The sequence below is a fragment of the Alternaria arbusti genome (assembly GCF_024043155.1).
Source record: "Alternaria arbusti strain BMP 1465 chromosome Unknown scaffold_18, whole genome shotgun sequence".
In the NCBI taxonomy this organism is placed as follows: domain Eukaryota; kingdom Fungi; phylum Ascomycota; class Dothideomycetes; order Pleosporales; family Pleosporaceae; genus Alternaria; species Alternaria arbusti.
In genome coordinates, this window is record NW_026249958.1 from 1 (window position 1) to 533,792 (window position 533,792).

General features: G+C 53.0%; 198 protein-coding genes and 3 non-coding genes across 201 annotated transcripts in view; 92 read left to right on the forward strand and 109 right to left on the reverse strand.

Annotated features, from left to right (window-relative positions):
• Positions 1-368: 368 nt before the first annotated feature.
• Positions 369-1,319, reverse strand: J4E86_009611 (uncharacterized protein; the record flags this gene model as incomplete). Its single annotated transcript, XM_051450115.1, has 1 exon — positions 369-1,319. One exon carries the CDS (start codon positions 1,317-1,319, stop codon positions 369-371), a length of 951 nt encoding a protein of 316 aa, XP_051298503.1.
• Positions 1,320-3,074: 1,755 nt separating this feature from the next.
• Positions 3,075-4,487, reverse strand: J4E86_009612 (uncharacterized protein; the record flags this gene model as incomplete). Its single annotated transcript, XM_051450116.1, has 4 exons — positions 3,075-3,811; positions 3,873-3,970; positions 4,032-4,187; positions 4,240-4,487. The coding sequence occupies 4 exons, from the start codon at positions 4,485-4,487 to the stop codon at positions 3,075-3,077; spliced, it is 1,239 nt and encodes a 412-aa protein (XP_051298504.1).
• Positions 4,488-8,118: 3,631 nt separating this feature from the next.
• J4E86_009613 (uncharacterized protein) lies at positions 8,119-9,262 on the reverse strand (the record flags this gene model as incomplete). Its single annotated transcript, XM_051450117.1, has 5 exons — positions 8,119-8,440; positions 8,490-8,555; positions 8,607-8,688; positions 8,741-8,878; positions 9,082-9,262. The coding sequence occupies 5 exons, from the start codon at positions 9,260-9,262 to the stop codon at positions 8,119-8,121; spliced, it is 789 nt and encodes a 262-aa protein (XP_051298505.1).
• Positions 9,263-9,501: 239 nt separating this feature from the next.
• On the forward strand, positions 9,502-11,540 carry J4E86_009614 (uncharacterized protein; the record flags this gene model as incomplete). The annotated part of the gene is made up of 3 exons (XM_051450118.1): positions 9,502-9,532; positions 9,565-9,814; positions 9,863-11,540. 3 exons carry the CDS (start codon positions 9,502-9,504, stop codon positions 11,538-11,540), a joined length of 1,959 nt encoding a protein of 652 aa, XP_051298506.1.
• A 214-nt stretch (positions 11,541-11,754) lies between these two features.
• J4E86_009615 (uncharacterized protein) lies at positions 11,755-12,955 on the reverse strand (the record flags this gene model as incomplete). The annotated part of the gene is made up of 2 exons (XM_051450119.1): positions 11,755-12,632; positions 12,682-12,955. 2 exons carry the CDS (start codon positions 12,953-12,955, stop codon positions 11,755-11,757), a joined length of 1,152 nt encoding a protein of 383 aa, XP_051298507.1.
• Positions 12,956-13,197: 242 nt separating this feature from the next.
• NUO40 (NADH-ubiquinone oxidoreductase 40 kDa subunit) lies at positions 13,198-14,511 on the forward strand (the record flags this gene model as incomplete). The annotated part of the gene is made up of 4 exons (XM_051450120.1): positions 13,198-13,322; positions 13,374-13,423; positions 13,474-13,536; positions 13,589-14,511. The coding sequence occupies 4 exons, from the start codon at positions 13,198-13,200 to the stop codon at positions 14,509-14,511; spliced, it is 1,161 nt and encodes a 386-aa protein (XP_051298508.1).
• A 193-nt stretch (positions 14,512-14,704) lies between these two features.
• J4E86_009617 (uncharacterized protein) lies at positions 14,705-16,090 on the reverse strand (the record flags this gene model as incomplete). The annotated part of the gene is made up of 1 exon (XM_051450121.1): positions 14,705-16,090. One exon carries the CDS (start codon positions 16,088-16,090, stop codon positions 14,705-14,707), a length of 1,386 nt encoding a protein of 461 aa, XP_051298509.1.
• Positions 16,091-16,328: 238 nt separating this feature from the next.
• On the forward strand, positions 16,329-20,497 carry J4E86_009618 (uncharacterized protein; the record flags this gene model as incomplete). The annotated part of the gene is made up of 4 exons (XM_051450122.1): positions 16,329-16,559; positions 16,633-17,672; positions 17,720-19,513; positions 19,570-20,497. The coding sequence occupies 4 exons, from the start codon at positions 16,329-16,331 to the stop codon at positions 20,495-20,497; spliced, it is 3,993 nt and encodes a 1,330-aa protein (XP_051298510.1).
• A 964-nt stretch (positions 20,498-21,461) lies between these two features.
• J4E86_009619 (uncharacterized protein) lies at positions 21,462-23,053 on the forward strand (the record flags this gene model as incomplete). The annotated part of the gene is made up of 6 exons (XM_051450123.1): positions 21,462-21,513; positions 21,568-21,660; positions 21,707-21,825; positions 21,887-22,115; positions 22,179-22,279; positions 22,328-23,053. 6 exons carry the CDS (start codon positions 21,462-21,464, stop codon positions 23,051-23,053), a joined length of 1,320 nt encoding a protein of 439 aa, XP_051298511.1.
• Positions 23,054-26,115: 3,062 nt separating this feature from the next.
• Positions 26,116-27,843, reverse strand: J4E86_009620 (uncharacterized protein; the record flags this gene model as incomplete). The annotated part of the gene is made up of 3 exons (XM_051450124.1): positions 26,116-26,862; positions 26,911-27,260; positions 27,309-27,843. The coding sequence occupies 3 exons, from the start codon at positions 27,841-27,843 to the stop codon at positions 26,116-26,118; spliced, it is 1,632 nt and encodes a 543-aa protein (XP_051298512.1).
• A 4,757-nt stretch (positions 27,844-32,600) lies between these two features.
• Positions 32,601-33,196, reverse strand: J4E86_009621 (uncharacterized protein; the record flags this gene model as incomplete). Its single annotated transcript, XM_051450125.1, has 2 exons — positions 32,601-33,019; positions 33,100-33,196. 2 exons carry the CDS (start codon positions 33,194-33,196, stop codon positions 32,601-32,603), a joined length of 516 nt encoding a protein of 171 aa, XP_051298513.1.
• A 1,282-nt stretch (positions 33,197-34,478) lies between these two features.
• Positions 34,479-36,139, reverse strand: J4E86_009622 (uncharacterized protein; the record flags this gene model as incomplete). The annotated part of the gene is made up of 2 exons (XM_051450126.1): positions 34,479-34,815; positions 34,941-36,139. The coding sequence occupies 2 exons, from the start codon at positions 36,137-36,139 to the stop codon at positions 34,479-34,481; spliced, it is 1,536 nt and encodes a 511-aa protein (XP_051298514.1).
• A 2,228-nt stretch (positions 36,140-38,367) lies between these two features.
• J4E86_009623 (uncharacterized protein) lies at positions 38,368-39,348 on the reverse strand (the record flags this gene model as incomplete). The annotated part of the gene is made up of 1 exon (XM_051450127.1): positions 38,368-39,348. One exon carries the CDS (start codon positions 39,346-39,348, stop codon positions 38,368-38,370), a length of 981 nt encoding a protein of 326 aa, XP_051298515.1.
• A 1,289-nt stretch (positions 39,349-40,637) lies between these two features.
• J4E86_009624 (uncharacterized protein) lies at positions 40,638-43,194 on the reverse strand (the record flags this gene model as incomplete). The annotated part of the gene is made up of 5 exons (XM_051450128.1): positions 40,638-41,155; positions 41,205-41,425; positions 41,477-41,900; positions 41,951-42,130; positions 42,180-43,194. 5 exons carry the CDS (start codon positions 43,192-43,194, stop codon positions 40,638-40,640), a joined length of 2,358 nt encoding a protein of 785 aa, XP_051298516.1.
• A 494-nt stretch (positions 43,195-43,688) lies between these two features.
• On the forward strand, positions 43,689-44,376 carry J4E86_009625 (uncharacterized protein; the record flags this gene model as incomplete). The annotated part of the gene is made up of 3 exons (XM_051450129.1): positions 43,689-43,907; positions 44,097-44,230; positions 44,289-44,376. The coding sequence occupies 3 exons, from the start codon at positions 43,689-43,691 to the stop codon at positions 44,374-44,376; spliced, it is 441 nt and encodes a 146-aa protein (XP_051298517.1).
• Positions 44,377-44,588: 212 nt separating this feature from the next.
• J4E86_009626 (uncharacterized protein) lies at positions 44,589-45,979 on the reverse strand (the record flags this gene model as incomplete). The annotated part of the gene is made up of 2 exons (XM_051450130.1): positions 44,589-45,839; positions 45,890-45,979. The coding sequence occupies 2 exons, from the start codon at positions 45,977-45,979 to the stop codon at positions 44,589-44,591; spliced, it is 1,341 nt and encodes a 446-aa protein (XP_051298518.1).
• Positions 45,980-46,239: 260 nt separating this feature from the next.
• Positions 46,240-49,678, forward strand: J4E86_009627 (uncharacterized protein; the record flags this gene model as incomplete). The annotated part of the gene is made up of 9 exons (XM_051450131.1): positions 46,240-46,275; positions 46,597-46,693; positions 46,741-47,073; positions 47,121-47,247; positions 47,335-47,370; positions 47,420-47,504; positions 47,553-47,598; positions 47,649-49,465; positions 49,523-49,678. The coding sequence occupies 9 exons, from the start codon at positions 46,240-46,242 to the stop codon at positions 49,676-49,678; spliced, it is 2,733 nt and encodes a 910-aa protein (XP_051298519.1).
• Positions 49,679-50,096: 418 nt separating this feature from the next.
• On the reverse strand, positions 50,097-51,509 carry INT6 (eukaryotic translation initiation factor 3 subunit E; the record flags this gene model as incomplete). Its single annotated transcript, XM_051450132.1, has 3 exons — positions 50,097-50,310; positions 50,365-50,960; positions 51,009-51,509. 3 exons carry the CDS (start codon positions 51,507-51,509, stop codon positions 50,097-50,099), a joined length of 1,311 nt encoding a protein of 436 aa, XP_051298520.1.
• Positions 51,510-51,735: 226 nt separating this feature from the next.
• On the forward strand, positions 51,736-52,510 carry J4E86_009629 (uncharacterized protein; the record flags this gene model as incomplete). The annotated part of the gene is made up of 2 exons (XM_051450133.1): positions 51,736-51,847; positions 51,900-52,510. The coding sequence occupies 2 exons, from the start codon at positions 51,736-51,738 to the stop codon at positions 52,508-52,510; spliced, it is 723 nt and encodes a 240-aa protein (XP_051298521.1).
• Positions 52,511-52,943: 433 nt separating this feature from the next.
• On the reverse strand, positions 52,944-54,355 carry J4E86_009630 (uncharacterized protein; the record flags this gene model as incomplete). The annotated part of the gene is made up of 3 exons (XM_051450134.1): positions 52,944-53,654; positions 53,750-54,073; positions 54,152-54,355. The coding sequence occupies 3 exons, from the start codon at positions 54,353-54,355 to the stop codon at positions 52,944-52,946; spliced, it is 1,239 nt and encodes a 412-aa protein (XP_051298522.1).
• Positions 54,356-58,150: 3,795 nt separating this feature from the next.
• On the forward strand, positions 58,151-60,081 carry J4E86_009631 (uncharacterized protein; the record flags this gene model as incomplete). Its single annotated transcript, XM_051450135.1, has 4 exons — positions 58,151-59,087; positions 59,139-59,627; positions 59,677-59,780; positions 59,830-60,081. 4 exons carry the CDS (start codon positions 58,151-58,153, stop codon positions 60,079-60,081), a joined length of 1,782 nt encoding a protein of 593 aa, XP_051298523.1.
• Positions 60,082-62,612: 2,531 nt separating this feature from the next.
• J4E86_009632 (uncharacterized protein) lies at positions 62,613-62,953 on the forward strand (the record flags this gene model as incomplete). Its single annotated transcript, XM_051450136.1, has 2 exons — positions 62,613-62,858; positions 62,912-62,953. The coding sequence occupies 2 exons, from the start codon at positions 62,613-62,615 to the stop codon at positions 62,951-62,953; spliced, it is 288 nt and encodes a 95-aa protein (XP_051298524.1).
• Positions 62,954-63,916: 963 nt separating this feature from the next.
• On the reverse strand, positions 63,917-65,793 carry J4E86_009633 (uncharacterized protein; the record flags this gene model as incomplete). Its single annotated transcript, XM_051450137.1, has 5 exons — positions 63,917-64,168; positions 64,224-64,639; positions 64,688-65,205; positions 65,254-65,629; positions 65,685-65,793. 5 exons carry the CDS (start codon positions 65,791-65,793, stop codon positions 63,917-63,919), a joined length of 1,671 nt encoding a protein of 556 aa, XP_051298525.1.
• A 1,389-nt stretch (positions 65,794-67,182) lies between these two features.
• On the reverse strand, positions 67,183-69,687 carry J4E86_009634 (uncharacterized protein; the record flags this gene model as incomplete). Its single annotated transcript, XM_051450138.1, has 1 exon — positions 67,183-69,687. One exon carries the CDS (start codon positions 69,685-69,687, stop codon positions 67,183-67,185), a length of 2,505 nt encoding a protein of 834 aa, XP_051298526.1.
• A 1,377-nt stretch (positions 69,688-71,064) lies between these two features.
• J4E86_009635 (uncharacterized protein) lies at positions 71,065-71,659 on the reverse strand (the record flags this gene model as incomplete). Its single annotated transcript, XM_051450139.1, has 2 exons — positions 71,065-71,449; positions 71,502-71,659. 2 exons carry the CDS (start codon positions 71,657-71,659, stop codon positions 71,065-71,067), a joined length of 543 nt encoding a protein of 180 aa, XP_051298527.1.
• Positions 71,660-72,489: 830 nt separating this feature from the next.
• On the reverse strand, positions 72,490-72,634 carry J4E86_009636. Its single transcript has one exon. It is a non-coding gene; the product is annotated as a tRNA-Ser (tRNA).
• Positions 72,635-72,813: 179 nt separating this feature from the next.
• J4E86_009637 (uncharacterized protein) lies at positions 72,814-73,734 on the reverse strand (the record flags this gene model as incomplete). The annotated part of the gene is made up of 3 exons (XM_051450140.1): positions 72,814-73,541; positions 73,589-73,607; positions 73,651-73,734. The coding sequence occupies 3 exons, from the start codon at positions 73,732-73,734 to the stop codon at positions 72,814-72,816; spliced, it is 831 nt and encodes a 276-aa protein (XP_051298528.1).
• Positions 73,735-73,927: 193 nt separating this feature from the next.
• On the forward strand, positions 73,928-74,797 carry J4E86_009638 (uncharacterized protein; the record flags this gene model as incomplete). Its single annotated transcript, XM_051450141.1, has 4 exons — positions 73,928-73,959; positions 74,005-74,284; positions 74,330-74,516; positions 74,574-74,797. The coding sequence occupies 4 exons, from the start codon at positions 73,928-73,930 to the stop codon at positions 74,795-74,797; spliced, it is 723 nt and encodes a 240-aa protein (XP_051298529.1).
• Positions 74,798-75,047: 250 nt separating this feature from the next.
• J4E86_009639 (uncharacterized protein) lies at positions 75,048-75,567 on the forward strand (the record flags this gene model as incomplete). The annotated part of the gene is made up of 3 exons (XM_051450142.1): positions 75,048-75,087; positions 75,146-75,228; positions 75,283-75,567. 3 exons carry the CDS (start codon positions 75,048-75,050, stop codon positions 75,565-75,567), a joined length of 408 nt encoding a protein of 135 aa, XP_051298530.1.
• Positions 75,568-75,665: 98 nt separating this feature from the next.
• Positions 75,666-76,614, reverse strand: J4E86_009640 (uncharacterized protein; the record flags this gene model as incomplete). Its single annotated transcript, XM_051450143.1, has 2 exons — positions 75,666-76,236; positions 76,292-76,614. The coding sequence occupies 2 exons, from the start codon at positions 76,612-76,614 to the stop codon at positions 75,666-75,668; spliced, it is 894 nt and encodes a 297-aa protein (XP_051298531.1).
• Positions 76,615-78,873: 2,259 nt separating this feature from the next.
• On the forward strand, positions 78,874-81,383 carry J4E86_009641 (uncharacterized protein; the record flags this gene model as incomplete). The annotated part of the gene is made up of 2 exons (XM_051450144.1): positions 78,874-79,045; positions 79,099-81,383. 2 exons carry the CDS (start codon positions 78,874-78,876, stop codon positions 81,381-81,383), a joined length of 2,457 nt encoding a protein of 818 aa, XP_051298532.1.
• A 2,187-nt stretch (positions 81,384-83,570) lies between these two features.
• J4E86_009642 (uncharacterized protein) lies at positions 83,571-84,909 on the forward strand (the record flags this gene model as incomplete). Its single annotated transcript, XM_051450145.1, has 2 exons — positions 83,571-84,188; positions 84,244-84,909. The coding sequence occupies 2 exons, from the start codon at positions 83,571-83,573 to the stop codon at positions 84,907-84,909; spliced, it is 1,284 nt and encodes a 427-aa protein (XP_051298533.1).
• Positions 84,910-88,612: 3,703 nt separating this feature from the next.
• Positions 88,613-90,089, reverse strand: J4E86_009643 (uncharacterized protein; the record flags this gene model as incomplete). The annotated part of the gene is made up of 3 exons (XM_051450146.1): positions 88,613-89,361; positions 89,415-89,809; positions 89,857-90,089. 3 exons carry the CDS (start codon positions 90,087-90,089, stop codon positions 88,613-88,615), a joined length of 1,377 nt encoding a protein of 458 aa, XP_051298534.1.
• A 431-nt stretch (positions 90,090-90,520) lies between these two features.
• J4E86_009644 (uncharacterized protein) lies at positions 90,521-92,176 on the forward strand (the record flags this gene model as incomplete). Its single annotated transcript, XM_051450147.1, has 3 exons — positions 90,521-91,075; positions 91,168-92,017; positions 92,067-92,176. 3 exons carry the CDS (start codon positions 90,521-90,523, stop codon positions 92,174-92,176), a joined length of 1,515 nt encoding a protein of 504 aa, XP_051298535.1.
• A 599-nt stretch (positions 92,177-92,775) lies between these two features.
• J4E86_009645 (uncharacterized protein) lies at positions 92,776-93,576 on the forward strand (the record flags this gene model as incomplete). Its single annotated transcript, XM_051450148.1, has 1 exon — positions 92,776-93,576. The coding sequence occupies one exon, from the start codon at positions 92,776-92,778 to the stop codon at positions 93,574-93,576; it is 801 nt and encodes a 266-aa protein (XP_051298536.1).
• A 644-nt stretch (positions 93,577-94,220) lies between these two features.
• On the reverse strand, positions 94,221-95,157 carry J4E86_009646 (uncharacterized protein; the record flags this gene model as incomplete). Its single annotated transcript, XM_051450149.1, has 2 exons — positions 94,221-94,493; positions 94,552-95,157. The coding sequence occupies 2 exons, from the start codon at positions 95,155-95,157 to the stop codon at positions 94,221-94,223; spliced, it is 879 nt and encodes a 292-aa protein (XP_051298537.1).
• A 1,595-nt stretch (positions 95,158-96,752) lies between these two features.
• Positions 96,753-96,837, forward strand: J4E86_009647. The gene has a single exon. It is a non-coding gene; the product is annotated as a tRNA-Trp (tRNA).
• Positions 96,838-97,031: 194 nt separating this feature from the next.
• On the reverse strand, positions 97,032-98,096 carry J4E86_009648 (uncharacterized protein; the record flags this gene model as incomplete). Its single annotated transcript, XM_051450150.1, has 3 exons — positions 97,032-97,135; positions 97,187-98,009; positions 98,061-98,096. 3 exons carry the CDS (start codon positions 98,094-98,096, stop codon positions 97,032-97,034), a joined length of 963 nt encoding a protein of 320 aa, XP_051298538.1.
• A 309-nt stretch (positions 98,097-98,405) lies between these two features.
• J4E86_009649 (uncharacterized protein) lies at positions 98,406-100,022 on the forward strand (the record flags this gene model as incomplete). Its single annotated transcript, XM_051450151.1, has 1 exon — positions 98,406-100,022. One exon carries the CDS (start codon positions 98,406-98,408, stop codon positions 100,020-100,022), a length of 1,617 nt encoding a protein of 538 aa, XP_051298539.1.
• A 612-nt stretch (positions 100,023-100,634) lies between these two features.
• On the reverse strand, positions 100,635-101,183 carry J4E86_009650 (uncharacterized protein; the record flags this gene model as incomplete). Its single annotated transcript, XM_051450152.1, has 2 exons — positions 100,635-100,817; positions 100,881-101,183. The coding sequence occupies 2 exons, from the start codon at positions 101,181-101,183 to the stop codon at positions 100,635-100,637; spliced, it is 486 nt and encodes a 161-aa protein (XP_051298540.1).
• A 594-nt stretch (positions 101,184-101,777) lies between these two features.
• Positions 101,778-102,727, forward strand: J4E86_009651 (uncharacterized protein; the record flags this gene model as incomplete). The annotated part of the gene is made up of 2 exons (XM_051450153.1): positions 101,778-102,325; positions 102,523-102,727. 2 exons carry the CDS (start codon positions 101,778-101,780, stop codon positions 102,725-102,727), a joined length of 753 nt encoding a protein of 250 aa, XP_051298541.1.
• An 825-nt stretch (positions 102,728-103,552) lies between these two features.
• On the forward strand, positions 103,553-105,295 carry PNS1 (putative choline transporter, neither null mutation nor overexpression affects choline transport; the record flags this gene model as incomplete). Its single annotated transcript, XM_051450154.1, has 4 exons — positions 103,553-103,862; positions 103,924-104,842; positions 104,895-105,097; positions 105,144-105,295. 4 exons carry the CDS (start codon positions 103,553-103,555, stop codon positions 105,293-105,295), a joined length of 1,584 nt encoding a protein of 527 aa, XP_051298542.1.
• An 898-nt stretch (positions 105,296-106,193) lies between these two features.
• J4E86_009653 (Mannitol-1-phosphate 5-dehydrogenase) lies at positions 106,194-107,366 on the forward strand (the record flags this gene model as incomplete). The annotated part of the gene is made up of 1 exon (XM_051450155.1): positions 106,194-107,366. One exon carries the CDS (start codon positions 106,194-106,196, stop codon positions 107,364-107,366), a length of 1,173 nt encoding a protein of 390 aa, XP_051298543.1.
• Positions 107,367-108,570: 1,204 nt separating this feature from the next.
• J4E86_009654 (uncharacterized protein) lies at positions 108,571-109,710 on the forward strand (the record flags this gene model as incomplete). The annotated part of the gene is made up of 3 exons (XM_051450156.1): positions 108,571-108,758; positions 108,807-109,015; positions 109,070-109,710. 3 exons carry the CDS (start codon positions 108,571-108,573, stop codon positions 109,708-109,710), a joined length of 1,038 nt encoding a protein of 345 aa, XP_051298544.1.
• Positions 109,711-110,428: 718 nt separating this feature from the next.
• J4E86_009655 (uncharacterized protein) lies at positions 110,429-111,972 on the reverse strand (the record flags this gene model as incomplete). Its single annotated transcript, XM_051450157.1, has 4 exons — positions 110,429-110,523; positions 110,572-111,695; positions 111,746-111,771; positions 111,823-111,972. The coding sequence occupies 4 exons, from the start codon at positions 111,970-111,972 to the stop codon at positions 110,429-110,431; spliced, it is 1,395 nt and encodes a 464-aa protein (XP_051298545.1).
• A 666-nt stretch (positions 111,973-112,638) lies between these two features.
• On the reverse strand, positions 112,639-113,637 carry J4E86_009656 (uncharacterized protein; the record flags this gene model as incomplete). The annotated part of the gene is made up of 4 exons (XM_051450158.1): positions 112,639-112,701; positions 112,776-113,196; positions 113,250-113,356; positions 113,419-113,637. 4 exons carry the CDS (start codon positions 113,635-113,637, stop codon positions 112,639-112,641), a joined length of 810 nt encoding a protein of 269 aa, XP_051298546.1.
• A 700-nt stretch (positions 113,638-114,337) lies between these two features.
• J4E86_009657 (uncharacterized protein) lies at positions 114,338-115,315 on the reverse strand (the record flags this gene model as incomplete). Its single annotated transcript, XM_051450159.1, has 1 exon — positions 114,338-115,315. One exon carries the CDS (start codon positions 115,313-115,315, stop codon positions 114,338-114,340), a length of 978 nt encoding a protein of 325 aa, XP_051298547.1.
• Positions 115,316-118,417: 3,102 nt separating this feature from the next.
• Positions 118,418-119,533, reverse strand: J4E86_009658 (uncharacterized protein; the record flags this gene model as incomplete). The annotated part of the gene is made up of 3 exons (XM_051450160.1): positions 118,418-118,975; positions 119,028-119,160; positions 119,379-119,533. The coding sequence occupies 3 exons, from the start codon at positions 119,531-119,533 to the stop codon at positions 118,418-118,420; spliced, it is 846 nt and encodes a 281-aa protein (XP_051298548.1).
• Positions 119,534-120,098: 565 nt separating this feature from the next.
• Positions 120,099-121,433, reverse strand: J4E86_009659 (uncharacterized protein; the record flags this gene model as incomplete). The annotated part of the gene is made up of 3 exons (XM_051450161.1): positions 120,099-120,681; positions 120,731-121,284; positions 121,353-121,433. 3 exons carry the CDS (start codon positions 121,431-121,433, stop codon positions 120,099-120,101), a joined length of 1,218 nt encoding a protein of 405 aa, XP_051298549.1.
• Positions 121,434-123,827: 2,394 nt separating this feature from the next.
• J4E86_009660 (uncharacterized protein) lies at positions 123,828-125,615 on the forward strand (the record flags this gene model as incomplete). The annotated part of the gene is made up of 1 exon (XM_051450162.1): positions 123,828-125,615. One exon carries the CDS (start codon positions 123,828-123,830, stop codon positions 125,613-125,615), a length of 1,788 nt encoding a protein of 595 aa, XP_051298550.1.
• A 2,581-nt stretch (positions 125,616-128,196) lies between these two features.
• J4E86_009661 (uncharacterized protein) lies at positions 128,197-130,046 on the reverse strand (the record flags this gene model as incomplete). The annotated part of the gene is made up of 5 exons (XM_051450163.1): positions 128,197-129,181; positions 129,227-129,510; positions 129,560-129,806; positions 129,855-129,960; positions 130,013-130,046. The coding sequence occupies 5 exons, from the start codon at positions 130,044-130,046 to the stop codon at positions 128,197-128,199; spliced, it is 1,656 nt and encodes a 551-aa protein (XP_051298551.1).
• Positions 130,047-131,402: 1,356 nt separating this feature from the next.
• Positions 131,403-134,742, forward strand: J4E86_009662 (uncharacterized protein; the record flags this gene model as incomplete). The annotated part of the gene is made up of 2 exons (XM_051450164.1): positions 131,403-134,492; positions 134,545-134,742. 2 exons carry the CDS (start codon positions 131,403-131,405, stop codon positions 134,740-134,742), a joined length of 3,288 nt encoding a protein of 1,095 aa, XP_051298552.1.
• A 2,589-nt stretch (positions 134,743-137,331) lies between these two features.
• J4E86_009663 (uncharacterized protein) lies at positions 137,332-140,847 on the forward strand (the record flags this gene model as incomplete). Its single annotated transcript, XM_051450165.1, has 1 exon — positions 137,332-140,847. One exon carries the CDS (start codon positions 137,332-137,334, stop codon positions 140,845-140,847), a length of 3,516 nt encoding a protein of 1,171 aa, XP_051298553.1.
• An 892-nt stretch (positions 140,848-141,739) lies between these two features.
• On the reverse strand, positions 141,740-144,088 carry J4E86_009664 (uncharacterized protein; the record flags this gene model as incomplete). The annotated part of the gene is made up of 1 exon (XM_051450166.1): positions 141,740-144,088. The coding sequence occupies one exon, from the start codon at positions 144,086-144,088 to the stop codon at positions 141,740-141,742; it is 2,349 nt and encodes a 782-aa protein (XP_051298554.1).
• A 479-nt stretch (positions 144,089-144,567) lies between these two features.
• Positions 144,568-146,150, reverse strand: J4E86_009665 (uncharacterized protein; the record flags this gene model as incomplete). The annotated part of the gene is made up of 3 exons (XM_051450167.1): positions 144,568-145,582; positions 145,635-145,837; positions 145,887-146,150. The coding sequence occupies 3 exons, from the start codon at positions 146,148-146,150 to the stop codon at positions 144,568-144,570; spliced, it is 1,482 nt and encodes a 493-aa protein (XP_051298555.1).
• Positions 146,151-147,236: 1,086 nt separating this feature from the next.
• J4E86_009666 (uncharacterized protein) lies at positions 147,237-150,770 on the reverse strand (the record flags this gene model as incomplete). The annotated part of the gene is made up of 1 exon (XM_051450168.1): positions 147,237-150,770. One exon carries the CDS (start codon positions 150,768-150,770, stop codon positions 147,237-147,239), a length of 3,534 nt encoding a protein of 1,177 aa, XP_051298556.1.
• Positions 150,771-154,193: 3,423 nt separating this feature from the next.
• On the forward strand, positions 154,194-154,762 carry J4E86_009667 (uncharacterized protein; the record flags this gene model as incomplete). The annotated part of the gene is made up of 2 exons (XM_051450169.1): positions 154,194-154,376; positions 154,427-154,762. The coding sequence occupies 2 exons, from the start codon at positions 154,194-154,196 to the stop codon at positions 154,760-154,762; spliced, it is 519 nt and encodes a 172-aa protein (XP_051298557.1).
• Positions 154,763-155,598: 836 nt separating this feature from the next.
• J4E86_009668 (uncharacterized protein) lies at positions 155,599-156,395 on the reverse strand (the record flags this gene model as incomplete). The annotated part of the gene is made up of 2 exons (XM_051450170.1): positions 155,599-156,177; positions 156,243-156,395. The coding sequence occupies 2 exons, from the start codon at positions 156,393-156,395 to the stop codon at positions 155,599-155,601; spliced, it is 732 nt and encodes a 243-aa protein (XP_051298558.1).
• Positions 156,396-159,883: 3,488 nt separating this feature from the next.
• Positions 159,884-161,555, reverse strand: J4E86_009669 (uncharacterized protein; the record flags this gene model as incomplete). Its single annotated transcript, XM_051450171.1, has 2 exons — positions 159,884-161,308; positions 161,370-161,555. 2 exons carry the CDS (start codon positions 161,553-161,555, stop codon positions 159,884-159,886), a joined length of 1,611 nt encoding a protein of 536 aa, XP_051298559.1.
• An 876-nt stretch (positions 161,556-162,431) lies between these two features.
• J4E86_009670 (uncharacterized protein) lies at positions 162,432-163,888 on the forward strand (the record flags this gene model as incomplete). The annotated part of the gene is made up of 3 exons (XM_051450172.1): positions 162,432-162,844; positions 162,914-163,260; positions 163,320-163,888. 3 exons carry the CDS (start codon positions 162,432-162,434, stop codon positions 163,886-163,888), a joined length of 1,329 nt encoding a protein of 442 aa, XP_051298560.1.
• Positions 163,889-164,525: 637 nt separating this feature from the next.
• On the forward strand, positions 164,526-165,694 carry J4E86_009671 (uncharacterized protein; the record flags this gene model as incomplete). Its single annotated transcript, XM_051450173.1, has 4 exons — positions 164,526-164,585; positions 164,628-164,954; positions 165,091-165,452; positions 165,499-165,694. The coding sequence occupies 4 exons, from the start codon at positions 164,526-164,528 to the stop codon at positions 165,692-165,694; spliced, it is 945 nt and encodes a 314-aa protein (XP_051298561.1).
• A 316-nt stretch (positions 165,695-166,010) lies between these two features.
• On the forward strand, positions 166,011-169,655 carry J4E86_009672 (uncharacterized protein; the record flags this gene model as incomplete). Its single annotated transcript, XM_051450174.1, has 2 exons — positions 166,011-169,184; positions 169,233-169,655. 2 exons carry the CDS (start codon positions 166,011-166,013, stop codon positions 169,653-169,655), a joined length of 3,597 nt encoding a protein of 1,198 aa, XP_051298562.1.
• A 1,145-nt stretch (positions 169,656-170,800) lies between these two features.
• Positions 170,801-171,750, forward strand: J4E86_009673 (uncharacterized protein; the record flags this gene model as incomplete). Its single annotated transcript, XM_051450175.1, has 2 exons — positions 170,801-171,494; positions 171,554-171,750. The coding sequence occupies 2 exons, from the start codon at positions 170,801-170,803 to the stop codon at positions 171,748-171,750; spliced, it is 891 nt and encodes a 296-aa protein (XP_051298563.1).
• A 324-nt stretch (positions 171,751-172,074) lies between these two features.
• J4E86_009674 (uncharacterized protein) lies at positions 172,075-174,455 on the reverse strand (the record flags this gene model as incomplete). The annotated part of the gene is made up of 4 exons (XM_051450176.1): positions 172,075-173,104; positions 173,154-174,023; positions 174,071-174,255; positions 174,417-174,455. The coding sequence occupies 4 exons, from the start codon at positions 174,453-174,455 to the stop codon at positions 172,075-172,077; spliced, it is 2,124 nt and encodes a 707-aa protein (XP_051298564.1).
• Positions 174,456-174,903: 448 nt separating this feature from the next.
• Positions 174,904-175,506, forward strand: J4E86_009675 (uncharacterized protein; the record flags this gene model as incomplete). The annotated part of the gene is made up of 2 exons (XM_051450177.1): positions 174,904-175,153; positions 175,202-175,506. The coding sequence occupies 2 exons, from the start codon at positions 174,904-174,906 to the stop codon at positions 175,504-175,506; spliced, it is 555 nt and encodes a 184-aa protein (XP_051298565.1).
• Positions 175,507-175,702: 196 nt separating this feature from the next.
• On the reverse strand, positions 175,703-176,986 carry J4E86_009676 (uncharacterized protein; the record flags this gene model as incomplete). The annotated part of the gene is made up of 1 exon (XM_051450178.1): positions 175,703-176,986. One exon carries the CDS (start codon positions 176,984-176,986, stop codon positions 175,703-175,705), a length of 1,284 nt encoding a protein of 427 aa, XP_051298566.1.
• A 557-nt stretch (positions 176,987-177,543) lies between these two features.
• J4E86_009677 (uncharacterized protein) lies at positions 177,544-178,707 on the reverse strand (the record flags this gene model as incomplete). The annotated part of the gene is made up of 2 exons (XM_051450179.1): positions 177,544-178,533; positions 178,687-178,707. The coding sequence occupies 2 exons, from the start codon at positions 178,705-178,707 to the stop codon at positions 177,544-177,546; spliced, it is 1,011 nt and encodes a 336-aa protein (XP_051298567.1).
• Positions 178,708-179,041: 334 nt separating this feature from the next.
• On the reverse strand, positions 179,042-179,949 carry J4E86_009678 (uncharacterized protein; the record flags this gene model as incomplete). The annotated part of the gene is made up of 2 exons (XM_051450180.1): positions 179,042-179,172; positions 179,202-179,949. The coding sequence occupies 2 exons, from the start codon at positions 179,947-179,949 to the stop codon at positions 179,042-179,044; spliced, it is 879 nt and encodes a 292-aa protein (XP_051298568.1).
• A 2,366-nt stretch (positions 179,950-182,315) lies between these two features.
• On the forward strand, positions 182,316-183,516 carry J4E86_009679 (uncharacterized protein; the record flags this gene model as incomplete). Its single annotated transcript, XM_051450181.1, has 2 exons — positions 182,316-183,239; positions 183,292-183,516. 2 exons carry the CDS (start codon positions 182,316-182,318, stop codon positions 183,514-183,516), a joined length of 1,149 nt encoding a protein of 382 aa, XP_051298569.1.
• A 304-nt stretch (positions 183,517-183,820) lies between these two features.
• J4E86_009680 (uncharacterized protein) lies at positions 183,821-184,363 on the forward strand (the record flags this gene model as incomplete). Its single annotated transcript, XM_051450182.1, has 1 exon — positions 183,821-184,363. The coding sequence occupies one exon, from the start codon at positions 183,821-183,823 to the stop codon at positions 184,361-184,363; it is 543 nt and encodes a 180-aa protein (XP_051298570.1).
• Positions 184,364-184,724: 361 nt separating this feature from the next.
• Positions 184,725-185,597, forward strand: J4E86_009681 (uncharacterized protein; the record flags this gene model as incomplete). Its single annotated transcript, XM_051450183.1, has 1 exon — positions 184,725-185,597. One exon carries the CDS (start codon positions 184,725-184,727, stop codon positions 185,595-185,597), a length of 873 nt encoding a protein of 290 aa, XP_051298571.1.
• Positions 185,598-193,335: 7,738 nt separating this feature from the next.
• On the reverse strand, positions 193,336-194,523 carry J4E86_009682 (uncharacterized protein; the record flags this gene model as incomplete). Its single annotated transcript, XM_051450184.1, has 2 exons — positions 193,336-194,114; positions 194,169-194,523. 2 exons carry the CDS (start codon positions 194,521-194,523, stop codon positions 193,336-193,338), a joined length of 1,134 nt encoding a protein of 377 aa, XP_051298572.1.
• A 265-nt stretch (positions 194,524-194,788) lies between these two features.
• On the forward strand, positions 194,789-195,579 carry J4E86_009683 (uncharacterized protein; the record flags this gene model as incomplete). Its single annotated transcript, XM_051450185.1, has 2 exons — positions 194,789-195,077; positions 195,137-195,579. 2 exons carry the CDS (start codon positions 194,789-194,791, stop codon positions 195,577-195,579), a joined length of 732 nt encoding a protein of 243 aa, XP_051298573.1.
• A 402-nt stretch (positions 195,580-195,981) lies between these two features.
• Positions 195,982-197,007, reverse strand: J4E86_009684 (uncharacterized protein; the record flags this gene model as incomplete). The annotated part of the gene is made up of 2 exons (XM_051450186.1): positions 195,982-196,625; positions 196,713-197,007. 2 exons carry the CDS (start codon positions 197,005-197,007, stop codon positions 195,982-195,984), a joined length of 939 nt encoding a protein of 312 aa, XP_051298574.1.
• Positions 197,008-199,590: 2,583 nt separating this feature from the next.
• J4E86_009685 (uncharacterized protein) lies at positions 199,591-200,373 on the reverse strand (the record flags this gene model as incomplete). The annotated part of the gene is made up of 2 exons (XM_051450187.1): positions 199,591-200,227; positions 200,282-200,373. The coding sequence occupies 2 exons, from the start codon at positions 200,371-200,373 to the stop codon at positions 199,591-199,593; spliced, it is 729 nt and encodes a 242-aa protein (XP_051298575.1).
• A 222-nt stretch (positions 200,374-200,595) lies between these two features.
• On the forward strand, positions 200,596-201,479 carry J4E86_009686 (uncharacterized protein; the record flags this gene model as incomplete). The annotated part of the gene is made up of 2 exons (XM_051450188.1): positions 200,596-200,920; positions 200,980-201,479. 2 exons carry the CDS (start codon positions 200,596-200,598, stop codon positions 201,477-201,479), a joined length of 825 nt encoding a protein of 274 aa, XP_051298576.1.
• Positions 201,480-201,726: 247 nt separating this feature from the next.
• Positions 201,727-202,518, forward strand: J4E86_009687 (uncharacterized protein; the record flags this gene model as incomplete). The annotated part of the gene is made up of 1 exon (XM_051450189.1): positions 201,727-202,518. The coding sequence occupies one exon, from the start codon at positions 201,727-201,729 to the stop codon at positions 202,516-202,518; it is 792 nt and encodes a 263-aa protein (XP_051298577.1).
• Positions 202,519-202,655: 137 nt separating this feature from the next.
• On the reverse strand, positions 202,656-204,334 carry J4E86_009688 (uncharacterized protein; the record flags this gene model as incomplete). The annotated part of the gene is made up of 3 exons (XM_051450190.1): positions 202,656-203,219; positions 203,270-203,890; positions 203,948-204,334. The coding sequence occupies 3 exons, from the start codon at positions 204,332-204,334 to the stop codon at positions 202,656-202,658; spliced, it is 1,572 nt and encodes a 523-aa protein (XP_051298578.1).
• Positions 204,335-205,442: 1,108 nt separating this feature from the next.
• On the reverse strand, positions 205,443-206,837 carry J4E86_009689 (uncharacterized protein; the record flags this gene model as incomplete). The annotated part of the gene is made up of 1 exon (XM_051450191.1): positions 205,443-206,837. The coding sequence occupies one exon, from the start codon at positions 206,835-206,837 to the stop codon at positions 205,443-205,445; it is 1,395 nt and encodes a 464-aa protein (XP_051298579.1).
• Positions 206,838-207,092: 255 nt separating this feature from the next.
• On the reverse strand, positions 207,093-208,865 carry J4E86_009690 (uncharacterized protein; the record flags this gene model as incomplete). The annotated part of the gene is made up of 1 exon (XM_051450192.1): positions 207,093-208,865. The coding sequence occupies one exon, from the start codon at positions 208,863-208,865 to the stop codon at positions 207,093-207,095; it is 1,773 nt and encodes a 590-aa protein (XP_051298580.1).
• A 374-nt stretch (positions 208,866-209,239) lies between these two features.
• Positions 209,240-210,140, reverse strand: J4E86_009691 (uncharacterized protein; the record flags this gene model as incomplete). Its single annotated transcript, XM_051450193.1, has 2 exons — positions 209,240-209,835; positions 209,882-210,140. 2 exons carry the CDS (start codon positions 210,138-210,140, stop codon positions 209,240-209,242), a joined length of 855 nt encoding a protein of 284 aa, XP_051298581.1.
• A 669-nt stretch (positions 210,141-210,809) lies between these two features.
• J4E86_009692 (uncharacterized protein) lies at positions 210,810-214,984 on the reverse strand (the record flags this gene model as incomplete). The annotated part of the gene is made up of 4 exons (XM_051450194.1): positions 210,810-210,994; positions 211,200-212,990; positions 213,039-213,071; positions 213,286-214,984. The coding sequence occupies 4 exons, from the start codon at positions 214,982-214,984 to the stop codon at positions 210,810-210,812; spliced, it is 3,708 nt and encodes a 1,235-aa protein (XP_051298582.1).
• A 408-nt stretch (positions 214,985-215,392) lies between these two features.
• Positions 215,393-216,286, forward strand: J4E86_009693 (uncharacterized protein; the record flags this gene model as incomplete). Its single annotated transcript, XM_051450195.1, has 1 exon — positions 215,393-216,286. The coding sequence occupies one exon, from the start codon at positions 215,393-215,395 to the stop codon at positions 216,284-216,286; it is 894 nt and encodes a 297-aa protein (XP_051298583.1).
• A 502-nt stretch (positions 216,287-216,788) lies between these two features.
• Positions 216,789-218,657, forward strand: J4E86_009694 (uncharacterized protein; the record flags this gene model as incomplete). The annotated part of the gene is made up of 1 exon (XM_051450196.1): positions 216,789-218,657. One exon carries the CDS (start codon positions 216,789-216,791, stop codon positions 218,655-218,657), a length of 1,869 nt encoding a protein of 622 aa, XP_051298584.1.
• Positions 218,658-222,562: 3,905 nt separating this feature from the next.
• Positions 222,563-224,296, forward strand: J4E86_009695 (uncharacterized protein; the record flags this gene model as incomplete). Its single annotated transcript, XM_051450197.1, has 1 exon — positions 222,563-224,296. The coding sequence occupies one exon, from the start codon at positions 222,563-222,565 to the stop codon at positions 224,294-224,296; it is 1,734 nt and encodes a 577-aa protein (XP_051298585.1).
• Positions 224,297-224,610: 314 nt separating this feature from the next.
• Positions 224,611-225,087, reverse strand: J4E86_009696 (uncharacterized protein; the record flags this gene model as incomplete). The annotated part of the gene is made up of 2 exons (XM_051450198.1): positions 224,611-225,005; positions 225,075-225,087. The coding sequence occupies 2 exons, from the start codon at positions 225,085-225,087 to the stop codon at positions 224,611-224,613; spliced, it is 408 nt and encodes a 135-aa protein (XP_051298586.1).
• A 1,046-nt stretch (positions 225,088-226,133) lies between these two features.
• On the reverse strand, positions 226,134-226,788 carry J4E86_009697 (uncharacterized protein; the record flags this gene model as incomplete). The annotated part of the gene is made up of 2 exons (XM_051450199.1): positions 226,134-226,658; positions 226,708-226,788. The coding sequence occupies 2 exons, from the start codon at positions 226,786-226,788 to the stop codon at positions 226,134-226,136; spliced, it is 606 nt and encodes a 201-aa protein (XP_051298587.1).
• Positions 226,789-227,321: 533 nt separating this feature from the next.
• Positions 227,322-228,652, reverse strand: J4E86_009698 (uncharacterized protein; the record flags this gene model as incomplete). Its single annotated transcript, XM_051450200.1, has 2 exons — positions 227,322-228,526; positions 228,580-228,652. The coding sequence occupies 2 exons, from the start codon at positions 228,650-228,652 to the stop codon at positions 227,322-227,324; spliced, it is 1,278 nt and encodes a 425-aa protein (XP_051298588.1).
• A 1,093-nt stretch (positions 228,653-229,745) lies between these two features.
• J4E86_009699 (uncharacterized protein) lies at positions 229,746-230,358 on the forward strand (the record flags this gene model as incomplete). The annotated part of the gene is made up of 2 exons (XM_051450201.1): positions 229,746-230,249; positions 230,353-230,358. The coding sequence occupies 2 exons, from the start codon at positions 229,746-229,748 to the stop codon at positions 230,356-230,358; spliced, it is 510 nt and encodes a 169-aa protein (XP_051298589.1).
• Positions 230,359-232,283: 1,925 nt separating this feature from the next.
• Positions 232,284-232,981, reverse strand: RPS17 (40S ribosomal protein S17; the record flags this gene model as incomplete). Its single annotated transcript, XM_051450202.1, has 3 exons — positions 232,284-232,379; positions 232,434-232,611; positions 232,812-232,981. 3 exons carry the CDS (start codon positions 232,979-232,981, stop codon positions 232,284-232,286), a joined length of 444 nt encoding a protein of 147 aa, XP_051298590.1.
• A 444-nt stretch (positions 232,982-233,425) lies between these two features.
• J4E86_009701 (uncharacterized protein) lies at positions 233,426-235,015 on the reverse strand (the record flags this gene model as incomplete). The annotated part of the gene is made up of 4 exons (XM_051450203.1): positions 233,426-234,183; positions 234,236-234,324; positions 234,373-234,653; positions 234,704-235,015. 4 exons carry the CDS (start codon positions 235,013-235,015, stop codon positions 233,426-233,428), a joined length of 1,440 nt encoding a protein of 479 aa, XP_051298591.1.
• Positions 235,016-236,247: 1,232 nt separating this feature from the next.
• J4E86_009702 (uncharacterized protein) lies at positions 236,248-237,877 on the forward strand (the record flags this gene model as incomplete). The annotated part of the gene is made up of 3 exons (XM_051450204.1): positions 236,248-236,500; positions 236,551-237,364; positions 237,418-237,877. 3 exons carry the CDS (start codon positions 236,248-236,250, stop codon positions 237,875-237,877), a joined length of 1,527 nt encoding a protein of 508 aa, XP_051298592.1.
• Positions 237,878-238,205: 328 nt separating this feature from the next.
• J4E86_009703 (uncharacterized protein) lies at positions 238,206-239,738 on the forward strand (the record flags this gene model as incomplete). Its single annotated transcript, XM_051450205.1, has 7 exons — positions 238,206-238,262; positions 238,312-238,469; positions 238,519-238,601; positions 238,657-238,666; positions 238,723-239,185; positions 239,235-239,312; positions 239,361-239,738. The coding sequence occupies 7 exons, from the start codon at positions 238,206-238,208 to the stop codon at positions 239,736-239,738; spliced, it is 1,227 nt and encodes a 408-aa protein (XP_051298593.1).
• Positions 239,739-239,915: 177 nt separating this feature from the next.
• On the reverse strand, positions 239,916-241,354 carry J4E86_009704 (uncharacterized protein; the record flags this gene model as incomplete). Its single annotated transcript, XM_051450206.1, has 3 exons — positions 239,916-240,224; positions 240,284-240,951; positions 241,045-241,354. The coding sequence occupies 3 exons, from the start codon at positions 241,352-241,354 to the stop codon at positions 239,916-239,918; spliced, it is 1,287 nt and encodes a 428-aa protein (XP_051298594.1).
• Positions 241,355-243,588: 2,234 nt separating this feature from the next.
• Positions 243,589-244,811, forward strand: J4E86_009705 (uncharacterized protein; the record flags this gene model as incomplete). The annotated part of the gene is made up of 3 exons (XM_051450207.1): positions 243,589-243,750; positions 243,803-243,970; positions 244,032-244,811. The coding sequence occupies 3 exons, from the start codon at positions 243,589-243,591 to the stop codon at positions 244,809-244,811; spliced, it is 1,110 nt and encodes a 369-aa protein (XP_051298595.1).
• A 109-nt stretch (positions 244,812-244,920) lies between these two features.
• Positions 244,921-245,540, reverse strand: J4E86_009706 (uncharacterized protein; the record flags this gene model as incomplete). Its single annotated transcript, XM_051450208.1, has 2 exons — positions 244,921-245,432; positions 245,489-245,540. The coding sequence occupies 2 exons, from the start codon at positions 245,538-245,540 to the stop codon at positions 244,921-244,923; spliced, it is 564 nt and encodes a 187-aa protein (XP_051298596.1).
• A 3,621-nt stretch (positions 245,541-249,161) lies between these two features.
• On the reverse strand, positions 249,162-249,788 carry J4E86_009707 (uncharacterized protein; the record flags this gene model as incomplete). Its single annotated transcript, XM_051450209.1, has 2 exons — positions 249,162-249,202; positions 249,254-249,788. The coding sequence occupies 2 exons, from the start codon at positions 249,786-249,788 to the stop codon at positions 249,162-249,164; spliced, it is 576 nt and encodes a 191-aa protein (XP_051298597.1).
• Positions 249,789-250,233: 445 nt separating this feature from the next.
• J4E86_009708 (uncharacterized protein) lies at positions 250,234-252,140 on the reverse strand (the record flags this gene model as incomplete). Its single annotated transcript, XM_051450210.1, has 7 exons — positions 250,234-250,305; positions 250,371-250,728; positions 250,778-251,091; positions 251,139-251,185; positions 251,232-251,746; positions 251,871-252,012; positions 252,068-252,140. The coding sequence occupies 7 exons, from the start codon at positions 252,138-252,140 to the stop codon at positions 250,234-250,236; spliced, it is 1,521 nt and encodes a 506-aa protein (XP_051298598.1).
• Positions 252,141-253,199: 1,059 nt separating this feature from the next.
• On the reverse strand, positions 253,200-256,340 carry CTF1ALPHA (Cutinase transcription factor 1 alpha; the record flags this gene model as incomplete). Its single annotated transcript, XM_051450211.1, has 7 exons — positions 253,200-253,266; positions 253,320-254,465; positions 254,512-255,720; positions 255,780-255,904; positions 255,962-255,978; positions 256,126-256,202; positions 256,252-256,340. 7 exons carry the CDS (start codon positions 256,338-256,340, stop codon positions 253,200-253,202), a joined length of 2,730 nt encoding a protein of 909 aa, XP_051298599.1.
• A 596-nt stretch (positions 256,341-256,936) lies between these two features.
• On the reverse strand, positions 256,937-257,512 carry J4E86_009710 (uncharacterized protein; the record flags this gene model as incomplete). Its single annotated transcript, XM_051450212.1, has 2 exons — positions 256,937-257,287; positions 257,336-257,512. The coding sequence occupies 2 exons, from the start codon at positions 257,510-257,512 to the stop codon at positions 256,937-256,939; spliced, it is 528 nt and encodes a 175-aa protein (XP_051298600.1).
• A 414-nt stretch (positions 257,513-257,926) lies between these two features.
• On the forward strand, positions 257,927-259,513 carry J4E86_009711 (uncharacterized protein; the record flags this gene model as incomplete). Its single annotated transcript, XM_051450213.1, has 1 exon — positions 257,927-259,513. One exon carries the CDS (start codon positions 257,927-257,929, stop codon positions 259,511-259,513), a length of 1,587 nt encoding a protein of 528 aa, XP_051298601.1.
• A 647-nt stretch (positions 259,514-260,160) lies between these two features.
• J4E86_009712 (uncharacterized protein) lies at positions 260,161-262,017 on the forward strand (the record flags this gene model as incomplete). The annotated part of the gene is made up of 1 exon (XM_051450214.1): positions 260,161-262,017. The coding sequence occupies one exon, from the start codon at positions 260,161-260,163 to the stop codon at positions 262,015-262,017; it is 1,857 nt and encodes a 618-aa protein (XP_051298602.1).
• A 615-nt stretch (positions 262,018-262,632) lies between these two features.
• On the forward strand, positions 262,633-264,592 carry J4E86_009713 (uncharacterized protein; the record flags this gene model as incomplete). Its single annotated transcript, XM_051450215.1, has 2 exons — positions 262,633-262,841; positions 262,900-264,592. The coding sequence occupies 2 exons, from the start codon at positions 262,633-262,635 to the stop codon at positions 264,590-264,592; spliced, it is 1,902 nt and encodes a 633-aa protein (XP_051298603.1).
• A 504-nt stretch (positions 264,593-265,096) lies between these two features.
• J4E86_009714 (uncharacterized protein) lies at positions 265,097-265,492 on the forward strand (the record flags this gene model as incomplete). The annotated part of the gene is made up of 1 exon (XM_051450216.1): positions 265,097-265,492. The coding sequence occupies one exon, from the start codon at positions 265,097-265,099 to the stop codon at positions 265,490-265,492; it is 396 nt and encodes a 131-aa protein (XP_051298604.1).
• A 42-nt stretch (positions 265,493-265,534) lies between these two features.
• On the forward strand, positions 265,535-266,053 carry J4E86_009715 (uncharacterized protein; the record flags this gene model as incomplete). Its single annotated transcript, XM_051450217.1, has 1 exon — positions 265,535-266,053. The coding sequence occupies one exon, from the start codon at positions 265,535-265,537 to the stop codon at positions 266,051-266,053; it is 519 nt and encodes a 172-aa protein (XP_051298605.1).
• A 154-nt stretch (positions 266,054-266,207) lies between these two features.
• On the reverse strand, positions 266,208-266,801 carry J4E86_009716 (uncharacterized protein; the record flags this gene model as incomplete). Its single annotated transcript, XM_051450218.1, has 2 exons — positions 266,208-266,624; positions 266,694-266,801. 2 exons carry the CDS (start codon positions 266,799-266,801, stop codon positions 266,208-266,210), a joined length of 525 nt encoding a protein of 174 aa, XP_051298606.1.
• A 535-nt stretch (positions 266,802-267,336) lies between these two features.
• On the reverse strand, positions 267,337-269,583 carry J4E86_009717 (uncharacterized protein; the record flags this gene model as incomplete). The annotated part of the gene is made up of 3 exons (XM_051450219.1): positions 267,337-267,684; positions 267,731-269,333; positions 269,381-269,583. 3 exons carry the CDS (start codon positions 269,581-269,583, stop codon positions 267,337-267,339), a joined length of 2,154 nt encoding a protein of 717 aa, XP_051298607.1.
• A 332-nt stretch (positions 269,584-269,915) lies between these two features.
• On the forward strand, positions 269,916-270,743 carry J4E86_009718 (uncharacterized protein; the record flags this gene model as incomplete). The annotated part of the gene is made up of 3 exons (XM_051450220.1): positions 269,916-270,451; positions 270,505-270,609; positions 270,659-270,743. The coding sequence occupies 3 exons, from the start codon at positions 269,916-269,918 to the stop codon at positions 270,741-270,743; spliced, it is 726 nt and encodes a 241-aa protein (XP_051298608.1).
• A 125-nt stretch (positions 270,744-270,868) lies between these two features.
• Positions 270,869-271,198, reverse strand: J4E86_009719 (uncharacterized protein; the record flags this gene model as incomplete). The annotated part of the gene is made up of 1 exon (XM_051450221.1): positions 270,869-271,198. One exon carries the CDS (start codon positions 271,196-271,198, stop codon positions 270,869-270,871), a length of 330 nt encoding a protein of 109 aa, XP_051298609.1.
• A 4,386-nt stretch (positions 271,199-275,584) lies between these two features.
• Positions 275,585-277,012, forward strand: J4E86_009720 (uncharacterized protein; the record flags this gene model as incomplete). Its single annotated transcript, XM_051450222.1, has 2 exons — positions 275,585-276,191; positions 276,240-277,012. The coding sequence occupies 2 exons, from the start codon at positions 275,585-275,587 to the stop codon at positions 277,010-277,012; spliced, it is 1,380 nt and encodes a 459-aa protein (XP_051298610.1).
• Positions 277,013-277,496: 484 nt separating this feature from the next.
• J4E86_009721 (uncharacterized protein) lies at positions 277,497-278,630 on the forward strand (the record flags this gene model as incomplete). The annotated part of the gene is made up of 1 exon (XM_051450223.1): positions 277,497-278,630. The coding sequence occupies one exon, from the start codon at positions 277,497-277,499 to the stop codon at positions 278,628-278,630; it is 1,134 nt and encodes a 377-aa protein (XP_051298611.1).
• A 12,538-nt stretch (positions 278,631-291,168) lies between these two features.
• On the forward strand, positions 291,169-292,488 carry J4E86_009722 (uncharacterized protein; the record flags this gene model as incomplete). Its single annotated transcript, XM_051450224.1, has 2 exons — positions 291,169-292,431; positions 292,480-292,488. The coding sequence occupies 2 exons, from the start codon at positions 291,169-291,171 to the stop codon at positions 292,486-292,488; spliced, it is 1,272 nt and encodes a 423-aa protein (XP_051298612.1).
• A 1,538-nt stretch (positions 292,489-294,026) lies between these two features.
• J4E86_009723 (uncharacterized protein) lies at positions 294,027-294,963 on the forward strand (the record flags this gene model as incomplete). The annotated part of the gene is made up of 2 exons (XM_051450225.1): positions 294,027-294,230; positions 294,280-294,963. The coding sequence occupies 2 exons, from the start codon at positions 294,027-294,029 to the stop codon at positions 294,961-294,963; spliced, it is 888 nt and encodes a 295-aa protein (XP_051298613.1).
• A 2,829-nt stretch (positions 294,964-297,792) lies between these two features.
• On the forward strand, positions 297,793-299,458 carry J4E86_009724 (uncharacterized protein; the record flags this gene model as incomplete). The annotated part of the gene is made up of 2 exons (XM_051450226.1): positions 297,793-298,764; positions 298,817-299,458. 2 exons carry the CDS (start codon positions 297,793-297,795, stop codon positions 299,456-299,458), a joined length of 1,614 nt encoding a protein of 537 aa, XP_051298614.1.
• Positions 299,459-299,710: 252 nt separating this feature from the next.
• Positions 299,711-300,226, reverse strand: J4E86_009725 (uncharacterized protein; the record flags this gene model as incomplete). The annotated part of the gene is made up of 1 exon (XM_051450227.1): positions 299,711-300,226. The coding sequence occupies one exon, from the start codon at positions 300,224-300,226 to the stop codon at positions 299,711-299,713; it is 516 nt and encodes a 171-aa protein (XP_051298615.1).
• A 7,803-nt stretch (positions 300,227-308,029) lies between these two features.
• On the reverse strand, positions 308,030-309,513 carry J4E86_009726 (uncharacterized protein; the record flags this gene model as incomplete). Its single annotated transcript, XM_051450228.1, has 2 exons — positions 308,030-308,270; positions 308,330-309,513. The coding sequence occupies 2 exons, from the start codon at positions 309,511-309,513 to the stop codon at positions 308,030-308,032; spliced, it is 1,425 nt and encodes a 474-aa protein (XP_051298616.1).
• A 3,097-nt stretch (positions 309,514-312,610) lies between these two features.
• J4E86_009727 (uncharacterized protein) lies at positions 312,611-313,387 on the reverse strand (the record flags this gene model as incomplete). The annotated part of the gene is made up of 5 exons (XM_051450229.1): positions 312,611-312,789; positions 312,846-312,931; positions 312,993-313,009; positions 313,066-313,206; positions 313,295-313,387. The coding sequence occupies 5 exons, from the start codon at positions 313,385-313,387 to the stop codon at positions 312,611-312,613; spliced, it is 516 nt and encodes a 171-aa protein (XP_051298617.1).
• Positions 313,388-317,538: 4,151 nt separating this feature from the next.
• Positions 317,539-319,156, forward strand: J4E86_009728 (uncharacterized protein; the record flags this gene model as incomplete). Its single annotated transcript, XM_051450230.1, has 4 exons — positions 317,539-317,692; positions 317,747-318,296; positions 318,343-318,768; positions 318,826-319,156. 4 exons carry the CDS (start codon positions 317,539-317,541, stop codon positions 319,154-319,156), a joined length of 1,461 nt encoding a protein of 486 aa, XP_051298618.1.
• Positions 319,157-320,622: 1,466 nt separating this feature from the next.
• Positions 320,623-321,210, reverse strand: J4E86_009729 (uncharacterized protein; the record flags this gene model as incomplete). Its single annotated transcript, XM_051450231.1, has 1 exon — positions 320,623-321,210. One exon carries the CDS (start codon positions 321,208-321,210, stop codon positions 320,623-320,625), a length of 588 nt encoding a protein of 195 aa, XP_051298619.1.
• A 684-nt stretch (positions 321,211-321,894) lies between these two features.
• On the forward strand, positions 321,895-322,857 carry J4E86_009730 (uncharacterized protein; the record flags this gene model as incomplete). Its single annotated transcript, XM_051450232.1, has 1 exon — positions 321,895-322,857. One exon carries the CDS (start codon positions 321,895-321,897, stop codon positions 322,855-322,857), a length of 963 nt encoding a protein of 320 aa, XP_051298620.1.
• A 479-nt stretch (positions 322,858-323,336) lies between these two features.
• Positions 323,337-323,909, reverse strand: J4E86_009731 (uncharacterized protein; the record flags this gene model as incomplete). The annotated part of the gene is made up of 2 exons (XM_051450233.1): positions 323,337-323,794; positions 323,843-323,909. 2 exons carry the CDS (start codon positions 323,907-323,909, stop codon positions 323,337-323,339), a joined length of 525 nt encoding a protein of 174 aa, XP_051298621.1.
• Positions 323,910-324,648: 739 nt separating this feature from the next.
• On the reverse strand, positions 324,649-326,855 carry ARG2 (Amino-acid acetyltransferase, mitochondrial; the record flags this gene model as incomplete). Its single annotated transcript, XM_051450234.1, has 2 exons — positions 324,649-326,751; positions 326,802-326,855. 2 exons carry the CDS (start codon positions 326,853-326,855, stop codon positions 324,649-324,651), a joined length of 2,157 nt encoding a protein of 718 aa, XP_051298622.1.
• Positions 326,856-327,198: 343 nt separating this feature from the next.
• J4E86_009733 (uncharacterized protein) lies at positions 327,199-328,282 on the forward strand (the record flags this gene model as incomplete). Its single annotated transcript, XM_051450235.1, has 3 exons — positions 327,199-327,243; positions 327,351-327,669; positions 327,729-328,282. The coding sequence occupies 3 exons, from the start codon at positions 327,199-327,201 to the stop codon at positions 328,280-328,282; spliced, it is 918 nt and encodes a 305-aa protein (XP_051298623.1).
• A 705-nt stretch (positions 328,283-328,987) lies between these two features.
• Positions 328,988-330,608, forward strand: J4E86_009734 (uncharacterized protein; the record flags this gene model as incomplete). Its single annotated transcript, XM_051450236.1, has 4 exons — positions 328,988-329,110; positions 329,161-329,479; positions 329,527-329,751; positions 329,800-330,608. 4 exons carry the CDS (start codon positions 328,988-328,990, stop codon positions 330,606-330,608), a joined length of 1,476 nt encoding a protein of 491 aa, XP_051298624.1.
• Positions 330,609-330,940: 332 nt separating this feature from the next.
• On the reverse strand, positions 330,941-331,903 carry J4E86_009735 (uncharacterized protein; the record flags this gene model as incomplete). The annotated part of the gene is made up of 2 exons (XM_051450237.1): positions 330,941-331,805; positions 331,848-331,903. The coding sequence occupies 2 exons, from the start codon at positions 331,901-331,903 to the stop codon at positions 330,941-330,943; spliced, it is 921 nt and encodes a 306-aa protein (XP_051298625.1).
• Positions 331,904-332,382: 479 nt separating this feature from the next.
• Positions 332,383-333,616, reverse strand: J4E86_009736 (uncharacterized protein; the record flags this gene model as incomplete). Its single annotated transcript, XM_051450238.1, has 3 exons — positions 332,383-333,345; positions 333,460-333,514; positions 333,567-333,616. 3 exons carry the CDS (start codon positions 333,614-333,616, stop codon positions 332,383-332,385), a joined length of 1,068 nt encoding a protein of 355 aa, XP_051298626.1.
• A 702-nt stretch (positions 333,617-334,318) lies between these two features.
• J4E86_009737 (uncharacterized protein) lies at positions 334,319-335,520 on the reverse strand (the record flags this gene model as incomplete). Its single annotated transcript, XM_051450239.1, has 3 exons — positions 334,319-334,463; positions 334,519-334,856; positions 334,912-335,520. The coding sequence occupies 3 exons, from the start codon at positions 335,518-335,520 to the stop codon at positions 334,319-334,321; spliced, it is 1,092 nt and encodes a 363-aa protein (XP_051298627.1).
• Positions 335,521-336,150: 630 nt separating this feature from the next.
• J4E86_009738 (uncharacterized protein) lies at positions 336,151-337,314 on the reverse strand (the record flags this gene model as incomplete). The annotated part of the gene is made up of 1 exon (XM_051450240.1): positions 336,151-337,314. The coding sequence occupies one exon, from the start codon at positions 337,312-337,314 to the stop codon at positions 336,151-336,153; it is 1,164 nt and encodes a 387-aa protein (XP_051298628.1).
• A 202-nt stretch (positions 337,315-337,516) lies between these two features.
• Positions 337,517-338,001, forward strand: J4E86_009739 (uncharacterized protein; the record flags this gene model as incomplete). Its single annotated transcript, XM_051450241.1, has 3 exons — positions 337,517-337,674; positions 337,746-337,898; positions 337,953-338,001. 3 exons carry the CDS (start codon positions 337,517-337,519, stop codon positions 337,999-338,001), a joined length of 360 nt encoding a protein of 119 aa, XP_051298629.1.
• A 486-nt stretch (positions 338,002-338,487) lies between these two features.
• J4E86_009740 (uncharacterized protein) lies at positions 338,488-339,348 on the forward strand (the record flags this gene model as incomplete). The annotated part of the gene is made up of 1 exon (XM_051450242.1): positions 338,488-339,348. The coding sequence occupies one exon, from the start codon at positions 338,488-338,490 to the stop codon at positions 339,346-339,348; it is 861 nt and encodes a 286-aa protein (XP_051298630.1).
• A 3,708-nt stretch (positions 339,349-343,056) lies between these two features.
• On the reverse strand, positions 343,057-344,709 carry J4E86_009741 (uncharacterized protein; the record flags this gene model as incomplete). The annotated part of the gene is made up of 1 exon (XM_051450243.1): positions 343,057-344,709. One exon carries the CDS (start codon positions 344,707-344,709, stop codon positions 343,057-343,059), a length of 1,653 nt encoding a protein of 550 aa, XP_051298631.1.
• Positions 344,710-345,584: 875 nt separating this feature from the next.
• Positions 345,585-346,785, forward strand: J4E86_009742 (uncharacterized protein; the record flags this gene model as incomplete). Its single annotated transcript, XM_051450244.1, has 3 exons — positions 345,585-346,093; positions 346,163-346,319; positions 346,369-346,785. The coding sequence occupies 3 exons, from the start codon at positions 345,585-345,587 to the stop codon at positions 346,783-346,785; spliced, it is 1,083 nt and encodes a 360-aa protein (XP_051298632.1).
• Positions 346,786-354,117: 7,332 nt separating this feature from the next.
• On the reverse strand, positions 354,118-355,931 carry J4E86_009743 (uncharacterized protein; the record flags this gene model as incomplete). Its single annotated transcript, XM_051450245.1, has 3 exons — positions 354,118-355,259; positions 355,309-355,549; positions 355,611-355,931. 3 exons carry the CDS (start codon positions 355,929-355,931, stop codon positions 354,118-354,120), a joined length of 1,704 nt encoding a protein of 567 aa, XP_051298633.1.
• A 957-nt stretch (positions 355,932-356,888) lies between these two features.
• J4E86_009744 (uncharacterized protein) lies at positions 356,889-357,864 on the reverse strand (the record flags this gene model as incomplete). The annotated part of the gene is made up of 2 exons (XM_051450246.1): positions 356,889-357,511; positions 357,612-357,864. The coding sequence occupies 2 exons, from the start codon at positions 357,862-357,864 to the stop codon at positions 356,889-356,891; spliced, it is 876 nt and encodes a 291-aa protein (XP_051298634.1).
• An 827-nt stretch (positions 357,865-358,691) lies between these two features.
• On the reverse strand, positions 358,692-358,975 carry J4E86_009745 (uncharacterized protein; the record flags this gene model as incomplete). The annotated part of the gene is given in 2 exon segments (XM_051450247.1): positions 358,692-358,849; positions 358,867-358,975. The coding sequence occupies 2 exon segments, from the start codon at positions 358,973-358,975 to the stop codon at positions 358,692-358,694; spliced, it is 267 nt and encodes an 88-aa protein (XP_051298635.1).
• Positions 358,976-359,796: 821 nt separating this feature from the next.
• J4E86_009746 (uncharacterized protein) lies at positions 359,797-361,354 on the reverse strand (the record flags this gene model as incomplete). The annotated part of the gene is made up of 3 exons (XM_051450248.1): positions 359,797-360,148; positions 360,198-361,093; positions 361,151-361,354. The coding sequence occupies 3 exons, from the start codon at positions 361,352-361,354 to the stop codon at positions 359,797-359,799; spliced, it is 1,452 nt and encodes a 483-aa protein (XP_051298636.1).
• A 3,153-nt stretch (positions 361,355-364,507) lies between these two features.
• On the reverse strand, positions 364,508-365,979 carry MET2 (homoserine O- acetyltransferase; the record flags this gene model as incomplete). The annotated part of the gene is made up of 3 exons (XM_051450249.1): positions 364,508-364,621; positions 364,677-365,723; positions 365,785-365,979. The coding sequence occupies 3 exons, from the start codon at positions 365,977-365,979 to the stop codon at positions 364,508-364,510; spliced, it is 1,356 nt and encodes a 451-aa protein (XP_051298637.1).
• Positions 365,980-366,598: 619 nt separating this feature from the next.
• Positions 366,599-368,787, reverse strand: J4E86_009748 (uncharacterized protein; the record flags this gene model as incomplete). The annotated part of the gene is made up of 3 exons (XM_051450250.1): positions 366,599-367,247; positions 367,297-368,649; positions 368,702-368,787. The coding sequence occupies 3 exons, from the start codon at positions 368,785-368,787 to the stop codon at positions 366,599-366,601; spliced, it is 2,088 nt and encodes a 695-aa protein (XP_051298638.1).
• A 776-nt stretch (positions 368,788-369,563) lies between these two features.
• Positions 369,564-371,550, forward strand: J4E86_009749 (uncharacterized protein; the record flags this gene model as incomplete). The annotated part of the gene is made up of 2 exons (XM_051450251.1): positions 369,564-369,699; positions 369,755-371,550. The coding sequence occupies 2 exons, from the start codon at positions 369,564-369,566 to the stop codon at positions 371,548-371,550; spliced, it is 1,932 nt and encodes a 643-aa protein (XP_051298639.1).
• An 872-nt stretch (positions 371,551-372,422) lies between these two features.
• Positions 372,423-373,562, forward strand: J4E86_009750 (uncharacterized protein; the record flags this gene model as incomplete). Its single annotated transcript, XM_051450252.1, has 1 exon — positions 372,423-373,562. One exon carries the CDS (start codon positions 372,423-372,425, stop codon positions 373,560-373,562), a length of 1,140 nt encoding a protein of 379 aa, XP_051298640.1.
• A 106-nt stretch (positions 373,563-373,668) lies between these two features.
• J4E86_009751 (uncharacterized protein) lies at positions 373,669-374,494 on the reverse strand (the record flags this gene model as incomplete). The annotated part of the gene is made up of 3 exons (XM_051450253.1): positions 373,669-373,966; positions 374,017-374,225; positions 374,279-374,494. The coding sequence occupies 3 exons, from the start codon at positions 374,492-374,494 to the stop codon at positions 373,669-373,671; spliced, it is 723 nt and encodes a 240-aa protein (XP_051298641.1).
• Positions 374,495-376,037: 1,543 nt separating this feature from the next.
• J4E86_009752 (uncharacterized protein) lies at positions 376,038-376,679 on the forward strand (the record flags this gene model as incomplete). The annotated part of the gene is made up of 3 exons (XM_051450254.1): positions 376,038-376,157; positions 376,213-376,506; positions 376,569-376,679. The coding sequence occupies 3 exons, from the start codon at positions 376,038-376,040 to the stop codon at positions 376,677-376,679; spliced, it is 525 nt and encodes a 174-aa protein (XP_051298642.1).
• Positions 376,680-376,946: 267 nt separating this feature from the next.
• J4E86_009753 (uncharacterized protein) lies at positions 376,947-380,405 on the reverse strand (the record flags this gene model as incomplete). Its single annotated transcript, XM_051450255.1, has 1 exon — positions 376,947-380,405. One exon carries the CDS (start codon positions 380,403-380,405, stop codon positions 376,947-376,949), a length of 3,459 nt encoding a protein of 1,152 aa, XP_051298643.1.
• A 744-nt stretch (positions 380,406-381,149) lies between these two features.
• Positions 381,150-382,238, reverse strand: J4E86_009754 (uncharacterized protein; the record flags this gene model as incomplete). Its single annotated transcript, XM_051450256.1, has 1 exon — positions 381,150-382,238. One exon carries the CDS (start codon positions 382,236-382,238, stop codon positions 381,150-381,152), a length of 1,089 nt encoding a protein of 362 aa, XP_051298644.1.
• A 913-nt stretch (positions 382,239-383,151) lies between these two features.
• J4E86_009755 (uncharacterized protein) lies at positions 383,152-383,671 on the forward strand (the record flags this gene model as incomplete). Its single annotated transcript, XM_051450257.1, has 2 exons — positions 383,152-383,432; positions 383,647-383,671. The coding sequence occupies 2 exons, from the start codon at positions 383,152-383,154 to the stop codon at positions 383,669-383,671; spliced, it is 306 nt and encodes a 101-aa protein (XP_051298645.1).
• Positions 383,672-384,818: 1,147 nt separating this feature from the next.
• Positions 384,819-385,505, reverse strand: J4E86_009756 (uncharacterized protein; the record flags this gene model as incomplete). The annotated part of the gene is made up of 1 exon (XM_051450258.1): positions 384,819-385,505. The coding sequence occupies one exon, from the start codon at positions 385,503-385,505 to the stop codon at positions 384,819-384,821; it is 687 nt and encodes a 228-aa protein (XP_051298646.1).
• Positions 385,506-386,536: 1,031 nt separating this feature from the next.
• J4E86_009757 (uncharacterized protein) lies at positions 386,537-387,611 on the reverse strand (the record flags this gene model as incomplete). The annotated part of the gene is made up of 2 exons (XM_051450259.1): positions 386,537-387,342; positions 387,407-387,611. 2 exons carry the CDS (start codon positions 387,609-387,611, stop codon positions 386,537-386,539), a joined length of 1,011 nt encoding a protein of 336 aa, XP_051298647.1.
• An 821-nt stretch (positions 387,612-388,432) lies between these two features.
• On the forward strand, positions 388,433-389,051 carry J4E86_009758 (uncharacterized protein; the record flags this gene model as incomplete). Its single annotated transcript, XM_051450260.1, is given in 2 exon segments — positions 388,433-388,916; positions 388,936-389,051. The coding sequence occupies 2 exon segments, from the start codon at positions 388,433-388,435 to the stop codon at positions 389,049-389,051; spliced, it is 600 nt and encodes a 199-aa protein (XP_051298648.1).
• A 1,385-nt stretch (positions 389,052-390,436) lies between these two features.
• Positions 390,437-392,326, forward strand: J4E86_009759 (uncharacterized protein; the record flags this gene model as incomplete). Its single annotated transcript, XM_051450261.1, has 2 exons — positions 390,437-392,100; positions 392,164-392,326. The coding sequence occupies 2 exons, from the start codon at positions 390,437-390,439 to the stop codon at positions 392,324-392,326; spliced, it is 1,827 nt and encodes a 608-aa protein (XP_051298649.1).
• Positions 392,327-392,689: 363 nt separating this feature from the next.
• J4E86_009760 (uncharacterized protein) lies at positions 392,690-393,898 on the forward strand (the record flags this gene model as incomplete). Its single annotated transcript, XM_051450262.1, has 1 exon — positions 392,690-393,898. One exon carries the CDS (start codon positions 392,690-392,692, stop codon positions 393,896-393,898), a length of 1,209 nt encoding a protein of 402 aa, XP_051298650.1.
• A 202-nt stretch (positions 393,899-394,100) lies between these two features.
• CUTAB1 (Cutinase) lies at positions 394,101-394,863 on the reverse strand (the record flags this gene model as incomplete). The annotated part of the gene is made up of 2 exons (XM_051450263.1): positions 394,101-394,270; positions 394,326-394,863. 2 exons carry the CDS (start codon positions 394,861-394,863, stop codon positions 394,101-394,103), a joined length of 708 nt encoding a protein of 235 aa, XP_051298651.1.
• A 4,847-nt stretch (positions 394,864-399,710) lies between these two features.
• On the forward strand, positions 399,711-403,349 carry J4E86_009762 (uncharacterized protein; the record flags this gene model as incomplete). Its single annotated transcript, XM_051450264.1, has 2 exons — positions 399,711-402,176; positions 402,225-403,349. The coding sequence occupies 2 exons, from the start codon at positions 399,711-399,713 to the stop codon at positions 403,347-403,349; spliced, it is 3,591 nt and encodes a 1,196-aa protein (XP_051298652.1).
• An 894-nt stretch (positions 403,350-404,243) lies between these two features.
• Positions 404,244-408,835, forward strand: J4E86_009763 (uncharacterized protein; the record flags this gene model as incomplete). Its single annotated transcript, XM_051450265.1, has 8 exons — positions 404,244-404,453; positions 404,503-405,300; positions 405,350-405,422; positions 405,470-405,734; positions 405,780-405,892; positions 405,940-406,482; positions 407,283-408,346; positions 408,425-408,835. 8 exons carry the CDS (start codon positions 404,244-404,246, stop codon positions 408,833-408,835), a joined length of 3,477 nt encoding a protein of 1,158 aa, XP_051298653.1.
• A 1,290-nt stretch (positions 408,836-410,125) lies between these two features.
• Positions 410,126-412,454, forward strand: J4E86_009764 (uncharacterized protein; the record flags this gene model as incomplete). The annotated part of the gene is made up of 3 exons (XM_051450266.1): positions 410,126-410,276; positions 410,337-412,211; positions 412,267-412,454. The coding sequence occupies 3 exons, from the start codon at positions 410,126-410,128 to the stop codon at positions 412,452-412,454; spliced, it is 2,214 nt and encodes a 737-aa protein (XP_051298654.1).
• A 794-nt stretch (positions 412,455-413,248) lies between these two features.
• On the forward strand, positions 413,249-413,831 carry J4E86_009765 (uncharacterized protein; the record flags this gene model as incomplete). The annotated part of the gene is made up of 3 exons (XM_051450267.1): positions 413,249-413,420; positions 413,508-413,744; positions 413,803-413,831. The coding sequence occupies 3 exons, from the start codon at positions 413,249-413,251 to the stop codon at positions 413,829-413,831; spliced, it is 438 nt and encodes a 145-aa protein (XP_051298655.1).
• Positions 413,832-414,459: 628 nt separating this feature from the next.
• J4E86_009766 (uncharacterized protein) lies at positions 414,460-415,014 on the reverse strand (the record flags this gene model as incomplete). Its single annotated transcript, XM_051450268.1, has 1 exon — positions 414,460-415,014. One exon carries the CDS (start codon positions 415,012-415,014, stop codon positions 414,460-414,462), a length of 555 nt encoding a protein of 184 aa, XP_051298656.1.
• A 1,195-nt stretch (positions 415,015-416,209) lies between these two features.
• Positions 416,210-416,845, forward strand: J4E86_009767 (uncharacterized protein; the record flags this gene model as incomplete). Its single annotated transcript, XM_051450269.1, has 2 exons — positions 416,210-416,263; positions 416,321-416,845. 2 exons carry the CDS (start codon positions 416,210-416,212, stop codon positions 416,843-416,845), a joined length of 579 nt encoding a protein of 192 aa, XP_051298657.1.
• Positions 416,846-417,609: 764 nt separating this feature from the next.
• J4E86_009768 (uncharacterized protein) lies at positions 417,610-418,771 on the forward strand (the record flags this gene model as incomplete). Its single annotated transcript, XM_051450270.1, has 2 exons — positions 417,610-418,036; positions 418,083-418,771. The coding sequence occupies 2 exons, from the start codon at positions 417,610-417,612 to the stop codon at positions 418,769-418,771; spliced, it is 1,116 nt and encodes a 371-aa protein (XP_051298658.1).
• Positions 418,772-419,514: 743 nt separating this feature from the next.
• J4E86_009769 (uncharacterized protein) lies at positions 419,515-420,653 on the forward strand (the record flags this gene model as incomplete). The annotated part of the gene is made up of 2 exons (XM_051450271.1): positions 419,515-419,851; positions 419,980-420,653. The coding sequence occupies 2 exons, from the start codon at positions 419,515-419,517 to the stop codon at positions 420,651-420,653; spliced, it is 1,011 nt and encodes a 336-aa protein (XP_051298659.1).
• A 2,009-nt stretch (positions 420,654-422,662) lies between these two features.
• On the reverse strand, positions 422,663-423,890 carry LAP1 (Leucine aminopeptidase 1; the record flags this gene model as incomplete). Its single annotated transcript, XM_051450272.1, has 2 exons — positions 422,663-423,640; positions 423,699-423,890. 2 exons carry the CDS (start codon positions 423,888-423,890, stop codon positions 422,663-422,665), a joined length of 1,170 nt encoding a protein of 389 aa, XP_051298660.1.
• A 414-nt stretch (positions 423,891-424,304) lies between these two features.
• J4E86_009771 (uncharacterized protein) lies at positions 424,305-425,709 on the reverse strand (the record flags this gene model as incomplete). The annotated part of the gene is made up of 3 exons (XM_051450273.1): positions 424,305-425,169; positions 425,218-425,432; positions 425,485-425,709. The coding sequence occupies 3 exons, from the start codon at positions 425,707-425,709 to the stop codon at positions 424,305-424,307; spliced, it is 1,305 nt and encodes a 434-aa protein (XP_051298661.1).
• Positions 425,710-426,950: 1,241 nt separating this feature from the next.
• On the forward strand, positions 426,951-428,209 carry J4E86_009772 (uncharacterized protein; the record flags this gene model as incomplete). Its single annotated transcript, XM_051450274.1, has 5 exons — positions 426,951-427,071; positions 427,128-427,187; positions 427,241-427,515; positions 427,620-427,790; positions 427,859-428,209. The coding sequence occupies 5 exons, from the start codon at positions 426,951-426,953 to the stop codon at positions 428,207-428,209; spliced, it is 978 nt and encodes a 325-aa protein (XP_051298662.1).
• Positions 428,210-428,884: 675 nt separating this feature from the next.
• On the forward strand, positions 428,885-429,749 carry J4E86_009773 (uncharacterized protein; the record flags this gene model as incomplete). The annotated part of the gene is made up of 2 exons (XM_051450275.1): positions 428,885-429,170; positions 429,220-429,749. 2 exons carry the CDS (start codon positions 428,885-428,887, stop codon positions 429,747-429,749), a joined length of 816 nt encoding a protein of 271 aa, XP_051298663.1.
• A 1,926-nt stretch (positions 429,750-431,675) lies between these two features.
• J4E86_009774 (uncharacterized protein) lies at positions 431,676-432,962 on the forward strand (the record flags this gene model as incomplete). The annotated part of the gene is made up of 2 exons (XM_051450276.1): positions 431,676-432,906; positions 432,934-432,962. The coding sequence occupies 2 exons, from the start codon at positions 431,676-431,678 to the stop codon at positions 432,960-432,962; spliced, it is 1,260 nt and encodes a 419-aa protein (XP_051298664.1).
• A 237-nt stretch (positions 432,963-433,199) lies between these two features.
• On the forward strand, positions 433,200-433,766 carry J4E86_009775 (uncharacterized protein; the record flags this gene model as incomplete). Its single annotated transcript, XM_051450277.1, has 2 exons — positions 433,200-433,323; positions 433,387-433,766. The coding sequence occupies 2 exons, from the start codon at positions 433,200-433,202 to the stop codon at positions 433,764-433,766; spliced, it is 504 nt and encodes a 167-aa protein (XP_051298665.1).
• A 165-nt stretch (positions 433,767-433,931) lies between these two features.
• On the reverse strand, positions 433,932-434,890 carry J4E86_009776 (uncharacterized protein; the record flags this gene model as incomplete). Its single annotated transcript, XM_051450278.1, has 2 exons — positions 433,932-434,582; positions 434,633-434,890. 2 exons carry the CDS (start codon positions 434,888-434,890, stop codon positions 433,932-433,934), a joined length of 909 nt encoding a protein of 302 aa, XP_051298666.1.
• A 477-nt stretch (positions 434,891-435,367) lies between these two features.
• Positions 435,368-436,831, reverse strand: J4E86_009777 (uncharacterized protein; the record flags this gene model as incomplete). Its single annotated transcript, XM_051450279.1, has 1 exon — positions 435,368-436,831. The coding sequence occupies one exon, from the start codon at positions 436,829-436,831 to the stop codon at positions 435,368-435,370; it is 1,464 nt and encodes a 487-aa protein (XP_051298667.1).
• A 662-nt stretch (positions 436,832-437,493) lies between these two features.
• On the reverse strand, positions 437,494-438,787 carry J4E86_009778 (uncharacterized protein; the record flags this gene model as incomplete). The annotated part of the gene is made up of 5 exons (XM_051450280.1): positions 437,494-437,935; positions 437,990-438,138; positions 438,271-438,420; positions 438,474-438,578; positions 438,632-438,787. The coding sequence occupies 5 exons, from the start codon at positions 438,785-438,787 to the stop codon at positions 437,494-437,496; spliced, it is 1,002 nt and encodes a 333-aa protein (XP_051298668.1).
• A 1,080-nt stretch (positions 438,788-439,867) lies between these two features.
• J4E86_009779 (uncharacterized protein) lies at positions 439,868-440,827 on the forward strand (the record flags this gene model as incomplete). Its single annotated transcript, XM_051450281.1, has 3 exons — positions 439,868-439,934; positions 439,991-440,413; positions 440,469-440,827. The coding sequence occupies 3 exons, from the start codon at positions 439,868-439,870 to the stop codon at positions 440,825-440,827; spliced, it is 849 nt and encodes a 282-aa protein (XP_051298669.1).
• Positions 440,828-441,013: 186 nt separating this feature from the next.
• Positions 441,014-442,319, reverse strand: J4E86_009780 (uncharacterized protein; the record flags this gene model as incomplete). Its single annotated transcript, XM_051450282.1, has 7 exons — positions 441,014-441,026; positions 441,189-441,504; positions 441,557-441,676; positions 441,741-441,794; positions 441,847-442,030; positions 442,079-442,166; positions 442,216-442,319. The coding sequence occupies 7 exons, from the start codon at positions 442,317-442,319 to the stop codon at positions 441,014-441,016; spliced, it is 879 nt and encodes a 292-aa protein (XP_051298670.1).
• A 1,637-nt stretch (positions 442,320-443,956) lies between these two features.
• On the reverse strand, positions 443,957-445,509 carry J4E86_009781 (uncharacterized protein; the record flags this gene model as incomplete). Its single annotated transcript, XM_051450283.1, has 3 exons — positions 443,957-444,085; positions 444,134-444,986; positions 445,049-445,509. 3 exons carry the CDS (start codon positions 445,507-445,509, stop codon positions 443,957-443,959), a joined length of 1,443 nt encoding a protein of 480 aa, XP_051298671.1.
• A 1,703-nt stretch (positions 445,510-447,212) lies between these two features.
• Positions 447,213-447,848, forward strand: J4E86_009782 (uncharacterized protein; the record flags this gene model as incomplete). Its single annotated transcript, XM_051450284.1, has 3 exons — positions 447,213-447,413; positions 447,487-447,754; positions 447,808-447,848. The coding sequence occupies 3 exons, from the start codon at positions 447,213-447,215 to the stop codon at positions 447,846-447,848; spliced, it is 510 nt and encodes a 169-aa protein (XP_051298672.1).
• A 627-nt stretch (positions 447,849-448,475) lies between these two features.
• On the forward strand, positions 448,476-450,111 carry J4E86_009783 (uncharacterized protein; the record flags this gene model as incomplete). Its single annotated transcript, XM_051450285.1, has 2 exons — positions 448,476-448,649; positions 448,708-450,111. The coding sequence occupies 2 exons, from the start codon at positions 448,476-448,478 to the stop codon at positions 450,109-450,111; spliced, it is 1,578 nt and encodes a 525-aa protein (XP_051298673.1).
• Positions 450,112-451,090: 979 nt separating this feature from the next.
• BRO1 (bck1-like resistance to osmotic shock) lies at positions 451,091-454,269 on the forward strand (the record flags this gene model as incomplete). Its single annotated transcript, XM_051450286.1, has 4 exons — positions 451,091-451,371; positions 451,450-451,879; positions 451,928-453,070; positions 453,118-454,269. 4 exons carry the CDS (start codon positions 451,091-451,093, stop codon positions 454,267-454,269), a joined length of 3,006 nt encoding a protein of 1,001 aa, XP_051298674.1.
• A 308-nt stretch (positions 454,270-454,577) lies between these two features.
• Positions 454,578-455,126, reverse strand: J4E86_009785 (uncharacterized protein; the record flags this gene model as incomplete). The annotated part of the gene is made up of 1 exon (XM_051450287.1): positions 454,578-455,126. The coding sequence occupies one exon, from the start codon at positions 455,124-455,126 to the stop codon at positions 454,578-454,580; it is 549 nt and encodes a 182-aa protein (XP_051298675.1).
• Positions 455,127-458,617: 3,491 nt separating this feature from the next.
• Positions 458,618-459,393, reverse strand: J4E86_009786 (uncharacterized protein; the record flags this gene model as incomplete). Its single annotated transcript, XM_051450288.1, has 3 exons — positions 458,618-458,941; positions 458,991-459,221; positions 459,271-459,393. The coding sequence occupies 3 exons, from the start codon at positions 459,391-459,393 to the stop codon at positions 458,618-458,620; spliced, it is 678 nt and encodes a 225-aa protein (XP_051298676.1).
• Positions 459,394-463,762: 4,369 nt separating this feature from the next.
• Positions 463,763-465,820, reverse strand: J4E86_009787 (uncharacterized protein; the record flags this gene model as incomplete). The annotated part of the gene is made up of 2 exons (XM_051450289.1): positions 463,763-463,909; positions 463,958-465,820. 2 exons carry the CDS (start codon positions 465,818-465,820, stop codon positions 463,763-463,765), a joined length of 2,010 nt encoding a protein of 669 aa, XP_051298677.1.
• A 1,152-nt stretch (positions 465,821-466,972) lies between these two features.
• Positions 466,973-468,051, forward strand: J4E86_009788 (uncharacterized protein; the record flags this gene model as incomplete). Its single annotated transcript, XM_051450290.1, has 2 exons — positions 466,973-467,464; positions 467,530-468,051. 2 exons carry the CDS (start codon positions 466,973-466,975, stop codon positions 468,049-468,051), a joined length of 1,014 nt encoding a protein of 337 aa, XP_051298678.1.
• A 110-nt stretch (positions 468,052-468,161) lies between these two features.
• On the reverse strand, positions 468,162-468,860 carry J4E86_009789 (uncharacterized protein; the record flags this gene model as incomplete). Its single annotated transcript, XM_051450291.1, has 1 exon — positions 468,162-468,860. The coding sequence occupies one exon, from the start codon at positions 468,858-468,860 to the stop codon at positions 468,162-468,164; it is 699 nt and encodes a 232-aa protein (XP_051298679.1).
• Positions 468,861-469,343: 483 nt separating this feature from the next.
• J4E86_009790 (uncharacterized protein) lies at positions 469,344-470,125 on the reverse strand (the record flags this gene model as incomplete). The annotated part of the gene is made up of 2 exons (XM_051450292.1): positions 469,344-469,763; positions 469,820-470,125. The coding sequence occupies 2 exons, from the start codon at positions 470,123-470,125 to the stop codon at positions 469,344-469,346; spliced, it is 726 nt and encodes a 241-aa protein (XP_051298680.1).
• A 252-nt stretch (positions 470,126-470,377) lies between these two features.
• Positions 470,378-471,970, forward strand: J4E86_009791 (uncharacterized protein; the record flags this gene model as incomplete). Its single annotated transcript, XM_051450293.1, has 4 exons — positions 470,378-470,443; positions 470,533-470,818; positions 470,933-471,305; positions 471,364-471,970. 4 exons carry the CDS (start codon positions 470,378-470,380, stop codon positions 471,968-471,970), a joined length of 1,332 nt encoding a protein of 443 aa, XP_051298681.1.
• Positions 471,971-472,286: 316 nt separating this feature from the next.
• J4E86_009792 (uncharacterized protein) lies at positions 472,287-475,291 on the reverse strand (the record flags this gene model as incomplete). Its single annotated transcript, XM_051450294.1, has 9 exons — positions 472,287-473,310; positions 473,359-474,526; positions 474,578-474,623; positions 474,673-474,803; positions 474,858-474,971; positions 475,022-475,066; positions 475,117-475,122; positions 475,173-475,206; positions 475,274-475,291. The coding sequence occupies 9 exons, from the start codon at positions 475,289-475,291 to the stop codon at positions 472,287-472,289; spliced, it is 2,586 nt and encodes an 861-aa protein (XP_051298682.1).
• A 1,000-nt stretch (positions 475,292-476,291) lies between these two features.
• J4E86_009793 (uncharacterized protein) lies at positions 476,292-480,077 on the reverse strand (the record flags this gene model as incomplete). The annotated part of the gene is made up of 1 exon (XM_051450295.1): positions 476,292-480,077. One exon carries the CDS (start codon positions 480,075-480,077, stop codon positions 476,292-476,294), a length of 3,786 nt encoding a protein of 1,261 aa, XP_051298683.1.
• A 3,438-nt stretch (positions 480,078-483,515) lies between these two features.
• Positions 483,516-484,307, reverse strand: J4E86_009794 (uncharacterized protein; the record flags this gene model as incomplete). The annotated part of the gene is made up of 1 exon (XM_051450296.1): positions 483,516-484,307. One exon carries the CDS (start codon positions 484,305-484,307, stop codon positions 483,516-483,518), a length of 792 nt encoding a protein of 263 aa, XP_051298684.1.
• Positions 484,308-484,514: 207 nt separating this feature from the next.
• Positions 484,515-485,118, reverse strand: J4E86_009795 (uncharacterized protein; the record flags this gene model as incomplete). The annotated part of the gene is made up of 2 exons (XM_051450297.1): positions 484,515-484,827; positions 484,880-485,118. 2 exons carry the CDS (start codon positions 485,116-485,118, stop codon positions 484,515-484,517), a joined length of 552 nt encoding a protein of 183 aa, XP_051298685.1.
• A 144-nt stretch (positions 485,119-485,262) lies between these two features.
• On the reverse strand, positions 485,263-485,343 carry J4E86_009796. The gene has a single exon. It is a non-coding gene; the product is annotated as a tRNA-Ser (tRNA).
• A 972-nt stretch (positions 485,344-486,315) lies between these two features.
• J4E86_009797 (uncharacterized protein) lies at positions 486,316-488,070 on the forward strand (the record flags this gene model as incomplete). The annotated part of the gene is made up of 1 exon (XM_051450298.1): positions 486,316-488,070. The coding sequence occupies one exon, from the start codon at positions 486,316-486,318 to the stop codon at positions 488,068-488,070; it is 1,755 nt and encodes a 584-aa protein (XP_051298686.1).
• A 484-nt stretch (positions 488,071-488,554) lies between these two features.
• Positions 488,555-489,999, reverse strand: J4E86_009798 (uncharacterized protein; the record flags this gene model as incomplete). Its single annotated transcript, XM_051450299.1, has 3 exons — positions 488,555-489,499; positions 489,548-489,679; positions 489,739-489,999. 3 exons carry the CDS (start codon positions 489,997-489,999, stop codon positions 488,555-488,557), a joined length of 1,338 nt encoding a protein of 445 aa, XP_051298687.1.
• Positions 490,000-490,507: 508 nt separating this feature from the next.
• J4E86_009799 (uncharacterized protein) lies at positions 490,508-491,688 on the reverse strand (the record flags this gene model as incomplete). The annotated part of the gene is made up of 3 exons (XM_051450300.1): positions 490,508-490,748; positions 490,796-491,517; positions 491,572-491,688. 3 exons carry the CDS (start codon positions 491,686-491,688, stop codon positions 490,508-490,510), a joined length of 1,080 nt encoding a protein of 359 aa, XP_051298688.1.
• A 1,077-nt stretch (positions 491,689-492,765) lies between these two features.
• On the forward strand, positions 492,766-493,283 carry J4E86_009800 (uncharacterized protein; the record flags this gene model as incomplete). The annotated part of the gene is made up of 2 exons (XM_051450301.1): positions 492,766-493,091; positions 493,142-493,283. The coding sequence occupies 2 exons, from the start codon at positions 492,766-492,768 to the stop codon at positions 493,281-493,283; spliced, it is 468 nt and encodes a 155-aa protein (XP_051298689.1).
• A 644-nt stretch (positions 493,284-493,927) lies between these two features.
• J4E86_009801 (uncharacterized protein) lies at positions 493,928-495,181 on the reverse strand (the record flags this gene model as incomplete). Its single annotated transcript, XM_051450302.1, has 1 exon — positions 493,928-495,181. The coding sequence occupies one exon, from the start codon at positions 495,179-495,181 to the stop codon at positions 493,928-493,930; it is 1,254 nt and encodes a 417-aa protein (XP_051298690.1).
• Positions 495,182-495,567: 386 nt separating this feature from the next.
• Positions 495,568-497,744, forward strand: J4E86_009802 (uncharacterized protein; the record flags this gene model as incomplete). The annotated part of the gene is made up of 2 exons (XM_051450303.1): positions 495,568-497,571; positions 497,622-497,744. 2 exons carry the CDS (start codon positions 495,568-495,570, stop codon positions 497,742-497,744), a joined length of 2,127 nt encoding a protein of 708 aa, XP_051298691.1.
• Positions 497,745-502,675: 4,931 nt separating this feature from the next.
• On the forward strand, positions 502,676-504,862 carry J4E86_009803 (uncharacterized protein; the record flags this gene model as incomplete). Its single annotated transcript, XM_051450304.1, has 5 exons — positions 502,676-502,697; positions 502,745-502,772; positions 502,882-503,539; positions 503,590-504,383; positions 504,493-504,862. The coding sequence occupies 5 exons, from the start codon at positions 502,676-502,678 to the stop codon at positions 504,860-504,862; spliced, it is 1,872 nt and encodes a 623-aa protein (XP_051298692.1).
• A 2,521-nt stretch (positions 504,863-507,383) lies between these two features.
• J4E86_009804 (uncharacterized protein) lies at positions 507,384-508,028 on the reverse strand (the record flags this gene model as incomplete). Its single annotated transcript, XM_051450305.1, has 1 exon — positions 507,384-508,028. One exon carries the CDS (start codon positions 508,026-508,028, stop codon positions 507,384-507,386), a length of 645 nt encoding a protein of 214 aa, XP_051298693.1.
• Positions 508,029-508,552: 524 nt separating this feature from the next.
• J4E86_009805 (uncharacterized protein) lies at positions 508,553-509,533 on the forward strand (the record flags this gene model as incomplete). Its single annotated transcript, XM_051450306.1, has 2 exons — positions 508,553-509,242; positions 509,300-509,533. The coding sequence occupies 2 exons, from the start codon at positions 508,553-508,555 to the stop codon at positions 509,531-509,533; spliced, it is 924 nt and encodes a 307-aa protein (XP_051298694.1).
• A 2,089-nt stretch (positions 509,534-511,622) lies between these two features.
• On the forward strand, positions 511,623-512,474 carry J4E86_009806 (uncharacterized protein; the record flags this gene model as incomplete). The annotated part of the gene is made up of 4 exons (XM_051450307.1): positions 511,623-511,707; positions 511,888-511,935; positions 512,020-512,098; positions 512,333-512,474. The coding sequence occupies 4 exons, from the start codon at positions 511,623-511,625 to the stop codon at positions 512,472-512,474; spliced, it is 354 nt and encodes a 117-aa protein (XP_051298695.1).
• Positions 512,475-518,172: 5,698 nt separating this feature from the next.
• On the forward strand, positions 518,173-519,087 carry J4E86_009807 (uncharacterized protein; the record flags this gene model as incomplete). The annotated part of the gene is made up of 1 exon (XM_051450308.1): positions 518,173-519,087. The coding sequence occupies one exon, from the start codon at positions 518,173-518,175 to the stop codon at positions 519,085-519,087; it is 915 nt and encodes a 304-aa protein (XP_051298696.1).
• Positions 519,088-521,390: 2,303 nt separating this feature from the next.
• On the reverse strand, positions 521,391-525,388 carry J4E86_009808 (uncharacterized protein; the record flags this gene model as incomplete). Its single annotated transcript, XM_051450309.1, has 5 exons — positions 521,391-521,403; positions 521,462-522,809; positions 522,862-523,028; positions 523,516-525,322; positions 525,373-525,388. The coding sequence occupies 5 exons, from the start codon at positions 525,386-525,388 to the stop codon at positions 521,391-521,393; spliced, it is 3,351 nt and encodes a 1,116-aa protein (XP_051298697.1).
• Positions 525,389-527,635: 2,247 nt separating this feature from the next.
• Positions 527,636-528,729, reverse strand: J4E86_009809 (uncharacterized protein; the record flags this gene model as incomplete). The annotated part of the gene is made up of 3 exons (XM_051450310.1): positions 527,636-527,759; positions 527,810-528,499; positions 528,716-528,729. 3 exons carry the CDS (start codon positions 528,727-528,729, stop codon positions 527,636-527,638), a joined length of 828 nt encoding a protein of 275 aa, XP_051298698.1.
• Positions 528,730-529,850: 1,121 nt separating this feature from the next.
• J4E86_009810 (uncharacterized protein) lies at positions 529,851-531,130 on the reverse strand (the record flags this gene model as incomplete). The annotated part of the gene is made up of 6 exons (XM_051450311.1): positions 529,851-529,991; positions 530,073-530,213; positions 530,289-530,506; positions 530,556-530,724; positions 530,790-530,930; positions 531,050-531,130. The coding sequence occupies 6 exons, from the start codon at positions 531,128-531,130 to the stop codon at positions 529,851-529,853; spliced, it is 891 nt and encodes a 296-aa protein (XP_051298699.1).
• Positions 531,131-532,346: 1,216 nt separating this feature from the next.
• Positions 532,347-533,792, reverse strand: part of J4E86_009811 (uncharacterized protein) — a gene marked incomplete at both ends in the record, with an annotated part of 2,070 nt that continues 624 nt past the window's right edge. Inside the window, one exon of the mRNA XM_051450312.1 lies at positions 532,347-533,792. This exon is cut by the window's right edge and continues 248 nt beyond it. Coding sequence (XP_051298700.1) covers positions 532,347-533,792 — 1,446 coding nt within the window.

A 533,792-nucleotide genomic window follows, 5' to 3' on the forward strand; every position in this document is an offset into this window, starting at 1 on the left:
CAAAAACATACAACAGCGGGGATTCGCTAGTGGTCACCCACCTAACTACTAATCCGCCGGTACAATGCTTGTATATGGCTGAGCGGACGGGAAGCCTAATTCTCATTGTCCTATGGTCGTATGTGAAAGAATGAGCGACGCGGACCTAATATATATTTGGTTTAAATCGGGTGAAAGCTATGTAAACGCCCACAGCCTTTCCGCTGGAGGTCCGGCCCTGTCACCTTACAGTCCCTGCTTCTCGCAGATCCGGCGAATCTCATTCCATGTCTGTGACTGCAGCTTCTTCCCTTGGTACCCAATGACCAGCTCACCTGGACTGCTGGGGTTCAGTGTTTCCTATGGTATGCAACACTTGTTCAGAGGACTCACTCATCCAAAATGTCATCAGACCAGAATTGGTTGTGACCGATCTTTCCCAGAAGCGTGGCACTGACCAACTCGCGCGCTCCTTGTTCAGCTGTGCGTCCCACAAACATTTGCATCAATTTTGTTGGCATCGCGAGATACCATGGGAAATCTCTCCCCAGATCCGTGGTGCAATAGCCCGGGCATGCAACATTGATGAAGACATCGGTATTTCCTTGGGCGTCCTTGGAGAGGTCGTCGACGAGGCCTTGTCGTATGTACTGCGTGACCAACTTGATCAATCCATACGTCTTCGCGGCGTTGAAAGCAGTAGGGTCATTCAGCTTGTCGATCAATGTCTGACCACTCTTGACTTCAGCGTCTGCAGGCATGACATACTTGCTAGCGAAGCTGCCAGTTATGGTGAGCTGGCCTGGATTACCCTTAGACGCGTTACTCTTGAGGCTGGGAAGCAGTAGCATGGCGAGATAGGCCGTTGATAGGATATTGACTTGCAGGGCTGTCTCGTAGCCTGTTCTCTCGTTCTCGACATAGCTCGGAGGCGCGACCCCCGCGTTCAAGACGACGATAATAATCTCGTCGTATCTGCTGGTGACATCGTTGGCGAAGGTTTTGACAGATGTCCAGTTACTCATGTCGAGCTCGAGGATATCAATGACTTCGGCTTTACAGCCCGTCTCTGCGATGATAGCGCGCTTAGCTTCTTCCCCCTTTGAGAGATTGCGTACTGCGAGGATGACTTTGGAGGCACCGTTGGTAGCGAACTTGGTGGCGGCAGGCAAGCGGATCCCAGTATTCGATCCAGTGATGATCACTGTCTTTCCCACAAAGGACGATTTTGGGTCTTTAGGCGGGTTTTGCTTAGCCCATCGCATCGCTGCCATCTGCCCTTTCACAGAAGCAGGTGGGCCGGGACCGATAAGTGATTGGACATTGACATCGGTCGCCATGTTGGGTTTTATTTACAGATGAGATGGAAAGAAGGAAATGTAGATTTGGAGGAAAGAGGTAAGAAGATCACGAAGGCCCTTAGTCGATTTTGGGGCAGATTTCATTTTGTACAACACGCAGCAGTCACGACTATGGGGTTCAGGGGGGTCGCGACTCATCCGCTTCCCGTCCTGCGGAACTCCGCAGTACTGAGGCGGACGAACTTCACAGATGCATCGCCAAATCATTACCTGATGCTTTCGGTCTTGTCTTACTTTTGTATCAGCTTTTGCATAATGTAAAGACGTTTGCAAAAAGCCGATAATTTAGATGCGAGTATGTACTGAGTTTAAGATCACTTGGTATCGCTCTTCGAGTCTCGTGTTGCAGGTGCAGTATTTTGTATATCACTGAATACCTAAACAACTTAGGCTGCCGTTGACTGCGGAATAGCGCTTTGGTGCTTCTGTTGACTGAGACCTAACAATTGTAGTGTAAACTACCTACGAGGAGTATTGGCCTGACTATAATTACCCCACGGTTGGCTTCCCACCTCTTGGTGCAGGGACTTATCTCGGCAGCTGGACTAGGTTGTTGACCCCCTGCATCCTTTTGAGTACGTATCGCACAGACGATGAGCAGGTAGATTATTTGGACTGGTGGTTTTCGGGGCGTGTTCTCTTAGGTCTTCGCTATCTCTTGAGCGTTGCGGATTATACTTATCCTGATATCTCATGGCCTGAAGTTAGCCGTAGACTATCTCTATCTCTTCTAGTATGGATAGTCTTATAGAATTGCGACAGTTCGACTGTGCCACCTATTGGTACTTGCGCTAAATGAGTTCAATAACAGCTCGAGAGTGCCCTAGATCAAGCTCGTATCTACAAGACTAGCTGGGATGCACTAGCGATCGGATGACACTACAATCACATATTGCAGCGATGCCGTTCGAGTGTCTGCATGCTCGAGTCTGCCTCTCCCAGATGCTGATTCCCAATCAACTTTGATCAAAATCTATGATAGACGACAGGACAGCACTTCCTGGGTGAAGATTTAGCACTCGTGTAGAGATTGGATATGACACAATAAACTCCAGAATCAATAGGTGCGATTGCGTTCAAACGTGGTCGACATCATGGGTTTGCTTGTTGGGAGACTGAGGTGACAGTAATCGGTCAATCTTGTAGTGCCGGACATAGTGAACTTGGGCAGTTATCTCCGGCTGCCCAAGCGCCGCCACAAGTCGTCACTACCATTCCATCACAGACGCATCACAACGACCCAAACAATGACACTAGCCCGCACTTACTTGTCGCTCTTGGCTCGTCGTTACAAAACCATTGTCCATAGCTGTGTCAAGGGCAACACCCGCCCAGGGCGTCAATCTGCGCGCCGTCGGGCGACGCGACGGTCAACTACGCAACCTTACTGGGGAAGGCAGAGTTCGTGGATCGGTGCCGCACCGCCTCTCACGGTCATTGCCTGCATCGATGCTCTTGGGTATCGCCTCCAACAACCATCGCTATCGCGATGTCACATGCTAAAATCACATGGAAGGCCGAACAGCTTGTACCACAGCTGATCAGAAGAGCTTGATCGGAACCAGGTACCACCTAATGTCTAGCATCGCAACTCTAGGTCCGACTTCGGCTCTTCCGACAATGTGTCAACGACGATCAGTATCGAAACTCGGCGCACGTATCACGAACGGAACAGTGCAATACCAATCCAAAGGATAAATTGTTCCAAAAACGACGAAGCCAAAACACTACAGGCTAAATGTAGATGTAGCAGAATGGTCCGCCCATGGTGCTCGACGCATCTTCTATGGTGATGGGCCCAGGATATGCTGCCCCCATGCTCAGGGTGTCGTTGAGTGTTGCATTGGGCGAGGTCGGGGTTCCGACGAAGGTAGGTCCATACAAGGCAGTTGTACGCTCACTCGGCTTCAGGTTCTGCCAAGTCCAGTAAAGCCTGTCAATCGACGAGTGGTGGAAGAAGAAGTAGGGATCTCCAGGAGATGCCGTGAAATCACCCGCCGGATCGCCGCCAATGATAAAGTGACCGGCCGTGTGCACGCCCATGAAACCGTTCGCGAAGCTGTTCCCCATTGGCCCACCTTGCAAAACTTCCCAAAACGTTTGGTAGTCGTCACTCTGGAGCAGAGAAACCACGTCGTCGTCCTTCAGCCATCCCTCTCCTGTGAAGCCGTTGATATCGCGCATGAGACAACGGGGGTTGTATCCTAGGCCGGACGGATCGGGATTCGGTCGGACACATTTGGATGCAGGAACCAACGGTCCGAGATTGACAGTGAAGTTCGTGAACGGTCCTGAGGTCACGCAGCCACCACCTTGGCCATGCGGAATCTTGATGACTGGTTGATCGTTCGACGGGATTCCAGTCCATGTCTGATTGCTGCATCCTTTAGCGCCCTGTCCAGAAATCGACGTCGCAGAGCCGTCGAGCAGAGGCGACTTTGTAGGATCTTTGTGCCATCTGGAGTAGCTGTCTAGATATTGGTGTACGAAATCAGCGTATGCATCACATGCAGTTCGTACAGAGACACCTACAGTAAGGTTGCGTGCCCTTGTAGCCGCATTCATTGCGCAAAGTCTGCTCATACGCCCAGGTAAAGTATCGGTGCCATGTAAGGAAATTACCCGTAACGCTAGACGTTGGTGGACAAAGTCAGTACGTATATCACATTCGTGTTCCAAAGGGAGACCTACTGGATGTTGAAGGTCTGCTGCATGTGGGTGGCCACGAAATCGTCATAGCGATTTCTACAACCGGGGCACATCTCCTTCGGTGTCTTTGACGGCAGCTCAGTTAGACACTGAACCGCACTAATGTATGCCTTCTTCTCAGCCTTGGAGAAGGTAGACCTTCAAGACGATCAGCATGGTTATCGAGGAGCATTAGGTTCCGGAGACTTACCACTCCTGCCGCACTTGGACGTTGCTGGGGTTGCACTTTTCGTACTGCGCGGGCTTTTGAGTGGCTTGATAGAGCTGCTGGTTGATTGCAGCGCCACCAGCCATCAGGTCCTGCTTGATGCTACCCAAGCCTGCGAGAATGTCGTCAACATGGTCGAAGGGTCTCTTTTTAAACTGCGCTCGGTCGTGGGGAAGCGCATTCCCCACGGCCAAAGGCAGAAGTAGGGCGACTTGAAGAACACCCCGCATGATGTGTGGCTTGGGAAGGAGAGGTTATGTCAAGCTCAATCTGTGGGAGCAAGCGATGTTGAAGTATGACAAGACTGGAGGACTTAACGCCGATCTTTTGAAATGAGGCTCAACTACGGTAAAAGACGTATGAAGGACAACGGGCCTACTAGCTATGCCAAGTGCACGTCTCGGACCACTTCTTATAGTTATTCACACGACATGCAAGGACCCGTAAAAATCTCGAAGGCGAGGTGCTCGGGCACCGAGGTTCTGCATGTCAAGGATACATGTGAGTGTGCGAGGTGGCCTACTACTCTGCGTAGTAGATATTCGCATTCCAGAAGAATCCGAACAGGCCGGCATGTCCAACTGGGGAAGGTCTCTCATACTTTTCAAACTCCGTGTATAGACGGCGTTACAGCCACTGCCAACTACCTGGTACTAGGAGCGGCTGATTCGATCGGCAACAGATCCGATCGGCACGCACTATGGATGTTGTGTGTCTCGCTACTATTCGCGCATTCCCGTAGTACAGAGGGCCTGACGCCAAGGTCCGTCACATACGTCAAGTGCTCTCATGCGCTGCCAATTAAAGTTCCGCGGACCTTCACCTAGCCTCCATACCTTCTTCAACATCTTAAAACAGTGAATAGTCGCGGCGTTATGTCTCCGAATACTTTGTACGACAGACCGAGAGCCGTGGAAATATCGCGTCTTCCCAGCCTGTTGTGCGCTAGGTAGCTAAAACTAGCAGGGGCGGCGCGCGCCCATCACAAACTCAGCTGTGGCGCCTCGGAAGCATGTAATATGCATAGGCAAGATTACAACGGCTGTATTACGCGATGAGCAGAGTCGTGCATAGCTTCCGCGTGTTGAGGGAAATACAAGATGATCGACACATAACAGCGCATGGGCAGGCTGTCTAGAGGTGGTTTCGCGACTGGCACGAGACGATTCGATCGCAATACAAAAAATGGCACAACCATAAACTGAGGCGTTCAAGACCAGAGTGAGAACTTGCCGGCTGTTGTGGTTGAAATTGGCTTTTACGCATACTCTACCATCCAAAGACGGGGTTTAGGCGTCCCAAACTTCGCATGTCACCCTCGCGTGGCTAAACCTCCATCCTCAATTGTTCTCGCCCCCAGACGCCACCAATATCCAGTATCTAGAATCTGACAGATGCGCCTGCAAGATGACTTCTGTGCGGAACTAGGTACTGGTCGCCTAGAGAATGAGACTGAAACCATTCAACCCAGACTTGAACCGAGGCTTTTTGCCTGAGTTGGAAGATACTCTGCACAGCATGCTCATTTGTCTACGAGAAAGATAGTGTTAAAATCAAGGAGTGTGGTACTGTACCTAGCAGCAGCAACTGTCTGACTTCATCGTTCGTCCTCGAGATCTCCTACAATTGTTATTGTCCACGACCGAGACAAACGTTACATTCATTGCAGTCTGTCTATGCCTGCAGGAATTTGTAGCGGCTAGCTCGTTTGAAACTGTCAGCTCTCTGACATCAGGCTACTGGTACGGATCAGGACACCTGACTACAGGGCTATTATACCGTCAAGTCTCGCAATATATCTGGCACGCGGGGCGCAGTACGACAGACTCATATGCAGTGAGAGATCGCAATGCGACCAAGAATATCACGCACATGGACAAAGAGTCCAGGAGGGAACATCTTGAAGGTGTCGTCGCATAGAGGGCGCATATGAGAAGGGTGGAGTGTGCATCTGCGAATGAGGATGATGATGATGATGATGATGATATTGGTTTAACTCTGCGAATGAGGACAGCATCTTGCCCCCATATAAATGCATTGTGAAGATCACGCACGTCAATGTATTCTGATTCAGATCTTACATGGTTGAATTTCATCTTCAGCTCTCAGTCTGTCACTAGAGACGAAGCACCGAGCGTACAGTACAAGAGTTCAACAAGTGTCCAAATCCAAAACCTCAACCGCTCTTTCTGACAACAGCAGCCCGGATCAGGATCAAACCGCAGTGTGAATCGAATGCGCACTCTATTCCATGAAAGATGTAGCTTCTTGGAGTCAGACCCAGGCTGGATATGAGCTGTGGATGATGTATATTCTCGATGACTTTGACATTTTCCGGATCAAAGACGGTATCACGAGCTTGTCGCAGTGGTGTCTTAAACCGACAGCGAGCTAAAGCCTAAGTTGCCTGCTCTTGTCGACGAGGTCTTCGCACTGCCTGACCGGGTATCGTTCAAATCAAGAGATGGAGACTTGCTCAACATTCGTAACTATCCCGGACTACTAACGAAAAGTCACAACAAGGCGTGAAGATGCACCATTTGATCATTGAGAAGAACAACAGTATATGTTGCCTCTTTCCAACCATTGTGCCAGCTGAAGTGTGAGCAACACCACGAGATGTCCGGTGTGCCCCTCTATCAACACAGTCCAGGTTGCCCCTCCATGACCACCCCGCTGTGCCCCTCGCGCCCTTTGCCCCTCATTGTTTTGCCCCTCTGATAGTGCCACAATCTACGCTTTGTTGGAATTGCCGTTTCTGGTAGCATCAATCCGCACTGAAGTGTCTTGGGTATGTTGCAAACTCTTAAAGGACAACACATGGGCATCACGCGACAGCAATGTACGTAAACGCCATGCGAAACGGCAAATATAAATTTTGTATGCGAGCAAGAGGCTGATTTGTGTAAGTAGTTCTGGGATGCGCTGCAAATTGAAATGCGAAGAGAAGACACCTGGGCATGTTCGATGTGGATGTGCTGTTAAGCGACCTTGAATGTAAGGAATGCGATGCAGCAGACATGCAAAGAATAAAATCTCCCTAGCTAAACATTATCACCCTATGCAGTGTGTTAATAAAGAAGAATGCGTTCTTAACTTAGAGTAGGGCCTGATCTTAGTACGGGCTGGTTATTGTTGCTGTACTTTAATGTGAAGAAGTATAAAAAAAGTGTCGCCTCTGCACATACACACAACCTTTCTCTAAGACTTAAGCTCGGCAAAAAGAATAGAATGCTCCCTGCCAGATTCGCTGAAAATTTGAAAGTTAGTACTCTGATTCGAACCCCGGACATCGCAGTGAATACTTACAACTGGCGGCCTTCGGATATCTATTGTTAGGAATAGTCATACTCTATGATATGAGACCGACGTGATAACCGACTACACTCGTGGGGTATTAGTGTTTGTTGCTAAGAACGGTGCTGAGTTGCGACTTACCCAAGGAAGCTTATTAAGCTGATAACTCATTTGATGGCGATTTTGAAAATTGAACGGACTACATAGACATTAGCTATCGAGCAGGCAGTGTTCAAAGGTGGGTAAAGGTCGATGATTCCGTTGGTGGGGCTGAATAGAACATTAGTTGGCATCAGAGGTCTGCAGACTAGTGTGAGTGGGTAGAATCCAATGCGGGGTTGGCGAACCATGGTAAGCCATAATCATCTATACCTTGAAGAACATTAGAATTATGCCGTAATCGCGTCAAGTCTACATATCTGTACAGAACACTCTATCTTCCGTATGATGAGTAGCACAGCACACCGTAACCGTGACGCCTCGTCGTGACGTAGGAACCGAGCAATGCCAAAACGCCGGTAGCAAGTCGACCGCCCACACCATATTACTTCATTCGATCAAAGACTATGGCCCAAGTCGTTGCCCTCCATCCGGAGTTCTATTACTCAGCGGCACACTCGTTGTTGGCAGTACACCGTATCGGCCGTACGTCTTTTGGTCGACACTGACGTAGTGCGGTAACCTTCCAAGCAAGTTCAGCTTGGTCTCAACCCATCTCAGTATCTTCTCGTGCGGTACGAGGAACTTGATGTATCCGGAAGCCCAGAGGTAGCCGAGACCTGCGCCGCAAAGATGGCCGACTAGACTGACGTAGGGGACGAGGATGCTGGTCAGGACAATGAGGATCAGGGGCGTCGTCCAGGTGGGGATTTTGTATGGTCCGACGCTGCGAAGAGTCAGTTTTTGGATTGAGAAGAGGGGTCGCATGATGGTACCTGAAGTACGGGTTCGCCTTGTGTGTCTTCATTACTTCTGCAGACAGAAGGAGGAACACCCATACACTGTCGCTATTAGCACGTCCCCATACGTCCCTATAAACCCATCTGACATACCTCGCGCCCATGACTGAGGTGTTACTCCTCAGTACATACTTTTCCAACAATGTGTACACGCCCCCGGGTATCGTTCCAAAAGCTGCCGTCTGGTCAGCTTGATATCCATACATGTCACCCAGTTGATATCTTACGCCCAGTGAAGAGCGCCAATGTAACGAGTGTTCCATATTCGGACTCGAAACGCTCAATAAGTGGCGTTACGGCGACGAGGTTGAAGATCATGTGGATAAAGTTCCAATGTAGGACGGGAAACAGATTGAGTCGGTGCACTACGAGTGTATTGTATTAGCATTATGTTCATATTGGATCAGACGAAAGTCAAGTGCAACATGTCTCCTGCTACGTTCTCCTCCGTCTTCAATGCCAGCTCCGTGGGTTCCGCGCCCCATGATGCGCCCACGCCGCGATGCAAGAGCAGAACACAAGCACTGTGGCCGACCACGCTCCCCTGGTAGTAACAAAACAAACATACTCTGCGTCAGATCCATCTTGGCCGGCTCCAGGGCGCCAAAGTCCCTAATCCATGGGAAGGGAATCGTTGCAACCCATAACCCTACAATGGCGGCGACCAGCACTTTGGTGCAGAAGGGCAGGCGCAGGATATACGACCGTATACGGGCAGGGCTGATCTGGGGAATCGAGGTCATAGGCATGGTCGGAGCGAGCACGCCGGGCGTTGGTAGAGTTGTTATGCAGGCGCGTGTGTTGCTAAGAGAACAGACACGAAGATTACTATGGGACTAGGGTCCAGAGCCGCGCTAGTGACGATCCTCCCGCTGGAGTCGACTTAGCACCTTCCCAGACGGATATGTGGGATGCTGGGCAGAGGGCCAGGACACGACCCGGTTTTCGCTTTCTGTCCTCTTACATGACGTGCCATTGACGTCTCAACATGGCGCTCTTGTGTGAGTTCTGCTCTGGCGGTATGCGACGGACGAACAGCTGACATGGGAAGCCTCGATACTGGCGCTCCGGCAAGATAAACGCCTGCTCAAGCTACCGCCTTACCTCTCCGCGCTCTGCATCATCATTGGAATAGGGTGGTTGCTGGTTCTTCCGCTAAACGACTACTCGCGCAGGACATATGTCTCCGAGAACGCGCTCTTGCCTGGACAGGTACACACCTACTTTACTGGAAGCGAGCACAATGTGTTCCGCGCCTATCGCCATGAGGTCCATGGATTGATGGAGAAGCCTGTCGCTGAGTGCGTATAAACTACACAATCTACGAAGAGAGACTAACGAGACAACAGGCGCTCACAGCGACTCGAAGCCATCTTCCGCGAACAGAACCTCAAAGTCGCAACCCAGCACTACAACTACACCGTCTCGAACCAAACAATCGCAAACGAAAATGTCTACGCTATCCTCCAGGGGCCCCGCGCGGATGCCACCGAAGCAATTGTGCTGATTGGAGCTTGGAAGAACATGGCAGACGAGGTCAACAACTCTGGTGTCGCATTGGTCCTCACACTGGCGCGCTACTTCAAGCGCTGGAGTCTATGGAGCAAGGACATCATCCTGCTCATTCCCGGCGACAGCACGATCGGATCCCAGGCTTGGGTCGATGCATACCACGAGGCCCACGATACGCGTTACGTCGAGAGCTTGAAGATCAAGAGCGGGGCACTACAAGGAGCGGTCGCAGTCGATTATCCTGCTGGTCCATGGGGTCACCGATACGACAAACTGCATGTGGTGTATGATGGCATAAACGGTCAACTTCCCAACCTGGATCTGTTCAACACCGCGGTCCAGATCGCCTCCAGCCAAATGGGCATCGGCTGTGTGATCCAACGGATGTGGGACCACAAGGACTCATACAAGGAGCGTCTTCAGACTATGCTTCGAGGCATGCTCTCGCAAGGCATTGGCCATGCGACCGGACCCCATTCATCTTTCATTCCATACCACGTCGACGCGATTACACTGGTGACAGTCGGAAACGGGTGGCACGACGAGATGTCGCTGGGCAAGACGATCGAGTCGCTTTTCCGAAGCTTGAACAACCTTCTTGAACACCTGCACCAGAGTTTCTTCTTCTATCTTTTGTTGCAAGACAAGCGTTTCGTCAGCATCGGCACATACCTTCCCTCTGCCATGCTAATTGCGTTCAACTTCAGCATCGCAGCCATGGCATTGTGGGTAAAGAGCGGACGTACCACGAAGCCCATTGGTAACCCCGCAGCCACGAACCCCAAGAAGGCTCCCGTCGAGAAGCCATCTCCCGCAGACACCAAGGCAAAGGATCCAGAAGTCAATGAGAAATCTGAAGGTGAAAAGAAGCCTGAACCTGAACAACCAGCAACAGAACTCGTCGAAAAAGACGGCTCCTTGGCCATTGTCCCCGTAGCCAGCACAACGATAACAGAACGCCACCTCCTCTTCCCCCTCATACTTGTCCTCGCCGCCCACGCCTCCGGTCTGATTCCCCTCTACCTATTCAGTAACTGGGACGCCGACCACCTCCCCAACCTCTTCCTTACAGCCTGCAACGTTACCACGCTCGCCCCGCTCATCATAACCTTCCTCTTCTGGTGGTCTGCTCCTGATGTCCTTACCCCGCAAGCTCTCTGCCTATTCCAATGTTTCTCGTTGCTGCTACTAGGCATGTTCCTCGCGGCACTGGCGACGTTGAACTTTAGTTTGAGTGTCTTGGTTGGTGTGCTGTGTGTACCGTTGAGTTATGTACGCAGGAGTGGTAACAACAGCATCACAGGGCTGCAGATGTTGATTTTGGCCATGACGAATCCCCTCCTGGTTGTGCAGACTGCAACCAAGCTGCTGGGAGTGGGTCTTATGGACGTGCTCATGCAGAGTGCCATTGGATGGCACATTTGGGGCATGTGGACGCAGGTTGTTGTTTGGTTAGTCTGGTTCCCTGCGTGGTTGGTGGGAGCTTTGGTGGTTTCCGCTGGATTCTGGCAATAGTGGCCAGAGATGCGCTGTAGAAGATGTCATGTATAAGCAAGAGAGTTGTACGTGGTGTCATGAGTCTTATCGTTCGTTGACCATCTATGGCCACTATCTATGATTACATCGTATGCACGCGTGTTGCATCAACTGATGCATGTTACCCGTCAAGCATTGACATGGCTTCCTCTCAAAGGCGAGTCCTCATCGTCTAGTAGAAGATGCACCTTGTTCAAGCAGCCCAAACATCCTTGCCGACACCCTCGATCCAGTTGCCCAGTTGGTTGACACTGGCGTCCCACTCTTTCAACCTCGACCTCATGCCCTCAATCTGCTTCATGTCTAGAACCTTGGGCTGTACCCAGTTGATACGTGCAATCTCCGCAACCTGGTCAATTTGTCCCTTCAGCAGTCCCAAGCTCAGCGCCTTCATAATCAGGTGCTCGATCTCGTTCGGTTGTACCTTGGTCTCTTGGGAGATTTCGGAGAAGGTCATGGCGCGGTCGTGGGGTGGGCGACGGAACACGGTCTCTGTGAGGGCGGATAGCGAGATCTTCTGGTAGAGGAAGGTCTGGTGCTCTTTGAGGAGCGGGACCTTGGTGATGTTGTTGGAAAGGACGTCGTATGCCATCAAATCGCCGCGGTTGAAGGCGAAGAGGAGATCGCGGAGCCACGCATGTGGGGTGTTGACGAGCGAGTCGAGGATAGGGTGCAGCAGCAACTCTCCGAAGTTGTAGATGGAATCTGAGACGAGGGCGGCAATACTGAGGTCGTAGGCGCGAGACTGGCGTTCGCGCAGCTCCAGGTCGTTGAGGTCGACGCAGGCAAGGAACAGCAGGGCGTTCTTGTAGTATGCGGCGAACTCGTGCTTGGACTTGTAGTACTCTGCGCTTGCGCGGTAGAATGAGGCATGCACGACGGTCTCGACCGAGTCGAACGTGTCCAGTATCTGCTCGCACTCGTCGAGCTTCTTCTTGGCACCCTCCTCGTCTTTTAACCGTAGCTGTATGCTGGCGGCGGCAACTGTGGCGTATACGTAGGCGTCTTGTGAGGCGGGCTTGTTGACGCTCTTTGCGAGGTCATTGACAAAGGCGAGGCGTTCCTTGTCGTCTGTGAGAGTCAGCTGCCGTATCTTTTCACACCGCATGGCGCATCCTACCCTTGTACTGTGAAGCGGTGTTAAGTCCCAAGGTGACGAGCTTCAGCTGGTTGATCTTGTTTGCGAAGCTCTTGATGAAGGTCTCGAAGAAGGGTATCCGCTGCTTGGCGCTCTCTGGGTGGTCGAAGAACTCGATGAGCTTGTCGGTAAGCTCGTGCCATAGCTTTCGCTCCCAAAAGTCCTCAAAGGCGATGAAGTATTCCTGTAGTTCCTCGGGTGCCTCGTCCCGCGCATCGCCTAGAAGGTTCGGGATCGTGTCCGTGTCCATGGCCATGATTGCTGATTGTGGGCGTTCGATGGTAGGTGAGGGAGCGGGTATCGGGTGTAGAGTTGGTGGAGGTGATCACGGAGCTGGGCTGTTGTTGGCGAGTGCGGGACGTGTTGCTCTGATGGCGTTGCGGCGGAAGCTACGATTAGCGCATAGCGCCAAGACCAGCAACCACGGACGTTGATGCGTCCCATCGGCATCTCCAGCAGCTCTCTTCGACATATCCGCCGCCATTGAACGCCGCCAACATGCTGCCACTCCGCTGCGCTCGGTCGCCAGTGGCGCTGTCGGCGCAAACGCCCTTGAAGCGTGTCGCCAACTTCTCCACGTCCGTCCGCCGACAACAACTCAACTCGGACGTCAGGATAACCAGGTTCGCCAGACTCGTCCCCGCGCCGCCAAATACACGCTGACCATAGCACAGGACTGGAAAGCCCATCTTGACTGTCTCCGGCGGACGTTCCTCGCTCGGAGGTACGCTGCGACCCGCGCCGGCGTGCTATACCAACGCTCACACATCACAGGATACACCGCGACCGTCTTCGGGGCCACTGGATTCTTGGGACGATACATTGTGAACCGACTGGGTGCGTGGGAGCGATTGGCAGCGGAGGGACATTGCGCTAACGACGACGACAGCCCGATCAGGATGCACAGTGGTAGTCCCCTTCCGGGAGGACATGGCAAAGCGTCACCTCAAGGTCGCCGGAGATTTGGGCAGAGTTATCTTCATCGAGATGGACCTCCGAAACACTGCATCGATTGAAGAGAGCGTACGACACTCTGACATCGTCTACAATCTCATTGGTCGCGACTACCCCACCAAGAACTTCGACCTGGAGGACGTACATGTCCATGGGACAGAGCGCATTGTGGATGCCGTCGCCAAGTACGACATTGACCGCTTTGTTCAGGTCTCCTCCCACAGCGCACGCCTAGACTCACCCTCCGAGTTTTACCGCACCAAGGCCCAGGGAGAGCAAGTAGCACGCTCCATCTACCCCGAGACTACCATTGTCCGACCTGCGCCCATGTTCGGTTTCGAGGACCGTCTTCTTCACCGCCTGGCCTACCCGTCAAACATTGTCACCTCGAACAACCTAGAGGAGCGCATCCGCCCCGTCCATGTCATCGATGTCGGCATGGCTCTCGAGCGCATGCTCCACGACGACACCACCGCCGCCCAGACGTACGAACTCTACGGCCCCACAGAGTACTCCATGGCCGAGATCAACGAACTCGTCGAGAAGGAAGCCATGAAGCCGCGCCGCCATGTCAACATTCCTAAGCGTCTCATGAAGCCTATCGCACACTACGCCAACAAGCTTCTCTGGTGGCCCATCCACTCGGCCGATGAGGTTGAGCGCGAATTCATTGACCAGATTATTGACAAGGATGCGAAGACATTCAAGGACCTGGACATTGACCCCGTGGAGCTGAAGAGCTTGACCTTTGAGTACCTCAAGGGTTACCGAAGCTCGAATTACTATGATCTGCCACCCATGAGCGAGAAGGAGAAGAGGGAAGAGAAGAAGTACCTGCACGTCCTTGACGACCAATAGACGGGTACTAGCATAGTTTAAGGGTTATGGAAAATCTTGTACATATCTGTGCCCCTATGCTGGGCGGACATGGTCGGTAGAATCAACAAGTTTTCGTTTGTGCCTGTTACTTCAATCGTGTGGAAAGAAGATTGTATTTTCAGAGTGGGGTATCAAATGCAGGTGCGCTAAATGCTATCATAAGAACTCTCGTTCATACAGTCCGCGGTTCATCCTTCTTTTCCGCCAATCTCTCCAGGTACCGCCTCAGCAAAGCTTCGGTACTCTCCGGATCATCCCTATCCCTGCGCTCGTCCCAATGCCGGTAGAATTCGAGCACAACCTCGACAGCGATAAGTGCGATGATAGCCCACTCAAGCCTCAATCCATGTTTTTCACTCAACTGCTCTCTCAGCACACTAGCAATCTCTTGCGCAAATCCAATCTTCTCGTTGAGCACTTTGATACGTACTCCGACATCCAAAGCCCGCCCAACTTGATCGTAGTACTCGCCGAGCCCTAACTCGTGCCGCGAGTCCCAGAAGATGTCGGGCATGCTGTCGGTGAGCTCCGAGTAGAGATTCAGCTGAGCGCGAAGAGAGAGTAGTTCGCCTGTTTTACGCAATATGAAGGATCGCGTGAATGGAGCGCTGCGCCGAGGGGAGAAGGTTTTGGAAGAGGCTAGCATATTGGGGATCTCGCGCGTCGAATGCTGGTAAGCGGATAAGAGGGTTTCCAGGACGGCCAGCTTGGTGCTACGGGCAAGACCAGAGGAGAAAGCAATCTTTGCTAGAACAGTGTCTACTTCGTGCCGTTGGTCGGTAGTGTTGGAAGGCTCGTCGAGAGGGGATGATGGCGGGCTATCGGATAATGGCTCTGCTTTTGTGCCGAGGACGATGGTATCGCCAACCACTTCACTGGTCTCTTTGCTTGGGTCTTCGAGATAGTCCAAGTCTTCTGTCTCGAGCAAGTCCAGATGTGAGCCTTCAGCAGCCGCTGGTAGCACTTGGTTAACCAGCTTCAACGCTTCTCTTTCTCGGACATTCCATGTCACCACGGTGCCAGACGGAAAGATGAAGATGTCGCCCTGTTGGAAGTCCTTGACCTCTGACGGCCGATCGGAAGTCTGGACGTGTATAACTTGTGGGTATAGGCCAGTCTGGAAGGGATCGAGCTCGTAACCCTGGGCTTTGACAAGTCGAGCGGCGGTGGCAATATCGTACGTCTCGGCAGCGCAGTATGCGGTTACCGTCTTGGTTTCGGCGTCTGGATCTATGAAGCGGGTTCTTCCTCTTGACTTGACAAACGCCCGGGATCTCTGCGCCTCGACTGCGATGCTGCGCAAAGACGTCTTGCCAGCATTTTTCCGCGCGCCCTTGCGATCTGGCTTTTGCTGCGTCTCATTTGTGGCCTCTTCCTTCAGGGCCGCCTCGTCCTGCTTCTGAGTGAAGTCTATCTTTTTCTCATGTCTGCTTGTCGTCGAAAATAGTGGGTTTGCGGGGGTGCGCAACAACGACGGGGCGTGTGGAAGATTCAGCGGGCGGCACGCAGCAAGACACCGTGTCAAGCCATTGAATGCGTGTTTTTGAATAGCTGTCATCACCGGCGCAAGTGTGGCTCGGACATAATTCGCAGCAACGGGCGGCGAGGCTGGCGATGGATCTTAAGGTGGTGGAGCAGTGCGGAGGAAAGCTAGACCCTTGCAAGTCCGCGGGAATGGCTTGGCCAGCATCATAGGCCTAGATCGACGCGGGCATCGACTGCAACAACACCTCCATCTCCACGCGCCGGAGCTTCTCCAGGTCTCTACCACGCCCGCCGCAGCTCATGCCGCCAGCATGGCTGCGGAAAACACCCCCGACGAACCGCGTACGCCTGCGCGCGACCCTCAGCCCGTCGACAAGGTAGCCAGCGAAGCGAAAGCCAGCGCCGAGCACGACTCCGACGACGAGGACGACGAGGTCGAGGAAGAGCCCAAGCTCAAGTACAGCCGCCTGACAAGGGACTTGGGGCCCGTCTACCGCAATGGCGACGCGACAGCTACCTTCATGGTCGCGGGGGACAAGATGGTACGATCATAGCTCCATGCTTCACGCCCACGACAGGTGCACGCTGCCGAGTGAATGCTAAGATTGTACCTAGATAGTAGGAACCCACAATGGCAACATACATGCGCTGAGCATACCCTCGTTCCAAGTCCTCCGAACCTACAACGCGCATCCTGCTGCTTCCGTCACCGCACTCTCCGTATCGCCTCTACTAGCTTCCCAGCCCTTCGTACCTACAGCTTCAGACCTCCGCTCAGCAGACCAGACCAATGCATCGACCAGACGAACCGATTCTCCAGCAGGCAATGCATCCTCACCTCGGACGCCGCGTCAGGCCCAAGTGCCATCGACACCTTCCAATCAGATTTACATAGCTTCGTCATCTATCGATGGGCACGTATGTGTGTCTTCACTCATCGACCCCAAGGATGTCACGCTACGCAACTTTGGTCGCCCTGTACAGGCGGTGGCGCTGTCGCCTGACTACAAGAACGACCGCTCATACCTATCGGGAGGCTTGGCTGGCGAGCTTATCCACACAGTCGGAGGTCCAACGGGTGTGCGTTCCAATGCCAACACCAGCTCAGCATCGCAGACAGCTCAAGGATGGCTTGGAGCGATAGGACTAGGCGGGCACAGTGGAAAAGATACCGTTCTGCATGCAGGAGAAGGTACTATAACCGCCATCAAATGGTCTCTTTCTGGCAAATTTGTAGCCTGGTCCAATGAGCACGGCATTCGCATCATGCGCACCGATCTTCACCTCGATAGCGCTGAGTCCGAATATGCCTGGAAGAGGATTGGTTTCATCGAAAAGCCGAACCGTCGAATATGGCAAGAGATGGCTGGTGTGTGGAAGGCGCGCATAGAGTGGATTGACGATCGATCGCTTGAGTCTGACGACGATGCGATATTGAGCATGAACGGACATCACCTTGCCGATAAACCCGAGGCCACCTTACCACACAACCGCTCACCCCAGGCCACCAAGGACGCGAAGCCTCCGAAGAAGTTCGAAAAGCTCATCATAGGATGGGGGGATGCCGCATGGGTCGTTCACATACAGCCAGGTGGAGCTGGCGTCGGCCGCAACGTCGGTGAGAGATCGATCGGAAGCGCCGAGGTGGTCCATTTGTGCGTCCCTTTTCTCCTACTACCTACGTCTTGCTAACTAGATCTAGCCTTCGTTTCGACGACTGTATTGTTTCTGGCATTTCGCTCTATACCCCTTCTTTGCTTCTTGTTCTTGCATACCGGACACGCGACGACGATGACAATCCAGTCTCTGGGCCCGACACAACTCCCAGAGGGGGGCGACACCGTCGCACAAACGGTCTTTCTCCTGAGCTCAAACTCATTGATGCCGCGACCTCGGACGAGGTTGAAGTTGACTCTCTGACCGTCAGCCGATTCGAAAGCTTATCTGCTGCGGACTATCATTTGGGCACGCTGTATGTGCCACACCCCAAGACGATGACACCTGCACAAAGAAGTGCACTGGAAGCCATTGGTGGCGGGATATGGGATGTTGGCGCTGCTACCGCTCGCATATTCAGCTCTGGGGCAAGTGTGATGAACCTTCCCATCGGTTCTGATAAGCCGCCGTCGAGAGCGCCTTCCATGTCATCAGCAAGCGCTGGAAATGCTGCTGGCTCAATATCGGGCAAGCGCCAACAACAGGCACACCCAAACGCTGCAACCGCGGGTTTGAAGGTCTTCATACAGAGCCCCTATGACTGTGTACTGGCCATAAAACGAGAGCTGTCTGATCACTTCCAATGGGAACTCGAGCATGAAAACTACAAAGATGCGTGGGAGCTTCTGGAGGACCATCCCGAGATCATCGCGTCCGTGTCCCAGGCATCGTCAGACGGCTCAGATGCAGGTACCCCAACAAAGCAGCAGGGAAGCTTACACGAGTTCTTTGCCGATGACAGCGAATCTCAAACGACGCTGTCTGCTACAAAGGCGAACCAAAATTCTGCAGTCGAAAAAGAGAAGCGTCGTATTGGAGACCTCTGGGTACAACAGCTTGTTAGCGCTGGCGAATGGAAACAGGCAGGCAAAGTTGCTGGTCGCGTACTCGGCACCTCCACACGATGGGAACATTGGGTGTGGAAGTTTGCACAAACGAACCACTTCAACGAAATCTCACCTTATGTTCCAAAGAAGCCCATACAACCTCCACTACCTTCAATGGTATACGAAGTGATACTGGGCCACTACATCATACATGATCGCATACGCTTCAAGCATTTGCTCGAAGATTGGGATCCTGACCTGTTCGACATCAACAGTGTTATTGAGGCAATCAAGAGCAAACTCTCTGCCGGCGACGTCACGGAGGATTCTATCGAGGGCGACATACAAGGTCGAGACTGGCGGATATTGCAAGACGGTCTTGCGAAATTGTTCCTTGCCAGTGGTAGGCAAAGAGAGGCGCTACGCTGCTACATCCGCTTGCAAAATGCGGAAGCAGCAATGACTCTAATACGAGACTTTCACCTTGTAGAAGCCGTACGCGACGATATCCCGGGCTTCATCATGATGGGCGTCTCGAAAGAACAGATGAAGTCTGCGTCCACGAAATTAGAGGAGCTAGAAGAAGCGTCAGCGGAAGCCATCGACGTTCTCGTAGAGGAGGGCTGCCGGGGCACCATTCCCGCAAGTGACGTTGAAAGCCAACTGCAAGCGAAAGGCCCGTCGTTCAGACCATTCCTACACTTCTACCTACGAAAACTCTGGAAGCCAGAAACGCATGAGCGAACAGCCAAGACAGCTAAAGAGAGAGTGGCTGAGGATCGTCTAGCAGCCGACGGGAAGCTCGTTGCAGAAGAATTCGCGGATCTCATGGTGGAATTGTTCGCAGAGTACGATCGACCGCTGTTGATGGAGTACCTGCGCAAATCTCAAAGTTTTGATTTGAGCAAAGCTACCGCGGAGTGCGAGAGAAGAGAGTACACTCCAGAACTTGTGTAAGTCATTGGCTGTTGGCGCTACATCACTTTCCACGTTTGCTAACCTACTGTAGGCACATCCTCTCCAAGACCGGTCAAACCAAACGTGCTCTTTATCTGATCATTGAGAAGCTCTCCGACGTTAGCTTCGCTATTTCGTTCGCTAAAGAGCAAGATGATCCCGATCTTTGGAACGACTTGCTGGATTTTTCTATGGATAAGCCCCACTTCATCCGCGGTTTGCTTGAAGAGGTCGGAACAGCAATCGATCCAATCAAGCTCGTCCGCCGTATCCCTGAAGGCCTGGAAATCGAAGGGCTAAGGGATGGCATTGGTCGCATGGTGCGTGAGTATGAAATCCAACACTCTATATCAGAAGGTGTCGCAAGAGTCCTCCGGGGCGAGGTAGCAGCCGGTATGGACACGTTGCGTGCCGGTCAGAAACGGGGTGTCAAGTTCGAAGTCATGCCCTGTGACGGCGCGGGCCACGAAAAGCATCGCCATGCAAAAGGGCAGATCGACATTGAGTCTAAAGGCATCGACCCAGTCTCCGCGGCAAAGGCTACGGCTAAGGCAGACAAGAAGACTACTGCGGCATCTTCCACAACTAACGCACCGAACATCGACCCCGCCCCCACGGAAGCTCCTCAAGGCGAGGCACCGCCTGGCCATTGTGTAGGCTGCCACCGTCCTTTCACGCTTCCTACTGCCGAAGAAGAGACCGCCACCGTTGAGGGTGGCCCTATGCCATTGTCTCGCGACACGCTCGTGGGCTTTGCATGTGGTCACGTTTTCCACCTCACCTGCCTACTACCCAAGACAAGTGCCAGTGCCAGTGTTGCAGCTGGTCTACAACAGCAGCTCGCCACCGATGCCCAGGAAAGTGGTGGTAGATGGACAAGGAGTGTAGGCGCAAAGGTAGCGCATGCTCATGTCATCAAGAGTGCAGTTGGCCGGGGGTGTGTAGTATGTCGCGAGAAGGAAGTAGTCAGTGAAGAATGAAGATGATAGATGGTTGGATTGCTCGAGGCGGTGTATATATTAGAGATATTTGGACATTTGGACAGTACGGATGTGTACTGGGGTGAACCACATGCTGTAACATTATATGACAAGTGATAGGCTTACGAGCGGAGCATTGCATTGAAGGCGTCGGAAGCCACTCACACGACTACGTATGTATGGGAATGTTGAATCAGCGTCCAATCAAACTGGGTTTCGACATTGTAATTCTGCCTGCTCTGCTGCTATCAGTCATTTTTGTTCGTCTTTTTGGGAAGTTTTGTCACATGGATCGATGGCTGCGCTACCATGGGCAAAGGGCGTGGAAGAGCACAAAGCTAGCCAGATGTCTCATAGTCCTACTCGACGATGTTTCCTGAAAAGGAGTGTTGGAAGAAGCTGTTGAAGACGGCGAGAAGGGCGCAGTGACATGCATGAGGGTGAGGGGTATGGAAGGGCGCGCACTTGACATCCTATCAGTATTACCAAATTCACGTGATGGACATTCTATCTGAACTGCACATCCGTGGATATATGGCTCCACATAGGTTGGAGATACTCTCACACACAACGGTCAACTTGGTAGAGTACGGACGATGGCATGCCCGCACGATAAGCGGGGTTGAGCCTATCAGATGCAGGGTGAAGCTCAGCGTCGCATTTTTTTCTGTCTTCAACTTCACACAAATGCTGCAACGATCACCAGAGCTCGATTGTGAAGAAGCACTCCATCGCGCTCACGACTTGGGGTTGTTCCAAGGTTACTGCCAGCGCATGTGTAACAACAGACTACCCTATACCCAAAGGAGTATCGGTGACGCACTAGCTAACGCCGGTGAATCTCCGGATGGTCAGTTGTTCGCATCAACACTCCAACAACCTCCCGTTTGCGCCTCTCTGCACAGCCCTCCGCAGCCTTCATCGCTGGAGAGGATGATTTTGGCAAGAGACCCGCGACTACGACATGGCATTTGAGGTGTCGTATGATCTCGAGAATGAGCAACAATTCTGGGATGGTGAGCGTGCCTGGCAACCCCACCAACAGCAGCCTCGACTAACACGCTACACAGAACTCGACGATATAGTCTCGACGCGCTGTCACCAGCACGACATTATCGACAACTCCCTCCGATCCTTCCTTAATGTTACCACCAACTATAGATGTACGCATCTCCGACCTCTGCCATGACCAGTGTTGACCACGATTAGCCGAATACCTCCAAACCGATTTCAGCGTTGCCAAATGCATATTTCGCATGCTCGAGGGCGAACTCTTCGCTTCCAACAAGGAATATGTGCGGCGGCAGATAATATATTGCCTCTTGCAGGTACGTTGGCGCATACCTTGGCCTCTGGCCGCTGGCTGAGCAAGGCTGACGAACATGATAGGAAGACGATAACCCTACTCTCCACATAGTCGCCGCATTCCTCCTATACGATGGCCGCAATAGCAAAGATGACGACATCTTTGACATGATGCACTCGGAGGGCACATTTGCTAGACTTGTTGAGTTGGTACAGACGCAGAGCGTGCAGGAGGAGACTACCGTGCATCAACTACTCCTCCAACTGCTTTACGAATCTTCACGAGTTCAACGATTGACGTGGGACGACTTCGGTATGGCAACAACATAACTAGTTTTCCTCTCCCCCAGAGCGACTGCTGACCCTGGATGTGTAGCGGCGGTGAATGACGCGTTCATCCTCTACCTGTTGGAGATCATAGAAGGTGCCTCTGATGATGCTGATGACCCTTATCACTATCCTGTGATACGTGTTTTGGTACGTCTGCAGACATATTCCATCGACTATTAGCTGACACTGAGACAGCTGGTTTTGAACGAGCAGTACCTTGTGGCCTCCACTAGCCGTCATACCGACGGCCGGCCTGGCATAACGAACAGGGTCATCAAAGCTATCTCGACGCATGGCTTGACATACAAGACTTTCGGATGCAATCTGATTCTCCTTCTGAACAGGGAGTCGGAGACATCCCTTCAGCTTCTAATTCTCAAAGTGCTTTATCTTCTGTTCGGCAACCCTTCTACTGCCGAATACTTTTATACCAACGATCTTCATGTCTTGGTCGATGTCATTCTCCGGAACCTCATAGATCTACCCCACGACTCAGCCGCGGCAAATGCATTACGACATACCTACCTCCGAGTTCTACACCCCATTCTTATGCACAGCCAGATCAGCAAGCCACCTCACTATAAGCGTGACGAGCTACTGCGGCTCCTTCATCTACTTGTCACCAGCGGCAACCATTTTGCACCCGTTGACGAGACTACCGTGCGACTTGTGAACCGATGCACCAGTGTGCACTGGTTACAGCCTCCAGCTGCTGCCGCTGGGGACGGCTCGGCCAACGGTCATAGTACCACACAGTCTCCAGTTGACCATGTGGCGAGTGGTCAAAAAGAGTACGCGCGACGAGCGCTGGGCATGACCGTGCAAGGTAGCAGCGAGAGTTCTACGAGCGTCTTGGAAATTGCAGGCCACACTGCGCAACCTGGTGTACAAACGCCGAGTATGTCGAAGGTGGCGCAGTAACACATTAGAATGTTCGGGGGCTTTGTTAAGCGACAGGCGTCTTGCAGTCATCATTACTGGTTACGTGGAGTCTGGAAATGTCCTTATCAGCGATTACAGATATCCACACATCAGTGGGGGCCTTTGCATACTTGCATGGACGGAGTCTGGGCATGTCTAGCGTTCTGTCACTGATCATGTATCTGGTTTCACTTTACGATCACATCGATGTCGTCGGGTGACGCGTCGCTATCATCGATCTTGCTTGTCTCTAATGTATGTCATCAAACTGCTGTCATCTCCATCTACGTGATTGACGTAGCGCTTGAACAAGCAGATTGAAGTCTTGGTCGTGAGTCCTGAGCCACAGATTCCGTATAGCCAAGCAGCGATTCACGATTTAACTGTACATGCGCATCCAGACGCTTCACCGTCATATGACTGTTTCTAGCCCAAATGCGAATCCGATCTAGACTATAAATCTGTCCTCACTATACCGATCGGCATTGCGCAATGCAGCCAAGCTTGCCGCGCTACTTGGTATATGTACATCGACATCATGTACCTGCTCCCGAAACAGGAGACATCAAATGCCACCAACCACCTTCACGCATCAATATCTCTGGTGCGACGACCACGCACGGCGTAGTGCCTACCGGATACAGATTTCGCGCCGATGCCAATCTAATCATGTACCTTGGAGACCCTGGGCCCCGCTCTCACCGCAGGATGAGGTGCCGCGACAAGACGAGCGGATTGCTTGGCCTCCCGCTATATAGATGAGCCACAGCCGCTGCAAGTGCAATGCCAAGACTGTGAAGGAAGGTCAAGACGGAACGAGGGAATTCTGCATCGCTTGTTTGGGCTAAGGCTTGCTTGTTGTCTATCCTCGAGGGGGGCATGTACTTCTCGGCTTGGGCATTCCGGTGGTAGCTCAGCAGGTGTATCATTGTGGAGGTCCATCAGAGCCGCTCTTCTGGGACAAGTCTTGGAAGTTGTGCTAGACTTGTTACGACTTTGGGAATCTGGTTCGCTTTCCATTCTACCGAAATGCCAAGAACGTAGACGACCGCATCGAAATGGCATCGACGTTGATCAGCAGCATACAAGACTACCCCAGAGATGCTAACATGACTCTCATCTCTTCCCCAGATGCGTTGGTGGTCAGTGTGACTTCCGCTCAAAGCGCCACGGCCATGTAACTACCCCGATTTTCCCCCGTTACATCGCCCGCCATGGCACGCATCTTGTGTTCCACAGCAAAAGCTCTCTCATCCCGTTTGGGACTCTACTAATTCTGTGTTTTCCGGCTATCTGTTCGGGTAACATTGCACGCGTCCGCCGAACGTACCAGATTCACAAACAACTGTGGAACCAGCGCAGCGTACAGATGACCACACCTCCCAGCATACCCATTACGAACCAAATCATCCAATATCGTGGTCCCCAAGTGCCAAGATACCGGAATCTCGGCCCATGCGTTTCGACCGCAAGATCAAAAGGTGGATGCGATAAGTGCGGTAATGCAGGGATGGTCTTAATCATCCCAAGATATTGAGGCTGGTCTTCAGCCTCCCACCTGGCATCTGACTAGTGCTTCTTTGATGCGAGATGGAATGCAAGTGATGGAATAATACTGCTATGGGTAAATATTGCGCATATGCGCAAGGTTTTACCGGCACCCCACAGGCATCTGCTCCTTGCTGCAACGAAGCAATGCCTTGAACCTGGGCGTTGGCACTCTGGGTGGGCTTGCGTGCATTCCATTCTTGGGCTGACGACGTCGGTGTTCCTCTCCGTTCTGTTCCGAGACGAGACATCAGTGGCCTACGAACACGGGTGTAAGCATGTGCACATTGCCAATATACCGTCTCCAGTCTTTTGAGTACCTGAGATACTACACATTCCTTAGCAGGACGAAGAATGTGTGGCCTTGCGTCGTCCCAAGACCCGGTCTCGACCACGGAACTCGAGCGCTGCCAACGAAAAGGTTCGATGTTTGGCTATGTGTCACCACCTCAACGTTCGGTACCACAGAAACGTCAGGAACCGGCCATTGTTCTCGAAGCACAAGATCGCCTGGCCAGAATTTGCGCATAGATGCTGAAAGCTACTACAGCGCATCGCGGGCTTTGTCGATCGATTGCTGCCATTCCGATGCAGTGGTAGACCAAAGGTGGCTGAGTACATTCACGACACACCACGCCAACGAGAATGCGACACGTCCATGTATGTCATCAAGGAGAATTAGGCACCGGCCCAGCTGCCTTTCCCAAGAAGACATAGTACGCTAACACTGCCTTCGAAGCAACACTAACGAAGTCGTACATGAGCGCTTCTAAACCTTCGCACCGCGGAACTTACTCCTTCGAAAATGCGAAACGCAGCTTCTGCACATCGATCAAGTTCCAGATTGCGATCTTCACAGAACCGGGATCTACAGGACGTGCTTTTGCGGAAGTTCAAACTGCCGAGCCGGAACAGTGATCAATTTGAACCATTGCGACGGGACTTGATGATGAACTCGTGATGTGTGCACGTAATTTGAGGGGTTTATCTTGTCCGTGGGGCGCTTACAGCGTGGCAGCCCAAATGTGACGGAATGGAATGGTGTGGAAACTTGAGCAAGTGGAGCGGTGAAGGACCGCGCGGGACATCTGGATTCTCGGAAGCAGGCGGCGCGCTCTTTCTAGAGTAACATGTCCAGACGATGTATCACAATCGATGATGAGAGTCAAAGTTGAAAATCATGGTTTTGGTTCTATGCGTTATAGCTCGTAAACTGATGCTCAACCCTGATCGAGGGAGCTCCCTGCGCCTACGTTTGCCTTGGATCGTAATTCAAGACGGAAAGTTTTGGTCGGTGGGAACCCTCGATGTCCTCTGTGAAGAAAGTCTAGCAGAAAATAGTACCGAAAGCGGCTGAACATGTATTGAGCCCAAAGCAAGAAATGAAGAACCCTTTCGCGCTAAGACGAATGTAAAGCAGTCATAACCTCGTTAGGTGATGCTCCAGACGCCTTGCAGAAAACACAAACAAGGAAATAACACAAATATCAAGCCACCGAGTATAGGGGAAGCTGCTAAACCATCCTGCCAGCATCATTTTGGGTGTCAGAAGAAGTACGCAGTGAGCCTGCGTTGCTGGGCACTCGGGTAGGGGCCTGTGATAGAGGGTCAGGTGAATTGGGGTCACTGGCCCTGCGCTTCTCGGTTGTCTCAGCTTTACTCAGTCTGCGCGCGATTGCCTCCTTCGCATGTTCGCCGTTGTCGCATGGTAGATACCACCGGGATACGGCCATGCAGATACATGAGAGCATCAGGTTGGCACCGGACCACATCTGGACGGTGATGTAGGTGTTGTATTGTGTGATGAGATGACCAGCAATGACGGGACCGGCGAGAGCTGGGATGGCAGCAAATGTGTACATCATACCAGTCCAGTGACCAAGCTTCTTCTTTGCGAAGTGAGTAGTGCCAGGCGCGGTGTAGGAGCAGTTGAGAATGTTGCCGATGGACGCAGGAGGAAGGCCGATAACCATGCCGGAGAAGATACCGAAGACGACGCAGAAGGCAATAGCATCGGTCTCTGATCCAGCTAGTGTCCAGAGAACCAGTGTGAGCATAGATGCGGTGAACTGGGAGCCGATGTGCATGTTGAGGGCGCCGACCTTGTCCGAGAAGTGAGCGAGGAGCATCCGTCCGACAGTCGAAGCTCCGTTCATGATGACTAGGAGCCAGAAGGTTTGAAGGGGTTTGTCGGTCGTGTCGGCAGGGCTTACTGATGAGCCGGTACGGTCGCGGGTGCCAAAGCCACGCACTGATGCCCACTACACATTGTTAGCTACAAGCATGAGAAACAGTGTAGGAATACTGACCTCTTCAAGGTTGAAGAAGACTGGGTAGAAACCAAAGAACATAAAGGCCACGGCTGCAGTGAACCAGCACCAAGCCTTGTTCTTGAAGGCCTCGGTATCGAACCAAGTCCTCAGCTTGCCCCAACTCTTCGGCTCGTGGTGCTCGTGGGCTGGGTCTGGAGTGCAGAAGATGAAAGAGTAGATGCAGGTCACTGAGGTGAGAGTCGCGACATAGCGTACTGCATTGTTGAAACCGACCGATTGAATCAGGAAGCGGAGCATGCTGGGGTAGATCACGCCTGCTACACTGGCACCGCAGGCGACATAGCCTACAGCTAGACCTCTGCGCTTGGGAAACCATGTTGAAGCAACTGGGAGAGAGTCAGTACAGGCAATTCACGGGATCAATCACCACTCACCTTGAGAGCTGGAGACAAAGAAGGTTCCCATGCCCAAGCCCACTACGAGGCCTTGGGTTGCCCAGATTGGACCGAAGCTTCCAATGGCCTCAACATCGCTGGGGTGTGCGACAGAGAGCATGAAAAGCCCAAAGGGCACAAGGAAAGTGCCACAGCCGATGACTTTGCGTGAGTGCCCCGCATCCAAGAGGCGTCCAACGACGTTGGAAAGCAGGAGCACAATGAAGGACTGAGTCGATCCGATCAGGTTCAGTTCGAGCTGGTCAACACCTCGCAGTGAGTGGCCCACATAGTACGAAGACCACGTGCCGTAGGCGTTGACAAGACCCCACGAGTTGAACATGAGAAAGAAGCAGCCCAGCAGACAGGCATAGGCACGCCATGACTGCGGCCAGTTGGGTTCGTCAAGTGTGTCAACACTGGCATGTCGGGATTCGTCTCGCATCGAATTGGTCGCAGTTGGTGCTTCGGAGAGTGGCAGCGTTCCTTCGCTGTACTGCCGACTCTCCTTGTATGAAGATTTGGTAGGTGGCATGTTGGCGGTGTTTACTGAAGGTGCGGGCCGTGAGGTGAAGGTGGAAGGAGCGATCAGTTATCTGAAAAGGTGTTTGACGATGACGCGATAAGATGCTCAACACGGATAGCACGTGTTGGAGGGGAAGCGCTCAAATGGACGCACTGGTGAAAAGGTACGGAAACGATCAACTGTCAAAGCGGCGGAGATGAGGGTATAAGTACGGTACTCATGTGGAAGCAGGCATGGGATATGGGGAACGAGCCCAAGGCTTAGATTGATAGAGGGTTCTTTTACGGCTCCACTTCGTTAAGCACGCGCGTAACCCCCATGTAGAATGTGGCTGGCTCCTCCCATAGTGACGTGGTAGTCAAACGGGTCGTGTAATGGGGCAATGGCAGTAGCAACGCACAAGCAACGCAAGGGTGCAAGCCCAAGAGAAGCCAAGGCAATACGGGCGTCTGAACTCCGCCGGCAGCAGGGTATACTTCATTACTCTGTTAGATGGTTCAAATGCCCGGCGGCCCAAAGGTTTAGTGCGCCGCGTTAATCCGGTGTGAGAGCGATCGGCGGTCGTGGATTCTCCGGAGCATCTCGCGTTTGGACTTCCCCACGCTTACTCGTTGTCGTGAAAACATGCCAACCATGCCGGCTCCAAGGGAGGCATGCTTTGTCTCTAGTGACCTCATTTGTTACAAAGCTGGGCATCGCCACCCCTTCTTCCTCAACGTGCGTAACAACAAACGGGATTGGAACGCACTGGGCAAGACTACCACGGTACGTAGACGCCGCATGCCCTATCCCACAACCGCGTGTGCGGATGTCGAGATTGCTCATAGGCTGTGCGTTCTTGGCTTGTTCCACCAAAACGAAGTTGCCGGTGGGCATAGACATCTGGTAGGCGATTATAGGGGTTGAGGCGCCTGACAAGGTTGGGTGAAATAGCGGAGCGGGCCCTCGACCCTTGGCGTAGTATCAGCGGGCGAGATGTGATGAGTGATGAGGCTCGATTGGGTCGGCATGCCAAGAATGTGCTCGAGTAGTGATGTACGAATTCCGCCTTGGCCGGCCCAGTTATATTGCAAGGGTCAAGAATGAGTACTCTCGCGGTGACACCGCTGAGAATGCTACGACTCTGGGCAGTCTCTCCAGCAAAGCGGATGCAACAGCCGACGGTCTGAGTGAAAGCACGCAAGCCGGTCCATAAAATCGGCGTTGCAAGCTCGGCGACACTGCCGACGAGGGTTGAGTGTTAGGCGCAACATGTCGAGTACATGACAGGCAAGTCGCGCTAAAGTTGGCAGTGTAACAAGATCAGCGGGCCGGTGCGGTTCGTTGCTTCGTTATCTTGAGTTTCAACACAGCCACAACCGCTTCAGAGGTATGCCCAGGGATCGACGGCTAGGGCGTTTTGCCAAGTATCAACACCCACGCTGGCTTCGATGCTTGCTTCTTCCCGCCGCCGCGATGAAGCCGTATCATATTGAGAGGGTTATCAGACAGTGCGGGTGTGGCTGCAGCAAACTCGTCACCGTGCCTTGCGATGACTCGTTTCAGCCACGCGCAACTGTCGGCGCGAATGGCCGCTGGGGTGCATTTTCTGTTGACAGACGACGCGCGGAGGGTGGATTCGAACGTTCCGAAAGAGCATAGACGGAGTTGGGGTAAGGAAGCGGAGGAGGAGTCAGGACTGGGGATCAGCGACGCTACCTCCAGAGAGTTTGCTCTGCCAAGCCAGGTGTCGGCCGTGGCAATTACGCGTTCTGGCAACCCTCGCCCAGCATCGACCCGATCCAGCGTCGAGACGAGCCCCAGGCACTATTTCTAATCAGATCTGGAAACAAATCCAAGCCCGACATCTTCCTAGGTCTGTGCAGATCTCCCCTGTCGGGAGGTGCCCAAGAGCCGAGAAGAAACAAAGAAGCATCCCGCGCAGAGCTGCGCTGCACATTACGCAAACAACAACGACAAAAGACAATGTTATCTCGTCTCAGACTTCTTAGTCGTGTGGTTTGCTAAACGTCTGATGTGCATTTTGCCACGGGAGCGGTCAATTGGTAGCTTCACTCCGCTGTGACGGCTAGTTTCTTGTAATGATGGCGAGGTCCATGCTGAGTTCCCGCGGACTCCATCAACTACGTCAGGCGCGTTCCACAAAAGGCCCATGGGGACGCGGACTTTCGAAAACCGGGGACTTCTTTAACGTTCTCACGAAGTTCTTCCGGAGCCGGACGTTGAGCAGTGGATATCGTCATGCGTAGTACTCTGCCGTGTCACTACATGGTGCCGCAGTCTCTCCGCACAGCGTCCCCATGTCATGATTCAGCTGTTGAGGGTTGGTTGACATTCTGGGTTGGTTGGATAAGGCATCCGCGTGTCGTCCGATAAGCAGCTTTGACAGCGGCTGCGGCGTTAGGCTTCGATCGCAGCTTCACGGGTAGATACTCGGGGGTTCCAACAGGTTCTGACTGCCGACAGTCTTCGCCTGTTGTTGTCAGCGGCGGCCGAACATGCTGGGTCGCTACCCAGGTACCGCACGGTGATGGATTTGCGGAAGCGCGCCCATCCGGAGTCTCATTCAACAATCGACTGTTCAATGAGCTGGGATCACCTCTCGACAATCTCGTGTTCATACTCTAATCTGACAGAATCCATTATCTGGAATCCATTAGTCCATGTTTTGTTCGGTGCGGGCCAGCAGTCAGGCTCCCGGTACTTCCACTGTGCATAGTGACGCCAAGCCCTCCACTGAAACGAAAACTCACTCAGAAAATATTCCTGTCCACTCCTCTCTTCCGAACCACCCACAATCCAGCCCCTGAAAGTCTGTTTTGGATGCTCAGCGATAGCGCTGTGGAAAAAACAAGCAAATACGAGCGGAACGCCACGGCGAACGAAGGGAACGAATCCTTGTGGCGGCATGCAGTTTCCGTGTGTCAACGTCAGGCCACTTGGAGAACCAAGTCCGAGACGCGATCCCGCACCCACAAAGTCGCAGATTCGAAGCGAGGACCACCAGGGCGGAGCGGAGAGCGGAACGTGATAAAATGAAGAAGAGATGATGTTGCGATACCTGCCTCAGATCATTCTTGTCATCTGCTGGGCACAACTGGGCAGGGCCGAATCGCCACGTTGTTAGAGCTCCGACAGCTGCTCCGTCTTGGAAACGACAAGACGGCACCCAAGGCCGACAGCCGCCGCATTCCATGTCGAACACCAGTTCGAGTCGAGCCGCCACACATAGCGGGCGTCGAGGCGGAGCGGAAAGCCCAGCGCCGCTCGTGGCGTTGAGTTTCGAGTCGCGCGAAAAGGGGTTTCATGCGGCACGAATCCACGACTCGCAAACATGTAATATTCGGGCACACATGTCAGCGCAGAAGATGTCTGAGCAGTGTGCAGAGGCCTTGGGTTGGGCACTGTCGTGCTTTTCTTCCAAGACTTGGTACCTAAGGCAGCTCAATGCGGCGGGCAACAAGCAAGGAGCGTCAGGCATGCCCATGGCTATGGTGTCAGAGCGCAGTCCCCGAGAGTACCGCGAGATCCATACGGGCACAATAAACTCAATCTTGGGTTCATCAAAAGGTACCCTCAGGTAGGTGCGTCCGCGGCGCAATCAAACGTCCCGGGGGTAAGCATGGTGTCTCTACGAGACCAGCAACTGAAAACCAACACCTAGTCGGCATTCAGCACCAAATGTGACAACAATAAAATCCCACCGTAGATTATATCAGAAGTCAGCTAAGGCAGGCAATGTCTGCTGGGAGGCCTATCGTAATATACGCCAGGTAAGGGAGGCTCCTTCAAGGGCAATGAGAAGTCGCAAATCCGTGACTAGTGTCCTCTTTCCTTCAAATCAATAGTCTTTTCCTACGTCTTCGCCGAGTCCGTTTTTCTCATCTCATAGCGACCTGCAGTCATGTTTTCGCGTACTCAGACACACTCACGCCACCTTCGGGCAAATCCGAGCCAACTCACAATGTTGCCGTTCTCTCCGGGCGAAACCGCTAACAAGTCCAGAGACTATCGGAGTCAATCTGCTTCTTCACGATATCCACATCCATCGCCTATCCGAGCATTATACGTGGATATGGACAGCACATACCTAGCAATACGTTCGGAGTTGCACGTGTGCAAGTACGCAGGGTCGAATGAAAGGTGTTGAGGGGACCCGAAACATCGCCGACCGACGCGCGTATGATTACTTGAGGAAAACAAGACGCTGACAAAACGGCCAGAAAAGCCGCGATTTGACCAAGAGTGCGCTCTGAAGACAGAGTGAGCTTTGGTGGATATGTAGGTTAGGTGCGTAATTCCATCCTGCCACACAATCTATTTCACGACGTATTTGTCTTCACGTTTGGTCGTTGTCTTATCATCACGTTGCTACATTAGAGAAGCTTCAGATGAATTCCACGTTCAAGTTATGGAGTGGTGAATTCGCGAGACCATGTTGCGTTCACTTCACCAACCAGGATGCCGTTGTAACAAGAACGAAATACATATTGATAGAATGGAATCTAGCACACCACGTCGCCAGTGGAAGTCTTCATGTAGAACGGCTGTCATTGCTCTAGCTATAAATACAGTTCGCTAGACGCTACCTTCAAAACGCCATGCTCCGGGGATCAAAGATTACTATGCCATGTTTGCAATCAAGAAGAGCAAGAATAAAAAGACAAACCCCCCAGTGCCATTGGTTCGGCGCATGGAGGCAGAGCTGCAGATGGCCCATGACCAAATCGCTCGAGGTAGAGTCATGACCAGGCGTGCGCCGTGACTCAAACGCCCTTGATAGCAACGGTGCGCTCGCTGTTCAGCTTATCCGCATTCCGGTCGTGGCTCTCCTTCTTGCAGTCCTCGAGTCCGACACACTTGTGGTCCTCGAGCATGCGATGACGGCTGCAGTGTCGGCCTTCGCAGAAGCCGCAGTCGCCGACGATGGGCTGGGCGCGGTCCTTGCAGTCCTTGAAGGAGCAGCGGACCTTCTTGGGGGGCATTCCGCCGCGCAGAGGGAGGGCGAGATGGAGGGTGGAATTGGGCCCGATGGCGTAATCAGCCAGGGTGGTGTCGGGTGACGAGAGGTGCTTGCCGGCGTGGACGATGCGCAGGTCCGAGGGAGCGGAGAGGTTGGTGCGGAGGGCGAGCAGAGAGCGCAGCGTGCTTATGGATGTATTTGAAGGGATTGTGAGGGGAATTGCTGTGCACAGTGTTAGCCCTTGCCGTGACTTCATGATGCGCCTGGTTCCGAGCCTCGGAACGGTGGCGGCGACGACTTACTGTTGCTGCCGGACACGGTCTTGACGAAGATCTGCATCGTCTCCTCGGCTTCCGAGCTGGACGAGCTGATGCTGCTGATGCTGGACGAGCGGCGCATGGTGACGGTGTAGAGACGGTGTAGAGAAGGTGTAGAGACGGTGGTGGAAGCAGTGGTTTGGGAGAGTTGTGAGGGAGCCCTGGGTGAGGCTGGGGTGCTCGGCGAGTAGTGATGACGCTGCGGCGCGGCTAGATAACGGCGATAGTCGACGGGGTAGAGAACAGCGTGTACGATAGGCGACAAGGTGCGTGGTATGACTAAGAGTGAATGGTTCAGCAGCAGCAGGTGTGGGTGATAGATGGAGATCAAGCAGGTGAAGGTGACGCAGACCGCTTCTTAAAGAAAGGCAGATGGAGCCCCATGCTGTCACTGGTGCCTCCACGGCTTGGTCCGACCGATGGCACTGCCAAACTGTACACGACTCGAGCCGATATGCGTTCGCAGCGCGTCTTTGCCTCCCCGATGCAGGGCGGCGGCGACTAGCCGAACTTCTTCCATGGTATTCCATATCCATCACCATCACCAACCTCTCACAGTCTCGCCCATCAACCCGCTGCTTTTGTCGCCAGTCTTGCCTTTGCCAGAACAACGACGTCTCACGTGTCCGATGCGGTCGTGCATATACTCGCACCCCATCCCTCGCCCGAGTTGCCTTTTGCATGTGACACGTATCGCGCGTCCGGTCTGTCTGCCACTTGTGAAATGCAATCTAGATCGCGTCTCATGCATACCCTCGCTTGTTGCCGCTTTCAGACGTGTAACACGTGGACGACAGCGCCTGGCATTCTGCTGTGCCGGATGAGGCGTTGAGCCCGGCCTGCGCCAGTGTTTACGATTGGCCCTCGTCGTGGCGCGTGCATGACGGCTATGCGCTGTGTGAGGCTGCACGACTATCGTCATAAAACAACGACACGCATCCTTGGTGTTGAGTATCGCCGCCTCGCGTCGATTGGACATGCTTCGTTACGACATATGCACAAGGCCTAATGCTCCGACTCGCTGCGGCCCTGCCGTTGATCATCTGGAGTCATGCAATCATCCGCCCATCATCTATCGTCTGTGCCACTACCGCTTGGATCGGTGCGCGGTCGGAACCTTGGTACTGGAGACACGTCCATCGATTTGTACGCCTGCATGGTCAAACACGTCCAAACATGGGCTTTCCCCGCGCATACGTTATTTCCGTCATGTCACAGCATCGCCGTTGCTTCTAGAAGCGTTTCACAATCTTCTGCACCGCTTTAGAGTTTGTACTTGTGCATCTTGGCTTGTTCGGCGTGGCAACTACCGCCTTACACTAAATATCAATACGCTACTAGTATACACCGCTTCCAACACCCGCCTACAACATGCTCTTAGGGAAGTCCTTCATCGCCTGCCGTACGCCCAAGTCACTGAGAATCTCCTCGGTACCTCCAAGAATAGCATCAAACTTGTACGTGCGGTGGAACTGCTCAATCACCCGGCCCATACCACCTTGCGTAATTCCGCGACCTCCGAAGATGTTGACGGCTTCATCTGCAATCTCGTGTGCAGAGCGAGTGGCGAACGACTTGAGTAGGCCAATAGGTCCACCAAGCAGCTTCGATTGCTGAGCGTACGACATGTGCGTCATCTGGTAGGCAATAGATTCTAGCCATGCTTGGTTGGCCTCGACATGTGAGATCATCTTTGCAAGCCTGGAGTATTGTCAGTAGCGTTCAATCGGATTTAGCTCCAGCGGTGCAAGCAAGGTAAGGTAGTGAGGTCTCATCCGACGGATGCACTGGTGGGACAAGAAGCTATCTTTGGAGGCAATACTCACTTCTGACGGATGGTGGGTTGCTCTATCAGCTTCTTCCCAAAGACAATCCGCTGGTTGCACCACTTGAGACACTCCTCGACAACGGTTCGCGATTGTCGGATGACGGCGCATGCCATCATAAACCTCTCGTGATTGAAGTTGGACATGATAACGACGAAGCCCTGATGCTCTTTGCCCAACAGGTGGTCTACTGGTACCTTCACATCATTGAACTCTACGTATGCGGTGCCGGCGGTGGTGGAGTAGCTCGTCTTGATCAGCTTGGTCTCGACGGCCTCGTCGCGCTCGATGAGCAGGACAGAGAAGCCCTTGTCGGTCTTGCAGCCTGTGACGAAGTAGTCGCTGAACATTCCGTTGGTGATCCACTTCTTTGTGCCTCGTACGATGTAGTGCTTGCCGTCTGGCGTCAAAGCCGCAGTGGTCCTGATTCCGGCGACATCTGATCCCGCAAAAGCCTCGGTAATGGCTAGGCACATCTTCTTCTTGCCGCTCAGCACCTCGTTGACCACACGCGTCTTCAGCTCAGATTCAGGCATCCACTGCAAGACGGCTGTCAAGCTGATGGTCATGCCTGCCATGTTGCCGTCTTGGAAGCCACGCGCGTTTGCGCGTACACCTTCCTGCGCCTGGATAAGGTCATGGAGGTAGTCAAACTCTTCGCCCTTGACAACACCCATCAGGTTCTTGCCGTGGAGATGCTTTCCAGGTCCTAGGCGCATAGCTAGCATGTCGTTCGCGGCCATCTTGTCGATCAACTCCTGGCTGATGTATGTACCATCCTTCTCCTTTTGTTGCGCCTCGGGCGTGACGTGTGTGTCGACGAACTTGCGGACCTCCTTCTGCAGCGCGCGATGGCTCTCCTTGAAGTAGGGACTCTTGAACTGCGGTCGCAACCACAATGGCTCCGCATATGGCACTGGGCTCAGGTCGCCAGGCTTTCCGACAATCACCTCAGACTTCTCGCCCTCGATGGTGCCGATGCACAGCTCCTGGTACTTGTCAAGGACCTCCTGTCTGTGTAGGTTGTAAAACGCGGTCGTCGCATCTTGGCCGGCTACTTGCTCGAGCACGACGGAGCCACCAGGGTGGGCATCGACGAACTCGCTCAAATCGTAGACTTTGTGGTCGATGATGCACCAGAGGTCTTCGGGCGTGTTGTGCGATGCGACCGAATCGCGGGTGAGGGAGGCGTGAGGCATGTCGACGGTGTGTGGGAAGGAGGCGATGGGTGGAGGAGGAAGGTACAACCTGGTGCGTGGCAAGAGGACGTTTAAGGGACCGTAGGACGAAAGGAGAGCGAACAGCAGACGCGACTACATTATGGGTCTCTAGACGTTTGGCCTCGGTCTACGAGATGAGCTAGTCCTCTCCGCGCAGCGCTCCGTCTTTGTGTGGAGCAAGAGCGCCTGCCTGCAGACAACGTCTGGGGAAGATGCCGAGGCAGAATGTAATCGCCTCTCCAACACCGCCCATTGGCTGTAGAAATATCGCGGCAGTCCAGCGGCAACCACACTTCCTCTGTTCTCTCTAACTGCACCTTTGTTTCTTAGGTTTCGTCCATGCGACACGCCACCGACTGTGCTTGCAACTTTAGCTACTCACAGCCAAAATGTTGGTCACATATCCAGAAGCTCGATTGTACAGCACAGTCTTCACACGCATCCATCTCTCGACATTGTGCAACGCACTAAGGAACACTGTATCGTTACCCAAGTACCTCTATCTAGCCGAGTTGTTAAGTGATTCTCCGATTACAAATGTACAGTAAACGTCAAGACCTTAGTGAGCTTAACATGGCTGTGCAAATACTAGTCGCCTCTGGAACCTGTTAGTCAATTGATCACTGCCACTAGATCGGCCATTGTGCCATCTTCCAAGACGCGATCCGTGGGTCTCTGTACGTACTTTCATCTTGAACTTTTTTGCGATCTGGTACTGGCAGAATCGGTATCACATTTTCTTCTTCGCAAGGAAACACTATTTACACGACGACTTCACAGTCCATTTTGCGTACTGCGACAACTTCTGTAGAATCCTCCGACCAATGTATTTGGATTTACGAGGCGGGTGCAAAGATGATCATAGACGTCGGAGATCGCGCCTCGATGGAGGGCCTCTATTACATTTCCGTATCCCTATCAAACGTTTGCATTACCTCCAGCCCCGCGTCATACCGACAAGAACGTATCTTCGAAGGGAGTAAGTAGAGTTGAGGCGTAGCCACGTGGCTCAGAAGGATAATGACAGGCCACCAGATATCCGGTCGCAGAAGAGGCGAAATGGAGTATTGTAAAGACTGCATTGTCAGTAAGGTCAACACACGGTCCTGATCACTGCTGTTCTGGCATAACTCGCAGAGGTGCCAACAATGAGGTCGTTTGCGATAGGACATACGAGGCACACGTATCCACTGATTTCCCTTCGGGGACATTCAAAACAAATAACCTGGTCTCTTGCACTGGATTGTATCATTAGCTCCAAAGTCCGCAAAGCGTCTTATAGATACGAACCAGTCACACATGGCAGTGATGAATGTTTTGACGGATAATCTTAAAGGTTGCTATCAGAACCCAGAGAAAAGTCAGTAGTAGATGCCGCAACCCCATCTTACCTATTCCCCGTCGACAACCTCCCCAAGTCCCATGCATCTCCCTTTCCCTCCCACCATACCAAACCATGTTGTTACCCAACAGATCGTCGCCCTAAGAAAATTAGTGTTGGTGAAAGCAAACCCATCCGCGTCGTGCCCCTCACTCCTCACCCATCTCAACAGAAAAAAATGTTTGCCCCTCCACCCCTCCTTCAACATCCCACTCAAAACACCCCGCCATGCCCCTCGTTTGCTTCCTCGTTTGACCTTCTGCCCTCTGCCCCTCCAATAGTGCCGTAATCGACAACGCTTTGCTCAACTTGCCCAATCTGGTAACGTCACGCTGTCGCTCCCGACGCTGCGCGAGTGAAGGGCGTCATTTTGCCGTTTCTGCCTCATACATACGTCCTATCACTTTATTTTCGTCGCAGATTCAACATCCTCGAGATTTCCTTGACTAGAAGCTGTCGTGTGTCGAAATCGCGATAGCCGTTGTGCGTTCTCGCGCCAACGCATCTTTAAGTTTGGCTTGATCCACACATTCGCATGGACACTTTTAAATCGAGCAGAGTGCACAGCAACCGAGAAAGCCAGTTCTGAAATTTGCGAGTCTTCTCTCGCATATGCATATGTCTAGATGATGACTCAAATATGTTGAAAGGGCAAGTGCATATATCGACTTGGTCATGAGAAGTATAATATTTGGGTATCTCTCGTGTTCATACCACCGACAAACAAATATGTCTACACGTCTATAGCAGCTCCTGAACATCGTCTAATCGTCTTGATAGTAATCTATAGTCGTAAGCGAATTGGCTGTCGCCCTCATGCGCCGTCTCAGCCCTCGAGTTTCGCCAGCGCCTTCCTCAGTTCATCCTCCCTCTTCCCAAGCACAGGCAGACCTCTATCTACACAAGCTCTCTCGAGCTCTTGCTTCCCGAGAGCTGCCCATCCGCCATCGCGTTCAATCAACTTGTCGTCCGTCTTCAAATACTCCAACTTCTTCCTGACATTGCGCTGCAACAGGAACTTGGGGGCTGTGACAGGAAGCCAGTCGAACAGCGCCGGATAGCAGTCGAGTTGTGCGGCGGTAAGCGAGAGTTCAAAGAGTGTCATCTCGTTCCAGTTCTTCGTGGTGACTGGCATGACTTGTCCACTCTTTGGCAGGGTTACAGAAGGCGTGTCAGAAGATGTGCTGCCAATAGGTGGTCGATCCCTGCTCATCAGTCGCATGGCGTCTAGAGCGATCCTTCTTAGCCGGTCTTGTCGCTTGTCTTCGCGCTTGCGTAACGCGCGCTGGACCTGCTGGGGTATCCGGCATGCCTCTGGAATGACGGGCGTGATGTACATAACAACGAGTGGTAACCACTCTCCAAGTAACAAGACCAAGAAGCCGAAGGCTGGCAATCTCAAAGTGTCTAGCCTACTCCTTTGCACAATCTGCCATTCCGCCCTTGACAAAACCTCGGTTATATCTTTGTTGGGTGTTTGAGCGGCCTTTTGGCGCAGCGTCTTTGCAAGTTTGGATGTTTGCCGGACATGCGATATGCCCGTTTTGTAGAAAGTAAGGTATGCGCGACCGGCGCGATATAGCCACTTGACGACGTTCTGGTCTGGTGTTCGTGCGGGAACAGATATATCGGGGGCGTATGTGAACGGTGGTGGGTTCAGTTTCCCTTTCGCTCGCAGTGTGGGGACGGTTGTGGCTTTCGAGGTGGGTGTTTGCGCGGGAATGAGAGGGGGGGACTGAGGCTTTCTGGGAGAAGTTGTCTTCGTGGGTGTAGTCGTCTTGGTTGCTTTGGCGGGAGAAGGTGGCATGGCCCCGCCATATCCTGTGGTTTTCACCGGCGCCGCTGTGGATGAGGCATACGCCCTCCTTTGTGTCTCCCATCGTTTTGCAAGAATCCTCCTCTGTGTGGTATTCCTCGATCCATCATGCCACGTCTGACTTCCTAATGCCGGCGCAATGGCACGCATGTGTACACCGCGGCGGCATTGTAGGTTTGCGACGACACCATTCAATCGCGCCGGTACGACCAAGGTAGAAAACATCAGCAGTGGTTTCCTGATCGGGTGGTTAGGGACGTGACTCTGCGAATGCTGAACCAGCCGCTGAGCGAGGGCGGGCTCTAGTGGTGACGTTTCTCATTCGTAGGGAAAGAAAAAACTGGGTCAAGCTGATCCCTGTCCGCGCGCCTCCGCCACGCGACACGATGTCATCACACCTCGTGTTTGCACTAACTCGACTTGGTAGACTAATGGCTGTCGTGATTGCATGATGTACACTTAAAGTCGTCGCTATGATGTTGAGCAATACAGCGAAATCTGAATGATTTGAAATGTCCTGTCTATGCAGTAATGGACGCCACATTCCTTCGTCAATTCCACCACTGGCTGCGCCTGATCGTACCCATATCTACAATAACGTAAAAAAGTTTCAAAGCACCAACCAGCCCTCGATGACCTATGAAAACCCCTTGCACATATGCGTAGCATCCATGTTGTGCGCCAAGTAACACCTCGCAGAACGCTAAATCGGATCAGATAAGGAAAGGAAACGCCATACGTTAGGACCAAGGAAACTCGTAGAAGATACAGGAGCCGGGCATTGGCAGGCCAGAGAGATGAAAACGAAAAGGGGAAAAACATGAAAAGCAGTTAAGAATCGGACCGGGGCCTCATCCAGGTTTGAATTCGCACGTCAACCAGGGGGTAAGCCGCTAGAATCGTGTGAGTCGCGTGGGTACGTGGGTAATGATCAAGTCGCCAGGGAATTGTCGCAAGGGTACTCCATAGTGTTGTTGCGTGGAATGAGGATGCGAGGGCCTTGAAGCTTCACCAGTTATGGCCAAAGCAGATAGCACGGGTCCAGAATGGGTTACTGTCTGTTCGATGAGCTGGCTCGTGGAAGATACATGGCTATTTGCAAGGGCTGGGTAAAGGGCGCAGTCGGGTTTGGTCGGTTGGATATACACCATGTCGATACATGTGCGGAGGGAGCGGTATACAGGATTTGGGCTATTGTAGTAATGTCGAGTTTATCTGTTGGAAAGGTTCGAGACAGCCGTGCTTGATGTCTAGGCTTCTGGATGTATGGAATGGGACTTTTAGCGTTGATATTGAGCGAGTTGGGCCATGATCTCAGACATATCCGGCGCGGGGCCAGCCTGAGTAGGTGTCTGCACTGGTGGAGCGACAGCCTGGCTCTGGTTGGCGAAAAGAGAAGCAAGCGCGGGGAACTGGTTGCCCAGCTGTGCGAGATGCGGCTGGGACTGAGCACTGAAGCCAGGTGTTTGCGCCGGGCTAGGCACTTGAGCTAGCAGGCGTGCAAGATCAGCGTTCAATCCCTGGTTCGGCGCGGGTTGCGTATTCTGAGGCATATTATTGCCGGACATTGCGCCGAGGAGCTGAGACAAGCTCGCACCGTCGAGAGATGCAATGAGGTTAGAGATGTTCGGCTGACTGGTCGGCAGGGATGGGAAGGGGTTGTTTGGCTGGGGAAAGTGCGGGGGTAGGGTCTGAGCGAAGCCGTACGAGGATGATGGTGGCAGGACCGGGCGAGATTGGCTTTGTTTGGCATTGTTGACGAGGAGGCCAGCGGTCGTGGGGTCAAGATCGGCATATTCTGGGCACATGAGTCAGTAATCGCTCATGTATATCATAAGCAATCGTACCGTTGAACTGGACGTTGTTTGCACCGCCACGTCGGTCGAATATCTGGACGCTAACTTTGCCCTTGGTAAGGCCAGTAGTATCAAGCCTCACGATGGCCAAAACTCCCTCAAGGATCTGTCTTCGAACTACAGCTGGTTCAGGGAACCGACCACTCAATATCAGGACATTACTACGGAGATTTTGCGAGCGGAAAGTATCCTCGACGTAGCGGATGAAGTCACTACCACTGAATTAGCGACCTTGATATAATAGCTGTTGGTTCCGAACTTACCGAGGGAGACCTTCGTTGAGCACAAGAATCTGGATGTCAGGCACCTCGTGGGGCAATCGGCGCCGCAGGTCCAATCCATCCTCTGTGTAGTCGCGACGCGGGGACGGGCTTCTGTGCCTGCGCGGTGGTGTTCTGGACCGGCTACGGTATCGCGTATCAAACCTGTCTCGGCTTCTGTCCCGTGATCGTACACCCCGAGGCGGGGCTCGCGGCGATGGCGATCGCATGGGCCGATAATCGTCCCGATCACGGAAACGTCGATCTCTAGGGGACATGGAGTTTGGATGCCCTACATAACGATTGTCCCTAGGTGCTGGTCCTGTACCGCCCCGATTGTAATCTGGCGAACGTGAACGTCGACGCGGTGTTGGGTTCGGCGGCTCGATCTTCTTCGTGTTGCGCTGTGGCTTGGAGATCTCAAGGTCTGTCATAGTTAGTCGACTGTCCAGCAGCAAAGTGATTGACATGACATACGCATCTTCCTGCCGCGCACTGCCTGGCCTTGCTCGGCATCCAGAGCTCTGCGACATGATTCCGAGTCCAAGAACTGGACAAAGCCATATGCCTGTTTAATTGATATCTGCGCAAGCCTGCCGTGGCGGTAGAAACGATGGAAGATGTCTCGCTTGGTGACTTTTTCGGTGGGGAGGTTTCCTAGGAATCGGTTAGGCGCATCCTTGGTGCAAAAACAGTCTCAGCTCACCAATGAAGAGACGCGAACCCATGGGAAACTGGTCCCATTGCCCCTCCGTCACAAACTTCCTCTCCTGATCCAAAAACTCCTCGTACCTCCTGTTGACCTCGGGCGGCCACCGCTGATCCTCATCGTCGGGCGTTTCGCTACGATCGCCCGGCTGCTGCTGAGCCTGGTTGGGCGTGGAAAAGTCCTGACTCTGCACATTCAAGGGCTGAAGAGAGCCATTGCCTTTCTGCTGAGCAATGGGAGCTTGCTGACTCTGTGGATGATAGGATCTGATGTCATCGCTGGGGTTATAGTTGGGGTGCGTAGCGGGCTGTTCTTGGGTGGGTGGTCGAGCAGGAAGATTGGTGGCCGAGGGCAACGACGAGGCATGGTGCTGTGTCTGCGGCGACTGGGAGGACATTTGTGCAGAGGCATATTGGGCTGCAGGCGCATTGTTGGCAGCAGGTGTCAGAGAGTCCAAGAGGGCTTGTACGTCAACATTGGAGCCAGTGTGCGCGTCAGTCTGGTAGTGAGCGCCTTGGGCAGACTGGGCGGGCGCTTGCTGAGCAGCATAGGCATGGTCATGGGGGTATGGGTACGCAGAAGAAAGACCTTGAGCAGCCGGCGGCGGCGCGTCAGTGGCCGACGCAGCGCGCGACTGGAGCTGTGCGGTGAAATTCTGCATTGAAGAGGTATCATGCGGCTGCGTACCCATGCCGCCGCCAAACGCAGCCGACTGCGCGAACGCCCCCGGCGCATCGTGCCCTGCCCCTTGTGCGCCTATACTCTGGAAGCTGGCGGTCGAAGATGGGTCGGCGAAGTACGGCGTCGACGTGTTCGCGTTCGCGTGGGAGCTGTGGGCGGGCGCGGCAGAGTCGTTGCTGTGGGAGACATGACTATAGTTCGCATCCATGTGCTCTACGAGGATGGGGATGTTGGCGGGCGACGGGACGTTTTGCGGGCGCGGGCTCTCGGGCGTCAGCGACTGGTGCCGTATGTGCTCAGCTTGTTGCGGCGGACTCGAGTTGGGTCTCATGTAGACTGCGGAGCCAGAGCGCAGAGCTGGCAGACAAGGCGTGGTGAAGGGAGTCAACTCAAAGCATCTACGAAAACGCACCGTCGCGACAAGGGCTGGAGAGCTGCAGGTGGAGCACTAGGAGAAGACGAGCGGATGGCGGGGCTGGCTAGATGCTACCTAGGTATATGTGATGAGTGAGGGCAGACGCGACAGCCACAGGCACAGTAGCGAGAGCGGGCCCCGTAAAAGTGGCAAGAGACGGTGGTGCAGTCAGGAAATATCAGGAAGAGAGATGTAGCGCAGCAGATGTTGGGATTCGGCGCCGCATCGACTCCGAGGAGCCTGGAATCGAGAACTTGCCTGGCTAAGCTTCGTCCACGTGATGCGTTTTAGTCTGCTTCTAGCGTCCGTTTTATGGTTAAAATGGTCATGTTGATCCTAGCTCGAGCTATTGCGGTTGCGACATGATCTCATCTTGACAAAGGCCAACGTGAGCAATTTGCGCAACCGTGATGCTGCGACGCTTCATTTTTCACACGCTAGTCTTCCCTCCTGCGCCGTTGCCAGCGGTGCGCCGGATAATTCACTGTCGAGGGCATAGCAGCAGTGCCACTGGCGACGAGGTCCAGGCTGCACGCGCCTGGCTCGCGGAGCTCCATGCAGAGACGATCCCTTTCAAGAGCATTGGCGAATTGAGCTTCAGCAGATCATCAGGACCGGGCGGCCAAAATGTAAACAAGTATGACACACTACACCACTTTTTAACACGGCGCTATACTAAACAGGCACCAAGAGTCAATTCTAAAGCTACGTTGAAGGTGCCTCTCGACGCGTTGCTGCACCACATCCCTGCAGCCCTACATGGCGAAATTAGACGTTCTCGCTACGTTGCTGCTAGATCCAATGCTATAATAGTCCAGGCCGACGACAGTCGAAAGCAGAGCGACAATGCTCAGAGCTGCTACAGGCGCATATACGAGGCCATTGCCCGAGCCGGACAAGATGCTGTGCCCGCCGAGACGTCGGCAGCACAGGTGCAGCGTGTCAAACAACTGTATGTCGTCGCACTTCCGATAGCCCAGGCGACGGCCCGAAAGCTGATAAGACGCCAGACAGAAGGCAGATAACGAGCGCCGCCTCAAGAGCAAGAAGCAGCAGAGCGCTAAGAAGACGTCGCGACGAAGCCGGGGTGACGAGTGAAGCGGTCTGCGGGGAAGCGGCCTGCCACAGCACCATAGCTCAGCGCAACGTGCAGGTGACGTGGTTCTACCGTTGAATCGTAGTGCATCTCACGATAGTGCGAGCATGACTGTAGCGGTGTAGTGTGGCGTGCCTCCCGATAAGAGATAGGAAGAATACTTGATGCACGAGTGCTCGGTACGATTAGTCTGCTGACCAAGTCCCTTGATCCTTCACGTTTCCGTGACGGCAGAAAGTTTCTGGAGCGTTTCATTCGCAGCCCAGTACTTGATGCCTGTCTGAGATAGCACCTTTGCTTCGTCTTTCTTCCCTTGCTTCCGCAGCAATTCGCCCAATCTAGCAACCTGATCGCCGGATCCTTGACCGTCTTCCATCGCTCGCACATACTTGCGGAGTGCTGCACGCGACGCCTTCTGCAAGGACGAATCGCTATCCGCGAGTAACCGATGCAGAGATAACAATTGTCGAACAGCGACTTCGGAGATGGAGGCAATCTCCTTGGGATGTTGCTGAACGGTAGAGCTTATCAAGTCCAGGGCCTTGCTCAATGCAAGGGCAATCTCCGGGTCGCTTGGGTCGCAGCCAAATAGCAGCATGCGGAACCTGCAGATGGCAGTTTCTACAGCATGGGGAGAGTGCTCTTGCAGGTAATCTAGCACGTGCTGCAAGATGCGTGGTATGCAGGCTAGCTGACTAAACTCGGCAAACATGTCGAAGAACTTCTCCGCGAGTTTGGGCTTGCCCTGGAACTGCTTCATGGCGGAGTCAAAGACTGCCAGTGGGATAGCACCAGTGAGCACTGGCGCAGACGCCAGGTTCTGCAGCGCCACCTCGTCCACACCATCGTCCTGCTTCAGGCTGGGATTTACATCCTCTGCCGTCACTTCCGGAAGCGCAATCATGTCTTCGTCGCCGTCCTCGTCTGTGCCTGGCTTCTTTGTACGATCAATGTCCAGACCGAGAATCTTGCGCCGACCAGCGATCTTGCCAACGTAGATGGTCTCCAGCTTTGCGTATTCCAGCCACATAACCTCGGAGTTCTTGCAGAAGCGTAGTCCTCGCTGCATGTAGCTTCGCGCATTCGTAATGTCCGCCTGCGTATCCATGAAGTAGTTGGCCGCGAGGATCCATATGTCGGGCTTGGTGGGGTGGAGTCGAGCGACAGATGTGAAGATGTCGTTCAGCCGCTTGTATGCCTTGTCCTTGCGCGCAAAGTCGATGTACTGCATCCACAGTACCAGATCGCCCGAGAATTTGCGCGTCGCCCGGTTGTAGAGGAAGTAGATGGTGCGCTGACCAGAGCCCTTGTACCGTACACCCAGGCGCTTTATTCGTTTGCGGCGGAGGGCGTCGACGTTCTTCTCGAACTCAATGTATCGCATGTAGTCTTCGGGGTGCGAACCGCGTGCATTGATAATGTGCTCGAAATCCGAGCGCTTCTTCGCTATGGAGCTGATTTCTTCCTATGGCGTGTTAGCGAAGCTGGCGTTGCGCGCATGGCGGCCTAGCATACCCGTGTGAAGATTTTCTTGCGCTCAAGCTCGTTCAGCTCGGTCGCCGACTGCTCGAGGTAGAAACGCGCCTTGTCACTGGGTCCGGCCATGTCTGCGCGTCCGAGGTGTTGCTGCTGGCAGAGTTGGGATAGAAAAGTTGACTTCTCTAGAAAAAAGTTAGGCTAAAGTTGCTCCCGCGGGTAGCGCCTTGGCCTACGGACCTCGGAAGCGCGAACCCTGGCCATTGCAACCTGTGGACTTCAGGAGACGCGCGTGTTGGACTGCGCATCATCAATTCTCGACGCTCTTTTGCCGCTTTTTTCTCGCTCAATGGTCCAGCGCTGCTGAAAACCTACCTGAATTCTCTACCATGGTCAAGGACAAGGACGGCGACACTGTCGCTACGGTACGCGCAGTCCGGCCTCACCCCCGAGAGCTCCGCATGCTCACCAGATGTAGTTCAATGGGAAATGGATATCATATTCGCATACCGCCATGGCCTACTGTACGTTCCTATGTGCTTGACGGATACCAACGGACTAACAAATCCCCAAGGTGCCTTTGTCGGAGCCCTCATAGTCGGAATGTACGCTTCTCACTCTCTACTACCCCACGACGCGGCTGAACACCCACAGATGGCTACACTACCACAAGATTGTGCAAAATGAGTTTTATGTTAGTCCCCGAGGACCACACCAGGCCCAGAGCCAACCATTGACGTGCCCAGGGTTACCCAGATGAATGGTTTCCATCCGTGTCCGCGACCATCGGCGACCGCTACCCGGAGCGTTCGGTCTTCATGCTCTTCATCGCTCTGACATCTGGTATGGAACGAGACACAGCGCACAAAGGCATATGCTAAGCTTTACAGGCCCAAGATTCGCCCTCGTCGGCCTTTGGTACATCTTGACCCGCCGACCCAACTCGTCCCTCCCCAAGTTCATCGCTGGCGTTGGCATCTTTCGGACCTTGACCTGTGGAGGATGGACATATGTGACTTCTACCGACGACCACGACTGGCACGACATTTTCATGATTTCATACCTTGTTGCGACGCTACCGTGGACCCTGGGCTGTGTCGCTCTGAGCCCTAAGAACCCCACTGCCCTCAAGTACCGAAAGGTCCTTGCTGGCAGTTTCTTCGGAACTCTGGTGCCGTTGATCTACTTCTTCATCCAGCACAAGGTGCATCGAGTGGCTGGAGGTACGTTTGACAATTCTACTATTTTGCCATCGCTAACGTCTTCACAGCATATACCATCTACGCTTTCTTCGAATGGGCACTGGTCTTGCTCGATGTAGGCTTCGATGCCGTCACGATGATCGAGTTCCAGCACTTGGAGGTTGTCATAAAGGATGTTCGAGGTGTATCTCGCCTGTACGTTCCTCGTCTTCCAATATAGATAGACACGCATCACGAATCTATACTTCTTATGGACACTTTCTGATAAGACATGTCTTGTAGTGCGGGCTCCAAGTCGACATCCGACAGTATCCAGGAGTAAGTCACTACTGCTTCCCGATGCTCTGCGCGTCACTGACAGGAGCAGAAAAAACAAGGAAATGAGCGCGACCTTTTCGGGTGCCTTTTCTTGGTTCGGACTCATCTATGCTGCTGCAGACGTGTACAACGGCGTAAGTGGCAAAACGTGGTGTCATTGGACGTGACTAATTACTCTGTAGTTTGTCTTCTGGTCCATGCTGACTTCACTCGGTGTCTGCGTCTGGTGTATGTTCGAATTCCCCTGTGCGATCGGTATGTCTGCTGATCATATTTAGACTTCCCTCTCTGGCACATGGGTATCTCTGGCTACGAGGCCTTGGTCATGTGCACCGTCACTCCTTTCTTCCTCGGCATCAAGCCCCTCCGCTATCTGGCTACTCGCTACGTCTGGTTCTTCCACCTGCTCTCGCTCTCCGGACTTCTCGCGTTTCTTGCTAAGACACCCGTCAACCGACTCTTTGCCGTTGGCTTCGGTCTGTCAATGTCATGTATCGCATGGTCTGCCACCTTCTATGCCGAACGGTCTCAACCCCACCGCCTTGAAGCACGCATTTCCGCTTTTGCTATTGGTCTGATCGCCTCTAGCATTGCGAAGTTTGCCTTTTGGACCAACAACCCAATTTGGCCAATCATGCACGAGGCAAACGGCGGATGGAACAGAACTGGGTTCGTAGTAGCTCTCATCTCGATGCTCATATCGACCAGATCTACCGCCAGTTCTGGCGCAGATGTCCCAGCTCAAGGCCCTACTAAGGGGTCTTCGGTCTTTGCGAGCTTTGGCCTAGCGGGTGTCATGTTCGCCATGCACTCGCTTCTCTCCGATTCGAGCACGATGATCTCTTGGGTATGGGAAGGTTACCCTGTTCGGGGTCCGCTGGCTGTACCCCACGGCACCCTGACTCTCCTAGCCATGGGTCTTGGTCTTATGGTCGGTCTGTTTGCGCCCAACCTCTCAAGGTCATGGGCCTTTTACGGCGTAGGCTCTATCGGTGCTGCCGTTTTGACAACTACCAGCCACTGGTCTGGTTTCTATGGAGCCTTGGTTCTCGCCATATACACCATGGCAGCAGCACCTGTTCTCATTGCCCATGCGGCGCGCCACTCACCAGGCCGCACATTCGGTCTCGGATTCTTGGTGTACAACTTAATGGTTCTGTTCCACGTCTGGGTAGTAGCGTACGCGTTCGTTCCGGGTGGACCGCTTGTTCGCGAGCACACAGACTGGGTTATGACAGCCATGATGCTTCAGATCGGTGCCGGTATCTTCAGTGTCTCCGCTCAGCCGCCAGCACTCAAGAGCTACAAGGGCAAGGCGGTCATCACGGCAGCTGCCACCAGGCAACGATCCTACTACCTCTACGTTCTAGGTGCTCTAGAGTTGATCGCCATTGCCACCGCCTACCTACGCTTCCCGTCCTACGACTACAAGCCGTATCACCCGGAGACTAAGTCCATCACGGCTGGCATCTGGACCATCCACTTCTCCCTTGACAACGATATGTGGTCTTCAGAGTACCGCATGCGCGACCTCATCAAGGAAATGGAAGTCGACGTCATCGGACTCCTCGAAAGCGATCTGCAGCGCATCATCATGGGCAATCGCGACACAACGCAATTCCTCGCCGAAGATCTAGGCATGTACGTCGACTTCGGCCCAGGCCCCAACAAGCACACATGGGGCTCGGCACTGCTCTCCAAATTCCCCATCGTAAACTCAACCCATCATCTTCTCCCCTCGCCTGTCGGCGAGCTTGCCCCGGCCATTGAAGCTACCATCGACGCCTACGGTGAGATGATTGACATCTTCGTCTTCCACTCGGGCCAGGAAGAGGACCCCGAGGATCGCCGCCTACAATCAGAATACCTGGCTGAACGCATGAAAGCCACGCCGCGTCCCGCCATCCTCCTCTCGTATCTCGTCACCAAACCCGGCGAGGGCAACTACAACACGTACGTGGGTGAGAAAAGCGGTATGAAGGATATCGACGCGTCAGATTGGGACAGGTGGTGCGAGTACATTCTCTACAAGGGCCTGAAGAGGAGTGGATATGCGCGTGTTTCCAGACATACCATCACGGATACCGAACTCCAGGTAAGTTTTCCTTCTGGTTTCCTAGCGTCAGATCAGTGTGCTAATCGTGTGATGCAGGTTGGTAAATTCGTCGTTGGCGAGCCGGAGAACGGAAACGAGCTTCTGCATGAGTCACAGGTGCCTGCTGGGTTGAGGTTCCCGGAGCTGTTCAAGGGCCAAGGTGTCAGAGGGCATAGGTATCATGTCTTTAACGAGCCTAGATACTATGCTTAATCTGTGGGCATGGACTGGGGAGAGCAAAGGTGAGAACAAGTCTATTGAGTAGACTGGAAGTGTATGATAGGTTGAGGAAAAAGTGAATATAGTGTTGTTTCATTGCTGATGTTGATGCTTGGATACTACTCATTTCGCATTCACTACTTGCACAGCGATTATGCGCTGTTGCCCAGGAACACAGACGGCCCTTTTTAGAGCCATGGTAGGACGCCAATACCCATGCATGCAGTGCGCGAGCCTTGCCCACGCCTGATTCGTAAAGCGCCAAATGCCGAACCCAGACTTTTCGATCATTCCTTCATCCCTTTCATGATCGTCATCGTGTCCCCCCTCATAGTCTCCCCGCCTCCCCAGAAGCTGTTAGCTTCCCCCCGTATTATGAAACGAACGAGTTGACCGGCTGTAAGTGTAGCGCTCATTTCGCAACAGCGGCGCTCAGGACCTGTGTCCTGAAGAAGCCTCCCTTTGTCCGCTCGATGACTTGTTGGTAGACGGACTGTGGTGGGTGGTTCATGACGACTGTGCCGGCTTGGTAATCGATCTTTGCGTCTACGCGAGTGTCGCGGATGAGGTTGACGATCCACTTCTCACCCTCGTCTTGTGAAAGACCGAGGCGGGTCGAGAGATCCCTAGTCGTGAGTTAGTACGGTTTTGGAAGCGCCGAGAATTGTACAATGACTCACTTGATGTCGATTCTCTGGTGGATCTTGCAGTAGCTCTCCGAGATGAGATGTCTCGCCGAGTCGACAAACAAGTCTGCGGCGCCCAACAGGAAGAAGTCGTTCTTCAGAATTTCCTCCGTCTCGCTGAGCTTCTTCTGCGCCTCCTCAAAGTCAAAGTCGATGTACAGAGCCTTGATGAAGTCGGTGACAGGGTCATTGTACTCGTAGCCTTCTTGTCGCACGATCCTGATGAGATCCTTGAGCTGCTTCTGGTACTGGTTCGAGTTCCTGCCACGGTTACGGCCGGTGATGACGGCAGCAGCGAGGTAGCGCAGGATCCACGGGCAGTTGGTCTGGATGGTGTTGATGTAAGCGGGGGAGAAGAACATGTCGGTGAGGGTTTCGCGCGAGGATTCGTGGTTGAAGAGGGGGAAGAGCGACCAGTGGATCAACCAGGTGCGGTGCTGGAGCTGTGCGAGGGGGTTGTTGAAGAGGCGTGTGTCGATGATCTCCTTGAGCTTGTTGATCTCCTCCATGGCCGAGTCCCAGTTGACGGAGAGGATCTCGCAGGCGAGCTTTCCCCAGGTGGCCTCGCGTTCCTTGTCGCCGTCGGTGGTCTGCTGACGTTAGTAACCAGTATGCCGCAGGGCTTCATAGAAACGTACCAGAACGCGGAAGCGGTAGAGCAGCTCCGCGGCATGTGGGTAGACACCGCACGAGTACTGGAACTGGCCAAACTCGAGCAGCTGGTTGATCATGTCCAAGTCGACGCCGTGGCTCTCCTTAAGGTATGCCAAGTTCTGCTGCTTGTCGCTGCGCAGGTTGGTGACGACGTTCTCGTCGTCGAGCAGGCCGCTGATCTTGCTGGTGGCCTCCTCGAGCTGATCGCGCTTCTTGAGGACCTCGTCGCGCTTGGTCTTGAACTCGTCGGACATGTCGTCGAGGCCGTGGACCTCCTGGTGCAGCTGGCCGACGAAATCCGTCATGTTGGTGGGCTTGAGCAGTTCGAGCAGCAGCTTCTTCTGCTCGACGGTCTGGTCGGCGTCTTCATCGCTGGAGAAGTTGAGGAGCGGGTAGACGAGATGGCGGTCGAGGTTGGGCATGAGCTTGGGGAGCAGCGAGTACTGCTCGGCGACATTTGCGCCGGTTGCCGCTGAGTCCGCCATGGTGGGTGGTTGGTTGTGGTGGTAGGAGTTATGGCGATGTCGAGCGTGGTGGGGTGGGCTCGGAAACGAAAAAAGCAGCCGGACTGTGCGCGCGAGGGACCCCAGGCGCTACTTCTGGAGTTGAGCCGCAGACCATGGCCGCAGCATTCACCCCACGGCCCTCGCGACACATCCCCCGACCCTTGGACACGTGGTAGAATACTTTCACCGGCACCGCTGCATCACAATGCCTCGCTTGCAGTCTCTCGTCCCGCTCCTGCGCCCATTGGCCGCCCCAAGAGCCATCGCATGCCGGCCGCACTTCCGCTTCTCTACAGCGACAAGATGGCAGGCTGAGCGTAAGCTATGCATTCTTCCAGTACAACAGGTACACCAATTGACCCTCCATAGAACCCCCGCCAGACTCCAAGCCCATCGTCCAGCCATCCCTCCCACCCAACGCTTCTTCTCAACACCCGACATCCCCCCAAGAAGCTCAACGCGCCGCCGACCTTGCCGCAGCAGAGTCTCTCACCGAAGGCGACAGCGCGCAACCGCCCGAGCAGAAGCCGACACTGCCCTCCAAGCACCCCCGGTCCGACAACAAGCCAGAACAGACACCCTCGCAAGCGAAGCCCGCAAAGGCCGATGACGTCGCGCCCAAGCCCTCGACCGCGCCCGCAGACACAGCCGACACAACATCGACGCTCCAGAAGAAGGTCGCCAAGAAGCCAAAGACACCGCGCGCCCCCAAACTATCTCTACCACCGCCCAAGTACGCCGTCTCGAGATCTGCGAACAAGAACCTGCCCATCTACACCGACTACAAGCGAGGAGGCAACTTGCATCTGACGACGGTACGGAAGGTCACCGGCGACCTATCTGCTTTGAGGGACGAGCTGAGAGTCTTCTTGAATAAAAAGAACGAGGACGTCAAGATCAACAGCGTGACACAACATGTCATTGTCAAGGGACATCACACTGCCGAGATTGCTACATTCCTGAAGGCGCGGGGCATGTAAAACATGGGCAAGAGAGGGATCGTGTCGCGTGGAAAACGAATGTATATATCATGTTGTAGTACAACTTGTACCATATGGGAAAGAGGGTAGATGAGAAACGTTGGCTATGATTGCTCAATCAGTAGAATGAACTATCCCGTTGCATTAGCGGCATCAAGAGGCAGAAACCAGCTGGCTTGCACATCACCATCGTGTTGCATTTTCGAGTCATAGGTGTGAAGCCTGAGTTCCATTGCTACTGTGGACGAGATCTAATCTATACCCCAAGCGTACTTGTAAAAGGCGTCCGAAATTTCCCTGCAATTCATTCCATGTCTCAAGTACCGTGTAGAACAAGCTTCTAGTAGAGGTCAGTTGTATCCTGTAAAGTGGGGTAAGACTTATATCTTACCACGGAAATCGCGTGGCGCGATTAGTGAACCTGGACAGGCGATCAAGGAGGAGGGCAGCAAGTCCAGCACTGACCAAAGTAGCACTCCCAGCGGCATGGCTTGAAGTTTGTTGCTACGTTGGCAGATGATACGTCGCTGGAGTCGGTGGAGGCGCCGCCCATGTCGGGCATGCAGACCGCCCAGCACTGACCGAAATAGCACTCCCAGTGGCACTTGATCCTAGCCCTTGAAACCGGGTCGTTGATCGCAGTCTCCTTCTTCGCTTCTTCATCACAGACCAGTCCGCAGAGCGACTTGTCCGTGTTGCAGATCTCGCGGCAGACCTTGTGTGGAATGTCGGGAATGTTCTCGATGGCGGTTTCGGTCCCAGCTACTGGCTCAAGAACGGTCTCAGTCCAGCAATTGCCAGAGGTCAAGTCGCAATGGTAGAGGAAAGCATTCTCAACATGCTCGTTGTTCTCCAGCTGTGTATGGTTTGCAGTGACGGAGACGGACGTGTCGGCATGGAGCTCGGTCTCGTCGATGACAATCGCACCGCTGGCTGCATAGGCAGCTACCCCAGCGACGTCGGTACACTGGCGCGTGCACGTCACATGGAAGCAGATCCAGACGCATTTCTGTGCAGCTTCTTCGCGCTTAGTCGCTGGAGCCACGGAAGTAGCAGACATGTCGGCAACGACACCCTCAATGGTGGCGGGGTCTGATGCATCGACCTGCTGAGTCTTGTGGCAACTACGGCTGCAGACGTTGCACTATGAGGCTGTCAGTCCATCTTCTCTCGTAATCAAGACGGCTATGAGACGTTGGCGCGCCATCCAGAAGATAGCGCGCCGGAACAGAGACTTACGTCGGGATCATTGCACCGTATGGGTAGACATCCTTCTTCGGTGAGGTTGTTTTGCTTGCAGAACAGGTTGATGTATATACATCGGTAGCAATTGGTCTCAGCAAAGACGTCATCACCGGGAATGGCGAGTGAGTCGTCGCGCTTAGCCGCTGGAGCCACAGAAGTAGAAGAGATGTCGGCAACGGCCGCGTCAATGGCAGAGATCAAGGCGTCGGTGGAGACAGTGTCCGAGACATCAGTAGGGACATCGACGGGTTCAGCGACAGTTGAGCCAACGCCAGCATCCCCGATGGGTGGACAGTGTGGGTTGCACTGTCGGCACATCTACATGTTGTTAGACCTTGCCTTCGTCCAGCTCAACGCATCTTGCCAATGCAAACAAGAAGGCGGGTGAAGACTTACCAGACTGAGGCACCACAGGGTGTCGCATTTGTACTCGCTGAGCTTCCTGTCCTTGCAAACTTTGCCAATCGAGGTTACGCAAGCCGGACAGTTGAGACCAGCAGCTGATACTTCGGTGGAAGCAGCGATGGGTGAAGCGGAGGTGATTGCGACCAAGCTGATGAGGAGGAGAGCGAGCATCTTGAAGAGATTGAACACAGCCATGGCGATAGTTGGAGCGGTGTTTTCTTGTGTGGGTTCAAGAGTACGTGGGGAGGGGAGAAAGTATAGAAGAAATAAACAAAAGGGAAGCACAGGCCGGAGCGGATCAATGCAAACGGAGCGTGAGCGTGACTGAGGAAAGTGAGGTGAGGACCCGCCGAGGATAGAACGTGTTTGCTGTGGTCACTCGGTGCAGTGAGCCGGTGTGCGAGCGCGCGAGTCCGGTCTCGTAATTGGCCCAAGTATCCCCGTTCTAGGGTACTACTCGAGGTGTGGAACGCGGGGGTCGAAAAGTGAAGGTGAAAGAGAACGACGAAGGAAGATAGGCCTGACAGAGTATACTTGCTTGAGGACTAATGGACTAACCAAATGGCTTGCGAGTCTTCACGCCTCGGGTTGCCCGTCGATACATCGCTTAGGCCGTCAAATGATCACGGAACTGTCATGGCTTAGGGCTAAGAAGCCTCTCCATATATTGTTGATAGCTGCCATGACTGTTGCATCTTCTTATCGCGCTGCGGCGTTGATTTGAAAGGCGAGCGACCGTTGAGGGAAGTTGAGCCGCAGGGTTGGGCTTCATCGGCGCATCGTTACATGCACACTGGCTGATCATTAGTAGTCTGGAGTATGACACTGCTGCAAACAATACTTTGTGCGTGTAGAACATACCCCAACGTGCAGTCGCGGATTACAATCACATGGCAAGCGGGTCTTGACGCTCACGTTGCCGTTGCCAATGCTTCCACAATCGTACAAGCCTGCCTATCCACGCGACAAAACGCGTTTTAAGCGCCAAAGACTACAACATGGGTTCTGCTGTCCCCTGATGATCACACCCTGATGTAATAATGTCCGTGTATGATGCTGTAAAGTTTCTCCTCACATGAGCGCTCGTCTCTTCATCTGCTCTTGATGGGTGGACGTTGAATTTACGTTTAGGCTATGATCAGCCATACCTACTTGAGCTGATCCGATACTCTGGATCCATGTGGCAAGAGGCCCGCGGGGGAGTTATGCCCACTGACAAGCCACAGGGTGGTACTTAGCGCGAGGCAGTGGTAGGACCGACTGGTCCGCGGAGCATGCTTTCGCTGGACCAATCTCGCCCCGAAGCATTCGTCTCCGTCCATCGCATGCCAGTCTTTGAAAGTCTCTTACGGATATAAGTGGGCGTATCGAGCGGTTGTGTAAGGCTGCCCGCGTGGTGGCTCAGAAATGCCATCATGGTCCATGCGGTTTCGCTAAAACCCGATCTTGCAACTAGAATCCGATCCTTCCGCACCCGTCTATGGTCTGCTGCCGTGTGATCGATGAGCTGCATGTAGTCTTACGTAGACACGTAACGCGCTCAAAAACTTGCAGAGCATATGCTATGCTTGTAGCGCTGCATTTGGCAGCCTTATTTTTTTTCTACTCCGTTCCTGACACAAAGTCCCCTACGAACGTCTCTCCGCAGATGTTCTAATTATACCTGGCTACGTCTATTTCGACTGAACGTACCCAACGAAGCTGCTGGCGTGTTTTTGCCGTCAGCCACAATAAACATCGAACACGAATCGACTGTCTGCAAATCATTTATAGACAGGAACGGCAATGGCGCTTGTCGGTATGTCTCTCGTCCGCCGTGTTCTGAATCTTCTGATGCGATGTATGCTAACACCTACAATATGCAAGCGCGGTCACCAAACAAGGATTTGTAGGCTTTTTACATGGTAATCCTGCAGATCGAATTCGGCCGTGTACGTGACTCGGGTTCTAAGAATGGGTGCGATCGCGACGGTTCAGTGTTCGTGAAGATGCTGCCGTTTCGTCAGTCGGTGGACTGCTGCTCGTAAGCCGTGGTACGCAGTTGGCGAATCTGGCTTTGAAAGGTGCTCGTAGGAACTTGGGATCCTCGACGACAGCGGGTGTCCAGATCGCGCCGGTGGCGTCCGCAGATGAAGTGCAGAAGCAAATCTGTGACCGTGAGATAATAGGAAATATCAGCTGGATGGCGCCTGCGCTTGTGAAATGTGGCTGCGATGCCGAATCTCCATTATCAGGCTCGGCCTGAGCTGGCACCTTTGTTGGCATCTCACCTTCCGCGCGCTCCATGATCCGGCTCCGGGGTTTCCAAGTCATTTCTGAGTGTGCGGGGACGCAACTGCAAAGGCTCAACGGTACAGGGTCCTCTACCAAGGGATCCACCCACATTTCATGCATTCGGTTCACCGTCGAGATTCGTACGTATTCTCGGCCTGCGAAGCTCACGCTAAGCAGTGTTACTGTGGTGTCGCACGCTTTCACTGCTTGCGGAACTCCTGTCAGTCGGTCTTGAGTGTATGGTCCGGCTGTTCTCTCTCGGAAATTCGTTGGGTGCCACGTCTGGCCCGGTGCTTGCGATAGTTGGTCATTGCAGGTACGGCTAAGGAGTGTTGCCAGCGGGCAGGGTGTGTGGATGGTCTCGGCTAGGACGGATTCGTGTGATCGGGGAGTTCGTGGGCGCACGCGTGGACGGCAAGACAACACGAGCGTTGAGGATGGCAGTCTCGTCAGGGTGCGAAGGCTCTGGTTTCCAACGTCGAAACGAGGTTCTGAACTATGCTAATCTGAGCAACTCTTGGCGATGCAGTTCGAGAGGTAGGTTAGCAGCCCCGATGCGGATGCAGTCTGCGCTTGCTGTGGATCGCGACCCAGTACAGCTGAAGAGTAGTACTGGTAGTTCAAGAAATACAGCAGCCTTCGTGCTGATGAGCTTCCTCAGGTAGCTATTTGACCTGCTCGAGACCTCGATACGAATCAGTCTTTTTGGACTAGAATCACATCCGGCGGCCAGTTGTCAGAGTATTTGACCGATAGACTGGCGGGACTGGGCTGATCCTCGAGATCTTTGGGCAGATGCGGCCCTGCGTACGGGGCACACAAGAAACTGGGTGCATAGCAAAGTCTCAGCACCCGATACCCACTTACCTAAGCACCTGGAGAGGGTTTGGGATCCGAGCGCCGCCCTTCTACGGGCTCTGACTGGCTGCGGGATCTTTTCCCGCAGCCAACTTTCACCTAGCAAGGGCCACCAGCATTGAGCGGGTGAGGTCCAGTATCGAAGATTGGCCTTCATCGAGGCAGTCATGGGCTTTGCACGAATGCCGTATCTTCAGTACACAGTCTAGTCTATGAGCAACAGCGTGACGTTGCACCCCGATCCACCCAGCATCGACCGACAGACCGGCCATCGAACGTTTTCGACGGGTGAGTTATACGCTCAACTCCCTTTTTCAGCGCGTCAGAGGGTAAAGCATATACTCTGGCAAATGACTAATGTTATCAAGACTACGTCGGAGAGTTGACCAGCCTGCGACTCCGTAGCATATCTAGCCCACACCTGCCTCGCTTCCACGTGCCCTGCTTGAGCGCTCTTGATTTCTGTCCAAGATTGCCGAGAGGATACTACAGATGTCACTGCTTCGGTAAAGGCTACGCGCAAACTCCAGAAGTCGTCCGAAGGGTCCCTGAAACGACACAATTACGTAGTTGTGGTACGCACTTCCGATATTAGCCATTTTGTCGATTCATGACGAGCGCCATCGTCGAGGCATCGGGCTCGAGGCGAAGGGCACATCCCCACTAGCTAATACGGCGACAGGTACACTTCGATTCGAACCTGGGATTCGGATTTCCTATACATGGGGTAACTCCGGTTCCCAGCCTACACATGAAACGTATTACTGACTTCATACAGTAAATTCCGCTCTAGGAGCGGCTGGTAAGTGGATCCATGAGGTTGCGGCGACAAAGTCCGCTGATCTGCACAAGCCTTACATGTCGAGCGCGCCGCGTCAAATGTCAGTGTCCTGCTTCCAGGCACTCCTTGCCGTACTGATAGTTCTCCCAGGTGACGAGACCCGTCCAGTATGCAAAGCATGCGGCAAGAAAAACCGTCCCTGTCAGTGGGAGGAGCCTCATACTAAGTTCAAAGACTACCGGCCTGACGGGCCCTCTTCCAGTCGATCTGCTGCCGGCGGTACTGATGAGGAAACCGAGATCAAAGAGGACATGATGGATGTTGACGGTGCCGATGGGGTCGATAACATCAGTCGAACAGAAGGAGCCGTTCGTGCAAACAGTTTCAGCGAGGAAGGCTTGAGCCGGAACACTTCACCGAGAAGGCGGAAAAACAGTCGGACCGATGGGACATCGGAAGGCCCATCGACCAGCGTCTCATCACCGTCGGCTCAGCTATCGCCAGGCTCGCCTTACTTTGTTCCCCGATCTAAGAGTACAACGGGTGGCGTGTCGGTGGCGAGTTTGCTGCAGTCGCACGACCCGGACGGCATGCCAGAGGGCTCGCTGCCGATGCATACCCGCCAGACCATGCAGCAGCCGAATGCGCATTCGCATAACCGTAGAGACATGCCAGATGGAACTAGAAACTACTCACCCCGGCCTGTTCCTTTGACGCATGAAGAGGCCTTGCTCGTGCACCACTACACCGAACATCTTGGCCGCTGGCTTGACTGCACCGACGCCACTCGTCAATTTACGCTGGGAGTACCGGAGAAGGTCAAACAATGCCCGGTACTTTGCCATGCTGTCATGTCATTTGCTGCTCGCCACTGCAGAAAAGATGCGACAGCTGAGGCGGCCTATCAGCGTTGCATCGCCCTGCTCATCGAACGATTGAATGAGCAAGCTGCTAGCCACGACGAAACGCTTTTGTGTGCGATCGTCATACTGCGATTCTACGAGCAGCTAAATGGTGCGTACTATAGTATGCATTATGCCTCTCATGCCTAACAGGTCCTTCTAGTCCCGTCCAGTACCGGTTCTGATGATGAACAGCACCTTGCAGGCTGTTCGGCCATTATTCGATCTTCCCAGGGAAATCACTATGTAGATCCCTCAGCGCCCACGTTGCGCGAAGCTGCTTTTTGGGTCTATGTCCGCCAGTGCCTCTACAATGCCACTATCAATCAGCAACCCCCCGATATCGATTTCTCTTTGCAGCTACACCCAACCCCAAGCTCACTACGAGATGCGCACCCGCTGGCTCGACTAAGGCTAGAGACGGCCTGGGCCAATCAAATGACTTGGAATCTTGCATGTGTCGTCAACTTCTGCTTCGACGGCAAGGAGCCACAAAACGAAAAGGCTTACAAGATGCGGCGATGGAACGAGCTGTGGGATCTTGTCCAGACATGGATGCATGGTAGACCGGAAGGTTTCAATGCAATTTTCGAAGGCCCAGCCGGCGATGGGGGCTGCTTTCCTGAGATTCTCTTCACAGCCGACTGGCACGGTAAGTTAGCCAACATGTCCTTCCACGCAAATGCTCACAATACCATCAGCTGTATCGTTCGGGTTCTATCATTTTGCCTGTATCATGCTGCTTCGATACAAGCCAGGCCCCAAGTTCGCAATCCGCAACGTCGGCAGCCTGTCTGAAACAGATGTAAGGACCAAAGTTACCAAACAGCACGAACATTTGCTTATTGAAGTAGAATCAGATTTTGACGCATGCTCGCGCCATTTCCGGGGCTAGTAATAGCTCACCGGAGACTGTCCCACTAGCAATCACCGTCTGTCACACCATCTTCATCTGGGGGCCTCTTGTATGCGACCCAAAAGAGAGAGATCAGGTAGTGCAGCTTTTAAACGACTTCGAGAAAAACCATGTGTGGCCGACGACGTGGATCAGTAACGCATTGAAGGCCGAATGGGGTATCCCAACACCCTCAGCTCCTGTGGCTTAGCTCATGAAGTAGAAACTCGAGCCACCATTGACTCTTGGCCTATGGAGCCAATTGCCAATGACTTCCCTCGGCCTACCCAAAATCAGCTTGGGTCAGTTGTGGAATAGGACCACAAGAAGAAGGTGGATGTGAAAGATGATGAAACCCATACAAGACATTTATTGTGCAAAACACAGCGCTCAGTGTCTGGAAGCCAGAACCGTCGTGTCTAAGTCATGCCCGCGAATTATCCTGGTACAATTCATACCAGCTCTGGGCGCCATGGCCAGCTGCATGTATCCCGTCACTTTGTCCCCTCTATGTAGCTCTAGCACTCGACGCAGAACTCCCATTCTCATGCGAGAACATGGATGTTCTCGCAGCCGGGGATCTTCCAGCAGTCAACCGAACTTGTGCAATCCGGGAAGATATACCTTCCGAGGATTGGGAGCTCGGGTAACAACTCCGAGTGAAATACATATAATGTCACCGCTACATTTTACTATACAGTAACAATGCCTCTCTTGGAGATAGTACTTTTTCGTGTACTGATCTCTGTTTTCACGTGCAATCATTCGCCTGAATGAATCTTTTTCAGATAATCTTACATCCAGGGCTGCAATTTTCGGCTCGGTTCACCGAAGATTGCCTGAGCTGTACGCATGTACCCGTGGCCGGTGGCCAGAAGGATGTGGAATCTGTTAGTGAAGCAAGCTGAAAGTCGTGTGTGGCGCAGCACATTTAGATCACTAAACTACCCGTTTCGTACGCTGCTGCCTGAGTTACCGTGATTACGCGCTTGATCACGATACCTGTGTTGAAAGCTTGCTAGACCACCCCTTGTAGTATCATAAATCGTACTGTTTGCCATAGTACGCGTCTTGTCGATTTTGGAAATTCAACAGATGCTCGCATTTCGTCCCAACATGCCACCACCAATTTGACCGTAACGCAGCTGGCTGAAGCCAAGACGAGAAGCTCTTTTTGCATCCGAAAGCCTCGCAACAAAGCACCGATATCTGGCAGCTGCGGTCTCTTATTGCACGTCTGGGAGCGCTACGTGAGTATCACCTAGATATTGCTGTGATGCATATGGCCTTGTGCAACGCGTTATACCTGCATTCCATCAATCCCTAGGTATGTAGCAGACCGGCAGTAAAGAACACAAAGCGCATTCTCCCGTGCGAAGTTGATTAGCACGTGCCTGGTTGCTGACTTGATATGTTGAAGGGATGACCGTTGAGCAGCTACGTCATTTCACGGCCGGATATCTGTCCCGGGCCAATCCCTTCGCGTAAGTCGTAACGAGGTGCCAGAGCCCGGTCACGGGAGTCTTGGTACATCAAGTCCTCATCGGGTCCGTTGAGATTTGCATAGCGCAACGCGGATACCCATCCATCCCACAGCGTACCTTTAGCATGCATTCCTCTCTGCAAAGCCCCTTATGGGGCGATAACCCGAGATGCCTTGGGTGACGCCTCAGTCGGACGCCACTGGACAAGTCCCCCCTTGCCTAGGTACCTCCGGGCCTCTACCATTTTATAATCTTCGCCTCCGGATGTGAAGCACTCATGTGTACTTCTTGACTGAACAACAGTCAAGCTTAGTATGCGTCGCAACGACTCAGCAACAGACCATGGAAGCCTACAAGTTCATACGAGAGAGACCATGAAGAGTGCATTGGACCTCCGCATTCTAGGGGTCTGTTGCGGAAGTGGGTTAAACCAGCTTGACTTCGCGCTGGTCCGGTATCTGCAAGCCTCCCCTAGTGCCACGCTGTATCTAGAACTCATCCAAGTCAGTGCTGTTCATACTGCCGCTCTGCAAATGCTGACGACCGATAGTGCGGTTCGCTACCTACCTCACCTCCCGTTCGAAACCATATCCTCACTTCCATCCGCGAAGTTGAGCGCAACTCCTCACTAGCGACACGCCTCAACGCGCTGCTCGGTTACTTGTTCTCCAATGGCATTACCACTTTCTGTGAGAAGTATTGCATACCACTCGCATCCATAAACCTGGTCGGCACACACACATCGGGCTTGAGGCGACCTGACATGCCCGAAACGAACGACCTGAGCACGCACCCGCTAGGATGGAACGCCAATATAAACACTGAGATTGGTGTCAACACTGTCTTCGACTTTGCTGTCATTGAAGCTGGGTCTTTGAGACCTCAAGCTTCCCCCGTCGCCTACATTGATCAACTCTTCTTAAGACACTCTTCCAAGTTTCGAGCTTGTCTGAATATCGGCGAGCTTGCGAATTGTAGCTTCATTCCTCCCCGGTCGAAGGGAGATGTTCGAGGGACAAATTGTCGCGACTGCGGGCCTGGAAGCGTATTCATTGACTACGCCATGAAGTACTGCACTTCAAACGATCAGAACAATGACAACGACGGGGAGTATGCAGCGCCGGGGAAGCCTAATCAAGCTATCGTCACACGGTTCCTCCAGACGCACGATTACTCTCGCGTCTTGCCTTCTTTAAGTATAGCCCGGGATATGTTTGGCGAACATGAAGCTCAACGAGTTGTTGATGAGTGCATCTTCATGAAACTCTCTGAAGCAGACACAATTGCTACTGTTACCCGTATAACGGCCGAGAATATCTTGAAGCAGTATCGCAGACTCCTCGCGCTCCGCTTTCCTGCCGGCCAGGACGTCGACGAACTCTTCATCAGTGGCCCGAGTGCGCGCAACGCGAACATCATAGACTACCTCGAAGCGGAGCTCCCCGAGAGAGTGATCACAAAGCCATTCGACGATATAGGCATACCAGGCGATGCGAACGAGGCCGTGTGTTATGCACACCTTGCATTGGAATCGGTGCTGGGACAACCAACACGCAGTTCTACGGAATTATCGCGGCCTTGGAGCCAGTCGGGTCATGATGCTGTACTGGGAAGGGTGGTGCGGGGCGAAAGTTGGGAAACCCTAACGGCCCAGCTGCAAAAGTTTGGCGATGGGAAGCCTCGCAATTTGGCGCAGAACGTGGAGATAATCAGCCATCGAGGATCTGGGAGTGAAATGATGGCACGAGCACGATGACGGAAAAACGGGGCGTTGACGGTTGGAAAGTAGATGATGGCAATGCCGTACTTGTTTTCTGGGGCAGAGCGGTGATGCGCTCTCTCCCGCGGAACTCCTCTTGAAGGCAATATTCTTACGTCACAGGGAGTATGGAGCTCGACGCACAACTCAGCGAGATGTTTGAACAGCCACGCGCACGTACACCTGTCAATCTGGTGACGTGCACTTTTACATTCCAGGTGTTTTTTTACGCGATGCTTTTGAAAACAGCTCAGCTTTGGCGTACCTAGGCAGCATACGGGTTCAGGCGTCAAATACAAGATTGCTCCTGACAAACATCTCTTTCGCAACTAGCATGGGATGCACATGCTAAATCATGTCTTTGATTTGCACTACATTTCCTCTAATATGTAACGCTGATCACGACGTCTAGATGTCCATTACCAGATCTCGTCGCACGGAAATTCGTGTCCTCGAATAAGCAAACCGTGTGCAATCGAATCGCATCCTTACATCCATCGCGATGTTGCGTGGTCATCGTTACAACACGATACGCAACCGGAAAATCATCTTGATACGGGGTAGTGAGCCAAGAAGTTTGCGTTGCACTTACGCTGCATGTACACCACGTCTTTCACCGGAGGCGAGCAGGAGCGACCCGCTTATCGTGCACCATGAGACTGCGCATCGAAGGCCCGATCATTCGATCGATTGTATCATTCAAATACCAATCATAGTGCGCGAAGCCGTGAGAAGAATAAACTGAACAGTTGTCTCGCTAATTACACAATCTACTGACCCCGTTGCTGAGCACTTGTGCTGCCTCAAGGGACTGCGGTTGCGGTGACAGTCTCGTTTTGTTTGCCTGCGATGATGTCGCGCATGATGCGCGCCTTCTGTTGCTCTTCCGCCTCACTGCTGACATCCTTGAAAACCTGGTCCATCTCCTCCAAAGTCTTGCCAGATGTCTCCGGGACTACGAAGAATGTGAAAACAAAGGCGAGTCCACAAAAGACGGCGAAGAAGGTGTAGGCTCCGTAGCCGGTGTTTTGAACAAGAGGAGGAGTAATCAACCCCTGGTATACAGGTCAGTCGCTAGTCACAGACAGTAAAGACGAAGGGAAGACTTACGATGATGAAGTTGTTGAACCAGTTGGAGCACGTTGAGAGTGCAACGCCCTTTGCTCGCAAGGAAGATGGGAAGATCTCCGAAGGCATAGCCCACGGGACGGGTCCCCAAGTAGCACCGAAGCTGAACATGTAGAAGAATAGGAAGGCAACGGCAACCCAGCCTTCCACTGCAAAGTCCAGCCATCGTCCACCAAACTTGCCAACCAAGACAGCGATGATGAGATGGCAGATAAACATGAGAGCAGCACCGGTGAGGAGTAGTGGCCGGCGCCCGAAGCGATCCATGGTCCATAGACTTGTTGCGACACCAACGAGCTGCGTGCAGTTGATGATGCCGGAAAGTAGAAGCTGCATCTCGTAGTCCTGGCCTAGTGTTTCGAAAAGAGAGGGCGAATAGTAGATCAACGCATTGATACCTAGAGTCGTGTTAGTATTTTCTCACGTCGGGGTAAGGAGGAACATACCAACAAACTGCTGGAAGAACATGATGCCAACTCCGACGACAGTGCGCTTCCAGCATCCATGTCTAAAGCAGTCGAGCCAAGACTGAACCTCAAGCTTGAACTCGTTCGTGCGAGTTTTGGCCTGTAACTCAGGGTGCCTCTCAACGCTCACTTCGTGGTTGAAGGTAACTTCTGCGCGGATTTCGCACCATTCTTGGAAGATGCGTGGATCGTCAGTGGGAAGCTTGCGGAGCTTGCCCAGCACGACTAGGGCTTCGTCGTCGCGGCCTTTGCTGGCGAGCCATCTTGGAGAGAAAGGCAGGAAAACAATGCCAGCACCCAGAATAAGACCAGGAATCATCTGGATAAGGAACGGGAGACGCCATGACCATTCGCCGGCCATGAAGCGTGTACCATAGGTTGTCCAAAAGGCGATCACGATGCCGAGGACGATGCTGAACTCCTGCAAGACGAGAAGAGCACCGCGGATCTCGGGTGGCGCAATCTCAGAGATGTAGAGTGGGGCGATAGTTGCAAGACTACGCGTGGTTAGCATCTATCCCGTGTACAAAAATGGCTCAACATACGCTCCAATTCCCCATCCTCCGATCAAACGTCCGACAGTCAACATGGCGTAGTTCATTGCTGCTGTTTGTAGAATGCTTCCGATCGTGAAGATGACGACTGCGACGACGATGGAATACTTCCTGGAAAGTTTGTCTGCAATCCAGCCGGCAAAAAGGGCACCGATCAGTGCGCCCAGTTCCAGCATAGCAGTCATCAGGCCCTTCCAGAAACCAGCTCCTGAAGCTTCACTCGAGACACGCGGAAACCGGTCGAGGAATTGATCCATGACGAGCGTTACGGAAATAACACCCTGATCGTATCCAAAGAGAAGACCTCCAATCGTAGCAAAGGCTGCACACATGGCAACGTAAGGGTTGGAGAAGAGGCCGCGGAAACCTGGCTCTGGGATTAGCCCACGTGTGATTGAGGTTCCACAAAGTGATATGCATACCTGCTGGTCCATAAGGCTCCCGAGTCACCGTTCCCTGTTTGCTAGGGAACGGAGACATTGCCTCGCGCTGCTCATAAGGGGCGCTCTTGATCGAATCTTGTCCACCCATGATGACGTGCAGTGATATGGGTCGTGTCTTGTTGAAATCGCCTGTGTAGTGGATGGCCTGGCTAGGAGGGAGTAGTGAATGCGAGGAGGCAATCGACCGCTTTATGCACTTTCGATATCTCGCTTGATGCCGCGTTAACTCTTGTCCGGTGGGTCCACACCATGTACAGTATCTGCCAACGCTAGTGTCAGGCGTCTGACTGCCGTTAAGCGCACATCCGATGACTTCCCAGAACGAACGCCAAGGAGTGTGGATGAAATACTAGGAACGACCGCGGCCGGTGTTTTCTGAAGCGACTTCACGTTAGCTCAGCTTCACATCTACCTCTTGCGACCTTCTGCCTGTCAGGTTCGTGGGTGACTTGAGATGCGAGCGCGGTGTGCGCATGTGGGGTTTGTGCTGTTGAGGCTACGCCGCTTGGATCGGAAGATTCGCTCGAAGTTTCTGTGGGACCCTTGCGTCCGAGACTGACCGAGCTGCTCTGCTACGGATCGTGAGAATCAGTAGCAATTGCATGATGAACGTCTTGATGCTAATCTTGAAATTACATCGCGTGACATTGGTCTCCGAATTTGCTTCTGAGAGACTGGCATTGGCTCCGCAAACCTTCAAAACCCCTGCTGCCGGCGTCATACGCCTTTCTCCGCATCTTCAAAGGCCGCGGTGACCGTATGGGGTGCTCGGAGACCCCAGAAAACGCGCGCGAGCGTGCCAGTGCTACCCCGGATTCCCCAAAATTAGGCTCGCGTCGTTCCGCGCTGTGCAGTTGTCCAGTTGGGTAAACGTCCTTTCAAAGCTGACCATCTCAAGGGAAAAGCTGCCGGCGAAAGTGGAGGTCGCGGCGGGAATTCCTGCTTCAAGCGAAGGTTAGTGGAAGCTAGGTGCTGGACTAACCCCGATCAGCATCGGAAGGAAAGAGTCGCCGACAAGTGGGCCGCGCTACTGAAGGGACAGTAATTCTAACCGCCGACCTGTCATCTTTCCGTTATCACGCACGACGTCACTACGTCTTTCGATCACTCATCAGCCCAGTTCCAGTACAAGACAGAAACGTGGGGTCTCCACATCCCCTCTTACCTGTTCATCTGGGGGAAAGTACGGCGACTGATGTCCGTGGTCTCCCCGGACACTGTAGAGCGGAAGCGGAGTGAACTCTTCTAACCCCTCCACCCAAGGAAGGATGTGATGCATGTCTCGTATGCACTGCACATTCAATGACAGCATTCAATAAGATTTCTGTGTCCCGATACATACTTCGCGGGACCAAGGGATCACATATAGGAACCGAAAGAACGAGCAGATGGTATTCCGTTTCATGCTTCCATTACAGCTGCTCTAACACACTACAAGGTACTTGTCCTACCCTGAAAAGCTCCAAAACATGACATTTCACCTCATCGATGTAGCCTCGCCATGCCCACAATCAGGCGCTTGTCTCCATGAAAGCCCACCCTCTCCCTCTTCATCAATATAGTAATGCGATGGGTGGTCGAGACGGGCGCGCCAGCACGAGGGCGTACAATTTGTCCTATGCGTCATCTCGCATCGTACAGCGCGATAGAATGCTGACGGCAGGTCCCTCAATTCCTGCACTAGTGGAATGCCATCCTGAGACAGCAATTGCTCAGGGTTAGGGAGAAGGTACGCGAACATATCCGCCAAAAGCGTACGCAGACGTGAATGAGAAACCGAAAACTTATACGTGAATAAGATGACATCGTCCAGCTCGAGGCGCCAATCATGGATATGCACATAGGTAAACGAATCCATGACATCGTTCATCCAAGCCCTGTCGTCGATCTGCTCGCCAAAAATGTATGCGCGAGCCAAGAACATGAGAACCTCGTCAGCGGTAGAAGGAGTGAGTCGACCAAGGGAAGCCATGGTAGGAAGCCTACCACGACCTAGCCACTCCACGTATTCTTTAACCACTCGGCTGGAGAATTGTTCGCCCACGAAGTGGGCCAATACTTTTCCAGAAGCTGAGTAGACGTTTCCAAGTCTAATGAAGTAATCCGTGTTCCTCGCCAGGGTGTGTTGGTAAGCCATTGCGGATCTGTCATACTGGTGATTTACAACCAGCTCTACAACTAAATCAGGGTCCGCTTGGATTGGGGTTGGTCGAGGTGTTCTGCGTTGATCTGGAGTCCATCGAGCCGGAGGCGTTGCAGGCACGTTGGATCTTCCGAGTGGTGTTCCGCTTGCTGAGCCATAAGTCGACCTAGCCGTGCCATGGTTGTTCCGCTCTGGGTCCAACGATCGCCGGTTCTGGCTAGACTGTGCGAGACCGTTAGACGGCGGTGCTGGCCGACCATAGGGAAAGCCGCTTCCCTGATCCTGCGTCCCGGTGGAAGCTGATGGCGTGGCGGAATTGGAAGGTCGTGGTGCTCGCCGGCCATGAGGGATCTCGATTTCTTGGTTCTGCGGCCCAGTGGAAGCTGACGGCGAAGCCGTAGACTTTTTCAAGATCCCTCGAAGAGGTGACTTCGCCCTACCATGAGACTTTGGTTCCGGGGCTGACGAACACGAAACTTGTGTCTGGGCGCCTTGGTTGCGGGTGATAGGTTCGGGTTTGGCCGGCGGCTGTGGCTCAACCCATGGCTCTGTCTGCGTGCCCTGGTCTCGAGTAGCGTTTTTGGGCTTTACTGGAGGCAGTGGAGGCGTCCATGGTTCCGTATTGGTGCCTTGATCTCGGGTAGGGTTCTTAGGCGTGACTGGGGGCAGCGGAGGTGTCCAGTGTTCTGTTTGGGTGCCTTGAACTTGAACAGAAGTCTTAGACTTGCTAGGCCGTTGTGACTGTGCCGGTAATTGTGTTTGAGCCTGAATAGGCGCCTCGGACTTGGGAGGCTGTGCCGGTGGTGGTGTCTGGGTGTGTTGAACCTGAGTGGGTGGCTTGGACTTGGGGGGCTGCTGCAACTGTGCCGGTGGTGGTGATTGGGTTTGTTGGACCTTAGTAGAGGACTGAGACTTGCTCGGCAGTTGTGGCTTATCGGCAAGGGGCCGTGCAGTCTCAGGCTGCTTTACCATTTCCTGAGTAGGTGGTACAAGTCGATCGTTGGGCTTCGGCTTTTGAGGCAATCCGGTCGACGCTCGTACTTTGTCTCCCTGATCTTCGGTAGGCTCACGGGTTTCTCCAAGCGGTTCTTTGCGAGGCGGCGGTGACAGCGCCCGATGAGCTTCGAGAGGAGCTGATGACTCGTCGCTAGAATTTCTAGGTGCTGCTTCATCCTTGACCTTTGGCCGGCACACAGCGTCATCAGCTGCAACGATCGTATCCTGCTTCTCCTCGCCATCTGTCGCTTTCACGTCTTCTTGTGATGTCTGTGTTTCGAGCGAAAGATGCTTGAGCTTATCGCCTAGATCATCTTGAAAGTTCGTGGTATCTTGGAGCTTCCCAGCATCTTGAGACTTCGCAACATCTGTGACGCCTTTCTCACCAAACGACCATGATTCAGTAGGGGCTCGGCTATTCGGAAGGGTATCACTAAAGACATCTCCAGCGTCTGACACGTTGCTTGCCTTCTTCTTTCGCGCTGACGGCGTCGTAGTCCAAGGTATCGCAGTGTCGGCGACATCGGGCTCTTGCTGTGGGAGCTCGTCCTGCGGCTCGTCGTTCTTAACTGGCTCAGTTTCAGTGATATCCTCTGCCTGTTCTGTAGTCGGAGTGGATTCGATGGGCTCTTCGGAAGTTTCGGCAACGTCATCCGGTTCGCGTGTCGCATCGTCTTCGGCATCATCACGATCCCAAGCTGAGGAAGAGTTAAGGTCCTCCAAGGTTCTGATCTTGTTCTCTTCTTGCTTGTCGCTCATGCCGCCCCGTCCCTTCTTTTTCTTGCTCGAACTGGCTACCCCATCGGCGCCGGAGGCGCCCTTCTTCTTATTCTTGCCTCCCATCTTTCTGATTGCTGATGTTTGCTTGGTGAAGGAGCTCAGGTGACTCTTGATGGAGTTTGATGGAAGTTTTGGTTGAGCGGAGCAGTGTAAAGAAGTGCAGTGTTGAGGTATTGAGTCGAGGGATCGGGGGTTTATATAGGCTAGGGGAGTGGCAGAACGACAGCTACTCAGTCGGTCGGCGCAAGTGCACGCACCTATTGGAGACAGCCACCGGGCACTGCGATACATTGTCCAGCGTGGTTGCGATAGCGGTGATGAGTGAAATACAACTGAAGTGAAAGACATTCACAATCGCGCATCGTAGCGTACGCTGAATATCTTCCAGGCATCGTCAAACCTCTAATGTATAACCTTTTGTAGTGGGACGCACCGAACTTCATGGCGTGGTTCAAAATATCAGAACATTTAGAAGAGTATATACTGCTGCATACTATGAAACAAGGTGTTTAGGAAATACACCCGCATTGCAATTATATACTGTGTTACTTAACTGCGTTGTGCCCGCCTTCATGCACCAGACGTTCAACAAAGCAACAATCTTTTGTATGCAAACGAGGAAGCCTGCTAGTGTAGTTTGTATCGTGAGGAAAGTCTTCATTGACGAATCGAACTTTGAAAAGGCCGCAGTGCCGCACGATGAGCTCCCTCCTATTGTTGGAGAGAAGACACCTCGTACCAAAGACGCGCACATGCTGTGAGCACATGCAGATCCCATTGTAAGGTAAAACTTAAACAGGGCTGCAGGATACGTTGAAGCAACACTATACAAAGTAGGCAATCTAACGTTGACGTAGGTTCTACGCGACCTTGTCCTATGAGAGGGACGGAGGTTAGTGTCACATAGTTTCTCTTGCCTGAATAGTGTACAGCAGGAAAGTCGCCACCCTTTAGTCGCTGATGGTGTTGTCATCGGTGAATGGCGTAAACCAATTTTGTATGCTAGTAACATGTTCAAACATATCTGCGGTGGCGAGAGAAGTTGTGAGTCCACGGATTGCTGCGAGGTCGGCTAGAGTGAATTAGATTTGCGATAGCGCACGAACGAATACAAACTGGTAGCAGAACATACATTTCTCAGACTTCGTTCAGCATAGGCCAATAACCTTCCGTGTACTCGTCCCATGGGCGCGAAAGTTTCTGTATCGAATTTATCCTCGGTATCGCATCCAAAACGTCCACCAATGCTTCGCGAGGCAAGCGATTGAAGTCTGGCCTTCGATCCTCGTCCTGAAGGGTAGCATATGCACACATGTCCGCGGCTAACGCCCTGATGGGCGAGCTTTCGGGTGTGCCACGGTAAAGAACACGTATAGCCTCCTCAGAAGGAAAATCTGGTATACAGAGAATTCTCCGGTCCGGTGGCTTATCTGCGACATCCTAACTATCGTTTTGAATACCAGCCATGGTGTTGAGAACAGTCTGCTGGTAATGTCGGTCCAGTATCTGCTCACCAAACACGTATGCGGTCGCAAGGTCGATCCAAACTGGATTGTTCTCCTCTTGATCATGGAAGGTTCGACAGAGATCGAAGCACCTGGCTGGCACTTTTCCAGAGTACAACCAGTGTGCGTAGGTTTCAACATCTTTTACTGTGTAAGCGGGTAGCTCAATATGATCCGGCCTCTCCCGCATGGCCGCCCATTCAGGCTTCAGGGCTCGGGCGAAGAATTCAGAAGTTCTTGTAAGGATATCTTGATGGACTTGGATCGACACGGCCTCATGCGCTGGTCCGATCACGAGCGTGATCATGGGTCCTCTCAGACTAGGCCATACTAGTTAGTTCTGTCTACGCATCCCTTTACAGACCAACTTACCGGAAAGTCTTCGAGGCTTGAATGCGCGCGTTCGTAGGCTGTGAGAGACCATTGCCGCTTGTGATTCCGATGTCGTCATACGAGTCTGACTGGACACTTTCGTCATCATCATCGGTGTGATCTTGCACCATGCTTTCGGCTTCGTCAGTCAAATCCATGGCTTTTTTTACATCCTGAAGGTGATGGCCTGGCGTATCGTTGCTGGTACAATGCGAAGTGTGGAATTGCGCGGGGACTAGGGAAAGAACGCCATTGAGTAAGCGAGGACCTGGTGGGCGCAGCCTTCACCAGGGGCGGCAACAATTTGTGTCGCATCCTCAAAAAAGTTGTTAGGGCTATTTTCTTACTAGAAGTGTACATTGTCCTGGACATTCTATACCCACTGAGTTATAATAGTATGTATGTAGCAAAACCCGGAAATGCAACACAAAATTATTACCACCTCTCGTGCCGTTGCGCGTGTAGAAAACTATGTAGTCAACTCTATGGACAGCTAGTACTTGTTCAAGCATACATCAAGAGGCAATAGGGCAGAACAAAGCAAACGACAGTGGTGCGTTAACAAGCCTATTCTTCGTATACCGGTGGCTTGCTATCTCATCGCCACGTCTTATCACGTGATGCACCAATGTATCAAAAAGTAAATGAGCAAAAGCAAAGCGGAGGATAGTAAGCAAGCCGGGCCAGGAAGGATTGTATGCTGAGAAAATAGCAGCGCGAGGTGGTGGTGCTTTTGGAAAGTGCAAAAGGAGTCCTGGGGTATTGACCTTCTGAGAAGATGGACGTTTGTTGCGAACCTTAAAGTATTATTATTGTTTGTGTTTGTGAAGCGCAGTAAGCGGTAATTGTTACAAGATTACAAGTCCTTAGTGTCGTGGTGGTGCAAAAAGTTGGGCGGTTGGGTGGCCCCAAAACTCCACCATTTCACCCTCAACCTCAACCACAACCGCGCAAAAAAGATGCCACTCTCTCCAGGCATTGAATACAACGTCGCGGACAAGATTCGAACTTTCGACTCTGTTAGATGGGGCTCTGATGTGTGGTTTGGGTATATGTACCTTGCGAGGCCGAAGCCATTAGATGACTGAATGAAGAATTCAAGTCTAACCCATTAACCACTCTGGCACCGCGACTGATGGTTTGATAAGGAATTCTGGATCTAATCCATCTATGATTACGGCGCGTTGTGCTAGATTCGCACTACGGAATGATTTGGGTCATCGTACATGAACTTGGGCGTGGTGGGGCGCAGTTAAGTCACTTGGGCGCTTATTAGAATTTAGCCATGTCAAACTATGTGTCATTGGAACATCTAAAGACTACTCTTCCCACTAAGTACCCACAGTTTGTCACCGCCCACCTTGCCTTCCTGCTTCAGCTTGTCGAGAATCTGGCAAATACCCCTCTCTGCCGGTTCCCAAAGGTTCTCTGGATACTCCTTGTAGATTACTTTTACAATATCCATAGAACCCATGCCTTGACTCTCCGCAAGTACATCCAACACCTGTTTCTCACGCTGCTTGCGATGTTTTATATACTCAGTGATTTTTGATGGACCATCTTCGATGACAGGCCCATGACCGGGATATGCGCGACCCCTGAACTGCGTCGACATGGCGTCGAGGCTCTTCATGTACGCTGCCAGATCTTCGAATACGGCTGTGCCCTGACCCAATACGTTGTCCGCCGTGAACATGGCATCTTCTTCCTCCAACACGAAAGCCGTGTGGTCTGTGGTATGTCCCGGGCAGAAGAAGGCACGTAGGGTCGCGCCTTCCGTCTCAAACTTCTGCCCATCACTTATCGCAAGCCAGTCGTCGTGCGGATCGTTCTTGTAGATCTTCGTCTCGGGAGAGTGCGCGAGTAGGTCGGGGACGCCTTGGATATGATCGTGGTGCCAGTGCGTCAATAGCACTTTATCGATGGCGATGTTCTCCTTTGAAAGGAGCGACTTGATCGTCGCTATCCACTGCGGTTTGCCTTCGCCAGTGTCAATGAGCAGTCGTGATGCGCCACGACCAACTATGTACGTGTTCGTGCCTAGTTTACTCAGAACATGTTAACCGTAAGATTGTTACCGCATGTACCTTGCAGCGTGAACTTAAGCTTTGTCAGATCGCGCCGTTCCTTAGATGATAACGGCGCTCACCTTGCTGGGGTTGCCGCCGAGGATCCTGATAACCCGATCGCTGATCTGCTCAACCTCTGGAAGCGATACCAAAGATTCTGCCATCTTTGAGTATAGTGCGCGTGTGCTAGAGGTAGCTGACGGCCATCGCAATCGCGGGCGCATGGTCGCTCTGACCTCAGGTTACAGCTGGACCAGCACAGCCGAGGCACACTGTTATCGATAGTGGGATACGACTCAACCAAACTATCACTTTTCAGGTACACTGTGCGGCAACCTGCCTTGGGCCAAACTCAACATGGCGTCGATAGCAGACGACGATGAGATACCGTAAGTCTTACTAGCTGATCGCAGCCCAAATGCTAACAAATGAAGACAGCTCTCCGGCGATGCTCTTGCCGCGCTGAAAGAATTTTATGGCGAGCGGGATGCACGACAAAAGCAGTTTGAGGAACTAAAAGGCCAAGCCGAAGATGATTTTGAAGGGAAGTTGTCCATGGACGCCTTCACGGAAGACTGGAATGCAAGTCAATTTTGGTATAGCGACGAGACCGCTATGGTGCTTGCGCGACAGCTTCTGGATGGTGCGACAGATGAGACAAGGATAGCAGTCGTGTCTGCTCCGAGTGCTTTCATCCAGCTGAAAAATCTACTGGTGAGTACTCTGGAAGCGCAAGACGAGAAAAACTGACCTTGTTAGAATTCGGGTGAAGTCAAGTGCCGGCCGCAGATTAAATTGCTGGAATTTGACGAGCGCTTTGCCGTCTTCAAGGAGTTCGTGCGCTACGACTTCGAGAAGGCGATGCAACTACCAGCTGAGATGAAGGCCTCGTTCGATGTCATCATTTGCGACCCGCCATTTCTAAGTCAAGATTGTCAAACTAAAGGTACTTTCATGATATGTCTCCAACAACCGTAGGTTCGATGTCGCTAACACGTCGTAGCTGCCTTGACCGTGCGATGGTTAGCTAAGTCATGGACGCAAGATTCTCTGCGTCTCATTGTCTGCACTGGCGAGCGTATGGAAAGCCTGGTCACAGACAAACTGTACGGGAAAGTAGGAACCAAGACGACTGATTACGAGATCAAGCACGCCAAAGGACTGAGCAACGAGTTCAGATGCTATGCGAACTTTGAGTGCCCATCGTGGAAGTGGGCAAAGTCATGACCCGCGAGAACATGGGGTAGCTATACTTGAGAGGATGAATGCTTCTACAACCAGTGCAGTAGTGTTCATGAGCATACGATCGTGATTGGAATATACATGCGAAGCACGGCGGAACCGTCCCGCCAAACAGCTACCCCACATGTCCCTCGGTCAACCCCACTTCGTTCTCAAGCATAAGCTCGCTGCGTCATCTTCATTCACCGACCAGACCCGTACCAACCAACCAACTATCCATTTCACGAGTACCACAATGTCCTCCGCTGCATGCATCTTCTGCAAGATCATCAAGGGTAACAACCTCTTAGCTTGGCTATCCTCTCAATCGACAATGGCTAACAGAAAGATCAGGCGAGATCCCTTCGATGAAGATCTTCGAGAGCGAGAAGACACTTGCTTTCCTTGACATCGGTCCTTTGAGCAAAGGCCACTCTGTATGCTTTCCAGTTCCTCCAGTATCGACCAGCCAAGACTAATGTGCCGCCTAGCTCATCATCCCCAAATACCACGGCGCAAAGCTCCACGACATTCCCGACGACCAGCTCGCCGAAGTCCTCTCCGTCACGAAGCGAATTGCTATCGCGCAGAACATCCAAGACTACAACATCCTACAGAACAATGGAAGGATTGCCCACCAGCTCGTGGATCACGTACACTTCCACCTGATTCCAAAGCCGAACCAACAGGAGGGTCTCGGGATTGAGTGGCCAACTAAGGAAGCGGACAAGAGCGAATTGAGCAAGCTGCTGGAGGAGATCAAGAGCAAGATGTGAAGCAGCGTGTATAGCACTCGTACAGGGCATCAATGAAGCATGTTGACTCAGGCCAGAGGCGCATATCTCAGCACTTGACCAGCGCCACTAACATTCGATTATTCTCCCTTGAACACGGGCTTTCTCTTCTCCTTGAACGCGACAAGCGCCTCGTCCCTATCATTTGTCCTGACCACAAGCTCGTATGCAGCATTCTCAGCCTTCTCGCCCAACGCGCATCCCTCAACCGCCTGAAGCGCGGCCTTGATCGCTATCGGTCCACCTTCACATATCTCCCTTGCTAGTCTAATCGCTTCGTTCAGGACCTTCTTCCGCGCAGCCCCTTCTTGTTGCACATCCTCTGCCGTGATCTCTACTAACCGGTCGCACAGCCCCAGGAAGTAGGCTTCTGGCGCGGCAACACGGCGGCCTGTCAAGATCATGTCTCGTGCGCGCGAGAGGCCGATCAAAGCGGGCAGACGATATGTTCCTCCCGCGCCAGGAAGGATGGCAAGACGCGTCTCGGGGAGGGCGACGGTCGTGGTGGACGCGAAGACACGCATGTGTGTGGTAAGGGCTAGCTCGAGGCCGCCGCCGAAAGCCGGTGCTGCCAAAGCAGAGATTGTGGGGATGGGTAATTGCGATATCGACGCGAATGTTCCTCGTAGTGTGGTTAAGAAGTTGGATGTGCTGCCATCCGTTAGCTGTCGCTCGTCTCATGTGACCGTTATGATACTAGACATACTCTTCCTGGGTAAACGTAGCCCTCTCCTTGAGGTCCGCGCCCGCGCAGAAACTTGTCTCTATATCGCTCGCCAAAATCAACGCCCGCGTTGATCCCTGGTCCCCCTCATTGTGTAGGCTGCTCACTTGTTGCGTCAGCTCTGTGAGCAGTTGCCGTGATATCGCATTGCGTGCCGCGGGCCGGTTGAGCGAGAGTATTCGTATGCTTCCGCAGTGTGGTGCTGGGACGTTTGTGACGTTTATAGCCGGGGCTTGGGCAGTCGCATAGCCGCGAATTCCAACGGCGCGGTGTAGGACGCGGGGGTTGAGGCGGAGGAGGGGCATTTCGATCGTATTTAGGATGTTTTTTGTGCGACTGCGATGGTTCCGTAGTCTTTCCGCCCAGAGATATTCAAGTCTGGAGCTGGAGCGTCGACGTTGTGCGCGGCATGTTTGGCGACCTCATCGCTGATAGACCGCAGTTAGCCGAGGCACCGCGACGGCACAGCTCTTGATCTGGTCCATCGTCATTCCTGGCGCGACATCAAACACTCAACCAGAGAACACGAGTCTGCCGGCACGATGAAGACCTGGTGCGCCTCTCACGCATTACACATTGATCGTTCCTGCGAGTGTTGCGGTATAATTCCGACAGTGCTTGACGTTCAGTCTTGTTCCTAGCTATATTCAGGCGCATGTATTCAACCTTTCAGTTCCGAAGACGGCTGGAGCAATCGACGTGCTTCTATACCATCCGCAAACCGGCATTGAGTCTTTGAATCTTTGTGAGCAGACCCAACATTATCAAGAGCAATATAGCCCTCACCTTCGCTTCCAGATTAGTCGAGACGTCTCGCCCATCACACATCATCAATCCAGACGACGATAGCAGCGACTTTCGCGTAACGAACTGAGTATGAGACAACTCCTTTCCGTTCTCTACTCCAGTTTCCCGTATAGCTGTTTTTGACCCAGACACATTGAGAAGGTATTGTTCCGATCGTTGTAGTTGATCGACCTGTTTGGAAATCCGAAGTCTACCCTGTACCTGGGTGGAAGAGAAGCATGCCGTCAGGGACGAAAGACATGCAGATGCAAGGCAAAGTCGAACAAACATTCGTGAAAGCCAGAGGTCCCCTGTCCTTCCATAGTGATGTCGCAGCTACACTACGGCCTTGTACAAGGTTAACCTTTGCTACTTTCTGCTAAGTGGAGACACTCTTGACTGAGCACAGCTCGAGAACAGAACCTGGGTACCAGCAACTGTCAGGTACAAAGCTATCGAATGTCAAATCTCGTAAATCACCGAGAAGTCATGAGTGCAAGCCCTGATCAGTTCGTGTCGCTGCTGAAGGGCTTGCACAGGGGGAAGGACATTCCCTGTATGGATGCCCGGTTATCCATCTGCGCATACTTACGAATCCAAGTCACGTTCTCATCCTGGTACTCGGAGCCCAGCTTCATACACACTCAACCAGTCTGTACTTCGTATTCTAGGCCCAGAGCCTCCCGCTGGGTCATCAACTCCTGCACTGTTACGTATGTAGTGCACCCTACATGGACACACCCGTAGACCTGGGCAATTTCGATGCAGCATCCGCACCTATGAACGGCTCTCGGCAACCGCGATGCGAGGTTTTTTATCATGTCAACAACTCGACCTGACGATCTAAGCCCGACTTGAGGCTCAACTTCGGCCCAGGACGTTTGCGGGGAAGTGACTTGTGGAGCTCCGGAGCGATCGCCATGTCACGATGCTGGGGTTCCCAAGGGTGCATTCCTTCTGCTGGCTTAGCGCCTACCGAATACCTCCACTGGGTCCGACGCTTGCTCCATGCACCGAAAATTTCTGTTACCCATGAGCCTCGTGACGATGCCTACCGATGCCTCTCGGGACTTTTCGTCGGCAACACACAATACCCAAGATCTCGCCCCGCTTTAGGATAAACAGACAAGCTTGGAGGCGTGGAGCTTAGTCGTGTACTGTCGTATTTCGCGCACTTCCCCATATGCGCGAGTCGTGATGGAAGGTGTACCGGTATTCTGCGGAGATTGTTTCGTGGAACGTTCTTCGATCAAACTGCCAGTACCAAAGCTGTGGTTCACGGCACGTGGATGTACACAGTAGCAGCATCATCCAGGATTCGTCCCCAGGAAGCTAACCCTGCCAGTTCGACTGCAGCAGCAATGCAAGGCGACTCTCAGTCGCGAGTCATGAGCCAACCTCACGATCCCCGCAAATCATCGCGAGTCAATGTTCCCGGCTCCGACCTCTTCGTTTTCTACTCCACAACCATCTGCCGACGCGCATGCACACGTCCGACCGCCCGCTTGGCAACCGCTACGCAGCCTTGAGATGACGTCGTGCGCCTTAATACCAGGACAACACTGGTATGGTACGGAGGTGTGGAGACTCCGCAACCCGCACGGGCAAACTTCGGGACATGGTGGTGGCTGCCACATCGGCTTCTAGCCTTTTGATCGGGACGAGGACTGCCACCGGGCGGACGAGTATGCGCCGAGAGAAGAGCAGTATATAAGTGCTGCTGTGCACAACGATGATGGTCATCCAGGCACTCGATTCACCCTCGACAATCCAGAATCATGGCACCTTCCCTTGTCTCGGCCGTACTTTCGGGCTCTGTCCTCCTGGCAGCAGTCAATGCTCAGAACTTCGAAGGCGGTGGCCGCGATGAAGATGCGTTTGAATACGTACAGCCGCTCAACACCACCATCTTGACCGAGTATGGCTCCTCACCAGCTGTCTACCCGTCGCGTAAGTTATCCTACATCACCAACCTCGCTCGTAACCAATCTAATGCTCTACAGCAAACATCACCGGCGCTGGTGGCTGGGAGATGGGTCTTGAGAAGGCGAAAGCTTTCGTAGCCCAGCTCACGCTCGAGGAGAAGGCTGACATGGTCACTGGCCAAGCCGGACCTTGCGTTGGCAACATTGTTGCTATCCCTCGTCTTGGTTTCCCCGGTCTGTGTCTTCAGGATGGTCCTCTTGGAATTCGTGTTGCAGACTACGCCAGCGTTTTCTCCGCTGGTGTCTCTGCCGGAGCCACATGGGACAAGGACATCATGTACGAGCGTGGTCATGCCATGGGCGCCGAGTTCAAGGCCAAGGGCTCCCAGGTCTTCTTGGGTCCCGTCGCTGGTCCTCTCGGACGTTCCGCCTATGCAGGCCGTAACTGGGAGGGATTCTCCTCTGACCCTTACCTCAGTGGTGTGGCAATGGAGGAGACCATCAACGGAATCCAGGATGCCGGTGTGCAAGCCTGCGCAAAGCACTGGATTGGCAATGAGCAAGAGATCATGCGAAACCCGCTCTACGAAGACGAGAACGACAACACCGAGCAGACTACGGCAGCTCTCTCTTCCAACATCGATGACCGCACCATGCACGAGCTTTACATGTGGCCTTTCGCCAATGCTGCCAAGGCCCGCGCTGCCAGCTTCATGTGCTCTTACCAGCGCATCAACGGCTCTTACGGATGCCAGAACTCCGCCTCGCAGAACGGTCTGCTCAAGACTGAGCTTGGCTTCCAGGGCTACATCATGTCTGACTGGGGTGCCACTCACTCTGGTGTTGCCTCTATCGAGGCCGGTCTGGACATGAACATGCCCGGTGGACTTGGTGCCTACGGTTTGAACTTTGGCCTCCCTTCATACTTTGGCGGCAACGTCACTGCTGCTGTCAACAACGGCACCGTTGATGTTTCCCGCATCGACGACATGGTCATGCGTATCATGACCCCTTACTTCCAACTCGGCCAAGACCAGGACTTCCCCTCGGCTGACCCCTCAGGCGCTGATCTGAACACCTTCTCGCCCCGTAGCACATGGTCCCGCGAGTACAATCTCACCGGCGAAGTCAGCCGTGATGTCCGTGGCAACCACGGCGAGCTTATCCGCCGCCATGGTGCCGCTGGCAGCGTCCTCCTCAAGAACGTCGACCGCACTCTGCCTCTCAAGGCTCCCCAGAACGTCGCTATCTTCGGTAACGACGCAGGCGACCCAGCACGCAGCTCTGTCATCAACCAGCAGAACTACGAATACGGTAGCATTCTCGCTGGCGGTGGCTCAGGTACCGGCCAGTTCACCTACATGGTCACCCCTCTCCGTGCCATCCAGAACCGTGTCGCCGCGGATGGCGGTATCACTCAGTTCTTCCTCAACAACACTCACATCATCGCCAACAACGTCAGCACCCTTGTCATTCCCCGCGCTGTCCCCGAAGTCTGCATTGTTATGCTCAAGACTTGGGCTGAGGAAGGCGATGACCGTGCCCACCTGGGATCTGACTGGGAGGGTGATGATGTTGTCGAGTCTGTCGCGTCTTACTGCAACAACACTGTCGTTGTTACCCACTCTGCCGGTGTCAACACTTTGCCATGGGCTGACCACCCCAACGTTACCGCTATCCTTGCTGCCCATTTCCCCGGCCAAGAGTCTGGAAACTCGCTCGTTGACATCCTGTACGGACACGTAAACCCCTCTGGTCACCTTCCTTACACCATTGCCGAGAACGGTGATGACTGGAATGCGCCTCCCACTACCGCCATCAACACCACCGGATTTGCCGACTGGCAGAGCTGGTTCGACGAGAAGCTCGAGATTGACTACCGCCACTTCGACCTCCAGAACATGTCTGTCCGTTACGAGTTCGGTTTCGGTCTCTCATACACCACATTTGAGATCTCCGACATTGAGTCTTCCCCTCTGGAGCACAACATCACATCCATGCCCGAGCAGCTGCCCATCCAGCCCGGCGGTAACCCCGCTCTGTGGGAGTCTCTCTACAACGTCACTGTCTCCGTTGCCAACACCGGTGACTGTGCCGGTGCCACCGTTCCCCAGCTCTACGTCGGCCTTCCCTCTTCCGCCCCAGCCGGTACACCTATCCGCCAGCTCCGTGGCTTCGAGAAGGTATACCTTGAGAAGGGCGACAAGGAGACCGTCAGCTTCGAGCTTCAGCGCAGGGATCTGAGCTACTGGGACATTGTCAGCCAGCAGTGGGTCATTCCCGAGGGCGAGTTCACGATCTGGGTCGGACTGAGCAGCCGAGACCTGAAGGTCCAGGACAGCTTCACCGTTGTTGGACAGTAGATAGCTACTCCAAAAGAAGAGATTAGCATCTACCTTTACTTTAATGATATAGTTATGATAATGTATAACTTTCACCTCTGACATTTGCCTTTGAACACTGCATATGTTTTCATACTGATCGTATGACTTGTACCCCAAAAGTGACTCAGCAACCTTTTGCTCGATGAGTGTGCTGCACTCTGGCGTAGACATGGGCTTCAGTCTTTCACTACACATCCGTCATGCAGAGTTTAGTGGATTGTCGCGGTTCTCTACAGCTATAAGAGTAAGTTTCTTGTTACAGTGTATACAGTCAGCAAATGTATGGATAGGTAGTCGTACATTAGTATGCAAGCACAAGTGCCTTATCGACCCTCACCTTCACCTTCGCCTTCACCTTCACCACACCAAGAAGACGAAGTTATGACGCAATCTAATTTGAGCTCGAACGCTAGTGTTAGGCAACCCTTCCTACGAGGTCCCAGCGGCTGTCGTCGGCAGGCCAGACGAAGACCCGAACTCACCTATTTACTATGAAGACCTGTCTGGGAATTGCGAGCACTACCGTAAGCCCCACTTTTCGCGTGCGCGGTTTACGACACCTGGGCAATCAGGGTCTATTCTGGATGACATGTGACAGCAAAGCGAGCGCTGCTGAGTTGGCTATGTAAACAACGCTGCCCGCCTAGTCCCCATCACTTCTATCACACGCTCTCCAATTCCTCGAGTTCAGAAACACTTTTGTTTTGTCAAGATCCCTCAACACCATGACCGCACCTAGCCCTCACGTCGCTACTGCTGCGCAAGCTTAAGCGGTACTCCCCTTGCTCACCCCGGGATGATATTGCAATCGCAGCGTCAGCAGCTACAAGTATATCAGCTCCTTCCCCCGTTTTGTGTTGCTAACGTTTCGAAGTGAGTCCAGCTCTCATCAACCGCGAGCGAGCACTACGACAACTTCCAAACCAGCGAGCAACAGATCACCATCGTCGTCTTTCGCCGACATCGCCACTCAATCAACAAGATCTCAATAACAGCAGCTTTCTACCTGCAAATATCGCCTGCGGATATCCACCACATTTTGGTCGACATCACTTCCTTATCTCCGTCGACATCACTTTCGACATTCACGGTCATCACCTGCACTCACTCGAACTTCGCCCGTAGCTAGCAGCAAAATGTAAGTTAGCTTCCCTTCGCTCCAATGTACCTCACTGACAACATGCAGATCAAGTTCTCATCTTCTTCATGTACTCACCGAGTTCCATCAGCCCTAGCTGCAGTCGCCCGTCCGACCAACGGCCCCTCAGACGTGAGCAGCATGGCCTTGTGCCTTAATGGAAGGTCACCCGAACATGTGTCGGCACGATGTCACTCCAGCGACTTCGGGTTCTGAGATGGCTGGCGGTCACCGTCACGGCGCACCTTACTGCAGTGGAGGCTCGGGAACGGCGATGAGTTTCTGGGAATCCAACTCGCGCTGCCTTGTGCATTAACGAAAGGTTGCCCGATTATGTGTCGGTGTCAATGTCACTTCGGCGTGTTGGTGCAGTAGAAACTCGGGAATCTTCGGTGAAGGGGTTAGGGAAGTGATGAATTTATGGGCGGCGGATGATAGATGACGGCGATAGCGGATTCTATTGCATACACGTAAATATCCTGTAATGATGAGTACAAATTACTTTCATCTTTCCGTCCTAATGCAATGTTGCTTCTCAAGCATGCCCTCAAGGTTGCGTAATGGAGACGTTCAGTTCGTATTGATTGTAATGCAGAACATGCCTTACCCTGGAGGTAAAAGCAGTTCTCATCACTTACAGAGGGTCTGAGCCAACATCAACGTCGTCTTTAGAGTGGGCTTTATTTGCGCGTGCAAGTCATTGTCCGCATGCGTCTGCTCCAACTCACAATTGAGCAAAGGCTTCGTCTTCACGAGTTTCGTTATCGATCCCCTTGTGATCCGTAAGCAGTAGTATTAGAGGGAATGATGCGATAATGTGGCCCGAGTGTGAGAGATGTTGTTGGCGAGGGCGAAGCAGGCGTTGGAAGCCCGAGGCACGTTCCAATCGGAGAAACCCCGGCATCCTTCCCCAAAAGTACAATCGCATAGTCGCGACCTGCATCAAGCTTCACCTTCAACGCCAAAGAACCGCAACCCCCCAGTCCTCAACCTCTCCCGCACGCGCACGACGCGCCAATCGCCCCAGAATGGCCGCAGCAGAAGCCGAAGTCGCAGATGCGCTCTACAACCTCCGCCTGAGCATCAAGGCCAGCGCAACACCCATCCTGACCACGAGCGCCGAACCCACACCCGCCGATACCGTCGCGGATCTCGCCGTCGCAACACATGTCTCCTTCAATACTGATTCGGGCGACCACCGAGTGTTTGCGCTGAGCACGCCGACGCGGTTTGCGCCAGACGGCAAGGCGGTTGACTTGCGCAGCTGCTACTTCGCGTGGCTGAACAAGGACGCCTCCGTCACCGACTACTTCGCCGCTGTCCAGACGCTCAACGAGGAGCTGCCGAGCGGCGCGGGAGGCAGCGTGCAGAATCTCACCTTTGCGCAGAAGATTGAGCTCATCGCTTGGTTGAGTGGAGAGACGGAGAGCAGTGATAGCATCGCTGCTATAGATGGGGGCGCGCTCAGTGCTGCCGCCGGCGATGCCGCGGCTATTGCAGGCGGCAAGGGCGTCCCCGTCGATGGAGGAAGGGGTGCCAAAGTAGGATCAGCAGGCAAGATGGTGGATGCGCGGTTACTGCAGATCTACGACGGAGAGAGGAAGATGGGAGACCACAACAGCGTGTTGAGGGGCTCCAAGAACGTCGTACGTGTCAACCAGCTCTCTGATCCTCTTACTGCCACAGACTGACACTTTGCAGGACTTCTCGCCTTACCGCAAGATCGCCAGCACATTCCTCCGCTCACGCCCCGATGCCAACAAGCTACCCGCACCCCAGCCCGCCCTTGTTGCCAATCTCCAGAAACGACCTCAACGCCGTCTACAACCCATCATCCTCCTCTCCCCATCCGCCTCCTCCCTCCTGCGCACCTCGAACGCAAAGACATTCCTCAGCGACGGTGTCTTTGTCCCACCAAACACCACAGACTCGTCCAGCACATCCGCCTCCGCGAACATGATACAAATCCAACGTCTCCTCCCGTCCATCTCCTCACAACCCCTGACTTTCATCTGCGTCGATTCCACCGCCAGTTTCAAGCCCACATACTGGGGCCGTGTGGTCGCCATCTTTACTACTGGCCAGCTCTGGCAGTTCAAGAGCTACAAATACACACAGCCCGCAGAGTTGTTTGCAAACTACCCGGGCATATTCGTCGGCTGGAGTTCTGAAGAGCCGCCAGAGACGGTGAAGCAATTGGGCAGGGGTGTGCTACCCGTGGGTGTGGATAAATGGACAGGCAGTGAAAAGGGCAGATGGAGGGACAGAGAGGTTGTGGAGAGGATCTGGGGCAGGATTGAAGAGGGCATGCGAAAGAGTGGCTGGACGAGAGACGGACCGGGACTGGCTGGGCAGCAGGGGCGGTAAGACACAATGTCTCATGCGCCTTGTTCAAAGGGAGATTTGTATCGATACGAGACGGAACTCTATCTTGGGGTCTTGGGTGTTCTGGCGTTGATGCGTTATGCATGGTCTGCGAAGTGCGATATACCTCAAAAGCTGGTTTCGCGCATACCAACTCGAGCAAAAGAACAAATCAAAGCATTGCTCAGGCGCAGTGCAGTCAGGTGCGAAAACTAGATCATTCATATATGGCATTTCATTTCACATGATATCTTGGTCCCAACATAAACACCCTAATCCAAAGTCCGCAGAGCAGCCGCTCGCCAGATTATACAAAACTCCAAAGAGATTGACTAAAGTCCGACTTTTACCCTCGTAATATACCTTCTACCACTCCAGTGGTTCGGTGATCTCCTCTCCTCGATTGGTCTTTGGCACAGGTTGAGCCTGTACCTTGACTGGTCCGCGTCCATGTCTCTTCAGGAAGCCACTTCCATCCAGCCAAGGCCAGACAGCTGTGCGCTTCTGCTCGTGCTTCTCAATCTTGTCAACGTTGGCCATGGTCAGACCAATATCATCCAGTCCGTTGACAAGACAGTGTTTCCTGAACTCCTCGACGTCAAACTTGGCAAGTTCGGTTCCGTCGGCAGAGCGGATGACTTGGTTGGGGAGGTCGACCTCAATCTCCTTGCCAGCGTTCGCCTCGTCGGCGACGCGTTGTAGGACAGTGGTGTCGGTAATTCGGATGGGGAGCATACCGTTCTTGAACGTGTTGTTGAAGAAGATATCGCCAAAGGAGGGGGCGATGATACACTTGATGCCGAAGTCGAGGAGCGCCCAGGGTGCGTGTTCACGACTTGAGCCGCAGCCAAAGTTGGGACCAGTGCAGACTAGGATCTTTGAGTTGCGGTAAGGTTCCTTGTTCAGTACGAAAGATGGGTCCTCTTTGTTACTACCGGCCTCGAAGCGCCATGCGTGGAAGAGAGCACTACCAAGACCAGAGCGCTTGATGGTCTTGAGGAACTGCTTGGGGATGATAGCATCGGTATCAATGTTCGCTACGTCCATAGGTGCTGCGATTCCGCGGAGGGTCTCGAACTTAGGCATGCCGGCTGAGGCACCGCCTGTACTTCCAGTATTTGAGCTAGTGTGTTGAGGTCCGGAGCTAGGAAGATCCATGATCTTTTCAAGCTCTTCGTCGCTGCTAGGAGGCTCGACTTGCGCGTCCAACTCAATCTTCGGTGAGCCCTTGGCTTGTCCAGACGTTTGTGGCGCAAGTTTCCGTACATCCGCCAGGTTTCCTACAATGGCAGCGGCAGCAGCCATCGCGGGTGACATGAGATGGGTTCGGCCACCAGCACCTTGTCGGCCCTCGAAGTTTCTGTTCGAGGTCGAAGCACATCGCTCACCGGGAGAAAGAATGTCGGGGTTCATGCCCAAGCACATCGAGCATCCAGCTTCTCTCCACTCAAATCCGGCATCACTGAAGATCTTGTCAAGACCTTCTGCCTCAGCCTGCTTCTTGACCAGGCCAGAACCGGGCACAATCATGGCCCGCTTAATGTTGGAAGCCACCTTCTTGCCCTCAACGATTTGAGCAGCTGAGCGCAGGTCCTCAATGCGGGCGTTTGTGCAAGATCCGATGAAAATCTTGTCAAGTGGGATCTCCTGCATTGGGGTGCCGGCAGTCAGACCCATGTACTTCAGAGCGCGTTCGCATGCCAGCTTCTTGACCTCGTCTTGGAAGTCGTCAGGTCCAGGTACTACACCGGTAATCGGGATGACATCCTGAGGTGAAGTCCCCCAGGAGACAGTCGGGGCAATGTCCTTTGCGTCGATCAGAACCTCAATGTCGTATTTGGCGCCCTCATCTGACTTGAGACCCAGCCAGTAACTGCATGCCTTCTTCCACTCCGGGCTGTCAACCTTGGGTGCTAGAGGCTTTCCCTTGAGATAGTCGATGGTAATTTGATCAGGCGCGATCATACCGGCTCTTGCGCCGCCCTCGATTGACATGTTGCATATCGACATGCGCGCCTCCATGCTCAAGCCGCGGATAGCCGAGCCGCAGAATTCAATGACGGCACCTGTTCCTCCGGCCGTGCCAATCTTGCCGATGACGTGCAGGATGATGTCCTTGCTGCCAACGCCAGGTCCTAGCTCGCCCTCAACCTGGACTTTCATGTTCTTGCTCCGTTGTGTGATGATGGTCTGTGTGGCCAGAACGTGTTCGACCTCGCTGGTACCGATACCAAAGGCCAGGGCACCGAAAGCGCCATGTGTGGATGTGTGGCTGTCACCGCATACGACGGTGGTACCGGGGAGCGTGAAGCCCTGTTCGGGTCCGATGATGTGCACAATACCCTGCCTCTTGTCGTCGAGGCCGAAGTAAGTGAGGTCGAAGGCCTTGACGTTCTCCTCGAGGGTCATGCATTGTAACCGCGAGTCGGTCTCTTCGATGAATTTCTCGGTCGTAGTGAGGTTTTTCCGCGACGCGGTGGGGATGTTCTGCTACCGTTAGCTGCTGCTGGATTCTGCAAGATGCAACACATACGTGGTCGACTGTCGCGAGGGTGCAGTCCGGTCTTCGCACTCGGCGGCCGGCATTTCGGAGGCCTTCAAAAGCTTGCTGTAGTTGTGTGAGTCTGTGGAAAGGCAGGACGGATTCGGAGGTCTGCCTACTGGTGATGTCACTTCATGGACAAGATGCCTGTCTGTGCAGCTGTCAGTAAGAAATAATGGCTACACAGCGCATGTCATACCAATATATAGCAGAATTGTGCCATCTTCCTTCTCTTCGACGATGTGGTCCTCGAAGACCTTGTCGTACAGGGTCTGCGGCGGTTTCACAGCAGACGGCATATTGGATATGTGAGGTAGAAGTTGCACAACAAGTCCAAAGTAGGTGCAGGAAAATAGAGTTGGAGATCAAGAAAGTGAGACGTGCTCGGCCAGGGCAGGTATCGGCTTAAATGAGGCGCGTGTGGAACTCAAATCCATGGAAGGCGAACGAGGCACAAAAAGATGCCGGCCGATGTTCGGAGTCGATGGTAAGAGGGGCACAGCCGCCAATCACGCCGCGAATGATGACGGTCCGCCTCGGCCTCCACCGCTGTCGGGCTGCGATACTTCACATCTGGTAGGTGCCAGGCGGTGATAGCGCTCTTGAGCGATATAACATGCAGGCAACCTTGTCGCGCATCGCCTCTGGCGCTGCGAGCGCTCCTCTAGGTACTGTTTCCGCAACCAATGACGACATTCACGTGTCGAGAGGTCGCTGTCGCTCCTGCCCCGCACTGCGCCTGCCCCACTGCACCGCCTCCCGGCCGCCGTCTGCAGCGTCAGCAAGTCTACCAACGTTCCGATTTGACACTGGACGAGCATGTTGCGACGACAGCTGACGAGGCCCTGGCCAGCCCACATGTTCACCCACGCTCCGTGAGGCTGGAATGGACATGACAGTAGCTCAAGTGCAGAAGCAATTTGCTGTGTTTGAAGAAGAAAACAATAGCCGTTGATAAGCAAGCGAGCTACCTCGTCCGACCGCGATCCTTCGACTGTATCGCTATTCCCACCCAGTATCGCTTCTATCAACGCGGGGTGAATACAATACGCCGAAACTCCCGGCAGGTCCCTTGTAGCATATGCGCTCCAGCCATCCTCCCAGTAATCTACATGTTCCACGATACTATAGTACACCCACCGGTCTATATGCCTACCCACACATCTACAAGTTGTCCGCTGTAAAGATAAGCAATGCCATACGATGCCGCACGAATAGTCCTACAAGTCCAATCGCGAACTGGAACGCGAGCAAACCCATAGCTAAGCGGTCCTCCCGCATGGGACCGAACCATACTAACCACAAGTTGATTAGTGTAAAGTTGCTCGACGAGACCACCTGCCCTTTCCCATCCGTCTCAACATCGAGCATCCGAAGCCGGTGCAGCACCTTGAGGCTCTCCGCTATCGGTCGTCGTAGTGGTTTGGTGAATTCGACGCGCGAGGGCTCCAGTAAACCTGTCCGTGCGTTGAAGTGCGGAAGCCGATGTCGGGGACATGGTACGATGTGGAACAGTTGGGGTGCCGAGTAGACAAAGTTGAACGCTTGCGGTAGGAGTAGCAACATGAGCGTTTTGCTGAAGTGACCGAGGATGGCTACTACGGCGAAGACCATGCCTGCAAAGTAACAGTAAGTGTCGCCCACAAACACCTTTGCTGGATACCAGTTGTGCATCAGTAAGGCCATCGAGACACCGATAAACGGTAGCAGCAGATACAGCGAAAACAGATGCGAATCCGTCGCTGGATGTGGGTACGTCGTAAATGGTGAGAGATACAGCATATCATTGCCGACAATCAGGACTGCAATGACTATAGACTGGGCCACCTCGATGCCGTTGATGCCCGCCAAGATGTTAATGCTATTCGAGGAGAAGATGGACATCAGCGCCATGTAGACGTAGTAAAGCCAGCCTGAACGTACGTTAATGGGCAATTCAGAAACAGCTCTCAATGCAAGTACATACCCAGGTCAAAGAGCTCGCCAAGGTAAGGCCTGAGTGGTAGTGGGACGACCATCTGCGTGACACCAAAGTCGACAAAGTAGACCACGAGCATGGGAATAACTGCAAAGGCTGGAATGAGCACCTTGTGTCGCCATCTTATGTCGAATAGGTCGTCACCAATACCGAGCAGTACGATCGACTGGAGAGAAAGTATGGCGGACAGATAGGACGCAAGCTTGTTGTGAGGAAATCTGTGTAGTAGCCTCCCGGTCTCGATCAGCTCCAGTTCCTTGATCGTGTCCCGGTTACCGCCGCCTGATGTTGCGACTACAATGTCCTTGTAAAACGGCCATGGTATGAAAAAGATCAAGATGAAAAGGTACACCATAGCACACACCGCGCCCATCATCTCTGGGCTGTCGTCATTAGTCGATTATCATCATGTGCAGTACTTGACACTTACATTTCAATCTGCTTCAGCTTACATAGATCCTTCCCTTTGAAGCCCTGCTTCGCAAAGGCATCTCCAAGCCATCGTATCAAAGCATAACAGAATGCAAAAGCCAGACCACTGAGCGCTATCGACGCAACAAGCGGCTCACCGTCACCGTGAAGCGTGTTGGCCAGCACACCGACACATGCGAGCGACAAGGAGAGCAGTGAAAGTGATTCTGTTGATGACAGCGCGCTCGCCATGGTGACAGTGATAGTGTCTGATGTCGAGGTGACGGCGGATCTTGGCACGTGGACGCCTGTAGCTGTTGACTCCGCCCGGCCGTTTGCTGTCGCGACGATATCAACAACGGTTGCGCAACCTCCCCACAGCAACACCGTCACGACCTGCCGTTTTGCCGAATCGCCACCTCTTTGTCTGAACCCGGAGCGTGACTTTGCGTGAATCGTTCGAAGTGGACTTGAGACTGACAGATAAAGATTGTGAACAGATCCACGACTCCAGCAACGAAACCAACAAGCTCGCAGAGTGAGCGAGAGACGAACAGAGCAGCACAATCTGCACGAGGTCGTGGTTGCGGTGTTTGGTGAGTAGAGATTCTGGCAAGGTGTTGTTTCGGCTTCTTCCTGCTCTGCTAACCCGAAACGATAGACCCACGAACATTGGCATCAACATGGCGGACCACAACCAAGCCAGCCGCTCGGCCAAGGCTGATGAGCTCCTGGACGGTCTGAATGCGGTGAGCAGTCATCTCGCGTCGCGAAGTTTCCTCCAGCACTTGACAGCGTCGCGTCTGCCCTCTGCTGCAGTCAGCGATTCGTCCTCGCTGGGCCCCACCAAGGAGGAAGCACGGTCGCCTGCACGGAGACCGCATCTCAATATCGCCGCCGCTTTCGAAGACGAGATCGAGCACGTGGATCTAATCGCTCCCCTGATTCAGGAGCCTTGCGCCGACGGCAGCACCGGCAGCGTCGAGCAGCGCGTCATCGACCAACTAGAGGTGGCCTTTGTGTGTGCGCATCGCGCCTACGCTGAGATGGCTGCAGAGCGAAGCTTCCAGACCTTCTCGCATGGCCACCAGGACCTCGTACTCGCTGTCGACTTCAACTACTTCGGCACGCGCATGGTCACGGCAAGCTCAGATCACCGCGTCAAGGTCTGGGACAAGAAGGACGATTCGTGGACCCTGGTCGAGAGCTGGAAAGCTCACGATGCCGAGATTGTCGATGTAAGTTATCTAATCTTCAGCCGCAAATCTTCTTTCGGTCACCTGCATGCCATTTTGCCACCTTTGTGACCCGTCGCTAACTTCATGTACAGGTCAAGTGGAACGGCCCCTTCATGGGCGAGGTTGTTGGTAGTATTGGTGAAGATGGTCGCTGCAAGATCTGGCAAGAGGACGTCACCGAGGTGGCCATGTCTGGCAACCGCTTCAAGCTGGTCTACGTACTCCCTTCGTTGACCAACGCGCCGTTCATGTCTTTGGACTTCAAGAACATCATGCAGGAGACCTGGCTCGCGCTCATCACCCGCGACGGCTATCTCACTGTCTATGAGCCCCAGGATCAGAACAACCTCCATGAATGGACTATCCTGGCAGAGCGCTGGGTCTCCGAGAACAACCCTCCCGAGCGCCAAGAGGAGGTAGGCTTCAAGGTCGTCTTTCACAAAGAGAAGCTACCCTGTTGGACCGCCATCACCGCTGGCCTTGACCGCAAGTCGCTATCCCTCGCTGTTGCTGCCATGAAAGACGTCCTCGTCTTCCGCACCGACAAGGCCAAGCGCTTCTTCCAAGTTGCGAAGCTGGAGGGTGCTCGTCAGATCATCCGAGACCTAGCCTGGGCAAATGGTTCTATGCGAGGTTACGACATCTTGGCCACAGCTAGCAAAGACGGCGCTATTCGCATCTATGAGCTTCGAACACAGACCGAAGATAGGAACGCTGCATCTGGAGAAGCGTCGTCTTCCGCTCCGCTTTCAGTCTCTCCGCGAGGCCATCGACAGAACGCCCCATCTGGTATTGGAGCTGGACTGGCTGGAGCTTCCAAGGCCCCCGACACTTCGATTGAGAACGAGCAGTATCCTGGTCGCATCAAGCAGAAGGTAGAGATGACCGATGAGCTTACCAATCATCACGGAGCGGTTTGGCGTGTCGCGTTCTCGCAGATGGGTAAGTCACACCGGACGAACATGCACCTCACAACTAACAATTATCACAGGTGATCTTCTCGTCACTACTGGAGATGACGCTAGCATTCGTACCTGGAAGAAGGCCGCTGATGGCCACTGGCAGGAATATGCCCAGATTGAGACCGCTCAAGATAACTAGCGAGTCAAACGTTTCCTGCATTGTCAAATTCGACATGTCAGGGCTCGACTTGGTCTTCTGGATGAGATATCTACGGCGTTGGTGGTAGGCGGATCGGCAAAGGTCTGTTAGTAAGCCAAAACGCGTTGCATAACGGAGCAATTATGGGATGAGGGAGGGAGATTTTGCATATGGAATTTTCGGCGTTTAGGCATCAGGATAACACCATACGACATACGACGCATGGCTATTACGCTGCGTCCAGGTCATTTCACGTTTAGATACCCACGGCTATCCATCACCGATTCATCAGCCATGTCATGGTGGGACTTTTCATTTCAGTCATCGTTGGAATAAAAAGAAGAATAGCAGCTATGCTTACACTAATATCGTGCACCCACGTCTGCCGTTGTCAATGCTGTACCGCACCAGTCGAAGCTGCTGTCTTTACTTACATCTGCCTCAGTCCAAGCCGCCGCCGCCTGCGTCTTCATCAGCTGCCGCAGCAACTGACCCGGTTGAAGCTGCTATGTATTGTCACATCGGCCTCGGTCCAAACCGCCTTACTCCCCAGTCGTACCTGCGCATCCTACTTGCCCGTCGCCAGAGCTACCAGAGCTATGGTTACGCAGGGCAAAAGAAAGAGGTTAGCTAAGGCTACAGTTAGTTCGGATGCAGAAGACTCCAGGGAAACACAGCGCCCAAGCAATGAACTATGTGGATGGGATGTCTATAATGCTGGAGCAGAGCCACCCGTCATCGACGATGCCGTTGCTGAAGACCCAGAAGCTGCCAGAGCGGAACGGGAGCTATGGGTTTACTTACCCTTTACAGACCAAGAATTGACGGATACCACGCTGACCAGCGAGGAGGTCGTAAGGATGGTAGAACGCGGCTATCCCGCCCTTGCAACCAGTGCCATGGCGGACTTCTACCAGTCAGCTCGTGACCACCTGCCTAAATCGCCGCCGCTCACCATCTCAGTGCGCGAGAAGCATCCAACAACATGGCCACACACAAACGCGTCAATGGATGCACATTGGGGCCAAGCTACCGATGCGGAGAAAGCCCTTCACCCTCCTGACCAGGTCGACTCCACGGATGACTTTGCATGGCTTGATATGTCAGAGAGGTTGTTAGTCAAACCCTGTGGGAGCCCCGACGACTCTCTCATGGTGTTGTCCTCCTATCCGACTGCTGACGTCAACTCCACTGTGCACTTGGCTTATGGGACCAACGACGATATGTCCAACCAGTCCATGTGGCTTTTGTACTCAAAGATGGGTTTCCACGTCGCTGATATCAGGGAGCATTCGATGTTTCATGTGGACGTTTTTCCCCGGCGGTTGAATCGCAAGACCGTGCCTGGGGGTGACAGCTCCCTCAGTCTCCTCCGCCAGCTTCCTGCCGATCTTCGATAATACTGGGCCACTGCCGCCCAGGTGTTCATCCGAATGTCCACGTCCAAAATCCTGTTGGTCATGGGCACGGTTGCGGCCAGGGCATACATGATCTACATCAAAGAGAATGAGATCGAGCATAAGGTTCTATGGACATTCAGAAAGAAACGATTCGAGCAGGAGATCCCGTTAGCTTGGCTGCAGTTCGAGGCTGGGAAGATAAGGCGCCTGGCCTTCGCGATTCCACATCCAGAAGCTTTTTCGAGGAACCGCGCGTCTGTCCTAACGGACATCCAAAGGGAGTTTGCATTCCGTGAGCGGATATTTGACTACTGCCTTGTCAAGCTTTTCGGTAAACTTCAACTCCCCTGATTCCTCTCAACAACAGGGTAAGCCTATCGGTTGAGTACTGGCAGCATTCTTGAGATGTCGGCTTTCCGGAATTTCGACGTAAAGAAGAACGACACCCTTAGCAATCATTTTAAGCGGCCTACACTGGACACGGTCTTCTTAGACAAAACCCTAGAGAGGACATCAGGCATTGACGAGAAGCAACGAAAGGCGATCATGAAAGTTAGGGCAGCTAGTAATGTAAAGCCATCAGATGCCCTAACGAACTATCATAGGGACGACGCTAAGCGGAATTTTGCTGGCTACATCATCATCTACATCCTAATGACTTCTGAGGCTCTGGGAGGAAAGGCTTCGTCCATCTCAAAGACCAGAGAGCCAAGGATATACCAGTGGAAGAAGTGACCATATGCAGGCTCCGCCACAATAATGGTTCCATAGACGTCTGGGATGTCAAGCGCGACCTCCGCAGCGGCTCCGTCTTTCCACAGGCTGTCAACAACAGGATTTGTCAAGGGCCAAGTATGCGGATTCATCTCTCGAACGGGTATGCGGAAGGGCGGTGAGCTCTCGAGGTGCTGGTTGACCTGCAGAAGTACAAAGTCAGTATATCTTTCACATGCGTTTCGTACAGACAGAACTTACCGAGTCCCAAAAGATTTTTATCCTTTGGTTAGATGCTGAGAGTACAGGGTAGGCGGTTTCGACCATGCGCACAACATCGTCGCTAGTCAGGGTGAAGTCAAATAAGGCATCGTCGGAGAAAGGGACGTAAACAGATAACCATGCACGTCGCTCATCGGCGATGGTCTGCGGATCGGTCTCGTCTTCGAAGTCTGATCGGTGGAAGCCATTCACGTCGGGTTCGTCCTGCTCTGTCTCCTGGGCAGCCGTCTGGACCTGAAGAGGCTGGTGGTCCCTGAAAAGACGCCGCTTCCTAGGTCTCTTCCGGCGGTCCTCCCATAATTCATCCTCCTTTTGCGTCTCATGTTCCTCTTGCTTCTCATGTTCCTCTTGCGTCTTATGCTCCTCTTGCGAATCAAACTCATCTCCTGAATTGTCCTCCTCTTGGATTATGGCCAACCTGCGCTTCTTAGTACCATGTTGCTTGTACCGTGTACGCTCCCTATCCTGGTCTTCATTCTGATCCTGGTCTTCGTTCTGATCCAGGGGGTCTAGATATCTCAGGATGTCCGCAGAGAGTGCCTTCTTCGCTGTTCGAGCTAACCGTGGCCGAGTTGAAGCCTGCATAGCAGGAGCGAGCGGCCGCAGTAGCGTCTGATAGGTGCCGGTAGCAAAGCCGAAAGCTGGGGTGATAGCAGGAGCGAGCGGCCGCGGTTACGCTTGATAGGTGCCGGTAGCAAAGGCGAAAGCTGGGGCAATAGCAGGCGAGCGGCCGTAGTTGCAACGAATAGGTGCTGGTAGCAAAGGCGAAAGCTAGACAGGAGATGAGCGAGCGGCCGCAATTGCAACTGGTGGGTGCCGGTAGCAAAGAGGAAAGCTGGACAGGAGATGAGCGAGCGGCCGCAGTTCCAACTAGTAGGTGTTGGTAGCAAAGGGGAAAGCTCGCTGGTAGTAGCAGATGTGGCACCTGAGGAAGCTGGGATGAAGGCGGGCGGGCGGTAGTTGCATCTGGTACCTACCCAGTAGCAGCCGTTGCGGCACCTGAGGAAGCTGGGATAAAGGCAGGTGGGCAGTTGCTGCATCTGGTACCTCCCTAGTAGCAGCTATTGCGGCAGTTGAGGAAGCTACATTGGAGGCAGGCGGGCGGTGGTTGCGTCTAATAGCTCGGTGGTAGCAGTAATGGCGGCAGATGCGGCAGCTGAAGAAGCTGCATCGGAGGCAGGCGGGCGGTAGTCGCACATGGTACATCGTCAGTAGCAGCAAATGCGGAATTAGTTGCTAGGCTTCTGTAGCCGCAACAGATAGCTCTGCTGTTGCTGTAGATGCTACCTCTAAGTAAGGCAAATGAGCGTTGGCGGGCGTTATGTTTGCTGATGGGTGTAGTAGCAGAGTAGACAGTATAAAAGCGTCAGCTGCGCTATGCCAGGCAAGAGTGACTGCTAGTTCTGTAGAGGTGTTAGCCTTGAAGTTGCACAAAATTTGGTACACAATAAGAGACGCTGTTATCAGACCGCTGGAATTCCTTCTTAATTTCATCTGAACCTCCCGGTTCCTGTTACTTAGTTTTCGCTGTGTTACGAACTGTTTCCTACTACAATCTTTGCTTCTTAACCTCTTCTTGATGTATTTACAATCCGTTATTGTGAAGGCGCCCTGCACAATTTTGTTATCGAAATGCATACCTAATTCATCTGGCTTACGCCGCATGGAGTGGCTGGTTAGTGAATATTCTAGGCTACAAGACTATCGCTCTCCTGACAAATTTTCAGTACTATAATCGACTGTGATAGCAATTGTGATCGAACTGAAACGTCACTAATTCGACTCTGGGTACGATGAAGCAGCTACAAAATGTCTCCTGTGCGTGTGGCATGGCGGCACAAGGCTTTTGCTGGTGGGGCGGCTGTAGAATAGAGCTGTTGTATAGGCGGTTGACTCAAGATACCATCTAAGTCTAGATCTTTTAGATGCATCTGGGCTAGGGAATAGGAATAGTGGGGTAGAAAGCCGTTGCGTAATGCTAGGAACGTTGTAGGATTAGCGTATACAGATCGTTGGAATTGAAGACGTGGCCTTTCTGACAGCGGATCGGACTGGATGACTAGACTTGGAACTAGTATGATGCCATTGCGATTAGCAGACTATCTCATCAAAGTTGCTGTGTAGGGAGTAAGACGCTGCGTATAATATGCATGTATGAATCAATTTTTCCCATCCAATCAGGCCACGTGGCGCAATGGTAGCGCGTCAGATTCCAGTTCTCCTGGAACCTCCTGAAGGTTAGGCGTTCGAATCGCCTCGAGGTCAGCTTGTACGACGTCTGGGTGCTCAGGACAATGTATGTTTTTTGCCGTTGGGTGGGAGGGGATGCGTTGATGCCCTAGGGCGTTGTGGTTGACCGATTGCGCCAAGGAGGGTGACTCCACCAAGAACCGAGGATCTGGACCTAACTAGGCCATGACTCTTCTGAAATTGGCGTGCATTTTTTTGAACTGCTTGAATTATCCGAAAGATCCGAAGACAACCGCTTTACCAGATGAATTATCCTCCTGCAACATGGACCTTTCGAGCATTAAGAGGAGATGCGACGTTCTTATGAGGAGCTCTACCGGACATCAGCAGGCGTTGCAACACCAAGGAGGATGCATTGACTTACCGTCGTACTCAATTTCGTATGTAACTGGCATATCCTCATCTGTGCTGACGAGGATCGGAGCGTCTCTCCGAAGCTTCCGTTCCCTTACATTGAAGCGTACACCGCTGTCCTTCCTCGGACTGACCCAGAGGATCCGCGGGTCGTCCAAGTCCGCTTTCTCTTCCTCTACCTCTCTTACGATCTCTTTGCCCTTACCTACCTCCTCAACAACCTCATTTGGCACCTCTGTATTCGCCGTCAAGCCCCTCGCCGCAATGTCTCGCAGCCAATCTCTCCACACTCGGAGTACACCTTCCTCAATGTCAACAAAGTTGGTGAAGAGATTGTGAGAACCGATTTTGACAAGATTCGTCTGCGCAACCAGCTGCGTGAACAATTCATGCGCCTCCAATCCAAGTGTCTGTCTCACGGTCTCGCCTTCGTATCTCTCCTGTACTGCCCCCGGAAAGGTGCGACTGCCAGGTACGTCTCCAGGTCGGCGCTTCACTCTCCTGCCATCCGCTTCCAAACCGCGCCTATGGGGCTTGAAGCGCGAGTACATGTTGTTGTATTCGGCTAGTCTGCCAACCTCCTTTGTAGCAGAGTTGTAATCATCGTAACTCTTCAAGCCATCGGTGCATCGGTATGTACAGAAGTACGGGGGCTCGGTGAGCTTCGCAGAGGGGTGGAAACATTCGAGAAGCACCGAGTGCGAATGTAGCTCGGCAGCTGCAGTGAGCCGATTATGGAGGATACGTAGGATGAGCGTGTATATGCGATGCGATATCGTGGTCAATTGTAGGAGTTCGGGCGTTGGTATGGGCGTAAGGAGATGGAGAAGTAACTACGATGGTTAGCAAGTTGGACGCGATACGGATGTGACAGGAAAGCGTGCCTCATTGGGGAGCCTGTAGAGATAGCATTCACCCATGATGTGAGATGCGGTTGTATGTATATCAGGTTGCAACGTAGAATGTCAAACCTCGTGGGGCACGAGTCTACACACATGGGCGAAGGGAGCAACACCACGACTCGGAGATAAGATATCGTCATCGCGGTGCTAGGCTCACTTTGGCGGGGCCGAGGCTTGTCCGGATGAAGTTAGAGCATCATCAGAGACGCGCTTTCCCATTCAAGCCTCAGCACTCACTTTCTCAACTCACCTCGCAAACCTCAACTTCACCTGATCGTCGACAAATATCTAGGTAATAGAGTGAGTGTGGCTCTCTCTTTACCCACGATGCAAGGCTTTGTCGCTCGTCAGAGAACCGGCAGTCCTGCCGCTGGTCAGCCTCAAAGCAAGCCCGACCGCCAAGCCAATGCAGCCAACGCGAGGGTATCAATAAGAAACGGACATCCCGTTCAGCAACCTCAAGCGACTTCTGGTATTCCGGCGCGCGGACTCAACATTACCCAGAACAGCTCCGCCGTCTTACAGCCGCCCCTCCAAAATCGACAATCAGGTCCGGGTCTAAGTCAGAAGCGTGATCTCTACGACACTGATGCAGAGAGTCTTGACACTACTGTGAACCCATCTGTCGTACAGGTCGAAGATAGTCAACAGAAAGAGCAGCACTACCAACAGCAAGATCATGTCGTCAATCTTGGTGGCACTTCGGAGATGGAGGGAGAAGACGATGACAATGGAGACGAGCTAGAGGATATGGAAGACGGATCTGAAGATTATGACGACGAAATGGTGCAAATGAACCAAGAATTCATTCATGCGAGCGGAGTAGCACATCTTACTTACGATGAGCAAGTCGCCTTTTTGCATCAGGCAGGGCGCGGTGGACTCCCAACAGTCCGAGGCGACTCGTATCCCCCGACTACCAATGGTGAGCCATCCGAGTGGGAAGGCGGGCCGGAAGCACTCTCCAACTACCAAAACGAGTTTGTTCCCAGTTCCCCTCCGCCTCAACGTCAGAACATAAACAAGCAAGCTGCACGCATGCCGGCGTCCCATGTCCCGCAACAACAGCAACGGCGAAACATGCCAATTGCCAGCCAGGATACGCAGCAGGCATCGGGTTTGTTTCAGCATAGTGCGCAGCTCCGCGAGCAGTCTCGCACTGCCGCGCCTTCCCGGCAGGCTGGAGGTCAAAATGTTCAGCATCACGCCCTCGCCCTTCCCACCAGTCAACACCAAGCCTATAATCCGGACAAGCATAATAGCGCTGCCAACCTGCCGATGTATTCGGGTCCTCATCCTAGTACCCAGGTACAGCCCAGCAAATCTCAGCAACACCTTGTTCGACAGTCTTCTGGCCCCAGGACGCAGCCCCCACCCAGGAACAATGCCATGCCCAGTGAGCCTCATGCGCCTCAAAAGCGCCAGCCTCTAGTACCGGCTATACATGAACCCGTCGCGCAGCAGCAATCGGTCGAACAAGCGCCGATCGAGGAGCCTGAGGTTGTCTCCCATGAAGACTACGACCACACGACGCTGTTCGGGATGAGTTACGAGCAGCTTAGGAACGAAAGCTTCGATACTGATCCCCGTGCCCGGCCGTCTGTGCTCTCAAAGGAGGATCTTCAGAAGCCTCTGGTCGAGCGTCTAGAGTTAGTACAGCAGAACCCAGATGCCGTTCAGCAATCCGAGTTCTTCCAATCACTGCCCACAACCGAATGGGAGGATGCTGGCGACTGGTTCCTCGATCGATTCCAAGACATCATTCGGCGCACAAAGGAGGCAAGGCAAAAGAAACGCAAGCTAGCGCAGGAGTTTGAGGCAGAAGTTGAGAAGCGACACGAGCACGTTTCAAAGCGGCAGCATCAAGTTCAGCAGGCGATGGAGAAGATGAAGTCGCAGGGTGAGGGTCTAGTGCCTAGGAGCCCAAGATCCAGGAAAGGATAGGAGCGAAGCTTCTGAGCTCTGCTCTCTTGTTTCGTACCATCTGATGTTTACACGGCGCAGCGCAATGATGGCTGCCATGACAGGATGACTGTGTCCCGGCGCAATGTTACTGCTCGATGTCGCTTCGCGTATATTATACCCATATGTCGATTTACCTACTATTCCAAAACATAAGCGTGCGCCATACCTTCTCTCGCGGGGTGCATTTTATCTTACTGGAATATCATCCCGATGCGCTAGAGCTTAATTATGTACTACCACTCTCAACTAGCCTTTCCTACTATCCTCTTGTGTACGGTTTGTCTATCAAAAGCTAAGCAACTCGCAGTGCTGTCCCATTCAGAGGAGGAATTAAACAGATGAGTTGCAGTCTACATTGATCTCAAAACTGAAGTTCACAAAGTCTTCAGGCAATGTAGACTCCTTGGTGGTTTGTATCTCTCAGCCTCCGTAGATGTATGTTCAATCTTCCTCTTTGAACGAGGTCGTGCTCTTCAACATAGATTCACTCTCATCACAAAGCATGAGCAATCGCGACTGTAGCAGAGGAGAGTAGAGAGAATTTCCACGACAAAGAGGAGCAGATGAAATGCACCATCGATAAGATCATCGTCATCTCCCGACAAGCGCATCCTTCATCTCAGGATACTCTCTCCATAGATTGACAAGCGGCAAGAACAGGTTCTTCTGCACCTCATTTCCTTCTTGTTCAGCTTTCGCTTGTTCCCCAGCCCATTTCCACATTTGGCTCCAAGGCACCCAACTCCACGCGGCACATTTATGCGGTTCCATCGGCTGTCAAACCCATCAGTACTGCATCTCCTTTCCCCGTCAACTCCAGCATGAAGAGGGACTTACCATGGGTGTCTTATTTTCACCGGTGATAGTGCAGGTAACAAAAATGGTCACGTAGTGCTTTCCCTCTCCGAAAACATCGTTGGTAGCAGTCAGAAACTTGATGTTGCCCACCTCAAGCCCAGTCTCCTCCAGAACCTCTCTTGCAGCCGTTTCAGCAAACGACTCGCCGTACTCGAGATGACCTCCGGGACATTGAAGGGTTCCTGCGCCGTGCGAGCCTGCGCGCTCGCCCATGACGATGTTGCCCGCATTGTCATGGATGACAACGCCGACGCCGATCTTGGGACGTTGAGCTTCTGTCATATTGGATGAAGCTGACGGGGTTCGCTGTTTCGTAGGCAGCTGGGAAGTTTAGTCGCTGAAGTCGTGACTTTCTATGCTGGCCGAGGCTGCAGGCATGACTCTTCCCGATACATAGTGGCTACTCCGTGCGCTAGCGCCTAAAGTAGTCTAGTCGATGTATCGCCTCGAAGCCCTGCAGCGCTGCCCCGGGGCCCTCTCCATCTCCATCTGCATCGTGCTCAGCACACTAGGACGTCGCGAACGAGTCAAGCTGATGGCAAAGCGTTACTGCGCTTCGAAGGCGGAGTCGGCACTCGCGGAAGGTGTAAATCAGGCCTCCAGACCCACCATCTGCAAAGTTCGCCCTATTCGGAACATGACGGAAGCTTGGCACGTCAACGTTGACTTCATCGTCAGGATGTGTTGACAAATGTATAATCGGGATTTAGTGGCATGGTATGTTCTATCTCCACAAGGCGTCTGTTCTCCTGTCGCTTTTTCTTTCTCTCTGCGGGTAGTTGCTACAATCAATCGCTCGTTTCGACGACTTCTCCAGCATCACAACACACCCAATCTTGCCACCGGCGATATCGCACAGCACACACTCCCATCAGCATGCCGTTCGAAATAGCCCGAGAGTGGTCGTCGTATCATCTGATACCCCAATCAGTCGATGTCGCCTTGAATCCACCCGAATCCTACTTCTTCGTAACCGACTTCCTGATCATAGCCTGCGGTATACTCTATACGCTCTGCTACATCTTCTACACCATCCGAACCTACTCGGACCGTTACCTAGCTGGTACTGTACAGTTTCTTTCCGCGACCATGGCGTACGAGATATACTACGCGTATATTTGCACCACCACTACATTCCAGAGAGCTTGCTTCTTTGTGTGGTTCTTGTTCGATATTACATTCGTCACTGTAGCGCTCAAGTATGCGTACAAGCCTGAGGAGAGGAGGAGAACGATCATGAAGCTGTTGTGGCAGGTGCCGGCTTGGATGGCCTTTTTGTGGTGGGTTGGGACGGTGTGGCCGGATGAGAGGGAGCAAAAGACGGCGTTCTTCACGGGGTTGTATCTGGAATTGCCGATTGGTTGGGGACAGATTTTGTATTTGGTTCAGCGACAGGATACCAAAGGGCAGAGTCTGGAGATTTGGTATGTTGATCTGTTTCCCATTTGCATCATGGCGTATCGCAGTTCCACCTCATTCAAGGGAAGGATTGAAGAGACTGGAGCCTACGTTGTCGCCAGATATTCCGATCTGCTGGATTTTATCCCAGGGTAGTCTGCAGACCTGTTTAGCGTTTTACTTGCCTGAATCATCTCCAGGAACCGAGCGCTGACAAGTCTAGGATTACGAGATATCTTGGGTGCATTACGGCGTTTCTGGTGTTCATATGGAGATATGTCAACGTACCGGAGAACTGGTCATATGTCGGCAACTGGTGGAGTATCGGTGGCATGATCGTCACGCTGCTGCCAGAGACAGTGTATCCGTTCTTTTACGTCTGGGCGCATCGGAAAGAGAGGGAAAACACAAGAAAGAAGAATGCGTGATGCTGAAGGACGGAATTTGTCGATAATAGAGGGAATTGCGAAGATGCACAGTTGTACCTGTACGGGAATCTGTGTGTCAACCCTGTCCAAACGAGCCGTGCCACATGGTTGTCTCCGCCCAACCCATATTTGTACATACCAGACACGTTCCCCAGTATCGTTGCCCGCGTCTATGGATCATATTCTCCTGTTGCATCAGCTGATGCCAGGCGCATAACAAGCCGGAAATTCGGCATTCTCGATCAGGCTGTGGACTGATGCTGTGACAGTGCGCGAAACCCAAGACGGCCGATCGGCTCACAAGAATTTGCAGCCACGCGTACACTCGTTACGGAGGTTATGCGACGACGACGACGACGACGACGGATGTCAAGACAATTGGAAGTAGGATGACGCGAGCTGCTGGGTTTTTTTCCTTGAGCGCAGCGACATTTGGAAGTCGGTAGACCAGTGCGCGGGCGATGCAGCAATCTATTGCTGAAATCAAGATCATCGGCAGGCATGCTGGTAGGATTGGACAAGCTTCCCAGCCACGCGATCTAGGCCGCACATGGCGTCTTTGGATGGAGCCCAGCCACTACACTGAGCGCTTAAGTGTCTGTGCCCCCAGCCATGACGCTCATCATCTGGTTCGCACTAGCCGCATTACCGATCTTCAGCCACACGATTGGTCTCGTTCGCTCTGTCGCAAAAGCGAGTCCCTAGTAACGCCGCGAAGCATCATCCGCTCTAGCTTGCCCAAACTTCTGTTTACAGCGTCGTCCTCTCCTTTCCCCTCACCGTCGCATTCTTCGTGTGCCGACAGAGCTCTCATCAATCGACACAATGGCGCAACACGGTGAAGCTGCCGATTACTACACGGGCGCCGCACCACCCCAGCAACCGCAGGGCGCATACTACCAGGGTCAGCCATACGGACAGCAACCTCCCCAGTATGGCCAGAACTATGCGCCGCCGCGTCAGGGACCGCCGCCGATGCAGCAGCAGAACGGCTACCAGCAAGACAGCAAACAGAGCTTCGAACAGGCGTTTAAACTTGACAAGCCCAAGTACAACGATTGGTGGGCGGGACTACTCTTCATCGCTGTTTTCCTAGGCTATGTCGCAGTCAGTGTGATTTCAATTCGGGGATATTGTAAGTACTCAATTCGCTCAGCACGGAATGCGCTTGGAATGAAGACTAACGCGCGACGCAGCGCGTACCAATAGCGGAGGCATCTACGGCGGCGACACCAACAACTTCGCTCTCAACTCGAACACCATCATCCTCTTCGCATTCGTCCTCGGTTTAGCTACCGTCTTCAGCTATGCATACATGTGGGCTGCGCGCAAGTTTACCAAGCAGTTCATCTGGATCACCGGCATACTCAACATCATCTTCGGTTTTGTTACGGCAATCTACATGTTATCCAGGAGGTACTGGTCTGGAGGCATCGTTTTCCTGCTGTTCAGTGTTTTCTACGTTTTCTGCTTCATCAGCTGGATTCCCAGGATCCCGTTCAGCGTCCTCATGCTGCAGACTGCTATCGACGTGTCAAAGAAGTACGGACACACCTACATTGTATCGCTGGTCGGAGGACTGCTCGCTGCTGCACTAGGCGCATGGTACTCCGTCACGCTGGTCTCCATCTATGTTCAGTATACACCCAATGGTGCCAATTCGAACTGCAGAAACGGTGTCGGCGACTGCGGAAGCGGCAAAGTAATTGGCTTGCTCGTTTTCGTTACCTTCGCCATGTACTGGATCTCCGAATGGCTGAAGAACACAATTCACACCACCATCTCCGGCGTATACGGCTCCTGGTATTTCAACCCGAACTCCATGCCAAAGGGCGCGACCCGCGGTGCTTTCAAGCGGTCCGTGACCTACAGCTTCGGCAGTATCAGTCTTGGAAGTTTGCTTGTAGCTATCATCCAGACTCTGCGTCAGCTCTGCTCGGCCGCTCAGCGCAATGCTGCCGGTGATGGCAACATGGTGGGGGCGGTTCTGTTTTGCGTCCTGGGCTGCCTCATTGGCATCCTCAACTGGGCTGTCGAGTTTTTGAACAGATACGCATTCAGCTACATCGCGCTGTACGGAAAGAGCTACGTCGCCGCAGCGAAGGATACCTGGAAGTAAGTTCTTCTGTCGCTTCACACCCGGTAACATTAAGACTGACTCTTATAGGATGATCAAGGATCGCGGTATCGATGCGCTTGTCAACGAGTGCTTGATCGGACCTGTGCTTTCAATGGGAGCTACCTTCATCGCATATGCCTGCGCGCTCTTGGCCTACCTTTACCTTATCTTCACCTCGCCCGAATACAACTCAGACGGCGCCTACACTCCGGTTGTAGTAGCCTTCTCTTTCCTGATTGGCCTCCAGATTTGTAAGTTGTCAGCAATATTGGTAAAGCTCATACTAACCCCTCTCAGGCAACATCTTCACCACGCCATTGAGCAGTGGTATCGATACCATCTTCGTCGCAATGGCCTGGGACCCCGAGGTTCTTATGCGCGAGCACCCAGACCTCTACCACCGCATGATAGCCGTCTACCCGCACGTGCAACAGGCGATTCATGCATAAATTGGGGCTGCGGGCCTCCTAAACACTTCGTCGGACTATTTGGAAATTCCATAAAATCTTTATAATCACGAGATACCCACTTCGAATCGATCGCGATGCCTTTGCGACACAATTTTCTGCCCATGGCGGGGCGCCCTGACAGCAACGGAGATGGATGGGCTTGGCGCAAACTAAAAACGGGAGACCGAACCGGCGTCTCCACAAGGCCACTGTCGGCGCTACGACTTATGACGTCTACAGCCCCATCCACATCGTGGAATGCGCGATCCAGGCGAAGCATAATGTTGGGCGTTGCAAGCTATGGAGCGGCTTCCACGGCCGGGAAAGCTCCGCCTCGTGAGGCATCACAAGTAAGACGTTGGGCATTACCCACGAGTGAGATATTAATATATTCTGTTCAACTTCATGTTGGTGGGCTGCCTGCCATATTGCAAGCGACACGTCAAACACCCGCGTCTGCGGTATTGCTTTTGCACTGTCTCGCAGTTCGTGCCTACCTACATTCGCTCCTAGCGGCCAATCGGGTGTCAATAATAAACGTCACCGCCCTGCGGGGTCTATCCTAAGCCACCTCACTCATCGCGCTGGGCGCCCCCAACATAAACACCACCTGTTCCCCCTCTCTCACCACAGCCTACTGCACCTCCACACTCACCTGCACACCGCCCGCTAGAGAACCTTCTGGCCAGGTAAGTCCCTCCCAATTGCATACGTAACCTGCAAATCCCGCCGGTTCCCTACTACTTATACCCCACCAACGCGCCTTCCTGCTCCACCACCAACACAATAAACACTTCTCTTCCCTACCACCCCTCAACTCCCTACACCTCACTTCCAACCCGACTTCAACGAATAACACTCCCGTAGTTCAATACACACCACCCCCACTACACACATCATGCCCTACGAGAAGAAGGCAGTCCACTTCGGTGGTGGTAACATCGGCCGTGGCTTCGTCGCCGAGTTCCTCCACAACTCTGGCTACGAGGTCGTGTTCGTCGATGTCATGGACAGCATCATCGAGTCCCTCCAAAAGACCTCCACCTACACCGTCACCGAGATTGGTGATGACGGCGAGCGCAAGTTCACCATTGACCACTACCGCGCTATCAACTCCAAGCACGAGATGGACAAGGTTGTCGAGGAAATTGCCACCGCCGACGTCGTCACCTGCGCTGTCGGCCCCAACATCCTCAAGTTCGTCGCTGAGCCCGTCGCCAAGGCCATCGAGGCCCGCAAGCTCGACTACCCCATCGCCGTCATCGCCTGCGAGAACGCCATCAACGCTACAACTACATGGAGGGGTTTCATTGAGGGCAAGCTGAGCGAGGAGACCAAGAAGAACATCGACAGCAAGGCTCGCTTCGCCAACTCGGCCATTGACCGTATTGTCCCCCAGCAGCCCCCCAACGCTGGCCTCGACGTCGTCATTGAGAAGTTCCACGAGTGGTGTGTCGAGCAGAAGCCTTTCGAGAACGGCGGCAAGAAGCCGGATGTTAAGGGCATCCACTACGTCGACGACCTCGAGCCCTACATTGAGCGTAAGCTCTTCACTGTCAACACCTCCCACGCCACTGCCGCCTACTACGGACACCAGAACAAGGTCCAATACATCCACGAGGTTCTTCAGGATAAGAAGCTTCACGACACTGTTCGTGACGCTGTCAAGGAGACTGCCCACCTGATCGTCACCAAGCACGGCGTCAAGACATCAGAACAAGACGAGTACGTCGAGGAGATCATCAAGCGTATCTCCAACCCTGTCCTCAAGGACAACGTCGAGCGTGTCGGCCGCGCTCCTCTCCGAAAGCTCTCTCGCAAGGAGCGATTCATCGGCCCCGCCGCTCAGCTGGCTGAGAAGGGTGAGAAGGTCGATGCTCTCCTCGGCGCCGTCGAGCAGGCCTACCGCTTCCAGAACGTCGAGGGCGACGAAGAGTCCGCTGAGCTTGCCAAGATACTCAAGGAGAACTCCGCTGAGGATGTCGTCACCAAGGTCAATGGCATCGAGAAGGGACAGCCCCTCTTCGACCGCCTTGTCGCCATCGTCAAGAAGGTTCAGGAGAGTAGCTGAATCGCCGTTGGTAGACTCTGAGTAGTCGCTGCGCTTTGACGGAAGTGGAGTAGTCAGACACTTAGAACCTACCGTGGTTTGTTTACAGCAAGGAGGATGGAAAGCGCCCTGAGCGACGGCTTATGTGGCGAAACTTTTGTGACATCGACCGGAATCAATGTCCTATATAATGACAACGAGACATGAATCATGAATATACCCTTTCAGTTACTTCTCTTCTCTTCTCTGGGCAGCCTTCAGTTCCATGCGTCTTTGCTCTTCCAACCCCCACATCAGCCTTGTCGAGGTTTTCTTATTGCAATCAAAGGAGCTGTAAGATCTCCATACTTTTGTGCCCCAACGTCGTATTCTACATGCGTCGGGGCTACATGGGCGACATTATGCTGACTTTATTGAAAATCAGCCTTGGGAAGCTCTGTCTGTTCCACCCTGCGACAATCGGCCTCCCTCCTTTCACTGAGAAATAGGAGTATCTTTAGCTTCTCCTTCGTCATGGGGTCAGCTTTCGCCTCGGGTCTCGAGAGATTCGCACCATCAACTGACTATGTTGGGCCAGTTACCATATCTTGCAGCAACTCAATATGCGCTCAGCAACAGTATCGCACATGGAAAGAATCGCTTTATCTAGGATTTTCGGGTCTCGGGTTACACGCGAACAACCAAGAAATATATGTAGTGTCGTTGCGTAATTTCGCCCCCTTCGGAAACGTCCAGGAACGGGCGCGGGTATGACTGACAGGGATGCCCGGGGGCGGCTTTTGCGACATTCACCTCGCAAGGCAAAGATTTCTTACGAATCTTGAGAAATTGCAAGGCCTTCCGGGCGAAGTGATTGTTCTTGTCGCTTACAATTGTGGGCACTTTCGCGATGCGTGTTTCGAATGTATCGCCTTTACTGCGCGACTACTTAGAGGACCTCATCGCCAGAGCAACTCTTTACATTCTTTTCCCTCTGTTCTTCCTGGTTCTCAGTTCAGAAGCCTCTCTTTTTCGTTCAACTTCTGTGTACAGCTGCCCGTCTACCGCGTACGTATACGTTTTCCACGTTGGACAGCAACCCCAAAAAATGGTTTGGGGACTACAATGCTAATACGAGTATCAGACTGACCGGCCTCGTGCGTATTCCAGCATACGAACCCCCAAGTTCATTGTACTTCTTCACCAAGATTTGCATTAGACCAACAGCTTTTCGACTATAACAACAATGTTACCAACCTCTATCTTCGCTGCTAGCAGCTTCATCGCTTTTGGATACGCGTTCCCGCTTTACTCTCGTGTCGCAACATCTACTACTTTAGCTCCGCGAGCTGCTTACATCACGTTTGGCGGTGACGGGTCGGCCGCTGCAGGATGGCCGAAGCAGAGCGAATGGAAGTCTTTCGAGGACGCCTGGTATGTTTCTTCAGAACAAGTATATCCTTTTTACTCACGCATTAGTAGGGCATCCAACCAGGACACTATCAAGACCTCTTGCGAAAATCACGGCTGGGGCGACAACAACAGCGACGCCGAAACTCAGGCCGTCAAGGACAGTATTGAGTCAGAGTCAGTAGCTTCTGGCGTTCCCAAAGAGCTCATTCTCGCCATAATGATGCAAGAGTCCAAGGGCTGTGTTCGTGCTCCCACTACTGCGTCCGACGCGCCCAACCGTAAGTGTCTCTTTACAAACTACGTGGGATACATACACTGACTCCATACACCAGCGGGTCTTATGCAGGGCGCAGGAACTGCCTCCTGCCATACCATCTCGCCCTGCCCCGCCAACGTGATCCATGACATGATCCACGAAGGTACCACCGGAGAAGGTCTAAGGTTAAGTCTGAAGAAGGCGCTGGACGCCTTCAGTGCCACCCCGGACGACAGCAAGTACTACAAAGCAGCGCGTCTCTACAACTCCGGCGATCAGGTCACAGATCCAAACTTGGGTCAAGGCGCTACCGCATGCTACGCTTCAGACATTGCAAACCGTCTCATCGAACCTTTCGGGGACAGTAGCTGCGACAACAATGCTGTCGCTAGCCTTACTCAGACTGCGGGCCGCGAGACTGTCAACAACAACAACGAGAACAACGACGATCAGCAACTTGATCTTGAACAGCATCAGACCGTCAATGAACAGCCAGCGCCCAAAGATAATGGCAATGCCCAGTCTGCTGACAGTGGTGTCCTGGACACTACCATCACCGGCGCCGTGGACGGCTGCACCAAATACTACACTCCATCTGACGGCAGTACCTGCGAGGCCGCACCAGTCCCTTTGGCCACGTTGCGTCAAATTAACTCACAGTTAAGCGAAGATTGCTCTAACCTTTGGGCCGGATACGGTTACTGCATCGCTACCTGAGCGTGATGGCCGCCCAGCAAAAGCGTAGAAATTCATGGAAGAGATTCCAATTCAACTCTGCGCTCCCCAACGCTGTCACCTTAACCGAGGGAAACTCAGGACACTCTGGAGCCTACATTAGATCTATATCTTCTAGTCTGGATACATTTACCCTATTGTAGGCTGCAGGCCTGTTCAAACGTTTCCTTGTACCAGGTGCTGCTCTCTTCTTTTCTACACAATCACTTTTATGACGCGTTTTTCCCCTCCGTTTCTGTATGATTAGACTAGTGAGCGTCTAGAACGACGAAACACTTTATGCTCTACAAGACCACTGTCACCGCGGGTGCTCAGAACCAAGTCGCAGTTTACTGCATACATGTTGCTAAAACTTGATCAGTACGTACCTGCTGATGCGATGTATACTTCTACCTCGATTTTTTCAGGGTACATTGTGACAGTAATAGTTGCTACTCCTAGTGCTGTCGCGCTCCTGCGTGTCGTTTCTATTGCTTAGTGTGATGAGCAGTCTCACGTTTGAAACTCGGCCCGTGTTTTTGTATTGTACATAGGCTTTTCAAGAGGTCGGATAGTGCACACACGTATTCGCGGCCAAATCCTTCGAAATTGCCAGGGCCTACACTTCTAATGAAGCCCGACCATGGCCAGTGCGATTGCGTTGGTTACGCTACATGACTATGTATTCAACTTGCGCGACGGCGACGTCGACGGAGTCATCCTATTGTCCAGACACAATCAACTGAGTAATATCATCAATTTCCTTGACCGTCGGCGTCAAGTTCTCGAAACCATCTTTGGTAACGAGCACATTGTCTGCAAGACGTTAGCAAATTCTCAACACCCTTCATCACAACAGCATACCTTCAATTCTCACACCTCCCACACTCCAGTACTTGTCCAGCACACTCTCATCGATGTACTTCTTCTTCTCCTCATCCTTGAGGTACGGCTCAATGATGAACTTGCAGAAGTAGATACCAGGCTCAACGGTAATGACGCTGCGTTCGGGTAGAGTTCCCCTCTTCCTTAGGTACCTGAACATGACGTCCTTATCCGCGTAGTTGGGGTCGCCGCCGGAGTCGTGGGTGTCCATTCCCAAGTAGTGACCTAGGCCATGAGGGAAGAAAGCGACGCTGATTCTCTTGTTGAAGAGCTCCTCCGCATCGCCCTTCAAAATACCGAGTTCCAGAAGTCCCTTGATAGCAATCTTATGGGCGAGCTCGTGTACGTGGTCCCATACGACACCAGCTTTGAGCGCGTTGGTGCACTGGTGCTGCATGTCTAGAACGATCTTATAGATAGCAAGGGATTCAGTTGTGAATTTGCCTTTCACGGGGAACGTGCGTGTGATGTCGGAAGCGTAGCAGTCGACCTCGCATCCTGCGTCTAACAATAAAAGGTTCTGATCCGAGATGGGAGCGGCATTGTTGACATAGTGCAGCGTCGCGGCGTGTTCACCGGCAGCCACGATAGAATGGTAGGCTTGGTTCTTCGCGTTGCGCTCTACACACGCCTTGAGGAAGACTGCCTCAAGTTCGCATTCGTTCTGCGCTTTCGACGCAGCCTTCATGACGGCCTCGTGGGCTGCTGTTGAGATGACATTTGCTTTGCGAATGAGGGCGATCTCATAGTCTGTCTTTGTGACACGGCAGTACTCGATGGCGGTCTTGAGCTGCTTGAAATCCTTCTCTTTGTAGGAAATAAAGGTGATGTGATCGGATACCTGCTCCGGAATAGCGTAAACGGTTGATTGCGCAGATTCGGATTGGCTTGCTAGGTGAGAATTGACGTCTTTGGTAGTCAGACATTCGTCAATGTCGTACTTGGCCTTGGCCTCTTCCGGGCTCATGGGCAGACCAGACCAGATGACCTCATCCGGTTCTACAGGAGGGATGAAAAGGGTGAGTTTCTCAGTGGCAATCTCGTATACAAGATACGAATCTGGCAGCTCGCAGCCGCTGAGATAGAAGAAGTACCGTCGCTGACTAGATGGAGATAATCAGCGCATGCTTACCCCGACCCAAATAATGCCTACCGGAATGGTGCCTCGCCGTCGTTGTCCTGGCAAGTACATTAGTCTGTGTTGCGACCAGCATCATCATGAATGCATACTTCGTTCAACTTCTGCTTCTGCGCTTCCAGGTAAATAGTTCCGTTCTTGTCTCCACCCTTCTCGACGATCCACCCTGCGACCTTCTTTGCATGTGCCTTGGCCGGGTATTTGCCCTTTAGCACCTCTTCATAGTTTTCGGCAATCGCCATCTTGTGCACGTTGGTCCAGCTTCCGCTCTCTGCAGATAAGGTGTAAAAGCAAGGTGTTGCAGTCGCTGAGTGTGTTGGTGATGGCAGACGTGGACGTAGAGTGTGTCGAAGTGAACGACTGATCCGAGGTAGCAGAGCACGCATGGGGAGCTTGGAGGAGCTTTGCTGTTTGTTAGGCGCGCTGATAGCTACAGGCCGCGAAGGTGGGGTGGTGGGGTGAGCTTGCATCTGACGGGTAGCCGCGGTCTACCAGTCGCGATCATAACAGGAAGGTGCAAGTATTCTGAATGTGATCATCAATTGCACGTCGCGAACCTTTGTTGGATGTACAGATATGCATGTCGCTTCGCTAATTTTCGTAGTACTACATAATCATGTCTAAATTCTTAACCCACAACAAGTCATCTGACGCCGCAAAACACGCTCGGTCCCTAAACGCCGGTCCATTATGCCGTTGTCAATCCATGCGGTAGATCAATGATGCCTCCAAAATCGCAAGTGTCCATGCTGCAACCGAGCTGACCAACGTATAGCTCCGAATGCTGACCCCAAAGTCTTTCGCACGAGAGGTGGGTGTTTATGCTACGTCGTACGATGGAGCACAGTCGCTTTGTTTCGTCCGATGCGTTCGTTGTCGAATCGGCAATGCATGTAATCGAGGGAGATCTAGTCCTGCCAGCGCCTAAGGAATTTGGCCATGTCATCGGTGGCGTGAGGAGCTGCGGCAACCTAAAAAGATGTCAGTAAAGCTTCCAGATAGTGCTAGAACACCAGCGAGTCTCTATACACCCCAAAAAACGTACCGTGTTTTCCATGCTCTTAACAGAGAAGGTTTGACTCTGCGTAAGCGTAGTCAATTGGCTCGGGATCGGTAGCCTCGACTTTGCAATCTTGACGCTGCTTGTAGGGTACAAAGGCTTTGTGTTCTTGGCGGTGATTTTGGTGGGCGGTACAGGCTGCATGGGCGCGTAACGCGTCAGACCTGTCTGCATCGCGTAGTCCACCTTGTATACGTCGTCATCAACCGGGTCGGGGTCAGCAGGATTCGTCCCATCGGTCGTCGTGTCTACGGTCGGCGGCCCGGTTGTGGTATCGATGTCCTTGACGGCGGCTTTGACCGCGTCGCTCAGGATGCCCTTGCCCGTCATTCCACTGAAGGAGAAGCGATCGGAGTAGGTGAGGAGCTGACCGCCAGTCTTTCCAACTGCGATCATCTTGATGAAGCTGTGGCGGTCAGATTGGCCAGTCGTTGGGCTGGGTGTCGAATTGGAACTTACTAGGCATTGACGTCTTTCAGGTCTTCAGACTGGGATGTTTCAATTCTGCCCGAGGCTGTGTTGCCCGCTGTGAACGCGCCGCTTGTTGTGATGACGCCCACTGGGAACTGTTTCCCCTCATTAGCATCTATTTGTTGCGCCTGTGCTGATGCCACTCTTCGCAACCTACCTGCTCAGTGCCATCATTGCCTCCCACGATCACCTGCAACTCATACGTCGTCAGGTCTGTAAGCTTCGGTCCTGTGCCACCTTCTTCCCATTTTACTGTGACGGCTCCGCCAGCCGCAATCTTGTCCCCCGCTTTCGGTGATGTGAACTTGATCCCGGCACTGACGAGTGGAGAAAGGGCAGCGACGACTGCGGCAAAGGGAAGTAATATCCGCGTCATGGTGAGGATTTGTGAGGGCAACGAGTGACGGGCGGGCAGCGGTGTGGCGTGAAAGCGAGCGTCGAGCGCTGTCCGGTGGTAGAGCGAGGGGCACGATACACGCAATGTATGCGTATCTTGAATGCGATGTAGGCAGACGTCGAGTAGAGGCAGGTAGAGGCGGGTGTTGGGCGGTGGCTGTTAGTGTCGAGTGAAGGATGCAGTCTGGAATCAATCAAGCAACATGCGGCGCGCCAGGGGCACGATCGTCGTTGCCGCGCACGCTAAACTGTGATTGGCAAGGATGGTCGTCTCATTGCGACGCCTCAACACCATGGAAAAAGGACGTACATGATCCAAGTCAACAATCTGCCAATTGCAGTGATTGCCATTGTTTCCATGGATACTCAACAACACTATCAGCAGCTATCTCGGCCTGCACATGACTTGCTCGGCTCGCATCTCCTCCACTTGGAGCCGGTACCTGAATCTACATTATCGGGTCTCCACATTCTACCGCCAAAAGTGGGTTTCAATGCAGCCTGTGTTTGCACGTCAAAATTTTTGAGATTCTCTCCAGTACACCTCTTGGTGTCTATAGTACAGACGCTTCTCTGGCCGTCATGCCCGTGTTTTGCTATTCAAACGCCATTGCCATGCTAGATAGGGATATCCTAAAATTCCAAACAAAAGGAGATGCTTGCCCTAGTGTCGTTCCAATTCAAACAGCCTGCGCATTCCGTACTTTTGGGTTGTTCATCTTCAGGCTGAAGGATGTCGGTAATCTACAGGTCATGGTTGCAGCCTGTCCCGCCTTTTGCAGTTGAAGTGTCAGCTCCTTGAGCTTCTCTGGTGTGAAGATTTGTACGTCAAACGACAGCAAGAATTCTACGCATAGCTCAAGTCGGCTGAGTGCCGCCTCGTCGACACCTCCTACGGCAGCAAAGCGCTTCTGCGGCCACCTGTGATCTTCTAATGCCTTCATCGCTACGAGAGCGCAAGCCAGAATGAGCCGATGCATTGTCCGGTATGTGAGGGGAACGCTCCTATCGATAACGCATAATCGCAACATGTACGACCCAGCAGCTAGCCAGACACCCGTGGACAGCGGACAGAACCTCTGGATGCGGTTCATGTACTCCTCAACGCCGACTTTGGGCACCGTCTTGGAGAAAAACTTGCGAGCCATGTTGGCTCGTTGCACGGACTCGGGCTGCGCTCCGGCGCCAATGTCGTGTATGGTGACGGGCTCATCGTGACCCGCTTCCGGTGGAGCTAGCTCGGTCGGTTGGTGATTCTCTTTTTCGGCGGGGATAGGCGTCGCTGGTCTGGACGCTGTCCGTCGGTGGGAGCGTATGAGGTGGTTTTCCCGTCCGCCAGGCGTGCCGGGCCGCGAAAGTGGTGGTGTGGCGGGCACATCGCCAGCGGCATTGGCAATGGCAATTATTGAGCGTGCGATCAACTTCATGGCGGTTTCCCGTGACATGGTCAGAACGTCGAGATCGTCGTCGTTGGCAGGCGGTGATGGTGCGTCCTGGAGGCTGAGGTTGTTGAAGTCTGGTAGTACGCCCGCGTCGCCTGCCGGGTTGGGTGCTGAGGGGGGATTCATTGTGGTTTGGTTTTGTATGACCGGTGCAAGCACGAGTCGCCTCGGATGCACGGTCTTGTATGGAGGGGCCGAGTGACAGACTTGGATCATTTGGACTTGTGGATATGTTGCCGATGTCTACCGATATACTGTGCAGACGGAGAGCGTGTTGAGGAATAGTCGGAGAGATTGATGTGCGATGGAGTATGTGCTTTGTCTGCCATGGATCAACAAAACTCCAGTGTAGTATAGGATGTTAGCTTACACTTGGAGGTGACGATCAGCGCGGCTAGCGTGTCGACCAGGATGGGGGTTCGTATTGGTATTGGCGGTTGGCGATGGATGTGAGGGTGGTTGTGTAGCAGGAGTACAGCAGGCGGGCGTCCAGGGGATGATGAAGACGGGTAGTGCTGGTAGACGGAATTATTGAAGACACGATAATCGATAGCCTCGGGGCGTGGCGTTGGTTTGTAGGGTCAAGTGACGCTAGAAGGATTGCGTCCTGACTTGGTCAAGCTGGCTGGAACTGGTATGCAAGCGCCGTTCCGAAGCTCGCTGCCGTCTTGTACAAACGGTGGCCATGGGCAGTAGCGTAAAGTGGCTGGAATGCGCGCGGTGAGGCCCGCCGAATGCGCTGGCGGGTCACGATGTAAAGGTACGTGGAGCGCTGAAGAGTGTGCGACTCACGATGCGAGGCCCGGGAGCGGGTCTCGTGAGAGCAGAAAAAGGCTAGACTGTTGGCCCACCGGGCCGTGCTGTACAGGCAGAAGACGCGCAGCTATCACCAAGCAGCCTGTCTCTTTACACGCGACGAGAGGGAGCAGGAGAGACGGTGGAGCCAGGCAGGCGTGATTGGCGGTTAATTGGCTGTTAAGTAAGAAGCAGCGGGATGAGCGCATGCATGGGCTGGAGCAGTTCCGGAGAGGGTTCCGTATGAGGTGCTGCAGATGGGAGATATTGGCCAGGCGACTGCGGGGCAGATGCGAGGCGCTGCAGGGTCTGTCCAGCCTGGGAAGCAGCGCAGAAGCCCTCGAGACACCTATTCCACTGTCATGTGAGAGCCTTTGCCGAGATGAACTGGACGCTCGGAGAAATCAATCTTAGAATCCTAGAAGTGTCTGGCCAGACTCGGGTCCACACTCATGGCAGCTGGGCCGCGGCTGCTGGTATATATCCACCTCCCTGTTGTGCTTTGCCTCCACCACTTTGGGACTTCACTTCTGCCATCGTGACCATGTCTCACAGTTCTGGAGCTACAGAACATCCGCTCCCAATGTGCGTCTAGCGCGTGCCCGCTGCATGAGAGTTGCGGGCGATGGTAGCACGCAGCTGCACACCCTCCTGACCGATTGTACATCAAGCAGCACTACGCATGCATCGCGGGCCCGGGTCGCTGTGTCACAAACTCTACGATCGCACGTTGCAGCCAATCGATCCACCGCAAATCGTAGACTCACTCACGGCGATGCACCTCCACGTGTTCGCGCAGACCCTCGTATCCTCGGGTGGCGTCTTCGACTCGTCGACAGCCGGTCCGCAATCTCGCGACCCGATGGGTGACAGATGTCAGAGGGCTATTGTCCGCAGTCATCGCCAATGGTTCACGGATCGACGACATGCTATAAATTACCGGGCTATGGGAGCGTCGAGCTCTGGAAGGTCCCGATTCAGCTTTCCGTGAGCGTTAGCGTGGATACCACCTTAGCCCTTTGGTCCGCTCGACAGTCGACACACTTGAACGACGGCGTTGCTAGTTCCATCTACCTTCTTACTACCTACCCAACAGCATCAAAGACTGCTTATTTCCACGGCCACGGTTCTTCCTTGTTTGCACCTGTTCTTACCCTACTAATCGCTCAAGTACGATACCTCCACATCACGAAGCGGCATATAACCCCTCTTTCGACCGTCCTTGGCACCGTACGTACCCAGGTAGCAACGCCTCTACGTTCCTGCAAAGGTCACTATGCATACAGTACAAGGCCGTCGTCCCAACAAAACTTGTACCTCTATTATAGCGCTGTATTATTCTCGCGCCAGGCGACCCCCGTCCCTGCAGCAAGCTACCCGTCAACGTCACCATGCATCTCTCGGCTTTTTCTCCAGCAAGGGTGGATGCAAGTAATTGCATCTCATGACAGCTGTAGGCAAGTCTCCCGCAGATCGTTCGTCGCGTCTCAAAAGATGAGATCTGATCTTTGAGTGACCCTGGGGTAAATTCAGAGACGGCCTCACCTCATACGAGGGAACTGCTAAACAGGCTGCATCCTACATCTAGATAAAATTATGCAAAGTAGGCGACTTAGCGTCAACGTAGGCTGTAGGGTAGTCAGTCTTGTCTTCGAGTAAGGTGTACGTACATCACTGAAGCTTACCCAAAGTTACTTGCAGATCATATCTACATGTTCTATCTTAATGTAGGCTGTAGACCTCTTTAACATTTCCCTTGTGTGAGGTGTATAACTATGTATTTTACAGGATCCGCAAGTTCACGGTAGTTTTTCCCACCGAGTTTATACCTTGCCATTATCTGTTGTACCCGATCTGGGTTGTGCGAAGTATACTCCGCTTCTGGAACGAAACTAGAGAGCTTACACAGATCTCGATGTCTTGCATATACGAAGTCTGGGGGACGCACCACTATGCCGTGACGGAACGACCTCCACGTCTTACTGGCTGGTCTCAACAACATACTGTTTCTCACATGGAGCCGTCGAGGCGTTGCACCAATTGCTAATCAAATATTCAAAATCGACAAGCTTGTCGTCTGCTTTATATAGGCTTCGATTCCGGAAATACCTATCTCGGCTACTGTACATGGTACTACATTCGAAAACTTTCCGTCCCAGCCAGCGCTACCTCCAACCTTACAACAAACAAGATTTTTGATATTATGAAATATCAGCTCGCTGCTGGTCTTCGACGGTAAATGTGGCAAAGATCATGGACGTGTATGTGACAAAAGAAATTGGTGTAAGCAGGAGAAACAGCCTGCAGATCTGAGAACAGAATATCGTCGAAGCCACGCGGGACACGCAGCTGGCGTTCGAGGTGATTTGCAAAGAGATTCGGAAGGACTCTCGGGTAGATACGCGAGAAGGCAGGTGTGAGTAGCGCTTCTAGTAGGTTGTGGGTAGTCTTGATAGAGGTCGATGTAGCCGTGGTCTAGGACGACGAGGTGAATCAAGCACGAAGCAACATTGAATATCGCATCTACACTTGACTCACCCTAGCCCTCTTCCTCGTGCTTCCAGGAACCACAGTTGGTCCACTCCGGCTTGGTCCATCATCACCACCACGCTTCTTCTCCTGCTGGTCCAAGACGAGCTGCAGCACGTCATACGAGAATTGCGGGAATTCCAGGCACATGGCCTTGAACTCTGGCTCCGCGTCGTGGCGCAGGCTGTAGCTTCGTGTGGCCCAGAAAGCAGCGACGGGCTTGCGGATTGTGGCATCTTCCGGGTTGGACTCCTTGTATACGTAGCGTGCGTATGCAAGCTCGCCCTTTGCAGTCGACGCTGTGCGGTGGATCTTGGAGTGTGCGAGCGATTTCAGCTCAGGAAGTTGGAGACGGTCGGCAAGCGTGTAGATGCGTGCGTGGACGAGGAGACCCAAGCCGTCATTATCGGTTACAGGCTGTCGCGGGTCTTTCTCGAGGGGCGCATCGCGTGCGGCTGACGTCTTCTTGGGGAAGTATTCGCCTGTGTAGAGGTATTCAACGACTGAGCCCATGGCATCGACATCGCAATCTGTGTAGACGATTTGACGAGGCTGGAGACTGTGAGTGAGCGCATGTTTACTCGCTCAGGGCGTGTTAGCGTACCCCTCCTGGCGCAAACTTCTCGACCTGTTTGGCGAACTCTGGTGACTTGACGAGAACTGCCTCGTGTGCTGAGTATGTGGTGCGGTTGTTTCCTGAGCCAACAACAACTTCGACAATCGGACTCTTCATGAGACTGGTCACATGTTAGCCGCGCGTCCATATTGGGTGTCGCTAGCATTCCAGAGCCAAGGAAGAGATGCTAGTAGCCCATAGAGCTGAGAGTGGTGTTGCGCGCATTGCCTCCAGCCCTTCAGAGCTAGCAAACGTCATGCGCCCAGTAGTATCATCTCGTATCAAGCGAGCTAGCTATCCAATCCAGCGAACCAGAAAATGTACATGGCCATGACTCACTCAGCGAAGAGAACCAGCTTGGGTGCTTCGGGCTCAATCTCCGGCAAGAGAGTTGTCTCCTCGCCTGCGCCAGCTCCAGCATCACCCGCACCCTCCATCTCAATGTCGTCGATCGGTGTGCCCTCAATCGGGGTTTGCTGCTCGAGATCCGCCATGGCGACTGCGTTTCTGTGTTTGCGAGAACGAGGGACGGTGTGCGAAAGCGAATGAAGCTATCTGAAGCTCAAGAGTAGCTGTCCCGGAATGGAATGTCCGCGCACGACAAGCAGTATGGTTTGCGAAAAGTAGATAGAGTGAAGCGCTATAGCGTCCTGCACGAATCGCGTCTGGTGATGGGTGGACTGACATACGGAGTGCTGAGGGGGAGGTTGGAGATGATGGCTGGCACACGCCGGGAGCTCGGACGCGTCGCGAATGCTGGGGAGCTTTCACTTGCGCTAACGCAGGAACAGGCCTTGGCGCGTTCTAGCTTGCGTCCACAGGTACGACTGGTCAGCATCCAGTCATAGTAACAACCGAACAACGTATTGAAGCACGAGGGTAATGTTTGAGTATGAATTCAGAATATGTACATATAAACCGCCGCGTGTCTAATAACCAAGTGCGATGCGTGTACTGCTTTGACCAACGCCGCCTGTAATGCTATGTCCTGTAAATGCGACGAAGTGTAAGCGACCGTGGTAATTAACCAAAATCAAAGGCCGAGATCAAGCTGCCAAGCTATAACCGACCACCCTTCTCGTGGAAGCGGTCACCGGTTGTAGGAACGGGCTTGTCTGCCCGGATAACGTAAAGCAGGAGATCTTCGAGCGGGATGAAGACGTAGAAGACCTTGTTGCAAAGGAACGAGAAGAAGACGAAGCAGGTAGCCACCAAGGCGTCCATGAAGTAATGGTTGGCCGTGGCAACAATGACCGTCAGGATGAAAGAGGGGTATCCTATTCCAACAATCAGGTAGAAGATCTTCCAGAAGGCGTTCTTGCGCACTTCGCCCTGTTCCAAGGTGCGGCGGAAGAGACCTGAGTGGTAGATCATGGTCATGCCAATGCAGAATGCGTAGCCAAAATGCATCGAGGGCATCGCTGCGAGTTGGTTGACAAACTTGCCACTCATCCATACACTTTGTGCGTCGTCATGGCGGACGGTGTCGAGGAAGCCGTACTCCTTGGGTAGAAGTCGCGGTGGCATGCATGGGTATACAACGAAGGTCATGAAAGCGCAGAAGTTGGTAAGGGTGAGGGTTCGACGGGCGATGGCGAAAGTGTCAAATGACGGGGCTACGTAGTAGTACCAGCAGATGAAGCTTGAAAATGTCAGTGGTGATGCAAGAACTCTGGCCACAGCAAACTTACCCCACAGTTCCAGGGATGTGAATCAGCGCATAGCACTTGTTCAGCACCGTAAGCGCATCTTGATGTCCATGCATGAACCACTGTTGCACGTCCCTCTCTCGGACCGGGAACAGGAACCTCAGGAGGCCAAACTCCTCCGCTTCCAGTACTGCAATTCCATGTTCCTGAGATACGTCCCATATTCCGCGCCCAGCGAAGAGCTTGGCTGATACAACGCCAGTCATGCGGTAGAAGGCATAGTTGATAACCCAATAGAACATCTCAATCAAGAAAGGGAAGCGCTGCAGTATGCGACTGTGTACATGATGGCGGAAACGCGATGTGTTGGGTGTTGTGACCCTCCAGCAGAAGATGCTTCGAACTTTGGGTGCGTTGGGGTTCTTAACCGCGCTGATCTCGTCGAATTCGCTGTCGCTGTCGGACTGGAGGAGGCGGTCGGTAGACTCGTTCGGGGTGTTGTCGAGGAAGCCGGTGCGCTGTGATGACCGGCCGAAGATTTTAAAGTCGCGCTTTCGTGTTATGAACATGGCGAAGAAAAGGATGCTGGCAACCATCTGCGCGTGACGCTGTCAGCATGCTGCTGTATGTATAGGAATACTGTGGAGAGGTTTTGGCTACGTACAACAGGTTCGCACCATCCCGGCAGCTTCCACGCTGGTTTGCTGTTCCATTGGCCGTTGTCTGCTAACGTCGTGTTCGCCATGATGTGTCGGGTGCGCCGGTTCGGGGTGCTCGTAGATAATGCTGCTCAAGGTGGTCCGGTAGTGGTTGTAATCGTCGGCACTATTTTATCCCCGGGTACGCGCGGAGGGTTGTCGTCGGACACAAAGTATGTTGACAACACACCTGGGCAGGTAAAGGAGTGTCGGGAAACAAAAGAGGGGAAGGGTTCAGACCAGGTGGAGAGGAGAAGAGTCCGCCTGCTTCACTCGATGCTTAGCGGGCCTATGGTTGTGCTTGCTACAAGTTCGCGAAGCCCCCGGGTTGCCGGCAAAGGAGGTCAGACGTCTTGATCAAAGCGTGCGTACAGCGTATCAAAGTCCCACTTTTTCAACTTTAGTGGCTTGGGACATGCGCAGCGGCGCGCAACCCGCTAAAGGCACAGGCTTCCTCCCATCTCATCGTTATTCGACTCGTATTCACCGTTCCCATCTGGCAACTGTGTCGCGTGCCCATCCTCGTTGAGCACGCGACCACCACGAAGTAGTGCTGGCGCCACTACACAGCAACACCGCGGCAGCATCAACGAAGTAGGCCAAGCCCCGGGAGTAAGCACAAAGCATTGTGACGTCAATTGCTCATTTCGTCGGGGCGCAGTTGGCCCGTAGAGGAAAGGAAGCATCCAAGTAACTGCCCGCCTAAATGCCACCCTGCCTGGTTGGCCGTAACCGCATCTTATGACAATGCGATTCCTACAATGCCGTCGTTGCTACTGTACTCGGTGCCCTCAACACTGCCTCTTTCTGCTTGGCAGCGCAGCGGATTGATGAGGATAGGGCCGTTGCTAATGTGGTAGTAATCGGATGCGGCCGAATACTCTTCCGTCCGGAAAACCATCCACAGTGCGGCTGCTCCGTACTCCGCCCCTGAGCGCGAGGAAACTTGAGCGAACATTCGGACAACGATGGCCGGCTTTCAAGCTATTGCTTGATCTTATAAGACGGGGCCGCAATGGAAGCGGATTTGCTTGGCGAGCAAAGGCGGTAAGGCGTGCCCATAATAAGCATCGTCTAAAAGTACCGGTGAATCCTCCCTACCCGAAGCCCCTAACTACGTTTCAGCCCTGGCGTTTTCGTACGAGACCCAAGTTATACGAGAAACACACACGTCGACGTTTGTTCACCGCATCTGACCCATCTGCATCTCGCAGAATCTTTCCTCTGATGCCAGGCAGCCAGGAACCAAACATTTTGGCCACCTTTTTCCAGTAGGAAATCAAACACACCTTTGCAGCCAGCACCGGAATGAATTCAGCAGAGCTCAATAATCTGACATTAACGTAGGCCTGAGATTAACTCAGTCATGGTATATGCTATTGTAGCAGCCAACATGTTTGGTTTTTCTCATGCGGGGAGATGCTCAAGACTGCTCAATACTTGCATCATCGTTTCGATTCTCTTGGTCGCTATAGCCCCATCATACGAGTCCATCCTTTACTGGAAAAAAAGAACGTCCATCACTGCTTGGTGAACATTCTCGACCTCGGACGATGTCGCACCCGAGACCTAGAGTGTCATGGAACCAAGAGACCCCCGACTGCAAATTCTGCAAACGCACGCTCGGAGGTGCAGTGTCCAAACAGCTCCCTGAAGATTTTGACATCATGTCGGTCTCCGAACGTCGTTGTGGCTTGGGCCTGAGGCTCGTGGCTGCCATGACACCCGGACACTTGCCCGTCTTGGGCTGCTGAAACCTTGTCCGCATCACAACCCCAACACGCATACATGCGTCTCCGCCGATGAAGCGAGCCTCAACACTGCAATACTCCTGCAGCCTGACTTGCTACATACTCTCCGACGGTTCCTGTCAGGCCAAGACTTTGGCGAGCGGATCCAGGCTTCGCTGCCTCTTCCTCGTCAGGTACGCATCTGATTGGTCGATCGCAGCGTGCGCCTCATCGCGAACATGGATTTGGCCCGGTAACGTCCATGCCAAGCACTGTCAATGCTGTCTACACAGTGGAGAGGCAGCTGTAAGTGTTCGAGACAGGTGGGGGAACAGCGTCGTCGTCACCCTGCCTAGGCGCCTAACCGCCTCAAGGCATCCTCGACATGGCGAAAACGATGCCGGGAATCCATCAAACACTACCAAGTGTGGAACTGCTCCAGATGATCTGTTTGCTTCTAGGGGTAGGTCCTGAGTCTCCTCCATGCCGAAGGAACCGGGCAAGGTACATATATCGCGAAACCCCGAGCCTCATAAGTTCTGCCCACTCTCACATCAAGTCTTCTTCAAACACCTACCTTCTTTTCTTCAAAGTGCCGTGCACTAGTGTTTAATTTTATTGAGCTGAGCTCTTCATTCTCTCTTTTCTCGTCGTAATAACGAAGACTCAAGTTTCATTCCTTTCCTTTTAGATTCACCCAAATCACCCATAATGAAGACGATATACCCCCTTCTCACCCTCCTTTCAGCGGCCGCTGTCGCCGCTGGCCCTCTTCCAAGGAATGTCGACATCCCGTCGAGGGTTGTGGCGCGTACCGAACACATGGGCGAGGCTGCGCCCGCTCCAGCAGTTGACCCTGCTAAGGCAGCCGCCGACGCTATGGAGTCCATGCACGTAGCAGAGGCGGAAGCCAAGGACAAGGCGCACCAGGAAGCTGCTGCAAAGATGGAGGCCGAACATCAAGCCAAGGCTGAAGCAGAGGAGAAGGCTCATCAGGAAGCTGCGGCGAAGATGGAGGCCGAACACCAAGCGAAAGCGGAGGCAGAGGAGAAGGCTCACCAAGAATCTGCCGCTGCTATGGAAGCTATGCACGTGGCCTCCGAGATGGCCAAGGACGCCGCTCACAAGGCCTCTGCAGATGCTATGGAGTCCATGCACGCCGCGTCTGAGAAGGCCAAGGATGCCGCTCACAAGTCTTCTGCGGATGCTATGGAGGCCATGCACGTATCTCAGGAAATGGCCAGTATCTCAGCCGCAGCCACTACCACTGAGGAGGTTGCAGCAACAACTACAGCCGAGGCCATCACTCACGAGACTGTTGCACCGATGACCACGGCTATGGTCGAGCAGCCCCTAGCTCCTATGGTCACTGAACACCCCATGGCACCTCCTGCGGCTGAGATGCCACCACCACCACCTGCGGAGATGCCTGCACCACCGGCTGAGATGCCTCCTGCTGAGATGCCACCGCCACCTGCTGAGATGCCCGCTGAGATGCCTCCACCAGCCGAGATGCCTGCACACGAGACCCAAGCAGCACCCGAGCATACCATGATGCCACCACCACCTGCTGCCGAGATGCCTCCACCAGCTGAGATGCCGCCTCAGGAGACTCAGGCCGCACCAGAGCACACTATGCCTCCTCCCGCTGCCGTCACCGTCGTTCCCGAAGCCCCTGCCGCCGGTAACATTACCATGACCCACGCTGCACCACCTGCACCCATGGTCACTGAGAGTTTCTCTTTGGTAATGGGTGAGGCTGCAAACGCCACTGCTTCTGCCAACATGACCGTTTCCGCCACCGAGACTGCTGCTGAGCCTGCGGCCACCGAGGCACCGGGCGCAGCTGAGGAGGAGAAGAAGAAGATGGAAGAGGAGCAGAAGAAGGCTGAGGAAGAGAAGAAGGCTGCTGAGGAGATGGCAAAGCAACAAGAGGAGGCCGACAAGAAGGCCGCTGAGGAAGAGAAGAAGGCGCAAGAGGAGGCAGACAAGAAGGCTAAGGAAGAGGCCGACAAGGCTGCCAAGGAAGAGGAGAAGAAGGCTGCCGAAGAAGAGAAGAAGGCGGCTGAAGACGCTAAGGCTAAGGAGAAGGCTGACGCTAAAGCTGCTGAGGAAGAGAAGAAGAAGCAGGAAGAAGCTGACAAGAAGGCAGCCGAGGAAGAGAAGAAGCAAGCCAAAGAAGACGCCAAAGCCGCCGAAGAGGACAAGAAGGCACAGGAGGGTCAAGCCGAGCAGCAAGACGGAGCTGAGGCCGACGACAAGGAAGACGCCGCCCAAGAGGACGACAAGAAGGACGAGGGAGACGAGCAGGATGAGGCCGCCGACGCTGAGCCCGTCCCTGCTGAAGAGCAGAACGACGACGCCGCAGCACCAGCCCCAGCGGCAGAGTCTGGCGACGCCGTTGTCGAGTATCCTGCTGGTTTCCTCACCTCATCTCGTCGCCGCGACGAGATCGCCAACATGCCCGTCAAGCGCGGTATGAAGGCTGTTGCGTTCTGAGTTGACTGAACGATCTCCCCCGGGTTGTACCCATGGGTGTGCATCTGGACATGCACGGGTATTAGAACATGTTTGAATATGTAGTGTTTAGAATAGATACAAGAATCGCTCACAGCATCCGCTTCATTGTCTTTGTTCTCGTGTCTACTATTGCTTTCCTTTCTCCGTTGCTTCGTCTCCTGTCCAGCCTCGAATGAACCCAGACAAAACCCCTGACCAATCAGAGATCAGCTGAGGACCTATCTTATGCACTCTTTCTCTCACTTCTTCCTTGCTGACGTGCCTTTGCTTCTTTGATATCCGAAGGGTATCTCAACCCTGTACCTCTGAGGACTAAGCATCCTTCTCGTTGGCTTGGGACGAATGATGGGCCCTTCCATTGAGACTTGTTCCTCAACAGTAGGAGCAGCACGAATCTTTGAGGAAGTATTAGCCCATGCGCTCTTTGTTGGGACAGTTGAGTCCAATTCCGAGCTAGCTTGCTGTGAATGCAAATGTGGAGGCGAAGCTGCGCTTGTCTGCAGGTTTGCTTGCTCTTCAGAAACGATAGCTCTAGTTGTTGGAGCTGAAATCCCCGTATGCTGGGTTTGATCACCACTTGTAACAACGCCCTTGCTCTCTGGGATGCTATTTACATCGCTCTGATGGCCTCCACGTGGAATTTGCTGTTTGCGGGACCCCACAAAGTCCCATAAGCTTGCTGAGGGTCGATCCTGTTGTGGCCGACGATATGTTGACGAAGCTTGCGACGGAGTGGTTAGTGACCGTCCGATCAGCGAAGGTAGCTCTTCCGTAGGCCGGCTTGGGTGTACTGTTCTCGCTAGTCGGTTCCTCACTCTAGGGTCCGGATGAACTGTCGCCATGTCTCGAGCAGACTTTCCTTGGGCGACAGAATCGGGATCTGCACCATGCGCTAGCAATGCTTGAACAATTTGAAAGACATCTTGATGCAGCTCCCTCTTGAGGACGCTTTCTTTACAGGCGTCGACCGAGATAACGCTTTGTAGTGCTGCGTCGAGGTAGCTTGTTTCCTGGAGTTGTAGTCGTCGTCTGGTTTCTAGAAGATGACTGACAACCATAGCGAGCTTTCCAGTTGCAGCGTACTTTATGAATTCTGCAAGGATATATTCTGGAACTTGACTTTTGTCGACTGATGCAGGGGGTAGATGCCGTAGGATGACGTGCTCGTGTTGTATGATTACGTTTGTGGAAAGGGATCGAAAGTGTTGTCCGGAAGCCATTTGGATGAGCTCTCTTATGACTGACGCGCTAAGCTGTTTTGCAGAGTCTAGGGCTTGCAAAAGCAATGAAACGATGTGCTCGTGTCGTTTGTCTATAGCCATAGAGATCATCGTAGGCTTCCCTTCGACTATTGGACTCGCTCCTGCTTCTATGAGCAACTCAACTATGCGTTCATGACCAAAGTATGCTGCCAGCGACAATGGGTAAATGGCCGTAAGTCCAACCCGGATACATCCCAGAACATATAGTCAGCCACTACGTGTACGCTTGCTCCAAAGTCTAGGAGTAGTCCGACCATATTAACGTCGCAGCGCCATGTAGCAAATGCCAGAAGAGTTGAGGTATAGGTACAGTCCAAGGTCCCACAGCCGCCCATGTAGCGGTAATGGGAGAAATACCGATGACAAGAGCGTGTTTCTACATTTGCACCTTTTAGTAACAGGCGTTTCATCAAGCCCTTGCTTCCGGTCCTCCATGCACATTCGAGCAGATTGGCACCGTGTGCGCGCACTTCCTGATCCAGGATAGCGTCCATAATCAGAGAGTAGAATCGAAAGTTCGTCCGTGCAAGTCGGCTTCGATCCCTGTCGGTCAAATACGTCATAATCTCTAAGATAAGCGCATTTGGTAGCTCGGCGAGTCCAGTGAAACGTGGTCGAGAATAGTCGAGGATAAATTCGAGGGCTCGGTGGTTGACTTCACGCAGGTGGCGGAGGTCAGCTGGACTGAGTGGCGCAACGACATCGCGGAGAAGCTCATTTGGAAGACTTAGCAGTCCTTGTGGTGGATGCGCCATGTCGTAGGTATGTGATAGTCCGGCGGAGTTAATGGGGTGATGGGATGGCTTCATGAAGCAGTCCAATGACAGTCGCTTTGGTGGCCAACGGTAGGGGTGCGCGGGAGCTACGACAGCGCGTCCAATGAACAAGACGAGGTATACGAAGTACCCCCGGGCTTACAAGTGATGGTGGAAGAACAGGAGAAATCCCTTTAATACTCCCGCCGTAGACGTTATACGCACGGTGCAGCCCACTCCAGGACTAGCGCTTGAGTTGCCTGCGACAGCGCGCTTTGACCGGACCCTTTCTCGTAACATCCATTCTGCTAGTGAATACATGGTCTCCGCGTTCAGCTTTGCGTTAGATAATAGTACAGTATAGCCCTCAACTCTCTCAGTTGGGGTCTGCGAAGCGATAGACCGATTGCACATTGTAGAGAAAGATCTGAGGCGGAAGGTGTTCAGACGGCACATCTGTGACACATGAGCTAACGATCTAAAGGATGCTCGTGGAGACCTTTTTACTACATGTCACCCAAATTACACGATCTCATGTGCCATCTAGACACGCTCGTCCAATGCCCCGGGTGGCCCACCTGCGACGCCCGCTGGCCCAAACGTACCTCGATGACTCGCACCATCCTTGCCATCATCCACTGCTTCATCGTCATCTCCATCGTCGAATGTGGCTTCTGACATGAAAGGACTCTTTTTACGGATCTCGCGGCCCTTCAGAAGTAGCACCACCGGCACAAGACTCAATGCTAACCCGACAAAGCCCAGAAGGCTGCCAGCCCAACCGAACCCTAAGTTCTGGAAAAGCGAGTATGAGGCGAAAGGTAGAAAGGCTCCGAACGTGTTACGACCAAGCGATGCGGCTGAAAGTGCAGAGGCAGCGTATTTCTCGTAAGCATCCGTGAGGTAGTTGACCACGCCCATGTAAATGGAGTATATGCCCACACCAACGATGCAAATGCCTATCGCAGGCACGATCCAATGAATCTCTGGTCGACACGTCCATCCATACATGAACAATCCAGCAGTAAAGAGCAAGGAACCAGGGATGCTGGTATATAAGCGACCTTCCGGTATGGGTTTACCTGGCCGTTCCTGGTTCTTGGATGCAGTACGAAGATACATCCAATCCTGCAAGGGATTAATGAGCGTGCCAATGAGCGCTCCAACGGTGATTGCCAGCTGAACAAGACCGGTCTGAAAGGTTCCAAAACCGTAACTAGCGCTGAAGGTCTGGACGACCGAGGAAAAGAACAGGAAGAGGATACCCCAGGCGAAACTGATCCAAAGAGTGAAGAAGGTGACGACAGGCTCGGTGAATAGCATTTTGGTAGGTCGCATGAATGAAACCTTGAGCAAGCTAGCTATCGAGGGCTTCTCGAGCTCTGATTCTGCGTAGACTTCGCGACCGGTTTCTTTGCGAAGCTTCTGGGCGCGCTTTTTGAGGATGACGTCGCCACGAGTTTCCTTGAGGATTATGTAGAACACTGGGATTAGGGCCGCGTTGTAGATGATTTGGATGTAGTAGATCCTGCATATTCGTTAGTCGGGTCAATCAGGTAATGCATATGCTTACCATCGCCAAGGGGATTGTAGTCCAGTGGAAGGATAGCCAAGCTGTACGATTGCGCTACCCACGAAGGGTCCAAGAGCAATACCAGCTACGGACGTGAAGCCGAAAATGGACATTGGCAGACTCCGAGCTTTGTCACCTTTCCATACATCGCTAATGCTGCCGCCCACGATGTTGATGGAAACGGAAGATGCGCCACCGCCGAAGAAACGGGTGACGACCAAGGTTGCAAAGTTATCGGCAAAGGCTGAGCCGAACAGGAACAATTCGAACACGATGTAGGCGACCTGCGCAGGGGTTAGCGATTTGATGGGCTATGCTGCCACCCAAACCTACAAAATATCCAGGCATTCTACCAGTGTTTTCGGTCAAAGGTACGAATAGTAGTGGGAATATAGCAGCACCCATATTCCACGAACACGTCGCCCAGTAAAGGTTTGGAAACGGCTCGTTTTGAACGTTGAATAGTGTTGCCATGTACTCGTTTCCAGCGCCATAAGACCCAGCCGGAAGACCTGTCAAGATGGAGATGAAGCAAACGGTTATTGTCAAGAACCATTTGTACTTGGTTGACCAGTTGAACCTGGTTTCCATCAGCAATTGAGTTCAGGTGGAGTCTCGAGGAACATACGGGTTGTCAGGATCTTGTGGACCGTCCCAAGTGTGGAGTTCGACCTCTTTGCCATCTTTCATGCGGGTTTGCACTTCCTTCTTGCGTCGAGGTAGAGATGCACTTTCTATCATGGATTAGTGAACATGCAATTAGGGTGATTCACTTTGAAGGCGTACCCGTGTTGTCATTGAGCGACGAATGATGTGACATGGTGATGTCGCTTTCAAGACACTAGCCGATCGTGAGTTGAGTGAAAGTTAGAACCGCTGTGGAGGTTGAGCAAACTGAAGGCTATTGCATTGGTAAAATATAGCGGTATGATGAGATCCGGAGTGATCTCATAGTACTTGAGCCGCCGTTTGCTGGCCTTGTGACAAGCGTTCGGCGCTGGGCGGACATCATGCCGTTGGAATGTGTGGAACGCGATGACGTTAGCGTGACCATATCGTGGAACCTACCATTGGCGTGGGAAGATCGCCCGCTAATTGACGTGACTTGAGCAGAGGCCAAGAGGGAACTGGTGGATCTTCTCCATCATCGTCACTCCGTCGTGGCTTCATGGGATAGCACCGGGATCAGCTGGATTGGCGCCCCATCAGACGCCTACAAGGAAGCTATGTTTTGCAAACACTGTTATATACCCTCAGTTGAAGTATACGTATACCATTCTTTTTTCAATTAGTGAGCTACAACGCTTTGTATGCTGCAAACTGCGACACGGCTAACTCTCGAAAAGGGCCTCACGTGATCGCGCGATGAGATGCGCGATGGCTGGGGTCTCAACGTGGCCCGGTAACATGACCCACGCGTGTAGCCACGTCCATAGCGCCCTTGAGGAAGCATCGCCTACGCGCATTGAGGCTTGCTGTGGGCACGATTCTATGCAGCTTCGCTTTCGGGGTATATATTCGGGGCATATCTAGGAACACTGTAAGAAGCACGATGTGCATTCGCATCCTAGAACGAGGTTTCGCCCTACAACGGAGTTAAGAGTCGATATGACCAGATACGCGTCTATCCTCATTGCGGCAAGAATGCGCATCCAGATTACTAGGCACATGTGATGTATAAGCAAGATCGAGCGGTCGGTCTTCGCTGCTTTCGATCGGATTCGATGATGTTCTACAAGATTGGAAACGTAGACGGCGAGCATGAACCTTGGAAGAGCAGCCGAGGTCGGAGCCTGACGATGGATCGCAAATGACTGTAAGCATGCGGTATGGAGTGGATTTTAAGAAACAAAGGATTGAAACGGATTGGCGTGCCGGAATCGAGCAGTAATTGAAAGAAAGACGGTGGTTGGAGGCGGATTGGCAGTGTCGCGTGTTGCCGAGGTTTTGCCATCGGGGCTATCGGAGGAGCTTGGGCGGTGATGATGTCGAGATTCGGAAGGATGCTGAGCAATTCACACGCCGCCACTACAACCTGTCAACCTTCATTGCACCCCACCCAACCCTCTTCTTAGATTCCCTGGTCATACTACGAGTGCCACGTATCCCCACGTGCACTCTTTTCATTCTTTGTATAGTATTAGCACCACCCTCGCCGACATAACGCCATTTCATCATGTTCCACGGACAGAACTTGCCGTGGCGGGCGGCGCTTCGTCAGGCTTCACGATCGAATGCGAGAACTATCACCACTAGAGCCTCGTCGCGCCATCTCCCCGCACAATGCACGGCATCGCTGGTTGCCCGGCAACATCACCGATGTTCCTCGCCGCCCGCGGCGCTCTTCGCATACCGCAGCTTCTCCACAACGTTGGGTAGACGGAAGGAAAATGATACAAAGGCGCCACCAGAGCCGCTGGAGGAGGCCAAGGAGGAAGAAACAGAAGAGTCCAAGAAGCTAAAGGAGCAGAAAAGAGCAGAAGAGCTCGAGGGCAAGAGCGATGCGCCTGAGCCAATACCGCCAAAGGCGAGTTCTGGGCGAGGCAGTGCAGCAGGAGGAAGCGGTTCAGGCGGCGACGGCGGTGGCAAGAAGCGAAAGGGCGCCGAAAGAGCCCTCGTCAAGCCCTCGATACCCGACGTCTACCCGCAAGTCATGGCGATACCGCTCGTCAAGCGTCCGCTGTTCCCGGGATTCTACAAGGCCATCACAATTAGAGATAGAGAGGTCGGACAGGCGATTGCGGACATGGTCAAGCGAGGGCAACCCTACATCGGTGCTTTCATGTTCAAGGACGATGGTGCCGACAAGGACGTCATCCACGATCCCAGCGAGGTGTACGACGTGGGCACATTCTGTCAGGTCACGAGCGCATTCCCCGTGGGTGCCGATGACAACTTTGCCATGACCTGTGTCCTCTACCCGCACCGTCGCATAAAGATGACTGGTCTCAAGTCGCCACCGCAAGCGAAGGAGGAGTCATCTGTGGCTGAAAGCACACTGAGCGAGAGTGCGGATATCCCAGAGCCGGAGGCAGGCGCAACACAGTCCAAGGGCGATGTCGTCGCTAGCTTTGAGGAGGCAACCGAAGAGGCCAAGGCGGCCCAGGGAGCGCTCGTACCCACCATCCTCAAGGGTCGCAATGTCAGCATTGCCGATGTCGAGAACATGGTCGAAGAGCCATTCGATCTGAAGAGCAACAAGACAATCCAGGTGCTGGTCAACGAGATTGTCAACACCTTCAAGGGGGTAGCACTGCTTAATCCGCTGTTCCGTGACCACGTCTCGACCTTCTCTGTTCATACCACCATGAACGTTGGGGAAGACCCTGTCAAACTCGCTGACTTCGCCGCCGCCGTAGCACAAGCTGAGTCGCATGAACTGCAGGATGCGCTTGAAGAGATGGACATTGAGAAGCGTCTCAGCAAGGCCTTGGAAGTGCTCAAGAAAGAGCTTATTAGCGCAGAATTGCAAAAGAAGGTTGCAGACGATGTTAATGCCAGAGTCACCAAGAAGCACCGCGAGTATATGTTGATGGAGCAGATGAAGGGTATCAAGCGCGAGCTCGGTATCGAATCGGACGGAAAGGACAAGCTTATCGAAAAATTCAACGAAAAGGCTAACAAACTGGCTATGCCCGAAGCCGTGCGCAAGGTCTTCGAAGAGGAGATGAGCAAGCTACAGGGTCTGGAGCCCAACGGTTCCGAGTTCAACGTCACTCGTAACTACCTCGACTGGCTCACACAGCTACCCTGGGGTCTGCGCAGCGCCGAAAACTTCGGTATCCAACATGCGCGAGAGGTTTTGGACGAGGATCATCACGGACTGAAAGATGTCAAGGATCGCATTTTGGAGTTCATCGCTGTCGGAAAGTTGCGCGGCACAGTCGAAGGAAAGATTCTGTGTTTGGTCGGTCCACCCGGTGTGGGTAAGACGTCGATTGGAAAGTCGATCGCTCGCGCTCTGAACCGTCAGTACTACCGCTTCAGTGTCGGTGGTATGTACGACGTAGCAGAGATCAAGGGTCATCGAAGGACATACGTTGGTGCGCTACCAGGACGCATCATCCAAGCGCTTAAGAAATGTCAAACAGAGAACCCCCTTGTTCTCATTGACGAAGTCGACAAGATCGGACGCAACAGCAACCACGGCGACCCAGCATCAGCACTTCTCGAGCTGCTAGACCCAGAGCAGAACAACAGCTTCTTGGACCACTATCTGGATGTACCTGTCGATCTTTCAAAGGTTCTATTCGTGTGCACAGCAAACATGGATGAGACGATCCCACAACCATTGCTCGACCGTATGGAAGTGATTCGGCTGTCAGGCTACGTTTCAGACGAGAAGATCGCCATTGCTGAGAAGTACCTGTCTCCCGCAGCTAAGGAGATGAGTGGGCTGAAGGACGCCGATGTCGTTCTCGAGAGCGATGCGATTGTTGAGCTCATCAACAAGTACTGTCGCGAGTCTGGTGTTAGAAATCTGAAGAAGCACATCGAGAAGGTGTACCGCAAGTCAGCGCTGAAGATCGTTACCGATGTAGGCGAAGATGCGCTCCCCGAGGCTGCAGCGCTCACTGAAGAGGGCAAGGCTGCGCAAAAGGAGTCAGACAAGGACAAGAGCGATCTCAAGGAGACACCGGAAAACATTGAGGAGCAGACCACCGAAAAGCCTCGCGTCGCGCTCAAGATCCCAGACTCCGTGCACGTTTCCATCACCAAGGACAACCTGAAGGACTACGTCGGACCCGCCATCTTCACATCAGATCGTCTGTACGACTTTACGCCACCCGGTGTGGCCATGGGCCTGGCATGGACGTCGATGGGCGGTTCAGCGCTCTACATAGAATCGATAGTGCAGAACGCACTCTCAGCATCCTCATCACCCGGTCTGGAGCGCAGTGGATCGCTTCGGGACGTCATGAAGGAGTCGACCAGTGTAGCCTACTCGTTCGCCAAGAGCATCATGGCCCGCGAGTTCCCCAGGAACAAGTTCTTCGAACACGCCAGGATACACCTTCACTGCCCCGAGGGTGGCACACCAAAGGACGGACCGAGCGCTGGTATCACCATGGCGACCAGCATGCTCAGTCTGGCACTTGACAGGAAGATCAGGGATGATGTTGCCATGACTGGTGAGTTGACTCTTACCGGCAAGGTGCTAAGGATTGGTGGACTACGTGAGAAGACTGTTGCTGCACGGAGAGCGGGCGCAAAGACGGTCATTTTCCCACACGACAACATGAGCGATTGGCTTGAGTTGCCTGAGGTATGTTTCCCTACTCTCAATGCAAGCGAGAATGCCTGCTAACACATGACAGAACATCAAAGAGGGCATAGAAGGCCGCCCCGTCCAATGGTACAAGGAAGTCTTCGACATTGTCTTCCCAGATCTCGACAAGGACGTGGCGAACAAGATGTGGGAGAAGGAGCTCAAGGGAAAGAAGGGCGACCGCAAGAAGCGCGAGCAAAAGAAGAAGGAAGAGGAGGAAGAGGAGTCTGGTGAGGACGACGACTGAGCGAGTCTCACTTGGGACGAAATACTTGTACGATAAAGCGAATAGCGTGCTCAGCAGCGCAGCGCATTTTGGGCGTTTTTTTGCATATGCATTGGCCATAGAGCCATAACGATTCGACTGCATTGGTAATGAATGATAACAATTCTCTCTTCTCATAGTGTGGTTTAATGCGTAGCATGCGCGTGAGTGAACGAGGTTCCGATGATGCAAATGGATGATCTCACGTCAACCACAATATGCGGGTTGATAAGAAGGAAGCATATCCAGCATGATCCCTTCTGCCCTCTTCCGCTTTCACAGGCTGCCGATAGCGGGGCGGTCCGTACCTAGCTACCACTCCCGTCTTCGTCCACAGCTCTGCTATACCTAGGCATGTCTTCAGCCCACCATGTACAGAAACCTTGTGGAAGCAGCATCATTTATGCTCATCAATCAGAGTTTCAGCCGTTTTCTGACAGCATGGTAGCTACGTACCCAAGCTGCAGCTTCCCAACCCCTCCCTTAGCCCTCGTGGTTTTTCCTTACCCCTCATGCACGAACCCCACCACGCGTCACAGGGGGGGTCGTGGGATGCCGCAGCAAGCCATGCGCATATTTGCGCCGGGCATTTTCGTGACGGCTACACTATGCAGTCGATTAGCAATAGTGCGTCGTCAGCTTCAACGGCCGAATTTTGCAAGTGCCGCGTTACGCCTGGTTCACTCTGCGCCTGCATAGCATGGCGATGGAAGGAACTATGTAGTCTGTGACGCAACTGCCACATGTCTGAAGCCACCTGGAAAACCCAGCGGGCTAAAACACGACTAACAGAAGAGGAGAAAATGCCAACGCTGTTCGTGGCGTTTGTGGCTAGCAAGAAAGAATGCATGTGGTGATGTTTCAGCGCCTTACGCGCAGCCCGTGTGCGTTAGCCCTCGACTCCTTCGTCTGGTGCATGAACCACATTGACGTGTCAACGGGCGTTGCCTGGTATATATTGTAAGGAGCGTGGACAACGCACACTGCGAACTGGAGGGAACGAATCATAGTCAGGGGTTGGGAAAAGTTGAGGTTGCTGTCAGACTTTGCTGTTTCGGTGGTGAGGAAGCTTCACTTTTTGTTTTGGTGGTTTTGCTTGTCCTTGGGCGTGTCCTGGAGGCTGATGTGCGGCAGCATGGCGCGGTCCGGTGAAGTGGGTGAGGGACTACAGATCAGGGCTTGGGAATGATAAGATGTGCAAGGGATAGGTCCTTTGTTCATTCTTGATGCTCATGATGGACAGCTTCAAGTTGTTGGGAAGACAGCCGGAAGTACAACCCAGGTCAGGGATCGAGATACATTAGCGAGCATGATAGCCCCGAGGTGCAGCAGCAGCTTTACTCGAAGCTTGCCGGAGCGGTGCCTTGTGCGAGCAGGTGAGTGGGGCAGTTCGTGTACTGTTGCGACGACGGAGTACCTTCCCGCAAGTACCATGAGGTGCAGTAGCTGCCCTCGTCTACGCATCGACTAATGTACGCAGGCCCAAATGAGGGGTTTTGGCTATATGGTGATGTGAAAATTGATGAGGGGCGGCGGCTGAGGCAGGGAAAAGCAGAGACAGCAGGAGCAGGAATTTAATATGGCGGTTCCCAAGGATCGGAGAGGCAGCGGGTGGTGGTTGAGCGTGCCAGCTGCGACGGTGAGATGGGTGTGACTCTCACCGCAGGTCTGCTAGAGTGGCTGCCACAGACTCGCAGCGGCCAATGGGTAGGGGATCGGTGCTATGTCACGGCGGGACCCAGGGCGGCGTCGCGCCTGATTTGACAGGCAGAGGACCAGATTCGGGATTTTGGTGCTGCGGCCGCTGCAGGCAGAGGGCCTTTTCTGTCCAATGTGGTGTTGGCGCTTGACCGCCAGCTGTACAGCAGATACATGGCTACCATAGGGGGGCGCTGCAAAAATTTACTTCTCCTTTGCATTATTTGATTCTTCCCCGTCTGCTGTCTTCCACCTGGGACCGAAGGCTTAGGCGTGTGTGAGGTGCCGACAGTCGCCTCTGGAATTGTGATTTGGCGCCTTTGCCTGGGATACGCTAAGGCGGTGTTCAACCGTTCGCCCGCCTGCGCGCTGTCATTGGCTCCGCGCCCCCAGCCTCAGTCGCCTTCATCCCATGTTGCTTGGGACGACTCATCATCGCACATTGCATCGCGTCGCCTCTAGCACACCACCGCCAGCCTCCTCGTCGCCGCCCTGCTCCTGACCAGACCCCCGCCGAGCCTCACCAGCGACATCCGCGTGCGTTGCCCTGCGGCCCGTTTGCTCATTTGGGCGCATGTCGCTTGGGCGTCAACAATAGACGACCGCGGTATTTTCGTCATTGGCACGGAGATTGTCGTGCAGATTCTGCAGCCCTCGAATCCGCAGCGAGCAGGTGGCGTGGCACGGAGCATCACGTAGATCCATGGCCGCAGACAGCCACAGTTACACAGGACCGCGACACAGCATGCAGTCGGCGCCAAATCGATAGCACCAATCCAGTCGACCCGTATCGAACCACCCCGACCAGGAACCTCCCCGCAGCGCGCCCGCCCGCCAACGTCACGCCCGAAGGCTGGCAGAGGGGGATAAGAGATGCCGCTGCTATCGGCCGACAATGGCGACTCGAGCAGGAGTCGCAGCCGCCAGCGCGCGCGCACCGAAGTGGGTGAGCATAGGAGCATGTGGGACCGCCTCAACTTCCAGAAGATCGGCTCCTGGCTGAAGAAGGACGAGCACACGCCGCCGCCCTCGCCCACCAAGCCCAGGATGTCCGAGAGCGTGACCAAGGAGAGCAAAGAGAACAAGGACAGCAAGGAGATCACGAGGCCTCATTCGAGCGGCGGACTGCTGGGGCGGAGAGGCAGCAGAAAAGTGATCCCAGGTCTGCCGAGGCCCCTGACCTTCAAGCGAATGCAGAGCGAGAAGAGAGACAAGCTGCTCGAGGTGCCCGAGACGGAACATCGAAGAGCTGTCTCGGAAGACCGCAAGAGCTCCGTGCCCTCGAAGCGAAACCCCTCGCCCCCTCCCATGTCTGTGCCGTCCATGTCCGCTCCAGACGTGCTGAGTCCGCACGAGAGTCACAGCGAGAAGGAGAAGGAGTCATTGCCAGAAATGGAGTCATTTCCCAGTATAGAGCGCACCATTGGCGGCGGTCCCGACTCCAATATACCAGCAGGCGCACGCCAGGTCGACTATGGCATTGAAGAAACCGAAGACTACATGTCGGCCGGCGAAATGTCTACGATTGAGGGGCCCCCGCAACTCCCGCCAGTCGAAGTAGCAGATGCCTTTTCAGACCGCGGCTCGCATCACTCAGGCTCAGACATCGACGATGTACGGTTGCAGGAGGAGCTTGAAGCAAAGTGGATCCTCAACCTCAGCATGCACTTCCGCGACCTGTCGGACCGCGAGAAGTTCTTCGTCACCTTTGCCGAGGAGCCCACCAAATGGAGGCGAGTTACAGTATCATGCGACTACCGGCATCTCGAGGCCGACTCACTCGAGGCGGATCTCAAGACGATGCACTACCAACGCGACAAGAGCAAGCGCATTTACGAAGCCATCCGCGACTCCCTACCCGATATCCAGTTCTACGACACCGTTACAAACCTCAAGCTCGAAACTGCCGACGGTCGTCTCCATGTACACGTTACCGAGGATATCAACGAGGCTATCCCGTACCCGCCCACATCAGCCATCGAACACCTCGACTGCAAGCGCTTCCGAGAGAGCGCCATCTCTTTCGACTCTCATATCTCAGGCTTCGTATACAAGGTCTCCGTCAACAACAATACGTACATTAAGAAGGAGATCCCGGGTCCAGACGCGGTCGAGGAGTTTTTATATGAGATCAACGCTCTCGTCAGCCTGCAAGAATCCAAGTCAGTCATCAGATTTGAAGGCGTCATAGTCGATGAGCAGAACGAGCTCATCAAAGGGCTACTCATTAGCTATGCCGAGCTGGGTGCGCTGGTGGACGTCATCTACGACTTCAAGCCCACAAGCCAATACAAACCCATGGGCCAACTCACCTGGGAACGCCGCGAGCGGTGGGCACGACAGATCGTCGAGGGTCTGTCCGAGATTCATGAAGCTGGATTTGTGCAAGGCGACTTCACCCTCTCAAACATTGTCATAGACAACGACGACAACGCCAAGATCATCGATATCAACCGTCGCGGTTGCCCTGTCGGCTGGGAATCACCTGAACTGGCTAGGCTGGTCGAAAGCGGACAGCGTGTAACAATATACATCGGCGTCAAGTCTGATCTCTTTCAACTGGGCATGGTACTGTGGGCGCTAGCCGAATTGCAAGACGAGCCGGAGCGCCAACAGCGACCACTAACTCGCACCCTCGATCGACCAAACACAGATGTACCGGTGTACTTCCGCGATATTATCAGAGCCCTGCTCAGTGACTCACCCCAAGGGAGACCGTCAGCGGCAAGCCTGCTCAAGAAATTCCCTGACGATATACTAGACCGGGACTTCAAGCCCAAGGCTGCCATAAGAAGCAGTGTTTCTACACATCGAAGCGACAAGGAGTACATCGACCCCAGGACAGCAGTCGACCTCGAGGATATATCCAAACACCGCCGCCATTCCAGACAGCAGTCGTCATTCGAAGAAATCAACATACCGCGCACAGAATACCCCGCATCCTCTGGCTCATACATCATTCCCAACAACCGCTCCGACCGTGGACGATCCCCTGGTCCCTTGAGCATCAGCGAGAGAAACAGACGAAGCGAATACTCGCCTTATCCTGGCCACCGGTCCGTCATGTCGCTCGACGACTCAGAGCTCGAGAATGAGCTTGCAAGCCTGCCAGCTAGTAGAGAAACGAGGTGGGAGCAGATCTACGTTGACGGTGATACCAAGCTTGTTCAGCGAGGGTGCGCCGACCTTGATGTCCATGACTTTGTCACGCAAGAGCCGAAAGACATATGTCTCACAAGTCCACCAAACGAGATGGAGAGTTCATTTCTTGGGGGCAGGCCAGCCGATGACACTCCGTTGAGCGTGTCGTTTGTTGGTGGACTCCAGCCACACTCTATGCGAAGCAGCGCACAAGGATCGTCTGATCAGGATCATCGAGAGTTTGGTAACAAGGCCTCCTTTAGCACCCGCGTACATGAACTGGCACAGACACAGCCAGATCAAGGATACTTAGATTCAGATGCCTCGCCGGGCTACGAAGAAGGTCGAACATTCCAGATCCCCGCCTCTGGAGTGCTCACCAACCTGGAATACGACGTTGCCATGGACTCTTCCGCCTCCAATACTTCACCTCCGTCGCGCGTCAGCACCAGCTTCTCTGTCTTCGATCGTCCGGAACCTTCTCGCAGAGTTGGCACGGGCTTTTCAATAGCGCAAGGGTACCGTATGCCAATGCATCAAGATTCAGGCTTTGGAGAGCCCGAGCGGGTATCGTCTGAAAGCGAGCGGATACGCCACAGTCTTGACGAGAGTATCAAGGACCTGAACTTCACTAGCGAAGATGAGGCAAGGATCGACGAGCGACTCTGGGATGAGAAAGGAGCCCCCAAGTTTGGTGAGGGCGTACGTGCAGCCGAGCTGCCGATCAAGCCGGAGCCTATTCCTATATTCACCATCCCGGCATCCCCGCGCAAAGAGGACAAGCAGAAGCAGGCGCGCAAATCGATGCCACCTCCGCCAATACCGAGCGTTGGACCGGCAAACGTGCTGAGTGTTGAAGACGTCCAAGACAAAGCTCTGGAAGAGAAGAACTCAAACACCACCATTCGAGCGCCTAGTAGACGCAGTCCGTACGCAGGACCAAAAGCTGTCGACTCTATGGACATTGTTTCGACCGACACCAAACACACCTCCAAGAAACCACATACCATCAGTTCGTCATCCAAGGACAAGCTATCGAATAAGCGAGCCAAAGATCCCTCGTACGACGATTACCTATCACCAGCCGAAGACGACGATGACGATGACGACAAACAAGCATCAAACGATCTCTCCGACTACCTCACTCACTCCATTTTCTTTGACCAAACTATTGATTACACACGCGAGCATCAGAAGCAGAAGCAGAAGAAGACCACAGGTCACGGTTCGCAAGGACCAAAAGTTTGATATTGAGACCCTTCGTTAACCTTTTCTTTCTATTCCTTTCCATCAACATGCATTCGCTTTAAGCCTTGTCTTTATACCAAAGTCTTTAGTATTATTTTTAATCCTCATGTGTGTATTCGTTCCTTCTCAACTCCTTCCTTCCTTCCTTCTTCCCTTGTTTTGTTAGCGATTTTCCGGGTCATTGGTACATGAGCGTTTTCTTTTCGGTTGGCGGGCGGGCGTTGTATGTCATGATCTAGGCACTACCTCATGATGTACGATTGACTTTTTCTTGGGATAGGCTGTAATGTCTCCATTTCAGGCGTTTGCTTTTGGCTGGATTGGGCAAGATTGGGGATACCAGGTCGATTTAGCATTTGGTAGCATGGGTATGGGCATTCTGGGAATATATTGCATTGTCCTCTTGAATGGGTCATCTTGCATGTGACAGTGTACTTTCGTTTGATCTCTGATGAGGGGATTGGGGATTGGACGAGCGTGTCTAGAGATGGCACATGAGGTCGTACAATATGAGCAATATGGAGCAAATCAGTCGCCACAAGCACGCCAATCTAGGAAAAAACTAAACACCCTAGAGCCTACGTTGCTGTTAGGTTACCTACTTTGTAGGTTTTTGTCTTAATGTAGTACGCAGGCCTGTTTGGTTTTTTTCTTGTATGAGGTGCGAGTGTCCTTTAGATCATTAGCTCACGTATCACATGTGTGCATCTTCTCTCCTATCAAGAGTAGGCGGCGAGGTAATGGATGCTGTTTTTACATGAACAATGAATCAAACACAGGTATCAGTCATTATCACGACTACAAGTAAAATACAGATATGTGCGAAGAGCGCAAGAGAGAGTCACGCCTGCGGAACCCTACCAGCGGAAAGGAAAATACGGTAATCGATACATCATGTCTTGAACCTTCCCTCCTTCCTAGCTGGGACACCCACGGCCTCAATTGGCTTCTTCAGTACCTGGCCCCGCTCATCATCCGAGACCTCCTCCTCAGATTCTTCATCCGAAGTAATGGCGTCAGAAGTGCCAGCATCAGAGATTCCCGCCTCCGAACCCCCATCCTCGGACGCGTCATCATCGCCTGAGACTTCGTCTTCAGAGGAGGCGTGTTTCTCGCTCGCGATCTCGTCCTCGTCGCTTGAGCTCACATCCGAATGTTCGTCCTCCGAACTTCCGAGCTCGGCAGCGTCGCTTTCGTCTTCGTGTTCCGTCTCAACCTCAACCTCACTCTCGCTCTCGCTCTCGTCCTTTTCTCCTGAACCGCCGCGCATCTCCACACCATTCTTTACTTTCTGCTCTTGCCTGGTTCTGTCTTCACGCTCATCCTCTGACGATGACATCTCTTCCGGCTCCTCCACGTACATCTTTCCTCCACCTCGCAATCCTGGTCCTTCATTTTCCCGAGATTGTGTCGAGCTCGGAGAGTCCCTTTCCTTCTTCTTGTCCGAAGATGAAGACTTACAACTGATCTTGCTGAATGCACGGGATGCGACAGATGGTTTCCGTTCAGGCTTTTCGCGACTGTTCGCTGACTGCTGACTGCTTTGGCTATCCACAGAAGCACGAGTCCTCGCGCTGGCTTTGCTGTCGCTGCGTTTGGAATAGTTCGTACCTGAGCTATTCCTGCTCTCATTGCTGGAGGTGTTCGATCTTCGCTGTACTTGCGAGAACGAAACTCGGCTCTCGTTGCTTGACGCAGCCGATGATCTCTGCGCTGTCGCAAAGGGGTCTTGGGGGTCGTTGTCAGAGGCAAACGGGTTCTCCAGTGTGTCTTCAGGCGCGGCCCTACGTTTGTAGTCGGCAGGCCTCGAGGTGTAGTTTCCTTCGCCATCGTTTAATGAAATGTGATCGGGAGAGTACATTGACGAAACAGATTTCTTGATGGAGCCGTACGACCGTCTTGCTGCGTTGTCAGAGAAAGGGTCGACATGGGCTCCCTCGGCAATTGACGGCATGGTCGCGTTGAAGTCTGGCCTTGCCTGATCATTCATACTCATGCTCCTAGAGCTTCCTTTACTGTTGCTACTGGTCTTTTCGTCCGTGCTGGGGTTGTCGATACCATCGGAAGCGTCGTTCGCGAAGGTATACGCTCGCTTGGGAGTTCTTGTGAGCAACGTTTCACGACTCTTGCGCTCACGCTTCGACTTAGAGGACGAGTCGGATCTCCGGCGAGTGCGCGGTCTTTGAGAGTCAGAGGGCCTCTTATTGTCTAGATCAATATCTTCGTCATCGGAAACTTGTGCCAACGAGCGGGCTTTTTTCTCATCTTCCTGTCGCTGCTTCTCTTCAGCTAGTCTCTGTTGTTCAGCTGCGCGCTGCTTTTGTTCGTCTACCAGCCTTTGCTCCTCTGCTAGACGATCAGCTTCCTCTTGCTTCTGCCTTTCCACCATTTGCTTCTTCCTTTCCGCCATCTGGCGGCGCGCCTCTGCAGCTCGATCTAGCGGTTCAGTCGGCTTGATCGCTCCTGTGCCAATGCTTTGTTTGCGCTTGACGTATGACTGGGGACGTTCAATGTTCGCGTTGTTAGCGTCGACAACCGTAGCCATGCTGTCAGACGACTCGCGTTTGTTGAAGCGTGGTGTGAAGGGCAGCGCGGGGCGATTGGGTTTTGCCCATTCTCTGGTACTATTATCAAGGTCGACGTCTGTCATGGTGTCGCGTCCAAACTCTGAAGGATCTCGGAGAACTTCGGGTACTGGTGCATTCGGTTTCTTTGGGGATCTCTTCTGCGCCTTACGCCGTGAGGGGTCCAGCTCGCCCTTTTCAATCTTGTTCCATATTTCCGATGCTGCCGTTTGATCTGGGTCATATGCGGTACTCGCAGGCTCTGCCTTCGGCCTTGTGGTCACCGTTCGCACAGGCTTTGGAGAGAGTAGCTCAGGTCGCTGTATCCCAGTGGATAGGAAGACTCGCCCAGGAGGTCTGACAAGCCCGTCACCTCCTGAGTACTCAATCTCCGGAGTATGCGGCAGTGGTTTCGCGGCCGGCGCGACCTGTGGAGAAAGTACACCCTGGGAGCCGTACCACTGACCGCTAAGATATTGTTTACGCGGGCCTTGGAGGTCATGAAGTTCAACGGGCCGCTGTTGCGAGAGACCGGCGATTTCGATATGGCGGCTGCGCTCCACATCGTGGACTGCATAGCGCACGCGCCTGTATGCCCTGTAAATGTAGAAGGTACCGAGCGATGCCACGACGATCACAAAACTGACGATGATTGCTGGGAGTACGGCTAATGCCATGGTCTTCGAGAGAAGTAATCAGGGGACTTGGATAGTCAAAGTAAATGCTTGATGGTATGAAATCGGTGGTAGTTATTCGCTGCACTTTTGCTAGAGTGCGTACGAAGAGGTCTTTACAAGTCTGTCGCGGAAAAGATGTAGAAATTGCTCTTCATAAACTACCTGTGACTGGTGTGTGGAGTTCCATTGCTGCAACAGCCACGAGCATATATTCTGTGAAATGTGCGGACACTTCAAGTGTGCGCTGCGAAGGGCATTTCGCCATCTTCACATATCTCGACCACGTCTTGGATATTGCTCCTAATTGACTATATGTTGTCATTCCTCAAAGTGATCATACGGTTGCGGAGAAGTCAGGTGTTGTCAGAGTATGTGTATTTGTTTGTATTATTTTCATATATTAACACGCATATAGAGCTGCGTTATGAGCATCGCTTCTACACAAGTGAGGTCTAAATGCTCCTCTCATGAACGAAGTTCTAGTTGCAAGTGCCGGATCCGCTCTGGCATCCAGAACCACAGTGGCCTGAAGTAGATCCGCACCATCCATACTGCGAGCAGCAGTTACCGAATGTTGAACCAGCGCAAGTAGCACCACCCTGAGTTCCACAAGTGCCATCAGTAGACACCTTCTTGGTCGGGGCGGGGGTGGTTGAGCCGCCACCGCTGCCACCAGTGCCAGTGCAGGTTCCGAAGGCAGAGTTGCAGCCAGCGCTGCAGTGATCAGTGGATGATCCGCACCAGCCGTATTGAGAGCAACAGTTGCCAAAGATAGATCCAGCACACGTTCCCTTGCCTGAGCCGCAAGATCCGTCAGTGGAAACAGCAGTACCACTGCCGCTGCCACCGCCGCCGGAGGTAGGAGGGGTAGTAGAGCCGCCGGAGGTGGCAGTACGGTACCAGTTCGCCTCGGGCTCACCCATGCACTCGCCCATAGTGACACCACGGTAGCCCTTTGACTTGAGGTACTCGAGCATGTAACCAGTAAGATTGAGAGCAGTCTGCTCATGGATGTCGTGGGCGATAGCGAGGCGGTGACCTGAGGCGGGACCACCAACGGTGGTGTCAATCTTGTTCTTGAAGTTGTTCTTGGCAACCTGAATGTTGGATAGCTGGTTGTAGTCATCCGTGTCCAAGTCGAAGTAGCTGACTACGTATCCCAAGTTCTTCATCACTGCCTGGCAAGCGTCGTTGCAAGACGAGTAAGGAGGACGCATGTATGTGGGGTACTTTCCGATAATGTTGCGAATGGCCATTTCGTTCTTGACCATCTGGTCGTAGCGCTGCGCATCGGTGATTTGGCTAAGATCCTGGTGAGACCATGTGTGGGATGCGACTTGGTGACCTTCGGCAACCATACGCTTGATCACGTTGGACCACTGCGCTGTGCTGTCGATTGCGCCTTTCCCGAGGTTGATTCCCGTGACGAAGAATGTGGCCTTGAAGCCATATGTGGCGAACTGGTCGAGGACGCGGTCGGTGTAGATGTATGGGCTGGATGCTGATTAGTCGTGCTATCAATACGTCGGGTTGTGAATGAGCCTACCCGTCATCGTAGGTAATGGCGACAGTGCCAGCCTTCTTGCAGGCGTAGACACCACCACCTCCGTATGCGACGCTGCCCCTCTGAGGACGGGGGTCGTTGCGTGTGCTGGCTCCACCAGGTGTCTTGTTGGCATCGCAAGCCGGGCCAAAGTCAATCAAGCAGTCAGGAGCTTGGCAATGATCTTTAGTCGTTCCGCAGTATCCCTAGAGCAAGTCAGCTATTGTAACAGTTCAACATCTAAGATCAACATACGGCACCTGAGCAGCAGTAGCCCGCAGCGCACTTGGCGTTAGCGAAGCTGGGTCCGCAACGGCCGTTCTGACCACCTTGGCGGGTTTCCAACATGCCATCCCTTGGCTGAGCGGGGTGTCGAAGCACACGAGCAGCGACAGGAGGTTTAAAGTCGGCTTGCAAGTCTCTCGGTAGACCAAACATCTTGGGTGCCCCTGGGACTCCTCCATGAGCAGCCACAAGAGGCGCCACAACACCGACGGTAAGGAATTCGGAGAAGCGCATCTTTCCAAAAAATTAGATAATAAACAATAAGACCAAAGTCAACGTCTTTAAAGCGAGTGACAGCTGCCAAAGGAAAAGATTGGCAAAGTGAGAGACTGATAAAGGCCGGTGTAGGGACGGGGCGCAATAAAATAAAACAACAGCAGCAGCAATATACTTATAAACGCCAACCCCATGCACACATCTCGACGCATCGATAGAAAAAGACCGGAGAGCATGACGTTTCTGGCAACTAATGAGCGTGCGAGCTAGGTATCGCAGATCAAACATCGCGCATTATAGCCAAGAGGCGCTCGCGCCGGCACACCTCAGAACGAATACGAAGGAGACGGCGGGCGTGGCACTCGGGATGTTGGGGGAGATTCCCACATGGGCCGCGCCCAGAGCATGCCTACCGTACTTTGGCGTACGATTGGGATAACAGTGCTGCAGGCAAACCCCAACAACGCATCGCTACCACTGTTAGCACTGCCGGACCATCGAATTGCCGCCGCTGTCATGCTGTCATTCATGTAGGAGCCGGGTGTAGGAGGGCTCCCAGCGCGATAAGAACGGCGATAAAGAAGCAATTCCCAGCTGTGCGACGGCGCACCTTGGCTTCAACAAGCTGACTGTTCGGGCGAGGGAGTTAGGGGGGAAAGTCGGGTACAGAAGTTTGCCAAGAGTCGGGAGGATGCAGCGGCGGAACCAAGACTTGCCCAGGCGCACCTAGCGACGCTGGGCTGTTCTAAAAACAGAGCTGCATGCATGGCGTCGACTCGCGAGTGCCTTCTGAATGCGGCAATACTTAGTTGCTATTGATTTTTGACGCTGAAGTTTTTCGCATCTTTGCGCTTTTGAGTTTCGGAAACTTTGCGCATGTGGGAGGAATCTGGGGAAGAGATGATGTAATGTGGTACTTGGATCGGGGCTCCGCCACGCTATCGGATGAGGTAAGCGCACTGGCGCAGGCGGATCATGAGATCTGTCTCATTGGCCTAGTCCTAGTGTAGGCTGACAGAATTCATGCCCTCTGACCGTATCTTCAAGATTAGCTCAAGTGATTTTGCACGTCTGCCTCAGTGTCAATACCCTACTCTCGTATTGCTACTTGGCTTTCCCCGCTCTGCCTCTTCCCCGTCCACTCCCTCTGCTTTTGCCACTCCCGCGTCCTCGTGTCGCAGCCGTCTTCTTCCTTGGCGAGTTCCGCTCAGTCATATCCGTCATATCCGTCTCACCATCGCTTCCTTCGGCAAAGAAGTGGCTCTTGACTTGTGCGTCACTTTTCCTGGCTGCCTTACGCCTCGGCGCTGAACGTGTAGATGGCGGTGGTGTTGGTGGGTCGGAAGGAGCGCCAGAGGGTGTGTCGTTGTCAGACCCTGATTCTATGACTGTAGACTTACGTTTTCGCGTGGACGCTGTCAGGAGTTTGGCTCCGCGACCACGTGGACGACCACGACCACGAGTTGAAGATGTAGCGTTCGACTTGCGAAGGGTGGATTTTGGTTGAGGCATATCCTCGTCGTCTTCTTCGTCGCTGTTTTCGTCTTCTGGAGGTTCAGGCGCGTCCATATCCTCATCCGCATCTTCATCAGGATGCTCGCTGGATTCGCTGGGCGGCTGCTGAAGCGCCTGCGTGAGGGAGATCGGTGTGCGATATGTACTTTCCGCCATGGGCGCGCGTGACACATCTTTCTTTTCGCCGTGGTCAATGGTTAGATCCCCATGCTCAGGATCGTCTTGACTTGCTGGTAGAAAACCACCAGCCATGTCATCATTATGGTGTGTACTCTGGTGCGTCCGTTCAGGTACGAAGCCACCGCCAGAATCAGCGCCATCGCCGCGCATGAAGCCGCCCTCGAAATCGGTGTGGTTCTGAAACACTTCCCATTGCGACTTCTTCTCCCCACCATCTCCTTCGGGTGATACCGCCTTTTCCTTCACTGGCAATTCGACATCCTCACCGTACTCTTCTCGCATTCTTTCCACGATTCTCAGTCCACTCGCAAATTTTCTCCAAAGTCCCAAAAGGAACTTCTCCCTCTTTTCTCTCTCTTTTCTCTGTTTTTCCGCCTCTTCAACTTCCCAAGCATCGATGAGCATATCCTCGTGCTCCTGTGCAATCACAACACCGGTTATGACAGGCACAGCGCGTTGCTTTCCAAACTCGAACCCGGTACACGCTTCTGCATGGTCTATGTTGAGTTTACGACATATACGCGCTGTACCCTTGAGTGGAACGTGAACCGCGCCTTTCGGCACCATCGTTGGCACATAAACGTCGATGTTTCCGTATGAGTTACGAGGGATTTTGCCGTCAACAATGGGATCAGGAATGATCCAGTCCGTCTGCGCTTTAGAGAAAAGGCCTTGTTTCACTTTCTCGCCTTCAAGACGTTCCTGCTCTTCCATCTCGCGTTTACGTGTTACCGTAACAGCCCGCCTAGGTACGAGTTTGAGAGGCTGTTCACCCTCCCGTACCTCTCGACCTTCTTTGTGCCAGGATTCTTGGGTCTTGCAGTTGACAACGTCCTTTCGCAGATATACCGGCTCCGTTTTCTCGTTGCCGCTTGTGCCAAAGGTAAAATGTCGAACGATCTTGGCGCCGGGTATGAGTGCTTCCTCGCGACGGAGGTGTCGTTCGAGCACGAATTCAGTGGAGTTCTTATAGCCCTGTAGCGTCTCCTTTCCGCCTTCGTGCATTTCCTTCTTCTTTTCTGGTTCTACCAAGACAAGATCACCTTCATCTTCAACTTCATCCCATGGCTGACGCTTGTCGTGAGGTCGTGCATAGGGGCGCATTTGCGACTTCACCCAGTCCCACTCTTCCAACCGTTTGACCTTGCCGCGTTTGTTGTGTATGGGTATCTTCTCAATAGGCATGCGGACACCCCTTGTCCGACCAGGCCACTTGGGTACATATCTTACAGTGACATCCTTTGCTGTTCCGTCAGAAGAAAAGGCGATGAAGTAGGCTGATACCTGCCTCGCCCTGTCGGCCGTTCCACCGCGAGCGTAGAACTCGGAGAACTTGTCTAAAGACGCCGCACTTGCGATTATTGCCTTGGGAAGCGGCGAAACAGCTATAGGTGTATGGGTGAGATGAGAGATGGCCTCTGTCCAGTAGGTCGGAAATGGTAGTTCATCGCGGGGATTGCGTGGCTTTGGCGCTTTCTTAGTAGGCCGCTCATCTTCTGATCCCGAAGAAATAGATATGACACTGCTCAGGTCGCTGCTATCGTCCGGGTCAACTTCGGCCGTTTTGCCACCCTTGTTTGTACCGCCGAGAGGTTTCGCTCTGCCGTTCGTAACTGCTGATTTCGAAGCAGTGTTACTGTCGGCAATTTTTACATCCTTCAGTTTCTCTAGATTCTTAGGAGTTCCTTCTTCGCCCTGATTCCAGCCATAACCAATTGGCTGTAGACTGACTACCATGCGGGCCTCTATGCCGAGCCCTCGTACTAAAGCGGTGAACAGTTGCTCTCCCAAGTCCCTGCTCCCCTCACATTTACGAGCTCTGTCGCGGAATGCTTCTAAATTCTCCACTCGCTCGCCAAAAGTATCGGGATGGTCGGGGTTCTCCCTCCAGGTATTGATCTCGGCTTCTAGCGTCGATGGCGAGAGGTAGCCGCGTTTGCGTAGGCTCGGAGTTGTGACTTGGAACTTGGACTTCCAATACGCAGAGAGATACTTGAGGAGGCGAAGCAGAGGGTCCCCAGCTGACATGTTTGGGGCTTTCGGCTCAAGCGGTTCAGATGTCGCGTTCCAATCGCGACCCTTCTTGGCGCCTTTGGCATCGCCCTTGCCCTTGCCCTTGCCTACGGGAGCCTTCTTCTTGTCTTCGCGAGCAGACGATCGCTTCTGCGGGCTTTCGTACACTTTGACGCCGTTCTTTCCGCTGTTCTTCCATGTACCCTTCTTTTCTTTCGTCACCTGCTTGGGTGGAGGACTCGGCGCCCTCTGCACAACGACAAGACTAGGGCCGTCTGTGATTCCGGCGTTATCCCAATACCTCTCCAGTTCGCGCCAGCAGCCGGCCGACATGCCTTCCACTAGTATCTTCTGCACTTCCTTGTCTTGTATCCAAGCGTTTCTGATGAGATTGTGGTACATCAGGCACTGTACGTGCATACAATGTGTGACATTTCGTATCTGCCGCTGTATCTTGGATGCGCCCTTTTGCCCTTCCGATTTCGAGTCGAAGGCGGTCTTTGGCGCGGCGGACAGGGTGAGGGCGATGTCGCCAGTGATGACGGGCGCAGGACCGTGGTCTGTTTTATTGTTATTCTGCGCACCAAGCGCGTCTTCCCAATCGTCGGCTTCGCTCTCGTCGCTATCACCACCAGCTTTCGCCCTTCCCCTGCCTTTGCCTTTGTTTGCGCCGTTCAACGGAACATCTTCGAAATCATCTTCGCTGCTCTCCGGTTCTGACAACTCGCTGTCATCATCTTCTTGTTCCAACAGGGCTTTGGTCTGGGCCAGCGTGAGCTTGGCCTTTGGCGGTGCGTCGAGGGTTTCGAAGACGGACTCTTTGCCTTTGCGCGTGGGTGCAGTAGCTTTGCGAGCGCGCGCACGCTTCGGTGGCGGTTCTGTTTGCGGCGAGGCGGATCGCGAGCGCTTTCGGGAGAGGATGGGCGGCATTCTGATGCCTGGTTATCGTCAACGCGATCGTGACATAGGGACAGGCGTGGTGCGACTTGTTTGTGAGGGTTGAGGCTAGATGGCTGGAATGATGACGCACTTTCCCCTGTTGGAATTCCGATCTGGCGGAACGATCTCGTGCAAGGACCCACAGTCGCGTGGCGCCCTTTCGCGCGGTCACGAGCATATCACGTCATATCAGGCACATTGTCCAATGTTCCTGCATTGACAACTTACTATTCCAGTCCCGAGCCAATTTATCCCGTGCATCATAATTGCTTATTTGCTAGCCGCGATCAAGACCGGTCTAGCCTACGAGCCTCGTGGAAGCCAATAACTCTTCTCAGGCCTTCTTCCAAAGTATCTCTATCCATTGAGAAAAGAAAGCGGAAATTACCTGGCTTTTCATCATGATATGCGTGGCCGGCTGACATCTCTACGCCGTGATCATACAGCGCGTGTCTCAGTTCATCCTCACCCTGCCACGTCGCGCTCCGTAAACACGCCGAGAGATCGATCCAGAGGAAAAACCCAGCGTTACTAGGCCATATGGTCCTGTCAGTGACTCATCTAATGCAACAACTCGAAAACGCTGGGGTGTACTTACGCTTGCTTGTTATAGCGAATTCCGGCTTCGTCAAGTCCCTTTGTGACAAGCTCTTGGTGTTCACCCAGCACCCTTGCACTCTCGACTAGAAATTGGTCGTGCCAATCGTCGTCCTCAAGTATAGTGGTAGCTATAGCGTCTGTCACTGGCGATGCGCCATGGAACCGTCTGTGCCAAGAAGACAGATTAGCATTCTTAGCTGTACCTGGGTGTCTAAGTAGACGTACGCTAGAGACTGCACAGCTTGACCCAACTCTTCGTTTCTTGTGACCAGACATCCTAGTCTGAGACCGGCAGCGGCGAAGTCCTATCAACGCATCAGTTGTGAAAGTGGTTTCCCAAACATGAGTGACCTGACCTTTGACATCCCGTACATCACATGGACAAGCTTGTCATCAATGATACCAGTCATATCAACAGAGAGTACTGATGTAAAGCCTGGATGAGACTCATCCGTTCGATACACTGACTGAGCATAGATTTCATCGCTGATGAGATGTATCCTATGCTTTGCACAGAATCGTAATATGGCCTCGAGAGCTTTGTGAGTATAGCACTGCCCTGGAAGGATCAGTCAGTTCGACGGCTCTTTACGGAGGTGCATGGTACGCGCCAAGAGGATTGTGCGGGTTGGAAATGACAAGTGCCTTCACGTCAATTCCATTTCGGCCCGCTTCTTCAAGAGCCCGCTCATAACATTCGACCGCTCCGGTAATGAACTGATCCACGCCATGGAATGGGGTGTAAACCAACTTGCAGCTGCTCCAAGTTCAGTGGCTGCTAAATGCATCTATTGGCACGTCGAGACTCACTTCGACATGCTTCGCATATCTGGGTTGAAAGAGCCATATATCGGCATGCCAAGGAGCAAACCTTCATCCTCTCCATCGGTCAGACATAGTGACAAGATGTCATTCAATGCCGTCACACCGCTGACAAAGGACACTTCATCCATCGCCACAGCTGATGCGGGCAAGAAGCGCTTGTTGATGAAAGTAGCCATTGCTTGTCGTAAGCGTTTAGAGCCGAACGGGCCGTCATGATAGGTCAAGGTTTCGAGTTCAAATGAAGGAACGCACTACACAATATGTTAAGTGAGTCCCTCTCGTTCAAGGGCAAAGACCAACCTTGGTCTTTACGTAGTCGAGCACTCTTTCGCGCATGAGAAACTATTCGGTACCTTAGCTCTGGTAATCAAAGTATGACAATCATGATGTTCGACTCTTGCTTACGTTTTCCGCATTTCTAAAAGACACTAGACCTGCTGGATGCTTGGACTTGTCGTAGGGGAGGCCACGATCTTTCGTGTAGCTTGCAGCCAGATCTAAAGCCGCATAATTGCGGCCACGTATAGAAAGCATATTGTTTTAAGGGTGAGCCTCAGGTTTCTAGACACCTGATCGCGAGAGGCGTCGATTCATGAAGTAATGGCGCATCTGAAGCTCTGATTCGCAATGCGGGGCAGCTGTCGCATGCATGCCAGCTTTACTAGTGAGCTACTCAACAAGGTACCTACCAAAGTGGTCAAGTGCACGATAAGCTGTGAGTCATATAAAAGGCGCAGCAGGCGGGCATGGTAGCACCGAGTTATAATAGGATGCTCTTTGGACGAGCCTTGCTTACGGATATTGTCTCGACTGCTGCCAGGGAGGCCGCCCGCCTTGAACATCGTGGAACGCCTCAACGAACGATTGGACATGAGATATACGCGAAGCATGCAGTATCCGCTGCCAGTATCCAAAAGGGATAAACGCCAGATGAGACTCATCAACCTGGGATATGAATAGTACCAACACCGGCTGCAGTGGTTGCCTTATTGCGTTGACGACGTGTGGCGTGTTGTGCTGAGGGCTGGCTTGGGAGGTGTCGCGCCGTTATATATCGAGTGCGCATCCTCAACCTCAGGGTATCCATCTGAACCTTCTTGAGATGTTATCACATTTTGTGATGATGTTCAACGTCTTATCATAGTTACGAGCGCGCACTTGATTGCCGCCTGCGTCTACGAGAGCCACTAAGCGACAAGACCAACGAGAAGATACCAGCACTTGCCGAGCTAGGAGAAACAAAATGATGCGTGAAAGGAGGTGGAAGATGCGGGTGAACAAACATTGGGCAAAAGCTGTGAATTTCGCGCGTTCCCGCGCGATGACGCACGGGCACGTGACAAAATTCGACGGAATGGCTGCGGTAAACCTCAGCTCCAGGTGTCCGTTGCTATTTATTCACAGCGCTAAATTCTGGATAATCGACAGATAGTCACATATCTTGCGGTCGACAGCGTTTCGATAATTTGCACAGTACCAAAGTCACGAGTGTAGGGAGTTGAGCCGGGCACAACCCCTCACCAAGTCTCAAAATGGTATGGCGCAGGTACCCCGTCGGATTGATCGCTGCACGGCGCCGTCGCTCGTCCCTTCGTCACAACCACAATTGCACGTCGCATCGCATCAAGAGTGCACTTTCATCGCTGCTAACCCAACAACCTGACCGAATCGCCGCGAAAGACGCAGCGAAGCCGCCAGAATGCTGCTCGACACCTACATCATCAACATAGCCACACCTGCCCGTGACCTGTGGCTCCTCAGGCAGCCGGCCTCCCTCCCCAGTCCTCTGCCCTTAGCATGCATCTGCTGCGATTGACCTTACGCCCTCTTCTCTACTTTTTTCTCACCTGCGTTGCTACTCTTCACCATAGTGTGCCAACCTTGTCACAGTCTGATCTTACATACTGTTGACGTTCTCACATTCTAGTTCCGTCATTCTCGTCGGTCCCACATCTTCCTGTCCTTAGGCATCCAGATACACACCGGAGCATGTACCCGCTGCTGCTCTTCACAGTAATTATTACTGTCCTCTCCGGTCCGGTGGAAGCGTCAAACCCGTTTGCAGACCTCATCGTGTCTGACACTCCCATGGACGGAACCTACTCCGGCATCGACGGCGTGCTGTGCCAGCTTTGCTGCCTGCCCTTATGCCAATGCATTCACGCGCACATGGTAGGATCACAGATCGCTTCCTCACAGAGCCTGCTAACAGTTTCATTCAGAACCAATATGGCGCAGGGAGCCCTTTCTACGTAGACCCCAGTGTCTTGCACATGCCACCGCTCGGCTTCGATCGGACGCAACCAGACCTAGCACCGATATACGACTACGTCAACGGGGGACAACCCTTGCTCAGAGAGCACGTCCAAGTCATGGATGCGAACGAGACCATGGTGCAGCCAGCCACTGTGCAAGCGCATGTTGAAGATACCTATAACCCTGGTGATCGCTTAGCGACACCAGGCAGTCGGAAGCGACAAGCACCTCGCCCGGGTGGTTTCCATTGCGATAAGGATGGCTGCAGTAAGACTTTCAACCGTCAATGTGATTTGAAGTAAGTCCTACTACTGGATCAAGCGTACTCGATTGTCGGCTTACCGTTACAGTCGCCATCAGAAGAAACATTTGACCGATAAGCCTCACGTGTGCTCGAAATGTCCCATGAGCTTCGACTATCCGAAAGATTTGCGGAGGCACCTACCACAACATAACGACTCTTCTTTGGCAACGGACAAATACCTCTGCCCACATCCCGGCTGTGGTAACCTTGATGGCTTTTCTCGCAGGGACAACCTCCTGCGACACCAACGAAGGCAGCACCATGCACGTTAGGTATTGCATCGCTACATGAGTCCTCATGATCATTCATTCTTATTCCATATCTATTGTATCACCACAAAACTGAGTTTAAAGGGGTACTGGCGTTTGTATACATATTTCCTTGGCTGTTGGCAATACCCTTTCCCTGATTTCATAGCAAGCGCTGCTCATGACTCATGTGGCTACGCGCTTTACTTCATCATCACTCAAACGTTACGTGTTTCTTTTCCTGTTTAACACAAAAATGGTGGTACATACGGATATCTTGATAGTATTTGTTACTTGATCAGTCTCTTTCTCGCAGTGGGAATGGAAGCTGGTACACTACAGTCGACGTCGACACTACAATAGACATCTGTTTCATATCCTAGTCGCTTGGCATGTTTGCTTGATATCTTGTATCCCCGTGACTTGTTTGAGAGGTTCAAGTTTCTGAAGGTCAAGAAGATGACGATGTGCTACTCTAACCCCAAAACTCTGTAATGCATGGTCTACTGACCAAAGACCAGGCGTAAATTCATGAGATATTGTCCAGAGTTTGTAGGTCTACATACTTCTCTGCAGCACTGCGCCACTACATATTTTGTGCGCCCGATCTATCCGAAAACTCGATCTGCTTCAACAAATCTTGTGCCGCCGCTCGAACGCCGTCTTGGCTCACAAAGTGCATGTCCGGCAACACTTCCCACTTCGCGCCCCATACTAGGAAGGACGGGAGCGGATATTCGATCTTGATCCACTCCACTTCTTCTCCTCCCGTTACCAAACATCCACGAACCCGCACTGGCGCGAGCTCGCCTTCGCCCGGCGACCACGAATCATGAATAGAAAACAGCGCATGGAGGTTGTATCCGCCCGTTCCCGTCGGATTGCCTGCGCGAACTAGATTCAGTGTACGTAAGAATACTACTGCGTCGCGGAAGATACCAAGCTGCTCGTTCTCCGGTGAGAACATAGAGGGCGTGATGGGTGGACCGCGTTGGCAGAAAATCGCGGTGATGTAGTTACGCAGCGGTGATCCAGCGCATGTATTCTCATACACCCATCTGACCGTGTCTAGACGACAAATGAAGTACTTCGGTTGCATCAGCGCCATACCCAACCTCAAAACGGTGTTTTGAGTCCTCCAGATCCCGAGTTCGCCGGCCAATATCTAAGACGTGGGTGTGACAAGTCAGTGAATGTCTCATATCCCGTTCGTACATGAACATATCTTACCCACAGTTTCATCAGGTCTAACAATTTCCCGTCCGTTGTGTAGTCAGGGGGTTGGCGCTCGTATAGCCATTTGAAGAGGGTTCGGAAGGTATCAGGTTCGGCGTTGGGGAGTAGGATATCGCTTAGTATGATGCGGGGCAGGCCGTTGGGCATAGTGAATAAGGGTGAGACTTTTGAGAGAAGCGAGTGGTGTACGTCGAATCGCGTTGATTTGGCCGTGGGGCCGACGACGAAGGTTATGGGTACGCCGACGCCTTGGTAGGCTGTATAGGGGGGTGTCAGGGCCATTATTCGAATAAACGAGATAGGGGGTACTTTTGGAAGGCTTGGAAGGCCCGTTGGATTCGTTTCTTTTTGTAGTCGGATGGATCTGAATACTCTGAATGTTTGCTTCTCGGTAACCGAGGCACCCTTTAAGAAAGAGGGAAGTGGATTGATACAGTTTGGGATAAGGCAACAGCTTATCTAAGAACACAGTGAAAGACTGTCTCGGAATGTGATTGTAATCCACACACAAAGCTTCCACACACGGGTACACACTACTAGAGTTCTGTGTTGCCCTGGAGCTTGGCTCGCAACTGCTCTTCAACTGGAAACATAGTTGCCTGGAAAAGTGTTGGATTAGAGGCTGGGCTGATACCAACATGGTCTTTTTACGTGGTGTATACTTTAGTCATGCAGCAGCTGGGAGGTATTCGCTATTTCTTACGTTAACGCAGGACGAGACAAAGCTGCGTATGCATCTCCAGGGCGTATTAAATAAGTATAGAAGGACTTGAGGAACTAGGTTGTAGTCTGCAGAGACAAACTTTCAATTAACCCAAGACGAGACAAAGTGTAATGCGTATCTCTAGGGTGTAGATGTAAGTAGAAAACAACTCGCGACATAAGGTTGTGGTTTACATAGGTAAACTTGAGATCGTAGGGTCTTCTATACCCATCGTTCTATCAGACTGCATTGTGATGTTGTTAGCAATTACGCTATCAGCCTAATGATCCTTCTTACCGCTTACGAGATTTGCTACCCAATAACAAAGATCTCGTCCGGTCCAAGTCGAGCTGCTTCCTGCTCATGCGGCTTCATGAGATAAGGAATGAATGCAACACCGCAGAACTCAGCAGGACCTTCTCCATGGAGTGCGCCGGTTTCGTGCTCGGCTTCTGCCCACCGTAGTATATGAAGGGGGTGTTCGCCGTAGAAGACACAGACTTTATCACCAGGCTTGCATCCTGGCGTGGCGATACCGAAGCGACCGCCGGTGGTACTGAAGAAAGAATGACCAGCAGTAATATGCAATCTTTCTGCCCAGAGTTTCCCCCCCAATTGCCGCCCAGCTGGAAGTTTGTAATAATAGTTGAGATCTCCATCTCTGAATATATTCCATCCGTCCTTGTAAGCCATCGCTGCTTCTCTAGAGACCCTCGTATCCATCAGTAGAGCCATCAGATACTCCGAAGGTACACTGTCGGTATCGTCTTCTGCTCGGTGAGCCGTTCGACGAGCCAGTCGGAGGCTACGGGTACAGGCATCCACATGTGCCGCATGTACAGGATTGCTCATTTTTCGCGCTGATATGTCTGCGGTCAACACGTGTTCGTAACACCCCCGCAGCTCTTGATTATCCACGACCTCTGATATTGTATCCAAAAGATGACCGCAAGTGTGCAGGTAATTAGTCTCCTTCCCAAATGAGATGAATTTGCGAGATACAAATGGGATCTCCAGCTGTCTCGGTTCACTAGATTGCTGCGTTTGAACCCCTTCTTCTACAACCTCCTGTAGAAGTTGTTCATATTCTTGTCCGCTTACATGATCGGCCCAAGCACCTACTATCAAGAACAAACACGCTGGAACGCCCTCCAGAACTGGGCACCAGGACGGAGATGATTGTGTCCTTCCCTCAATTGTGGGCGGTATTTCCAGTAGACACAGCGTTTGCTCTGCGGCTATGATTGTCCTGGCGAACCGCATGTGCGTTTCCCAGAAGTCAACCCGAGCGTTATCGCTGTAATCAACTTCTGGCTCCAACTTCGATCTGATATGATAGCTCAACAATCCGGTGACTGCCCAGGCTCGATCCACCGGCTCCCTTACATGTCGGTTGCGTAGCGAATTGAGAAGATAGGGTATATTGTGGATCGGTACCACTCCGTTTGACAAAACGTCCTTGCGACATCTTTTCAAGGTCAGGAGCTGGTTCATAGATCCCCCAAAGCCATCAAAAATTTCGAGAAGCCGCCGCCATTGGTAAATATATGCCCCGGTCTTTCTAAAGAACCCTTCACAGATGAATTCAAGAAACTCTCCAAATTTCAACCAAAGATGTCCTAGCAGCATGATAGGCTGTCTTGCAAGAACTGCCTCCTGAAAGGTCCATAGACGTTCAAACCACTCGTGCTTGCAAATTTGTGTCATACCAAGCCAGAAAGGTTCATCTGTGCGCAATAAATCCGGTTCCAGAACCCAGGGTTGAAGATCCTGATCGAGCATCGAATTCCACTCCCTTTCCATCCGCAGTGCGCTGGAAAACCCGAACACGAACTGCTCATTCTGCGCCGTGGGAAGGCCCATCCATATGACGACGAACTCAGCGAGGGAGTAGATTCGGTGCATCAACGGTATCTGTACCGCCTTCTCTTCGGGGTCTTGCTGATTGATGCATATAGAGTCCAGCCAATACGGGTAGTTCGGGGTTAGGTGATGGAGCATCTCGAAAACAGTTGGAGTAACTGTAAGGTTTCCTCCGTTGCAAGGGACGTTGATAGAAGCTTCTACTGCTCCCCAGACATAGGAGACCGCGTCGAATCGGAGATCATCTTGAAACTTGTGTGGTGTAACGGTCAGACGCACAGTATCCGTGTCGCGAACGATGGTGAGGAGTCGGATTTCATCAGGCTGAAGGAGTCGTTCGCCGTAAGGTGATGCTACATTTGCGCCATCGCAGGGTTCTTCAGGAGGTTCTTTCAATGCGCACTCTTCAAACTTTGCTTCCAGACCGTCAAGTGCCATTCAGGAGTCGGTGTTTGCCGTTGCGCAATGTTTGTAAGCTGCTAGGAGGATGGTTGATGAAAAGCGGGGGCGCGACGCTCAAGTAGCCCGCCACGGCTGACAGCACGAAGGATGGGGGCTAAATGTGGCTGCATTGCCAACCTGAGGGCGTGACCCGGTGCGCAGCAAGCCACTCATGTATCAGCCCGAGGATGCCCAACCTTGCCCACCGTCGTAGTCATGAGAGGATGTAAGGCGCATGTACAGGCGCCAATTGAATGAAACATTACAGTGGGCTTGAAGTAGCAGGGGCGCGCCCGTAGACTAGAAGGTCGACGAATTAGACTAAAGCCAGCCTTGATGACGTCACCTGATACAAGGAATAAACTGCAGGTGGACAGAGGCGCTACAGACTACATTATTGTAAACAACGATGTTTGGAAAAGTTTCATCTCAATGTATGCGTCTAGGTCATCGGACTAGGGTAAGTGCGCAGTCCTTCCCTGTGGTAAGGTGTCATAATAGGTCTGGAGAACGGGGCGCAATCACGTCCCGCCCGGCGCATGGAGAGGCTGGGAGTGTTCATCAATCTTACAACATACAGATATAAGCTTGATTTCTGTCCCTCTGGAAGATTTTCTGAATGCGGCCATCATGGCCAGTTCTTATTCGGCGGCCCCTGCAGCTTGAAGTAACCCGGCTGCAGCTTCTGGAAGACCTCAGTAGGGTCGTACTTGCGCGCAATAGCCCTGAGCTTATCCGCGCTTTCCCCATAACTATCAACGACATTCTGAAACTGGCTGGCGTAGTTCATGTAGATGTAGTCATTGACCATATCCCTGCGCTTCGCCTCGGCCTCCATTTTCCTGACAATATTGGCGTTCGCCTTCAACACGCGCTCGTCGTCCTCCTTTTTGTCCCAGCGGCTACTCAAGTTTATGAGGAGAATCGGACCGTCGGACGGCACAAGGCCTAGTGCGTTCCCGCCCTTCTTCTGCATCTGCGTGAGTTGTGCGACGGTGATGACCTGGAAGGTGTTTGCAGGTAGGATACCGGCAACATCTCGGATCTTCTCGAACTCTTCGAACGTGGCGTCGAACATGAACTCTACCATCCCGTAGTCTAGTTTGGATGAAGCAGTCCAGAATGAGTCTCGATAGCCTTTGGGGTTGCTGTCGTTCAGCATTTGCGTGAAGTTAGCCAGGGTGTTCAATTGTAAGGTGTCCTGAAAGGCAGGGACTGCGCGGTACTCGTCGAAGACTGGAGCGTCGAGAACTGGGTCAGAGTACTCCAGCTCGGCAACGGCGATCTTTGTGTTCGAAGCGGCATCCAGGAAGATGGCCAAGAACTGAGCAGCTTTTGGATCGGCCTTTTTGTTCGACCCCAAGTTCACGAAGGCATCGATAGCAGCAGGGAAGCTTTCCTCAAAGAACCTTCTCTGCCCTCCAAGCATCAACGGGCCGTGAGCGAAAGTTTCGAGATTGAAGGTCGTGACGATGCCGACATTGTTGCCGCCACCTCTCAATGCCCAGTACAGGTTTGGGTAGGACTTCGGGCTAGCTTGTACGATGCGACCCGAAGCGGTAACGACCTCGAAAGACGCAACATTATCGCATGCCCAGCCGTATTCGTTAGAAAAGAACGAGATGCCGCCTCCTGTTGTGAGACCTCCGACACCGATAGCAGAGACGCGGCCACCTATCACCGCAAGGTTGTCCTCGGCAAGAGTCGAATAGATGTCGTACCACAGGCTACCGGGTCCAATCGCAGCAACCTTCTTGTCTTTCGACAGGGTGATATTCTTCATGCGCTCGAAGATGACCGTGATGCCACCATCATTGCTCGATGCTCCAGTGAATGCTGCATGCCCTCCACTTCGTACTGCAAAAGGGCATTGAGTGAGACGCGACAGCAGAACGAGAGTAGACACATCGCGTGCTTCCTCGGGTTTGAAGACGCAATACGGTTGTGCTTCGCGCTGTTGCTGTGACCAGAAGTAGTTCACAGCTACGCCGTAGCCTGTCTCTTCTTGAGTCTCGACCTTCGCATCACCAAAGATGCGTTTAAGAGATCTACACTGAAGTCGTGGTTAGCACCATACCTGGAAGAGATAATGCGTGAAGGCAGATGAGACTTACAGCAACCGGACATGAGCCTGAGCTGGTTCGCTTGGATAGATCGGCTAGAGCGGGAATATTGGAGACGTTTACACCATTGTCCAATAACGCAGCAGTAACATCAAATTCGGGTGACTCGAATGTCTGTTGCGCAAGTAGTACGCTTGGGAAGAACCCCAGGAGAACAAATTGACTAAATCGCATCATGGCTGGATGTTAAGTGCCAACGAAACAGGTGCGACGAGAAACAATATCGTAGCACGACTCGCGGGCACTTTCTTATAACATCCTGGATTCCTTTGCCACGAGTAAAGAGCGCATGAGCCCGCCAGTCTGGTGCTGCCGGGCGTGATCCCGGGCAGTGGCGAGCTGTGAGGCAGGGTGGGGACCTTCCTAGCAACACCATGGCTTGTCTAGATAGAAAGTTCGTAGCTGGTCAAGATTTAGTCAAGATGCCAGTCGAGTAATGTACGATGGTACCTAGGTTGTGGCGGCCACTACATGAGTAGATTCCACGACCAGCACGATGGGGATCTGGGGCTATCCTCAATTGGGCCTAAGCCGTATCCCCAAGTACGCGTGCGCCCGCCACGATTGTGAACTGCAACTCAGATCGCCTATAACGTCTCGTGGGAGCTTAAAAACATGCTGCATCTACACACTAATTCGCGTCAGTAGACATTTCTTCAGCTGCTGTTAGTTGTCATGGCGTCTTGACGCAGCGGAAAAACATAGCCGTCGTTGCATGTGCAAAAAGATCCGATCGGTGAACTTCATGCAATAAGTGGGTTGCACATATTCCAATAGCTGTAACAGTATTCTCGCTTACGAGAGATTCGTGGGTTCACATTGCGTCTTGAAGATGAGGGCGAAGAGGTTGTTGTTCCTGGGCTGATGAGGGGAGCGGCTCCGAAGGCCGGACCAGGAAAGCGGAGTGAGGCGTGGGTCAACACTAAGCTTGAACTAGCAACGGCAGCCCCACTGCTCGCCTTCGCTTTCTTATCGCCTTTTGAAGTTTACCGTCTCGCTACCTATGCTTTTTGCGAAGCTCTTGTTACCATAATCGACTAAGTCATGGCGGCAATGGCCGGCGCCGTGGACTCCCCATGGCCTCGCTCCTTCCGTCTGAAGCCAAAGCCCAATGGCTCGCGGGTGCTGTTCAGCCACGATTGTTTCCAGGGTCCACAAGATCTATCCCCTGAGGTTCTTTGCAGCGACAACTTGACCAAATCCGAACAATTGGCGCGCGACTTCCTCGATGAGGCTGTCGTTGGCTTTGACATGGAATGGGTTTGGCCAGAGACAGAAGTTCTCAAGGGAAGAGTTGCGCTCATCCAGGTTGCGAGCGAGAGCAAAATAGCCTTGTTTCACATCGGACGTCATGACGGAGATGCAGCCGATCAGCTCATTGCGCCGTCGTTGCGCACGCTCATCGAGAGCCCCACTGTACTGAAGACTGGCCAATCTATCATGGGAGATTTCTACCGACTCAACAAGTACTTCCAACTATAACCGAAGGGCGCGATCGAGCTGAGCTATTTCCAAGTCTTGGTCAATCCGGGCAGGCCAAACTTTAATTCTTCCTATTATCCAGGAGGTCTCAGAGGTCTGGTCGAGAAGTACTTCCCGGGATACACGTTGAAGAAAACTGAGCACATGCACAAAGATTGGCTGGCGCCGCTTGAAACAAACCAAGAGCTTATACAGTACGCCGTTGCAGATGCATATGCAGGACTTATGATCTACCATCGGCTGAATGCGTTACGACTGAACATGCAGCCTTGTCCGCCCCTACCAGCACGGGTAGAAGAAACTAGGGCTTACAAAGAATACACTTCGGGTGTTTTTCCTGAGCCAAAGCCAATTTACTTGCAGTCCATCCACCCGCATGGCGAAGTCGACAAGCTAGTTGGTTCTTTTCGATGGAGGAAGATGATGAGGTGACGACGGAACTTGATACTGATTCGAGAGCGTTGTACGATCGGCTGGTAGAGCTTCGTCAGAAGATAGCGAATGAGGAGGAGATACAACCTGGCGAGCTCACTACTGACTGTACACTTCGACATATCGCCTCAACCCGGATTGCGACAACGGACGAGTGCATAAAGCTACGCAGGATCTTTCCACAGCTGCGCAAAGTCTTAGCCAGAGAGTATGCTAAAGTGGTAAATGCTTTCCAAGAGGAGATCCAAAGTGCAGCGGCAAACCAGCAACCTGAACATGGATCTCCAAAGATTGGTGAAGATGCCAAAGGCACCGTCTCAGAACCTCCCCAAATGCCAGCGGAAGAGACCGGCCAGGCACATACTGGACTTTCATTCTCCATGGCAGAAACTGGGATCGCTACGGACGAGCATACCGGCGGCGATACCGAGCCTGAGAGCGATGCCGAAGAAACGAATGAAATCCCAGCAATCCATCCCTCAGCTAGTTTTAAACAGAATCAAGACACGGACAAGCACAACGATGATGCACCGTTGAAACGAAAGCGTTCAACAAGCCCACAAATCGGTCGGCAACCTCCCGCGAAGAGCTCCTAGACGCTTTGCCGTGGACAACTATACATCCGATGACGCAATAGTATGGCTGTGGTCACTCAGCGACTACGCATCTACTCCATATGAGGAAGCAATTGAACGTCAACCTCCTGGAAGTCTGTAATGCCTTGAGGGTTTGGTCAGCTTAGGGTTCAGTATCAGTGTAGACTACAGCGCATCTGTTCGGCTTTCCCTTGCACGAGGTGCATCGGGGATTTGACCAGAACTTGACCGGATCTGAGTAGAGAGGGGCTTGTATACATGCGGGAGCGGGCCCAGGTTATGTGAGTGAGTCAGCTTGTACGAGGGAAGGCAGAGGAAGGGACGCCCCGCAGCTTACGGCCGGAGCAACGCAGATTAGGGACCAACGGGGAGTAACTTTTGGCGTGTCTGTACTCATGGAATGACGGCTAGGCTTTCTTACTCGCGTTGATTGGACTGAGTAGGTGCAGTTGTCAAAAGAGTGTACGAGGCTGCCTGCTTGGCTCTCGCATTAGGCGTGCCTACCTAATGCAAGGCGTAAGCTGTGTATTGTACAAACCCCGCGCCCGTCCACAGCTCTTCTTCAAGTTCTCAAAACAAGCCTCTGATCTTATCTACCTTACCTTCAAGTGCAAATTGTCTCGGAACTCAATTAAAAATGCCGATCGACTCGTCAACATGGAAGGGTTACAGCAAGATGGACGCCGAATTGGAAGCTGTGCGAGCCATAAGCAAGTCCATACACGCACTTCGCTAACAGAGTAAGCTGCTACCCAATCTACCACTGAGCAAGTCTTTCGAAGACTACTCATCGGCTGTCGAATTGCGTCAGTCTTTCAATGAGCAAATCGCTCAGCTGATCGCAGCTGGTATTGTGACTTTCCCGGACTGGACCGGGTACCACAAATCCGAAATTCAGATTCCCACGCGCGACGGCGCATCGATGCGTTCGCTCGCGTACCATCCAGAGGGAAAAGAGGCAGGGCCATTGTATGTATACTTCCACGGCGGAGGGTGGAGCTTTGGGATGCCAGAGTATGGCGAGGGTATGGCGGAAGTATTGGTGAAAGAGTTGGGCTTCACGGTCGTAAGCGTTGGGTATAGGTACGGGCCTGAGCACGTCTTTCCTACTGCCGCGCATGACGCGATTGATGCAGTTAAATGGGTGAGTGCATGCACAGTCGTTTCTTCCAATTCCAAGAGACTGATTTACACATCTTGAGTGTGGCGAGAATGCAGCGTCGCTGGGCGCCAACCCTTCTAAAGGCTTCATCGTGGGAGGAACGTCAGCTGGAGGTAATCTGGCAGCTGTAGCAGCTCATCAAGTTGTTGACGACAACCTGTCTCCGAAGGTGACTGGCGTCGTCCTCCTGTCTGCCCCCTTGTGCCATCGCGAAGCCATGCCAGAAGAATACAAGCCACACATATCCAGCTGGGAGGACCACAAAGACGGCCTGGTACTGAGCCGACAAGCCATTGAATGGTTCTATGGCAACTACAAACCAGATCCTATGTCACCGTTGATGAGTCCGTTGATCTGGAAGACCCATAAAGGCCAACCCGCTACGTATCTACAGGTTATGGGGTGGGTGCGATATGTCGTAGATGCTGAACAGTGCTGACGAACTCAGGACTGATCCACTTCGTGATGAGGCGCTCGTGTACGAAAGTCTACTCCAAGATGCCGGCACACCAACCAAAGTGAAGGTATACACTGGGCTACCGCATGGCGCACCCGACTTCTTTCCCATGCACAGCGTTGCGAAGAAGGCATTGGTGGATCTGAAGGAGGGTGTGGGTTGGATCTTGCAGCAGAGCTCGGATTAATACATGGCGAAGGATATACCTAGGTATGTCAGAAAATGGTAGATGCTAGACAATCAATCGATGAGGTTCGCGTCTAATGGCTAGATCTCACGTAATGATAGCACATGTGAAGAGACAGCCCTACTGACCGTTGCTGCCCTAGGGGCTCGCTTAGGGGCGGGACCCTCCAGGGCTGCTTGGACGCAGGTGGCCTGCACGCGTTATGGCTCCGTCATAGCGCGCCTTTCTTCTTTCACCCCAAGACACACGATACGGGACACCGTACGCCCGCACATACGACGGGCGACGTCCTGCACCGCAGGCAGAGAGCGCCAAGATGTCGAACCATCCGCGGTCCAGCCCCGCCGCCGCGAGGCCTGGCACTCCACGCGGGGCGCGACAAACAAACAGCGACGCGAACCTCCTTTCACACCCGCTCAAACGCCTGTCCCTGCACTCGGCCTCCAACACCCCGCTACCGCAGTCCCCCGCCTTGAACTCGCCCAGGAGTTCCGCTGACCTGCGCCGGACGCCCTCGACGCCCAATTTCAAAGCCAATGCCATCCAGCGCAGCCCCAGTGTAGCCAGTTTCCGCTCCTCTACGCCCACCCTGGGCAGGAAGACCTCGACCTCTTCCCTCCGCGGCGATCCTCCTCGACCGGGCACTCCCCGAAGTTCCGCTTCCCGCCGGTCGTCGTTCAATCCGAATATGCAGGCACCCATGCCCAAGAGCCCGCTGGGTCCCACACATGTAGAAGAGAAGCCACCTCTGCGCGCATGTGATGTCGCCGAGGAGTACTTTAAGAAGGAGCTGGTCCGACATGAGGGCATGGCAGGCGCAGTCAACGCAGGAACTGTCGTCATTGTGCACGACCAATGCTACGGCCATCGCTTCTCACGTCCCAAGACATCCAAGAGCCACCTCAGCTTGATCATGGAGCGACCCGAGAGAATCCTGGCGAGTGTCTTGGGTATATCGGCAGCCTACGTACGGCTCGGAGAGCGCCACGCTGAGGGAGACAACCCGCCACATCCACACCATAACCCACCCGAACGGGTACCTTTCAAGATTCGCAAGACTTCGCGCGCTGTCGACATCACTTCGCAGGTCGTCACAAACGTACACGGAACGAAATGGATGGGCGAACTCAAGACACTCTGCGACAATGCGGAGCGGAAGCTCGCATCAACTGGGAAGGAGCTGGCCAGGGACGCTCCTCCAGTTCCTGGACAAGCGCCCAAGCAGCAACTGCATGCGGGTGACCTTTACCTCTGTCCCGAATCCCTCAACGCTTTTCAGGGTGCTCTGGGTGGTGTCTTGGACGCTGTGGACGCTGTCTTCCAGGGAACAAGTCTAGGTGGTGGCCCCTCTAGAGCTTTCGTCTGCATCCGTCCGCCTGGCCACCACTGCTCTGACGACTTTCCCTCGGGTTTCTGCTGGCTGAATAATGTTCACGTTGGCATTGAACACGCTATGATGACATATGGGCTCACTCACGCAGCCATCATTGACTTTGATCTGCATCACGGAGACGGCTCGCAGGCTATAACATGGGCGCGTAACAAGAAGGTCCAGAACATGCCCAAAAACACCCCCAACTGGAAAAAGACCTCAATCGGCTACTTCAGCTTACACGACATCAACTCATACCCATGTGAAGACGGCGACGATGACAAAGTCCAGGCGGCCAGTCTGTGTATAGACAACGCCCACGGTCAGTCTATCTGGAACGTCCATCTACAATCTTGGAAGACACCCGAGCAGTTCTGGGAAATTTATGAGGAGAAGTACTTGGTACTACTTGAGAAAACCCGTCAATATCTCAAACACCACACCAACCGCCTACGGTCCACACCAAATCAACCTGCCCCCAAAGCAGCCATCTTCCTATCCGCTGGTTTCGATGCGAGTGAATGGGAGACTGCTGGAATGCAACGCCACAGCGTCAACGTGCCTACTGAATTCTACGCTCGTTTCACTCGGGATGTGGTCCGGTTGGCTGAAGAAGAGGGCACATCTGTGGAAGGGCGTGTCATCTCAGTTTTGGAGGGCGGGTACAGCGATCGAGCGCTCACTAGTGGTGTCTTCAGTCATTTGAGCGGCCTCGTGGATGGCCAAGTCTTGAAGGCCTCAGAACCATCAACGGGCCTCTCTCACTCTATGCGCAACAGACTTAGTGGAATCAGCATACAGGACGAAGACGTTCCCATGCAGTCTGTCGAAGCAGAGCTCACGCCCGTCAGCTACGATCCCCTATGGTGGCATACAGATCGTTTGTCTGAATTGGATGGCCTCGTTCCGCCCCCGCCCGTACATGTCTCGAAGACGACACGCACTGACCGTCTGGCCCATTTTTCTTCGCCCACCCAGTCCTACGTAGCCAAAGTCGTGGATCCAACCAAGATCAATCGTAGCCTTTCCGCCAAGTACGCCTCAAATCCGTTGAGAGCGCCCACCCCACCACCACCGGAGGTTGACTGGGCTACTGCCGCCCATGCTCTGCGTACTTTGCTGGTACCATCGGATCGCCAAACTCGTAGCCACCGACCAGAGGATTTGGCCGAGGTCAAAGCCAAAAAGGAGAAGCCTGCTGCGTCTGCTGCGGCCCCAGCCCGCACAGATACATCAGGGCGACAACTGCGTGGTCGTAAAGCCGCTCCCTCCTACGCTGAGCCTGGTTCGGACGACGAAAAGACATCTCGTGTAGAGTCACAGGCGAGTAGGCGGCAGACCATAGCCGACTTTGCACCAGCCAGCTCAGAAGCTTCAGTTGCAGCAAGCTCTGCTTCTCGTCGCATGAGTATTGCTTCGAGCGTCTCTTCCATAGGCGATAACAGGGGTGTTAGTCGTGCGCCAAGTGTAGCAGCAAGCCGGAGAAGTGTTGCGCCTTCTGCAGCTCCAGCCAACGGAGTTGCGATGAAGAAAGCACGGGGCTCAACAACGACGGCAGCTGCAGCAGCTCGTGCGCCTCCACGTCCAGCCGTTACAAAAATGCCTTCAACCCAGTCTGTCAAACCCAGTGCCCCTAAAGACAAGGAGAACGATGGCATGGACGCACTTACTTCAGGCCTAAAGCGGGTTACGTTGAAGATGCCCTCAAAAGAGGAATATGATGCACGGGAGAGGGAGAAGGCTGAGAAATTGAAGGCTGCCGAAGCACCGAAAAGAACCACTACCCGAAAGCCGCCGGCTGCGCGCGCTCCTCCGACAAAGCCTGCGACCAAACCAGCGACGACCGCAAAAAGGGGTCCAGGTCGTCCAGCAAAGACTTCCAAACCTGCATCCCCAGTTCCCGAGGCCCCGCAGATGCAGGTATCTGCTGCTGCGCCGCTCGAGCAGCCTCAGCCGGTACAGATGGATTCGTCTACTGTCTTGCCACAGCAGGAAATTCAAGCTTCCATGGAACAACCTCCAATCGATCGTCGAATCTCTGGCGGAATCGTGCAACCACCCACTGAATTGCATGATATGGCTATAACACCCGAGCAAATCCGGGAACAGCTACCTATGGTAAGTTCTGACCACGTAATGCACATGAAACATATGCTAACTTCGCAGCCATCTTTCGTCACTGTAACAGAGCCGCTCAAGGATGTTTCACCACCTTCCCGCGCCGATACGCCTCCGCCTCCACCCCCATCGAATCTTTCCGAGTTTGTCAACTACACTGCGCAGAACTTTGGCGGAAATTCAGAGTTTGTAACTCCGCACGACGCATCAGATCCTCAGGCCTCGGCAACTTTACAGTGGGTTGCCAATACACATGCTGAGGATACAAGCATGCCTGGAGTTCCACTCATGTCACCGCCAAGCAAGAGGGCTGATCTGCCTGTCTTCACATCAAACGGCGCGATACCATTCGCATCAAACTCGAATGGAGCCATGAACTCACACACTAGACCGGAGGATGCCGGTGCTGAATTGAAGAAAGAGGAGAATGGAAGGGATATCTGGGACATACCCGACACGCCAGCTCGTTAGAGTACTTCAGCACTACAGCCCCTCCACTCGATTTTGTTCTGCTTTCATTCTTTGATCACGCGTACCGCGATGCGATACCGCGATTGCGTTCATCAGTGGTTATTGCCGGCTTACGCAAGGCAGACTATACCTGACGTTTCCCAGCTTGGTGTTTATTGGTGGAGTTGATTTCACTTTAGCGAATCGGCGCGTGAGCCGTGATTATTTGGAGTTGTCTTTGTAGAATTTCTGTGGGGCAGATCGTCGATTGTAGCTCTACCTAGAATATGCGCATGTAGAAGATAGATACCCCCGGAGGCGAGTATGTGAAGGATTTAATGCGATGTTTCTCATACTACAGCTGACTTCGGACCGTATTCAATGGCTATCTGCACCGTCTAAACGCCTCTCAATGTATCAGAGCTGAACCGACCCCGCGGGATCGAAGTTCCAACACCACCCAAAGTACCAATACACCCCTCCCAAGATTGCCACAACCCCCAGGGTAGGAAACCCTGCCTAAGCGCCCGTCCGAATCCCGTACTCAGCGCCGGTGTAACTGCAGCCCCCGCAGGCCGCCGCCCAAGTACATGGTGTAGCATGTCAACATCGGTGTGGACAGGCGCGGGAACCAATGATTAGCGTGCATTCCGTATCATGGGACAAGGTTTCGGTGCGGGGCAGCCAACGCGCGACATGCGCATCATGCACCTCCAAGGGTCTTAGCTTACGGGGCGTGACGTACTTCTGGGTCGCGTCCTTGATTGCGATGGCTAGTTGGTTGCCTGGGAGGAGTGTGTGTAGGAGGATGAAACGTACACGGGGATGGGGGCAGCTGGAAGATGGGGGCAACTACTGTACTTATGGTGGCTGATCCGACGGAAAGGTTGATACGCTTCTCCTTCGCTCCTGCCTGTGCACCTTTTGACAGGACGCTTGGACGTGGTTTGTTTGCTGGGTCCCGGTACTTGATTAGGGCGAAGGCGTGGGCTAAGGTGCAAGTACCCGATTGACCATCGAACCTTCCGCTCTACTCTTCGTTTGTTCAGCTTGTGCTACCTGGTTTTCTTCTTCCTCGTCTACCTTTTGCCTCCCTCCCACCGACAACACCACCGACATCTACACTAAAAGTTCCCCCATCCACACCCCAAACAAACCTCACAATCATGGCCGACGCCGCCCCCGCCAACGACTCCAACGGCGGCAGCAGCACGCTCAACCCCTTCGCAAAACGCACCTCGCACTCCGACCAGAGCATCCTCCTCTACAAGATCACCACCACGATCTCATGGCTGCTCCTCGTCATTTCCGCCATCTACACCACCTTCGCCGCACCCTCAGGCCCCCACTCGCACAAGTTCTGGCACAACAACCCGCAAACCCCGTTCGCGCAGTCCAGCATCTTCACCTCCATCTACGTGCTCATCATCTTCATCCTACAGGGCGGCTACGCATACGCCCTGTACATGAGCGACGAGACGTACGTGACTGCAGCTGCAAACCTCGGTTCGCACTTCATCGCCAACAACCTTCTTCTCTTTGGCTTTGTTCACCTCTTCACCCGCTCGCACTTCTGGCTTGCGCTCTTCTTGCTTGTGCTCAACTTTGGTAATCTCAGCTTGGCTTATTTCCGCCACTCTGCTGCCCCGAGGACGATCCATGTGGGTACTGTGAGTGGACCGCTTGCGTGGAACTTTGTTGCGTTGTACTGGGTTGGTGCTATTGCCGTTCATTCGAATCACTTTGCCGCGAGGATCGTGGCGAATGTGTTTATTTGGGGGTGGCTTGGGTATGGCATGTTCTTCTTGGTCGCGTACAAGGATTACACCATGGGCTTTGCGTTGAGTGTACTGGCTTTCTGTAAGTTGTGCCTCGTTTCTTGCACTACAAAATATGCATCTGGCTAACTTGGCTTCTAGCAACCGGTGTCGGACAGTTCCTCACTCGCCCGCATCTTCTCCAACTCCAGTGGATCTTCGCTTTCTCAATCGGTGGTCTACTCTTCGTCCTCTCGCTTGCTGTTGGCATGCCTGGCCTGCTCGGACGCGATCCCTTCCCTCGTGGTCAGATTGTCAGCGAGGACCGGGAGAGGGCACCTCTGTTGGCTGATGACTAGACGGTTGTCGAACCGACATCACGGGTCTCTGTGCATGCTGTATTGCTTGCAGATAAGGAGATGATGATCTGATTGGGCGACTATTAGGATATGATTTTCGAGGTTCAAGTTTGAGGATATGTACACATGGCACACACCATATTGGTTTAACCGTCGAGACGTCTAGGCGACAAGGGCCTAGGATACCTAAGGTTCACATAGTTAAAAGCGGCTGCTACCATTGAAGTAGCATAAAAATCTCACTTCCGTCAAGTTTTGTGAAATGTACATCTCCCTGTGATCATTACACTATCTACAAACGTCTACTAATACTAACTGCCCCCTTTAAAGTAAAAGATCCTGATTCCCGTCGTTCGCTCCAGGACTCAACACCATGTGTTGCGGCTCATTCTGATTAACCACCCATCCACCTCCAGCACCGCCGCCAACCTGATCCGCAATGGGACTACCACCGAACGTACTCTGCCTTCCCACACTAGCAAAATACATGTCTGCATCGCTGACAGCGTTCGCCATACCATTGCCGTTTGTCGGCGAAAGTGATCCATTACCATTAGTAGTAGTGTCAAGTCGCGAGCGTTCGGCGGCGGAGCGGTCTCGAGCTTGCTGCGCTGCTTTGACAGTCGGGAGTTCATGCTTTTGTAGGGCGGGCGAGTCTTGCAGTTTACGTGGACGAGCGCTGCGGAAGACTTGGTTAACTGGCTTGAGGTATACTGTAGCCAATGTGCCGACGTTCAGACACATCTCTTCCAGGGTACCAGGGTCGAGCTTCTCGGACTCTTCGGCGGTAATCGGAGGCTTCTCGCCCATGACGACCTTCTTCGCTTCTTCGGGTGCCGAGGAGAGTAGACGCCAGTACATGTAGCCTCTATCGCGGAGATCGGGGTTGTCGGTCTCTTCAGTTGCCCACTTCAGCGCCTTTGGTACTAGGTTGGAGCCGCGGGTAGGTCTTTGAATGAACAACTTGACGGTGGCGGTAAGTAGCGCCAATTGCACCTCATGTGTCTCTTCTTGGAAGGTATCCAGAAAATCTTCTAACAAGACGTCCGAGTCTTCTATTCGGTCTGCGTATTGCCCGATGACCCAGATCATAGCGGCCTTCGCTTCTGGTTCGTCTAATGAGTCGAGGTTCTCACATAGTGTTGAGATGATCGATTCGTATTGGTTGGGGTATTTTCGGAAGATATTGCGGATGACGACGGTCGCCTCTTGTACGATGTATGAGACTTTTGTGCTGACGAGCGAGAGAAGAGTGCTGATGCACAATTGCGCAGCCGGCGCGATTTTGATGGCGAGCTTGCCAATGGCGCGTACTGACTTGCGCACAAAGTCGACGTCGATCTCGGTAGCGTATCTGTCCTAGAGTCAGTTACCCATATTCAAAATGACCTTCAGGAACTTACTCAGAAAGCTCCGTCAACACTTCCTTGATGTTCCTCTCCGTCGCCAGCATGAAGATGAGCTCCAACTTCGTCACCTTGACGTATATAGGGTCGTTGTATTTGCAGAAGAAGACGCGGATATCGTTCCGCAATACCTCTGGCCTGCGCTGCAGGATCAGGAGGGCATTGCGAAGTGCTAGGTATTGAATCTCGGGTCCTTTGGAGAGGAGTGTGACGAGCGGCGGTGATAGCTTGTTGCATAACGAAGTGACAACTTTCTGATCGCTGATGTAGTTCATTAGGTAGAGGATAACGCGAATGCAGGTAAGAACGACGGCAGAATTCGAGTGGGAAAGGCGTGGCGATATGCGCTCAGCGAGGAGAGCAGCTTCGCTCGTGTCCTGGGGAACGTAGTTCATCATAGCCTCCAGAATGTATGTCTGACCCCACTCTGAGCAGTCTGGCAGAATCTGAACAATCTTGGATGCGCTCGCATAGTCGATTGTGAGCTTGATGTTCTCACTTCGCTCCCAGATGTCCATGAGTCCTGCTAGTGCACTTGACACTACTGTGGGATTCTCGTCTCTTAGCATGCCATTCAGCCTGTCGATCAGATCTGATTGTTCCACCAAGTGTCGGTCGTGATCGTAGAGCTTCGCCACGCAGAAAGCTGCCGTCTTTCGAACGTATGGATCGGAGTCTTTGAGGAGGTTCTTCAGGTGCGGCACGGTTGCCTCGACGAATTCTCGGACGTGAACGTAAGACATGGTCCGTAAGGCGAGTGCTCGTACTAAGGGGTTGTTGTCGTGCATGTCTTCCTGGATGATGGGCAGCGCTTTGAGCGCAATGTCAGGTTTTATCCTGGCATAGTTGACGAGATACAGGAAACACCTGCCCGCGTCAGCATAGCCCTTCTTCGGGTGATCCTCACTACCCACATCTTCTTGATCTCCAAACTCGGTATGTGCATGCAGCCCACGATGTCCATGAATAGCGCGACCATGTCGTTGTTGCTCATGGTCATGTTGGCGACAATCTTCTTGAGGGCCGTCTTCTTCTGGGAGAAGTTCTTGTCCTTCTTGTTGCCATTGTTGAGTTCGACACGGAGTTCCGCAACTTTGCCCTGGGGAGTGCGGAGGTTTTGTAAGCGCGCGTTGTCAAAGGTGTAGGGTAGAAACATCATCATGGCAGTGGATGCTCATAGCAGACAGACAGGCTGAATAGGAGAACATGGAATTGCACAAGTCGGAGACGTGGATGGCACGAATGACGAGACAGACGTACCCTCGCAAAGAGCTTCGCATCTTGGCCGCCCTGGCTCATGTTGGGCTAATGATGTCGCGTATGCCAGCTGGGCTGTCCTCCCAATGCATGTGCCTGTCGTAGCACAATCAAGATAACCTCCCTCGCGACTTAGCGCCCCTCCCTTGCCGTCTCGAGGAAGCGTGCGGGGTTCGATGGCTGATTCGCTGGTCTATCGGCTTCGTATCGTGTCGCGCATATCGGAGGAACGTGGAAGAGGGCTGGAGAGGCGTAACGACAGGAATGATTTGTGATGTTTGGGAACCGTAACTTTTAGGAAGCCTGCCAGCGGTCAACACGGAGGAGGGGACGTGCATCCGCCAAGGCCGCCATATGTGGAGCTCTCCAGAGGCCCGCTCCGCAACACCACGAGCGAAGTTGCAACATCGTGAGACCCTGGACCCTGGCCACCGCAACAACATCTCAGACTTTGATAGCCGATACTTCGCCATCATAAAGACGTCTCATGATGTCGAAATCGCCTCCACCGCCCCCGCAGTGGGTGCTCGACCTCAACTCGACGCCCGCATCCAAGCCGAAGAACGCCTCGCTCTCAGACCCACCGGGCTACACGGCATCTCTCACCAAGAAGGAGCGTTCTCAGGCATCAAAGACGCAGAGGCAGCCCCCGACCCCGGAAGAGATGGATACACTCAAGATGAAGAAGGCGTGGGAGGTCGCCATCGCGCCCGCAAAGCAGCTGCCCATGAACGCTTTTGGTATGTCATCTGACAGGAGACTCTGTGAGCAGACGCTAACAACACCAGGCATGTACATGACAGGCAACACTCTGCAAATTTTCTCCGTCTTCATGGTCTTCACGCTCTTCAAAACTCCCGTTCTCGCTGTACTAGGTCTCCAACGCACCTTCGCTCCCTTTGAGACTCCCGGCACATCTGGTCGACTACTCGGTGTCAAGCTTGTCTACATTGCATGCAACATGCTGATGTTGGCGTTGGGTATATGGAAGGTTAATGGCATGGGACTCTTACCGACAACAAAATCAGATTGGCTGGCATGGGAAAGTGAGAGGATATGGTCTGAAAGGGCAGTACCGAAGGAGTGGTTGTAGACGCAGTCCTGGTTGGAGATACGTATTCTATGATTACAGTGACGGAATAGTTGCTAAGGCTTCATACAAGGCCATCATTCTGACCTCGTCCGTTCCGTCTTCGTCATCTCTAATCCTTTTCTCAGAACCCGTCTCGTGTTCTTGTTTTTGTCCTTCTCTCGCTCGTTCTCAACCAGAGAGTGGTGTTCAGATTGCCTCAGCCACTACGCGCCCATTCTTTGTCCTCGCCAAACTCCACATTTCCGTCTTCAATGATTCTCGTCTTGTCGCCCGTGGATTCAGGATTCACACCCCCATAGTCGCTTCCACCCACGGTCACAGACTCGTCTTCTGAAATTTCCCCTAATGTTTCTGTGTCGGCTGCTACCTCAATCACAGCTGGCTCTTGTACGGCGCGGTCGAGTTCAGCAGCCGTCGCCAGGTCGGCATGCAGCAATTTCATCAAGGCTTTTGGTATGAGATGTGGACCTTCGTGTCGCAAGTCCTCAGCTCCGTCACGGAGGTCGGAGACACTGTGGTACCCGTCGAAATGTCCACTGAGTGTCATTTCGACAGCTGCCAGTAGAGCGATGAGAGGGTCTCCGACTTCATCTGTGTCCAGGAAGGGGGCGACATCGCTCCATCTGGTGATGGTTTGCTCTATGACCTTGAGCATATCACGCTCATCCTTTTTTATGGCGTCTTCATTACTTGGACCGGTGGCTGAGAAGTCGATGAGCAGGATGTCTGGATAGCCGCGGTACCGATGGTGATGCACCGTAGGGTAGAGATTGAGCATGATGTTCGATGCCTCAACCTTCCCATGTACCAAACCCTCCTCGTGTAGGAACCATACAGCATCGATCAGGCCCACAATGATATGCGCAACGAACCAGCTGGGAATGCCGCCCTGATCATTCAGGATGTTCGCTTCGCCAAACTGCGCCAGCGTGGGACCGAAAATAGGGCGGAGACAATTGTACGAGGTGGGTGACGAGTCGACGTACTCAGCGCGTAGGACATATGAACCAATGAATAGCGAAGCTTTGTCCCTCTTACGGTGCTCATCGAACTGCGTTGCTTCATTGCGAAGCACGTCCGTGTCTTTCCTTGTCTTGACTACCACCAGCTGAGGCAGCATCCTCAAATATTGTTCCGACAGTGCAGATGTGCGGTTTTCCTGCATGCTCTTGTACAAGACGTCGCCCAGGTTCTTGTATGTCAGCAACGGCAGTTGCTGTTGGAGGCGCGCAAATCCAGACAAGGTCTTCCAAGCGTCGTGGTTCTCGATCGTGTCGTGATCAATATCTGGATCAATCTTATTTGACGGCTCGAATGGAGGGGGCAGCGCGCGCGGTAGGCAAAGGTACACTCCCGCGGAAGACTTCGGTGCTGAGAGGGTCTTGACCACGCGGAAGGAATCAGATGGGGGGCTGGGGACGGCGCCGGGGAGACGTTTTACAGAGAACGCCTGATCGAACGACGGAGCGGATGGGTCCATGTTTGTATAATAGTGGTAGAGATGTGGTAGAAGAGATGGTTGCAAAGTCGGTCGCAGAGCTGGCTGCAGAGCTGATTGCAGAGTTGACTGAGAAGACTGCCCAAATGGGAAATCACGGTGACTGTGCGCATGATCGTGTACCAGTCCAGCATACGACAGCCCCAGAGGGAAGTCATCACTGGCACTACGCGTGTGAAGGTGCTCGACGCGCTAACAACGTCACATCAGCTGGGAAACAGCGTATCATGATGAACCTCAGTGGGATATTGCGTGCACTGTTGACAGCCAGAAAGGGCACGTCGTCTGCCAATGTCTGCTTCCAAGTTCTCTCGTTAATGTGCTGCTCGTTGTATACTGCCAGGGAAGTCTCTGACCGACTCTTTCGCTAGACAAACAATGACAATGAAGATTGCAGTCAGCGTTTTCCGACGCGCGTGGAAAGGTGCGCATGGCATATATAGTGAAAGAGCTTTTTTTGGGGGTGAATACGATGAGCTGGGTTTGGGACGAAGATTGACATTCTTTGACCATGACTTCGAAAGCTACGATACTCAACATCATTTGATGTCTTGATACTCAGCACTGCTCTTCCAATTTTTCGGGTATCGCCTCGCAACGCGCCACTCCTCCGCCTTACTTCTTAACCTCTCGTACACGTTCTCTCGCCACCCACCATCACCATCTTGCTGGAAACTGAACGTCACTCCAAAAGGCCAGTACAACATGTTCTCGACTCGAGCTCCATCCTTGGACTCTAGCAGACCAATAGCGATATCGAAGATCTGCGGTCGTTTGCCAGTAGTGTAGAAGACAACTGCGGAACAGGTATTGCAGAAGTGGCGATAGACATCGGGCGAAGAGTTGTAGTACTTCAGCGTACCCACAATGGGGTCTTTCGCGTCGATGAGGGCGTTGAGGGCGTACATGTCTTTGGGGAAGTCTTTGCTACTATCCTTTCCAAAAGATATGTACTTCGTCTCTGCGTACGTCCAGTTGAAGACATCACTCCCACTTTGCAATCTGCAGCTGTCGCATCCACAGAAGCCGGCTTTGAGCTTCCTGCTGACAGGTTCGACGTTGGAGGGCAGCTCATCTACGGCCATGTGCTTGTAATCGCCACGGTGGAGGACCAGATCTACCCCGCCGCATTTGCAGCGTATCGGTACACTTTCTTCCTCTTTCACTTTGAGTTCCGGGAGAGTGGAGGATTGTGGCCAGTCTGCAGGCAACTCCTTCGCGCCAGGGCCACGACCGGCTACCACGCTTTCATAACGCTTCAGATCCTCCCCTTCGCCATTGAGAGCACAGAGCCATGGACTTGCACCTCCATCCTCCGTGTCGGCCACGAAACCCTGCCCACCGAACCTGATCAACTGGCGACCTCCAATATCCACGTTACCGAGCGCACCAGTGACCACTCCCAGATTCCTGGCCGGATCTTTGAAGGCACAGAAAACCGGGCTTGAACAGGTAGGGCAGAACAAGAGGTCGAAGCGCTCCCAGCAGCTGAACGTCTTGAGGCTGGAAATGTCGACGTTGGCGCGAGGCTCAGGCCATGATGTGAGCGAGGTGTGGAGCGAGCCGCACAGGTGCCGACAGGTCGTGCAGTGGCACACATGCCCTGGTAAGGGAAGAGCGGATGCAGGAAAGGTAGTACTGTAGTTGTGAGCGCCACAGAGACATGATGCCGTTAGATTTACGGTCTCAGTGGAAGGAGACATCGTAGGTCTCGAGATTGGAAACGATTCTGCAATCGTTGCAAGACACTCTGGCGATGATCCTGCTAGTTATAGGATATCTATAAGTTACTATCAGGATGGGTCTCCTTACTTGCTACGTTGCATGTGCTACGCCGCAAGCATGACGATGCAAAAGTGTGACCACATGCCGGCGCATGTCGAAGGGCGTGACGTTGGATTGGTCAGCGTACATATGTGGGGCTCGCATCTTCGCGTCGTACCTCGCATTCAGGCTTGGGTGCACAACGAGTTGTTGTTAGCGGCTTGGTTAATATTGACGTGGATCCTGCCGTCGGCTAGGTGACTTGAAGGATTTTTAAATCTTCACCACCCGCATGACGTCGAATAGGCCGGTCTTCTGCTTATCGGACATGCCTGCTTTCAGAAGACCAGTTGCATGTTCGCCCTCTCGACCCCGCTGGTTGCTCACGATCTTGTGTCGCCTCGCTTGAACTCAAATGTCCGGCCTGTCATACCCGAGATCCACATCTTCACGTTGCGAAAATGAGGGCCATGTAGCAGATTGGTCCCGTATGCTGATGCCCAAGGCGCATCCACGTGCCAGGAGTCCAAACAACCAGGTAGATCTGGCGCGAAAGACGTGACAACGACGATTTGTCGCTCATCTTTTGACGCTCCGAAACATTTCAGTGCTAACGCGCCACTCGGTGATGCATTGGGGCTGTTGACTGCATCCAAGAGCCACCTCAAGTCCCTTTTATGCTCCGAGTTGTGCTTGGCGACGTCCCACATCTCTATACCGGTATCCCTGTTGAATTCAGGCATCTTTCGCAGCACAGCAGGTGCGTCCGAATTCGGTATGTTACTCCACAGCGTGCAACCAAGCAGCGTAATGTTCGTACCCGGCACGTCGCTTCCCGTCTCGTATAGTATCTCCAATTTCCCCTTCAGAGAAGGCTCTCTCTCCATCTTGTGCGCCAACTGTAAGCCGTCCATCCAGCTAATGCCGTGGAACTCCAGAGGACCGAGAACCAGAAATACCTTCTCATGAAGACCACACCGTCGAATCAGAAACCACAGGTACAGCTCGTAGTCTATAAGCCTGCCAATGTTTCCAGCAAGTATCAGGAAGGGCGCCGCAGCGGGTACGTGGAACGTGAGGTATTGTGATTCGTAGTCTAAGTGGAGATCTGACAGGACCTGGAAGGAGGTCTTCGGGTTCGAGAACAGGCTAGATAGGCGTCGCAGTGTGCTCGGTAGCATCGTCGCGGTAGTGATTATATAGCAAACTAGGGGGAAATGGTGAGAATGAGCGTCGGGATGCACTCGACGACTAAAGCGCTGGTAAGGAGACTAGGAGGGCTGTCTGGATTAGAGAGAAGCTAATGAGATCACACGCATGAACGAAGCGACGGAGAGCCTGAGATACGGGAGAAAGAGCTCGTCTTGTTGTAAGGGCTGAGCGCAGCTGCGCCATGAGAACCGATCGCGGTCCGCAGCATTGCGGCGCCTGTGTTACTTTCCAACACCGTCGGAATCAAAGACGAAGAAAGTTGCGACTGTGCCCATCCTTCCAATCCTTTCGATCCCTGCGGAGATTTGCTATTGGGCGCGACGCGACTGTGCGGCGTTCTGGTGTTGGAGGTTGGTGGCTGTGAAGAGAGAGGGATCTCTAGTAGGGATTGAATTAGATTCCGTCTAGGCCGAGTCCGGATGGCGCGATTTCGGCCCGGCCCCACGTCATCTCCTTCATCCCCTTCTTACCCAGTAGCGCCAGCTTTCGCGACGGCGACGACGACGGCCTCTACAGCTCTCAATGCGTCACAATCGTCCTGCTGGTGTAGGCGCATCGTTTGTGTTCACATCTTCGGCAGCCCACAGCGCGCGGTTCTGCCTCTCAGCCTCAACCTTTCCGAGGTCCACTGGCGGATGACGGGCTTTCCTTCGCGCCATGAGCAGTCCACACCGCGACGACCACAGCTGTAACATGGAGGAACACACAAGCTGAGGTTCTCCATTTAGACAGTGCGACCTTTTACGGCGTTGTTCCTCAACGTATGCGCCAGCGCACGCCGGCTCCATCCAACCTCGCCCAGCCTCGCGGCCGATCACGTCGAGTGTTATCCGTTGCTTGAAGTAGCCCGGTACCGTCACAAGTACCGGTTGATCAGCATCCTATACCCTCGGCTGGTCATTCTGTACAATCGCATGCGATATATGCGTAGGAAGAAGTTCATGATCTCGGCTTTCATCACGCATGATGAACGATCGACATTACATCTCTGGCAGGAGGCACAGCAAACCACGTGTTTGGTATGCTGAACAAGACGCACATGCAAAGGCAGCCTCTTGCATTGGCATCAAACCATGGCTCGGTACGAAGAAGAAGCCGTTGAGTACTGTGTGTTATCCGGCTAAATGTTACTCGCCTGGCGGCGGCGCCCTGGCCTGCAGCTTACCGGTTCACTGCAGTTGTCTGCCACACGCATCACTACCTAGTCGCTCTAAAATTCATTCTCGCTCGACGCCTCTTCTCGTCTCGCTCTGCAGTGCCTTCCGCGGTGCGTCGAATACGATCGCCAGTGGTTCTGGGAGTATATGCCCAGATCTACTTTGATTGTGAGGCTGAAGCACTAATGTATCTCGGTTCCACCATCGACGGGTTGATATTGCGGTCGCAGGATCTACAGCCTGCAACCTGGGACCGACACACTGGCAGCTTCTAAGAATAGTCGTATTACCTGGAGACCATTCGACTGTTCCCTATACGAGCTCGGTATATTGCCTGCGTCTGGACTTGCCGGTCCTTTCGGCCGCCGTGTAATATCCCGCGTGTTCACTGTTATTGACAAAAGCATGAAAGCTGTTGAGAAGTAAGAGCGTACTGCGATCTACACAAAACAGCAGTATGCCGAAGCTGATGACCTTTGATACTGTGTAATTGATATGTGTTTCACAGAAGTATCCGCAAGAATAAGTATCAGTCTCAGCCCCTGCGTAGCCTAACTACTACACGAGAAAATTCCAGCTCTGCGTTCAGCTGCACGTGCAATATACTTCACGTATTACGGCAGCATTCCAAACCAATCTTCGCCTCCCGTGTTCGCGTACCCGGTAGCCAGGCACGTCTTTCTCACCACCTTGCTCAGTCTTAACCAATCATTTAGCCTCCGATCTTACCTCGTGGCTGTCAGCTCCTTCCCTTCTGGATTCTCGGCCTTTTAGATGGTCTTTCGACTTTACACCCGGATATAATACGATGAAGACGGGGTCAGAAGCTTTTGATCAGCGAGGTGAATGCCATATGGTATGACAGTATATGCAGGGTAAACAGCGGCCGTATCCATCTGCACCCTAATACCGGCGTTCTGGATGGTCAGTGGCAATTATGTCTCAATCTAAAGTATCACTGAAGCGAGATGTACATCTTAGGGTTACTCAGAGGAAGTCTATAAGAGTCTGAATCCACGCACGATCGTTTCACCCATATCAAGTCGTCCACTTTGTCACTCCATAGTTGTGCATCATCATCATCATCATCATCATCATCATCAAGCAAGATGAAAGGCTTCTCTTACTTCAGCTATGCTCTCCTGGCATGCATGCCCCTCACGGAAGCTCACCCAGGGATGGGCGATACCATGGCAGAGATGCGCCATCTCGCTGCCCGTGAAAAGCGACAAGCATCGAAAGAGCTCATCGGCGACCTGAAGACACTCGCAGACTCCAAGCTCACTGCCATCGGCAAAGACATCAAAGCGATCATCCTCGACCAGAAGTCTGCGGAGTCTGCTACCATTGATAGCTCCATCCCTGCTGGCAACATCGGTAGTGCCGCCTGCAAAGCCGACATGTGCTGTCATTGGAAGTGGCTCGCGTACGAGATGACGGCCAAGTTCAATGGTACTTCCGGTCGCTGCAGCAAGTTTGCTCGTCAAGCTGTTCGTCTGGGCTTCCATGACGCAGGCGTATGGTCTAAGAGCAGCAGCTATGGCGGTGCAGACGGCAGTATTCTCCTCAGCGACGAGATGTCGCGAACAGATAACAACGGTCTTTCTGCAATTGCCGACCAAACGAAGAAGTGGTACACCAAATACAACCAGTACGGAATGAGCATGGCGGACATCATCCAGTTTGGTGCCAACGTTGCCACTGTTGTATGTCCACTCGGACCCAGGGTCAGAACGTTCATTGGGCGTAAGGACAATAGCAAAGCTGGGCCTACCGGGCTTCTCCCTGGAGAAAAGGACACCGCGGATAAGCTCATCAAGCTCTTTCAAGACAAAACTATCGATGCACACGATCTAGTCGCGTTGGTCGGAGCGCACACTACATCGCAGCAACACTTCGTCGACACTAGCCGCGACGGCGACCCACAAGACTCGACTCCCGGTGTTTGGGACATGGCCTTCTACCCACAGACGACAAACCCCAATACACCTGTTCGTATCATCAAGTTTCAAAGCGACATCAACTTGAGCAAGGACTCGAGGACGAGCGCTTCTTGGGCGCAGTTTAGCGTTCGAGGTACTGCTCAGCCTCAATGGAATGCGGTATGACTCGCCAAACACCCGAGAAAAGGACTTAGCTAACATGTTTATGCAGGACTACGCTAAAGCCTACACACGTTTGTCTCTTCTTGGCGTCAACAACATCAACGATCTCAAAGAATGCACTAAAGTTCTGCCGGCAGAGCGCCCTACGTTTGTCAGTGAAGACCAGGTTTTGCTGGATAGATGGCTTGCGGGCGAATTCGATCAGCTCAACAATTTAGTGGACGACGCTATCCAGCTAACTGGCGTGATCTCGTCAAAGGACAAGAAGGCTTGAGTATATTTGAGTGCTCAAATCCTTCATCGGCGACTTCTACGGTCGATATAGTGTAGCAAATGCATGCCCTTACTTCTTTCATGTCTGTTCCTCATGCTTATCCTTAGTTCCTGATTCGTCACAATTTTCACGTTCACTGATGAAGTCTTGGTGAGCTTAAATGAGCCGCGCAGTCACCGCGTAAAGCTCGCCTATCAAAAGCTAGCCGGCACACGCACACACTCATAGGCCTTACTTTCCAAGGTTACTATCGAGTCTACATCATCTCCATTCTCGACACCGATACCCACATCAAGCTCATACGATGACATCCCTCCAATCCCTCAAGGACGCTCTCTTCCCCGACGGCCTCCCACCCTTCCTCGTCTGCAAGGTCTTCGCGGACCTCATCAACACACACAACATGGACCTCGAACCGAAGAACATCTGCCACGCAGATCTCAGCGCCAGCAACATCCTCCTATCACCTACAATGGAGCATGAGTTGCCTCAAGTACAGATCGTGCATCTCGAGGATGTCGCCGTCTGGGACGAGCAAGCCGTTGTCAAGCAGATCATGAATCTGCTTCAGTATCTCACAAACGGCGAATCACGCATCCCAGACGAGTTCCGCACCACCAAGAAAGGAGAGAAGCTCAAGGATAGCAAGGGAAGAAGTTTGAGGGATGGAGACAGATTGTACTCGTTCGTTGCGGGTTACGACCCACAGGGACAACTGTCGTGGAAAGACCTCAAGAGGAGGTGGAGGAATCTGGCGGATTGCTCGGCGAAGGAGCTATACGACAAGGGGAGATCGGCGGATGTCAGGGAGGCGCTTTGGAATGGAAAGGGTGCGGATGAGGAGTAGATGGGGGTGGTGGAGGACGGTGACATAGACGTCATTGTTGACGGAAGTCTGTAGATTAGTGGCGGCTGCAGAAGACATTGGTATGCATGGATAGCAATGGAAGCATGAAACCCGAGCGCGGTATACTTCAAGCTTGCCACAGACGTTATGAAGTTGCTCAATCATGTCGGCTGATGTGCTGCGAGGTCATTACCGCTGCCCATTTGTGTGATGGAGAAGTCTACAATGTGTTTGCTGAAGTCCAGATGACCAGTGCGGAATGTCCGTTTGCTTCCCACTAACCTATATGTAATCCGTACTCCCTCTTTTCAAGCGTCAGTATCTACGTTACAGAATGTCTGCTTCATCTTCCTACCAAACCATGATTCCTTACAGTGCCGACATCAAATACAAAACCCTCAAATTTTTGGGTGGAGGTATGGACGGCATTGCAGTTCTTGCAGTTCCCAAATCTGGTGAACAAAAGCTGGACTCGTGTATAGCCCTGAAGCTTTTGATTGACGACAAGACTACTTCCGTCTCCAAAGAACTGCTCATACAGCTGAAAGGTATGCAGAGCAAAGAAGACCACCTTATAGCCGCAGTGTATGACTACCAGCCCATCGAACATCCTGAATGGCACTGTATGGCATACATACCAGGTTGCAGTATCGAACAACTACTAAGGAGGGATGACTTTCAGGACGGAATGTCACCTACTGTTATACTCCACGTTCTTTCAGAGCTTATCCGCGTCCAAGAGCATCTGCGAGCGAACAAGCTAACCCACACCGATCTTGGTGCGGGTGGTAATGTCATGCTTAGCAACAACGGCAACGATGCATGGCCTTGTGTAACACTAGTCGACTTCAGCGGGATTTTGTCCTACAGCAAGCCCAAGGAAGCAAAGAATGTCTTCCAATTGGTCTCGAGCATGACAATGGACCAAGAAGCCGTTCCGGAGTGTTGGAAATTATCCACCTTTCAGGCCCACGATGTGACGACTGCAGACGAGGTGTACAAGGAATGTAATCGCCTGCAGTATTCATGGGACGAAGAGCTATTACAAGGGCTGTGGGAGTTCTGTCGCGAGAAAACCAAAGGTTTGAAGCAGCGCTTGAGAGATGATGTGGCACTTCAGAAACTGAGCAAGGTACTCGACACCGCAGGGACTACTGAGCAAGACGTGGAGAGACTGGTAAAGACACCTGAATACACAACGGAAGTGCAGCGATTCGATGCGACTTCAAAGTAGACAAGGAAAGAATCGACTGGCTCCGGCTAACTCTGAGAAACTTTAGTGTTGATACCACAGACACCCTTCATGTCAGCCATGTCCAAGTAGGTAGTAGAATGATCAAGCTGGCATCTTTATAATCGCGAACGATTCCGCAGGTATCGGGTTTCATACGTACGTAGCGGATAAGAGCTCTTGAAGCTTTCCAGTATCGAGTCCAAGTCTGTGATCAGCGTCGTCGCCGTCCAGACTTTGTGTCATGTATTTGCATCCGCCTGACTTCGCAGCTATTCTGTGAGGCCTGTCTCTACCCCGGTATGCTGTTTCTCAGATTACTCGCACATACATCAGGGGCGCTATGAGCGGGCGGAGTTGTGAGCATGAGCGTTGAGTAATCGATATGAATATATTGTGACTGGACGGGTAATGCGAGGTTTCGGTGAGAAGCCATCGTTGCCTCGACGATCGTCTTTCACGGGCACCTCCGTTCTTCGCCGCGAGTACTCGATCCGCTTGCAAGATGCGGCCGATGTCGACTTGTCGAGGAACTTCGAGTACCACAAAGATCCGGAGGCGCAGCGGCTATTGTTGTGATTCGTTCCGCTCCGGTCGCGAGATCCAAGGTTGCCGTCAGCTGTAGCAGCAGCTCCTAGCCTCTATGCTACGGGGATGCGCATAGACGGAGAAGGCGCCACTCTGTATTGGGAGATGTAAGACGTGTCTGGCGAGATCCTGTTGAGTATGCATGCCTGTCGTAGGCGCTCGTGAAGTCCCGTCACCGCTGCTAGGGATGTCGTCGGCCCCGGGCTTTCTTTAGCCCTGCGGAGGTTTCCCAATCTGCATCTGGCAAACAGGCCGTCTCTGCGCTGATGACGTGGATCCAATACAGCTGAGGAGGGTCGTATGGGTAAGACGCAGCTTTGGGGGTGCCTCATGCAGCTCTGTGAGGGCGGTGGTGGTGTTGCTGGGCTGCTCGGGGAAGGCACCTCCAGCGCACGGACCGAATGAAGTTGGTTGCTTCAATTCTCGGCCCCTTCCTCAAGCCCACAGACTACCCCAACCCAATCACCCCAACACATCGAGGCTATAGTCTCGGACTGGCTTCTGGTGATGACACATTCCTCCTCTTACGGCAGAGCAGCTCCGCTCGCTCCTAACGTGCCGCCGTAGCATAGGACACGACCGAGAGCTTGACCGAAGCCGCCGAATCCACGCCATGGACCGCCCCGTCCACGATCGCGAGAGAGACCAACAAGATACCGAAGAGGCCCTCGAGCTCGTCGAGCTTCCCTCGGATGGCCTTGCGCTGTCGACGTGCGTTGTCAGGCGACGATGGCGCGGCTCCTTGATCCTCCGCCGGCGAGCATCCTGCGGCTCCTACCCCGCCTCACTCGCGGCCTCCTACACGACGATTAGCATACCTTTCTGAAGTTAGAACGCATACCGGGCGCTGGAAACTTTGGGCACAGTGCATCGGACTGAGAGAATTCGGCAAACAATCGATTGCCGCTCGCTACATCCACCACGCAGCCGGGCTTCCCACGAAGCATTGTGAGCCGCCGGGCTCGCACACCCGTCACCTTGTCTCCGCCTCGATACCGCAACGTCCACCTACCTCCGGGTCAGCACAGAGTCAATCATGTCTCTCAATGGTCTCTTACCTTCCTCCCCATCTCGTATCGCCACCGCTTCAACCTCCATCTTATATCTTACAATCTCTCTTCGCCTCCCACCCAGTTCGGCTACCTAAGTTGCGTCAGCTTCTCCTCATACAATATGGACACAGAGTACATACGCATATATGAACCAGGATGGAAAGAGGTTAGTGGCGTGCGTCCCGGCCTGTGTGGTTGAGTTGACAGACGGCGGCAGCTGGCCGACGCACATGGTGGTGCGTACTGCTCTCCGGTCCATCTCCGAGAAGATGCTTGACAAGGGAGTACGGAGGCAGGTTCAAACTCCCGCAAGCCATGTGTTCGGCAGTCCGACCAGCGGCATGTCTTGCTCCGAAATCTGTTTGGAACAGACAACGGTGTCCTATGCAACGTCATTGCTGACATGCAATCCTCAGACACCATCATTTTGCTACAGGCTCACGGCTTCGAGGCCGACGTCTCCTTCTCTGTGCCTCTTCGATATCCACCGCTTGCGGTCGAATTGAAAGCCGGGAGATAGGTGATAGATCGTTCGATTTCGTGCCTCTCCTACCTCGTCCGTCTCTTCGTTGCCCACACCCTCCACTTCCACTGCAGGCGACACGTAGCCGTTCTAGAGCTGTCAAGCATCGTCGCACAATGCAAAAGTCAAGCTTCTGCGCGCTTCAGTCTAGGAGATACGGGCCTATGCATCTCTTTGGAAGTGCTGAGTGGTGTGAGTGACATCGAGAAGTTCAAGGGAGGAGAGGGTTCTGCCCATAGTAGGTCGATGTGTTTGAACTGAGCTCCACGACAACGGTATCCTCGATCCATCATGGCTCGCTCTCCACACCCGATTTCACTCCTCTTCAGCCCAGGAGTCTGAGAGACATTGTCACTATCGCGTTGTAGAAATGCGGACAAGGACGCATTCCACGACTAGAAACCTCAACGAAGTACGAGCCGTACCCCAGGCGAACGTGGACTTTAGCTGCTCGGACTAATAATCGGCGCTTCCGGAGACTCAGTCGACGACTATGATCCAAGTCAATCGAGGTCCAACCTGCTCTCTGGGAAGGCGTAGCACAGACGCGTACCGGCTTTGAGATTGGGTTCACGCAGCCTTGCGAGTAATGATCGACAGCGAGTCAGGCGTAGCTGCCCCAGGTTTGATGGTGTCGCCCTAATATCCCCGTTGGCATCTTGGAGGCCACTCGCATCGCCATGTACGGCGATTCTGCCGCAGAGGCATTAGGAGCTCGTGAGTATTGCGTTCAGTGCACAGAGTGTAGAGCGTGTCGCCGTCGCCAACGAGGTAGCAGACATGGTAACGCGGCCTGGCTGTGAACGAGATTTCTGCAAGTCTCGAGTGATGATACGACAGCGAATATGCCGAACTACTCTTGTGATGAGTTGGTCGTGCTAAGGGCTCGTTGACTTCTAGTCGAACAATACGTGCCAGGTACCATAGGATGGTGCCCTAACCGACGATAGCGATGACCGGTGCCAGATCACCCAAGATGCCCATGGCGCGGTAGCCTGTACCTGAGGAGGCTTTGAGAAGTCGCACGTCAGCGACGTCATACTCTGTCTTGAGATAACAAAGACATCTCTGCATACTGCCCGACGATGCCACGGCATCTGGTCATCGCATCGAGCTGGGGGCTGCAAGTATTGCTGCTCTGCTCCTTTTCGTGTTCGTCAGCAGCGCTGGCCGCGCCGGATGAAGACGGCCGGCCCCGCCATGGTAGCTTCCGACATTGCCACATGCGCGTCAAACCTCTTTCCATCTCTTTCTCAAGGATCCTCATCTTCTTCAACATCCAGCGTCATTGGTCACATCTTCCTATCTCTTTTTTCTGTTCCTGTCTAGTCTTCGGTATGCCTCAGGCTCTTTGCGGCGACTCAGGCTTGCTTGTCAGATCTCTTGCCAGATGGTCCATTCATCGTCATTTCATCTCGCGTCTCGCAGGCTATCAGGCAAGCAACCGCTGTTTCTTTCTCCGACATAAAAGACCCGGACTGCGGTTCGAGAAGAGCAGGGAGTTGGTAGCGGTTTGGTCGCAGAGCGCGAGGAGCGTTTCGAGAAAATTCCATCCCGGATGAAGACTGCGACACATTTGACCAGTCGCCGACACTGTGCCGCCTTAGCCCCGTCTTCGCAGCCGGTTGCGTTGCTGCAAGGAGCCTAGAGCAGGACTAATCCCATGGCCGCCATTACGGCACCGCATTCAAGCTTGGCCAGGTGTGTCTCGTACCCAGTCTGGTCGCCGTCTTATTGTCTTGCCCCCGTCTGACACGGCAATGAGATGAGGCGTCTTCAGTGCTTCCTTCCAAGGCTGCCTATCGTGTCCATCCGCCATTGCCACTGAAGACCGGCCAGCTGAACCTTACGGAGGATGATCTGCTATGCGTCCACCCGCCAAATCGCACCAAAAGCTTTCCCATTCGCAACGTGGGTTCCGCACGACGCTCTTGACTGCTGCCGAGTCTGTCATGTTTTGTTGTACCCTTGCATATCCGTACGCCAGAGACGTGTCTGGAATCCTCCTTGTACGTGAGAGGCGGCTGAGGCAAGCGATCGACGTTCGTTCGTATGCGAAGGGCGGCGCGTCCAAAGTTGTATGCCTGCGAAGGAGACAACGTTATAATGCGGTCGTCAGCGGAGGAAGCCCCTAGCTACCTGTCAGTGTGTATTCAAGATAACGGCGCTGCGTGAGGCGGGCACAGAACTTCATACCATGTTGAGACCAGCTTGAGCAAACATGCAGGCTGCCTTGAGCATGGTGTTCCTTATCCCGACGCATCCGGACCGATCGCCTGTTCTCCTGTCGCAAGGGTACTTGTGGCTCCGTCTTTCTCTGCGGGGAGCTCAGCTGCGGACGCAGGTCGGCGTTCGCGACGCAACGGCTTCCAATGCGAACAGTCTCAGTCATCGGCGGCCTGCTGTTACTAAGGCAAGAGGGATCTCTTTGCCTGCTGTCGCTCCAGTCGCTATGTCGCAGAAACTGTAGTCTGTTGCCTCCTTTGTCCTTTCTGGGAGCCAGCGGCTTTACGCTGCGCACTGCGACAACAGACAAGATCGAGACCTCCTGGGGTGCCACGCTACTTCGCAAGGATAAGGAGCTTGTGAGCTGTCCGACTTTGCCAGTCGCGACGGCCGCAGCATTCTCCAGAGGCGCCGCCTCCGCCGCTACCGTCGCCTGCCGGTGTGTGCGTATGTATAGCCACTTGCCGACAGGGCGACAGCCGTCAAGACCGCCTATCGGAGAGCGATGTGCGTCGAGTCGTTCCTCGTGTTCGTGGTGTTGGTGCGAGTGTGTTCGGTGTTGAGGGTGCGGTGCCGCGGAGGTGATGCAGACGTGAACCAGCCGCAGCGGCAGGCCAGCGATGGCCTGGATTGGCAGACTGAGTTGATGCGGCCCATCTCTGTCGCTGCCTCTAAAGAAAGAAGATGTCAGTTGTCTAGCAGCACAATGGGTCTGTTGAGATCTACCCCGCCGCCGACCAGGAGGCGTCAAAGCCGCGACTGAACGGTTCTCTCTCGATCCGCCACCTCCGCAGGAGGCAACAAGTAACACACCCAGGAGGAGATGAACTTACAGTGCTGCGATGAAAGGTGGTTCATGTATCGGTGCTTCCCTTGCGCGAGCGCTGGAGCGCAGACGGGAAAGTTGCTTCGCACCGCATGCCCTTCGTCGGCAGAGCGCCCTCAGGTGCAGTTTCCGCTATCCTGGATTCTCCAAGACTCATCACGACGTCGTCGCAAGCCATTCGGATGCTCATTTCGTCGTTTCGGGGTGATGTGGTTTGCGTCGTGGTGTTGGTTGCGGGGGTGGTGGCGGAATTGTCGATGAAGTTGCGGACATAGAGCTGAGGCCCCAACGCCCTCGCCTCAAGTTGCGAACATCAAATCGACCGACTGCGCACAGCGCCTATGTCTGCCCTCGCTAGGCACAGAGACGCTCGGCATTGCAGCACAGCTGGAATCATACCAAAGTCTACATCGGGGGACGTCTCAGTGCGCTTGCTAAAGGCTATCCCTTGTCTCAGACCGGATGATGACCGCAACGCATCAATAATCGTGGCTGGCCAAGTCGACATCCGTAACACGTTGACAAGGCTGCACTCAGCCTGCAAGTAAAGATTGCACCGACCGCATGTGCCGCTAAGTCTAGAAGGCTGCGGTCACCGGAGCAAGTCAAGCTTGAGACATGCACGTGTGATCATGATATGCTGTTGAATCTCCTTACATCCCAGCACAGAGTTCTGATGTCATTATCTGGCAGTACCAGTCTCGTTGGCTGCGTATTAACCCCTGAGTCGGGATTCATTCATGGAGGATGGACGCATGTCTGCAACCATGTTATACATTCTGCATCAGGATGAGCATTGCTCAGAAACGGTATTTAATATCGGCTCTGTGATCCTGTTGTTGAACAGACTAGAAGCTGGTGGATGGCACTACAAAGTCCAGAGATCGCAGTCGATCAGATGCCATCTGCACGAAGTCAAAGGAAGTCACGAAAAGGACACAATCATAAGGGCTAATAAGTCTCTTGCTCGTACATACCGCACATTCGACTGGAAGTATGTACAAGCCTCGCCGAAGCCATAAAGTGCGTTGTCTTATACTCGGTCATGGGTTGGAAGACGTCTAGCCAACACCCGTAACATTACCTTCTTGTCGGATGCTGGAGAACGAGAGTCGAGCGATCGACTCGCAGTTGACCCTGCTGGGTGAAGGAGCGCGATGTCCTGCGCCCGCCCAATCGCCCGCCCACCAACAGTGAAGCCACAAATCCAAAATCTACAAGGCACACGAACCAACTAAGGTCCGTTGGATATATAAATAAAGTAAATCGTCGTTATTCCACTGACTAGTGGTCACAGGAAAGGATGTAGGTGCCGCGGGCACCGAACCTTTTGTTGTTTCCGCATCCATATCTCGTTTTTTTGCTCCCGCGTTCGACTCTTCTTGGAGACAAACAATGAGTTAAAGGGCTCGCTTTTTGCCCGCCCTTCACCTCGGCTCCGCGGTTTCTGTTGTGCGCAGACGAATGTTTTCACCGCGTGTCACTGGCTTTGCGGACGTTGCGGTTCACTTCCTTTTTGTTCCGTGAAGAGCCCGTGAACGGGACTCCACGAATTCGGGTCAGCTTCTTATGTTGGACATGTCTCTCGCGACTTTGTTGGCTATATATTCGCAAATATTCGTCGTTATTCCACTAACTCGTGGCCTAGGAGAGATGTAGGTGCCCCCAATTGGGGGCACCGAACTCTTTGCTCCCGCGTTCGAATCAGCGCATGCTCGACATTAAGTCGGGTTTCTTTTTTTTTGCTCGTGGGGGCTAATTGAGCGCGACTGGCTGCATTGATACATACGTGCCGTGCCGCCTAGTACTGAAGCTTAAAAGCACATGAGCGATTTGGCGTGATCTAGATCTAGTATCAGAGATTCTCGGCAGAGACATAGTAAACATGCGGCACGGATAGTCTTGCAGAACGGCAGCGAGAAGACTCTTAAGGTTGTTGGCACCACCAATGGCACAGAAGACGTGCCGCATGCAGTAGACAAAACGTGATACAGTCGAGCAGCTATATTCGATGACGGTCATGGCAAGTATCGCAATGGCGGCAGCTGGCAAAAATGAAACAGCGGCATGCTGTGTACATCACGAGAAGGCAGGCCGTTCGAAGGACTTGAAGACTTGAGACGGCTGGAGTTGGTCAAGGACTTAATGTCCGCTTTCAGCCGCGATACTCCACGAGAGTCTCATTTTCTAGATACATACGCCTGTATCGCGCGACAAGTTCTGCCGGTAATGGACTGCGCAATCCGTACATGATGTCTGGAAGTTAAGATTCCACGAGATCATGGTGGGGCGAAATTGACCGATGTGGTGTTAGTACCACGCTAAGACTACTTCACCAAACCTCATCGCGGCGGAGAGAAGGTCGACGACTGCGATTAAAAGACATTTCGATTGAGACTATTGCATGGAAAGATGCTGGTTTCAAGAATCTGGCATCATTTTTCATGCCCCGACATGTTTTGGCCGAGCCTTTTCACTGGCTGCGGCTGCTAGTTCACTTCTACGGAATAAGTTGCGAGCCCGGATTTAACTGCGTCTTCCTTCGCTGTCCTTGCCTTCGACCACGTCAACACAATCTAAGAAGTCGTCCTCACACTTCCATGAACGAGGAACTCGATCTCTCAAGGCTCGCAGGAACCTCCTGTGGCCTGCGCCCATGCATCGATCAGCCACCGCCTGATACCTGTTAATATCTCCAGAGCTTCCTTCTTCTGTGTCTGGAGGCGGGATATGGTCGAGGAAATATAGCTCTCCAGCAACTTTGAGAAGATCTAACCGAGCTTGAGTGGCCATTAGCTCCAATGTGGCTTCAAAGTTTGTAGGCGACATGTCGAAGAGCTCTGCGCGCCCCCCGACTTCCTCGACGACCTTGTGTATTGCATTGTCCAGTGTTCGAATATATGCCTCCGTTTCTAGAGCGCGAACCGGTGCACGTCCAACGTCCTCCTCCTCGTCCGATTGACATTCGTAGTAATGGTAGCCGAGGCTCGTGAAGGATAGTGTCTTGGATTCCGGGCTAAGGGTATGATAGACACCTGCATCCCTGAGCCCTTGGTCACGACCGTACTGAGCCGCTGTGGGGTCAAGGTACGTTCCGGTACCGTTCAAACGGGCGGGCTTCTCTGGGCGACAGAGGTTGTGTTCGTCGGTCGGTGTGATCCTGAACATGGAGTGCCAAGCGGCGACGGGTAGTGTGAGCATAGCCGTTTCCGAGTATTCCTCCTGCCAGTAGGTGACCTCTACCTCTTGGTCGGGCTCGACGTGATCGATATGGGCTTCGTGTACTTCTATCGAGGGGGTAAGACCTGAAGATGTTAGCCTTAGTTTGGGTCTCGCTGGATGTAATGGCGGACACAAACCTTCGGTGAAGAAAGCCACTGTCGGGGCAAAGGCCTTCAGAACAAGGACACACTTGTTGTGTGACAGATACGCATGCCTTGCCTTGAGGGAAATGGATTGGTTCTCCAGTACTGATACCTTGCCTGGATGGCCTTCGATATTGCGCACTCCTATCCAGAGTGAACTTCCGCTCTCGTCGGCAACCTCAGACATGACCGACAAGCGGTTTGTCGTGTCGCTGAATTCGAGAAACAGGCGGTTGACGATGCGGTCGACGCGATACAGATCCCGCTCCGCCCTCTCCTGGACGTGAGTGCGGACGCTGCGGTATCCGCCATCTTCGAAGCAGACAGGAACCCCTGGATGGTCTGCCATTGTGGCTTGCGGTTTGGAGTAGGTTTCGAGCGTGCGAGAGCGCATAGATTGACGGCGGCCGGAATGTGTTATGGGTGTCACGGAGGTGAGAGATATCGCGCGATCTGAGAAGGGAATAGCGGGGTTTGTGTCCAAAATGTCGTTCAGAGGAGACGGTGCACGAGCGGAGCGAAAAGAAGGGTCCAACTGTCTCACTTTATCACTCCTGTCACTGTCACCGCCGACGACTTGTCCGCACAGAACCAATCCCTGAACAACGTCGACGATGTCCTCTTCCAGCGCACCTTCAACAGCCGGACTCACGATCAAAGAGAGTCTCGAACTCTTCCTCATCGCATTCAACGCCGCCGTGGCCGCATTTCGCCCATTCTCTGTCACTTCCTTTGGCGCCAGCAATCTTGGCGACGACCATATACTGGTGACACGCGATCGCCAAAGCCACGACCAAGTGCCCGTAGGGACCTCAGAAGCGCTCAAGATCTCTTACAAGAAGCTGAACCTGTGCGACACCTTTTGCACGATCTTCTACGAGGCGGTCGAAACGCGACTACATTGTAAACTCCCTGATCGTAGCTTCCTCGCCGGGCCCCAGTAATTAACATTATCCCTACAGCATACGACGCCGACGTCGAGTATGCTGTAATCGAGAATCCAATGCCGACCCAAGTCCTCCACATCCGCAACGAAAAGACCTCGATGCCCCATTCGGTCCTTCTCATCCGCAAGCAAGACGAATCCGAGATCATCTTCGATGGCACAGCAGAGCAATTGGGGTGGCCAGTAACAAACGCGATTATAAACGGCGACAAGTTTTGGCATGATTACACCCATGATGGGCAATACAAACTCGACTTGTACCACAGAGATATGAGTCTGGAAGACCACAAAGAGCTTTGCCAGGGATATTGGCACAAAATCGGGATCAGCTTGCGCCAGATGCTGCAGAGCTTCGACTGGGCGATGCTGGAGGGCATGGCGACTAGCGATCGAGAAGACTATGTACGTGGGAAAGCGACGGAAAGGGCCCGGGTTGTTGCTCAAGCTTGTTGGGGATAGAGAAGATACATAGTCCTTGGCTAGCTGTCCTATCAGTTGCTTGCCGGCTTGTACGTAGGCAATCTGTACTCTGCAGAGGACAATACATGCCGGGTTTCATGCTGCGGAAGCTCATCGTCAGCCTCAGAAGCTGTTTCATCTAGATGATATCAGTGTACTGCGTGAATAGTATACGAGAACCGCTGTTTTGGGCGTACATATGTTCAATCATCGGGTAAGCCAAGGCTGGAAATTCAGCCAGAAAGACATCTCAACATTGCGTAGCTGGAATCACGCAAAATAATTTGGAGGATACTTGGATTAGATGAGCTTGTAGAATCCATGAATGGTGATTGTAAACACGGGGCAATGAGTTGCGGTGTAATGATTAAATTGGTCTTTGCCCGCGCGCAAAGAAGCTACCTAAGAAAGTTGATGCCGCGTCACCTCGAGTCCCGACGCTCGCTCCAAAGACTCCATGACCTTCGCATGACCGGTACCCATGCAGGATTTAGCCAGGGCTTTCCAGTGTGTGTTCCTGTCGAGATTGCCCGGGATGTACTTGTTGTCGAGGTAGCTCGCCAGGACGTCGAGATCCGTCTTGACGGAGCTCAGGATATCATGCTCCAGAGCACCCCACTTGTCATCATTGCCGCTCCTGATGACGTCTTTCCATGCGCAGCCAGTCATCTTCTGATATACCCGATTGTTGACCGTTCGCACGATCGCTTCGGTTCGGAATTCTATGCGCAGGGTGCGGGAACGTGACGAACTGGCTTCGTTCTCGTGAACGCTGTTGAGGTGTTGGGAGTAATTGTATCCCAAGGAGAAGAACTCTATCGGCACTCTCACTTCCTCGTCCGGGTATGCAGGGTATCCCCTGACGGGGTATACGCCCGCGGGTCGTAGGTACTGGGGCGCTGACGGGTCGATGTAGACGCCCTCTCCGTGGTCGTTGGGGAGGTGATTTTGAACACCGTGTGTTTTTGGGCGATCCGCCTTCTCCTGCCCGTGGAGCTTTCGACGCAGACTACGGGCCTGATCTCGTAGACCCCGTGTATCTCCACCTCTTCGACATTGATTGGAAGGCGTAGTTCTGCGTCATAGTTTGTTAGCGGTGAGAATCTCTTGTAAACAATCGAAATACCACTCACCCTCGACTAGCCAAGCCAAAAGACCCGTTAGGAGCTTGCACGCAAAGACGCAGTAGTTGTGCGACTTGAATGCTTTGAAGCTCTCATCTGTCACGGACCTTCGCTCTCGAGCGAGAATTCCGGGACTGATATCCCATTTGGGGCGGAAGCGCAGATGTAGCTGACCGCCCACTTCCCTCGCGCTCAGAAGCTTGTGCTGATCGACCGCTTCTGTGGTCATGGAGAATATGTTGACCATGAGCGCTGTTGTACGAGCGAAGCTCGGGTCTGGCTGTCGCGCTTGCTGGATGTTCATGTTGGCCTGGATTTGCTTGTCGTGTGCGGGTACGACGGGGAAGGTATTGATGAAAAGGCTTTTGGAGATGAAGTGCTCGGGACAGAGAGTAATTCTGAAGACGGGGTGAGGGCGGGGTGGGCGGCGCTCGTCAGTGGTGAAGCAGAGATATCGAGCCTGGTGTTTTGGTCTCGCGCTAGCCCCCCGACGCTCCTCCGCCGGACTGACAAACGCACCAATGACTATCTCTGCGCTCGCATCACTGCATCCTGATCCAATATTGATAGCACATGAATAGAGACTTTACGTTAGGAGTCACTTCAGGGGCGCCGTAAGCGTTCATCTGAATAGTCGAACGTGCAGGCTTTGAGGAGGTCAAAAGCTCTATCAAAGAGCATCGCCAGCTCAGCTGTTACATGATGGTGCAGTCCAGGAGCGCAGATACAGCGCTGTCTACATTCATATCTTTACGTTGCTCCGTGCCTGCCTTCATGTATGCGCAGAAGGAGACAGTGCTGACAGCCAACACTCTCCTCGGCTCGCAGTACTGATACGATGCTCTCATACTGCTCAAACAAGTCTCATTGCGAAGGGAATCATTATGCGAGCCCAAAAAGGAAGGCAGGCCAGGGCAGGAGTTGCAAGATGTCCCCTGGGCTACGTTGCGTCACAAAGCTAGCAATGCTGGAGCAGATAGTCTGCATTCTAGGAATGGAAATGAAGCAAAAGTCGACGCTGAAAAGACACAACGCGCTCGTCGCGATCAGATCTGGTTAATGCCGATTACTATCGCCAGCGAACAGCTGGGAGCTCTTTGTCGGCGCTTTACAGCAGCAGGACGGATGAATGTAGAGGAGATGCTGCAGGCCACAGATACCCTTGTAAGATTAGAGTAGAGGGCATCTCGTAAGCGTTCTGACTGAGCAGACGCGGAGTGATGCGCAGCAAAGGCAGTGAAGTGCAACTTCGGGAGATGGTGTCACCGAGCAAAAACGTTGGTACAAGACTCAGACAAACACCACGAGACTGCTTGAAAGCCACAGTAGAACGTTCAGGTGCTCGTTTGGGTGTTATACGAGCAGATTGAGCCAATGTTGCGATGGGGAACGCGTCATTCTCCGCACTGTCACCTAGCCAATCTCCGCACCCCCGCCGCACTTTGTCAGGGAAAAGACAGAACCAAAAAGAACAGTTCGCCTCAATCAGTTTGCTACTCTAGAGAATCGAATCAGCAAAAAAACCTGTATTCATAACTTTATAGTGCCTGGACACTGTCGTGTGGAAGACCTGGATATGTTAGCGGAAGTCTTGAAGGTAAACAGAAGAAGCAACTATCTACCTGCACCATCCTAATGATGGTGGGCCTAACTACGGTACAAAGTACACATCCTTGCCCCGGATGGTGAAATGTAGATCCATTAGATGTATTATATGGTCAAGTGGTATCTGCGGGTATAGTGGGGCAGAAGATTTCATGGCCAGTCTCGCGGGGGTGAAGGACTGGCCAGAGCGGGCACAAACATTGAGCTCGTGCCCCTTCTGAGTCCCTCACTCGCTTGGTAAGCCCCGTCACTTGTTTTGATGAGGCTGCGATGGTCGTGCCACCGGCTACTGGTGTTTGACGCGTCACTGAGGATGGCTTCCAGCTTGTCAGCGCTTTTTGACCTGACGATGGCTTTGACTTCATCAATGAGCCTTTCCCGCGCTTAAGCATGCTCTGAGCAATCTCCGCGTCTACATTATATGCTCCAGTTGCCTTAATATGGTCTAGTCAGCTCCACGAGTTTATGCGCCAGCCTTGATGTTCACATCACGTCACTCCATGAGGCCGGGTTTCATCTGCAATCTCTGTCCTTGCGGCATGTTGAAATCACAAACACGATTTATATCCGTGCCAATTTTCCGGCAGATCTGAGCCAGTGGTCTCACGGCATCTAGAAAAATGCTCAGTCTGCCAGCCTGTCGCGCAGCTTGATGCTGGTGACGTTGTGTAACATTCACGTCGTCAATCATCATGTCGAGCATGGAGGAGACATCATGATATGTACAGTGCTGTATTGATCTGCTGAGCGATTGTATGATGCCACTTCTACTACCGGAGACAGCGCGCAGGCTGATCTCCTTGCGCTGGTCTAACTGCCCCTTGCCCTACGCGCCGGCTTCCTTCCTACTTGGCTTCCTTCGAAGTGTCGCTCTGGCTATCGTTCCATATCCTTCGCATCGATGAGGGTGTTATGGGAAGTCGCGATCGGAAGGTAGGCGTGGCTCTCGGCCAAAGATGACCGAGTTAGTAGTGATCATGTAGAGAATGTAGCGATCTTTCGGCCAAAGATGATCGAGTTAGTAGTGATCATGTAGAGAATGTAGCGATCTTTCTTCGTGTTTCTCCACACGAGGCCGAGGCGTGAGTAGAGAACAAATGACTGAGCGACGACGAAGACGAGCCATGAGAGATTGATGAAGACGATGGCCGAGTAAGAGGTATAGCAGTCATGTTGTCCGCGCGGTGGACCTTGAGTCAAAAGGGATGAGGAGCCTGCATTTTGTCAATTCATTGTTTCCAGACCAAGACAACTCGCGTACCAACATAGCCTCCCTGGGCCTTCATACCGGAGTCTTCTTCTGGCGGGAGGCATGCATGTATGAGCCAGGCTTGCCATAGCCCTTGTAGTCTGCCACGACGTTGGAGTGCCACCTGCCCCTCATGGCCTCACGAAGATCTTCGAACGCCTGAGCCCATCCAAGTATTCCAGACCTCTGCTGGTACAGTCTCATGCTGCGCACTATCGTATCGTCCATTTCCTTCTCGGTGACCTTGGCGCCAGCAACGGCCAGGAGCGTCTCCACAGTGCGTGTCTTCTGGAAGACTAGGGCAAGAAGGAGCAGCGGGCTGTCGTCCTCGAACAGATGTGGCGCGTTGGTGAGCATCCATCGGTGCAAGTAGAAGTACCTGAACGAGATCTCCGTGGCGGGCCCCGTCAGGAGCATGTCCGCGTCGGCGCTCGCGTCAGCCTTGTTGGCTTCATTGAAGGGATAGTCGTGCATGCAGGCGGCCACGCTCGAGACGTAGGTTCCGCTGCCCTTCTTCGTGTGGGGAGCTGCTCTGATGCGAACGCGACAGAGCGGATGTTTGCCCTTTGGCTTGATTCGACATGCATCCTCGATGGCTGTAGGAGCGGTGGGCCATTCTTTATCCGCCGCCAATGTCTTCGTCTTCGTGTAGTAATTCTCTGGCAGAGAACTAGATTCGCGCGTTAGCTGGCTCATTGATAATTTGAGCTTCTGGTGAACTCACTTGAGCTTCGCCATTGGGTCTCCGCCGTAGTGGTTGGCGCAGTCAGTCAGTATTGTCTCCAAGACCTGCTTCTGAGTAACGATGGCCGCCATGTTGTTTGTGGAGAAAGGACTTGACTGAACTTTCAAAAGATGGCGGGTCAGTCCGAAAGTCTGGTCAAAGTTGTAAGTAGACAGGCTGCTCTGGGACTATGCGCGTCCCCGTTTACGCGCTAGTTGTGGCACTCAGACGCCCACACCGAGAGCAGATGTGAAGGCAACTCTCACTACCCTCTCCATCTTCTGCTATCAATCCGATACTTTCCCCCCACAATCATGGCCACTGAGTCTCCTCAAGCCGGCGTGCGCGTCGCAGCTACCCTTCCAGCCCTTTCTCTTCGCCAGATCCTTCTCGTACATCTTATCATATTTCAAGAGGCGCTATTTGGCTGCCATGTCTTCGGGATCAGGATATCATGGCTAAACCGAACGTCACAACCCGGTGTTCCGGAAGCGCTCTTCGACTACGATCGATCGGAATTTGGGAGCCCGGATCCAACACGACTGAGCCCAGGGAGTGAATATCGCGCAGTGGTCTTCAAGCACTATTGCGAGACATTTTGCATCATGATGAAGCCTTTCGTAATCCGGTACCTCTGTGGTAAGGAACAAGGCCCGTTAAATAGTATGCGCGCTCGAACAGTGACTGACAGCGAGCAGAGCTTCTCGGCACTGGCTACACGGTTACTTGGATCAACTTCATAGCCAAACCGCATTTTCGCATACTCGCAGATTGGGCAGAGATGAACCAATTGATATATCACTCCTGTCTATTGGTATCCAATGGTAACGGTGAGAACCACGTCTTGGATGGCACTGCCGATCAATATGGACGAAACTGGAAGACACATTGGTTCATGACAGGGAAAGAGCTTATTGCAAACTTTCTGGATCCCAAGTACTCAAACCCGAGGGAAATTTGGACAACGAACGAACAGGGGGAGGTCGCCAAGTGCGAGAGGCTTGAGGGCAAAGATTGCAGCCATGGATACTGGGCGGTCGGATACTGGGTAGTCGCGCGCAGGCGTATGGAGCAGATATTCCGGGAGCTGAACTGGACATCTCTCCGTGGGCTGTCGGACGACGATGTGGAGGAACGTATCCGTTCCCTGAGCAAGGCCAAGTTCGAGGGGGCATTTGCGGAAGCGCAGTCGAAATAGACGAGCCTTCCTTACGCGGCCCTTGATAGGCTAATGACTTGGACACAGTAGATAATACAGTAAAGTTCTCATGCATCTTGGTAATCGTGAATCGTCAGTGAAGGTGCTCCAGAACTGACAGGGATGCACTGACGTACCTTTAGCGCTAAAATCCAAAGACAAATTGTGGCTGCCCCTCCGTACCCTCACAGCCTCCAGGACACCAAAACACTCGAGCAGAAGCCGTCCTCCTGCTCACATCTCCATCATGACACCGGTCAATCCCACCACCACCGCACCACCTCTGTCCCTGGAAGAGGTCCTGCACGTTTACCTACGTTGTTTCGACGCCGCCGCTGACGCCGCCCCACGAGCCTCAGCCGCATACGCACGGGCGTACAGAGCCAACTCCGTGCCATTCAAAGTGTGGCAAGTCTGGTCGACCGAAGACCTGAAGACCGACCCGCCCAAAAAGCTTGAACGCTTCTCCTTCCTGCCGCCGGGGCTCAACGAAGCACTCGCGCGGCAAAACATGTGTGATTGGTTCTGCATGGTCCTCGAGGAGGAGGTGGATAAGAAGGTCGGGGAATTGTTCCGTGGGCGCGCAGAATGGCTGAGATGTTGGCCGAGGGTCAACTTCATGACGTCTTGGCGCAGTCTGAGGCATAAGCCCGTCGCGGTGCTAGTGCACTCGGTCCTGCGAGTCACGACAGAAGACGGCCAGAGGGTGGTCATGGACGGTACCCTGAGGCAATTTCGTTGGGCGCAGTCGACTTGGCTCCAAACATGGACACAGTGGTGCGCCAAACGCCTAGACACCACCAAGGGGGACAATGGCTGGCATTTCGTTTCGAGCGAAGCGAAGCAGAAGGTATGTGAGTACTCTGTGGATGTAGCAGAGGGTTACTGGGCTACTATCTTCTGGAGGCTGAGGGAGTTGTTCCAAGAGCTGGACTGGATGGAGTTGAGGAGACGAGAGAAGGATGAGCGTATCGAGTACGTCGACGAGTTGGCCCGAGCAAAGTTTGCAGACCTTCTCGTAAAGGCATTCGATGTCTGATCAAAGCAAGGACTGAGATGAGGACCGAGAGGAATAGATAGACATTCAACTTCGAAAACGATGAGAAATCATTGAAAGAATACGCATATGCACAGTACCTGAGCTATACAAGCCAAGAAGGCGCAGCCCCTACCTCGTTACGCCGTTGGTGCCCACTTGCTCTTCGTTCTGATCCTCGCCCCGAAGATGTAGAACAGAATGGGTACAGGGAGGAATACCACACAGATGAACGCCAGAAGGCTGGTCGCCCATGGTACACCGAGCTTGGTGTACATTGCATGTGTAAACAGTGGAAAGAAAGCGCCCGCAAACGAGCGGATGAAGGTGTTGACCGCGATGGCGCTGTTGGAATAGAAGCCATAGCAGTCGATGAGGTAGCTCATTCCCTGCCAGAAAGGCACCATGCAACCAAATCCGAGAAGGGCGACGGAGAGCACCTGCGGTACCCAAGAGATGTTTGGATTGCTAGTCCAGGCAAACCAGAATAGACCGACAGGAAGTGCGATGGCGCCGAGTATCATGGGCGGCAGGCGTTCCTCCGGGATGACCTTGCCGTGTTTACGAAATGCGCGCGTGAATCCAGTCGCTGAACTGTAAGCAATACATCCAGCGCCCATCAGAATGCCAACTATAAAGGCGCCGAACGGGAGCTGCGAGACCCCTAGAGACCAGCCACGCTCCTCGTAGAATGACACGGGAAACTATCGGTTGTTAGATCCTGGTAACAAGAAAGGTATGAATACAGACTCACAGCTTCAAAAAGTAGATAGACAATGCCGTACAAAAAGCTCATGTACGCTGTCACCAACGCCAAGATGGGCTCCTGGAAGAACATGATGAATGGTCGTAAGAGGTAAACGTTCAGTACTTTGTCGAGAGTCAACTTGTTCTCGTCTGCAGCAGCGTGGTATTCGTTGTTGCCCGTGTCTTTACGCAACTTTGCGGCTCGCAACTGCAGAATCCTGGCAGCAGAAGTCTCTGGTATGGCGAGGAAGCCAATAACGCCAAACAGGCCGGCCATGATGAGGGTGATCCAGGACGTCCAGCGCCAGCCAAGATGCGACTCGGCGATGAAGCCACCGGCAATGGGTCCTGCCACCGGACCAGCGAATCCACCAGCGGCAAAAATGCAGATGGCATACGACCTGGGGATGGGATCCCACAAGTCTGCGAGAGCTCCACCCACGACTGCCAAGGGTGCAGAGGCGAAGAGGCCACCAAGGAAACGGCCTACGCATATCGTCGTTATGTTTTGGGCAAGAGCGACTGGGATCTGGAAGATAGCGAAGAGTGCGAAACCGAACATGAGGGGGATCTTCCGACCCAGAACCTCTGACATTGGCCCGAAAGCAATCGGTCCAAATACGAATCCCTAAACCTTTCATATTAGATATTGGAACTCTGGCTGCCGAATAGGGCCTCAACGTACCAGGACGAACAAGGCTACTCCGAGAGTGGCTGTGACCTTTTCGACCTGAAACTTCTCCTGGACAATCCCGATGTTGACACTGAAGATAGAACTGGCGAATGTGACCGTGAAAACCATGAGGCCCATGGAAACTGTGATACACCATCTTCGTTTGGGCGTCCAGTTCTTCGGGTTGCCGGGGTCTTTGGGTCCATCGAACTCCACGAAAAAGCGATCTGTTTGTTCTGGTGGCGTAGTGCTGTCTAAGCCCTTCTCCAGGCCATGCAAGGCGTCTTCTTCGCTCTTTCTGGAACTGTCCTCTGTTACATCCAGTGTCTGCTCTGGGGACGTCCGAGGCTGTGCTGATGGTGGTGTAGACCGGGGGTCTATGCTGTGGTCTGTCGTCATGCTAGAAGAAGCTTTGAGGTCGGTGATACACAGGCTTGGCTACGGCGACGGGGAATGGAGTATTTGTAGGATTCTACATGTCGGGCTTGTGGATATGTCATTATTCCCGGGGTTTGGGCGGATTTAACGATAAGGAAGCAACGACCTGCTGCAGCCGCCCCTTGACCCACCTTCAGCGCCGGGCCATCTACGCGAAGGGCGACTTGGCGTTTTACTGACGGTCTGCTCATGTCGCGCCATGGTGAGGCTCCGCAGCTGGAATGTCTGAACGCGCCTTCACGCGGAGGAAGGATGGCGAGGAGAAAGGGGAGGTGCTGCGTCATCGATTTGTTGGGGATGATGGGGGCACTTTCCCTGAAGCCGACAAGCGCGAGCCATGGATGCGGCTACTTTTCCGGGCGACCCACCAACTCTCATCCGACCTCATCTCAGTCAGCCCTTCTGTACAACGCGACCTGTTGCCACGCCCTTATTTCTTTGTTTTCTCGCACATGGCGTAAATCGCGCTCGCGCTCTCGGCATCAATTCGACGCGAACCCGTAGGCCACAACGACGCCTCGTACATCAGGGGCTCTGGCAGTATTGCGTCCGCGCCAAAATTTGAAGAAGACGTTTCGCGTTTGATACTAGATGCTCACATCCAGCACCCGTTTGCTCTCTGCACATTGACCCTCTTCTACTCAACTTTCTCCAGGTCTTCTCCTACTACCACGCGAGGGGCGCGACGCACTCATGACAGTGTTCACCCAGGATGATACTACGACACGCACGCTTACCGCGATATCACCGTACTGTTGCGAGATTCCGAACACGCCTTCCTCGCCCCAAGAACACTCACTATCTCGGTCGTCCTCCGTTCTTTCGCATACCAGTCTAATTTCACAAAGGCTGGCACAACATAGAGGACTACCAGGGGCAAAGACAATGCTAGGGGAGCACGCTGGCCGACAACCTAGAACAATGCGGAGAAGATGAGAAGCAGCGATGTCGTCCGGATAAAGACGCATCAGCGCTGCATGACTTGTGTCGTCCACCTTATCTTGGTTAAGGATTACAGTCTCGCTTGCTACTCTAAGCCCGAGAGTCTATAGGATTACAATCGGTCCTGCTAAATCTGCTCCATCTCTGCGCCAGAGTTGTCTTCCTCGTACAAATCATCAGGATCCACGTCGTCTTCTTGGATGTCCTGCTTCAAAGCTTGCCACATCGCATGCACATCGACACTTTCCAGGTGCGGTATGTCCTTTACCCAAGATTCCTTAAGCTGAAGGAGGAGCTTCCCACAAGAGCGGTCATACCATTCGCGTCCAACTGTAATACTGGATAATTGGAGACAGCGCATGATGTGCTCTTTTGTCACAAGAGTGAGCACAAGAAGCAAGACCCAACTCTCGTCGTGCAGTGTATGTGGTGCCTCGTACACTATCAGTGAAACGATATCTTCCCGGTCTTCCTGAGGAGTATCGAGCAAATCTTCGACGCTCATTTTCTCAAGTTGTTTCCACAGAACCTTGAATGTTTTTGTTGGGTTTACTGGAGGTCGTTGCTCATGTGCTTTCGATGGCAGGAACGCCCTCTCCCAGGGCTCATCATTGCTTCTTGGTCTCGAGACAGGAGATGATGGATCAATCTCTCCCACAAAGCGCAGTAAGATACCAATGTATTCCATCTCCCATTCCGTGGGAAACCCGACTCGGTCATGCACCTTGAAAGGTGTTTCTAGGCCCACTGCCCGAGCCATATCGTAGTGCTCTTCCTCATAGAAGCTGTAATCTCTCAGATTCTTGGCCGACCACCAGCTGGGACGCTTGGCTGCTCGGACCAAGATAGCTTCAAGCATCTGTTTCGCAGATATCGTGCCAGACTCCCTGTGCGGGCCGATGGAAGAGTTTGGTTTCGCTTTTGGGACCGCGCTGGTGCTTGCAGCTTTGCCTTTTGTCGTTTTGACGGTCTCACTTCCGGCAGCACTTTCAGCTTCTTCGGTCGTTGTCTTGTCTTTTCGGCGAAGAGATGTGAAGCTTCGAGTCTTCCCTACCTGTTCCTTCGGCCACGTTTGACCAACAGCATGAAGCGGATCCACCTGTGGATTACCGTCCACAACCAGAAACGCGTCGAATATATCCAAGCGGCTCTTGATCACAAGGTTTAGGAGTTTCACTGACCCTACGGTGTGGAGCGCTCTCCAGTCCTCTCTTGCCTGCACGCTGACACGCTTTGGCCAATACCAGGTCGGTGGCTCGGTTCCCAACAGGTAGTTGAAGTTTACGTGACCATCGCCGCCAGCCAAACGCCTTACTGCAATAATCCCACCATCCACGACCGGATCTTTTGTATTCGGGGTTGAGGCTTTCAGCCAGAGCTCGGCCATGTCGCCGGGGATTTTGATCGTGTCGGAATTGGGGTAAGAAGTGCTCTCGTCGGTTGCTGTCGTGGACCTCTCGGGCTTGGTCTGTGGCTCATCATCCTGCTGGACAATAGTTGGCTCTGAGCTATCGTTCGACATGCTGTGCTTGAAACACAGTCACCTGATCAAAGCGAGTAACGAGACGTCGATAGTAGGCATGTCGCACCTGCTTTCTTATACTGACGCCTATGTACCAGCAATCGCATCACAAGCCACTACTTCCAATTGTTACAAGCTTGCTATACATCACGAGTGAGTTCATCAAACGTGGAGGATGATTGGAAAGGATGAAATGTGGCAATTGATGGAAACGACACGTTCTTGCGCCTACCCTCGGCTATCTAGGTCTCATTATCAGCGAACACCAGTCTTCTTGGATATCGACTTCTTCGCCAGTGGCTGCTCAGTCGCTGCAGCGTCATCTCCACTTCCAACCGTGTCAGCACCCTCGTCATGTCCAGAGTCGCTACGTTGTCCACTATCGACATCGGATCGGTTAGCGAGAGGGTTGTCTAGCGCCTCTTTATCAATTTTCTCGCGAACATTGTCTGCTTGCAGGAGTTGCTGTAGCAGATAGAACATATGTACGGCTTGAGGATAATCTGTTCCGGTTTCCTCCTGATACTGGGTCATGCAGGTATGAACAGCGTCCCTGAAGCGAGCATCAGAAGGCGTAAGTGATGCCTCAGATTCCGCGCCTTCCGCCTCGTCCTTCGTAAGTAAGACCAGTGCAAGCAGATAAGGCCATGAGTCTAGCCTGGCAATGTGCGGGCTATCGGTTATCATGCGACGCCCAAGTTCCTTTCGTTCGGCTTTAGTTTGCGACAGGATCACATCTACTGTGGTCGACAGGGGGCCGCCATCATCGTTACCGTTTTGCCAAATGTGGAACCTTTCGAGGAAGATGGCCCATATGTCCATCAGCTTGATACGCCGCGTCATGCCTGTTGATGGTGATGGTGGATTCTCGTTTGCCCCGACAAATCGAATCTTGTCCGAAGAATAGCGCCATACCACGTCTACGCCGTTCAAGATCTCGTCAGCCTTTTCATAAGACTTGCTGCCCTTGATCTTTCTTTTCAAAATGACATCAACGAAATTCTGGGCGGACTTCGGCTTCCAGCTTCTCGCTGTCGCTTCATCTTCGGCTGTTGCGTACTGGTAACTGCCAGCCATTGGTGTGGGTAGCCAAGAGCTGGGCTCAGAGACTTTCTTCAAGATGTATTGGAGTATCACTGATGAGGCAATACCGTCGTTGCCTTTGAAGCGCCTAGTGACCTCCGTTTTGGCTGTGGGTAAATGGGTGACTGGGTTATCGATCAGCACGACCTTATTCAGAACCCTCACCTGATCCCAGCCATCTACATCCACATCTCTCCAATCATTCTTTTCGACTTCATCGTATCTCTCAACGGTCTTCTTGTACAACTTCGTAGCATATGTCTTCCTCATCCACTCCAGCTCCCCGTCATCCCATACCAATACCTCCAAATTAGATTTCTTCAGTCTCCTCCTTCGCGCAATGATGATAGTGTTGTCACTTCTCTTTAAACTTTTCTCCATACTCGCGCTCTTTGCCGCTTCCTCAGTCAGCGTTGATCGCACTATAGCAAACTTAGACGGAAGTTCCAGATCCCGCGCATCTCGCTGCTCTTCTTCTTCAGCATCGATGGGCACTGTGTCTGTCGCTTTCTTACTTTTCCTCTCACGCCTGCGCTTGTTAAGAGGCTCATTCGTTGGAACAGTTTGATCATCGTCGTCCAAATCCATCTGACCGCTGTCTTCTGATACATCTTTCTCTAGGTCCTGAACCACTTTTCTCTTTCGTAGATTGGAAGGAAGCTTTGCTGTCGGATTGCTAGCAACGTTGCCTGGCTCTTCAGGCGCTTCGATCACCTCAGCATCGTTGTTGTCCTTGTCGTCGTCGTCCTCGTCGTCCTCGTCGTCCTCGTCGTCGTCTAGCAAGGCCCTAGCAAGTTCGAGGGCTTTGGCCATTCCTTCAGATATTTCGTTCCCATGCTTACTGGTTGCAGCTTTGCTGGATGCTTTCTGAGGTCTTGATGGCGCCATCTTCTTGTTCTTTGGTGGTACCTTTGTACTGGCTGGTTTCTCCGAGCCCGCGTCCATTCGTGAAGTCTGTTGCAAGAGATTTGATGTGAATAGGTACAATAAGTACATGGTTGAAGATAAAAGTCCTGTGCTATAATCAGTTTGCTATAGCTGCCAGAGTCTTTGTGCGTAGCCAAACTTGGCTGCAACGTCATGAGCAATCTGGAAAATACACAGAAAGTCCCAGATACCTCCACTGCGTGCTCATCGCGCTGGAGTAGCAACTCTGTATTGTCGAGTCTGGTTGTCGGTTGAAGCTATTTCAGTAACCCAGACACAATAACGTCTAAGTAAACGCCCGAGTCGATACCTTGCAACACGACTGCGTTTCTGCATCCCCTTTAGACTCAACATCTCCAATCAACATGTGCATCCATCTACACTGATACTTATCAGTCCTCCAACTCGAGATACTCGTCGTTCTCAGCCTGCTCATTCCCGCCATCATTCCCATCACTATCTTTGCCATTGCTTGTATCCTCCGGCGCTGCCACGATAACGTTCCCATCCTTATCAACGTCGCTTTCTACGTACCAGCGAATCTCATTACGAGTCGCCAAGTAAGTGCGCTCAACGCAATCAAGCGACCATTTCTCCCAATCACCGCAGTATGTCCATAGGAACTCATACCGTGTATGCTCGTGCCAGTTATCTCCCACTTCAATACCGACTGTCTCCAACAACGCTGCGATCTCATCGCCTATGAGGAATAGTCGCGCAAACATGAGTAGCTTGTGGTCTTTCAGCAGGTATGGCGCGTGCTTTGGGAACAGCGCGACGGTCTTGCTTAGCTGAAGGGCGAGGGTGTGAGCGGTGTTGAACGTCCAAGTAGGATTCCTCAGCTCATGGAGACTGGTGTCGAAGAGCGGGGTGAGGAAGTGGACGACGGGGTATGAGCGGCACTTTCCTGGGTCGGTAGCAATTTCTGGGTCGATGCTGCCGACATATCTGACCCTGATCGCTCTATAGGGTAGGTCTCTGTCCGCGGCTTTAAAAAATGTAGCGGCTTGATCCTGCTTTCTCCCGCATGACACAATAGGTGCGTCGTAAGACTTCTGCAGCGTTTGTTTTGTTCTCCTTGAGGTTTTCCGCGATCTTCTCCGCTCGCTGCTTGTGTTCTTTCGTCCTAAAGACCCATTCATCGCTCTTGAAGAGGCTGTGGGCTACAGCTCTTGCCGCATCCTGCAGTACCGTTTCCCGGAAGTGATCGAAGACCGTCGTTCTCATACGGAGTATGTGTTCGGCCGAGTCGTCTGCGCTAGCGTTCGTTGTGGGTGGGAGTTTGGGTGGCATATTTCGGTGTCGCTCGCTCGAGTTGTTGAAAACTTTGCAAAGGTGGTTGTGTTCTGCAAAATGTATCAGGACCCTTTGTTTGCTAGTGAAGGGCGGAGAGCTTTGCAAGATACCTTAGATCATCACAGTCTCGATACGTCGACGACAGAGCACCCTGGAGGTAGTCAGTGATGATCTGACTGACCAGGGAAACATGCGAGCGTACTGTATTGCTCCAGAAGGTCGCGTGCCGATTGAGTGTGTGAGATGATGTAGGGGAGTGGCAGCTACAGAGGTACCCAGAACAATCAAAACAACGCCTGCAGCACCATATTGAGCACATCTGCAATGTCATCATCACAGAATATTACAAGTAGTCACCTCAATGATGGAGAAGACTTCTATTTATGCATATTTATAAGGCGCACAGCGGGGCCATCCCCCCAACCCGCACCACCACACCACCTCTGCCACCACCAGGAACTCAACATGTTTTGCCCGAAGGCCCCAATTCCTCTCCACCCCACCCAGATCTACTGTCCGAAGACCGGTCTGTCAAGATATGTCAGCTTAGCTCGTCAATGTGTGATTAATTAAGACTTACTTCCACTCATCCAGCTCGCGGGCGAGCTTCCAGGCCGAAACCCCCACCTTCATCCTCTCTCTCTTCTCCGCCGCAACTGCTCTCTCTCACCGGAGCTTCTCCTTGATCATGCCTTTGGCCTCGGCCAGGGCGGCCACCTTGTCGGCGTTGGTGATGGCGATACGCCACACGGCGTTCCAAGATGGCCCCATGTGGGCTGCGGACTTTGGCGGCGAGGGCGCGGGTGCATAGTCGACTTCGGGGTCGAATGTGAAGGTCACTTTGTAGGTGTCTTGGGGTATTGTAGGTATCAGAGTGTGGTATGGTGAGTACGTTGGAAAGTTTTGGAGGGTGCCAGCTAGGATACACAGACGCGCAATACTAAAGGTTTAATTACAATTCTGCGCTCCTCGCTCTTCACCTACAAACGGACAGCTCGACCAATCAGTTCCAACCCACCCAACTCTTACTCATTACACGCCACACTCTCACTTCACCTGATCTCAAATCTCCCATCTTAAAGCTCTCTGGCTTAACCTTCTTGTGCTCACGTCCCTGCTCCCAAGCCCTTACCTTCTTCTTACTGCCATCCCACTCGACAACAACACCGACGTGATCCGGCTTCCCAACATCCATCGCGTACTTAGCATGCATTGGCCCAGTCTTACCCTGGAACTTTGCATTGCGGAAGCTGATGATGTCACCAGGGCGGATCTCATCATATACTTGGGTTGATGCATTCGCTAGGTTGGCGTACACAAGCGCGCCGTAAGAGCGAGTTGAGATTGGAGGCAGTGCGTCATTGAAGGGCTTGAATAGCTCCTCAATCAGTCCCTGCGGCGTGCCATTGCCTACGACGGTGTTCTGCTTCGACTCGATAGTCTTGGCTATCGAACGACCAAACTGCTCGTACGCGTTCTCCAGCTGATCAGGACGCTGGCTGGGAGGCGGCGGCTCATTGCGCTGTTCAAGATCCACATCGGAGACGTTGGTGGACTCGAAGCGGGCGGAAATGATTGTTTGTGAGTAGTCAAGGTAAAGAACTTTGATGAGTTTCTCCACAGTGTTGCCTGATTGCGACTCCTTCATGTCTACCAGGACGTCTTTGCGGGCTTGGAGTGATGGGGGAAGTAGCTTAGGCTGGGTCCACCAATGCGACGACATCCCCAAATCGATATCGTTTGCAATGAAACCTTGATTCGTTGCTGGGCGAGGCTGATCCATGGAAGATCGAGTTGTCAGCATTTGGGCTGCATCAAGCGACTTCCGAGTGTTCAGCATCCGAGGCGGTGCCTCCGTTGCGACTGGCGAGAACATAGAAACTGGGCGTTCCTGCGGTGGCGGCGGGACCATTCTTTCTTGAGCTGGAGGAGGCGGAGCTTGTAGAGGTGGAAGAGGCGGAGGTGCATGCTGGTGTGGAGGAGCCTGAGGTGGTGGAGGCGGTGGCCTATCGTGAGACTTCCGAGCTGGCGGGGAAGAGTACAAATCATCCTCTTCATCTGATTCACCCGCTTGACGATGTGGTACAGGAGGCATCGATGGTGGCATGGGTGGTGGTGGGCGATTCTGCGGGGGAGGAGGCTGGCTTTGTGGGGGCGGTGGCACTGCTCGAGGAGCTGGAGGCGCCGCGGCTTGCGGAAGGGGTGGGCCAGTGTACTTGAACGGGTCATATTCTTCATCGTCATCGTCCATAGGGGCGTTGCGAGTCGGTGGTGGTACCGGTGGGAGAGGCGGTGCACCACGGGGAGCATCTGTTGATGGCCGACTGGGCGCCTGTTGAGGTGGTGGAGGCGGAACTGCACGAGGTGCAGTAGGAGGCAGAGGCGGCATTCCCTGAGGAATAGTGGGCGAGCGTGCTGAAGTTGGCTCGTCCGTCAAGGTATTGTCTTCTACGCTGGAATCGCGAGCATGTGACTTCAAGGCGTCCTTGTGAGTTGCCTCGGGTGCCATGTCGGTGTCATAGTCACCTTCGTAGTCAGTCTCGCCCTCGTTACGGTCCAATTTGCGAATCGGAAGATCTTCATGGCGCGATGGAGGTGCCTGCGTTGGTGGAGGTGGCGGAGGCGGACGGCTCATTGTAGGCGAAGTAGGGCCCGCTGATGGAATGGGAGGCACACGTCTCTCTGACAAGTCCTGAGATGGCTCGCCGGAAGCGAAATACGAAGCTCGCCTATTGGATGGCTGGGAAGGGGCAGACGGGGTAGGAGCAGTGTCGGTCATCTCATCACCAGACTCAGATCCGGGCCCAGGAGAGAGAACCTGCGGAGGAGGTGGCGGTACCGGTCGAGCTAGTTACTGTCAGTATTGTTCACCCACTGATAGCCGATGTGACTTACAGGCCGATGGTACAGGAGGGGGAGCAGGACGTCCTAGAGAATATTAGAAACAGTGGAATAGACGTAGGAATTATTGATAGAGCCTAGTGCACACACATACTAGACACGCAAACAGTCATCACATATTCCGACAGACCGTCATAGGTGACATAGGTCTTTGACAAGGTCTCGGAAGATGGCGACTGCAGGCGGCCTTGGGCATGGTGTACAAAAGCGCGGATAGGTTTGCGAGGAATGATAAACTTACGGTCTGTTGAAACAGGTGGAGGACCATCGCCAGTTGTTGGCCGGGCCGGCTGAGATGCAACCTCCTCTACGTCTGGCACTTCGTTTGCTGAGTGAGTGCCTGTGACGGGGTGAGGAGTTTCATCCTCCTTCTCGACAGAAAGCGTGCGGTCTTCAGGTTCTGGGCTTCGGACGGGCATCATACCAGGCATACCAAACATAGGAACTCGTTGCTGAGGCATGCTGTACTCCTCAGTCTCTTCGGGCCTTTTCTCGGTGGTCGATTTCTTCTTCTTCGGTGGAAGACCACCGCCCATGGGCATACCACCTCCGAACATACCAGGCATACCGGGCATGCCGGGAATACCACCACCCAATCTCCTCATGCGCTCGCGTAACTCCTCCTTGCGTCTCAACTCGGCAGTCTCCTCGTCTTCCTCTTCCTCCTCGTCTTCTTCTTCGGGCACGTCTTGCTCATCACCAACGTTGGGCTCTTCCGTTGGGGCAGTGGGTGCTCTGGGAGGTGGCGGCGGCGGGTGCCTGCTCTTTGGTCGGTCCTGGTCCTCTTCGACACTTGTGGACTCTCCTCCAGCATCTTCAGTATCTCCAGCTGCTGATTGATCAGCGTCGTTTTCGCTGAGGAGATCGCGGTCACGGTTGAGCGCGTCTGGAGAGCGGATATCGTGCGATGTTCGCGGAGGGCGATTCTGGTCCATGGATGCACGACCTTTAGAAGCTCCACTTGTCACGCGCTCGAGGCCAGTGTCCTCGCTGTCTTCAGCGGGAGCGTCTTGAGACTCGGTCCTCTTGGCCACAGGCGGTCTCTTTGGCTTTTCCTTGTGCATAGCCGCGGCCCTTTCTGCCTGCTCCTGCTGCTGTTTCTGCAGCAGAGCGATGCGTTCCTTCAGGCTAATCTTGGGCTGTGGCTCTTCTTCGCCCTCGTTTGCATTTGCCTTGTCATGCGCGACCAATCCCGCGCGCTCCGCATCGTTCTGGGTCTGCGCCTGACGCTCTGCAATTTCAGGATCCTCTTCGCGACGGTAGGTCTTGACGGGTGGAGCCTCTCGAGTGGGAGGGACGTAGGCATTGCGGCTCGGCGGGGGAGCCACGAAGGGCTTCTTGATGAAACTAGGGGCGCCGCCAGAGGGCTTGAAGGGTTTGGGCGGAGGATCAGTGGGCTTGTTGAAAGCAGCAATGCGGTCCCGGAAGGCATTGTTCTTGGGAGCGACAGGCGGAGGAGCCTTCTTCGCGGGAGGAGCGGGCTTGGACGACTCCGACTGCGGCGGCAGGGCTTCCGGAGCCTTTGCGCTCGACGCAGAGCGAGGCGACATGGGTGACATGGGCAGCGGTGTTGTTTTGGCGGCGCTGGGCACCTCAATGGGAGGGGCCTGGGGCTTTGGCGGCTCCGGTTCTTGAGGCAGCACTGGCTCTGGCTCCTGCTGCGGTATTTGGGGCGTGGGAGGGGCTTCCTGCGCAGGCGGCTGCTCTAAAGGCTTGTGCCGCGAAGCTCGGTTGGGTCGTGGTGGCGGCTCTGGCTCGTAGCGCTCGACGAAGTTCCTGGGGAAGAGGCCATCGTGCTTGGTGCCGCTGTCGTCGGTGTATTCGCCCACGTACCAGTCGTCGCCCTCCTCCTCGGTGACGGAGATGATCTGGCCGACCTTGAAGCCCAAGTCGTCTTCGTGGTTAGACACATAGTCGAAGACGGCCCTGACTTTGTACATGGCGGCGGGGTGTGTCGATGGCTGCAGAGGTGGTCCGGCGGCGGAAGACGCAATGGGGGTGACAGCTGCGGTCCCTGCCTGACAGCGCTACAGCAAGAATGTGTGGGAGCTCTCTAGGTGCACGGCGGGTCTCGGACGTGTAGCTGCGATGACGCCCATGTCAGCCTGGGCAGCAATGCGGGACGCGCGGGTCAACGGGGCAGCCTACCATTCAATGCTTGCACCCATCCAGCTCTGGGCGAGGGGCAGTGGGAGATATGAGGGCTGCTGCAGGTGCCTCGTGCGAACAAGTGTGGTGACGAAGCTCAAACAGCCCCGCCCAAGTCCCCGACGCTCCGCCAAGCACGCCCAACGAGGTTCCACTTCACACTCTAGCCACGACGATCCCAACACCAACACAGACCCGTCATGCCGCCCAAGTCCATCCTGAAGAACGCGACCGTCTCTACCAACGCGCCGCCGGGCAGGAAACCTGTGAATGCGCGCCACCTCGCAGTTGCCCGCCACCATGCGACGGTACTTGAAGACCGCAAGCGCGTCGAGGCAGAGGTGCTGGAGGCCGTCATGACCCTCATGGACTTTCCCACCTCGCCAGACGCCGATGCTAAGCGACCTTCGCCCTCGGACGCTCACTTCTTCCAGAAAGCAGTAATTCCCTTCCAGCCCGCCGACTACGACGCCCTCATCGAGGAGCGCAACATTGCCGACAAGTGCGGATACGCTCTGTGCCCGCGCCCCAAGAAGAAGGCGCGATCCACCGCGAGGAAGCAGTTTGTTGACACTGATCACGGTGTTGAAATAGTAGACAGGAAGGTGCTCGAGGTGTGGTGCTCAGACGACTGCGCAAGACGCGCACTCTACGTCAAGGTGCAGCTGAACGAGGAGCCGGCGTGGATGCGACACGGCGGGTACGGCGACAAGATCGAGCTCATGGTCGACAATGCCGACGAACATGAAAATGCCCTACCGCTACGTTTCAAACAGGAGAGTGCGACCACGGCTGACGCAGATGACGAAGCAGACCTCGACGCAGCCTGGGCCGCCCGCGCAGACGCCATGACTGATCTCGCGCTCGAACGAGGCGAGAAGCCGGGCAACCTTACCAAGGCAAACAACGACCTCGTCCAGGACCAGATTCTCGAGCGCTCTTCCAGCAACGCGCCGCCTCAACCACCGTCGCTTCCTGCGCAAACATCTGACCACACCATGGCTATTGAAGGGCACGTTCCACGTATAAACAGGAAAGACAAGGACGACGACGAAGACGATGATCAGGACTGGGACAAACACTTGCCTGGATGAGTGGGGATGACACCAGTCATTGCATTACGACATTCATACACCGGCATGCACACATAGAAGATTGCAATGATATGTATAGACCTCTCGCCGCGCGGTATGCGTTTCAAAGACCACACGGATAAAACCTTTGGTTGAAGAGGTGAGTCCTGACCTGAAAGATGGCGGACAGCATATTGCGCACGCGAGAAGAGTATGCATGTCAGAAATGCTCGCGACATGTGCGCTGAGGCGGAGGACGAATCACGCATCCATGGAGGGAATGAGATCTTGAATACTCCTGTAGATATCTATCAGCGTAATAGTCCATCAACATGAAAGTGCATTTAACACCGTCTCGTGCATCTTGACGTGGTGATGTGACCCAGCCTGCAACCCATCAGAAGCCGCGGAGGTCTCGCACGGGCCACTCCGCCGCAAACTCCACTCGACATTTCGATATGCACGTCGGAATCATCACTTCAGCCGCCATTGAACGCCCACACGCGGCTGTCGCATCGCCAACATGGCTCTCAGTCGCCAGTCCCTCTCGCCTACTTCCAACCTCCTCCGGAATTCTCGCCTCTTCTCGCTGCCCAACCCACTTGCACGACCGCCCGTGAGCGATACCTACGGCGCGGGCATCTCCAAGTCCTCCGACACCGCGACCCTGCCATACCCGACCCACCAAGCGATTGCAACGACAAAGTCCTCATTAGCACGTGGCGATTGGGGTCTGAAGCGGCCGATTCCGTCAAGGAGTCACCTGGTACAAGTGAGCGACCCAGTACTGAGGGTTACTCAGCTGGATACTATCGAGCATGTTACGGACTTCGAATCGGCGGCAGATCATGTGCGGACAAGACAAAAGTGGGAAGAAATGGGTGTGCCAATGATCAAAGGCCTGTCGTTGATGAGAAATCGCGGCGTGAGCGACGACTTACTACCGGGAGCTTTTGAGGTTCGGGATGACACTACGAGTTACGACACGGATCTCGGACTGGATGAGGCTGGACTTTACCTCAAGGCTCTCAAGAAGAGCATGCCTTCAGAGCGAGTCAAGGCTCAATGGGACGACTTCAACGCCACCTGGAGAAAGAGATGGGAAGAAAAGCTCGCGAGCTTCAGGACTCGGGGATGGAGCCTTCACCTTTCCGACTTTAAATCCTTTCAGAAAGAAGCGAGCAGGAAGTCATCAAACGATAAGCCTTGGCTAGAGGAATTCCTAGCCCTTCAGAAAGAGCAGAGGAATGCAAGGAGCGCTCTGAAGCAGCGACTAGAAGCCCCGCAGACTCCAGGATCATTGCAGTTTACACCCTTTACCCCGCCACCCGTGGATCCCGTCGTTCATAATACCAGGCGATGGAAGCACGAAGGACCTTGGCTTCCTGGTATGGGCGCCGAGGACTTTATCTCATTTCTTACCAAGAAGCTTGCAGGCCGCAAGAAGGAGTTCAATGACTACCTAGTCGAGTATGTCAAGAACGAGATATACGCCACTCGCCGACTTGCCGCTTCCAGATCCGGCGAATTAGCACCAATAGACGCCCAAGAAGCTGAAGTCTGGCAAGAGCAACGAGAAAAGGCCTGGCGTCACATCACAAAACCTGAGATTGATGCTGGCATCAAGGCGCTAAGGCAAGAGACTGCAAAGGACCCACTAAGCAGCAAGCTCGTCAGCAAGTTGATACTTCCCTTCTTGAAGCTCCCAGCCATCAGGTTCAAGCACACAGCATACAATCCGGACGCTGCCAAGAACGAAGTCGATCAGTACCAATTCGACCAAGAAACCGCGCCCCTCTCCACCCACCCTTCAGCCGGACTTGGCTATCTTCGTCACAAGTCATACCTCGCCAATCACCCCATCCTCGGGCCCCAGGAAAACCCTGCCCCGATACCTGCTCGTGTCATGCAAGCCAGACGCACAGGCACAAAGAACGAGCTCTACGCCCGTCTAGGAGTAGGCGGCTTCGTAGCAAACGATGACCACAGCGGCACAACTTCATACACTGTTCCCAGGAACTATGCGGCTGCCAAGGACGTCGAGACAATTGATGTGGACACGCCCGGTGGCAGGAAAATTATGGTGCAACCCCAGTTTGGTAGCGTCACCAACGACGGGCGCATCCAGATCAAACTGAAGCGATCCGTTGGCCAGGAGGTTGCTGTTGGCAGAGGCGAATTCGACGAGAAGCCGCCAGCAAGACCGTATGCTGAAAAGGTTTCCTTCAGAAATTTGGTCGGTGGAGCAAAGAAGAGTGGGATCAAGGAGCTGGATGAGCAGAGTGAGCAAGGTCAGCAGTTCAGTGAGTTCCTGGAGAGCACGAAGCCTCAGGGACATGCGCAGCCGCCGAAGGGTTTCCCTGGGATGGCTGAGGCGTTGCGAGGGGACTAGATAGTACAACAGTTTTGTATTATACTGCACACATTGTATTGTATGAAATGAACATGAGATATCTACATACCTCTCATCGTTGGCTTTTCAGTCACAAGTCTCGCCAGCTATACTCAGAAAAACGTGTCTATTTGAGCCTTACTAGACATCGAGATGCCAAGTCTTGTACAGGACCCAACCTGACTTCAGTCCCACGCAACACGACATGATCAAGTGCAACTGGAGCGAAGAAGCTTCCGGATACCAACGCGACGGGGCAGACAATAACCCAGTGTGAGTACCTCCATTGAAAGATCATGTGTCCGCGCTAGTGGCGAGAATAGTTGCCTACATTCTGAGACATCTGGCAGGCTCCGACTTCGGCTTGGCAGAACATGATATCGAAGGAGGTCGGAGGTGCCGAGGATGTAGAGTCGTACTGCCGTGCCGCTTGTTGTAGCTCCTAGAGTGGGCATGATAGCGAGAAAATCCCAAGTCTTTGTTTCAATGTGAGACAGGTGGTAGGCTGGGGCCTATTTCGATTTGCTCTGATGTGGACCTTACGTTGGGAGTGGCATGTGATCGTGTCCATGCCGTTCGCAAGCATTGCACTTGAGTCTGATCTTACCGTCCATGATTTCGACTTCTAGTTTGGTGAAGTCTCGCCATGCTTGGCAACTCATTGCAACACACCGTTCAACAGATGTTTCCTCCAAGCTCGGTTCCAGCGATGGAACCTGATCTATTCATACCTAACTTTTGGCCTAAGCAAGTCATTCAGCTGCTATCGTACCCATGTAACAAAGCTTGTTGCTCCTGTGCAAGGCTGTGGTTGGTTCTCGGTGGCGATGGGGCCGAAACCTGGTAGTGGCATACGTTCTGCTTACAGGTAGACCAGGCAACCCGGGACGGCGCGTAGATGGTTCCTGTGAGACGTGAGAAGAAACGTGGCTTAGTTTCGATGGAAGTGTCGGATAGACTTGCTTATGAGACATCAGCAACATGGAGTCGATACTGCAATGGGCTGTTTGTCCGAACTCGATTACCTTAATGAGCACATCCGAACAGTGAAGAGACAGTGAGACGCTTCCGCCCCGTACCCTTCGCTTCCCACCTGTTGGTAAGTGTAGCGCTGCCAAGCGATACGTTTCAGCAACAGTGCCATCATTCTCGAGTGCGAGGTCGCTTCTCAGTCGGGTGTAGACTTCAGCACTGCAGCGATGACATTGGTTGGACAAACTGAATTTTAGGCATATGTACGCAATGTACAAGCAGGCGGTGAGTTCTCATAGCTCTCAAGTTCGCAGCGGTTCTCCAGCCACCGATAACGCCAGCAAAATTTGAAGAAAGTAAATTTTCGCGTGTCAAAACCTTCATGGAGGCTGAGCAGCTGTCTGACACTGATAGCGGATTGGCGATATGGTGTGGCACAGCACGCCTGAGGCCATTGTCGGCCTAGTCTGTTGAGGCGTCGTGGCTGAGGCAGTAATATCGGTGGAGGTTGAGTGGACCATGGAGATTAGCCGGCACGTCGTTCGTGAAAAGACGGTGGAATGAAATCCTCGTGACGGTGGAAATTGTTAGTCGAGATTGCATCCGGCAAGCAATGTGACAGGCGAGAGATCCGAACAGTACCGAGTCTTCCAAGCTCATGGTAACGCATTGTCATGACTGGCATGTGCAAAGTACACGATTCCATTCTGCCAATCACACCCCAATCTCACTCCGTCATCCATCTCTTCGTCCGCGGATGAAAGAGCGCGTGAAGCCAACGCCGAAGTGTGGCTGCTCGATGTGTGGCCATGCGCACCTTCCTCAGGTCAGTTCCCTTTTGGGATCCGTTGACGCAAATAGCGGTGTCGCAGATTGAGGAAGCGGCACGCTTCCTAGCCACTTGGTAGTTATTCGCCAGTCGAAGGATTCAACCCCCAAAGTATCAGAAAGGTGACGGAAAGCTCGACTCTTACGGCTGGTGGCTGAGGCTGTGAAGCGATGGAAAGGCCAGGGACCAGGGGGGTGCCACCAAACGGCTCGCAAGCAGCATGCATCGGATGACAGCCACATCCGGCAAACAAAGATGTTTGTGGGACTGTCGCATTCACGCTGACGGCGGTGGAAATTTGTAAGGAGGTCAATCTGTTGTCGCGGTCGGTCAATTGCAGCCTCTCGGTGCTACCTACGAGTTGGCGCTAATTGAGGGTTGGAAGAAGGCGCTGACGAAGACTCACCTCCCGCGGGCAGGTGCGACGCACACTGTCGAGTGCTCTTTCCCGACTTCGGCTGGGTCAAGGCAGCAAGGTGGCCATGAGCTCACATGCTCAGCAATTCGCCTCCCCACCCTCATCAATGGTGCGCATCACGGCCATTCGCGAGCACCTCTTGCGCGATTCTGCAAGAAATGCAAGAAAACTAGCGACGCGCAATATAATCGCGGTGTCGAAGTTTGAGAACGCGACGCATGAGGCCTGTATGCGAACGATGCGTCCGCTGCTCGCGTGCAGCGTGGGTGCATCCCGTCTCCCTTTAGCGCCCGCCGCAACGTGATGCCCCACAGCCAGTTGAGCGGCCAAGCACCCTTCCCTCTATCCATATCACTACTCGAGGCAAAGCAATATGGTCGGGCATTGGGCGCCGATCAGCAAATGCCCGGCTTCTGGTGCCTGGCATGGAGGCCCGCCTGCCTCACGACACGGGAATGACTGCATAGCCCCTACCATCATTCGCCAGTCTTTCAGCTGAGAGCTGGCGATCCGGATTTCTTTCATCGCTAACAGCACTAGCACGGCCTCTATGTCTTCATCAAAGGAGGATGTCATCAGGTGAAGTCACTAAAACCGAGCTTGGGGGACGGTGACGGGGAGGACGGGGTGCGCTCGAGCACCGGCAGTTTATTGCTGCCCATCGAGTCTGAGACAGGTTGTGCGGCCGCGCGGATGCGCAAACCGACTACCAGTTGCGACAATTTTTCCAATTCCCCAATTGCACCGGGTCAGTCTCCCTCTTCATCACCCTCAGGCACAGGGCACCGGTCAGAACCACGGCCCACTCGCGGCTGGGCGGTGTCTTCGGTCGCGCGCAGGCTGTGCAATTCACCGCTGCGCAGCCCTAAAGGATGGCCCCAAAGACGCCCGGATCATGTTCATGCATTCCGTCCTGCCTGCCGCTGCGGCCGCCTGGCACTGGCACTTTTTTTCTGCCCGCCCGTTTCGGTCATCTGTGGTAAATCTGCTCCTTGTCCACTCATTGTGCACTTTTCCAGGCTACAACCTGCGCCGCCTTGCACTTAAAAGGAACCCTCGCCCAGTAGGGCTGCACTTTACTTTCCTCGAAGCTGCATAGCTCCCTGCACATGATCCTCTCTATTATTACCCCTTCGCCGCTCTGACTCTTTCGCTTTTCGGCCCATGTGTCCTTGAATCTACGAGTACACTCATCCTACTTGCCGCTTGTCTTAGTCGGGCCGTCACCTGTTCCTCAAATACCCTCAGTCTCCCCAATATCGCCAAAACATCCAAACCACGCAAATCGACCCGTATCCTGATCAGTTTACACTTTGTGTGATCTGGATACACACGTCATCAAGACATCCTTACCGTCCGGTACTTCCATATCTGCCTATCCCCCGACGGGTTCATTACCCCGGATAAGCTGGTTTGACATCATACTTCACCGAGAGCATCTAGCCCAAGACTAAAGCTTGAGGCAAGGTGTTCTATTATCATCCTCGCCTCTAGGATATCTATCAACTCTGACTTAACCCATTACACATCGCCATCATGTGTCGGATCGAGGAGCGCGAGGAGTTCACCCCTGATGGGCGACCCCTGACATCTACGCGAGCCTGCCTTTGTGCGAAAGCACGTGGTGATAGACCATGCCGAGACGCAATCGTCGTACCCATTCGATACATTCCTAGAAATGGCTCCATGGGCACACCGTCTCCGACGAATCCACCAACTCCCACCACTTCGACATACTTGGTCCAGACACGTCGTCCGTCTGGCAGTGGTAGCCGTCCCTCTACTCGTGATGGTCAACGACCCATCAGCAATGAGATCTTCATACAGATTGGCTCAAAGAAAGACAACAAAGGCAAGAAGTACCCGTTTTCGGTCTCTTCCAAAGCCTACGATCGGTCTTCACTTGGCTCTGTTGGATCTCATGATATCGCTGTTGATTCAGTAGGCTCTGATGCCTCCTACACTTACCGAACTGGTTTCCCGGAAGCTCCTTTGCCTCCACCAGCGTCCTTCGATCATCACGGCAGCTACCTTACAACTCCTACTGCACCATACGGTCAAAGCTCTCGCCATGTTCCGTCTGCGTCTTCCAGTCAGACGCCCTCGCTATACGTTCAGTCAGACGCAGAGCACGACCCACCGGCTAGGCAGCGAAGCACAAAACGCTCTTCCACGGTGATTCACAACCCACCTACTGCTGTTCCGTCCTCGCCACCTCAGCGTCAGGGTGGTATGTCATCTGATTCATACCGCACGGCCAGGGTTGCTCCACGAGAGACGTACACATCAGACCGCCCACATCCACTCGACTACGACGCCTTTGCTGATCACTCGAGTTCGTCTTACACTAGCTCGGGCGCACCTGAAGGCGCTCGTCGCACCAAAATTGGGGACGAGCGACAGAGGCAGTCCAAGTCGGGTCGGCATCAAGAAGAGCCTGACCGACGGGTGGCTGATGAGCGTGACAGAGAAGATACTGCCAGACGCGTACATTTCGAACCCGCCCGTGCAGACGCCCGCGCGAATGAGAGGGCAGAAAAGCTCTTCGCAGAGAAGGAGAAAGATCGGGCGTTAGCTAGAGAGGAAGCTCGTCGTGTCAAAGAGGAAGAACGCCTAAGACAAGAGAAGGAGGATCTGGAAGAGAAGAAAGCCCAGGCTCGTAAGAAGGAAAAATCGAGCCCTCCTACCATCGACTATACGACGAAGCGGCCAAACGCATCACGCAGATTGTCCTCCTCCATGACGTCGGCTCAGCTAGCAGATCAAAAGCGCTTGATCAAAGCCGAGGAACAACAAATGCGGAGCGAAAGGCAGATCGCAGAAGCCAGGGAGCGAGAGGAGGAGCTGGCAGCTCGTAAAAGCCAACAGGAGAAGCCGGCTGCATACTGGGACCCGCGTGGCGGCGATCGTTCCCTCTCCACACGCCGCGACTCAATGGCTCGCCACGACAGCCTCACCTCTAACACGCGTCCTTCTGGATTGACTCGCACTCCCAGCAAGCGCCGCCCAAGTGTCTCGCAGCCAACCCCTCCAGTGCTCGATACTCAGGCGCCTACAGAGTCTTACAGGCCTTCCAGTTCGAGGAAACGCGCGCCACCGCCGCTGTCCTTCCCAGCGAACTTCAACCAAGATTACGCCCGGCCGCCATCTGCTAGGCGTCCATCCATCAGTCAAGACAACCCGTTCGCAGCAGCCACAATGATGTCGCCGCAGTCAGTATCGCAAGACCCATGGGATCTGCGCACCGTCGAAGGTTCACTTCCATCTGCCCGACCTCTAGGCGATGGTCGTCGTCCGACCATGCCGTCTCGCGGCTATGTCGATGCTTTCGCAACAGACTCTGAAAGTCCGGATGATCATCCGCCTGTATACGCATCGCGCACGGGTCTGAGCCGCAAAGGATCGAAGCGGAAGCACTGAGCCTTATGTCACTTTATATACTTTGGGTCGTGCGTTTGTAATTGTTCATTGCTTTTTCTTTCTGCTATTGGAGTTCAGTATGCGTCTGCTTTTGTTATGATACCCTTCCGCCAGCACTGTTATATACTGCACCCCTCTTGTACCTTGGATAGACATATACCCCTGCTTCACCGCCCATGTATCGCGTTCGCTGGGAATGACAAAACTATGGCATATCAAAAGATTATCAAACAAAATAGTCATCAATGTTGCCAACTAGTGACTATTATTACTTCTCCGATACTCTGAGCCCCCTTCTCGACATTCTACCTGCACTATCTAGGCTTTCCGCATTCTGGGCAATGTGGGTTCGGCGTCCAGAGTTCCGCCTTCGGGGGTGGTGTCTCCTGGTAAGGATCAACCGGTATGTCTAACTCAGCGTCAACTCCAAGCCTGAAAGTCTTGTAGGGCGGAGAATCAGGGTTTTGTCCTTTCCACTCATTGACTTGGTCGGTTATCTCGTTTCTGAGGCGCTCAAGCAGGTATAAGTAGCGGCGATGCTGTTGGAAAGAGGCGGGAACGCTGGTGTCGAACGCTTTGATGGCTTGAGAAAGCTTGTTGATGACAGGGGCTTTCTCTAGGGGGTAGCTGAGGTTTTCTGAGGCCATGTTATGGAGCTGGGTGACGAGTAGGGCGGTCTTGATGATGCTCTGACGCTTCTCATTCTGCACTGATATACTGGACTTGTTTGCTGCGAGCAGAGCCCTTTACGGGGAGGCACGTAGAACAATCAGCATACCAAGGTCCATCATGATGCCAAGCTTGCGCGATTGATCACCGCAATCCATGTGTCAGTCTTCAAGCTCATATCCCTGTCTCCTTCTTTGGATAGGCATATCGGTCATGGCTTTGGGAATAAGGCATGGCTTCAGTAAAATGGAACGCTTGCAAGTGACTGGATTGTTGAAGACAAGGCTCTTCATTGATCGTTCATTTGATGATCATATGGCATTCGTAACCCATGTTCAAGCCATTAAACCCACCCCACCTAAGGATCTCGCGCCACCACTTGCTCTCATTCTCTCTATAGTTTCGTAACCCCACCAGACAGCCTCATCTCGTCATTCTTCTCCCTCTCGATATGCTTCTGCTGCTACTACGAGGTGAAGAATTCCAATCCTGTTCTGTCCCTGCGTCCTGACTGGCTATTGAGTAGGAATAATTTTCTGACTCTGGTATTCCAAGCTCGGTATCAACGTCGCGCCAGACTTGGGAATCAGAAATTGGGCTTTCTACGTCTTCAATCAACCACCATCCGATAGGTATGTCTATCTCACTAGTCAGACGCAAACAGAGATACAGAAGCCTGCGCTGCTGGAATAGCGTCATTGCCGTGCTTGGTTGGATAGCGGCGATGGCAGTGTGTATCTTTTGGATCGTGGGAATATCGGCGCTCATGAGCGTACGTCTCTCTTCTTCCGTCATGGCTGAGTCAATTGTGTTAAAGAAGTTGCTGTCGTAAGAAATATAACATGCTTATAAGTTCTGAACGTGGACGAGCGTCGCGAATGGTTTGTGCAAACACTAGTGTTTCCATGGCGCAGATGAGACACCCGACCTGGTCACTTGCGTTGTGGGCACAGCATTGCCACGTCGAAAACATTGCGCTTCACACGTAAGTGAGCTGTGCTTTGAGATAAACCCATTCCATTGGTATCCTATGAGATCTAGTCTAGTACGGATATCCAAATCGATGACCGCTCTGCACTCGTCTCACCAGTGCGTTCCCAATAATCTAGCTATGTATCAGGCAACCTGGCCGTGCTATTCCGCACGAGCGACGAACACGGGTCAAATCTCATTCATCCTTGCTCTCAACAACCTGAGACAGCGCGCCCTTGAGAGGAACGTAGTTGAAGGCCTCATCAGATCGCTGGCGACGTGGCGGAAGCGAGAAGCTGATCTGCGAGTGTGGTGCGGAGAAGGGAGCGCGAGTGATAGGCGTAGATTGTCCAAACTCTTGGAGCTTCTTCTCGAGGTACTCGATGCGGTCGTCTTGTTCTTGAGTGTGGTGCATCTGCTGCTGGTACATACTAGACATATAGTCGTGCTCGTTGTATAGGCGGTCGAACTTCATAGCGGCGTAATTGATGTCGTTTCGAAGGCGAAGGTTCTCGCGATTGCCCTCGTGCTTTACGCTCGCGACATGACGGCGATGGGCTTCACTGAGATCGCGAAGCTGCTTCTCGTGTACCCCGCCAACGTCGATCGTGAGGAACTTGGTGAGCGCCTTGCTAGTGGATAGACGTGCGAGAAGCGCGATCGCGACTACAACAAAGACTCCGATCAAGAGAATGATCTCGCGGTCGCTGATGAGTTCAGTCTGGAGCTGTTAGTATGAGACGCTGGGTTAATGCTTCAAATTGACGTACTGTAGACCAGACTGCGCAGAGTAGACCAAAGATGCTTGAGCACAGGAAGAAGGCTAGGAATTCGAAGTTGTTGAGCTCCATTGTAATGTTGTCTTGAGTGAGTGAGTTGTTGAGCGGAACGGCGTCCGAGCCGCATCGCAGTCAGTTTGATACACACTTGGCTTGGCAGTCTAGCTGATTCCACGAGTGGAGTCAACTGGGATGAAGCAACACTTCATGCTGGCAAGATGTTACGACGATGTCTTATAGCTTCAACTTATTGTAGGATCAGAACAACAATACGATGACACATTAACATCCTTTGCAAGCTCCACAGTGTAGCTTGTTTCAAAACACGAACATCAACTGGAAGATGCCTCGGTTGTATGGCCTGAATTCTGCATTCAGATATGTATGTATTAGATGGCTATATACTGACAGTATGACTATTTACAGGAAAGTGACTATGAGTACACCGAAGCATGCAGAATATGGCAACCACGTAGGTAAATCGGACATGATGCATGAAACGCCGTTTTTGAACCCCATATGCAGACCCGAAGGTACCTAAAGAACGCCTTAGCCATGCAGTAATGATTCTGAAAAATGAGCCTGTCGACGACACGCTAAACAGTTCAGGAAAGATCCATGGGTTCGGCGGCGCTGCTACCGGCACCCGCTGATTCGCGACCACGCTGGTCCTTGATCGCTGGGGCAGCAGGCTGCGCGAAATTGTTCTGTGCAGGCGGAGCAGGAACGTTGATGCCGGTATTTACGTGATCGGTGCGGACCTGTGGAGGCGCGACGTAACCCATATGAGGCTGGGCGTAGATTGGAGGAGTCGCTGGGCCAGAAGAGTTGCGCGGCGGCTTTCGACCACCGATGCGCTGAGCTCGGGGAGCTGGGAAGCAAGCATTCTTGACACGGGTCTGGAACTCTTGGGCGAAGTTGTCGTAGGGCTTCTTGTCCTCGGATGTCTTCCAGCCCATCTTGTTCTTCATGCACTCAGCCTTACGGTGACTAATCGTGGAACCTTCAATGCGAATGCCATTGGCCTCAAAGCGGCGACAGCAGTCAGAACGCGACAGGATAAGTAAAACAACGAGAAGGCTGACGTTGTCGTTGTCGAGAAGATGAGGACAGAAATCGCAGACATTACATGCGAAGCGGCGCATGTCTTCTAGTTCCTTGGTGTCGGTGCAGTTGACGAAGCGCTCAGCCATTGAGAACGGTCTGACCATGTCCCTACAAATATGGTTCTGAAGGACATTGGCGACTGAAGATACGGAAACTGGATAGATGCTACTACGGTCGATCTTGCTTGTAGCAGATGACGAGACCGTGCCGGCGATGTAGACAATCTCGATATCGTCGAACGGGCCCCGATCGAGTTTGATGTCCTTGAGTGTCTTGCCTTCCTTTTGAGCCTCTTTGTAAGTCTCGGCGTTCTTGATACCAGCCTCGCGAGCCGCCTTGACAGCTTCACGAGGTGTGGTAAAGCCATACTCTTTGGCGAGAGCTACGGAATCTTCGTGCATCTCAAACTTGGAAAGCTTACGCTCAACATCAGGAGCGCGTATCCAATCCTCAGACCAGGGTTCTTCTGCGAGGACTTTGTAGAAGACCTTGGTAAGGGCGCGAAGCTTGATCTCAAGATCAGTCATCATACGCCGGCCGAAATACAGTTCATCGGTCTCAAAGAACGCATTCTCAATAAAGGTCTTTCGATCCTTTTGAGTTAGCTGGCCGCGAGATGGATCATTCTTCCATTCTTGGATGATGTGCATGAACTTGGCGTGGAAGATGTCATCGAAATGTTTTGATGCAGGTATAGCATTCGCTGTACGGCACGTTAGTTCATGGTCAAGAGATGTTTCCACAGTTCCCACGTACAAGTCGGTGTGTGGGGTTGTTGTGGCGGCGAAGGTGAGGTAACAGCGGTCTGGCTGATTGCGGCAGGTGACATAGTGATCCAAGCGCGATATATGACCTGATATACCGAAAGAAGTAAATTGTCTACTTGTGGATCAGTATAGATGAGAAAGGAAACAGATCTCGATGGAATTCGATGGGGTTGGAAGGTGAGGTTCGTGGCCGGGTCAAAAGGTTGCGGGGTGGTTGGGTTGTCGGAGCGTGAGGGCGGTAGGCAAAAACATTCACGCTCGCGTCGCTAGCGTGCCAAGTAAATTCGGGGTGAGCATTGGAAAGACACGTGACCCACATGACTCGGCCCCAACAAGCTTGGAACCTCGGGTGAGCGTCATAGTTAGCGCTTCCGCTCACAACCTTCCATCAAGACATCCATTGAGTGCTTCATCTTGTCAGTTCCGCTCCTGTTAGCAATGGCTGCGACGCGTTATACGTTCCTGCACCGCATCGCTACGCGTTGGTATGCGCCCGGGGTGCGCTTGAGTGACGAACCCCTTCCTGTCGCGTTCCTGCAGTATCATCCTCATTTCATCTGCGCTCAGTACGCTCGCCTCGATCCAGAGTTACATGTCATCATTGCGAAAACATTGATTTAATCATGTATGGGTTACAGTACGCTGGTCCTCTTCGCCATCTAGGGAAGTCATCGCTTCCGGCTTTGGTTGCCTTACGTGCCACATTCCTGGGAACAGCAGCAGCATATGCCTTCTACAAAACACATCTTCTCTGGAGCGATCTCGGTTATTCTGATAGCCTGAAAGAATCATGGTTCCGTTGGATCGCAATGGTATCCTTTCCGGAACGACACTCAGGGTATACGCGAGAACCTAGATGACAAAATTGGAGCTGAAAGCACTGGGCCTCCTTTTATCAAGCGTGCCGTTACATTGTTCAAGAGTTTGTATCCATGGTGACGCTGAGACCTGGTTTGCGCCGAATTAATGGCATTCAAAAGTCTTTCAATGCCCGGGAGACGCTACTTTGATGGGCGTTTGACAGTGAAGGAGACAGTAGCAACGAAGAGATATTTCCACAACTAGCTTTTGTCACCACGCGAAAAGTCCCTGCCTCGCAAGCAACTTCGTTCCACTTTCTACGTTGACGGCACACCACCATCGACCCAATACAACATGAAGCTGATCAAACGTCGAGACAGGCGTCCCCAAGCCACAGCTGCGACTCCATGCCACTTGCTTGCACTACCAGCGGAGATACGCTTGCTCATATACAGCCACATGGCACCCGATGGCTTCCTACCAAACGCGCCCTACAAGACATACATCGGGCTCATGCTCTCCTGCCCCCAGATCTACAACGAGATGACCTCCGAAGCCGTCCGCTTGGCCCCTTCCATCCTACGCACGATCCAGTTCTCCGTCAACGCAACGCCAATGAAGCTACAACCGCTCCGGCCGACGAGCTTCGCCTCGCTGATGCACCTCACGATCGGAATACCGCGCTGGGCAATGCTCGATCGGCCTACTATGATGGGCATTCTGCAAGCCATGGCACCAGTACTAGAGCTCCACCTAGCCAGACTGACCATCGGGCTAGAAGACCTAGAAGACGAAGAAGATGTCTTGCAGATGGTCGAGACACTGAATCCGGCACAAATCGCGCGCTACATGAGCCAAGTACAGGACATGCCCGCACCCCTCTACCCTCCAAGCGATTCTGTGGCATCCGACCATTATCGCATCCGAACAACATACAGCAATATCATTGGACTCGTCACAGCAATGAATTGCCTCATAGCTCCAGGAATGTGTAATGGAAAGCATGCCCGGGCAAACCACTGGTGCCTTCGCGCTTCAGTCCTTAACCCACCATTTCCGACGACGACGTGTAACGTTCGGAAGATTGCTTTCCGCTTGAAAAGGCTCCATGATGAGAAGGTATGTGGGTGTGGTCGACTTCCCGCTCACTACCCTCATCTGGTGTATCCGTTTCGCGGGTCGAGCTATAGGTGGGAGCTGATGCTCGAAAACCCCTCGTTGGAAAAGGAGCGATGGATGGTTCACTGGAGGGATGATAAGGGTAAGTTGAGCTGGTCCCTGAAGGGAAAACCAGGGCTATATGTATGGCTGAAGTTGAAAGAGAAGCGAGAGAGCCGGTTGAAGAGGGCTGTGAAAAGCTTGTTCAGGCAGACCTAGTTGAAGGCGGGGCTATGTACGTACTCTCCAGGTTCGCAAGTGCTAAGTCTTGCAGGTAGCTCCAATATCATCATGATCATGACATTAATGCATAAATGCCATGGACTTAGGAGTCTTGATGTTACAGTGCGCGTCATGCCAAAACCACAGCTCTCACCAGATGCATTCGAAAGGTCTACGTGTAACATGCACCTACCCGACGGCTACCACATTGAGCATCCACAAACAGAATGAACATGCGTTTGTGTGACCCACTCCCAGATTGTTCCTCATTCCGCTGATAAAACCCCGTTCATAGTCCCCAACATACAGAAGACTTACCACACCCCTACCTCCGACTCTCCAAGACCACCCAACTATCTCTACAAACCAGCAGACCGAAGACTACCATGACTCTCTTCAGTACACAGATAGCTGGCATCGCTATAGGGGTCTTCTTCGCACTATCCCTCATCATGTTCGCCCTTTATTACTCGATTGATCGTCTTCGCAAGCAAAACGGCACAGCCAAAGCAACAACGCCGTCATCTCCTACTGGCTCTGGTTCCCCGATACCTCCTCCACAACATCTTATGGACAATCAGAGGCGCACCTCCAATCAATATTCACATCCTCAGCAAGAGCATTCACGTCCAAGCCTAGAGTACGGACCCGGTCCAACTTGGGTCGCGACACCCGAGCCCGAAACGTATCGTTTCAACACGATTAGAGCAGTACCAGCTACGCCAAAGACGTCCTCCGCGAGTGCCATGCGTCCTGTTACTTCGGAGTCGGACAAGCGGAGTAGTCTGCACCAGGCGGTCTTGGGTGCGGGTACAAGTCGCGGTCGGAAGAACAACAGTGATGCCACAAAGGAAGCCGTGGAGACTGCTAGAGCAAAGGATTTGGATGACGACCACGTTGCTGGCAGTAGCATTGGCAGACAGAAAACGTACACTGGAGCTTGGCCTTGAACGGTGTGGTGATGTCGGCAACGTTCTAGGGATGTGTTCAATGATGGTTTCATTGAGCAAATTGGGCTCCATACGGTATAGACTAGATTCATCGAGCCTTGAGAAACCCAACATATTACACAGGAGGACGTGCATTGAACGATGGGTTGAGATAGTGCGTGGATTTGTTTCATCTGAGCGTGAAGCTATTGACATCACGAGACGTATGAAGGATCGTTCCCTTTTGGTAATGCTGTTTAGACCGGTAATGAAATTCACTTACCTGAACCTGAACTCTATATTCTTCGTTGGTCATCACAACACCATCGCATCACACAGGGAGCATGGGCAGGGGAAATGGCAATCAAGCATCATCCTCGTGTCTTGCAACACTCGGACTCAGCGACACCTAGTGGGGGAGAACCTTTTGTTTCATTGACTCCTGATCATCATGCCGCCGTATATAGCCGTAAAACCATGCCATAGTCGTGGCAGAAGAGACCCTTTCCCAGACACCATATTTTCAGTAAGCCGAGAAAGGAGGAAGAAGGGAGACCATCGTGTCGCGCGTGCGCATTCGTATTTACGAGCGGGCGGGGCGGTCGTTGAAGCGGCGGGGACCGCGCTCGACGATCTGTTGTTGAGAGACGGCAATGACGTTGGTGGGGATGCTGTCGAACTATCGCATGTATTAGTGAGATGCTCGAGAGGGTATGGGTATGGAGTAACGTACGCCCATGCTCTTGAGCAGGTCCTTGGTCTCCTGGTCGACGTCGAGCGAGCCAGACTCGCTGTTCTGGGTGAAGTCGAGAGCGGAGATCTCGGGGACGTACTGGTCCTTTCGCTCACGCTCCTCTTCTTGGAGCTTGAAGGAAATACCACGGACGGGACCACGCTGGATACGCTTCATCCTGCGAGTTGTTAGCCTAATATTTGGTGCGAAAGAGCATGTTGCTCAAGCAAGGCTGCGGTATGGTTGAATGGAAAGCTGTCTCTGAAGTGCCCAAGAGCCTGCGCATAGGCATTGCACAACGCTCCTCTGCGCAGGCCACTCAAGCTTCCAGGACCAGCCCCTCATTGCCATTGTCGCAGCCCCAGTGTCGGCACGTACAAGTGAGTGGTGTATCCGGCAATCTTGTTTCGGAGCCTCTTGGAGGCAATGATGGCAATCTCATCACAGATCCTCTTGTTGGTCTCGAAGTCGAGCGACAACTTGGGGTAGTAACGCTCAATGATGACCTTGGCGGACTTCTTGACGGTCTTAGTTCGGACGCGACCCATTTTGGCGACTTGTTGTGTGAGCTGGGAGAAGAGGTTGTCGTGGGAAGGGGCGGTGGCTGTCGGGTTAGTTGGATTGTCGCTGGAGAGTAGAAATGTCGGGAGGGCAGGCGCGATTATTCGCCTAATCTGTGTGGAGGACCGTGCGCAGGACTCTAGTCACAAAGGGTTTGGCGCCAACGCAGCACATGGGAGCGGCCATCACCAACATTGCTGCAGATGAACAGTGTCAATCTCGTATATCATATTGGTATCTCTCGCTCGCTAATTAAACTGCTGGAAAAGAAGACTGCTCAAAGAAATGCATCACAGATGCTTGCTACATGTAGGAAAACCCGACCTCCTCGCAGCCCGTTTGCAACGAAACTCCACAACACCACCGCTGTGTGAATATCAATTTAAAGTAAGCCCTGTGGCTTTACGGATACAGCCGTCTGAACGTTTCGTTCAGTGGCCGCCCTCAGCGCCACCCTCAGCGCTGCCTCCGGAAGCACCGTGGTGTGCAGGGTTGGGGAAGTAGAACGCACATACTGCGATGATGACGTACGTCATCACGCAGAGTACACCCTCCAGGTAGTTCGAGCTTCTGTCGCGGAGGAATGAGCCAACCGCCAGGACCGCCAAAACCAGGGCAACAGCGTCGAAGATGGCGAAGTTGTAGTCCATGCCGACACCAATACCCCAGCCAACCAGTACCACAAGGGGTGCGTTGAACAGGGCGGTCTGGATAGAGGCACCGAGAACATGGGCAAGGGCCATGTTGATCTGATTGTCATAGGCTTCGTCAATGGCGAGGAGGTGCTCGGCGATCTTCTCAACCAGCGGGATAAGGATAAGTCCGACGAAGGAGTCACTAACTCCTCGCTCTACTATATGCGGGATTTCGAGGACGAGGAAGATAGCGACGAGTGCAACGCAGGCCAGTGAGACGAGAAGAGCAACGATGACTTCGGTCAGGGTAAGCTTGGGCTTAGCCAATTCCTCGTGGCGGTCCTTGTCCTTGTGATCGTCTGCCTCGTAGATCTCATGGAGCAACCCATCGTGGGATACGGTCTGGTAATACAAGTAGACTAGGTAGCCAACGATGGAGATGATGGCGACACCGCGGGATATCAGTCGAGTGTTATAGGCGATATCAACAGTCTGTTCGTAATCGGGGTTTTGGAAGAGGTATGCGTAGAAGACAGCGGGAAGTACGAGCGCGGCTATAAAGATTAGCATTGGTACTGTGACGAGCCAAGAGGAGGATCGACATACTGGCAGCTACGAGCATCAAGCCACTACCGTTCTCAGAGACAGCACTATGGAACTCTTGGACGTCATGCTTGACACCACCGGCAATGAAACTGGAGCAAATTAGTGAGTGCTTGATCGAGCATTGAACAGACACTTACCAGGTACCAAGGCAGAGGAGCAGGTTGGCCAAGATAGACCCCAATATAGCAGCCTTGATAACCTGCACGTTTGAGTCGCCGTTGGAGGTTTTGAGCAAGACCATGAACAGGATAACTTCGACAACGGAACCGAATGTTGTCTCGAGAACGACAGCAAAGGCCTTGTTTGGCATCTTGCGCGAGAACTCCTGGCCAGCGAAACCGAGCAAGTTGGCTGCAGGAAGCATGGCAATGTAGTTGGTAATGAAGATCGCTAGATGCCATTCGGGCCTCGCAAAGTGCTGTTAAAGTCGGTTAGTACAAGAAACATATTCTCTTATGCGCCGCTTACCAGTGCAATTGCTACAGGTACAATGGGCCATAGGCAGTTCACTAGCATAGACATCGTGCTGCTACTCCTGCCGCTGATGACCAGGAACTTGACCGGGTTGAAACCCCTGCGGCCACTTTCGCCCTCGGGGTGAAGGCCGGGGGTCACCTTGTGTCCATTGTGGTTGTACTGTGGCAGAGACGAGCCGCGCCTGTCACGGCGATCGGAGGGAGGGACGGAGCGTGGCTTCTCGCTGGTATATCCTCGGTCGCGCGACGAGCGGTGCCTTGAGCCGTCGGGGTAGTCTCGCGAGCTTCTCGAGCGGTGCGCCATGGCTTTGGTATACGAAGATTGCCCAAGGGGTGGTTTTTAGGGTGCGCCAAGTGCAAGAGTTGAATGCACTGGCTTAGGTTTCAGGGCGGGCGAACGAGTTGCCCTGCAGCGGTTGCAGTTTGTAATGCCGTAATTGGAGAGGAGTTGATAGAGAGTAAGTGAAAAAGAAAGACAAGAGGGCCGGTGGGACTAGACATTGTAAAAGGGCCGGGCGTCATTTCGGGACGAGTATACTACCCTTCCTTGTTTACGAGGTGCAGTTCGCAACGGGGCGGGCGCGTCCACAACACACAGCCTCGACGCTATGATCGCCAAACAACGAAAATGTCGCAGCGCGTTTACACCGTAACTCTGCAGCAGCGCGCGCCGTTCGCAGCCAATTGGTCTTAATTGGTTCTTTTTGGCACCGATTCATGGTAATTCAGTGTCTAGCTAAGCTTATCTTCAGTAGAACACGTCACCAAGCACCGCGCAACGTCCCTGGCAATGCTTGACACGCCTTGGCTGCACTACGATGCGGAGTCCAGAACAAGGTTTCAGCTCCATGCACATTGACGTGGGCCGAGACTCCACATCTCAGGTTTAGCAGCAATAAGGGGAAGGGTCTCGATCTCCGCAATGCACATGCGAGCTATTTGATGGCCACCGACACACTTCGAGCTACCAGAGGTCATTCGCATCGATGGCGCTACATGGAATACAAGCGCTGGTTCCAACGCGTTGGCTACTGACAACCGCATGAACCGTCATCGATCGCAATGTTGAGAAGGGCCGACAAGTTGCTGATGACGATTTAGAGAGGACCGAACGTCTACTGCTGTTGAAACTATGTACTTACACACATCAGTCTGCAGACATTCCATGATGCGATGGGGGAGTTGTTGTTCATCTAGACTTGATTGGTTCCTGGCGGTCCGCATCTATTGTACCTTGCATATGATGAGAGACTAGCAACAGCATGGTAACGCCGGCTGGATGCGCAACTATGCCCTCACGACTTGATCTTCCCTCTGCACATCGCAAAGCTTGACAAGGCTTCAATACATACAAAAAGCCATCATGTATTTGACATATGCTCAAGCAAAAGCAGTCACCTGGTACTGTGCACGGGACAGGCCTTATCGCGAGGCGCGTGTTAGCGGCATGGCAACAGCGACTCATCCATAAACACACAAACAACCCTCTTCCATCCCATCTCGTCTCCAAACCCATCCATCTCCGTAACTCACAACATGGTCTTCTCCTCTGGCTTTGCGCTGTGCGCAGCCATCACAAGCGCGACGGCGCTCCAGATCCCGCTTATGTCGTCCGGCAATCAAGCGCCACTCGGACATCCACATGGGACCAAACCGTTGGTCAACTCGACCGAGCTCCAAGACCTCATCAGTGGGGACAGATTGATGGCACGCGCCAAGAAGATGTACGAGATTGCGAAGCTCGGTGAAGAGGAATACAACCATCCCACCAGAGTCATCGGGAGTGCTGGTACGTTTGCGCACGTGATTTGTTGTACGCTGATGCTGATGAAGTCGCAGGCCACCTCGGAACGCTGTCTTACATCTATGAAACTATCCTTCAACTTGGCGACTACTACACAATCACCAATCAAACCTTCCCAGCTGTGTCCGGCAATGTCTTTGAGTCGCGTCTTGTCATTGGCGATGTCGTGCCGAAGTCTGCCCATCCCATGGGCTTAACGCCTCCCACAAAGGACAAAGAGCCTGTACACGGCGACCTCGTTTTTGTTGAGAATGACGGTTGTCAGGCGTCGGATTACCCAGACTCAGTAGCCGGAAACATCGCATTCATCAAACGTGGAGTCTGCCCCTTTGGTACTAAATCCGAGCATGCAGGTCGCAAAGGCGCTTCTGCTGCCATTGTCTACAACTATGAGAAAGACAGCGTTTCGGGCACCCTCGGAACGCCGTCTCCCGATCATGTAGCTACATTCGGGTTGTCCGGTGAAGAAGCTGAACCAATTTTGAAGAAGCTCGAAAAGGGAAAGCGCGTGGATGCGATCGCCTACATTGACGCTGAAGTGAACACCATTCTGACGGTCAACATCATTGCGCAGACAACGGCTGGCGATCCGGACAACTGCGTCATGCTCGGCGGCCATTCCGACAGTGTCACCGAAGGGCCTGGTATCAACGATGATGGAACAGGCACAATGTCGCTGCTCGAAATTGCTACTCAACTTACCAAGTTCAACGTTACCAACTGTGTGAGGTTTGCATGGTGGGCGGGTGAGGAGGAAGGCCTACTCGGATCCAACTACTATGTCGCCTCTCTGCCCGAGAAGGAGAACCAGAAGATCCGCCTCTTCATGGATTACGATATGATGGCTAGGTAAGCGAAATCACCGTACGCGTGGCGCATGTAATGTGACTAACTTGTACCAGCCCCAACTTCGCCTACCAAATCTACAATGCTACAAACGCGGTGAACCCGAACGGCTCCGAAGAGTTGCGGGATCTGTACATCAAGTGGTACGAGGATCAAGGTCTGAACTACACTTTCATTCCCTTTGATGGCCGCAGCGATTACGACGGCTTCATTCGCAACGGAATCCCCGGTGGTGGCATTGCTACAGGAGCCGAGGGTATCAAGACGGAGAAGGAAGTAGAGATGTTTGGGGGCAAGGCTGGGGACTGGTATGATCCTTGCTACCATCAGCTTTGCGACGATATTTCAAACCTCAACGTTACTGCGTGGGTTGTCAACACCAAGCTCATCTCGCACTCTGTCGCAACGTACGCACGATCTCTCAAAGGTTTCCCGAAGCGAGAGCTTGAGGCTTCGCTCAAGTCTACTGTGTACAGGGAGAAGACGAAGTATCAAGGCTCGAAGTTGTTCATCTAGAGTTGGTTATTTGTAGTCTGGCCTTCCCTTGTTCCAATGTAAAGCTGGGTAGTCTAGCCTGCCTTAACAGATTTATGGAGGAATGAACGTGCAGTCACTGCTGATGTCAACCGCGTGAGTTCTCTGAAAAAGTCCAAGCGTGATTTCTCGCCGATTGAACACTACCAACTGCTTCACTATGTTCCGGTGCGCTCGGCTGGTCCCGAGACTGGATCTGGGATTGCATGACGATTGACACGGGGAAGTCGCGCTAAGCGAACGGGCCGCAGCACTCCAAGGCTGCAGCTGAAGCGACTCATCGGCTGCAGGTCGCGTCTCCAATCGCATCATGGCGCCCGTCTCAATGCCTTCAGCCCTCACCTTTGAGCTGCTGGGAAAGTGCTCGGTATGTACTGTGGCAGTTCCGCGTCTTTGTCATCCTCTGACAAGCCCAGGTCACCAAAGCACGCGCGGCAACGCTGCATCTGCCTCATGGCCCTGTACCCCTCCCCATCTTCATGCCCGTTGCGACGCAGGCTTCGCTCAAAGGCCTCACGCCCGACCAACTCGAAGACCAGGGCTGCCGGCTATGTCTAAACAACACATATCACCTGTACGGCCAACGTTCTGCCACCATGCCAGCCATTGCTGACATGCGGGAGAGGCCTTAAGCCAGGACAACCGACACTCGATGCCATAGGCGGCGCGCATAAGCTCCAGTCCTGGCCACACAATATCCTCACAGGTGCACCATGCCACAGCGTATAGGGATGGAAAGACGGAAGTGCTGACTGCTGCAGATAGTGGTGGGTGGGTCAAGCCTCCAACTTGGGGAACGAACGCACCGTAGCTGACGCCAACGCCAGTTTCCAGATGGTATCGCTCCTCAAACTCGCCAAAGTCACCGAAGAAGGTGTCCGTTTCCTGAGCCCCCACGATGGGTCGCCCATGCTGCTCACACCCGAACACTCCATCTCCCTCCAGAACTCAATCGGCTCCGACATCATCATGCAACTCGACGATGTTATCGCGACCACCTCGCCTGATCACGCGCGCATGAAGGAGGCTATGGAACGCTCGGTACGCTGGCTTGACCGCTGCATACAAGCGCATAAGTACCCAGACCGACAGAACCTTTTCTGTATCATACAAGGTGGCCTGGACCTGGACATGCGGAAAGAATGTACCGCCGAGATGGTTGCGCGAGATACACCAGGCATCGCGATAGGAGGCCTTTCTGGCGGCGAGGAGAAGGCGGCCTATTGTGAAGTCGTGAAGACATGTACCGACCTGCTTCCTGAGAAGAAGCCGCGATACGTTATGGGCGTCGTAAGTTTTAGATGCCCTCCGCTCTATTACAGCTTATTGACCAACTCAGGGATATCCAGAAGATCTGGTCGTCTCCGTCGCACTCGGCGCTGACATGTTTGACTGTGTCTGGCCGACACGAACCGCGGTAGGGTCCTCTTCCCACTCATCACAGACCCGTGCTAATAATACTTAGCGATTCGGCAACGCCATCACATCCCGCGGTTCCCTCAACCTACGCAATGCCATGTACTCCGAAGACTTCAGCCCTATCGAAGAAGGATGCCGATGCACTTGCTGCCGTCCGACATCGGATGGCGGATTGGGTATCACTCGAGCCTACATATACCACGTCACAGCGAAAGAGACTGCTGGTGCCCACCTTCTCACCATGCACAACGTCTACTACCAATTAAACTTGATGAGGGAAGCGAGAGAGGCCATCATGCAGGATCGATACCCACAGTTTGTCAAGGACTTCTTTGGCGATCTGTACAACAGGGAAAAGGATAAGTATCCTGTATGGGCGGTCGATGCGCTGAAAAGTGTTGGTGTAGATCTGCTTGCCGAGTAGACGAGTGGAGAACCTCAGTACTGGCTTCGATCCGAAGAAATCGTTCTGCCATGAAATCTCGCTTGACGGACATTCGCCGGACCAACAGTTGATGAATGCATTAAAAGCTCTTCACAGAATTATATCGCGCAACATCAATCCACCCTGAAATGCCAACACATCATCCATCCACACTCCTCACGACCCGTACTCCGGTGGGCTCCAAATCTTTGATGACCCAAATGCTGGGATGATCTTTCCAATCACACCACTGAACTTCTGGATGAACGGATGTGACAAAGTCCCGGTCACGGTGTTGAAGACCTTGATTCCCCATTCCGTCTGCGGGTTTGCAATTTGCGGGGCTCCGGGGATGAGTTTCTGCGCCTTGTCGACATATTCGCGTGTAATGCGTTCATAGTTGGTGAGCGCGGCGGGGATGTCGTCTTGAGAGCGTGAGATTTCACCTGCGAGAACGTACGCGCCTACGATCGCTGCACCAGTACCCTAGTATTGACATCAGTCTGAAGGTTCGATGATGAGAACGAAGGTTGAGGAGAACTTACGACACCAGAAATCGGACTGGGGCAGTACGCCGCATCACCCACCAGGGCCACACACCCTTTGTGCCAAGTATCCATCCTGACTTGTGCAATCTGCTGCATATAGAAGTCATCCGCCCTCTTCATCTCGCGTATACAACGCTCAGTCTGCCATCCGGCACCCTCGAACTCCTTCTCGAACCACGCTTGCTGTTCCTCCCTAGTGCCTTTCTTCAACAGCTTGTCAATCTCTTCGAAGCGGCTAAGATCACCATCGGTGATGGCGAGGTACGCTCGCGTGGTGCCGTACTGGTCAGGTCGTAGAAGGAACAGTCGGCCGCGCGAGGCGTTGTACCACTGTGCATACTGGGTATCGACGGGTTCGCGAGGCATGGTGAAGAGAGCAGAGTACTGACCGAGACGGTGCAAATAGTCGTCGTTCTTGGGTCCGTGGCCGAACACGATGCGCCGGGTTCGCGACATTTGGCCATCGGCGCCGATGACGACGTCAAATTCAGTAGGTGGGAGCTTGCCGTTTGCGAAAGTGACAAGTGCTTTGCTGCCTTTGGATTCGTCTTGTTGGACCTCTGTGGCCATTTCGCCGAAGACGTATTTGATGTTTGGGTTGGATAGTGTGAGCTCGTAGACAATGCGTGCCATATCTCCTCTTAGGATTTCGTACTCGCTTGTTGCTATGATCAGGTCAGTTTAGGTGCTTGTGTTGCTTTGACAATGCCGTCTTTTTCCTCTCATCGATTACTGTGCATGGAAGCTAGGTGTCTTACCACTTTGTCTCTCCTCCTCTCCAGTAGCCTCAAACGTTGCGCGCCTTTCCCCATCTCGGTATACGAACTGCATACCAACTTCTGTAGTAGTCTTCTCTTTCACCTTTTCCAGGATTCCCATCTTCTTCACGATAGGCAGAGCTGAGGAGCGAAGATCGACGGCTTGTCCACCTAATCTTGGTTCGGGTGATCTCTCTACGATGGTGATCTGGCAGGTAGGCATGAAGCGGTGCAACCAGTACGCTGTTACAGGACCGGCGATGCCGGAGCCTGATATCAGGATATTGAGAGGTTGCGTCGCGGACGGCATTTTGAAGGCAGTCTCAGCGTTCGACGAAGGCGTGGGTTTGGGGTGTATGAACTGAGGTACTGAGATTCTGCCTAGATGAACTTGTGGAAGGTGCTGCGGGTAAATGTATACAAGACGAGGAGAGCTGCAATGTGATTATATGCGCAACGGACGTCCGTCCAACTACTCTATATACCTCACTTTCCTTTTCTCTTTCGGTCCTTTGCATGCATCCCGACTCTTCATCACTGCATTCACCCAGGGTGCAGCCTACTGGAACACAGACAGAATCATGAGTCGGAACTCCGTCCTTACTACTTGCAGATCGGGTTCCTGCGCGCTACGGCGAAATTCTGCCGTGACTAATGACATCACCAGATCCCCAAGACAATCGGTGGCTTTGGCGCCGCTAGTGCCATCTCTCGGTCGTTCTACAATTGGATGGAACTGAGTTTGTAGTTGTTTGGATTCCAGGCGTGCAGTTGTGCATGAAGGAAAGCTTGGAAAGTTATCGGCTGTCAGGTGTCTTCCGCCGCCGCAAGGAATGCGCAACGTCTCGTACTTCTTACTCAACGCAGAATCGGAGGATGCGGAAGTGCCGATGGTATCTTGGCGATAAGGCCTCCACACGACGAGGCCAGGAAGCTTTCCTATGAAAAGCATCGTGCATCTGACATTTTACCCTACGATCGACTATTGTCCACGCCGCTGGCGAAAATATGCTTGCCTTAGGAGCTCTCAGAGTTGGGTGACAGTGTTAGCGCTGTCAGGATGGTACGCTAGCTTGCTGACTAATACACGCGGTGTCCACGCGTTGGGTGTGCTAGGAGCGCGTCAGATCGATGCAACCTACCTTAGTCACACTGATGTTTCCTATGACAAGCTGTTGACTCACTCGCGAAAAGTGCGACTGATTCGCTTGACTCGGTGTCCTCTACCTAGGTTCTTTGAGAGATAATGGCGTCGGTGGAAGCCGAAACACGACATGTTCGCTCCCCTTTTGATCTGTTCGCTCTAGTAAGCCAACTCAATACAACAGAATGGGGATACAAGTGATTAACATGCCTTTAGGAACATTGGGAAAGCACCAGACCTGCGCTGCCAGCCGACCATCATCAGCGATGGATTGAAATAGCCAGGAGGTACCGCAGTACAAGCCTCCTGCAGAGATGGGTGCGGCATGCCTCACCCGATGCCACGGCGTGATTGCATTGGCCTCAAAATTGACGCTACCCAGCCTCTGTACAAGCGGGTCCAGGGCGCACTGGACGAAGTCCCTGGTGCAGCATCTCTTCCTTCGCCCACCACAAAACAAATCGACGAGATATTTGCTCCGCATCAAACCATCCAAGAACACAATATCAGCAGATGGTACTCAGGGTGGAACACAGTCTGGTTAAGGACATGTTACAAGCCCTCAATGGCCCAAAGCTACGCTGAGCTCGCACGACTTTCTGGGGCTAACATCGAGGACGGCTGCGTTGAAAGTTTGAACCATGTTTTAGATGATTGTGCGCTTTATGACTTCCATGGACTGGATCAGGAAGTCCTGGATCAGCTTCTTCTTCGCATTCCCGGACTGACCGATGGTTTGGGTATAATGGACGAGTATGGAGATGGTAGTGAACTTGTTTATGGAAGTGCCATCTACCAAATCGAGAGGGAAGAGGACGGGAGTCATGTAGATCGCAACATCACAGATCAAGAGCGGTTCGATATCAGAGAAGTGGCTAACCGAGTTCAGAACTATGTGTATGTGGCAGACGAAGAAGCTGTCGAGAAGAGCAGGGTGAAAATATGGTGGTTCGATGAGTTTGGAAAGATCATCTGGGACAGCTACGCTGAAATCCCAGATTCCGATTTGGATGGGCTGCGCGGTGCGATGATGGATGGGCAAGACTTTGTCGAAATTGTTGGAGAAGACGGCAAAAGGGGCGGTCAAATTGCCCGACCATAGCCAGTTCAAGAACGGATGACAGGGCCGGCACGACTTGGCAACGATGCTTTACCACCCATTTGTTTGAGAAGAACAAACCGATGTGGTAATTGCAAGAAGAGCATGGGTTATGCGATGCTGTCATGCGAGCACATCATCAAGCGGGGTATTGCGTGCTCGCCACCTCCGCATCTATGCAGCGAGACACAACCCGTTGCGATGGACTAGAAATAACCGGGAATAACGTCACAGAATGTATAAAAGTCAAACAGGACTCCAAGTCGTCCAAGTCTCGTAAGTTGAAACTACTGCCAGCAACATGCCATCAGCGACGCTGGAACAGCCACCTTCCATTCCAAAGTGGGGACGGCCCAAGCAAACAACGAAGAAGCTAGACTGGGCAGAGATCAAGGTCATTGATCTATCTACGTATGACGAACCTAATGGAAAACAAAAACTGGCTGAAGAGCTGAGAGACGCAGTGAGTTGGCAGCTAAAGTCTGCGACAAACGTCCCTTCTGACAACGCCGAAGGTGCACCACACGGGCTTCTTCAGCGTTACTGGCACTGGTCTAACGCAGGAAGAGGTCGAGCGTCAATATGATATCGGTCAAGCTTATTTCGACTTGCCGTTAGAAGAGAAGGGCGACCCAAAGTACCGATGTGATTTCGCAAAGGGCAACTACTTTGGATACCGCGCTGTACGCCCCTCATATCCATGCCATTAGAAAGCAAATTACGCTTCTCTAACGCAAAGCCAAGGCCAACGAGAAGAAAATCATGGGCACCGCGGTCCTCGATAACGTTGAATCCCTCAACATACCCAAATTCATCCCTTCAAACTCCCACGAGCCATTTCCACACTTCCTCCACCCCTTTCGCCCAGAGATCGAGTCCTTCTCGCGCCGCTCTCTGGACATAGCATCCAAGATCTTCACGCTCTTCTCTTTGATCCTGGAACTACCCGAGACCTACTTCTCGGATCAACATCGCTATGACGACGCATCAGAAGACCATCTACGCTACATGATCTACCACCCACGCCCCGCTGCCGACGATGCCAAAGTTCAGAATACTTGGTCTCGCGCGCACACTGATTTCGGAAGCTTGACACTACTCTGGAGTCAAGATGTTGCAGGTCTCCAACTCAAAACTCCGGCTGGAGAGTGGAAGTATGTTCCACCTGTTCCCAACGGCATCATATGTAATGTTGGTGATACTTTGTCCTTCTGGTCTGCAGGCTACTTCAAGTCGACTATCCACAGAGTAATCAGACCACCAGAGGATCAAGCGCATATTCATCGGCTGGGGCTGTTCTACTTTGTCAGACCGGGAAATGAGGTCGATATCAAGCCTGTGGCATCACCTTTGTTGAGAAGGTTGGGGATTGTCGGCGAAGATGCCGAAGAAAGGGAGCCAGTGAGGGGTCTGGAGTATGTTAGGGAAAGAGTGAAGGATTATCATGACCATGGGGACTATGCGGACAAGAAAGGCAAGAAGTTCAAAGTGGGAAACTTGGAAATCGAAGACGAGGCGGCATAGCGTCGCGAGAGAGTAATTCTCTCCCTAAAAACACTCGCGCGATGAACGTCGAAGAAACTAGAGTATATCAAACTCCAGCTAAACACAACACGTCTTTGCTCTGACCCCGTCAAATGAAGCACTCCACAATCTCCATACTCACAATTCCCTTGGCCGCAAACCTCATACTCGTTCTCTCTCCCCACACCGCACTGTTCCAACTTTGACAAATCTCTAACCCATTATTTACCCTCTTAACCCTCCCCGCCCATTTCGGCTCCCTCTCCAGCTTTTCAAAAATTGGTAGGCCGCCCCTGCCATTGTAGCAGGCGTCGTACGCCGCCGTCTTCCATGGCCCCAAGGGCTCCTTCCGACACCCATGGCTGATCTTAATACGACGATTGATGCCATGCGCAAGGTATTGCGTTATAGCAGCGAGTATGGCGTAGCGCTCTGGATCGTGGTCGCGCGGGTCGGGGATGGAGTGGACGTGCCAGTTTGTGTGGTCGAAGAAGTCTTGCACTTCGTTGCGGAGGACTTTGTAGTCGCCGCGGATTAGGTAGTGGTACATTACGTATATTTTGTCTAAGGGGGTTTCGTTGGGCTTGCGCTTGGGGAGGAGGATGGCGTCGAGGCTGAATACTTGTTATTTTGTGTTGCAGCTGTATGGGTGAGGTGAGGATATGGGTGCTACATACGGCCAAGGGTATATCGCTGAAACGGGATGGGAAGCGAGTGAAGGATGCACATGGTGCGTGCTGAAGGTGCGTAGCTTGGTGTATAGTGCCGGGTAATTGTTCAGAAAGTATGCTTTGCAGCCTCGGTGAAGAGGCAGTGGTTGTGAGGGTTGAAGAGGTATTGTGGGGAAGTAGCGTGGCATTTTGACGGCTCGACAGTGGGGATCTTGATATGCGCTTGGGAAGAATCTCCAGTATAAAGGCGCTGAAAAGATGGGTATGAAGTCGAACGGTAGCTTCGGGCATGATCATGACATGTTTGAGAGATGCCGAGTGTTGCGAACAAATCGGAAGAGAATATTATGGCCTCAACTTCGGCTCGTAATGACCATGTCGTCTCAGAAAGCGGCCTATGAGCTGTCTGAACTCCAGGCTTGACGAGTTGTTTGGTTGATCGTGCGGTAAAGAGGCAGCATTTCCATTGAGTGGGACCAGTGTGCTGGTCCCGAGGGGTACCGTTCTATGTGCCGTGATCCAGTGCGTCGGACTCTGACACAGAGCCCTTGCATGATGTTGACATTCGTCAAAACATCGGTTGATGGATAAGAGTTTTGTGGTTCAGGGGCGGTGGTGACGATTTGAAGAGCAACTCCGCGGAAGGCTAGACTCAATCATCACCTCTGGTCGTCATGCGATATCGCTAGATATCGGGTTGACTCTGTTTGCTGTATCGAACGACAGTTCTTGAGAAAGGAATAGCGAGCGTTGTAAGAGGTCAATGTGATTCCAAAAATATCTGCGGACTCAAACGCTAAGTGAATATCAATGTAGTATCGTGCAACATGCGTCCGAAGAATTTGGAACTAACTCGGACTTGGTTTCAACGCTCACCTTGAACTGCATAGGTCCCTCCAACATTCATGCTCTCCTTTTTCTTGCCGAACGCTTTCAACTTGTCCTTCAAGCTCGCGCTGAATTTTCTAGTCATACTCCCACCAGCTCTCTCCACCTTATCCACCAGATTCTTCACACTGTCCTTTCCCTCCGTGATGACGGGCGCGACACCAGTAGAAATACTTCTTTTGAGATCCGAGCCTATAGAAGTCACCGCTTTGACCTTCAACTTCTCCCAGCTGCCCGTTCTGCCATGCGATTGATAGCCACGCGATTGGTAGCCGTAACCATGCGTTTGATATCGATGCTTTTTGACTTTAGGTCGTTGCTTGGGCGTCGAATGATAGGGGTTTGGTGTGAAGGTGCTGCAGGTAGGATATGAAGATGGCCATCGCGATGGTAGTGACATGTGGTGCGGTTCCGGCGCATGCGTTGAATGCAGAGCCGAAGAAGATGCAGGGGCCCAGGACGATCGGTTCGACATAGCGGTTTCAGGCCTGAGGTGCTGATTCGTGATGGAATTCCGTGAGAACGCTCTTGATATCGCCGGTCTCTCCAAATCTTCTCCAGGTATTGGCACGATTGCCCTTCCGTAAGGAGACGATTCGATGTCCAAGTCAAAGACCCGTCCGTGTCTCCTCTCTTGCCTTGCCTCGAAGCTTTCCTGTTCATCGGTAACACGCCTCATGCTAAGCTTGCGCCTAAATTTGTCGATACTACCCACTCGGCTGCGGATACTGCCATACTTGCTGTCTTGCTTTCCTAGACGTCGTCCTTCACCATGCACGTCGCGATTTGCTTGTTCCTGGCGAGCAAGGAAATCCTCGATCCACTCTTTTGAGCTTTCGTCGGTGGCAGAAGGCTGAACCCATTCGCTCGATCTCGCCCAGTCATGTAAATACACTCTTTCGGTGGACTTCGAGCGGATGTTACCATTCAACCTTGAATGAGCCTCATAAACTCCACCGCTCAATGGCACATTGGATATAGACTCTGGAGTACCGGTCGGAGTTGCGTCACTACTTGTACGGCTGGGCCACGTCATTCTCAATGAGTTACGCAGACTGGCGACTTCATGGAGTCTTGCATCTAGCTCGCCGATAGACTGCATGCTTTGGAGCTGGGAGGATGGATGAATATGGATAGGACCAGGCTCTGTGTGTGACTTCGCAGAGACTAGGGAATTCATTGTCGATGCGCGCGAGGAAGGCCTACTTAGAGGCGAGCATGGATGAACAGTATCCTCCTCGGTATCATTGATCAACGTGGTGGTTCTCAGAGGAGGTGCAGATGCTGGGCGATAAAACGGTGGTTTAGGTTCGATAGTCGGAGTCAGCTCGTTCTGCGACGACTTCGGCAGAGGCTTGCGGCGAGACATGGTGAGGGCATGGCTCTGGTGTACGGCATCTGTCACATTCAAGAATTGAAGTTCCGGAACAGCCGGGTATGTGGGCACTCCTGAGGTAGTTGAGTGGTCGTGTATTCGTATAAATTTTTGCTGGTTTGCCACAGACGGCGTCGAGGAGGAATCAGTCGTGCTGTATGACCTTTCGGTGCACGCGGGAAGCTGATCAGACGGCTTTTTGGAACGTTTCGAATCTCTAGAGATGTATCTGTCCTCGATGATTTGCGTATCTTCTGGAGACGGTAAGTCTATCGCTTCTGCCGTGACAGTACGTGTACCGTTCCTTTGCCTGTACATATGTTAGTGGGGCTCGACGTTGCCTTTTGGGTTGCGCACTCAGACTTCGCGTGTCTCGACATTTGCACGGCTTTCAGCAGGACGCCCGCGTCGTTATCATGATCCGAGGCATGTGCAATGTTCGCAGCATCGCCGGCCTCCATAATGATGCTTCTTTGTTGGAGGAGAGCTAGATTTACATTCTCGCACCGTACCCCGGGAAAAGCTCGTACGTCAATGAGCATCGTGTACTGGCAGTCCCACGATTAGCGACAACCGGATCCACCCGTGCCCGCGGTATCGTCGGTCAATTACCCGTAGCTGATGTGCAAACTCAGATCGCTTATGGGCTTGAGGGGAGGCGATCAGGGTCTGTGGCAATCGTTTCTCGGATCGAATATCTCATGGTCACCGCGGAGCGGGGTTCGACTGCGATGCGAGTCTGGTACTGACTGCGAAAGACCCTGCATCGCCTCGTCGCCTTTTGCGCTGCCGTCCTCGGATTCCGCACTGTGGTGAACTCTGCACCATTGATGTTTTTGTGCAAACCTTCGTCTACAGAGATACAATCAATCGGTACAGACTTGTCGCTGTGGTGCAGTTCAAGATATGCTGGTGAGCTTTCAAAGATGAGACGGGAAACCCCATATGAGCTCGGTTGTGCCTATCGGAGTGCTAGTGGAAGTCATGAAATATGGGATGATCAAAAGTGAACGCAGATGCGGAAGGTGCAGCGGGGGTTTGAATAGACCTCGTGTCGGATTGGGTGTGTGGAAAAGAGCGTACCGTGGCACCTGCCATTTTGTACCAACACTATCTACTTTACGCATGGGCGATAACGGAGAGTGCGGGTCAACGACTGGGTTCTGGTACAGCTATGAGTGCAAGGCAATCATCGCGATCTGCCCGTGTTGCTGAAATGTAGTTGCAAGAGTCAAGCTTCAATGTTCGGAAGTGCAGAGGAAGGAACGTTAGTACCTAGCTAGATATTGCGCTAGCCAACACGTGCTCGTCACGTGTGACCTTCAATGCAGAAACAGAATTTCGGAATGTCTGAGAATACGCTCATGAAGATTACCGCCATCAAGGAAGAAAGCACACACAGATGCAGCCATAGCCTTACTGCTCCATCGCAATACTGCGCTCGTAAAGATCAGACACTACCAGCAGATTAGTTCATGCCATTCCACGCGGTTTCGGAAAGAACTTACGAGTCAACCCGTCCAAGAAGAACCCCCCCAAATTCTTCGCCACTCGCTCATATCTAGCCAAGTCATCTTCATTAAGAATCACATTGACCTTGGCTCTGATACCCCGAACATGCGCCATGAACTTGAGGAAGTTCCCTGTTAGGCGGTCTACAAGGACGACCTCCATGTCACCACCCTTCAGCGGTCGGTTGTCAAGACGCATTACATACGTTGGGTCGTTCTCTTGGATGGCCTTTTGAAATCGCTCGGAGTGCTGGTAGAGGAAGGCCACGTGATCCGCGATATCCTCCCAGAAGCCGATGAGCGAGAGAAGCGCAACGCGACACGCTGCCGAATGGTGGACATCGATGGACTGGTGGCCGGGAAGACCACAGACACGACAGCCACCGTATGTAGGACGCGCCAATAGATTGAAGCGGTCGGGGTTTTGTGGAACTTGCTTTGTGCCGGCTGGAGTCAGCTCGCGAACGGCTACTGAGAGCTTCGTGAGCGTTTCGCGAACATAGTCGGCATCATTCGACGTTGGAGATGACATAGTGATTGGGTGCTGTGTGTTAGTGTTGCGTCGTTTGGAGACAGGAAAATCTTGTAAGAGTAATCTGCAGGTCAGTGCTTGCGAGGATCGCTGAAGTTGAGGCCGGTGATAGAGGGGGAAAAGTGCGGTTGTATTAGTAGACTGTGGACGAAGAAGGTTCGATGCAAGACACCGGGGTAGTCACGATCTCACCGCTAACAGTGAGAGAAGGCACGTGCCGGCCAAGGCAGCAGTCACACAGCTGCAGATTGTTTTCTCACGGATCAAGAGACCATAGTGAATCATGTCGCCTCATGAGCATGTGCATGAAGCGTAGAATAGAACAGTTGCTCAAACCCCAGGCGTAAGACCCTCAGGGTACTTTATTGGTATAATACCAGCCGAGGTCACCACCAAGCGGTGCATGTGCGATAAGACGTATCACTCAGTGTGAAGAGGAAGCCTACTACATCTGTCCTGCCATAGCAGGGCTACCGTGGCGTTGATCAAGGTGATCGTAGTTGAGGTCGAACTCTTTCTGTACTCGCGTTAGTGTCTAGTACGTCGTTCATAGGAAGTGCATTGGCAGAGCGGAACACATACCCTTTCTCTCCTCCAGTTCTTAACATCGAAGAATAGATACCATCCGTGTTCCTCTTTTGGCGAAATCCTGATAGGCGCCGCGAGATCTGGATCCTTCATCATCCACTGCTGGAGCTTCATGTGCCACCGCCAATCGCGGTTGTATAGCTCTTGTGCAGCAATTTCTTGCAAGATGTCTCTCGGGAATTGATAGAAGATAGCTAATAGTGTCTCGGCGGAGAAGCTGGCCATTTTCGAATGCAGTGGTGGAACATTTGTTACAGTGTACGCCGCCGGTAGAGTGAAATCTGGTGGAATTACTGGCTTGACGTTGGATTCCACGAAAGGTGAACCAAACGTAGGATGTAATGGAGAATTACTAAGAGAACCATTAGCAAATATGTTGAGCTGGGTAAGGGAACGCGTACTCTGGCCGGCTCAGATCGAGGCCCAGAACTGTCAGATCTTGGCCCATAGCCAGCGAGGAATAGTCGGGGCTGTCCATAGGAATCATGGACAGAAGTCCAGGTAGACCGTATCTTTCCGAGTCCGTCATGTCCGAGAGCTTCTTGTGTAGCATATTTTGCGCGTTCGGGGAGCCGAGAACGTCAGACCCAAATGTTTGCTCGAACTGATTCTGCTGCTGCCGTTGGCCGCCCGGGGCAAGATCAGCACCACCCCGCATGCTTGTCTGAGGACCTAGGGAGAACATGTTCCCTTGCTGCCCTATCCGTTGGTTTCCCTACATGGTGTTAGCTAAGGTACAGGAAAGTTGCTTGTGGTACGTACATCTGCTTGGTTGCCTGTCCGCATGTTCTCAAATGGTGTCCGTGATGCTATCATTGTCAGCGGCTGATATGATGGCTGAGACCTCTTGCTTACATGTACCTGGCGGTGCCCTGCCACCCACAGTGGGGTTGATGCTCCGGTCTTGCTGGCTATCTGTCGGGCTTGAGAGGCCGTTCCGTGTTTGTCCGAGCCCAGGAAAGGCGCTGTTTCCATTCGCACCGAATGCCGCTGCATTCTGTATCAGGCCAGCTCTTCGATCTTGTGGAATATCTCCGCCAGCGCCCCCTAATGGAGGGAACTCCTCGATGTTGCCTGTCTGCGGCTGAACACCCCCCAACTGTCCGACACCCCCTTGTCCTCCAAAACGATAATCATCCCCAGCACCAGAGAACTGGCTTTGGGATGAATCATCCTGTCCCTGGTTCTGCTGTTGTTGATTCGTAGCCTGTGTTGCCTGCCCTTGGCCCTGCTGTTGACCTTGGCCTTGCGGACGTCCGATCGTGTTTTGCTGGGCTTGCTGGGTGGTTCGTAGGGTGGGGTTCGACCACATCTGCTGCGCGGTAGTGTTCTGTTGCGCTTGCGGCGCGCCCGACAACGAAGGGAATTCCCTATGGTCATCAACATTTAGCTTGTGTCTCTCAACGTCCTTGAGATTCCCAGAATTGAGCTGTGGGGTGTTCTTTCGGTACTCTCCTTTCTTTCGTTTCGGAGGCATTTCGTGTGTTGACTTACTCAAGATTCAGCGGCGTATGTGGCTGCGAGCCGCCCATTGCTTGCGCGAAGCTTGACATGGCCCCGCCGTTTGTTCGTGTTTGCGCATTCGATAGGCCTGGCGCACCCATTGGAGCTCCGAACCCCCATTGAGATGCAGCACCTGCAGAGACAGCAATCAGCGATATAGCCCAAACTCGCTCTGGGGTTGTCCTCACCCATCTTGCCATTCTGCAACCTATTCGCACCAAGTGGGGCACCGCGGCCCGGATTTTGTTGCGCTTGGAACATGTTGGGGCGTATATTTTGTAGGAATGATGCGCCCTAGCCTACACGAGAGAGGTAGTTAGTATTGTTTGATTTTGGAGTAGGCACTTGGGCGAGCGAATGGCAAGGCTGCGGCGAAGCAGTCGAGGAGGGCGCGTAGTGAATACGGCTGTGTAAAGGGATCGTAATCGTTGTAGGGCCGTTATTCGGGCGCGTTCGGTGTCGTAGTCGTGGGTGGCTCCATTGCGATGTGCGGCGTGGTGCGATTCCGATTCGACCTTGGGGTTTATGCGGGCAACAGAAGGAATGGGTGCACTTCGAGGGCTTGGAGAGAGAGCATTTACGAACCTGGTAATAGAGTCGTGATCTGGCCTTGGGCGGCTAGTGTACGTCGAGCTCACGGTGTTGTTGTATCAGTCTCGCGTACTTAGGTACGTGAAGTTGCGAGGTTCCCGAAACCGAAATAGTGCTAACCTAATCGGGCCTGCACAGGCTTATGACGCGGGGAGCCAACCGGCCCACGGGTGGATCTTCCGTTGAAATGGAGAGCTTCGGACTGCTTAGCATTGAAGACTGTGCAGACTCGTAATTTCGATACAGATGCGATAAGCACGTAAGAAAGAATGATAGCATGAACCTGGATTAGATGTCTTCTATGGCAACAATCAGCAACGTATCCCAACAGTATGCACATCGATGAATTCTAGCGAAGGCCTCACAAGGCATTGGATTGGAACATCTTGACGTGAACATCCTAAGGCCGTCAATATCTGTCCATAATTGCCTTCAGTCACCAATGTGTATCGTGAAATTCGTCCAAGCACGCGAGTATTGTGCATTGATGGTAGCTTATCGTGAAGACGACACAGAGAAGTAGTATGCCGAAAAGTGTTGTCCTGTAGTATGCCAAATCATCTTCCTTTGTACGCGGGACGTACAGAACCCACACGCTACTACCTCGAACCTTTTGAAGAGACATGCATCCATGCAACAACTGAACCCACGCTACTGATACGCTTACACGCGGAGTAAAACTTTAACAACAAAGCTATCGAACAATCACAGAAGCAAACGCTTGTGAGTCTAAGCAGGGCCTTGCTGAAATAGATGTGACATGTCGGCTTCACCGTTGATGCCGAAGAAGTTGAACCTGGGACAGAGAGTTAGTGACTGCTTTCGGACAGAATCGCAACTTCGACTTACCAGTCATCGACATTCAAGCTCATAGGCACGATGGGGTTGGGCCGACCTCCGGAACTTTGACTCCAAGCATCGTCCTGTGCGCTATGCTGTTGCTGGTTCTGCGACATCATCTCCATCTGTTGCTGCCAGGCCTGAGTATTATTATGCTCGTAACCGCCGGAGATACCCGGATTTGACGGTGGGTTCTGCATCTGTGACTGGCCCCCAGCAGTCTGTTGAGAGGGCATGCCAATGTTTTGAGGTTGACTTAAGGCAGGATCTACAAGGCTATGGTTTTGCATGGGTGACATCTGGGGAAAGTTGACTTGTGTATCGGCAGGGAACAGCTGGTCGGGCTGGAAGTTCTGCCACACTTCTTGGCTAATATTAGGGGTATCACGGGTCACCAGGAAAAGATCCGGTGGCGTTCCTGGATACGAGTATGAAGGGTTGAACGGGGTTGTAGGACGCGTTCCTGACCGTGAAGGGCCCATGAATGCGTCGTGATTTTGCCGATTCATCTGCGGAGATCCAGTAGTCATCTGGGGCATCTGCTGTTGGGGTTGCAGCTCGCGCGAAGGTGTGACGGCAGGAGTCTGCGGTCTGGATCGCTCATAGGAGACCTGGGCAGATGGCGGCCCACTTGGAACAGAGAAGCCTAGATCCATATCATCGAATTTTCGTTTCGAGGATTCCTGGGCAGGCTTAGGTGGCGGTGGTGGTGGGACCGAAGGGACCTTGTTTTTCTTGTGGTTGCGGCCGGCAGCTTTCTGCAGACGTTCTTCAAGGTGCTTGTTTCCAAGAATCGATTCGAAGAGAGTATGCACCATCTTTGCGACAAGCCACACCTTGGAGACCTCTTTAAGAGCGTCCAAGCAGATCTGTAGTCGCTGCTCAGTCGCTGAGACGACAGACTTGTTAGACGACTTCATCTGGTACACGTGCATGATGAGAGCGGAGAACAAGCTGTAGACGATGAAAGCCGGAGTATACCGAATTTCATCATGAGCTCTGAGGTTTTCGATAATGGATGTGATCATGGCGGCTGCTTGGTACGCGATATTCCGTGATGGGTAGGCGTTGGCTTCACCAAAACCGTCAAGATGAGTGGCTTTTGGTGAGCCTGCTGGTGGCATGTGTGCGCGATGCAGAAGACATAAAGTGGTGCTGCGAGCGTTAGTCTACGTCAGAGTCAGAAGATGCATAGACGTACTAGTAATTGGAATGTAACAAGGCAGCCCAGAAATGATGACGATTTCGCTCCCACTGCACTTCCGGTGGACAGTGTTGCAGCCAGTCGGCAAGGGCCATGTCGCTGTGTGTCAGGTCTATGGCATTCGCCCTGCGGTGTTTCGACGCTACCGAGTATTGCTGTGATAGGACCAACCCCATAATCTCGCTAAGTTTGACATAGTTGATGAAGAACTGAACATGGATCGGATCTGGTGGGTATTCCGCGGCGTGCTCTGTCTCGTCGTCGATGAAGTCATCTTCAGACACCATCTCGACGTCGGAATCTTCAGGGTCAATGGCAACCGGCCGGCCGAGTGCGACTGCCACTGAACGGTCCCGGCTGTACAGTGTCCACCAGATACGCTTCCACAGGCGCTTGTCGGAGCGTGTGAGCTGCGATCCTTCAACGCTGCGGTGCATGCCCGAACCCTGAGCTACTACGATAGCGACTCGGGTCCAGTAGAAAACATTCTTGGTCACGTCCTCGGGTCCCTCCCAGTACCAGCCCATCAAGATGAGGGCTTGCACAATGGTCACGCGATCGTCTTCGAAGTTGGCATCGTATAGCGCCTTTGCGCGCTTATAGAACGTCATGGCGGCAGGGGTGGTTGAGCCACTGGAGTCCATCAACTGCGCATTGGTACACACGCGTGAGCCTGCCAGGAGTATGGCCTGCAGTAGCAGGAGCGAGGGCGGGTTCTTGGGGTCTCGATACTGGCGCATGAAGCGGCTGCGATTGATGACTGGCACGACCGGGGCCACCCATCTAAAGAAGGCTTCGACAAGCTCGTCGCACAATGCCCGTGGTGGGAGCAGGAAGGCGCCTCGCTGATGCAGTATCTCAATCTCCATGTTGTCCATCTCATTGACCCGCGCCTTCGCGCCCCGCACGTTCTCGGGCAGCGGGTAGTGGACGACATCGGTGGTGCCATATCGGTCGTGCACAAGCAGCGACAGGTTGGAGGACTCCCCGAGGTAGGCGACACGGCCGGCTTCTTTGATGGGGGCGCGCGCAAACTTGGGCTTCATGAACTGCACGTAGGTGCCATTGTGGGTAGCCTGTTGGGCGGCGTATTCGGGCGAGACGGTGGTGGAGGGGGTCCCATCCTGGGTGTTGTATGCGGTCGACTTCTCGCGGGGCTCGGCGGAGGTGCTGGCGGGCGAGCGGTCGTCGCTGTCGCCGCGGTCACTGCTATCGCGTCAATCCCATCCATCGATAATACTTTTGCGTGCGTCGCGTGCGCATACCTCTCTGCATCCTTGGCCCGGGCCGTCTGCGTCTTCTTGCGCTTGGGCTGGGGGATGCGGCACTCGATGCCGAAGGCGGTGCAGTTGGTGCATGGGATCCCCAATGAGGCGGCGTCGCATCGTACCTATTGCTGGTTATGTCGCGTTCTGGCAGCACGGCGGTTCCGCGGCTGATTACTCACTTTCCTCGCGTGACAGGCTGCGATGCGTGGTGGTTAGCATTCGTTATCCAGGCCGACCGAGGTGCCGAGGCTCGCGAGCTGAACCATATATCCCACCGACCGCAATGGCTCCTCCCTCGTACCATCAGGGGCGCAGATACAGGCAAGACATGGGTCGCACTCACTTTCGCACGCCCGGCTGGCGCGTTGCCGCCGGAAAGACGGGTGTCCAGGGGGAACTGACTGCGACGACGCCGACGGCCTGGCTGGTATGAGCATGTGCTGGAGTGCTGCGCGCGACTGCAACCTACGGGGTCCCAATGCTGGGTTGCGCAGCGAGCGGCGGCGGCGCTGCTGCTGCGGGCACGGCGCTGGCCATGAAGGAGTGTTCGCCAGACATGCTGCTGTCGCTGTGCTCTTTGACGCGGTCGTCGAAGGTTGAGGTTATGATTCGTCCGCAAATGGTCGTGTTCTTTGGGGGCACGCACAGTGTGTACTAGCGCGGGCGCCGGGGTGGTACGGGAGGGTACGGCAAGGCAGTTATTACCATTGCGACACGAAACGTGCTTTTTCCTGTCCAACAGGATATTCGCTCAGACGCCAGAAATTGCACTGCTACCTAGGCTGCTTCTGGGCCGTGTCACGTTGGCGTCGACTTTGGCTTCTTTGTTGCTCGGTTGGACGGCTGCCAGCTTACCCCAGATCACGTCTCCGACCATATGGCTCGCCTCCTATTGGCGACAATCACCAGTTTCATATGCGGACCGGCGAGACAGCATGGGAAGCAACTCATCGCCGGCTCTTTGAGGAAACTCGACTTTGTGATTTGCATTCACATGCAGACTATGCTCTAAAGGGGCTGGCTTTGCTCACACGACAGCAAGTGTACTGTCAAGTCCAGCCAATACCTTAAGCATGGCCTCGGAAGTCGTCCCGTGAAGTAATCAGCTTTCCCAGATACATCAAGCGTTTCAACTCTTCCAACGTCCATGACTGCTACGCGGAACACCCTTCGCGCTTCTGTCTGAACGCTTCCAACTTGACCTCCTTATTCGCAGGACTGATGTACCTGAGCTCCACATCCCCCACCTTGTCCTTGACAACCTCATCCTCGGATGCATACAGGTACTTCTGGTGCTCGACTGGGTCTAAGACGACTGTGTCGGCGTTCTGCACTTCCATCTCAAACACCAACTTGAGCCATGTCGTGGTCCTGTCCAAGAAGGTAAAATGCGTGACTTTCCTCAGTATGCGGGTCGTTTCAAGACCAGCTTCTTCTTTGAGCTCTCGAGCAGCAGCATGCAGAATTGTCTGGTCCGTATCATCGACTTTGCCTCCTGGGACCTCCTTTTTGGTGTTAGCACCGTGAGACTCGTAGCTTCCTCATTGACTCACCCAGAGATCAGGGAACGCTCTTTCCTCCGCTGCACGCTGCACGATCAGCAGCTTGCCTTCTTTGTTGAACACAATTGCCCCTGTGACGAGACAATCGTATTCGGGGTGCTGCTGGAGATAATCCTTTTCAGATACTGCATATTCTTGCAACGAATCTGGATAGTGGGGAGGTTTCATGATGCCACTGGAGTGTGAGTGAAGACAGGCAAGGAATGTTAGATCTGGGGCCTGTGAAGGCAGCTATGTACGCTCCAACCGTTGTTGCCTTGAGAACATCCTCAACACGTCGTGCAGGTTCAGGCTACCGCTAGACCTCAGCGAGGTACTACATAAGCAGAAAATACAGTCATCGCGTTGTCTATGGGCATGCTTACAAGTCCATGTGGATGATGCGCTGACACGTGAGCCAAGTGTTCGCGCGTCTAGATCGGCGCTAGGTGGTGAATTCAATCCAGTGCGTCACAACATCGACGCGCCTCATCCCCATCCCCGTCGCACGGTCGCCGCCCGCATCAATCCGATCACGAACACACTCACTCCCTGCGCATATTTCCTAATACCTTAAAACACTCGCGCTGGCGCCTTGCTACAATGCCCCGCCCACCACGATCGAAAGTCGCGTCGCGCGTCGCGAAACCCACCAAACCGAAAGCTGCCCCGGCGCGCAAACAGGCGGCGAAACCCATCCCAGCGCAAACCAAAAAGCTCAGTGAGGCAGCCAATAGTTTCAGCGAAGACAGCGATGGCCTCGTTACCAAATCGAGAACAACGCGTTCGCGCAGGACTCTACTGGGGGAGAAGACACCGGAGGCTCAGGACGAGGCAGAGCTCACCATGACTGGCGCGCTGCCGGCTGAAGAAGACATCCCTGTGTCATCGATTAAGAACCGCACTCCTGCATCGAATGCATCAAAGCGGACGCGGGCCACAAGGAGCAGTGCCAGGAAGTCCGCAGCACACACATCGCCAACTGCCATCGAACCAGCACACGAAGAATCGCAGATAGAAGACGATAGCGGCTATGGCGACTTGACATTCTCTTCCCTTGGCTCAAATTCACCAGCTCACGGCACCCGCCCGCCGTCTGCCATCAAAGTCGGCGCAACACCCGCACACGAGAGATCGATACTTGCTTTGACCAACTTCAAGCGCAGAGCACGGCAGCCAAGCTTGTTGCGCATGGTGCAGCAGACTACGGACGTGGAGGACAATGATCAAGACGACTTGGACAACACGGACAATTTCGACTTTGACGACTTCCTCCCCCACGCCGAATCAACACCCCTCAACGTGCGGAAACAGGTACCGGAGGAGGAGACACGGAATGATAGCGGCACTCAGATCTCAAGCTCCGGTTCCCGTGGTACAAAGCGCAAGCTGTCGCCTGTAGTCCAAGTACCACGCTCGTCACCACCAGTCAGTCCACAGTCTGGCGGCGATGTGGAGTCGGAGCGGTCACACTCCCCGAGCCTACCAGAAGTACTGCCGACACGTGAGGAAGTCATCGCGCAGACACAGGAAGACGATGAACCCTTGAGCGAGACGCTTGCACCTCCCATGTCAAGTAGCCCGGAACGCGAAGTATCAAAGCCGCCTCCAACCCCAGCGCAAACGCGACCACGCAGGAGAGGACGGCAGGCCAAGACACCCGTGGTGGACGAGGACTCTGATGGCGAGGAAACAGAGACACCTGCAAGGGCTAAGCAGAGGGCTAAGAAGAAGGCACAACAGAGCATATCCACCGCGCAACTCAAAGAATTGCTTCCACGTCGGCGCAATCGCTTGCGGGATCGCGATGAGTTTGAGATCGAATCGTCGGATGATATTGAGCAAGTGGACTCGGATCAAGATGAACTACAAATGCCAACACGTCGCGTTCGTCAGAGGCAGGGGGCTGGAAAGCCGGCATCGCCAAAAGCAACAAAGAAAACAGTTCGCGCCAAGAAGACTGCACCAGCAAAACCAGCAGGGAAGTCGAGCCGAACGTACGGTCGCAGGATTTCGTCGGATAAGGAAAATGAGACTGCAGACCAGAACGAAGCAGAGACCACCGAAGTCTCAGCCATTGAACAGTCTGAGAAGTTGGCTGCTATCAGAAAGAAGTTTGAGGAAGTGGACGCGTTTGAGCTGGAGTTTGAAGATGTGGATGCGACGACCAGCTCGAGCCCGTTCCGGTGACGGACAGGCCAGTGGGTGGGTGAGATTCGTTCTGTTCGATAGTGTGTTCTTACTGTTTCTCGTTCTGTCGACTATGACGACTGATGATGATATCCGTGGGTTTAATACACGCACATGGCGTTTGTTTGCGTGTCGCTACGCAGTAGTGTTATAGTACATGACAATGCACGATCTGTATCCAAACCATGAAGTAATGTCGTGAATGCATGGGGTGACCGAGTCAGCTCTGGCCTGAAGCCAGTCGTTATCTGGCCTTATCGTCACACGGCGCCCAGGCAGTTTGAGAAGTCACGGAGGGGCGGTGAAAGTCGAAGAGTACCCACTACTTACGTATCCAATTCATCTTAATCAATCGTGAGCCTTCTGCATGGTGCCTAGGTGACTTGGCATGGCACGTTCTGACGGTTCGGCGGCACAGCGCACGGGCGTGTTTGAATGAAGGGGTGTGGTACTCGGGGGTTACGTAGCTTCCTTCCCCAGCTGTTGACCCTCACGATACCCGAGCAACCTAGACACTGCGCTTCCGTCCTTGCTCCTGACGTCCACGCCATGTTCCCGTAACCCCATGTCATGCGGCTTCCCGACCACTCCAATCACTTGGCCTATGCAGCACCACCGTTACCCACTCCGCCTGGCGTCCGCATGCCATGAACCCCTCCAATGGCTCCTCGCTGTCCACGTCCAAGAGCAACTCGACACTGCGCCCCCGCACCCGAAGACTGATCTCGGTGGAAGATGACATCTATGCGACGAGTGGAAGTGAGAGCGGACCCAGTAGGGCCACGTCGAGATTGAACTCGCGGAACACATCTCCCACCCCGAATGCACGCACGGGCGGCGCTTCCTCGTCCCGTCTAAACGTCACCTCTGCCCCTTCGTCCTCCTTCCAAAGGTCCTCGGGCACCTCGACCCCGAAATCGCCCTCCCAAACACTTTCCGGCCTATGGGGAAACTCGCTGGCGGCTATTCAGGGCATTGCCGCTACTGTCCTGGCCAGTGACGGTACCTCGGACGAACCTGGAAATACTCGCAGATGTAAACCGGGCCATGGGCGTCGGACGTCGACAAGCGCCCCGCCGCCGAAACACTGGGGTCCTGCAGGCGCAGGCTCGCATGTCGGAGCTGGAACACACGAAGAGAGAGAGGCCATGGTCAGAGCGATGAAGCGCAAAGATCTACTGACCGCCGGTGAGCATCTGGTACCGGACTCTGTCGGCCGCATAAAGCGCAGGAATTCGGATGAACGGATCAGCGCTTCCGCACCTCCCAGCGAGAACGACGACCGAGATGCACTTGTATACATACATCACGTTCGCCCGCAGGACACGTTGGCGGGACTGAGCATCAAATACAACTGCGAGCAAGCTGTGCTACGGAAGGCCAATCGTATGTGGCCGAACGATAGTGTACAGATCAAGAAGCAAGTCGTCCTGCCAGTAGATGCGTGTGGCGTAAAAGGGAAACGAGTCCAAGGCCCGGATGCTCTCCCTGCCGAAGATCTGTTACTGGGAGAGTACGGCGAAGATTCCAATAGCAAGGCTCCACTTTCGGATACTCAAGGTCTTCCTAACGGCTGGACCACGCCAAAGAAGAAAGACCAAGAGAACGACTCCGTCCCCTCATCTGACCCAGAGACACCATGGACACATGATTCATGGGTTCTTCTGCCTAATGACAAACAGCCCACACAGATTGGCCGCATGCCACGAAGAGCGCTTGGCTTTTTTCCACCCGCTCGACGAAAGTCTCTCGCGTACTCCGATGCGTCGACCCCCCGGGCTTCTGTCGACCTTCCACGCTCGTCCACCTCCACAAATCCGCTCACTAGCTCTCCCTCGCAATCCGTTCGACCGCGCGCGTCAAGCAACCTGTCATCCGCCTCAGCCCACAGTCGTCAAAGAAGTACATCAGGCAAAGCATGGGGTCTGCAAGGCCCAGGGGGTGTCGGTACAATGGGCAGGAATGTGCGAAGCCCTGGGCCTGCGCAGGATGGTCTGAACAAGAAATTCGCTCAGTACCTGCCCAATATGGCTCCTCCACCCGGACAGGAATACTTTACACCGTGGGCGCCGGGTTTGCTGGACGCAGGTGCAGGAACATCAAGTCAGTATGGCGGATCCGGGGCTGTCACTCCGCTCAGTGGCAGCGGCTTGGATTTCCAAGAGCTTGGGGGTGCTATAGAAGGATGGGTAAGGAAGGTCGGTACACAAGCACAGAAGCTTTTGAATGAGCCGGGCACACCTGGACAAGGGAAACGCAGTGCCGTACCTGTCCTGGGAGCTGTCGGCGGTGATCTGGGCGACCTCATAGAACTCCAAGATGATGCCTTTGAGATTGGAGATGACGAAAGGGACAGGGGCAGATCGAGGGCAGAGGAGACGCTTGCGTCGACGAATGAGCGCTCAGTATCGAGACCAGCACAGCAGTACCAGTCAGCACGACCAGACATCAATCTCGTCCTGAGAGATAGGACGCGGAAAGGGGAAGGCAGCAAGAAGGATTAGACAGCATTGTGTGAATAAGGTGTAAAGGTGTTGGTAGCAACACGTGCATAGCACGTTGGCTTGCTTTGGGTATCGAAGCGTTTGGCATTTCAGGGCATTTGCAATATATCATTCACAGTCCCACGTTCATGATCACGAATTTTGCTGGCTTGCTTTCCATGCCCGGTTTTGTTGCTGATGATGTTGGTTGCAAAGACAGTTCGGAAGAACCACAACAAAGCTCTTCGTCGGGTCGCCGAAGGCCGTGCACCTCCACATTGGATCCGGACTAGACAGGCGGTGACTTATCGCGCCACTGTCGCTGTGAGGGCCGATTCCCATTATCTACTCGAATTGCGAGAGCGATATATCTAGATGTCCGCCAGAAGCGCATTAGGCAGGTGGTCATCTGCTCTGCTGCGGCATAGATCGGCATATGAAGCTGCTCCACTCCGACGATACCTCCAAACCACGCGATCACCTGCAACGTTTCTCTCCCAAGACGTCCGTCTTTCACCAACACCAACCTTGACTGGAAGACAATATACCAAGCAACATTCAAGGATAGGTCGACCTCTCACACCTTCAGCTACGAGGACAGCCGCATTCGCCACGATGCATCGCTCCCCCGCCGCCATGTTAACGAAACCGATGGCGGACCCAAACATCGAGATCCGCACACCCAGGGATCCCAACACTTTGTCTAACTATCACAACTTTGTGACACGGCATACTAGTGTAGACTTCGATATCGACTTCCAGAAGAAGAGGTTATTTGGAAGTGTGGTGCTGACGTTGGAGTGCTTGACGGATGAGGATGTGAAAGATGTTGTGTTGGACAGCAGGTATGTACACATTCTCTGCAAGACTGAATGCTTGAAATTCTTTACTAAATAAATCTAGCTTTCTTGACATCTCCGTTGTAGAAGTCGAGGGCAAAAGCGTCAAGTTCAACGTAGGAGATCGCGTGGAACCCTATGGCAGCCCTCTTACCATCACTCTTCCTTCCAAGGTTCCCAAAGGCAAGACTGTTGATGTAGAGATCAAGGTCGCAACCACTGATAAGTGTACCGCACTTCAGTGGATGACTCCCGCTCAGACCTCCAACAAGAAGCACCCCTACATGTTCTCGCAATGCCAGGCCATCCACGCACGTTCAGTCTTCCCTTGTCAAGACACTCCAGACGTCAAATCGACATTCAGCTTTGCTCTCCGCTCGCCCCTACCGGTGCTTGCTTCAGGTCTGCCTACCGGGGCAAGTGACTACCTGCCCCCGAAGAAGGATGGTGAGAGCGGTACCATGAAGTACACATTTGAGCAAAAGGTCCCCATGACTGTCTACCTCTTCGCTGTCGCGAGTGGAGATCTAGCGTGCGCAAGCATCGGTCCCCGCAGTACGGTATGGTCTGGTCCTGAAGAGCTCCTTGCCTGCAAAGACGAGCTTGACGGCGAGATTGAGCCTTTCATGAAGGCGCTCGAATCCATCGTCTCGCCTGCCTACCAGTGGGGACAGTACAATGTGCTTATTTTGCCCCCTTCATTCCCATACGGCGGTATGGAGAACCCGGTTTGGACTTACGCCACTCCCTCCATCATCTCTGGTGACAAGCAAAACGTCGACGTCATCGCACATGAGCTGTCACATTCATGGTCCGGCAACCTTGTCAGCGCAGCAAGCTGGGAGCACTTTTGGTTGAACGAAGGCTGGACTACGTATCTGGAACGCAGGATCGCTGCTGCTCTTCATGGAGAGGCACATCGCCACTTCTCTGCTATCATTGGTTGGAAAGCTCTAGAGCAAAGCATTGAGAACTACGGCGAAGACCACCCCTACACTAAACTTGTTCTCGATCTTAAGGGCCAAGATCCTGATGACGCCTTCTCTTCCATCCCGTACGAGAAAGGTTTCCACGCCCTGTACCAATTCGAGCTGCTTCTCGGAAAGAAGAAGTGGGATTCCTTCATTCCCCATTACTTCGATACATTCAAGTTCAAGTCTGTCGACTCGTACGACTTTAAGAGTTGCCTCCTAGAGTTCTTCGAGAAAGACGCAGAGAGCAAGCAAAAGCTGGACAACTTCGACTGGGACAAACTGTTCTACGCACCGGGATTCCCTGTCAAGCCAGACTTTGACCAGACTATGGTGAAGAGCTGCTACGAACTCGCAGACAAATGGCAGGCTTTGATCTCCTCCGAATCTAACGACTTCAAGCCCCAAGCCTCTGACATCGAAGGCTGGGTGTCAAACCAGTCCGTGGTCTTCCTCGAGAAGCTCCAGTCTTTCGCATCGAAATTCTCAGCCGACAAAGTACACCTGCTCGGTGCGACTTATGGCTATAACGAAACTCAGAACATTGAGGTTCTGTCGCGCTACCTCAACATCGGGCTCATGGCCAAGGCACAGGAGACTTACGAGCCTGCAGCAACATTGTTGGGCAAGATTGGTCGGATGAAGTTCGTGCGGCCCATGTTCAGGCTCTTGAATGAGGCGGATCGTGACTTGGCGGTTAGCACGTTTGAGAAGAACAAGGACTTTTACCATCCGATCTGTAGGCAGATGGTAGAGAAGGATCTTTTTGGAGAGGAGAAGAAGTAGAGACGGGTGGAATCATCAAGAAGTAAAAAATAGCTACAGTGATGTAAACATACGTAAAGGCTACATATGAAAATTGAACAAGTGCAAATGAAAGTAAATTTGTTATTGACTTGTGGTGTCGCTATGTATTTCATGCCAAGAAGTCTGTCGACATGGGCACACTGACAGCTCGTAACTATCACACTTCCATCACTTCCAGCCATCGGAGCAAACACCGAAACATAACATCAGAACTTCGGCCTTGCATCACCGAGACCGGTCTACCTCATCCCGTCACCATCTCGTGTCGAGGCAACCTGTCATTCTTACCCCACCGGCATACCGCATCCGGCACTCCCGATCCCCGCATCCCGCAATCCAGATTCCAGCTCTGCCCATCCTCTGCGGCGTCACGGCGTCTGTTTAACCCCTCATTCAACCGAACCGCCGACACAACGCCCCCTGCCTTTGCCAACCACTGTCGCGAATCGTATATAACACGTTGCCTCCTCCCGGCCGCCCAAGATGGCCCCTCCCAAACGCGCTTTGTTCTCTCTAAACCTCGATACCGACGCCGACCACGTGTACCAGAAAGTCGAAGACCACAGCAAGGACGGTACAGATAGAGTTAAAGTCATTGAAAGCAAAGGGCCGACACACGGACATACGGATCTGAGCTACGTGACGAAACCGTTTGAGAAGACAGTCAATCGCGCGGTCAACGAGGTCATTGAAGGAAGCGGACGGAAAGTACATTCCGCAGAGGGTCACGTATCGTATTCGACAAACAGAACGGACCGACGAAGTGACGGAACAAGAAATCAGGACGACGAAGAAGAACGCGATCGAAGCCGTTTGAACGTTGTCAGCAAGACGAAAAGAAGGAACATCGAGAAGAAGTACGATACTTCTGAACTTTGATACTTGCCTACACGCCCAACACACAAACCATCAGCACCCACCATGTCATCGGACCAGCAACCCCTCCGCATAGCCATCGGCTGCGACGACGCGGGCGTCTCGTACAAGAAAGCCATTATCAAAGACCTCGAAGCCGACTCGCGCATCGCCTCCGTGACCGACGTTGGCGTACCTGAAAACAGCGACAAAACCGCATACCCGCACATCGCCGTCGATGCCGCTAAGCTCGTCGCAGAGGGCAAGGCAGACCGCGCTGTTCTCATCTGTGGTACTGGTCTCGGTGTCGCCATCTCTGCGAACAAGGTGCCTGGTATTAGGGCTGTAACGGCACATGACTCCTTCTCGGTGGAGCGCGCCATCTTGTCGAACGATGCACAGGTGCTTTGCATGGGTGAGCGAGTTGTTGGCATTGAGCTTGCGAGACGGTTAGTGAAGGAGTGGGTTGGATACCGGTTTGACAAGGGCAGTGCGAGTGCGAAGAAGGTACAGGCTATCATGGACTATGAGAAGCAGAACTATGCGGGGTTGGTCAAGGATCAAGCGGACGCGAAGGGTTGTTAGTGCGCTCTGGCGATAATCTATTTCTTCTTTATCGGATATCATTCTTCATGTCGTGCTCGATATTCTCATGTTCCCATGTATGTGACGAGCCGAGCTCAAGATTTGATGTGTGAATCCACCGTAGTTCTCTCACGCAATAGCACCCATCCGCCGTCTAATGATCCGGCGTACCAAACTCCCAAATATCCTTCTCATACCCCTCCGTCAAATCCTTGTCCTGCCCATACTTCTCCTGCCACATCGTGAACCCTCCCTGAAGCACATAGACCTTCTGCTTCTTGACCTGTGTCCCGCTAGGTCCTTTCTCTCCTTCCGTCTTATCCACGGCTTCACTCTGCTCCTCAACCTCGCCCTTTGATTCCACCTTCGAGGCCGGATCCAATCTCTCCTTCTCTCTCAGATATCTCAATGCCGCACTGGGACCCCGTTGCTGCGATAACGCGCAGTGGAAGATGACAACTTCCTTGTCTTGTAGTGTGCGGATCAGCTCGGGAGTTTTGTAATCGAGTTGCGATGAGGGGACCCATGTTGAGCCTTTGATGTGACCGCCGATGTGATCGCTGTCTCGTACCTAGATTGGGGGCACATGGTCAGTCTTGTGTATATCAGGGAAAGGTTTGTGTTGAATGGGTCGTCTTACGTCGATGATTGCAGTATTCTCAGGCAGCGATTTGCCGGAGGATTTGAAGTCGCTGGCGAGAGACTCGCGAGTCACGAATTCGAGATCCGATAGCGATATCGTCGACATTGTGCGGGCGGAAGTGTGAGGTAATCGGCGGAGGAGAAATGTTCGTGCTTGGAGCGCAGCAGGATGCTGATGTGACGATCTCGCTGCGCGGACAAACTTGAGAGAATGCAGCGTGGATGTTGTAAAGGAGCGGACGATTGTCAAGGGTGGAACGTGTACCCGAGTTGCAGAGCGTAGTATGCGTGAAAGTGAGTTGGAGGGGTGGTGGGGTACGCGTGGGGAGCTACGTCGCGTAGACACGTGTGTGCTCCACCCAATGGCCAGCTGCAAGTGACATGCTTGGATATGATGGCATACGCTCTAGACCTCCATGTGGTTTTGCCGTAGCACGTCAAAAGCTTGGAAATGTCGTGATATCGTCCGGGCATGTACAGGCGCACACTTTGACCATTGCAGTGCAGATAACAACAGTTTGTATTGATACAAGACGCGAGATGAATAACCGCTATCGCTATCAGAACCAATCGTGACTATGCTACATGCCAAAGAAAACGCCGAACCACCCAACAGTCGTCCTGTGGTCTTATCTCAGAGCTTAATCGTGCTTCGCGCCTCCAAAGTTGCCGTTACCCATGCCGCCCAGTAAGCCATCTTTCTCTCCCAGCTGGAAGTACGCGCCGGTATTTCCAAACCTTCTCTTCCGCCTGCTGTTGCCGAATAGTGTCGCAGCAGTGAAGAAACCGACGAACATGCCGAGCGAGATGAAGGGATGGTTGTTGATAAAGTGACGAGTGGAGAGGTACATGCCAGTAATGCGACCAGTGGTAGATTTGGCGGCAATCTTGGGCGGGTTCGAGGTAACCATCTTGATGGTTTCAAGGATTGCGGCGCGAGAGAGGCGGATAGGTTCGCCAGATACGGTGCTATCCCAGTAGCGACGGTTCTATGTGTGTTAGCAAGATACATGTGAGCGAATTCAAGTGACTTACATCTTCATCGTTGATGATGACGCTCTCGCCATCCTTGACATCGACACCGTATGTGGTCCGGATCCAGCGTTCCCAGAAGATACCGTCAACCCATGCGAATGCGACTTGAGTGCGCTGGATATCATCCATGTTGATTCGGATGGATTTTGCATCTCTGAGTGCTCGCTGGTTGTCCTTGTCCTCGGCTTCTTCAATGCGCAATTGCTTCGCGTCGCGAAGCTCCTGTCGCTCAAGCTGGTAGGCAGTGTCCTGCTTGTCAATCCACTCAAGAGCCGCGCTCTTCAACTCACGCTTAGAGAGGATGAACTCGTCGGAACGGTCGCGGTTCAGTATACCCAGAACAACAAACTTGCCATCCATGATCTCGCGGGCATTGGTAGATGTCATCTCGGGGACGATGGGCAACCAAACAGACTTCATCCAGGTGAGGACCTTCTTGACATCGCGCATTTCGAATGGTGTCCTGGGTGGGTAGTACGTAGGCTTTCCGTCTCTTGAGACCATTAACCTTGGCCAAGTGGAAATCTTGAAGCGGTCAAAGAGCTCCTTGTCATTTGTCTTGACCAACTTTGCGCGGCCTACAAGGCTAAGAGGAAGTCGCTCGAGCGCCTGAAAGTCCTCCGAGGTGGTGGCGTGGTCGTAGAAGTAGGTGAAAATGACTTCTTCCGTCTCCTCCATCTTTTTGAACTCTTCAGCGTTTACATCAGACACGCCAGAACCGATCGCCGAGGCCTTCTCTGCGTAGTCAAGCAGATCACCAAGTCCACGAAGACCTCCATACTCAATGCGCTCGCCACCTTGAAAGAAGAGCATAGTCGGGTAGCCTCGAACACGGGCCTCCTTGCACAACTTCCTCTCCACATCGCAGTCAACCTCGCCAATGTTGAGCTTGCCCTTCATCTGTCGCGCAAGGTTCGCCCACGTCGGCGCAAGAGCCTGGCAGTGGTGGCACCATGGCGCGTAGAACTTGACAAACCAGGGATCGCGTGTATTTGTAACGAGCTTCTCGAATGTTTCGGCGGTAAGGTGCTCGACGATGCCGGATGGGTTCGCATTCGAGGTGGGCTCAACCTTTGCAGGCGCAGCCTTGGTCGTTTGCGAAGCTGAAGGTGTGGCGCCGGCGGCTAGGTTGGTGGCTGGGCTCACTGCCTTCTTGTCTTGGGCTTCTGACTTCTTCTCTTCTTTGACAGCCTCCTCCGTTTCCGGGCCAGTTTCTACAGATGTTGCGCCAACTTTGGGGAGCTTGGGACCACCCTCCTTGCGTGTACCCGGTCGGAGAGTCTCCAAAAGTCGCTCTACCCAGGAACTCATGCCCTTCATGTCCTTGGAGCCTGTCTCTCTTTCCATCTCTTTGCCGTCTTGAAAGTAGATCATGGACGGATAGCTCTGGATGTTGTGCTTCTTGCAGATATCGGCGTATGCGACGCAGTCGACCTTGGCAAATTTGAAGTCATAGTATCGGGTGAAGGAGTTCAGGGAATCGCCTTCGGGCTCGTCTTTTGAGAGAAAGGGTTTCGAGGTGTAGTAGAATTCGTAGATGGTCTGGTAGGTGGGCTTGAAGTGCATGCAATGGCTGCAGTAGGGCGAGAAGAACTCTACTATCCTGCAGAATGTCAGTATACCGTGAATGATCTACAGCTGTCTCCATACCAGTTGCCTTTGCTGATCTCGGTGTCTATGGTGGCAGGCCCAAGTTCTATCATGGGCGGCACCGTCTCGCCGTTGAATATTGTGTCTGGCGTCTTGTCGTCCCAGTCATCCTTCTTGGCGGTCGCCTGGGCACTCGAAGTATCGGCCGCAAGTGTGGAAGCAAACGTCGCCAGCGACAGGAGGGAATATAATATGGAGCGCATCGCGGCGATGGCTGAGGGGCGGGCTGCTCGTGTGAGGCAGCGGTCCGCACGCGAGGGGACAAGGAGGTTGTTGCGTATCGGGGGCGCGATTGGTAGAGATTGTAGGAATTACAGCGAGCCTGTGTATCTCGCAGGCGTGGCGGAGGGGACGTCGCGCGTGAATGAGGGTAATCGTGTCTCCAGGGCGCATTGTCCCTGAGCCATGGGACGCTTACTAGCCAGGATCGCCGCTCCGGCTGCATATCGCTTGGCGGGCGCATCTTCGTCCTGACGGCATCACCACTGCGAAGCACCAATTGCGCCCCCGCCCCACCTCGCACACTCCCGCCAACATGAGGGCAGCTGCACGTCTCCTCGCCAGCGTCAAGCCCGGCCAGTTCCTCGAGGCCGGCACACCCACGGGTCTCACAGGCCTGCTCACCCACCCGTCGCCGCGCTCCACCCTCCTCTACCACTACCACTCCACCCTCGACAAGCTTAAGAAGATTCCCGAATCCTCTGTATACCGCCAATCGACCGAGGCTCTCACCAAGCATCGCCTAGCCGTCATCGAGCAAGCTACGCCAGCAGGATGGGATGAGTGGCAGCAAAAGGTCGCGCAGCAAGTCAGCCAGGACCCGACAAGATATCAGGCCATCGACACAACAGGCGGACAGACCATTATACTCCCAACCCAGCACGAGGTCGATGAGCGGTCAAAGGCTGCTGAGTGGGACGGTGAGGCCGTGGAGACCTTCCCCGAGGGCATTCGGTCGTCGAAAGAGCGCTTGCCCCATGCCAAAAAGATGAAGGGCGATGTCAACTACACGCCCGAGCGGGCAGTCGCCGACGTCAAGTTCGACCCTGAGCCGCAATACACTGCCGAGGCGTATGTCATACATGAGCCGTAATCAATAATGTATCCGTGGCTAACATGTACAGCATCTCGGAACTTGAGAGCAGAATTGGCGCAGGATTGATTGAAGAAGTCATCCAGGTTGCTGAGGGCGAACATAAGCTTGTAGACGTCATGATCGAGGCCAAGGTGTAAGTAGACTTCTTCCTGACTACTCATACCACAGCTAACCCGCCACAGTTGGGAGCCACTCGAGGAGCCGGCGCCAGAAGGCCAATGGTCTTACTTCGAGCGTATGACACACACAAAGACCCAGAAGCCATAGAGCCGCGTGTTTCGACCAAGGACATAGATAGTAGAAGAAGAAACATCACATTTTGTAGATGAAGTTACAACCACCTTTTACACGAGACATGTACATGTGTTTCCGCCCGTGACCCATGCTTTCAATCAAGCCCCGTCTCCCTCTCCATCCGCTTTCTCCTTCAAAGCCTCTGTCCTCAACTGGTTTCGCTTCACCAAAATCCTCAACGTGTTCTGCTTCTCGATGTCCGCCATCTGCTCCCAATTTGCGATGCGCGACAATGTGCCATCCTTATTCACTACCAGAGGGCCCAGATGATCCAGCTTGACCGCTTGCCCACCGACGTTGATCTGCGTGGTACCATCTTCAGCCGTAGGTGCCGGAAGGGGTAGTGGAGTTTTGTTGGATTCCTGCGACGTCTGGTCCTGAGGATCCTGTGGAGTAGGCGGATTTGCTGAGTTGGTGGAGTCTGACATCGCGCGTACTTGTAGGTGGGGAACGTGGATGCAGTAGTTTTGTGGACGGCGGAACGCAGTTGTGTGGGCACGTAAGGCTTGTGCTAGAGCTCTTGTTGTTCTCATGGGGTTTTTTTATCTTCGGGAGACGAAGTCGAGAGTGCGTTTATTAGTACAGCCGTTGGGTGTTGCGATGGTTGGAGAAGCTACATTCGTCAATTCTAGAAACCTCTAAACATTGAAAAATAATCACGTATTGCACACATCACTGGAAATCACATGAAAACACCATGAGAATATAGTGTAAATTATCGAGTATCATAACACACCCATACAAACATGATCGCAACCTCCGAAGTGCCAGTTTCCCGTTGTCTGGATTTTCACGTATTTCGCATGCCCGGGCAGGAAGACCTCTGCAACGCACTTTTGCGGTGCGGCTCACCACAACGTTTATTGCTCGTAGTAGACGGATCACTACTACAGCTATAGGCAGCAATGCGACGAACTTCAAGTCGCACACTGCAGCAAAGACAGTTGTTGGCATCTTGCTACAGACGGCTACATAAGGTGAGCCAGCCGGCCAACTTCATCAAGACGCACAAAACCTGTGACATTAGATTGGACACAATCGGATCGATGGCACACATTGTCCAGAATTTTCGAGCGATACAAACGAGCAAGATGCAGGCCACCACTGCGTATATGTATGCTCAAGCCTACCCAGGTTGTCGCATCCTACCATGCCTGCCTACTAGAGCAAGCGCCACCAAGCATGTACGTCTCCGCAATTGATCCAGTTTTTATTCGATATCAGCTGTACCCAAATACATATGCATCCTTATATCCCAACCTTACATTCTTTTTTTTTCGATGAAATGTTGAGCATCGAGTGCACCAAAGGTGGTACCTGGGTACCGTGGCGCTCCACAGCAAGGCAGGCAATGCCTCTGGTACACAAGGGCCTGCAACGTGACCATCAGGATTCAGGAATTTCTCCTACCACGCCCAAACTCCGAAGCACATCAAATCATGGCTCTGAGAGCCATGTTTCTCAAATCGCTCATTCACGGTAATGATGAGAGAAAGAGATGGACCATTATACCGCCACCGGAGTCGCGCCTACCAAACTCACAATGTCTGCAATTACAGCATTGCCGTAGCGCCAGCAGACATACCACGATGATTACAACGCTGTGTTTCAGTGGGCAGCCTCGCCTTGTTGCGAACCAGCCTGCGCCTTGCTCCTGGCTTCGCATCGAGTCATATGCGCGTCGAAGCCAAGCGCAGCTACGCATCGGAACTGCACTTCCGCCTACGCAAAGTCGGCGGACAGTCCCAAGTTCGTCCGGTCAAGGACCCTGGTTCCATGACTTGTATGATACGCTATCTTGACGTCGGAAGCCTGTCCCAGCGCCTCACCGGTCTTTCTCTCGGCGGCGTGACCTCACAAGACAGGAGGTTGAAACTCAGCGAGTGCATGACGGTCAAGCCACGGCGGGTCAGAGCCTGCTGCACGACATAGACATCCCGCCTGTATGTCGCTGGTCTTGCCGTCTTGGGAATCACTGCAGCGCGTCAAGCGGACAGCCCACTTTGATGCCCACCTTCGGGTATCATCCACACCCAGATTCGGGAGCGCAACCGCAAGTGGGACTGGAGCTTATTCCAACTTCCACGATGCAGAGCGTGTGGGCAGTGTGCGCATTCCAGGAGCATTGCGCGTACAGGGAGCGCAGATGCGGCCACCTAGCACGCCTAGGGGTGCCGTCGAAACCCTGAGAGCGATTGAGCGCACGGTGTCGCATCGGATGGCATGGCGCGCAAGCTGCAAGAATTGCTGGCATGCCGGGAGTTTGATACAGAAGAGCGATGTGGGATAGCGCACAACACGTGGGGGGGTTGGCTCATCTGCATCTAACGGCACTCTGGCAAGCCACGACGCCGTCTAAGCTCAACTACAAAGCATCGCGCCATCGGTCTCTGTGACAGCATGCCGCTTGCCGAGGAAAATTTCTCTTCCATCACCTTGCACTCTAAAGCCTCGGCAAATTCTTCCGCAAAAGGTTGCGTTGTACTTTGCCAAGCATGCAACGTCAAGATCGGATGCTCTCAAGCGACGGTCACGGCAAGACTTTGTGCACACAATCTCTTGACAACATATTGCGCGTTCGAAAAGAGGCAGATAGATGCAGGATATGCACGGCAGCACAAGAGCGGACTAGGGCAGAGGGTGCGCAGTTATGAAGGAGTTGAGCTGGCAGGCATTGGATGCGTGTCACTTTTGGTGCTGTAATCGAGTCAGCAGCAGCACGCGGTATGCCGCATTGAGCGTCCTTCACCGTCAGCTTCAAGGCCGAGCGGCATCGTGATAGAAGACGCTAGCGGCGTTCCAAGTCGTGATACGTAAGCTGAGTGGACGAGAGGCATTCAACAATATTCGCCTTGGGCGATCGCGGCCAACAAGACGTCGCGCATTGCTGTCGTCTCTGGAGCTGCAGCGTGTGTTGTTTCGATTTGAATGCCCGGCGCCTCGACCTTCCAGCGCATCCATTCCGCAGAGCTGTTTCAAGACGTGAGGTTTCATTCGAGGGTCGCACAGCCGAAGGATCTGGCGAGCCGAAGATTTGGCGGACGCCGTTGCAATCTACCGTCAAGGGATCCCAGCTGCGCGCTAGCTGCTTGCGGGTAGCCATACGTCACGCTCACGAAACTTTTCACCTCGCGCTCGGCGGCTGCCAGCGGCCACTGGCCCAGCGCTCCCGCCAGCGACGGCTCGGAGAGAGCAGAGAGACGTCGAGCAGAGTGTTGCGAGCACGGGACACGCTGGCAGAGCTGCGCGGAAACATTCCTGGGGCTTGAAGCTCGTCGGGTGCGCTTGGTTTCATGGACGGATATAACACCCCAGCAAGCCACAGCCGCCAACGCGACGTGAAGCTCGGCCTTTGTCGGGTCGATGCTCGGATGAGTTGCTTGCTCGCGCTCGCTGGCCTTACCGATCCGGTGGCTCTGACAAGTCACGCAGACTAAGGCGCGCCGACAGTACGTACGAGCAACTGGGAGGTACCATGGGAATGGGGGTTCTGGAAAGTGAAACCGCCAAAGACGGTGCGGGCGATGGTGGAATGAGGCTCTTGCCCTTATCGATTGCCGCGCCGTGGCGTGGTTGAAACTCCTGGGCCATGGTAATGGACGAGGTCGGGGGACATACGGGAGGGCTATGATACGCATCGATACACGCACCCAGCTTCGGAGGTGGGCACGACTCAAGGGCTCCGGCCAGCGCGTAGACTAGGAATCTAAGGCATCTGTGCATGTGCATGCAATTGGGTCCTGGCCCGTTAGCCCACGAACGGCTGTCGTCATTGGTAATAGTTTTTTCCAACGGGCGGCGCATACGCGCTCCAATGCAGTGCACACAATACGAACATCTCACGTATGCGAAAAGTCATCAGTCTCGGTCATCACGTGCCGTGCCCGAGTCCCTAGTCCCTAGGCGTAGTCGGGGTCTCGAGATGGTCCTGCATCTCTCCCACTGTCCTCACCTACTATTCCCGCCCTAAGTCTGTAACGTCGCTGCACAGGCACCCCGACGCGCTTGCCGCGACAGACCTTGTTCAGAAATCTCTTGCGCGTCCGACGCCTCCCCTGCCTCCTCACAGTATCTGCCACCCACATTATTCTTGACAAGCCATATCTGCTCGCTATCAACGTCCGGCAAGCTCCGGCATTCAGCAGCGCGGAAACAGGAATTACGTGGTGCGGAAGACGGGCACTTCTCGCAGCAGAACTCGCATATTTTTTTCGCCGACCGCTATCTCTACCCCGAGCCACCTTCTCCCCTCCACCAAAGCTCCCCAACAGCCCTCACTCCTGTCGTGGGTCTACCGTACCTGTCTCGTGCTTACAGCTCTCCACTTGGTCTATCCGCAATCAATCGGCTGAGGCTGAAGGGTGTGTGGGCCGCCGATCTGCAGCAGGTCCCTTGTCCCTTCGCGTGAATTGCCGCGCGAGCCAGGCAAACCACCGACGCAACTTTCTTGCTAGTCCAGCTACGAGAAACCCATCGTCGCCGGTAAACTCTTCCATTCCACATCGCCGCCCCTCTTACCCATCACCTCGTCGTCTCACCCACTGCGGGCTCCCCAATTCCACCTCACCCGTGGAGTACCCGCCGACGCGTATCGACTGGCCATCTCAGTCCCCCACACGGCTCCACCTGTAAAGCTTCTTCGTGGCCCATCGTTCCTCCATCCCGACGTCCGTCTAACGGCCCTCGTGGTGTGCTTAGCCAGCCTTGCACACGTTACTCCGCCCTAAGCTCCGTCGAATGGTCCCTTCACGACTAACAATTGGTCGCGCCTTTCCCATCACTTCACTCACCCTCGACCCACCAATAACTTCACTATGGATTCCACAGACCGCTTCCGTCAGCCTGGCCTCAATAGCTACCCATCAATAGGCCAGCAGCAGTACAATGGCAACAACAACCAGCTGCCCACCCTGCCGCCTCTACAGAGCGCCAGCCAGTACGCGCCCATGTACAGCCACAATAGCAACCCTCACACGCCCCAGCCGCCGCACACGCCTGTGACCTCGGCCGCCAATGGCAGTTCTACCATGCCTCCGCTACAGCACCCGCCGCTGCGACCCCTCCAGCCCACGCCGAGTTCGTACATGCCCATGTCGTCGGCTTATTCGCAGGCGCCTATGCTGTCCACAGCATCTGCGCATACCAACGGCCACCAGCTCGGCGGCCCTCCTGGCATGGGACTGGGACACACGTCCATGTACGCCCACCCTCCCGTACTCCCCAACCAGGAGCCCGAACCCGTTCACGTCGTCGGTCAGCAAGGTCGTCGCGGAGTCTTGCCCACGCACCCCGGTAGGCCCGCACCCGCTGCAGGCAAGACTCCCACCACTGCAACCAAGAATGCCGAGGGCAAATACGAGTGTCCTCACTGCAACAAGACGTACCTGCACCTGAAGCATCTCAAGCGTCATCTGTTGCGCCGTAAGTTTAGCCTCCACATAACCGCGCTCCGCTTCTAACATTACACAGACACCGGCGAGCGGCCCTACCAATGCCATCTCTGCAAGGACACTTTTAGCAGAAGCGACATCCTGAAGCGTCACTTCCAAAAGTGCTCAATACGAAGGGGTAACCCAACCGGCGCGAACCACCTCCAGCACGCGCAACAACATCTGCAGAAGAACAGGCAGCCCAGCGGCGCGGACCAGAACTCGTACCTCAACCACATTGGCGCGAATTCCATGTCTTACGCAGATGCTGGTGGCTACACCATGGGCTTGCCTCAGATGCCGGCGATGGGCGGCAATGGCTTCAACGACAGCCTACCTTCGCTTGCCAACCATCACCAGTCCATGTCGGCGCGCACATCTCGCTCTAACAGCTTGATGCGCCCCAGCAGTGGAGTAGAGGACAGCGCGCATCGTAGGAGCATGTCGGCCATGGACTTCGCGAACAACAGGATGAACTTCAACGACTACCGGCCCGACGGTCTCGCCAATGGCTACGCGCAACAGCAGCAGCAACAGCAGACTCAGCCTGCAGCCAACGGATCCGACCCCAACTCCCATTACAACAACTATGACCACGCCTCCACCAACGGTTCGATGGCACAGAATGGCATGACCGTTAAGAGTGAGGCCGCGGACCCAGCTTCGTACGGAGGAGCATCGACCCTGCCCAACGTGGACGGCATGACCAACGGCCAGGATGGCTCACTTTGGCGAAACGGATCGTTCAACGGCGATATGAATAATTCCAGTACGGCAGGTGGCCCAACCTTTCAAAAATCGGCCCAGTTCTGACCGGAACTTTTAGACCTCAGATGATACACCACATGATACTTTGTTTGGACTATACTCGCATGTTCCCAGTTTGGCCGACTCTTCCCCGATGCTTGACAACTGGTTTATTGGCCAATCCACGTCTGATCCTCTGCACAACCTGGCACAATCGCTTTTCAACTTTTGCTTTCCGAATGCGTCTTTACTTTCAAATCAACAATCAGACGAGGCGTACGCTCACGAAAGGCTGAAGACTATCTTGACTGGAGACAACGTAAAGGATTTCCTACACCAATACAGACACTATCAATCACACTGGCCTTTGATACACGTTGCAACATTTGATCCGTTTTCCGCCAACCCTGGGCTTGTTCTGGCGATGTGCTGTGTTGGCGCCGTGTATTCTGATCGAATGCGCCCTTCGGATGTCCGATGGCTGATGGATCGTGTGCGAGAGAGCATGCTGAAATCTAGTCATGTTCACGAACTGGCGCAGGCGCACCAGATGGCTGATTTGAACCATCAGCTGACTGCAACTACCGAGGAGATACAAGCACTAGTCCTCCTTCACTCTCAGTTCCTATGGCACGGGTCCCAGCAACAACGTCAACAAGTGCGAGATGAGGTGCGGACAGTGGTCAACATTACACGTTGTGCGGCACTATTCCAACCTCTTCCTCAAGACAATCCGAATGCGAGCGCGTTGCACCAACCTGGACCAATAACAGGTGCAGAGGTGGACTCGTGGAACTGGAACTCTTGGATTGAGAATGAAAAGCGAACTCGATTGGCGGCATACATTTATCTTATCGATGCTTCTTCCACCATATTCTTCAACACACAGCCCAGGTTCGACGCCAAGAGCATCACAGTCCCTCTGCCGGCCGATGATGCAGCCTGGGAAGCGAAGACTTCTGAAGAATGCGCCAGTGCTCTGGGTCTGAGAGGATCGTCAGCGCAGATGAGCAACGAATCGGGAAGCAGACGCGCAAAACAACTAGCCTTGTGCGAGGCGTTGTGTGTACTCAATGGGGCCTGTCCAGGAAAATTTCCTGAGCGGGCTACTAATGTCTTTGGAAAATTCAGTAAGTTTTTTCTGTCTGCCGTCGACAACAGCCCTCTAACGTCGTCTCCAGTTCTCATTCACGCGATTCATGCTCAAATCTACAACATCCAGCATCAGCTGCTCCAGCGAGTGTCTTCGAGCGGTACAAGCACACCCCGATCGCAAGGCGATAGTCCTGCCACACCACCAAATGGCGTCAATGAGCAAATCCAAAATAAGCTCCGTTCGACGGTCGGCGCTCTTTCGCTATGGAAGGCTTGCTGGGACAAGGACCTTGCTATCCAGTTCACACAGAACCAGCGTCGACGTGGATTCTGCCGAGACGGCATCCACTTTTACTTCCTAGCTCAAGCGTTCTTGCGGCAGTCTCGACCAGACGACTGGGCCGCTCCTGCTGATGTTCGGTGCCGGCATGTGTTCAATCTCCTGAAACAGATCAGACATTACGTTGCATCAGACTCCGCCCAGAAAGGCATCGAGATCGGCTCCATGGTTGCCATCGCTGACGACTACGCCATCGCTGACTTGACGCTAAACATGAAACGTCTTTTCACGCCTCTCGACGAAATCTGAGCGCCACCACTTTTGCTCATTCCTACTCCATTGCCAGAATCGGTCCTCAAGCATCATCAGGATCAATCCAAACTCCATGTACATGCGACAGTACAGCTCCACAGCAAAGTATCATCACTTTATCATCGAGATCTACATCACTCTACCATCCAAACCATTAGACTCATTAAATTTCAGCAAACTCGCCCAGCACGAGTCGAACTCAGCTGGGCGATGCATTCTCATCGGAGTTCCCGGAGCCAGCCTTGCGGCCAACCGGCATGCAAGGCGTCACGAATCACACACGGCGGTATTCACGATTTCTTTTCTCATCATCAAAAAAAGCATTAGACACATCACCTCACCAATTGCATCTGCCAGGGGCAACGGACCATTCATCAATTACGCACGGCGGCAGTACAAGGCAGAATTTCATGGGATTATCGGCTGAACTTCCTCCGGGAAGTGCAACGCAGATTAGACTGTGCGGGTTATGTTTGGCTTCAGTGTATATGTTTACTTGTTTTTTGGACCATACTCGGTTCACTGCGTCATTCACTGCATTTCAAGGTGTTATCATTCTCCGGGGAAGCATAGATATAGAAAACAGGGTGTGTATGTGTACCCAAAGCTGCCTGTATGCAGAAAAGTCGTCAATGAAATACGTTTGCTCCACACTGGGTCGTGCCGTACACGTGCATTTGGTGTGAAGGAAAAGTGGGTTGGTCTCAAACTGACATGCTGACCTAGTTGGGTATCCACTGAACTACCCTCGCTCCTGCTGCCTGTCTGTCAGCGTGGCGTGGGTCGGCCCTTCCTGCACGCGTGCCTCGGGATGTACTCCGCCGCAAGCCAGGGAATGCATACGCTATACTGATATCATCCGGTTAGAACTTAGTACGATGGGACCTGGGGAGACCCTTTCCAAACGTTCACGTGCCGCCCGTCAACTCTTCTCATCTTACCCCGGCGTGCGACTTCAGCAACGTGCGCAACGAGAGGAGGCTTATGACTTTGTCGCGTGCGGCAATTAAAAAGCTGTATTACTCAACTACGATCAGCTCATGGCGCATGCGCAATGAAGCAGCGGATGCAGGCCAACTTCCTCTTCTTGCACTTCGTCGGCGGCGTGCAGCATTGATGTCGCATGATCAGAAGTCAAGGTAGTATGTCTACTGGGACATTTAAACTGACCCAGAAGCCGATAAATGGTTACCTGTTGGCAGTCGACCGTCCTAAGGTTGTTTGCCACACGATGCTGGTAGACTGAGAATCTCTACCCGCGATGTCGAGGCTGGAGGATGCAGCTTCTTCGTACTGGGGTCCAGCCTTGGTCCACTGGTACATCCGGCGCTTACATGTCGATTAGCCTACATTGGACTACAGACGAAGTTACACGATCTCATGTATCTGTAGCAGACTGACGCAATGTATTCGTCGTACATCTGCACGTGTTTATTGCCGGGAGAAGTCAGCTATCCAATTGGATTCGTATGATAAGAGTCACGTGGACTTGCGCCTATCGGGAGGATGAGCTGTAATAGAGAGGCAGCCTTGCTTTCCTGCTGCGACATACTCTCGACAGCCTCCTTCTTCGCGGTTCTTCTCGAGCTGAAAACAGTCCAGGAATCCTTCCAAACATATCGGCGCAAGGGCGCGAGTCGAGCGACGCATCCAGTTTTGTTTTGCTTCACGCGCCCTTTTCGGCTGCTTGTCGCGAAATTCCCTCAGCCATGGACTTATCTCCCACAGTAGACGAGCGTCGCAGTTCTTTTGACAACGGAGAAAAGACTCCCAGCAACTGTAGCACGTTCTGCGATCGATGTGTGGAAATGTGCTCGAAGATGGAAAAATGCCTTGCTAATGAGGAGGAGAAAGAGGCGACTCGGCTTGCATGGAAAGACTCGTGCCTTCGCTTCGAGTGGCCAGAGTATCAAGAATACGACTCTTTCAAGCTTGACAGTAGCTCTAAAGAAATGAAAGCTTCTGCCTGCGGAATCTGCCGAGCAATTGAAATAGCAATCTCTGGGAAGATTGGAGAATGGACACGGGAAATGGAGTCACCCATATTCGAATGGTCTCGATCTTTGGGCTCCTTCGTTTTGATTGCAGCACCCGAAAGTTTGGCACTAGTTTGACCATTCTGACGTCGTCTTTTGTTGAGAGCTACCCCCCACTGTCTGATCTAGAATGGGTCAGAGACTGGACGGAAGACTGCTCAGCTTCCCACAATCGTTGCACCTTTAGGCAGCAAGAAACATTGCAGGGTCTAAGGGTGATCGACTGTATCCAGAGAATTGTTGTTCTGGCGCCTGAGAAATGTGACTATGTTGCATTGTCCTATGTTTGGGGCAAAGCCGGCAACATTTCGCTGCAAGAGGTCTACGATCTAAAGGCAAAACTACCCGCTACAATCGAGGACAGTATCACTACAACCCTGGTTCTTGGCTACCAATACCTTTGGGTGGACAAATACGTACGGACTACATACCCTTCTTCACAATTTCTTGACTGATCATCATTTCAGCGTGTGCAACAACATGACTCCAGGGACAAACACATACAAATCCGACAAATGGACCTCATATATTCTTCTGCTCAAATCACCCTCATCGGAACGGCTGGCGAAGATTGCACGTATGGATTACCTGGTGTAGGGCGGAAACGTATCTTCCCTGATATATCCATTGACCTCGTCCCCGTGACTTTGGGATTCGAATTGGAAGCCTCTTCAGTCGCCTCACGAATTGAATATTCCACATGGTCTACTCGCGCATGGTGACTCCAGTGCTTCATAGAGCCCAAAGATATTTCACAAAGGCTAACGTGACGTCAGGACTCTTCAAGAAGGATACCTTTCTCGAAGAAGACTGTATTTCACAGATTACGAAATTTTGTTCGTTTGTAATGAGTCTACGGAAAACGAATTCATCTCAAGTGGCCGCGAGGCGTCCGTCAACAACCTCAAGTTCACCTTTCCCACATCTAACCAAAAAAAAACGCTTCTGCGTTGAGCAAGGGGATAGGTTTACTGGAAAAGTACTCTGCTCGTAGTCTCAGTTTTCAGTCCGACGCGCTGAATGCAGTGCTTGCCATATTTGAATCCCTCCGGGATTGAGGCCTGCAAATGTTTGTTATATCTCAGCAACGCTCTGTACAGTTACATAAGCGTTGACATATTCTGGTATGCTAGTGCATCAGATTTCTCGAGAGTTTCTAGATACACGTAAGATGCCATATAAATACGACATTTTCTACTGCGCACTATTGGTATGTGTGAATGTAGTTTAGACATGTCTTGATATGCGACGCATGCATATCCAATCGAAGGTAAAGTAGATTGCGTAGGTGAGTGTTAACTTGGAGATGGCCAGCATTAAGCCTCACTCCACGAGATTGGATAGTAGTAAAAGAGCGCACATGTATAGGCATCATGTGGCTCTTGTCACGATCAACATATCAGATCACCGTTCACATAAGTCACCTAATGTGTCTTTTGTTCTTCCTGCTGTATGTTTCTTCGGCAAAAGAGACTCCCTCGTTTTCCGAGTAAAGCTTTCGCGCTATTAGATATGCCTTCATACAAGCACGTCACTACTAAAGGCTGACTATCACATCTAAGCCTGCTACATTTCCTTTATCTTGTCGGGCCAACAGGGTGGTCTGATAGGCATATATGAAAAAGTCGAAACATGGAGTCTCTAATGGGTAATTCATCTCGTCTAGAACTAACTGAGTCACATTTGAACATGGCTGCTGAGAAGGTGGACCAATTGTGGCTTCAATTTGGCAGGACCTTTCGAGGGTAGAGGTTGGTATATCATATAACGATTCGGCCAGGGAAAGAGCGTTGTGAAGGGATGCCACATGAGAAGTAAAAGATGAGAGCGACTCGTATTGGGTCAATAGCGTTTACGTGGGTGCATCATAAACTTACTATACATCATCTAAAGGTCTCTAAAGCGGGCAGGTCAGGATTGAGACGGTTGTAAAATCAAGAGATGGCATGGAGGAAGATTCTCTACTTGAATGGGAGACACTTTTGGAGATCTGGATATTGTGTAGGCGTTGGTTGCTAGGCAGCGACAAGCGTTCTGCTCCGGAAGAGCAGCGTGAGACCGGTTCCATAGCGTATGTTCAACATGGTACAGTAACAGCTCCACGATACTGCTAGATTGCCGAGAGTACTCGACCGTTGAAACAGTGCTTCATCTCGGATGCGAAGATGCAGAGACTCGTGAAGAAGAGAGCGAGCTCAACCCCTTCTCACGCTTCAGCGCGATCTCGTGACCTTGTCCCAAAGCAGATCGAGGAGCAACGCAACCCTTTGCCCATTTCCATCAAAATCGCAGGGGCAACACGGAGACCCCGAATCTGAGGCTCCATGTACCCTTCCCTGGACCAGCGCACGACTGCGGCAGCCGTTGGTCGATCGGTAACTCAACGACACTATACTTGCAGCAGCAGCATTCATCGGTATGATGTGTTCTTTTCGGGGCTTGCATCGAGCGGAGTGGCTGGGGCGCTTGATATGACTATCTTTGTATATTCTCCCTTCCGACCCTGCATGTATGTCGTGAAAGCAGCGCCAGTGGTGCATCTCACGACAGCCACTAGTTGGTTTTGGACTCAACACTAGTCTCAGGAGCTGGCCGCCTCCTCACCCATCCTTTCCCCTGGGACGATAGGAAAAGCAGCAAGAATCATCCGATCAGCACACCTCGAAGCTTCCATGGTACGAGAAACAGGATTATTGCGGTCATGCTATAGGACACTTCACCCGTGACTGCGTGCCTGAAGATGTGCCGAGAACATGTGTCCACCCATAATTTTAACGATGGAAATCCTGACCGATCCAGTAATCCTGAGGGTTGAGTACCCGAGTACTAGTCCCGCCGGGCATGATTGTCGTGGAAGCCGTCAGTAGATCGGACACGAATACGTGTATGACGAGATCCTGCGTATGCTCTTGGTGGATAATATGACATGACAGCAACTGCGGAGCCGAACGACGGATCTGGTTGCACGATGGGGCTGATCTTCTCAGGATTGACTTGAAGAAGCTGCCACCTCGAAGAAGTTGAGGGCTCATGAACAGAGGTCTAAGACCAAATGCCCATATACACCAATCCTTCTCATTACCCTCAGCATGTCAATAGATAGTTCACTGTCGCGTTGACGAAACACTAACTCGCAGCGCGCTGGTCATCAGATCATGCAGCTCATCGACGTCAGCCCGGGATACTAGAAAATGCCTCCGAGCCACATCTCCAGTTGCTGTCCTGTTGCTTTTTTCCCCGGCGATGCAATGTCGAAGGCTAACCAACTGAACGGGGAAAAGATTACGACGACTTGCTTCATGGGCATGCCCGATACCAGCTGTCGTGACCAGCTGACACAAGTCGCAGAAAATATGCAGCATCCAGGGGCAGAAACCCATCCAGGTCAGGCTCGATCGTTGTGAGCAACAGTCACTGGACGCCATAGTTATCTAACGACGTCTTCGTGATTTGAGCACTGGCCAAGAGCCATATTAGCCGCATCGGAGATATTTGAAGACTGGCACATTGTTAGAGACAGGATCAGGAGCTCGTTCGAAGCGGGGTTGGCGCCGTGGAATCAATACGGCATTCAAATGTCGCGCGACTGTGGCGTTGTTGACTACCCGTCCCCGGATTATGGATTACAGAATTTTGACATTTCGGTGGACAGACGGCGTATCTTGTGACGATGCTCGTGTTGTGTCCCGCCGAAGAGACGCCTTGGGCTTAGACATGGAATCACAAAGTCGTCTATGGTTAGCCCTTCCGCACAACAAACGGCTTTGACCGGTGGCATCCTAATACGGTAAGATAGAAGCCGTACCCGTCCACAGCCGTACCGTTTGCTTCCACTGCATCCGCACAGACCAATCGTTCGTGGACTGTCCGTGGTCTCATTGAAATTCGGCAGCTTCGTCGTACGAGTTGATCTCGGAAACTGCCCGGAACTGTCGCTCAAAGGCTGTGTGCATACCGTGCGCATGCATATGGGACGAGTGTGGCTATTTTGCGCTAGACGGTCGATAAGGGAGCTGAGTTTCGTTGATGAAATCTTCAACGTGAGATCTGGGCGGCTGCACGTCAGGGTCGGAGAATAACTCGCGCTTGTCGTGCGTCCGCACTGGCCCAAAGGGCTGAGTCCAACGCCGTCCAAGGGAACCACAACCACTCGACGACCATGTCTCTGTCAAAGAACTTGAGCATAAATAGCGAGGCTAACCACATATTGCGCATGCGCCGATTGGTAGGCCGCCATTTCGTTGTTGTGGTAGTAGTTCGCGCGGATGCCATCGGCCGCGCCGTACAACGCCAACAGCTCGCTACCAGGCCGTGCAAGTGCTCGAAGAGGCAAGTCGAATGTCGAAAGGATTTCAACCACTGATTAAAAAGATTCCATTAGCATCGGTCAACTGATGAAATCAAAGAGATTACCAAGTGTCGTGTTCGCTGCAATTAATGTTCACTGTCGGGCAACCGCCATTGAAGACATTGCTTGAGAAGACATGGGTTTACTACTCATCGGTTCCTTAGCCAGCTTGTATTGACGCGTTGGCTGAGTCAGGAGCATCGCTGGAGCGTCCCTGTGTGAATCGGAGCTTGGCGCAAATTCGTGCAGCTTCAGTAGTTCCACTGGATTCGTTGTGCGAGTCCTTTGAGGGCAGACCACCGCTCGCACACATGCGCTAATTGCCGTTCAATACGTGAACGCCCGTTATAGCCTCATATGTTCGGGGACAGGCTGTATGTGTATGAGGGCTACCGAGAGCCTGCTGAAACTGTGCCAGCCCATTCTGACATCCTTTGAGCGTGAAATAGATGATCCTGCATGCGCAAGAATCGCAGTGAAGTGTACGCAAGCTTGCAGTAGCTTCATCGGTATAATCCAGAGAAAGACGGCCAGTGCTTGATCTTTGTCGGTAGCTTGCATTGTACACGTCCTTGTTGAATTTAGAACCACTCTCAGCGCGGTCGGCACGATTCCAGTGGGGCGCAGGCTTTGCCCGATAGCCGGGAAGCTGGAATAGGGTGACTGGTCCAATGGAAATAGTCTGCAAATACCTTGGACAATCGGTAAAGAAGTGTGAGGATAGGAATCCTCTTCAACGTTGACGGCCCGTACCGCAAGTGGCAGACGATTCTGTTCTCAAGCGCTGGGTCACATCAATGCTTCTTCGACGATCAGTTGATCAGAACACCCGAGATAAGCAGTCCTCGTGTAACATGTCATACGCAATGGTCGGCAGACAGCTGCTGCAACAGCCTGACGATCATGCAGCCTCAGTCCACTTCGAGTCGACTGAGACAGCACAGAAAGGTCTGCAACGGTTGCAGATTCCTGATCTTCCCGATAGTACATTTGAGGCGGCTGCGGGTCGCCATGGTTTTATCGATTACGAGGACTGCTTGACAGCCGACCATCGCCGTCACGGGGGGTGCGGGAGGCTGCAGCCCATTGTGCCTCAACAGCAGACGCCCTGCAGGATAGTCGAGTGCTTCGTGACCTCAAGATTGGATGCACCGCTGTATCAAGCGGCGATCCCCTGGGTTCGCTCAGCCACCATCTACATCTACACTTCAACGGCTGTTGTGCATGGGTGCAGTGAGATGTCATGGCCGGTGCCGAAAGCACCAGGGGCTACGCGCGCAAAATGTGGTAGGACGAGTAGAATGTAAGCGGAAATTCTGGTCTAGCAATTTGCATTAGAGACGCGTCAGATGATAGTCCCGGCGAAGAAGTCGAGGGAGTGCGCCCGGAGTCTCATCTTAGCCCTGCAGCAAGCCTGGTGGCCTGCCTCGTTCGCTAGTAGAGGCTGATGGCGTGGCAGTGATTGGATCAGCGTGGCAGTGAAGTATCCATTGAGAGGTAAGTACTGTATTGCGAAGAGACGAGTGCTCGTGATGCGTCAGCCCTAGGCGCTCCGTGGTCGACCGCAACGTGCGAGACACATGGAGACAGCGAGGTTTGGGACTGGCATGTCACCATGGTCGTGTGAACGATCGCTGAAGCCAGCAGAAAAACCACGAAGACGACGATATTGGCGCAGTGCTGGGTGCGCAATATCGCGATGGCAGAGACTTGGGAGGTTTGGGGGCGTGCCAGCTTCACGGAGGGAGCGGCCAAGACACGCTAGAGCCCAAAGCGGAAAGGTGAGGATACAAGCGGAGGAGGAATACCCGGGAGAAGCTGCACGTCACCGGGCGCTCCTTCCCAATCCCCTGCCACGCCCATCCCTCCTTCCTCCGTGGGCCATCTATCACGTATCGCCTCATCTTCCATCTGCACAAGGGAGGCACCGCGGGCCCGCCGCTTCTCGCTTTCCTCACCGTTCGTCGCCTAGCCTGAGACCCTGGACTCGAAATGCCGCTCGCCGCGCCCATATCGTCGCTTGACAGCAGCCGCCGAGCAAAGGCGACCTCCTGCGGCCCACGCCGTCCATGACTGGCTGTGCCCTCTTTCGGAGCGTTGCGCATCTACCGCTGTGTCGGGTCGCAGTATGCTTGGGGCAGATGAAAGCCCGGATCATGGCGCTGATAGTGCTCTAACCCAAACCTCGAGGCGATGCAACATCTGCGCATCACTCGCTGGCAGTGGCGCCTGTATGTGGATGCTTTCCCTCGTCCACCTCAGTCACGTCAAACCGCTCCCCCGCGGGGCCAAGTAGTGCCGTCGCTTCGTCTCTGTGACAGGTAACGGCTTCGAGCCCAACCCTCTTGTCCTCTAGTTCCCTCTTTCACTGTCCATCTGCGGGACGACCTGTCGTCTGCCAACGGTTGTCGGCCCGCGGCGCTGCTAGCTACGCCTGGTCTTGGCCCGTTCGCCATCTGCCGCTGACTGGACGCCGCCCGTGACTGATAGTCTAATCTAGCACAGCCGTAGCAAGAGCAAACCATGATCATCTGTTCGCTTCAAGGGTTATTCCGGGCGGCTGATCGAGATGAAACATCGACGACCCGCCAGTCCGGTCACTTAGCTGCCGTGTCGAGTCGGCCCCCATTTCGAGAGTGGTGTTGTGGTCCATGTTCCTGCGTTGCTGCACGGGACTGTGATGTCTTTGCCGGGCGCGCCAATCGATGTGTGGCATGGGGGTGGGCCCTGGCCCCGCGAGGTAGCAAAAGCCCATTCTTCCGTGCAAGGAATGCGAAGCTCAGCGACTATTCGAAAGACGTAATCCTGGGCACCAAGGCAAATCACTTCTCCCTGACATCGGAGATATATAGGCTCCCCATTTGGGAAAGGCTCGCCGCTGCAGCTTGCCAATGCTACCGTGGTGCTAGAAAATGGCCAGGTCTGAGCAATACGGATCATATGCATTGGGGCTGAATCTTGATCCAGCATGCTAAGCATGCTTCGAAGCTATTCTCACTTGGTAGGCATTCTCCTTTGAGCCAACAAGTCCGTCACCACCCTAGTCCGTCTCTACTCTGTATCGAGCTGTAGCGCTTCTTGCCTGTCAACTGTACTTCAACCATCCACTTTCTGCAAGCTCACTCCCATTCGACAGCCGCTCGTATCCTTGGCCCCTCCCAATTCTTCCATTGCTTGCCGTTAGTCCCTTCCCTGGACCCACTATTCCCAACAGTCTACTCCAGGTCATTGTTCTGAGACCATAGGCCGGTACCCTACCAGCCTCGAAGATCACGGGGGTTTTGAACCCTGGCAACCTTGTGCAACGGTCTGAGAGCAAGAGTTCAAATTTTAATAGAGGGCACGGTGCATATATGCTTCGGCCCCTTCACCATACGGACCCTTGGTATACCGAACCTGGCTCACATCTGTCACAATACGTCAACGGCACTATCACTGTCGATTCTGGTCTCTGTCACAACATCTCATTGCAGTGCATGCAGTAAATCTGTTCCTGTTGAGCAATTCCTCCAACCTGGCGTGCGTGCAAATCGCCCAGTGTCCGACAACGGGTCAGCATCCTCGTCGAAGCCGCCACGATTGAACATCAGTCGACGCCACATCATTTGATTTGGAAGACTGCAGCAGAACCCTGTAAGCTCCACCCCCGTTGCGACCACTTCCTCGGTTGATATTGCGAGACTGACAGATCGCAGGAAAGCGACGTCAGAGACGCGCCCACACCGCCTACGTCGCAGCTAGATATCCAGGCACCTAGCGACAAGGCCGCTATCCGTACCTGTCTGTGCTCGGGATTCCAGCTTCCAGATCTGCGTAGAGTGCGCGGGAAGAAGCAAAGCGCAGCTGCGGGCCTCCTCGCTCTGCGTAGACGAGCCGTTATAACTCCAGGGTTTAAGGTAATGCGCAGCCGCCGTGGGTGACATCAACGCACACTGCATCGCACCTTCCTCGACCCCCAAACCGTCAGTCCACCCACCAAACTTCTGTTCCTGCCATGACAGGCCCATTGACTAAGCTTTGCGGTAGATCTGAGCGCTGAAGAACCGATTGACCAGAGTGCAGCGCGCGCACCACCGAGCCACAGTGCTGGACAATATACGCATTGCACTGTCTGCTCGCAATAGCCGCATCTCCCTTCGAACATCAGCATTAACGGAGCCTAGCCCCCAGCGAAGCGCAGCGCAGCGGCAGCTAATCGAGGATCCCGCCCTTGTGCCGGCTAAACCCCCCAGATTGCCTCTCAAGCGAACCAACAGCGTAATTAGACGAGTCGTCGGCCTTCACCACCATCCCCTTTCAGCATCCTTTGACGCTTGGCCCGGCACCCCGAAGCCTAGCATCGCAACCGCCACGCGAAACGCTGACTCGCTGCCTCGCCTGATCGAATCCGCGTCTCGAGCGACGGCGCGAAGCAGTTCGGCCGCAGCGGAACTCTGTCAGCAGCAAATCCTTTCGCCACTGCCGGCGCCATCGAAGTCGACCCAGACTGTCGGAACTGCTGCGTAGAGTGGTAGAGTCAGGCGTAAGATCCAGTCTCTCGCAAGGGTTGTTGTGTCTCTACAAGGCGCTGCGATAGATCTCAGCAGAACGGCGATACATCACTGCCTGTTGCAATGATGAATCAAGGTAAGCCAAATCCCCAAGTATTTGCAACCCATGTCCTGCGCAATACACAAACCCCCAAACCCCCAAGTCGCTCGCCCCAAGCGCTGCACATCCAGCCATAAGCTGGCGCCCTTCTCCGCATTCTTCCCAGGCCAACATTCCTCCCGCGTGCGCTCTTAAATTGCACCACAACACAGTTGGTGCATCGGCCTTCTCCCCTCTGTTCACTGCACCACACTGTGGGCCTACATTTGTTCCTGTTCCTGTAGTGTGTTCCGCACGCTTGTCCTGCCACCCGATCGCGGTGCCGCTTGTGCTACCACGTCCCACGCGCATCTTTCTCTCCTCTCCATTGCGCATCCGTGCACGTTGTCCGTTATTGTCACACGTCTTGTTCAACAGCACACCGGCTGCCCTGGATTGATTGGCTGACGTGCAGGATAAGCAGTGCTGCAATCACCGCTGCCATTGGCATCGGAGAACCCTTTCTCTTCGGACCAGGAATGCATCGAGCATATTGGTGCGCATGCACATCATAACTCCTACGCAGCCGTACCCGATCAGCTAAGACGCGACGGGGTCCTAGCACATACTGCGACCGGTATCCACCAGGGCTCGATTACAGGCCGTTACGGTACACATCGTCCCGACAGTGCGTAAGTAGATGCTCTCATTGGTCGTTTCCTTCCCGGGCTGGCATGGTAGGCTCCGTGGTGCTGCCTAGCCTTGTGGCCCCCAGCCTGCATCCCTCGACGCCTCTATGGCGTGGTGCAGCCCAGGCTCAGGCTTCTCCTACCCCAAAACAAACACGTAGTCAATGTCCTTCATCATACTTGTCGTCGCACACGGTCCGGATGCATGGCGCACTTGGTCTTCCCAACAGGCTGGTCTGTCACATTGATCACACGACAAGCCTAGCGGTAATGCCGTACCGCCCCTGGTCTGGTTGACGACTTATACCGTGCCACCCTACTCTTGGTTACACATCGTTGTCGTTGGCATCACTTTGGCCGGATAGCTCTGTTTTGCGAGTTTGACTGACTTGAGTCTATAGCTACCAGTCGAGCGTGGCTCTTTCAGACTCAGGGTCTGGTTCCATATCGACCTCGCCAAGCTCCAACGCCTCATCAGCACTGGCATACTCATCGTACACTACGTTCTCTCCGACGGTTTCAAACACTTACCCAAGTCACTATTCCGTACCAAACAATTACTTCAGCACTACGTGTGGTTACGGCAGCATGTCTTCGAGTCGACGATTGTAGGTTTTCTTTGTGGCGCACTCGTGCGTGTAGAACCCGAAGCGATGCATGACAGCTGACAGCTACGCGATAGAAACGATCCCTCTTCGTCGGCAATGTTACCTCCGGCGAGATCACCAGGACTAGGCCATTCTGTGTCACCATCCATGGGTTCTTCGGCAAGGGACAATTATACGACAGGGACGCCTGGCGTGCATAGATATCCCAACGCCTTGTCCCCTCGAGCTGACCTTTCCCGGTACAATTCCCAACCTGACACTCCTAGGAGTGTGCTTGCCACTACCATGCCGTTGACCTACAACGGTGCTTACCACGCGAGCACCTATGCGACGCCCTCAGGCTCACCCGAGACGCCGCCTTTCAACGCACAGGAGACATGGGGCAACATCACTTGCGAAGGCTCGACAGTGACACCCAATATCGATGCCAAGATCGAGAAGGGCTTCTTCTACTCCGGTGATCGAGTATGGACATGCTACCGCAGGAACTATTTCGCTGTCAACGTGTCGTTCCAGCTTACGCCCTGGATCGCAAACGCTCGTATGTACCTCGAGCAGACAGGCAAACCACCGGAGCAAATACAGTCCATGGCAGTATCTCTTGCAGCGGCTGTGGACGGCTCCACAGGCAAGACTATCGAGCTGATCCAGCACACACCTAAGCGTGACAAAGGCCCGCAGCTCGCGATGAAGAAGGAACTACTGGCCCCAACACCACCGGGAAAGAGCCATGAGCATGGTGGATATGGGCTGAGTAACTTTCACCAAACCTCAACCGTGCCGGGTCCTCAGCTACCATTGCAGAGCGAAAGCGACTCGTCGCAACAATATTCCCCAGCGAGCCACGCCAATAGCAACTACCAGCATTCATTCGAACGCATCCAGTTTAAGTCGGCAACGGCGAATAATGGCAAGCGTCGCGCTCAACAACAGTACTACCATCTGATTGTCGAGTTGTGGGCGAACGTGCAAACTCCACGAGAATCCGAGCCCCGTTGGGTCAAGATCGCAGCCCGGCTGTCGTCTCCCGTCGTTGTCCGTGGCAGGTCACCTAGCCATTACCAGAACGAGGGTCCACACAATGCTGGTACCCCAAGAGGCGCGCCTGGGTCTGGCCTCGGTGGAGGCGGTCATCATGAGCTGGGATCAAGTGGCCAACCTTCCTATCCGGCCTGGAGGAACGGTATGTCGGGCGGTGGTGCGACTGGAATGGGCGGCAGCATGTATCGTGGTAACACGTACTCGCTAGACCCAAGTCCTGTCGGCAGTCATTCGGTCAGCTCAGCAAGTTCTCTGAGTGGAGGTCCGGTCGAAGGCGTTAGCGGCGAACAGCACATGGTCGAAGACGACGATACGAAGATGATGGATGTCCCTCAGGACTATTCTTATTATCCTGCGTCCATCTACGAGACTATCCCTACTAAGCTTGAAAGTACTCTACCGCCACCCGATCGCAGGATCAAGGATGAGTATCCAACTGCTGGCTGGCACATCGGAGGCTGCGGAAGATTCCAAGGCATGGAGAGCAGTCGCGGATACTATCCCGACGTACAAGCACATACTTATTGACAAGCATCCACTAGACTGCTGTCATAGCTTGCATGAACCATGTTGGCCGGCTCAACATGGACTGAGGCTCGCTCCCTTCTCGAACGAAATTCCGCCTCACTGCACTTCGTACAGGCAGTTGGGAAGCTCTTACCAACGACGGCTATTTTTGGGTGCTTCGCGATGACATCTCGGTTTTGCGGCGGCCTTGTTATTGTTACTGTACTTGATCCTTTGCCAACACGAACACCGACGAGCCCTCACACCAGCACCACTCCCCAAACGAACGACGCCCAAAACACCGCAGCTCAGACAAGGTCAGAACGGCACACGAAGAGGTGTATCATACATGGCGCAAGAAAGGCTACATCGCAGGCTTCGAGCATGTTGGCGGCAGTATAACGTTTAGTGTTGGCCTGATTCCAGAGAACATGTGTACAATACCCGTTCCTTGGGATTCGAGCCGACAGCACATGACCTCCCTTGTTTCCGCTGGCAAATGATGCCTCAACTGCTGGTCAGGTAGACCTTGGTACATGTCTTGGTGTGTCATCACAAAGCATATTTAATCCTGCCCCCTTCTGACGGTGCCTTCGGTGTCATTGCCTGTATGACCTGGAGGGACCGACTTCTTTACACGTCGTTCCCATGCTGTTATGTCTTTCTCCGTTTTACTTCTGTTTTATGATGGTGTTCTTTACGCATTACGAGACGTGCAGATAGTGCAGGGTGAGGGCACATTCTACGAGTTATGAGTACGAATGCTTCTTGCATGGTGCATGGCGCATGGAGGTAAAAAAAGGTCGACGGTCGCATCCATCTCTTTCATGCTGCCTCTGTATGGCGCTCTCTGACTTATGCACCTCAGCATCTGTCCTTGCGAGCTTGGCAGCAACGGCAAATCATGGTTGTATGAGTACTGGGTCACGGCCATGGAAAGCCTTCGAGGCTTTGGGTTAGCGGGATTGAGGACGCACACAAGGAGAATGCAACATCGGCTAGGACGTAGGGTCCTAAGGGTTGCGTAGCCACTGTAAGGCACGGTTACGAAGGGACGGGAGATGTACGGCGCACGAGAAAGCTAATGACGGCGGCCCCTTGTCTATTGTATGATTATGTAGTGCCTTAAAAGCGTGTGATAGTTGTCGAATGCAGGCGGCCCTTTCTCGTTTATCATGGTTCGTAGCATTTCCGAAAGTGATGTTTGGTGGGTCTAGACGCCATGGCTCGACGCGACTTTTGGCGTACGTGTTGGTAACGTGGGCGTAGTCCAGGCCAAGACGAGCGACCAGCATCGCAAAATAATTGAGAAGGTGCTCGCACATGCAAAGAAGAGGAAACAAGTGCAGACGTGAGGTTCTTGTAAGCTCTTGCCGTCGGACGTGCTCCCGCGTTCCCCGCGGCTCAGGCGTCCCTTTCCTGACTCAGGGTCCGGCGGCCAAAACTTTGGTTGATGCCGAACGGTGTCACGTCATCGCTTCACCCACGCGACACCCTGAAGCGTCCTGACCCCGACGCGGCTCGCATACACGCTCCATCCAGCATCCGACACCATTGCGCATCCGGCGCTCTGTCGACAGCACACACCGGTCCCCATGGCGTGGTACGATCAGGACAGCTGGCTCACGGCAGCCTTCTCCCCAAACCTGTCGACTATCCTCATCACCTTCCTCGTCGCGCTCTGCCTGCCCATACTACTGCATACCGTCCTCTACAAGAAGGCAGCCGCAGCCGCGCAACTTCCCACCTTCCTGCTAGCCGGCCCAAGCGGCAGTGGAAAGACGGCCTTTACGACATTGGTAGCGTATCCCCCAAACCCATGCTCCCGTACCGTCTAACAATTGCCAGGCCGAGCGCAACGCTACAACCCAAACGCACACGTCCACCACACCTCTCACCGTCTCCGCTCTCCTCCCCAGCCCACACGTCCCCGCGTCATCGCACTACCGCTCACCAGGCGACCCAGCCTTCGAGCGCTCTCGCAACTTCCTCCTCCTCGACACGCCTGGCCATGGCAAGCTCCGTCACTATGCGACCTCCCAACTTGCCGACCCCAAGAACATCCGCGGTATAATATTCGTCGTCGACGCCGCTCAATTAGGCGACGAAGCCGGACTGAACGAGGCAGGAGAGTATCTCCACGACATCCTCCTCTCACTGCAGAAACGCTACACCAACGCCACCACAAGCAAAGGGCCAAAGGAGATCCCTGTCCTTGTTGCGGCGAACAAGATGGATCTTTTCACGGCGTTGCCCGCAAACCTTGTCAAGAACTCGCTCGAGAAGACAATCACTGAGGTCAGGAGTAACAGGGCGAAGACACTTCGCGATGCAGGTGCTGCGTTGAATGGTGGCGAAGATGAGGTAGATGAGGAGAAGGAGTGGCTGGGTGAGGGCGGCGAGGGCGTGTTCACATTTGAGCAGATGAGAGAGAGCGGGACGAGTGTGACTGTGATTGGGGGTAATGTTCAGGCGGGTAAGGAGGGCGCTGATGTGGAGCAATGGTGGCAGTGGGTTGCTGAGCAGCTTTGAAGAAGCTACAGGTGGCCACAGAGGGTAGGATGGATCGAGGCTCGAGTGTGTACCGATACATCGATACCCCCTTCGTTGAATAATGGAACTAGTAGGTCCATTCTACCTTGATCTAGGTCATGACTAACGCGTGTAGATTATCAAGTTTGCTGTTGCACTTTTGAAATCGTGAGGCTTTTGCGGCCTGACTGCCTCTTCCTTCGAGACCGAGGTGATCTAACGTCTGTTACAGCCGCCAAGCGCATCGAAGTACGAGGATGATACCCTTAACACCTGACAATGCACGTTTTAGAACAGTTGCTCTTCTACGTCTCGTGCAGAGCAAACACCACCCAGTATTTGTTGTTTCTCTTGTTATTCGATGTTTCCGTATGTCGTTAGGCGATTGTTCCGAGGCAAGCTCAGAGGTAAAGCGATATCGAATACTAGTATCTTCCGCTCGTGAGTGACGGCCATGGCGCTCATTTCCCCTCGACCAAAGTCAAATTTCCCAAGAAGACACATGTTTTCCCAACGCCTGTTAGCGTTCTAACCCAACCGGTTCGGGCAAAGATTCATGAGCTCGGTCTCCTCGAGCCCAAAGGCTCAGAACTCACGAAGCGAGTCGGCGATGACGTATGGACCCTGTTGACTGAGCAGCGAAGATGTGCTGAGGTAGATACATCTTCCATGCCCCGAGGCTTGCTTACATGTTGACAAGGCGGAATTGGAATCGAACCGGCCGAAATGCTCAAGAAAGCCGAGGACGCTTCGATCGAAGAATGGTTCCCTTGGTCCTTGTATTCAATTTACGTAATCTGATCGGACAGCTGATACCTTTGATCCTGATGCGAATTAAAAACGCTGCTACCGCATTTCAGTTCTGCAGTGGCATGCATGTCATTCGTCGCTTGCCAGCACTTTCCTTTCCTTTGCTCTTGCAAGCTGCGCCGCCACATCCGGCTGTCGCATCTTGGTAGTGACTCTTCTTTGGATTTTCCTTGTTTCTTTTTCCAACCATCTTTGCTTACCTAGTTTCCGCCTGTACCCGCGTCGGCCTTTCAGTCGACATTTTCGCTTTGCGACAGCGGAAGCTCACCGCACAGGCGCTTGTACACTATATGTCTGCCAGACAGAACTCTGCGTAAGGAGCAAGACCATACCGCTGCTGAAATCAGTTTCTTGGTTTCACTAGGGACGAAAAGATCGCAATTTGGAAGCATGATGATGATGAATTTACCCCTTAGTCTTGAGAAAAAGTGCTGTCATATCACATAGCTCAGTTCTAACCACCACGATGCCTCAACTAGGCCGCCTCGTCCATGCGATCTGCTGCTTGTCTACATGCATTTTTGATCCCATCGCCCAGAATGGTATGGTTTGAGGCAAAGTAGCGTAGTCTATTCTGCCAGAACTGCCATCTTTTCACCGTAATCCTATCTTCGCCGCCCTGGGCCTTCCACAAAGGACCGGCTGGTGCTACAGAGTCAATCCGTACGTTACAAAGATCGTAGCCTAGAAGTGACAGCCATTGTGTAGCCGCCGGAAGCTCAATACTGGGCTGTGATGACCTGAAAGCCGCCCAGTCTTGGTTAGGTATAGCAGCAGAACCATCGAGATGTTGGGTCACTTCATTGGGGCTGAGTTCGTGTTCTAGGGCACCAACGATTGGATAGTATGCCATACCACGAAAGTCCACGTTCTTTTGTGGCAGTGTACCGCGAATATGGTAACAGCTAAGAAGCGCGGCGAAGGTATTGATGTTCTTGTAAAGGTCCCTGACAGCTAGGACGACATCACCACTGACAATGCGTTCCGTCATTGATTCAGCCGTCCTCAACGTCGCATCTGTGCGAGCTTCAGAGGTCATGAACTGCAGACTATAACACTTTGGACCTGGACCGAACATTGTCAGCTTCTGAGACTTTTCACATGAGAGTTGTTCATGTCCGTACGTTGCAAGTAACCCATGAGCTCATTACCGAAGCCAGGTAAGTCCACAAAGCTGCTGGTGCCCTGAACCGGCTCATCTGTATCGTACGGATATTCTGGTAAAGGGTATGACAACCTCGCGAGCTCTACCACCAAGTCGGCTAATATCCTCAATTCTGCTTCCGGCCATATCTCGCCACGATGGCAAATGGCGCCCCAGAGTATGCTCGCATCACAAGGTATAGACGACGAGCAATGCGCCGAAGTCAGTGAACCAAGGATATTTGCAGCTGTTTTGGGATTGATTCGATGAGTGAGAAGATCTTGAAAGGTACATAGTATGCGTGCTTCTGTGGATGATGGGTCCACGTCGCGGATGGCCTCCTCATCCGCGCGGGATAGATTTGGAAATGAAGGGTCAACGGAAGCTCGATTCAGACCTGATCGAGTGGAGCTGAGAATGGCAGAGAGCTGTTCGTGGTTCCATCTTGCAGCCATGGAGCGAATTAAGTCAATGTCAGAATATCACCAAACTGAACAGGCATAGAAGTGATGAGTACTTAAAATTCAGATGCCACCATGTTGACTGTTAGTAGGCTACCGAGATGCTGATTCATAGATGTTATGCATACCCATCACGTGCCTAGGCAGCTGACAGTGGCGGCGGCGGCGGCGTGAAAGTGGCGATTGAGCGTATCCGGCTAGCGTTGTGAGGATCTACTAGCGGTGGCTTGAGCGCGGCGGCGGCTATTTGCGGGTCAGGCCATCGAGTTTGTTCTGCGCGACAACTTTGCATCTGTATTACGACATCTTCTTCGCCTTTGACGTGCGGGTACTCTCTTTACTTATACTTCCAGAAACTCTCACTATACATACTCCAGCATCACATACACGCCTCAGCACACGAATACCGCCACCATGTCTACCAAGACGCGCCCCGCCATCCCACCTGTGGTTATGGACAGCATAACGCAGCAGATTGGCAACACGCCCCTCGTACGCCTGAACAAGATTCCGCAATCCCTGGGCATCCGTGCCACTGTATACGTAAAGGTCGAAGCCTTCAACGCCGGCGGCAGTGTCAAGGACCGCATCGCGCTTCGCATGATCGAAGCCGCCGAGAAGTCTGGTCGCATAAAGCCTGGTGACACACTCATCGAGCCTACGTCTGGTAACACGGGTATTGGGCTGGCTTTGGTGGGTGCAGTAAAGGGATACAGAACCATCATCACACTTCCCGAGAAGATGAGTCCCGAGAAGGTGGCGGTTCTTAAGGCGCTTGGAGCCGAGATCATTCGTACCCCGACGAGTGCGGCATGGGATAGCCCCGAGAGCCACATCGGCGTCGCGAGGAGATTAGTCAAGGAGATTCCGAACGCGCACATTCTCGACCAGTACTCGAACCCCGACAACCCGCTCGCGCACGAGTGCGGCACGGCCGAGGAGGTGTGGACACAGACCGACGGCAAGATCACCTGTCTTGTTGCTGGTGCAGGAACTGGAGGCACTATCACAGGTCTAGCGCGCGGTCTGAGGAAACACAAGCAGGATGTCAAGATTGTCGCTGCCGACCCACACGGCAGTATACTCGCACTTCCTGCGACCCTGAACGACGAACGCGTGAACGAGGGCTACAAGGTTGAGGGAATCGGATACGACTTCATCCCTGACGTCCTGGAGCAGAAGATTGTGGACAAGTGGTACAAGACGGACGATCGGACATCTTTCCTTTACGCGCGCAGGCTGATCTCCGAAGAGGGCATTCTTTGCGGTGGTTCGTCTGGTAGTGCGATGGCTGCCATGGTCGAAGCCGCGAAAGACATGGACCTCACCGAAGATGATGTTGTCGTCGTCATCCTCCCCGACAGCATTAGAAGCTACCTCAGCAAGGTTCGTCATCTTTTGTCCTATGCTACTGTTCTGCCATACTAACATATCATAGTTCGTCGACGACGACTGGCTTGCCGCAAACGACCTTCTCCCCCCTACGCCCCCTCTAACACCTAACACGAACGGCGCAAACACTCGCCGTCTCTCTACCACCAAGCAGGCCGACGCTTTCCACGGCGCCACCATCGCTTCCCTACGACTCAAGCCCGTTACCACCGTTCCCTCGAACTCGCCCTGCAGTGAAGCCATTGAAACAATGCGTGAGAAGGGTTTCGACCAACTTCCCGTCAGCACATACTCTTCCGGCGGTAAGGCGCGTCTTGTCGGTCTAGTGACCCTCGGCAACTTGCTCTCCTACATCGCTGCCGGTCGTGCCACACCAAAGTCGCCCGTCGAAGAGGTCATGTTCGATTTCCGCAAATTGAACGAGGTCGTAAAGGACCTTGGCCGTCTTTCGCTCGACGGCGACAACGCGAAGAACACACAGAAGGGTGGCAAGAAGGGACGAAGGGAGTTTGTTGAGATCACCAAGGAGACCAGCTTGAGCGATCTGAACAAGTTCTTCGAGTGGAACAGCGCGGCTGTTGTCACTGAGCGCGTCGATGGCGAGCCAAAGGCTGTTGCTGTTGTCACAAAGGTGGACTTGCTATCCTGGATGGTCAGACAGGGAAACACTAATGGGCACTCCAACTAGATGGAGTAAAGATGATGAAACAGGATGTATATGAGAAAACGGTTAACCACGAGGCACGCATATCAAACCTTTAGCGAAAGAAAAGTTGGCGATATTCATATTGGACCGGTAGCAACGGAGTTATAGGCATGGTACAACTCAACTTAGATGGCATTCGTCTGGTACGTCAGGATAGAAGTGCGAGACCTCAACGTCTATAAACAACAGCTATGAAAGGCTGCAAAGTCAAACTCTTCTCGTTCAGCATGAAGCCTACGCTATTCCCATCATAATCTCCCTCAACTTGCCCGCCGCCGCGCCATCCAGAAACTCCATACTCTTCTTGATGCCCACTTTGCCGCTACTCATTTCTTCCATTTCCATCATCCACAGCAAATCATTCTCCACTATCTGCTCCTCCGTCGCGCCTTTTGCCTGCATCATGAAGCTGATCCGCAGGACGACCTTCATCTTGACTGGATCGACAATGATGTCTGTGACATTGGATTTCCAGGATTCAAGTCTGGGAAGCATGGACCGTAGATGGGAGAAGAAGCCATCGAGAGAATGCGTGCCTTGGAGAGGCGGAGTGAGAGAGACGGCGTAGTTGTGGCCCCATGAGTGTTCAAAGGAAGGGGCGCAGTAGGTACGCATCAGATCAAAGTCCATGCGTTCTGGAGAATTCGTGTCGAGTGTTTGGGCTCTGATGAAATTGAGCGCTGTGTCCCGGAGGATTGTATAGGTGGGCAAGGCAGATGTCGCCGGATCTTCTGCGGTGTAGTTGCTCATGGTAATGTTGCTGGTTTGTTTTCAAGAGATGAAGATGTGCAATTGGAACTCTTGAAATGGAAGAAAGATACGACTGTGGTTCGCTTCATTAAATGCGGAGAATTACCAGTGCTACCTAGTACATGCGGATCCCCACGGTACGCCACGGAATAGGGTTCAATTGTCCCGAAAAACGGGAAAGGCGCAAACTGTAAGTTTACACTACTGTTTGAGGTTGGCGCATATGCTGAAGACATGGGGCACGCTTGTTTTGTCTTCAAGAAAGTTGGTCGTGAAGAGAGCAAGGTACTATTGCGGGTGCTCCCGTTGCTCCACTGTGTCCGTCCAATCAGCTGAACGACGACCGTGACGTCGAAGTAACGGTTGGAGACAACGAATGTTCACAATCTCGCTGGTAAAGTATCGCGCAACTGTGGAACTATCGAATTGAATGTAGAAGTGGTGCGGTAGTGGGAAGGTCGTGTCGCTGAGCGATCAGACGCACGAATTACTTTCTGTTGAGAATGTTTGCGTGTTGGCCGTGTTCGCTATCAAAACCCGAAAGTGCCAAGAAGACATGAGATGGATGGATCTAAGGTGAAATGCGATAGGTCAAAGAGCTGGTGAGTGGGAACAACTGAGCGGCTGACTTACTTACAACGTCAAACGCCATAGCCAATGTCTGTCTATCGGGGCAGAGGGCCATATCACCTGTTGCTTCTCAAAGCCGCCTAAGACTTGTAATATCATCGTTGCATGCTTGGAGTTCGTGTGATCTGGCTCCAAAAACCCACTGGATTGCGTTTGATGAGGTTCCGCTTTATACTGGGATTCCATCGCTCCGGCTACTTTCTGGTAACGACAGACCTACTGACTACGGCTCTGTAGTAGCAATGGCCTGACACAAGAGCCTAGCTCAATCGGAACACTTGTTATCCCGGGTGTAAGGCGGCATAAGTACGAACACGCTCGTTGTATTCGCAGCCTAGAGACTATTCAGCCGACATTCCTTGTCACTTCTGCCCTGATCGGCTGTCCGTTGCACATAGAGCCATTCGATATGCATACTGAAGTCGAAATGTGCTCGTGTCTGAAGGATGAAGACAAAGGCAGTCCTCAGTACTACAGGTATATAGCCGGCAGTTCTTTCGAGATGGAAGAGGAGAAGGATTGGCGATTGCGGTCGAAGAATCATCCATCGAAGCAGTATTGGGGTGTAGAGAAACTCTGAAGTATCTGAACTGATCGTGTACGTGGTCTTGAATCGAACGCGATGAGGGTGAAGTAGGTTCAACCGAAGTTAGGGCTATCGATGCCAGCGAGCGTAGCAATTGTGGAGGGACGGTCGGTATTCATGCGCGCTTCGAATAAGTAGTCGGTTCTATGCTGTTAGCTTATTCGGCTTTGCGGTCTGCTTCTAAGTGAAGGTAAGTCATGAAAAGTGCGTTATTGCACGATACAGCCGCTGCGACGTGGTGCAGGGAAACGCAATCAGTGGACTGTTGCAATCTTTCCACATTGCTGTAAAAGGAGGACTGACGCATGGCGGAACTGTCGGAAGCCTCGATCTGGAGGACGATGCCCGTGCGTTGCGAGAGTGGTCAGGTGCATTCGACGTATGCGTAACGTCACTGAGAAAGGATCGCCGGTCGGTAAAGCTTGTTGAAGAACGCGTCGTACACATGGCTGAGGGTTGTCATGCCAGAAGGGGTGTTTTCGACATGTCGTTGGGACTTGTAGACTGAGGAGGGCGTGTCCACTTGGGCAGCCAGCGGGAGCCAGTGTCTTAGTACGCGGAAGGCACGCCCCGGACGCCTTCGGTTCGGTCCGGTGTTTAAGTTCCAGACAGCCTGTGTTTGGCGCACCCTTTACGTATCTAACCATGAGAGTAGAGTGCTCCTCTGCACCGTTGTGCAGGGTCGCGAAGCTCACTCTGGGTTCATGGTCATCTGCGTGCACATGTGCAGCTGCAAGGCCTGATCGCCGCTACTTACCGCACGCCCATCATTCCCACTTCGGCTGCAAGCCTGCGTATCGTCTGCGACTCGGGAAAATCTACGAGCCCAAGGGTTCGGTATCTTTGCATGAGCTTCTTATTCGCCGTTCATCTCCGAACTTCGCATTGTTGCGACGCTCAGCAGGAAAACTTCCGAGCGGAAAGAGCATCACTGCAGTCCTTCCCAACTGCCGCAGAAAGCGTGCCTCGGTGTGATGCATGTGAGATCCAAGCCTTCCAGGTTCTCTCAGACGTGTATGGTGTAAAATTCTGCCTGCGACCACCTGCAGTGTGCTCTTGCCTCGGTAGTGTGTGTCGCTAGTCATGACCAGGACATATCGCCAGCGCGGCGCTTCGTGCGGCTGTTGTCTAATTCGGCGTTCGAAATCTGCTACGAGCATGTATCGGGTTCACGTACATTGGTGTTCCAAATCTCGTCGGTTTTGCGGTTTTGCGAAGCGTTCGCAGAGGCGCGTGGGGAATAGTGGCACAGTTCAGTGGTACAGATCAAAAGCGGTACACACTGCGTAGCTGTGCCACAATGGTGCTGCTGCTTGCACACACATTAGCGCTAATTGTTGGATCCAATAGTCGGGTTGGTGGAAGTGCGAGCAGAAGCCACTCGTTCGCGCTGCCAAGCTGAGTAGAACGCGGCAGTTCGTGCTAGAGAGTACTCGAGCACAACGGTAGCATCGATTCGTTCCATTCGATTCTGCACAAGTCGAACTCATTATGCCCGTATTTATTGCACTGACTCGACCAGATTCTGTGGTTGACAAACCCCCCCCAAGCAAAGGCGTTGTCCTCATCGTATCGCGACAGGGAGGATAGTGGAAGCTGATCTGTCGATGCCAGCTGTTTGAGAGGCAGTTCGATACACGAAAGGCCTTCTCTCATGCGGGGCGTTGAACCAAGCGAGATTTCGTGCCGCAATCGAACTCGTCGAGGGGGGTATCCGCGTAATCGGGGTGTCCGTCGTCAGTAGGAGACTCGATTCGATCGTAGAGGCGTGAGAACACTGGGTAAAGACCTAAGTCTTGTCTTAAGACAAGTCTCCGCGTCATGTTAGTTCTTTTGCGCCAATGTGTTGCTTGGTTGTGGTCGCCGCAGCGGAGTTCGTACGTACAGGCTTCGCGCGTCTGCAACGGTGTGAAGGAAGGGTTCGAAGGCGGGAAGGGGGTGGGATATGCCTCATTACACGATGCGTTGAGAAAGCGTGTATGCAGCAGTCCGATCCTTAAGGAGTGGGCGAAGACGAGCTATGTGTTGTGTTCGAGGAGTTATGCCGGCTGTCTGAGAAGGATCGAAGACTCGAGAAGACGTTGTAAAAGGATTGTCATTTGAAGAGTATACAACAAATAGCTCAACCAGTTGGTGTCATTGTTCGATGCAATTCAGTGAGATTGATGAAGACGAGATTGTTGCATCGGCGGAACACGGCACTTCCGGGATCTGCACCACTGCTCTCGCAGGGAGTGAACGTATTTGGCAGGTCACTCGTTGCAACCATCACCTACTGCAGCACTTCAAATACTTAAACCTTTAGCTGATGACTCCGGAAGCAGCATCTCACGCTGCTCGCAATATCGCTGATGATGGAGGCATAGAAAAATGTCTCACTATCTATTAGCATGAGTTCTGCGGTAATACTACACACAAACGCGGACCGGCGAACCTCCCGAACCAGAGGATGCTGGAAGAGTCCCTAAACCTGTACCGTTGCAGTATCAGCCTGTATCTTAATAGCATGTATATCATGGGCGAGAGACCCAACCGGCTTGAGACTCACCACGTAATCTTAGACGTCAAAGAATGAGTGCGGCTTTCTTGCTCTCCTACAAGTTGGCGTGGGGTCCGCAAGTGAGAAGTTTGGCGCTTCCATCAAAACGGTGCATAGCCAACGATTTGTCAATATGCTGACCAGCCTGTTCAAACATCAGCACCAACTGGCGTTCTCTTCGCCACGGTCCGCGGAGGCCTTGCACAACCTGGCGATAAAACACTGTGAGAGGCGACTGGCGCATGTCCCCTAACCACACACTTCCTGCCTCGAGTGTAGCCAAGAGATCAACACTCTACGCACCTGCCCTAGCCGTGCTCGCGGACTGTTTCCACTACAGGAAGAATTCCTACACCGTATGAAACGCCTTCACCATGCGCTGATGAAGTTTTCAATGTTTAGGCGCATGTTAGTCCCTCCTCGTAGCGAAACTCGGCGAATGTGATTCAGAAGCGTGGCGATGTCCCCGATCCCTGGCTCCTGTGAACCCACATCTAAGGTGTCACAAGTATCGCGCGTATATGAGATGCATATGCGACGTGGCTTGTTGGACGAACTGATCCTTCAGCTGCGGAATCCTCTGGATGCAAGCGTCAGGCGTGGCCCGCAGGTTCGGCGGGCATCATGCATCGGATCGAGACCTGAACATGGAGCGTTGGGCCGCACGTGTTCACGCTGTTATGGCCTCATGGGTTTTGGGTTGCTAATGAGGCTACAACGCTGGCAGACCTTCTCCCTTGGGTCGCTTCCCAGGCCATACCACGAATATGCGGCCACGTATGATGCATCGGATAGTCTTAGATCGTATCTGCACAGCATCTCTGCCGCTCGCCGGAATCTAAGTAGCCTGGGCATTAGGCTGTCAAATGCACTTACGTTCTGATGCGTGCATTCGAGTCGAGAGGGGTGGGGCTGCACTGGCAGCTAGTCGGGATGAACGAACTCGCCTGCGGGGAGCAGGTGCCGGGCGCCTACACATCGTCTTGGGTAGTACTGATCAATTGCATTCCCTACCTTATCTGATCTGCGGTCAGGTGTTCGCGGTGTAGCAGTGGAGACGTGACTCTCCACTACCTAGGTAAGGGTTGGCGAGACGAGATCCAGAAGTTTCAGCCGACACCACCCCGCTTGCCGTCGATGCCGTCGGTATGTCTTGAGTGCATGGGTCGATGGGGAAAGTACAACGCGAAAAAGCTCGTACTGTCTAGGAAGCTTCACGATGAAGCGACGTCAGTTCAACAAGCGCGCTAGGGTTTAGTGTACCATCAACGAGCAGTGGCGGAAGCGACGACTGTACAACTTCATGTGTGCATGTTTCAATAACATGTAAAGATTTTTCTAATTAGCAACAGATATGATGTAAACAAAAAAGCCGCCGCCCTCCAGGTTTCTTCCATATTCATGCCACAACGCTCCTTTCTGACCGCTTTCTACCGTGATTAAAAGAGTGTTTGAGACTTGACAGGTCCACGAAGAGAGATCGAGTATGCAGCGAAGGCTACTCAATAGCAGAAACGGCGATTCTAGCTACCCAGCATTCACAGCTGAGTCCTGTCGACTTCCAATGGTTCGATAGTGGCTTGCAGGCGGCGGTGACTGACTTTGGTTCGTAGTCCCAGTCAGAGTGCGCAGCGCGATCTCGGCAGCGTCTTCTTTTGCATTGGGAAGATAATTTACATCGTACCAGTATCTCGCCTGGAAGTTGGAACCGTGGATAGTGACCATGGTTGACCAGGCTGTCCGGCCGCCTAATATGGATATTAGCTAGTGATATGCGAATTTGTATTGACGGATCAATATGCTAGATTTGACTCACCACGGCGATCAGAAAGATCCGTGTAGGTTGGTTCCTGTAGCCCTCTTGCCAGGCAATGATCTGGAAAGCGCATCAGTGTGCGTTAAATCAAGGACTGAAACGAATAGGCATACCTCGAAGGCGCTGCGTCCACGGATCTCGATTGGCCATGATAAGTATATTTTGGATAGACGCAGAACGAGTGAGGGTAGCAGACAAGGAATAAGTTGCAAGGGATAGAGGTAGATGGCTAAGAAAGGGTTGAGACTGGCTCGATACGACAAGCCTAGCAGCGATTCTAAGGGCGCAGCTACTTATAACATATAAGAGCGACACAGAGCCTCATTATAGACGGAAGAAGCAGACAGATATGGTAGTGAGTGACGAGGGTATGCAAGCATCCGTCTCGTCGGTCATGCTCTTCTCGCAAGTGACATGCGCATATGCTGTTAGAAGCCGTCGGAGCACTCAGTTTATGTGGCCAATAACGAGTTTCCCACACCCGAGCCATTGGGCTGGACGAACGCGCTCCAGAGCGGGCCGATGGGGCATGCGAGAATCCCAAGCATGGTCTAGGCCATGCGCAGCCTACTATTATCTGCGGAGAGTTGGGGACAGTCTGTCGGCAGCTGCTGGGAGGCGGTACGGATGAGATGCTTGTCAACAACACCCGCACTGGGAAAGCTGCATGAACAGTATGCAATTGGAACCTGAGGCTGCAGCGTGAGGGTGCTTTACAACTTCAGCCCAAGAGCACGTTCGCGTACCCACATGGCTGCAAAACATGAGGCTAGTGTGGAGTGCCAGGTCATTATGCAGACACTCTGCAGTAGTGCTCAACAGGACCCTGCCTAATTTTCGCTGTGGCGGCAATGATATCATACCGAGAGAGGCGGTTCGGTAAAGAATGCTTCGAATACATCAAACGATATTAAACAATGTCCGTCAATTATGAGGCGGATGATGCATTTTAGCAGCGCTGTTGACGGCAAGAGCGGATGGTCGTTGAGCTTGTACACCCACACTTGACCCAAGGTACCACAAAGCAGCGAAAGAATCAGGACACCAAATGATGAGGCATCGGGTTCCTGCTTATTGTTTGACCTTCCTCATGGGATATGAAGCCGCAGCCCGAGATTGATGAGCAGACCGACTGTCGTGAAGCGAAAGTCAACCCATGCAATTCCGTTGACGCAAATGCATGGCTGGGAATATGTGATTGCGACAGTTTTGATGGAAAAGATGTCCTGATTGGTTAGTTCGAGTAATCATCGTCGAGTGCCGTGACAATGTTCTTGCTACGATACAGTAGCTTCAACGATAAGAATATCCTTGATACACTTCGCTCGCCGCGATTACGTATCAGCTGCGTAGTAAAAAATCACCGCATTCTCTCTTGAGACTTCATGGGGCCGAGGAGGAGGGTCGTACGGAGAGCGTTGGGCTGATGCCGTGATCGAACATGCTTGAATGCAGCAGAGAGATGCGGGTTTGAGGTTCAGCGTCATGGAGAGTGCGATGTGGCGATGTGCTCCCAGCAGTCGATGCAAGACGAGCTTAGCCATGTGCCACGCGTGTGCTCGACGTCGTATCACCTGTCAGCTGTCAATCCTAAGCTGTCGGGATTGTACGCCTCAAGAACGAACTGGTCTTCTAGATTATCCTAACACGTAAGCAAACACCTCTCTCAAACGAAACATGCAGTCCAATGAGCGCTGTGCGGGCACAAGACTTGCACGGCTTAATTTGAATACCGAAGCGTGCCGTGTCGTACCCATGTCGTTGATGGAAATATGTTACTCTCACGTATGGCAGATTGCGAACCAATTGTATAGAGCAAAATTAGCTCAGGTCATTATTCGTTCCAAAATGTGGTATCGTAACTTCGATCCCAGTATGTATCGATCCAAGAATGATAACGTGGCGATTCGTAAACCAAAACGGGCGGTGCTATGTGCATGTGCTGAACATCCATGCCGGCTGGTATCCTGTGCAATGAGAAAAGGCTCAACAAATGCAGCAAACAAACAACGCTTTGCATGCTGCAGACCAAAAGACGGCGCAGATGCCAAACACCAAGGTGTGAAAAGAGAACATGACCACCAGCAATGCTAAGACTGCGCCTGCCTGCAGGTAGCCATCCCAACAGAATGTTTCTGACAGGTTGGTGATACAAGATGCGAGAACAGGCTGCAGCTTCCCGATACTGATTGAACGTGTACTAACGCAAACTTGAGCTAAATAAAGCAGACACTAAACGGACGTCGGCAACCAACGTGCCGCTGAAGGATGTTTCTTGGGTATGTTGCCATCCTGGTGTTTTCGGCTGAACATCTCATCGATGAGGCGTTTGGGGCCAATGTATTCCAAATTGGCCATCTTGAATGACGGATTTCTGAGAAGCGGGATGTGCATCTGCGTGCTCTGTTTGGAGTGGAAGCGTCGCTTGATGCAGTCGTCCACAAGAGCCATGAGACCCGTCGCCATAACAACACTGTTCGTTGGGTTAACTGACTGTTACTTTGCACGGCTTGCGCCATCGAATGGACTTACTCGGAAATGTCTGAGTCTGAGCGTAGGATCTTGTCGTCAGTGACACGCATATAACAAGGTGGTATCCAGCCACCACGGGCAGCCTCCTCATGCGCCTCTTCGTGCGTCAAGCGTACAGGACAGATATGCGCAAGCGGCTCCTTGTCGTTGTCATCGCGGACGAGGTAGTAGGAGACAGATTCCTGCTGGTCCCGTCCTTCCTTCTTGACGATGCGTTTCCAGGAGTAGTCGTGGCCCCAGTATTCAAAGGCGTACTTCTTGTATGACTTGGCACCGCGGCGCTTGACGTCGAGGTGTGCGTAATTCGAGAACTCGAGCTTGATGGTATTGGTTGGTATTAAGGCGCGGCCCTTTGAGTATCCCACTGCCTTCGGACGTGACTCGGAGCGCGTAATATCGTCGTCGTCGTCATGAAGACTGCCCTGCACGGAGTCATAGCCGGAGTCGGCCCGCTTCAGACCTGCTGATGTTGAGGGGCGAGAGTCGGACTTGACCAGACTAGCGAGGGCTGTGCTTGCGCGTTGCAGGACTGGCCGCATCTCTGTGGCTGGCTTCTGGTACTTGCGCGTCGAGTGGCAGACCTCACGGCCAGACTCTCTGCAGTATCGGCGCAGCGAGAACTGGCGTGTGCGAAGGTCCTGCATGCGGAGATGGAAAAGGGTGTAGCTTTGTTTCCGGTGTCCTCGTTCCTCGACCTGTGTGTCCACTCTCAGGTTCATGTTGCCGTCTATGGTCGAGTCGTCGTGGCGTATGGATAGGCGCTTGGACGTAGGGAAGAGCTCCCCAAAGTCGCGGGGTGTGGTAGGGATGGCATCGCAGGCTAGTGGCTCGTGTCGGTATGTGGGCACATCGTAGTCGGGCATGTCATCATCGAGCTCATCGGCGAGGTCTTCTTCTGATGTCGAGGCATATGTGTCGACGGAGGAGCGGGGCGGCAGCTGTGGATAGCGGTCGACCTTGTGTTGAGGCACAAAGTAGTCTCGTTCCCGGGCGCGTCCCTGGAGGCGGGCGTGGCTGGTCTCGCTGTGCATGAGCGACGGTCTGCGGTCGCTGTACTCTGTCGGCGCGGTGTCGTACGAACGGTCGCTGGCGTCGCTGCGAGCCGACACGGTGCTGTTGTCGCTGCGGCCAGAAGCGGTGCTGTTACTCGACTGGTGCTGCCGCCAGTGTGGGTTGGGCGCCATGATGTAACGTGATGTCTTGCAGTGATGGACAATGGGGTATTAATGATATGGGATGGATGGGGTATTGGCTGAACATGCAGAAGCCGAGATGTGGGTGGGGATGGCACGACAATGCCATGCAAAGCAAACAAGCGTATAAGTAGAGCGTGAGGGTCAAGCGCACGAGTGAAGCAGGCGGCGCAGCGATCTGAGACAGCTCACGAAAGGGTGACCCGGCGCAGGGCGGAGACAAGGACCGACGGGGATTAATACACGCAGCGGATTTCGAGCAGCAGTGCAGCGCGAATCGAGGCGCAGCGCATGGCGTGGGAGAGACGAAATAGGCTGCCTGGACGCTGCAGTTGTCTCGCGGGGTTCTCGACGCTGGTTGATCCCGCGCAGAGTCCTCGATCACGGCCCACGGACATGGCTGCAACCCACAAAACGCCCTTGGCTTCATCCAGCAAATCGCCGGCACCGCTGGCCACCTGACTTGCCCGCATCGAGCGATGCAGACATGGCTGGGCGAATCACTGCGAGCTGCTGACCCTCCCCCAGCACACACCGTTGCCTCGCCAAACGCTCACGGCAGCCTCTACGGCGTCACCAAACAGAGCCTTCCACCTGCTGCACTCTGTGCCATCCAGCGTAGTAATCCAGTGCTCACTCAGCGCGCGCGGAGAGGACGCAAATTTAGCCTCGCTCGACACCGCTTGATCGGCCGACCTGCCAGGCATCCCATGTTGGACAGGCTCACCCGATGCTGACCTTTGGTTCCTCGTCGGCACCGGGCGCCTACGGGACGTTCCCTGCTCCCTCCCTGGTGATCATCCCACGTGTATCGCGAGGCCGACGGACTTCTAGACGGCCTCTTCGACGGGCTCTCCCGGTCTTCGTCAGATGATAGTGGGAAGATTTTGCTGCCTATCCGACCCCAGCGACGTCATGTGCGCCAGCTAGTACCTAGGTCGCGCGCTGCGCATCGGAACTGCACGTCCATGCGCATGCGACAGATGCCCATGTATCGTCGGGTCCTGTGCTGCAATGGCTGATTCACCCCTCCGTTGCGGGCTTACTACAAGGCTGCGCTGGCAAGGACCAGCCTCTACGCAGCCCGGGAGCTAGCCCTCTCCACCGTTTTCCCAGGGACCAGAATGCCCACGGCTGATGAGCACGATCATCGAAAAGATCACCCTGCGCGAAAGACGGTTGTTGGTTGTGACAGAAGCAAAGAGGAAGGAGCTAATAGTCCTGCACGCTAAGCTCCTCAACCTGGGCAATACCACCGAAACGTGTCATCGCTGCATATATTGCTGCCTACCGATAAATATGTTTGCCCTCGACGTAGTAACGAAGGAAGGCTTTCTTGCGTCATGCTACATCTCCTGCTCTTGGAGAAAAGAAACGCTTCACTGCGGATATTGTGCAGCCAATCAGAACGGGCTACGTGTTGAGCTCGCACACCAGCCACGACAACAACAGCGCAGAGCCTTTCAATCGTCACAACCGATCAATCTGAAAACCCGTCATCCGATAGTAGTTGAGATGAAAGAGCTGAGCACATCGAAAAGCCAGTGCTGTTTTCCCATGCGTTCCTTCCACGCCAATGGTTCTGCATATTCTTTCCCCACTTCGTCCATCCACTCATGTCTCCATTTTCGCTGGGAAGTCGGCTACGGCTGTCTATCAGTTGCATCCAAGGCTTCTAGACGTCGTCAGGTCCACTCCATTCAGATGCTGACCGAGGATCCGTCCGATGGTGCCATCAAGGAGGGCAGTGATTGCTGCATACTGACCAAACAGTTGGCGACGATTAGCCCGCACATACCCTTTGGCTCGACCACTAAGCAGGCGTCCTTGTTACTCGATACGATGGACTCATAGCCTTCCCCACACTTTGCCTCACAGGGCATTTGTACGTCAGTGAGGCGATGCCCTCACCACTTCCATGGCCTGTTGAACCGAGCTCTTTTGGAGGCCTGCCAGGCGAATGCTCTAGGTACCCACGATTTCTATGAGCAACTCGGAGGACTCTGAGCGAGGCGTTCAGCTGGGAAAGCGCAGCTTCAGCTAAGCCTCAACACCCCCAGGTTCGTCACGCATCTACTGGGCGTCTGTAGATGAGGCGGCAAACTACAGCTATCAAAAGCAGCCTTACTTGAGTCAAAGGCTGCCCCTCAAGTTTGCCTATATGCGCGAGCGTTCAGTGCGTCGTGACTCTATGCCCCGCTAAGGCTTTGAACGACATGCACTGATCAGCCGAACCACCATGCTGCATCCATGGGGCTAGCATTACTATCACGCCGAGAAGTTACTCCTGGTTGACCTTCATGATGAACATGCCTGATGATGTTGAAGAACTCGACAGCATGAACGAGCGCTCAACAAACGCGAGTCGCAATCTCCAGCTTCCTTCCTTTCATACACATGTTTCGTCTACCCGACTCTACACGTAGAAGACGAGCTTGTAATCTCTCGCGTGGTAAATGAATCAGCAATACTACTCATTGATGCTAAAGATAGCATGGCATGACACATGTACTCCATGTATGCACCCCTAACTAATGCTGACAGGCGTCTCGGACCTCGAGAGCAAGCTCATCTTGTATCCTGTCGCAGCAATTCTAAACAATGCTGCCGTTACAATATTGCCCCAATCAACAATTTCCAGGTATCACTCCAATCACTTTTCCTCAGTTCGAGCATCTACCGCCATCACTGCGTCTAGATTAGTTATGAACCACGGGTGCAATGTCGTGATCTATGATTCACACATCGTGACTTTGATACTAGTTGCAGTGCAATGTATTCGGTATTGAGTTAGAACTTGGCGATCAACAAGCGCGAGTATATCTGAAAGTACTACGGCAAAGGATCACATGGTAAATCAAAACTGTTGGAAAGTGCACATTGATCATTGTCATTTCATAGTGGTAGATAGCACTACGACAGACCAAAGATGCTCACTGCGCTCCCTCTATCAAGCTTTGCTCTGGGTCGTGAATCATGGCGTCGTGAGCCCATCAATGCATGGTGGGCTTGAACGGTGGCCAGTCTCCTGCTGCCTCTGCCCACGCCCGTTTGCGCGTCTCTAATTTTCTCTCCGCCTCCAGTCGATCTACAACTGGCCGCAGTCCGCAATGGTGACGGTCTGCTTAGTGGAGCCGTTTTGGGAGCCGACCTTCTCGATGGCCTGGACGACCTCAAGACCCTCAACAACCTGGCCGAAGACGACGTGCTTGCCGTCCAACCAGGAGGTCTTGACGGTGCAGATGAAGAACTGGGAGCCGTTGGTTCCTGCGCGCTTAATCAGTTCTCGAACCTCAAGACACGGGACAGTGTTCTGAGCGTACCAGGTCCGGCGTTAGCCATGGAGAGGATACCGGGGCCAGTGTGCCTCAGGTTGAAGTTCTCGTCCTCGAACTTCTCGCCGTAGATGCTACAGTGAAGATACGAAGTCAGTGTATGTCTCACATGCATTTTGTACGGCCAAAGCTTACCTCTCACCTCCGGTGCCCTGTGTTATGTCAGCCATGTGTGCTCGCCAGAAGAAAGGTCGTGGGCATGACGTACGTTGCCGCGGGTGAAGTCACCACCCTGGAGCATGAACTGGGGGATGACGCGGTGGAAGCTGGAGCCCTTGTAGTGGAGGGGCTTGCCGCTCTTTCCAGTGCCCTTCTCGCCGGTGCAGAGAGCGCGGAAGTTCTCAGCGGTCTGTTGGTTATAGTCAGCGACTGCCTCATCTTATCGGTGCCTCGCGGGGAAAGAGGCCTGACGAAGACTCTGCTAGCGGGGTACTCACCTTGGGGACCTGGTCGGCGAAGAGCTCCATGACGATCCTGCCAGAGGGCTGGCCGCCAATGGTGGTGTCGAAGAAAACCTTGGGGTTGGACATGGTGATGGATTTGGGTTGAGTGTGTTGTGAAGAGGGTGTGGTGGTGGAGTGTTGTCGATGGGAAGGATGAGGGGCAGCTTTAAAAGATGAGAGAGGCCATGGAGGGGCATAGCTCTTTCCGTAGAGCACAGCACAAGGGTGGGGCCCGAGGCGTGATTGGGCCTCTCACCGTCGAGGCTGGACGTGCAAGGGCCGCTCGGGCCAGGCTTGGAGGGGTAATTGCGCCATGCCCTCCCCGCATGTCACTCAGGGCAGACGTAAGGGATCGTCGCCCGAGTACCATCGCCCGAAATTTCTGGCATTGCAATTGCAGCAAAGATTGCCTTGGTCCTTGGGCCGGATGGCTTCAGCCACGGGATTCCGTGGCGTCGCTCTGACAAGGCATCGCAGCAGATTGCTGCTGGACGGACCACCGTAGCGCCATTCGACCGGCTCCTCATAGCGAATACGACCCTAAAGTATCCTGTGTAACCTCTGATACGGTCAGCATAAGAGTCACTGGCTGCCCTCACCCGTGATTGTGACTGTCCTAGGGTTTCTTTCCCAACGTCACTTCCTGGAGCCATCAAGGCGCACGAACCCGTATCAAGCGAAACACAAATGTGACAAATGGAATCAAATTATGGCTGGCCGGTGTGGCGACGGCCTTGTAACTACTGAAGAGAAGATAGAGAAGGTGAAGAACAGACAGCGCTCACGAACGCCGTGCCTCCCGGCTATGCTCTCGGATATACCCAACAAAGAAAAAGCTTCTCGTATCGCCGCCTATGGCTGCACCAACACGTTCATCTCAGCCGACTTCGCAAACTCGGCACGCTCCTGGATATCCTTCGCCTCAGCCTCCTTCCACAGCTGAATGACTTCCTGCTTGCGCGTTTCACTCCTGGGGTGGAACGCCATCTCCCATGGATCTGGCTTGATGATGAGTAAAGAGTTGGACTTGTTGACTGGCACTTCGATGTCCTTGCCGGTAACGGGGTCGACCTTTGCCCTGAGGTTGAAGGCCCACATCAGAGCTCCACAGCCTGTCACGGTCTCATCGCGGGTGATGGACATGCCGAGACATTGGCGTTGGCCCCAACCGAACGAGGTCATGCCAACGATGTCAGGGTACTTGGTCAAGGGCTCCTGGAATGTCGGCCATCCAGCCTCCAACCATCGCTCGGGGCGGAACTCCTCAGGCTCGGGGTACTTGTCGGGGTTTCGGAGGAAGGCCCAGTCGAGAGGAAGAATGCGCGTGCCCTTGGGAATGAAGTATCCCTGGAACCAGTCGTCGGCCTCAGCTTCATGAGCAACACCTGGGAAAAAGTTAGAATCAATACGGAAGATGGCTCCTTGTGTGCTTACCAGTAGGTACGGTAGGTTTCCAGCGCATTGTCTCCTTGATACACGCACGAAGAACTGGCAAATTGGGCAAGTCGGCGACGGCAGGAGGCTGGTTACCGCAGACGCGGTCAATCTCCTCTTGGCACTTGACCTGCCACTCGGGGTGGTGTAGCATGCTGATGAGGAAGTAGTAAATCGGTCCAGTGACTGTGAAGATACCGACAAGCGCCATCATACCGATCACGCAAGAAGCTTCGTATTCGCCCGAGATGTTTGACTTTTCCGCGGTCTCAAGATAGTTCTTGGTGAAGCAAGACCTTTGCTGACCGACTTCCATACTCTTCTTGGTTTTTTGAAGGCACTCCATGAAGAAAGCTTGTTGGTCGTCGTGGCGCTTGCGCTCCCGGAGCTTCCAGGGGTTGATCGGCTCGGGCACCCAGTCCCAGAGAGGAGTCAAGACGTTTGTGATTGGCCCGGCGGGTGACATCTGGGTGAGCAGACCCCATGCGCTGGGGGTAAGAGGAACACTGAGCGAATGATCGTCCCATGTCAATTGGCACATGACCTTAGAGCACATGTCTTCGAGGGAAAAGCTGAAGTCGTCGGGGTTTTCCACGAGCCTGGCCATCCATCGCTTGGCCTCGAATTCCATGATACCATTATAGCGGACGTTGGTAGCTCCAGTGAGGTAAGAATGAGTGAACTTTCGCTGACGAGCCCAGTATTCTGTTTTGATTAGCAGAATTCGCCGCCCCCATCACTGCGAGACTTACGGTTCTTTCCCATGAGAGGCAGGTACTCCATCGAGCCGTATGTGCTCTTCGCATCGAACAGCGACTTGATCTCGGGTCGATCGGAATACAACTTCGCCTTCTTCACAAGCATATCCTCGGCAATCTTCTCATCGGTGATGATGATGAAGTTCGCGCCCAACATCTTGGTGCGGTATATGGGACCGTAAATGTCGGCCCACTCCTTGAACTTCAGCCACATGAACTCAATGGGTAGGTCGTGAATGCGTCCAACCCACGGTACCTGCCAGGGGCCAGGCATGTTCTGGACATTGTATCGCTTGTCGTACTTGGTGACGGCGTCGACGACTGCGTATACAACAAGGCCGACGACTGCGACGCCTAGGGCGTAGGCTGTGAAGGGATGCATTTCGAGTACGCAGGTGACGATCGAAGGCGTCTGTAGAAAAGTCGGGACCGGAGGGGTTGACTGTCAACTGACTTGCCAAGGGTCTTGACGGGGATGTTGTCGGAGAGAACGGTAACAATCACAAGACCACAGCGTGGGAAGCCTGGTAAATATCACACCACAGGTTTTCGTTGCACTACCACTCGTCCGGCTCCCCAGAGCTTGACTTATGTACAGCCATACAGGGCCCACTGGCGAGACGGGACCGTTTAGGGCACCAGATTCATCGGCGTCTAGGTGAGCATAGCCGACATGGAACTAAACATCGCTTGGGTGACAGACGGCAGATTCATCCAATGGCCAAGGTTGGAAACTACCGATTTCCATAGTGTGCCAGGATGGCGATCTCACTAACACCCTTGTTGATCTCAGTATCTGTATCCGCCACGGCGGAAGAACAGAAGTCGGTGCTAGCGGGCGCCGACTTACGACATATTGAAGAGCTTGGGGCTGGACTAACATGTATCGGTGCGCCGGGAGAGCACAGAGATCGACATGAACCAAGTTCACTTGCATGAACTCGGGCGTATCGAAACATTTACTCCCTGGTCTTGAGAACTGGACACAGCTGAAGGAGCAACTCCCTAGTGGCTGCGTCCGCGTCTGCCGCTTTCTCTAGGCAAGTAATTGTTATTTCCACATTACCAGGCCAAGCATCACCGACAGATAGCAAGATCAAAGTCGGCAGCCGGCACATTACCGGGCCGTAAGACCCCTCTACTAATCAACTTGTGCTGCATAGCTTGCAGCATGGGTATGCATCGCTGGCAGTATGGGTGTCACATTTGCTCCTCGTTCGTACTGCACGTTACTGGTCGAACGCCTCGGTGATGGGGTACAGACGCCACACTGCATTTCTGAAACCGAGCACCCTCAGTTGTCGTTGCACGGGAAGCGTTCCTTTGGTGGGCGGCCAAGTCCCCCGAAGAAAGGTGTCAAACACAGCCAGTCTAGAAGCGATCTTCTTCACTACCTCGAGCAAAGAAGTCTAAGCGTCATTAGAAGTGCTGGAATATATTTAGCGACGTTACACATCAATCGAATCTCAAGGGCTGCAGTCATCATGTGCCCACGTGGAGCAGCGAGATACAGCCGTGATCGAGCTGATAGGCTAGGAACGCCGCGGACCTGGCATCAGCGTGTATGTCCAGCATAAACGTTGAACTCGATCGTGTACAAAGATGACTTAGGATGCTGTTGGCCGTGCTTGGCCTCCGGAGTTTGTGGGGAACCATAGCGCGTTCGCACGGACGCACGCCAGCCGGGAGTTGGGGCTAGCGCGGGGGCTTGCCCATCGTCATCGAGATCGGTCCTCGACCAAAGCAGCCATGTTCCTGACAATCTGCCGCCAAGTGCAATGGTCATTGCATTGTCCAACACCTGCATGCCATAGTATGGCCGCGAAAGTACAACTGCGAAACAGCCCGGCCAGTCGGACGTCCGAGGGTCTTCGGCAAGCCTCACTGGTACCCCAACGGGGAATGCAGGTGGAGGCAACCTTCAGCATGTATGAAAGGCAGGCACGGCTTGTATGAAGGTCGGTTTCGACGATACAACCACCTCAATACGATCATACACACTGAACCGCAGTCATGCCTCACGCTCTTACTTCTCGCGACTCCACGATGGAGTCGAAGCCAATAGGGTCGTACCCTAACACTGGCATCGATGTCCTCATCGTGGGTACCGGTCTGGCTGGTCTGGTCGCTGCTCTTGAGTGCACACGCAAGGGCCACAACGTTCGCGTGCTTGAGAGGAATGCAGACATTAACACAGCTGGTGAGCGGCATTCTCAAATCATGGTCTTGACGAGCAGCTCATAACGTGTGCTAGGTGACATGTACTTCATGGGCCTCAGCGCAACCCGCTTCTTGAAGCACTGGCCTGAATTGCTCAAGGAGTACAAGAAGATTTCGCTCCACAATGCCTGGATCGAGACCTTCAAGCACTCGGGCGAAGTTGTCATCGGACCTAAAAAGGTTGCAGATCGCCTTCGTGCACAAGGGCTGGACCCTGATACCCCTCCTGGCGAGTTCCAGATGCGCCCGCTTGTGTACAAGATGTTCGTTAGCGCTGTAGAAAACCTCGGTGTTTCCGTTGAGTTCAACCGCAGGGTTGTGGACTACTTTGAGGACGAGCAAACTGGCAAGGGTGGCTGCACCACCGACGACGGCAAGCGCTACGAGGCGGATGTAGTGATTGCGGCTGATGGTGTTGGATCAAAGAGTCAGAAGTTGGTCGGTGGACAAGTGCGCGCGAGGCCCTCCGGAAGGGCCATGTGGCGTGCTGCTTTCCCCAGGGAAGCTCTCGACAAAGATCCGGAGGTGAAAGAATTCTTCAAGATGATGCCAGGCAATGAGCCAATTGTGAGGACATGGCTGGGGTAAGTCCTTCCAACCAGATCATCACACTTCGGCTAACCCTCATAGTCCATCCACGTACGCGCTCACCCTGTCTCGCGAGGATGTCATGGTCTGGATCATGAACCACGACGTCACCGGTACTGAGAAGGAGTCGTGGAACAACACGATCGAGAAGGAAGAAGTTCTGGACGGCATGGACACTATGCCTGGGATGGAGACGGTCAAGTGGGCCCCAATCTTCAAGCAACTTGTCGAGACAACCCCGCCCAAGACGATCGTCAACTTCGAGCTCCTCTGGCGCAACCCTCAGCCAAGCTGGACCTCTCCCGGCGCTCGCGTCATTCAGATCGGTGATGCGGCACACTCCTACCTACCAGCTTCCGGCAACGGAGCGACCCAGGCCATTGAGGATGCCATATCGATAGCTTCCTGCCTGCAGGTCGGCGGCAAGGAGAACATTCCTCAGTCCGTTCGCGTACACATCCGCTTCCGGTGAGTTGCTATCCCCAATCAATCTCTCTACACACATATGCTAACGTAGTCCGATAGCTTCATCCGCAACTCCTGTGCCCAGAAGCTCGGCTTCTCCAACGCTGAACTTCTCCAAGACACCGACTGGGACAAGGTCAAGCTTGATCCCCGCCGCGCTGCTCCCAAACTACCCAAGTGGGTTTGGTCTCACGACCCTGAGGCTTACGTATACGAGAACTACGAGAAGAGTGCGCAGTCGCTGAAGCAAGGCATCGACATGAAGGATGAAGACAAGTTTGAGCCCAACTACCCCAAGGGCTACAAGTACGAGCCTTGGAGCATTGAGAAGATCATGGATGACATGAGGGCGGGCGTGCCGATTGATCTCGGAGCTGGTGACTGGGAATAGGCGCGGGTATGAAAAGGCATAGCCGCAGACTGTATTGCGTGCACGGCGTTTCGGAAATGTGTCATGAACACTGAACAATGAATGAAACACGATATTATCAACCATAGCATGACATTTTCTTTGCCAAATGCTTGAAGATTGACACACATGGAAGTCGTCTGTCTCTCTAGGGCACATGTGCTGGGCAAGGCTGAGCACTTTGACACGCCTTGCCTCTCTGGTACAAGCGTTCTTTCGGCGGGAGCGCCCGCCACTGTTTGGTCCTCAGCGATCCATGACAGCGGCCGCTTCCATGTTGCTCATCGCTATCTCTGTGGCATTCCACTCGCTTCCCCGATCATTGAAACCGCTACCACTGTGTCTGAGCGTCGAGAGAAGATCACTGTATGCGACGTTGCACGAAGCATGTGCAGGTCACAGCACAAGCGAGGGTTTCGCAGACGAGATGCGCCGATAAAGGAAACTGGTACTTTCCGTTCCTGGTGCAAACTAGCGATTCGAGTCCGGGACGTGTACCCATGAACCAAAGATTTCTTCTCGTACCAGACTGAGCTCGCTGGATACGCCCGCTTGCCGCCCGTCGTCCTGCAGACTGCAGGTGCGAACGATGAATTCTGACTATCAAACAGAGGCAGGGCAAGAACAAAACATTACCCCTTCACACTTCCACGAACCTTTCCGCTGGTTCGCAGTTTCCAACACCCCGATTCTCCGACATACTTCACCCTAGATAATTTTCTGCCACATGTACCAGGTTTCATTCATCAAAACTACTTAGCCGCAAGTCGATATCGCGGACTGCGAATGCATTATCTCAGGCCCACCACACGCCCCCCGAAGACTGTCTAATTCCTTCTTCCTGTAATCATCATCACGGCTCTCCACCGGAGTTTCGAGGGCTGTTGTGATCCGCAGATGATATTTCGTTATTTGGTCTAGAGCGCGCAGGGAAGTCTATGACGCTGCCTAGACGCGCTAGTGCGGCTGTTGAGCGTCGCTGTTGCACCGCCGACGGAACTGGGAGATGAGAGGGGTAGAGGAGGTTTATCGAGAGACCTTTGCGGATCTGATTGACTGAGGGGCTTGAAGTTGGTGAGGGGTTTGTCGTGGGGTGGAAAGTTGGACATGGGACGCGACCGGACGCGGTCGTTTTGCATAGTCTGAAATTCTGGCAGAAGGATGGGATACTTTTTTGCGTTCCCAACTCGCGTCATCTCGGCTTTGGATCATTTTGAAACCAATGTCGAGTTGACATTCAGGTGTACGAGTGCGGATGATATCAAGAGGTTATGAACGCGCGAACACGTGACATGAGTGCTCCCATTGATCGTCGCGCTATGCATCCAACGAACATCTGAAATCGCTCGCTATGCATACACGTTCAGCTCAGATAGCAAATGGCATGTTTGCGTCCACTGAAGTTTGGTGAAAACTATCTTACAGTTCAGATACCCAGACCAGCGGTATCACTCGCTCAAGATTCCGTCCAAACGAATCTGCAGCTCCTCCGCCTTTTTGCTGTGCATAAACTCTCTCACACCTTCAACCCTCTTCCCATCCTTGCTCAACTTCACGAATAGGACACCCTCAGTCCACCACTCTGTGATTCCACTTTCTAACAATTGCGTCCCCAATTCACCGTCACCGTTAACCTTGCCTCCCATCTTGCAGTGCGCGACTACCGTGTTCGTGTCTTTTGAAAAGTGCACCGCTCTGCCTCCCTGACCATCATCTTCAGGAACTACCTGAAAGTCGCTGAAGATCTCGAAAACCGTCTCGGCATGTTCGCGGAACGGCTGAATCGATCGAGTGGGTAGGTGCAGGTCTGCAGGAAAGGAGGCATGGCTAAAGTCGCGGGTGGCGTACGTTGTCAGGGCTTGAGGGCGAAGAGTCGAGTAGCTCTCTATGAACTTGTTGAACGTCTGAATGTGCGCACTTGATTCTTGTGACTGCGATGGATAGAGAAGGTATGCGATGGGCGCGAGAGCGGCGATTGCTGCGAGAGTTGCAGTGGCAAAGCGTATCTCCGCGGGTGTGAAGCCCAAGTCTGACATTTTGTGTTGATACCAGGATGAATGTGCGATGCTTATTGCATATGCGTGTCGAGGGTATCTGCAGTCGCTGAGCTTCCGAATTGTCGTTCGCCTGTCTTGTTGGTATGCCGTTTCCTGCTAGATTCTGGTAGCGAGTAAGATCGATCTGACGCGCACTACAGCATCTACCCGGTCGATCGTCCAGCCGTAAATAATCCGACCATGATCTACGGATCCGTCTAATATTGCGGATTCCAGTTACATCTCCGGTGATCAAACTTCGAGCCTCTCATGGCTTGCATTCAGCTGTGTTGAACGCCATCTCTGTGACGCTCCTGCATAATCACCGCAATGTCGGTGTGGCCCTCCACCGACCCGTAGCGCTGTGGAACATCGTGACGAGCCGGCCATTCGCTGTACGGTCTACAATCTCCGCTACCCTTCTCTGGGATCAGCGTAGAAGAGTGGAACTGCGTTCTAAAAAGAAGCAACGGTGGGTCTGGGATGCTTGCGGGGCCGGTCGTGCCAGTCTTTGGGCGACGCGTCGACGTGAATGCATATCATCGCTGCTTCCTCTGCTCTTCTGTAGTGAACGTTCTTTCTGCTTATTTTCAAATCTGAGGCTGAAAACAAGCTCGACCTGCTGCGGTAACCCACGTCTTTACGAAGCCAAGCAATCCTTCGACCCTTACAAGCAACCCCGCCATGGCCGCCACAAAAGCCATTCTTGTTACCGGCGCTACTGGTAAGCAAGGTGGTGCTGTACTTGAACAACTCGCATCGCATCCTTCGCACGCCGAATACACGCTCTTGGCTGTCACCCGTGATGCCAACTCCGGTTCTGCGAAGAAGATTGTTGAGCGTCATCCGGACGTAAAGTTGGTGCAAGGCAATTTGGACGAGCCCTCGGCGCTCTTTGCATCAGCCAAGGCCACACTCAAAGAGGCTGGCAAAGAGGAGAAGATCTGGGGTGTTTACTCTGTTCAAGTCTCTCTAGGCAAGAATGTCACCCACGAGAGCGAGGTCATACAGGGTAACGCCCTGATTGACGAGTCGATCAAGGAAGGCGTCACACACTTTGTGTATTCCAGCGTCGACCGCGGCGGCAACCAGCGCAGTTTCGAGAACAAGACGCCCATCCCGCATTTCCAGAGCAAGTATGAGATCGAACAGCACCTTCTCGAGAAGGCTGGCAAGAACGGTGAAAACATGGGCTGGACCATCCTCCGACCGGTTGCCTTCATGGACAACCTTGCACCTGGTTTCCCTACCAAGGTGTTCCTGGCAGCACTCCGCGATACACTACAGGGCAAGTCCATTCAGTGGGTGTCTGTCGAAGACATTGGCCTATTCGGCGCACGCGCGTTCGTCAACAACGAAGAATGGAACGGCCGCGCCGAGGGTCTCGCCGGCAGTGAGCTCACCATGGACGAGATGAGTGGATGCTTTGAGCGTGTCATCGGCAGCGCGGTGCCGGCAACCTACGGTATGTTTGGCTCCGCGCTTATGTGGGCCGTCACGGAAGTGAACGTCATGATCAGTTGGTTCGCAGCTGAGGGCTATGGCGCTGATATCAGCAAGTTGAAGAAGGAAGAGCCCAAGCTGTGCGATTTCGAGACTTGGCTGGCGGAGAGGAGTGGGTGGAAAGGTCAGGCCATCAAGCGATAGATGATGCTTTCATCTGCTGGCGGGGTTAAGCATCTAGCGTCGGACTTTTGGACTTTTCGGGACTTTGACCCCTGTAAGGGATTCTGGGAGTTTTCTACGAATACATGATTATCCATAATATCGCTATACTGTTATCTTGATGCATGTGCTTGCATGAGTGTTTGACTTCATTACCAGCCTTGCTGGTTATATCAGCGGTGGCTTAAGCACAGACTACTTTCCATATGGCGCTGCCAGCATAGTCATCATGGGCTGATAGGTCGATGTGCAATTCAGCACCGCATGGGCAGTGTTGGGTCTCTAGCTGATATATTCGGATTGCATCGACATCACAAATCGCGAGGTTAAAGAGAGTCTATAGTTTTATGCTTCATTGCTAAAATGCTACACTGCAAAGGCCTCCAACCAAGAGAGGCAAGATGGTAAGTTGCGCAGTAGCCAGACTACTACCATCACAGAAACTAGGGCTGCGTAACCCTTCACAAGGAGACCAGGTTCCACAGCGCCAGTCCACCGGCAATAACCGGTGTAACCAACCTCAGCCTGTTCCAGCTCGCCCACTTCATAGCGATGTTCTCCGCCTCGCCCAACTCCTTCTCGTTGCTCCTCTCCGCCAACGCCTCGAGCTTGTCGTTCAACGGCTGCATGTTGAGAGCCGAGTGCAGGATAGTCGTCAAGTGCATAACGGCCGCAACACCAAACAACTTCCAATCACTGCGAGCGAGCATGCCCTCGCGATAGACTGAGTAGCCGGCGTAGGCATAACCCAGGAAGCCAAGGGTCGAAATGGGGCGGAAGAATTGGTTGCCGACTGTCCAGCACAGAGGCCACTGGCGGCCTAGGAGTTGCGCACGCTCTTTGTGGTCGGGGCTGCCTGGGCGGGGGAAGTTGACGAGGAGGGCAGGCACCGTCATGTACGACTGTGTGATGGCATTTCCTGGGATCGTCAGAAGTGAAATTGGGAGCTACGGGAGCCTGGACTTACCGGCAAGAATGAAAGAGAATGTGATGCAAGTTCCTGCAACGCCCTTTACGATGGTGTTGTCCGACATCTTGAGAATGTGTTGTGATATAGGTGTGAAATTGGGGCTGAATTGCTTTGGAGTATGGAAAGAGGGATGAATGAACGCGTCCACATCAGCGACAACCACCTCCAATAAACATTTTCCATCAACAAAGACCAAGACACAATTCGCAAGCTAGCAGCCATGCAACCCCGTTCCGACACCCTAAAATCCCGTGTTGGGTCACTCCGCCCTGCATTGTGGTGCGATAGCGGTGTTCCTGGCAGCCGTAGTTCGGTTCCCCACGGCAGTCGCGTCCCTCCAAGCGCGCCGGTTTGGCGATCCCGATTACACCACGTGAGCCCTGGAAGCCTCCGCGCAGGCTAACAAAGTTTGAAGCTTTCATGTCGGTGTGCTTTGGGTGTTTTCTGCATCGCTACCGTCAAGTCGGTGAGTGTTCTGGTACTGCGCTGGTGGGGTTTTCGCCTTCGCGATGTTGTCCGCCACGGGCTGCCGTTGCCATGATGGAAGATCGCTCTTACCACTTTGGACAAGATCGGGAATCAACTTCATGGATACGTCGCATGCGGTAGGCATTGAGAATCATTTCGAGATAGAAATTGTGGGTGGTCGCAGTTGGAAAGCTGTAGATACTGGCATGTCGGTTCATAGGGGCACACGCTCATCATGAGACTGTTTTTCTGGATTGAAAGAATAGCAACACGATATGACTTCGCTGTGTCTGATAGAAGGACTTGAGAGTTCGTGGTTTGCTCAAACACTAAATCTAATCCGCTCTTTGTATGCCATCTGCCCAGCTCGGTTCAATGCCACCACAGACATCTACATAGGCATCCCACCTCCTTAAATCCTTCTCCTTTTCTGTCCCACCCCACTCCTCAGCACTCCATCTTTTCTCGACACCCTGCGTAGTCCAAAACATGGTCCATTGATCACCAGGCAAGTTCCACATGCCCTTGCTCCTCTCTTGGTACCATTTGTTGACCGGGTTGCTCGTCCGACTTCTCCAGACTACGCCATCGGGAAAGCATGTTCGAGTCAAAGCAGCCCAGACAATGTCGGAGACCCCACCGGAACCTTGCGACGATGTGAGAACGGCGAATTTGTCGAGATAAGGAATGTAGTATGGCGAGTCTGGAGAAGGCCTGCTAGGAGGACTTAGCTCATGAAGGGATGCAGGCGTTTCCCATGTGCAGATGGCGCCACCTTCGTAATCACCCGCTATAATTATGCCGGCCACACGGCCACGAACACGGTCGAGGTAGTTCTGAGGATGCAGTTTACGTCGGAAAGAGTCATCGATGAGATCGACGAGTTTTGGGAAGTTGATGCGTGGGTCGTCTGCTAGCTCTATGCTCGGGTTCGTTGCAGAAGGTGGCTGCCATGGTCCGTGAATCCGCGGATCCGGAATCATGGTGAGCGGTATGCCTTTCTTGAAGAAAGTAGCAGGGTTGGGTGCGGTGGAGCCAAGGAAACGAGAAGTCGGCGTTGTCGGCAGCGACGACGATGTCATCGGCTTGTCTGTTAACACGTTATGTAGTAGAGGATTCTTCGCAGGCGAAGTGCGCGCATCGTCAGGTATAGCTTTCCTTGCTGCTTCTAAGGGTGTCAGGACGAGGCCAGACGACGATGGGGGTAACAGCTTCAAGCCGCGCTCGACCACTTCGAGGTTCTTCAGATGGCGTATCGGGGCTGAGTTGCCAATCTGTCGTACCGGTGCACCTGGTAACGATGCTATTTCTTCCTCGACGAATTTCGAGAACGGGTTGCTCGAACTCAATGAAGTTGGACGCTGAGTCTTATCATCCGGGGTGGCTGACGATAGCTGCTGCAGCTCTTTCTTGATGTCACGGTACTCGGCTTCTAGATTGACGAAAACATGAGCGCCATCTGCTCGCTTCTCGGATGGTATGCCACCAAGAGGGTCAAGTATAATGATGCGGTCCAGAATAGGTCTTTCGACGACATCCTTTGTTTTGTACAATGCGCCACCAACTGAGCCATTGCTGCCTGTCTGGCCGGCGAGACCGGCAAACTCGCGAACAAGCGCCAGAAGCACGTCGTCTGCCTGGACCCTGACCTTCTTCAGATTTGTGTCGTAGGCGAAGGGTGTTATGACTGGGATAACGCCGTCGTCGATGGGCGGAAGTAGCAGGTAATTGTGCTGTACCACTACACCTCCCCGTACCTGGACGGTACTGGGTATGTCGTTGGCCAGTGGGGAGTAGCCCAAAGCATCTTCGACCAACAGAGCTCCTGGCTCGTTGTAGTCTTCCAACGCTGCAACTAAGCGCAATGCTTGCTCCCTGACCATGTTTCCGTATTCCAACGTCAAGTCCGTGGTGTGCGCATCGGCATCGTGATCGCAATCGAGCACTACAGCAGTGCTAAGCCCCAGCTGCGCCATCTGACTTAGAGTCAAAGCGATGTCGCCCAAGGTGCGGTCGTCGAGGGTCTGAGGCTGCCGAAGCTTGACAAGCGCCATATGCACCGGCTCATCCTTCTCTTCGGCCTGGTACTCCTCCTCGGGAAGCGGTTCGCGGGTGAAGACGGTGGGCTTGTAGAGATCGCCCAGGTTCACACCGGTTCGCAGCGAACCCGAGTCATTGTGTATATTCTCGCTCACCACCTCCCTGGCTTTGGCTGCGATAGCCGCCTTTCCCTTCTTAGGCGCATCGAACTGCTTAAGGAAGTTGCGCGCGTCGCGTTTACCGGGCGATTCCTTCAGTAGACGCGTCAACTGCTGACGTTCGGCACGCTGGCGCTCTTTCGCTGAGCTCGACGATTTTCGGACGTATATGGTGGACGTGGAGAGAGGCGCGAATTGGAGCTTGGTGAAGATGTTTCTGTTGTCATCGCGCCTGGGAAGCTGTTAATCGTCAGCACTGCTACAACTGCGCTTGAAGACGCCGCGCCCACCTTCTTCGTAGCCTTCCCCAAGCCCCTCGCGGGGGCTTTGCTCCAGATGAACATGCTTCATGCTACCGCTCAGCTGCCGAACATGCGAAAGGTCAAAATTGTGTGACTGGAGCTCGGAGCAGAGGTATGACTCTGCAAATGTGTGGGGAAATGTGCCCGCATCCGCATTTTCGAGGACTCAACATCGATAATGGCGTGCGAACGTCATTTGCTGGTAACCGACATCGGCCCGGTGTGGCCTTATCCCCGGGCTACTGGCAGATGACGATGATGAACACCATGACGAAGCGCTGACAAACGGTGCGCAAGGTACAAGCATAGATTTGTATAAGTTGTCGCACTTGGCATTGCCTCTTCGTAGAGAGCGAAAGGATACAGTCAGATCCCAGAAGAAATCATGGCGCCACAACTCGCTTGGATTGGCCTCGGCAACATGGGCAGGGTCAGTGAGGAAAGTCATCAGCTCGACCATGTCACTAACTGTCACAGGGCATGTGCAAAGTATGAAGCATCTAAGATTCTAAATTGATTTTCGTACTGACTCCACAGAACTTGGTGGAAAAGGGTAACCTCGATAAGCCCCTAATCCTGTTCAACCGCACCAAAGCCCGCTCCGAAGACCTCGCATCCAAACTCGGCAGCTCCAAGACCAAGGTTGTCGATACCATCAACGATGCTGTCAAACCTTCCGACATTGTCTTCATGTGCCTGGGCGACGATGCAGCCGTGAACGCTGCTGTTGACAAGATGCTCGAAGAAGATGTCAAGGGCAAACTTATTGTAGATTGCTCCACGGTACACCCAGAAACGACGAATGCTTTGGAGAAAAAGATCACCGAGAAGGGGGGTGAGTTCGTGGGCATGCCAGGTAAGTTACGCATGTGAAGATAGAAGTGCTCCCTCAGAACGGGCCTGACAACATCCCAGTATTCGGTGCCCCAGCCATGGCAGACAACGGCCAGCTTGTTTGTGTGACAGCAGGCTCAAAAGCGTCCTGCGACAAGGTAGTCCCGTATACGACAGGCGTGATGGGTCGTACGAACATCGATTACTCAGGCCAGCCAGCAGGAAACGCTACCCTCATGAAAGTCATCGGCAACACCTTCATTTTGAACATGGTCTCGCAGCTATCTGAAGGCCACGTCCTTGCCGAAAAGTCTGGTCTAGGGGTAGACAACCTCCACACATTCATCTCTACCATGTTTCCCGGTCCCTACACCGCGTACTCGCAGCGCATGCTAGCCGGCGACTACTATCAGCGCGAGGAACCTCTCTTCCATATCGACTTGGCACGAAAGGACGCAAGACATGCGATGTCGTTGGCAGAGAGTAGTGGTGCGAAGGAAAGTATGAAGATGCTAGGCTTAGCACAAGGGAGACTAGATAAGGTGAAGAGTGAAATCGGGGACAGAGGAGATATTCCGAGTGTTTACGGGGTTGTGAGGAAAGAGAGCGGCTTGGATTTCAAGAACAAAGATTAGATGGGCAAATCTTCCATTGCAGTTCTGGAATAATCTGTGGTTGTCACCATGCTAGGGTGCTCTTGGACGCCGTGTATGGTGATAGTTGCCCGAGCGGTACTGACTACGCTAATTGCGACTGCCGTTATTACAAGCATGGCTATCGCAACTTCTGCTCGACTTACTTTCCACAGAAAGCCCGATGCACACGCAATGTACCGCGGCTCTTCAACGCGGTTCAGACATGACGCGACATGTGCTGATCACTACCCGATCCAACCACCATCGATGCAGGCATTCGGTCTAACTCTGCCGAGGATGCATCATCTGTCAGAACATCCTCCCCAACGTCACATCACGCTAGACTCCTCAGCGTTAAAATCCCCAGGTTTTACCCCAGCTTCTCCCCTCCCCACTGCTTGATGAGGTCAAGCCTCACCTTGGCTGCAACGGCGGGTTCGTGGAATCACCCTCTGAGATCGAGTCTGTTCTTGCGAAACCTGGTCGCCGTGCACATGGCCCGGAAATCTTGCCGCCAGCTCACGTGGGTGACAGCAGGTACTTGAGGGCGTGAAGACCCTGCGGATTTACCTCATCGCGACTGCCTACTGTTGACTCCACTCAACTCAACCTCAATGCTCGAATCTTTCGTCCAGTCTACGACCTGATCGGCATTATCCACATACCAATCGCTAATCGGCATCTCTATCGTATCACAAAGCGAACATGGGGTTCCTTAAGAGACCCAAACTGCGCAGTCGCGATGACCAGAGGACGCGTGCCGCTGAACTCACGCTGCGCGAGTCCATCTACCCGCTCTGCCTCGTCACCATTCTATTTTTTCTCTGGGTGAGTCACGACGATGCCTTAAACCTAGTGTATTTGGCTGATGATCATAGGGATTCTCGTACGGTCTTATCGATACCCTCAACAAGCATTTCCAAGACGTTCTTGGCATAACGCGCGCTCGCTCTTCAGGCTTACAGGCAGCATACTTCGGCGCGTATCCACTTGCTTCCCTCGGTCATGCCAATTGGCTTCTGCGCCACTGGGGCTACAAAGCAACCTTCATCTGGGGTCTGACACTTTACGGCGTGGGCTCTCTTCTTGCCTGGCCATGTCTTGTATATCGTTCTTTCGGAGGCTTTTGTGTAGCCATCTTCGTCATCGGTAATGGACTAGGCTCGCTTGAGACAGCAGCCAACCCTTACCTGGCTGGTATGTATGAATCGATTGAATGATGGGGCCAGTACTAACGAAAGTAGTTTGCGGACCACCCAAGTATTCGGAGATCAGGATCAACATCGCGCAGGCTTTCAACGGCATCGGCACTGTGGTAGCGCCAGTTTTAGGGTCATATGTCTTCTTCAACAACGTTGGCACCGATCAAGCATCCCTTGAGAACGTGCAATGGACTTACCTCGGCATCGCATGCTTCGTTTTTCTCCTTGCGATCGTATATTACTTCACGGAGATACCCGAGATCACTGGTAAGCTTGCTCTTGAATGGGAAATGACCAGGTACTAACATCCACTAGATGCCGATATGGCTTTCCAGGCTGAAAGCACTCACGCTGGCACCGACGTAAAGCCTTTCCGCAAACAATACCGCCTATTCCATGCAACATTTGCTCAATTCTGCTACACTGGCGCGCAGGTGGCTATAGCTGGAGCCTTCATCAACTATGTCGTCGAGACACGGGTCATAAATGGACGCGAAACCGACAACTCGACAGCAGCTCGGTTCCTTGCTGGTGCGCAGGGCTGTTTCACCATGGGTCGCTTCATTGGCAGTGCCTTCATGAAGTTCGTCAAACCACGATGGGTGTTCCTCGCGTTCATGACGTTATGTATCATCTTCGTCATCCCGTCCATTACCGAGCGAGGGAATACCGGCATGAGCATGCTTTACATTGTGCTCTTCTTTGAGAGTATCATCTTCCCAACGATTGTTGCGCTCGGCATGCGCGGACTGGGCAAGTACTCAAAGAGAGGCTCAGGCTTTATCGTGGCTGGTGTATCTGGTGGTGCTGTCGTTCCTCCACTACTGTTCGGAGCGAGTGATACGCTAGGGAAGGCTAGGCCTCTGGATGGATATGCGCCCACCGCTATCGCCATGACCGTTCCGATGGCGTTCTTCATTGCCGCGTGGAGCTATGCTTTCTGCGTCAACTTTGTGCCAGCCTACCGTAATGTGGCAGATAAGTTCTCCACTGCTGAGATTGGCATTGAGAATGCGCATGCAAATGATCCCGAGCGCCAAATGCAGCACACGGATGGTGGTGTACTTGCTAAGGAGGAGTCCCCAACCCATACTGAGGCGGTGGACATCGACAGAAAGACATAGGATGACTCTCTTGTCGAAGTAGGCGAAGAGGAGGAAGCTGCGGCTGCAAGTGGGGCTAACGTTGATGAAGTACACGCTACGATTGCCGAGGATGCTCAAGTAGTTCAGGGGTCCTGAAGTCATCGTATTGCGACTTGCATGACAAGAAGAAGTGGTTCACTACGTCGTTATTCCATAAGTTACCGTCAACGCCATATACCTAGCAGTCGAAAGTCATGTGTACTACTGCATTGCTTCCATTGATGTTATCTACCAGCCACAGTACCAAATATCGGGTAGTGTGAAATGCTGTAAGTGTCCTGTACTCAACAATGTAGCTTTCCATCATTGTCCTATTTTCCTTCCCCCATTTCTTGGTCCTCGTCTTCACGCGACTTGTCCTCATCTGAGTCGTCAACTAAGATAGAATCCTCCATCGTTTGGCCTTTTATGATCATTTCTAGATCCCACTTCTGTTTGCCACGATACTTCCTCAAAAGAGCCGTTGTCAAATCCTTGAAGAATTCTGCGGGATACTCGTCTGTCTCATCGTCTTCGATCCAAGCAGCATCCGCTGTGTCTGCCCATAGTTGTACCAAGACCAGCCTTAGTGATGATCCTTTGGCTGTCTTATCGTAAGCGAGGCGGATGCTGTCCGGACCCGGATATTCATCAATCTCTTTACTAACTTCGACCAATCCCTGTATAATGTCTCGACAGAACTTCTTGCTCTTTAGTTTGAGTCCTAAAACGTATGCCTTAACAAGTTCATGTGTGTCAAGGGAGAATTTGCCATCTTCGTCCGCCCGATCTTCAACCGCGATATGATCATAGTAAAGCCACTCAACAAAGATTGCGAAGGCATCAGCGTCGATGGCGGAAAACTTATGTACTGTGATGACGTCGGTGTCATTCGACCAGCTGTGACGACAGAAAGGACAGTTGACTGGTTGATGAGCTGTCTGCTTCTCCGCCTTCCACTTCTCAATGCATCTGTGGTGAAAATTGTTACCACAATGAGTAGCGCAATAAGTAAGCTCTTGTATGCCGTGTTCGAGCGGTTCCGTACAGATCGCGCATTCACTGTCTTTCTTGAGAGGTTTGCGCTTCGGTTGTAGCTTTTTCGTGAAGAATGTGGATCTGCTGCATATGATGTCTTCGGGGACAGTGAACTCCTCGCCGCGTGAAACTTGGACGCGGACGATTTTGTGGCCGAACCTAGAAGCGCGTCAGGGGTTGGTGTTATAATCATCACAGAACACGTGCCGGATAGCTCGCTTCTTCCTAACGCTGATGCGTTTCTCCTGCTTGGACATCTTTCCTGGTCCTGGCATCTCCCGCTACTTGGAAGGCGCGATGGCTTGATAAGGTCGTTCTTGGTCGGTTCTCTGGTCGAGTTGTGAGCATTGGTCGGCAAGCCGATGAGGCTAGTACCTATGGGTGAGTGGTATTCTATCGTTCAGTTACACTATGTTGCTTCGTTAAATGCAGATCCGTGCGCAACACGCAACCGGTAGGCGTGCCTGGGGCCCTAAGAACTTGAAGAGCTGAGGCCCCGAGTGTTCTCAAAGTGAAACCTGTTGTGATTCACGATAGCGAATGATGGGTCGGGGTAAAGATGTGATGTACACAGTCGTTCGATTGTCTTCGTTTCGAGCTAATGCAGTTCGATTGGGCGTAAACAAGCATCAAACCTCGTCTATCGTGTTTGGGTAGTGTAAGTCCCGAATGCCAGGTGCAAGTCATCAGAATGAAAAACAAGAAGACAGGAGACTCCCAGTGCCGTCACGAACGCTCATCCTTTCGACCTGTATACAACCAGTCCGCCGTCGTCCGAGTCATCGGAAAGAGGCATGGAGCGGACATCTTGCTTCAGCCGACGCTTCGCACTATGTGTATGCTTCCTCACTTCGACCTTTTGACTTGGACGCTTCCTGGTTGCTGGTACTTCTATAGCTCCAGCTTTGGGACTATTCAGACCAACAGCTGGATTCTTGCCTTGCAGACTTCGCGATGCTGCTGACGCCAAACTCGTGCTGCCGCCTACAGGCGCAGTATCTTCGTCATCGCTCGTCAGATCCACTTCTACGCTCAGCTTCTCCATCCACATCTTCCTTGTCGTTCTGCCATCTTTCCTGTCTCCCCACCGGACCATGGCTGCATCTGCTAGCTCACTCACGAAGGCCTCTGGCCAGCTCTTGCCCTCGCTCTTGAACCAACCGGGCTCGATATAGGCAAGCGATATGTCGATGACGAAAGCTCGAATTTCGTCATCGCACTTACGCTCCACGAAAGCCCACTTCACGCTCTCTTTCCAGAAACGCGCGCGAGCTTCTGCGAAGTAAGTGGCAATGACTTGCGACTTGAACACTGGATCTTCGACGGCGTTGGCAACAGTCCAGAGTTTGAGGATGACAAGATTGAAGGCATCGTTAATGCGAGAGACCTTTGCGGATATGTGTAAAGTGGAGGTATACAGCCAGTCCAGGTAGATTTGCGTAGCCTCAGCGTCTAGCTCAGACTCTAGGTCTAGCTCCTTGGGTAGTGACTCGTTCTTCCAGCTCGCACGACACATCGGACAGGTCGGGATTGACTCCTTCTTGAGACTGGTAGTCGATGAGCGCTTCCAGGCTTCCATGCAGACTTCGTGGACATTTTGCCCGCACTTGGAGCAGAAGGAGATGTCTCCTATCATAGCGTTGAGAGTCTCAGCGCAGACGCAACATTCATCAATGCTGAAGATGGGCTTTCGGTTTCTCTGGAGGCGGTCTTTGAAGAATCGAGAGGTGTTGCAGATGAGGTCTACGGTAAACGAATGGTGTTAGTATGTTGGACTCCTGAAATGGCTTTATGTGTTGTTACCTTCATGTACAGTGAAGCGGCGATCAATATTGGGGGCCTTGAAGCTTATGATTCTGTTGCCCACACTGCGCCATATCAGCAAGTTACATGTGGTATAAGAGGGACGGAGTGACGTACATAATGGGCCCCAACTTCTTGGTCGCTCCTCGAGATTTAGTGATGGTCATCTGCACAAATGGTGATCTTGTAGAATGAGAATGTTGTAAGCTGAAGGGCACGGAAGACACGACCTAGATAGAAGTACTGCAGACACGAGAGGGTGAGAGCCGGGCCGTGCGCACCTCGTCATGGAGCGGTGACGGTACCTCAAGGTGAGAGAACCGCCAAGAAGCATTCCAGTATCCGAGCAAGGCGAGCATGACAGTCGTTTTGAAGGCAGCCAATACGTTTTCCGAATAGAGCGAACGTTATAGTCGTACCTGCACCTTATACAAGAAAAAAACTGAACAGGTCTGCAGACTACATTAATACAAGAACTTGCAAAGCAGGTGACCTAACTTTTACGCAGGCTCTGATTGTGTATATTTGTCCTAGGCTGGCGTGCCCGCGAAGAATTGTATATCTCTTGTGTGTGAATGGATCAGCCGACGTGGTCGAGAAAGCCCAGCCGGATGACAAAGACATCAATTGATGTGAGACATGATACTCCATGGCGCCGATCGAAAGGATGAAAAGCGTAAAACAAACTCTTCAAATGGGTATTCTGCTCATCACCGTCCTCTGCTGGTGACTCCAGACACGGTATACATCATAAGCTATGTAGCTTTGTCATAGCCAAATTCCACGCCGTCTTCCAACGCCGTCGAAATGCCGCCAGTGCCGAATATTACGCGTTTTCTGCTCAGCGAAAGGCCGTAGACGATCTGGTCCTATACGCCAATGTACCACAGCTCAACGCCCATGACCTCGAATTTCTTGCCATCGTCACTAAGGGGCTCGTTGCCAAACGTCGGGCACGTATCGGAGACGCCCTTTTCGAGGTTGTCGTCTAGCCATAGGCCATAGTGACCGTCACTGCGACACCGTCAGTCCACTGAGTCCTTAATGATAACAACACGCTGCTACTTACCCGCCGCCAACACTCAGGTAGCTATGCTCGCAAAAGATCATATAGTCATTCACCCCGCTGTAGGGGAATGCCTTGAATCTTATTCGTTCTGGCGTGCTCGCACCACTCTTACTGGCCCGACCGTTCTGTGGGGGTGCTAGCGAATCGCCCTTCCTCTTCGGTGAAGATATGGTTGTCATTCGCACAGCGTCCGTCGTATCTTCGGATGGGGGTGGTGGGAGGTTCATCTGCAGGTCTGAGAAACCTGAGAGTATGTGCGCGCGCCAGAGGAAGCATTCGCCGTTGCCGTAAAATGATGTGGAGGGCCGCGGTGCGTCGGAGAGATATGCGCCGAAGATCTATAGCGCTACGTAAGCATTCGCCCTGGGGTTGTCCTGACGTTCGCAAACTTACACCTCCGCTGCCGTCTTTGACCACTAGTACAAAGCCACCTCTCTTGCCCAGATAGTCTTCAGATTGCTTGTATAGTGTGCCTAAGCTGACACCGTTCTGTTCCAGACTATATGCCAGACTCCACTCATCCACTAGTTGTAACCTTGGTGGAAGCAGGAGCCGGATCTCTTCAGCAAGCGCCGTGCTTAGAAGCTTGCCCTTCTCTCGCATGTTGCCTCCCCATCCTCTCAGACTTAGCGGTGTCAAGGGAGGCGGTTGGAAAGGGCTCGCTATCCGATGTGGCGGCTGGTAGACCGAATTCATATCTGATGTGGTGGAGGAGACAAGGTTCGCAAATGTGTGTGAAAGTGAAGATGCGGTGGACTGCAACTGGGCTTGTATGTTGCTTGCGCTGTTACGGTTGCTGTTGTTCTCCGATCTCGATTGCGCGTCTGATTTGGGAATGGCGTCCGTGTTCAAGCGTCGCAGGATGCCCGAGACTGCATAAGAGACGGGATAGGTGAAATATGAGGACGAGCGGTTGGGTGTAGAGCGCTGCGATGGCGGTGAGGTTTGCGACGAAGGCGAGCGGAACGGGGAAGAGGACGGGGTATCTGGTGGGTACGACATGAGCGGCAACTAATTGCGATGGGAGTAATGTTCCTGAATTAATGTGGGTCGCGTGTTGGAGGTGGTGTGCTGGGGCTGTCGCAGGGCAGAGTAGCTGTGACGTTGCGCAAAATTAGTGGGCTGACAGCTGCTTGGAGCCTCACAACACCACCAGGATGGGACGTGGCTGTTACATAAGCAGGCTTGTGGTTGCGGTGAATGCATATCCGAAGGCTCTGATGAGCGCATACTAATACAGGACATGTCGGCGATGTATGCTCTGTGATTGCTTCACCCTCTGGCTCCGCGACGTGTAGCTTGCGGAGCCCTGACCGCTTTAGCTTGCTAGCGTGTCGCGCGAAAGCTTGATCTCCGCTACCCGGTAGGGCTGACCTCGCGTATTCATCGTGCATTCAAGCCAGGATCCCCATTGTCAGTCGAAAACTCGAGGATGTTTGTGGTTCAGATAGTAATGCTCGGTCCTGGCGGTGGTATCTCTGCGCCGTGATAGTTAACATGTGTCATCCCCGCGACCCAGAGTCGCATTTCTCATGGCATGCATCGGCTCGAGAAAGTAGCGAGAGTTCCATTCTTGATTGAATGCTACTAGTGTCGGCATCTCTACACTCTCAAAATGAAGCCCCAGACGGTCTATGTAGTCTCGGCGTCTGCCTCCTTTGTCGCTTCTGCGAGGTCTCGATCCAAATGCTCATTTCCCGCAGCATCTGCGTCTTCTTCCCCGTCGTCTCCGTCGCTCTTAAGCTTAGCACCTTTTCTTTCGGGCATGACCGCCATGAACGCCTTGCCCCAATCCCCAAACTCCATCCACTTGAGCATAATCTCTAGCACATGGTTCGTGACCAATACTTGCCGGCTTTTCATCTCAAGGTATTCGCCAATAGGTAGCTTTGCAGTCTTGATCCCACGGTTCACGGCGCGCTTGTGACATATGCCTTTGTGTCGGTTCTTGTCAACCAGTCCACCGATAATGTATGTACTGTTGGGCTTCAAGTGAGTTAGAACGTTGTCAGACTCAGATGAAAGATAGACGACTTCGCCTTCCTCTGCTGCAGCATCAGGTTGTTCTTGATCGCCTGATCCAGTGGCTTCTGCTGATGTCTTCAAGGCGCCGAGAACTTCTCCCCCGTTTGGCCCTGACATCCACGCCTTCGCTTTTTCGGAAACCTCAACGAAATCTTCTTCGAAGAACTGGAACCCCTTCCAACTCGTGTACTGCTTTGCTAGAATGCCATCGAATCGCTCCTTCATCTTTCCACCGAAGCTGCTCAAAGCTAGATGGGTCCTGAAGTTCGCCTTTCGGTTATCGCTGTAACACCTCGTAATCTGAAGTCCCAAGCTCTTGAGCTCGTTGTCAAACATCAGCTCTTCGAAATCGCAGTCGAAGATTACTGTTATTGGTACTTGTTTTCCAGTTGCCTGCCGAGGAGGTCGCGAAGCTGGCGGCCTTGGTCTCTTGCCATTCTCGTCGGTAGGCATCTGCGCCCACTCTTCTCGCCTTCGCTCTTTCTTCTCTTTGACTTTCTCTTTTCGCTTGAGTTTGCGATCTTCGCGACCGGCTTCCCAGCGTTCGAGCCGCCTTTGCTTTTTGAGCTGGTTTTTCGATAACTTTGGCTCCGCATTCTCACTCCCAGCCGGTGTTCCGACAGATTCTACGGCGTCGGCTTGATTGCTGTTTTCCGCTGCGACAGGTAGTTGTTCGTTTGGTGTCGGAATGGCAGGTGTTTCTGCCACATCCTCAACGCTATCCGCATGCTCTAGCTTGCGCAACTTCGCAGGACGCTCTTCGGAATCCATCTTCGAATGAGGTTTCGTCGGTTCGTGAAAGTCAAGGGTGATGCCTCCCACCCACTCAGCGTCGACAAAATTATGCTCACTCACTTGCTAGCGCGCCAAGCCAGATCCCTGTCATCGCGGGTTCCCGAGCTCGAACCTCACTGCACGTCTCCGCATCGACGACAACTTCGAATACCCATTGAGCCACGAATAATCGCCCAACATGCCGCAGGATATGCCGCCATCGGGCGGCTACAGCCCCGTACAATACAAGCGCAACCTGCCCGTACGAGGCTTCCGCCCCGCCGCATACCTCTTCGGAACCGCGGCACTCATGACCTACGGATTCTGGAGAGTCGGACAGGGTATCAGAGAGCACAAGTACGCGCCTGCCGTCGGGAGGAGACTTCCGAGTCTGGAGATATATGAGCGAAAGTGCTGACAAGTCGCAGCGAACTCGCGCGCGAGAAGATGTGGGCGCGGATACACCTCATCCCCGCGCTGCAAGCCGAAGAAGACCGCGATCAAGTACGAAGGCACCTCGCAGATAAAGCGAGAGAGAAGGAGCTACTCGGCACAGAGACCAGGGTCTACAACAGCGACAGGTATGGTTTGAAGACTTGGCTTTGTAGACAACTTTGGCTAATTCACCATGGCAGATTCGTTCGCCCTACCTTTGCAATCACGCCCGAACACGAGACGAAATAGACTTGCATACCGCGCTGGAATTGTACATATAAATTCACAAATCGTTGGCAGGCTAAGGAAACGCTGTCTCCAAATGATATCTTTCGTTGTGTTTGAAACTGTGACGCGACGTACATTCCGAGGCTTCAAACGGTGAAATGTCGCTCCGAGAGAGCCGTTGCGCGTATACATCCCGAGATAGGGTGGTTTCGAAAGTGCTGAGGAGAGGACACCCTGTGATAGGCTTCCAAAAGTGTGGTTCACAATACGTTGCGATTCCTTGGGTTCCACTGGACCCGTGAAAGTGACACCCCACCCATTGTATCGTGCACTCTCCCGCGCGTCGAAACGCGCCACCTGGACCAGGCAGTGCGCCTTGTCGTCAACTGCGCCCAGCGCCTACAGCCCTTCCATATTTCAACTCTACTAACCCTCCCAACCGTTCGCTGTATCTGTCCATAACCGACCCTCGCCAGCCGGCGCAACCTTTGGCGACGACATAGCGCAATGCCTTTCATCACCAACTTGTTCGGTAGCCTGAAGAATGCGACGCCTGTCGATACAGGCACCTTGCCACGCGCAGATGACAATGGCACGCCCGATGGAGCCGACGAAGACTGGGATTTTGTAACAGCGCACGAAGCCGGAGTCGTCTACCACGACCGTATCACGATCCTACTTGGTACCCATCGAGAGACTCGTCACCACATCTTCATCGCCGACATGCCCAGGTCTTCTAAACTCCTGAATCATGTCTGCACTCTCGAGCCATCACAACGACACTTGCATCTCTCCCTCCCCGACCTCTTCATGGTGAAATTATATCTCAAATCGCAGTTCACAACCGTCGACTCGCTGGCCATCGAACATTCTTGGTCAAACATCATCAAGCTAGCCATCACTGCCGATATCTTCCAAGACGCCTACATGGGAGATAAGGCCCTCGCAGCGCTCACAAAGAGGGGCATCTTCGCCCTCGAACCCAACAACGCGGTGTTGCTGTTCAAAGAAGACGACTTTTCACTCGCCCGGGAATATCAAGACAAGACGGGTGACGGGAAGAAGCTGATAGAGACACTTGACAAGGTTGCAGAGAAGGGTGCAGAGAAGCCTAAGCCGCCCGAATTGGAGCTACCCAAGCCTCAAGACGTGAACTCCATGCCCGACGTCTACAAGCGGAAGAGCGAGGGCGCAAGATTCGGTAAGAGTGTATTAAGAGGGCTGGGACAAGGCACCGCAAAGAAGGGAAGTGACATGGATGACAAAGTGCATCCTACACGGCAGCCCAGCGTTCCGCCAGGTGTGGAAGCGTTGAAGCGTGGCGATGCCAGCAACTTCACGTGGCCTGACAAGAACGTGAAGAAGTGATCTCGGAGCCTTCAAAGATATGTTGGACGAAGAAAGCTCTACGCAAATGTCACGGTCACCGCTCATGGATTCAAGGCCCCATGAAGGGAGATTACAGCTGTTTCATTGAGAGACGTCAGTTGGGGAATTAGACTAGTCGTCCGTCTTACAATCATCACTATGCACTGCCCATCTACATCTGCGTATGACGTGGTAATCATCCGAAAACACACCTAGGCCATCTCCTCTGTGCATCTGGAACACAAACACGGCCCTTCAAACCACGGCGACAGCAAGTCCTGCCTCTGCTCCACTCGTACACCACCAACGTTTACATAGCTGCAGAACAATTCATCTCCCATAGTCACTGCCTTGATTGCGAGAAAGCGCACAGTCGTACTCCCATTTTCTCTTCTCCACTCCACGTTCGGTGCGCAGCTGTGATTGAACAACGGCAGATGAGGTGTGATTTCATCAATGAAGCCAAGCCGGTGGTCCAAAGAACCAGCTTTGTTGTTGGCTAGACGCGTCCAGATGGAATGAAGAACCTCAGTATCGAAGTTGCGGTTTGCGAAGACATCTACATCGAGTTGCTCTAAGATCTTGATTGGGATGATGATGGACTCATTCAGGGTGAAGACATCAAGATGATCTTTGTTGGCTAGAGGCTTGAGACGCGCAATCAGCGGGTGATCTAACGGTGACTTTTCAACACCAGCTTGAACGCATGTTGCCAGCAATCGTAACATGAGGAGAGGTCGGAGAGGTGAGGCGTTGTGCGTCAAGCCTCTAGCGGGTGCCTGGAGCCATTCAAAGTCTTTACCGCATAAAACTCTATGGCAGGTTTTCATCGCGAGGCGGAGACATTCGTCGGAGCAGTAGCTATCGGAACAGCACGTGGCTCCCTTTGGAGCATCCGGTAAACGCGCATAGCAATTGGAACAGGAATTTGGTGGCGGGGTGCTGCATACACCGGTTGCGGTACGATCTGTAAGTATACATTCGCCGGCCCTTATGTCGCGAGCCGCAAACATACCCAACATGTCTTCGCCTGGGTCTTTTGCCAAGGTACTTCTACCAAGAAAACATGGTGCGTCGTTGCCAGTCTCACTGAGCTCCTCGTTTACCAACTCAATGAGCCCTGATGAACGCGTCAGATGGCGCTCAATGGTCCATGGATATTCTACTGTAAGCACTCCGCCATCTCTTACTCTATCTTGCACCTCATGAGGTGTGCCGCTAAGAGCCCTTGCAGCCTCCTCTTTTCGCTTCAGAAACGCGCGCAGGACTTCAGCTCTCTCTGTAGCCTTCTCACACCACAAGGGCCGAGCGTGCATTATCGACTCTTCCAGCATCCCGGCTGCGTCCCATTGACAATGACAAGCTTGAAGAGCAACTGCGAGCAGTTCATACACCGATTGTCTGAGATCTTTATTGGCATCCGGATCGCCTGCTTGCAGTAGTTTGGCTTTGTACATGTCGCCGACTGCGAGCTCAGGGAAGTTGAGCATCCACATGCGACGGCCACGCTCGAACCAGGCTTGAGGATCATATGGGCGATGTTGAATACGCTGATTGCAGGTATCGAGAGATTCCAGGATTTCTCTCACTTGACTAGGATGTAGTCGACCAGTTTGCTGAACAGTTCCGGAGCGGTAGATGGAAGGCACGTAACGCTGCGGCGATGCGGCATCCGTTGTGTCTGGACGCGTTGTACTCTCTGGGGTCACAGGTCTCGCATGTGTATCCATGGTGGTATCAAGAGCGCTGACATCAGTCTGGAATGAAGGTGTTGATTTTGCATCGCGATCGAATTGGGCCGCCCATCTATCGCCAGCTTCTTAGGGGACGTGCACAGAGGTAGACGATGTGATGATGTCTGACGTCATCGTGAAGAGGTGACGGCTCACCTCGGCATGCATTATCTCCCATCATAATTGACATCAAGAGATCTAGCGGGATGGAAGAGCGCTAAATTCTATCTGAAATTTGATGAGAGTTAAGCCGTTGCATTGCAAATCGAGTGACCGTGACGAGCTCGGATCTACATGGAGACGTACCAGCGCAGCATTCGTCAGCAAGTTAGAGTCATTACTTACCTAACTACCTAAAGTACCCCTTAAAGTTATTGCAATTGGATTATTACGAGACAAGCGCGCATACAAAAAGATCTCGCCCATGGTCGCGTCTCGCTTACCTCACCAAGGGACCCTTTGTTTACCTAGGGACGTGCGAGGTGTTCCGAACCCTGCAAGTTTCATCGATAAGAATCCAACAAGCCCCTTCCCCGCTTCCTATGTCGTAACAAGACACAGGTAGCTATCAAACACGACACAGTCGAAGTATATCGTGCTACCTTCGCCATGACGTTAATCCAAACCCTACCTGCGGAGCTCTTCGACCCAATCCTGAAAGTGTACGTCGATACCGTCCCGCTCCACGAGAGCTTTCGTGCTCGCGCCGTGTCTCGTAAGTAGTTACTCGATTGCTTCGATAGAGATCCGAGCAAGTTCATATTAATTCTTCAATTTGCATCGGCATTGTTTGTTCGCGACTAATGCGTCTTCAGGGACGTTTCGAAATGCGATCGACCACGGCGGCTGCTGTGGGAAATATCGAAGCTGTCGATCATTTCATAGCACAAGGGGCGGACCCTCTGGGGTACACTTCTGGCATACTCACTGGCCCAATCAAAGCAGCTGCAGTATGTGGCCACACTTCAATGGTTCGCAAGCTTGTAGAGATTGCGAGACAGGATTTCCCGACTCTTGGAGCGCGGGAACGTGACTGGATTCTCGTCACGTTCGAGACGGCGGTGTGTCATGCCATGAAAGCTGGAGACACGGAATCAGTACGAATGCTACTAGAATTCTTCGTCACTCGCCGTAAAGCCCGAATCCCGGAGATTTGGAAAAAGTTGATTATCGATGGAGCACAAAACGGCAAAACCGAAACCCTCGTAACGATTTTGAAGGACCATATCCCGAAACGCACTCCAGCGGATCACCACAGCGATTTGCAGTACGCGTTAAAAGAAGCTTGCGAAGCTGGACATTCCGAACTCGTATGCCGCATACTTGGTGGCGATTTCGTGCTTTTAAATCGAAATCACCTAATTCAACAAACATCGCTGGAAGCAGCTCGTTACGGACATCGAAAGTTGGTCGATGTCCTCAGAAGCCACGGCGCCCGTATCGGATCACAACATCTCGTCGAAGGTATGAAAACTTTTGCAGACAGGTCAACGACCCACTTCCTTATGACCCGCCACCTGGTTGATGCGGGTGTTCCAATAGACGCGCAAGTTCTTAAGCAGTGTGAAAGTCAGGCATCTTTTGCACTACGTGCAAGACACAAGATGAAGGAGAGCCACTTCTGTCTTACTGATGGTGCCATGGTAACCATCTTGATTGCGAGCGAAGCAAAGCGACAGGGCTTACGTGCAGAACTCAAATCGTGCGGCAGCATCAAGCTTCTACTGAGGCTAGTGCTTAACGGGAAGATTGTAGTTCCTCCTGTGCCGCTGGATTTCATGAAATTAGGGGTAGAGGTAGTAGACTGGCTGGCGAATGAGAGTCAGCCAGCGGCGTCTTGAATTGGTGGACATGTTTGCGTCACGAGTGAGCCACTGCATATTTGGCTCGTAGAGTGAAGGCTGCTCTCACGAAGTGAGTAATGCATTTAGAAAAGACAGTGTATACATACAATGCCTACCCACGCTTCTTCTGGCTACCGCTTGGTGATCGTCTTCTGCTCCTTTGCATCATCCCTCATCTCCTGCTTGATCTTGCTGATTATGCCTGCACCGCCATAGATCATAGCAGTGTATACCTGTGCCACACTCGCTCCCGCATCGAGGATCTCTCTCGCCTGCCGACCATTTGTGATGCCGCCCGTTGCGAATATAATCTTGCGTGGTGCGTTTGGTGCTGGCGCAGTCCTGGGTGTAGAGTGAAGGGTCATTGTAGGTGCTGATTCGGAAAGATCGTCGACGTTGGAAGAAAGTTGTGTTGGAGACGGTTGGTCGAGATCGAGCGTTGGCTTGGTTTTGGAAGACCCGGTAGAGGGCTTGTCGTCTGTGCTCTGGCCAGCGGTTGGCTCGTCGGTGTGTGCTTCTGACGGTGGTGCAATGTGCTTTGGGCCTTCGTCGAGCGCTTTCCTGTACCTGCTGACAAGCGAGAGTGTGCGCTCGAAAGTCTGGGGACCTGAGTAGCCTCCCTGTTCGAGAAGCAACTTTGCTTCTGATTGGGGAAGTAGGTAGCCCTTCGGCAGTGGGTCTGGTCGCTTCTTCGTGGTGTTGCCAACGATGACACCATCCACACCGGAGTCCCAGACTGCCTCACAGATGCCTGACACCTGCTCTTCCGAGTCCTCATCGGGGCTGACTTTGACCATAACAACAGGCTTTGTCTTGCGGTCGATCTTCTTGACGGCGCCTACTACTCCGGAGAGCAACCGCGTCAAGGGCTCGACGTTTTGGAGAGTGCGAAGACCAGGTGTGTTGGGCGAGGAGACGTTGACTACTAGAATGTCGGCGTACTTGCCAACATGGCCCACGGCGGTGGCATAGTCGCGTACTACAGCATCGATGTCGTTCTCGGAGGTCGTCTTGTTCTTCGCAACTTGCACAGCCATTAGACGCCCCTTGAGCAGCGAGCCCGGTGGAACGCCAGCTTCACCGTCGAGGACCTGGCGTTCGGCGTCTTCACCTAGTCCAAGGCCAGCGTGGTATGCGAATTCCCTGACGCGTTGTCGTAGCCGTGAGGCGACCAGCTCGGCGCCTTCCGAGTTGAAGCCGTAGCGGTTGATGAGGGCGTTCTGGCTGGGTATCCTGAAGACACGGGGCTTGGGGTTGCCCTCCTGTGGCAGCAGCGTGACAGCTCCCACCTCTACCACTCCTGCTCCGAGCTCGAACAGCGGTGTCGGTATTTCGGCGCCCTTGTCAATGCCGGCAGATGTTCCAATCGGGTTGTTCAGCGTATGTCCAAAGACTTCGACAGCCAGATCACCCTGGGAGTCAGCCACGCCGCGTTCCCTAGGATTCAGGCCAAAGCTATGCAGCACCTTGAGCATATGTGTTCCAGCATGATGCGCCTCCTCGCCATCTGGGTATATTTGTCGTAGCGCAGGCACAACAAGCCATTCGTGGATACTTGCGCGCGTATCGGTGACGTAGAGGTAGCCAAAAGTACCACCGAGCGTCAGGAGCGTGCCGTATACGAGGTTCTTGGTACGGGTACCAGCCGATCCAACGTTGGTCGCGGTTTCCGTGGCCGTCGTGGCTTGTCTTCTGGGGTGCTGGAACGGGCGATGTGAGGGGCGGCAGCGCGGTATCGATGGCCGTACGCGTAGAGCACGCATATTTGCGGCGGAGTTCATCATCATGGGTGTGATAGGCAGCCCATGCGACACTCAATGGCTGCACAATTGCCTGGTCGAGATGGCGCTGCCGACTTTGAGCCGTGATGAAGCTCGGAACCAGCCAATGACGCGGGCTTGGCACCAGGTACCGACACCGCGTTTCCTACATCCTCTCCTTCCCTACACAACCTAACTTTGTGGTCGTATACGACACATCTACAATGCAGTCGACCCTTCTCGCATATCCCGCTCTCATTTGATTTGACGTCTCGCCCCTGCTTATGTGGCGCATACTCGTTTCCCAAGCATGATCATCGTACCAATCTCAACAGTCGATTTCAACAACGACTCAAGCTTTATCGGTCTGGTCTTCTCACGGGTCACCTTTAGAGGCCTCGTTTAGTAGGCTGTAACTGCGGATTATCTTACTCCGTCAGACGTTCTCTGGATTTGATCTCACAAGGGCTACTGATACCCCAGTCTTCATCATTGGCCGGACACCAGATCTTATTGGGATGCTCAATCATGAGCCATCGAGAAGTCCATCCCCAGCTTGATCTGCTCTTAGCGTAGAGCTTTCCGACACATTTCTTCGCTCCCCACAGCGATATCCCGGCCTGTTCATCTATTAGATTGCTCAGAGCTCAAGAGCCGAACAACATCCGGTGGTACGGGCACTTGCACGGAGAAACTACCATCTCAGAGAATACTTGCACCAATGGTATCAGCCATGCTCGCTGTTAGGATTATTCAGATTACTCCATGCGTATAGTCTGTAGGATGATACCTACTTGCGGGGCGCAACGGTCCCACCGTACAAGCTTTCATAAAGCTTGAGTATCTTAGCTTTTCTCCACTGTTCCTTACTCTACAGGACTCTGTTCGAAGTCGAGACAATGATTCAGCTCACTTTACTTCATCTCTGGCTTCTCCTTGTACCAGCGCTTGCTGGTATGACCAAGACTGGCACCCTCTGCACCGTCACTCCGTCCGGCACCAAGGATGACAGCCCGTTCATCATGGACGCCTTCAAGCAATGTGGCCAGAACGGTCAGATTGAGATCATGAAAGGTGATTATACCATCGCCAAAGTCATGGACGTCCTGGACCTCAACAACTGTGACATCTCCATTCGCGGCAAACTGACTTGGAGCGACGATATCCAGTACTGGGTCCGCAACAGCGTTAGTGTGACATATTCCCAACGAAGTACAGCATTCCGTCTGGGCGGTGAGAACTTCACTCTGCAAGGTCACGGTGAAGCACTCTTCTTTGGCAATGGGCAGAAGTGGTACGACGTGAACCGTGATGGGAGCAACATGGCCGGTAGGCCCATCAGTCTGACACTCTGGCATGCGAAGAACGTATGGATTGATGGAATTACTTGGAGGCAGTCCCAGTTCTGGTATGTCTCTACAACAACATGAGGGACCATAGTTACCCGTTCCAGAGCCTATTGCTAACCGCACAAAAGGCATACATTCGTCGCCTACTCCCAGAACATCACGATGACAAACCTTGACATGAACGCCACTTCATCCTCCCAATGGGGCACCGTCAATACTGATGGCTTCGATAGCTGGAACTCCCAAGATATTGTGCTCAAAAATTGGGTCGTGACGTGCGGCGATGTAAGTCCTCATCGATCTCGCGTCTGTGCTATACCTAATCTGTTCGAAGGACTGCATATCGGTTAAAGGCAACAGCAAAAACATCCATGTCAAGAACGCCACCTGCTACGAGTCTGGCGCCATGGTAATTGGCTCAATGGGTAATCCCACGAACGTTCCCGAGACGGTAGACAACGTGCTCTTCGAAGACATCACTGCTATTCATAGTTCCAACGCGGCCTGGATCAAGACATACCCTGGCCAAGGCCATGTGAAGAACGTCACCTTCCGCAACATCAAGTTTCAGGACGTCAATCAGCCTATATACGTCTCGCCGTGTATCTACAGCTACCAGAACTGCGATTCGAGCCGCTTGAAAATCAGCGACATTACTTGGGAAAACATTACTGGTACCTCGAGATACAATGTGGCCGCGGGTATCTACTGCAGTCGCGGCGCACCTTGTGTAGAACAAGAAGAGATGTGATTGTTCTATAGAAGAGGGAGGAAGCCCTGTATAAATAATACTAGGGCGACGCTAGTGCTAGCGTGGATGAATCACGTGATAGGATCCTAACTAACAGCCCCCCTAGAACCTATTATAAGGTGAACATATAAAAAACAAGAGAGAAAAGAAAAAGAAAGAACTAGTTACTAAGGACGGGACTGCCTTAAAGTATTATACTATAGTAAGAGTAGTCCGCGTTAGGGTTATAGGCATCGCTTAGCTGCTTACTATAGCAGGGCTACTATATATAGCTATCTTTGCCTTCGCGCGACATAGTTCGCTTAAAATGCAGGTTAGTCTAGACACTGCTAAACAAAGCAATAAGCTTCTCCTCCTTGCGATCCTTAAGCTTCTTCTAGTACGTCTAGTGCAAATAGAAGTTTGTATATTTATTCTACGCCTCTTTATACTCTAGGGTTATGCTAGAGTTAATAGCGAGCTACTTAGAGGCGAGAGCCTCTATGCGGTTAGCGTCTTTGTATAAGTCCTAGAGAAAGAAACACTATAACGCGATGTTCTTATTAATATTAGATATGTAGAGTAGAAGTAGTTGCGTGCAGGCAAGAGCGTCTATACAGTCGGCATCTTTGCGGGAGTCTTAGAGAAAGACAGTCCGTAGGGCAATGTCCCTACCCTTGTCGGACATGTAGGCCTGTAGCGAACACGTGAACGCACTAAGAGCAAGCTAGGTAGAATACTGCGGAATAAGGCCGAGGGTCTAGCAAACAGCCTTAAACTTCGTTGAATTAAGTAGCTTTATAAGCATGTTAGCAGGATTATTCTTACCGCTAATCTACTTAATTAATATAGTACTATTCTAGACATAGTCTTAGAGAAAGTAGTAGCGTATGTTAATATGTTTACTATAGTAGTAAAACTTAGAATTCTTAGAAAGTTTAATCGCAGACTAATTGTTAATATAGATTAGAACAGTAGAGAAGTAAATGCTAAGGCCTAGGTTATTAATAAAGTCTTTAAGCCAGATAGCTTCCTTAACGGCCTCGCCTAGGGCGATGTATTTGGCTTCGCAAGTAGATTGCGCGATAACTTTCTATTTAGCGGAGGCCTAGAAAACAGAGCTGTTAGCTAGCGTAAATATGTAGCTAGTAGTAGAGCGACGTAAGTCCTTACATCCCGCCTAGTCCGCATCTACATACCTAATAAGGCGCGGTTCCTGTCTAGAATATGTTATGCTAACATCTTGCGTTCTCTTAACGTAGAAGTAGGCGCGAGTAATGCCGTCGAGATGCTTCTAGAAAGAGTTTGCGTTATAACGTCTGTAGAGAGAAGCAGCATAGGCAAGGTCGATATAAGTTATAGCAGGCATATAGTTAAGCGAACTAAATATCTAGAGGTAACGCTTCTTAAATAATAGAGCGGCATCTCTATCACTATTAGAAGTGCGTGTAAGCTTTAACTAATAGTCGCAAGAAGTATTAGTAATAGAGAGATTACTAAGGTTATACTAATCTAGTACACGACAGACATACTCCGCTTAGTAAATCTTTATAGTGCCGTAAGCATGCTCAATGTGCATTCCTAAGTATAGCGCGTCCGGATTCTTAGAAGTAATAATAAATACCGCAGCAAGTTAGGCTTTAAACAGATTAATAATATTATTATATAGAGCATAGATGCGGATGTTATTAACGTGCACGGAAATAATAATTGTGTCTGTAATGTGCACGTAGACGCAAGAATCGTAGAGTAAGGTTTGAAAACTAATATCTGTTAGCTTCTTAGTAAGCATCTAATACTACGCCTAGAGAGACTAGATAAGTCTATACAGGGACTTCCCTAGTAACTAAGCATGCCCCTTAGAAAGCACTACAGAAGAGAGCGGTATATAGTACACTTGCTCCTTAAGTTTAGCATTAAGAAATGCTACGTAGATATCTACCTACGATATCTTCTACTTAAGGAGCGCACACAGGGCAAGCAATATCTAAATAGATGTAGACTTAGCTGTTAGAGAGAACTTCTTATTATAATTAATGCTAGGCCGCTATTAGAAACCTCGGGCGACTATACGAGCCTTAAACTTTGCGATATTACTAGTAGGGGTAAGTTTAGCCTTATAAACGAATTTAGATAAGATAGCTTTAGTGCCGTAAGGCAACAGGACGACCTTGTAGACATCTTTAGCAAGAAGAGAATCTAGCTTAGTATTAGTAGCCTAGTGCTAGTCTTTTGCTTAAGGTGTTGTTATAGCCTCCTTGTAGGAACGCGGTTCTCGTAGAACTAGTGTAGAAATAAAGGTATGTAGCGTAGGCAAGTTATCGTCTAACGGCAGGTCTTGATACTAGGGCACGGTGTAGGTAGAACTATTGTTAGGGCGTGCTATACTAGAGACGTTAGAGTAGTCCTAAGGCAGACATAAGAAAGACATAGCAAGGCTAGCGAGATTGTACATGTCTTTATTACGCAAGCCTTTATTAAAGTTGTTAGAGACGTTACAGAGTAGATTAATGTGTCTATGCAAACGAGAGCCCTTATACTCTAAGTTATAGATTATAGTAAGGTCCTTATTGTCTTTGTTAATAGAGTATGCGGCGATTTCTTTTGTAACGTAGGTACTAGAACTAGTGCGCATACTGCATACCTTTACCTTATACCGCCTGTAGTCTAGAAAGATATATTGCCTGCAGAGGTAGTAACCTTAAAGGCCTATACAATTCTGCCCTAAGTAGAGACATGCTATATAGATGTTAATAAGAAGGTTATCTAATTTGCTGTTAAAATATTTAGCCGTCTATGTTGTATTATTGTCGCTAAATTAAGTATAGAGGTAGGCGCGTGCATCTTAAGAAAGTACTCTAGAAGAAGCGGCCTCTGTGCATTAACGGTAGAGTGTAGCAAGGTTACAACTCCTGCCTAGCGTTATGCAAGCTAGGCATCGCTTGTTGTCTTTGTTTGCAGAGAGAATGCACGTTCGCTGTTAGTTAATATATACATTGCATAGATTAGCACTGTCGCACTAGACCGCGAATAAACTACCTTTGTCTCTAGAAGAATGTCTACCGGAATACTGTGCACGTAATTCCTAGCATGTAGTATATTGCTCCTCGCGAGGAAGTAGTTAAACGACTAGGAGAGTGACTGGAACACAGTTAAGCTAATTATAAGTAGAGATACAGACATCGCATAGGCTATTAGGTAACTAGCGAATGCACTTAGTTTTACAGCTTTTTAACTTACATAGGCGGCATAGAACTCGTGCTTGTTGCTGTTGTTCCGCTGTGCTTAAGATGCAGCGCGCCTTGCTCTTAGTATAACTACGGCATTTGCTGCTTGCGTCTTTATAAGAGCAGTTAGCGCTAGTGTCTAAATATCTAACGCACAGGGCTAGTTAAATAGCGTCGTGTTTGTCTAACTTAGAAGTTTTATCGAGTGCTCGTCCCGTCGCTAAGACGGTGTCGTTAGGGACAGGAGTTAACAGTATTACGACGTCTACACTGTACGCCGGAGTAGCTAGAATAATAACGTTATTATCGCCGCTCGCGTAAATAGAGGTAGAGAGGACAATAATAGTGTTATTACTAGCTGCGTGAATAGAGGTAGAGGGAACAACAACGTTGTTACTAGTAGTAGAAGTGTTAGGTGCAATAGGTAAAGCGTTCCTAGAGGGTAAAGTAGAAGCGGAGGCGCTAGTAAAGTAAGGCGATACCTCTAGTTGCCTAAGCGAAGACGCCTTAAGTTGCTTTTGCTTCTCCTTACGTCGCGCATTCTTCTGCTGCCGACGCCGCAGGCAGTTGTAGTTAGACTAGGTCTAGTAGTTGCAATCTCTGTTCCTCCTAACGCACTGTTTACACGGATCGTTGTTAGTATTAGAGAATTATGCGCACTTATAGTTAGAACGTAGGCATAGGCTATATGCTCTATTGTTATTAATAGGCTTATACACCCGCGGTAGTTTAGGTAACTCTAACTAATTAATTTCCGCACTAAATACGTTAGTCGTGCTATTAAAAGATATAAAGACAATATTAGCGTTGTATAATTTAGAGTAGGAAGAACCGTTAGAGTTATAGGCTGTATCTAGGATAGAAGGCGGCACAAGAGGCGCACGATTATTAATGTAAAGCCTATAAGGCTACACATTATTAAAGCTGGTAGAGTTGTCGACCTAGGTAATAGTAACACGCTTTACCTCGCGAGTGTTAGACTGCTATACAAGACAGATCTAGTCGCTTAGAGCGCATAGGAAGTAAGTAAGATAACTATAGAGATAATAGAGCTTAGTAATAGTTCGTAGCGCTGCGAGCTCTAGAGGAAAAGTAACGTACACACAAGCACCCTAGGCATTATCTCTAGCTAGGTTAGGCCTCCTGCTATAGAGTGCTTTATATAGTGTCTTTAGAAAACAGAGAGCTTTAGAAGGAGCTTAATTCTTCTTATTAACTAACTTAACTATAGCAAATATCTAGAGGCCTTTAGGCAGCGTAGTATTACAAAGAGTCTCCTCGTTCTAGTTTACAATTCTCTAGACTATAGAAGAGGTAGGTGTAAAATCCTAAATTATCGCGGCAGCACACTCCTGCACTGTATAGTGCGAGCGTTCGGCAGCGCTAGCCTAATAATAGGTATAGAGTACACTAGCTTTAATAGTGATGCTATAAGCAGTGCAGTAGTTAGTAATTGCTTATCGCACGAACTCGTTATCGTAACAAAGACGTACAATAGGACAACTATGTTTATTAGAGAGGCGTCGAAAGGTGTCTAGAAGGAGCTAAGCAATCTCGCTCTTAACTTTAAAGAAACTGACCTATGTAAAACAAGTAGCGTTATTAATAAGAAAAAGTGCGTAGCGTTCGCCTTTAAGACTAGGAACGGGATACGGTCCCTAGGTGTTAATAGTGACTAGTTCGCTAACATGTTCGTAATGCTAGTCTGCAGAGTCTCTAGGAATCCTGTAGAGAGCGCGCGTAGTAGCGTAGACTAGGTACTAATCTTTAAGCTTAGCCTAAATTTGCTTATTAGTAATAGCTATGCTATCACTAATCTTAGTAAGATAGCGCATATATAGGAGAGAAAGATGCCCTAGGCGACAATACTCTAACTATACTAGATTGTTGAAGTTAACGGCGGCAGCTGCGATAAGGTTAGAGGAACAAGTTATACTTAGAACATAGACATTAGCGTTAGCGTGCAGCAGAGCCTAAGCAATTTCCTTATTATTGTGTTCGCGGTATAATAGTATACTGTCCTTTTAATTAGTAAGTGTGTAGTACCTAGAATTAGTATTAATAAAAGAAGACACAGAGAGTAAGTTGCAGCGGGCGTTAGGCGCATAACGGACGTCGCTTAGCTAAAGAATAAGACGGGAGCTATCGCGATTAGTAACAACGAACTTAATATCGCCTTTCCTAGTAATCTTAAGTTGTAAGCCTTGCTTGCAGGCTCTAATATGCTTAGTGCAGTGCTTAAAATAAGAAAACAGAGAGAAATCGTTCGTAATATAGCGGGAAGCACTGCTATTAAGAATCTAGAAATTAGACGCAGGAATAGTAAGAGGAGTTGTAGCTATAAACGTGCATGTATTAGAACTATTAACTATATCTAAACCTAATATATACCTATTAACCTTACAGTTAGCCCCTCTTATATAAGTAAGATACCCGCAGTTCTAAGAGAAATTAGCGCTAGTTATAGGTGTAGAGTAGGTATACATATAGTTAAGGTTTAGGCAGTTAATGTTAAGACAATTAAAATTAGAGGTGTTCTAGGGCGAGAAAAAGTCGTGCGCAGAGGCAATTATGTAGTTAAGGCAGTTAGAGAAGAATACGTTGTTATTGTTGTTAACAAGAGCGAGGTCTGCGTTAGAAGCAGGGGCAGACGAAGTATCCTTACAAGCCTTCTTACGATAAGTAGCCTTAACGTAACCTAGCTTCTTGCAGAAGGTGTATATAGGTGTGTTAGGTTTACCTATATAACAGTAGGTGTCGATAGAGTAACTAACGTTGCCGCAGTGCAAGCACGTAGGTAAGTTAGACTTATTAGGGACGTTGTTAATAGGGCGGGTATTGCGCTAGTTAGTAGCAGAATCTTCGCGAGGGTGCTTATCCTTTAGAATAGTCTACTTATCTTTATTATCGTTACAGTAGTTAAAGAAGAGGGTCTTATAAGTCCTAAAGACGTCGGCAGTAATAAGAGTACTATAGTAGTTAAGCTTCTAATAGTTTAGGAAAGGGTTATACTAGCAAGGAAGAACTCTATTAATCTTGTTAATAAGTTAGTTGCGCGATATAGTTCCGCTAGCGTTATTAAGGTTGTAGTATAGGCTCTTATACTAAGCAAGAAGAGGCCTAATAGCCGCAGGGTTAGTTATAGTAATGTTGTTAAGCTTAGTTAGAGCGCGGTCTACTAAGATGTCCTTAGAAGCCTTGTTGTTAAGCTAGATAGCACTATACGCAAAGTAAGGGTTAAGAGTGTCCTCCTTGTTAAGTTTACGCTAAATCTATAGCTCGATAGAGGCATAAAGGAGGGCGATAGCAGAGCGTATAGCCTTATTGTGCTTTTCCTACTTCTAGAGAGCGCAGTTATAGACAGCAAGCTCGTTTACAGTGTTAGTTAAGATAGGAACTAGTATAGCGGTGCGCAAGTTAACATTAGACCTAGAGCGTGTAACCTAGGGGGCGATATAGGAGGGAAGATTAGGCTTCTTAGGGTTGTTAACAGTACTATTATAGTGCGCTATATATCTATAGATAAAGCAAATGTTGATAAAAGCCTTAGTCTACTCGTGATAGTTGTTAGGGCTAGTGAGCTTCTCGAAATCCTTACCTAAGGCGGCGGTAACGCTGTTAATAGTAGACATTATAGTAGATAAGCAAGTGTAGGACATAGGGGGGAGAGGGTTTAAATTTGTAGCAGTTAGTGCGCTAAAGGGTCTAATAACTTAGTCGCGCGATAGTAACGCTAGAGAAATCCTTATTGCGCGACTATAACGCAGAGTAGAGTAGTAGCTAAATCGCGCGTAGTAGCGCAGGGGCTTATAACCTATAGAATAAGAAGAGATGTAATTATTCTATAGAAGAGGGAGGAAGCCCTGTATAAATAATACTAGGGCGACGCTAGTGCTAGCGTGGATGAATCACGTGATAGGATCCTAACCAACACCTTGCACGGGCTTGAAGTTCAAGAACATCGATATCAGGCCGAAAAATGGTGGTACGGCGAAAATACTTTGTTCCAATATGAACAGTGACAGTGGGTTAGCTTGCACCGGTACCTGCCCGGCAGGTTGGAAACAGCAGCTGAGCGGCAATGCTTGAACTTGAGTATTTAGTTCTATGTGCAGGCCGCATGCGCCTAGGCACTGCCACTTCCGTACAAGACGTCCAGCTCCTTCTCATACAAATCTAGCAAAGCTTTTTTCTGCACTGTTCCCTTCGCCGTCTTTGGGAACGGCTCTTTTACAGCCAGTATCATGTCCTCTCCCACGCGCGCATAAACCGGCGAGCTCTTGTTCACTTCCTCTACCGTATCCCAGATCTCATGCAAATCCTTCCCATCTGCCAACCTAACAATCAACGAGGCTTTAGGTCTTCTCGTCCCTACCATTGCTACCTCCGCAACCGAAGTATGACTTGCTATCCTCTGTTCTGCCGCCGTAGGGAAGAACTTCTCGTTCGTCAGAAAGACGAGAAGATCATCAGCCCGGCCGTAGTGTTTCCATCGCTCAGGATCTTCGGGATGCTTTGTAAACAAATCGCCAAGCCGCCTTTCTTTTGCGTCTGGGAAGATGGAGAAGATGGGTTGTACATAGCCGCCGTGCTCGTTCCCGTCGTTGCGGTGCATGACAGCTTCATATAGAGTGACACCGTCCGTGGAAGCAGAAACAGGGTCGAAGCGGATATTGAGAGCGGGGTGAAGTGTCGTATACTCCCAGTACGCAGATTGCACTGAGTTTGCATCTTTGCGACGAATACTGGGCCAGACGCCGAGTTCGGTCGATGCCATAACATTCAACACAGACACCTGCGCTGCGACGAACTCACTCGCATGACTACTCACACTGCCGCCACCCCAGCCGATTTGTTGCGTTCTCTGGCTGAGTCTCTGTAGGACTTCTGGGCTTTTGCTCAGATACTCGACACAGGGTGGCACGAGTGTCAGGCAATCGACACCGACGCCTCCATCCCTTGCGGCGATGATGTCCAAAGCGGCTAGTGCGCTGTCCACACCCGCAGCTGGTGTCATCCATGTCGGCGGGTAAATTGGTGTTACACCAAGCTGCAGTGGAAAGAGGATCATACCGATCATACCGCTGGCGTGGAAAGGCGGGAAGAGAAACATTGCGCGCATGCCTCGCCCGTTCGCTGATCCGTAGAGAAGCTCTTGCTCTAGTTCGTAACCTGGTGGTGCGGTGAGATACATGGTTTGGGCTACACTGTTAGTCCACTCGTGTGTCCAAAGGATGGGTTTGGGAAAGCCCGTTGTGCCGGATGTATCTGCGTTTGGTTAGAGGTAGCATGGTCAGGCGGGAGCGAGCGTACGTACGGAGACAAACAAAAGGTTCGCGGGAATTTTGTTGATAGGTCTTGTTGTAAGGATACGGCTCCGCTTTTGAGGTGAGCAGTTGCTCAACACTCGGTATCTGGAGGGTCTTCATATCCTTCATTGACAGAACGTCTTTGACAACTGGTATCGGAATCTCAGACTTTAGCATGGCCTTTTCGTCCACACTCTCAATCAATTTGACCAGTGCTTCAGCTCCGTATCTTGGCGATGGAAAGAGCATCTATTCTCGTCATTAGTCAATTCAGCCACTTTCAAGACACTCATGTCGGAAGACGACTTACCTTGTATCCCGCAATCACACTTCCCAGACATAATACCGCATATCGTATGTCGTTCGGTCCCATGTACACCAAAGTTCGTGTTCCATCTTTTTCCTCTTCTTGCAGCTTCCCGATGTTCTCTTCCAGCCACCACGCGAAAGCAGAGACAGCATTTGCTACTTCAGCAAACGTGATCTTACGATATCCATCCTCAATCTTGTGCGGGTTTACCGGAAACTCTGCGTACGTCGCGGAAGGATATCGAGCCGCGAGTTTGAACAGTGTGTTTGGAAGAAGTTCGTTAGTGGCCTGTGGCCAGGGAGCGGGGCGTGTTGTATCCATCATGTGTCGCGATAGGTGCAAGCAAGGCGAAAGAATAGTTGTTGATGATCGAGCTGTTCAGTTATTAGATCACAAGCTGCGGAGTATCTCAACTCCCCACCTTAACCCGTCTTTTATCTTACATCGGTGTACCCCATCATCGTGCGCCCGAGACTAGTCGAAATACGAGATCCTGACCGGTTGCCACATGTGCTTTACGCCCCATTGAAGCTTTCCTAGCGTATGTGACGCAACTACGGCTTCACAATTTGGGTTAGAAGCCAACTTAGTGTAGTCAAGGCAGCCAGCGATCATAGGCTGCAGGCTGCCGAGGTTGCTACAAAGTAGTGTGGAGCTTAGCAGGCCAACGTTGGGCCCACGTAAGCGAGGCCCGTCTTCGAGATCGACCATCCGAGCTAGACGCTTGAGCGCTGCAAGTCCAACTGAACATCAGTGTTGGAAAAGGAGCGCCCTGGAATTCTGGGCGTCAGCGCTTTCGTGGAACTGGTGTGCCGAGGTTCTTGGTAGAACGCGTACCATTCCTTTTCCACAGCAAGTGTCCCATCAGGAATGTGGCATCAGGAATGTGGTTTCAAGAATGTGGTTCCAAAAACGTAGTTTCAGGAATGTGTCGTCAAAATGTCAGAAGAGAAAAGGAAGGAATACATGTGGCTGTGGGTATCGAAATACGACCGCTTCAACAACGCTCAATACTCGCTGATGATGCGTGTGCAGGCACAAAAGACGACATTTCCAACAACAAACGCCAGCCGATGCAGATATGATAATCGTCCGCGCACATTGATTGTGGGGTCGACCTCAAGCTGAAGATAAGTGCGCCCAGCGCGCATCCGAATCTACCTCACCCTCCTCACTACAATACTGTCAGCGCACATCCTCCACGCTCCTAGGCTCTCTTTATTCCTCCTCTCCACGTACCTGCCATAATACAAAGCGGACCAATGAAGTCTCGCAAACCTACCAATCATAGACCCACCCAGAATTTGCGGTCATGAACTCTTCACATGCCTCCTTGAGGGCGATGTTTGGTCTCAGCTCGTTGATGGTAAGAGTCTCTCTCGTCAGCGGGTCTGTTGGACTGCGTTTGAGGTGCTCAATCAGGGTAGCGCGCTCGTACGATCTTCCATTCTTAGTCACGACCGGGTCGTGCATAATCTCAAACGTTATGCCATCGACGAGGTAATCCGGGACCTCGCGTTTCTGCTGATGCTCCGGGTCAGAAATCGCGAATGCAGTTCTGAGGTCGTCACGCTTCTTCTCGAACTCTGTCTTTCGCTCTGCTTTCTCTTCCTGTCCGTCCGAGCGACTGGTTTCCCCGGTCTCCATACGTGCTTCTATCTCATCCATGTCCTTCTTGAATTCTGTTTCCAGCATCATTTCAAGGTCGGAGAGCAGATCGCCACGCCGCCGTATCCTTTCTCGCTCGCGGATGTCCCATTTGGCTTTCTTGCATTTCAAAACGAGAGCGGATATAGTGGCTGCGTTGGAGGTTTGTTGCGCGGAGGTGGTACATAGTTCGTAGGCCATGAGGGCTGAAGATAGGGCTTCGTTGGGATGATTAATCGCGAGTTGAGCTTGCGCTATATTATCATCAGCCTGGGATTTGACGTGCAGAGCTCGCGCAATGGTTATATGGCGACTGTCGCGATCGACGCCCCTCTGTAGGGAATGGGGGCATACCCAAGTAAAAGAATGCCTTCATATTGTCCTTCAGGAGCTCGATACTCCGTATACAATCATCTATGACTCCTTCCCATTTCTCCAACTTTAGCCTCGCATTTGCGCGGTTGGTGAACAACAGAGGGTTGGCGGAGTTCTTCTGAATCGCCTGCGAATACAGCCCCTCGGCTCCTTCGTAGTCGCCATTCTTGAAGCACTTGTTGCCCGAGTTCTTCAGCTGCTCGGCGGCATATTCGTTGCCTGGCGGAGGCATAACGGGGTAAGTGAGCGAGCGACGGAGGGGGTAAGGCTGAAGGTTAATCGACGGGAGTGAGGGCGGAGTTAAGCTTCAATGATTGGTAGGGCCGCGGGGGTGGGGCGCTTTTTGTTGCGCCTCGCGATGGAACCTTCGAGACGATGGATACGATGCTGAGGTGAGCAGTCCGGAGTCTTCGGATGCGATCTATGCTGTACCTGCAGAAAAGATCTCGGCAGTCATCGTAGGGGCAGCAAGCATCGAGCACGATAGCATGATGCAGGCGCGTTGTAGGCGCCACGTTTGAGTCGCGTGCACAGCCACGCTACGATCATGCAAGCGAGACCCTGGGACAGTTGTCGCGTGCTGTGGTCAGTAACAAGACAGCCGGAGCCAGACAAACGCAACCACAGAATAGTAATGCCATTCGTACATAATCAACATGCATCAGAGTATCATAGTGAACCTCTTCTGTAAGAATATGTCCTGAGTACACAGGCCATAACAAATCAGGACGCTAGTCCACCTAGTGGGGCACCGCTTCGGTTTCTCCTGTCGAGTTCACGAAACCCACTCCTTGTGTCTTCCCTCCAGCCTCGCCCTTGGAATCCCTCCTGTCCTCTTTGTATAGATTGGGGTAGCTTCTCTGCCGCCGAACCTCACCCCCCTCGTCCGAGTCGTCAATCCTGTGCCGACTGGGCGGCGCACTCCTCTTCCTGAATCTCTTTACATCATCCTCGCTCTCGACACATGCATCGTCGGCTTCCAAGATGGGGCTCCTAGTCCTTCCCCTGCTGCTGCTCCTATTGCGTGCTCGCCCCCTGAATGTATGATCGGGCTCAGCATCACTGCGCCGTCTGGTCTTCTTCTGGTCGGATGTAGGCGGAGAGACGGAAGACGTCGGAGACGAGGGGCGGTGATGTTTGCGGTGATGCTCTCGGTATCGGGAACCGCTGTTGCGATCGTGGCCGCGAGATGGTGAGGATGCACGGCGTGGAGAATGCTGTGACGACTGCCTACGTCGCTTGAGCCGGCCACGCTCTTCTGCGTCTGCTTCTGGTTCGATGATGGTTGGAATCTCTGTCGCGGTTGTCTGTACGGACACTGATGTAGCCGGTGGGTCCGGCATTGTGTTTGCAGACATTGAAGATGTTGCCTGGGTGAGGTTTGGCCAAGTTCAGCTCAGCTGTAGAGTGTGAAAGAAACGCCAGATGCTAGCAGGTCTAGGCATATCAGACCCGCAAAGTAAGAGGGGTGCATTAGTTCACGCCTGACGCAGACGGGCCGTTTGGATGAATGATGGCCTGGGCCGCATGTGAGCAGTCGTCCCAAGCGTCAGATGTGAAGCGTAGGGTAGGTGCGACGTCATACGCCCAAGCGCCATCACGCGCTAGCCTGGGGGTGGAACGATGCTTTGTGAGTGCCATCGTCGTCGCTTCCACGACCAACACCACAAGAACTACACATGGGTTGCAGACGCATACTCATCTGATACCAACCATATGATCTCTTTGTTGCAGCCATCTCAAATTTCCACATCGGCGGAGAAATGATCTCCATGCTCCTTGCAATAGTCCATCAGTCTGTCCACAGTCAACAGCGCTCATTCAACACCATATCTAGGTTACCAATAGCTGACCAACTGAGTTAATCTGACGACGATAGTATCAAATTCGGAGCAATGAAAATATACGGGTTCATGGCTCGGTAGTCCGCACCTCGAAGACAAAGATCACCATTCAGATAGGCACTCGACTTGAGAAAACAGGAACACAGTATAATAAAGGCTAGTATTGCCACGTATAAAATCCTCGCTATGCAGGATATGAAACCCGTTTTGTTAAGATCAAAAGCACAGCCTGGGTGGAAGATGAAAGAACACACCCATAAACACCTGTCCAGCGCCCAACGCTTCTAAAATGCGAATGCACAACTCCACTGCTTTTCCTTCTACGCATCATGCTGCTGCTGCAACCCGTGATGTCCCTTCTCCTCGCTCTCACTCTCCCTCGCAACAGCAAAGCTCTTGCGCACCGCCATATCCGCTTTTGTCTTTGTCATTAGCGCATCGCGGATGTCCTGCTTGCTCCTTCCGGCCCAGGACTCGAAGTTCTTCTGGCTGAGCGGCCAGATGGGCATGTTACCTGGGCGGCGCATGAATTCGGCGGCGGCGGGAGGTGGTTGCGCGGTGATGGTGTCGATGTCCATTTCGAGTTCTTCGCAGTAGGCTTCGAGGGGAAGATCGTTGACGTCGTGACCGAAGGGGTTCTCGATTTCGCGACCGATGGCTGAGAGACCGATGCTAGAGATTGTTAGCGTTGATCATGGGAAGTGGATTGTTTGAAACTTACATGATGTAGGCGGCGAAGATGCAACCGGGAATGGTGATCCAGCGAAGGTCATCCCACAGTTGGAAAGGCAACATCATAACGTAGACCCAGGTGATTTGCGAGATGGCGATGGAGTAGGCGATAGGCAAAGGAGTCTGGAGAACACGATCCATACCAGTGAGGGCCTCGTTGAGCTGAACAACACCGGTAATGGCTTGGTTCTGGTAAAGACCGACCTTGAGCGTTTCGTTGTCGATGATGCTGTGGACGTAGCAGGAGAGATGGTTCAGGATTTCGAGAGACAGGTTACCGAGAGGCTTCTTGGAGCGCTTGATCCTCTTGCGGGGGTTCGACTCGGCGAATGTGACGCCGAGGTATTCACCAACAGCCTTGATCTTCTTCTTGTCGCCTGGCTTGGGGATATCGAGCTCAGCAGCGCGGGCAAAAGTGTCCAGGTACTCAATGCGGTCGCGGAGATCGGGGTAGTCGATACCAGGCTCAAAACGGAGCCTGTGCTTGACAGAGCAGGCAAAGGCGTTGAGAAGGTTGAGTGCAGAGAGCTTGTTGAGAAGATCTTCCTTTCCGAGGTCGCCTTCGCGTTCGGAAGTGTGGTACCAGATTGTCCTTGCCAAGTTTTGGCTAACGAAGATCAACTGACTCCAGTACTTTCGGCCCTCGGTGTAACGCTCGTATGCGGTGCTTGTTCGGAAAGAAATGGCAAGACCAACGACGAAACCAAGAACGGTCAAAAGAAGAGTGCTGACTTTGAGCTCGAAAATGAATTCAGAGACGCATGTGATGAGGGTCGACCAGAGAGTTACTACTGTGAGTGGTAATATCATCTTAGGAAAGACCGAGCCGTGCATTCGCATGAAGTATGGCCATTTGCTGTGCTTGGACATGTCACGAGGACCGATCTGTTGATTGTTAGTAAGATGCAAGGCTATCGGCTATCATACTGGAGAGAAACCTACAAAGTAGTCTTCAGCATCTAAGCTGCCGTTGGTTACCCTTCTCGAGGGAACCTGGTACGTAACAGTACGGTGTCGCCATGACCGCGGTGATATGGGGCCCTCAAACTCCTCTGCTGGCTTGTTCGTGCCACTCGATGAAGGTGGTGGTATCTCAATATTATCTGGGCGAAGCGTCTTCGTAGTCGAAGCATTAGACGCCGCCATCTTGTCCGTAAGTATCTGATTCAGTGTAGCAACCGTCCAGCAGTTGAAGTGGCGTTAAGCAGAATGCTCTTGAAAGGACAGGATATGGTCAATGCGAGTGAGCGAGTGATGTAGATGGAGAGCTGGTGTATCTTTTGTAGAGACCGAAAGCAAGGAATGCTAAAGAAGATGGGGAAAGAGTGTGATAAAAGCAAGAGGTAGGTGAGGTAATGTGAGTAATGAAGGTAAGCGAAGACAAACCACTCCCGTCAGGAGTAAAGATCTCCCACCCAATGTTTAAATATAAAACACGCGTATCTGCACCTTCGCACAAAAAAAATCCTCGCAAACCCATGGCGCCCACGGGGATTCGCTCCCGCACCTTTGGCAGCGCTATCATGGTCTAACATGCGATCCGCGACACACGTTGGCATGCAGGGGCCGTCTGGCACATTGTGCCCCTGAGCCAGATGGGCGACGGTCTGGCCAATCCGAGTGTGGGGTGCAGTGGAGTCTCTTCGTAAAGTTGAGGATGGCGACGAATGACGGCAGGGGCGCAGCTTGAAGCAGCAAGGGGCGACACGCGGAGCCCTGTTTCACGAAACGTATCTCGCCGTGCCAAGCACGCCACTGGACGTATTGAACGTTGGTGTAGTCAGCGATGGTCTGCCTTACTTGGGTACCTATCGTCCGACTGTAGTCGCGCGTGTGCGGGGCGCTATCGATAGCGATCTCCATAGGCTATTGCTGGCGTAAAGGTTCTCGCATGAAGAGGGCATGCTGGTGCGGGCTCTTCGTGTTCGATCGACAAGACCTTTGTGTCAGGAAATGTTCACGTCGAAGCCCGGCTGGCAGGTCTAGACTAGGGCGTGCCGAACCGAGGCTAAGATTACCCCTGACAGCATCGCACCAATGGGCGTGCTCGCGAACGATTCAACGTGAAAAAGCCTCGTCAGCAATTTCTAGAGCATCGGGAACACTGCTCGGGCGTGCAATTTGGCACATTGGCATGCGACGAGGCCGTGGCAAGCTAGCCATTACGCCGCACCCGTAGCGACGCGGAACCGCGAGCATACCTAGGTAGCTTGCTTTTTGCCTCTTAGAGACCCATGCGCTGATGAACCCGCCCAAAGCATGTGTCAGGTATGTCAGGTACGATGTATGTGCATTTACACAAATCCACAGAACGGGTTTTGCTTCATGGATTGTACTTCTAGACACATCGAAAGCGCACAGAGCCTTCACCCAGTCGCTTCATCTCCGGCCGCTCGTTCTCACCGCTTCGAGTCACTTTGACCAGGAAAGGAAGGAAAGCCCTTGACTATTTCGATGGCTGGCTACCTCCTCGCAATCCGCCTCATTTCCGCTCTCCCTCTTTCCAACTCGATGGCCAATTCTCTTGTCTTGAATGTCTTTCCATCAACGCAGACGCGCACTTTGTTGATCTTCTCTAGCAGCATGCGATAGTATCGTGCCTGGTAATCCACCGTGTTGAAGTCATTTGCAGCCCAGAGTTTGGCCCAGATATTGACCAACTGGTCACGTATTACATCTGTCCAATTCTTAGGGAATTCTTGTATCAATGTCGTCGACAGTGATCTTGATCTGTACATGAGAGGTGTACCATGTCGAGTTCCTTGAGGTAGCACGTTGAGGACGACTTCGTCAATAGAAGCGATTTTTCGACTCTTAGAGATGGGGTCCGGGCCGTGCTCAAATATGTGCCTGAGCGCTGCACACACTTCCCAAGCTGTGCGGTTGTAAGGAGCAAGCTCAGCTGTTACATTCGGCTCAGATATTCTGATGTCCACCCACAGCCGCTCGATGGTCGTCGTGTATGCCTTGGATACGGGTACTCTGCTACCCAGGCCTGTAAGGTGACTTGTGATGGGAGCAAGAAGGAATGATGCCCAGCTCGACAAGACATTAGTAAATGACGCGTTCCCGTCGTCTTGCTCCCTCCGAAGATCCTTTCTTTTTGTTGTGACGAGCGGCGCAGAAAGCCACGTAAAATGATATGTGCCGGAAACTTCAAAACAATCCATGCATGCAGCAAGCAGCCCTTTCCGCCTCGTTCTCTGGATAATTTGCATCATCTCCTCATTCACTTGGCGGTTGCACGCCAGGAAGCTAGCACATGTAGGCGGTCTCCTCTGTGATGCGATTAGACAGCCAAGTGAGAAAGGCGATTCAGGCTCCTGTATGCGGCACCATCCGGTGTCTGATCTGGTATCCTCTAACGATGGACGCGGTCGGCATGATAGAAGCAGCTCTGTGTATATAGCATCGCGCAATTCGCGGGGCAAGTCTAAGAGCTGTACCATCATGAACCAAGGCTTGCAATTACTACCACAGTGTCCTAAATATTTTGAAGCTGCTGGAGATGTAGGAAAGGTGATGCGACATTATCTCCAATGAGATAAAGCCTCGCTTGCCGCCCCAGGCCAAAATGTGACCGAATCCGAAGTCTGGGGTAATACCAGGGTTGTGTGATCGTTTCCTTTCTTCTGTGACGGCGAGTCTGATGGCGTGCCTGAGGCTGTTTCAGAAGTGCAGGTACACCTTGCGATAGCAGGGGAGACTATGTCTGAGGCGCGTTTAGGATGAGCGCAAGGAAGTCGTAGGACCAGCAGCTGTAATGCAAAAGATCGAAAGTGCTTGGATGACTGGACAGACTAAGGGTTGTGATGCTCAAGTACCAAGTGATAGGATGGCTAGTGTGCGCTGATGTATAAAGGCACGGGGCTCCGGATCTTCCATAGGTACGTGGCGTCATGCTTGGCACAAATCGTCGGACCGTAGAGTTCGATGTCAGCAACATGCCGATACATCGACTAGAGTCAGTAGAGTAAGCACACGCCGGGTTAATTCGGAGCCGCACCAAGTCACAGAGATCACAGGCGCACTGATCGATGTATATGTTCATTGAAGGACAAAGAGATCTTTTTATTCCGCAAGAACTCCCGCTAGCAACGCATGTGCTATGCTGATCTAATGTAATTGGACGAATATCACGTTAACACTGCCTTGTATTGTAAGGCAAATGACAGAGGTGACTGGGTCAGAGAAAGTTGTGAAGTAAAACCGACATGTGTCTTTCAACATGCGGATCAAAGGTATCACGTTAAACCTGCTATGGCACGCAGGACAGCGGTGACTAAAAGAGACGGGTACCTACGACTCTGCTGGAGCCGGAGCAGAGTCTGTAGACTGGGTCGTGGCGGGAGCCTCTGTCGCCAGAGCACGGAAGCCATCGGTTGTGATGTTTACAGCACCAGCTTGCACGAGCTGTACACATGTTAGCAACTAAACGGAAGCCTTTCTCTAGAGGGACAGGACTCACAGCGCGGCTCAAATCATCCAGAAGATCCTCAGGATCCTCAATGCCAACGCACAATCGGATGATGTCTTCAGGCATGTTCCTTTCCTTTCTGGTCTTTTCGTCAATGCTAGCGTGGCTCATACGGCACGGCATGCTGATGAGGGAGTTGACGCAGCCAAAGCTGACACTGATACCCCATAGCCTTGCGCTCTCTACAATGCGCTCACTAATGTTGACATCGCCAGTCTCGAAGGACAGCACTGCGCCAGCGCCGCGTGCCATGCTCCAATGCAAATCGTACTGTGGGTGCGACTTGAGACCGGGGTAGCGGACCTTGAAGCCGTGGGACTCAAGGAACGTGGCAACACGCATGGCATTTGCTTGTTGCTTCTCCATGCGGACACCAAGGGTCTTGATACCGCGCAGTAGCAACCAGGAATCGAAAGGCGAGAGACCACATCCTGAGGCATTGATGGTGAAAAAGAGGCGATCTCCGAGCGCGGAGTCGTTGATGGCAATGACACCTGCCATGAGATCGTGGTGACCGGACAGGTACTTTGTGCCGGATTCGTAGACGATGTCGGAACCGAGATCGAGCGGGTTGAGCAACATGGGCGACATCATAGTGTTGTCGACAGCGACCACGGCGGTAGGGTTCGCGGCGTGGGCGATGCTAGCAATGGCGGGGATATCGCAGATCTTTATCAGAGGGTTCGTGGGCGTCTCGAGGAGCACCATGGCCGTCTTGTTGCTCACTACTTCGCGTACTTTCTCTGGGTTTGTGGTGTCCACGTGGTGCACGATGATGCCGCCATGTGTCGAGAGGTACTTGAGCAGTCTGTTTGTTCCGCCGTACAGATCGTCGCCGGTCACGACTTCGTCGCCCGGTCGTAGCAGGCGGGTGATGACGTCGAGAGCGCCCATGCCAGACGAGACGACAAGCGCGCGGTTGGCGTTCATGATCTTGGCAAGGTGACGCTCGAGATGTGTTCGCGTAGGGTTGCCGGATCGTGTGTAGTCGTACTCGCCGCCGCCTCCGGTCGCGGACTCCTGCTTGAATGTCGCGGACTGCGCATGTTAGCCTTTTGGCCGCCACCTGCTACCCGAGCGAGATTCGAGTGTCGCATACCTGGTAGATGGGCACAGAGCTGGCATTGTACTGGTCGCTGCTCTCCGTGTAGACCAGCTCCGTCATGAGGGCATACTTGCGGCCATTACGGGGCGAGCTGGGCGCGGGCGATGGCGGGAGGTTGTGGCCGTCGAGGTCGAGCGGGACGGCTGCCTTGCCAGCGGCATTGGCCTTTTTGGAGCTCTCTCCAGCCATTGCGGTGGTTCTGCGTCCGCGTTACCGGCTTGATTGAAGCCGGGTGGCGGGGCTGCACGGGTTCCAGGTGTCGCGTTGAGGCGATGACGAAACCGTTCGATGTAGGGCAAAGCAAGATCAGAAGCGAAGCAGTCTAAATGTCAGAGGGCTTCGGTTCGGGTGTACGAGTGCAGAGGTCAAGAGTGTCACAACACGGCATCAAAGACTTGTGCACGGCTGCGTTAGCCCGTCGTGTGGGGAGTCACCGCTGGAATTGCGCCATCGACAACAAATCGGCAGTTTTCCCTCCACGCTCCGAACATCGCCCGCACTATCTCGCCTCCGAACTACGGGCGTCGTGGGCCCTTACCCCGGATTCAGACAAAGAACCCACAACATTGCGCCTGTTGAAATTACCTGGATGCTTTTGACTATCTGATTATACGGGTATACCTAATGTGACAAAGCTGGCCTTATAACACAATTACCATCCTCCCCACCAAGCACGCTGTGCGCCAAAACCTGTTCGCCGTACCAAATGCCTGACCGTCCCACAAGAGCTCAAAAACCGCGAGAGCGTTGAATCCAACGACACAAAGAAATCCAGTCCGAAGCAACCATAAGTGCGGAAAAAACTCGATCATCGGGGAGTAATTGCAGGGAACGCCTTCCTCACATGAAGGTTCATCTTGAACTCGAAGATACCTTCCTCTGTGCCACAATACAGAGTCCGCCCATCCTGGCTCATGGCGAGTCCCGCCGTCCGTACGCCTAGTCTTGCGTCATGTGTCGTTCGGCTTGAGCCTCGGAGACCTAGGCTGAACTCGTAGGATTCAAGAATAGGCTGGCCAGCACGGGTGATGCGAAGACGTTCACGTGCCTGCGTCAGTTGACGGATTCGACGAAGCTCGCTGCGAAGCTCAGGCGCAGTAGCATGGCTGTCGGCTCCAGGCGCATGTGCGTTAGTAGCGCGGGCTGTAGCGCGGTCCTGCTCAGCAGCCAGTGCATCTTGAACAGTGCGCCACGCTTCATCTGTCGAAGCAACTAGCTCGTTGGTCACGCGACGCGCGTGTGCCGGCACCGCGTTTGGTGAGCGGGTAAGGACAGAGTCGGTGATATTGGTAAGGGCAGCTGGTGCGTTGACTGTGCCTTCGTTTATGGACACGATGACGGAAGCCCGGCGGTGAGGTGTTGTGCGTTCTTGGAGCCAGTTGCGTGAGTGAGTCTGCCCAGTCCTTTCTGCCATGAAGCGAGCCATCGCATCGGCCACCTCTCGAGCTGTAGGCTCCCTGCATCTCATCAGTCTCACATTACCGCAGTAGTCTATGGGTCACATACGGTACAGTGTTAAGTCGCTCAGAAGTTGTGTAGTTGATACTTCGCGGCGTTACTTCCTGCTCATCCCGAGCCTCTTCGGGTTGCCTATGCCTTGTCCGCAGAGCACTAAGTACTTGCCTTTCGCGCACGGTTAAGCCAAGTGGATCGTTGTCCGACTCTACTACACCCAGCCGTCGATGTAGTCTCTGTCGCTCAGTGTCAGTTTCAAGGTATTCATTCGCGACGTTGGCGGTCGTCGTATTGCCTTCCCCATCTAACGCGCGTCGATACCTCCGGATCAGATCCGCTTCTCTGCGAAGCTCATGCATTTCCGGACTGAGGTTGAGGTCGAAGTCAGCTATCTCGACAGTCTCGAGACCTTCCTCTTTCGGGTCCAATATCAGGGTTTGCTTAAGCTTGAGGCCAGCTCGCAAGTCGGCAATGCACACCCTGCCTTGGTCTTCGCTCCAGATGAGGAAGTCCCACGGTGCTGGCGAGAAATGCATCGTCCGAACCGCGCCGGGCCCAGTTCGGCTGTCCGGCCTAGTAGAACTTATCAACTGTAGGATCGCGTCTTCACCGTATTCGACAAGTTTTAGCAGTTCGATATCAAAGACTGTGATGTAGCCGCATTCTGATCCCACTGCACAGAGACGTCCTGAGGGGGACCAAGCTGTAGTAAAGTAGCCGTCTGCATGGGAATGAGCGGGCCGATAGAGGTTTACTCTGTGTAGCTCCGTCCACACAGGAGGCGTCGACTGCATCAGCCCCTCGCGTATCTTATTGCTAGGCTTCCGCGAGTCTGTACGTTCGAAGAAGAAACCAATGGGGGCGTCACCGACAGCCACGAGCATTTGGCCATCGGGGGAAATGGAGGCATGGTTCATTGCGAATTCCAGGTCGATGACTGCCAGCTCCAGATTCTGTGTAAGAGAGTATATGCGCACCGTCTTGTCGTTGTTGGTAAGGACTGCGACGACATCATCCTGGCCATTGCCTTCAGCCGGCAGCTTGTGTATGGATATGGAGTTGACGATATCGGTTCCAATCTTCTCGAGGCGTACGCGCGAAGCTGCACCTAGTATGGGCGGTCGAGGCAGGCGGTGCTGGAAGTCCAAGGGCAACGAGGCGTCGACGTCGGAGGGATCCGTTGGGGGGAAGCCGGTCACCTTGATGGCGGCGAAGTTGCCATGTTCTTCTCCCCCCACGCAGACGTAGCCGTAGCCCGAAGCCGTGCAGCGCGCTTCCCAGGGCAGTGTAGTAACGTGGGCCTGTGTTCGTGTAGCCGCATTGAGACAGTAAACGGCAGCGCCACTGGCATAGTAGACGAGATCTGGTTCGGGGCACGAGATGAAGTGGCGCAATTGATAGTGTCTGCACCCGTCAGCATCGACCCATGGTATTGCAGTGTCTGGCTGGCGCTCACGCGATGGGGATCTTGGTCGGGTAGTACGCCTTGTGAGCCAAGACAAAGGTCTCCGTGTCTCTGCTCAGGAAGTCATCGACGGCCATAGTTTGCGGTCAGGCAGGAGAAGGCCGCATGTCTCTGCGATGCTGGGTGGAGCCGGTGAGGCTCAGCGGCAGCAGCAGGCACTCTACGTCACAGTTGTCTAAGCGCAGAAGGCTAGAGGTTTTGACAGGAGGGGCTGCAGACAGGTTCGAGGGCGAGATGCAGCGGGTGCGTAGGTTCTATGTGGGCGTGGGTTGGATATGTCGTAGGGCGGGCTGGCAGAGTCGCCGTGTCTCGCGGTGCTCCAGGCGTCACCATGGTCAAGCATCTTCCCCACACGCGAGCGAGATGCGCCAAGCCCTGAGCACCGCGACGCACGGCGAGGGCCATGACACAGAATGCAGAGGCCGTCATCGCGTCATCCACCAGCGTCGCCCACTGGCAAAAAGTGCACTTCGCCTCATCTTCCGGAGTTAGGTCGCATGCGCAATTGTTCGTAGCAACTCGGAAGCACAGACACTTACAGCGGAACCTCGGGCGGCGATTTTACACCAAAACGAGCTAGAATCTTCTCCGAGAATTTTGTCCATCGTCAAAGCTTCCATCACTACATCATATATACCATCACCCTCCCACCATCCATCTCTACACCCAATCTTCTGTCGCTTGCATCCCCTCCCGCAGCGTCTCTCACATCCACAATGCTGTCCTCAAGATTATCACGGACTGTAAGCAATTGCATGCATCCAAACATACTTGACATTCTCTGACCTCATCATAGTTTTTGCCGCGTGCGGCTTCGGCGGCGCGACGCACACCCGCCTTCAGGGCCCCCGCCATGTTCACGCGCGGGTACGCTGAGGGCGGCGAGGAGAAGGTCAAGGGCTCAGTCATTGGTATTGACTTAGGTACCACCAACTCCGCCGTCGCTGTCATGGAGGGCAAGGTCCCTCGCATCATTGAGAACTCCGAGGGTACGTTCGTCTAGTTTTTCAGCCAAATTGGCCATCCCACTGACTCAATCCACAGGTGGCCGCACAACACCATCCGTCGTCGGTTTCACAAAGGAGGGCGAGCGTCTCGTCGGTATCGCCGCCAAGCGCCAGGCTGTCGTCAACCCCGAGAACACTCTTTTCGCTACCAAGCGTCTCATCGGCCGAAAGTTCACCGATGCTGAGGTCCAGCGCGATATCCAGCAGGTCCCATACAAGATCGTCCAGCACACCAACGGTGATGCCTGGCTCGAGGCCCAAGGACAGAAGTACTCGCCTTCCCAGGTCGGAGGTTTCGTCCTTGGAAAGATGAAGGAGACCGCCGAGTCCTACATGGGCAAGAACGTCAAGAACGCCGTCGTCACCGTCCCCGCCTATTTCAACGACTCCCAGCGTCAAGCCACCAAGGATGCCGGTCAAATCGCTGGTCTCAACGTTCTCCGTGTCGTCAACGAACCCACCGCTGCCGCTCTCGCCTACGGTCTTGACAAGGCCACCGACAACGTCGTAGCTGTCTACGACTTGGGTGGTGGTACATTCGATATCTCCATTCTTGAGATCCAGGCTGGTGTCTTCGAGGTCAAGTCTACCAACGGTGACACTCACCTTGGAGGTGAAGACTTCGACATCACTCTCGTCCGCCACCTCGTTGACCAGTTCAAGAGGGAGCAGGGTATCGACCTGAACAGCGACCGCATGGCCATCCAGCGTATCCGTGAGGCCGCTGAGAAGGCCAAGATCGAGCTGTCTTCCTCCTCGCAGACCGACATCAACCTGCCCTTCATCACTGCCGACGCTTCCGGTCCCAAGCACATCAACACCAAGCTCACCCGCTCCCAGCTTGAGAAGATGATGGACCCTCTCATCACCCGCACCGTCGAGCCCGTCCGCAAGGCCCTCAAAGACGCCAACCTGAAGGCTACCGACATTTCCGAGGTCATCCTCGTTGGTGGTATGACCCGTATGCCCAAGGTTACCGAGTCTGTCAAGAGCATCTTCGGTCGTGACCCCGCCAAGTCGGTCAACCCCGACGAGGCTGTTGCCATCGGTGCTGCTATCCAGGGTGCTGTCCTTGCTGGTGAGGTCACTGACCTCCTCCTGCTCGATGTTACTCCTCTCTCCCTCGGTATCGAGACCCTCGGTGGTGTCTTCACCCGTTTGATCAACCGTAACACCACTATCCCCACCAAGAAGTCCCAGGTCTTCTCCACCGCTGCTGACTTCCAGAGCGCTGTCGAGATCAAGGTCTACCAGGGTGAGCGTGAGCTTGTCCGCGACAACAAGCTCCTCGGCAACTTCCAGCTGGTTGGCATTCCCCCGGCCCACCGTGGTGTACCCCAAATTGAGGTCACCTTCGATATCGACGCTGACTCCATTGTCCACGTTCACGCCAAGGACAAGTCCACCAACAAGGACCAGTCCATCACCATCGCTTCCGGATCTGGTCTCTCAGACGCTGAGATCGAGAACATGGTCAAGGACTCTGAGCAGTACGCTGAGCAAGACAAGGAGCGCAAGAACTCCATCGAGGCTGCCAACCGCGCTGACAGTGTTGTAAACGACACTGAGAAGGCTCTTAAGGAGTTCGAGGACCGCCTCGACAAGGCCGAGGCCGAGAAGATCAAGGAGAAGATCGCTTCCATGCGCGAGTTCATCTCCCAGAGCCAGTCTGGCGAGGGCTCTGCCACCGCCGCTGAGATCAAGGAGAAGACCGACGAGCTCCAGAACGCCTCCCTGAGCCTGTTCGACCAGATGCACAAGGCCCGCTCCGAGAGCCAAAACCAGAGCGAGCAGCCTCAGCAGCCTGAGGGTGAGGGCGAGAAGAAGCAGTAAATGCTTTGATCGTTCAGCACTGGTTTTTGTCTTTCTTGTTGATCGCTTCGTTACGTCCAAAAGTAGGCGTCTTGCATCCTGTCATGATTGGTCTGGTTTAGGTCACGTCTAGACGTGTACATGTCCCTGCACATGTTTGAGCATCTCTGTATCATACTTTCCGACGGTTTCTCTTCTCACATTAGCGTTTGTTTTATTACCCTTACGGATCCTTGGTACACGTCGGAATTAACGAAACAGTGATATCCTCTGGTGGTCAGGACACGATGTGGAAGGGATGATATAATGGTGGAGTCATGAACGTACCATAGTCTAGAGATGCGAGATGGTAGCACTCCGCTTACTTCTCCGCTCTACAATCTACGATTTGAAATGTTCATGCTACCGTCCTTACATGTGCGCCAATGTCGTGATCGAGTGTTCACACAGCGAAATGTACATGCCAGAAATCTTGGCCCTAATTCGTAGAGAGGTCTACCAAAGTCGGAGTGCTTTCGATGATAGCCACACTACGGGTTTACTTGATCTTCTCCGTGCCCCGCTATCTGAACCTCGGGATAACCTCATAACGTCGACCCGCTAAAGTCTTACGTCATAGCCGACCTTGCAACCGTTGGCTTCCGGCCTTTGACTATGCGCGAAGTTGACTTCAGATTGAACAGCCTCTTCCTATGACTCCATCTCACATTGCAGTCAAACAAGGTTTCCTCATTGCACGTGGGACCAACATCACTAGATTGATCGTCACCAAGTCCATACACTGTTCATTGAAGTGCTCTCTGCTTTGTACACCCACCAAGATTAACCCATCTGGTACTCAATACCGACGCCCTTTGAGCATTCGGCTCAGCTCGACCAAAGCCAAACCCAAGATGACAGACGCAACGAACCACCCCCTCTCCGGTCTCTGGCAACCGACGCAACTCCAGAAACTACACTACGGCGCCGACTCAGTCAAACAACATCTCCTCTCATGCCTCCCGAAAGAGTCAAGCAAAGCCTTCATCATCACCGGAAACTCACTTGCTAGCAAAACGCCTCTGGTGAAGCAAGTCGAAGAGCTGTTGGGAAGCAAGCACGCCGGCACCTTCTCCAAGATCGGCGAACACGCACCTGTCGCCCAACTCGACGAAGCTACCGACCTAGTCAAGAAAGACGAAAGCATCGATACGGTCATCTCTATTGGCGGTGGAAGCCCGATCGACAGCTCCAAAGCCATCAGCTATCGCCTGAACGAGAAAACGGGGAAGTATTTATACCACATCGCGATCCCCACCACGCTCAGCGCAAGTGAATGCACCCTAATGGCTGGCTACACGCAATCCGACGGTGTCAAGACGGGTGTGCGAGCCAAGGAACTCGTTCCTCATTGCGTAATCTACGATGCCAAATTCGCTCTGCATACCCCCGAGCGCCTGTGGATGTCAACAGGTCTCCGTGCCATGGACCATGCCATCGAGCTGCTATACCATCCCACCGCCACCGAGATGCCTGCCAGATGGTTAACGCTACAGTCCGCGGCCACCCTCTTCGACGCCCTGCCAAAGTACAAGCAAAACCCCAAAGACGAAGATGTCATCACAAAGCTCCAACTCGCTGCTTTCGCTTCCCTGGGCTTTTTGGGTTACAACATCAAGGGCGGTCTAGGCCTCTCACACGCTCTGGGGTACGCACTAGGTTCTCCTTATAGTATCCCGCATGGCATTACTTCCTGTCTCACTCTCGGACATGTGGTCAAGCTCAAAGCTCAAGACCCCGCTGCAGCGGAGCAAGTTGCTCGTTTGCTTCCTTTTATCGGCGAATCGGCGTCTGGTGATGCCAAGGCTGATGCGGAGAAGGTAGGTGATAGGGTGCTGAAGTTGGTGAAGGATCTGGAGCTGGATAGCGATTTGAGAAATTACAAGGTGGGCAAGGATCAGATTCCGGTGATCACTGAGAGAGCGACTGGTGGGCAGAAGGAAGGTCAGGTTTATGATGCTGTTGAGGGACTGGTTAAGGGGTTGTTTGTTTGATTTTGCATTTACTTCGCCTTCTCTACCCTTCTACCCCCCTACGCCTTAGGCGTTCCTCTAGAAATTAAAAGCACGAGAAAAGCCTTTCACGTTCACATGAAGTAAACTAAGCTTTAGCGGCACGAACCGCATTAATCTTTCCAATCAAGAACTCGCCAGCCTCCTCCGCGTCATCGCCATAGCTGAGATGAGGAAGTAGAACAGCCCCTGCGAGGTTACCGTCACAAACCGTGTCGCGAACGAGCCCACCGCAAAAGATTCGGAGCTTGTCGCGGGGGAAGTTGGGGATCTGCTGGTTGTCACGGCGGTTTTGGGTGTCGCCAAAGGTAACGACACCAGCGATCTGGTTCTTGACACTGGCGGAGAGATCCTCGATAGCGCGGTGGTTGACTGCTGCACCTTGGCTGCGGTCATGATCAGTCTCTGAATTAGTTGGAGAAAGGGCTGAACATACGAGTAGCCACCGCAAACGATGACAGCCGAAGGGCATTGACTGTTGATGTCTTCAAGAATGCCGCGCATCTCGCGCTCAGAAACGAGATCGGTGCCGCCGGGCAGATAGTTGGTGGAAAGCAGCGCTGCATAATCGACGCCCTCAATAGCCAGGTCGTCACCGTATTCGCGGCGCAGCTCATCGCCCAGTGGCTGACCGATGATAGAGCCCTTTTTTCTCAAGTTAAACCAAAATACAACTACCCAGCCTTCGGCTTCCTTACCATGTTGCCCGCTTCGGTAGATCCTCGAGCCCAAACAAAGATGACATCCCTACATCCGCCACTGAGCCGGCTGGAGAACTCATTCTCGGTCAAGCTGGTGCGGTCAAAGAAGATTTGACGTGTCGCAACCACGGCAGACCCCGAGTTGGGGAGCGCGATAGGCGTGGCAGAAGAGGCGATGGCCAAAGCCAGGATGGAGATGATGGTGTTCATCATGGTGAAAGTAAGAGCGAAAGATGTGTTTGGTAAAGAGACTACGGCGTAGAAAAGCGAAGGCGAAGGCGAACAGAGAGAGCGAGAGTGATTGGAAGGCAGAAGGAGCTCGTTGTTGAAGCTTGCCGGATGGTTGTGAGGTGAAGATGCCTCATACTTATACACACGATTTGCTCAATCCTCCTTCTGATCCCACACTCTCCTCTCTCCGTGAATGATCCCGTCTCACCATCAATATCTTGGTGTATTCCAAGTGCAGTTCGCCGACGTTGGTGCCTGAGCCGAGGCAACTCTTACTCCTCCCCACCACCCAATTAGCTAGAGCCTGAGGAGACTCTCTTCAAATAGCCAAGATCATAGTATTATACCAAGACACGGGGAGGAAAAGTAAAGCCTAAGATTAGAAGTTGGTGTGTGAGATAGCAGATAAGATACAGGGCCTGTCCGAAACCTCACTCCTGGTAGTTCTGGACTGACCTTGGAAGACTTTGGAAACACCAATAGCTGCTCGTAGAGTATTCGACGCACCTCGGCAACTTGTTGTGTATGATTGCATGGCTCTTAGATCGTCTGGGGTGCATCGGCAATTCGACGCGAACGAGATCTTTTCAAGGTTGGATTCATCGGATTGTGTCGCAGGTCCTTGCGTCTGATCGGGCTTGGCTTGCCGTGATTGAAAGGTAGGTTGGGATTGTCGTCGTTTGCACCCGTCCATGCAGAAAGACGTGGGACCACGGGATTAGGCGTCCCGCTACGGCGATGAACTGTTGCTTACTGTAGCCTTTGCGGTTGCAACCCACAGCCATATCGATACCTCAGGCATGTATGTACTCACCTCATACTGACGGTCATTGCTTTCGACCTAGACAAAAGACGACTGTATTTAAGATTGATGATCTGTGGCCGTAAGCAACTCGAAAGAACGCAATTGGTGTAACGCGCATGATATTACCACACATTACTGTCAAACGTACACAACTCCCCATGATACTTCATTCCTGGTCTTCAACTGGCTGCAATCATGCCTCGGTACAAAAATCGAATAGATTAAAGGTTCACAAAGCCAAGAGGATGTTTTGTGCAGATGATCGCAACACCATCGACACCCTTGTCAAACATGTCACAGTTGCCGAGGTCCCAGTTCAGCCACCACAGTCATCCAATCTTTCAACGACACAATGCCACTCAACCTTGTCGTATCTTCCTGTGACGTTTGTTAGGGATGGAAGTAGCGTTCGAGATGGGCGAACTTATAAGGCACTGTAGTCTCCTTCCAAGATGCGTGCAACAACAAGTTCTACCAGAGCAGATCAAGTTCACTGCCCACGAAGATGCGCTACACTTCTATTGCTCCTCTTTTGGCCTTTGCATTCTTTGCCACCTCTTCTGCACAAGAGGAATGTCCCGAGCTGCCTAATAGCGGTGTGGAAATCGGGGAGCCGGTTCCAATCGTTCCTGGCGATGTCCCCAGAGGATGTTCCGACTACGAGATACTCGTTGGTGAGCTGCAGTTCAATGACCGCAAATATCTACCGCAACATTGACCATGTTGTTAGCTCGCGGTACCAGCGAGCCTAGCTTCCCAAAATACGGCGTCATCGTTGGTGACCCTGTTGTGAGCAACGTTTCAGCGGAACTGTCTGGAGTACAGGGGTATCCGGTCCAGGTACGATATCCAAGTATTGCTTCGAACATAGCATCACCAACTGAATTCCTTGCAGTACCCAGCCAGCTCGCAAATCATTTCTGGTGGAAGGCAAGGCGTCGATGACATTGTTCAGCGCTTGACCGCGCAGTCTTCCGCCTGCCCCAATCAGACCTTTTCTCTGGTCGGCTACTCGCAAGGCGCAAGCATCATGCACCGAGCTGCAGACAGACTGCCTACTTCTCTGTTCCCCAAGATCAAGTCGGTTGTCATGTTTGGAGACCCAAATTTGAGGCTGGGCGTAGTTGGAGATAAGTTCCCCAATGGTCTGAAGGCAAAGGTGCTGCAGATTTGTGCAAAGGGCGATCCTGTAAGTCTATCAATCGTGTTGTACGAGGGTGGGAAACCGACCATGCTGACCATGAGATGTAGGTCTGTGACTCTGGGTCCTGTCAGTTCTATCACTTGACCTACATCCGTCCTGAATACATTGAAGGGGCCGTGACGTTTATCGCGAGGGCCTTCAAGGGTATGACCCTCTAGAGCGGTACTGTGGTTTAGCAGTCTGTATGGTTGCTCTGATATATCAAGGCATTTTGAGTAAGTATTTGGTCCTCCAGAATATGTAAGATTGAGAAACAGAGTATCGAAGCAGGTGATATACATATGTATATAATCTGAACCGGAGTGGTGACCTGCCAACGCCAACACCAACCTAACGCTGAATCGAAAAGTGATGATAGCAACCCAGAACAGACGTCGTTTGAAAAGAGCGACACGTGAAGTGGATGCCATGCCGCGAAAGGCGTCTTAACTAGCAAGTTCCCCAATCACACCGGCCACGTAGCATAGTGCCGAGGCCCAGATGGCCGTTTTGACTATACCCGTTGCTTTACCGCCCCTCTTCTTATCTTTGGTCGTTCGTCCGCTCCGGTCTTGTTCTGCGCTGCTCTCTTGATTACTAACTGCTCGCTCGGCAGCCTGCCTGCGCTCAGTGAAATCCTTCTCAAGTTGCTCTTCGCTCTCTTCTGGCCCAACGTAGCCGGTAGGCGAAAGGCGTGCCGTTCCATCTATCGGATTGATGTAAGTTCTTTCTCCTGTGATGCCAGCGTCCTTGTTCTGCTCCATTGTGGTTGATGGATCGGCCGTTTGGAAGGGTCTGGTAGACGCTGTGGAATTGAGACCGCCGCGCAAGACGAGCAAATACTTGTTTGCTTTGACGATCTCAAGACCATTCTCGATGTACGGAATGAACTTAGCGGGCTCTTCGAGAGTTGATAGCGCTTCATGTAGCGGTATCATAGGAGGGGCCTTGTGGGGTTCCGTTGTTGTAGAGGTGGTTAGCGAAAGCTTGCCGCTGTGCGGATCGTGCAAAAGGATTGTATACATCGTTGGTGAGCCCGGTTCTGGCGAATGTGATGATGCGCCTGACTGAGGTATTTCACCAACAGCATCGTCAGTGCTCGGTTTCGGGTCTACAGTGGCATGTTCGGTCGTTGGAGTAGTGTGGCCAGCGGTAAAGATTTCTTGTGTAGCTTTTGGGGCTGCATCGATTGCTGTGACTTCTTCTCCGCGCACGGTATCTGCGGTAGTTGTGCCACTGGCGTGATATGAGGCGTCGTCCATTGTAGGATCCTCCTTCAGCATGTCAAACTTCTTCACGTCATGATCTTCAGTCAATCTGCTTTCCTTAACCGGACAGGCCGGCTGCTCGTGATCAGTGGCGACAGGACCAGACCTATCCTCGTTTGAGTTTTGCATGTTATCAGCCAGTTCGTAGTCGTCACGTTCGTGGGTCACCTTCACGTCGGCCTCTGTTGCGCCTATCTTAGATGGCGTTTCACTCTCTAAGCTCTCCAAAACGGGTCCGAACGGTCTAAACAGGCTGTGTGCAAGGGGTCCTCGCTCTTCAAACGATTTGCTCGGTGTTGCCTTCGGCATACGCGCGTATCCATCATCTGAGAGTCCACGCATAGCGGACTTCTGTGCATCGACCTCATGGGCGAGACGCTCTTCAGCAGCTACCTTGGCACGAAGCTGGGCTTTGTCGGCATCACTCATAGCGGAAGGCGCCTTAGTCTGAGATGACTGCTCATGGTCCTGCGGAATTTCCAGAGCTGGGGAGCCGGGAAGGATTTTAATGTCCTCCCAGAGATGTGGAGCCACGCCGTAAACGAGCATGGCACGTTCCAGCAATCGAGCTAGGGCCATCTGTGTATCTCTAAGAGTTAGCAGACTGTTCGCAACAGCTTTGTAGTTTGCGAGCATGCTCTGATCAATTCCCGGGTCCTCGAGCCGGGCCTGTAGACTCCAGATGAGATAACGCGTAAGGTGAGCGTTTTTCTGGGTAATTTTCGACGCAATGCTTAGGCGCCTTTTGAACGCTGGTGAGGCGTTCTTTGTTGCGTCCGAGTCGCCGAGATCTTGGAGCAAGGCGTATGCCTTATTAAGGTCGTTGTCTGTGCTCTGGTACCGGAGACGCAATTCTTGAATTGCCCTTACTTTCTTCGGCGTCAATGAACGAAGCTTTCCGATTTCTGAGCGTTGTCGTAGAGTGTTGATAGCAGAGTCCAGGAGGTCCTCATCCGCTTTCATACGCCTCAAGAGAGGTTTAGATGCTGGAATGTCTGCCTCTAGGTCTTCGACCACTTGCTTCATCGTCGTGCGACCCTTGCGAATACGTGCCAGGATCTTGTCGAAGAACAGGCGGGTTTTCTTCGCATCCGCTTCTTCGGTCGGGTCTTGCCAGAAAAGACTAGAGAATCTTGCACCGCTTTCTTCAAGCCAAGACTTCATCCGTTCGACGCTCGACTCCAACTGGCTTTCGTCTGCTTTGTATGGGGTTTCGTCCATCTTTGTAGTTGTCCTGGGCTCACTGGATTCTTGTGAATCAAACGAGATCTCTGGCCGCTGCATTTGCCGTTCGATTCGACGAACGTATTGGTCATTGATGATCTTGGACTCAAGCATCGGATCCATACCGGTCTTTGCCTTGGGGGTGCTCTCGAAAGTGCTCTCCAATCTAGCCCGATCCGCTTTTCTACGTTCTTCGTCCAGGACCTTGCTCCTTCTTGCGGCCATGTTCGCACGAATCTCGTCCGCACTCAAGAAGTCCAAATCGTCTTTGGGCAACTGGCTCAAGATTTTTGACGTTGACCTCACAGATGTGACGCTGCCTTGGGTACTAGGAGTCTCCTGCGGTGGGATGTGTTCTTGCGTGGAAGGTTGCTTCGTACGTCGAGGACCTGAGCTTGGAGGAAGCGGCGGGAGGGTTTCCTGCGTATGTGGTTCTGAGGAGAGCTCGTGGGCCCCGTCAGCTGAGGATGCTGGCATTGACGACCCGTCGCCAGCCTTTGCCATGGGTGCAGGGTCGGCATCAGGCTTTGCTACGACGTCCTTTGGTATCCTCCTTTGCAGTGTGGTCTCTCTCCAGCTGCCTGTCTCCGCCGTGCCGTGTCGTTGCGCGTCTTCGTGTTCGGGCTTCTCTGTCAGGAAGCGGTCCATAAAGGAAGGTTCTCTACTGGGTGCGGCCGTGCTGGATTGTTCGATCTTCTTAGCCGCATCCGTTTTCGTTTTCGCAATGTATTCTTCAAACGACTCCGTGCTCTTCGGTCGCGTCGGCTGCTCGTGTTCGTAGTCCTGCGCTGTAGCACTAGATGCGCTTGTTGTAAATTCGGCCGATAATCCTGAATGGCGGCCAACAATCTTGACATGAGATTGCTCTCGCGGCCTCCTGAGATCAGAGGGTGACTCAATGCCAGTCGAGTCGTCAGGGAGCAGTCTTGCCCTGGATGACGGTTGGGGGAAGTGTGATTCTCTTTCCCTACGGATATCGCGCTCTTCACTATCGATCTTGACCCGTCGCGGGTAGTTCGGATCGATACTGCCACTCTTGCCTTGCTTCGGCGGCGAAGCGTTGTCGTCGTGGCTCTCCATCTCTCTCAACATCCACTTAGGAATGCTATTGGCAAGCCATTCCCAGTCTTTGTTGCCCTTGCCACTCAACCTCTCGTTGCTGGCCCCGAAGATGGCCTCGTATGGATCATTCATGAGTTTCCTTCGCCATTGCTGGTACTGCTCTAGCTGCAACCATTCCAGGTTGGACATGCCGGATGGACGTTTGTTGCCATTGTTGTCTTCGTGCTGTGCTGACTTGGAGGGCGTGCGCGAGAAGCACCGCGTGCGAAGGGCCGCGTCGTCGGAGCGGAGGATGCGTTGCGCATAGCGTTGGAAAGGAGCGAGTGTCGGGTCCCGGCGCCACCAAGTCATGATGGAAGCCGTCAGGGGAATCAGAGGGAGAAGGGATGCAGGAGGTAGACTGAGAGTCTTAGCTCTGTGGCTTGTCAGAGATGGAGGATTACATGATTGCAAGTACAACATACCGTGATACCTATCGCAGGTCTGCTGTCCAAGGCACCGACAGCTCCTCGGAGCTGAGCCTAGGTGAACGGATAGTGGTTACATCAATAGCCGGACAAATGGCGCTGGGAGTAGTGGCGCACTCAAGGGACGAGAGCAGTGCTGTCAAGAGCATGTAAATTGAAAATCAAGAACAGCTAGAGGGCGATGGAAGGTCAGGCAGCCTCCAGGGAGTGATGGCGTCGCCATATCCCCGCGTAAGCTCCGTGCCGCTTATCATGTTTCGCGGGGTACGTTCCCGCGTGATCGCTTGTTCGCGTCACCATTTCACTGGTCCCGGTCGTCCAGAACGGCCCACGCCACATGAGACGCTTTTCCTTTTTGCTGTAGATGGTATTGCTGATAGGGTCGTTGTGCGTAGCCTTCGGTTGATGGATATCAGTGAGGCTTGACGCGTACCAAGTCGCGTCACGACGCCGATAAGGCGATAAGGCAACAGCGCTACGCCCTATCGGATTTCATCTCTGGGGAACCTTTCACTCTCAGTACCAAAATCGCGATGGCAACTTTCATTCAATACTCACGATCCTCAATTGCAACGCTGACCACAGGTTATCAATAATAGTATCGTTCCGAACAATCTATCTACAGGTTTCAAGATCGGCGCGCATTCATCATCCCCGTCTCGGCGTGGCACCCAATGTACTCGAAGAATTGCTGGTCCGGCTCCAGCACGTAAACCTCATGGAATAGCCGGAGAGACAATACATTGTTCAGCTTTTTCGCATACATCAGGAAGCCTCCGAAGATGTTGATATGCGTCTGGTGGCTTTTACTCCAGTATTCGAGCGACGCCAGGTCATTGAAATAGCCCAAACCGAACGTTCTTTCACTGTTCGCCACGAACGACTTTGAATCCACAACATCCCACAAATTCATCGCATAACACCCAACCTCGCGCCCTTCATCACGTAGAAATTTCATGCCCTCGATGAGCACCGGATGCATTGTATCGAGGTAGAGTTTGCGCTCTTCTGGTAGCGTGTCGGACCAATCCTGGCCCGATCGAATCACGCACAGATTGGGCCTGCCAGATACACGGACACGTTTTGAGGCATCTGCATCATCACTCGAGCCATTTGCGGTGCCATCCTTAGACCACCATCTATCGCCCTCGAGTTTGTTGTCTTGAGCAGCTGCTAAGCGATCCCGCATGCTACCCCAATACGCGTGTTGTTCCAACTCGCCTGAGATCCTCTCTTGCATGTTGGCCGCTCCTTCTGGATTCTCAGGGTTTGAAAATACTGTTTCAAAACGATCCATCGTTGGACACAGAATCTCCTGGAACCACCCATGCCCATCTTTTTCCCTGTCTGAACTCTGCCACCAAGTATCGAACCCAGATTCCTGCTGCCAGCTGCTGTGCAAGTCTGCGCTGCGCCAATATGCAATCACAGCGATGCTATAGGCACCTCTCTTGTCGATTACGGAGGTTGTTCCCCAAAACGACGGGCGCTTTGACTGTGGCCCTCTACTCACGAACTCCTGAAGTTTGGTAACGGCTATGCCGTCGTTCCCGGTAACAGAGTCGTACTGCGCTCCCATCATGGCCATGACGAGATCATTCATTGTAACCTGGAATCTGGAGCAATATCCAGGGAACGGCGGAATGTAGTTGGACGGCGTGCTAACTGGGCATGTTCTCTCCCTGCGATGGTGCTCTGGAATTGCGTCCTCTGGCATCTTCAAGACTTATTCGAGAAGTTATATCGGATCTGTGGGGAAAAGATCCGTCGCACTCCTCGTGCCTGGGCGCTGTGTTATGAGAGGAGAAGCCACAGGGCACCGTCTATCGAGTCTCAGCTAAGGGCAAGTCTTGCTGCCCGCTCCTCGCAGTCCCGTACAACGGCACGGGACGCTGTGCAGCAAGGGCCTCGGTTCACATGTGTCTAGGTGGGGCACTGGACAAGGGTCGCATCTCGCGCTAGGCCTTAGACCTGGAGTCTGGATGTGCTCCCGGCATCAATTTTCTTTTGTGCCTAGAGAAGCCACTGTACTGACAGTGACGTAGTATTTGCGCATATGCGCTTCTGCAGCACTCTCAACTGGGAATTTGCGAAGCTGGGTACGAGTTCAAGATCCACATTTGACACAACCCTATCTGCGTGTGCCGCGCGCCGCTAAGGCATGGACCGCCAGGTACGGCTGAAGGCTGTATGTCAGCCAGGCTCTTTCCCAGTCTCGTGTCCAACTATATCTTATTACCTTCGGACAAGATCGTAAAATGTCAAAAAGCAATTCAACAACCAATTGCGCGACGTTGCGATAGGAATCGGGCCGTTAGATCTTCACAGCGATCTTGGTAGCCAGCACCCCGAGATCACCAAACTACCACAAGGATGATCATTCGAGGAACTGCGGCAACTTATTGTGCCCGGCGGGTTTCTCATCCGAAAAGGCACCCACACCAATCGCTTTGCACCGTCATGGGTCACCTGCGCCCGATTGAAAGCCTCCACTCTCGTCGTGTATCGTATAGCTTTCGTTTTTCGGGCATTCATTTTTACAATGATACTCAATGTTAAGGGCCTTGCTGCTCGTCGTACCCTGATCTCGCGCGAGAGGGCCCTCAACTGTCGATGCTTGTCTCGCCAGCATGTCTAATCCCTTCACGACTGAAGCATGGACCGAATACGCAATTGGTATTGTCGTTATAATACTTCGAATTACAGCGCGCTGCTGGCAGATCCAACTACGTTGGGATGGAGATGATTACTTCGCCGTACTCTGCGCCTTCTTCTTCACCGCTGAACTTGTCATGCTGGAGCTCATCGGCCAGAATGGCTCCATCACTGGAATGAGTGACGAACTCGCGTTGCAACTTACACCTGAGGAAAGCCAACGTGTTACTGTGGGTAGTAAATACCTTCTCGCAGGGTGGATACTATATACAACCCTGATATGGTGCTGTACGTAAATACTTTGGTAACGGAGCACTCGAGGCCATGTGGTCATACTAATAGGCTGTTACCACAGTAAAGGCTTGTATGCTGTTCTTTTACAGGAGGCTCACGTATGTATACTTTACAAATTTAGATTGATCCCCGCTGATAGCAATAGGCTCAATCTCCAGCAACATAATCTCGTCAAGATTACTGGGGCAGTCTGCCTTGTAGCTTACATCGCTACTATCATCGTGTTCCTCACACACTGTCACCCTATCCATCGACTCTGGCAAATATATCCATATCCAGGTGATGACTGCGCGCTCAACATATCCAAATATCTGGCGTTGGTCGTTACAAATGTAACGTGGGTAGCCCTAGAAGTGAGCCTGTCCACTTCTGTACCATACTTACAATCATCCAGCACCGATCTCATGATCTTGTATATCCCGCTACCTCTACTCTGGAACGTCCGACTACCTTTAAGAAGGAAGCTTCTGTACGGAGTCTGGTTATGCACCGGTGTTTTCATGATGACAGCAACATTGCTCCGCTGCATCCTGTGTCTTCAAGACGTTTCCCAGATCAACGTTGGCACCATTTGGTCAATCCGCGAAACAGTGAGCCTCTCAAATTTTAAGGCCACTAGGACCTTGCTAATGTTTGCCATAGTTTGTCGGAATCTTAGCTGTCAACGCACCTATCCTCAAGCCCTTTCTCAGTAAAGCCAGGAAAGCTATGTCATCGATCAAGCCATCAAACGAAAATTCGGGCCAGAATTTGCCAGACAGCCTTCGTTTGTCGCATGTTGAGAGGAAGGGCAAAAGGAGGACTGTGCATGAGATCGACAACATAGACATGAGCATGAATGGAAGCGAAGAGCACATTGTGAGACAAGGAACAGACGAAGAAAGAGCGAGCAGTGATGTCAATTCGAGAGATGAGGGTGATGCGGTTTAAACTCGGCATTGCGTGCAAAGCATGATCTAGCGCAATGAGTCATGAGCCTGTCAGTAGAAGCTGACGCATGGTATAGGTACAGCGGCGACGCTGATCAGGCTGCTGCGGATCTGTCTCTGTCGTGGCACCAGTGTTGCCAGTAGAGTGGTCTATCATCAGATCATATCTACTGCAACATAACGCACCATGCGAGTGGTTCTGCCCTGATCATCATCATCGGTGTGAGAACAGGTGCTGCATCAGCCGCAAGACTACTTTCCAGTGTCGGTCGGCAATGAAGCCCAATACAGTCGGGTGGTGAAAACCCAATGGCAGGCCAGTTCTAGTGTTGTGAAGCATGGAGGCAGAATCTAGGTCATGTCATGCAAATGCATGTACATGATAATAATACACTCGCGTGTACCCAATATGCTCTAGCTCAATTCTCATCCTCCAACAGCCTCCTCTCTTCTTCGACAACTTCAGCTTTCTTATCATCCTTCCCACTCGACCTCTGCAGACTGACCGCAATCGCCGCTCCGATGATAAACACGGCTCCCACCAAGCTCTCAGCAGGCGGCGTAGTTCCCCAGATCACCTTCTCGACAACAAGCGCGAAGACAAGTTGCAGATACGTCAAGTTTGTTGCTCTTCCACCTTTCTCCCTCTGCAGGCCTTCCGTCAAGAGAAATTGCAACAGAAACCCGAAGAGCCCAATAATGGCGATCAATCCCCACTGACCGAGCGTTTTGGGCATGACGAAATGTAACGAAGGGTGAACCAGGATGAGCACGAACGAGGCGATCGTTGCGATGAGAGAAAAGTAATTCACCGAGATGAGCGAGTGGGCGCGCTTGCCGATCACTCGGATAGTTGCGTAGGCTGTCGAAGCACCAAGCGTGCCTAGAATTGCGATGAAGATTGCCAGAGCGCGTTGCTCGGCGGTAGTTGACGGTAAAGGCGCATGTCCGTCCGAATCATCGGCTATTGGCCTTGAGTGCGCAGCGGGAAAAAGCCATGGTGGTCTCGCGACGAAGAGAACGCCGCAGAATGCGACGAAGCTGCAAAGCGCTTCTTTCCACGTAAATGGCTCGCGTAACCAGATGAAGCATACAATGGCCGTCATAGTTGGGATTAGGAACGTTATTACTGTCGCGTCGGAGAATTCAAGCCAAGACAGAGAGTCTAAGCGTTATTGTTAGCTGTATTCCTGTTCAACCATCATGACCCACCAATGCAGGTCACAATCTTATACGGATTGGACCGGGAGGGATTCCAGAGGGAGTCAAACTTACAATACAGTCCAAATAGACCGACAAATCCTGCAGTACCTCTCAGTATGAGCAGCCCTTTGATGCCTTTCTGGCCGAAAGGAAAGTCAGGCACCGCGTGGTACCAAGAGTAAATCGAGCAGATGATCGTCGTGCACAGCATGCGGATGAAGATGATTTGCAAAGCGTGAAACTCGATGGATGGGTCATTCGCGAGCAGTTTGGCTGCTGTGTTCATCTAGTGCTCATTTGTAAGTGGCATGGTCTGCGGCATGCAGTCATTGCACACAAGAAATAAAACTTACGACAGAACCGCATGTCTGTGCTAAGAAAACTAAGAATAAACCGAAATTCCGCCTGTAGAATGACTTCAGACTCTGCGATATTTTGCTCCATATTCCTGGCGGATTGGCTTCCTCGTCCGTATCTTGCGCAGAGCCTGAGGCTGCAGATGGCAGGCGTGGCAAGAAGTTTACCCTTGAGCGTCCTGCGGACGGCGGTGAGTCGGCTATGGTGCCATAAGACATCTCGAACCTTTTGTCGAAATGTTCGCGATTGCAAAGTTGAAGTGGAAGGGCAGAAGCCGTAGCAATGCGGAGCAAAAACACATGGTCCGGTGACCCACTAGTGGGTCTCTCATTCGGCGGTAGCCCGTGTCTAGCCTTGCTTACTTCAGCTAGAATCTTCTCACGCATGCAACAAGACTGCGAATGTAATACCGATCACAATATTGCCGACATGTTCTTGAGATTTTTGGGAAGCAAGTGCAGTTGCAAGTAAATGTGTGAATAAAAATGAAGACATTTAGTGTTCCCAATATATGTACAAGAAAACCAACTCTCACGTACTACCGAACCTAACCAGCATCTTTCTACAAGACGTCGGCCTAGGAAAGGTACGCTGCATCAACCCAGCTCTTGTAGTCGCTGCCCAGAACAGTGGAAGGGCTAAGGGCAGCCGAGAGCTTCTTTGAGAAGGACGCCCTGGTACCCTTGGATCCATCACCAGTGTTTGCGTACTCGGCATATGTGACCTTGTCAGTCCTGGGGTCATCGGTATTCCAAACTTTCCATCCTGCGGCATTGATGACATTAGTCATGCTAGTCTTCTGGAACACAACACGAGAGAAATTCCTCCAAGGACGGCCGAGGTAGTAAGCACCCGCGCTCACCGTGTTACCAGGAGCAGCAGCGATCTTCGAGTTGTTGATGACATAGTATGAGGGATTGGAATCTGAATCGCGACCGTTGGCAGTAATGTAACCCACCGACGCTGTGAGAACGCCCAGAGAGCAACCATCAAACCATGCTATGGCCTTCTGGCCGAAGATGAAGTCAGTCGCTCCTTCGATGTAGGATTTGGCGTAGACCTGGCTACCCTGCTGGGCGAGGATGGTGTCTTGGTAACCCTTGAACTGGCATCCGTAGTAGCCTTGCTTATCAGCATAAGCACTAAGGGCGAGAGCTTGCGAGCCCTGTCCGCGTGTGTTGACCAGGTTGATGTTGTAGACCTTTAGGTTTGGTGTCCAGGCGCGGAGAGTTGCAGTTTCGTCGTTGTTGGGGGCGTCATCTTGACTTTTGCCCTGGGTGATGGTCACGGTGTTGCCGGTGTAACTACTAGTGTCTGTCGTTTCGCCGTACACCGTCAGGGCCGACTTGAGCGGCTTGATGTAGACTTGCTCCTTGTATGTGCCTGCAGAACCGAGGGCATCAAGTCAGTACATGTCTCACATGGAGTTGGTACAGCTAGAACTAACCTTTCGCGATGAAAATGCATTGTGCAGCCGTACTGGAAGCGCTCAAAGCATCAACGGCGGACTGAACAGTTTTGTACTTTCCGCTACCACCCACAGCCAGACATCCAGAAGGAGGACTTGTACGTCCAGCCCGAGGCGCCAGCGTCGTTGGAGCTGCGACAGCGGATGCCGCGAGCGTGAGCACGAAAGCGATTGATGGGAGCATTGTGGACAAAGTAGGACAGTTGAAAATGAAAGTATAAGAGTGAGTGAATGTAGAACTTAGCCTGAAGGCGCGCAGTATGCATATACATATAATAACTTCAGCATGCCGGCTAAGCAAACTATATTGGCGGACTCCCCGGGTCTGACCTAGACCTCCGAACAGCCGCTTAGTGAGCTACGGGGACGTTTCCCCGCTATGAAAGCTGTCGAAACGGGCGAAGCAAGCCATCGGAAAATTGATGTATGCACCCCAGACGGTGAATCTCTCATCGCGCAACGACTGCGCATGTGCATTGCGCCGGTTGGTGGGAATCTTGTTGCCGTCCGTGCGTTGATTTGGTTTGATTGTAGCGTGTTACAGAGGGCTGACGGAGGCAGTATTGAGGTCCGAAGTGATGCCGCGTGCGCATCGCATTACTGATGGTGTTGAAGCTGACGCGTTGTTGGGCACCACGGACGCGCCTCCTTCTTGCAGGTCGAGGTTTGTGGGGAAGGATCCTGCGCAGGGCCGTGCGTTGATCACGTGAGCTGGTGTCGCGCTAAGAGGCCCGGGATCCACACGTTCCAAGCCCAGCAATTCATTCATTGTGCGACGCTGAGACCAATCTTCCGCAGACCGCGCTTTGACATCAGTTATTCACTTTGGGTGCTCTTGGTTATCAGTATCTGGTCATTCTTTCCCTCGCAATGGCTCCATCACACACAACTGGCAATAGCTGCCAAACAATCGACCTCACAGGTTCCTCACCAGAGCCGGAAGACATGCCCCAGCAACGACCACAACAGCGGCCACAGCCAAGGCCGCCCCAAAGACTAGTTCAAATGTACCTCAAGCCCGAGCCACGCCCCTACGGTATGGCAAATGTCGGGATGGAAGCTAGGCATCCGATGGCTTCCGCGCGAAACCCTGTAGGGCCACAGCAGGCGCGCCCTATCCACCCTGAGCATATCAAACAGATCATCGAGACAGCCGACCCGCGCGCTGTGCAAAAGGTGCTGCTCGACCTTTGCCAAATGTCACCGGCCTTTTCCGGCGCCCTCGTCCGTGGACTTGCGCCTCACTCTGCATCCGCCCAGAGCCTGATCAGCCAGCAACGGATGCAGTCGCATCAGCCCAAGGTCAAGATTCAAGATGAGGATGATAGCGACGAACTCTATGAGGCGGCGAACAGAAACCTCGTGAAGCCTACAGTTCCGACCCCAAGTCACAACAGCTTGCCTGCACAATCCCGCGAGATCAGCGGAAGTCGAGCTACATCACGGCCTCATGGTTCTGAGTTCGCATCACGAGTGAAGCGGGAGCCACGTGAGCGCTCACAGTCAAGTTCAGACGGCGACATGCACCTTCCTGGAGCCTATCCACGCTCAACCACGTTACGCACGCCAGTCCGGAAACCCTCAGGCCCATCTTCCTCTGTCAATCAAACCCCAAGGCTGTTAACCAGAGACACGCCACGGTCAGCGAGCATCAACACACGGCCTGCGCCTTTGATAAAGACCTGCACAGTGTGTCACGAACAGATAGTGGACGTGAATGCGCCCTGCGTTTCTCATTCTGGGAAGAGGTACAGGCCACCGGGCGGGTCAATAAAATGGGACTGCTGTCAGGCAGACATGGACGATCCCGGTTGCGAGTTCAACGGGCAACATACGACTGGAGAAGAGCTCGAAGAAGACGCGTTGGTACAAAGGAAACGACCAAGTGCGTCTCCGGTTCCAAGTCGTGCCACACAAAAGAGACCCAGAGCATTCTAGCGAAACTGCTAGGGGTTTGCCAGGCAGCTGGTCGCTCTTTGCTTACAGCGGCACGCAATAGATCCACGCAATGGGTCCTCTTCTGTGATCGTTCCTTTTGTTCTTCAGTTCCAGTCGTCTTCGGAAGACACTTCGCACGTCATTAGTTCATTGCTAGAAGCACAGCGTAGGCGTTTCGTTACTAGGCAGCATCGATATGGCTGCGGAGATCTCAGGCAGCTGCATTACAAATACTTGTGTCCGTTCTCGATGAGCATGTGCATTACTAAGCCTGCGTTGCCCTTCCTGATCTTCACGGATCTGGCCTCGAAAACTCCACCATTGTCTCCAGGGCCCCAAACTGTTCACCTTCCCATTATGGACAGCAATTACTCCCGTCGCTTCTCGTGTTCCGGTGCAGGTCTATGCTTCAGGAGACTGCGCCTCACCGTTGTTCTGAAACCCATACACATCCCTTCCATTCCTTGATCTGATGGTTATGACGCGACGGCCACTATTTCTGTTGAGTCACTGCATGCAAGAAACAAACCGACCAGGTCTGCAGATTGCATCAAGATTAGAATATGCAAAGTAGGTAGCCTAACCTTAATGTAGACTCTAGGGTGTTTATGTTTTTCCTAAGCCGACGTGGAGCGCTCAAAAGGCTAAGAGGATGCTACGAACTGATGGTCCTTTATGCCAATCGTTCATCCGTGGACACGTCTCCAGTAGTCTTCGTTCTCAACTCGCAGTGAGCTAGACAACGACCCTTAGTATTCTGCAAGTGTTATCATTACAAGCGGGCAATTTGTCAGTGAATTAGCGGATGTTGCTTGACCGTTATCTCTACGATGCCTATTCTGACTCGTTCCTCACGCGTGACGTCATGCCAAGTGTCTTGCCTGCATTATCATCGACGCGCTAACCTCCATCTCTCCCACTTCTGCACCCGCCGTCAGGACGCGATAGACATGTAACGGACATACGCACTTTGCGTTCCAGAAAACACGATACCAAGCCGAAGATGCATTGGTATAAAGCTGACAGGTTGCCTCATGAGCATTGCCCCACGAAGTCCGCGCGCCGCACATCATGAAGGCCGCGCTGTTCCTATCGCTTGCAGCTCTTGTCAGAACGAGTACAGTTTTCCAACTCAACTCTACGTCGTATTATTCTCCAGATCTTACCGCAGCGACGCTTAGCTTTGGCGACCAGTCATGGGCCAACGTAGAGCCTTTGCCAATCACTTATCTGACCTTTTCGGACCCTAATGTCACCGCGGAGCTACTGGAGTTCACGATATCCTCATTTCTATCGCACGACGATGTATACTCGGAATCATTCCTCCATACACTAGTGCTTGGCGGTTCAAGCACTCTTTCAGACAATGCACATGCATATCTTGGCTCGATCGGGTGCAGCATGATCTACACTGCATTGGACGCCGGCGTAGCATCCGGCCCATATCTACTTCACCCATCAAAGGCTATCACCAGAGTCTACCGGTTGTATTGGGATCACAATTTCGCTTTTGTGGAGTCGGTCACTGAAGGTCAGAATGGGACTTTCCTTCCTGTCACAGGTCTGGCGTTGACAGATGCCTACGGAGCTCTTAGTATCGCAGTGCCGTCACGATTATACTATCCAGCACCCACAGAAGACAAGCCTTTGTCGGGTAAACGCCTGGGCGTGAAGGATATTTACGACCTGAAGGGTATCCGAACGAGCGGTGGGAATAGAGGCTACCGCGACCTTGTGGATCCTGCTCCCGAGAGCGCGGCAGCTTTACAAAAGCTTATCGACATGGGTGCGGTGGTGATTGGAAAGACAAAGACTACCCAGTTTGCGCTTGGGGAACGACCAACAGCCGACTACGTGGATCAGCTGGCACCCTTCAACCCTAGAGGAGACGGTTACCAGCATCCCCAGGGTTCATCAGCCGGTTCTGGAGCTGGACTTGCATCGTATGACTGGATGGATATTGCAACTGCCTCCGATACTGGAGGCTCTGTTCGCTTACCGGCCATGGCAAACGGCCTGTTTGGCATGCGTATCACCAACGCCTCACTGCCACTGAAGGGAATCTTGCCCATCTCAGCAATATTTGATACGCCGGGCGTACTGGCTAGGTCGGCGAAGCTCCTCCAAGCAGTGCATAGGAAATGGTACCCAGCCAAGGAATACACATCCTACCCTAAGCGCATCATCTTGCCTGATCTGTTTTGGCCTACAGTCAACAGCACGAGTATGCCTATATTTGATTCGTTCATCTCACAGCTAGCTACTTTTCTTGACGCCAATTTGACAACGTTCAACGCCAACGCCAGTTTCAATGCATACGCGAACATCTCTGAAGGCATAGCATCCTATCTCGGCTCTACATACTCCAACATTACCAACGTGGATCAGTACCGCGACCTTGGTCTACCTTTTAGGGAGCAGTATATTGCCAAGTTTGGTAAAGCGCCCTACTGGAACCCGCAAACACGAGCGCGATGGAATCGGGCCGCGACCTTGCCGACCTCTAGCTATACCACTGCTATGGAGCGCACGCACACCTTCCAGACATGGTTTCGAGAGACGTTGACGCCATCATGCGAGTCAACGTTGGTGCTGTATCCTATGGGCGCCGGTACGGAAGACTACCGCGACATCTATACAGCCGCTCCAGGTGGTATATTTGCTGCTGGACTACCCGGCAACCAGATGTCAGTTCTGGCTGCGCTACCCGACTACACAATACCGATTGGCGCAAGGTAAGCTTGACTGTACGAAGTGCATATAAGACATATACTGACTTCGTACCTCTACCATTGCAGGACGTATGTCAGCAGGGTTACTGAGAGAAACGAAACGCTCCCCGTTACTATTGGTATGGTAGCTGCGGCAGGTTGCGACCACATGCTCATGGATTTGGTTGCTGAACTTGCCGAAGTTGGAATAATTACGGAAAGTGTCAAAACCGGGTCTAGCATGTACTAGGGAAAGCAGAAATATACCCATGGGGCTTAATACACCGAGAACCCGAAGTACGTGCCCGTACGAGCTGCGCATTCAACAATCCCACATCACAAGACCTGCACTCATTGGTTTTGCTGTGTGCCATGCTTTCCTACCGTCCGAACACATCCCCGCTGTGATTGGCGGACTATCTTTTAGGACCCTGTCGATCACAACGTCTGGAGTAAATGAAGAGAGTAATCCAAGGTGTCATTCACCAGCAGCGCGCTACGGACTAGCTAGCTGATCTCGCCGCCTCTGCGCATGCCGCGTGGAGCTTTCATATTACATCTCTTTTCCTTCAGTCTCCGACATTCTTCCTACCCCGTGTTCTTCGCCTTGAAGATGATCTTCTGCACTGTTCTGCCCCTGCTAATATCCTCCGTCGCCGCCCTCGCTTTCCCAGGCGCAGAAGGTTTTGGGCGAAACGCTGTCGGCGGTCATGGTGGCACTGTCTATGTTGTTACAAACCTCAATGATAGCGGTGAAGGGTCTCTCCGCGAGGGCGTTTCCCAGAGCGACCGCATAGTCGTGTTCTCGCTAGGTGGTTTGATCAAGATTAAAGAGCGCATGGTCGTGGCCAAACGCGTGTCTATCCTTGGGCAAACAGCGCCAGGCGATGGTATCACAGTTTACGGAAATGGGTGGAGTTTCAGCAACGCCGACGATGCGATCGTCCGGTATTTGCGCATCAGAATGGGAAAAGGAGGAGATAGCGGAAAAGATGGTATCACGATCGCAGAGGGAAGCAACATGATTTTCGACCACGTCTCTGTCTCCTGGGGTCGCGATGAGACCTTTTCGATCTCCGGCAACGACGTCGGCAACATAACCATTCAAAACAGTATCATCGGGCAAGGCCTGCAAACACACTCGTGTGGCGGGCTGATGCAAACGAATCTCGGGAGTGGTATCAGCCTGTTCCGCAACTTATACATTGACAACAAAACGAGAAACCCGAAAGTCAAAGGCACCAATGACTTCACCAATAACGTGGTGTACAACTGGGGTGGAGGTGGAGGATACATCGCTGGAGATTCGAGTGCAGCAAGCGAGGCGAATATCGTTGGGAATTACTTCATCAGCGGGCCCAGTACCAGCGTCACGGCGTTTACGCGCGGGAATGAGAACTTCAAGGGCTACGTTGAAGGCAACTTCTACGACTCTAACCGCGATGGCACGTTGGACGGAACGGAGCAGGGTGCATCCTCCAGCAACTACGGAGGCATGGTTATCCAGACGGCCAAGTTTCCCTTCCCAGCGCCCGAGAAGACTCTATCGGCGGAAGATGCGCTGAGGCTCGCCGAGAGTTCTGTTGGTGCGAGTAAGGTGCGCGATGTTGTTGACACGCGACTCATTGAAGAATTGAAGAGCTACGGGAAGACGGGTGAGCTGATTAGTGACGAGAATGCTAGCCCCATGGCTGGGCCTGGAACTATCGACGGTGGAAAGCAGTGGGCGGATGCCAATGGAAATGGCATACCTGACGACGTCGAGGATCAGTTCTCGGATGTGGAAGAGTGGGCTAATAGTTTAGTACCAAGCGGTTACTAGATAGCAAATCGCATTTGGCAGCGTGTATCGCAAAAGAATGACTGGGGTTCTTTGAAGTGGTTTGGTTCATGAATCATTTATTGACTATAAAGAGTGTGTACGTGAAGTGAAGAAGGACTGAGCATATGCCGATACCGAGAACGCAGCCTGGCTGATAAGAAGCAAGGTTTTATCCTTGCATCAAAGCCTCTCTCCTAGCAACCTATGCGGAAGCAATCTGAGCCCTCAAGAAGATGGGTGCCTGTACAGCAGCCTCATCCGAGTATAGGAGATGCGCAGGTGTGATGATGAGTGTTCCAGTGCAGACCAAGTCGCCAGTCTCGCAGTAGACCCTAGTCTTGCTGGTTGGGAAGCCGGGGATTCTTCCGCCATCTGAAACGCTGTTACAGACTGTTGTATACTATGTTGAGAGAAGGAAAGAGCTTACTTTGAAGGTTCTTGGTGTAGCCAAACAGCACTACGCCCTTGATCTGGTTCTGTACAGCAGCACTAAGACCAGGAATAGCGTTCGACATGACGGCAGCGCCTTGAGAGTATCCACCTGCAGTGATGGGCGTGTTGGGGCACTTGCTCGCAGCAAGGTTGAAGAGACGTTGGGCTTCGCGGATGGCGGCTTGGGAGGTACCGGCTGGAAGCGTGTTTTCCGCAATACCAGCAGTGTATGGGCCGCCTACACCCTGAATCCAGGTAGTGGATGCTCCATATGCGCTTTCGAGAGCGCTGGCTGTGAAAGGACCAACTAAGGCGCCCATGTTGCCAGCTTCAGTGCTGCCTCTTGCAAAGATGAAGATGGTTCTTGGGCAAGCAGCGCTACTGCCGCTCTCCAGCTCATTGCGAGTAGCGCTTGACTGGCGAGCTTCGAGTGTAATGGGCTGGGGTGCATCCGCCGGCGCAGAGGCGGGTACAGCGATTGGGGAAGAAAGAACGAGGGAAGCAAAAAGAGAAAGAATGGTGATAGATTTCATATTGACGATTGTAGTAACGATGGGTAATGCCTGGTGGCTCTGAAGAGAGAAGTAGTAGAAGGAAGCTGGAAGTTGGCTGTTTGACTGTGCTGTGGTCCTTCCCATACGGGTTCCCTCCTTCCCTTTATGTTCCTCTCAACATACCCAAGATACTGGTTGCAAATCCACATCCTTCGCGCCTACCTCGGTATTGAGGCTGCCTAAAATCTTGTAATGCATCTCGAATAGTGGTTGACGGACGTTGACTCCCCAAAAGAGCGCTGTGACCGTTCTACCAGGTGTCACAACAATCCGAGATACCCTTGGCGTTTCTGCTCTTACCCCCATAGGCAAGACCTTGACTTGAAGAGATCTAGTGAGCAGATGCAGAGCCTTTGAGGTAATAGAGCAGAAACGGCTACAGTGGTCCGAAGTATTGTGACACCTGGTAGTCCTTTGTCTCCGAGATCGAGATCTGGTATTTGGCGTTGACCCTCGAGCATCTGACCAGTAGGCATCATGTTTGGATCTGAGCTTCCTCGGCCCAGGAGATGGTGCCTGGGATGTTATCCTGGGCATGCATGTCCGGGAGACATGGATAGAGCTGATGGTGGGATGAACTGGTCGCGTGGTAGTCGGACGAGGATTTGCTGCTAGGTTCATCGGACGCTATTGGACTTTCAGGTCAAGCTCGCGAATCGAAGCCGAGGCACGGTTGAATCTACATGGATGCGATGAAGTCCTGGCCTGAGTGGGATGGAAGCTCGTGATGTGGGGTACATACACTGGAGCTCTCTTTCGCGGGAATATACCCCGCACATCCACTACGGGAGCGCGCTAAGGCCCCCAGAGGATGTGTAGCGAACGGTGTCGGGGCAAGATACCCGATTCTGACGTTTTCCGTCTTTACAGGCGTTGGAGGTTTTGGTGTTGTTTACCTCGCTCCTGTAGGCTAAGGGAAGAACGGCATGAAGGATTGGTACCTTCCGCATAGGGACACCGTGCATACAACGCATACAAACAATACTCAGATCATCTCTGGGTTGAAGGATTTAGTTTAGGCAGTTCTTCCAAAAAGAAAGGGAGGTTATCGGATTACGGCTAAAATACCATGCCTGCGTGGGATATCCCGCGTCTACCCACAAGCTAATGTTGCATCAAAGCAGCTGCCGTATGTACCTTGTTGGGCGTTCTGGTTCGTCGCTTCGGAGGACTCAGCGGTACGTAAGACAGAACCCTGGCGCTGGCGCATCCCAGAATGAAGACGAACGCATAGAACGCCAGCAGATTCTGAAATACGGCCAACGTTGTCACGCCATAGATCAATGTACACAACGGCCAGAAGAATTCCGATACGTATGTCCATACGTGAACTGCAAAGCGACGAAGACTGTTCAAAGACATTTGAACGTGTGCTCGATAGGCGTGGAGGTACTCGATTGTCGTTGGAGGCGCAAGTATTCTGTCCCAGTGTTCTCGTCGCGCCTCGTGTGTCCATGTACGCACGCCAAGAGGTCCGGCTGCCCTAGTCTCGAGAAGATATCTCCATATAATCTTCAGCTGCCTATCCCAGCTATAAGGCTTCTCCTGTTGCAAGAATCTCTCCCATTTCTTTACAGTATTGACTGCCATCTCTTCGGTGACCTGAAACCATTCCTTGTGTGCTTTGGACTCCTTATTCGCGCTGACGCGCCCGTGATGTTCGCAATGGAATGGTGCACAGCAGTTCTCCAGGTCGATATGCACAAGCTTCTCTAGGCGACCACAATGATCAATCTCGTGATCTGACACGTGGATCACACTGGGCAGGAAGCCACAGGCTCTTTCGTGCTCAATGATGCGGTCTCTATAGGCTCGTTTCGTCTTTCCGATCTTGTAACCTCTGGATTTGTTGTTTGGGTCACATAGAACATAGATGACTCCTTTCCGATCGCCAGGAGTCGGATTCTTGAGCAGCTCTCCATACAAGCTGTCGTGGGTAGATCTGGCGGTCTTTGGGGTCAGGACTGGCGAGAAGCCATCGTGCTCTTGATGAGGTTGCTGATTCGCTTCGGCGTGAGAGGGTGATGAGGAATACCGCACTTCCGATGTTGATAGTCCATCCACTTCAAGACCTTGACTACCATCACGCCGTGGACGCTTACGTGCGATGCTGTCATGAGAAATTCGTGCGGCGTCATCGATGATTTGTTTTGGGCGTCCGATAGAGTCAGAGACTATTCGGGACGGCTGACTGGAAGACTTTTCGCGAGTAGTTAACGCAGCCAGGCGTTGTGATTGGGGGATGGCTTTGCGAATTGGTGAACCAGTAGAGGTTAGGGTGGGGTCGCTTTGGGTATCCATGAAGCGCGGTCTGGGTGGGGGAGGTTGAAATGACTTGACTTGTGAACTGGTAGGTATGTGCCCTGTTTCCAGCTGCGAGTTTTTCCTGAGCCCATTTAGCTTGGAACCCAAAGATTTGTCAAAAGATGTATCGAGAACCATGTCTGTAAGCAGGATTGATAGATGAAAGACGAAGTAGATGATTGATGTGCACGGAGCGAGGAATTTGGGCTGGATGCCATTTAACCCTTTGCGCTGAATTTATCAACGCGTTGTAGGATTACTTCCCCAGCAGCTGCAGAGTTCGCATGAACAAACGTGTGGCGGTGCTGAATGTCACTGCTGTGCCGAATGCTTGGATTGTTTCGTAGGCTTCATAGCAGCCTTGCATCGGCGGCCGAGCAGAACAACACGATGAGCACTCTTAGCTCCTAGCACTATGTCGGTCTTTTTGTTAGCATCGATAGCAAGACTCGCGAAGAATCGCTGTGTGCAGCAGACCAGTGATGGACGCGTTGGTACGGACCCAGGCACACTTGTTACCCACGCGCTGCATTCCACGTGCAGATGCAGCGGCTGTGCCCATCCCACAGTTACTACGAACAGCTAGTGCGGCTGCCTGCGGTATCAGAATCGCTCCTGCTGTACGCAAAGCTGCGGGTGTCGGAAGCTCGTAGCCTTGCTGCCATCGGAGCGATGTTTCCGCGAAGCAGCAGTCGACGGCCATGATTCGCTATTTTTCGAGGCTGGTTGCGCCCGAGACGTTTACGGTGTTGTGGCTGTGGCGGTGGTTTCTACGAAGAAGCAATTTGCTGTGAGGGCGACAGGAGGCAGCGACGTTTCGCGCGTCATCACGCGCTCCTTGGCGAGGGATCACAAAGCCGAGCCGGAACAACAAACGCAAGGTAATAGCACCAAGGTCGTTGGGAAGCAGTCGTGCCTCATACCGCATCTATCTCTGGGTACTTCCGAAATTTGTACCTTTTTGTGGCATCTTAGCGCAGACGCGTCGGGTACGGGCAAGCAGCGCGATGTCATCAAGTTGTACATCCACTATAGTTTGACCGGTGACGATGTCCGCGTTCTCAACTGTTTTCTGGCGCGATGACGCGTTGATACTCTTCGCGCAGCTGCCAACGGCGCAATGCTTTGATCGGCATGCATCTGTCGGTTGGCGAACTGCATATGAGGTGTAGCTTTGGTCTCACTGGCTGGAGAGAGAGGTCGTGCTGCGATACTATGATGCGTGCAGATACCTCAATGGTTCCTCCGGCTTTGGGAACAAGGGATGTGGGGCGCGCTAGTATTCCCGGCGTTAGTCCGCGTTCCGAGATGTCGCCTCAGGGCTTTGAACATGTTCACCGACACTCGCATGCTGGCCCTTTCCTTTCACTGATGCCTAGCAGAGTTGCGTAAGATCTCGTCTACATGCTATCCTCTGCTCACCCAAGTTCACATCAGCTGGGGCTAAAGTGGAAGGAAGTGTTGTCCAAGTAGGTGCTGACGGGCATCCGAAAACGGTGCATGTCATGGCGTCCTTCCAGATTCCACTATCATCGGCTCCAACATTTTCTGACATACCACCAATATCGCACTGCCATCGCATTTGGGTCAGTACGGTCACTTACACCTCTTCTGCATATTGCTGATCTCACCAGAATACGGAAGCAGCCCGATTCACGCCATGTGCTCTGCCATTCGTAGCAACAATTCCAGCCATACTGGCAGCATTGGTATTGCTGAGATACTCGCTGCAGATTGCAGACGGCTACTGGCCGGGATGGACAAAGCCGTTCGTACGCGAGGAAAAGCACAAGTCGGATGAATTGGAGACACGCTCTACACCGCAGCCTCTGAGCAGCACGTTTGGCCTGCTAGTCCTAGCTACGGTTGGACTTACATTCCAAATCCTGAGCGCTTTCTTTCCCGTCCGACAATCGACGGCATTTTATCCCGCCATCGCATGGGTACGTACAATGTGACGAGCTTGTGATTATCGATTAACAAGTATTGCAGGCCATCGTGGCAGCAATTATCGTCGTGGAGCGTCCTAGAAGAGCTTCATTATCGTTGTTGCTTCTCTTCACGAGTCTTCTTCTCGAACAGCTGGTCACACTAATCCACAAGGAGAGCCCACTCCTGGCTAAAGATGTTCCTTGGATCGTCGCACCCGTGGCGGCTGCACTAGGCATCGTTCTGGTTCTGAACATGCCTCTCCGAGACCCAAGGCTACCTAGGAAAGACATTAGCCCAGCTTTTGCCACTCCCACGGTGCAACTTAGGACTCCCGAGGATAACTTGACTCCTTGGCAATACATGACAGTGTCGTGGATGGAACCATTGATCAAAAAAGGCGTGACACGTCAGATGGAAGACGAGGATATATGGGATCTTGGCTGGGAATTCAAGCACGCGCGGCTGCACGAGGCATTCCGAAAACTACAGGGTTCGGTGACAAAACGAGTCTTTATTGCAAACGGCATGGACTTAGTTTTTACGACTGTCCTCAACGTTGTTCGGATGTGCGCAAGTAAGTGACATTCCCCATGTTGCTCGAGACGAATCTAACACTAGCAGCTCTACTCACCCCTGTCCTTCTGCAGCGGGTCCTCGCATCCATGGAAGACAAGAACAGCAGTGCTACGATCACCTACGCCTGTATCATTCTCGTCTTGAGACTAGCATCTGCCCAGCTTAACATCTTCAATCTGTGGCATCAGAGGCGGTCCTACGAGAGATGCAGAGGCGAGCTCATTACCATGCTGTACGAGAAGACTCTGCATCGTAAAATTTTGGGTGCGAAACAAGACGTCAAGGAAGATCAGACGAACGGCCACAGTAACTCTGAAGCGGAGGAGGCGGGCAACGAGAGCAGTAGCAGTCTCGACAGCACGCGCAAGGCAGCAACCGGAAGCTGGCTACAACATGTGGTCGCTTCTGTCCGATCTATGTTCACAAAGAACATCAAGACACAGGTCAAAGATGAAAACCAGGCTGCATCGATGGGCAAGATCCTCAATTTGATGCGAAACGACGCTTATGAGGTAGCACAGCGCTTCTGGGAGTTTTCTGATATCGTCACTAAGCCTGCAGGTGCCATATTCGCGACTATACTAATATGGCGGATGTTAGGTTGGGCGTGCCTACTTGGTGTTTTGGCACTGGGTGCTTCACAGCTCCTCAACATCGTGATCGCCCGCTTTCAGGTCTATTTCGAGAAGAAACGCAGAATTGCAACCGACGAGAAACTGCAACGTACAAGTCAGTTCATAGAGTCCATCCGCCATCTGCGCTGGTACGGCTGGCAAGGCGCATGGTTGGAGGGAATCCTTGAGTCTCGTCAAAAAGAGATGCATCTTCGTGTGGTCAACATCATCTTCTCGACATCGCTCTCCTTCATTCTCCGCTTCGGATCGGGACTGTTCCCTGCGGTTGCCTTCTACGCTTTTACTAAACTAGCCGGTCAGCAGCTGCGCGTTGATCTGATCTTCCCTGCTTTCGATCTATTCAATCTATTAGAGTCGTACCTCAGGGCGCTTCCGCAACTCGTTACTACCGTGCTCAATGCATACGTTGCAATGGGTCGTATTGAAGAGTTCATGGCCGAGCCAGACAAAGAAGAGACGGATGTAGTACCAGAAGGGTCTGCTGACCTCGGCCTTCACAATACATCTTTCGCGTGGCCTGGGGTTGACCACGATGTCCTCCAGGATATCACGTTATCTTTCCCCCCAGGACTGACCGTGATATACGGAGAAGTCGCTGCCGGTAAGACGGCGTTGCTACAAGCCTTACTTGGCGAGCTTGACATCACAGCTGGTGAGCTAGTGCGGCCCGATCAGGTAGTAGCATATTGCGCACAAACGCCATGGCTCCAAAGCATGAGTATTCGCGATAATATACTTTTCTCCTACCCTTACGAAGAGGGTCGCTACAAGCAGACCCTGGAAGCGTGTGCCTTGTTACCTGATATGGCAGAGCTCAAGCACGGAGATCTGTCTAATATTGGCGAAAACGGAATTGGCTTGTCCGGTGGTCAGAAGGCTCGTGTAGCATTGGCTCGAGCTGTATACAGTCGCGCAAAGGTACTTCTTCTTGACGATCCGCTATCCGCCCTTGACCACCAGACGGCCGAATTCATCGTTGGCAAACTACTAGCTGGGCCATTACTCGATGGCAGAACGACTATTCTTGTCACACATCGAACAGAACTTTGCCACGGTATCGCGAAGCAATGGGTTCATTTAGAACAGGGCAGAGCGACTCTTCGCGAGCCAAGCCAAGTTGAAGACGCGAATGCACTAAAGCGCACCCAGACCAATGATACTGAGTCAGAGGAAGACGCCAAGAAGCGAGAAGAAGAGCAAGCAGCGGCTGTACCCGACAAGTTTATCGAAGATGAACATCGTGAGAAAGGTGGCGTCAAGTGGAGTGTATACTGGCGCTACATTAGAGCAGGTACGCTGCGATGGTGGTCTGTTGCCATTATCGTCATGGCCCTCTTCCGTGTGCTGGATGTTGCGCAGACATGGTTCATCAAGTCGTGGGCAGAGAGTTACAACGAGGATGAGCACAAGGGTATCTTCGACTTCCTGCCTCCAGCCGCAGACAACGTTGTTCCATGGCTCTGGACTTTCTTCGGATTTGTCTCCGCAACTGCCATACTTTTCTGGTTCACAAACCTCATCATGTTTGGCGTAGGCTACCATGCCGCCAAGACCATCTTCAGAGAGACCATTGAACGCGTTGCACATGCGACATTCCGATTTTACGACGTAACGCCAGTGGGACGACTGATGAATCGATTGACAAGTGACATGAACACCATCGATGGCGATTTGAGCACTGCCTTCATCGTCTTCGCATGGCAGATCATAGGCTGGACGAGTGCTGTCATTATCATCTTGTCTTCGACACCAGCATTCCTAGCTTTCGGTTTGGTGCTTAGCTGCGGATTCGTCTACTACTTCTTCCGTTTTCTACCAACGTCGCAAAGCCTGAGACGGCTCGAAGTAAGTCACTCGGCCTCAATCAACATGTCCCCTACTGACTAGATACAGATGGTATCACTCTCACCGCTCATGAGCAATTTTGGCGCACTTTTGGAAGGCCTCACAACTGTGAGAGCTTTCAGCGCGCAACAACGATTCCAGACCCGTGTCATCGAGGTGGTCGACAACTTTCAGAAGAATGATCACTTCTATTGGTCACTTCAAGCATGGCTTGCGCTTCGCTTCAGCGTCATGTCGGCTAGCGCTACGCTCGTTATGACCCTCATCGCTGTCTACACCCACATCAGTCCCGGACTCACAGCATTTGTGCTGATTACCGCTGGCAAATTTGTCATACATACGGAGTACATGTGCAGGATCTACGGAACGCTGGAGATGGACTTTACCAGCGTCGAGCGTGTAGTTGAGCTCCTTGACATCGAGACAGAAGCACCAGGTGTTTTTCAGCCACCCGCACACTGGCCTACCTATAGTGGCGACATCGAGTTCGATGATGTGACCATCCGATACGCAGAGAACCTCGAGCCTGCGCTGCAGAATATCTCTCTCAAGATCCCTGCAGGATCCAACACTGCAGTCATCGGGCGAACGGGTTCTGGTAAGTCTACCTTGGCGCTCTCCCTCCTTGCCACCATTGCTGCAGAGAACGGCAAGATTTTGATCGATGGAATCGATATCTCTACCGTGGACAAACAAGCGCTTCGCAGTCGCGTCACTTTCCTCGCGCAGGAACCAGTCCTCTTCCCCGGCACCATGCGCAAGAACCTGGACCCGTTATCTGTTTACTCCGATGCGTCTTGTCTATCTGTACTGCAGAAGATTGGCGGTGATCAATATAATTGGATGCTCACAACCTCGATAGAAGGGGGTGGCAAGGGTCTCTCACAGGGCCAACGGCAGCTTGTTGGTCTGGCCAGAGCCATGTTGAGGAGAAGCCCAATACTGATCATGGACGAGGCGACGGCCAGCATTGATTTCGAAACCGCGCAAAGAATACAGAGCGTTCTTAGGGAGGAGATGAGGAGCAGTACAGTAGTCACCATCGCGCATCGACTGGAAGCAGTCAAGGAGGCTGACTATTGCATCGTGCTTGGAAAGGGCAAGTTGGTCAAGGCTGGCAAAGCCGAGGACATGCTTAGGGAAGGCGGCGAGTTCCAGGGTATGTTGGCGTAGAGGTATAGGGGAAGATGAATCCGGCTTGCAGAGATTGTTACAATCAGGTTCGGTTTATAGTTGGCGTTCTAATTTCGACTAGAGGAAAAGTTATTGACATAGACTACTTGTATCGTATCGCTGTTTTTCAATTCAACGACTTTCTTGTCGTTCCGTCTTCTTTACGACGTTACTACGTTAGGCAGTTGTGATTACATACTGTCGATGACAGCAAATCTAGGCCGAGGTCTCCCGCTCTTTGTGGTTAGCGTAGTCGTGATCGCAAGTATGGAGGTGAAAGTGAACATACGACCGTTTGCAGGTCTGGCTTTCCAGTTGTAGATGTTCCCAAATAGGAAGCTTCCAGGCAAAGTGTGGATTGCGGTAACTTGACTGTCCTTGACGGTGCCTGACGGTCCTCAACGCTGCTCTTTGCTGCTTACTGATGCGATGTCGCAACGAGATCTTTTTGTGTAAACCACGACCTGCCAGAACCAAATCGAGTGTGTAGCATGGGTCAAGCCTTGTATTCTTCTTCATGTCACGGTACTCTCTCATGCAAGCACCATTGATTGCGGACATTCAAAAAATGATTGTCGCTGCTGAAGCCGGATTCCGGGTCCAGGCATGAGGCTTGCGTGGCACCGCCACGATTTGCGTTAGTCGGCAGGGATGTGGGATGAGCGCATTGGTCGCATTTGGGAAATCGCAGACGCCGCATGTTCCGCGCCTGCAAAGCCTCGCAAACCTCAGTTGGTTTTCATATTCGCCATTATTCAGCATGCGGTGGCACCCGAAGAGCCCTTCCAGACTCCCGAACCATCTTGAATCGCTACTGCGCCTCTGAAGCCGCCCTACCACGATCCGGAGGTGTCGTAAGCTCCGCAACCATATAGCATCATGCGGACCCCCGAGATGACTGCCAACACGCAGTCAGACAGCAATGCAACCTCTCCAGGCGACCACGAACTCGAGGTCATGGCGGACAATAAGCCCAGCCTCCCGGTGGAGGAGGACATCATGCAGCTGGCGCGACTGGGTGAGATTGCGGCTATACAGAAACTCTTCGACGGCGGCAAGTTCGATGCGACATACAAGGACGAGCAGGGCATAACACCGCTACATGTGGGTATCACAGAGCATTGGAGCATGTTCCGGGGCTGACTATGAGTAGTGGGCGGCTATCAACAACCACTACGCGCTCTGCCACTTCCTCATCCAGGCCGGCGCGCCCATCAACGCAAAGGGCGGCGATGCTGTTGCGACACCCGTGCTCTGGGCCGCAAAGCGCTGCAACTACTACATCGTCAATCTCCTCCTCGACCACGGCGCCGATCCGCTCCTCACCGACGACCAGGGCTTCAATCTCCTGCACAGCGCAACCCTCGATGGCAATGTGTACCAGATTGTCCTGCTACTACACCAAGACATACCCGTGGATATCGCAGATCCGCAGAGTCACACCCCGCTCATGTGGGCGGCATACAAGGGCTATCCGTCTTGCGTGGACCTGTTTCTCCGATGGGGTGCCAACGTATATGCGACGGACGACCAAGGCTTCACGGCATTGCATTGGGCGCTTGTCAAGGGCAGTCAGGGATCGATACAGAAGCTGCTCGAGTACGGAGCGGACCGGTTCGCCAAGAACAACGACGGCAAGACGCCAGAGGTCACGGCGCAGGAGATGAATACCACCCGGCAATGGCGTCGCGCTCTCATGGAAGCTGGCTTCGACAAGAATGGAAACGCGCGGCAGTTCCCCATCCCGGGAGTGAAAGACACGAGGTGGTTCCTGAGCCGATTCATCTTCTTCTGGCCCTTTGCCATTCTGTTCGTTGCGCTTTCTCTTGTCAGCCATCTGCCAGCGTTTCTTGGTATACCATTGGCCGTGATTGTTGCGTACGCTATGCAATGGGGAGCGCAAAGGTTGTTGCGCTGGGGTCCCTCGAACATGCGAAGCATACATCATACTGTGAGTCGAGTGCTCAAACACATGCGCCTAGTCGCTGACGAGCTTCCAGCCTTTCCTAGCCGGTATCTTCGCTGGCACGCTTTTCTGGGTCGGTGCACGGTGGGCAACGACTGTATCACCATGTAAGCCATCTTATCTTACACACAGATATCTCGCTAACACAAACGAGGGACGATACGAACGAACTTCCTTCTTAACTTCCTATTCGCGGCGTTTTACGCATCTACGGCCTATTTTTACTTCTTCACTATGACCACTGATCCCGGCTTTGTGCCCAAGTCGGCGAGCAGAAGTGCATCCAAAGCGGTTATTGATGAGCTCATGGAGCTACGACAATTCGATGAACATCATTTCTGTGTGAATTGTATGGTGCGGAAACCCTTGCGCAGTAAGCATTGCAAGCGCTGCGAGCGCTGCGTTGCGAAGAGTGATCAGTAAGTGCTCCACGTAGGCAGTGAGGGTGGCACTAACCATGACAGCCATTGTCCGTGGGTTAACAACTGTGTGGCGAACAACAACCACAGACACTTTGTTTTATACGTACTGTCTTTGGAGCTGGGTATTGTCATGTTCATCAGGTTGGCACTTGCTTGTAGGTCATCACACCTTGATTTTGCACCATGAAGCTAACTGAAGCAGACTTGGAGATACGTGACGCACCCACGGATTACCCCAAATGCGCCGTCATCTCACCGGAACTTTGCAAAGTCCTCAACAAAGATCCTTTCACGATTGTGCTCTCAATATGGGCAGCTTTCCAGTTGACTTGGGTAACCATGCTTCTCTGTGTCCAGCTGCTTCAGATTGCGCGGAACCTCACAACCTACGAGAGCATGCGCGGTCATCTCCATGGCGCTACACCCGCAGATGCACTCAACTCCTTTGTTACGACCGGCGACACCAGTCAAGATGTATCTGGCGGTGCCGGCAGCGCACCAACGAACGGCTTTGGCTCCGGCCAAGACACGGGCGACATCCCCCGGCGTCCTCAGCCCAAATCCTCCATCTGGGACCAGTGGAAGCGTCTCCTTGGAATCGACACGTTCCTCACCATCGCCCTTCACGGAAGTCAAGGAGAGCAAATACGGCGGCAAAGAAGAGGGAATCCCTTCTCACGCGGTATCGTTACGAATTGCAAGGATTTCTGGTGTGATGCCAGTCCAATGTTTGGCACGAAGGAAAGTGGTTATGCGAGGCTTGGTGGTGAGCGAGTAGATTATACAAGGCTGTATGAAGTGCCAAAGATGAGGTATCAGCGGGGCGGAGGGGGTGAGGGAGGGAGATATGAGAGCGTAGCTGTGGAAGAGGAGTCATGATGATGATGCAGACGGTAGTAATGTTAATGATGATGAAGAGTGTGAAGAAATATCTGCGTATAGACACGTGCGAGAGTTTCTCTGTACCATATCGGCTACTAAAGTGTTGCCGAAACCCTTGCAGCTTCAGCCATGCCGGAAGCCAGAAGCCGAGGGTGCAGCGAGGAAACTCCCCGCGCCACCCTAAACAACCCGTCGTGGGTCGCGCACATGCTCGACGCTCCACAGCCCTGCTCAGCTCCGTCGCCTGGCGTTTTTGCTGAGCTTTCTTCTCCGCAATGCCATAAATCCCACTTGTTTCTTTCCTTACTGTCATCGTCGCGAGCTTTTAGGCTGTGCGCCAGATGTCGAAAATGACATCATCCGAGGCCCTGAGAGGGTTGAGGACCCTTTCGCGGTGCGCTGGCCCGGCGCCGAGGAGCATCGCGGCCGGACAGAATTTGGCTGTCGACAGCAGAAGAGCGCTATGTACGGACTGCGCAAGGAATTCGAGAGCGACGAGCAATGCGCGAGGGCTTGTTCTGGCACGCACGAAAAAGCTGGCGCATGCTCCGAACAGAGTTTCGTTTGCGCCAGTGGGCCGCAGAGGATACGCACAGGTTGCGCAAGAGTGTACGTTCGGCCATTAGTAGAGCGGCTGCATGGACCGAGTGCTGACCTTGCTAGATGCACCGGACCAGTCTGAGCAGACCCATGGGCCCATGGCCGAGTACGATGTGCGTGTTGAGTCCGGACGACTGCGAGACGACGAGCACCAACGCAACATCATCAAGAACCTGCAAGATCTCCACGACATGCTGAAACCCTACACGCAACCGCCCGTTCAACAACCTACCATCGAGTCCCTACAGCCGCCCAAGAAGTCGTTCTTCTCCTTCCTTACGTCGTCCAACTCCGCGGGGTCGGCCCTACCACCTATACCCGATTCGCTGCCAAAGGGCATGTACATGTTTGGCGATGTTGGCAGTGGGAAGACAATGATGATGGATCTATTCTACGACACTCTGCCACCGAACATCAAGAGGAAGACAAGGATACATTTCCACGCGTTCATGCAGAGCGTACACAAGGATCTGCACAAGATGAAGATGCAGCATGGGAATGATATTGACAGTATACCCTTTGTAGCAGCGGGTATAGCAGAGCGCTCCTCCGTCCTCTGCTTCGACGAGTTCCAGTGTACGGACGTTGCTGACGCTATGATCCTGAGGCGATTGATCGAGAGCCTGATGGCCCACGGAACCGTCATTGTCACGACGAGTAACAGACACCCGAACGACCTTTACAAGAACGGAATACAAAGAGAAAGTTTTGTGCCCTGCATAAACCTTCTCAAAACGCGGCTTACAGTCCTGAACCTGGATTCTTCGACGGATTACAGGAAGATTCCACGGCCACCAAGCGGTGTATACCACCATCCTCTAGATACATCTGCACAAACGCATGTAGAGAGATGGTTCCGCTTCCTCGGCGATTTCGAAAACGACCCCCCACACCCCGCAATCCATGAAGTATGGGGAAGAGAGGTCCGCGTGCCGAAGGCCAGTGGGAAGTGCGCCGTATTCAGTTTTGACGACATCATCGGACGCGCTACGGGAGCAGCCGATTACCTCGAACTCACGAGACAATATGAGGCGTTCATCATTACAGGGGTGCCTGGAATGAATCACAGGTCAAGAGACTTGGCGCGGAGATTCATCACCTTTATAGATGCCGTGTACGAATCAAGGGTAAGCGAGATACTGGTAGCACAAGACCCTATAGCAAAAGGCTTGTGATTGGAGTATACCATGCTAACGTAAATCCAGGCCAAGCTAGTAATGACTACAGCCGTTCCCCTAACGTCCCTCTTCCTCGACCAAGCCGAACTCAACGACGCGGTAACCGCTACACAAAAGGCTGGGAAACTTCCTACCACAGCCTCTTCTTCATCAAAGCCGCCTGCCAAGTCTGCGCAAGCGGACGACCACGAAGCCATCTCGGACGTAATGCGCAATCTCATGGACGACCTTGGTATGAACATGGACATGTTGAAGAACAGTAGCATCTTCTCTGGCGATGAAGAGAGATTTGCATTTGCCAGAGCTTTGTCGAGACTAAGTGAGATGGGAAGTCAAGAGTGGGTTGAACGCGGACTGGGCCTTGAGAAGAGAGGTGGAAAGGGAGAGATGGAGGGCTGGCAGAAGGTTAGGAGTAGATGGAGAGAGGATAGCATGTAGGCGTGGATGCTTGCAACATGACATATTCTGCCATGCTTTGAAGCTACCATCATTCCATTGATCTGAACATGACAATCTTTATCAAAGCTCCCAGGCGAAAGCTGGTAAATGTTTGGCGCCCAGCGCTTGTGGTGGACTTTTCTGCGGGGACATGCATAGAGCTAGAGTACGCCTTTGAGCGAAACCTGAAACCTATACACAAGTGGGTGTCGTCGACAACAAGTCACTGTAGACCCTTAGTATCCTAATCTGAGAGCCGCCGGAAGCGGTCGATGTGCTCTTGCCTTTGAGACTCCATTGCTGGGCCGGAGAGATCAGAAGAACGATCAAAGGACAGTTTTTCGATCTTGATTCCAAAACATGTCAAGATAGTCGTGATCGACGCGTCTCCTTGTCCGATAATACTGCGATGTGCGATGCGGTGCTTATATCGGACGTTGGGCATCTGTACGTGTCAGGCCACGAATCGTCATCATCGTACCAGTGGATTGAAATATCGAGATGCCGTGGTGGTGAGCAGTCAGGCATTTTTGATCGACCCGGTTCATTTGGCCGAAACCTGCGGAGCCGCGGTATGGCCGACATTCTGCTCGCTGGCACACAGACGTGATCGCCTCGTGTTCGCCAATATTGCTAGTTTCCAATGCGATTGTCGGGCGGCAACGTTTGCGGTCAGATTTCGTTTCCTAGACAAAGGCTGCAGAGGCTAACGAAGCACATGTTGCAACCACGCGGTTCCTAAAAGTAGCGTGGCGGAAACGGCGGAGGCGGCAAGTATCGCGTGCAGTTTGGCTGTGGCTGAGGTGCTGCAACGAGAACCATGTCTGGAGCATGTCTGAGCACGTCTGAGCACGTCTAACAATGTTGGCGGTGAAGGTCAAGGCAGCCAATAACGCAGGCTGCGGGAAGCGTCCCAAGTCACATGGACCTTGGCTGTACGTCATGGCCGCGACGCTAGCATTGGTAGCCGCGATATGCACGACCGCGGGCCAGCGATAACCCTCCTTCCTGAGCACGCGCATTGTTCGTAGTAAGCACATGTTTGTGCTGCCTCCCCAACGTGGATATGGAGACTCCACATCCCGTCACCTGTCCTTATCGTGCATCTGCAGCGTCGTGGAGACTCAGGGTGTTGGTGTGGAGAGAGGGTCCTCGTGAGTCTTGCGCTGAACAGACTAGTCATCAGAGGCTTGGTATCGATTACAGGCTGCGGCGTGTGATATAGACCTTGCTGCCTCTCCAACACCCCTCTTGCTCTGTTTGTGAGTATTCTTTCCAAGGGCAGACGGCATGGTCAACTTCACTCCCTGGCGGAAGCCGCAACCAGCGGAGGCGAGTGCTGAGAGTTCGACTGCCACATCCACCACACAAGAGAAGGATACCCCACGGCCCAAGTGGAATCTGGGGATCCTGAGCGACCCACAGACGGACGAAGTGCCTGGTAAGGACGCTCCTGCACTATGATCGATACGCGAACAAACAATTAATACCTTCTTCACAGGCTCCGTTATCCTTCTGTCCAAGACGCACAACCGCAACGAGCCGCTAGGACTGCAACACGCCCACGCACGCACATCCGCCTCGTCGCTACCCACCACACAGCGCCCCCAGCCCCTGCGAACTGCCTCGCATGGCTCCCGCCAGTCGTCCCGTTCGCGGCGGCCCGAGAAGAAGCGTACAAAGGACGGCCGCTTCATTCTGGACCCTCAGCCCGAGGATTCAGCAAATGACCCGCTCAACTGGGCTCAGGTGCGACGCGACCTCGCTCTCATATCGCTCGGCTTCTACTGTATGGTCGGAGGAGGCATGACGCCGCTGTTGGCTGCTGGCTTCAACGACGTGGCTGATACATACGACGTGACGATTCCCCAGGTGGCCTTGACTACAGGCCTGTACATGTTGGGACTTGGTCTCGGCAGCGTCGTTGCATCACCTACTGCCATCTTGTTTGGCAAGCGACCCGTCTACCTGGGCGCAATCATACTGTTCACCATTTCCTCGATATGGTGCGCCGTGTCGCCGAACTACGCCTCACTGGTGGTGGCCCGTATTGTCCAAGGCTTTGCCGTCTCTCCGGTCGAGTGTTTGCCCAGTGCTACCATTGCCGAAATTTTCTTCCTCCACGAAAGAGCGTATCGCCTGGGTATCTACACACTACTTTTGCTCGGCGGAAAGAACCTGATTCCCTTGGTCAGCGCCGTTATCGTGCAAACCCTCGGATGGCGATGGGTGTTCTGGATTACCGCCATTGTGGTCGGCTTCTGCTTCTTCCTCATCTTCTTCTTCGTGCCCGAAACATTCTGGGACCGAGCACCTAAACCAGCCAAGCGACACACTCGCGCCCGCAGTAAGAGTCCAGGAAAACACCATGGACATTTCCACCTGCCAAATCTTCATCATAAGAAGGCCACAGACGGACAAGCGCAGCACGTATCATCAATGCCAGCGACGCCCTTGCCAGCATCGCCTCTGGCGGGACCTCACGAGCAGCCTGCCAAACGCCACAAGAACGCCCATGTTGGATTTGCAGAGCCGGATCCCGATGAAAAGACTGGACACGTAGATATGGCTGACGAGACTGTACGCCATGCAAGTGTTCCGCCAACTCCTCGCTCCCCGATGAGCATTCATTCTACCCCCGGGGAGGACCCAAGACACGACTACTTTGGCCAGCTCCCGGCAAACTTGGGGTCCGACCCTGAGAAGCAAGACATTCGAGCTGACAGCGGACACCCGCCGTCTGATCCTGCTGCCGCGGATCACATCTCGGAGCAGCTGAGCATTCACTACACCGACTACTATCGTGATGCCCCACCAAAGTCGTACCGCCAGTCGCTCAGACCGTGGAACGGACGTCTTGTCAAGGACAAATGGCTTCGCGTCGCGGTCCGCCCCTTCATTCTATTCGCCTATCCCGCAGTGCTTTGGTCGTCGCTCGTCTACGCTCTCGCTGTTGGTTGGCTGATCGTGCTTTCTGAGTCGGTTGCCCACATCTACCGCGATACCTCGTATAACTTCACCCCGCTTCAAGTGGGTCTCGTTTACATCTCGCCTTTCATAGGTGGCGTTCTTGGTACGGCAGTGGCAGGTCGAGTTTCCGACCTTGTAGTACGCTACATGGCGCGCAAGAACGATGGTGTATATGAGCCGGAATTCCGTCTTCTTATGGCGTTGCCAATCGCAATTAGCACTGTTATTGGACTTATGGGCTTCGGCTGGAGTGCAGAAGAGAAGGACAATTGGATTGTCCCTACCGTCTTCTTTGGCGTCATCAGTTTCGGTTGCTCGCTGGCTAGTACCACATCGATTACTTTCGTTGTGGACAGTTACCGCATGTACGCAGGCGAGGCACTTGTCACGCTCAATTTCTCGAAGAGTAAGTCGCTCCTCAACATCACTTTGAGCATACACATGCTAACGCACCTTGACAGACGTTTTACACGGCTTCATCTTTTCCCTCTTCTTCCCGCATTGGCTTGAATCGAGTGGTAGCAAGGATACATTTTTGGCAATTGGCGGCATTCAGTTAGGATGCATGTTGTTCAGCATCCCTATGTACATCTACGGAAAGAGGGCACGCATGTGGACTGTCAGGAAGAACTTGATGGAGAAGTTTTAGAGGTATTCGATAGATTTGACTATGCGAAAAGATTGGATATGCAACAAGCAATTGTCTTCTCCCGTGAACTGCGAACAGTATTGCCGTTCGTCGTGCGAACATCTTGCATGAGGATGGTAAAGTGCCTGCATGAGGTATGATTTCTGCCAATGCCAATGTGAATGTATTCTTGCTCATCGCAGGTACGGCCGGATACAGATCGTGCCAAATCCAAGTAAAGAGAGTTCTGCTGATGAACTTTCGTCATCCTTCAAACCTTGTAGTCTGTTGTTGTGCCTAACATGGACATCAAATCGATACCTAGTACACCGCTCGTTGCTTAGACGACGACGCTTCGCCCTTGGCGGCGGGCAGTATTTTGCGCTCGACGCACCCTGCGGCCCCCGCTTAGGCTACATCAAACAGCCCCTTCAACACCAGATTGAACCCTCACACCGCCTATACCACCGTTTTTGGACTTGTTAGATATCCTTCTTGTCACCAAATAACTCGCACATACACCTATATACACAATGGTATGTAAAAGACGTTCCTTGCCCCCGAAACTCGGACCCCGCATCACTCGTGGCTTCCACGCTATCGTTGGTTGGCCGCGGCCAGGTCGTCCCTGCCCTGGCGAGCGGAAAATGGCAGCGGCGAGTGGCCGCAACAGCACAGCGCGCGTGCTTCACTTTGTCGCACATGGTGTCAACAGAGCCCCTTCACTCCGGCAGCAGCAACACACCAACCGCACGCTTCAACCCACAACAACAACCCCGCTACTAGCAACTTGACAACACACGAATCGAAGAGCAATGGATAACAGTAACCAGGCCTCCACAAACTACCGCGAAGCTTTCCAGCTCTTCGACAAGCGCGGCAACGGCCGTGTCGACCGCGGCGCACTGGGCGACCTTCTCCGCGCATGTGGCCAAAACCCTACACTGGCTGAAATCGCCGACCTCGAGCGTGGTGTTGGTGCAGACTGTACGTATCTCCACATGCCCTGACTCGCCTTCCCAGGCGTCTCACCCCCGCTGCATTCGGACTCCAAGGCTAACGACTTCTCCGCAGTTGACTTCGACACCTTCTCCAAGATCCTCAACCGCCCCGGCGGCTTCCGCGAACCCTTTGACATCGAAGAGTACATCCGTGGCTTCCAGGTCTTCGATAAAGATAGGAGTGGCTTCGTCGGCAAGGGTCAGATCAAGTACATTCTGACCAACTTGGGCGAGAAGATGAGCGAGGAGGAGGTCGATGAGCTGTTCAAGAGCACCATCGATGCCAGCAATAACGAGGTGGACTACAGAGGTGAGTCTTCACGTATCTACATACACTGAGAGTGACATTGGCTAACCCCTTGCTACAGAGTTCGTCAAGACGATTGCGGAGAACTAGGCTACGGTTCCTGCCGTCCTTGTTCGTTTCTTCGTCACCATCTTCTTCTCCTACATTAGGATTTTACGCGAGCATGTCTGAAACGGGTCACGGTTTTTTGCATGCGGATTACGTCGGCGTTGGAACTGTCTTAACATGATATATATACACTTCTTTGATATCTGCACAGTAGGGCTGCAGGGCATGGGAGTCAGATAGCTGCGAGCAGCGAATCAAGATGCACAGACAATATGATAATAAGTCGAGTAATGCAAGTCACGCATGTGCAAGTGAGAAGCTGTTGTAAACAGGGAATGCAACTCTGTTTTTGGATCCATAAGGGACGCTGTGTGCTTATAGACATGTAGGCTTCTTTCCTCCTGTAGCATGAGAAGCCTTGCGCGTTCACCAATGGGGTATCTAGATGTGAGAAGGGTGAGGAAATAAAAACGTCCCGCTGATCCACGCGGCCAAACTCCGAGCGACATGGAAAAAGCAACCGAAATCAATAAACGCCGAGACCCAGATTCGTCAGGGTAATCGTAATCGTGGTTCCATAAATTCTGTTGAGAAGCACTGTGCGTAATCCCCAGGGGGAAGAGTAGCGGAAGGTGGGGAGCCCCAGGACTCAACGGCTGACGGATCCGCCCTATGCCTTGACCTGAGTGACATTGACAGTGCCCATCCCTGCGCCGCCCACTGCGGATGCAGATGCGGGTGCGGTAGCCGTCTTCCCCATGATCATATCGCTCGTCTTGACGAAGCCACCCGGGAGAAGGAAGACGTAGTCTTCGCGCCTGCCGGACCGATCGACGGAGAACTGTTGCCAGTCTAGCTGGTAGCCCACGACCAGGTTGCACCGTCCGCAGCGCTGTAGATAACGCTTCTCGAAGCCCTCGTCGCTGGTTATGATTTCAGCTTGGCGATCTTGTCGGGTGGACAGGAGGAGGCCGTAGTGGTCTTGCGAAGCCGCGTTTTTGTTGCGACCGGAAGTGGGCGCTGGAGGCAGCGGCATGATGTGTGCAGCATCGCGCGTGTGTTGGCGTTTGGGTAAGGAGGGCAGCGGTGTGGTGGTTGCGAGTAGCAGATGGTTGCACAGGCAGTGGTATGTGTAGACTGTGTTGCTGGCCTGGAGGGAGATCTTCTCCTCAGGAGTGGGAGAAGGCATGGCGAAGTAGGCGCGGGAAGTAGTGGCGATATCCATCGTAGAGGTTGTGTGTGAGTCTATGGGAGGAAGGTGAAGTGGACGGTCCTGGAACAGGCGTGTCGGGGAATTTATGCTTGTGAGCAAGAAGCGATGCCGAGACCCTTTATATAGTCGCCTAGAAATGATGCGCGGTACCGATCAACGGAACCGTGGTTGGATGGATACAGCGAGAACGTGGGCTGGCGTATGTGGTAGTCGCGCTATGTAATCGAAGTGGAACGTGGTGGAATATGCTATGTCCGATTGGAGTTGAGACGGGCAGAAAATCGGAGGTCCGACCCTCTTATAGCTGGAGCGAAGGAAGGTCGACGACGAACCCTGATGCTGGTTCCTACGCTTGAGAACCAAGCGTACGTGGTGGGACTGTGGGGATCCTTCCTGTCTCGTCGTGCACAATGTAGGATCGCCGCCAGTGCAGAGTGCCAAGTCAATCAATAGTAGCTTGTCTGTGCAAAGGCAGAAGCGGGTGAGGCGGAGGCGGAGGCGTGTTTGCGCTGGAGGGTAATTTGTTTGAAAGCCGGGCCGGGCTCGAAACCCTATGCTCCAGCCAAGCTCAGTTATGAGACCCTCTTGGCGTGTCCTGTTGGTGGAGTAGGCGGTCCAAGTAAGCTAAGCTTGGAGTCAGAGGGTGCTAGCAGAAAGGTCTGAGTGAAAAGGGTCCACTAGGCGCTCCACAGTAGTAACGGGAATTGATAAGAGCAAGCAGTGCAGGTGGGCATGGGCTTTAGGCAGAGGATGTGAGATTTATAGTGCCATAGGCGGCCGGCGGAGGAGGAGTAAGGGCAGAGGGCGTCGGCGGCGTCATTGCAGATTGCGCGGACAGCGGCCAACCCCACGATGCGGCGTCGGCGTCCCCACGGTGCTGGACGTGCGTCTGGGTGTGCGAATCGATGTGTAGCACCTCAGCACGCGTCGCATCAGTTCGACGCGGATTGCGCCGCCTGCAACTCAGCATGTGACACGATATGAGATTGGGCCGAGAACGGGGCCCTTTGGTCGCCTCGCCTCGAGATTCCGGTGTAGCGTGGGCGCTACGGCGGTGGTGGGGTGAAGAGGTATGGCGTGCATGGTGCATGGAAGCGCACGAGGAATGTTCCGTGCGCCGTCGCCCGCTGGCGCTGAGTTGAGACTGCTTGGCGCCTCAGTGCCTGCGACGACGCTTAGACGCCATCTGAGGCGACACACGGGGAGGATGCCGCTCACCAAGGAGGTCGTCAAGTTTGGCTCCTTTGTCGTCACCAACCAGGTGCGTTGTGCCTGTGCAGCCGCTGCCGTAGTCGCAGCTGAAGCTAACTCCATGTAGGTCTTCCACCTAACACGCCTGTCCTTTGCCATAGTCAACCTCAAGCCACTACTGCCCGGCCATGTCTTGGTTTCGCCGCGTCGGGTCGTGCCACGTTTCAACGATCTATCCGTTGCCGAAGTGCAAGACCTCTTCCTGACTGTACAACGCGTGTCCCGCATGGTGGAGCGAGTCTTCAGTGCCTCGTCTCTCAACATCGCCATACAGGATGGCGTCGATGCAGGCCAGAGCGTGCCTCACGTTCATGCACACATCATCCCTCGCAAGAAGGACGACCTAGAAGAGAAGGGTGGCACCGATGCCATATACGCCATGATGGAGAGCGAGGACGCAGACCTCAGTAAGCAGCTAGCCAACAAAGAGAGGGCAGCTGGGGCAGGTCTCGCTGAAGAAGAGAGAAAGAGTCGCTTTCCTGCTGTGGACAATGATAGCCGCAAGCCCAGAAGCGACGACGAGATGCAGAAAGAGGCCGAATGGCTGGCAGAGGAGATGGCCCGCGACGAGCAAGCCGCAGGGACTGCATAAGATGGCCAACGCGCTGTCTAGGTGGTTTGTTCTTGAACCGTCATGCTATACTCGGAGATTATATGCATCGCAGCTACTGCAAGCAATGGCGTCCACATTGGACTCAAGCCTTGCCTCATACTTGCAGATGATGGATGGTGCATATGCAGACGCTTGCAGTTCAGAACAGTGTGCTTGCAATAAATGAGTGCCCTTCATAGACCCAACACCGATAAATCCTGGATTTGTCGTTACGCAGTCATCCCGTCTCCTTTCTTCCCGTCCGCTCGCTTGAGCGCCGTCATACTTTCGACGCTTCCTCGTTGTCGAGAAACCCTACATAGCCTTCGAACGCACAACGCAAAATGGCCTATTCTGCACGGTAAGAAGCACACCGGGATTCGCGTCAACATCTGTACCTTTGCCTGCGGCGCAGTCGCGTTTGCTTCCGTTATGCAGGAAATCTTGGCGCTGCAGCCTGCAGCCTGGATTGCCGCCCCAACACCGCGCCTTCTACCGTCGTGTATATCACGCTACCACTGGTAACATTGTCCTCGTTCCTCGTGTCTTCAAGGAATAATCCTTCAGCAGTCGCCCCAGATCACTTCGCTCAAGGTCGCGGGTTCGTTAGAACTCTGGGTCTTGGCGTAGGTACCCTTTGCTGTGTAGTACCAAGGTACCGCTCAGTCGATAAGCTGATCAACTTCAAATTGTCGGCCTCCTGCGAATATTTCAAACCATCGCTCACGATCTCAACATCCACAGGTCGTCGTTACAGCAAAACAATGACGTCCTCTAATACCGACTCAGACTCTGATGAAGTCGAATTCCTACACGAGACATACAAGGGAAAGGAAGTCATTACTCTCCAGGACGAATTCGAGCATGCCAACGACACTGAGCAGACGTCTCGCAACTACTCATCACCATCTATGATAGGCTTCCGCCTGCTCGATCTTCCCGCGGAACTGCGAATCCACGTATACTCGTTTCTGATCCCATACAACATGGAAATTACATTCGAGCGGTATGGATGGTCGAGTAGCAACGAACCCGACTGGACCACAAATGCCTTCCGAAAGGACGAAGACGTCTCATACAAGATAGGAAGCAATCCATATTACAAAAACACAAAAGTGCGCCGCTATAACCATTTTACGGTCGAGACACAATTATTCCGAGTGAGTAAATTCGTCTCCAATGAGACCAAGTGTAAGTCATCCCGTTGGCTCGTATCATTTTGTACTAACACTTCCAGCGGTTATGTATGGGTCGAATACCTACAACTTTACTGTACATGGAAATTCCATGTGGCCAAAGTCACTACGGGGCCCGTTCGTCTTTGGACCTCTCGGTCATCCCGATCGACTCCCTCTACTACGTAACCTGCGAAGCATCCATATCGACGTAATACCCGATGTCGATAGCCACTGGGCGGTTAAGCGTCAGCGATCAAGACTTGAGTATCTTGTCGAGATTCTGAAAGAGCATGCAGATGACACCGACCAAAAGTCTCTTTTGCAAGATCTGAAAGTTGATTTCCAGCTCGTCTCACAAGACAAGATGAAGAGGATGCTGCGCGATCGTCCTACCTGGCAGCAGGTCGTAAAGCCTAGTATTCCTGAAGACACTGGGAAGTTCATGTTCGGTCTTGAAAGCCTGGCATCCCTTCGGGGTATCAGAGACGTCGAGATCAACGGACTACCAGAGTGGTACACCAAATGCCTACAGCTAGCTATACAGGGCAAGGGAGGAGACATTCAAGAGACGGACTGGCCGCTCATGGAAGTCAAACGTCGTGCGAATGGGAAGCGCAGGTCGTCGAAGAAGTTGTTCGTCTCGATTCGCAAATGGCATCAGCCAACGCTGGATTGGAAGGAGTTTGCTGAACGTAACGACATCACAACCCCAGCTGACATTGACAAGTTCTGGACAGACGAGACGTAGACTTGGCTGGTGTGCATGCTTATCTTACTCAAACAACGAGGCTATGTACACTAAGCTCCTGTAACAGCGGGGTCTGAATCATGCGATACATTGACACAGACATCCTCAAGACGCGTGGGTGTATCAGCAGGAAGATGAAGCAGCTCGTTGCGCTCATGGTCATATATGATCGTACAGCCTCGCTAGGCCATGTATTCACAAGTTTCGGTGATGATGGTCCTGAAAAGTGACAGTATTGACCGATTCAGCTTCAATGTAATGATGGAGTTAACAGTAGTTGGAAGCATTTGAGGGAGGAAGCTCTGCGGATGACGATTCACATGTGACACAGCTGCTGCATCGGCTTCGTAGCTGGCATGAGTAATACCTGAAGAGACCACGTCTTTCAACAGCTATTCCATCGCTTTTTGGCCTGCTTGAATGCAGAGATGACTGCGTGTAGACGTGTGACTCTTGCTGTCTTACTCCATCCATGAATGGTACCTACAGGTATGTGGCTTGCCCCACGTTTGCGGCTTGATTGGCTGGCGAGCATGACGCGAACTACGACCATGACCTAATGACTCCTATCGCGCCGCGGCCTTTATCGCCATCTGTCCCTAAACACATGCTCACTGGGTAATAGACTTCTGTCTCCTTGTCCTCTGTTCAGATATCTATCTACTACGATCTCGTAGCATCTCCCTTTGTTGAAGCCCATCCCTACCACGCCTCCCGTAGTTCGCACCCTCAACGCCACCACAATGGCCGTCGGCGATATTCCCTCAAGCCCTCAGCAGGCAGCTGCCCCGCCTCAGCCCATCGACATCGAAGCGTGGACCGAGCAAGCAACGGTTGCGCTCAGCTCGGTGGCTATATCCACCCCTGGTGATGCGCTTCAGGGTACCTCGGTTACGCTTGCGATACCGCTCGAACATGATGCGCCTGCCGCTGCCGCCCACCCCGTAGGTGCCTCGGCAGCTGCAAAGGAGGGTGGCTACTATCATCGCAAGGAACCACTCCGTCGCGACAGCTTGAAGAGGCGTGAAGCCCTGCTCCGCGGCAAAGAGGGGTCAAGGCGCAGGCAGCGTTGGGAGAATGGTACGTTGAGGGTCTGCCCCTCCCCATTCCGCTGGAGACGCTTCGCGCATCACGACACCATCTCCTGATCTTCTCATGCACTGCGATAATTCATCGTTCAAAGTACGCGTCAATTGATTTCTAGCCAGATCGCCTCCTAAACAACCCCTACGCTGAGCCTCCGCTGCCGAAGGACTGGGAGGTCCATCCTACCTACACGTCCAAGAATGTACCCTACTATCTCGCTCCGCTCTGGGACGCCGGCCTCAAGCGCCAGTCCAACGAACGCAAGACCGCCGCCGTCGCCCAAAAGTCCGCGACCAAGACTGTAGCCAACAAGCCCACAACTCCCGGTGTCGTACCCAAGGAGCTGCGCGAGAAGCTGAAGCGATCACGCGGTGCCAAGGGTCTGCTCATGGACCTTGAAGGCGAAGTGCGCAAGTTCGTAGAGGGCTGGGAAGAAAAGGAGCGCAAGGCAGAGCAAGACGGCCTACCTGCCGATCCGGACAGCGAGGACGACGAGATCGTCTTCGTTGGAAGGAACGGGCAGATGAACGATCTCCGCTCGCCTACAGAGGCTGAGGCTATCAAGAAGGAGCTCATGCTCTTTGAGACACCCGAGGAAGACGTTGGAGGCAGCTTCGGACGTTGGCTCGTACACCACATTGGGGTCTACTATGGCTTGAAGACCTGGAGTGTCACTGTTGGCAATCCAGCCAGGCGCGAAGCCTATGTTGGCCTAAAGGGTGCGAAGCTCCAGGCTGGCAACACTGGCAGCCAGGTCTGTGGCACCTTGCCTCGACCGCTCTATGGCTTGGTATAGCTTGCTCATGGCCTCTTGAGCTCCTTCAAGATCTGTCGCGCACTCCATGTCTGTTCATTTGGTCTGCTTCACTCATGTACACGGCATGTACATGATTCTGTATCTCGGACTCACACCTTTTCATGATTTTTGTCGCCGCTGCGATTCGCATCTGCATCTACATCTGCATATAGATGGATGGGCCGTAACTCTTTGAATCACACATCATGTCCTTCTAGGAAGCTTGACTGAACAATTAATCGTGTTGCTGATGCTATGCTCAATTGGAAGTAAGGCTGACCCAAAGCTCGGTCGCGTAGCACAAAGCAGGGCCAACCTCTTAGCTCGGCTTTGTGCTGTGCATGCACACATGAGTCGCGAACGTTAGGACCATGCTACGTGCCCTGACTCTCTCATAGACTTGTTCTTCTAGGATCACACAATGTTGTCAGTGGCGTTTATGCGTTACTTCGCATAAGAAGATCGTCTGCAGGAACGATCCTTCCGATGTAATTCGTTCGTCATCGCATCGAATGTCCTTGTCGCGCAACCCCATACCTGGACAACGTCCCGCTTTTGCAGGTGGCATTACATTCCACAAGACAAGAGTGTTCCTATCGGAAATGGATCGAACATCCTTCCAAATGATAGTCGAGAGGGGTGGTCTTGGCGGATATGTGAGTTGAGGTCGTACTTTATAGTCGAAGTCCTGTCTGGTTGGTAGAACCATTGAACGCGTATGTTCCGACTGTGTTCCTTGAAAGCTGTCAATACGGGTCGCAATAGTTCAAAAATGGGGGTCCAGAGGTTGAGTCGGATGTTTCTCTGGGGCAGTCGGATGTAAAGGTGGAAGTCGCGTTTATGAACGATGCGAAGTAATTGGTCAACCATGGCCTGCGCTTCGGCCGGGCTAGCAACAAGGTCCTTAACGGGGACCTCAACAATCAGTCCTCTCAGTACCGCTGTAGGCTTGAGACCAACTTTGAAAGCATCTGCAGTGAGTAGCCGGATTGCCTCAGAAAGCGTCGTTGCGAAGAGGTGGCGGTAATTCGATCCTCCAGGTACCATCTTGTACCACATCTCCAGCGCCTCGCGCGCGGTCTCAATTCCAATGTAGGACTGTTTGATGAAGTGTGGAGCTGCTTTGTGTCCCATACATTCCTCCAAAGTTCCGAATTTACAATAGCAGTCTTCCTTTACAAGGTCGCACAGGTGGCTCCAGGACTTGTGCACAGGAGCGGTTGCGCCGCCATTCGCGCTCCAGAGCTCTTCATAGATCATTTCGCGTATCTCACGTGGCAAGAGACGTTGCATCTCATCGCAAAAGGCCATATTCCAAGCTCGACTGTGAGATCTTACAGTGGCTCGCGACGTCCTTGGAAGAATGCGTTAGTGTGTTGTATGTTTGAGAGCGAAAACAATGCATTCTTCCACATACTTCGCGTATAGAGCACGCTTCTCGACCAGAAGCCGCATTCTTTCCTTTTTCAATTCTTGAAGCTTGTTGTTGATGGAACTTGTCTGTTGCATAGCCCTATTTGTAGATCAATCCATGTACTCGCAAAGGTGAAGGTAGAGCGTACTCTTGTAATTGTTGGTACGTTCGCCATGCATCTTCCTTCTGGCGATTCTGCTTGCACCTGCATGCACTCATCTTGTTCATCTGAAGTAGTGACCACGACAACGTGTGAATAGTATCTAGGAACCGGGGATGTGTTTGACCAGACCGAGAAAGATCAGAATGTGGGAGAGCAACGTTCGTTCGGGAATCTCAGCTAGCCATGCGGACGCGGCTCCGGGATGAGGGTAAATAGGTCACCACTAGGGCATTGTGTTAGCACGTACGCCCTACACCGAATCACATGTGCAGCGACAGACGCATGCATATACACCACATGGAGTGCTCGATGTTTTGGAGGATCATTAACAATACGTTGATTCATGACTGCAAAACCGCTGGCTGTTCGTGCAATAACTACGAAACATCCATGTCGACGGCGGGAAGTAAACGTTGTCCTCCTTCATCGCCGCTAGTCAAACTTGGCAAAAGCAAGTTCATACGCCAGAGCAAGCGTCATACGCGCGTGCTGAAGCATATGGTCGAAGCTCAGATACTCAATCTTATCTTCGGTTGTGTGTATCTTGTTGTCGCTATACTTGAAGTCGGACTCAATGACGAAGGCTGACGGGTAGCCGGCTTTGGACGCGCTGGCGTGATCTGAGCAGGCGTAACCGCACTTGGTCAGAACATACGGAATGCCACAGTAGACAGTGATGATCTTTTTGATGAACTCGGTGAGACCGGGGTCAACGAAGTCAGTAATGACACCAACAGACTCAGGCTCGCCCGCGTCCAGCGTCTTCTGGACGTAGCCGGTCATGTCCTGCTGAAGCATAGCCTTGACCTTGCGAGCCTCCTTCTCGTAGGACTGGAAGATGGCCTGCGATCCCAAGAGGCCTCCTTCCTCAGCAGAGTACCAGTGGAACTCAATTGTGTTGTCTGCCTCGCCCTTGAGGATCTCTTCCGACTTGAGGAGTACGCGCAGGGCTTCGAGGATAGTTACGGTACCGCTGCCGTCGTCGTCGGCGCCTGGGGCGGCCAGGAGAGCTGGGAAGAAGAGGTTGATGCTGTCCTGGTGAGCGCCGATGACAATTGTCTTGTCGCTCTTGCCAGGGATGGTGGCGATGATGGAGGACTGGCCCCATGGGTGCGGGAACGCCTTCACGGAGGCCTTGACAGCGCCTGCATCCGCAAGAGTCTTGTTGACCTGGCCAAGGAGCCATGCCGAGCTCTCGACTCCGTATTTGGACTTATAGTATCGCGTGTGGAAAGAGGTGAAGGTCTCGAGATGCTCGCGCATGTTGTTCTTCTCCAGCTTCTTGAGCAGGGGAACGATGGTCTCGTTGTGTACAGGCTTTTCTGGGAACTTGACGCTCTCGGTCTTGAACCGGCGATCCAGTGTGCCGAGCTCTTCATTGTGCGTGATGTCGAAGAAGTTAATGTTTTGCTGTAGCATGTCAGCGGCAGGCTCCACATCGTCCACTGTCGGTGCCGGGTGGCCATACCTTGCGTAGCTCCCATTTCTCATCCTCTGTAACCCATCTTGTCTCACCCGGTGACAGCTCGATGAGATACTCGTCTGGCTCGATGATAGTAAGCTGCGGCTCCTGCAGGACCGCCTGGGGGTCCTTGGGATGCGAAAATGCAGCTGCAAGGGCTGCAGTGTACAGAGGTAGTAAGATCGTCGTTGACTTCATGTTTGCTGGAGTGTAGATGGTAGCAAGAGCTGTGATAACGTCAATGGCAGCTGGCACGGTGGCTGGGTTGACGCGATGATGCCGAGATAGCGGCGGAGCTGTCCTGTTTCAGCCAAGCGCGTAGATCATCCGTCACGAGGTCACGCGTCCGGATCCAACCTTGGAAGGTTCTTCGAAGCCAGCTCTTCATACTTCACGCTGCATATTCAGCGCTACTTCAAGCACCACTACTATCTCTCTAACAACTAAGCTACAAGTCTATGGTATCAATATCTTCTTCCGCGTCGCATCTATTTGCAACCAGCCGCGATCAATCCCACCCGTGCACACCCGGGCATCCTTCACCTGTGATCTGCCAACGCCGCCACCAAACAACTGGATCGATTAAGTCACCATAGCCACCCACCGACCTGTTCAGATGCGCAGAAGACAGAATATGCTGCCTCTTGACGTCGCACACAGTTCGTGGTTCGGACCCGGAAGCTTTTGTTTTTCGGGTCGAGTTTGTGGAAATGACTCCCTCCCTACTGTCATGGATTGTGCGCGCGCTTCAGGTTCTGGCGAGGGCGCCTGGTCTGCATGTGCCTCTACCTGTTGCTTTTGTTGCTCATTAGGCTTCCCAGGAGCGCTCTCGTGTTTCAAGTTGTCTTGCACTTTCCTTACCGCTTTCCGAAAGGCTTTTGCAGGATTTGGCTGCTCCATTTTCACCCATTCCAGTTGACGTACAGGGATACCCGACGTCTTGCAGGCGATATGCAATTGTCGGGCAAGCTTGTCAATCCTGACGTCGTCCAGGTCTCTCGTTCTCAGGGATAGTCTTAACAGTAGGGAAGACTTCTCGGCATCCCGTCTCTGGAATGATGCGTCTCTTCTGGTGTTGGGATTGAGGCGGTACAGGTCGATGTTCCGCGTGAATCGTTGGAGGCGATCCCATGTGAGTGCAGCATTGGATGCTCGTTTAGTGTTGATCCTCTCCCAGAGCTTGATGACGGAAAAACTCTCTTCTTTAGACTCCTCGATCAGTTCTTCGAGCGAGTCACAGAAGGCCGTAGTAAACGACTTCTCCCCAGGCTCATTCGTGTAGCCTTCTAATGTCGATGCTGCCAACAGCTGGTATGCTCTCAGCTCGGTGCTTCTACCCTTGACGGCTGCAGTACTAGCGCAACAGCAGTCTAGGATTGACAGCACATCAGCCGTGGCAAGGGTGCGTAGAGGCTCTTCTGCTTGGCCCCAGAAAGCGACTGGTGCGAAATTACCGGAGACACTCGATCCTTCTGTCCTACGCCCTGTCAGCCTCGCGCAACTGACCCGGGTCTATTCAACTTACGCGGATAGCTCCAGGTTTCGGACGTTGCCATCAACAACTTGGCTACCGTGTCCTGTGTAATAAACGATGAGAAGATTGTCCTCATCATCATGTTTGTGCACATGCTGAAGGATCTCGAGGTTGAACGCGACCTGGGGGTTGCGAGTGTTCTTGATATTCGCGATTGTGACCCCATAGCCAAGGCCTTTGGAGAATAACCATTTCAGCCTCTGAACCTAGACAGCATGTTAGTATCAGTCTTTCGTATTGACGGGCAGTATAAGTCACCTCCTTGTTGTGCCCGTCTTTGAACTCATCGATGCTTTCATCCCACCGGAGGATGAGCACTTCAACCTTACGGTATCCATTCGGTATGTCGAGCGCATTATTGGATGTTTTCTGGAACAGAGTTCGCCTTTCCGCTTCACGCTTGAGTGCCACTGCATCATCGCCAGGACGCAGCAAGGCTCCGCTTTGGGCAACGGTAGGGGAGTTTTGACGTGGGAGGGTCATTGGTGCAGGGCTTTGACCGGCATTGACACATGTTGCGTGCACCTGTCGTACACCGGACGGGCGTGAGGCTGTCATGACGAGAAGGCTTCAACTACTGGGAGGTACAGCAGGAAGCCGTGGCCTTATTTAATCCTATCGCGCACTTCGCTGCGGCAGCCCCAGTCGTTGCAAAGGTCCTCGTGTGGCTGTGTACATCCTATTCAGCGCAATCGCCCATCATCTATGTTGAACAGCTCGAACACATGTTCGTCTAGTTTACCTATCGGTTTGCCTTGTTACCTATTGGCTTGGGGAACCTTGACGCGACCCCGCTATCGTCCTCCGGCGCCACCACTTGGTTCGCCAACCGCAGCGTAGGTCGACCCTCCTCTACGACCCAACGCCTCACGTTTGATTCGACAAACGGAGATCATGCGGCTCAAATCTTGGGTTGAAGGCCCATCAGCTTGTGAGGTCTATGATTACCCGCAGGATTGCCTACATAAATTGCTTTGTCTTGAGGCTATGTTATAAGAACAACGGCAGTACATAAGTCTGCCTTGCTGCCTCGCTGTCTCGCTGCCTCGCTGCCTCGCTGCCTCACCATCCGCAGACTAGAGAGTCTGTACACAAGACGATTAGGCTTTGACACGAGGGTACTGAATGACTACTATGTCCTCCCAGGTAGGTCACACGAACCCCTCCATCCCATGTAAGATCTGAGTGGCTTCACGCTGACCGGAGTCCTCCGCGTTCCCTTAGGACACAGTGACGGAGGGCGAGCGGAAGAAAGCCAACGTGGCGCGGGACGAGAATGCCGAAGAAGTGAGTCGGCCCCTGCGCTGCTTGTATCGAAAATAAGCTGACCAGTCTCGCAAAGCGTGAACCAGGCTTCAAAGATGGAGAAAAAGTCAAGATGAAAGTCACAGAACCAGTAGTAAAAGGCGGCACGAGAACATTCTTCAAGACATTCACGGTCGCTGCGAGCCAATGCCCTGTTAGTTCGTGGAAATACCAACTTTACTATGATGGCGTATTGCACGCGCAAGGAGCCTGGTTTCCCGAGGATGACTTGAGGGCTGCTTGAAAGTCCTCTTCACCGGAACGCTAGCGTTTCCCAATGAAAAGGCCTGCTTCCATAGTCAGCTGTCAGATCTCAGCCTGATGTAACGACCACATTGTGTTAAAGCTCCAGTCTCTCTGCGGCTTCTGTCAAGCAATTTTGCCCATCTAATGAAACATTGCGTGCTTTTTTTTTCAATATGCAGCCCTCCACTCCTTTTGTCGACGTTGAAAAATGTGGATCGGATAGCTCAAGAGATGCTATTATCGACGTGGACATCACCAGTCGTGCAGTCACGCTAGTGAACAAGGAGGCAATTCGTTCGTGCTCCGCCTCATCGCAAGGTCTGATGTGCGGTATTAATACAACTGACTAGGTCCAAAATTGTCGCGTGCACAGATCGACGCAGAAATCAAGACGACAAAGACCATACCGTGTAAGCTCCGCCACTCAACTCAGCCTTATTCTCATTGCTAACTCTTTAAGCAGTACAGGAGTACCCAACGGGCTACCCCCTACAAGCGGCTTTCCAGTCGAGTGAATCCAGCTGGTCCATCTATCGCGGGTTCAGTTACCTACACGCTCGCGTCATACTCGACTTGCAGGACGAGCTACGTTGTTTGGAAGAGGATTTAGAAGAGGTAGACCTAGAGAATGAAGGAGAGGATCGGCTGCGGTCTCGGAAGGACGATCTTAGGTTTGCGAAGGATCAAGGCATAGTCAGCCCTCGTGCTAGCCTCCTAGAAAAGATCAGGAGCAAACTCGTGAGCTACGGTCGGTTGTTCACCGTTTCGCCTTGCATCACGTTTACTAAGTCTTGCATGTAGATGAGATTCTCGTCAAAACTAGAGAGCTGAACGCTTTCCAGCGGCCATCCAACCGCGACTACCGCAGCTTTCGCACATGGTTCTGGAACAAGAAGCCGCTTAGCTACGAGCTAGAAGAGCAGTTCATCAAGCGTAAGGAAGACCTTGTTTCACTCCGACACGGTCGCGAATGGTCCGGTTTCGACGGACTCATCGAATCCTGCATCCAGAGGGTACATTGTCGCCTCGTCCAGGTGAGTCGTTCCCACCCTTTGCAGATGTGTGCTAAAAGACAACGTAGAGGGTATTCGCAACGAAAGAACTTCGCGACAAGACGAATGACGAGCATGTTCACTACTACTCTCAGTCTCGCATAAAGAAGCTTGTTGGGCTGATCATTACACTCATCATCTTTATCCTCCTGGTACTCCCGGTTGTTGCCATGTACAAGCTGACATCGGTGGGTGATCGTAACTCCACCTTCGACGCCGTTGGGATTCTGGTTGTGTTCACATTGCTATTCTCTGCTGCCATGAGCTTGCTCACAAAAGCGAAGCGACATGAGCTTTTTGCAGCCAGTGCCGCATACTGCGCCGTCCTGGTCGTTTTTATCAGCAATTTCAGCAATGATGGAAGCCGTCAAAGTGGATGAGCCCGTTTAGACAGTGGGAAGATGAGCAGCTAAATTCCTTTCATTTCTTTTGTCACGGATTTATCTAGGATGTGCCTACTGAAGGGTTATGCTCGATCCCTGTGCCAGGTGCATTCTACGCGTGCGCGATGTAGATTATCGTATAGGGTATAGTCATGGGGAAGCTCTTTCCAACATGTGTTCCAGTGGTAGGCAGTAATGTAGAAAACGCATCAGTCGCCCTCGGTGTATTCTTCATCCAGGTCGTCTTCGATACTGGCTTGTAAACGAATAAATGGTTGAATACGCGGCTCAAATGGAGTGTTATGGACAACGGGCTAACTCCGGGGTCGCGGATTGCCAGCTGTCCAACATCCATGTCGGCGGCAACGTCATCACCTCACCGTGCGATCGACTTATCACATCTACTAGTGATGTTTGGGTACCAATATTTTTCTCAATGCAGGTATTAAGCTTACGCGTGGTGTGATTGTGTGCGATGCGGGGGACTTTAAGTCCGGGTGACGTCTTCCTAACTCCGGGCGAGGAAGCTCACCACCTGGGCAGATTCTTCGGGTGCCTAGGTATAAAGAGGAGGACAGAGCCAACGAGCCAACGAAGAAACGGTGGTATCTTGTCCAAAGATATTTCGGATCGCACCAGTATACGAATTTGTATGACGACACCTGACACAAAATGGCCGACTCTTCAATCGTCTTCATCACGGGCGGCAACACTGGCATTGGGTACGAGACCGTAAAGGCTCTGTATGCTTCACCACAACCGCACACCATCCTGATGGGTAGTCGCTCTCTCGAAAAAGCCGAAGATGCCATCTCCAAGCTCAAAGGTGAAGTCTCAGAGGCCAAATCAGATGTCGTCCCCATCCAAATCGACATTGAGGACGATGCGTCGATCGAAAACGCATTCAAGAACATCGAGAGCAATTATGGTCACATTGACTCGCTGATCAACAATGCCGGTATGTGCTGTTCTCTGTCTCTCCAATGCGGCAGACTGATGTGTGGTAGGCGGATCTTTTGATGGCATCATGCGCAAGGACCCTAGCCCCAAAGGCATTCGCGCAGCTTGGGACAGAAGCTACTCCCTTAACGTCACTTCCACCCAAGTAGTGACCCATCTTTTCGCGCCCCTATTGATAGCCTCCAAACACCCTAGGCTTCTCTTCGTGACTTCTGGTCTGTCTTCCCTCGAAACCTCTTCCAGTAGCTTCAATTCCAAGCTCATGAACGCACCGCCGCCAAAGGGTTGGCCCAAGCCACCATCCATGGCCCAAACAGCTTATCGCTCGAGTAAGGCTGGGATGAACATGATGATGCTAGACTGGACACAAAGTCTTAGCGTCGATGGAGTCAAAGTCTTTGGCATCAGCCCCGGATTTCTGGCTACGGGATTGGGAGGCATGGGGCCGGAAATGTTGAAGAAATGGGGTGCGGGCGACCCAAGTATTGGGGGCGTGTTCATCAAGGATGTTGTGGAAGGGAACAGAGACGAGGATAGCGGCAAAGTTATCAACAAGGATGGTGTGCAGCCTTGGTAGCTGCGCTATCTGCGGTATGATAGGCCGTCGGCTGTCGCACAACATTCGCAGATCTACTATTCTCGGTATCAGTCCATGGTTTGCTAATTTTCAGCCCCCAAATGAAGACGGTCCCTATGCCAGTATTGTTTTCATGGGAGCACCCTTTCATTCTCTGGGGCTATTTTAAATCGACCTTTCGTGCATGTGTCGACTCCTCCTCCGTCTTCGTGTTACAGCATAGCTTATAATAATATGCATGATGCTGTGTATCCAGGGAAGGCTGACCCATCCGCAGGCACCATTGTCACGGCGTCCAAGGCCTTTGACCCTCATGAGCTGAAACTCGATGTAATTGTGCGGTGAAGAAGCCTCCCAAGATTTACCACTGCATTAAATCGCAGGTAATGTGGAATATGTTGCCCATACAGTTGACGTCTGTATCTTCGTGTGGGAAAAGCAGTGAGACTTTCGCTGCTCAGCCTTGTGCCTTCGTCCTCTTATCTCTCCGCGTTCCCCGCCCCCACTTCGAAGAGCACAAACCTATGATCTTAGCTCTGGCCTACTACCCAATACGGCTAATGCTATCATCGCAACAAACTGCGCCTCGTTGCAAGTCGCTTCTACCTTTCCAATGGTTCGTTCTACACCGTGGAAGCATCTTAACGACAAGTATGTTCGCGCAACCGCTCTATCAGACGCTATCTCGTCCGTTAAATATAGAAGAGACAGCAGGTAGCAGAGTTATGAGCTGCATTGCGTACTTTATCGTGTTCTGGCGATGCACAACTCTTTACAATCTGCTTCGATAGCTAGACACATACCTTCCACAAAAACACTGTATACTATTACCAATAACCTACTTCCAATCGTTAACAAGACCCTGTATATCTATTGTACATCTCCAAGATAATATTCGTCACCCTAAAACGTCACCTAGATACAATGGCATCCGAACACGAGTCAGTTTACCTTGGAGTCTGGACAAATTGGTCTCATGGCTCGATAGCCGGCCTCACACTCACGACTACTCTTCAAAATGGCGGTCTGCTCATCGCTTTCCTTGCGCTGTTCACTACGTTTACTGGAACCTGTTTCTGGACCATCGTCTCATTCGCCATCCATCAGAACATGAGCCGAAAGATACCACAAAGTGCATTATACCACCAAAAGCAAGCGATACTTCGCAACTCCGAGACCAGTACAGCGGCTTTATGGAGACTATCAAGAATGTCTTGGGCCTGGCGGAAGGTGGTGGTTCCGCCCGCTTTACTCAGATCGGTGTCATTACCACTAGTCCTCAGCTTAGCGACCTTTTGCGCTTTCAGCACAGCCGGAGTATTCTCTTCGCGAGTAGCCACTACGAGGGGTGGCGAGGTTCTTCTCGTTGGTGACAGGTGTGCTACGTTGAACAGTTCCCTGTTCACCGGACAAAACTACCGCGTAGCTCAATCGTATATTGCCAGTAGGACCAGAGCGAGCGCCAACTATGAGTCAGTTTGCTATAGGAAGTCGGGGTCAGCAGATAGCTGCCGCAAATTTGTCCGAGATACCCTCCCTGTGACGGTCACGACTGGCATTTCCTGCCCCTTCCCGGGCAAAAACAAGATATGTCATTCTCCGACAGCGGCCCTCCGTTTGGATTCCGGGTTCCTGAATAGTCACTCTGATCTAGGTATCAATTCGCCACCTTCCTCAAGATTTCTCTATCGAACCGTTAACGAATGTGCCCCAATACGCGGCGAGGGGTACACATACAGAAATTCAACGCAACCCCAGTGGAGTGTTCAGTTCCTGTATGGACACTATAATGAAGGTTTCTGTGAAAGCAACGACCTTGAGTGCACTCTTCAGTTTGCTGATGCGAACACTCATCGAGGACCTTTAGGAAGCGAGTACTCGGTTTCGTAAGTCCTTCTCGTCGATCAAATACTTCTACAACTAAACATGCGTACAAGTGCCGTCACACGCTACAACGTTATCAACAACGACGAAGTCTTTTCAAACGATGCCTGGCGGCCAATCCAGGAACTAGAAGTTCCTGACGCAGACCTCGGTGTGTACTTCCTTCAGATGAAGGATATCAGGTATCTCGAACCCGTCACCGACTTATGGTTTGAAGCTCTGGACAAGGTGGTCAACCGCGGTCAGAAGTTTGGGAACCTGACTTCTTACGCTACCGAGCTGCCAATCAGAGCACTAGCATGTGCTCAGCAATACCAGTTTTGCCGGCCATCCTTAGAAGAAGTCGAAAACTGTACGCCGCTGAATGGCATATTTGAGGCCACAAGAATAGCCTCCTCAACACTCTTTCCACAGCCCAAAGATTCTGAGAGATTCCTTTGGTCCTTACGCGCCATCAGGGATATGGCCGGTGGCTTCCATGAACTCGTCAAACAGCTCAAGGGCGGATCGCTTCTCGCGAGTGATTATGTCTCAGATAGTGGGCAAGGTGGTTTACCAGACAATCAGTGGGAGCTGGAGCTGGAGCATTGGTTCAAATTCACGATGGCCGACTTACAAAGGGCCATACTCGACCAAGCGACCGGTCCAGTTGTCCCAGAGGCTGTGCCATTCTTTTCAGCGCCCACGTCTCCGGAAGCACGAGCGCTCTGTGGTAGTCAGAAGATCCGAAGTGATTCCTATACTTCGTTCAACGTACTCGGTCTTATATTAATGTTTTCCATCGGAGGCCTGATTATGCTTATCGCTGCCTGTCTACCGTCTGTCACTGCCCGGTTGCAGCGGAAGAAGCCATTTTCCAGTATCGAGTGGGTCACAAACGATACACTGCAGCTACAGCGGCTTGCACACGAGGCTGTCGGAGCCGGACAGTGGCAGGGCGCATGCAATGATTATCCGCGAACGCGAAAGGGAGATCTTCTGGCAGTAATCGATATGTCCAACAAGGAACACCCTGTGCTCCGAGCTCCCGCAGCGGTCGAGATGGTGAAGGATGCAGAGCAAGCCGAGGAATTTCAGGACGATGAACGAGGTATGGAGGAGCAAAGAAGCGAAGGAAGCGTCGAAGAGCGAAGCGAGGGCCTCAATGTGGCAGGTCCAAGAGAGCAAGGAAAGGCGGAGTCGCAGAGGAATGACTCAATCCACGAGTCTTTGCTGAGTGTCGAGATCCCGCGCGTCTCCTTGGAGCTTTCACATCGCTTTGCCGCTGAAATATGTTAGTGTTCTTATCAGAATTCGATAGATGTGGGAATCATGCAAACCCAGAAATGACGCGCTTTCCAGTCAGAGAGCACCACGAAATCTCATGGTGTGAGCATGCTGATAAACGCAGGAGCAAAACGGTGCGCGTAGCAAAGATGCCACCAATGCAAGCGCAGAAGATGACGTGACGCGTGCCTCGGCTATAGAGCGTTATCGATAAGGCACCCTCTAGCCTGGTACCCTTCACCATTACAATGCAACTCTTTATAAGTAAATCGCATACCCTCCAAAATATAAACCATCCAGATGCCGACCACGCGAGGCCAAAAGCGCGACGCAGAAATGGAGGCAGCCCTGAAACTTTTTTTCTCAAGCCCGCGCTTTGCGGTCGCCGGCGCGTCTTCCGACCCACACAAATACGGACATAAGAGTACGCTAGAATATCCTCTCCCAGTGCTACCTGGATCCTATCATCTCTAACACGATATCGCAGTATTCGCTTGGTATCTCCAGCACTCCCTCCCCGCAACGCCTTTGAACCCGCGAAGCCCGAGTGTTACCATCTTGAACCGTGCTCACGCCACCGTGCCCTCGCCGACTGCTCTCCAGGACCCACCAGCATCCAGCTACTCCCTGTCAGTGATTACGCCACCTACAGTGACGAAGCAGTTGCTCAAAGAGGCCAAGGAGGCTGGAATTCCTGCTGTATGGCTTCAGCCTGGAAGTTTCGATGCCGAAGTTCTAGAGTACGCGAAAGCTAACTTCAAAGCGGCGATTGGCGGCAATGGTGGTAGAGGAGGAGAAGGGTGGTGCGTACTTGTTGACGGAGAGGAAGGGATGAGGTTAGCCGGAAAAGAAGCGTCGAGACTCTAGTACCGCGAAGGTCGACCGAGTAGGATGTCTTGCTTCTTAAGCTGGCTGTCCGAATTATTACGATAATGTTTACGATCGATTGAGATGTACTACAATTCATAATAAGAACATATCATGTATTTGGCTAAGTCAAGTTTGCCATCCCACGTCTACATTCATTGTCCTTCAGCCTTTCCTCCACGAACTCTCCGTTCCAAGCCAAGTCTCAAACCCCTTCATCTCCGGATTCATACTCTTGCACTCCTCAATATCCGCGCCAAATCCCTTCTCGCGAAACCAATCGAACATGTACCCAAGCTCTTTCGACATCCAGCACAACGCCCCGGCGACAGATCGGTACGTCATCGGAAGCTTTTCACCCGTCTGCTTTTCGAAGATTCCCTTGAATTGCTGGAACGAAAGCGACTCTCCTGCTAACGACATACCCTTGTTTTGGTATACCGGAGTATCGTGTTTGAGGAACGCTTGAGCGGCGAAGAACCCAATGTCACTAGTACTGATAAGTTGTAAAGGTTTCTCCTTTGGCAGCTTGATTGCCCAACTCGTTGTAAACACCTTGCCGAAGAAATCTGGAGTCAGATTCTCGTAAAATGCCACAGGTCGCAGTACGGTATATGTCATGTTGCCTTTCCTGGATTCGGAGAAGAGGTGTTGCTCGATATTATGTTTCGTGATGAAGTGGGGGACGGTTGTCGGATCCGAGTCTGATTTTGCACCGCCTCGATCCGCGGAAGAGAAGACGAAGTGCGATACACCGTTCTTGATAGACGCATCTACAAGGTCCTTTCCTTGCTTCTCCTCATTCTTTCCGAGCGCCTGTAGAAGATTCAGCAAAGCTCGACTATCATTGCTGGAAACATGCTCACCTGAACACTAAAGACTCCCCAAATGGGCATCTTGGTGGACTCTCTCGCTGCCTTGAACATCTCGTCGGCTGTATCGAGGTTTCCAGTGATGAGTTTGATCCTCGACGACTTCTTTTCGAGCTTCTTGGAGGATGACGACTGGGCGTTCCGGGTGACTGCTAGGATTTCGTAGGGTGCGTTCGCTTTGAGCAAGGCATCAACGACTGAACCACCTTGTTTACCAGTCGCACCTGTGACGAGGACTGCTTTGAGAGCCATTGATGGCTAATCGGATGTTATTTAGTATGGTCAGGAGAAAGAGAAGAAGGTTGCGACTGTGTTCGATTGAGAGTTGAGTGATTCTTGCATCTTTTATGGACACATCGTTCTGCCATGTCTATTCACATATGCGAAATCCAGCTCTGCTTAGTATTGCTCGTACACATGGTGTTGCGCACCGCGACTGTGCGAGTCGGCGGGTTGTTCGCCCGCTTCTGGCAGCAGCTGAGACGAACGCCGCTGATTGGTGTTCGGCCTTCCGAACAGCGAAGGCGAGGCGGCTTACGGGATCGATCTGCCCAACTTCTATCCGGTCGCAGCTCCGTCGCATCGTTCAAGCAATGGATGCATCAATAATTGAGTGACTGTTCTGTGACTGGTCGCACATCCAGACGCGGAAAAGGGTATATATCTGCTAGCAAAAACGATCTCAAGTTTCCCGACATGGCGCGCATCGCATCACCAAGCCAAAGACATCTACATTTCCTTCGCGACGGCCTCCAGGGACTCCTTGAAGATGTTACAAGCCTGGCTCAACTCCTCCTCGCTGATGGTGAGTGGCGGAATAAACCTCAGCACGTCAAACACCGAAGTGCTGAGGAGAAGCATGTCTCGCTTGACGCATTCCTGCACAATCTTGGGTGCAATTTGTGGCTGGCTCTGAGCATGTTGCGCAGCAGTATTTGACGAGTCGCGTTGCAGTTCTGGGTTTGCAAACTGGACACCGACCATGAGACCCGATCCGCGAACATCTTCGATCAAGTTACCGGCCTTGGTGCCAGAAGCTTTGAGATCACGGAGGAACGAGAAGATCTGCTTGGAGCGCGCGGCGACATTGTCCAGGATCTTCTCCTCGTGGAATGCTTTGACTGTGGCTGTTGCGGCGGCGCATGCGACTGCGTTACCCGCATATGTGCCACCCATGGATCCTGGTTTTTGGAGATCCATGAGCTTCTTACTGCTCGCAATACCGGATAGAGGGAACCCGTTCGCAATGCCCTTTGCGAAGATGAGAATGTCTGGTCGTACGCCAGACTCCTGCACGAACCACATGTGTCCCGTGCGGCCCATACCAGACTGGACCTCGTCAGCGATGAAAAGGACGTTGTGCTCGTCGCAAATCTGCCTGACGCCGTGTAGGAACTCGGGTGGTGCCGGGACATAGCCTCCCTCGCCAAGAACGGGCTCCAGAATGATAGCTGCGGTATCTGCGGGAGACGTCTGCTGCTGCAGTGTAAGCTTCAATTGAAGCAGTGCCTGGCCCACGAGTTGCTCCTTCGGTGTGTCTGGAGACATGCCAAACTGGCTGTAGTATGGAAATGCTGACGCAAAGACGCCACCCATCAGAGGTCCATGACCTTCGCCGTAGATAGTTTTAGATCGCGTCATCGAGGCTGTCGCGTTCGTGCGGCCGTGGTATGAGCCCTGCATGACGATGATGTTCGGCTTCTTCGTCGCGGCACGGGCAAGTTTGACGGCTGCTTCAACGGCCTCTGCACCCGAATTCCAGAAGAAGACGGTATCGAGCGATTCGTGGGGAAGTATCGGAATCAGCTCTTTAAGAAGAGCGATCTGTGCGGAGCTGAAGCCAATGTTGACTTGGGCGTGTGTGATCTTGTTGCATTGTGCCGCTGCGGCAGCGCTGACTTTGGGGTGGCAGTGACCAAGGTTCACAACACCAATGCCGGCCGTCATGTCAAGCAGCTTGACGCCCTTGTCCGTGGTGATGAATGTGCCCTTTCCATCTTCAAATACATGCTTGGTGAGGCGGCCAATGCCCTTTGCAATGTGCTGTTCGCCAAATGCTGCTGTATCCATCTCGGAGGACGCTGGTCGTGTAGTAGAGAACGGTCGTCGAGGTGTTGGGGCGTGTCGCGGAAGAGTGGGTACGAGGTTGCGTGGAGCTGACAAGTAGCGTCTGGACATCGTGGCGGCCTTCATTATGTATCGTGGGGATTGTGCTACTGCTTTCGACTGCCGTGTAGGTCAAAGTGGTGGGGTTTCGGGTTGAGGCGGCCTGACGTAGCTAGCACGCTTATCGCCGAAACTAGACGCCCTACACGCGTTCTTATGACCTTCACGATCATTTGCGACGGCCAACAACTCACTCACTTCGCTTCTACTAACTTCTTTAGGTAATACAAGAGACCGTCTGCCAAGACTTCTTACTCAACGACAAATTATCTACACGCCCCACACGCCTGAGATATTGTCTAGTAATCGGCCTGCAGCTGTTGTTTGAGCAGAACTTTCCTGTTGCTAGGATAATACTGATGCCTCTATCGAGCCAGCGGCAAATACACAACCACACATAGCAACTACGCCGAGGTGCACTATCTGGGCGGACTACATAGGTCTACGGTTCCCGTTCGAACGTAGAACGTACGATCAACACAACCCATGAGCTTGGAAGACACCGAGATCTCTCTGGTCTAGCTGGTGGTTCAGATATGAACCTTCTCCGCAGCCGTCACACGTCTATCCTGCACTTTTCCACGCCGGCTCTGATAAGTGTACAAAGTATATCATGAGTCTACCGCGTTCGCTATCACTACCTAAGACTCGCGCTCATTTCACTATGTTCTCATCATAAGCAAACAGTCTCAGACGTTGCTTCCCTCCTTACGATCCCAAGCCATAGGCCCCGGGTCTCGAGGACCTCCAGCAATGACCGAAGTTACTGTGAACTTCGTCTCCTTTATGATATTCTTCTGAGAGTCTCCATCACTATTATCGGCCTCGTCGTTGTCGCCCAAGGTCTGGAAGGTGTCCATGGCTATCACGCGGGAGCGCGAGGTGGGCTGCCGATTGTTTATTCCAGATTGGTATGCTTGTCCGCCAGATGCAGCAGGAGTATTGGAGCCGGCAGATACCCTAATGCGCAGGGATAGGAGAGGGCGAAGAGGAGGTAGCGAACCGGCGATGAGGCCAATGCCGACTTCGGTCAAGGACCAGAAGCCGATTTTGCCCGTACTGTACATGAACTCGCCAGGGTCACTGTAGAGTGTGAGGTACTTGAGGCGGACGATGGTAGCACATGAGGCACTGAGTCAGGATCAGTTCTTGATATCATAGCATGAGGGATCGTCAAGGCCTTACAAAGAAGCGAGCGCAAGCATGACAGCAACTGAAGCTTTCACAGCTCCCTTCATCTGGACATTCCAAAGCAGAATAGCCGGCGTGATCGAGAGACTAAAGTCCGCAGTGATCTCGATGGCCGAGTAGAACAGACTGACGTTGGTATTGAGCTGAAGGTTGCAGGTGCCATTAGATTCACCCCATAGCGTGTTGATCGGATGGCCGGCAAAACGTTAGCGACGATATTTCCTACTTGTGGAACAAGTCAACTCACAGATGTTTGCAATTCCTATGCAGAAGACTAAAGCAGCAACCATGGTAGCACCAATCAGCGCCCATAAAGCCCACGTGAAGAAGCGACGACCAACAGCGATGCGCAGAAGCGCTACTGCAACACTGATCTTGACGAACATGGCGCTGACTGCGTAGAAGTACTCTGCGATGTAAAAGAGCTGAACACAGTGAGTGCGGAGTCTATAGCATTTCGTAGATAGGGAGTATGTACCTTTGTTCCTTTGGATATTGTCACCGTGGGCAGCTCTCGTGCGAACTGTCCAGAGCCATAGTGACAACAGACGATGCAAAGAGCAGCTGTCACTGAGAAGAGAATCTGCAGCGAACTATCAGTTGGCTTATCCCATGCTGGTGGTGCTGGGTACTTACAGTTCCGACGAGCATGAAGTAGTCATCCATGCCCCACGCTTTCCTCCACATCCGTACCCCGACTCTCATAGAGAAGACGATCCAACTCAACACGAGCAATATGATTGCGCAGTACAACAACGCCACTCCATCTCTGGCCACTTCGACAGTCGTCATGTTCCTTGCGTAATGTAGACAACCGTATCAGAGATCGAGAAATGAAGCAAGCAGATGACGAACATGACACCGGTGGCAGCTCGCCGGATGACATATATTGGACGTTTCATCTCTACCACTGTATCACAGGAGAACCCCAATTTTCTGTCGACTCATGTCGTGGATCGTGAGCCGTGCAAACAGGGCCCTCGTGTTACGTCCTAAGGTCGCGGGCGCTAGACGTAAAGGGCTTCGTCTAGATCGGATCTAATGTGTCAACTACCCGCGGAGGATGCCCTCGGGAATAGTTTAGTGTATAGGACTGCCGCGTGGTCCGAATTGTTTACGTTTTCTCCGACACCTTGCCTGTGGAAGCGAGCATCAATGGAGCATGGTCCCACTATGGGCTGCGGCGTCGTGAAGATGAGCTACCCGCATCAAAGAAGCCTTATGCGTACCAGACTTGCTATCCATCTAAATCGTCGAAGTACCCGCGAGGCGTTGGTGACCCCTAGTGACCGGTACATGGGTGGCAGGTGTCGTGATTTTCTTCCCCTGTCGGGCCGTTGCTAGCTTAAGTGGGTCTTACAGCTGGTCCGCCCATGGACGCGGTTCCAACACTGGCCGGCGCCACGCTCAGACTGCCTGATTAGAAAATGTTCGTCCCAAGACGGCAGCAAAGTTGGGTGGTCACCTGGTTCAGGCGATTACCATCGCGCTTCGTATCTTGACTGATAGATGCTCAGTCGCGCGAGTGTGTTGCGATGTTGATTGAGCAGCTTCAAGGTCGCGGTTGGGTTGCCACGAGCGGAATCCTTCCCTGCGGATGAAAAAAACGGGCCCCGTACGAAGTCCCTCCCGAGCTCGCTGTGTTCCTTGTAAATCTCCGGCAGCTCCTCAGATTTCGTTTGAGATGATGTTTCTGGGCCCAGAACACGGGTAGCCTCACAATGCCAGCCCATGACTGTTCCAAATCAGTGCGCTCTTGCATGAGCTCGAGCTGATGCGCCGGGGCCCCGATTATGTCTGCATATTATCCTCTTCCTTTCTGTATTTTGCTGAAACTTCCATCTGTTTACTCTCACCATACCTAGCTCCGCCATGACATCGTTCCAAATCCAAGACTCTGACCTGACGGGCTTTCAGGGCAAAGTTGCCGTCATAACAGGTACCTTGATTCGGCCCAATCAACTTTCAGGTTCCAGAACACTGACAATGCCGTAGGTGGGTCGTCTGGTATTGGTCTCGCCACAGCAGAGCTACTGCTCTCTCTAGGCGCACTAGTTGTGACTGGTGATATTCAGGCACCACCGGCGTCTGTGGCTGACTGTCACTTCGTCCAAATCGACGTCAGGCGCTGGAGCGATCTAACGAAACTATTCAAGGCCGCGAAAGAAAAGCACGGTCGTGTTGACTTTGTGTTTGCGAATGCTGGAATTGGGCCACGCGCAAATTACTTGGCTCTCGAAGTCGATGAGAACGGTGACCCCAAGGAACCAAACGATGACACCTTGGACATCAATCTGGACAGTGTTGTCAGGACCGTGACACTCGCTACCCATTATCTGAAAGGCCAGGCCGAGGGGGGGTCTATTGTCATCATGGGGTCCAGCACCGGCTTGCATCCCGTCCGAGCAGTTGATTATTGTGAGTAACAAGTTCGTCGATCACGTTTGAATCTTCCACTAACAGCACGACTCAGCGACGGCCAAAGCGGGTGTTCTAGGCTTTGGTAGGAGTTTCGCGCTGTTGGTGAAGGCTGCCGGTCTGCCTATTCGCGTCAACACTCTCGCCCCTTCATGGACGGCAACTCAGGTCTTGCCCGATTTGAAAGGTTTGCTAGATGCGGTTTCGCACAACTGCCAGTCTACTTCAGTCGTTGCCCGAGCAGCGGCCTACTTGATGGTAGACAAGTCTCGTCACGGAGACCTCATCTTTGCCTGCGACGGAAAATACACAGAGATCGAGAAGGCTGTGCTTGCGCCAGCATATGCGACTATCAAGGGAGACGGATCAAGCGACGATGATGTCCTGGCGAAGGTCTTGGCGCTGGGTAGCTAGACATCCGAATGAATCAACGAGCAAATTCTGAAGTATTGAAAACGGATTTGACATGGATGATGTGAGTTGAACGATTGGAGAACCATAATCTGGAAGGGGGACGAACCCCTGCCAAGACTGTGACTGCTATACCCCTTCGGGTTAAATCGTCACTAATGATGTCATGCTGGCCAAAACCGAAATCACTTATTCCCGAGGTCTGCTGTGTTTCTGCTTAGGCATGAACTACTATTTGATGTGACCGTCACGAGCGATCCGAGTCTAAACACACTGACTGTAGTAATCGCCGTTGGCTTTGCACGTCGACCCACTCGCACAGCCTGTACATCCACTATAGGTTTTCCCGCCACACTGCCCATACTTCGCAACTTCGCATATGGGCGCAGCTGGTACTGTGGGCGTAGCAGATGCGCTGGTCATGATGGTAGTGGGGGAGGCTGTGGCTGTGGGTGCAGTGGTGGGTGCAGCAGACGGCGCGGGCGCAGAACCGCTTCCATCCCAAACAGCAGGGCCAGGGACAGGATAAGTGGTTGCTTGCTTGGCTTCAGGGGAGTCAATGTTGAAAGCAATGCCAGGCTCTGTTCCAGTGTAGGCGCCCGGGAAAGAAACGAGCGCTGATGCGGGAGGAGAGGCTGTACCCGATCCTGTCACGGTGAATTGAGCGCACTCGGGATAGACTGGAGAGTATCAGCTTGAGCATCGGTATGGCAATGTGAAAAATTGGCTCACATTGCGGGTTGTTCGCCTGATGTACAGCGATGAGCTCATGACGGATCAAGTAGTCACCTGCTGCAAGTGTAGCCGGGATAGTGACTGTGGCATAGAGAGTGTCGAGGATGGCATCACCTGCTGCAGAGGTAGAGGTACGAAGTCAGTGTTTGTCTCACATGCACTTCGTACCCTCACAACTTACCCCAGATGCCGGAGTTTTCAGTCCCGGATATGAGGCCTTGCTCATATATCTTAACTACATCGCGGTCCTGTTAGAGATGTAGTCCACTTAAGGGATGTGTACTTACACCACACTTTACCAGCTCCATCGAAGCTGTCACAAGATCCCGGACATTTGGCCATGTATACAAGAAGAGAAGTCGGCCTGTGAGTCCATTGCTTCCAGTGTGTCTTCAATTTGGCACCAGCGGCAATGGTGCCAGTCATGCCTGTACCGAGAGCGCCGTTGTTGTTGCAGCGGATGTTGACTGTCTAGAATAAGTGAGCTTTTGGTTGATGTACGCTTTTGTAGGGTCGTACTGAGAGATCTTTGATGTACATGGGGTCGTAAGTCGAGTACTGTCGCTGAATGGACTTTTGACCTGAAGCTGAGTTGTACGGTGACCATCTTGGAATTGTCAGTACATGGGAAGAGTGCGTGTGAGAAGGTGATGTACCCTTGGTAGGTTGTGTCTCCTACAATATACTGATCGACTCCTCCATGAGCGGTCGCAGTTGCAACCAAGGAAGCAACCGCCGTCAATGCCGTGTAGAACTTCATTATGATGTTGTAGAGCAAACTAGAGGGACCGATATTAGATAGCAAGTCGATGCGCAAAGATGGGCGGTGGTACAAGCAGAGAGTGCACCCTCTCATATACTTTCCGTTTGCCCCCGTAAGCCACACCAGCGCGTATCGCGTGAGGAAACCGGGTATTGTGTTGCCTCATAGAGGCAAATTCCCACGCGTACCATAGATTGATGTGTGATAATAGTCCATATGCTTGGTCCGTCACAGCCGCATGGCATCTCGACCTCTAGAGGAGTTTGTGCGACCGGGCCAGATCTGAGGAATACTGCATAATCCGATCAATGGGCCAATGGTGCGAAAAAGCACGTTCGACTTTTGTGGTAGTCTTAACGGAGCAGACAGCCGTTGGGGGAATGCATAGATGAAGTGCGCAGGGGTGTAAATAGCCGGAGGTCACATTTCGCGGGGAAATCGGTAGCGTGTGCCCATGACTTGAATGCTTGTATATGAGGTGTGGGTCATCTATAATTTAGGATGATCTTGATCACACATGGCCGCTGCTTGTTCGACCCTAAGATATGAAGCTCAGAGCTTGAGTATCTCATCGGGTTCGTTAGCGACAGCATCACAAGGGTTGTGAAAATGGGCTGCACGCGCAAAGTGTAGCAAAGACCTGAGTGTGAAAGTATTAGTATACGGTACTGATTTAAAGAGCCGCTGGCTGGAGAGAAGACCATACCTCGCTTATGCATGGGTGGTCAGAACACACTACGTCACGGTGGGGTCTGCTATGTGTGGTCATTCAAATGAATCGTGAGATGTACGGAGCGCCCGGTCAATATAGACCCATCGAATACGCTGAGCCGAACGAAAACCTGGTCGAGGGCCTTAGCCATATGTATAGCGTGTCAGCTCCAGGCTGGACCTGCTCGTTTGGCGCAACAGGAACTGTGAACAGTGGGCATGATTTCGTAACAGCATATGTCGTCTTCTTCGCTGGTAGAAGCAGACGAAAGGCCAGATTGGAGTGATGGAAGGATTGTGGAGCTAATCTGGTCGCCTGACAAGACGATAGAGTGTTCAATAGCGTGATGCATGGATGCCCACCGTCAGATAAGCATTCACATCTCGCGGGACGCTATACTGAACATAAAGTCAGGATGAATAGATGAAATCTGATCCGAGCGCCAGGTCCGGAAAGAATTGCTCAAGCACATGGCAAGCGCCTAGATGTATCGCAGCTGTTGCCCCGGGTGTGCTGAAGCTGGACTGTCAGTCGCTGTCCATGTATTAACAGAGTCGTGAACCAATGTGCGAGAAGGAATTGATAATAGAGAGAACACTTTTATGCAATACCTAGTTCCTTCACCCGTAATAGTGTGTTCCGAGCCACTCATATGTGCTCAATAGCCAAAATTGCAAGACAAAAACCAGAACGACAAAGGGCACGAGAGCTCAAGCCGAGAGGTACGCAGACCCTGCCTTTCCCACTTCCTCAGTAGCCAGTAGATGCATCGCACCATATATACCTTTTGGTGAGATGTCGAAAAGATGTGTGACATCATCGGCCAGATTCGAAGCTGCTGTAGATCGCAAGTTTCCAACCAGATGCTCATTTCCCATAGACAGTCACCTCGTCTTTTGTACCAGGCATGCGCCAGATCGAACTACTGTAAGTAGCAATTAGCGTTGCGCTCTTGGAGCGTGACAAGGAGCTCGTAGAAGTCCTTCCTCCAGTCAACGCACTCAAGGTACTCCCACCAGAGGCGAAGTGCAGGCGCCTCATCCATATCAGACTGCAATCGATCAGCTTTGAACTACTCATACAATTCAACATGACTTACCGCGTCAAACGCCTCAAGGATAGACTGCTTCTTGATCATAGCGGTCTTCATGTTGGCCTCACGCTCCCACTCACGAAGCTCTTCAACGTACTTGCGCACGTCTTTGGTCAGTTGCTTTGTGAGCACAACCTCCTCCTCAGAGTCAACAGTGGTTTCGTGATCCGGTGCAGCGAAGAGACGGCCGCTGTACTCCGGCTTGCGAAAGAAATGCTTCTTGAGTTCTTCGGTAACCCACTTCTCGCGCGTCGATGAGGTGAGCTCTTCAGCCCAGTACTCCTTGACGTATTGAGGTACTCTAGCCGTCATGGTGTCATAGTCCAGCTTATCCGACCAGCGTGTCTGCGAATAATTGCCGTAGTACATATAGCGCTTTCCGACGAGAACGAACATGGGCACATCCTCGTACGAGTTGGAGTCTTCGTCAAGTAGATCGCCGTATTCTTCTTCTGGGGCCTTGTTGAAGAAGGCAGTGAGCTTTGCACCGTGGTTGCCAGGCGCCTTGGGCAGGTAAGGCTCATTCTTCGGATCGAGCTGGTAGTATGTACGATTCTTCAGCATGCATGGACCCTTGCCTGAGACGAAACGCAGGCCAGGTGACCAGGAAGCTCCACCCAAAGTGTTGGCGAGGAAGTCAGGATGGAACGTGACGGTGGCGTTGCCTGTGGAAAGTTGACCGGAGAACGCGGGCAGGGTTGTAAGATGGTAAGGCTTCCACGCTGCATCCAGAGAAACGCCTTCGATGGACAGGGCGGGATCTTGGACGGCAATTAGTGGTGAAGCAGGTGGGCTTAAAGCAGGTGTGGGGATCTGCTTGGAGACGACATCGACTTGATGAGTGTTGGTGGTGCGGGTACTTTGTCCTTGTCAGCTTCAAGTAACTCCAAAACTCGTCCATGCATCTAAGGATACACTCACACTTGGCCATTGGTAGACTCGAGCTTTTTACCTCGCAAATGCGGAGGCAGAGATGTCTTGATTGTACCGCTGCTGGTGTCGCTGGAAGTCCTGAGATGGGGAGGTGTACTGCTGTTCACCTTTTGTACGTCAGCGCCACCGTTTACAGATCCCTGAACCTCTTCCTTAAGTTTCTCCAGCTCGATCCCGAACTCTACGGCGCTTTGGTGTGATTTCTGTACATCCACCTCTTGGAATGGGCCAACATGTACCGGCCAACCGCCCTTCTTGAGCTTGTCGACGGACAATGAGAGGCCATGGTACAACTCTTGGAGAGTGTCGATGTCTGCGCGTATCTTTGCATGCCCCTCTTCCAGGTTGAGAGTCCTTGCCTCCAAGTATGGAGAAGAAGGGGTGCTCACCTGGCTGGGCGCGCCGTGCCGAGAACCGGTTGGGGCGAAGTTGTTGGCCGCGGGATTCATCGTGTAGCTGATGTTGCGGAACCGCTGCGAGTGTTGGCCGTGAAGGACTGGATCGCGATTAGACATTGTACTACGAAAGTACTAGACTTCTCCAACCAGGATGACTTGTAGCTCTGGGGTACTCGGAGTTGTTGAGACTGCAGGAAATTGTCAGCTTGAGGTGGATCTAAGAGTAAGAGGCTCAAAGTCTTACCGTAAACCGATGTGCTATCGTTGTGAGATGGTGTGATCAAGTGAGACGTGCTGGAAGTTATATGCTGGGGACATATAATATAGAAAGGAATGGAGGAGGGACGGTTGGAAACCTCAGAAGACTTCTTTATATAGGCCGCAGATGAGAGTCGTGGATCTGGGAAACAGAGGCGGTGGCATAGCGGCAGCTCTCTGCTGTCTCAGGTAAAAGAGATGAGGTTGCGGTGATGCCGGGGTGGTGGTGTCTGCAGACGAGAATGAGGTGAAGTTCATCCCATCGAAGATACCGGTAGGACATTCAAGCTTTGTGCCATTGCGTTGATCACGCAGAATCTTGGGAAGTGTTTGGCACTATACACATTCCCCACGGCGCTGGTGGGATGTCGCTGGGCACCAGACATGTCACGTCTTACCGAGAATGTGGTTGCTGCTTTGCACTCGAGTGAAAGTTTATCGCAGGTTCTATCCAGGCCCAGAGTCGACGTGGGCGTTACTGGACTCTCTAAGAGTTTGATGCTTGTCAAGCACGTATCATCTACCTACCCTTACAGTCAGACTATAGCACTAGCTTCGCGCCTCGACTGTGCTCAGAATTGACACGGATTTATCTCAAGTCTAATACCTACGCATTGGTCCCCGTTGGGTATCGAATTGAGCTAATCGTGAGAGGCGGGTACCTCGCTTCCGAGCTCTTCCCGACTCCGTCAACATCTTCTCTTTCCCCATGCTCTGGCATCCACTCGCAACGACGTCGGCAAAATTTCCTGGTTCTGTGGCCCTTCGCTTATCGTGGTTCCAGTCTGGCTCTTGGTACCCCACGCTCACGAGGTCGACGACTACGCTGCAGAGATGCGCGTCCAAAGGCCAATGACTACAAGTCTTACTTTCCGCCGAAGTGCTGCTAGATGTTGAAGTCGATGGGGCGCGTCAGAAACGCGCAGCTGCGAGGTCAACTGTGGTTTCACGGCCCGAAGTCCGCTCTCTTCATATCAGGCGCAGACTCAGGCATCAATAGGCCTATGTGCAGCATCGAGTTGTATCTGCGAGTCGTCGGTCGGCGCACATGGACAAGTAGCTGGTTCCGACTCGGGGTGCACTACGCGCGTGACCGGGATTGATGGTGAGGGGAAGCCGCGGAGCGACACGCGACGTACGCGACACAGCGTGAAGCAGGCGACGGCACCAGGCATGCTCGTCGATTCCGTCGGAGGGATAGAACGACAGTTTTGTTCAAAGACGAAGTATCATGGGACGAACATCTCGTCGAAATTGGGAGGAGCTCGCGGTAGATGGCCTAATGCAGGGGAAGGGGAAGGAGGACCCTGACCGAGAAGCGCGCCAACGTCATTGCGCGCTTGGGCCTTGGCCGTCATTTTGCTCTCCATCTCGCTGGCGACCAGCACTCGACCACTGCATGCTGACTTTGGCCAAACACGGACAGGCCCATCTACCTTCAGAGTAAGCGCCAGCATCGTTCCTTCTCTGTCAAAACCCGCCATTGGTCCTCCAGCATGCCGCCCAAACGCACCCAAGCCCACGACGAGGCGCACACGTCGCTCAAGGACAAACTACAGAACCTCCAGGGCTCGAACGCGCGGGGCGGTCGTCGCAACGGTGGTGCCGGCGCGCTAAACGGCAGCAGCCTGAAGGAAGTGGACAATGCCTCTACCAACAGTGGCCAAACGTCGACCGATCTCAGTTCGTCAGGAAACGTTCGTCGCGCCCTCACTCTTTCCCCCTCACACGCCTGCGCCTTCCATTGCTAACACGCCCTCGTCGCAATAGATCAAATGGTCATCGCAAGACCCCTCCGTTCTCCAGGGCTACCGTAGAGCCTACCGACTCGATTGCCCGTCAAGCTTCAAGAACCCGCTCAGCCACGTCGTACTGAGCCAGGGCATTGGGCGCATGTCTCCCACCATGGCGCGACCAAAGGGCAAACGACGTGTTCAGAAGGACCAGCTGGGTATGGCGGTCAAGAAAAGCTTCAACTCCCAGGCTGTGACAGAGAGCGACGTGATTGTCGACTGGCTCTACAAGTCGAAACACCAGGGTACGCATTGCGAGCATACTCCGATACCGTGACTAGGCTAATTCATAACACAGACAACGAGTTCCGCGTGCGCTTCGCACCCCAAAGGAAGTGACTGGGTCACTCGCGCCTATACATCGCTGCATTTTCGACTTTCTTCGACGATACCCCTCTTTGGCACGATAGCCACCACTTTTTTTTTTACACACGACATGCAAGCATTGAACAGGAGTTTGGGATACTGGGCATTAATGAACAGGGAAGGGTTACGCATCACGGCTTGGTTTGACCGCGTAGGTCGGTCTGATGTCCACAAACGACCCCGAGCATGGAACATACAGAGATAAAGGATGATCGGCAATGAGCATTTGATAATACCAGGAATCGGACTGGGTGTAGCGGATGCGCCTCGGTGCGTCGAGCCCATAGCATGTCTGCCTGCCATGTGCGTTCCGCATGGCGAACAAGGGCAAATGGCAGAGCTAGTGTCAGGATATGCAAGCATCAGCCAGAATAAATACATCCATTCGTTTATCTATGCGGGCGCTTTGCTAAACCGTAGTCGCGTCATAGTAAACTCTCGAAGCTTCGACGCGCTCTTTGCCGAGGGCAGCCAATGAAGTTGCGTCACCGGCCCGTGCCCGCAAAAAGTTGTCGATTGTCGGATTATACACCAGAGGTCGAAGCCCATAGCGAAAAGCAGTATCAAGACAGTCATTACTCACCTCCGCACCGTTTCAGGATGAGCTTCGCTGGTCCCATGCCGCTCAAGGCGGTGGCTCCCGTGCGCATCGCCGGCTCGAGGTCCTTCGCCAAATGTCAACGACGATGTATAGCGACGCAGGCCTCGCAAACACAATCGCGGAGACCGTCAATCGCACAGAGGCAACAACCGCACAATGCGCAGTCAATACGAGTACGTAGCATCTGGTTTCCCGCTGTTCCGAGTTGAGTTACTAACACAGCATGCACAGTTCTTCCACGCCTCTCCCCCGTCCTTCGCCATGGCCGACCCGTATCAAACCCTCGGAGTCGGTAAGAACGCATCCGCCGCGGACATAAAGAAGGCCTACTATGGTATGGCCAAGAAGTACCACCCCGATACGAACAAAGACGCCGGTGCGAAAGAGAAGTTTGCCGCCGCACAATCCGCATACGAAATCCTCTCAGACGCCGAAAAGAAGAAGGCCTTTGACTCCTATGGCGCCGGTGCTTTCGATGCGAATGGCGGCTTCAACCCTGGGGCTAGCGCTGGAGGCCCGGGAGGAAACCCGTTCGGAGGAGGAGGCTTCGGTGGGTTTGGCGGGTTCGGTGGCGCCCAGGGTGCGGGCGGATTCCAGGACATTAATTTCGAAGATCTGTTCGGAGCTTTCACAGGTGGACGACGAGGAAGAGGCGGAGGCGGGAGAAGGAATCCTTTTGAAGAAGAGATCATGGTTGGCGACAACATCGAAGTACAGACAAACATCTCGTTCTTGGACGCGGCCAAGGGTGTCAAGAAGGACATACACATTACCCCGATGGCAGAGTGCGGGACATGTAGTGGCAGTGGCTTGAAGCAGGGTGCCAAGAGAGCAGAGTGTAAAAGCTGTGGGGGTACTGGACAGAGAGTAACGAGCATGGGCGGGTTCCACATGAGTGCAACTTGCTCATCCTGCGGTGGATCTGGATTTGCGATACCCCGGGGCTCGTCTTGTGGCACTTGTGGCGGCGATGGAGCAGTCAAGGAGCGCAAGACCATCACCATTGACATCCCTGGTGGTGTAGAAGATGGCATGCGATTGCGCGTTAACGGCGAGGGAGACGCACCACTCACGGGCCATGCCATGTCTTCTGGCACCATCCGCGGCCAGAGAGGAGATCTTTACGTCCTCATTCGCGTAGCAGCTGACTCGAAGTTCAAGCGCAATGGTTCGGACATTCTTCATACAGCCACCATCCCCTTCACGACTGCTGTACTGGGAGGAGAGATCAGGGTACCTACCCTCGAAGGTGAAGTCAAGGTCAAGGTCCCCACTGGATCTGGAACAGGTGACCGCGTCACATTGTCTGGCATGGGCATGAAAGTACTCTCCGGCCGACGAGGCGCCAAGGGCGATTTGCGCGTTGAGTTCAAGGTCAACATGCCCAAGTATCTCAGCGTCAACCAGCGGACCATTCTCGAGATGCTGGCAGACGAGATGGGAGACAACAACGCGCAACGCGTCATCAACCCTGGAAAGATGAAGGACCAACATGGCAACAGTGTTGGGAACGATCACTCGAATGAGGGCTTTTTGAAGAGCGCATGGCATAACCTGACTGGGCAACATAAGCACCTGGACCCAGAGGAAAGGCGTAAGGCGGAAGAAGACGAGAAGAAGCGAGGATCTGGCTGAGCCTACGTTCATGATATGAGGACACGTTGTATAATAAGGCGGGCGTACGGGACGACTCATGCGACTCATGTTATCATGTTTGCAGCAAGACGATTGAGAGCATTCAAGGCGCATATGGAGACTGGTTGAGCATGATGTATAGAAGTATCAGTATTTGGCCTCTCGACTCAGGCTTGTAGAATATCACGCTGTTTATGACGCACGAAAAGAAGCCCAAGATGTTTGCGAATTGAGGCACTCGCTAGCTTCTCCTACCCAATATCGCGGGCGCGTAACCAAGGCGAGACTCTCGGCCTCCTTGCATGGTCATTGGCCGGCGCGAGCCGCACAGCTGGGGTCGGCTTGAACGTCTCGCTGAATTTCCGCGACGGTGTGACGAGCTTGAAGAGTCACATATCGATAGCGGTCTGGCTCGCGTGGCGTGCTGGAGGTGTGATAGGCGAGCGTGGATGAGGAAGTCGCGGCTCTGGTGTTGCTTATGCATGTGCCTGCGTCTTCCCCACCAACATCACTCGCACCCTCCGAGCTCACCGACGACACCAAACATCGTCTGCATTGTTACCACCCGGGCATTTAAGCTTTCGCTGTGCCGCATCACAATCGTTCCCAGGACTCGGATTGACTAGATCGTGCCCCATGCGGCTGCTCACCCGCCAACGATTGACTACGTGAACGAGCTACCCGACCAACGCATCGTCCCGCTGTGCATGTACACTCTCGCGACGTCATCCGCTGCGTGAATGCTCTGCTACTTCGCGAGCAAAGCATCGACATATCCATCCCAGAGTACTAGGCACGCGCATTTGCAGCTACTGTTCTAGCGCGCCATCCGAGGCCCACGACAGCCCACTTCCCACGTTGTCGCCTACGCCATTGTCGCCGATCACCACACCCGCGAGCCCAAGAGCCTCCCCTCGCGGCGATACCTCTACAGAAAGCGCGCCCAGCGGCGGCCTCCCCAGCGCACCCTTCGCCCACCATGACGACGCAAATACCCATGATCTCGGTGCCCATGAAGCAGACCAGCGAGATCGACTGGATAGCCCCGCTGAAGCAGTACATACGCGCCACGTATGGCGACGACCCAGAGCGCTACTCGGAGGAGTGTGGCACGCTGAATCGCTTGCGTCAGGATATGAGAGGCGCTGGCAAGGACAGTGCAGCAGGCCGGGATCTGCTCTACAGATACTACGGGCAGCTGGAACTGCTCGACCTGAGGTTTCCGGTGGATGAGAACCACATCAAAATAAGTTTCACATGGTACGTTGGCAAACGGGAAGGAGCACCGGAGAAGCAGACGGATTAGGCAAGAGTACGCCCAAGACTAACCAGCGTCAGGTTCGACGCCTTTACACACAAACCAACCTCTCAGTATTCCCTCGCATACGAAAAGGCCAGCATCATCTTCAACATCTCGGCCGTCCTATCTTGCCACGCCGCCCACCAGAACCGCCACGAAGATGTTGGGCTCAAGACCTCGTACCATTCGTTCCAGGCCTCCGCCGGCATGTTCACCTACATCAACGAGAACTTCCTGCACGCACCCTCGACCGACCTCAGTCGCGAGACTGTCAAGACTTTGATCGCCATCATGCTGGCACAGGCGCAAGAAGTCTTTCTGGAGAAGCAGATTGCGGACGGCAAGAAGGTCGGCTTGCTGGCAAAACTTGCCAGTCAGGCCGCTTTTCTGTACACACAGGCAACGGAAGGGGCGCAGGAAAACGTTACGAACGCTGTGTTCGAAAAGGTCTGGCTATTGGTTTGCCAGGTGAGAATATCACAGCATTACTTGCTATCAAAACTAACGGTCGCGCAGATCAAATCGCACCACATGGCTTCGCTAGCCCAGTACTATCAAGCTCTGGCTGACGATGACGCCAACATTCACGGCGCAGCCATCTGCAGGCTACAAGTCGCCGAAGCGCATGCCAAAGACGCCAATCGAGCAGCCCACAGCTTCCCCAACAACGCGCCAGCCAACTCGAACCTAACTTCAGAGACTGGAGGCATACTCGCAGAGATGACGAAGAAACACCTAACCAACGTTCAGGAAAAGCTGCTAGAGTTTGGCAAAGACAACGACTTCATCTATCACCAAGGCATTCCGAATGAAGCGGCCTTGACACCAGTGCCCAAGATGCCTGCGGCCAAGGCGATACCCGTCAGCGAGTTATATCAGGGTCAGGACATTCAGAGAATCATCGGGCCAGATATCTTTCAAAAGATTGTACCTCTAGCCGTCACTGAATCGGCTAGTCTGTACGACGAAGAGAAGGCCAAGCTTATACGGGCTGAGAGCGAGCGTGTCGAGGTCGCCAACGACGAGATGGCCGCTAGTCTCGACTATCTCAAGCTACCTGACAGTCTCAATGTGCTGCGAGGAGGCATGGACCAAGATATGATGGTGGATAACGACTTTCGAAAGTGGTGCGAAGAGCTCGCTGGGCATCAATCATTTGGCCCTGCGTTCGAACAACTGGAAAGGGACAAGACCGAGATAGTGAACTCTCTCGATGCCAGTATGAAGCAATTAGACATGGAAGAGAGTGTCTGCGAGAAGATGAGGTCCAAGTACGGATCCGAGTGGACACAGCAACCTAGCTCGCGGTTAACCTCGACATTACGAAACGATATCAGAAACTATCGAGGGGCAGTTCAAGAGGCGAGCACCAGCGACGCACAGCTATACAACACGTTTAGGCAATGTGAGGCCGACTTTGACGAGATGCGTTCAGCTGGTGAGACAGATGAAGCCGATGTGTTATATTCCCGGGCTATGGTCAAGGCAGGCGCAAGCAAGGGCAAAAGCCCTAGGCCAATGGAAGGCAACCTTATCGACGATGACATTGACGAGGGTCCGTCAGTCACCGATCAAATAGCAGCCGTCGAGGATATCCTACGGAAGCTGAATCTTGTAAAGAAGGAGAGGACGCAGATACTGAAGGATCTCAAAGACAAGGTACATGGCCGTCGACTTCCCCTCATAACGTATACTGACTGAAACAGGTTCACTCTGACGACATCTCTAACGTACTCATCCTCAACAAGAAAGCCATTGCGAATCAGGAGTCGCAATTGTTCAAAGCTGAGCTGGAGAAGTTCAGACCACATCAAAATCGTATACTGCAAGCCAATCATAAACAAGCTTCGTTCCTGAAAGAGCTGACCCGGACTTACTCCGATCTGCTGAAAGACAAGCGTGTGCGATCTGAGCAGAGCAAATACGAAGCCTTCTCGCGGCAGCGAAACACAGTTATGACGAAGTATCGCAGAGTGTATCAAAGTTTCAATGACCTCGTCGCTGGCTTGATGCGCGCCCAAAGCTTCTACACGGAGATGAAAGATACCGTGCTAAGTCTGCAGAAGAATGTTGAGACGTTCGTTAACAACAGGCGGAGTGAAGGCGGACAGCTACTGTCGAAAATTGAAGAGCGAAACAAGACACAGGGTGCAGACCAGGAACAACAACGGATGAAAGACCTTATGGAGAGAATGTCCTTGGAGCCTTCGGGTTCGCCGGTGTCACAAGGTGGAGGTCGCAAGAAGAGCATACCACCACCACTGTCTTCTACACCGGGCTACCCGTCAAGTTCGGGGGCTGGCCATCCTGCTTATAACCCCGCGGCTTCACCACCAGTCACACCGCGCTACCCGATGACCACAGGCCCAGGGCAACAATACATGTCGCCACAGCAGTCCTATGGTCAACCTTCGAACGGCTACAACCAGCAACCACCTCCGCGTCGAGAGAGCTACCAACAACAATACCCTACACATCAGTCCCAGAACTCTCAGGGCTCCTCGGCTTACAATCCCGCGGTTCACAACCAATACAACCCGGTCTCCCCACCGGCACATCAACAATTCTTCTCCCCGCCACCTGCGCAGCATCAGCAGCATCAGCAGCATCAGCCATGGGGTCAACCCCCTCCAAACCAGCAACAACAATGGGGTGGTACACCTCAGAACAATCTACCACAGGGTTATGTTCCACCGCCACCTCCCCCGGGACCGCCACCGAGTCACAATCAGCAAGATTACAGTCACTTTAGCCAAGGAGGGTATCCGAATGGACCTGGCGGATATGCGAACCAGCAGAGGCCAGCGCAAGGACAGAATGGCAATGACCCATGGGCAGGGTTAAGTGGCTGGAAATAAGGAACATGTAAAGCGAGAGAGAACCTTGTCTTGGCGCAGGTCATTTTCGATTGTTTGACAGTCTCGCTGCGCAGAGTTGGAGTTAGTTTACAGGTTCAGTTCATTCGGCAAGGTCTTCTGAATAGCGGACAGTGGATAACAATTGTGTATTGCCAAGGCAGGTGTAGATAGTTGGAAACATCAGACATGCGCAATCAGCTTTTGGCATAATTCCACACTGAGACGAAGTCTCGCAATCAATGCTCTGGGTATACTTAGCTCTTTTGCGTGTGCTACTATGCCTTCACTGCGTGTTGCAGCTTGACAAGCTATTCGCCCACAAAGTCATACACCATTCTCACCCTCAGTTCCTCGCCTTTGTTGTTGCTGATCTTCACGCGTCTCGTATGTCTCCTCTCTCCATCAACAACCTCGAAACCCCAAAGATGACTAGCCTCCCACTCGCCCTCTTTTTTTCCTTCTGCGTGGATCAATTTCCCGTCGCCATCTCCTTCGATCCAGTCACCCTCGCCCTCATCAACTACGCCCGTCTGCCTCCCTTCTTCAACACTGACCCATTGACTCCTTCCGGCTACCTCACCAAAGAAACCGTCCTTATTGGTACGCCACTCGTAGTCCAACGTGTACTCTTCGGTCGTACCGGGGATTTTTCCGCTTGTGATTGACTGCGCCATCTTGATGTGTTGGTTGTCGGGCTGGCTTATGTTCAGATGGATGGATGCTGCGGTGGCTGTCTTGCGGACTAGGACGTTGACGCCTTGCAGTGCGAGGACTGAGGCAAAGTCATCGGAGCAGGCTTTGTTTAGTTGCCATTTGCCGGAAAGGGACTGTAGAGATTTGTTTGGGGGCGCAGCCATGGTGTGTGATACTCAAGATGGATGATGGGTTCTGAGATGTTCCTCATCGCAGTGAGATGGTCGACTACGGAAGATGATGCGAAGCGCCATTAGGGTGTGGGATGGTGTCGTCACCACCTGCATTGCCTAAATTCAGTCTCTTCTAAAACTACTCACCTTGTTTGTTGCGTGTCGACATGGCTGCTGTGCAGGTTCGTTTCTACGAAAGACCGCTACAATTGAGAGGTATGGATCCCAGTATGTTGGTATATTGGTGGCGTGTCGAGTTGCACTTCCTTCCCCCATGCGGAGAAAACCGCCTCCGCTTCTAGTAAAGCTTCTTTCCGCGGCTCTGGTCATCCCTCACGCACGACAATATCACCACCAACACAATAAAGCGCGCGCCATCGGGTCTGAGACATTTCACCAGCGAACAAATATGACGAAGACGGCCTATTCCAGGATTACCCTGCGTTGCTCCCAACCTTGATGGGCCGGTGTCACAGCAAAAGTGCCCTTGACATCATCTCGGACAATGCGGCATCAGCAAACTCTTCGTAAATGGTCATGCCCGTTACATCGCCCCTTGTTAGAGGGCATACGTACGAGGGAGGGATAAAGGTTGCGAGGTATAGTCGCACTAAAAGTGGCTTTGAGCGGCGATCGTTACCAGGCTAAATGCTGTTGGACGCACAGCGCTGCGGCTGAACACTGACGAGCGAGTTGGCCCTACCACCTACCCACATTGACATCACACCAACAGGCATCATGCAGCGAGGCGCAGGAATACTTATACAGCTTCCAACGCGTCAATTATCGTGGGGCCATCCACCGGCAACTGCATCTTAATCCCGCATATTCAAATCTACATATACATCTTTCCAATAGTCGTTGTCTAGCCTTCGACTTCGTCAGTAAACATGTTGTTCACTTCAACCACAATCCTCGCTACGGCCTTCTGCTCGCTGGCGTCCGCGCTACCTACGTCGAACACAGTTCCTCGGGCGGGCGGCCCTGCGATTGTACCTATTCCCTCGACCTGCACCGTCACCGACCCTCTGCCCACTGGGTCAAATGCATCTTACATACCGTCGCCGGCTGCCCACGACGACATCCTCTACAGCTCCTACTACCCTTCCTACTCGTCGAATACAACCGCCATGGCACAGCAGTGCCTTCAACAATGTTACGGCTACGGATACCACACAGAGTGCAAGACATCATACTGGGCAGAGAACGTGGTAGTACCGGCAGGGTACTATGGCACAGCTGGCGGACAACTAGAGACGGCCTGTTTGATGTTCAGCAGAGCCTTGACCAGCGACGACTTCGTCGCTGCGCCAGAAGGCCAAGGTACCGGCGCGACGGCCGGTAACATTGCTTGCTGAAAGCATCACCTATGACGACGGAAGTTTGTTTCCACCAAGGCCTGTCGATTAATGAGAAACGATCTGAAACATGACATTTGGGGATTGGCGTTACGTCACGGGATAAACATGAGGACATCGATGCGGAGACGGTTTCACATTTCTACTAGGGAGGGCAACTAATTAATGATCTTAGACTACTACGTAATAATCCTCACACTGTTCGCTCACATCAAGATACCCCCCCAAGGCTGTGATGTCACTCCGTGGTTCCTAACGTTCACCGACTACTAGAGATTAAGTACTACAGAGGAAAGATTCAGTATGGTTCGTTGACAACTTGACCTATGTGGTTAGTCTCTGGATACGATTACCCACTGGTCGCTTCCTCTTTCGGCGAAACCATGAAGTAGCTCATCGATGTGGTCGCTTTGGGAAAGAACGCTTCCGAGCTAACATCTGTTGACAGCATCCGCGTATGCGCCAAAGCTGGTACGCCAATACTAGCAGACCCCCAACACCGGAAGCTGTTCTGGACATCAAGTTTGCCGATGTCGTCATTCCCATCCTCAAATTAGCGAGGTGGTATCGTGCGGCAGAACAGCTATTTTTGGGGTGATAACGGTGCAGCGCGATTTCCCGTCGTGCAGGAAATCGAGTGCCGCAATATTCAAGCTTCGCGGGATTGTTCAGTACAAGCTAAGGACTCAATAGATACGAGCTGCTAGTCCACGGTTGCCTCGTCTATTCTTACCTTTTCGCTATTACCGTGTTGCCTGGACATGGCAACATGCAAGGCGCAATTGTGGGTGGGGCAAGAGCGATGTGGGAGGGCGAGCGGCGGCGACTTTGGGTTTGGCGTGATGCGCCTTCATCTGTCGCGTGTGAGGGCTTGCATTTACGAGGTCACGCTCGCGTCGCGCTTTGGGTGCATCGCTTGACATTTGCTCTGTGTCATACGCTGGAAGCGCATATCGTTGAAGTCGCGAGCTGGACTTGGCATGGTAAAGTACAGCGACGTCCCAGGATTATGGTAGTGGGTGGTCAAGGTTAATGGGGCGATATCCTTGCCGGCAACATTTGCTTGGTGAGTGACAATCGAGAAACGCCCTTGGGTTCTACATGATGATTGACTAAATGGTGCAAAGACTTACTGCAACATCTTATCCCTCTAGAAACCAAACTGTAAGAAGTTGGTGGTTTTGGGGGCGACTGCGATACACGTGCGTAGGCGTTCACCGAGATCGAACACCCGGGTACCCTTTCCGCCACGCCTGATCTAGCCCCATAACACTATAAACGAGAGACCTCTTCTTAAACCTCAAACTTCAAGATGCACATCTGATGGCCATATCAGGAAGTTCTTAACCCGCAAATAGGACAAAACTCTCAGTGCCGTCAAATACGTAGCATGTCCAAATCTAGCATACGGCCACTTCACTGCGGCCACGAAGTGAGACGACTGGGTACCGTCGGGCCCTAGCTTTCCATCCTTCGGGCTATCTGCCACAGCTGACTTTCCCACGATCAACCCCCGGGTGCCACAGTGAGATTTTGGGGCTGGTAAGAGATGAGCATACTCCGATCGGAGTTTCTGCGACGTTCATTGGCGGCATTGCGGAGATGTATAGGTAATTTGGCTGATGCTGACGGGCCGGCTTCCTATATCGGCATTTCAGTGCTTCAATTCGGAATTATGGGGAGCGATTTGGGGCTGTTGTCAATCACAGGAAGCAAGTATCCGGACGATCGTATTCACGTACGCTCGCCTATGGCCAGGAATGGGAATCACGCAGGTCTTGAAGGGGCTCAAAGCGCGTAGGCGAAGTCCGTCTTACAGTATGGTGGGTACAATTCCGTATTAGGTACTATCTACGATAGATTGGCCGTAGCTTCGTGGGTCTTGACCATGTAGCGAAGGCTAGTATCAACCAGTGGTGATCTTCACACCCCTCGTTGGAAAGTAGTTCAGAAATTCTTGGTGGATAGGGTTTTGCAGACGAAAAAGTAAATGTAGCTGAAAGACACCTGTAGGCTAGTGCCCAATGAACGCTGGCTTGAACGCAAAAGCAAAATGGGTATAGACAAGAAGCGAAGTTGAAAAGAAGAGAACGCAGTGCCCGAGCATCTTTAGCCAACGAAATGCTAGGATATCTCTGTCTTCACGGGTACCGTACCCTTGAATTCCCCATGTAGTATATCCAGCAGCTTGCGGAGGGTATCCGAATTGCTCCCTCGCCTGCGCGTGACCGTACCCTCATCATCCTCACCCTCCGCGTCGTCGTCCTGTGTAAGAAGCTCGATGGTCTTTCGAAGCTTTTCGTAAGCCGCGTTAAGCTCCGTATGCGATACTTCGAGCTTAGTGTATCTCTCGTTCAAGACCGCAAGCTGCGCTTCAAGATCTCGGGCGTGCTTCTCTTTCCGCTCTCGAAACGCACGTTGAGCGGCACGATTTTGAGCCCTTCGTCGCTGTACACATGTTAGCATTAGGTTTATTTGTGCGATATAGGATACGTACCCCTGAGGTAGTGTGTGTTCGTTCGGCTGGCGCGGGCGTAGGCATAGTCCCGAACGTAGATTCAGCGTGCTGCAGTGGTCGAGGACTGCAGTATGGACTGTCGTGATCGGATCCGAAATCGGAGGGTGTCATTGGCATGGGATATGATCCAAACTGCATAGGTTCATCGACGATGTGAGGGTAGTAAGCTTGGTGAATAGGTGCAGGAAATTGGTCGTATGTAGATGAGACCTTGAGCAAGTCAGTTTTGTAAACTAGGGGAGTTCAACATAAGACTCACAGGCGATCCGCTTAGACTCGGAACTTTGGAGAGATCGGGAGGCATTTCGAATACGGCTGGCTGATGTGTTGGGGCAATGTAGTTTCCCTGTGCCATCCAGTAATCGAATGAGTGAGAATCCATTGTGTGTGATTTGCGATTGCAGATAAGTGATGACGAGAAAGTTGGTAAGTCTTTGCGCAAGGCAGAATGGTGTATAGGAATGAGCGATTGTTCTTCTTGTGATTAAGACTTGTGTTGGAAGCCGCTGCTGAGATAATGTGCAAGTGTCGTGTCAGTTCAAGTTGAGATACGTGTGTGGTGGAGATGGCTTACACAACGGTGGGCAAGCTGAGATCTTATACACTGTGCGGACGTCGCGCATGTCTCCTTCGGAACCGCGTCGAGTCACATGAGATGGCGGCCAGTGGCTTGAGCAGGGATATCTGACCATGCAATTATGCCCGCGAACAACCCCAACGGCCATGGTGGACCCTGAAGATGTGGCTTTCAGCGGAATACGTGCAGAAGATAGCTTGAATCGCATGCTCATACAGCTGCTACCGGCACACGCGTCCGAAGCACGGCCCACCAGTGCAGCAAGCACACCAGTTGTTGTTATTCTCGTCTTCGAGTGGTTCCCAGAGTTACACCAGCCATGGCCGCGAGACAGGGGTCTGCATGGAGGCGTGCGCTTTACTCTTTCAAGTCTTTGATAAAAAGATTAGTACGCATGCTGAACTAGCTGCAACAATTTGCAGCCAACCAAAGACACGGTATCAAAGTAGTTCGCTGTCGCATTTGGTGACAGTCAGAGAGGTGCCTGGTCTTGTCTTCGAAGAAAACCACCCCACTTGAGGATTATCGTCCCGCACAAGATGCATGGTAGGGCTTGATCTCCAGAAGCTCGGCAGTCCTTGGCTGTGATGAGATATCTTGAACGATCAATCGAACAACATCCGTAGTGAGGGGCTCACATACCTCAACGTAGACGCTCTGTATTGCGCTGAGTCTAAGGAGCTTGTCTACGTGACGACGTCAGAGCGATGCACTGACCCAAAACTACGTTCAGCTGGGCTGTTGAGCCTTCGCTTCCATTGCGAGCCTTGGGCCGAAGTTCGGTCGTAGTGAAGTGTCGTTCGCGCTAACTGGGAACGATGTAAAGTGCATGCAATTCTGTCACCGCTCTTCCTCGCTCGCTGCGAGAGTACCGACACAGGGGCTATATTGGCTACCACCGCTATAACCCGCTACCATGTGTATTGCGCCCTTCTGGCGAGAACAACCATGTCGGGCCTTAGCGCATTCGGATGCGCTACGACATTCAGGTGCGACTATGGAAAAGAAATGGCTATTGTGTGCTTCGCTAGCTTGATACACAAGAGCAGAGCGTGAAATGGGCTCCTTCACATGTCTTGTCGTGCATTCGAAGGAAAGCAGGTATTCGCAGGGTCGGCAGGCGATCGGTGAGCGTCGGGTACAGCTGCCTGGGGGTGGCCGAAAAAGAACCCTATGGTGGCAGCACGTGGAACGCTAACTGAGCTGAAAGTCTACCTACGTAAGCGCGCTTGCCATGACTTATCAGTAGCCTTGTCCATGAACATTCCCAAGCGACCACCATCTTACATCAGGGAAATGCTCGGCGACGTAAGGTGATATATACTCACCGTATGCATCCGAGCAGGCTACAGGATGCAGAATACCTATGTCTGCTGCTCGAAACGTTATCGATGCCTTGCGCCAGGCTGTGGAGAGTCTCACCTGGCTGGTATGGTGTGATTCTTACATTGCACGACCCACGTGGAAAGAGACAGCCCTACGGCGTTCTGCTGTGACTACGCTGGACTACTTACCGAAACCAGTAATTCTGCACTTCCAGCGTGGCGGCGCACTAGTGACGTTCGCAAGAGGGACGCACCGGCTCGGGCTGCCGGTCTGGAGCTGCTTTCGCGAAACGAGCCTGTAGGCTGAAGAACCACCGCCCGCCGTCTTACGCATCCACCGGGTCCGCATGGGGCTATTTGGTCTAACCTCGTACTAGGATTGCCAGCCGATAGATCCTCAAGCGAGTCCTGTATCTTATCTGATGGTCCTTCTCCCGCCACATTCGCTGCCGTCAAGCATACTCGTTAAAGCCTGCGCCGATTTGGTCTCGGCGCTGCAAGTCATTAGTGTGCCATCCCTAACCGGCAACACAACCTCTCTGCCCCGCTGCTGACACACCTCGTTCTCCGCAACATGAATCTCCAGCTTACACCCTAAACCCATGAAACTTCGAGGCTATCTCACCGGCTAAACGGTCAGTAGCGGGAGATGAGATCAACCTGCGAGTTGGCGGACATAGGCGAGTTACAGGCCGCTTCACTGCATCCGCATCGGGGTACAGCGCACCAAGAAACATACACAACGCTAGACCGAAGTGTCGAATGTTAATGCAAATACTCTGCATTATCTACACAGGATAGATGAGGCTGTCCAGTAGCAACGTTGGTTTGCCATGTTTCGCTCATTCCAAATACCATAGGACGTGTGACATACAGTTAGACGACCTCTGTACCACATCCCCGTCCCAATGCTATGGATTTGGATCAACTATCTCAGTCCAACTCACCTTCTCACTTTCGAGCCATCTATCACGATCCCAAAGCGTAGTAGCGCAGAACGCACGTCAGGGTCCAGCGCTTGTAGATCCTGGCGGACACTATCAGCCCTACGATAATTATCGCTGCTTTTAGGTCCGCTGCCTTACCAGACCCTACCGTTCAGATCTATCGTACGATTTATAGCCATTATCATGCAATGCTCAACAAGTGACGGGGAAGACAGATGATCGCCGCCTGCAGCACGTCTGCCCATCTATCATCTAGAAAGAGCTTTTGATAATGTACCAGTAGCATCATGTACGTTGATACCTGCAACAGTCTGGAAACATGCATACGCTCCATCTCCTCGTTTAACAAGGGCCGGTTATCAGAGATGCTCTTTACTCAACACAAGCACAAATTAAATGGTTAGCTTTATGCGACATTACGCATACTAACGACTCCTCTTACTATCCATCTTGATACCTACAGTCTTGAGTCAGAGCGGGTCCGAACTACCACCGATGACACCACTGCCACAATGCTGACTGCATACCCGTATCGCGTAAGCCGTCCAGCACCAATCATATTACAGCCTGCACGCTTCGGACCCGATCCAAGACCGTTCCCTTTCCAGAGCTCAACGGACATGGTCTCACATGTGTCAGTGCGTCTTCTACGGGTCTTCTAGAAGGTGACTGTACCTCAGCTTCGACGTTGCGCAAGTCTTGGGGGAAGTCTGTGCACCGGGGCTTCATTGCGATTTGATGGAGGGCTGCATATACGAAGTGTTGGTACGAGAAGCTTGGTGATGCTTCGTTGGCAGTGCTTCCGGTTAACGAAGTCGCCGTGATCGCTCGATGACTACAAAGCTTGTACACCTACCTAATACCTCCTCTGTTCCTGGATCGGAGGTGATGTCACTGAGTGCAGACCTTCACGCTACGTCACTGCTATGAGGCAGCGCTAGATACACTGGCTTATGTGATATACACCTTCCCACTCCTCATTCATCTTTGTACTCCTCGATAACTAGCAAGAGTCTGACTAAACAGCTTGTGACTTCGTGCCCACGCTTGACATTCATCTTAGCATGCAACGACGAGCATGTTGCTGTTTCAGAAGATTCAAGTATAGTTCAGGTGTGGAAAGCAAGGTCTTGGAAAACAAGGGTATATTTTCATATCTAGATGCTATATCTAAACGCTTTACTCTTGGAACAGCTCTTCCGTTGTATGTACTGTTCCTCCTAAAACACATAAGAAGGGATAGGACACGTCACGACACGTTGCACGAAATAGCTTCGGTTAGCAAAAGATGGCTATGGATGGGGTATCAACATCAGGGCGTTTACGCAGTGCATGGTGCCATCAACCTGTGCGAGCCTCGCGATCATAAGCGAAGCATCACAAACAGGACGAGTGGGCGCGGAGGTATAGGTGAGATATCGTGTGCCGTGAAAGGGAGTAGGTGCATGGAGCAGAAGTTGACCGATGGGAGGCTTGGGCGCAAGGTCTAAATCCGGCGATGGGTTGCAGTGGATCCAGGCGGATGATGGTGTTCTTTGGGATGTTTTGCTAGGGCCAATGCTGCGTAGGTTGGTCGCTGTGGAAGTCCAAATCCGGCGAGGGCTGCGTGGTCCGGATGTCGCATGGAAACCAATGTGGAGTGGTCGCAACGGCTTGCTGCTTGGAACTGGTTGTCGCAAGGCGAGTCGACAACTGCTTCGGATAGAGTCGCTCGTGTTGCAATGGGGCTTACCTTCACATTTCACCTCGACACCACTCATCTCCATGTGGGTCATTGAAGTTGAACATCTTGGTGTTCGAGTACTATAGATCATTAGCAGGTAGATGTCCCAAACTCCTCCCATTTTGGGTCGCTATAACGCCATATCGCTATGCATGACAGAAAATATTAGAATGTATACTTTAGAGTGTCCAAAGACCGCTGCGTCGTTTGCCCATGGGGTAGACCAGAAGGGCAGCCATGAACAACCCGACAGTGATGCCGATAGCAATCTGGATCATGGACGCAGCGACATTGAAGACGATGGCATTGAGGCTGTCGGTGGTGGTCTGCGCTACGTCAGTAATGTTTTCGTAGCGAGATGAAGGATTGCTGACGTCGGTCGATGTCTCTGCGCCCTTGATCAGAGCTGATGCTGTTCGTAGGGCAGAGTTGATACTGCCACTCGACGCAAGAGAGCCCGGAACTTGGACGTATACTGCGGGTAGGAGGACGGCGGCTGCAACTCCATGACGTAATCGGCTATACAAGTTTGCCAACACGCCGATAGTGAAGGCGCCAAATGTGTAGGCGATGGGGGCAGACGACGAAAACTTCAAGCCAGCGTAGAAGTTGACAATGTAGCCAGCAAACGCGATGGTTATCATAGCAGGCATCTGCTTGTACTTGGCCTGTACCGTGAAGGTCGTGAAGAAGACGTAGAGTGGGACCATGAGGAAGTTCCAGTATGGGTTCATTGGATCCTGGCACTGGGTCGAATTGGTGGCGTTGGAGTCTATCGCACCATATATAGCTGTGCCGACAGTGATGCCGTATCCGAGAAAGAGCGAGTAGATAATAGCGAAGACAAGGCGGATAGATCCCGGTACGATAGCACGAGACTGGAGCTCCAGGGCCGAGCTGAGCACCAACCATCCGGGAAGGATTAGAGCGATGGCGCTCTGCGCAATGGCCGAGAAACAGAAGAGGTTCCCGTTGTTGATGCTACCAAACGCCCGCGCAAGGAAGCTCATGAGGATAGTCGCAGTGATTTCGAAGACAGTGCTGTATGTCTTGGACAGCGGGGCGATGACAAGCTGGAGCAGCCCGAGGACAATGCCGAGTACGAAGATGACGGGCATGTCGATGGGGCGGGCCTTGAAGAAGCAAGAGACTGCTGCACTGGCAAGACCGTACATGAGGACAGTCAGCCAACGTGGATGGCGATCCTTTGCGTTGATGACCTCGTCCAGGCGGGCAAGAGCCTCGTCCAAGCTGATGACGTCGTGCAAAACCTCCTTGTAGATGTCGTGAGTGTCCTTCAGCTTGCCGAGGTTGACGCCTTGATCGGTGCGAACGATCTTGACTTCAGCGGTATGGGTCATGCTGTCATCGAAGGAGATGATCATGCACCCAGGGATGTAGAGGAATTGGGAGTTGATCTCAAGGACCTTGGCCGTTGTCGCAAGGTACTCTTCGAGGCGATGTGTGGGTGCGCCAAAGAGCATGAGAGCGCGACACATGCGGATGATGTACTGCTGTCGCTTGAGGATGTTTGCAACGTGTATCTTGATTCTGGCATCCTGGTCTTCCTTTGGCTTCAACACCTTGGCAATGATTCCTCCACTGCTACTGCGCTTGTGATAGCGCGGGCGCAGTGGGGCGTCTTTCTTGTCATCCTTGGGATTTGCCAGCTTGGCTGAAGCGCCAATGAGAGTCGCCAGCGTCTCTGTTGACTGCATTGGCTTGTTTGCGTTGTACCATTTCTTCTTCGATGGGGTGCTGGGTCCTGAAGAAGAGCCAGGTCGCGACCTCTGTGTGGGTGATGTCTCGCTGGCTTCGGAGGATGTATCGGTGTAACCGCGCACCGGTTGCTTGTAGGCTTGCAGGAGCTGGTAGAAGATGCCGCCGTTGGTGTTGCCGGTGACAGTGTAGGCGCCCTCGGGATCCACTTCGCTCACCGGCGGCGCGTTGTGGCTTTGTTGGCCGGTGTGGTATGCATTCCAGAGCTCTTCGGCGTCGGTGGTGTGCTCGTTGGTGGTAATTTCATTCGACCCGGATTCGCTGATGCGGGTGTAGCTCTGGACGTGTTCTAGGGGCGCAGGGACTTCGACGTTGGCAGAGCTGTTGAACCTGACCCGCGTCTTGCCGGTTGCTTGCTCGGGCTGCATCGAGGGCGAGGGGTACGTGGGCGGCATCTGCTGCATCTCGTGCGAGTCGACGTGCGTGTGCTCCGACGAGTTGGTGGTCGAGGGCTCCATTGCGGCGGGTGCTGCGTAGGAGAGGGGAGCGCTGTGCGGTTGCTGTGCTTACGGAAAAAGAGGAAGAAGAGATGAGGGCGACCGCCACATTGGAGGCGCCATGAGACTTTGAGTACTCCGGCTACGAAGGTCCGGCACTTTGCTGTGCGTAATGGTCCTCGGACCGCAACCCAAAATACATTTGCGTTCGGTCGCGACCTGGCTGTGGATCCGAAACATAGGGCCGCCGGGTAGAAGCGATCAAAGGGGTCGCCGAAACGGGAAGCAAAGCTGCAAACTGGAGCCCAAACGCGTCGTGACTGTGTGAGCCATGATGCAACGCCAACGTGCGAGAGCTGCGAATGTGTCAAGGAATCACTGCCATTGGTCCGTTGCACGACTAGACCACGCCCGCTCTATCCGTGCCATCTTTGAAATATGGATCTTTGCATCAGCTGCTAAAGGATGGCGCGCATCCCCGACTCAACATGTCAATCCCCATGGGGCGTGCGCATAAGCGTGCACTCAATTCCTCTGTTCTTTGGTGCTGCGTCGAGTCATGGTGGCTGAAAATTTATCGTCGTTTGACGAATGCGAGGTTGTGCGAATGCGACATTGGCTTCAGCCTATGTCTGAGCTAGCAGCACCATTTGGTATATACGTTCATGTGCTGGCATACTCCTCGTTTGCAACCTTCACAAGCAAGTACCCGCTGTCTCTCATCAAGTTCCCACCATGACGCGTGTCGGGTTCATCAGCCGCGGCCATCCATGACACTTCCTTTGTACCTTCCAGAGATACATTAATATCGTCACTCGCTCTCCCGTTGAGCCGACGTAAGAAGCTTGCTTGTAGCATACAGTCACCGCGCCTTTGCAATGTGGCCCCGGCGTCGCAAGGCATCATTGGAAGCAGACTCAAGCCAGCTTACGCCAAGGCCTAGGTGACATATTGACTGAAGGTACGAATCAACTCACAATGCAATGTGAGAAGAGGTGAGCTGGTTGCGGCCATGTCGCTGTCACAGTAGTCAGACTCCGGCATGCACGCCCTACGAGCAACATGTCAGTGTAGATTAATCCTTCCCAGCCTACAGTGAAGACCAGCCATTGCATTTATCTGAACACTCCAATCACGCTTTTTCGATCCCAGTCGCATCAATAAACCACGACAATGGACCAGTCGCGAAAGACGTGCGTAACGTACGTGGCTGCCGACTGCGGCTCCATCATACCAGGGAAGTCCAGGGCGGCTGCGGCTTTCAAAACGGTCGACATATACCGCAGACTGGTCGAAGCGGGCGTAAACGTTATTGACATCGACGCAAGTCAATTCCCCGACAGCGATGGCCCGGCCCCGGGACCGGACGTGCTCGATGGAGAGGTGACCTACAAGCCCAGCCCCTTCGTACCAGGCGATATCCGCAACAGGACGGGTAATCTGGAGCTCCTTCGCAGAGTGCGCAGGAAGATGTCCGTAAACTTCCAAGCGGAGCCCAGAGCATTCCAGCTAGTTCTTGGGGGCGAGTGCTGCATGCTGCCAGCCATCCTTTCCTCTGTCAAGCAAGAGTACCACAATTATACTATGGGTCTTGTCTATATCGACGCGGACACTGATCTGCACTCACCTTTGGACGATGATTGGATGGGCTATTTTGCAAGCATGGTGAGCAAACTTCAGACGCAAGATGAACGTGAGCCAAACACTGATTTCGTACACTTCATCTGCAGACGATGACGCAGCTCATGGCGCGGCCCGGGGCAATTAGTGACGAGTCAGAAGGCACACGAGACCCTGTACTCGCTCGTGAGAAGCTCTGCGACAGTAACAACACAGTTTTCTTTGGCACAAACCTTCCCCACCCGGGGAACAAGCCGAAGCACCTAGCATATCTGAACGACGAGCACTTCAAAGTTATCTCGTCAAGAGCGGTGGCAAACCATCCGGAAGGACGTGCAAACGAAGCATTGGAGCACCTTGAGCAGAACAAGGTTGAGGCTATCTGGGTGCATCTTGATGTTGACTCCATTGATCCAGGCGAGTTCCCATTGGCAAACGTCCCAAACTTTACAGGTGTGGCATTTCAGACGATGATGCAAGCCCTGACAGTACTCATGGCTAGCACCAATGTCGTTGGACTGTCCATCGCAGAGGTCAATCCAGATCATGATCCTGACCTTGCCATGACGACGATGCTAACCAAAGAGATCGTGAGTATGTTTGCGAGAAGGGAACTGGGTCACTCATTTTGAACGGTCTGGAAATGCGGCCTGAGCACACGAGACCTGGACGTAGGCTGGAAACAAGCGGGTAGGACCATTCATCTTCATAGCAATCCGGCGATTATCTTTCCTGGCATCGTCTATCGTTTGGGCTCGTACACACAAGCAACCTCCTCGTACATCTCCCCATTTACTACCAACCTGATTCTACCTCTCTCTGCAAAACCTGCTTTCTGATAAAACGTCTGCGCAGCTTCGAGAGTACTGTCCAAGTACACAGGCACCCCTTCCTTCTCGCACAAGTCCATGCCCCAACGTAGTAGCAATGTACCAATACCCATTCGAGAATAATCAGGTGATACGGCGAGCCACATAAGATCTAGACCTCCAGTTAGTCCGCATCTCAGGTCATGCAGAAGCACGTAACACCACCTACCATAATGCGGCGTATGCCCAATAACTTCATCCGCAGTCTTTTCAGCGGCCGCTAACCAAGGCTTCAACACATCCCAATCCGTGCCCTCCGGCAACTTCCAAGCTGGTAGTTTCCAGCCCTGCTCTTCGGCCTTGATCGGATGGTAATACACTGCATAGCCTACAGTCTTACCTTGCTCTTCCCTCACTTCAGCCTCGTCCGTGTGTTTGGCGACTAGGACTGTAATTTTGGGCTCTTTCATGTCAGCTAAGATTTCTTCTTCGACGCAGCCCTGGAGTGCTACCCATATAACAGGGGTGGGGTAGATGGCTCGCATGAGGACGTTGGAGCTAAACGCTTGGACATGTAGGGCGGCGATGTCGACTGCATCTTTGGGCTGGGCTGGGGATATGGACACGGGCATTGTGGTTGATGTTTGGGCTCAAGGAATGATGCTTCTGGGTCAGGGTTTAGGGGGGCGATGCACAAGGTCGTAGCGTGCATATGTGAACGTGGTCAAGTTGGATTTGATGGCTGAGGCTGGAGGGGTCACATGGTTTCTGTCAGCCTCGTGTGACGTATTTTGATGGATCTAGAAGCAAAACAATTAGAGCAAGCACAAACAAAATGCAGTGGTATGGCCCAACCTTGCTGACCAAGTTTGCCCGGGCAGGGGAAGAGAGTCGTGTGTAGTCCGTGGTGCGCTAGCATGCAGGTTTCTACCTTGCCCCTGCTCTGTTCTCATATCTGTGCGCATCGGGAAGGCCCGTTTGAGGATGGAAAAACAAATTGCATGTTGGCTGACACGAACTGCCTGTTCAGCAGCGAGAATTTAAAGGTTTGAATTGGAGGGGTGGATGGCTACTCGACCACCAGAGCCCATTGCGAAGGGCCGTGAGATTTGTTTTCACCACCACCGCGCGCCAAAAATCTTGGGCGCAACCTTGTCCTTCTTGTTCTCGGAAACCAGATCGATCCTCTGATGACCCTTTACATCCACGGCAAGCGTCTCGTAGTCGTAGTCATTCTGACTTGGTCTCTTGGTCAAATGTACATGTACCACGCCCTGTCCCAACGGCCCCTCGACGTAGAATCTGAAGCGCAGATGCTCAGTGCCCCACTTGTCAGTCTCTTCGGTACTGCTAAGGTAGCGATTGCGCGCCCATCGCGACCAAGAGCCTTCACCAAAAGCAGCAATTTCGGCGCCTGGACCCAGTAGTTTTTGGCATCGGGGGTCTTGACGTACAAGTGTCGTTGCGCGGTTGAAATAGGCAGTCTTGGAGGAGGGGCTGAAGACATCCGAGAAGAGAAAGTAGCCGACACCGCCCTGATACAGATGTTAGTCGCCGCTTCCAAAAGTAGACTGGTGAGGGGAAGCTGTACAGTTGCTACTATGCCCACCAGGACCACTACAAAGTTGAAGCTCTGCTGGGTGGTCCGCACTGCCTTTTCGCCCGGTGACAGATCAGACCATCGGACTTGGCCGGTGTCGCCGGTCAAAGAAATCGACTTTCTTTGCGGTTTTGGCGTCGGACTGCTCGTCGACGTATGCGTGGCTTGTGCATGGTGGGTGGTGGAGAAGGCGATGCGCCCGATATGCGCTCTGCGATTCGAGGCCCGGATGCGCGGTAAGACGAAGGTTGGTCGAATGAGCGCGATGGCTTCAGTGGGCTTGTATGCGGCGGCCATTGTGACTATGCGTGCGAGTGAAGAGTGAAGTTGAAGGCATGCGATGTGATGCGATCCAAGGATGCGGAGCGGAGCTCGTGTGACGCCGGGCTTGAGGTCGACGCAGCCGCGGCCCGGTTCCTGCATCGGTCCCTACTTTTGGTATCGACACCGCACGCTCTATCAACCTCCCGACCCAGCATTCGCTCTTTGAGCACAAACCCACGCTATCTCCAAAGACGAGCGCACTGGTGAAAGTGCAGCCAAGCGAGCATGAGCGCGAATAAGAAGAGCAGCCTTACGGGCTATCTCCCAGATATCCTCATGGCAGCTGCAGCAGTACGTCTATATCCACCAACGCGCCACAGTCTCCCCACACCCACTGTGCCCCTCACTGCCTTGCCGACTACATGCTCATATCCCCGTAGCCACTAATAGCCTACTTCGTAATTCGCAACCTCCTCACACGCCTCGACCCGGAAGCTCAACAAAAAGAAGAGGCCCGCGCCAAAGCCTCAGCCGCCACACGTAAACTCGACGCCATCCTTACAAGCAAGCGGCGGAAAAGCTACGGCGAATACGACAGTGAAGATGAGGAAGACACAGAATCGAGGCACAGACGGCCCAGGATACAGGATCTCAATTTGAATACCTACGAGCAGACGATTGCCATGGAGGTGGTTGCGCCCGAGGAGATCCCCGTGAGCTTCGAGGGTACGTCACAAACTTGTCCGGGCTTGAGCCGTGGGCTGTGGAATCATGCGCATGAGTGCGCGCGAATTGGCCTACTGGAAGCCTGGGTCGCAATGCAACGCTGACACATTCCAGACATTGGCGGCCTCGACTCTATCATTGAGGAGCTCAAAGAATCCGTCATCTACCCTCTGACCATGCCCCACCTCTATTCGCACTCATCCTCGCTCCTCAGCGCACCCAGCGGTGTCCTCCTCTATGGCCCTCCCGGCTGCGGAAAGACTATGCTCGCAAAAGCCCTCGCGCACGAATCCGGCGCCTGTTTCATCAACCTACACATCTCGACGTTAACGGAGAAATGGTACGGCGACAGCAACAAGCTCGTCAACGCCGTCTTCAGTCTGGCGAGGAAGCTACAACCAAGTATCGTCTTCATCGACGAGATTGACGCAGTCTTGGGGCAAAGAAGAAGCGGAGAACACGAGGCCAGCGGAATGGTGAAAGCTGAGTACGTCTCAATACCGTCCCACTCCACTTGCGACGAAAGTAGGACTGACAATCTCTAGATTCATGACCCACTGGGACGGCCTCGCATCCAGCACCTCCTCCGGCACATCGACCCCCCAGCGAATATGCATCCTCGGCGCCACGAACCGCATTCAAGATATTGACGAAGCCATTCTCCGCCGCATGCCCAAGAAGTTTCCCGTCGCACTCCCTTCAGCCACACAGCGTCACAACATCTTCTCTCTGATCCTCCGCGGTACCAAAATCGACCACCAGAACTTTGATCTAAACTACCTAGTTCGCGTCTCGGCTGGGATGAGCGGCTCGGATATCAAGGAGGCGTGTAGAGATGCGGCCATGGGGCCAGTGCGGGAGTACATCAGGAGAAAGAAGGCAGACGGCACGCTGAGGAGCAGTAAAGGGATGGCACAGGGCGATGTCCGTGGACTGAGGACAGAAGACTTCTTCGGTCGGGGAAAGGGGCTGCGCGAGATGGAGACGGTGGACGATACACGTGAGGAGATGAATGCGCGCGTACGAAGTCGAGTTCACACCACTTCCGAAGAGTCGGAGGAAGCGAGCAGCAGCGACAGCACAGCTAGTGGTGAGGAGAGATTCCGCGACTCGGCATACCAGGGCGCGACCAACGAGGCTGTCGTACAGTAATGACAACGCTGCCATTGAATATCAGTATGGCCTTGTAAAATGTTTGTATATGTTGGAATATCACGAAGACAAGACAAACATACATATGGGTGGCGTTTCTGTGGGCTAGGCATAGATTTAACGAAGGAACGTGATACAACGTCACGTCATGCTACAATATATCGAATCACAACTTTGAATACCATGTCTTTGAAACATCTATATCATTGTATCATTTTCCGTTACCGTACCTACGCTACGTGGAGCAGCCACACATCCAAAGTCAAACTGCAGCTACAACGGATCCGCCAAGCAAAACAACGCTTGATGCAGACGCCTACTTCTCCTCCTCACTTTCCTCGCTCTCTTCCTCGTCTTCGTCTTCTTCCTCATCATCTTCTTCAGCATCGGCTGCAATCTCCTCATCGGCATCATCCGCCTCTACTTCGTCTTCTTGGATCAAAAGGTCCTCCACCGTTCCGCCTTCTTTCTCCAACCGCAGGTACTCATCCCATTCGGGGAACATCTCTGCATCTCCCTCACCGTCCTGAGGCGGCGTGCCAAGGAGTCTAGCAACCTTGGTCTTGTTCTCCTTCTCCAGGGACTCCTTCCATTGCTTGACAAGTCCAGCGGTGGCGCTTGGCTTGTACGTTTGTGAGAAGAGAACAGCCTCGGCGAGGCGGTTGGTCTTGACGAGCAGGTCGATACACGCCTGGACATCACCGATTTGCCAGAGCGCAGAGAAGGCCACATTGTTTGCGGTGGCGTTCTCGGCCAGGGAAGCGAGTTCCCGGAGGCCAGCGGCATCCGAAGTTGCGCTGTAGAGGAGGAGAAGGGAACCAAGGTCCTTGGCCTTGACGAAGCATTCTTGCGCGAGCTTGACATCCCAGTTTGTGAGAGCAGCATCGCCGACAGTCTTCCACTTATGCTCTGTGTCCTGCTCACGAGCAATTGTAACAGCCTGTTCCAGATCTCCAAGGGACAAAGCGAGATCGAATCGGTGTTCGGGATCGGTGGCAACCTTGAGCGCCATTTCCTTCTGGCCCTGACCTTCCAAGAATCGAGCAATCTTGTTATTCTGATCCTTGGGCACAGAGGGAAGGGTCTCCTCGGCGGCTTCAAAATCACCTCGGAGGATAAGTGTCTGGTACTCAACGACAGCCAGAGACAGCGCGAAGGAGACCACATTGACATCCTTATCAGCGACATAGATTCTGGAATCACGAGGTAGATATCCAAGGACGTAGTGAGGCGAGTCGAAGTGGGAAATGGTGTACGTTTGATCGCCGACAAGGTAGTTCAGGCGATTTGTGCTGTTTGTGTAGATGAAGCAATCTCCAACCCAGGTACCGGTACGAACGCTGTTTGTCATTAGCTTGTGGATTCAGTAATGGCTTCTTACAACGTACCTCTCGTTGATATCGCACACAACTTCGAATGCAGACTCGGCACCGTCCTCGTCCACTTCACCGTTTTGCACGGCTTCCAGGTAGTTCTCCCTAGAGTAGCGAAGGACATAGAATGTGTCTTCCGTGGCAAGCGTCACGAGTTCCCCGCTCTCAGACCAGTAGACGCTCTTGGGCTCGACCTCTATCCGTCGAACCAAGGCGCCAGAGTCCCAGTCGAATAGGCCGATACCGCCTTGACCCTTCACACCCAGAAGCACGCCGCCACTCAAGCCGTCAGCCGAGAAGCCAACATTCAGTACACTCCGCTCCTTGAAGTTGCGGAAGATCTTGACGCTAGTAGAGGATTCCCGGATGGCGTAGTCCTTGTCGTGTTCTTTCGAGGCCCAGCAGAAGTCGAGAGCGCTGCCGAAAGCTTGGTTACGAAGAGCAAGCGCAGTGTAGATGATGTATTCACCATCACCACAAACTGCTACGAAACGTCCGTTGGGCGAGTGCAGCAATGACTGTGGGTACAGCTCGGTTGAACCAAGATCCTTACTAGGGAGCGAGAGTCTCTCTGCATCCTTGAGCTGGTCGCTACCTTTGATCACCGAAGTGAGAATGTCGTTGTTCTTCGCCCATAGTAACTTTCCGCTACCGTCCATGCTGACAGCTGGCTCTTCACGTCCCATGGTGATGACAACAGCTCCGTCGTCGAATCCCAGTGCCACGCCATTTCTTCCCTTTTGGTACGATACACACCATGCTCGCTCCAACCCATAGTTCAAGGATTGTTCCAACCGGTAGGTCGACGAGTGCCAGATTTTGATTGTGCCGTCTTCCGATCCAGAGATGATGACGGGGAGCTCGGGGTGGTATACGGCGAAACTGACGTTAGAAGTATGGCCTTCGAGTGTCGCAATCAGCGCTTTTGTTGTGTAGTCCCAAACCTTGACTGTCCGATCATCGGAGGTTGTAAGGAGATATGGCTTGTCCGACTGGGGGTAGTAGTCGATGAAGTTGACACCCTTGGTCTCGTGCGCCTCGAGCGTAAAGTTGGGAGTAGAGCTGCCGAGGGACCATATCTTGACGGTACGGTCGAGACACGCGGAGGCGAATGTGTTGGGGTCTTTGGGATTTATCGCGATGCCCATAACATAGTGTTGGTGGCCAGCGAACTCTTGTACGCCTGCTATCTGTCAGCATATGCCATGTCTTTTGGTATGACCACTCCACATACACTTCCACGACTTGTCCCAGTCCCAAAGCTTTATAGTCATGTCATCCTAAAGCCACATCAGCTTCGCTTCTGCGTTGTTCAGATTTGTTACCCACACTGGCGGTAAGGACGAAAGGTTGTGTTGGGTGGACCGCGATTGCGCGGATGTAATCGGGGTGTGCCTCGAAAGATGTGACCTTCTCGGAGGTGTTGTAGTTGTAGACGCGCAACTGGAAGTCATCGGAACCTGAATGTGCATGTCAACTTCTTTTCCAATAGTTTCGGTTTGCTTGGGCTTTACCAGCGACTATCCAGTTCTTCCTCGCAATGAAGCGACCAGCGCGTACGGGTACGTCGGTAAGCTCGAAGGTTTTGACAATCGACTGTGATATATACGACCAGATGTGGACGTGTCCTGCCTCTGTCAGCACTTTGCCTGTAGCGGGGAGGACCAGCTGTGCATACCGCTGTATAAAGTCGTAAGGATCCATGGCTCGGTCGGGTGAAAGTCTTTGGGGATATTTAGCGGCGAGCATGTCTAGCAGAGCTGCTGTTCTTACCAATGCCTGTAACATGTTAGTGTACGTCTTGATAAGTGTCCATTGAGGCTACTCACCTTTGACACGCTCCGACCGCGCGAAAAGCTGCCTCTATATTCATAGCCGGGTTAGAATTGCTCTTTGCTACTAACGTATGCTGCGGCGCATTGTCGCGTACCTTGACGTCGAGACGCATTGTTGTAGCTCAACTGTGTATTGCGGAGGGGTGGATTATGGGAACGTGGCTTTAGTAGCCAGTCCACAGGTGCGCAGGCAGTCGCGGAAAGAGGCAAGGAAACGTGAACGGGGATCGATGGTATAGAAGTCCAGAGAGGGAGAAAGCCAGTCACGGGATTCGCTGGGGTGTTACTGCTTGGTGTCCTCCGCAATGTGTTCGATGTTCGGCGGAGCTGCGCCAAGACAGCGACAGGGTTCACGCAGCTATTTCCCACTGCGGCAGGTTCGAAAAACCGTCGATAGCAGACGAAATGCGCAACATTACCGCCTCCGCTAGCTGCACGGGGCTGTAGATCCTACGCCGTGTCCACAAGGGAATTACGTTCAACACATCATCTCATCTATGCACGATGCGAGCAGTCTTTGGACATTGTGGCTGCTCATGTGGGACCCTGTGGCTTTGCGCCTGCGTACCTCAAATCACGCAAGTGCATTTATTATGCTCAACAAGTAAGTGAATTCTTCTTCAATTCCGACCCTACAGCTATGTACTCGGAACGACAGCCTCCCCACAAGTAGCCCCTGCGCGCTGCCGCTCATGCATGTACAACGCATAACGAATATATCGACAGCAACCCCAAACCCTCCACCCATGGCATGAAATGGCCATTTCATATATCAACAAAATGACGAGAGGAAAAAACGGTCTAGCTTGACCAAGCGTAGACTGGTATCTTAGAAGTGAAATACAGTGAAAGGAGAATATATGTTAAAGTATAGAGTGAAAGTTTATGTTGGGTTAAGCGAACGTGTCCGAACGGTAGTGATGAGAGATTTGCTTCGCGGCTGGATCCTGAACACCAGCTTGGATGAGGTCGGTGCGACAACTTGTTGTTGATATGGGACAAAGCCGGTCGCTGGGGCGGAGGTGTATTGGTAGGCACGAGGCGATGCCATCCACATCCGGTCTGTGGTACAACGGCGCAGACTTTGTGGGGGAGGGAAAGGGCAGTGATGCTTTAGTTCCAGCCAAGAGAGTTCTCAGCCATGACCGGAGCCGAGATCTGCTGTGTTCGGACACTGCGACCCTGAGTGGTACTGCTGCCTTGGCTGCCGCGACTACCAGGCGTCATTCGACCATTCCGAGCGCCATGCATCCAAGCAGCAGCGCCACCTGGAATTGAACCGTAGGTCATGCGGCTGGTGCTGGGGACAGAGCTCGAGCGCTGGTGGGCCATACGCTTGTTCCTGTATCGGCGAGCAACAAAGAACATGGCTGCACCGTAGGCGATAGCACCGACAATGGCACTGCTAGCGACGATGGCGCTAGTCTTGTTGACAGTGCGGCTGGCACCGATGTCGCCTCCCATAGCACCGCCATCGCCGGAACCACCTGTGGACTCAGCACCTGGTTCGGCAGCCGCATTGGCAGGGCTGTTGTCACCCGGAAGCTTGCCTGCGGGGAGAGGGCAGGCGGTGTTGATCAAGGTCGTGAGGTCGTTCACTGTGGAGTTCTTGTTATGCCAGAAAGCATCGGCGGGATTGCGGAGCTGCGCTGCGAGCTTCGTCTGCAGATCCTGCGGAATGGTGAACAAGGCAAGAGTGGTGATGAAACCCTGGTACTCCATGGTGTTAAGAGGCTTCAGACCGAAGTTCTTGACCTCGGAGGTTGAGATGTTCAAACCGTCTGCGATAGCAATTGGCAGGTAGTGGAAAATTTGCTGCCCACCATCGTTTGCAGACACGAACGGGTAGTTGAGCGGCCACTTGAAACACACTTGGCCCATGAAGCTGTTGTCCGGCCTCTCAGGAGGGACTCCTCCAGGCGGCGCAATCATCTGTGGTAGACTCGAGGGGATGCTGCTGACGGTGGGGCTGGGGGTTGGCATAGTCGAAGCCTCAACGATGATGCTAGTACCAACGATGAGCGAAGTTGCGCTATCGGTAGCGGTCGGCGTAAGGGAAAAGACCGGCGGTGCCTTGCTAGTGGTAGTCGGCAGGGCTGGAATAGTGATTGAAGCAGAGCCCTTGGTGGATGTAGGCTTGGGCGTCTCTGAAGTGGGTGGTGGGGTGGACACAACGACGGATGACGGAGCAACAGAGCCGGTGCTGAAGAACGAAGTGGGAGCATCGCTGAGGGTGGCGTTACCAGCACTTGAAGGATTCAGAGTAGTGGCGGCAGTCGAAGAAGCTGACGAAGGTCCTTCTGAAGCCGGGACAGTGAGAGATTGGCTACCCGACGAAGTTGGAACCGGTGATGCAGATGTGCCGATAGAACCTGTACCAGAAGGAGTGATACCCAAGCTTGCGGAGCCTGAGGGCAGAGCAGTTCCTGAAGATGCTGAAGGTGTGATGCTTGCAGTCTCGGAGGCTGTAGGCCCAACGCTAGAGGAAAGAGCCTCAGAGGCAGGCACGCCAGACGAAGACACAACTTCAGAGGTGGGGGTAGGCACAGCGCCGGATGGCAAGAGTCCTGAAGAAGGAAGGACGCCAGACGATGGTAGAATACCTGACGAGATTGGCAGGCCAGACGACGGGAGAACTCCGGAAGACAGCAAGCTTGAGGGCAAGACAGTCGGGATGATAATAGGACCAGTGCCGGTGGGCAGGGCCGAGTTCAGATCAGACAGGATGCTTGATATAGCACTGGGCACCACTGAGACAGGGAGATCCGAGACAGCTGAAGACAACAGCGAGGAGAGTGCCGGAGGAAGAATGCCGGACGCGCTAGCAGAAGCTACTGAGGTGGGTGCAGTAGATGCAACGCCGCTACCGGTAGGCAGGACACCAGATATGACCGACGATACAAGTCCCGGTAGGTCGAGGATCGGTGAGCTGGTAGCTACAGTTTCCGAAGTAGGAATGGCTCCAGAGCTCAAGAGAGAAGTCGGTGTCGCAGTCGAAGCAGCAGAATCACCAGTGCCCAAAGCCGTAGTGATGCCGATGACAATGCCGGATGATGGCAAGAGGGGTGCGCCAGTTGAAGCAACCTGAGAGGTGGCTGTCGGGACTTCTGATGGGAGGAGCGAAGACAACAGTCCACCGACTAGGCCACCGGATGAGGTTGGCTGCACAACAGTCTCAGGAATACCTCCAGTGGTGCCAACCTCGGAAGTGGCGGCAGGTGGCAGAATCGACGACAGTAGCCCGCCAAGAAGGTCCCCAGACGAAGTGGGCTGAACGATGGTCTCAGGAATGCCTCCAGTCGAGCCAACTTCAGAAGTAGGCACGGCTGGAAGGATTGACGACAAGATACCACCAAGAAGGCCACCGGAAGAGGTAGGCTGAACAATTGTCTCAGGAATACCACCAGTGGAGCCGACCTCAGAAGTAGGGGTGGGTCCGAGTAGCGTTGAAAGCAGACCACCAACCAAGCCGCCGGATGAGGTAGGCTGCACAATCGACTCAGGAACACCACCTGTGGATCCAGGGACGATGAACGGTCCCTGGAAGCTGGATGCGGCAGGAGAGCTAGGTGCAGCAGAAGAAGCAAGAGACGCAGTGGGTGTCACGATAGTCTCTGGGATGCCTCCAGTGGAGCCGACAGCTTGCTGAGATGACTGGGGAGCAGTCGATGAGACTACCTGGGTAGGTTGGACAACAGATGTGGGTACACCGCCAGTAGATCCAATGATTGGGTTGAGAAGCGTTGAGAGAAGTCCACCAACGAGACCAGCAGAAGTCGTTGTTGCAGTAGGTGTGTCAACGGCTGACGACGATGGCTGCACAATAACATCCGGCAGTCCACCTGTCGAGGCAGGGGTGTTTTCAACACCAGGAGGCGTCGAGGTTGGCTGTGCGATAGCTGAAGTGGGCTGCACGATGGTCTCGGGAATGCTACCGGTAGAAGGCGCTGGCTTGCTGTCGACAGCGGAGGATGACGGTTGTACAATCACGTCAGGCAGTCCTCCGGTTGGGGCTGCCGCTGAGCTCTGAGCGATCGAAGAAGCTGGGGTGTCTTCAACGGCGGTCGAAGAGGCCGCAGCTGAGCTTTGGACAGTGGAAGTTGGTGGAACGATGATCTCAGGTAGGAGGCCAGTGGAGCCGAGGATAGGACCGAGAATAGGGCTGTCAGCCTTGGTAGAAGAAGATGCGGCGCTGCTTTGGGCGGCTGATGTAGGCTGCACAATAGTCTCGGGGAGACCACTGGTAGTGCCAATCTCGGCCGTTGAAGAAACAGCGGTTGTTGGCTGAGGTTCGGTGATAGGCTCGGATGTGGTGGTCTCAACAGGCTTCTCGCTTTGCGCTGCTTCGGAAGTGGACGTAGGAGCAGCTGTAGACGATGGCTCAGTGACTGATTCCTGGATTTGGCTTGATGAGCTAACGATGGGGCTCGACGATTCGACTGCAGAGCTCGATGCCGCAGGTGGTGGCGGTGAAAAGACACTGCTTTCTGAGAGAGGTGCGGTAGAGGAGCTCTCTGCCAAAGTGGAGGACAAGGTGCCAGTGGTGTCTACGTCGCTGGTGCTGACAAGCACATCTGAGGAGGAGGCAAGAGCCGATGAATCGGAACTACCGCGGAACAGCGATTCAATGAAGGACGGGAAGTCCATCTGGCGGGACGAGAGTTGCTCAGTAGTGCTGCTGGACGAGTAGCTGGTTGATGGCTCTGGGGTAGCCGCAGGGGTCGTCGCATTGGTAACGATTTGTCGCTTTACGTGCCTAGCGAAGTAGTATCGGGGACGGCCTTGGGTTTGTTGTGGTCCCGGTGCAGGCATGGCCTCTGCTGTCGTAAGGAGCGGGCCAGAGCCAGAGAGACTGGCCAGAACCAGGGCGGCTGCCCATACTGTCGTTGAGCGAGGCATTGTTACGATTATGATGCCTTGTTATGTAGAATTAGATATCTCGAGAGTCTCGAAGGCAATGTACGTGGAAGCCTGCTGTTATTAGCCATGGCGTTTGCAGTGTCAGTATCAAAACATACTGTCAGGGCTATGGTAAACGAGTGTACTTGACGAATGTCAATGATGGGTAAAGAATGGACCTGTCGCATGTTAGTCTCCATGGAGAAAGCGCGTCAGTGAGCTGGGTGACTCACTAGACTGTCGATGCAGCTAGGAATAGATGGTTGCACGGGCGAAGCGATTACTGCGTCGTCGCGATGTTCTCGGGTTGGTCGCGGGACTATGCTGTCATGTTTGACACTGACAGGTACCGGAGAATAGTCGTCGCGTGGGTCTAGAAGCACGCGGCACCGAACCAGGGCCGATCAGAGACTGGTACGCACGTGGATGACAGCGAGCGAGCAGGCAGGCGACAAAGGATCGTAGGAGTGGTCGAGGCACTCTAAGCACGATTCGCAGCGATTGCGCTTTCTTTGTTCCTGAGCAGCGGGTGGCCGTGCGTGTCGTAAGTGGTCAGCGGGGCTGGGACGCGTTTTCGTGGACGGTGCGGTGCTAAAACGAGCGGCGACGACGTTGATAGGCAACGGTCAGATTACTAGTAATTGCGGCGACGGAGCGGAATTGCTTTTGAAGGAGTGGTCGTGATTCGGAGAATCGTGCAAGAGAGCGTGAGGCCTGGGCGACGTGGAGAGCGGTGCTTGACGGTCGGAGGAGAGAGCCACGGGGAGCCACGGGCGGGAGATGCGCAGAGTCGATATATGAATGCGCCCGTTTGGGGGTTGTCGGCGGGTGGTGGAGAAGAGGTCGGCTTGGGGCGTGGGCGACGGGTAGTGAAGAAGAAGAGAAGACAGGGCGCCGGTCAGCAGCAGCAGTCGCCCAAGTGTCCAGGCCAAAACGGCGGCAGGCAGGGGCGAGGGGCGGAAGAGGGAAAGCGCCGTGGGCTGCGAGTCGCCAACGTGTGCTCCCTGCAGGAGAACCAACTGCCCACCACTAGTGCCAGTGTCCAGGACGGGGAAAGCCAGGGTTTCGCGCGGCGGGCCTCTGCATTCGATAGTCGCAAAATAGAACGGCGCTTGCTGCAGAGGGAAGTAGTTCGCTATTGACGTCGCGGGTGGAGACCATGTGAAGGTTATGTGACAGGAGACAGCAAGACTTCAGAGGCGGCGACGACGAAAAGGCGAAGCGGACATTGTGTCTCCATCAGCAGCAGATTGCGCATGCCGCCACGGTGCGCCTGTGGATTAATTTGCATCTGGCCGCGAGGCCCTGGTCGTGCAGACGGCTGTGAGCTCAAACCGCACTAGCCAAGGGTAATATATACCCCGGCTGTGCTACCGTATAGCCCAAGACATGGAGTATCCCTTGCCTACGATATGGCGACTGAACCCTCAATTTCGAGGAATTTGGAGGCGGCCGCCTGCGCAGTGTTGATGTCCATCTCCAGCGCCTTGCTCCCCACCGTTCGATGCGCACGCTGCTGAGGAAGGAACGGCCATCAGGCGGCCAATAAGGGAAGGCCCAGCCCTTGCCCTTGCCGAGCCCTTCATTTCGGCATGACACGGGTCCCGCTCGCATGCGAATGATGATGATCGCTCACCACGCCGCCTCATGCTGCACCCAACCCCGTGGACATGCTTTGATTGTTCGCTCAGAAGCAATATCGCGGCACCTTCCTGGGCCCTGCACACTGTTATTCCAACGTCTCTACCGGCTGACTGTAGGAAACTGCAGGGCTGCGTATCGCCTGCAGCCACCCAATTCCTTCGCTGAGCAAGCCATTTTGCCGGTCTGTGTCCACAGTCATTCCGAAGTGCGACCAACTACTACCGTACCACGCTATCGTTTTTTGACAGCCATGTGCGCTTTGCCTGCATCGTCCAGGACTGTCCTCTCGACGACTCGCCAAAGTTCGTCCTAGGGCAGACGGCTGGTTTCGACTTCTGCTCGCCGCCTCCACGCCTGCGCCCCAGCGAACGACATGAACTTTACAGCGCCCTAGGTTCGAGGTAGCCCCTGTCCGTGGCTAGCCTTCACTTGGACTGCAGCCTCGACGTCGGCTCCTGGTACCGGTACTTTCTGACTGGACTGTCCTTCATCTCTCAAGTCAGCATGGCCTTGACTGACGCCATTCCATCAGCGCCTCAGATGCGCATTCCGTGCTCTAACGTTTCATATCTCTCGGTCTGCGACTATGAACGCCTGCCACAGCTATATTTGGTTGTCTGTCGACGTTCTACAAACATTCCACCTGGCGGGTGCCGAGGCTCGCCTTGTCATCGGGTACTGTGACTCGTTTCAAGCTCCTGCGTAGCACTGTACGAGGAAGGTGTGAATCCAACCCACAGGTCTGAGCCGATCCAATGGTCCAGCCAATGCACCGCGGCATCGGGCTGTCTCCTTGTTTCCTGGGATTCCCCTTTCTGTCGCTTGGCTTTACCATTTGGTCGAGGCCAACATACCCGTAATTCAAAGCATCGCAAGGAGACTTCCGCCGCCACGGTTAAACATGTCGACGGCTGATCTTTTAGATCTGAACAGCATGCACGCGCTTTGCTGTGCTGTGCTGTGCTGGGTGATATTCCAACACCGTGAGACCACCCTTGCCGGCATGCGCTTGAACGTTTCGAAACCATTCCTGCCGACTAGAAGAAGAACATTCCTTAACGATCTGAACATATAGCCCCAGGCCCCGCCTCTGCATTGGGCACGGTTGCGATCGTCATTTTCATGCTATATTTCTGGTCCTATGTATACTCTATGCAGGCTTCAACTGCTCCGGAGTACACAAGGTTGAGGCTGCATTTCACCTTATGCTCGGCTTCCACTGTTGTTTCCTGTCAGATCCGCATGCCGCAGCCTCTCGCAGGGTCGTTGTTTATGGATCTTGTCTCCCGAAACGTGTTCTGTGTCGCTTCCACGAGGATCGGTGGGGCATGACGGCACGCATGAACCTAGAATCTCCATCTCCACTTTGGTGGCCAAGCACTCTTGTAACCTGGGCATTACCGACTTCCAGAAGCCACCCATTGGACTTCTGTATATGGTTTGCACGATATGTGTCTCCGTCTGCTGTTTGTGGAGTGCCACTGGGGATGAAGAGACAGCACGTAAACCTTGACACCGTGTTCAGGCATACAAACAGTACATGTTACATGTACAACGAGGAAAGATGTCTCATGACGTGGCAATCGTTGCAAGTTACAGAAGATCTACGAGAAGAGTGTGTTCGCCTTCTGCTAACCCTTCGTCTCTGACAACTGCTGCATTAACACTCGTCATAGTCCGTCCATTTGCTGCTCTTCCCAACATGCAGAGTACCCACAACCAGGCCCAGTTAGCAAGTATCCTTAGGACGACGTCGCGTCCTCCTTCGCCACAACATACCATGTCATAGTCCCACTAGAGCCATCCCCAGTCACCATACTCGACTCCCCTTCCTGAGTGAATATGCCCACAGACATGGAGCCGCGGTTTGACACGCCAAAGTTCCCGCTGAAGATAAACGCAGCCCTGCAAATACGATGGGTTCGATAGTGACGAGTCGAGGTGGCCTTTCGCAGGGCCATGTGTGACGAGTATATCTGTCGCCTCCGGGACGGTGTTCGACCATACGTCTTCTCCCTGATACTGGAATGCCCAGTTGCCGTATCTCGGTGTCATGGGACTTCCATAGACCTTGACATCCCTGTCCCGAACATTGAGCACCCTTAACTCATTCTCGAGGTATACTACGCTTCCCCATCTGAGGTCTCGCAGTCTGCGTTCATCATTCTCTAGGCTTGCAGGTCGTGGGTTGCGGCGAAAGCACTGATCGAGGAGCAAATCGTGGTTCCCTGCTATGACGATCTTGTGTTGGTGTTGCAGACTGTTCAACCAGTCGAGCTGTAACTGCAGCTCTTCAAATGTGCCGTTGACTGTCAGATCGCCGGCGTGGATCAAGATGTCGCCGTTCGGTACATGCGGCTGCTCGTTGTGCGTATCGGAGATGCAGATAACCCTAACAGGGATCGTAGAAGCGGACTTCGATGTTGTGGACGCGGGCTGTGATATTGTCGAAAGCGGTCGGTGAGCATATAACCACTGTGCGATGAAGAGTATTGGGTCCTTCTGCATACGCTGCCATGCTGATGGCAGCGCGGGCGCGAACATGTTGGACTTGCCAAACGTAGACCGTGTATATGTGGTTGTCATGTTGCAATGTAATGTGTAAGTTGCCGCTGTGAATCATGCTTCGCACAGCCAGCTAGACGCGTTTTCTAGGCAGCAACGAGATGGAGATAGCCATATATGACAGTCGTGGTTGGAGATTTCATGATTGACAAAGATCTATGGTACCAGCATCCATGGATTGATCCAGCGAACCATGACGAACGAAAAATCCTCGCAGTACCATCCAAATCAGTGTTCCCACTTCTCCGCCATCGGCACTATAGCCACAGCGGTCGCATAGTCTCCATCATGGCTGATGCTAATTTCGCACAGTTGTCCATCGATCTCGCTCATATCGATCAGTCCAATTTTGCCGTCAGGCTTCACCCAGGTTGGCTCGAAATCCTCGTAGACCATATCCAAAATCAAGCCCTGGGGCCGTAGCGATTGGTGCTTACTGCGATCAACCGCGGTAACAGGGAGGATCATGATATGCTTGAACCCTCTTTGAACAATGTCGAGGTGTTGAATTGCTTTGCGGCAAGCCTCTTTCGCTGCGAACCTTGTATCACGTAAGCTCCTAGTTGGGAGATTAAGCTGATGCGAATACTCACCTGCCAGCGAGAAATTTGGAGATTACATCTGCCTTCTCCAAGAAGGATTCTTCATGCCCAAAGCGATGCCAAAAGTACTGGCGCTCGTGCTCGGTAAACACTCGCTTCAGGTAGTGACGCAGAGGGCGCAGAGGCTCGCCTTCGCTGCTGGTACGGGGCGCGATGATGGATCGCACTCTTGGGACATGGCAGATATCGGTGCCCACGCGGAAGGGGAACGGAAAGGGTCGCGGTGGCATGGGAAGTTAGATAGCAGCTGTCCGGACTGGGGAGCGTGTATACGCCAAGATGGGCTTGGCAGTCAACACAATGTTGTCACATAGAAAAGCGCAAAAAGTATGGCTTCAGCCAGAGAGACCTACTGCCCTCATGCGCAAAAAGATCGACGTTGGCCAGATTCGAACTGACGCTCCCGAAGGAACAAGATTTCTAGTCTTGCGCGATAACCACTCCGCCACAACGCCCCCGTTTTTGCTGCTACTGCTGCTTCGATGAAAGAAAGTGATGGCAAACATATTATATCCCAGCTAATTGGAGTTTGGACTGTGCGTAGATAAGGTGGGGTGGCACCCAGAAGCCTGCCGTGCCTCCACATCTCCACCCAGACATTCATGATCCCGAACGACCCCACCCGCTTACCGTCTTCGCAGACTGAGAGCTCAATCTTGGTCGATCAAAGTCATCATAGTTGACGTTGGCACCGTCATGGGCGGCAAAAGGCCCGATGTCAAAAAGTTTCGATTGTTCGCCTGATCCCGCGAAGAGCCGCAACGTTGCGTTTCGGACATGAAGATGAGGCGGGAACAGAGAAACTCCCCGCAGCCACCGGATTCCGACGACCAATAATCCTCATACCGCCACGCGTTCCATAGCTTTGATTCGCTTGCGCACCCATTACTACCCGACGCGGAGTACGGTCAACGGCCAGAAGTCTGCTACACGTCAGTCTTGGTACTCGATGAAAACGGCCCAAACCCAATTCAATGATTGTGTAGGTAAGGGGTCCTGGTGCGTGCGACACCTAATCTGGGATCATGGTAGTTGTGCATGGCTGTATGCTTCAAGCTACGGTTGGCTCGCCTTTGTGGAAGTCCGGCCTTGGAACAAAGAGCTAGGGTGCCAGGGCTGATGTGCATGCGGCCATATTCTGGTGAGACGATGCTGATGGGCTGTGGTGTTATGCGGTGATGTTCAAATGTGCTTGGTCTCCTCGGTGATTATTCTCCTACGAGCTCCTTCCATCAGCTGCACCGTTCAGAAGTGCAGTTACGCCTGCGAAACCAGGACTAATGCAGCCACAAACCTCTCCACGCCTACCCGGCGTCCCCATCCTAAAACTAGACTCCAGCGGGCCGGAGTACTCTCGCTGGCGACGCAGTCTCCAGTTCGCGCTGGAATCGAAAGATACTTGGAAATACTGCAATGGCGCTCTACCCATGCCTATGCCAAAGGCACGGCCAGTTCCAGACATCTCCTCAGAGGAAACGAAAGACGTAGAGCCGAGCCTGCTCGAGGAGCGAAGAGCATGGGTTCGACAAGATCGCGAGGTCAAGCTGGACATGTTTCTTTCCGTGGCAGAAGAAGTGATGCAGGAAGTCTTCGAAGTCGGGCCACCCCTACCTCCCATCAACCACACTTCGCAAGAAATGCTGCAAGCATTGGACGATAACTTCGGTGTCTTTAGCTTTTCTGGATACCACCACGCATTCTGCCATTTCCTAAACCTACACATCGACCAGTACGCAAGCATCCAGGACTTCAACACTGAATTCACGACGGTACTGGAAGATCTGATCGACTACGGCCATCCACTCTCCAACACACAAGCATGCAGCGCGTACCTCTCTAAGCTGCGATGTACGCAGAACCCGGGGGTAGCGAAGAAGTTGGAGGAGTTGGACACACTGTCAACAGAACCGGACATCCACGACCTCATGCAAGAGTCACTTTCGTGGCCATGCATCCGCCCACTAGCGACGAAGTCCTCTCAGATCTTCCAGGTGCCACCGGTATCAGAGGAGTGCCGTACGGATAACGGGAGTCACTCCCATGGCGATCCGCCCGGTCTCTCAGATACCTCCACCGTATCGTCGGAAGGGTCTCGTTCAAGGCAGCTATCCATAAAAGTCAACCACCCGCAGTGGGCCGTTACGCGAGCTTCTGACAACGTCGATCCGCAGGACCTGCGTGAAGCAATCGAGAAACTACTCACCACGGGCGAAGCGGATCCTTCCAGTCTGAATTACGATGGGTCAGCGATATCAGCATGCGCAACCCCGGATTGGTTGAAGGCACAAGAGAAGGCATTCTCCAAGCCACTTCCGATAGCAGAGCCACCAGCCCCTACTGAGTCACATACTCTACGAAAGACCGCCTCCGAGTCGCGCGCGCGATCCGCTTCACCACGGCTCCTGTCTCCACTGTCCAGAACCGTGTCGCAAACAAGTCTGACTGTACCAACCATGACGACGCGTCCACACTCCGCAGACACATCAGCCAGGTCATCCCAACACGTTCAGCGACAACCCAGGCCACCAATGTCAGTGTGGAGAGCACCAACATATCCGCCACCAGCACTGTCTGACCACCCGGCTTTCCGAGACAATCCCTTTCTACCCAAAGAGCGTGCGCAATCAGATTCCCTCCTTGTGGACGCGAGTAGACCTGAGCCTAGACCCGACGACTATGAACCACCTCATTCAGCACCACTACCGCACCCATACCAGTACTCGGCTTACTCGTCAAACAGCAGTAGCGCGATAAGCTTGCCCATCCAAGGAACGAATGAGTCGTCATGGAGCTACGGTAGCAACAACAGCGATGACATAGAAGAACACATACTATCGCCCGTCGCATCTTCCATGCTTCTCCCACCCATGGAGGACAGATTTGTTACTATTCAGCGAAACAATGCCCCTCTCCCTCCTCTACCCGTAGACACGAGCGTCCTACAATGGCGCACACCAACGTTCGACGATCTTGTCCCGCCACCGCCCCCGAAGAAGAGCCGTCTGCGTAAAACATCTTCGACTCTCGACATGTTGAAGCGGCTCAGTGGAGACAGTCTCCTGGAATCGAGTGACGAGGTACGGGAACGTGAGGAGAAGAAGCATCGGGAAAAGGAGAGAAAGGGGAAAAGCTGGAGTATTGGCAGTATTGCGAGGTTTACGCATAGCAAAGGGGTTAAGTAGACGCATTAGTTTGCGATAATGATGACTATGGTGCGTATGATGAGAAAATTGAAGATGTGCCGGACGGCTACTGTTCGTCTCACTGCTTGTATGGGTGTTTATTCCTTTGTCGTCAGGTGAACCGCTGGAGCTGTATACCCTATGTGTTGATTTGAACATATCATTCTTTTGTCTGCTATCATGTATGCCACACCGAGTCTCATGAATGTGACTGTCCAGAGACCCTTTATTCGTTGTGTCTGCCGAAGCGATGTATTTGTACAGTCTTTTAAGTGTTAGACCAGAGGGGGGAAATGGCATCACATCCGGATGTTCAATAGCGGACTTTAATAGTCTAGATGAGGGGAGGACTGGTCTATGATAGATTCTCCATCCCAACAGTACGGCTTGGTCGCCGTCTCGTATAATCGTAACACATTAGAGCTTCGGCCAGTCGTGGCTAGCAAGACTCCTGAAAACCTCTACAAGGTGCTATGCCTCCACCCTACTGTGTCTCCCTCACAACCTTGTCGACAGCCTTCGCAAAGTAGTCGACGTTGTGTGTGTTCAGGCCAGCCATGGAGATACGACCGTTCTTGGTCATGTACACATGGGAGTCTTCCCGGATCTTCAGAACCTGCTGCTCTGTCAAGCCGGTGAAGCTGAACATGCCAATCTGCTCTGTGATGTGGTTCCATGTGCCGGGTGTGCCCATGTCCTCGAGCTTGCTACGAAGCGCCTTGCGCATCTCCTTTATACGACCAGACATTGTGCGGAGGTTGTCTTCCCATTCAGCGAAGAGCTGGGGGTCGTTGAGGACGGTCGAGGCGATGCGGGCACCGTAGGCAGGAGGATTTGAGATCTCGGAGCGCTGGAGGATGGCGAGCTGTGAGGCGATGCGCTTGATGGTGGACTCGGCGTCGGATGACGGAGAGGTGACGAAGTGGAAGCAGCCTGCTCGCTCGCCGTACAGACCAAAGTTCTTTGCGTAGGACTGGGCAATGCAGAGCTCGAAGCCCTGCTCGACAAAGTAGCGGATCGCCCAGCCGTCAGTTGCAAGGTCACCTGAAGCAAAGCCCTGGTATGCGGTGTCGAAGAAAGGGAAGTGCTTCTTTGACTTGATCACCTCGGCAATCTTCTTCCACTGCTCTTGTGTAGCGTCGACTCCGGTGGGGTTGTGAGCACACGCGTGCAGTACGATGATGCTGCCCTCTGCCGCATCTTGCAGGGCACCGATCATGCCATCGAAGTCGAGGCCCTTGGTCTTCTTGGAGAAGTAGGGGTATGTCTTGTATTCGAGGCCGACGTTGGAGAAGATCTGGAAGTGGTTGGCCCATGTCGGGTCGGAGAAGTAGGCGGTCCGCTGGCTCTGGGTCTTGTAAAACTTGGCGAGGAAGAGGGCGCCCAAGTGGACGGCGCCGGTGCCAGAGATGGTCTGCAAGCTGGTGACCTGTGTGGTGTGAGCTCAAGTCATGACGTGATGGAGGGGTGTCCTCACCCGCTTCTCCTTGATGGCGGGGCTGTCACCACCGAGCACGAGCTTCTGGGAGGCGGTTGTGAACTCGGCGAGACCGGCGATGGGGAGGTACTCGTGGTTGAGGTTGGGGTCGTCGCGCAGTCTGTCGTCGGCCTGTGGACGTGTAGTGTTAGCCTGTGTTGTGTGGACATGAGGAAGGCGCGATGGCGTACCTTCTTGACGACGGGCAGAATCCAGGGCTTTGCATTGTCGTCGCGGTAAGCGCCAATGCCCAGGTCGACCTTGTTGGGGTCCTCGTCGCGACGGAAGGCAGCCATGAGGCCGAAGAGCGGGTCTTCGGGCGCCTGGGGGACGACATTCGCGTCGAAAGCGGTGGCAGCCATGGGTTCGATGTGGGAGGAGATCTGGGAGAGGCGTGTCTTGGACGAGGTCTGGGGAGGGGTGGAGGAGGAGGAGGTGCGTGAGTCTGGCATGATTACGGCGTAGGAGCGCTCCCACGTTTACGTTTCACCGCTGCCGCTGCCGCTGCCTAGGAAAGGGAAGCCGCGTCCGCCCACGCTAAACCCCGCAGTTTGCTTTTGGAGACGAGATGCGGAGAACCGGGAGGGCCGGCGCGAGACGATGAGCAAGAGATGCAGACATGGCGACGGCTCTCGGCCAGCTCGTTATATAGAGTTGACGCTCGGAAGGTCTGCCGCAGCGTCGTGTGAGCAGGCAAGCCGAGGCACAAGTTGCCGCGCCATCATGTCAGCCAGACAGGCCGTCTCACATGCAGGGCATCACCACGACCATGAATTTCTTGCGATGAACCGTTGTGGGTCTGCGTTGCACTTGGTTCATGTCTGCCCACCCCACATGGGCTGATTTTCCTGCTTCTGGGAATTTGGTCCACTCAGAGCGCAGCGGATACGAACGGCGAGGTCGCGATTGATTCACATGTAGACTGTCTACTAACAACACCAGCCTGTTTTCCTGCACGCTTCAGATGAACAAGTCCCACAAGACAAGTGTCGTGCAGAAGATACTTGTCGCCCAGAACAGCTTCTGTGCCGTGCTGCCCCGCTCCGTCGCACGCTTGAGCTCCTTGTTTCCGCTCCCTACATTCTCCGTCGTATTGAACGAGTCTTCGATGAGCTGGTCAATGTGCGCCGCCTGCATGCTGAGGTTGGACGCGAGCGTCGATTGTAGTTCCGAGATCTCGGTGAGGGACTTTTCGGTTGCGCTGGCTGTGTCAGTAGTCGTTCAGCATGCGCACGTCCGAGTACATACCGAACTTTGTCGAGTTGGTCCTCATACTGCTTGAGCATGTCCTGATTCTCCTGCGCAAATAGCTGGAGCTGCTCGGGGTCGAGCTGATTCTCCATCACCGCGCTCGACTCGTCGGGGTTGTACGTCGGCTTCGCGCGATAGCCTGCAGACTCGTTGCCTGCACTGCTGCCATTCATGCCGCTGTATTCGCTGCTCGTTGGTCCCGTGGTCCTCGTCTTGTACAGCACGCTCTTGCTCTTCTCCACCTCGCGCATGAGCCGTATCTCCATCATGTCGCTCTGGAATTGGCCGCACTGCTCCAGCTGCTTCTGCAGCGACCATATTATGCCCTCTCGATGCGCCTTGATCGTATTTGCCTTCGCCTCCTGGATCTCCTCCTCGACGCTCTTTGCTGTGATTGCCCCGCCTGCTGCCCATCGTCCAAGCGCACCTAGGCCCTGCTTTGCGCGCTTCTTCAAAGCAACCTGCGTCTGCGTTTCCTGCCGTGTCTGCTCAGCAATGCCCAGCCTTTTGATAGCATCGTTCAGCCCGTGTATCGATTCTTTCGCTTGGGCGTCAATCTCGTTGCGCTGCGTGTCGCTGAGGTACTTTGCATCTTTGTCTGCCGACGTCGCGGAGCCGTTGGTTCGCGTGTACTGCTTCCGGCGGGGAGGATGCGCCGTCGAGAGATAACTTTGCCGTATCGACTTCAGGTCCGTGTGGAGCTTCGCAATGTGACCTCGCTGCGACAGTTAGCTTTCACCTCCCCTCGGGTCCAGGCGCGCAACGTGGCCTACAATGCGGTATGCCTCCTTCACAAAATCATCTAGGGCCTCGACACGGAATACATGAGGCTCGATCGGGCGCGCATCGTGTTTGGCGAGTATCTGGTTGAATACTGGTGTGATGTCCATTGTGTTGGAGTGCGTCTGGGCAGCCAACTTGCTCATGTGAAATGACGATGCTCCCCGCGGGAGTGCCATGCTGGTCTTTCGCTTCCGGGCCAATGACGCACCATCGCCCTACAAGGTACTGTGTCTCCTCCACTACACCGGGCTCGCTCTTTGTTTTCTGAGCATGTGTTCTGAGCACCTTCAAAGGTGCATACGTCCTCCCGCAGGAACGCGGAAGTCAGAACAGGTGGATCTTCGAACGTTACAACAACACAACAATGCCCCTGATCAAGAACTGAAAGAACCAGGCTTGCTTCTGGTTATATTTTACATCTCTTTCCCTTGAGTTTTCTAATTGCTAAATTATAGAGTGAATTGGGGACAACAAATGCTGTTATTCTAGTACCTACTTCTGGCTCTTGCATTCTGACCATAGTGTGTCCTACTGTTGACAGACGGGCAATGATGTCCTACTTCCACATCTCTTGCGGATATGTCTGACCATGATCATCTGCCACTCGTCTTTGCCTTTGTCGGTTTCTATATGGCGTGCTACCCACGGGAACCTCCAACGCTCGTTTCGCAAACGTCGCTTTGTCCTTAATCTAGTCCCTCATTACATGGCTCAGCTATTGGTAGTTACCTCAGTATGTAGCTCAGCTGCTGGTAGTACAACCCAACAGCTGCGCGTAAGCTTATACTGAGACCTACCCAATAACACCTTCAGCCGCAAGGTCTCCTTACTGAACCTCGAGAACCCGCTAGCTCTTCTTCGTACAGCCCCAAATAACTTGCTCATCTTGCTCGTCTTGCGACCTACGAACGGACCCAAACCCGATTTTTCGCCTTCCAGTCACTTTCTCGTACGCATCTGGCCCGTCGCCCCTGCCGGTAGCGGCCCCGGATTGCGCCATAGCGAACGCTCCTGCCAGTATATATAACTCAAAAATCTCTTCCAATACCTTTTCCTTCTCGTCATCGCACTCACAAAAGTATCAACTCTTCAACTCACTCATCCCTCAACTCCCTCTGTCACCACATTCCCACCTCTCACCAAAGCCACATCCCCTCAAGATGCGCTCCTCCTACTCCCTCGCAATGGCCTTTGCCGCTGTTGCCGTAGCTGCTCCCGCCAGCCTTGCTGTCCGCGGCGATGAGGGCTGTATCCCGGTCTCTTACACCATCTCCGACTACAAGCTCGTCACCTCTGCTACTTCCGGTAGCGTTGACTTCAACTTCAAGTCTTCCTTCTCTGGAGGCGGCAACGACGACCCCGTCCAGAACGGCGTTCACTGCGGCGGTTCCGGTGCATCTGTCCCCAACAACAACGAGTGCCAGGTCGCTGACCGCCGTCTTCTCTTCGATCTTCGTGGACCTCAAGATCAGGCCTACTACCAGATCAGCCACTCCTGGACCTGCTCAGGGTGAGTCCACTACCACGTTCCTTCACATACGACTACTAACAGTAGACCAGCAACCAGTGGATCTCAGGTACCGCAGTCAAGATCGACTCGCTTAACTGCCACACTGAGGGCGACAAGCGCGTCTGCACTGGTGGACCCCAGACCTTCGCACCCCAGAACGTGCGCAAGATCTGCAACTCGCCTCAGTGCTAGATGGCTTGAGCTAGCATGTCAAATCCGTGGGATTGTCTTTGGTGGCTTCCTTTGATTGATGTAGTGTTGGCGGGAAGGGTATGGATGACTTTGGCTTCTGGGGGTGTTTTGGCGTCTAAACGGGTCTGGCTTTCTTACTAGCTTTTCTTTTTCAGTCATTAGGATACCCGGGCGAAGACTCTACTGCCCAAATGAAGATTCGAGTTCAACGTTGCCTCTCCTCTTATTGGCGTGCGATTATGTTATGTCAAGCTCATGTGACATGGTTGATCATGTTGATGCGACGCGACGCGCTTGATCGCAAATTGCGCCGCCTTCTAGGTTTGAGCTCGGAGTCACTCTATTGTTCCACATATGAGGCTGTTTTGCAGGATTGTGCGGGATTGTGTGTGATTGGGAGGTGGCTGACTTTGCTTTTTGTCTTGTCTTCGCCGCCTCCTACGCGTAGACTTGCACTGCTTGCAGGCGTCAGACCTCAATCAGATAATGCAGGAGGAGGGTTGGAATGTACGAGAAGAGAGACGTGAGAAGCGGATACTCACGTATCGGGACCTTGGTGCATGGTCTCAAATTGTAATAGTCTTGTAAGAAGAGGTTGGGTATAACGCGGAAATCAAAGTTTGTTCATCCGTGAGGTGCTTGCCTCACCTGGCAGTACGCAACTGCTCCATAGTTTTGACCAGACTCCTACGCTTGATGTTGATACTTGACAGAGTTGCTGCCTGGCTCTCAGCCCCATTCGCAACAGCTCGTTCGAGAAACGCCTGCGCTGCTAGCACTTCATGATGAGCTTTCGCAAGTCGTTTGAGTTGTTCTGGAGCTGGACTTGAGTGCGTAGATGGATTCATAGCCCAGTCCGCATGGGTATCCATATCCCCCATTGTGAGATCACTAACCCATAAAGAAATGTGGCCACGGAGTTCCAGGAGACTTGCCTGCTTATCAAATGGCGGAGATGATATGACTTGGTCGAGGCGCTCTGCAATCTCCAGAGCTTGATTAAGTTCCTCCGCTTGAATTGTCGCCTCTTTTGCGGAAGAGTTGTCCGGAGTCTCACTGATGTTACTGTCGACTGACGTGCTTCGAGAGGAGCGCGATTGGTTTGCAACGTCGTCGTGCAGCTGCTGTCTTGCACGCTTGCTCTTTTCGCGGACTTCGTAGATCCACAACGAGAACATGGGTGGGTAAAATGTCCTCTCGTCAACAGCATGGGGTTGCAATTTCCGGGTTGGGTGTTGGATAATGAGACGATTATAATATTCACGAGCAAGCTCAAAGCCTTCTGGAGAGAATCTGTGCTCCATCAGCGTCTGTGGCGTTCGACGCAGCGCTATTTCAGCACCGATGCCCCAGCGTCCGTGGTTACGGGGATCTACAGGGCGCCCACCAGCAACCTGCGTCCGTAAAATCATGCCCCACGCTCTCCCCGCACGCTCGTAATCTCCCTTGAGCAGACAGCAATGCATCAGCGTCGACAGAGAATCGAGATGAGCCCTCTTCTGAGCCTCTGGATGGCCTTGGACGGCACCACCTTTGGAAGAGGCGTGGACGGCGTAGAGGCGTGAAGGCGGTCTGGCCATTTCCTCTTGGACTTTAGCGGGGCCATTGTGTTGTTTGGACACGCTCGCAGGTGCATGGGGGAAGGGTGGTGGAGGGACTTTGTCTTCTTGACTGAGCAATAGGCCTGCGACACGCAGCTGAGCTATTCCAGGCGCAGTGGACGAGGCGTACGATTGGGCTATGGCGTCTGGCTGCGTTTCGTCGTCGGCCTCTAGATCCGCAAGTGATTCATCTTCCTTCCTTTTATCTTTATTTCTTCTTGCCCTGTGGTACTGACTCGCGCGCAACGAGCGTGTCCTGTTCTGTTCATGGCGCAGCTGCGTGGTGAAGTGCTGCATGGCTGCTGATGAGGCAGGACTGCAGGCTCATGCGGCTTCTGCGCTGCAACGGCCCCTGCTCAGAAGGCCGGGGTGCGGCGGTGAGGCTATGCAGGATAGCGGCCACGCACACACACTGAGGGGAGGGAAGGGAAATTGAGTCTGTAGAATAAAGGTGCGGCGAGTGGTTTCAGTAATAGACTCGAGGCACCTGGGCAAGAGCAATCGACGGCGGTAGCCCCATGGCGTTAGCGGCGTGACGAATTGGGAAGGCTCGGCTGCGCCATACATCACCGCCTGCCGCCGCTGGACCTCGTCGCTCTGACCCAAGACACATCGACCGACGACACCCTCTCCGACCGTTTCTATTCTCGAGGCGCGCCTTCCTCGCCGGACGGCCTCACAACATGGGCCAGGCAAATTCCACGGGCGCTGCGGACGCGCAAACACGGCGGCGCTCGCGGCCGCAGTCATGGGCGCCTGGCTTGCAAGCCTCGTCCCAGCCCGACAGCGACACGGTGCCAGAGCTGCTGCAGAGAGCGCCGGACACGCCCTCACGACCGCGAACGAGCACCACCAGACTCTCCAACCGCCTCTCTTCTCATTTCGGGCGCCACGATGCTGGCCCGTCAGCGCCCGGAGATGCCCCGTTGCCCAGTCGCTCGCGATCGCGGCTGAACCGGGCGCGCTCTTCGCTCAGCTCCATGACGGGCCTGCTGTCCAGGCGGCCGCCCATGTCTTCCCGCAACACGGAACCCACGCCCGGCGTCGCTGCAGCCAGCATACCCAGTACCAGCACGCCAAGCCGCTCCGCTCTGAGACACGCAGCAAGCGACCGAGGGCCCTTCCTTCCCCGTGTACAGGTGCCGGAGCTGGGGCTCGACTTTGACCAGCTGCTGCGGAGCAACTCGCAGGGCGAGCGGCCGGACGCACATCGCCCGCGGCCGCTGGTTCCTCTGAGCCCGCTGCGCCGGGATGGGCGGGCTCTCGGTATTATTCCGTCTCAGCGGCGACTTCGCAACATGATAGGACACCCGCGGAGGAGACGGTCACTATGGCAGGATGGAGAGAACATGGACAACGTGCAGCAGCTGCGGCAGGGCGAGGACCAGGCCGACGTGTTGTCGAGACTGCTATCGCTGGCCGCCGCAGCCACGGCAGCCTCACTGGTGGGCGACGACAACCAAGCAGCAACCCGAGACGGCACATTCGATACCTTCTTGCAGTCGCTGCAGAATGGCAGCATAGCATCGGCGCTCCGAGGCAACGAGGACGGACAAGGTGGCGACACTCCGGGAGCCGCCCAGGCGCCCCTCAATTTCTTCAGAATGTTCAGATTTGGCACCGGCACCGACAACGGGCGGAACGATAGTAGTGGGCGCGGTGGCAGTGCATCAGGGAATAGCGGAGCAGAAGGCGACGAGGATGGGGAGGGCAGGATGGTGCCGATAATCATTGTGGGCATCAGATCCATACAACCCGGAAGTGGCACTGGACAGGAGGATGCCAGCATACCGCCCTTCCTTGATGCCCTCTCGAGCTTTCCCACACCTCCGACGTCACCAGGCGATGCCAATGCAAACATCCTACAACCACCACAGAACGGGACACGCTTCAGCCATAGGCGGCGAGCCTCGATGGGCGGCTTCAACTTTCCTTCCAATTACGACAGTCAAAGGCATCACCGCGGCACGCCACAAGAGCACCCTCGGCCATGGTCATCCGTTACTGACTCTCCCCCGGGGCCTCTCCCCCCACCCTCCACGCCCGCGACGACGCTCAACTTCTCAGCCGGCCCATCAGGCGCCACTACACCAGCGACTTCCACCTCTCCTCCCTCGCCGACAATACAGTCCTCGGCACCTTCACGGCGGAACAGCTTCGTCCGTAGAGCTGCCGGCTCGACTCTCGAGCCCACTGCAGAAGAGCCACAAACGCACACCCGCAATGCTCGCCCACGACGCTTGAGCGAGTCGGATTTCACAAGGTATGGGTCGGGTGCACCCCGTAGAAGAGGTGTCGTGGAGCCCGACAACAATCCGGGGGAGGGCTCGAGGAGCTGGATCATATACGTCTTGGGAGGGAGCTACCCAGAGAACCACCCTATTCTTACAACCCCAAGTCTCTTCACCGATTCACCAACTTACGAAGACATGATGTTGCTTTCTTCTATACTCGGGCCCGCCAAACCGCCAGTTGCGAGCGAAGAGGATGTGGCTTCGGCCCCGGGTCTCTTCAGGATACAAGATCGTGTTGGTACTCTTGTGGCCGAGGCTGTTGAGGGTGAGGAGACCATCAGTCTCGTTCCGGGTGCGCGCTGCCTCGTCTGCCTATGCGACTTCGAGGTGGATGAGGAGGCGCGGAAGCTGGTCAGGTGCGAACACATGTTCCACAAGATTTGCATTGATCAGGTGAGTTGGTCTCTTGTGTTCGAGGAGTGGCATATGCTAACCTGTTCTAGTGGCTGACAACAGGACGCAACTCGTGTCCGCTCTGTAGAGGTGAGGGCGTGCACGAAACGGTCAAAGAAGCCGATGCCACTCCCGATGCCGCTGCGCCTGCTGCGCCGCAAGCAGCCGCTTGAACGATTCTCACCTGCAGCAGACCAGGCTCCGCTGTTCCGGCTCCGCTCATTCTTCACATATACCCCTTTCTTATATGATTGGCTGCTCCACCCGGTTTATTGGATACGAAGGATTATCGTATCAGGCTGTTTTCTGTATTTCCTGCAAACTGGAGCGTTCATGGCGTCCACAATCTACCACTTGAATCTTGGCATATTTGGCATCACGGCATCCCAGGGAAAAGGGATGGGGGTTGGACTGTTTTTCGGCGGGCAGCATCTCAACGACTTGCTACGAATCTCTCTTTGTACAGGCGGTAGGATAAGACAGGAGAAGTGATTTAGCTCTGAAGCTACATTATTAAGCAGATATGACCAACTGCTACGCTTGTGCTGAAGGCCTGCCTGCCAGCAGTAATAATGACAAGGAGCGTTCTTTCGGCATATAACTTCTCGGGATCGCATTGAAGGAGTGATACATAGAGAGAGGGGATGCATATCTGCTCACATAAGCCTGCTTCATGTCATGCATCACGTACCATGGCGGATTAGCAGAGCTGATATAGATGCTCGTCATCCGCCCAAGTGCGACGAGTCACCCACATGTTACGGGACGTGTCGTGCCGGCCATTATTCGGTCTTAGTACCCCGAAATTCCCGAACCGTTTCTCCTTACGGTCGAACAGGAGAAGAATTGTACTAGGCAGCGTATAGCTATACGGTGGAACGACTTTGGTAAACGGCGAAGACGCACAGGGCGAGTTTTCCGTTCTGGAACTTGTAGTGCTGACCCGATAGCGTCGTAGGAGTAATCATTGCCGGGGCGGGCGGCCGCCACAACCGTAGTTATCATACGATGCTTGTGGATGGACCAGAACCAGGTCCACACACGCGCATATCAGTGCACACACACCTTTTGACATTTTCACAGCCAGCCGCCGAACCCTCGATCAATAGCGTCCGGGTATTTCTGAATGGGGCGTAGACTGGTGATAGTCCCCTTGTTGATGCTTCCGCGGAGCGCAGAAGGAGTTGCTGATGGATGAACGGCTTGGTCTGCTGTAGCTTGATATAGCCTGCGTGAGGACGGGATAAGTGCAGATACCGGAATGGCGTGCGCCTGCTTTCGGGACGGAGGGACACGTTGCTGATCATACTGGATAAATAGGCTACAACTCGGAATGCGGACGAACGTGTGTATGGATTTGTTATTGGTCGCGCGGAGTCACAGACCCTGCATATCGTGGAGTATGGTTGTATACAAGCTGGGCGGGCGATCTATCAGACGACCGTTGCGTTCCATCAGGAACATAGACGTCTAGCTTTCGCATGCGTGATGTCATATGAACTCTCTCACACAACTTGCTTGGTTGCTGTAGCTGAACACGATAGATTGATTGATACAATCCGATGAGCTGTTCAAGAAGGATTCTTGTGCAGCCGTAAGGATCATGCAAGATTGTGTTTGATGATTCAAGACTACCGCGCAACCTGGGATGGAGTCTCAGGAGCCAGGGTACCGGCTTGTTCCTACAGCAAATCCAGATCCTAGCCAATACGAAAGAAAGACGGACCGTTGCGTGATGTCGTGTCCAGATCCCACTTTAACTCCCGATCCATCTCAGCTACCGGTCATGTAGAATGTTCGCAGGCTCGCATCCCAGTAAGTGCGATCTGGTTGCCAACCCTCGACCAGTTGCAAGTCCAGGGTTACTGGTCCACTCGTTCGACTCGGAGATGAGGTTACCGTTTCGGGCAGGAACAGTGTCTTCCGGTCAATACGGAAGGATTTATGGTAGCTCATGATTTCTCTGAATCTCGCGGACTGCCGCCCATGACTACGAATGGGATATTCCGTAGCCCAGGTCGCCCTTCACATGACAGAGAGATGTGGAGATGATTCAATAGTGCCCAAGGGAGATGGGAATGACGTTGAGACAGAGAACATGGCACTCTGAGATCTCGCAGGGACTCCACTGCAATCGCGTTCGAGAGTGGATTCAGGCCTTGCTTCGTGTCAGCAGTAGTCGTTGCTTCACAGGAAGGCAGTAGCCAGCCATTGGCAATGTCGTCAGCGCGCCAGAAAGCGTAAGATTGACGTCGCGCTCTGCGGGCGAGAGGTTGCGGAGCGTCTTGCAGTCGGTCTAATTGTTTCAAGCTGAATATCTGGCTGTGGGTCGCCGTGGTAGAAACGGGCGTAACCCTGCCTGCTACACGTGGGTCCATTGCCGTGGAATAGCGTACCTCGGACTCGCACCTGCCTGCGTGATGAGTCGTCCAATCTGAATCTGACCTTCCTCTCGACGACGGCAGAAAAAGCTCGACCGTCACCCCACACACTACCTCATCTTCTGCCGTAGCATCCAGCCCGTCATTCGCGGCATGCAAGACGCAAGCCACCGGCACACGCAGGCCGCGTTTGGCATGCACCTGGACTGCGCTGAGCTGCGGCCAGGCTTGCGAGAACGAAGTTCCAAGGTTGGGTTCCGCCAGGCGTTGTTGCACAGCATATCTAGACCTCGTCAGCATATGGGCCTCCGTCGCTGCAAGGCAAATGAGACGCGGCGTCAATCATCTAGAGATCCACCCAAAAGACGCGCCGCGTGCATGACGCACAGCAACTGCACGGTCGCGGTCGCGTCCCGCTCTTTCGCTCGCTCAAAGCTCCACCAGTCAGCTGCAGCCGGATTCGCGATTACAGCATCCGCCATCTACCATGCTGGTATAGGGCAGAACACGACATCAACCTCTGTAAGGTCGGTCTCACTATCTGTCAGGGCCCATGACGATATCAGTCCTGCCCCGCTCCAGTCCCGTTGGCCACTCCTGCATAGCACGACACAGAGACAGTTACCTCATAGTGCCTCCAAAGGAGCCAGTCTGACCGCAAAGGCCATGTCCGCTGTCTCTGTACCGTTTGATCCAAGTGCCGCTGCCGCCTTGCGCCACTAGGGCGACGGTGTGCAGATGAGGCGATCCTGCTCATGCCACTTAGCTCGCACTTTCGCGCCAATCTTCCCGCGGCATGCCAGCAGCATCGTCAACATGCAGACAGCCGTGGCGCCTCCATGCCCTGGGGAGACGCAGGCATCCAAGAGCTACCATTGTCACGGGACAGGGACCCGGGGCTGAGCTCGACGGTGCTTGTACTGGTTAGCAGGCAGTGCCGCCATCTTCTCGAAGCAGGCTTTATTCTCCCGTCAACGGCCTCGTTGACTCAGTGCGAAGGAGCCGGTGGCGTTGGACGGCTGGCTAATTTGAGCCCGACGTCGCTAGCCGCGTTTGTGAGATGAAATATCAAATTGATATTCTTCCTAACAGGCACATTGATGAGGCTTGAAAGTCTAAAGGCTGCCACCGGGCAATTGCACTGCATTGCATCGGCGCACTCGCCACTTCAGGAGAGTGGAGTTCACGGAAAAGTCCATGGATATACCGGCCCTGCCCTATACTCAACGACGCCCATCACGCAGTCCCGAGTAAGGGCACTCGAGTATGTGTGTGCACTAACTTTGACAGCCGCTTCCAGCGCAGCTTCACGTCCAGGCGCCATTCGCTGACGATTGACCTAGCCCCATGGCTTCGTTGAACGCCCCACATGCCTCACCACCTTGGTGAAATCGGGGCCGATGCATATCATGTCCGGCTTTGTGCTCGCCTTCTGCTAGGCTTGGTCCGTCTGCTGCAAAGGCGATCCACGACCTCGCTCAAGCCGTAGTGTACTCGAGTCTATAATCGCTGTGGCAGCACGCCTAACAGTAGTTGACAGGCGGGATCAACGGCGGGGATGTGTCAAATATGGCCTTATACGGCATTTTGGAGCGATTGTTCCGGGCAGACCCTTCTGCTCTCCCCAGAATCCATCCAATGTGGATGCTGGCGAGTGGACCAGTTCGCACGGGGATCAAGAGCGATCAAACCTGGGATCGCAGAGCGCATCTTGCACCGAGCTAATCCATGGGTGCGCGGAAGGCGGAAGCGTTTAGGTGCACGGCCATAGCACAGCGGCCTGGGAGACAACTCAGCGGCTTGCGGCTTGCTTTTTCCCCTTCGCTGCACCCCGGCTTTAGATGCAGACGTTTGATGAACATTGAAACTATCCGTTCCTGGTATTGGACATTGCTTCTTTGGCCGAACTAAACACAAGCCTCCTGTCACGGCCAGGCTCTCACACGACCTATGCCTGCGCCTGCTGTGCTCTCCTCCTCGACGTTGTCCAGTTTCAGTCTCAGACTGGTACTGCACATGCTTCCATCGTCAGCGATTGTGTTGCATTAGATCGGCTTGTTCCTTTGCGGACAAAATTCTGGTCTATTTAAGACGGCTTGGTCCTAGTGCTTGCTGGGGCCAACACCCGCGCGCCCAAATCAGCGTGCATTGGACTAAATCACGGCTTCGATCCTGCAAGCGTGATTCTACAAGTATATCCCTTCAAAATCCCGTACCTGGCGCCCGAGCCATTGTCACACCCGTGGACACGGCGATCGACCTCGGACCCTTGCAACTGAATGACGTTGATCCTTTTACGGCAAGCTTACCGTCCACGGCTCACCAACATTTACCAATACAAACAACCTACACTCCATCGCTCTCCAGTCTTTCCCATCTCTCTCAGGCATGTCTGGATACTATCCTCCCCCAGGGCACAACATTCCGCCTCAATACTACAACCTCGATTCTAATGCGATACCCAATTCCAACATTCAACATGCCCCACCAACCATCATCTCACATGGCTCGTATGCACCCACCCTGCCAGACAACCCATTTCAGCCTGGCGTGACGGGACCTTTTGTACAATACGAGAACATTGGTCAACCAAGTTACGTTGATCAGTATGAGGATATGTCCGGCCCCATGGGCTCAGCGCATGGTGGGAATGGTCGCGCGCGAAGAAGGCCAGCACCTGGCGAGCAGGTCAAGCACCGCAGAACTCGGAGCGGTTGTTTCACATGCAGGCAACGAAGAGTCAAGGTATGCGCATCAACTTTCCGGTGTCAGGCTTGGCTGATTGGTAACAGTGCGACGAAAATCATCCCGTCTGCGAACGTGAGTACCTGCGCTTGCTTGACAAGTCTGAAGTTCGTAAAGTCTGACGAAGTTTGCTAGGTTGTCGCAAGGGGAGCCGCGAGTGCATCTATCCAGACTCACAGTCCAGTCAAAAGGCGACCCGGAATGGGTCCAAGTCGGGCAAGTCGGCGTTCGCGGATGATCATTCCTCACCCGAAACCCATGATGGGGAGAACAAGGAGCGTCTTCCCGCGATCATGGATGAAGACGAGGATGACGACTACATCGAGTATGACGACGACGACGACGATATGTCAAAGAGTCAAGATGCTCGAGATTCGTCACATACACCTGGGTCGCTCCTCGATCAAAGTACGTCGCCATCTACCGAAGCGTCGTCAACCGCCCCGCCTACGATACGACCGTCCCTGTCTCGGAAAGGCAGTGCGCAAACCACCAAACCGGGTCCTGTGACCAAGGGCACCTCCGCTATGGCCCGAGATCTTCAGTTTTATCTGAACTACTTCCGGGACCATATGAGTGTGCATCACTACTCGCTGAAACGCGACACGCACGGCTTCCTCAAAGGCGACTTCTTGAGTTGGGCGATGAAATTTGAGCCTTTGAAGTACGCTGTAGCCGGGTACGCGGCGTACTTCCACACACTTGAGCAGCCAGATGGCCGCATGAACAGCTTTCTTCAGTTCTACAACGAGTCTGTTTCGCGGCTGAGGATAGCCATCACCAAAAACAAGAAACAGGGGCTCGCAACGTTTCTGACTATACTACAGCTTGCGAGTATCGAGGTATGTAGCCTTGCTGTAGCCCACGATTCCTATGCTGACGTCTACTGCAGGAGATGCTTGGTGACTGGGTCAACCTCATGGGTCATCAGAAAGCTGCGTTCGAAATGCTCACCCGCCTGTTCACGCCGGAGACTATCACCAAGTCAGATTTTCTCTGCAAAGTACTACTGTGGTATGTCCGGTTTGATCTGTTTGTTGGCTTTCAGTCTGGCGGCGAAGCAGTGCTGGGTCGGGAGTGGTACGAGGCTGTACATGAATGCTACGTGCAGAAAGTACGCGACATGCCAGGAGACATTGGAATGAAATACGAAGAGCGTTTTGCGCATTCAAGACTGGTGGCGAAAGACTCGAACGATCTGTTTGCGAGAACAGCCAAAGGTCTTGTCAGTCCCCAAGATTTCATGGCCCAGTTACCGATTCTCAGGGAGAGAGTGGAGTCGCTAAAAAGGAACATGGGTACAGACTTGACGGATCCCAATCACAAGGTCCACCAGATTCTGGGAACGCCAAAGTCAGAGGACATTGTCAACCCTTACGAGCCGGATGTCCTATGGGGCGGACCGCTTTGGACATCGAACTTCCTGCAGCTGGACACGTGGGGTATCTTGTTCATGTTTACGATCTCGTCTTCTATGGCGTTGAAGCAGCCTCTTGATCCAGAAGTCACTAAAGAAGCATACAAAGCGATACAAGTCTTCGAGGCTATATGCGCATATCCGGAAGCTCCGCCGGGCGCGGTACTGGAGGCACAAGTCAGTTTCGCCATCGCGACTCTGTTCCTGCCGAAAGATCAGAAGACTGTGCAGTGGGTTCGACAGACATTTGCCAGGATTGAAGCATCAGGGTAAGTGGAATCTCTTGCTTGTACAAAGCTGGACGAGTGCAATATGCTTTCCTCCATGCAGACCAGGTACATGAGAAGTTTTCGACAAGTCGACTAACACGAGGGGCAGATACATTTATTCCGACATTCTTCGCAATCGTATGCTCGAAGGCATGGGGGTTGGCCCATCGGACTGGTGGCTTCCCAACGACGAAAGCTGCCCGCCTATCATCCGGTCCATCAAAGACTTTATCAAAGACCGCACACAGGCACCCAAGGACCAGGTCTCGGACGATCTACGAGAGATGCGAGGCATCTTCAGCTCCCTGACAATTTCCGATTCGCCGCCCTCGGACAACATGACGGTGACGAGCGCCGACGGCGTGGCTTCAACGTACAATTCTCCAGACTGGCAATCTCCGGGCTACGGAAGCGACCGCAAGTCGTCAAACGCAGAGGCTTGTCCACCGGGGTCACAGCAACAGTACGCTGTGCAGTAGAATGTTTTGGGCGCAAGAAGTATTCGAATCCCTCAGCACGGCTGCGATAAGACGTAAATTGTTGTGTCGGTCAGATGCAATGCCACGTCGGTAGTGCCTACGCCCACGTTGCCCTAGATGACGGCTGGATGCATTGCAATAGAGTGTGTCTGTCGGAAACGCTCTATCAGCCCTGTAGGACGAGCGTCGATCGCCGAGATGGCCTTCCGAGAGGCGGTTTCGTGCTAGGTTGAGGACAGAAGAGGTTTGGCTTGCCTGGAGGCAGTGCTGCCGTGACATACAACATTGCATCTTGGGCCACAGAGAGCGAAGTGGGCTGTAGCCAAAGAGGAAGAAATGAGCGACAGAACAGACACGGCATGTCATGTGGTGTGACGTCTGTCAGCTGCTGGACCGCATGTCAGATCCGACGTCGCATATAGATTGGGTTTCCATAGCCCTATCGATGGAGATTCAGGGGAGTAGAGTTTGACAAGATGCACTCGATGGAAAGCTTATTCACGAGAGATGAGGGGACGCAACTGTTATGTGGACTCGATGTGAGGCACGAGGATGGAGACAAGGCAGGCAAGGCACACATGCGATCACAACAGCGCATGGCTGTTCTATGCGGCTTTTGTGATACTAGAACCAAAGAATAGGATACCACTGATGTGGTTGGAGATCAGGTCTGACAAATTGGCATGTGATGGCTGTGAATGCGATGCAAATCTCGAGTTGCTCTGCACGTGCCTCGTTGGTGCAATTTCGGCGTGCCTGCAAAGGATTGAATTTTTGAAGAAGTTGCAAACCCTAGAACCGCTCTAGAATGGATGAACGAAGGCGATGAGATGCTTGTTGAAGCGCTGTTGAGTGTGCATGTGGAGCGTTGGAGATGATCGAAACGGGCCTAGCTAGCGTTGCAGGGATAAGGCGCGACCCTGACAGCGGGCAGCGGAACACATGAAAGTCGGCAGAGGAGAGCGCACCTCGACCACTACCACGACGCCCCGCCACGAGACACAGACAAGCCCGTGACAGCTACCACACGAACCACCCACCATGGATAACCTCGGCAAGATCTCGGCGTTTGGAAAGAACATCTCGTATGCCTGGTCCCGCAGCGACTGCTAGGTGGAAGCCCGCGATATGCTGACATTGCTTTTGCAGCGCCTCCTTCACACCGTGGGCTGCCAGGACGCAGCAGTATGTCAAGGAGCAGGTCGGCAATGTCGAGGACAAGGTACGGCCGGCCCTGTGAGCGTCGCCGGCGCAGTGCTGACACGGACATGGCAGACCCAACTCCCCCCGGACTACATCGAGCTGGAGAAGCGCGTGGATGCGCTGAAGAAGGTGCACACGACGATGCTGCAGGTCACGTACGACACCCGATTCCCGTCGCTGTGCCTGGTCTGACTGTCTAGCTCGCAATACGCCAACGAAGCCTACGACTACCCAGCCAACATCCGCGAGTCCTTCAACGACCTGGGCCGCACCGTCTCGGAGAAGGTCAACCTGCTCTCCAGCGCCACGTCGCCCGCTGAGGCCCAGGCAGCCCTCACTGCTCCCCCCTCCGCGAAGCCCCAGCCCAAGACGTTCAGCCATGCCGTTGCCCGCGCCGCCCTCAACGCCTCGCACATGCTCACGTCGGAGCAAACAAGCTCGAGCGAGGACCCCCTGGCCACGGCGCTCGAGAAGTACGCCATCGCCAGCGAGAAGGTCGGTGAGGCGCGATTGGCCCAGGACGCCCAGATCCAGAGCCGCTTCCTGGCCGGCTGGAGCACCACGCTCAACACCAACATCCAGTTCGCCACACGTGCGCGCAAGGCCGTCGAGAACTCCAGGTTGAGCCTCGATGCCACCAAGGCCAATGCCAAGGGCCCTGCCTTCTCCCTGCCGGGCCAGGCTCCCAAGAAAGACGTCATGGACGACGACATCAGCGAAGACGCCAGAGCCAAGATCGAGCAGGCCGAGGACGAGTTCGTCGGTCAGACTGAGGAAGCTGTCGGCGTCATGAAGAATGTACGACCATACCCCTCACCCTACACCACCTTGTGCTGGGACCCCCGCTAACCTCCGACTAGGTCCTCGACACCCCCGAGCCACTCCGCAACCTCGCCGAACTCATCGCCGCCCAACTCGAATACCACAAGAAGGCCTACGACATCTTGTCCGAGCTGGCTCCCGTCGTCGAGCAGCTGCAGGTGGAACAGGAGGTGCGTAGACATCAGTCTTCCGACTACTAGACTTCTTTGTAGAGGACCCAACTGATGCATTGCATTCATAGGCCAGCTACCGCAGGGCCCGTGAGGAGTTGTAGGACGACTCTGACGCACAAGCCCGAGCGACAGAAGAGGTCCAAGGCAGTGATTAGCTTGATGCCGCTTCATTGCTTGGACATGGGTTGCCATGAGCTTCGTTGCATTGTGTATCGTCGCGTGATGCATGTCTTGCTTCATGTTCGGGTGGTCTAGTCTGTTAACTCATTCAATACCTTCTCTATTCTATACCTGGCGTGTGACGTGATGACCAAACCGACATGTCATTGCATCACACCACTCTCATCCCTAAACTCTGCCGCCTGCCCTCTGGCAAACTCCGCCATCTTCTCCCTTTCCCCCTCCTTCCCCTCCTCATCCTCTTCAGCCGGAATGTACTGCCTCATCACGTCTCTCACATACCCCTCTGGTACCCCCAACTTGACTGCATTAGCGATCCCCTGATTCATCCTGTAAACATACTCGTCCCGCGGCTTATCCGGCGTAACACGATTCCGATCAATATAAACGAGCATAGACTCTTTTTCCTCCGGATGCTTGCTAGTATCAACCTTGTGCTCTGTGTCTGAAGGCCAGAAATCGCACGTGAGCATCTCTTTTGTGTATGCGACCGGTACGCCCTCGTTTTTATCTAGTCTCTTTTCGTCTTCTGGCAAGAGAGAGTAGACCAGTCCGAATACGACGTCAGAGTAAGAAGACTTGGAGGTCGAGTTTTGCTTGGGGGATTCGACGACGTTCGCGTAGCCGCGGTCGTTGATGATCCAATGGTAGTTAGGCAGGCGGGCGACGCCTAGGTATTTGGATGTTGGGCAGCGGGTGCTCATTTGGTGGAGCCAGAGGTTGGAACCGTAGCCGAAGTAGATTGTGGGTGAGGTTTGTGATGTGATGGGGAGCTGGGTATTCGCCATGTTGAGCTATATTGATGGCCTTTAGGGTCGTTGATGGTAGTGGGATCGTTCTTGATGGCTATAGATTTGGATGATGTGTGGGATATACTGTGCGGCAGACTTGAGCTATCCAAAACTGCCCTTGTATCGAGTGTTGGAAAAATGATAGCTTACTTCGCGTTGGGTTCAATTGGCCTTCAAGGCTGAGGTGTGCGTCTACGGTTGGTTCAGAACGGTGGTGAACTAGGCCCGCTTAGGCACAGTTCCGAGGCTCAACGGATGGAACCATGGATGGATGACATGACCCAAATTTTGGAAAGAACCGATACAAAGCTCGCAGAATCCTCTGCGCGACCATCTTTTTAAACGTACAGCTGACTCTTACAGTCATTACACAGTTCACAGTTTCGCGACTTCACCAGTTGACGGGGTATTGCTCCTCGTTGTCAATTTACTACAGACTTTCGCAGTCTGTGCTGCCCATCTGCTGCACAACGCTACACATCTACACTGTACCAGATCGAACGTGTGCCGGCTACTCGAAAATGCCGTACTCGCATCACAGCCACTCTGGCCAGTTCTGCGGACATGCGCAAAACACACTCGAGGAAGTTATCCAGGCAGCGATAGCCAAAGGTTTCCATACCTTTGCGCTGACGGAGCATATACCTAGACCTCTCGAAGACTTCTACCCCGAAGAATCCGAATCGCACACCGCAGAGAGCCTCGCGAAACTGTTCGACGCCTTTATCGTCGAAGCCCACAGAGTTAGAGACGCGTACTCAGACCAGATCCAGATCCTCATCGGTTTCGAGACGGAATGGATTCGTCCATCTACACTGCAACTCATCCAAAGCATCCTCGACAAGTGCACTTTTGACTTCTTCATGGGCTCTGTCCACCATACGCACACCATACCCATCGACTACGACCGCGCTATGTACGAACAAGCTCGAGAGGAGGCAGGCGGGACAGACGAGCGGCTCTTTGAGGATTACTTCGACTCTCAATACGAAATGCTTCAAGAGCTGCGACCGCCAGTGGTCGGGCACTTCGATCTCATTCGCCTACTTAGCGATCATCGCGATGCCGATTTCAAGGGCATGACTGGTGTTTGGGAAAAGATCAAGCGCAATCTGGAATACGTAGCCTCTTATGGTGCTCTACTGGAGTTGAACTCATCAGGGCTGCGGAAAGGTTTGGCCGAGCCGTATCCGTGCTTGCCCATATGTCAGGTCAGTCACACCGCCATATGCCCGGTCTCGGCGTCAACTTACTAACCTATGTCATAGATGTTCTTAAGCATGGGAGGTGGTTTCGTCATGTCTGATGACAGTCATGGGATTGACCAGATAGGTACAAACTATGCGCGACTATTGGCTTTCGTACAGAAGGCAGGGATAGACCGGATACATTTTGCTGACCGGGCCGGTGAGCGCAAAGACAGCCGCTTCCCCAACGCGGGCTTCTCTAGCATTGCTGTAACCGACCTGGCGCAATTACCCTTCTGGGCCAAGATAGGGTGATATACTCTTCGCGATGGATAGCCCTTCGGTAGTTAGAAGCGCCACTGAAACTCTCAGCAAGGAGAGTTTCGGGCCCGAATGCCGGGGCCACACTATCAAGCACCTTCTGTCAACGGTTGGTAGGGTGCCTACATGCAGTGCCCATGGCCTTCGGATATTTAATAGAAGCGAACGCATCCGACGGTTCGGTGACATGCAACTTGCGAGTCCACATCACTAGTCGACTGTGGCTCATGCTGTCTATCACGATACTGCACTCCAGATGCGTGGGGGCTCCTCTTCTCCACGACTCAGCTGCCGCTGCAAGCGCACTCTATCTAGCCAATGCAAAGCGTACGATGCTCCCAGACCACGCTGTTGGGCTCCCGACTCAGCGCACAGGGCTCGCGATCTGAGAAGGGATGGCTGGAGCACGGTTGAAAGACCACGTGTAATGGCCATCGGATTTACTCTTTAGCCCCGCACCCCTTGTGCTTGTGCTTTGTCCCTCTAGTTCAAATGAATTATTCGTTTGCCGCGAGAAGCACGATAGCCAGCAGTTCCGCATATGGTTATCTCGACGAACCGCTCGAAATACGGTTGTTCTTCGGGTGGGTCTAGCTCCGTACGGCAGCCGGGTGTGTATCCGACGCGTCTGTGATTGGCAAACTATAACAGACTCGAAAGCAGAAACACAGCTAGGTTCTTGGGCCGGCGTGAGACGCAGGGGAAGTGAAAACTACGAGGTACGATAGTCTCCTGGTCGTATATTAAGGATGCGGATATAGCGGTAGCATGAAGGAGACGATTAGGTGTGGAAGAGCAGAATGCCGATTAGTGATTGGAAATTTGAAACCGCGGGGTACATCTACCATGAAGGACCGAACATTGCTTTTCGAGAACGGTGTTGCGTATGCACGTCACCCCTGTCCATATCCATATTCAAATCTGTATGACCGCCACCTGCCTCCACGGAGCTGGAAGAGGATCCTACAAGGAGATACTTTTGCGCCCTACACAAGCAGCGTAAAAGCTAGGTCATGCAGGTCCTTATGCATTGCGGTACCAAAGTTTACGCATCGCCCTTTGTCATGGAGGAATGCGGCGGCTGTGTGTTATTCGACAAGACCGAATATTGCTGCGTCAGAGGCGCTTTTCCTTTTTGCTTCCATCGTGCGACTCCAAATGAGGTAGGGGCCACGGCCGGCTTATTTGCGCCTTCCGCTTCCTTGGACGAGGTTAAGGTTCTGGCGCCAGCGCCATGCGCACATCGGTGCTAGATGGCTCATGATCGTGGTGACCGTCACCGCACTTCAAGCTTGACCGCACTCTCTTGCGCGCCACCGCCCTGCTTCCTTTCCATTAAAGCGGCTACAAATCAACCCTTGTGTCATCCTATTACCGTCGATAAGAGAGCTAAGCCACTATCGGACATGATTATACCCGTGTTATCACAAAACAAAGATCCGTATCGAAGTTGGCAGGCCGCTCGGTAGTCGCGGGAAACTTTAGTACGGGTACAACCTTCCACCATGTCAATTGTGGATCCCCCATCGCGTGTCAGCTGGGATGCTGCAGATGAAGAATGGTTTGGAAGGGCTAGACCAACCTTACTTCTGACATTTCAAAACGGCCTGAGCTTCGGGCAGGATTCCCCGGGAGACACGTTCCGACGGCTGTGGGTCGTACCATACGTAGCCCGCAATTACCTTGGAGCCAAAGAGGTGGAACGTGTGCGTATGCGAAGAGGCTAAAAAGTATGCTTGACGCATCTGAACAGACCAATCTGTTGCACAGCTTCGCGGCAAAACCCTGGTATGCTTTTGGTCAAAGTAAAAGCCATGAAAGTCTGAGCTCCAGTCAGAGCATCTACGGAGCTTCCTACTCCTGGTCCTACACATCGGCACCACTATTAAACTCTAGGGTCCACCCACTTTCTAACGTACTTCCCCATCTTTGCAGATTTCGGATTTTCAAAACGACACGCTATCTTTAATCAGTACCAAAGGAAGTGGATACTCTACATACACTACCTGCCACCTGCTTCAAGCTTCAAGCTTCACCTTTTTCAAACCCGCCCTAGACGCTATCCATGCTCGTTCCCTTCAATATGGGCGTTGAAAAGCTCGTGATCAGACCTGGCAATGGCATAGACTTCCCGAAGAAGCATGACGAGGTGTCTATGGAATACACTGGTGAGATTAGCTACTCAATTCCTCACCAGAGATCAACATCTAACAATAATGACAGGATGGCTATTTGACGATGATGCCCCGGACCACAAAGGCGGACAGTAAGCGAACCGGCAGCAGTCATGCCTTGGACATCGAATAGAGCGCCGTATTGATCGTTCTTTAGATTCGATACTTCCGTAGGTCGCGGTGACCTGATCACTCCCATCGGTGCCGGCCGGGTCATCAAAGGTATGCCCAACCCAACCCGCTCTTCGCTTGGTGCATATGCATTCTACAATTCTGAATGCACATTTGGCTAAAGCTTATGCACAGGCTGGGATGAGGGCATTTTAGGCTCCGCAGAGGCTTCTCCAATGACGCTGGGAGAGAAGGCGACTTTAATCATAACATCGTACGTAATCCCCACGACGTATCCTTCCGCGTGAGTGTACTATACTAATGATACGTGCGATGCAGTGATTATGCATATGGCACTCGGTAAGTTCGACTTTGCAATTTGCACATTCCATGGTCGGGACGGGAACAAGTAAGACGGGACGTTACCGAACCTTGGAAGTACACACGCCACCGTGAACACGAACGCCCGACGGAGCCAAGACTTAGTACGGCTGACGACGTTCCGAAGATCGTTTGAGCCATGCTTCTTCGAATCTCCCGCGCTCCTGGACGTCCATGCCGCAGCAACCGCCAATCTTGTACAACACGAATGTCTGCAGCCTATTGGCATCGCCGCATCTTTGGACTTCGAAGATCTGATCAGACCATGAGGTGCAAGTGCTGACCATGTGGACAACAGTGGCTTTCCTGGACACATCCCGGCCAATGCCAAATTGATCTTGTAGGTGCCCAACTTCATTTTCTTCGTCATTTGGGACACTACAGCGCGCTTGCGACGCCTCATTTATGTGTTACAAGTGTGTGTGTTGTTCCTCCACACAGCGCACAGCTCACATGCTGTTCCTTTCACCTTGTTATCGAGGGATCAGTGCACAGGCTGCAAAGCGGAATGCTAACGCGATGGCAGCGATGTCGAGCTCAAAGCCATCAATGGGAAGAAAGCAGAGGACGCCTGAAATTCGGCACACATCATCGCGCCACCCGCTGGCCACGTTGGTCGACATATACCCCGTTACTACCCGACCACCTGTCCATCCAGCCATTCGTCGCGCTAGTACATTCGTGATCGAGGCCAGCACATACGAGAGCAGGAAACGTCTCATTTGGGCTCAACATTAGCGCTTGTTATGTGGTTTACGCCCTTTCATCAACCATCCTTACTGTGGGAGTCCACGCATGAGCTTTTGTTTTATTTGATCCTTTGGAGTTTGGCGCTTGGTAGAGGTATAAGGGAACAGCAGACTCATTTCAATCACAGCTGTTCAGGTGGAGGAGTCGAAAGACGGTCAAGTTTCGTGTCTAATGTACTATGTCCTTCCACGCGCGTTACCCTTCTGCAGCTCCCAGACTTTCGCATTTCTTTTCTGATACTGCGAGTCACACCGCTCATTGCTTCTGGTAACCTCTTCCGGTGCAGGAAGCGACTCGTGGTAATCTTGCATGTTGGTTCGATCCATATACCCGTTAATCAAAAGCGAGCTTCCTTTCTCATGGTAGAGATCTTCCGATCTCCAATCGTCGTCCCCAAATGAACTTCCAGTATCCTACCGAAGTAATCGTACCGAGTGGTTGATAGTCATGTAGTGGCCCAAAACAGTGGTTCGCCTCGACGCGGGATAATGGTCGGCTGTACACCCACACGGCACGAGCTGGTATTTAAGCCGCACGCCGATATGCCTTCCTTCAACTTCACTGGATAGCAATGCCGATTCTAGAAAGGGTCATTTTTCGGTATGCCGAAAACCAGCAGCATGACTCAGATGGCAATTCTCTCGTTGGCTGGCGGCAGTGGCGGCTTACGCTTAATCCGGCAGATATGGTATGGTGTTACCGGAACCTTGACACTTCAGTGTCGGACTCGACTATCGCGGGAACCACACACCCTCAAACTCTACCGTTGCCCGCCACAAGTGGGGGAAAGCTGCCACATTATTTCTAAGCGAAAGACATCCCACGGAGGGCGCCTCATGTTTGGCCTACTGAGATAACGCATTTGCCTCAAGGGACTGAACCTCTACCCGCAACGGGCCTTGTACATGCTTAGGATCTAGAGCTTGTCTTCCAATCTCGATTCGTATTTCCTAAATTCCGTGATGACATGGGTTATCGACAAGTCACCAACCATGTTGCATCGCATACAGCCGGCGCACGCAACAACGGATCAGGAAGCAAATGTCAACTTTTCTCAAAAGCCTTGTATTTCATGGCAAAACCTCGAAGACCGTACCTAAAGCCTACTGATCACGGGCCGTGGCCGTTCGACCCACCCTTGGACGCTCCCGTGCGCACCGAATGCCGGTACGCCCCCCTACACTAGACACACCCGTTAACAAGATTTTCGGCCAGGCCAACGGTCGTGAGCAAGATGACTGCACGTGGGATGCGTCGTATGCATGTGGCATCGGTCCCGTGCAGCTGCGTCAGGCATGAGCCTGCATCAAACGTTCGTTCACGTGCGTGGCACGGTTATGGTGCGGGCTGTGACAGGGTCAACGCACGCAGCCTTGGAAGCGTGTCAGCAAGTTAAGCGTGCACGTGAGTTCATCACGTAATTACTGCTCCAGGATGCTGGAAGCCATCATAGCCAGTTCTTGAAAGCAACTCTATGCGATCAACGACCATGGAATGCAAAAAAGCCTGGACACAGCGCATACCTAGGATCATCATCATCGATCCCAGAACCGCTGCAGATAGAGCGGAGTGATGCAATGGGATGTGCAATTGCGTGCATGGAGGAAACATGCATAGGGTACCATAGAAAGAGCTCGTCTTATCCTTGCTCCGCCAGCAGCCGAAATCATTGGTTTATATCAGCGATGACCGGTGGATGACCAGAACTGGGTCGCGGCTGTTGTGATCAGTTCCAAGATCGGTTGAAGATGTGAAATCCAGGCTGCTCCAATCCAACACCATGCACAGCGCAAGGTTTGTATACGTGCGTTGTCTCCGGAAGATCTCTTTCACTACAATCGGGTTCTCGACCATGCGCTTCGGGCGTACCTATCATTATAGTAGTGTGGTCCTTCAAACTGCCGCGAATCTGTACGCTGGTTATTGCGGCCCAACTCGTTTTCCAATTGGATATCACGGCTGGCAGCGCCGGCTGATTTGCCATTGTTACCGGTTATTCCATCCAGTAAGGAGCTGGCGCGTACCTCCAGGTGTATGCAGCTCACCGTTCGACGCACCAAGTGAGTTCTTGAGCCGCACCGCTGGGTCGCGATACGCAAAGTAATACGTGAGGATGAGAACCACATATATGTGTCTGGAGCCAAGCGCAGAAGTTGCAGGATGCTATCAAGGCCGCCTCCCATCATCAATGGCGGTAGAGACTACCGCTCTTGCTCGAGCATCACATCTCCACCCAGCAAGAGTTGAAGGGTAGGAACCTCTACTAGTGATCAAATACACCACCCCTTGAAAGTAGAGTTATGAGATTGCGCTGGCATACTGCCGCCCTTTTCACCCGTTCCGCGGAGACATAGGAACAAGATAAGGATTCAGACAACGAAGAGAAAACGACCTGCTTTGGACGATAAGTACTTACTTCTCTTGTTTCAAAATGGGTGAGCATATGGTCTGCTTAAACATCTGCAGTCATGTCCTTTACACAACCTGGACATGCGTCAGCTTCTTATGGTGATGCAAAATGGCCCAGACTCTTTGCGTCTGAAGAGCCTTTGTTGTGACCAAGATAATTAGCCAAAGCCTCCTTGAATGGGGATGAAACCGATGTCTTACAGTGAGATCTCGCAGTCATCAACCTCGACTGACGCGAGAAAATAATACCAGCCTGGCAGGCAACAACGCAACATACGTTTAGTGCAGTCGATATCTGACAGTTGGTGAGATCTGGTTGGCGTCGCTGAACGGACCCGGAAGCATGTCAGCAGACCGGTCGATGTAGTGCCACGGCATGTTGGAGACATCGTTGCTTGAACAGCTGAGCACGAGCGGATACAGCGCCCGCATTACTGCGATCCCGTGGCATTGGATCTGGGCCGGGTGACGGATCGAGGATGAGTGTCAGTGACCAGGCTCACGGGAAAGCAACTCCCGTATCGAAAGCCTTCGACTTAATGCCAGAAAGCTAGCCCTCTTCAGATCAACCACACTTGCGCGGATGGTGTGCTCCGATTTGCGTATTAGTATTGCTACTAATACACTATTGTAGTACGTCTATCTTCCCGAGAAGATGTAGTATCAAACGTGCCGAGAAAAGCGTAGACGGCTACATCATGAAGAGTGAATCCTGCGTGCACCTCGCATCATGCAGATGCGAAGATGCCCGCCGCCAGAGAAGACGTATTGCGAGGGCTCTATACATTGTCAATTCGGCAAGCTTAGTAGCGGTGTTGCACAGCGGCTCGAGTAGGCTGCGGAACGTTACTCCTCGCATCTGGCATGGTCGGGCAAGACACGCGTCGAGACCAAAGAAAGTATTTAGCTCCACGTGTGCCAACCCGTGTAGGTGCAAGTCGTATAGCACAGGTCTGGTTCTTATTCCGACGTCGTGATATACGAAGGAGCTAGTTTCTTTTGACGCCCATGCCCTACGCCAAATTTGGTTTAGCCCTGGGCGTTAATAACAACGAGCTTCTTCGTAGGTCGTGCTTCACATGGCAGTCGCTAAGACATCGCCCGCATAGTTTTCAGCATGCGAGCGGTTCACCTTGGGTTGCGCGGCATAAAATCGAGAAACGAGAGGACGATGTGACTTGCTGCGCGTCCGTGTGAACCACCATGACTGAGACTGTACTGTAGAGACTTTCGAGTGGATGCAAAGCCCAGAGACGATGCAGGTCGGATGGCTTGTTGCAGAATCCATCCAGGAAGTATGCGCCAGCCTCCAATAATAACACTATCAGCCTTTCGAGGTCTTCAGTTTGTCTGGTAAGCAAACTCCCAAGGTGATAGAGACATCTCATGACCGAAGAGCGGCGTTTGACAGGTGTTTGTGTCACGTGGTGGCCAGGAGAGCCCCACTAAAGATTCGCTCGTGCCCAGATTCCGCTCAACCAAAGTGTCTGTGATCTGGAACGCTTCTCGACAAGATGCACAACTGGCGCACAACCAGGGACGACTCGCTGGCAGATTGCTCTGCACATGAATCGCGTCGCTGAGATGGTCCAGTTATGGTGCTACGACATCCGTCGCACGCTTCACTGCGCTACGCTGCACCTCCAAGCCAGCCAAGTCAGCGACTGTATTTGCTTGGGGTGACCGCAAACAAGCGCAACAAAGAACAGAGAGCTGGCACTTGTGGCGGAATTGATCTCATCCTACGCTGGCCGTCATGGGAGATTTCCGGTTGGCGAGTGTGGGAAATTAAATGTGGAAAGGAGCCCTTGCTAAATGGTTCGAACTACCGGCTTTCTGCAACATTGCGACAGCGCACCGGCCTGGACCTCGCACTTGTCGATGCATGTTCCTGCTACACATGCTCAACCGGTCATCATCACAAGGATGGCGCAAATGGACGGGCCCAACGGAATCGTGACAGCTGTCTTACGACTTGTCCTCGCAGCATGTCTGACTGTGAACCAACGATCCAACAGCTCGTCGTAGGTGATCGTGCTCTGGAAGAGGTGACGAGGCCTGGACACAGCCCCTATTCGAGCCTTGCGAAGGGGATCGCTTAAGACAATGGCCAGGCTCGCCAAGCGGACTCATCTCGGGTTTCTGCACCACCAACCTGAGGCTCACAAGTTCTATGCTGCGAAGAAGGAGAGGCGTCCAGCTTCATTGGTGCAGCCAAATAACAACTTCGCATCTTTGTTGTAAGCAGAGTAACACGCGCCCAGGAAGTTGCTTCATTCCCAGTCGGAAATCTCTGCAACCAATGCTGGCCAGAAGGAAGACAATGCCGATCGGCGACATCCCTGTTGTTATTTACTCTGCTTTCGTACTTTACCCGACATGAGATGGCCAAAGTTACGACCATTGCCCTGACGATCAGGCACCGCACTCGTCCGATTGGATCGCCCCTTGCCCATCTTGTCGAGAACCTATCTGATCGCGGCTAGCATGCTGCCCGTGCCTGTTCTCCGGACTAGCCACGACGTTTGGCTCCGTCCCAAACAAGTCCACGCCGTGGCGACGATTAGTTCCATGGCGGACGGGCTTCGAAGTGGGCCTGGGCTGCGTGGACTAGGATGCAGCCATCTTATTTACTTGCGCATCCCCCAGGTCCCAAACTCCTTCTCTACCGCTCAGGAAAGACTTCGTCACCCACGTTCATTCGCTGAATAACTTCACTCTTTTAGGTGTTCAGCCGACATTCTTTCGATCGCTTCTTTCCAGTCTTCACCTTTGCGCCAAGTACTATACCGGTCCAACTCGACGATAATGCAGCTCATTACCCTCCTTTCGGCGGCCTCGGCCATGGTTGCGACCACTTCCGCGACCAACCTCAGAAGCGCTGTTAATCTGAACAAGGAATGCGACACCGCCAAGCCCTACGCACGCGTCATCAACCGTTGCGACTACGACGTTCACCTTTGGTCTGTTTATAAGGGTGATGGCTGCCCCGAAGATGGCATGGTCACGTTGAAGACTGGCGAGATCTACAATGAGAACTACACTCCTCCCAAGGACGACGTTGGTGTGTCCATTAAGATCTCGAAGACGAAAGAATGCAAAGGCGTCGACATTACCCAGTTGGAGTACTATCTGGAAACTTCTAAGCCCAACTTCCAATACAACTTCCTCGATGTTTCATATGTCGATTGTCTTGGTGGCGACTGCCCTGCAAGGAAGGATGGATACTACCTCAAGGCCGGTAGCCAGGACGGAATAAACATCGCCTCTTCTTCCAACACCTTCTGTCCTATCCTGGCTTGCCACGATGAGGCTTCTTGCGACCAGGTTTCTTACGTCCTTCCCGACGACGTTCAGACCAAGACCTGCCACCTCGACCAAAGCGTGGACTTCTACATGTGCGGTGGAGAGGCGCCCTCTGGCGACTACGGCTCGTCTCCTAGCGAGCCTGAGTCTTCTGCAGAGCCTTCCACCAGCTCCAGCAAGCTGGCAGAGTACTCCGCTGCCAAGCCTACTTCCTCTTCTGCTTCCTACGAAGACTCCTACACTGCCGACATCGAAGTGGCTGCTGCCGCTGTCACACCTGCGCCCGAGAAGCAGGACCCCAAGCCTTACCACAAGCTTACCAAGACTGTCTACGTCACCGCGGTCGAGTATGTCAACGCAAAGAGGCACGCTCACGCTCACGACCATGCCCGTCGTCACCAGCCTTTCCACGCATAAGCCACTCGAATACTTGTTTACTGTGGCATTGGTGCCTAAGGATTACTTGGTTCTACATTCTACCAGTCAATAATTCAGGATACCAATTTCGCATTATACCCAGGGGAGATCAGGAAGAGGAGATCAGAGTTGATATCACTCGAGTAATGCCAGAGGTAGACAGCGTCGCAGGCCCAATCTATTCATTTCTTCACTACGTTCTCGACGCGCACCTGTCTGCTTGATCTCGCCATCTTTGCTCTCACCTCTCACCTTTCAAACTTCCTAAACGACACCATGGGTGCGGTACTTGGCTATTTTGGACGTTGGCGCCTGTGCTTTTTGGTTGCACGTTCTTTCTTACGAAGTCACGACATCGGATACCATTCGGGAATCCATGCCCCTTGGCGGGCTATACTTGTTTCAGTCATTCGCTTCGTCAAGGACATTTGTTTCCTTTTCTGTTTAACACGGGCGTGGGGTTGTATGCGCAGACGTCCTGGCTTGCCGATCCTGTTCCTAGCCTGATAATAGATTAATTCGCTCTCATCTTGTACTTGCTCTCTGATCGATTCAGCTTTATCGCATGTGATCTGTCTACACGCGTATCTAAATTGCGTGAAACTAATCATTACCTTGATCTTGGCACAGCATGCCCACAAGCATTGGCGCAGATTGCTCGGTGGAGTTGTTTACTTTTGGTGTCGCAGCAGCCGAGCAAGACCAGTTTCAAGCTGAGTCGTGATGTGAAGTCAAAGTCTTGAAACATTGTTGCATGCTTATTCGACTGCGCCGCCTCCTGGCGCGTTTTGACCATGCGATCACCTTACGTCCCGCTGTAGTATCACGCAGGCCAGAGCCTGTTCTGAGCGTTATTTCCATCGAGCTTTTGTATCGTAGGATCTTGTGGTCATCGGTGCCGAGCAAACGTGTTCGCAAAACCAATTCTCGTCTTAAGAACCACCGTGCAGCGCTCCCACAACGTGGCGCTTGTCTCGCACCTTGATCATTGCCGTGACTGACAGCGGCGCGACTAAAGCCGGTCATTCCACATAGCCCTAGCCTCGTTTCGAGCCATGGTTGCATTCTACGTGCTATCAGCACTCTTACCACTTCCAAGGCTTTCGGCATCTAGGCGTTCAGGTGCGCTGTCCGCGAACTGTGAGTCGATGTTTATTGCGTCACTCCTTGGCCATTGGAACAACTTTTAGTTCGCCCAACACTGTTGGTGCCTTGCAGCATGCAGCACCAAGACGACCGTTGGAGAGCCGTCAATCACCCCAGCGTTTGGATCTCATTGTGGGCTAACCACTGCCCCGCGTCAAGTGCGAACCGACTTCTGGATAGCCATGCTCGCGCCACCTTATGTCCAGCCATACAACATGCTCACTCCTCTGTCATCGCGCACAAGCTCAGCAGAATTTGCACCAGGTTTTTGCATCGTTATGCAGTAGTCGACCTTCTAGAACAATTCCATGTTGATTACTCTGCTCCACAGCGTCACGCTTCTCCACTCCTCTGTCCACATGAACGCAAAGTCCCCGCTGTGTAGTCATGCCATGGTCCACATCGATGAGATGCAACTCGATACGACTCGCGCAGACGCCATCGGGCCACCTTGACCGTCCTAGTTCGCTATTCCTGCGGTTGGACTAATGGCAAAGTTGCTGGAGTACAAGAAAACTCCGGCTTAGTGGACCAGAGCATTCTGGATTGTCGACACGGCTTTCGACGGTCGCCATCGGTGCCTTTAAGGCACCCGCTTGGTCCTGATTGCACAGTTCTTTCGAAGACTGGGACGGGCCTACGGACATGCGAAGTACACGGCATCTCGGCAGACACATACCTCTTGACTATCTAGCGCTACCTTCCCTAGGGCTCGGTGTCCACGTTTGTTGCCTCTACCATAGCTTAGTTGTAAAAAAAAAGAACGATTCCTCTCTAATACTACGATTGCGCTTTTCTCCATGGAATCCAACCCCGCCTCGAACCATCCTGCGCATGCCAACCGGTCTTTGGGGCGTCTACCCACTCTGCTGCATCTCTGCCCCCAACAACCTCAATACCCCAACGCACCTCTCCGTTTCTGTCTTTGAACCACCCTAGCATGGTTTTGACGTCATTCGCGTTCTTTAGTGCTACACCTCGTTCTTCTACCAATCGCGAAAGATGATCGCTCCCTGCGACAAGTACAAGTACGTCGGCGATGAGTTGCACGTCTCGAAGCAAGGGACTCGTGCATCTTCTCTGTAGAGAACTGACTACGGCTGTAGTGCCTATAAGCCAGATGATTATTGCCACCGACAGATACGTAGCGATTGCATTCATATGAAGAACCTGGGTTCGGTGGGATACCAGTGCCTCAACTGTTCGATTGGTGTGGAGACTTGCGTACTTGCGTCGCGGAAGAACCCTGCCATCCAATGTCACTGGCTCTCCTAACGCATGTGTACTGTTGTCGCCGATCTTTTGGTACCCCCAACCGCCTTGCTCTAGAGATAGACCATTGCTGATGAAGTGCTGGAAGAAAGTTTGGAAGGTATGGTTTGCGTGTGTGACAAGTGTTGCGTAGTCGAGCAAAGCCTGCGGATCCTTGTTGGCGAGGCTATACATGCTGTATGTCATCAGGTCCATGTTCATGCCGGTTTCAGCGTCGCGCATGATGAACGCATTGTCGCGAAGAGATTCCATGAATAATGTCCCTTCTGGCCCAAGATTCGGGTCAGCGGCCTTGAACATGGATCCCATGAATAAGACCCCATAACTCGTGGTGACGTTCAACGGTCCTCGGTATTTTTTGTCGTATTGCTGCGTTGCGTTGCCATGGGTCGGCGCGTGTCGGACAAACACTTCGGACCATGCTGATTTTGCAGGGCCGACAGGGCTGATGATCTCATAGGATTGGACCATGCCCGTTTCCACGTCCACGACCACTTTGGCATCTGACGTCTCCACTATCGGCATGCAACAAGCGGCTTGTAAATCGGGTACATCTTTGAAAAGCAGCATTGGTCCTTGGTTCTCGTCTCTGCCTGGTACTGTTACAGGCTTACCAACGATCCATTTCGTAACAAATGGAACCGGCCACTGACTGTCTGCGTTTGGAAACTCTTCGACATTTACTGGGGACCAGTATCCTATCACTGCTGAGTCCGGATCGTCTTTGGTTCCGTTTGAGCAACACGACAGCATAGCGCTGGTGCCAAATGCTGAAGTGTTTGACGGGCTGCCGCCAAACATCGTATGATTGAAGGAATAGTAATTTCCCAGGCCCTCCAGATCCGTCGGTGTGACCTGGGAATCAATTTCATCGGGATGAATGAGCCATGTCGATGTGTTCGCTACTTCGGGTACTTGCTCGCATTCTAGCCGAGCTCGTAGAGCAGATGTTGTGATTGTTACGTTATTCGGAAACGTTATCGTTTCTTTGGCATCCACTTGGGAAATACTGGTAAGATTGAAGGGTATGAAACTCCAACCATCTTGAGTCCAAGAAGGCTTAGTGCCATTGAGTGATAGCTGAATGGCAGCGCCGGGAAGCCAATTTTTAGGCGGATTCAGCAGAAGATCGTTGAGTACTTCAAATGGAGGCAGACCCGGAATAGCTGCACCCATTCGTTGTTCGTAGGTCTTCACCGTAGTTATAATGGGTATCTCTCGAGGTTCCAGCGTCCTCTCGAGAATCGCTCGATGAGATACGTTCGCAGCTTGTCGTTCGAAGAGCGCGGAAATCGAAACGGTGACTGGCAAATTGAAGTCAGCAAGCTAGAAGACCATCGATCATGATAATCTTACGAATTTGGCAGAGAACGCTTCCAGTAGCGACTAGGAACAGCATCCAATGCTTGTTGCGGGCGGCTTTGATAGCCGCACCAGCCCAGGTTTTGGAACGGTACGTAAGACCCGCTCCATTGGTGATGGGTGTTGGCCGTTGCGACATCGCAAAATAGGGTTGGAGGATTCTGAATGTTGAATCCAATTGATCCCACCACAAGCCGATCACAATACTGACAACTGTGGGTGCGATAGATATAGGAGCAAAAGTGGAGAAGCTCAAGCCCAACTTAGAAACATCGGCTTCGTAAACGAATGCAAGCTGAGAAAGTCGAGATCTCGCAGAGAAAGCGTTCAGTACTAACACCGCAACCAGGATCAGGATAAGAAAGCTTGAAAGAGCAAACAGCATACGAAGTCGGATGACCAACGGCTGCCAAAAGCTTGAAGATTTAGTGGTTGTGGGAGCTATTGAAGACATTTATCAGCTCACAGCTTCGATTACATGGCATTGCTGACTTACATGTGCTTGCGAGGCAATCACTGCTTGCAGTATGTATAGCACCATCCCGCATGTAAAATGTGTCATTCCTTATTCTTTGGCGGAAATCGTGATGCGCTATACGATGACCTTCTCGAAATGTTGATGATTGTGTCGGATGCGACTGAACTAACATAGCATGTCCAAGGGTACTGCCGGGGTCCATGCTGAGGTCGAGCGGCCGAAATGATAGTCGTGAGACCCAAAATACCATGATGAGTAGCAAGAAGGAGACCAAGAAGAGGGTAGCCAAAGCGATTCCGATCTCTTGGAGTACCATGATTCTATTTTCGACCACTGTTGCCTTCCCTTTTGTAACTTCGACGCGTGTTACGTCGGGGTCGTTCAAGGCCTCGCGAAGACACTCCGTGAAGAATCTTCCTTTGACTCTTTCTGCGCGGGAAATAAACTCCCTGTCGTTCAACATTTCGGTAACGTTGAATGCATAGAGAGCGCCAAGCAGCGGACCAAGCCCAAAGAACTCTGGAGCGTTGGTCGTCATGTTCGGATCGGAGTAAGGGCCAAGCTGGCCGCCCAGAGCACGGTCCGCATCAGTCGCTATGCTTTCGGCGTTAAAATAGTATTTCCAAGTGTCTTGTAGTGCCATCTCTTCAAACTTAGGGATGTCTATCATATCTTTCGTGATTGACACGGGCTGAATATGGTCCGACTCTATGGACGTAATGTTCGGCTCTTTGCCTTGGCCTATTGAAGTAGTAGTGTTGTGTGTTTCCATAGAATACTGAGATTTGCAAAGCAATGCCTTCATGCGAAAGTCAGGCGAGCGTTCATAGGTCCTGTTGAGCTCAAGTCCTGTCCCTGCCGCTTCACTCAGCTCCAACCTGACGGGCTTGGTCCACGGGGTGTTGAGAATGATGATATCCCGGTCTGCACATTCTGGAGAGGCATAGTGGCGCGCATACGGACTGGTCGAGGAGACGTTACTGGGAAACGGCATTCTACCGAGGGGCAGCAGCTCATCCTCAATATAGAAAGTAGAAGTGTTTGACCATGTCAAGCCTCCACGCAGTGCCAGATTAGCCGCAGGGTGAACGGTTATTTCGTGTCTGCAACCGTCGTCCGATGCTAAAGCAAAGACTACCATGGGTTCTACGCCCTTGTATGGCCCGTGACCCATGATATCGTACTCTTTGTATTTCATCGGCACAAGATCAGCGCTTTCTAGCGTCATGTCCCGACAACCTAGGTTCGCATGTATTGTCGTTGTCTCTGCCGTCCAGGAGTTGAAGCTTGATACCAGATCGGGGCCGAGTTGTGCTGTATCTGTAGACGGCCAATTCGGAAAGGTGATAGAAGTATCTTTTATCCATGCTGAAGTAGAGAGATTCCTCATCAGCGCAGACGTAGTTCTGAAATAGGTTTCTCTACTGGCAACAATGGGCAGTTGGAGACCAATCCTGGGAACGCTTCTGCTGATGTCAAGCGCTTTGGTGATTACAATCTCTTCGGATGTAAGAAGGGCGGATGACAAAGGAGATATAGCGAGAAGGGCCACCACATTGATTACAGCCGTGCAGATGAGACACCAACTGGTTTTACCGACCGACTTGCGCTTGAGGACGATATCCAGTAAGATAGCCCACCAGGCCCTGGGCGTTTGGAGTAATGTACCGTAGGCACTGGCGCCTTCTGAAGGTGCTCGAGCTAATCGAGCGAACGGCTCCGTTCTCTTGGCATCTTCAAATAGGATAACCGTGGATTGTGTGTACAGCACTGCTAGCAGAGTTGGTGTGAAGCGCCATCCGAACAGTACTGCAGAAGATCCGTCATCGGCACCGAGTCCGTAGTGGTGTTGCGAGTACCAAACAAGTAGCGATATTGTTATGCCCAGGATGGCGGTGGCACTTATCGGGATCAATAGAGAATACCATCTAAAGGTAAATGGCAGCCAGCTCCCTTTCCGATACGTTGGAGCTTGTGCTGGCAAGTTTGTTAGCCGCCTAGATCTTCAGAGGTAATTGATTACTAACCTGTGCCCAAAGTCATGGTATCTGTCGTAGACTGAGCAGACGAGTCCGCTTGGACTGAAGGCACATGACCTCCTAATGTTCGATCCATAACGACAGATGCTCCAAGTGCGCTCAAGCGGGGTTGGCCCAAAAGAAAACTTACAGCGACTCGGTGGCTGTATCCAAGGTTATCGCACAGAGAAGCGCATACATAGAGGCTACTTAAGCCATCTTCGTCTGCTGTTCAAGCTGTACCTGCATCGATCGTCCGCGCAGATAGATTGCGGCACAGCACCGCTGATTCCACTTTCATACTTAATCCGGTACCGACATAGCGGATGCGCAGAGTTCTTGAGGCTATCGTGCAATAACATAGTTGGCTAAGCGCCCGGGTGGACATTGGGATTGTTGCAGCGGTTCGCGCCAATACTTCAGCGTTAAGCACGCGCCGCGGTGGAGGGATCTTCCGTAAAACCTTCGAATGGGCGGCAGGATCTGGGATCCCCGTTGCGCATGACAGAGAACCGGTCGAAACGCCAGGTAAAAGAATGCAGGTAGACGCGCGATTGTCATATGAAGTGAAAGCCTGCCCCGAACCTTCCGTCGCGTCTTCCGTTCCCCTCACGGGTGGGAGCTCCCGTTCTTCACGTGGGGGCCAACTAACTGTATCGGGCGTAGCGTCGCGATTGTGATAGGGACAAAATCGATCCAACCATACCTAGGTACGTGATTAATCTGAAGGCGCTGTAGCATGAAACAATTACCCCGTTTATCTTCTCTACATGTGCGAAAAAAAAAATTAAGTTCTGGTGTTGAAGCCAGACACATTGTAGCTGGAGGTTTGGCCACCTGGACAAGATCCAATGCCTACTAAGCTAGACTCTCGCTAAAGCTGAGAGGGAGAAGGACGCGATGTAGACAAGCGTGTTGTATATCTGAAATAATGACGTCTCAATAGATGGGATGAGCAGTGTCTGCCTAGGCAGGCATGCCTAGGTACCTTTCAAGTTTCTCTTTACCAGAAATTTGAGCAAGAGTTATGGTTCGAGAATATTCGTGGAGGCGCATCTTCAAGATGGAAAAGACCGATGACGTTTCATTCAGTCCAATTTCTAGCCGGTTGTCGAAGGTGTTTTTATATCTCAAGAGTCACTGTTCAAGGTGCACCGCGTGCGACTACCTGTCGACTCAAATACCTCGGTACCCCTGCCTTACCTACAGCCTTTCCCCTACCCCGTTGTCTACGCCAGGCCGCTGCCGCCCGTCACTTACATGCGTAGCGAGATTCCAGCAACTTACGACTCCGAAGAACATCGGTCCGCAACGCGTCGTCTATCTTCGCCTACCCCTCTCGAACGCTACTCCCAATGCAGCGCCATCAAGCGAGTCTGCACGCGAGTGATTGGTGGGTGCCTTTCTACAGTCTACCCATTATACCCGTGTTATCAGAAACAGGGGTGAGCGAGAAGGAGCATTCGGGCATGTGGTGGGCTCAGGCGCCCTCGCAAGGGTAGCCGATTCATAGCATGTGCAGAACCTTAGGTACGTAGGTACTTGGATACGTGGCTAACGTGTCGACAAAGACAAATCAACGTAGAGGGCGGAACATCAGCCACGTCCGCTTCGAAATCTGTGGGTTTGATGTGCGAATGGTATATTCCTCGCGTATCCATGTGTCTTCAGATTGGGCGACTTACAGCGCCAGGATGTTGCTTCGGATCGCAACGTTCGCTTACCCTGGTTGCTGCACATTCGCATCATTTGCCAAAGTGTACGATGAAGTCAAGACGGTATTTGCATCCGCTTTCTTTCAAATTTCTATCACTCGTTTTGGCCACCAGCTTCTTTGACGACTGAAAATACATGTACTCAACTACTTGGACGACAGTGTCCTGAAGATTGCAAACGGGAGAGGGGAATATCAGATAATGTAAGCTTACACCATGCTCGACTCTATGCCGTGGAACTCAGTTTTGCGCGCCCTTTCGCATCCGATCTAAGCGGTACAGCAACATCGTTACACCGCCCGCTACACTTAGCCGCACGCGATTAACCGATGGTCATGCGTGAACAGCGAGCGTTTTTCTCACTATACTCAATGTTTCATAGTACAGAACCCGAACGCCTTACGCCTTGAATTCCAACACTTGAGACCCAAAAACACGATACCCTTCCGCTCGGAACTTCATTCTTATAGCACAATGTGTTGCTCGGCACTCGGTTCGCTTGTAGCAAGGCGCTACGAGAGCTCGCTCGTAGGATTTAGCTGTCTCGCTAGTACGATTCAGATAGCTGCGAGGTCGTTGAGTGCACAGCTCAGCTCTCGTCTCGCACCGAGCTCATCAATGCCGTCATGCGGCCGGTAATGGTGTGCGACGATCCGCACCGTGGCCCGGTAAGTCTTGTACCTATTACTATCAGCATTGCGGCCTTCTAATTACCCGCACTTGGTACTTACATCAGCATCCTGACCCTCGCGCCCCCGGTCTTCACAGGGTAATCTCCCAAGCCGGCGAAGAACGCTTCATTGCCATCCGCGATACCGCCGCTCATGAGAGGGTCGCCCCAGATGACGTTCGAAAATCCGACAAGACCTATGACCTGCTTGGTACGTTCGTCGATGAGCACGTTCTCCGGGTCGCAGAGATTGAGCGCTACAAGGCGCGGTTCGGTAACTTCTTCCAGGCAGTGTGCGTGTTTGCCAACCCAGAAACGTATAATTTCGGAGTGTGCGTTAACAAGCATATCCTCAGCATCGCGTAGTGCGGCTTCGAGGAGAGCAAAGAAAGCCTCGCGCCAGGAATTGCTGCCCTTTTTGACGAAGACACGGTGTGTCATACCAAATTGGGTGGCAGATAGCGCAGTAAGAGCGCGGACATGTGTGCCTAGTGTGTGGTCGATGGAGTTTCTCTCGCTGGTCGAGATGTATGGCGCGATTTCCGAGAGCTTGCGACCAGGCATGTGGCTCATCATAAGAAATGGTGCACCAAGCGGCCCACCATGGCTATCATATTTGATGATTTGGGGCACAGGTACTTGTGTATACTCGTGCAATGTCTCGAGTGCTTTGCGTTCTGTCTCCAGGAAGTGCTTCTCATGCCGGAGGAGTCGGATGTTATAAGCTGGTGGGCATTTGAGTATCAAACAGCTGCCATCTTGAAGTCTTGCGAGATAAACCTGGTGTATGCACCCTTGCTGGACTTCAATTTGCTGAACATTGATTCTTGAGGACCGAAAGACTGCTCTGATGACTCTTTGTATGCTGGGAAAGTCGACTGTTGTGATAGCAGTCCGCGAAGATGCTGATGAAGACGAAGATGAAGACGAAGTGGCCGAAGAGGGCCGAACGGGCTTTAGAGCGTACGTTCCACGGCTCATACTGGTGAGGGGAAAGATTGCAACATCCAGTGGGGGAAGATGCATTATGAAGGGCCGAGCAGCGACGTCCTAGATTCCGGCGGGGAGCTTAGCGTGATTCGAAAGTGGAGGCCTGGAGCTGACTGAATGCTGCATGTCGAGGACATCGCTATGCATTAAGAATGTTTTGACGATTGCGCAAACAAAGTCAAGGCCAGCTCTTTTCTCATAGAATCATGGATGCTCGATCTGAACGCAAAAATGTCCCGACGAATGTCGGAAACAAAAGCATAGCAACGCCAGCCCGAGCAAGACCGACTTTGATAGATCTCAATTGATGAAGCCATCTCCTTGGTTCGGCCATACCGAATCGCATGACAGTCGACACTTAGTAGCACATCTGAAAGTCCCAACCAGTCCCCGAGCCATATCGACTATCCTCTCGCCGAAGCACTGCTCAGCCGAAAAGCAAAAGTCTATCATGCGCGTACGGAACTGGTAAGTAAGCGGCATATTCTAAGCGAATTGTTTAGCGAAGGCGGATGTAGAGGCGGAGAAGGACGCGTGAGGCGTTCAGATTGGCGCTCTCAGCGTTCGTCAAGGATACCCACAAGTGGCTAGGCACCCGATGAGGATATCGCGTATCGCGAATTATGATTGGTTCTGCCGACAGACGGCTGAAGGATACCATTGACCGACATCTTTCGATAGCATATCCTTAGGAATCTGAGAGACGATTGGATGTAGGTTTGACAGTGCAAAAAATAACGCTGTGATTAACGCAGTGTCATGTCTGTACGGGCCCTCAACTCGCCCGGCCCAATGTTTTACGTAGCTAGTCAACTACTTCCACACATCCCACGCCTGTGGGCCATTGCTGTGGCGGCTATGTAAGCCCGCACGCAGTATGCACCCGGCAGTTCGGAGACGAGTAGTAGCAACACGCCGGATGTCAGGTCGATGAGTAGGTGGCTACTGTGCTCACTCCGATGATCCACTAGACGTTTGCCTCATCCCAAGAGCAAACGTATGCAAGCCACGGTGGTCCCGATCGGAGATTTTTTCAGTTTGTGGAAATTGCTGCGCGAGGCGTTCTAGCACCACGACGGCTGCCCCACGCACCGATTCCACTCGTCTCCTTCTCAGACACGTCCATTCTCGATGTTCCCTGACTGATCATCGACCTGAGGTTTGACAGAGTGCAACGGCTGACGAAGCTCCTCGATGTTGAAACGTTTGAGCTGCTCGAAGTCAGGACCGACCACACTCATACCTAAGACATTCTGTCGGATGTAAGCAGCTGTCAAGATCTCATTATGCGGTGCATGTGAGACGTGTGATCACCACGTGGGGTATGACTATACCTTGTAAATTTCCACGAGAATGAGAAGATCGTAGTTTTTCAGGTCGACCTTGTGCCCAGGACCAACTGCAGCTGCGATTGTATTGATGACGCCATCTCTCAAAAACTCCTTATTGTTGCGGATCGATGGGCGTATCGCAAACTTGGGTAACCACACGTTAGCGGAGATCTTTGCACGACGACACTACATCATCTGATAGAAGAAGCTAATGCTCACTTTTTTCCCCGCTTGATCTGATCCATGGAAGTGAGGCGCAAGGACTTGTTTCGCAACAGCCTCAAGACCCTGTGGCGTGGCTTTGTCGGTCGCAGTAATTGGTGTTAGTCGCTTGACATAGCGTAAGTTTTTCGGCTGAGCGCCATCTGCAATATCTTGACAGATCTTATGTACGAAGGAGACAGGTTCGAGAGGTGAGCATGTCCTAAAAAATATCACTTTCTTGGGTCAGCCCGAGCGGTCGGAAGTGTGATTGGCTATCCTCACAGCACTGGGTGTCGAGTTTGAGAGATGTGAACAAGGGTTTCGTAGTCGGCTTACGAATATCGGCGAGCTCTTTCTGGATCTCAGCTTCGATATCACCTCCTTCCGAGTCAGGGCTGTCTTCTGCAGCCGTCCCATTGGAACCGGCGGCGCCGTGCAGGGTAGTAGCGTACTATCATGAATCAGCATCACCAGCACTGTCGCTCGCGGATGGTGCAGCATCAAGATATCGCTAACCTCTTGGAATAGATCCCGCAGATCAGAGACAGATTTTGCTTCCTTCTTCATAGCGCATGTTGCCCATATGCCCGCATCACCGGGTTTGATAGTTCGAGACTGACTGCCGTCCCTGCGGGGCATATCCCAGTTTCTTTTACTCTGATGTCTCGGATCAGCCTGATGAATCTCACTGCAGCTGCATGACGAAAATGGAACTGGGAAGCCAAGAATGCAAGTACGGGAGGAGTTTTGACAGTGGTACGAAGAAAAGAACTCACCTTAGCTCGTTTGTCGCCGCCGTCGTGCCGCTCGCGGGGCTCGGCTTTCCGCTTCCTCGGGTTACTCTCCGCTCCGGACATTTCAAATTATACGGGTGAAGCTGTAGGGTGGGCGTGATGTGATGGTAATTGGAAGGCTCGATCGAAGCCACCTGCACCCGACATCTGGATACACGGGAAGAAAACAGAGGCTAGGCTTGTTTCGTCCACTAGCGCGCCTACTCCCGCGTTAGCTACCTAGGTACCAAGGGACATCTCCACCCACCTTCCAAAGTGCCTCGCTCTCACCAGCGCATGCAGCCTCGCGCGGTCTACCCTCTAATGTCTTCTGGAGACACACTCGACGGGTGGCGTCAATTCTAATTTTACTTTCCGGGATGCATGTCGGCGACCTTGCACGTCTGGCGGTTCAATGACGCCTCTAATTAAGCCTTTACCCTGTCTATCGATTGCCGCAGCAATGCGACCTACCATGTTATCGCTGATTATCCCGTCATTCTTGTGTCAGACGAAAGCCAGATCCTGTCCACTCAAATCGCAGATGCTGTCAGATGCAAGCCTACTGATTATATGGTCCACGAATTCAAGGGTGCTCGTCGACGGCTTGCGCCAAACGTTCAATTTATTCTGCGCTTCTCAATCGCCGTGTAGACAGTACGATATGGGGGTGTTCCGTTACATTGGAGGGATGAGCTATCAATAGGAATGAGGATCGATCTCAGAGATGACTAGATAGGGATCCTGCGCCATCTCTGGCTGTCTTTGCACAGCACGAAGGAGGATTCCCAACGACCTAGTTGACCGCCGAGAAGTAAAGGGACTATGCGAACAAGTACGACATGCCTCTATTGGAGCTCACTACTAGTTCTAGGGAATCTCAACAGTCTTCAACATTCTGACACCTTCGATCTCATACAGAGACACGACAGCTAGCACCCTCGGCTTTGTGCAAGGACGGCAACCCAGCTGCACCGCTTTGGCGAGAAAGCTCCACACCACAAGAGCTTTAATAGGAGGATACTCGGAGAAGGTTTGTACAAAAGTTTCCCAAGTTGGAAAGTATGAAAGCTCACTCTATGGAATCAACGCTGCTCGAGATATGCTCACCTGAGAGGGCGAGGTAACAAGGCGTAAGCTCGCTCTTGTCATTGCAATCGGTTGCCAATATGCACACCATGTTGTCGAAGACACTGTTACACACGTAGCGTAATGCTGAACTTCAGAAGGATCGATACTGTATCGTGTTGTACTTGTGTCTCGAAGAAACAGTGGCAACATGATGTGTATTCAATATCCCTCATCGATCCGCAGACTGTCCAATCCACGTTTGTCCAGCATGCTTGTACTTGAAGTACTGATTGCTATCACTGCCTGGCTCTTTGAACGGCCAGGTCCTGTACGCTTCCACAAGCTCTAGAATCATCTCGGATGTTAGCATCCTAACCCTGAGATGCTCCATTTGCAGTCTACCACCTTTCTTCGGATCTTTCAAACTAGGACAATCTTTTATAATGTCGCTGAGGCCATGTTGCAGCTTGTCGAGAGCATGATTGATACCATCGGAGGGGTGCGCGAAGAGTCCGAAGATGAAATCTCGCGCCCACTCGTAGAAGTCGGGGGATCCGCCGACAGGCCTGGGAAAGGGCTCAGCGGAGACGAGGGCCAGACGGCTCTGGGGCCAAGCCTCATTTTTACGCATGACGAGGGGCTCGAAAGGACGGGAGTCGGATTGGAGACGAGGTGAGGGCGGCGAGCGTATGGCGAGGCGGTCATCGATCTCTGTTGCAGGTACCTTGGCATAGTTGGCATTTTGACTGTCGAGGCCCTGCTTCCACTGGGTTTCAAGCTCGCTTAGCTCGGCCATTGCAGCGGCTTTTTCAGGGCCGTCTGGCATGTCAACAATCTTGCATTCGAGCTTGTATATAGCCTCGCCAATGTCTGCTATGGATGCTGCCAACAGTTTCTTTCTCTGAGTCAGCGCCATACCAGTACTTTCTCTGTAGAATTTCCGTATGTCGTCCTTATAAGGGTGGTCAGGGGGTACCGGCCGTTTCGTTCTTTTGCCTTTTGCATCTGTCGGGTCGTTAAGATCGACTTGTGGAAAGACGTTGATTACACGTCTCATGAAATCGTAGTATTCGATGAGACCAGGTGAAAGCAGGCCAATGGGGTTTCTACCCGCCAACTGTTGCGTGCGAAGGTAATCTTGAATTGTTTGAAAACTGGTTACGCCTGTGCCATTGGAAATCTGGTCGACTTCTTCAGCAAAGTCGTGGATGTGGTCGCGCCGATGTGATGGTAGCTCCATCCCATTCTCTTTTCCTTTCTTCAGAGCGCGGACAATGGCCTCGATCTCGTACTGTGGTTCACGGCCCGAAGAGGCTCTGCCCGTGCTGCGTGAGGCGCGCTCCGGTTGGATGAAAAGGGTTGTGTCTTGTAACATTTGCATGAGGCGGTTTGTTTTGGTCATTTCGTTGATAGATTGGGCAATCATGCCGCTAAAGTCGTCGTGTTGTACCCACAGTAAGGTACGAACCATGCCAAAGGCATGAAATAGATCGTTTGTCCAGGCAGCGGAGGCAAAGTGGTAGGCGAGCTGTTTCGCCATTGAGTCAAAACCAAGGCCTGGAAGTCTTGGATCCCATGCCAGAGAGCCAGTCACTAACAGAGTGTTGTTTGGTTCCTGTGCTTTGGGGTCTTCCGCGTCCAGCACAGTCTGGTGTGGGAACACACCGTTTGCAAC